Source organism: Pongo pygmaeus, chromosome 2 (assembly GCF_028885625.2).
Source record: "Pongo pygmaeus isolate AG05252 chromosome 2, NHGRI_mPonPyg2-v2.0_pri, whole genome shotgun sequence".
NCBI lineage: Eukaryota > Metazoa > Chordata > Mammalia > Primates > Hominidae > Pongo > Pongo pygmaeus.
In genome coordinates this window covers 94,421,062-94,978,271 of record NC_085930.1, presented here as the reverse complement: position 1 = coordinate 94,978,271, position 557,210 = coordinate 94,421,062, and the positions used below count along the sequence as shown (strand labels likewise).

General features: G+C 41.0%; 3 protein-coding genes and 2 long non-coding RNA genes across 29 annotated transcripts; 2 read left to right on the top strand and 3 right to left on the bottom strand.

The window, feature by feature from the left end:
• Positions 1 to 24,835: 24,835 nt before the first annotated feature.
• FAM107A (family with sequence similarity 107 member A) lies at positions 24,836 to 89,540 on the bottom strand. 3 transcript variants are annotated; one of them, XM_054480742.1, is made up of 5 exons: positions 86,729 to 89,540; positions 49,916 to 49,979; positions 30,401 to 30,575; positions 27,922 to 28,078; positions 24,836 to 27,412 (listed from the first exon to the last, which is right to left on the bottom strand). In XM_054480742.1, the coding sequence occupies exons 1-5, from the start codon at positions 86,750 to 86,752 to the stop codon at positions 27,305 to 27,307; spliced, it is 528 nt and encodes a 175-aa protein (XP_054336717.1). In that variant the 5' UTR covers positions 86,753 to 89,540; the 3' UTR covers positions 24,836 to 27,304. The 3 variants fall into 3 exon arrangements, with proteins under 3 accessions (XP_054336717.1, XP_054336718.1, XP_054336719.1); XM_054480743.1 differs by lacking the exons at positions 49,916 to 49,979; positions 86,729 to 89,540 and adding an exon at positions 47,558 to 47,713; XM_054480744.1 differs by lacking the exons at positions 49,916 to 49,979; positions 86,729 to 89,540 and adding an exon at positions 38,006 to 38,163.
• Positions 89,541 to 93,714: 4,174 nt separating this feature from the next.
• FAM3D (FAM3 metabolism regulating signaling molecule D) lies at positions 93,715 to 125,906 on the bottom strand. 4 transcript variants are annotated; one of them, XM_054480739.1, is made up of 10 exons: positions 117,786 to 117,834; positions 114,677 to 114,727; positions 113,078 to 113,185; positions 109,097 to 109,120; positions 105,290 to 105,407; positions 103,463 to 103,521; positions 99,892 to 99,942; positions 96,903 to 96,987; positions 96,057 to 96,183; positions 93,715 to 94,133 (listed from the first exon to the last, which is right to left on the bottom strand). In XM_054480739.1, the coding sequence occupies exons 2-10, from the start codon at positions 114,687 to 114,689 to the stop codon at positions 94,044 to 94,046; spliced, it is 675 nt and encodes a 224-aa protein (XP_054336714.1). In that variant the 5' UTR covers positions 114,690 to 114,727; positions 117,786 to 117,834; the 3' UTR covers positions 93,715 to 94,043. The 4 variants fall into 4 exon arrangements, with proteins under 4 accessions (XP_054336714.1, XP_054336713.1, XP_054336716.1 ...); XM_054480738.1 differs by lacking the exon at positions 117,786 to 117,834 and adding an exon at positions 125,708 to 125,906 and having other exon boundaries at positions 93,720 to 94,133; XM_054480741.1 differs by having other exon boundaries at positions 93,722 to 94,133; positions 109,097 to 109,117; positions 117,786 to 117,824.
• A 49,958-nt stretch (positions 125,907 to 175,864) lies between these two features.
• CFAP20DC (CFAP20 domain containing) lies at positions 175,865 to 502,622 on the bottom strand. 18 transcript variants are annotated; one of them, XR_008501471.1, is made up of 20 exons: positions 499,550 to 502,622; positions 497,127 to 497,216; positions 496,196 to 496,289; positions 489,543 to 489,615; positions 391,933 to 392,047; positions 367,993 to 368,149; positions 341,321 to 341,482; positions 327,252 to 327,388; positions 326,413 to 326,575; positions 324,908 to 325,027; positions 323,658 to 323,780; positions 320,642 to 320,976; positions 308,665 to 309,042; positions 291,056 to 291,259; positions 276,855 to 276,916; positions 271,927 to 272,078; positions 271,015 to 271,085; positions 270,192 to 270,220; positions 259,672 to 259,831; positions 258,619 to 258,769 (listed from the first exon to the last, which is right to left on the bottom strand). XR_008501471.1 is itself a non-coding variant. In XM_054480721.1 (19 exons), the coding sequence occupies exons 1-19, from the start codon at positions 499,568 to 499,570 to the stop codon at positions 184,688 to 184,690; spliced, it is 2,568 nt and encodes an 855-aa protein (XP_054336696.1). In that variant the 5' UTR covers positions 499,571 to 502,622; the 3' UTR covers positions 184,424 to 184,687. The 18 variants fall into 18 exon arrangements, 17 of the variants coding, with proteins under 17 accessions (XP_054336697.1, XP_054336707.1, XP_054336696.1 ...); XM_054480721.1 differs by lacking the exons at positions 258,619 to 258,769; positions 259,672 to 259,831; positions 270,192 to 270,220; positions 271,015 to 271,085; positions 271,927 to 272,078 and adding exons at positions 184,424 to 184,757; positions 185,656 to 185,737; positions 199,085 to 199,171; positions 218,409 to 218,503; XM_054480722.2 differs by lacking the exons at positions 258,619 to 258,769; positions 259,672 to 259,831; positions 270,192 to 270,220; positions 271,015 to 271,085; positions 271,927 to 272,078 and adding exons at positions 175,865 to 176,487; positions 199,085 to 199,171; positions 218,409 to 218,503.
• Positions 183,563 to 190,063, top strand: LOC129032819 (uncharacterized). Of its 3 annotated transcripts, XR_008501475.1 has the most exons (5): positions 183,563 to 183,819; positions 184,116 to 184,190; positions 184,738 to 184,797; positions 185,241 to 185,365; positions 186,301 to 190,063. It is a non-coding gene; the product is annotated as an uncharacterized LOC129032819 (long non-coding RNA). The 3 variants fall into 3 exon arrangements; XR_008501474.1 differs by lacking the exon at positions 185,241 to 185,365; XR_008501473.1 differs by having other exon boundaries at positions 185,241 to 188,072.
• LOC129032820 (uncharacterized) lies at positions 280,463 to 469,106 on the top strand. The gene is made up of 3 exons (XR_008501476.1): positions 280,463 to 280,567; positions 420,573 to 420,783; positions 467,215 to 469,106. It is a non-coding gene; the product is annotated as an uncharacterized LOC129032820 (long non-coding RNA).
• Positions 502,623 to 557,210: the final 54,588 nt, after the last annotated feature.

Sequence of the window (557,210 nt, the reverse complement as noted above, 5' to 3'; positions counted from 1 at the left end):
ATCATGCATGAACTTGAGATTATGGAATGGAGGCAACGTGCAAGCACACAAGGGCCAAAGTAAGCAACACACCTATCAATCAAAATGCAGACACTAGCTAGAGATTAGGCAGCCTTGGGAAAAGAAAGGGAAAAAAGAACACATAAGAAGACCACAAGCACAGGAAACTGATGCTGATCTCATCTCGCAGAGGTCAGCCCACTCTGCCGTCTTTGAGAGTATAATGCTGTACTTAACAAACTATTGCTGCTGGCTTTGCTACTTGTGTGTGTCATGTCCAGTTTTTTGGTTTGTTTGTTTTTTTGTTTTTGAGACAGAGCCTTGCTCTATTGCCCAGGCTGGAATGCAGTGGCTCACTGCAACCTCTGCCTCCTGGGTTCAAGCAATTCTCCTGCTTCAGCCTCCTGAGTAGCTGGGATTACAGGCTTGTGCCACCATGCCCGGCTAATTTTTGTATTTTTAGTAGAGACAGGGTTTCACCATGTTGGTCAGGCTGGTCTCGAACTACTGACCTCAAATGATCCGCCCGCCTCAGCCTCCTAAAGTGCTGGGATTATAGGTGTGAGCCACGGCACCCGGCCCAGTCCAGCTTTTCGTTTGGGACACCAAGAGCCTGGAACTGCATAGCACCATCTGGCAACACTTTGGTGTCCAGAGTTATTGCAGTCATCACAGACCCATGAGATGCTTGTGTGGCTGACCTTAGCTACTCAGTCTCCATCGACTCCAGATGTGAAACTGACAGAGTGTGGCCTAATGACCCACTCGGAATCACATTATTAGTATAAACTGCCTGCCATGGCCCAAGGCCCCAAGTATACAAAGATACTGTTTTCAGGCAGGATATTCCAAGGGCATAGAGGTTACCTCCCAGGAGCTGTCAAGTGCCAGTCCTTTCTTTGGACTATGCAGGGTTTGAAATATTGCTGAGTTAACGTTTTTCTGCATATTGAGTTTTGCTAGTTTTCCCACTGATGTTCTTTTGCTGGTTTAGGATTGAATTCAGGATCTCATGTTGCATGTAGTTAGTTGTCCTGTCTACGTGAAATAGTATAGTTCCTCGGTCTTTCTTTGTCTTTTATGACCATGATACTTTGAAGAGTACTGGTCAGGTGTTTTGTAAATGTCTTTCAATTTGAATTTGTCTGCTGTTTTCCTGTGATTGGATTGAAATTAAGTTCTTCGTATTTTTTTTAAATATTTAGTTTACCATACCCTATGTATATAAAGTTTTTTTTGTCTATTAAAATGCATCCACTTGTGACATGATATTCTGTTTTGCTGATAATCAGAAATTTGATTCCTCATAGGTAGTATTAAAATGCTATTTTGTATTCTTCCTATTTTTATACTTTTAAAATATTTAACTTATTTATAATTGAAAAATAAAGATAGTATATCTTTATCATGGACAATCAGGTGTTTTGAAATATGTATATGCGTTGTGGAATGGCTAAATCAAGCTAATTTACATATTCATTACCTCACATATATTTTGTGTGGTAAGAACACTTAAAATCTACTCTCTTAGCAATTTTCAAATATATAATACATTGCTGTTAATTACAGTCACCATGTTGTACATATTGTATTATGTTATTGAAACCACCTTTGCAAACATTGTAACTGGGAAAATTATGACAATGAAATAAATCTGACCTAACTGACTCCATCTTGCTTCTAACCTCCAAACTGTCCTTGTTCATTCCTGGGCATAGGCCAAACTGATTTTGGGAGGAACTGAATTTATAGTTTAACTTTGAACAAAGACGGTAACGCCCTTTCCCAAAATAAACCCCCTTCTTTCATGAGGACTAGACTGCCTTTGCAGGACTAACAAATTGGCTACAAGATTAGAAATTATGGTTTAGGAGTCATGAGGCTGGACTCCTAAGCCTGTGTGTGTGTGTGTGTGTGTGTGTGTGTGTGTGTGTGTATTCTGAAGTTGGGTGCATATATGATTGTTATATTCTCTTGATGAATTAACTTCTCTATCATTTTATAATGACCTTCTTTGTCTCTTTTTACAGTTTTTGACTTAAAGTCTGTTTTATCAGATACAAGTATGACTTTTCCTGCACTCTTTTGGTTGCCATTAGCATGGAATGTCTTTTTCCACCCCTTTACCCTCAGTCTGTGTGTATCTTTGTGTGCATATGTGCGTGTGTGTGTGGCAGGGTCTCACTCTGCTGCCTAGGTTGGAGTGCAGTGGTGCGATCTTGGCTTGCTGAAACCTCCGCCTCCCAAGCTCAAGTGATTCTTGTGCCTCAGCCTCCTGAGTAGCTGGGATTACAGGTACCCGCCACCATGCCCAACTAATTTTTATATTTTTAGTAAAGATGGGGTTTTGATATGTTGGCCAGGCTGGTCTCGAACTCCTGGCCTCAAGTGATTTGCCCACCTCAGATTCCCAAAGGGCTGGGATAGAGGTGTGAGCCACTACACCTGGCCTTCCAGTGACCTTCTTTGTCTCTTTTTACATTCTTTGATTTGAAATCCATTTTATCTGCTATAAGTATAGTGACTCCTGCTCTTTTTTGTTTTTCCTTTGTGTGGCATATCTTTTTCCATTCCTTCACTTTCAGGCTACATGTGTCTTTAATGGTGAAGTGAGTTTCTTGTAGGCAGTATATAGTAGTTGGGTCTTGTTTTCTTAATCCATTTAGCCACACTGTGTCTTTTTATATTTATTTATTTAGTTATTTGTGATGGAGTTTTATTCTTGTTGCCCAGGCTGGAGTGCAGTGGCATGATCTCGGCTCACTGCAACCTCCACCTCCCAGGTTCAAGTGATTCTCCTGCCTCAGCCTCCCAAGTAGCTGGGATTACAGGCATGTGCCACCATGCCCGGCTAATTTTTGTATTTTTAGTAGAGACAGGGTTTCACCATGTTGGCCAGGTTAGTCTTGAACTCCTGACCTCAGGTGATCCACCTGCCTCGGCCTCCCAAAGTGCTGGGATTACGGGTGTGAGCCACTGCGCCTGGCCCCTCTCTATGTCTTTTTAAATTTAAATTAAAAAAGTTTTTTTAGAGGCAGGGTCTCACTGTGTTGCCCAGGCTGGTCTTGAACTCCTGGGCTCAAGCAATCTGCTGGCCTCGGCCTCCCAAAGGGCTGGGATTACAGATGTGAGCCACTGCCCCCAGCTCTATGTCTTTTTTTGTTTTTAGAGCTGAGGTCTCTCTAGGTTGTCCAGGCTGGTCTTGAACTCCTGGGCTCAAGCAATCTTCCTACCTCAGCCTTCTAAGTAGCTGGGGATACAGGTACATATCACAGCACCTGGCTTCCATGTCTTTTAATTGAAGAATTCAATTAATTTACATTGAATTTTATTATTAATAGGTAAGAACATAATACTGCCATTTTGTTACTTATTTTCTGTTTTGTAACTCCTCTCTTTCTTTCCTACAGTCATACTTTGGGGTTAAATCATTTTCTCTGGAAGTATGTTTTAATTTGTTGCCTTTTATTTTTAGAGTACCTATTATAGATTTTTGCTTGTGGTTACTATGAGGCTTACAAAACACACGCTATAGATATAACAAGTTATTTTAAACAGATGACAATCTAACTTTGATCACAAAGAAAAGAAACAGAGGAAAACTAAAACACTCCATCTTTAACACTTTAACTCCATCTTCCCACATTTTCGTTTTTGTTTTCTCAATTTACATCTTTTTGTATTGCCTACCTTTTAACAGGTTGCTGTGGTTTTTATTTTTGATAGATTTTTCTTTTAGTATTTACACCAGAGATATGAGTGGATTATATACCAAAATTATAATAGTAGAGTATTCTGAATTAGTTTGTGTACTAACCTTTGCCAGTGAGTTTTATACCTTCAAATGTTTATGTTTTGCACATTAGCATTCTTTTCTTTCAGACTGAAGAACTCCCTTTAGCATTTCTAGTAAGGTGGGTCTAGTGGTGATGCTTTTGTTTGTCTGGGAAATACTTTTTTCTTTTTATAGATTAAGGGGTCCAAGTGGAATTTAGTTACATGGCTGTATCATGGAGTGGGAAAGTCTGGGCTTTTAGTGTACTCATCACCCTAACAGTGTACATTGTACTCAATAGGTAATTTTTCATCCCTCACCCCATCCCACCCTCCCACCTTTTGGAGCTGCAAATGTTCATTATTCCACTGTGTATGTCCATGTGTACCCATTATTTAGCTCCCACTTACAAGTAAGAACACTCAGTATTTGACTTTCTGTTTCTGAGTTATTTCACTAGGATAACGGACTCCAGTTCCATCTGTGTTGCTGTAAAAAATATTTCATTCCTTTTTTTTTTTGAGATGGAGTCTCACTCTGTCGCCAGGCTGGAGTGCAGTGGTGAGATCTCGACTCACTGCAACCCCCGCCTCCCAGGTTCGAGCGATTCTCCTGCTTCAGCCTCCCAAGTAGCTGGGACTCCAGACATGTGCTGCCATGCTTAGCAAATTTTTGTATTTTTCGTGGAGACGGGGTTTCACCATTTTGGCCAGGATGGTCTTGATCTCTTGACCTTGTGATCCTCCCGCCTCGGCCTCCCAAAGTGCTGGGATTACAGGCGTGAGCCAACACGCCAGCAACATTTCATTCTCTTTTATGGATAAGTAGTCTTCTGTTTTTTATATATACATATAGTAAATACATATGCAAAGAATTTATGATTAAGTCCTCAAAAACAAACTCAACAAAAACATATATGTGTTTAAATATTTTTTTGTGATAACTAAACTATATATATTTTTTGTGATAAATATATAAATATATCACATTTTCTTTATTTCATAATCTGTAGGTGGATGCTTAGTTTGATTCTATGACTTAGCTATTGAGAATAATGCTGCAATAAACATAAAAGTGTATGTATGTTTTTGGTATAATGACTTCTTTTCCTTTGGTTAGATACCTAGTAGTGGGATTGCTGGATTGAATGGTAGTTTTATTGTTAGTTCTTTGAGAAATCTCCATACTGTTTTCTGTAGAGCTTGTATTAATTTACAGTCTGACCAATAGTGTGCAAGTGTTCCCTTTTCTCTGCATCCTTGCCAACATCTGTGGATTTTTGACTTTTAAATAATAGCCTTTCTGACTGGTGTAAGATGGTGTCTCATTGTGGCTTTAATTTGTCTTACTCTGATGATTAGTGATGTTGAGCATTTTTTTTCATGTTTCTTGGCCGCTTACGTGTCTTCTTTTGAAAAATGTCTGTTCATGTCCTTTGCCCACTTTTTAATGGGGTTATTTGCTTTTTTTCTTGTTGAGTTGATTGAGTTCCTTGTAGATTCTGGCTATTTTCCCTTTGTTGGATGCATCACTTACAAATATTTTTTCCCATTCTGTAGGTTGTCTGTTTAGTCTGTTGTTATTTCTTTTGTTGTGCAGAACTTTTTAGTTTAATTAAGTCCCATTTGTCTACGTTGAGTTTGTTTTTGAAGACTTAGTCATAAATTCTTTGCCTAGGACAATGTCCAGAAGAGTTTTTCTCAAATTTTCTTCTAGGATTTTTATAGTTTCAGGTCTTACATTTAAATCTTTAATGTATCTTAGGTTAATTTTTGTATATGTTAAGAGATATGGGCCTAGCTTCTTTCTTCTGCATATGGCTATCCAATTTTCCCAGCACCATTTATTGACTAGAGTGTTCTTTCTCTACTGTATATTTTTGTTGACTTTGCTGAAGATCAGTTGTTTGTAGGTATGTGGTCTTATTTCTGGGGTGTCTTGTCTATTTTATTGACCCATGTGTCTGTTTTTATACCAAAACCATGCTGTTTTGATTACTGTAGCCTTGCAATATAATTTGAAGTCAGGTGAGGTGATGCCTCCAGCTCTGTCTGTTTGCTTAGGATTGCCTTAGCTATCGGGCTCTTTTTTTGGTTCCACATAAATTTTAAGATTTTTAAAAATTCTATGAAAAATGACATTGACAACTTGATAGGAATAGTGTGAATCTGTAGATTGCTTTGGGCAGTATGGTCATTTTAATGATATTGATTCTTCCATTCCATGAGTATGGGCTGTTTTTCCATTTGTGTCATCTACAATTCCTTTTATCAATATTTTGTAGTTCTCTTTGTAGAGATCTTTTATTTCCTTGGTTGATTTTATTTCCTTGCTCTCTCTCTCTCTCTCTCTCTGTATATATATATATATATATATATATATTTTTTTTTTTTTTAGACGGAGTCTCACTCTGTCACCCAGGCTGAAGTGCAGTGGCATGATCTTGGCTCACTGCAAGCTCCGCCTCCCAGGTTCATGCCATTCTCCTGCTTCAGCCTCCTGAGTAGCTGGGACTACAGGTGCCCGCCACCACATCCAGCTAATTTTTTTGTATTTTTAGTAGAGACAGGGTTTTACCATGTTAGCCAGGATGGTCTCGATCTCCTGACCTCGTGATCTGCCCGCCTCGGCCTCCCAAAGTGCTGGGATTACAGGTGTGAGCCACCATGCTCGGCCGATATATATTTTTTGTAGCTATTGTAAATGGGATTGAATTCTTAATTTGGTTCTCAGCTTGATTGTTATTGATGTATTTAGAAATGCTAGTGATTTTTGTACATTGTTTTGTATCCTGAAACTTTATGACATCTAGGAGTCTTTTGGAGGAGTCTTTAGGGTTTTCTAGGCATAAGATCGTGTCAGCAAACAGAGATAATCTGACTTCCTATTTTCCAGTTTGGATCCCTCTTATTTCTTTCTCTTGCCTGATTGCTCTGGCTAGGACTTCCAGTACTATGTTGGATAGAAGTGGTGCAAGTAGACATCTTTGCCTTGTTCTGGTTCTTAGCAGGAATGATTTCAACTTTTTCCCATTCAGTATGAGGTTGGCTATGGATTTGTTGTATATGGCTTTTAGTATTTTGAAGTATGTTCTTTTGATGCCTAGTTTGTTGAATTGTTGTTTTTTTTTTTTTCCTATCTTAAAGGGATGCTGGCTTTTATGGAATGCTTTTTCTGCATCTACTGGGATGATCACATAGTTTGAAATTCTCTTTATGTGGTGAATAACATTTATGTATTTGTGTATGTTGAATCGTCTTCACATCCTTAGAATAAAACTCACTTGATTGTGGTGTATTATCTTTTCGATGTGCTCTTGGATTCAGTTTGCTAGTATTTTGGCAAGGATTTCTGATCTATGTTAATCAGGGGTATTGGCCCGTAGTTTTCTTTTTATGTTGTGTCCTTACCTGGCTTTGGTATCACGGTAATATTAGCATCATACAATGAGTTAGGGAGGATTCCCTCCTCCTTGATTTTTTAGAATAGTTTCAGTAGGATTGGTAGCAGTTCTTTGCACATTGGTAAAATTTGGCTGTGAAGCCATCTAGTCCTGGGTTTTTGTTTTTGTTTGGAGATTTTTAAAATTATTGACTTAACTTCACTACTCATTATTGGTCAGTTCAAGATTTCTACTTCTTCCTGGTTCAGTCTTATGAAGTTGCATATTTCCAGAAATTTACCTATTTCTTCTAAAGGGTTTTCTAGTTTGTGCATGTAGAGATGCTCAGTGGTCTCTGATGAACTTTTGTATTTCTGTGATATCGGTTGTGACACCACCTTTATCATTTCGGATTGTGTTTATATGAATATTCGTTTTTTCCCCTTGGTTAATCTAGCTAGTGGCCTATCAATTTTGTTTATCTTTTCAAAAACCCAGCTTTTTGTTTCATCGATACTTTGTATTGTTTTTTAGTCTCAATATCATTTAGTTCTGCTCTAATCTTTATTTATTTTCTTCTGCTACCTTTGGGTTTGGTTTGTTCTTGCTTTTCTAGTTGCTAGAGGTGAGATGTTAGGTTGTTAATTTGAGATCTATGTTTTTGAGGCAGGTATTTAATGCTTTATATTTTCCTCTTAGTACTGCTTTTGTTGTATCTCAGAGGCTTTGGTATGCCGCATCTCTGTTTTATCTCTGTCTCTCTGTCTCTGTCTCTGTCTCTCTCTTTCCCTCTCAACAGGGTCTCACTCTGGTTTCCCAGGCCGGAGGGCTAGTGGTGCGATCTCGGCTCACTGCAGCCTCAACCTCCTGGGCTCAGGTAATTCTCCCTCCTCAGCCTCCTGAGTAGCCGAGACTACAGGCATGTGCCACCATGTCTGGCTGATTTTTTGTATTTTTAATAGAGATGGGGTTTTGCTATGTTGCCCAGGCTGGTCTCACTCCTGGGCACAAGCAATCTGCGCACGTCAGTCTCCAGAATGCTGGGATTAGAGGTGTGAGCCGCTGCACATGGCCTCTATTTTCATTCATCAAAACATTTTTAGGCTGGGTGCGTTGGCTCACGCCTATAATCCCAGAACTTTGGGAGGCCGAGGTGGGTGGATCTCCTGAGGTTGGGAGTTAGAGACCAGCCTGGCCAACATGGTGAAACCCCATCTCTACTAAACATACAAAAAATTAGCTGGGCATGGTGGCAGGCACCTGTAATCCCAGCTACTAGGGAGGCTGAGGCGGGAGAATCGCTTGAACCCGTGAGGCAGAGGTTGCAGTGAGCCAAGATTGTGCCATTGCACTCTAGCCTGGGCAACAAGAGCGAAAATCCATCTCAAACAAACACACAAACAAAAATTTAAATTTTTGTCTTAATTTCATTATTTACCCCCAAATCATTCAGGAGTGGACTGTTTGATTTCTATGTATTTGTATAGTTTTGAGAGTTCCTTGGTATTGATTTCTAGTTTTATTCCATTGTGGTCCAAGAAGATATTTGATATGATTTTTATTTTTATTTTTTTTATTTGAGACTTGCTTTATGGCCAAGCTTATGATCTCTTTTGGAGAATCCTCTATGTGCCAATGAGAAAAATGTATATTCTGCACTTTTGGGGTAGAATGTTCTATAAATGTCTATTAGATCCATTTGGTCTAGAGCTAGTTTAAGTGAAGAGTTTCTTTATTGATTTTCTGCCTCAGTGATCTGTCTATGTGCCATCAATGGGGTGTGAAGTCCCCTGCTATTATTGTGTTGCTGCCTATCTTATTTTCTAGGTCATAGTATTTGTTTTAGGAATCTGGATACTCCAGTGTTGGGTGCATATATATTTAGGATTGTTACATCTTCTTGTTGAATTGATTTCTTTATTATTATATAATAACTTTCTTTACCTTTTTTTACTTTTGGTGATTTAAAGTCTGTTTTACTTGATGTAAGTATAGCCACATTGCTTGCCTTTGGCTTCTATTTGTGTGGAGTATCTCTTTCCACCCCTTTATTTTGAGTTTGTAAATGTCTTTACTTGTTAAATGGGCTTCTTTTAAGCAGCATATGGTTAGATCTTGTTTTTTTTTTAATACCTTCTGCCAGTCTATATATTTTAAGTGGAGCATTTAGATCATTATGTGCAAGGTTTATATTGATATATGAGGATTTGTTTCTATGATAATGTTAACTGTTACCTAGTTGCTTTGTATTTTCAATGATGTAATTGTTTTACAGGATCTGTGAGTTTTATACTTTTGTGTGGTTTTATGATGGAGAGTATTACCTTTTCATTTCCATGTTTAGAACTCCTTTGAGCATTTCTTGTAGGGCTGGTCAAGTGGTGGTGAATTTCCTTAGGGTTTGCTTGTCTGGAAAGTATTTTATTTTTCCTTCATTTAAAAAGCTCAGTTTAGCAGACTACAAAATTTTTGGCTGAAACTCTTGGAAAGACTCTCCCAGGTTGTAATCCTCAGTAAGACTCCTAATAAAACAAACTCTAACTCTTAAATAAATAAATCTCTTTGTTAAATTTCTCTGACAAATTTCTTAATTGCTCTTCTGTGTTATCTTGGAGTTTGTTCAGTTTCCTTAGAATCGTTATTTTGAATTTTTGATCTAAGAATGCACACGTTGTCTTGTTAGGGTCAGTCATTGGCTTCTTAGTTTGTCCATTTGGGAAGGTTATGTTTCCTTTTTTCCTATAGTTTCTTGTAGATATATATCTATGGCTTCACATTGAAGGAGTAGTCATTTATTCCTGTCTTCTCATTTATTCCAGTCTTCTCTGTCTGGCTTATTTTGGCTTTTCTAGGGTTTGTTTGTTTAAAGGTTCTTTGCAGTTACCATGAGTCCCCATAATGCTAGATTACTGCCTTTTTTTGTTGTTGTTGCAGTAGATGGTGCCTGAAGCTAAGGTTTTCCTTGACTCTTGCAAATGGTCAGAGCACTACCCATCCTAAACAGGGGGTTCTCAAAAGCAATACCTCAGCTATGGGGGAAGGCTGGCTAGGGGTTCATGCCCAGAAGACCCATGGTGTCTACCTCTTACAGCATGGTGCTGCCGAACAGCCTTTGGCTGAGATAAAGGGCAGAGTTTCATGGACTGGAGTTTTTAGTCCCACATCCCCTTTTTGTTACTAGCTTCCCTTAGGGGTTTTTCTTCTTATAGGCATTTGGGATGCTGGTTGAAGCAGGAATGGGTTTTCTCCAAGGGAACCCAAGATGGTGGGGAAGCTGGCTGTCTGCCTCAATCTTACTTTTTCCAGTGTAGAAACTGTGAGTCAGGGAGAAGGTGTCATGGATAAAGAAGTTTGTTTCTCGTACTCTCTCCTCAGAGTTTTCCATTTTTCTGTGGCCCCAGGGATTGTCTTAGTCTCTGATTTGAGTTTTGGGATGGTGTTGATGACATTCGTCTTGGATTTTTTTTTTGGTTTTCAGTGGAGGAGAGTGAAGTGCTTCTACTTTACCATTTTGGTGAAGTTGCTCCATTTGTTCTTGATGTCATATTTGCATCTTTTAATATTATGTATCCCTGTATTAGTCCATTTTCACACTGCTATAAAGAACTACCTGAGACTGGGTAATATGGAAAGAAAAGAGGTTTAACTGACTGACAGTTCTGCATGGCTGGGGAGGCAACTTACAATCATGGTGGAAGGTGAAGGGGAGGCAAGGCACATCTTACATGGTGGCAGGAGAGAGAGAGAGAGCAAAGGGGGAAGTGCCATACTTTTAAACCATTAGATCTGGTGAGAACTCACTCGCTATCATGAGAACAGCATGAAGGAAATCCACTCCCATGATCCAGTCACCTCCTACCAGGTCCCTCCCCTGACACATGGGGATTACAATTTGACATGAGATTTGGGTGGGGATACAGAGTCAAACCATATCATTCCACCCCTGGCCCCTCCCAAATCTCTTGTCCTTCTCACATTTCAAAACCAATCATGCCTTCCCAACAGTCCCCCGAAGTCTTAACTCATTCCAGCATTAACTCAAAAGTCCAAGTCCAAAGTCTCATCTGAGATAAGGCAAGTCCCTTCTGCTTATGAGACTGTAAAATCAAAAACAAGTTAGTTATTTCCAAGATATAATGGGAGTACAGGCATTGGGTAAATGCTCCCATTCCAAATGGGAGAAATTGGCTAAAACAAAGAGGCTACAGGCCTTATGCAAATCCAAAACCCAGCAGGGCAGTCATTAAATCTTTTATTTTATTTTATTTTTTTGAGATGGAGTCTCACTCTGTTGCTCAGGCTGGAGTGCTGGAGTGCAGTGGCGCGATCTTGGCTCACTGTAAGCTCTGCCTCCTGGGTTCACGCCATTCTCCTGCCTCAGCCTCCTGAGTAGCTGGGACTACAGGTGCCCGCCACCACACCCACCTAATTTTTTGTATTTTTAGTAGAGACAGGGTTTCACCGTGTTAGCCAGGATGGTCTTGATCTCCTGACCTCCTGATCCACCTGCCTTGGCCTCCCAAAGTGCTGGGATTACAGGCATGAGCCACTGTGCCCAGCCAAATCTTAATGCTCCAAAATAATCTCCTTTGACTCCATGTCTCACATCCAGGCCACACTGATACAAAGGGTGGGCTTCCAAGGCTTTGGGCAGTCCCGCCCCTGTGGCTCTGCAGCGTACAGCCCCTGCGGCTGCTTTCATGGGCTGGCATTGAGTGTCTGTGGTTTTTCCAAGCAGATGGTGCAGCTGTTGGTGGATCTACCATTCTGGGGTTTGGAGTATGGTGGTCTCCTTTTCACAGCTTCACTAGGCAGTGCTCCAGTGGGGACTCTGTGTGGGAACTCCAACCCCACATTTTCTCTCTGCCTGCCCTAGTAGAGGTTTTCCATGAGGGCTCTGCCCCTGCAGCAGTCTTCTGTGTGGACATCCATTTGTTTCCATGCATCCTCTGAAATCTAGGTGGAGGTTCCCAAAGCTCAATTCTCACCTTCTGCACACCCACAGGCCCAACACCATGTGGAAGCTGCCAAGGCTTGGGGCTTGCATCCTCTGAAGTGACGACCCAAGCTGTATGCCCCTTTTAGCTGTGGCTGGAGCTGGAGCAGCTGGGACACCATATCCTGAGGCTGCACAGAGCAGCAGGGCTCTGGGTATGATCCATGAAACCATTTTTCCCTCCTAGGCTTCTGGGCCTGTGATGGGAGGGGCTGCTGTGATGGTCTTGGACATGCCCTGAAGACAGTTTCCCCATTGTCTTGGCTATTAACATTTAGCTTCTCTTTTTTTTTCTGAGACAAAGTCTTGCTCTGTCACCCAGGCTGGAGTGCAGTGGCATGATTTTGGCTCACTGCAACCTCCGCCTCCTGGGTTAAAGTAATTCTCCTGCCCCAGCCTCCCAAGTAGCTGGAATTATAGGTGCCCACCACCACACCCAGCTAATTTTTGTATTTTTAGTAGAGACGGGGTTTCACCATGTTGGCCAGGCTGGTCTCGAACTCCTGACCCTAGGCGATCCACCCGCCTCAGCCTCCCAAAGTGCTGGGATTACAGGCGTGAGCCACCATGCCCAGCCTTAGCTTCTCTTTACTTATGCAAATTTCTTAGGCTTGAATTTCTTCCCAGAAAAATGGTTTTTTCTCTTCTACCATGTGGTCAGGCTGCAAATTTCCCAAACTTTTATGCTCTGCTTCCTTCTTAAACATAAGTTTCAATTTCAGACCATCTCTTTGCGAATGCTTATGACTATATGCTATTAGGAACAGCCAGGTTATATCTTGAATGCTTTGCTGCTTAGAAATATTTTGCACCAGATACCCTAAATCATTTATCTCAAGTTCAAAGTTCCATAGATTTCTAAGGCAGGGGCAAAATGCTGTCAGTCTCTTTGCTAAAGCTTAGCAAAAGAGTGACCTTTACTCCACTTCCCAATAAGTTCCTCATCTCCACCTGACACCACCTCTGCCTGGACTTCATTGTCCATATCATTATCAGCATTTTTGTCAAAACCATTCAACAAGTCTCTAGGCAGTTCCAAACTTTACCACATCCTCCTGTCTTCTTCTGAGCCCTCTAAACTGTTCCAACCTCTGCCCATAACCCAGTTCCGAAGTTGCTTCCATGTTTTTAGGTATCTTTAACAATGTCCCACTCTCCTGGTACCAATTTTCTGAGTGGGGAAGCTGGCTATCTGACTCAATCTTACTTTTTCTAGTGTAGAAACTGTGACTCAGGGAAAAATTTTCTGTGCACAGTGCTTGGCAGATTGAGGGGAGGGTGTCATGGTTAGAGAAGTTTGTTTCTCTTACTATCTACTCAGAGTTTTTCACTTTTCTCAGGGATTCTCAGGGATTGTCTCAGCCTCAGATTTGAGTTCTGAGATGTTGTTGATGACATTGGTGTTTGATATTTGTTTTTGGTTTTCAGTGGAGGAGAATGAAGTCAGACGGCTTCTACTTCACCATTTTGGTGACAACATTTCATTTCATGTATTTGATGTCACAATTTGCATGTTTTGTATCATGTACCCCTTAACAAGTATTGTAGCTATAACTATTTTTACTAGTTTGGTCTTTTAAGCTTCATACTAAAGTGCTTCAAATATAAGTGGTTTAACACCATCATTACAGTGTTGGAGTATTCTGAATTTGACTATGTACTTAACTTTTACCAGTGATTTTTATCCTTTCATGTTTTCATGTTACTAATTAGCATTATTTTCTTTCAGCTTGAAGAACTCATTTTAGCATTTATTTTAGGGCAGGTCTAGTGATGACAAAAAGCTTCTGATTTTCTTGGAAAGTATCTCTCATTTCTGAAGGATAGCTTTACTAAAGAAAGTCTTCTTGGTGGGCAGTTTTTATCCTTTGGCACTTTGAATATATCATCGCACTTTCTCCTGGCCTGTAAAGTTTTTGCTGAGAAATCTGATAGCTTTATTGGCATTCCCTTGTAAGTGATGTATGTCTTTTCTCTAGCTGCTTTCAGGATTCTCTCTTTGTCTTTGATTTTCTGCAGTTTAACTATAATGTTTTGGTGTAGTATTATCTGAATTGAACCTGACTGAAGATCTTCGAGCTTCCTGTACCTGGATATTTGTATCTTTTCCCATATTTGGGAAGTTTTCTGTCATTATTTTTTAAAATAAGCTTTCTTCCTTTTCTTTTTCATTGCCCCTTCTGGTGCATCTATGATGCATATATTGGTTCACTTAATGGTGACCCATATTTAATTTCGTTTGGAATGTTTTATGTGTATGGTGTAAGGTATGCATCTAAATTAATTTTTTATTTAATATTGTTATTCTCTTACAGAGACATCTAATATTTTTGTAGAAAAAATTCATCTTCTAAGTGAATGAATAAATATTGAGGAGTATCGTGTTACTTTTAGCACTTGATATATTAACTATTCTTATATTTGCTTGATTATGTTTTGGAAATATCAATTCTGTGTCAGTGGTCCATTATTTCTGCCCTAACTTGCTATCATATAGTTTTATAATTATCCTATTGTTATATGGTTTCAAATTTTAACATTGAGTTGAGTCCATTATTTATTTGCATATTCTCTCTTTCTCTCTAATTTTTTCCATTTTTCCCCTTTTGGCATTCCTACCTGCTTATTCTTCTAGATAAATTTCTGTAGTGGACCTCTATTGTTTTTGCCTGCTCAGCAACCCTCCCCCTTGCTTTGGTAAGTGAATCCTTCTTTCCTGTGAAGATGCCACATGCTTTGGGTGGCATGTCTGTCTTCCTACCTTCCTGGGGACATATGGGTGGGCATATGGCCATTCATAGTATCTTAGCTCCCTGGTGAAGAGTGATTGGTTCAGGAATGAACACGTGATCTAAACTTGGCCAATCATAGACCTTCCTCTCTGACCACCCACCCCCAAATTGCTCCTAGTTGGGACAGACTCTTTCTGTTGTGCTTGCTCAGTTGGAGGATGGGTTAGGGGCTACCAGGAGTCATCTCACTCTGTACGTAAGAACAGAGAGGGAGAGAGGGAGAGAGGGAGAGAGAGAGAGAGAGAGAGGGAGGGAGAGAGAGAGAGAGATAGAGAGACATGAGACCCTGGATCCAGCCACACCTGAGACTTAATTTTATATATATAAAATTCATTTTTTTAAAAAAAAATCAGTTTGAATAACATTTCTGTCATTTGCCACTGAAAGAGTCTTGACTAATACAATTTCACTGTCAAAGTCTGTGGGTATCTCCTGGGGTCTTAAAGTCTCTCTTTTTTTTTTCTTTTTTTTGAGATGGAGTTTCGCTCTTGTTGCCCAGGCTGGAGTGCAGTGGCATGACCTCAGCTCACTGCAACCTCCAGCTCTCGGGTTCAAGTGATTCTCCTGCCTTAGCCTCCCAAGCAGCTGGGATTACAAGTGCCTGCCACCACGCCCAGCTAATTTTTTGTAGGTTTAGTAGAGACGGGGTTTCACCATGTTGGCCAGGCTGGTTTCTAACTCCTGACCTCAGGTGATCCACCCACCTCGGCCTCCGAAAGATGTGGGATTACAGGCATGAGCCTCCGCACCTGGCCTTAAAATCTAATAAAGATTAAAATCTCCCTAGATTAACAGACAGACTTGACAATGTCGGTTCATCTTCCCCACCCAGAAAAGCATATTTGTCTTTCATTCTTTCCCTGTAGTGTCTTTTATTCCTATTCGTGTTTTATTAATTTTCTTGGAATAAATCACATATTTTGAGTTAAATTAATATTTATTCCATTTATTTACTTGTTTAAAACATCATATCCAATGTTATCCTTTTTTTTCTAGCTATGTACTCCAATATAGAAATTCCTTAGACTTTTGGGACTTTAGCTTGCGCTACTTCATTAGGCAGAATGAGCTAGACTGTGCTGCAGTAATACAGCACTCCCAAATCTGAGTGGCTAAACACAAGTTCATTCCTCCCTCATGCCAAGTCCACTGCCGGCATAATAAGCATCAGGACAGCTGTCCTCTGTGTGGTGAGTTAGTGAGCCAGCCTGTTTGACTTTATGCTTCTCCATCTTAATGCTCAGCCTCTGCGCTTGCCACCAAGGGGAAGAGGGAGACCTGAGGATCCCTGGGTCTTCTCACTGCCTCAGCCCAGAAGTGACCCTCATCACACTTCTGCTCCTATTTCATTGACCAGAACGAGTCACAGGACTCTGCCTAAGGACAAGGGGGCTTAGAGGCAGAGTCTTCTCTGGAGAGGAGAACCAGATAGGGGAAGCCATGCCACACCCATGCCCTTGGCTTTTTGGGGTTTGGGGTTAGCAGATTCAAGCAGAAGAGAAATTCCCAGGAGTTGTTTTAAAATAGCAGTGAAAAGGTTAGATAATATGGGGGCACTTGGAGCTGGTGTCAGAAGGTGTGAGGTGATATCTCCCCCCAAAAAATAAGGGCTGGGAGAAGGGCAGGGGGTCTTGAGGTGGAACAGCCACTGGGGAGGGATGGATGTCAGACAAGTTTAGGGACTGAGAAGAGTGAGTGAATGGACGTAGGACCTGGAAGGGTCTGGTCAGCAAGAGACATGAGGGAATGGAACTACCAGGGACAGGAAGAGGATGATAATGAACTTTTCCTGAGTGCTGGCCCTGTGCTTGGTGCTTGCCAAGTACTTTATGCTTGTTAACTAAGTCTTCTAACAACCTTTGAGGCTGGTACTCTTGGAACTCCCATTTGACAGATGAGGAACTCAGAGATGTTAAGTCACTTGTCCCGGGTCACCAGCTTGGGGGGTGCCAGAGCTGGATCCCCTACCTTTCCCAAGAATCTAAAGTCTGCGTGAATTTGTAGCCTGAGCTGTTAATAATCATGCTGTGTCACTTTGTCAAGATATCCATAAAAGAGAGAGCGAGGGAGGGAGAAGGAAGTGCCATCCTTGAAATGTGTCCAGCTCTGCACTAGGCACTGGTGTAAATGTCCCAGAAACTGCTGGACACATAACCATCCTCAACACATATCTCTCTCCTTCCCCCAGCTTCCTGAGCTGAGGGCAGAGATGTGAACTTCTGTGCCCCATTTGGCCACTGTCTTTTCTTTTTCTCTTTTTCTTTCTTCTTTTTTTTTTTTTGAGATGGAGTCTCGCTCTGTCACCCAGGCTGGAGTGCAGTGGCACGATCTCAGCTCACTGCAACCTCCACCTCTTGGGTTCAAGCAATTCTCCTGCCTGAGCCTCCTGAGTAGCTGGGATCACAGACACCCACCACCATGCCTGGCTAATTTTTGTATTTTTAGTACAGACGGCGTTTCACCATGTTGGACAGGCTGGTCTCGAGCTTCTGACCTCAGGCGATCCACCTGCTTGGCCTCCCAAAGTGCTGGGATTATAGGTGTGAGCCACCACGCCTGACCAGCCACTGTCTTTTCTAAAAGCCATGAGTGAGATGGGGCTGGGATTCTTGTCCCAGGGGCCTACTCTGCCAGATTGGTAAAGGCGGGGCCGCCTGCTGGGAGGGAAGGAGGAAGGGGGAAGGCTGTTTGGCCTCAGCATGCTTGCAGAATATTTCTGGTGACAGATGGGAAAGCTTGAATGTGGTGCTTTGCAAAACATCCTCCTGCAGCCTCCACCAGCGAGTGCTGCCAGGATAATAAAGCCAGGCAGATGTGGGTTCAGATAAAATGGGGGTAATGACAGTCTTGGGGGATTAAATGAGAGAATTCATATAAAGTGCTGAGCACAGTTCCTGGCACAGGCACTAGATGTTCAATGAGTGCTGCTCTCATTACCCTTGCCACAGATGTTTAAAATGGAAAACGAGGTTCAGCAAGTTACCCAGGCTTGTGACAAATAAGTGGCAGAGCTGGGGCTTGAATCCAGGTCTGGGCCATAGAATTAGCTCTTGTCTCCCCACCCCACTGCCCCAGCAGGACCAGAGCTGAGCAGTTCACCTGGGATTTTACCAATATAGAATCACAGGAAGAATGTTCCTGCCTTTCCCATAAAAATGCTGTTTTGAAAACAGAACATTATGTAATTAATGTCCTTTCTCGGGCAGATTTGAGCTCTGATTCCTCTTGGCATTTTATGTTAAAAAGAAGTTTTTCTTTTCTGGCAAGCCTGCATGATTGCTAATAACAGTGGAGCAAAATAATTTTTGCTACAGCTAGGAAACGAATTTTTCCTCAATCATCATGAGTTCTTAGTTGGGACGGACCCCTGTAACAGGACAGATTGACGAGGAAAACAGTTTAGTGACGCGTGCAATGCATATCACGTGGCCGCAACTTCAGTGAAAAGTAACTCAAAGCAGTGGCTTAGAGCTCTGGCTTATGTAACATCTTCAACAAAGAACAAGAAATCTGTGGAGAAATGACAGGACAAAGGTAAGCAGTTTTAGGCTTCCAAGGGCTGGAAGCTCAGGAAGGTAAATATTTGGGAGGAAACCGCTGGAGTGAGGTTTCCTTGCAGATTCCTCTGGTGCCATCTCTGAGCTGTTAGGAGTCTAGAGTTGTCTCCAGTAAAGGTGAATTTATATCCTGCCTCTAGGCAGATAAGGGGGAGGGTGGAGGGAGTTTTCCTGTGTTTGCTGCTTCTTAATTGCCTTCAACTCAAAAATAATTTTATGTCAAAGAGGATACTTTGGGGGGACATATCCTTTGACAGCCACTATAGGTTGAGTTCTTACTATATTCCAGGCCTAGGGCTCATTGCTTTACAAACAAACTCTCATTTAATTCAGAAAACCCTGTGGAGTAAGTACTTTGACACCTATTTTACAGTTTAGGAAACTGAAGCACGGTTTTCCCTAAAATTGTTGCTAGTGGATGGTGGAGACAGGATTTGAAGCTAGGTTTTGGAATTTTTCTGGTTTTTGTCTTTCTTTTCTTTTTTTTTTTTTTTCAGACGGAGTCTCGCTCTGTTGCCAGGCTGGGGTGTAGTGGCATAATCTTGGCTCACTGCAAGCTCTGCCTCCTGGGTTCAAGAGATTCCCCTGCCTCAGCCTCCTGAGTAGCTGGGACTACAGGCGCCCGCCACCGCACCCAGCTAGTTTTTTGTGTTTTAGTAGAGACGGGGTTTCACCATGTTGGCCTGGATGGTCTTGATCTCCTGACCTCATGATCTGCCTGCCTCGGCCTCCCAAAGTGTTGAGATTACAGGCATGAGCCAGTGTGCCCAGCCTGGTTTTTGTCTTTTTTTGGCCATGGGATCTGTGTTTAAACTGAAATACATGGAAACAAACGTTGAGCTGCTCTAATTAAAGTTGAGAAAAGAGGTGATGAGGGCAAGATTATAAATGGCTTGGTGTCACCCCCCACTTCCCCCATGAAGCAAAATTTGAAAATCACTGAATTGTTCTGCTTTCTAGGACTCCATCTATGTTTATAGATAAAGATTGGATTTCTTTTTCTGCCTTGCCTTCTGGGAGGCTCAGGGCTTCTTTGTTATACTCAGTCATGCTAACTCTCTTCAAATTGGGGTTCTGGACCAGGCGCAGTGGCTCGCGCCTGTAATCCCAGCACTTTGGGAGGCCGAGGTGGGCAGATCACTTGAGGTCAGGAGTTCGAGACCAGCCTGGCCAACATGGCAAAACCCCATCTCTACTAAAAATACAAAAATTAGCTGGGCATGGTGGCACATGCCTGTAATCCCAGCTACTCGGCAGTCTGAGGCATGAGAATCGCTTGAACTTGGGAGGTGGAGGTTGCAGCTGCATTCCAGCCTGGGCAACAGAGTGAGATTCTGTTGCAAAAAAACAAAACAAAACAAAAACCAAAACAAATTGGAATTCTGAAATAATTTTCTCTTTCCCATCTTCCCATTATAAAGCCCTTCTTTTACTCTGTGATCACCCTTTAATCAGGCTGGCATGGTGGCTCATGCCTATAATCCCAGCACTTTGGGGAGGCTGAGGTGGGAGGATCGCTTGCACCCAGGAGTTCGAGACCAGCCTGGGCAACATCACGAGACTCCTATCTCTAAAAAAAAAGAAAAAAGAAAAAAAGTTAGCTGGATGTGGTGGTGTGTACCTGTAGTTCCAGCTACTTGGGAGGCTGAGGCAGGAGGATTGGTTGAGCCTAGGAGTTGGAGGTTACAGTGAGCCATGATCGTTCCACTGCTCTCCAGCCTAGGCAGCAGAATGAGAACTTGTCTCAAAAAAAAAAAAAAAAAAAAATCAAGAACCCCAAACCAACACTCATAATTTACGGTTGCCCCAGGCTGTGGCTTAATGATTAAGACGAACACAAGTGACTGACTTGGGGGCAGAGGGCTGGCCGGTGTTTATGTTGGGGGGAGTGCTTTCAGCATCCCTGGATATGCCAGTCTGCCTGTGCCCCAGCAGAGGGCCTATGCCCCCACAGCTCTCTCCCTGTACGGGGCATGCCTGAGGTTGGCTTTGCAGGAGGAGTGAGTGTTTTAGGTTGGACAATGGGAAGGTTGAGCTTAGGTGCCCTGATCCCATGGGAAGCCCTTCCTTGGAGGAGGGAGCCCTGGCTCACTTAGCTATTGCCAGGCAATCTGGGAACATGACTGGGGTTCCTCATTGGGCAGTCCTGCTCATCTCTCTATAAGGTCCTTTCTAGGAAGTAGATGAGTACATTTAATGAAAGGGCTAGCTTTGGAAAACAAGCCCAGCCCCATGTCCTCCTCTCTGGATGAGTGTCAGCCAAAAATCAACTAAAAAAATCTCCTTGTTGTGGACTGAAGATTTGTCTCCCCCTAATTCATATGTCAAACCCTCATCCCCAGTGGCATGGTATTTGGAGATGGGGCCTTTGGAGGTAATCAAGGTTAGTTGAGGTCATGAGGATGGGGCCTTCATGATGAGATTAGTGTCCTTATAAAAAAGACACCAGAGAGCTTGCTCTCTCTTCTCCCTCTCCCCCAGTGTGAGGGCACAGTGAGAAGGTGACCATGTGCAAGCCAGAAAGACAGCCCTCACCAGAAAGCAACCATGAGGGCACCTTGATCTTAGACTTCTAAGCCTCCAGAACTGTGAGAAAATACATTTCTGGCTGGGCGCGGTGACTCACGCCTGTCATTCTAGCACCTGAGGAGGCCAAAGCAGGTGGATCACCTGAAGTCAGGAGTTTGACACCAGCCTGGGCAACATGGTGAAACCCCATCTCTACTAAAAATACAAAAATTAGCTGGGCATGGTGGCAGGCACCTGTAATCCCAGCTACTTGGGAGGCTGAGGCAGGAGAATTGCTTGAACCTGGGAGGTGGAGGTTGCAGTAAGCCGAGATTGTGCCACTGCACTCCAGCCTGGGCAACAGAGCAAGACTGTCTCAAAAAAAAAAAAAAAAAAAAAAAAAAGAAAAGAAAAAGAAAAAAGAAAATAGATTTTTGTTGTTTAAGCCACCCGGTCTATGTTCTGTTACGGCAGCCTGAGCTGACTAGGACATCCAGACAGAAGGAGATTAAAGCAATTAGTTCTGTTCTTCTGAAGTCCAGCAGGTGGGGTCACTGTAAGGCAGAAACTAGCAGGAGTGAGGTGGTTGCTGGTTTAGTAGGTCTTTGGAGCCACTGAAAAATCAAATTGTTTACGTTACTGCTCAGCGATAGGAATGCAAGGAATGCAAGGAATCCTATCACAATGGTAGATTCTGACCTTTTTTTTTTGGAGAAGGAGTCTCTCTCACACAGTGTGGAGTGCAGTGGTGTGATCTCTGCAACCTCCACCTCCAGGACTCAAGCGATTCTCCTGCCTCAGCCACCAAGTAGCTGGGACTACAGGCACGTGCCACCACGCCCAGCTAATTTTTGTATTTTTAGTAAAGACGGGGCTTCTGCATGTTGGCTGGGCTGGTCTTGAACTCCTGGCCTCAAGTGATTGCCCACCTCGGCCTCCCAACGTGCTGGGATTACAGGTGTGAGCCACCACGCCCGGTTGATCCTGACCTATTCATTGGCCCCAGAGACTGGTTGAATTTGTGGGTGGAGGCATCTGGGGCATCTGGGGATGGGGTTTAGTAGCAAGTGGACATTCCTCACCCCAGAACTAAGGGAGGTCTGCATTGACCTGAGTCCTTTTTTTTTTGAGATGGAGTCTCACTCTGTTGCCCAGGCTGGAGTGCAGTGGCAAGATCTTGGCTCACTGCAGCCTCTGCCTCCCGGGTTCCAGCGGTTCTCCTGCCTCAGCCTCCCGGGTAGCTGAGATTACAGGTGTGTGGCACACACCTGGCTAATTTTTAGTAGAGACGAGGTTTCACCATGTTGGCCAGGCTGGTCTCGAACTCCTGACCTCCGGTGATCCACCCGCACCAGCCTCCCAAAGTGCTGGGATTACAGGCGTGAGCCACTGAGCTCGGCTGAGTCTGTTTTTATAGTGCAGAGCTTAAATATTTCAAGTTCAGACAGACAAATGGCAGATAAAGTAGGTCCCTGAATCCCATGGCACATGGTCAGGCTGGTGCAGGGGCCTCCTAGGAGCACTTTCCAGGAGCAAGGCGTGGCTGTAGTGGAAAGAATGCAGACTCTGCAGACAGGTCACTCTGGGTGAGAATCGCATCTCTCCTGGGGCATTGCCTTATGTCCTCTGGCAAGGCCCTTCACTTACCTGAGCCCAGGTGTCTTCATCTGCAGAGTGGGGAGGAAGACACCTGATTGTCATGGGTGCTGACATTGCTGGCCCCTTATAAATGCAGTGACTGTCAGGCCTCTGAGCCCAAGCTAAGCCATTGTATCCCCTGTGACCTGCAGGTATACATCCAGATGGCCTCTGAAGAATGACAAAAGAAGTGAAAATGGCCTGTTCCTGCCTTAACTGATGGCATTACCTTGTGAAATTCCTTCTCCTGGCTCATCCTGGCTCAAAAGCTCCTCCGCTGAGCACCTTGTGACCCCCACCCCTGCCCGCCAGAGAACAACCCCCCTTTGACTGTGATTTTCCTTTACCTACCCAAATCTTATAAAATGGCCCCACCCCATCTGCCTTTGCTGACTCTGTTTTCGGACTCAGCCCGCCTGCACCCAGGTGAAATAAACAGCCTTGTTGCTCACACAAAGCCTGTTTGGTGGTCTTTTCACACGGACACGAGTGAAAGTGATCATTACTGACATCCATTCACAACTTTCTGGGGCGCCTATTTTCAGGGCCCTGGATAAAGGTGAGCAGAATCAGACAGGGTTCCACCCTCACAGGGTTTGGAGTCAGTATAATCTCAAGTGTGGTGAGGCTGCCCTGCCAAAGCTCCTGTGGTCTGAGGACTCCAGTGACACGCACGCTGCAGGACCAGGGTTGGAGGGTCCCTTCACATCCTAAGGTCGGCCCTCTCTCCCAGGTTTTGTGTTTAGTGCTGGTTTGCCATTGACAGGGGCATTCTGCAAACCCAAACCAGGACCCGAGAGAGTGTGGCCCCCGCAAGAACAGGGGTTGCTGTCTTGGCTCCCTGTTTAGGGAGAGGTCTGAAGTCAGAGCTGCTGCAGCAGCCTTTTGCTTCTCCATGGTCTCCAGGCTTGAGTGATGGCCTCATCATCAGCCTTCAGGGACGATCTGACTCTCTAGACATTCCTGTGGTGTGCAGGAGCCACGTGGCTCTGATGCGGGTCCTGCCGGCACGATGCCAGTGAGGCCCAGGTGTACTGATGAATGCCCAAGAGGGCAGATGAGGGCTTCCCACCAAATAGACATCTGTGGGTCAGGGTGGAAACCATGGAGGAAGGAGGCAGGTGGGGCCTTCTCTGGTTGCTATGGGCTGGACCTGGGAGAAGGCTAGGTGTATTGCAGAGGGAGAAGGGGTTTCTCATTCTTTCATTCAGCAAACACTTCCTGAGCACCTTCTCTAGGCCCTGTGCACTAGGGATTCAGAGTAAACAAGACAGACAAGAATCTCTGCCCTCATGGAGCTGACATTATCAATAGGAAGGACACACGAGACAAATCAGTAAAATATTGAATATGTTCAATAGTGATAAACGGTAAGGGGGAAAAAGAAGGCAAGGCAGGCAGAGGAAGACTGTAGAAGTTGAGATTTTAGATGGGGTGGCTAAAGAGGACCTCTTTTAGAAGAAGTGTGATCAAAGACCTGAAGAAAGAGAGGGAGTGGGCCCCGCGGCTCTTGGAGGGAAGGAAACTCCTGGCTGGGGAAGAGCAGGTGGAAAGGCATGGAGATGGGGTATGCCTGGAGAGGGTAGGAGGCCAGCACAACTGGGGCTGTGTGAGCGAGTGGGAGACTGCAGGAAGGAGGTCGGAGGCTAAGAGGGAGCTGGACTCGCAGGACCACCTGGAATGCAGGAGAGACTCCACTGGGAGCCCAGGGAGGGCTCTGTGCAGAGTCACAAGTTCTGCCTTAGACTGGAGGAAGATCATTTTGGCTCCTCTGTTGAGAACAGGGTGTAGGGACAAGGCCAGTAGGGGAGACCAGTTGGGAGGAGACCACTGCAGTCATCAGATGACGGGGAGGCACTGCACCTTTGTTCTCTACTGTGTCCCAGCCTATGGCATGCATCCTGGCATGGAGCAGGAACTCGATAAATATTTGTTGAATGATGTGTGCTTTAGTGATGTCCAAGTACCAGTTTTCAGACTCATGCTAGGTAGGCTATATGGGGAAGGTGCAGAAAAACAGATCCCAGGCATTGCAACTGGGGATCCTGATCCGATAGGCTTCTGATGGGAAAGTTGAATCTGGATTTTTAGCACAGCCTGCAGGTAATTTTGGACAGGCAGGGACTGGCCTTCTGTGTCAGTTAGGGATGATTTTGGTTGCAAGTAACAGAGACTGACCAACAATGGTTTAAACAAAGAGGGATTTATTTTATTTACAAGAATTCTGCAGAAGGATGGCGGCTGGCATTGGCTTGGTGAAATAACGATAGGGTCAATGACTCTGTGATTCTCTTGGCCTTTTTCTCATGGTAGCAAAGTGGCTGTTGTGGCTCCAGGCATCACACCCTCAATCAAGGTAGGAAGAAGACGCCCAGGGAGGTGTTAGCCATGCCTGTGTCTTTTATTGGAAAAGCATAAGCTTTCCCAGAAGCCCATGTAGACTTCCTCTTCAATTTCATTGGCCACACCTGATCACATAGCCTTCCTAAGCTGCAAAGGAGACTGGAACAGTGAGAATCTGGATTTACAGCCTCCATAGTTGGAGTGGCTGGAGGTACAGAGTTGGGACGACCCCTGAAGAGTGAACCAAGGTCATCTGCACGGCTGCCCTGGAAGGCATGGTGCTTGAGGTCCCTTCTACTTCTGGGGCTTCACGGAATGACATGTTGGCTCCATGGAGCACCTCTGGGGACCACTGGGTGAAGCCCCAGGCATTCCCTTGGAGAGCCCTCGTCCATCTGAGACCCTCTGTCTTGCTTCTCTTCACATGTCTGAACAACACATGGACCCGAGGGCTGCTGCTTTGGGGAAGTGGTGATCTTTATTTTAGGGATTGTGCATCTTCAGCGTAACCCTCACCTGGCAGACGTTAAACAGCGTAAACACATTCTCAGCACACCAGTCACATTCAGGAGCCTCTTGGAGCTTGACTTATACACACGCACACAGGCGGAATATCTGCATTTACAGCCCTGTGCTGGCAGCACACACAGGAAAAGTACGACTTCAGTCACCCTCAAACCACCCAGTTATGAGTAAGACCAGAACAATCCCTTTCCTCCGACAGTCCCACGTTTGCTTCCAGGAATCAAAGAGCATGCCAGTGGCAGCTATCTGTGGCAGTCTTGGGGAAGTGAAAGGAGATGCTATTCCAGCACTGCTCTGTCACCTTAGATGATGGGTTTAGGAAGCCAGAGGCAGGGATTTCAGGGGAAAAGAAACAGGCCTGGTTTATTCTCTAATTCTTTAAAAATGGGATAGGAGCAAAAGGTTAAAATATGTGGGTCTCACACAGGAAAGGCCTTCTGAAGAAGAAAAATGGGTGAATTCACTGGAGTTGGCCCAGCTAGGGGTTGGGTCTCAGGTGACAGAGGCCGGGGATTCAGACTCAAAGGGGCCAGTCCATAAAGGTGGCAGTGGGGTCTTCAAACCACTGTTTCTATTCCAGAAGCGTACTGAAAATCATTGTATATTTGCTTTCCATAAGACTGTAGGAAAAAGTAAAAAAAAATTTTTTTTTTTTTTTTGGCTAGAATTGCATCGTAACAGTGTGGTCACACTGGTAAGAAATGCAGATTGGCAATCACATACATCTCTGATTAAAACAACACTCACATAACCAACACAATTTGCTAGGCCAAAGTCTTCACGGGGAACCCCTGGGGGTGGGAGTCTGGGGTGGGGTGGATAATGAAGACTACCTGGGGTTGCAGAGGTGGGGTGGGAATCCCTAGGGCATCAGTCCATGGGAGGTGGGGGCCAGCGATGGCTTCAGGGGTGATATTTCTAATAAATATCAGCCCTGGGCACTCTCACCCTGCTGCTCACAGCATGGTCCTCACACCAGCAGCCTCCTTCTCACCTGGGAGCTTGTTAGAAATGCAGGATCTCCCAGATCTATTGAATTAGAAGCTGTATTAACAAGATCCCCAGTGATTTTTATGCACAATCAAGTTTGTGAGGCACTGCTGCAGACTTCCGAGTGCAGGAATGCGGCAGCCCTGGCTAGGTGTGGTTAGAAGGCCTGGACGGGGAGGCTGTGCGGAGGGGATGATGAAAGCATGGGTGAGGGGAGAAGACCCTAAACAGCTGTCTTTGTTAGTCCCCTCCCACCTGGCCGGGATGCCAGCAACAAGGCCACCTGCAGTCTGCCCTGTCCTTCCTCCCCTCAGTGGCTTTGGAGGCAGGTGTCCTTGAAGCTAAGCTCTGCTGGCTGCAGGTAAAACCACAGGTGGGGGAGTTCTCTGAGTCCTAGGAGCTGGGGTGCACGGAGAAGCGGGACCCTGGGGAGCCTCGGAGATTCCTGGTGGGAAGGCCTGGGCAGAACAGAAGGCTTGTCAAGCCAGAGGGCCGCCTGTTCCTCCTCAATTCTGCCAGAGAAACCTCCTGTGCTGGGCTCTGAACCCCCTGCAGGGAGGGGCGCAAGTTTTCCCTCTTGGAGTAGGAGGGCTGGGTGCTTGGCAGGAAAAGCCTAGGAGCTTAGGGGCCCCAGCCTCCTAGGGAGAGCCAGGCCCTCTGGGGTGACACATTTCTACAGAAGCAGGTGGGAACATCACAGACGTCCCAGGGCCTGGGGCCCAGGGCTGCCAGGTGCAGAAGGGCTGGAGGAGGCTGTCCAGGCCAGGGTGGGTGGTGGCCTGAGCCCAGCAGCTGGCCCTACAGCACTCTCTCTTCGCTGGTCAGTGTGGCAATTCTCCGCAGGTTTTCCCTGACTTTAATAAACTCGGGGGCGTGATCCTCTTCCTTCTCTGGTGGTTTTTCCAGCTGAAGGAGGAAGAAGCAGAGGGTGAAGTGGGTGGAGCTAGGGGGATTCCTACTCTGAAAACCTATGGAGTTTGGACAAAGGGCCCACTCAGTGGGGAAACAGAACCAACCTGGGGATGAGTTTTGCTACCAGCCTAGTAGCTGGGGCACAGATCATGAGACTGAGTTCTTGTGAAGCCTGGTTCAAATCACTCACCCCCTCTGGGCCTCAGGTTCCCTATCTCTAAAATGGGAATGCCACCTGGCTCACAAGACAGTTATAAGAAAGAAATCAGAATCAGCGTGCAGTACACTGGGCCAGTGAAGAAGCTGAGGTTCAGGGAAGCCACTCGCCCTAAGGACCTAGCAAAGTGAATGGCAGAGGGAGGACTCAGGCCAGGAGTGGACTCTTAGTCCAGTGCTCTGTCTGTTGATCCTCTTCCCTCTTACTGCCTGTGGCCACAGCAGAGCTCCTCCCTGGAGGACAGCCCTGGAGGATGCGTGGTCCCAACTGGGTGCCCATCACCCACCTGGTTCAGCCTCTGCTGCCGTCTCAGCAGCTCCTGCTCAAAGGGGCACTGCAGCCGCTTGGCTTCCAGCTCCTCCTTCTTCTTCTTGATGAGCTGGTTCCGCCGGCGGTGCTCCAGGACACGCTGCAGCTCTGGCTTGCTGTCCACACCAAGGCCCCTGGGGTGGGAAGTGGGGAGCTGTCAGGAGACCATCACCTTCCTGCTTCCCCCAGCCTCAGGGCTGCTTCCTGCGGTGACACCAACCCCCACTATTATCTTGTGCAATCATCCCTGTAGCCTTGGAGGTGGACCCATTACTGTCTCATTTTACAAGGACAGAAACTGAGGCTCCTAGGGCTGAAGATACCAGTCCAAGTCATAGCTACAGATAGGCCACATGAGAATTTGAACCCAGGCCTGTCTGACTGCAGAGAACAAGTTTTGTTATTTCTGGTTATTTTCTTAGGATACTTTCCTAAAGGTAGAATTGCTAGGTCAGACTCTTTAAAAAGATTTGAGGTACATATATCTATCTGTGCCTGAGAAAGGTTAGCCAGTGTATCCTCCTATGAACAGTGTACAAGAGCATCTATTTCTCCCCACCATCACCAGCCAATCTTTTTATATTTGAGAATCTGGTAGGCAAGAAATAATATCTGCTTTTCATTTGTTTCTTTATTAGTCACATGGAACAACATTTGATACATTTACCAGCCATTTGCATGTCTTCTTTTGTGAATTAACTGTATTGTCAATATTATTTTTACAGACAAGGACTTGCTCTGTTGCCCAGGCTGGAGTGCAGTGGTGCAATCATAGCTCACTGCAGCCTTGAACTCCTGGGATCAAGTGATCCTCCTGCCTCGGCCTCCCAAAGTGTTGGGATTACAGGTGTGAGCCACCATGTCTGGCTGTACTGTATTACTTTTTATTTATTTTTTCCTTGTCGATTTTAAGAGATCTGGGCCAGGCGCGGTGGCTCATGCCTGTAATCCCAGCACTTTGGGAGGCTGAGGAGGGCGGATCACGAGGTCAGGAGACCGAGACCATCCTGGCTAACACAGTGAAACCCTGTCTCTACTAAAAATACAAAAAAATTAGCCGGGTGTGATGGCGGCCACCTGTAGTCCCAGCTACTTGGGAGGCTGAGGCAGGAGAATGGCGTGAACCTGGGAGGTGGAGCTTGCAGTGAGCTGAGATCGTGCCACTGCACTCCAGCCTGGGCGACAGAGCGAGACTCCATCTCAAAAAAAAAAAAAAGAAAAAAAACAAGAGATCTGAATATATTTTTTTGTATATGTGTGTTTTAAAAATAAAATTTATTTATATTACAAATACCTTCTCTGATTTGTCTTTAAGCTTTTGTTTTTGATTGTGGTGATGTTTTTTGATATTAAAGGGATGAGTCTAAAAACCATTCAGAGAAAATGCTCATATTATAATACTAATTAAAAACAAAAACAAAAGCGACTCAGTGTACAAAATGATAACTCTTAGGATATTGGTCACACAACTGAAAACAAGAATAGAAATCACAACCGGCTCTAATACCAGAATCGGCCAGCAGAGGGCGCTCTGAAAGCACCGCTGCGTTCATGCTCTTACTGGTTAGCAGGAGTATTTCCCAGTCCTCCAAGGGGAGGCTCAGCCTTCCTCTTCTCCAATTCACACCCCATCAACTGCCCCATCCCACCCCTGCCACCTCCCAGATGCCCGTCTGGCTCGTCTCTGTCATTGCACACCACGGCCTTCCACGGAAAAGCCAGCCACCATCCTGGGCCTCTGTAACATTCCTGCCCACTTTGGTATTGTGAGCTCCCCCATCCCACTTCACCAGACGGGCCCACCACACCCTGTACCCCTGCTGTAGACCTTTCCTTAGTCCATCCTTCTGCCCTGGCCTGCACCACACAATCGATGCCCCAGGCACAGTGAGTGACTCCTGTTTCCTGTTCATTTACATATGAAGTTCCCTCTGCCATTCAGCACCCACCTCCGGCCTGGCTAACTCCCATCCCCCTTCAGGTCATAGCTGAGGCAGCACCGCTCCTGTGAAGTTATTTTAGACCCCTCTCGGGTTCCTCCTCTGGGGTCTCAGGCCTACTTAACGCCCTCATCAATGCACCCATCCTGCTGCTTGGCTATGCACCAGTCCCTGTCTGTGAGGACAGGAACTGGGTCCCATTCATTCTTGTATCCCCAGGTCTGGGCTCAGTGCCCAGCACATAGTAGGTACTCAATAAATGTATCTGGAGTGTGGGCATGAAACGAGTGGCTGGACAAGAGAACAGGGCTCTTTTGGTCCCTCTGGTTCCCAGGGACCCACTGGGGACGGGGTCTTTGCAGGTTTTGCCGGTGATCATGTGGGGCACCCTCAGCTTTCCTCAGTCTCCAGGAGCCCCAGGATGACAGCCAGCTCTGCCTTCCTCCAGGGTCACCTTCCCCAGCCCCCACAGGCCCAGGTGCTTGCGGGGCCCAGGCAGCAGGGCTTCATCCCTACCTTCTGTGGTTCATGAGCAGCTCCCGGTGGAGCTCCTGGTGACTCCGAGAGGCCTTCACGGGGTTCAGCAGCTTCTTGGGCTTGATGAGCTCCGGATTCCACTCTCTGTATTCTGGCCGGGCCATCAGGCCCCCGATGTCCGCCCGCTCCCTCTGGATCTCCGAGTACATGGCGGCTGTAGAGATGGGCAGAGGAGTAGCTCAGAGCTGAGCCTATAATCTCACCCTGCCCCATGGGGCACAGTTGAAGGGCAAGGTTTTCATGTCAGATGGACCTTGGCCACCTGCTACTGCGCATACCTGGGCAAGCTACCTGACTTTCTGAGCCTTAGTTTCTTCACTTATAAAATGGAAATCATAATGGAACGCATGCACAGGGCTGTCAGAATTGGAGATGATGTTTGTGATGTGTCTGGAGTATAGAAGTAAAATGATAATGGGTCACAAAATACGGGTTGACACATGCATATTTTTGGCCTGACTTTGCAACAGTTTTCTCCCACTATAAAAGGAATTATGTTTGAGTTTCTGTTTTACAATGAGCTTGTAACAGAAAAGGAAAATATATTTAAAAAGAGTAATATGTACTTGTTAAAAACAATTTGGATAAATGCAGTGATAAAAAGAAAGTATTACCCTTATTGTCTAACTCTATCCACAGCTCCAAATTCTGTTGTGGAACTGTTCAGCTTTTCATTTTCTTCACATCAAAGAGGAGAGTATGAAATTCAGAGACTGCTGTGTCCTTAATAGCAAAGGGATGGTTGTCAAATGTTTGGCTACTCAATGGCCCCACTTCTACCACAGCAGTTTGAAATCTGTCAGTTTACTTAAAATTCAGACACAAGGGCTCCCTCTTCTACAAACTGGCTCCTTATCCTTGAAATGCCCAAAAGCAAGTACAGCAAAGAGAGAGAGAGAGAGAAAGAGACTGATTTAAAAAAAAAAAAAAAAGGCCTCAAAGGTATAGACACTGCCTGGCCATTAGCTGCTTATAGGAATTTCAGTGAAAATTTAGACTTTAGCTCTGCTCTCTTCATGAGTCTAGCTTTGCAGAGGTTGAGCTCCTATTATATGCCAGGCCCTGACAGTTGGCAGTGTCTGGTCTGGTATGCAGTAGGCGATCAATACACATTTGTTGGTAATTGCCAATGCAACTTTTGAAGTTTTCTTTGGTCTTGGGGAACCAGTGCCCGGCGGCATGTGATTTTCATGTGGCAACTGAGGGAGTGTGTCCCCACTTCAAACACCAGGCTTCAGCCCCCGCTTGAGGGCCACCATGTTGCCTGTGGACAGACTCTCATTTCCTCCCCCACACTGGGAAGGGGATGAGAACCATTCTCTGCCCGAATGCAGTTTCATAGATGAACAGGGATGTGTGAAAACCTGAAAGTGGCAAACAGCTTGTTGGGGTCAGAAAATACAGAGAGGGGGCTTTGACGGGGTGCACATTGCAAGGTGATATGTCAGGAATCTAGGCATCAAATAGGAGACTGTTCTTTGCAACGGTGGCCACCAGACCCGTGTGTGGCATTTCTATGATGACCCATGACAGGCTGCTGTTAGGAGGAGCAAGTAAGACCACATATGTAAAGGTGCTGTGTAACCTGGAAAAAGTGTTAATTATTATAAGGTATTTTGGATGTAGCCAGGTGAAGTGTCAGAGGATAGACATGTTAATTTTTTTCTCAAATTCATATTCTCAGAACCATTTCTATAATGAGGATTCTTATTAACTTCCCTTTTTTTCCTCATCTTTTTCATAAGGCTGTTTGCTTTCAGGTTATATCCTTCCTATTTTTTTGGTCCTTAAAAAGTGATCATAATAGTATTTAGAGTTACTTTAAAATGGGCACTCGACAAAATACATAGTTGGCTGTATCAGCTCCCCCTCCTATTTTTAGTGTGAATATTTTCTTGTCTGTGGGATCAAGCTCTCTGGGTGCTTATGCGTTAGAACACCTGGATTCAGATTGGAGCTTTGAGATCTTCTCTCTTTTGCTGCCTATTCCTATTGTCAAGTGTCACCCACCCTTTGACTGAGTAATTCTCAGCTACACTCTTTCCTTCCCGTGACCTTAGCTCTCTTCCTGTTCAGCTCATGCCACACTTTAATAACTACTTTGGCTCCCCAGCTATTCACCTGTTCTTAGTCCCTCTGTGCCCCCCAAATCTTCCAGAGCTGCTTGTTTTTCATCAGCCACACCATCCTTAAAAGAACTCACTGTATGTTGCCAAAGTGATAAGGTAGGAAATAGAATAAATTGGATAACTTTAGGAAAGGAGGTGGCAGCCTTAATATTTGTATAGATAAAGCCATACACCCAGAATTCCCACATGGATGAACAGAAACGCATTTGGAACTGAGAGAGTTCAAGAATGTGGCCAGATACAAAATAAATACACAAAATCAAGAGCTCCTGAGTAACGGGAATGACCACTGAGAAAGTGCATAATAAAAATAGTCATGCATTCCACACATGTTCGAGTTCCTGTGATTTTCCTGGCACTGTGGTAGACACTGGACACACAGAGGAGAACTAAACAAGCGAGGTCCCGGCACTCACAGAACCCACACTCTGCTAGGGAGGCCAACAGTCAGCACACACGCAAGCCAATGAAAACGAAAGACCACAAATGGTTCCAGGCTCCCACAGAGACTAAGGAGGGACCCGCTGTCAGCCAGGTATGGCGAGGGCCTCTCTGAGGAGGCGATGTTACGATCTGACAGTTGAGAATGAGGAAGGAGGCCATTTGGGGCCTAGGGAACAGCATGTGTGACTCATGTACCTTGAACAAGCTGAGTCTGTTCAGGGAACAAAAAGACATAGTGTGCTGGGAGTGGTGTGAGCTGAGTGACTGGGAGAGCGCCTGGAGTGAGGGTGGACGGGTGGGTTCAAGTCAGGGAAAGGCGCGCCTGATTCAGTTTTAAAAAGGTCATTCTCGTTGCTGTGTGGGGAAACCGTCAGAGGCCTTGGGATGTTGTTGACTTTGGTTTCCTTCACTTCCAATGGGTGGTCTCTGTCTCTCTCTTCCGTTAAATTCCAGGGGAAAAATCTGTGATTGACCTGGCTGAGACCTTCGCCCCATACATAAGTTGCCGGCCAGCCAGTGGGTTGGCTGCCCCAGGGCCAGACAGTTGGACTCAGTCGCACAGGGTTGCCCTTGGAAGAGGGGCCCTGTTTGATTTGACCTTCTGTTGTTGCTGTCTTGAAATTCCAAATGCATTTTGAACAAGTGGCCTTCCTTTTTTATTTTGCACTGGGCCCTGTCAATTATGAAGCCAGTCTTGCACCCCAGGTCCAATCTGTGGTCAGCCCTGGCTCAATGATTTGCTCCAGGCCTTTAAAAAAAAAATTAATTAAATCAGCAGTGAGCTGTGGATGATGGTGTTTCCCTCAGGCCAGGCTGGTGTGGTGGGTGAGGCAGGAACCCTGAGGGATGTGGCTGGTGCCTTAGCTCAGAGCTGCAGGGGAAAAACCATTGCCTTTGCCACTCAGGGTGGTGAACCCCAGCAAACAACCCCTGTGAGAGCCACGTATACACCTGTGAGGGGTGGGGTGAGGAGGGCTGCTGGGGACCCCCAGGACTTAGAAAGCTGAGCCAGCCTTTCTGCCTTTTAATTTATTTAACCAAGGTCTCTGGGCGGAAGAACCTCATGCAGGTCCTGTTATAAAAGAGACTACTCAACAAAGCACAGGTGCTAGGCCAAGAAAATCCAGGCTGTCTTGAGCAGTCAGCTGGGCCTCCTGAGGCAGAGGACTGGGGTTGTTCCCAAGGCTGCTGGGCGTCCCGAGAGATCCAAGACTCTGGGGTCCATCTGGGGAGTGACCATGGAGGGGCTAAGAGGGGAAGTGGGCATTAGACATGTCCTCTCTGGAAAGAAAAAGGTGAACACCCAGGAGAAGAGCTAGCAGGGAGAGGGAGGAGCAGGCCAATCATGATGAAGAATGGTAAGTGGCTTGTTTGTATTCTTCATGGCTGGTTAAAGAAATGCAGGAGGAAGCAGTAGCATAAGGAGGCTGAAGCCATTCAGACTTGGATTCGAATGTCAGCTCTGTCCTTGCCTCCCTACCCTCTGGAGCTGGAGCCTGGAAACTACAGCCTTTAGACCAAATCCCACAGCCCTGGGACACACCACACCCAGTTATTGTCTATGGCTGTTTCCCACTGAACAGCAGAGTTGAGATGGGACAGCTGCTTTTGATCTGGTGTTTCCTCCTCTGCAAAATGAGCATTACATTAGAATCCTTCTCCATGAATTTGTGGTATTATAAACAAGGTGATACTTGCAAGGTGCTTGGCAAATGCCTCGTACAGAGTTGAGCGCTTGGTGCTGGCTACCAGGGCTGCCACATACAACAGGCCTGTTGGGTACCTCACAACAAGTCCTCAACTCCTATAGATTAAACTGTGAATGGTGCCCCTGGAATGGCAGTATGACCACCCTGTTAGCTGCTATTAACAATTACTATTAATAAATCCCATTCCTAGTCCTAGATGGAGACTTCTCATCCTCAGAAACCGCACTGGTTAAATCAGTGGATCTTAACTTTGGCTGCATATTGGCGTCACCACAGGAAGTTTCAAAAATTCCAATGCCTGAGTCCCACCACAGGGATTCTGATTTAATGGGCTTGGGGGACGGCTTGGCTTTGGGGATTTTTAAAAGCTCCCTAGGTGATTCCTAGAGTCAGCCAACTTTGCAAACCATGGAGTTAAAAAACCCAAAACACAAACTTATTTGCTTCGGCCCTGAAGGAGCTCAGCTGACTGTAGTTGGCCTGGTTATTGTGAGCAACTCTGATTAAGGTCACAGTTCTTAGCAGCTGTGTGATCTTGGGATGGTCTGTAACCTCTGGGATGCTCCTCTGTAGAATTGTGATGCTGTGAAGATTGGATGAGCTAAAGAGTTGGGCATGGGGTGGAGGCCACCAGTAGGCGACAGCTATTAAGTGTCTTGCATGACTATAGGATGGCAAATAATTCTCAATATGCAGACTATGGGACTGATGTTTTTCCTGGGGTGGGGATAATAAGAGGTCTGAGGAAAGATTGGGAACCCCTTGCTTGGTTCCTCCCTGGTTCTGTTGGTGACCCAAGAGTTCCCAGAGCTCCTTGCCACAGGCTCCACAGGACGTTGGCCCCACACCTGGCAAGGCTCAGCAAAGATCACTGCTGCTCCCAGGGAGAGTGCACCGGGCCACTGGGGCATGCATGGCTAATGCAGGGTGGCAGATTTGAAACCAAACACTGGTGCCCCAGCCCCAGGAGACAGTAAGGAGAGACAGAAGGAGAGCTGCACTGATGGAGTCTCGGGGCCCAGTTCATCTTGACAATAGCCATGGGACCCCAGGCTGTCTAAGGCCTCAGTGTCCCTTCCACTTGCCTCTCCACTGTCCTGGTAGTCATGTTTCTGTCTTTGATGGCATCGGTTGTAACAAATGACACATAAGCCAGTAAAGCAATGGTTAAAGCAGATGTTTTAGTGGAGACAGACTGGGTTTGATTCATGGCGGCAACCCTTCCCAGCTGTGTTACCTTGGGCAAGTAGCTTAACCTCTCTGAGCCTCTATACAGCAAGGATAACAGCCTATTCATGGAGCAGTTTGGAGGGTGAAGTGATACAATGGCACGATGTGCTTAGCCCAGTGCCTGGCAGAGTGATGCTCACCGAAGACAAACTATGGTATTTCTGTCCTGAAGAAACCCTGTGATCACCACTCGAATTTGATCTGGATCTCTAAATCACCCTCGGAGGCAGCCAGTGGTACCCTGTTTTATAGATGAGAAAACTAAGGCTCAGAGAGGCCAAGCTACTTGTCTCAAGATACACAGAGAGTAAGCAGCAAAGCCAGGACCTTGGACGCCAAATTCAGTACTCTTTCTACCTCTCCACTGTCTTCAAGGTGCAAAATGTCTTTTAGTTGACAAAGCAGGGTTATGTCCCTTTTCTCTCTCTAGATAGTCAAGAAACCCCAATGAACAGGCTGTGTGAGCCCATTTTATAGATAAGAACATGGAGGCCTGCTAATTTGAGGACTCCTAGCCTATGTGAAATGCAAACTCTCACTGGGGAGCCCCAGCCTGGCCCTAGCAGCTTTGGGCTTAGAGTCCACAGCCCTGTCTGGCCTCAGGCTGGTCTCTGTTTAGGAGAGGACCAGCTGGTGGCCTTCCCTCCTCTGCCCCCACTTCCTCATTACTGTTCAAGCTGCTGGGTTCAGAACACATTCAGAACCCTCTTGGTTCAGCATTTAATGGGATGGCAGGGCAGAGGAGAAGAGAGGCTTTCAAAATAATGACTGGCAAGGGAAAAAGAGGCATTCAGTAAAAGTGACAAGCATGGTCACTGGATTTCCTGACTCTTCTGGCTTTTTTCCTCTCCATGGGGAAAGTGCCTATTTGTATTTCACTGGCCAGCAGCCAAAGAACAGTGTATCTGGGAGCCACCTCCAGATCTCCCAGCAGCGTCTGGTCGATGCTCGGAAGCCCCCAGCAGAGCTGCTTGTCCATTTGGTTGCAATGACTCAAGGCTGACTTCCTGAACATTTTGCCTTGGGTCTGTTGCAACTTCCTATCTCAGAAGGAGAATCTTGGGTGGACATTTAGGATTTTGAACCAATTAAATAGCAGAGTCCAGGGCTAGACATGGAGGGTCCTTAGCAAGGTTAGTGGACAGCATTGTGCGGTTGATCTGGAACAAGCATCAGCAGACCTGGAATCCCTGCTGGCTCATTAGTGGCATGATGTCAGGCACTTTACCTGGCAGATGACTCTGCAGGGAAAATTCCAGCAGGTACTCACCACCAACAGAACTAAGAGGGCCACTCAGGATCTAAGCCACCCAGAGATGCAGGCATGGGGGCTGCCTTGAAGCTCAAAGCTACTTGGGTTTGGTAGCAGTTTCGAAAAGTGACACACCCAATCCTACAGCTCTTGATTTCTGGCCCAATCTCAGACTTGCCTTGTATTGCAAAGTCCTAAAGCCAAATTCACCAGAAAGGCAGGCCCTTCACACGTTAACCTGCACGCACTACGTGCCATGCACTGTGCTAAGCACCTAGCAGCCATATCTCATGAAATATGAAATTCTCACGACAGACTGAAGAGGTGGATACTGTCATTATCCTCTTTTTACAGTCAAGGAAACTGAAGTTCAGGGAAGCCATCTGATTTCCCCAAATCACACAGCCTGTGAAAGAAAGAGCTTGAATCTGAGCCAAGCTCTGACGCTAAAATCTGTGTTCTGTCTGTTGTGCCAAGAATTAAACCCCCATACTGTGTGATAATTGACTTAGGTGAGGCTATATCATGCATTAATTCAGATTCACCTGAGGATGCAGCAGAAAAAGATCAACAAGAATGCAGAGCTATGCCTGGGGGCTCGCTTCTTTGTCTCCTACACTTTTCCGAAACCCAGGGTGCCTGGAGGCATCTCCTGTATCATTTTACGGATGCTGGGACATAGCCCAGGCACCTAAACTCAAAGCACTCAGGTCCACCGACAGCCCACTTCAGTGCACGGGGTCTGCCCTCCTTCCCTTCCACCTCCTCCCGAACAGCACCACGCTCGACAGCAGGTGAAACAGAACAGAGATGGTCTTACTTCTCAGGTCGAGTCCTTGGGAAGGGAAGTCAGGAGCGTGTTGCTGGGTTCCTCACTCCACCGGGAAGTCCCAGACTAGCAAGAAGGGCTGCCTCTAGAGGGCGGTTCTTAAACCCCTGGGAACGGAGGCTGCTGAAATGTGCCAACAAGTGAGACAGCCTTTGCATTCCTGTTTATTCTGGTATCAATAAAAAGGAACTGTTACTATAGTAACAGATATTTCACTTGGTGCACGGCCACTTCCACGATGCAGAACATCATGTCCAAGCCACACGCTTGAGAGGCACAAATAAATACCCATTTTGTCAGATTGATGAGGAATAAGAAACACGCCAAGCTTTGTTCTGAGCAAGGCGGCTCACGTAAAGGAATTTCCCTTGTTTCTCATGGTAGGGTCAGGCAAGAGTGGATTCCAGCACTTCCCCATGGGAGGGGAAGCCAAGCTTCCTGAGGCAGTGATGTGGATTCTTCAGGAGAAAATGGCTCTGGGGGGAAAAGGGTGGGGTGTAAAGGGAGGGGAAACTGCTCAGCATTGGGTCAGTTCTTAATTATCCACGAATGGGTCAGAAACTCCATACACAGCATTTTCCTGATACCCTGAATGTCATCGGAACTTCACAGAGGAGCCAACGGAAGAGTGTGGGAGAGGGGATGCACCGTGTCTGGGTCTCAGCAGGCTCATGTGTTGGCCCTGGCTCCAGCATCAGCCCCTTCAGCAGCCACTCAGTGTCTCTGTGTCTTGGTTTCTGTGTTTGTCAAATGTGGAGCATACCAGGGTGGTTGGGAGATGACATGGATGAGATGACATTAGTGAAGCACATAGTCAAAGCTCAGCATATAGGACTTTTCTCCAAGACAGACCTGGACTCTATGTGATCTGAGGCCAGAGCCCAGCATGGTGCATTTTGCCTGGCAGAATATGTGTTCCATAAGTAGTGGCTCAATGAACGAACGTGTGAATGTAAAATATAAAAGTAGGCCAGGCACAGTGGCTCACGCCTGTAATCCCAGCACTTTGGGAGGCCGAGGCAGGCAGATCATTTGAGGTCAGAAGTTTGAGACCAGCCTGGCCAACATGGTAAAACCCTGTCTCTACTAAAAACACAAAAATTAGCCAGGGGTGGTGGCACACACCTGTAATCCCAGCTACCTGGGAGGCTGAGGCAGGAGAATCGCTTGAACTTGGGAGGCAGAGTTTGCAGTGAGCCAAGATTGGGCCACTGCACTCCAACCTGCGTGACAGAGCAAGATTGTCTCAAAAAAACCCAAAAAACAAACAAACAAACAAACAAAACCCAAGAAAAGTAAAAAATGTATGTAGCTCCTTAAGGCCAGCCTGGGTGCTTATAGATAATGGAGGCATTCTCCTAATTTCAGAATCAGTTTTCACTTGAAAAGCTGGAAGTGTTTTCTATCGTTTAGTGTCATCCTAGTCCCCCAGTGAGGAAGCTGGGGTCTACAAGTTAGACCAGGCCTCCAACACAACTTTACTTTTTCATGGAGTCTTGGTTGGCTAGAAGGTGATGAGGCCTAGGACATGCATCACAGGTGAATGGAGGCATTAACAAGGCAACCTTGTGTCTTCTTTGGCCTACATTATTTGTTCATTTAACAAACATTTATTTAGTTCCTACTGTGTTCCTGGCACTGTTCTAAGTGCTGGGGGTACCATGTGAATGACACAGGTAATATCCCTGCCATCAGGGAACCTACCTTCAAGGGGGACACACAGTAAAGAAGGAGACACTCAGGATGACGTCAGGCAGTGAGGAATGCTGTGATGAACGCAAGGCTGGGTGAGGTGAAAGGGGGTGGTGTTTTAGGGTAGCAGAATCACAAGGAGTCAGTTGCGTGAAGTCTGTACACATGGGAGAGTCTTCGTGGAGTGGGAAGAGCCAGTGGAAAGGCCCAGGCTGGGTGGATCCTGGTGTGATGTAAAGGCAGGCTGGGTGCCATCTTGGGAGTGAGGGAGGTGAGAGACAGGGGTGGAGTGGGAGGGACAGGGCAGGCATGTCCAGGGAGCCTTGGCCACGCTGACCATTCTCGAGCCACTTAAACTTAGAGGGTCCTAAATTCTTGGGTATAAAACAATTTTCTGGAAACAATATGTGGTCCTTTTTGTCTCTTCTTCCCCAATTCTGCATTTCTTGAGGCACTTTGAATGGTAGCCCCCTCAGCCTCCCACCCTGCTCTGCCTTTACTTCCCCAAACTCTCCTGGTAGAAGAGGACAGCTAGATTCTTGTCAAACCACTCTTTGCTGACCCTGGTTCCTGGCACACATCGTCCTGCTCTGCAAAGAAGTATTTTGAATATTTCCTAGGGTCTTTGGTGGCTCAGATGAACCAATCCCAGTGCCTTCTAACAGTTGGAGAGTAAGAAGGATCCTGGAGCGGGGGAACTTCTGACAGCTCCTGCTCATCCCCAGAGAAGACAGAAGCCCATTACCTGGTACACTCCAGAGGAACACGCACCTGACAGCCAAGGAGAACTGGGCAGTAGTCCTCAGACGTTGGGCGTCATTTTCCCTGGGCAATTGGGAGTCACTGTGCTTCTCCCACAAAAACTCTTCTCACAGTCCAACTTGTATACAAACCCATCAGACTGCTAGCCCCAAGGCAGGTACCTACCTATCTTCCCGTCCCAGTGCTGAGGGGCTCAATAACTATTGTTAACCTGAAGACACCGAAAACCTTGACAGCGCTGAGCTTGTTACAGCACCATCTTGCTGTGTGTCCATGTGCATGTGCAACTGTACGTGAGTTCAGTGGCCAACAACCACCCTTTCCCAGGCCACACTACATCAGCAAGAGACTATGCTACACCCCAAGATGAGATGCAGCCAATAAACATGTCTATGTATTGACCTGAAAAAGATGTCTTCTACATATTCAATGAAAAATCATATGTAGTAGGATCTCTTTTTTTTTTCAAGATAAAAAAGTTGGTATATACATAAAGAACCAGTGTGGAGGCAAATACACTAATCTGTTAGCAGAGGTCAACTCTAGATCAGTGTATCTCAAATATTATTACTAGATGTCATTTGAAATGAGTGCTAAAAATGCTCTTGCTTAGATCCTCAGAACCTCTGAGGGAGGAACCTAGGAATCTGGATTTTTTTTTTTTTTGAGACAGAGTGTTACTCTGTTACCCAAGCTGAGTGCAGTGGTGCCATAATGGCTCACTGCAGCCCTGACCTCCTGGGATCAAGCGAGCCTCCCACCTCAGTCTCCCAAGTAGCTGAGACTACAGACACATGCCACCACACCCAGCTAATTTTTAATTTTTTTTTAGAAATGAGATCTCACTATGTTGCCCAGGCTGGTCTTGAACTCTTGGCCTCAGGTGTTCCTCCTGCTTCAGCCTCCCAAAGTGCTAGGATCACAGGCATGAAGCCACCATGGAATCTGGATTTTTAGCATACCTCTCTGGGGGTTCATTTATATTAAAGAGTTTGAGGACCATTGGTCTACAGCGTAAAATTACAGGCCCTTCTCCTTTGTCACTACATTTCTGTAATGTTTGCGCCATTAAAAAAAAAAGGCCCAAGCATATATTACTTTTGTTATCAGAAAAAGACTCTAAGAATTAAAAATGTGAGAAAGAGCAACTTTTCCCAAACAACTGTAGTTAGTTAGGAATCACATCTGGCTCAGTTATGTCCATCTGAATATGGGAAAACAGAGGCCCTCTGAACAAACAAGCCTTTGAGGCATTTACTCCAGGTAATTGCATAATTCAAGCCCCAGCCGCTGTCTCCTGCCTCCTTCTGTGTGGCATTCCCTGGAGGTCTTCCTATTCTTCCAAAAGGAAGGACTCTGGGAAGCCAGGGGCCTGGGGATCTGCATACTTGCTCAGCCCCCTGGTGAGCTGGGGCATCAAAGGGGGAAGCCCAGGGGCTGGGCACACCCGTCCTGTCTTCCCTCCCATCCGTTTTTAACTCTGCTTTCTTGGGAACCAGAGGAACCCAAAGGAAGGGGGACAGGGAAGACCAGGGGAAGCAGTCCTGACAGGGAGGTGGAGAATTTTCCTGCATCTATAGTGGGCTGGGCTGCAGTGTGCAGAAAATAACCTCCCCAAACAGCTTTTCTTTCATTTTTGCCCCCTTTCTCCAAGCCCATGGGCGCCTAGAACAGCTTATCTGGGCCCACAAACATCAAACAAGAAGTTTCCATGGCAACTTAAAACTTCCTCCTCAGCCCTGTATTCAGTCTAAATCTCCAAGGCCCCTTTTCAAGGCCTCAATGGAGTTTCTGAGCAGCCACCCACAAAACAGCCCTAGGATTAAACCATGCCCCCCGCCTCTCAAACATGCTCTGCAGAAAGGACTCGGGGGTTGGGGGGGAGAAGAAGCTGTGCTGGCAGAAAGAACCTGTCATGGGATCCGTGGAGAGATTATAAAAGGAATGAGAGTCGCCTTTACAACAAGTTTGAACCGGGAAGAATTTACCCAGTCGAGGGATTTCAAGCGTGAAAACGGGAAAGTGAGAGGGGGTGGGGAAGAACTTAGAGTCTTGTTTCTGAAAGCTGGCTCTCCACCCAGCTGCAATTAGACATGGTTAATTTGGTCTCTTAGCTGCAGAAGGACCCTGGGGTACCCCCATCCCCAGTACATTTTAATTCCCTTGTAATCAGACAAGAAGCACAGTGAGTGAATCTATGGATGGTGAGAGGATGTGAGAGGGAGCATGTGTGTGTGTGTGTGTGTGTGTGTTTCTCTGTGTGTGTGTGTATGTGTGCGTGCATGCATGCAGGAGAACCTGGGCAGACCACAGCTGTCAAACTAAGCAAACTTCATGATTCCTGGCAGCATAGTTGCTAGATGTACCAAACAAAAATGCCACACATCGAAGTTAAATTTGAATTTCTAATAAGCACCAAATAACTTTTTAGTATATTCCATGACATAGCTGGAACATGCTTACACTAAAATATGATTTGTTGTTTCTCTGAAATTCAGATGGAACTAAGTGCCCTGTATTTTATCTGGCAGCCCTACCTGGCAGAGGCAGGAGTGGAGGCTGCGTCTGCCCCTCTGGCTGCAGAGGAGAAGTATAGTTGCTGATGCCCGCAGGCATCTGGGGAGGTGCCTTTTTGTCCATAGTGCAGAGAGATGCTTTCCTCCCTTCCAGGAACATGACCCGAGCTCCAGGTAGGATGCAGGTAACGCCCCTCAGGTGGACTTGAACTACTGGACTGTATTGCCTCCCAGGCATGGCCAAACAGGAGTTATTCCACAGAGGTGACCCTTCTAGCCCTGTGATTAAGAGCATGGACTCTGGTGCCAACCCAGACCCCAATCCTGACTCCATTGCTGGACAACTAGGTGACCTTCAACTCTCTGTTTCCTCCTCCCTAAAACGGGGCAGATGTGTTTTTGAGGAACAAAGGAGATATGTTCTGGAGAGCCCTTCACACTGTGGCTGCCACAGAGTCAGGGCTCTGTAAGTGGCAACTATTATTTTGATAACTCACTTAAGAGCATTCAAGTTTGTTTGTTTGTTTGTTTGTTTGTTTGAGACAGAGTCTTGCTCTGTTGCCAGGCTGGAGGGCAGTGGCACGATTTTGGCTCACTGTGACCTCTGCCTCCCGGGTTCAAGTGATTCTCCCACCTCAGTCTCCCGAGTAGCTGGCATTACAAGCACCTGCCATCACGCCTAGCTAATTTTTGTATTTTTGGTAGAGACGGGGTTTCACTATGTTGGCCAGGCTGGTCTCGAACACCTGACCTCAAGTGATCCACCTGCCTTGGCCTCCCAGAGCGTTGGGATTACAGGCGTGAGCCACTGTGCCCGGCCGAGCATTCAAGATTTTCATCCAACTGAAAAAAGTGGAATTAAAGACTAGAGTCAGAACAATCTCAACAGTGTAAAACACACACACACTACATATAGCAAGGTTTGGAAGGAGGCATTTCCAAATGTTACATGCGGCTGCCCGTGGTTAGTGGGATTACGTGTTAGGCCTCCTCCTCTTTAGTCTCAATTTCTCGAAATATCTATGTTGAGCATGTCTTACTCTAATATTAAGAAATTATTTTAGCCGGGCATGGTGGCTCATGCCTGTAATCCCAGCATTTTGGGAGGCCAAGGCGGGTGGATCACCTCAGGTCAGGAGTTCGAGACCAGCCTGACCAACATGGTGAAACCCTGTCTCTACTAAAAATACAAAATTAGCCGGGCATGGTGGCAGGCGCCTGTAATTCCAGCTACTCGGGAGGCTGAGGCAGGAGAGTTGCTGGAACCCGGGAGGCAGAGGTTGCAGTGAGCTGAGATCCTGCCGTTGCACTCCACCCTGGGCAACAAGAGCGAAACTCTGTCAAAAAAATATATATATTTTGAAATACCTTGGGATAAACATTTTTCTTTTTCTTTTTCTTTTTTTTTTTTTTGAGACAGGGTCTTGCTCTGTTGCTCAGGCTGGAGGGCAGTGGAGCAAACACGGTTCAACTCTCTGGGCTCAAGTGATCCTCCTACCTCAGCCTCCTGAGTAGCTAGGACCACAGGCATGCACCACCATGCTGGGCTAATTTTTAAACATTTTTATAGAGACGAGATCTCACTATTTTGCCCAGGCTGGTCTCGAACTCCCGGCCTCAAGGCGTGAGTCACCCAGGGTTATATTATCTGCTGCACGACTTGAGGCTACTGTTAATGAAAGAGCCTCTATTTTGGGTCTGAATCTGTAATGTCCTCCTTGGGGGCTTCTGAAGGAAAGGAGAGCCCAGCCCTTCACCACATGGCCACATTGGCTCCTTACTCCCATTCTCACTTCCTGCTGCTCCCTGTGTGGAGCAGCCAGAGAGCGGGTGCAGAGGCTCACGGCCCTGGTTCGAATCTCAGCTTCACTCTCGATCAGTTGTATGACCTTAGACAAGTCATGTTACCATCTGAGCCTCGGTTTCCTCATGTTTCCAATAGGGTTTACCATTACTCTGCTCCCTGAGAGGAGGGGCAGATCTGTTTTATTTATAAATACATCCCTGCACCTTGGAAAACAGAGGCCAATAAATATTAGCTGGATGAATAAATGAATGAAGGGAGTTGATGAGATGGCAGATGTACAGCAGAGATGGGGTGACAGTTGAGCGACTGACAATCATCAGCCATTATTGTGACTATCCTCAGAAGGTGTGCAGACTTTGGCATGGATGGACCACAGTTTGAATGTGTTTTCCACCTCTTTGTGGGGTAGAAAATGTTCCTTAGTGGACCATGGGCAAGGTGCTTAAGCTCTCTGAACCTCGGTCTTCTTATCTCTTAAATGGAGATAACAATTGGCAGTGTCCCTGTGAGGCAGGAGAATAGGGTCTGGAGGCAGGGAACACATGGCCGCTTCACGCTGACTTCCCAGAACAGAACGAAATCAAATGGAAACACTTCGGCTATGACAGGAAATATCCTCTCCATTTACATAGGGCGTGCACCCAGTAAATGACTATATAACTTCATTCCATCCTCTTCATCTACATAGGACATACACCAAGTAACCGATGGAAACCTCTAGAGGGTATTTAAACCCCAGAAAATTCCGTAACGGGGCTCTTGAGGCCCCGTGCTCGGCCCCCCTCCCGCCCTGTGGAGTGTACTTTCATTTTCAATACATCTTTGCTTTTGTTACTTTATTCTTTCCTTGCTTTATTTGTGCGTTTTGTCCAATTCTTTGTTCAAGACGCCAAGAACCTGGACACCGTCAAAGGGTAACACTTGTAGAGTGGTGGAGGGAAGGAGCCAGGGATATTAAGTGCTCATCAGTGCAGCCTCCGTCCCTTTTCCGAGACCCCGCTCCCTCCCTGGCTCTTTACCCGCAGGCGTGCAGCCCCTGGAAACACTCCTACGTGTTTGCTATTCTGCGTGGGTTGATAGCTAAGAGGTGAGGGAGAACACAAGGCCTTCAGATTAGGGAGACCCCCTCCGCAGCTTTGAGAGACGATCGAGAACTGGGTGGGGACACTCGGGGTGGCGTGCTTTGTGGGGAAATCGCCGGAGCTGGGATTGGAAATCAGATTCGTCTGATGATAAAGCTACTCCTTCTCTGCCTGTCCCGCCTCAGCCAGATTTGAGACCCTCCTTTAGGAAGGCGCCGCCAGTCCTGAAGTTTGGGCCAGTTCTTGCTTTGGGACTTGGAGAACTGTGGTTCCAGTAACTGGGTGGCGGGATTTCCCCCAGGCGGGGCTTAAGCTGGAAGGGCGAGCAGTTCCAGAGCGGGCCGCGCGGGGCGCGGGGACAGGCACCGCCGCTGCAGACGCGGCAGCTGGTTTGCCTCGCGCTTTTGGCTCCAGCGGTCGGCAGGCAGGCCTATGGGTGGGGCGAGCTCCTTGCCCAAGGCAGAGGGTAGCTGGCCCGTGAGCCCAAGTCCCTTGATGCTTTGTAATCACGGACCCCCACAGTGCAGGACCCCAGCACGAGATAGCGTTTCACCTCCTCCAAACGTCTCTCTCCAAGGAGAGTCCGGAAGAAAATACCCCAAATGCTTACCGGGGCTTTGCTTTCTCTTTTTTCCCCCCTACATCCCTGTATTCTCCGAATTATTTGGACACTGGTCATATATTAAATGGTTAACTTCATTTTTCTAAATAAAAAGGCCTATTTCCTGAGTAGAAAAGAAACATGTGCTTACTGCAAACAAGCAAACAAAAAGATGGAAGAGAAAAAGCACCTATCATCCAAGCCCCAACCTTAAGAAATAAAACCACCCAGTGTTTCCTTCCAAATAGTTGCATGCACACATATAGAAAGGCGGTTGCTCTCCTAGCTCTGCCTTCCCTTCCCCTCCCCACCTTGTGTCATGCCTCACTGGCCAGCAGACCTCCTTCAACCGCGCCGCCGGGCTCCAGTTTCTTTATGCCCCATTGCCTGCTACTCGGGTCGTGCCCATTTTCCTCTCTCCTGGCGCAAACTTCCTGCGCCTACAGCCGCCTTCAGGCACTTGTGTGAGTCTCTGTTTAAGAGATCAGCCAGGAGGTGGAACCTCACAGGACTTCTGTGGTCAAGAAACTGTGTGAGCGTGTTCTCACACATAGGAAGAAAGCAATGTATGTCATAGATCCCCAAAAGGATGAGTGCAGGAAGAGGGAAGGAACAAAGGAAGGAAAGAAAGGCGGAAAGGAGGAAGAAAAAAAAAAAAGAAAAGTAATTAAAAAGAATGACGTGAGGATCGTTTGAGCCCAGGAGTTTTGGAGATCAGCCTGGACAGCACTAGGGAGACCTCGTACCTACAAAAAATTTTAAAAATTAGCCGGGTGTGGTGGTGCGCACCTGTGGTCCCAGCTACTCGGGAGGCTGAGGCGGGAGGATGGGGAGGATCGCTTGAGCCCAGGAGTTGGAAGCTGCAGTGAGCTATGATTGAGCCACTGCACTCCAGCGGGGGAGAAAGAATGAGACCCTGTCACAAACAAACGAAAAAGCAAAAAGAATGACGGAAGGTTAGGAAAGAAGCAGAGCAACGAAGCAGAGGCGCCCAGCGGCGGACTGGCCAGGGACTGAGCGCCGTGCACCACCGAGCCCTCCTCGCGCACTTCCCGCGGCGAGGGTGGCGTTGCTCCCACTTACCCGACCGGAGCAGCACAGCCCGGTAGAGCCCGGTGGCATCGGAGGGCCCCCGGGCCCACTCGCCCAGCCTCTGCGCCATGCCCCGCGCCTGCTACTGCAGAGCCAGCACTGCTGGCCCCGGGAGCGCACAGCAGGAGCGTAGTCCGGAGCCGAAGCGCCTCCGCGACGGTGACGCGGCCCCAAGGCCCAAACCCCGCCGAGGGTCAGGTTACGGCGGGCGGCCGGAGGGGCGGGCGAGGAGACGCCGCCGCCGGGGGAAGGAGGGGGGCAGGGGCCGGGGCAGGTGTCCGCGCCCAGGTAGCAGGCAGGGCGCGGGTGAACGTCTGCAGTGAGGACTCCTAGCCCCGAGGTTCCAGGGCCAAGGCGAGAACACAGTGTCCTGACTTCCAGCCTCAGTCTCCCGCCTACTCTTCTGCTTTCTTTGGCCGCTGGCCTTGTTGATGCTACCAGCATGGGGTTCTGAAGTGCCATACCTGGGATCAGGTCCCACCACCACTATTTAATAGCTGTGTGACCCCACGATTTAGTTACCTAACCCCGCAGAAACTCAGTTTTCTCATCTGTAAAATGGGAATAACCAGGGTACTTTCCTCACACGGTTGCGAGGTTAATCAGCTTAGAGTGTGTGTGTGTGTGTGTGTGTGTGTGTGTAGCCCAGAACAGAGGCTGGTGCAGAACAAACACTATACGGTATACACTGGTACTTTAAAACATGTCACAAGTATCGTGGAGTGGGTGGCACTGAGAGGCAGGGTCTTTGCTGGGTGTGAAGGTTGAGGGCAGAGGCCTATGGAACTCCACCAGATTGCTTTCTCTGGCTTTGTGGAGTGTCTGTAACAATCAGAGATGAGTGGGCCAATCAGGTCTAAAAGTGGGAGGTGCCAGGCTCACCAGGGGGCTTCAGGAGATACAAGAAGCTGGCAATTTTGAGGATCTATTCTGTGTCTGGTGCTAAGTTTCTTCTAAAACAAAAACTCATGTTAATTGTGTGCTTCATGTTCTGTTTCATTTAATCTTCATAATCCTATGAAGCAGGGTCTATTAACATTGCAAATGAGAAAAAATGGAGACTCAGAGGGGTGATGCAACTTCTCTGAAGTCACACAGTGTGGGGCTGGGATACATGAAGGCAGGTGGTCCGACTACAGACCTTGGCCACCTGCTCTTCTGCCTCTCTGTTATCTCATTCACTCGTCACAACAGCCCTGAAGGGTGGGTAGTCCCTCCAGTTAACAGGTGAGGTCGTTGAGACTTAGGGAGGTGAGGTGGCTTGCACAACCAAGACCCAACCCAGTTCTCAGCCCACAAAACTTAAGCCCCTGAAATCTAGATTCCTGGAGCTGTCCAGGGTACTGGATGGCCTCTGTTCAAGGCTGTGTCTGAAAGAGCCAGGGAATCTTGAGCTGACTGTTGTGGTCTCAGCCACACAGTACTACCTCCCTTTGCCGCCTGTTACCAGCCTTGGTACCTTCAAGGCCAACTGTTGGCCAAACTCTCTTTTCTGGGCCCATGGCCACTGCCCAGATCCAGCTTCTGCTCTGACTCAGGGGTCCTGTACCTCTCTGCTCCCCAGACACCATCCAGTGTCCTGAAAGCCCATCTGCCACACCTCAGACACCAATCAGGGGCCCAAGGTGACATTTGATCTTTGGGGGCCTCATTGATTGGCCAGACTGATCATGTCTGTCATCAACAACCAGCCTTCAGGAGTGCTAGGCACGATGCCAGATATTTGGCATTCACTGTATTATGTCCTTTCTTCGGAGGATGAAATTATATCCAATTTACAGTTCATCTCATTTAATCCACTCAATAGCTCTTTGATCAAGCTATGGTTCTTTCTTTCTTTTTTTTTGTGGCTCACTGCAACCTCCACCTCCTCGGTTCAAGCAATTCTCCTGCCTCAGCCTCCCGAATAGCTGGGATTACGGGTGCACGCAACCACAACTGGCTAATTTTGTATTTTTAGTAGAGACGGGGTTTTGCCATGTTGGTCTCGAACTCCTGACCTCCAGTGATCCACCTGCCTCAGCCTCTCAAAGTGCTGGGATTACAGGCATGAGTCACCATGCCCAGCCTCAAGTATGGTTATGCCCCTTTTACAGTTGAGGAAATAAGACTCAAGTGACTTGCTCGAGATTGCACAATGAGTTGGTAGTGGAGCCAGAATTTGAACCCAGATGGTGCCAGAACTTGAACCCAGATGGTGCCAGAACTTATGCTGCAAGGGAGAAACCAAACCAGCTGTGGAGCAAAGTGGGACTCAGGGAAATTGTGGCCATGGGATGTACTTTTGTGGAGTATGCTGAAGGGATGGACTCTGGCCGCACCTAGGAATTCTAGGCGGGTCTGACTTACCTGAGCCATTTCGTCTCTGCTTCTCATTTTCACTATGAAATCTGGCCTGAGGAGAGTATGTTTTCTGTAAACAGAAAGAAAGTAGGTGGAGGTGAGGACCCTTGGTTCTTTGGCAGAGGGAGGGGTGATATATTCACAATGTATCTGAGTCTTTTGGCCACTGAAGGGACTGGTCAGTGTCAAAGTCCTCTCCAGAGAAAGAAATTACCATGGTCTTTGGAATGGATGTGTGTGTGTGTTTGTGTGCCCACATGGGTATTTATGAGACTCATGCTGTTTTTTAAAAAATAAACTTTATTATTTTTAAAAACAGTTTTAGATTTAGGGAAAAGTTAGGAAGATAGTACAGAGAGTTCTCTTATACTCCACACCCAATTTCCCTGTTATTAACACCTTACATGTATGCAGCTGTACATGTGAGTTGTATGGTGCATTTGTTACAATTAATAGACCATATTGATGCATTATTACTAACTAAAGTGCATACTTTATTCAGATTTCCTGAGTTTTTACCTAATGTCCCTTTTCTGTTCCAGGATCCCTCCAGAATACTACGTCACATTCAGTCATCATGTCCTCTCTGGCTGCCTTGGCTGTGGCAGTTTCTCAGACTTTCTTTGTTTTGGATGACTCGCACAGTTTCTTAGAGTCCTGAGGCCCATGTTCTTTTAGGTTGAGCTCACGCCCATGCTGTTCCTTTGGCCTGGACTGCCTTCTTCCCACCTTCCCGGCAAAGTCCTCATTCTTCAAGGGCCAAGTCAGAAGGCTTCAGGGCTTGGTCCTTAGGGCCAGTTCTTGGACATCTTCTCTTCTCTCTGTACACTCTCAGAGCTTTGAAGAGAACTCTAAGCCAACATTCCCCTGATGTATTATATATTTTCAATCTGGACCGTGCTTCTGAGCTTTGACCTTGTCCAATCAGCTACCTGACATCTCCACTTGAAAGTCTAATAGGCATCTGAAACTCACCATGGCCCAAACAGAACTCTTGACACCCCAAGCCTCCAACATGTGCCTCCCCTGTCTCCCAGATCTCAGCACATGGCTCTACTCTGACCCTGTTGCTCAGACCAAGAGGCTGGGAGTCTTCCTTGCCCTGTCTTCCTGCAACCCCACAGTCGTCTGATCTCCCAGGCCTGATGAGTCCATCTTCTAATGAATTTCTGGAGTCCATCCACTTCTCCCAGGCCTCCATGCCACCACCCTAGCCTGGGTACCACTGAATGCCTGGATACCAACAGTAACTTGTTCTCTGTATTAGTCAGTTTTCACACTGCTATAAAGATACTACCTGAGACTGGGTAATTTATAAACAAAGATGTTTAATTGGCTCACAGTTCCAAATGGTTGGAGAGGCTCCAGGAAACTTATAATTATGGTGAAAAGTGAAAGGGAAGCAAGGCACATTTTACGTGGCAGCAGGAGAGACAGAGAGAGAGTGCATGCAAGGAAGTGCCACACTTTAAAGCCATCAGCTCTTGTGAGAACTCACTCACTGTCACGAGAACAGCATGGGGGAATCTGCCCCCATGATCTAATCACTTGCCACTAGGTCCCTCCCTCGACATGTGGGGATTGCAATTTGAGATGAGATTTGGGTGAGGACACAGAGCCAAATCATATCACTCTCCTTCAAGTCGTTCTCCACAAAGACTCCAGAGTGAGCTTTTAAAGAGTAACTCAGACCCTGATTCTGCCCTCCTTGGAACCCTTCTGTGTCGTGTTTTCCCTTTGCACTGGGGACTCAAACCCACATGTCTTCCCCAGGCCTACAAGGCCTCTGCAGCCTGGCTTCTCCCTGCCAGCCTCTCAAATTCCATCTGTTTGTTCCTTCCACTGTGCAAGGGCTTGGATACCTCAGTGAACACAACAAAGGCCTCTGTTCTTGCAGCATTCACGTTCGCATTCTAGAGTGGGAGATAGACAATAAGCATGATGAATAAGTAAGGTAGACAGTGTGGAAGGAGACCAGAGACGCCAGGAAAAAGGGAGTGTAGAGGAGGGAAAGGGGGTGGCTGGTGGCAAGTGGGGACCACCTGTGGTGATAAATAGATGCTCGGTTCAGACGGGTCTCAATGGGAAGATGAGACATGGACACAGACTTGAAAGAAGCTGGGAGTTAGCCAAGCAGACGTCCTGGAGCAGGGTCAGCGGTTAGTGCAAAGGTTCCGAGCTGGGCTGTGCCCGGCATATTCAGGAGCAGCAAGGAGGTCAGGGTGGCTGAAGTGGAGGGAACACAGGGGCAGTCACATGAGAGAAGGTCAGTGAGGAGACAGGGGCCAACTTCCTCCATGCCCCATACTCCAACCACTGAGAACTCTCTGGGTTCTCTGAAAGCCATGGCTTCTCTCAGCTGCCAGCTTCTGCAGGAACTGTTTCCTTCACCTGGGAAGCTCCCCCATTCTGCCTGGCTCACTCCTTCTCATCCTTTAGGTGTTGGCAGAAATGCTACTTCCTCAGGGAGGTCCCCCTCAACCACGTGTTCCCGTAGCACCCAGACTTCCCCTATGTCAATACTTCCCACCGAATTATGACTCTTTCCGCCCTGCTTCCTTCACCATACTGTACTCACCTTGAAGAGAGATTGGGTCCTATTCACAGCTGTCTCCCCAGGGCCCAGCCTGGAGCTGTGCTTAGAGTGGACACTCAATAAAGACTTATTGAGGGAATGAATGAATCAGTGAATGAGGGAATGCAGCCACATAAAGGCCTCTGCGCTGTATGGGAAAGTGGGTAATTCCCCAGAGAGTGAGTCGGGGCCAGAACCAGGGGAGGCCTCAGCTGTGGCCTGCTCAGGGATGATCAGGGTGAACAGAATTGCCTGGGGTCCTGGTGTTTCCCCTGGGGTTTCCAATTTTGAACTCCACCACCAAGGAGGGGATAGAAGAGGGAGAGTGTTTGTGGTTTGAAGTATCTTTTGTGTTTTTTAATGAAAGGATTAAGGGAACAAGTAACCTTATCTGTGGAAGAAAATTTCAAGACATAGAAAAAGGACCTAGTCTAGAGAATCCAGAAGGGATCTAAGCTGCTGCTCAGCTCTCTCCACACAGACCTGGGAAGTTGGGCTGGGTCCCAAGGGCAACATTAGCATCACAAAGCCAGAATTTCAGAAGGAGCAGCTCCCAGACCTGGAGTTCAAAGAAATGTTCCTTGCCTCAGGGATTTGACCCTGCCTAGGACTGGCAAATTGACTTTACTCACATGCCAGGAAACTAAAATACCTCTTGGTCTAGGTAGACACTTTCGCTGGATGGGTAGAGGCCTTTCCCACAGGGTCTGAGAAGGCCACTGCAGTCATTTCTTCCCTTCTGTCAGACATAATTCCACGGTTTGGCCTTCCCACCTCTATACAGTCCAATAACAGACCGGCCTTTATTAGTTAAATCACCCAAGCAGTTTCTCAGACTCTTGGTATTCAGTGGAAACTTCATACCCCTTACCATCCTCAATCTTCAGGAAAGGTAGAACGGACTAACGGTATTTTAAAGACACACCTCACCAAGCTCAGCCTCCAACTTAAAAAGGACTGGACAGTACTTTTACCTCTTGCCCTTCTCAGAATTAGAGCCTGTCCTTGAGAAGTTACAGGGTAAAGTCCATTTGGACTTTTATATGGACGTACTTTCTTGCTCGGCCCCAACCTCATCCCAGACACCAGCCTTCTAGGCAACTATCTTCCAGTCCTCCAGCAGGCTAGACAGGAAATTCATCAGACTGCTAATCTTCTCTTGCCTACTCCAGATTCCCAGCCATATAAAGACACCCTAGCTGGACAATCAGTTCTTAAGAATCTGACCCCTCAAACTCTACAACCTCGGTGGACCAGACCCGACTTAGTCATCTATAGTACCCCAACTGCCTTCTGCCTGCAGGACCCTCCCCATTGGGTTCACCATTCCAGAATAAAGCTGTGTCCATTGGACAGCCAGCCTGATCTCTCTTCTTCCTCCTGGAAGTTGCAAGTGCTCTCCCCTACTTCCCTTAAACTCACTCGCATTTCTGAAGAGCAGTAATAACCCTCATGAGCCTAATACATCCCTTCATTCTATTAGGTCTATTCGTCCTTACCCTACTTTTTGCAACAGGGCTTTACACAGTCACCCCGACTACTTGGACTGCACCCCAAAAACTTGTCATCCCTACTATCTTCTGTCTAGTCATACTCCTATTCACCATTCTCAACTACTTGTAAATGCCCTGCCCTTGTTTACACTGCCGGTTTACACTTTTCCTCCATACCATCATAACTGATATCTCCTAGTTTTACCTCAAACCACCACCCTTAAGTCTCTCTTGAAGTGGATAGAAGATCTTCAGTGGCAAGGTACACTCCAATTCTTCTATCCTGACGAAGTCCTTTTTTTTTTTACTTTTCTACTGACTCTTGTCCTTGCCCCTGTTCTCCAGTCGCTCTCTACCCCTCCCTAATTACCTCTAAGATATACTAACAATCTCACTCACTCCCTCCTCACCATTTCTAATCCTTCCTTAGCGAACAATTGCTGGCTTAGCATTTCCATTTCTTCCTGCTCTTACACAGCCGTCCGCGCTCTACAAGTTGACTGGACTACCTCTCCCTCTCCCTGCATCTCCGAACCTCCTTTAATAGCCCTCATCTTTACCCACCTGAGGAACTTCTTTACTTTCTGGATGGATTTGTTGAGAACTGCCCAGACATTTCGCACCAACAAGCTGCCACACTTATTCGCATCTACTTACGGCCCTTTCTCCTTATGTCAATTCCACCCCCTCCCCCACCATATTTGGACCCGTCACAACACAAACTACTATCCCTGTTTCCTCTCCTTTGTGCATCTCTCGGCGAAGACCCACCAGAATTCCCTTAGGTAACCTTTCACCTTCTCTATGCTCTTTCCCTCCTCATTTCCAAAGCCCAACTATGGACATTACCAAAACCATTAGGGGCTTTTCAGCTCCGCATTACAGATAAGCCCTGTATCAATACTGACAAACATAAAAACATTAGCAGTTACTATTGCTTAGGAAGACATTTGCCCTGCATTTCACTCCATTCTTGGCTACCTTCCCCTTGTTCTTTGGACTCTCCTCCCAGCCCCCCTTCTTGTTTACTTATACCCAACCTCAAGAATAGCAGTGAAAGATTGCTTGTAGGCTCTGTGCGCTTTCTCATACACCATGAAAATCGAACCTCCCCCTCTACCCAGTTGCCCCATCAATCCCCACTACAACCTCTAACAGCTGCTGCCCTCGCTGGATCCGTAGGAGTCTGGGTGCAAGACATCTCTTTTGGTGCTCCCTCTCATCTTTTCACTTTACATTTCCAGTTTTGCCTTACTCAAGTTCTCTTCTTCCTCTGTGTCTCCTCCACCTACATGTGTCTACCTATTAATTAGACAGGCACATGTACACTAGTTTTCCTTACCCCCGAAATCAATTTGCAAATAGGACCGAACAGCTTCCTGTTCCCCTCATGACACCAACACTTCACTACTGTTTTGTAATTCTCTTATTATTAATATAAGAAGACAGGAATAGGCCTCAACTTACTGATGAAAAAAGAGGACTCTGTATATTTTTAAATGAAGAGTGTTTTTACCTAAATCAATCTGGTCTGGTGTATGACAACACAAAAAAACTCAAGGATAGAGCCCCAAAACTTGCCAACCAAACAGATAATTACACTGAACCACCTTGGACACTCTCTAATTGGATATCCTGGGTCCTTCCAATTCTTAGTCCTTTAATACCTGTTTTCCTCCTTCTTTTATTTGGACCTTGTGTCTTCCGTTTAGTTTCTCAATTCATACAAAACTGCATCCAGGCCATCACCAATCATTCTATATGACAAATGCTCTTTCTAACAACCCCACAATATCACCCCTTACCCCAAAATCTTTCTTCAGTTTAATCTCTCCCACTCTAGGTTCCCACGCTGCCCCTAATCCCGCTCGAAGCAGCCCTGGGAAACATTGCCCATTATCTCTCCATACCACCCTCAAAAATTTTCGCCACCCCAACATTTCACGACCATTTTGTTTTGTTTTTCTTATTAACATAAGAAGACAGGAATGTCAGGCCTCTGATCCCAAGCTAACCCATCATATCCCCTGTGACCTGCACGTTTACATCCAGATGGCCTGAAGCACCTGAACATCCACAGAAGAAGTGAAATTAGCCAGGTCCTGCCTTAACTGATGACATTCCGCCATTTGATTTGTTCCTGCCCCACCTTAACTCATCAATTCATCTTATGACAATACACCCTCCCCACCCTTGCGATAATGTATATTCCCCCGCCCTTAAGAAGGTACGTTGTAATAGTCTCCCCGCCCTTGAGAATGTACTTTTTAAGATCCACCCCCTGACTGTAAAAAATTGCTCCTAACTCCACCACCTATCCCAAACCTATAAGAACTAATGATAATCCCACCACCCTTTGCTGACTCTCTTTTTGGACTCAGCCTGCCTGCACCCAAGTGAAATAAACAGCCATGTTGCTCACACACACACACACACACACAGACACACACACACACACACACAAGAGATGTCGCTTGCACACCTGCCAACCCCCTTCCATGCAAGACTTGTTGGAAAATAAGGCCAACCTGTATCCAGTGGAACCTCAGTGGCCAAGGCAGAGGCCTCCCTCCCTTCAAAGGTTGGCATTTGGTGAGCGAGAGAATCTCCACCTAGATCATTGCTGATGCATTACTGATAACTGATAGCCTTTTCCAAGGACGATGCTGAAAAATATGGCCAACTGTCATTTGTTCTCACCGTTTCCAAATCGGGAGATGCTGGCTTAATTATAATTTTGGTTAGTGAAAGTTAGCAGACATAAATTCCAGAGGAAATACTATTGTGTAATGTACAATATGCCCCAATACAACTGGGCACAACTCAATCTTCCCTGAGGCAAAGACATCTGCTTTTTTCCTGTCCTTCCTGTGGTCCCCACCTGCCTCTTTTTCATGTCCTGATTGTTGAGAAAAACCTCTTGGCATTGGTCACCGGCGGCCTCAATGATCCTATCCCCAAATCCTCCTCTTCCCCAGTTTGTCCCATTGCTTCTCCTAGAGGCTGAGGCCTCAATGTGAAAGTGTCAAGGAGACCAACCATGGGCCCAATCCACATCTGTCATAGTCTTCCCCATGCACCAAGGAGCATTTAAGGGACCTTGCTTTATTTGTTTTTAAACATTTAAAAACTGAGGTGTACGCTGGGTGCAGTGGCTCACGCCTGTAATCCCAGCACTTTGGGAGGCTGAGGCGGGCAGATGGTGTGAGCTCAGGAGTTCGAGACCAGCCTGGTCAACAGGAATAAACCCCGTTTCTACTAAAAATACAAAAAATTAGCCGGACCTGGTGGTGGGTGCCTGTAATCCCAGCTACTAGAGAGGCTGAGGCAAGAGAATTGCTTGAACCTGGGAGGTGGAGGTTGCAGTGAGCCCAGATCATGCCGCTGCACTCCAGCCTGGGTGACAGAGCCAGACTCCGTCTCAAAAAAAAAAAAAAAAAAAAAATTAAAGTGTAGCATAAAGTCCATTGTGCAGCTCAGTGAGGTTTTATATATGTGTTCACGCACATAACCACCTCCAAGATCAAGATATAAAACAAGATTGGCTTGCTTTATATCTTGATATATATCACAAAATATATATCAAGACTGACTGCATCCCAGTCAATACCTACTTTCTCCCAGGGTAAGAGCCATTCTGGCCGCTGTCACTACAGATTCGTTTCTCTTGCTCTAGAACTCCACATCAATGGAATAATAAAATGTGCTCATTTTGGCCTGGCTTTTTTACTCAGCCGTGTGTTTGAGATTCATCAGTGTAGCTGTCTGTGTCAGTAGTTCATTCCTCTTGATTTCTGACTTAAGTATTCCATTTGGTGGCTATGTCACAGTTTGCTGATATATTCTCCTGAGAACGAACATTTGGATGGTTTCCAGTTTTTGGCTATCACTCATAAAGCTGCTATGAACACCTTTCCTTGAATTTTTGGGTCAAAATGAGTGCTCATTTCTGTTGGGCAGATATCCAGCAGTGGACTTGGGGGATCATAGGTAGGTGAATGTTTAGCTATAGTGGATACTGCCAACAATGATTGTGTCACTTTGTAGTGTACTTTTGACATCTTTACAACATAGATTTTTGGGGACACATTGAAGTCACTCCCATACACAATGCTTTGGATTGGCAGGGAGGAGGGAGGTGTTAGCAAAATTGCATCGCTGATAAACACGGATGAGCCTGAATTCTGAATTTGGACCTCAGGGTATTTGTCCTTAAAATCTGGAGTGAATCAGTTGGAGGTATGTGTCTAGGCGTCTTTATTTACACCTCCATTAGACTGTAAACACTATGAGAATAGGAATTGTAACTTATTCAGGGATGTGTCTGCAATGCCTAGCACAGTTCTTGGCACATAGGTGCTTTGTAAATAAAAATTAATAAATTATTAACTTAATAATTGTAGCAAACAGCTATCGAGCACATTCCAGTGCTAGGCACTGTGACATGACTTTACCGATATGGTCTCATTTAAACCTAATGAAAGTCCTCTGAGATTAGGGAAGAGTGAAGCTCTTGTTCTACAGATGAGGAAGGAAGCTGAGGCCTTCCGCAGGTTGAGATACACAGCTGGATGGAAATAAAAAAGTAAAAAAGATACACAGCTGGCAAGTGGTAGCTTTGTAATTAGACTTGAGGCAGTCTGACTCAGGAGCTTTCATGTGTGTGTGAGATGGCAAGAGCCTGCACCCATTTTACAGAGGAGGAAACTGAGGCTCAGTGAGGTTAAGGAACCCTTCTCCCTGGAGTCACCTGGGCCAGCCTCCCTACCTGGCTTATTCTTAAAGGTGGAATATTTGTAATGCAGAGCCCTGGCTGCTGCCCTCCTCTACAACCTCCACTCTCTGGAGCCCACAGCCACTGGATGTCGCAACGCTCACCCCGAGCCTCCACCTCAGTGCTTCACTCTCACAAAGCCACCCTGTTGTGAGGTGACGCCTGCCACCTCTCTTTTCCATCCCCAGGGATGGAAAGAATCAGACCCAGCAATCCTTCCTTTAAAGTGCTGGGCTCTGTTTGGAGCGGGCGCCCAGCCCTGGGACTTGTTCCTTTGCAGGGGTCCACTTACATCACATGGGTGTTGAGTTCTCAGCCGAGGTGCAGTAATGAGGGCACTGTTTTCCATCAAAGGAGGCCTCTACAATTCTGGTCTCCAGGGCCTTCTCACGCCTCCACTCATGCAGCCCCTTAGGTCTCAGAGACCCAGAAAACTGTCTTCCTGGAACTCAAGCTGAGGCCCTGGGTGGGAGCCACCCACCCCCCAGCAGGCAGCAGCAGCAGTCTTTTTTTCCTTACCTGGACTTTGTGTGTGGGTTGTTTCATTCCCCTTAAACGCTTGCAAAATAGTTCACACAAGTAATACATAAATCCACTGCTACTGTAAACATTCGGAACAACTCAGTTGCATACAGATTTTAAAAAGTAACATTTCTCCTTACTGTCCCAGCCATGCCCCAATCTCACCCCTTTCCCTGAGTCATCACTCTTTTTGATGCTGCATGTGTGGGTTTGGTCGTTTTTCTGCAGCTTCCTTTTTAAACTCTGTGATATGTCTTGGAGATATTTCTACGTTGGTACATGTAGATACACCTCACTCTTCTGATCTACTACAGTGTAAACTGCAGTGTGATGCCCCATAGTTGTTTTTTTTAAACCATTAAGCTTTAGTTGGACATTTAGGTTGCTTCCAATTTTTCTTTTCTTTTTCTTTTTTTTGAGACGGAGTTTTGCTCTTGTCGCCCAGGCTGGAGTGCAATGCTGGGATCTCGGCTCAGTGTGACCTCCGCCTCCCAGGTTCAAGCGATTCTCCTGCCTCAGCCTCCCGAGTAGCTGGGATTACAGGCACACACCACCACGCCTGGCTAATTTTTGTTATTTTTAGTAGAGAGGGGGTTTCACCATGTTGGCCAGGCTGGTCTGAAACTCCTGACCTCAACCTCCCAAAGTGCTGGGATTATAGGCATGAGCCACTGCACCCAGCCTCAATTTTTCACTATTACAAATAATTCTACTCCAAACACTCTTATGCTTGCTGCCTTTCAGTCCACATGGGTGAACGTTTATCTAGGGCAGACACTGGGAAGTGGAAATGCTAGACCAGGAAGTACATGTATCTTAAGTTTTAGTAGATGCTGCCAAATTATCTTCCAAAATGGCTGTACCATTTTCCATACTTGCCATCCGTGCCTGAGATTATGGGATTGTCCACACCTTCAGCAAGGCTTTATGTTATGAATCTAGGTTTGTCTCCTGAAAACTAATCTCTAGTGTTAGAAGTCGGGATAGTGGTTGCCCCTGTGGAGGGCAATAGTGGATGGGAAGGGGCAGGAGGGGCTTCCAGGGTGCTGTTGATGTTCTGTTTCTTGATCTGAGTGGTGGTTACACAGGCATTTTCAGTTTATAAAAATGTGTTAAGTGGTATACTTAAAACAAGTGCACTATTTTTTTTTTTTTTTTTTTTTTTGAGACGGGATCCCGCTCTGTCACCTAGGCTGGAATGCTGTGGTGTGATCTCGGCCCACTGCAACATTTGCCTCCTGGAGTCAAGTGATTCTCCTGCACCCAGCTAACTTTTTGTATTTTTAGTAGAAATGGGGTTTCACCATGTTGGTCAGGCTGGCCTCAAACTCCTGACCTCCAGTGATCCTCCCGCCTCAGCCTCCCAAAGTTCTGGGATTACAGACATGAGCCACCATGCCACGCCCAGGTGCAGTATTAAATATGCATGTTATTCTTTGGTAAAAATTTCAATTTACCCCCCACCCCTGCAATTTAATGGGTGATAGGACAATATCCCATGATTATTTCATTTTGGAGATTGGGCCTTCTTTTGATATTTGGCCTTCTGGATTCCTTCTTCTGGGTCTTTTGATAGTGCTTTGCCTGACAGGGGAAACCCTTTTTTGGAAAGGGGAAAAGGGGCTTAACTCTTTTCTGAGCATCTACTATATAGATGCTCTCGAATCCTCACAGCAACCTTTCAGGGTAGGTAGTGTTTACCCCATTTTACAGACAAGGAGGTGAGGCCTCAGAGCAGACCTGCCCGAGGTCATAAAATATCTGACTGCAGAGTCCTACTGTCCTCTCTGTCTTTTAAGTGACAGCTGCTCACGTGACAGGCTTTGGGCTACCCATGCAGTGGGCATGATCTTAACTAACCCCTGCAACAGCCCAGTGTGGCAGCTATATCGTCATCCCATTTTACAGATTAGAATAGTGAGGCTCAAAAAAGTTGAGTGACTTTTGCTCAGCTCCTCCAGTGATGGAGCAGGTTTGAGCCCAGGTCAGCCTGGCTCCAAAGCTGGGACAGGGAATTCGATAGAATGTTCTGCAAGGATGGATATGTTTGCTGTCTTTCTGATAACATGGTAGCCACTAGCCACATGCGACTGTTTAGCACTTGGGATGTGGCCAGTGCAACTGAGGAGCTGAAATTTTAGTCTTATTTAATCGTAATTAATTAAGTGGACTGCTTTGGATGGTGCAGCTCTAAGGAGACAGATGAGGGGGAGAAACGCCACAGGGGGCAGGCAAAGAGAACAGAGCTGCCACCAGGTGGGAAGCCTCCAGCCCACCACGAGGGACTCACTGAAGGACCCCCACAGGACCCGACAAAACCCTCACAGGTCTCCCTTCAGGCACCAGAACCATGCCCTGTGGAAAGAGCCAGCGTTTTGTAATCAGATGCAGCCTTACCAAGCCTCTTAACCTAAGACTCAGGTTCCTCGTGTATAAAATAAGTATCAAAATAGGGCTCGTTTTAATATTGAATGAGAGAATACGCAGTGCCTGGCACATAATTGGTACTCAATAGGCTATTTAATAATCACATTATTATTACCACAATTCTGTTATTGATCATAGGCTCACTTTTAAACTTTTAAATAAGCATTTTCATTATATAATGATAAAGCCATTTAAATTATTATTCACGGTTATTAAACAATTCAGATGGGTGTAAAGTGCAACCCCCAAATCTCCAAATACTTCAACCCCACATCCTCCTCCCAGAAAAAACTGATGTAATTTCTTATGCATCTCTCCAGGAATTGTCTCTGCTTCTATAAACATCTAGAATGATTCCGATCTATCCTTTAGAAAGTACAGATGGGATCACACTAAATGTGCCAGGCTGCACCTTGCTTTGTCACTTTATGGCACATCAAGGACATGTTTACACACGTGCACATTCAGACTCACCACATTTGCACAATGTTTCATAGCAGAGGTCATTGGTAACTTATTTTAGGGGTCCTAACTGATGGATATGTAAGTGGTTGCCATATATTTTACTGTTATGAGGAAGGTTTCAATGAATATCCCACATGTATCTTTCTGTACATGGGCAAGCACACCCACCCAGAGGGTAAATTCTTACCATTGGGATTTCTGGGTCAATGGCTGGGATATTTTCCACTGTGCTGGATCTTGGTATATGTACAATCTCATGTTAAACTTCTCAAGAGTACTGGATTTTAAAGAAATATTCTGACAAGTTCTTCTGAAAAGATTCTTCGAGTCATGCTAATAATCACCCCTGGAATGTATTTGCTGGGTGGGTTTGGAATTTTGGCAAAAACTGATATTTTCGTTAAGCAGATCTGGTTTGCAAAGTCTTTGTGGTGTAAATGTGGATGGGGCTGGGAGAGGGGACTTGGCAAGGGGGCTCCTGGAGGTCAAGGAACTGGATCCCCACTAATCTCATCTCAGGCAGGCTGGAGCAGACGGAGAAAATTCTGCCTTCCTGGGAGGCCAATCCTGTATGAGGCAGAGCTTTGAGCGCTTGTGAAATAACACACCAGGAAGCTGCTGAGTCTGTGGCTCAGGGCAGGGAAGGGGGAACAGAGAAGATACCCAACAGGCTTTGCGAATGACTGGACAAGGGCATTTCTCAGCAGGTGAAATCCAAACGGTCCACAAACTTAAGAAAGATGCTCTGCCTCCCCAGAAATCAAAGAAAATGCACACTCAAGCAACAATGGGGTATTATCTTTCACCTATCAGATTGGCAAAAATGAAAATATAATGATACTCAGTGTTGGAGAGGGTGTGAGGAAACAGACACTCTGGTGTACTCCTGGAGGGAGTGCTGATAGTACAGGCGTCCTGCAGGGAAACATGCGTCGAAAGCCCTACAAACCAGGCAGATATCTGTGCTGTTCCATTTCTAGGAATTTGTTTTAAGAAAATAATTGAATACATTTCACAAAGATATATGGTCAAGAATGTGCATGAACAAGCATTGTTCAAGATAATAAGAAGATCAGCAATATGGTAAATGTCCAGCGATAGGGGATTGATTAAATTTTACTATTTCTATACAATGTAAAAATCTGTGGCTAAGAAGGATGTTGTAGACCTAGGTTTACTAACATGGAAGATGTCCACTATCTATTTATAAAAATTAAGTGAAAAAAACAGGTTACAGGATTGGTTATATATTTTGTTACACACGTAGTGTTACTTTACGTATTGAGTCGTACATATCTATATTTATCTCTATATAGTATTACTTATATCAATTAAAGTAATGGCCAAACTACAATGACTTTTGCACCAACCTAATATATACATGTTTGTGGGTGTAGATATGTGTATATACATGTTTGTGGATGTAGATATGTGTGTATGTGTGTGTGTCCATATATAGGTATGTTATGTGAATTTACGTGAATAATGTTTGGAAGAATATGAACCAAAATGTCCTCAGTGATTATAAACAAGTGGTGGGGAATTTTATTCATTAATTAATGTATTCATTCAGTTTCATAGTTCTCTGCATTTCTTGAGTTTTGTTTTTTCAATGAACCTGTGTTTTATAATTAGAGAAATGCTTTGTTATATTGGTTTAGGAAATAAAGGAAGTTGATAACTCTGCCTCAACTGTATTAAGCAGTCTAAATGCAATTATTTCCCCATACCAAGACTGTCCCCAGCTCTTGTGCACATTAGAAGCTCCCTATGATCCCAGGCCTGTCTTTAGTTATGATGAGGATAATGAGAAGGAGGACAATGATGTTCGTATATTGAGCACCTACTATGTGCCAGGCATTGGCTGAGTACTTCATGTGCATTCTATCGTTGGATGCTCACTGTGGCCCAAGAGGTAGGTACTATCATATCTTTAGATTTTCTAGAAGGAGAGCTTGAAATGGGGACTTGCTGCAAGTGACTTCTTGAGGGACCACTGTCATGGGAAACCTTTAAAAGTGTAAGGGAGGAAAGTAGGATGGAGCAGGAGAAGAAGTTAAGTCAAAATGTGGGCTCAGCTGAAGTCTGGGCTCAGCTGAAATCTAGCCTCAGGGGGATGTCGTGGGAAGTCTGGAGAGTAGATGGCACTGCAGCATCATCCCCCCCATAGGCAAGGGGCCTGGGCTTTTGTACCTCCATATCTGTTGGTCATTGGCTATAGGACAATGGGAAGAGGGTAACCTGCAAGATGGGCTCAACCCCCAAAGTATCTCTGGGTGAGGTACTTCCCGTTATCCATGGGTGATTGTCTGAGAAGGGTGCAGCTGTGAGCAATCAGCACGCACAGTAACAGGCATGTGCGTGTGCTGGATCAATAAAAGGGATCTAGGTGGAGCACCAACCTCCTGCATTTTACAGATGGGGCTCACAGAGGTTAAGTAACTTCCTCAAGGCTCCCCAACTAGTAACTGGGTTTTGAGCTCCTGTTGGAAGACCATGCTCAGAGCCCTGAAGCTGGACTACTTCTCTTTTCACCGAAAGGAAAGAGGTTGAGGCTGTGGGTGGAAGCCCTCCCAATAGCCCCTGCCCCACCAGATGCCCCTCCGCCTGCTCTCTGAGCTTCACACTAGCATGTCGGCTGATGAGCAGTTTCCACCTGGGCTTTTGAAGGAGGGAGCCACAAAAAGCCTTTGTGTTTCTGTAAAGGTCCCTGAAGATTGTACTCTCGGTGGAGCTAGTTGCTAGGAGACATTTCTCAAGAAAGGTTCCTTTGGAAAATGAGCTCAGGCTCTGCCTACAATTCAACATTATTATACTTGGGAGAGTGACACCCCAACTTGTGCTCCCTCCAGAGCATTAAACGCAGATCCAATTCCTTCTCCAACCGGTTCTTCCAGGCCTCAGCTCAGAGCATGTCCTGGGCTGATAACAGTTCCTGTGCCAGACAGATTCAGAATCCTGGAGAGAAAGGGCCCTTTGAGATGATCTGCCTTCACCCTCCATTATATAAATGGAGAAACTGAGGCACAGAGCACTGAGGGACTTGCACAGTGAGTTAGTGGCAGGGTCATAACTTGTTTCTGTCATTGTTGCACGTGACAGCCTCCCCCACACCCTGGGCCCCATAAGGTCAATCAGCGGGACCTCAGGATGTGTGGACTGAATGCACTTTCCTTTATTAATCCTTGTGTTTCAAAGATTTTGGGGAATAAATTATTACTTTGCTCAAATGGAGATAAGCAGCTGGCATTTGTTGGGCATCTACTATGTGCCAAACACTGGACTAGGTGCTTCAGGGTCTTCATCTACTAACTCTGACCTCCAGACCATCTTGGAGTTAGTTTCTATTGGCTGCTTTTTTCTTGACTAAGGATCACATTTTCCTGTCTCTTTGCATGTCTCAACAATTTTGATTGTATACTGGATGTTGTGTGTGTGTGATGTGTTGTGGAGACTCTGGATTTTGTTATCTTTTTCTGATGAGCGTTAGGTTTCATTTTAGCAGGCAGTACAATTATTAGGTGATCCCTTTGAAGTTCCATGGGCTTGTTTTTGCACTCCTGCAAAGTCCAAGCTCTTTCCCAAGTCCCTTTAACTTGGTAGGACTCACCTCCAAACTTTCTCCCCTGAGGGTCTTGAAGGATTTGGTTTTAGGCTTTGTTATGCAGCTCTGGAGTATCCCTTACACCACAGTATAGTCTTCACACCTAAGGCACAGCCTTCTGGTGTCTCAGCTTGATGTCTAGGATGAAGGTCTCTCCAATGTCTCCCAGCCCCAGTTCACTCTCAACCCTATAACAGCTGCTCTCTGGTAAGTCTCAGATAGTCTGACCCTGTGCCTGCAAATCCCAGTCCTTGGGTAAGAAACTGTGGGTCATGGGGGACTCCCACACAGATTTTGGGGCTCCCTGTCTATGCAGCTCCCTCCTCTCCAGTGCCCTGTCTTGCAGATTCCTTTTGCTTTAGTTGCTCCCAACCCTGATCTCTGCCTCCTGAGCTCAGAGGGACTATCATGTTCTGTTTGGGCTCCGTCGTCCTGTGCCATAGTTGGGAAATTGTCCCAGGATGAGAGTCCAGGTGATAAGGGGCTCACCTTGTAAGTTTCCTTTCCTTCAGAGATCACAGTAGCTATTGTCCACTGCCTGAGAACATTGTCTCTTATTTTGCCAAGTGTCAAGTTGTTTTTAGTGGTAGTGCTAGTGTGGCTCCAGGTCCTCTATCATGGCTGGAAGTGGAAGTCCATCTCGTAGTGAGGCATCCTTACCCGCTCTCTATAATCTTGGAATGCTCACCAGGACCCTGAGAGAAAATGCTTAAGCCTTCACTGAGCCAAGGTTCAGAGAGGTACAGTGACTTGCCCAAAAGGCACAGTAGTAGACCTAAGAATCAGGTTTGCTGAACTTCACAGTCCATGCTTTCTCTTTGTGTGGCCCCTGCTTTCAGCAGAAAAGCTAAAATCAAAACTAAATGTCACTGTCACTATCACCAAGGCAGCAGCAGTTTCTGAGTTAATCTATGTATTTTCCTACATCCCATCTCCACTGTATACCTTAATTCCTGTGTCTGCCACTGACCCTCTGGTCTGGGAGGTGATTGCTCTTTGCATGGATGATTATGCAGTTATCTCTTTTTTTTGTTTGTTTGTTTGAGACGGAGTCTCACTCTGTCACCCAGGCTAGAGTGCAGTGGTATAATCTCGGCTCACTACAGCCTCTGTCTCCCAGGCTTAAGTGATTCTCCTGCCTCAGCCTCCCAAGTAGCTGGGATTACAAGCACCTGCCACCATGCCTGGGCTAATTTTTGTATTTTTAGTAGAGGCAGTGTTTCACCACGTTGGCCAGGCTGGTCTTGAACTCCTGACCTCAAGTGATCCACCTGCCTTGGCCTCCCAAAGTGCTGGGATTACAGGTGTGAGCCACCATGCCCTGCCTATGCAGACATCTCTTACAGAGTGTCCATTGTGTTCTTCCTAGAACACTTTCGCTGTCTTACTCTCTTGCTCTGCTGCCTTCAATGGCTCCCTATGACACACAGTGGCACTTCACAAGGTGTAGAATTGAGAGCTGCACCTTAGGGAATGCTATAGTCTGTAGCTCTCCTTTTGGAGAATCACATCTGGATGTGTGAACAGAAGAGGCCCTGCAGGAGAGAAACCTGTTTAAGTGAGCTTAATCCAGTCTGTTGGACCTGAAACTCTTGGCTCACCTAACACTTATTAAAGTCTTGTGGAACACACTGGAAAATGTTGGACCACAGAGTACAGGCTAAAGTTTCTATCTGAATTCCAGCCCTTCTACATTTCAGTCTACTCTCAATTTCCTTTCTTGTGACTTCTTGTCAACAAACCAACCCCCACCCCCAATACCTATTTCTCCCTCCAGCCTTCACACTCTTCTAGTTTAAGAATGAGATAATCTTGCAGCTGCTGGGAGTTTCCATGAAGGGGGACTGGCCCAGGAATGAGGTCAACCAGAGAAAAGCAGAGCCCTGAGAGAGGGACTAGGTCCTGAAGACTTCATTTAAGACGCAGGATCCAGCCTTGCTTGATGTCATTACTCCTAGACTTTCACATACAAGAGCCAAAAAATTGTCTTTTCTTCCCCCTTAACCCAGGGCTCCTGCAACCAAAAGAACACTTGACTGTGGCATCTTTCCAGCCTCCTGGTAAGTTTTCTGAGATTGGGTACTATGTCCTGTCCATTTCTATTCCCTCTCTGGTTTTTACACAGCATGGTACCAAGGGTTGGGAGTCAAATGTCTTGAGCCAATGTTCCATGAGGCTCCCTTTCCTTGGTCTAGGATATGCCACGATGTTTGTATCATGGAGCTAACTTTGCAGTTGCCAACCTAGAGTGGAGTTTTCTTCTGGAGGGTGAGGGTGAGGATGTTGTTGAGGAAAGGGGAGCTGGCTGTGGTGGGAAGAGTGTGGGTGTGGGAGACAGACCCCTAGGTGGCCTCCATGACTCTCACCACTGTGCTGACACTTTGGTGTGGTCCTCTACCTCTCCAGAGTGGAGGGTGGGAGCTATTTTAACAATAGAATATGGAAAAGGTGAGGGTGTGTCACTTCCATGATCATGCTAGATGGATTTGTATATGTGCATGCATGTGTGTACATGTGTGCATGTACATGTGACTCTGTCCTGCTAGCATACACTAACAAGAGATTCTCCTTGCTGGCTCAATGAAGTTAACAGCTAGGTAAGGTGCCCCCATGGCAAGGAGCTGTGGGCAGCCTCAAGAAACTGGGTGGCCTCTTAGGACTTGAGGGCAGCCTCCAACAAGCAAGCAGCAAACCTCTGGGGCCTTCTGTTCTACAACTGCAAGGAAATAAATTCTGCCAACAGCCTGAATGAGCACGGAAGTGAACTCTTTCTTAGTCGAGCCTCTGGATGAGAACACAGTTCAACTCATGCCTTGACTGCAGCCTGTGAGAGTCTGAGAAGAGAACAAGGTAAGCGGTGCCCAGACTCCTGCCAAGGGAAACTGTGATATGTGTGTGGTTTTCAGTCACTGATTTTGTGGTCACTCGTTATGCAGCAATAGAAAACCAAACCAACAGACTTTGAAGAATGAAAGACTTGGGTTTGATTTCTGCTCCACTTTACCAGTAGTGTGACCTTGCATGAGTCACATCACCACACTGAGCTCCAGTTTTCTCATCTACAAATGGGTGCAGACTTGGGAGAATTAGAGATGATAAATAGAAAGCACCTAACATGGGGCCTGGCACAGAGTAGGTGCTCAATAAATAGTAGTTAAGAGTTACCCTGATTTTTAATTTTCTTCATTCATTTTTCTAAATTTTCAATAATGATCATGAATTACCTTGATAAACAGAAAGAACAATTTTGCTTAAAATAAGAAGGAAATAGAGTTGTCTAAGGTCACATAGCTAGTCAGCAGTAGAGCGAAATGAGACAGCCTAAGCCTCCTAGGCCAGATCTTTTCCCAGAACAACTTCTTCCTTATCTATGGAATAACAATAACAGCAACAGCAACAATTACCCTAAGAGCCAGGCAGCTCCCCTGGACCAAACCTGCAAGGTGGTATAGTTATCCCCATTTTACAGATGGAGAAGCTGGGGCCAAAGTCCCACAGCCGGCAAGTGGCAGAGCTGGGATTTGCCTTCTGGAACTGGAAGGAACCACCTAGTCCACAACATCCAAACCTGGCCTGGATTCTCCTTCCCCAGACCCTCTTGGAGGTGGCATGGGGGACACCTGGGCTTTCTGGAATGAGGCAAAGGCAAGGAAATCAGCAGTGAGACCTCGCCCAGATCCCATTACGCCAGGCGAGATCGCGTTTCCCCTGTTCTGGCGCCATGAGCAGGGCAGAGGAGCGGGCAGGCAGCCACTTTCCTGGTTATTCAAGTAGAAAATTACAGGTGCCCAAAATAGCCTGAGCATTCTTTTATTAATGAATAAGCAGTGAGTCGGCAGAGCTGGAATGAGGCTTTGCATGAATCTCTTTCCCCTGGCCACCTTCCTGAGATCTGCAGGGACCCTTGGCTCTCAGAGGGGACTTTCTCAGGAGTTGGGGGAGCTGGCAGGATTGGGATGGGAGCATTTTCAGGGCCTGGTCATGGGAAAGGGGACAAGGAGTCCCCATGATGCAGGAGCTGGAAATGGCCCCAGTGCTGAGGGATGGAGTTCCCAGCAGATGCACATGAAGAGATGGCAGGTATAGGTCCATCCCAGCCACTCTCTTCTGGCTGTGTGGTCTTGGGCAAATGGCATAACGTGTCTGGGCCTTCATTTCTTTTTCTGTAAAATGAGGTAAATCATAAACTTACAGAAACGTTTGTTTTCTCCTGACCATAAAATTAATTGTAGACAATGTAGGCAATGCTCATTGTAGACAATGTAGAAAGTGGAAAAAAATACAAAAGTGACCATGATATCTCCCCTGCTCACCCCATTGCCCCTTCCTGAATTAAGATAATTAGCATTAATGGTTGGTATTTATTGTTCTAGTCTTCTTCTTATACACATATGAAAAAATGGCTGGTACAGCTTAGTGCCTGAGCTGCTGTGCTCTAAAAATGGAACCATCACTTACAGTCAACAAATATTAGTCAGTCAACAAACACTGTGAGCACTGCCCTAGGCCCTAGGGTGGCATGGAGGAAGGTTTCCCCCAACATCTCCCACAGCCTCTTTCTGTTTTTCAAGCCCTCTGGCAATGACTTCACCGAGTCCTCAGAGCCACCTAGGGGGTTGTGGAGGAGGGAAAGTCACTTTTTGGGTTCCCGACATGGATAAGGGACCAAAGCTGGGGCCCAGAATCCCCCCACGAGGCCATCTGTGACCTCTTCCTACAGCAGGTCTTGTACACATGGGTTGGCCTAGGCATGGCTTCTTGACCCCTGTATCCTCCCTAGAAGGTCGGGGCAGGAGGCAGCTGTTCTCTCCTGGGGTTATTTCTTGGCTGGTTAATATGTAAAGTGCTTAGAATGGCACTTGGCATGCAGTGTGCAGGAAGTGCACATTACTGACAAGATGGCCAGCACATCATGATCGTTACTAGTTGCAGATAGGCCGCGTGAAGCCATTCCCTTCTGGAGACTGATTTGTAATGGACCTGAGGAGACAGCAGCTGAATCATGTGCAGGATAGAAATGACAACAGCACCAATGACAACCACTTCCATCTACCAGATATAGCACCACAGGCCAGGCATCGTGCTGAGTCATCTCATTACGCGCATACAACCACTAGACTAAATGGGGGTTACTAGTTGCCTTTCATAGATGAGGAAACTGAGGCTCAGAGATGGTAAGTAACTCTCCCAAGACCACACGGCTGGCAAGTGGCATCCCAGGTTTGTCTCATGCCAGACCCCTTACCCCCATCCATGAGGCTGAGCCTGCAGGGAAGACGAAGGCCCTGCCCCTGAGAAGCTCGCTGTCAGTGGTAGAGTCCAAATTTGGAACTTGACCCTGAGTATCCTGGATTTACTGAGGGATAGAGAGAGAAGGCTGTGGGCTCTGCCTTGGTATAGATCTCCACCCTGACACTTCCTAGCTCTGTCACTCCTTTAACTTCTCCACGCCTAAGTTTCTCATCTGAGAAATGGGGATAACAAAAGTGTTGCTGAGAAGATGAAATGAGATAACTGAAGCTGCTTGCATAGGCGGTGTATAGTAAGTGCTCAATAAATCCATCTGTTAAAAGCTTTATCACTGATATTCCCAGAGGAATTCTCGAATTTCCAAGGGCCACCCTCTTCCATCTGAGTGGATGGGCGAAGCAGTGGCTGGTTAACCTCAAGGAAACTCTGGCCACTCTTCTGGCATTTGACTTGGCCACTTCACGCCAGATAATGCTGCCTCTGGTCTGGGCTGCTGCAGACATAAGCCCTGATGTGATTTGGCTGTGTCCTCACCCAAATCTCATCTTGAATTGTAGTTCCCATAATCCACGTGGGAAGGGACCCGGCAGGAGTTGATTGGATCATGGGGGCGGTTACCCCTATGCTGTTCTCATGATAGTGAGTGAGTTCTCACGAGATCTGAGGGTTTCATTATGGACTTTTCTCCCTTTGCTCGGCACTTCTCCTCCATGTCGCCTTGTGAAGAAAGTGCCTTTCTTTCCCTTTGCCTTCTGCCATGACTGTAAGTTTCCTGAGGCTGCCCCAGCCATATGGAACTGTGAGTCAATTAAACCTCGTTTCTTTGTAAATTTCCCAGTCTTGGGTATTTATTCATAGCAGCATGAGAATGAACTAATACAAGCTCCAATGTGCAAGGAGGCCCTGCCCAGGGGCCCCCAACATCAGCTCCATCCCCTTCACTCCCCACTCCCAGTCTAAGATCAGCAGAATCTTGACAACTGGCCCTGTATTCCCAGAGAGGGTGTCATTATGAACAGGTGGGGGTGTCACTGGTGTGTCTTCAGCAGAATCAGCCCAGCCAGTGTGATGTTTGCCCAACCTGGATGGCTCCTCCAATCAGGCAGGTACTGTTGATGTTCTGCAGCATCTATTTATGGGCAGGTCCCTAATGGAAACTCATCCCAGGGAGCCTTGACAACTTGGTTGAGAGCAGCTGGGGAAATGCCGCTTCAGGGATTGCTTCCTGGGTTCTGGGAACCCCTCCCACTGCACTGGGCAGTGACACCTGGGCAAGTGGGTGGCTCAGAGAGAGAAAGAGCTCTGGGACGGCTGCCTGGGTCTGATTCCTGGGTTCCCCATTGACCTGCTGTGTGGCCTTCACAAGGCACCTGACTTCTCTGAGCTGTTTCTCTTCCGTAAAATGGGGATAACAGTAGTGCTGACTTCACGGGGTTGTTGTAGGATGGTGCACGTAAAGTATTTGAATAGAGTTCTGCACATAGTAATTACTAACTAAATGGTAAATTATTTTTTGAAATGAAATTGTTTGTTGCCAAACTGCTCTGGGTGAGAATGAAGACGGGGAGGAGATGAGTCACACACTGCAGATTGTGTGTTTTTTTTTCTTAGCAGTAGGTTCTTAACTCTGGGAAACCAGCTTCCTTAAGGATCTGACAAGGCCATGTTCTCTCTCTCTTTGGAAAGTCTACATGTTCTCACATACACATAGCATTTTGAATCCAACTTCATAGAAACCCACCCATGATCCTAAAAGTAAAATCTATCCCAAAGAAAGAATAAAGGATGTGCACCAAAATATATCTACTAAGATGTGAAGGAATGAAAACAACCTAAATATCCAAAAATCAGGGATCGGTCAAAAAAACTGTGGCATGTTGGTATCAGTGGAATGCTATGCACCCATGAAAAATGTCTTAGGCTGGGTGCAGTGGCTCACGCTTCTAATCCCAGTGCTTTGGGAGGCTGAGGGGGGCAGATCACTTGAGCCCAGGAATTAGAGACGAGCCTAGGCAACATCGCGATAACTCGTCTCTACAAAAAACAGAAAAATTAGCCAGGCCTGGTGGCACATACCTATAGTACTAGCTACTTGGGAGGCTGAGGTGGGAGGATCACTTGAGCCAGGGAGGTCGAGGCTGAAGTGAGCCGTGATCACACCACTGCACTCCAGCCTGGGTGACAGAGAGAGAGAGACCCTGAAAAAAAAAAAAAGGACCCAGGTAACCAGATGGAGGGGTGAAAATCTGCACAGACTCACGCCACAGTGTCACAGTGGTTATACTTGCTGATTTTTCTACAATAATAATGTATTATTTGAGAAATAAAGAAATGAGAAAAGTTTGAAAAATGACAGAGCTAAGTTCACTTTTTAAAATAATAAAAATAAAGTTATTGTGGAAAGTATTGGAAAATAAAGAGAAAAAATCAAATCACCTATCATCACCTCCTCCTTGCCTGTTATCAGTCATCTTTATGCACAGTTTGGAGTCATGTTTATTTTTATTGTACCAGCAGCCATGTGGGTCTCTTCCCTTCTAGGAGGCAACTCTAGTTGACTCTCCAGTCCCACGCTGCGGGAATTGATGGCGTGCAGGGAACAGTTTCTACTGCTGTCCTCCCCATTACCTCCTCCACTGGGGCTTCAGTCACCGCCTCTCTGGAAGGTGATGATGGTCGGCAGCTCCATATCACCAGCCATGACTCTGCCCTGAAATCCAGCCCAAGGGAGCCAACTGCCTGTTTTGTCAGATAACACCGACAAAAATAGCAGCCATTTGTTGAGCTCACACTGTGTCAAGGACTGTGCTCAGTAGATTCTATTACTGATCTATTTTATAGATGAGGAGACTGAGGCTGAGAGATCAAGGAGGTGGCCAAGGTTACAGAGCTAGTGAGATGGGGAGCAGGAGTCAAACTGTGGGTTGTCTGACTTCACTGCCCAGGCTTCTCATGCTGTGCTAGAGCTGACTCCAGTGAGCTGACCTCAGCCCTCCCATGCCAAGATCCTTGGCCTGGTTCCTCTGACTTCATCAACCTCTGGCCCCTGTGTCCTCTCTCTTACAGCACTCACCCCTCGTCCTGCCCTGCCCAGCCCCTGCCTGCTGCTTTGGCCTGACCAACTTGCTCTCAGTGCCCTGAGTGCCAGCAAGGCCTCTCTCCTCTGGCCTTTGTGCAAGCAGATCTTTCTACCTAGAACACTGTTGCCCTCTTCTTTGCCTGGCTTCTTCCTTCAGGACTCTGCTTAGATGGTACCTCCTCCAGGAAGCCTTCCCTGATAGTCCCCTCCCTAGGATTGGGTACCCTAGGGCCATATCTCCCAGGGAGAGGTGAGTCTTGGGGAGGCTCAACCCTCCCAAGTGCTCAGCCTTCCCACAGCTGCCAAGTCCTTGCCCTGGGATGGTGGAGACTGATGGGCAGGAGGCAGAAGGCGGAAGTCCAGCCCTTATGGCCTGTCCAAGGTCTATATGTTACATCTGCCTCAGACAGCCTTCTGGCTCTGGCTCCTGCAGGTGCCACAACTCCCTGCAGCCTGCTGTACCTGGGAAGTGCCAGTGGGCTGGACTGGATCAGCATCAGTCATTAGGGGAAGTCAGTCTCTCTCTAGTGTTCACCTGGCTGAGCCTGGATGGGAGATCCCTGGAAAAACTGCCACTGAAACTTTCCACTGACTCTGGCCTGGCTCTGGCTCCAGAGGAAAGAGAGCCCGTAGCCATTTCAGAGTTGAGCCCATTAGCCATGCTGTCCCAGGCCAGACTCACAGAGAGGAGGTGTCAGTGGGATGTGGCTAAAAAGAATTTCTGTGCCGCCAGGTCCTGGCTGTGGGATTTTGGAGTCCTGCTTAGGGTTTTTTTGTTTTTTGTTTTTTGCATCTATGTCATGAGTGAATTGGCCTGTAATTTACTTTTCTTTCATTGTCCTTGTTTAATTTTGATATCAGTTATTTTATTACTATAAAATGAAGTAGGAAATGTTCCCTCATTTTCTATTATCTAGAAGATTCTGCCTGAAACCAAACTGATGAATTCCTCTAAAGTTTAAAAGAACTCACCTATAAAACTGCTGTTCTGATAGTAACTCATGATTCAATTTTTTTTTTTTTGAGATGCAGTTTTGCTTTTGTCACTCAGGTTGGAGTGTGGTGGCGTGTTCTCGGCTCACTGCAAACTCCGCCACCTGGGTTCAAGCGATTCTCTTGCCTCAGCCTCCCAAGTATCTGGGATTACAGGCGCCTGCAACCATGCCTGGCTAATTTTTGTGTTTTTAGTAGAGACGGGGTTTTGCCATGTTGGCCAGGCTGGTCTTGAACTCCTGACGTCAAGTGATCCACCGACCTTGGCCTCCCAAAGTGCTGGGATTACAGGCATGAGCCACCACACCGGGACGATTCAATTTCTTTAACTGTTAATAACTCACTCTGTTGCCCAAGCTACTGGAGTACAATGGCATGATCTCGGCTCACTGCAACCTCCGCCTCCCGGGTTCAAGCGATTCTACCACCTCAGCCTCCCGAGTAGCTGGGATTACAGGTGCCCACCACCACATCTGGCTAATTTTTGTATTTTTAGTAGAGATGGGGTTTCACTATGTTGGCCAGGCTGGTTTTGAGCTCCTGACCTCAAGTGATCTGCCCACCTCGCCCTCCCAAAGTGCTGAGATTACAGGCGTGAGCCACCACGTCTGGCCAAAGCCAATTTTGTTCAACAGTATTTTCTAGATGTTTCTTAAAGCCAACTACATCATTCTCTATTACCTTTTTAAAGGAACCAACTTTTGGCCATTTTCAATATCATGTATTTTTATTCTTTAATTTTGGTTCTTATTTTAATTTTTTCTTGACTTTTACATTCTTTAGATTGTTTCTGTTGTTCTTTTGCCAACTTCGTAACTTTGACATTTAGCTCAGTAAGTCTCAGTCTTCTTTTCAATGTGCATTTAAAACTATAACCTTCTTCCTAAGGACCATTTTAGCTGCTTCCTCCAAGTTTCAATACATAGTATTTTCATTGTCATTTGAATCTAAAGATTTTCTTGTGCCCTTACAGAGACAACACGCTGATGGGGAAAGCTAGATTTGAGACAGTTAAAGAAATAACCAAAGAAGGTAATTTCAGATGGTGGTAAGCTCTGTGAAGGAACTGTAGGACTTGGGACCAAGATGGGGGGATTTTAGCTGGAGGGAAGATGGAGAAGGCCAGGTGCAGTGGCTTATGCCTGTAATCCCAGCACTTTGGGAGGCTGAGGTGTGTGGATTCGTTGAGCCCAGAAGTTGGAGACCAGCCTGGGCAACATGGTGAAACACTGTCTCTGTAAAAATTACAAAAATTAGCTGGGCATGGTAGTGTGTGCCTGTAATCCCAGCTACTCAGGAGGCTGAGGTAGGAGGATCACTTGAGCTCTAAAGGCAGAGGTTGCAATGAGCCAAGATTTTGCCACTGCACTCCAGCCTGGGTGACACAGCCAGACCTGTCTCAAAAAAAAAAAAAAAAAAAAAAAAAAAAAAAAAAAAAAAAAAAGACTTGTCTCTGAGCTGAAACCAGAAGGAGTCAATCAGGAGGAGACCTAGGGAAAAGTGCACAGGTGGAAGGAACAGTGGAGACAAAAGCTCTGAGGCTTGTCAGAGAAACCTGTGGAGCCCAGTGTGTATGGAGTAGGGAGCCCAGAGCACGATCAGCCAGGGCCTGTGGAGTTCCTTGTAACTGCTCTTGAAGGGTTTTACCGGGTAGAAGAGAGGATCAGATTCAGATTAAAGTAGCCCATTCTGGCTCTGCCATATGGGAATGCACTGCAGCTGGACAGGAGCTACATTGGACTTGAGGCCCCAGGAGAGCAGCTGGCAGAGGATGGATGGGTCTCAGCCAGAGGAATGTAGAACTTCAAGTGCCCGAGAAGAATGTCCACCAAGTACAGAGGTCCAGGGGGCCAGGCGTTACTGTTGTGGGTTGAATTGTATCCCCCAAAAGGAATGTTGAGGTACTAGCTCCTACCTGTGAATGTGACTTTATTTCCAAATGTAGATTTGGAAAGCAGATGTCGTCAAGTTAAGATGAGATCATTAGGGTAGGCCCTCCTTATAAAAGGAGAACACACACACACACACACACACACACACACACCCCCCCCACAACCACGTGATGACAAGGGCAGAACACCACGGATTGCAGGCAACACCAAAAGCTAAGAGAAGGGCATGGAACAGATCCTCTGAGAGCCTTCTGAGGAGCACGCCCCGCCGACACCCTGATTTCAGCTTCTAGCCTCCAGAACTGTGTGAGAATAAACTGTTGTTTTCGGCTCCCCAGTTTCTTTTTTTTTTCTTTCTTTAGTTTTTTTTTTTTTTTTAGACAGTCTTGCTCTGTCACCCAGGCTGGAGTGCAGTGGCACGATTTCGGCTCACTGCAAGCTCCGCCTCCCGAGTTCAAGTGATTCTCCTGCCTCAGCCTCCCGAATAGCTGGGACTACAGGCACACGCCACCACAGCCAGCTAACTTTTTGTATTTTTGTAGAGACGGGGTTTCACTGTGTTAGCCAGGATGGTCTCAATCTCTTGACCTCGTGATCCGCCTGCCTCGGCCTCCCAAAGTGCTGGGATTACAGGCGTGAGCCACCGCGCCTGGCCTCGGCTACCCAGTTTCTGATCATTTGTTATGGCCGCCCCAGGAAACTCCTGTTGTCACTTCACAGTGCCTGCTTGTGATGGCAGAGTCAGCATGGGACCTTCACAGACGCTGGCCGGTTCAGGGCCTGCAGGTCTCAATGGCAGGCCTCTTCCTGAACATGCACCACATCATACACCTCAGAATGACCCCTACCTGTTCCCAGAGCTCAGGTGGGTGGAGAAAAATCCCCGGATGGTCCCTCAAAAGGACAGACACTGCCCCATTTCTGGCTGATCTCCTGCAGGTTCTGGGTGCGATATCATCCCTATGGGACACCTCAGGCCCCGTCCTAAGCTTCCTGAGGAGCGGGATGTCACCCAGACCAAGCCAGGCTCTTCCAGCTTCCCTGTGGCAGCCTCTGTCATCTTAGATTTTAGATGAAAAAGAAAGTTCCAGCTCCTCACCTTTCTCTCCGCCCCAGGCCCTGAGATCTGATCTCTCACTTACACAAAGCCCCTTGTTTATGTTAGTTTGGGAGACACAGTGTTCTGAAAGCTGATCCCTGGGGCCCAGGGAGAGAGCTGCGTTTTTGGGTTTCTGCCTGCGAGAAAAAAGCGGGCTTTTGATATGGCCCCTCTTGCACCACCTCCAAACCCTTTCAAGACAGAAATTAAATTCTCCTGAACTTTAGGCCCCTCTTCAGTGCTACTCCCAGGGGAGTGGAGCCACTACCTACTATTAACTCTGCCTTGCACAAGGTGAAGATTTATTCTGGCTTGAGATGAACAGCTTCAGTCCTGATGCCTGAAAAACAAGATGAACAGCTTCAATCCTGACGCTTGAAAAACAAGTCGATGAGAATGTGGGCTGTGGAGCCAGAAGTATCCAAGTTCAAGTCCCAGCTCTGGCACTTGTTGGCTCTGTGATTTTGAGACGTGAACTCAACCTCTTTGAGTCGAGTGTCTGCTTTGGTGAAATGGGGACATCGATACCTTTGTGGCTGGGTTTGTGGTGAGGATTCCACGGAAGTTCAATTATTAGAAGGCATTCTTATTTATCTTCAGGAAGTGCCCATTTTGCAGATGAGAAGGACTGAGTGAGGCTCAAGGGTGTAGGCCCAGGTTGGCTGTGTTGTGCAAGGTTTCTGTAAGGCCTTGGCTTTTGATGCATGTGGAGGAATCTGAACACTAGCCTGCTTTTGCACAGTGTTATCTTGTCTGAGCCCTTCATGGCTGTGAAATGGGGAAAACTACCCATGCCAGGCTGCTCAGAGAAGCCAGTGATGCTGCTCACATGAGGCCCTGGCTCTGCACCTGGGGTAGAATTGGCCCTCCGAAGAATGACTGTTACTGCCCTCTCTTTTTCTCCCCTGCCTCACTTTACCCCTAAACCAGTGGGCAGCACAGATACCTTCTCTGCTTCGACATGTAGCCTAGAGTGGGAGCCCAGAGAGGGAGGCCATCTTGCCCAGGGTCCCTCATTCAGGGCCTCTGAGGCGAATATTTTATTCTTATTCGTGAACGAGGAAGATTGGATTAGGAGGAGGTGGACTAAGATTAAAGTGGATTTAAAAAGAATTAAAATAATTTCCTTCTCTCTGCTGTCTTGGAAATGAGATTTCCCCCCAAGGCCCGAGGATGGGGGGAAGGTGGCCATCTTGGGCCCCCTGTGACCTCTTCCTCTCTTGAGGTCTTAGAACATCTGGGAGTGAAAAAGGGCCCTGGTGGGCACCTGGAGGGTGGTGTTGGGGCAGGGGTCGAAGTCAGGGGGACAGGTTTGGGGTTTCCTCAATTCTGTTTCTGGGGGATTTTCTCTTTGTGTTTTGCCTCTTGTGTCTTTGTCTCTGTGTCTCTGTCTTTCTTATCTCTATTTGAATAATGAGCAAAAGAAAGAAGAGAGAAAAAAAGAATGTTCTCCTTGATCAAAGAGTCTGAGGCAGAAACATAGTTGTGATTGTTTTTTCCTTGAGACAAGATCTTATTCTGTCACCCAGGATGGAGTGCATGGTGCTATCATGGCTCACCGCAGCCTTGGCCTCCTGGGCTCAAGGAATCCTCCTGCTTCAGCCTCCTGAGTAGCTGGGACTACGGGTGCACCACCATGCCCAGCTAATTAATTTTTCTTTTTTTGTAGTGATGGGTCTCACTACGTTGCCCAGGCTGGTCCTGAATTCCTGGGCTCAAGTGATCCTCCCACCTTGGCCTCCCAAATTGTTGGGATTACAGGCCGTGAGCCACTGTACCAGAACTTTACATAGCTGTTTTATGAGAGGAGAGGATGGCATGGCAGGGTAGGTGCAGGATAGGTGGGAGAAGTTAAGGTGCCACCGAACCAAATCTGTGGCAGTCCCTAACCCCAGAACCAGGAATCTGGGGGCCCCTACGAGGCTGAAGAGGAGCTGGAAAACCAAGAAGTTCTTTCAGTTCCTGGGACATGCCACAGCCTCTCATACCTCCAGGCCTTGGCAGATGCTGTTCCCTGCTGGAAACCTCTCCTCGCCTTCTGACCTGATTAACCCTTCTTCGTCTTTTACCTCTCGGCCTTGTGGGTGCCTCTTCAGTGCCCCAGGTCCTATCTGCTTCCTTCATCATAGTACCCAGCACCTGCTCTGTCACTGGGGATGGCTTATTTCTCTCCCATGGGGCTGTGCACCCCAAGGGTGAGCCTAAGTCCCATTCACTCATCTATCTCCAGTGCCTGGGTCCCTGTGCCCAGTCAACATTTGTTGAATAAATGATGAACAAGCCATGAGGGCTTTTGCATTTGGCCAGGAAATTGTGCGGGTGGAAAGTGTGTGTAAATGTGTGTATGTGTGTGTGGTGGGGAGGCGGAGGCAGGGTGGGGAATGTGAGAATTTGGATCAGAGCCTTAGAGACATTGGAGGGGAAGGAGGGACATGTGGGGGAAACTGAGGGACCCAGTCTACGTCCCTGCCCCCAGCCTGAGGTTCTGCATGGATCCTTCCATGAGATTGGCTTTCAACCCAGGGAAGCTTTTGGGAAATCAGCCTCCCTCTCTCCTGCCCTGCCTTCCTTAATTAATTAATGGAGCACCCTCTATGTCACAATGGTAAGCCAAAAATCCAACGGCCTCACTTCCCTCACGGATAAATCACAGAACTAAACATGAAATCACAGAGTGGTCAGCGTGGAGGAGAGAACAGAGAGCTCTGTGCGTGTGACGGGGTTTACCGTAGTCTGGGGAAGTGGGGAGAGTGATGGTGTCACGGGGTCCCTGAGGAACTTGACCCCCTTCTAATCTCTCTGACCTTCCCAGCCACCCCCGGTAATCCTATGGGCTTGGCAAAACCTGTAGGCCTGGTAACGCACGTGCGGTTCTGAGACAAGCTTGCCCTGCTCTCGCCTGCTTATCTAAGCCCCTCACCCCGTATAGATATTTGAGATCCACTCAGGGAAGGCTTCCTGGAAGAAGTCTCGGCTGAGCTGATATCTTTTTTCCTTTCTTTCTACTTTGATTCCTTCTCCCTCCTAAGCTGGGCTTCCAGCCATAAGACTGGATGGGGAAGGTTTTAGTCTTGGAAGAGGCGGTTCCAGGGCTGTGAGGGATGATGCTGTGGAATGACGGAGCAGCACTCCTCCTGGGCAGACCCAGCCAGCACATGGGCACATGGCTCCACTGGCAGAGGGTGGGCCGGATGTCCCACTAACCCATTCTCTGGTTGCCTTTGTGCAGGGCCCAACCTGTACACCTGTTTTAAGCAGCCCTGGGCATTCAAACCTTGAACCCAGCTTGGGGAAGGCCAAGGACAGATGGAAATAAAAGCCCCATTAGGAGGCCTTGGAGAGCAAGAAAACTGTACCCTTTCCTGCCTCCAAAGGTCACTCTGCCTGTCTTCAAATGCCCTTTTTAGCTGCAGCCAGTCCAGTCCCCACTCCTTCTCTACACCCACCTTCTGCCCCTGGGCTTCCCCAGGGGAGAAATGTCAACTCTAACTTTTTCAGGAGTGTCAGCCCAGGCCATTCTGAAGGTGGGAGTGAAGGAGGTGGCAGCATGGTTCCCAGGGAAGGGGAGGACAGTGTATTTACCAGTTTGCTCAGGCTGGGGAGGAAATCATTCAGGGACTTTCAAATCTAGCGGGTAAATAGATAGAGTAAAAGGGGAGCCTGGAACTAAATGACAAATTTCAGCGCTTGGGAAACCATACTCACAACCCCAGCATACGTGTTTGCGCCTGACCAGAGCCCTCAGGAATGTGGCCTTCCATGCTCAGATGTCCCCTTGGCTGGCACTAAGGACTGGGGCCAGCTTTCTGGGGTTGTGACCTGTGCAGCTGCACAGGGCTCTGAGCTCAGAAGGGCCCTGTGCTTGGTTTAATGCTCTGCTATTGCTGTCTTGAGATTCTTAATGATTTTTGAACAAGGGACCCCACATTTTCATTTTGCACTGAGACTTGCTATGGACAAAGTGACAAGCTCATTTTTACCATGGTTGGGGGGGGCACTGGGAATCATTTAATGCAAACCTCTCTGTTAGCAGATGGGGACACTGAGACCCAAGGGCAAGAATGCATCCAGGCACTTCAAGCACTTTCTCATTTAGTTCTCACACTGATAATACTAAAGTGGGTACTATTTTTATCCCCATTTTAGGGATGAGGAAAGCAAAGCTTAAACATCACCCAGAGAGTGAGTGCTAGAGGCTCCACTTGGCCCCAGGCCTCTTCTCCCTGAGTCTGGATGCTTTCCAAACATCTGCATAACGGGGGTTGCAGGGTGGTGGGGAGAACTTGAGCTCAGGATGCAATGTGCCTGGCCTGCCCAAGAAAGTGCTGCCTGGCTAGGCACAGCTCAGTGCAACACTAGCCCTGCCACTTCCTTACTGGTGACCTCCGAGCCTCAGTGTCTTGACCTGTGAAATGGGCGTGAGAATGTTAGCCCTTTCATGGGGCATTTGTGAGAATTATATGCCTAGTTCAGTGTCAGGTGGGGGAGAGGTCTTGGGAATTGTACTGAGGCGCAGGCAAGTAATGACTGGAACTGGCATGAAGGGCAGAGCAGCTTTGAGTGGTGCCCATACATGAAGTGGGTACAGCAGCCTCTACTTTGCTGGGCTGTGGATGTGCTGGAGGGACAGCATGAAAAAGCATTTGGGGCTGGGCTCACGCCTGTAGTCCCAGCACTTTGGGAGGCCGCAGTGGGTGGATCACTTGAGGTCAGGTGTTTGAGACCAGCCTGGCCAACATGACAAAACCCCATCTCTACTAAAAATACAAAAAAATTAGCTGGGCATGGTGATGCACACCTGTAATCTCAGTTACTTGGGAGACTGAGGCAGGAGAATCACTTTAATCTGGGAGGTGGGGGCTGTAGTGAGCTGAGATTGTGCCACTGCACTCCGACCTGGGTGACAGGGCGAGACTCTGTACCCCCTCCACCCCCCCAAAAGAAAGCATTTAGCATAGTGGCTGCTGGTGGGGTTGGAGCTTGACAATTGACATTCCTCTTCTTCGTTTCCCGTCATCTTCCCTCACACCTTGGGATGGAATATCTGTCAGTGCAATTGGAATTCAATTCACATGCCGTCAGAGACTTACAAGAGCAGGTGGGGCAAGCCCTGGGGCTGGAATGCAGAGAAGTGTTGGCAGTGGATAGAAATCAGGAGGGCAATACAGGCAGGCAAATGGAGTGAGTAAAGGTGGAGAGGCTGGAATGATCCCAGAGACCAGGGCCCAGTGAGGAGGCTGCTGGGCAGGAGGGGAGCTCTGCCTTTGTTCGGGGGGATATTTTTTCCTCACCCCCATGAGCTCCTGACACATTTCTCCTCTTGTCCTTGAGCCCCCCACTGTGGGCCCAGGAGTCCTTTGGGAACCCAGCTGTGGAGTCCCAATAGCACCTAGGAGTGAGGTGCCAGGCCCCTTTCTCCTCAGAGAAGCCGTCTGAGGCGGTGGGCAGAGTCAGGGTGATGGGATGGCACGCTGTGAGGGCCTCCTGATGAGGTCCTCACACGTCACTGAGCTGGGCCAATGAGCTGGAATCCTCTGCTGGGCTGGGACATTTTCCGTTTAGCAGCCCCTTTAAGGGTGGAATTACGGTCGCAGCCTGGGGAGCTGGACTTGTGCAGGGGCAGCCTCTGGAAGCTTGTGGTTGTGTCCTCTATCCTGGGTGAGGGCACTGGCCACCGCTGATTGGGGTGGAGGACGGCGTGTCCACACTCTGTTGGTGTCTATGAACTGGCTGGTATCTGAGGCCCATGGAGGGTGCTTTTCTTGAACCTATTGCTGCCCCAGGACCTGTGGCCTTGCTGTGTAATGCAAGGGCTTAAAACGTGGCTCCCATCCAGACATCTGGGTTGAACTCACCTCTCTAGTATCAATGCATGCCCAACGGGTCAAATGTTGAAGTTTCTGGAATGTTCCAAACAGTGTTAGAGGGATTGCTTCTGTGTGTTAAAATGCCTTCTTGCAAAAACCCTGATAGAGGGAAGGGTACCCACCTTGGTGCCCTTGATAGGGGCAGATTTTAAAAAATGCCAAGTCCAAGGGAAGGTCAGGCCCTGCCTAAGAAGAACAGAAACAACAATGTCTGTGTTTTGACTCCTGGCCCAATGGTCTATCTGTCACACCCTCGACCCTTTCAGTGTTCTTCCATTCTCTCTGCCCACCCCACAGCTGGAGAGAACACTGTCTCTCCTCCTGGGGGGCCATTACAATGAAATGTCCAGCACCCACCCTCCCTTCCATTGAGTAACAGCCATGCCATTGGGAGACAGATCTGCGGCTCCAAGGGTGGGCTCTGGTTGGCCTTAACCAACCACGTGATCCCTTCCATACCCTGCCAGTGTGGGTTTAGGATTCTAGGCAAAGCCTATGCCCCTGACATTCCCCAGGGGACAAAGGTGACTTCACCTAAAAGCAAAGTCCAGACCTTGCCTAAGAGGAATAGAAGCAACAACATTGTGTTTTGACTCCTGGCCCAGGGGTCATGTGCCCAGTCACCTCTGCTTCAACTGTCACACACACTCCCAACTATTTTTTGCCTGCCTATTAGTCTCTGCAACTGACAGGGAAGGCCTCAAGGGCAGGGGCTGTGTCTCCTCACCCTTGGCTCCACCTCCACATAGGCCCTGGCATAGGGCAGCAGGTGCCTGATCAACAGCCTTCTGTGGGAGGTTGGGGTGGGGCTGAGGAAGATGCTGTGGACAGAGCTGTGGACCAGGAAGGGTGGGATGGGCTGGGTTGTTTGGAGTCAAGCAGAATGGGGTCAAAATCCTACCCAATAAAAATGAGAAATAAAAATAAAACTTTAAACAACCCCCCCGCCCCCGCCGCTCTGGCAAGTGACTGAACGGACCCCCTCTTGGCCAAGGAGACCCCAGAGAAATCTTGAAAACCAGGTTTCTGGCCATGACGGGATGGCAGGTTGCACGTGCCCTGCAGTGCCCCATCCCTTGATAACCTCCTTTATCCTAATTCCCTAAGAGCTACACAGAAACAGGTCTTTTCAAAAGACTCCATGCTAATTTCAACCAACTGCCCCTCCCTTTTGTGGTTTTAACACAAAAACCAACCAGCATTCTTTCTTGATAAGAGACCACTGATCATGGAGCGGTTTTAGCCAGTCTGCAGAGGATGCACAGTGAGGGTTTTCGTGCCCCTGCTTCACCTTTGACATCAGAGGGCTGAAAACTCCACCCTCAGATCACACTAAGGCCAACATTTTTTTGTACCTGGGGCCCATAAGAAGCATGAAGCTCAACTGTGCATGCAGATGTTTCTCCTTTCATAGATATTCGTGACTCCTCCCACAGCTTATTGAATATGTATATTTGGCCATGCTGCTCAGCATAAATTTCCATTCCTTTTGCCTCCTCCTCAAAGTGTCAGTTTCTGGATTCTGGCCAGAGGCCATGCTTCCCAGCCTCTCGGAATGGCCACCCTGCAGGCTGCAACCCTTTATGAGAAATAAGGCTCCTCTTTCCAAATTAACAGCAACAACAGTGTCCTGCTCTTTCCCCCACTAGCTGCATGACCCTGGCTAAGAAATTACTTCTTGAGTTTCTCAACCTTGATGGAACAGGTCATCACTGGTTGTCTGAGGATCAGAGTCCCCTGTTTATCAGGGAGCCTCTGGGCTTGGGGTAGCACACTAAGCACTTCACAGGCATCATCTTGTTGAACTTCCCATGAAGCAGGTACCAGCCCCCTTTTATAAACAAGAAGCTGAGGTCCAGAGGGGTTCAGGTCATCGCCACAGTAGGTGGGTGGTGGAGCTGGGACACGGCAGCCTGTCTATGCCACTGGGATGGCAGTGCCAGGTCGTTGTGGGCAGAGAGCAGTGAGCACGTAGGACAATCCCGAGAGCTGGTGAGTAAATGCAGGCCCCTCTTTGCCCCTAAGAGGCTGATCCAGGAGGTCTGATGGGCCATGAGAAAGTGACTGTTTCACAAGCTTCCTCCTATTCCCCACCCCACGATGCTGATGCAGGGGTCCGCAGAGCACATTTCCAGAAACACTGCTCAGGCAGTGCTGTCTACAAACCCCCAGCTGAGAGCTCAGGCTTAGAAGGTGAGGGATAATAACATGAATAGAATTCTAATAATAATGGAGCAAAGCCTCTACACAGTGCCAGGCAGTGTTCTAAACACTTTCACTCATTTAATTTTCACAACGATTTTCCAAGGTAGTGATTATTATTGGCCCTATTTTACAGGTGAGGAAATAAGGTACAGGAAACTTAAATAACTTGCCCATTGCCCTACAACTGGTAACAGCTGGTTAGCCAACTTTATAATAATAATAATAATTTTAAGATCTTTCCCCTGTATCCACCTGTGTCAGACACTCTCCTGGGGTATGGGGAAGGGGTACCCAGGGAGCTTTTAGGAAGTAGAGATGTGTGTGGTTAAGACCAGGGAGCCAGAGAGATTTGGCTGCCCCCAAGTCTGTTCTGGAGATGGAGAGATAGGACACTGGTTCTTTCCTGAGCCCTTGCCTGCTTTCTAGATGCAAGTCTCGGCTGTGAGTTCCAGGAGGAGGGCTGGTGGGCAGTGCCAGCTGAAGCTCTAGGTTAGGTGGGTCGGGGCTCCCACTTGCTAGGTCCAGTCTCCCTTCCCATGTCCAGGGCCCCAACAGGACACTTAGGGGTTCCTACCTTCTTCCCCTGGGCTGCTCCCATGGCACGAAGTGGGCACCAGGCCTGGGTGGGCTGCAGGGGCCAGGCTGGGGTCCTCCCTGCTGGCGTTGATCTCAGGAGCCAGGACCCAAGGGGCTCCCGGGGCCAGGGCCCCCTGTCCTCTTGCGGCTCATTCTTCTGGGCACAAAGGCGGCTTTCACAGCTGCTTCTAAGCCCGGAGCGCCTCAGACAGGCTTAGGACGATTGATCCTGACAGAGGGGCCAGTGTCCCCAGGCGGCTTCCATGCCCTTCTTGGGTCCCTGCAGCTCCTCACCTCCCAGAACCCTGCCTCTCTCAGGAAGGGAAACTGAGGCAGCTGGGAAACGAGGGAAGATGTGGGGCAGTCCTCTCATCACACACCGGTAGCTCAGGCGCGGCGGGTGACCTCTGGCTGGCCCAGCAGGCAGGACTTGGCCTTCTCGCCTTGCTGGGCACTGCTCAGCAGACAGGGCCAGATAGTGGAGGCCGTGGGCTGGCTGAGGTGCAGAGCTCTGGGACGGCTGCGTGGGGATGTCAGCTTCAGCTGGACAGCCCCATTAATAATAGACCTTTGAAGATGCTTGGGGTCCGGGGCTCTCCCACAGCAGAAACTCTGAGAGCAGACTCCTTCATTCAACTGGGTAGCAGGCTGCCTGGGAGGGCTGGAGGGCGGCTGGTCTGGGCTCAGGCCAAGAAAATATCTGAAGGCCGGATTCCAGGCCTGGGGCCAAGTTCTCAAAGTGCCCCCGGCAGTCACTCTCCTCCTCATTTGCCAGCCCCTTCCTTCTCCGTGATGCCAGCTTGTGGCAGAGGTTAAGGCTAAAGAGACCTTGGGCTTGAACTGTAGCTCTGTCCCTGATAGTTGTGTGGCCTTGGGGGCACGATGTCGTGTGTGTGTGCGTGTGTTTGTGAAGCACTCATATTGCAGAGCTAAATGGGGTAAGGTGTGTGTGTACAGCTGAAGCCATCGTTTTGCGAAAGCATGAATCAGAGCGTGTCGCTCCGTTTTATCTGTCACTTCACCAAAGGTGGGGTAACAGTTGCCCCCACTGCATGGGGCTGTGGGGATGTGCAGAGCATCTGGTGAACAACAATTCCTCAGAGAAGTTAGGTGCTGCTGCTGTCACGCTGCCAAGAACACAAATGATATCCACTGCCCACTGGAAAGTCCCGAATAACCAGTTCACTAAGCACAACACCCTTTCCCAAGAGGTGGGGGGGGGGGGGTGTCGGGGAGACCTTGCCACCCTTTCCTTTCCTCTAGCACGGTGCCTGGCACACAGTAGGTGCCTGCAACACACACACAGATGACTTACGGAATGGCAGCTGGTGGAGGGTCAAGAATTAGGCATTCTAGATCCAGCCTTGCCAACAGAACGAAATCCCCCATGGTCCACAAGATCTGATCGATGATCTTGCTAGGACCTCATTTCCCTCTCCTCCCTCTCCCTGGTAGTTTCTGGGTCACAGCACCCTTCCCCCATTCTCAGGGCCTTTGCACTTGCTATTCTCTCTGCGTGGAATGTTCCCTCCCCCACTTCCCCTCCACTCCCCATATTTTGATCTTTGCATGATTCTATCCTTTTTGTCCTTCAGGCTCCTCAGAGAAGCTTTCTCCGATGCCTTGTGCAAAGCAGTTCCCAGGCTCTCTGTTTATTACTTTGTCGCAGCACTCATCAGCAACTGAAATGATATGACTTCTGTGTTTATTGTCTGTCTCCTCTGCCTGGAATGGCAGTTCCACAAAGGCCAGGGCCTGGTCTGTCCTGCTCCTCAGTTTACCCCGAGTCTAGAGCAATATTAGTGGAAGAATCCATGATGGAGGATTAAATGAAATAGTCTAAGTAGGTCGAGTGCTTAACACAGTCCTGACTCATCGAAAGTGCTCGCTGCATGGCACTGCTTAATACTGTTGTTATTGTTGTTACTGTATTTCCTCCAATACCCATGACCCCTCCAGCCAAGCAAACATGTGGCTTCTTCCTTCTGCCCCTTCCCTTGGGTTCAGCCCCTGCCTTCCTCGGCTGCTCCCCACTCCTTTTCTCCCTGTTCCAGTCGTGGCCTGATTACAGTTTCGAATTTCCTGCAGAAAGGAGAGAGTCCACAAAATTGTAAAGGGAAATGACTAAATTGGCCGTCAGATGGAGCAGTAAAAATGCTGTAAGTCAATGCTGAAGATCAACTCCTTTGGCAGCCATCCCGTAATTATCCACCAGCTTGACTCTTGGTGGGGTGGGAGGAAAGAAAATGAATTTTACGCATTTATTAATTTTTTCCATCTGTTTGGAGCCCTGCTGAAATGTGGCTTAGTGCTGCAGTGAAAGCCTGGTTGACAGAGCCTGTGATTGGGCTCTGAAGTCCAGCCCCTGGCAGGATAACGGCCCAAAATGCAACATTCAGGCCACATGGCATGGGCAGGAGGAATGGGGTTGGAGGCCCCAGAACCCAGCACCATGCCTGGCACAGAGGATGTACTTGGAATACGTGAACAGATGATTTATGAAGTGACAGGTGGTGGTGGAGGACCAAGGAGCAGGTGTTCTAGATCCATCTTTGCCCTATCTCACTCTGTGGGCTGGGCACATCCCTTAGACTCTCTTTCTCCATCTAAAACATGAGAGTAAACATCTGTTCCTTCTTGACCCACAACCTTATAGAAGGAAGTAAGGCTTACAAAGTGTGAGGGGGGCTTTGGGTTTTAAAAAGAGGAGTTTTAAATCCCTTGAACCCACTTCCTCTCCATCTCTTCCAAAGCAATGAAGGCAGGTGTTGAGAATGCTAACTCCGAGGTTCTCTGCAATCTTCAAAAGTCTTCAGAGGCATTCAGGAGCAGGGCAGGAGGGGGAGGAGAAAAAGGGGAAGGGAGGAAGAGAGGAGGAGAAGGAGGATGGGAGAAACACTGTTTACCTGAGAGTAGGTTTAGGGCAAACATATCTGTTTCGTGTAATGTTGGAGACAGACTGGAATTCCAGCCCTTATTCTGAGACTCCTTATCTATGTGACTTTGGACAAGTCACTTGACCTATCTGAGCCTCATCTTCCTCCTGTGTAAAACAGGATAACAATGGTTCCCACCCCGTGGACAAGGGGGCTATGAGGATGAAATGAGGTAATTCATGTAAAGCTCTGAGCAGAACGTCTGGAAAACTGCAATTCTCTGTAGAAGTGAGGTGCTGCAATTGTTACACTATCAGCAAGCCCGAAGACAAGTCCAGTGCCCATTGGGAAGTCCCAGATAACGAGTTCATTAGGCGTAACAGCCTTTCCCAAGAGTTGGGTGTGTGGGGAGACCTTGCCGCCCTTCCCCAGCTTGTGCTGCCACCTACTGGTGAGGACCAGAATTACAGCTTCTGGAAAGCTCTCCCCATGACCCCACCCCTCACAGCCCCATCCTCACTCCCGGGATGGGTGGGAGGCACATTGGCAGGGAGTGGGGAGGCAAATCCAAGCCCCCAGTTCTGAGGCCACGATTAGCTTGCAGAGATTCCTGAAGGCTTGTCGACCCCAGTGAGAAAATGTGTCCCAAGTCTTATCCATTTCACTTTCTGATGATCCCTGGAACAGGCGCCTGGTCCGGGCCACCACCCTCTATTCCTGGATGATACGGCAGCCTCCTCACTGGCCTCCCTTCCTCCACTCCTTCCCACAGCAGCAAGGAATTTTCAAAATATGCAGATCTGGTCAGCTTGCCCCCAGCTTAAATCTCCCAGTGTGTCCCCTGACCTGGGACAAAGTCCAAGCCCTCTGCTCAGCTCACAAGTCCCCTCGGGCTCTCACTTCCCACTCAGCCCTGTCACCCATCCTCTGCCCCTTCCAGGCCTTGTTTATGCTGTTCCCTGGCCTGACATGCTCATCCCTCCCTTATTTGCCTGGTGAGCTCCTACACACTCCTGAGGGCTCAGCATGGGTGCTGCTTCCTCCAGGATGCCTTCCTGGATCCCCTAAGGCTGGGGCAGGGGTCCTGCAGTCTTCCCCCTTACCAACCCATGTCGCCTCTGGATTTGTATCCCCTGCTAGACTGAGTGGGAATGGTGCTGAGTTTTCTTCACTGCAGCATCCCCAAGCCTACCGGACTCTTGATGCATATCAGGTTTGCTGAGTGATGAAAATCTTGGCGATAAAGACCCAACTCTCTACAGCTCGAGCTGACCTGGGGGTCCCTATAGTGGCCACAATGTCCTGAAAATGACGTTGAGAGTCTGACAGGTGTTTGCCACTTTTGTGACACCCACCCAAGGGGGGCCTAGTGTGGCTGGCTCAAGAATGCAGTCTCCTTGGTGGGTTATGGGGGTACAACGATGGCTACTTGGGCTTATCTTCTGACTTCTGGGCATCTGAGGATGTGTCCCCTGAGGCCTACACCTTGTCAAGGAGTGGGAGGCTGGAGGGGGGCATGATCCCTAATCTCTGCCTTGTGTTCCCTGGTGTGGAACAGCACGTTGCCTCTTCCATGAGCTCCGCGTGGCAGTGGCAAGTGCAGCTCCCCCACTCTGAGCTCTTTCTCCTTGAGAACTGATCCCTTTTATGACAACAATTCCTGCAGACCTGGAGGTCTTATCTCCCAGCCCAGGCTCGGGCTCAGTCCCATCCAGCTGGCCATGCCCACCGCCTCTCTTAGGATGGTCCCCCAGGATCCCACTTTGGGATAGGGATTGTCATGTAGGTGATTTGTTAAGGACTGGCCCCTGGGGACACTGGTAAGAGAGTGGAGGAGCAGGATGGGAAAGGGGAAGGAGGTAAGCAAAGGGACACTTTCAGGCAAAGTCCCAGCTCCCACCTGATCCCTCTGGGAATCGTGGAGTGTAAATTGCACCTTGTGGTCGTCATGCCCAGAGATAAGGAGCTGGCCTTTCACGTTCCGACACCCGCCAGTCATTAGCTAAGGACCATCCTGGAGTGGTGTACACTCCCCGAGCTTCCTGATCTGTCTTCTTTGCACTTGTGCTCAAAGAATGTATGAGTAGCCCAAGGGCAATTCTCCAAAGAAGAGTTCAGACTGACCATTAGTAACAAAATCTGGGAAAGGGCACCTGGGACTCTTCCCTGCATTCTCTGATTGAGCCAGTTGACATGTTCTCAGTCTTCTTTGAAGTGTTGTGCAGTGCAGTTTCTGGAAAAGTCCATGTGTCTTCTCTTCAACGAGGCAGCTACCCCATGTCTTAAAATAGTGGCCACTGCCAAGAGCCCTCTGCCTAGCCCTGGTCCCTGCTCAAGAGCTCATTTTAGAGGTCTTTGTATGCTCTTTAAAAATTTTACAAGGTACTCCTGCTTGTTGTAAAGTGAAATTTCCAAGCTCTCAAAGGTGTTTATGGTCATCATGAAAATTTCCTGCCACCTTCATTCCCAGAGCAGGTTTCTGGGCAGATGTTTTTCCAGGTAGTCTACTGATGTGGTTGGAAGTGGTTATTCAGGCCTGCCAGCATGCTCCCGCTTTCATCCGTGAGGGTGAGCTGGGGTGGTTTGGGCAGGGAGTGATGGAATTGACAGGATGTCTGGATGGGCACCTTCTGACTTCCTCAGCCAACTCTGAGCACAGCTCCCCCCCAGGCTCTTTGAATTTTTTTTTTTTTTTTTTTTTTTAGATGGAGTCTTGCTGTCACCCAGGCTGGAGTGCAGTGGTGCAATCTCGGCTCACTGCAATCCCCACCTCCCAGGTTCAAGCGATTCTCCTGCCTCAGCCTCCCAAGTAGCTGGGATTACAGGTCAGTGCCACCATACCTGGCTAACTTTTATATGTTGGCCAGGCTGGTCTTAAACTCCTGGCCTCAGGTGATCCGCCCACCTCGGCCTCCCAAAGTGCTGGGATTATAGGCGTGAGCCACCGCACCTGGCCTGGACCTTGATTTTGATATCACTGCAATTGTAGCCCATGTCCCACCTGCCGTGGCCCCTGATGGAAGGTTCACACACACTATTGTCTCTACCCCAGACTATTTTGGCACATTTGAAGTGCTCCCTGGCCCCAGGACTTGGGAGCTGTGAGTCTCAGACCACTGGTGGGCATCTGTGCTTGGGCAGAGGGTTTCTTCTCCATGAGGTGTAGTGTCCCCAGCACATGCTCCGGGAGGCTGAGTAGCAATGCTTTCTGCCCCCACGACCTCCTTTCAAGACTTAGTCTAGAGCCTGGGAACTGGGCCCTTCTCAGAAACCTCAGGCAGGTCTTGACACCGTATTCCTTGGGCCTTCCCATTTCAGTGTGCTCCTGCGGCCTGCCAGCAGCTGGCATTGCCATCTCCTTGCTGGGGGCTTGCTGTGAAGCCACAGAGGGCCACTCTTCCCTAGGCAAGGCAGACAAGAAGCACCTAGGAATTCATATCATCCCCAACACCAGAAGCCCTCAACAAACCACTGGTGGGAGTCGGTGTGTAAATACCCCAGCTCCCTCACTCCCGGGTGGAGTATCTCCAAGGTGCATGTTCTACCCCGATTCCTAGAGCTTCAGGTGGGAGTCAGCTCCAGTCCCCACAGGGGTAGCTGGGTTGAAACCACACCCTTCACTGGCTGCCTTCCCCTCCTTCCCTTTGCCATCTCACTTCCCTACTTCTCTATTGGTGTTTCCCACAATCACCTCCTAAATATACTGGTTGCCCTTGAGTCCTTGTCTCAGGGTCCGCTGGGGCAGAGACAGCCCGGAAGCCTTCCCTGAAGCCTGCAGCACAGCCTGGCGGCTCCTTCCAGCCAGATTCAGATCTGCCCCTCCTCTCCCTCTCCTGCTCTGGACTTGCTCCAGCTCTCCTTCAGACAGAGGGTGATGACAGTATTTCTTGCATCCTGTCCCTAGCTCCCTCTGTTCCCGTCCATCCCACATGTTATGCAGGAACTGAGGATTCTCTCAGGCCCATGGGAAATGCCAGAAACACAGCTCCCTCCCAGCTGCCTAAGGGGGAGCCTGAAGCTGTCACCGACCTGTCTGAACCCATGGCCCATGCTGAGCCTGGAGCAGTTCAATCCCAGGGAGAAACGTGGCCACTGGAGTCATCAGAAAGCTCATTCAAAACCAGCAAAAATAAAATTTAATTCGGCTCAAGTCTGGGCAGTTTGTCCTTCCTCAGGACCGGCCGTCAGCAGTCCCTGACGAAAGCACCCCGTTCTCTCCACAGACAGCTGGTTCCAGAAGGACCCTCTGAGGCTGGTCTTCCGGGTAGGATGCACTGTGGGAGGGTTCTGTTTCCAAGGAGGAGAGGCGCGACACAGTGTGCACGGACCTGCAGCACCTTCCACGTGGCACCCCCTGCTCCTCCTCAGTCCCTGCTGGGCTCTGACTCCTAAGTCAGGCAGGAGCTTCTTCAGGCCCCTGGTTCAGGAAGAGCCACCCTAAAATGGCTTCGGGGGCAGGCAGCCCTCCATCTCCAGCAGCTCTGGCCAACCCTCGTATTTGTTTGTGTCTGGGCTGTTCTTTAAGAACTAGAGAGGGAGAAGACAGAGAAATATAGGCAGTGAGTGAGGCCGTTTAGAACTCACGCCCGCATGGACACTGTGCTCTAAACCTAAATGGGGGTGTGGGATGTTGTGAACCCACTTCACAGATGGGGAAACTGAGGCTCAGAGAGGGGATGCAACTTGCTCAAGGTCTCAGAGATGGGATCAGAGCCCAGTTAACTGCTCTCACGCCCTGAAGGGTAACCAGTTGTTGGAGAGATCTAGCCCCTCCCCACAAATTCTCTTTGTCCCTCTAGGATACCTCAAATAACAATAATGAGAGCAACAATAAAAAGAAGACTCCGACCACGTCTTGAGCGCTTGCTGTATGCCAGGTGCTGTTCTGCAGTGCCTTATGTATTTAATCTGCACAGTGGCCCTGGGGAGTGTACACTGTTTACATCCCATTCTACAGATGGGGAAGCTGAGGCACAGAGGGTCACTGCCCGTAGTCATTGGCTGGTAAGTGGCAGAACCACTACATAATATTAATTAATAGTAATAATAAGGGGTGGGGTGCAGTGGCTCACACCTATCATCCCAGAACTTTGGGAGGGTAAGGAAGGAGGGTCACTTGAGGCCAGGAGTTCAAGACCAGCCTGGGCAACATGGGAGACCCTGTCTCTAGAAAACATAAAAAAATTAGCTGGGTGTGGTGGCACATGTCTGTGGTCCCAGCTACTCAGGAGGCGGAGGCGGGAGGATTGCTTGAGCCCAGGAGGTCGAGGCTGCAGTGAGCCGAGATTGTGCCACTGCACTCCAGCCTAGGTGACAGAGCGAGACCCTATCTCAAAAAATATATATACTAGTAATGAGTATGTAAGAAGAATAAAATCGCTTAGGATTGTGTCTAAAATGCTCAGGTTTAGTTTATGAAAGAAAAAAACGTAAATGGCAAAATCTGCTGTTGGAATCATTGTGGCTGACAGGAATTAAAAAAGAGATTCTAGATGCTACCTGTCTAAAACCCAGTTTCCCAAGTGTGGGGACTAAGAACAGACCGGCTTAGTCCCATCAGGGTGCTTGGTTCATTTTTGCGTGTCAGGTCCCGGCCAGCTGGTTGCAGATGGGTGAAGACGGTGCTGGGCTTCCTGTACTCCCACACCTCCTCTGTCTTGCCGGTTCCCCTGGGTCTGGAGCCCACGCTTCGGGGCAGAACAGCGCCACCTGCCCATGCAGCCTCAGGCCTCTTGCCTCTTGCTAGGGCCCTGCTGCAGCACCCCCACAGGACATTCGGGAACCACACCCGGCCGCCCCCGCCCACTGGCCTCCTGCATTCTTCACTGCGTTCAGGTAATTTCTAGTTACCCGAATACATCCTCTTAGAAACACATGCGTACAGATCAAGACCACATTTTCTAGCTTAGGAAAAAAATCCTCCCATCCCAGTCGTGGTGCCCTTCCTAGAGCTCAGCACACGGTTCCCTGCACCTGCCCGCTCCGGCACCTCTTGTATGATGATGGCATTGGCCTCCTCCCTGCCTTCTGACTTCCCTCTCCGTATTCTCCATGCCCAGCCAGGGAGGCTGAAGGGACGGGGACAGGCATCCTGCTCCTTTCCCCGGGCTCCCCTTCCCCGTCACACAGCTCCACGTCTCCATTTCTTTCTCGTTCCTTCATGCCTCACTTGCCCATCATCCTTCTTTTCTCCTTTTCCCTCTTCCTTTTCTGATAATTATCTGTATACCTGCGTATTTATATATGACCCAGCTTTTGCGAAATGGCCAAGGCAGCTTCCTGGCCAATCAGACCGCCCTGGTCTTTGGAGTGAATGACAGCCAGGGGCCTCTCCCCAGACAATCCTCCCAATTTTAAGGCCCTTGGGAGGTGAATGGGTGACTGTTCTTCCTACCACCATCCAGCTCCTCGTCCATTCTTCGTAGGGCCGGGTTGTGGCCCAGAACCCACCTGCTCAAAGGGGCTTTTACCCCTGAAGTCTTTGGCTCCTATGAACACCCAGCTGTCCCGGAAGCCCAGTTGTTTTGCGTAGGAACTCCCCAAGTCAGAGAAGAGTTTCCTGCTTTCATCATTCATTCTGCAGAGGACCAGAGAGGATGGTCAGGATGTGGGGGTGGCTCGCAGGGGCATCAGGTGGTGGGATTCTTATGGGGCGATGTTCCCACCCTTCTCCCCGTTCAGCATTTGCCCTGGGGGTGCCCAGAGAACGTGGCTGCACTCAGGAAGGACAGGGTAAAGGGCTTCAAGACTTCCTCTCTAAAAGGGCCTCAGATGGGGCTGGAGATGTGTTAAAACAGTACTGCTCTATTTACAAATACAATACACATTCATTTGGAAAATATGGAAGATCACAAAGAAGTAACTAAGAAATACAATCTCACCCTTCCTCCCCTTGGCGTGATCAGTGTATATACTTCCATATAGTGTGTTTTTTCCCCTCACTTAGCACTAGAGGATGAGCGATTTTCCACGTCCTTAAATACTTTCTGCACCATCATTTTTGATGCAGTCTATCTTCATTTGTGTATATATCATATCCTATGTCACTGTATGTCATAGTTTCTGTAGCCAGTCAGCTGTTATTATTGGACAGGGAGAGGGTTTCCAGTGTTTCACTGTGGTAATGAAGGCTGTGATGAACCTCCTAGAACATTTCTTTGCATACTTGTCTGATAATTTCCTTGAGGTAAGTTGCCAGAAAATGGAGCTGGCCAAAGAGCAGAAAAGGGTGTGCAGGGTTTGAAGGTATTCAGTTTGCATCACTGTGTGGCCTGGCAGGTAGAGTTTTCTACTTACTTGGTCCCTGGGTCGTCGTAGGAGGCCACCAGCACCAGTGCACCCCCTGGAATTTCTTTAAGGAATTTCACTAGGTGCGTAATATCTGGGGGAGGAAGGAAAAGGTGCTGGTGATTTAGGGGAAATGAGCCCTGTTCATTCTCATGCTTGTCTACTGCCCCATGATGCAGGAGTCAGCTAGGCCCAGTGGACACTGGGCTGAGCTCAGAAGCCAGGAGGAGGAGCATCCCAGGTGGAGCTCCCTGTAGCCCTTGTCCTAGGGGAGGGCAGAGTGAGCAGAGTGAGGGGGACTCATCCAGGTGATGTGGGGTGGCTTCTGGACACTGGAATTTAGAAATTCCCCACGTGACTCTGATTTGCAGCTGAGGGTGAGCACCACTGGTAGAAGGGCCTTTGTGTGCCTACCCCTCTGGGGACCAAGTGCCATCATCTCTCAGGTGCTCTGGGCCCTTTGCATACCCCATATCCCATTCTACACTGGACAATGCCCAGATTATCTGTGCTGACTTTAGATGGTACAGCACACGGCCTCAGACAACTGAGATCCCTGGGAGAGAACTCGAATCTGCTATGAATACAACTCTCCTGCTGTGTCAAGGAGCAAGGCTCTGCGTGTGTCTTTAATGCCTCCCTAACTTGCCAAGCTCTCTATTTAACAGAGAACAGCTCTAGGTTTAGCTCCTGGGGGAGGCATCAGCATCCAGTTCACTGTGAAGAGGCTGATTTGTTTCCATTGTGATTATTATTATTATTTTGACACAGAGTTTCGCTCTTGTTGCCCAGGCTGGAGTGCAATGGCGCGATCTCCGCTCACCGCAACCTCCACCTCCTGGGTTCAAGTGATTCTCCTACCTCAGCCTCCCAAGTAGCTGGAATTACAGGCATGTGCCACCATGCCTGGCTAATTTTGTGTTTTTAGTAGAATTGGAGTTTCTCCATGTTGGTCAGGCCGGTCTCAAACTCCCAACCTCAGGTGATCCGCCTGTCTCGGCCTCCCAAAGTGCTGGGATTACAGGCATAAGCCACTGTCCCAGGGCCCTCCATTGTGATTATTTTTATGGTCACCTTCCCTGCATAACAAGTGATAATAGCTTTCCACTTAAGGCAGTAATATAGTTTCCTTTTAAGATATATTTACTTAGGTAAGAAAAAAAGTGATCCAATTTAAAGGAAAATACTAATAATGCAGATATTATTCTAGATATGGTGCAACTCAAGTGGGCTCAAGTTTGGGAACAAGCAGCCTAGTGGTTAAAGCAGAGACTATATCTGTCAAATGAGGATGAGTAATAGCCCTGCTTATAACCTCTTTATAAAGTGCAAATGTGACAATAACTTTGGGCATACAGTAAGCGTACTCTAATGGAACCAAAAATTATTAGCAGGATTGGCTGCATAATTTGCAGGACCCAGTGAAGAATGAAAATGCAGGGCCTTTTAATAAAAAATTATTAAGTATTTCAAGACCACGATGGCAGAGCATCAAGCCAAGTGTGAGATTCTTCCAAGCATGGGCCCCATGTCACTGCCCTGTCCCCAGGTCATAGGCCCACAAAGCTGGCCTTGATTATTAGTATTCCAGTGTGGACCTCTAGGACCTTGGGGAAGAAGCCATTCTCCCAACTAAGGCCAGCTGCCAGCCAGCTCAGTGACAGAGGTTTCCGGTCAACCACCACAGTTGCTCTTCTAAAGAAATGGCCCTTGAATTTTTATGACAAAAGGAGGGAGCTCTTAAAGCACCATTAATTTGTGTTGTTAGCAGATATTACAGTCTGGTGCTTGTCTGGATGGACAGTGGGTATTTGGAAAAAATAAAGCATGCCTTCTGCTAATGATCATCTCACTTTAAAAAGCCATCATCCCCTTTTGTTTCCTGAAGGGAAGGGCTACTTGCTCACAATGCTTCTGTTTCTGGGTCCCCATCAGCCATGGCTACATTCAAGTTTATAATAAGGCATTTTAAAGCTTATTTTCATCTTTAGGCTTTTTTTCCTTTTCATTCTCACAGATGATTTCCTTGCTTCTGAGTCATCTGGATGGAATGAGGGAAGAGGGGAGAGAAGGGGAAGAGGAGGGAAGGGAGAAGACTAAAATAGCTTGCCTGGACCCCTCCACCAGTCAGGCTGGACACCCTTCCACCAATTATTTCAGGTTATCATCTAATCCTCACATCAATTTTATGGAGTGGTAACTATAGCTGCCTCTATGTTATAGATGAAGAAACTGAGGCTCAAGAGGTGCCACTTGCTTCAGGTCATGCCGCCGGTGGTCTCTGACTCCAGAGACTGGACCTTTTCCATAAACCTGGCCCCAGGCCAAGCTGAACATCAGTAGGACTCCAGGAAGGATGTCTGGTCCTCAGCCCCTGGCCTGTCCCCATCTCCTGTTGCCCCTGTCCTCAGCTCTATCCTGTACCAGGAGGAGGGACCTTGCACACTGCATGTGGGCACTTCGGTGTGCCCATCCAAGCTCCATCCACACCACCCTCCCGTCAAGCAACAGCCAGCCCCTGGTCACCCCTCCATCCTGGGGGATTGTCAGAAGCCTGGGGGTGGGGCACACCTGGTAAGAGACCTGCGTGGGCCCTCATGCAGACTCCAGGTCAGCACACTCCTAGCTCTGCGGACTCCTCATCCATGAGTTGGGATGATGGAGATGGAGGAGGGCTGGGTGGGGTCTTATGAAGCCCTGGGCCCAGGACAGGGTTCCAGCTGCCCATCTGATGTTTCCTGAGCTCACTTCTTAAATAAAGCATTGCACTTGAATCCCTGTCTCAGGATCTGAGTCTGGGAGATCCCAAATGAGATGGCCAGAAGGAGTTTTGAAAGCAGCAGGACACCCTCAACCTCCCACTGCACCTCTTCCCGGGTGCCTCCTGTGGAAAGAAGCACCAGGTACCTCAAGCCACCAGGTCCCTTGCCACATGAAGAGGCTCAGCCCTCTGCACTGCACCCCCCATTGTGACTTCAGTGTCAGCAGAGGCACCTACCTCCAGAGTACATGTCAAATGCCTTCTGTCCCAGGACAGCTCCTGTGGTTCCTAGGGGTTAAGAGGAGAACGATTATCCCCTGTAACACGTGTCGTTCTGCCTGTCGTTCTGCTGAAAATGGCTAATCTGTAGTCTAAGATCTAAAAACAGAATAAGAATCTAATGAAATCAGGTCCTATAAAGAGCACGCAGGACTACAGTAGGTTTCCAGGAATGGCTGGGCTCATCTGAGAGGTTTGAGAATGTAATGGCTGAGGACATCTCTGGAATCAAACTGAGTCTACTCAGTCCGAGTCTGTGTTCTGTCCTACCAGTTTCTAACACAGGACTTAGCATTTTGACCTCAATTTTTGCATCTGTACAATGGGTTGTGGGAACTAAAGGAGATACATTTAAAATATTAATGGTAGTCATACAAGATGAATTTTAGCTGCAAAATCAAAATCAAAATGACAGTCGTCATCATTATTCCCACCTAAATAGAAAACCTACAACTGGAGTCCTCCACCTCTTGAAGGCAAAGGGATTTGTGTTGGGCTAAGCGGTACTCAGTTTCCCAGGGTCCAGTAACCTGGATTGCGTTTGTGGGTTTTGTAGGAGGAGGTGGCCGAAGGCCAAGCCCTCCAGGGAACCGAGTCTTCTGGCGGAACATTACAATTCGCGCTCTCCGCCGCTAGATGGAGGTGTTGCAGAGGGGATGGCAGCTCCGAGGCTTACGGAGGAGGGTGGGGACGAGGCCTAGGCTGTCCAGGTAGCGCGACAGGCTCGCTTAGCAGCCTCTCCAGGATTCTCGGGAGCCACGTAGCGTAAACGGAATGCTTCACCTGGGGCCCTTGGAAGGAGTCTATAAACCCATGGAGCTGCTTTTGTGATCGCGTGCGCTTGTGAATGTTTCTGCAATTGGAGAGTGGTGGGGGTAGGGGTGGCGGCCAGCATAGCTGGAAGATCCTGAGGACTCTCTGCCCCGCTAAAGGTTAAAGACTACTGGATCCTTAGCAATCCTTGTGTTGCTCTTGGTCATATAGATGAGGACACTGAGCCCCTTACATGATTTGTTGGGCTTCCCCACATCTGGCATACATAGCACGCATGTATACAGTAGGTGCTGTATACATGGTTGAGACATTTCTAGTCTAGGGAGGTAGTTCAGGTGAATGATTAAGACCTGGAGTTAACTCGATCCAGGTTCAAATGTAGGTGGTTTTATAGGCTGTGTGACCTTGGGCAAGTTGCTTAACTTCTTCTTCTTTTTTTTTTTTTTTTTTTGGATAGGGTCTCTCTCTGCTGCCCAGGCTGGAGTGCAATGGTGTGAGCTTGGCTGACTGCAACCTGGACCCCCCAGGCTCAAGCAATCCTCCCACCTCAGCCTTAGCTGGGACTACAGGTGTGCACCACCACACCCAGCTAATTTTTTTACTTTTTGTAGAGATGGGGCGGATTCGGGGGGGTGGTTCACTGTTACTCAGGCTGTTCTTGAACTCCTGAGCTCAAGCGATCTGCCCACCGCAGCCTCTCAAAGTGCTGGGATTACAGGCATGAGCCACTGCACCCAGCCTGCTTAACCTCTTTGAGCCTTAGTTTCTTACCTGGGAAATGGGGATATTGAGCCTAGCTCCATCCTAGCACAGTGATGGGGTTAAATGAAAAGGCACAGTAAGTGCCCAATAAATGCTAGTTCTTATTGCCATTGATGGTTATTTTCATCCTTTTGGCTTTGTGAGAAGCAGGGAAAGAGGCCTAGTCTGGGGCCATCTCATTGGAGAATATTCAAAAAGCTTTTCTCAGGTGGGACCCATTTAGGGGAGAAAGTCAGCAGGTTTCAGCCAGGTCAACTGCAGCCTGTGCCATTTCCTGCCTGCCCTCACTGTGGGGTGAGGGCAGATGGATGGGAGTGTTGATGTACGCTGAGGCTCCTACAGTCTTCTGGGGTCTGGCATGCACAAAAGAGAGCTCTGAGACCAGCCTGGGCACACCCTCCCTGCAGGAGGGAGCCACCATCCCTGCAGCCACTTCACTGAGGCTGGAGTGGAACAGGCCTGGGCCCTCCTCAAACCTGCAGAGGAATGCCTCCACTCAGCCTCCTGCCTCTCCCTGCCCTGGCCCTTCCTGGGCTCCTAGGAAGTTGGCCAGGGCTGTCCTCTGACTCCCGTCTGTCCAGGAACAGCCCCATCACTGCTCCAGGCCTCGACTTCTCCCCTGACCCAGCAGGGTTTCTTGGCAGAGCGAGAAAAGGCTTTCTCTGGAGTGAAGTGCAGGGGCTTGGAGCTGGCAAGGCCGGGGCTCCCATCCTACCCTGTTCCTTCCTAAGTGTGCTCATGTGGTCCTGCCACACACAAGCTCGACAAGTTCCTTCCTGAGCATCCCTTACACCTTTTCCCCAACTTGCCCTGACCTTTGTCCCAGAAGTGGCCCTTACAGCCAGTTCTTAGAAAACTCTGTTTTGTAAGAACAGAGGCAGAGAGGAGGTCTGGCTGGGGCTAGACCACCTGGTCCTTACCTGACCCTGTAAGTCCACTCCCTCCTGAAATGTGTCCCCACTTCAGGCTTGGTGGCCCTCTGGCCTCCTGTTTAAGTGTGTGTCCTGCAGGAGACGCAGGGTTATCAAGGCCATGGATTCCCTTGTGGTCTCCCTGCCTCCAGCCTGCCTACTCCAAGCTGGAGGGAGGTTTCTGGAATGCAGGCCTGGCCCCTCACACCCTGCTCAAAGCCTTTCCGTGGCTCCCTACTGCTCTCGGCTTCCAGTCACACTTCTTAGCAGGCTTGCTAGCTCCTCATGCTCTGGCCTTGCTGCTCTCCCCAGCCTTGCCTCTTCATGTTGCCCTGCAAACCTCTCTCCCTCCCTTTCCCTTCTCCTCCCTGCACTGTGTTGCCCCTGCCCGGAAAGAGCCTTCCCCAATTTTCTCCTGGCCAGCGCCCACAATCCTTCAGGCCTCAGCTGGCCATCACCTCCTGCTGGAAGCCTCCCCTGAACCACCCGGCGTCTGTCCCCTGTTCTGCATCCCAGCTCCGCATCCCAGCTCCCATAGCTGTGCTTCCTGCCCCTCCAGAGAGGCTCACCACATTGAGATTGTTTGTGAGCTTCACGGATACCTATGGAGGCTGTGAAGCCAGGGCCTTTCTAGTTATTGGCTGACCCCCAGTGTCCTGTACAGAGCCTGGCCCACAGTAGCTGCTGCCTGTATTTGTTGAATGAATGAATGAATGAATGAAGGTGTATACTCAGCACGTGATCTTGCACTGTCATTGGTTGTCCCCACATCCTCATTTGTGTTGGTTTAAGCAGAGAGGCTTTGAGGATGGGGTCATGTTTCATTCATGTTCCATAGGAGAAGTGTGTCCTCCTGAGATAGGAGCATGTGGCAGGGGCTTGGCTAGCTCTGCAGTTCTACAGCTCTGCGGGTCTTTGAGACCTTCTGTTCCCCCAGGCCAGCCACACTTCCCTTCCTGCACTCTACGGGCATTCCTGCCATGAGGTAGGAGCTGAGCCAATGTTGGTTGAATGAATATGCCGCTACCCCTACCTTCCCTGGTTCTGGGTGGGAACTGTCTGGGGATGGATCTGCAACTCACCATTCACCAGGGCGATGTTTAGGCCTCTGCCCACGTTGTTTTTCACAGGACTCATGATCCTGAAGACAATGAAGAAGAAATATGACAGTCGGTCCCGAGCGTGGAATGAACACTCTGCTCTCCCAGCTGGGGAACTCTGCGAGGGCCCACATAAGCAATGCGGAAGTGTTGGGAAACACATGCAATAACTGGGGCCATCTGTTTTCTCCTGAAAACTAGTGGTGGGCTGGATTCTCTGAAGAGTTTCTCAAGGCATGTTGGACCAGAACAACCTGCTCAGAGAAGAGGTGAGGTCCCTGCCTGGGCCTCTGAGGTGTTGGAGGTGGGGCCAGCCCACCTCCAGGCCATGAGGCCTGGCTGCTGGAAGGAGGCAGGACCCAGAAGGTTGCTGCCATCCTGGGGTGTCTGAGTCCCCACGTGGCCCAGCTATGTTCCTGCTGGCCCAGCATCCACACCCTTGTCTCCGGATGTGCGGTGGGAGAATTGTCTTGCTCCACGAACAGGCCAGGTGGTTCCTGGAATTGACCTCTCTCTCCCAGGCGTGGACAAGCAGAGCATCCTACGTCCCCAGCTACAGTGACTGGCTGATATGGTTTGGCTGTGTCCCCACCCAAATCTCATCTTGAATTCCCACGTGTTGTGGGAGGGACCCAGTGGGAGGTAATTGAATCATGGGGGCAGGTCTTTCCCATGCTGTTCTCATGATAGTAAGTCTCACAAGATCTGATGGTTTTATAAAGAGGCTGCACAAGCTTTTTCTCTGCCTGCTGCCATCCATGTAAGATATGACTTGCTCCTCCTTTGCCTTCCGCCATGATTATGAGGCTTCTCCTGCCACATGGAACTGTGAGTCCATTAAACTCTTTTTCCTGGATAAATTACCCAGTCTCGGGTATGTCTTTATCAGCAGCATGAAAACGGACTAATACAATGGGCTAGCCTTGGTCGTGTGACCCAGGCCAGTCAATGAAATACAGGCTTGGGACTTTTGCAGGGATAATTTAGACAGGAAGGCTCTTTTCCCATTAGGGTGCTAGGCTGGGCTAATATGTCAAACCAGCTGGTGGTCTCTGTCTTTAACCACATGGAGAAATCCCTTGCAAGTAGAAAAAAAAAGCAAAGCTATTAGACAGAGGAGGGTAGAGCTGAAGATGGGGTGAGAGACAACCCTGATGACATTGTTTGAATCCCTGGATCCAGCTGGTCCTGAAGCCTGCCTACCACCCTTGGTCTTTTAGGTATTTGAACCCATCAGTTCCTTGTTTTGCTTAAACAAACTGTGGTTAGGTTCAGAATCCTGGTTTAAACACCCGTCCCTGAGTTCTTTCATAGGTTGCACTTGCTGTCCCAGGGCCTTTACTGTCTAGGTTGGATGATGGGTACACAGCCTTTCTCCTGTACTGGGGTGGAAGCCCTGGTGCCTGCTATATCTGGGCTTTGATGCCTGGATCAGGATCTTGAAACTTCTCTGCAGGCATTTCCTTTCATGGGAAGCCCAGCAACTTGGCTGTTAGACTTGAGGTCAAATCCTGGCCCTGCCACTGGGAAGGTGACCCTGTCTGCACCCCACTATCCTCATCTTTACAATAGGGGTAATAGCCCCACCTCCCAGGATGTCGGGGGAATGAATGAGAGATGCTGTGAAGCACCAGGCAAGGTACTGGTGGAAGTGGGAGCTGTTTCAATTATTGTTATTTGTGCCTCACACACCCAGAGTGAAAGGGAAGCTGTGGGCTGGTCTCACAGGCCAGCCCCTGCAGCCTCTGAATGTTTTAATGAATGAATGAAATAAGATAAAATAAACATAGTTGCGTCTTAGGTACTTACATGCGGTCCTCAAAGCACAAAGTGGGGCCCACGACGTTGGCGGCCCCACTGCAGATTTTAAACGCAAAGTAGTTGGCTGGGCAGGGCTTGATGAGGCCACACTTGTACTTTTGAACTTCTGGGGAGGAAAGAGACCAGCCTTGGTGAGCAGCAGCTCAGAAGGTACTTGGGGGAGAAGGAGGGGAGGGCCAGGGCTAGGGCCAGGGCGCAGCTTGGGACGAAGCTCAGAGCCTCTTTCTGGGGGAGCCTTCGCTGACCGCAAAGTCTGGGAGATGTGCCCTTCTGGGCTCCACGGTGCCTCCAACAGCCCCCACCAGAGCACACAGGACCATCCCAGAATTAATTTTTGGGCTTCCCATCACAGCTACAGCCACAGCAGGGCACCCTTGGTAAATGTAACCAGAGTAAACCTGAGTCACCATGATGAAGGGACTCTCCTGAGAACCTCTCATTTGGGCCATGGCAGCCTTCTGAGTCCCCAGAGGCCCCTGTTGAGAACTCCCAGGGACCCTGGCAGGGTGAGTAGGAGCACTTCTCTCTAGCCAGGTTCCCTTGGGCAAATCCTCAACCTCCTTGCACCTCATCTTATCTGCAAAATGGGGTACCTGTGGTGCCTCCCCCACTGGGTTCTTGTGAGGAATACATGAGTGTGGTTTAATGCTCAGTACACACTGGCTATTCTTCTCATCATTCATTCATTTATCACTCATTTACTGAGCATCTACTAAGTGCCTGACGCTGGAGTACAACAGAGAACAGGCAGACGGTTCCGGTTCTACCACTGGGAGCTCACCACGGTGTTGGGAGCCCACTGGGTACTCACTAAGTGGCACCTCTGGTGATGCTGGCTGTTCCTAAGACCTGCATCTTCTCCATGCAGCCTTCACAGGGTAAACTGGGGAGGTCCATGCCTGGGGGGAGATGCTGGTGGGACCTAAAGATGTGGCTGAGCGGCTGAGCCCTCAATGTGCTCTTTGAGTTCTGGGATGACATCTGCCCTTGCAGCCTGGCATGTTCTAATTCATCCTAATGTGTGCTTTTTAGTGCCAGCTGACAGTTTGGAAGGCAGCATTAAGGAGGACTGGGTAAACATGGATTTGGAGAATCTCATGCTCATCTGCAAAGTGAAAATGGGGGTTGGGCAGCCTTTCCCTCCCCAGCCCCTGTGCCAGGCGTCTGGCCAAGGTCTGCCAGTGTGTGCTTTGGAGCAAAGCTGCAGGCTCCCTAAGGAAGCTTGCACATGCCAGGACCTTGCTGCGTGCAAGGCACTGGGGCCAGGACTTTATGTTTATTATCTTATTGACTCATCCTGAAAACTCCTGTGCCTGGCACATAGTAGGCACTGGATAGTCTTCATTGCATAACATGTACAATATTTGGGCCAGGCTACACCCGAGGCTGGAAGGGACCATGTGGTTTCCAGGGCCCTCCCTGGTCTATAGGGAGCTTTTAGGTGAATCAGGAAAATGCACCCCTTTGGAGGGGCACAACTCACTGGTGCCAGGCTTGGCGAGCACCTTTGAGTAGGTAAAGGTGCCCCTTCTAGGAGCAAATGCAGCCCACGCCAGGGAACCCTGCTGGCTTGGTTTCCCTCCACTGAGCAGGCAACCCTGGGAATCTGAGAGGAAATGCCTGTCCGGGGCTCCCCCTCTTCTGGTTTCAGCACACACACATGATGGGTGGGACTGAACTCAAACCATGACATTGTCACCCAGAGAGTGGGCGGGGGCAGAGGCATCTGTGAAAGGCTGTTCAGGAAAGAGTGGGTATCCAAGCCTGTGGCTTAGGGGAGAGAGGGCCGGGCTGGGGGTAGACCAACTCCCCTTCTCCTCCTTCTGGGCAGGATCCCTATGAAGGGGCCCAGCCCCCACCTATGGGATTGGCTGAGGTGTGATGCTGGGGAGGGAAGCCAGGGCATGGCTCCTGGTCTCCTACAGCCTTGGGGCCCCACCTCCAGCCACGTGCACCCCTCACCCAGAGATCTCACCTATGCAGGGAGATCATTCCCAGCCCTGGGGACCACTTCTGGAGTTTGCCCAGAGCCTAATCAATTGCAGCTAAGTCTGATAAACCTGATGTCAACAGGCTGGCTTAAGCAGGCTTTTCCAGCATTGATTTTCTGACCATCCAGCCTTCACAGTCATGCTGCTGGATGAAGGGAGATGAGGCCAAGGGGGCCTCAGCCTCTGGGAGGCAGGAGATTTGCTCTCTGGGTTCTGGCCTAGAAGGCTGCTCCCATCAGCTGCCTCAATCCCTGAGGCCCAACCCCCCTGGGAACCCTAGTGCTGTTGCTCAGGGCATGGAACTGGTGTGCTACCAAGACCACTGGGGCAGGGGTTCATTCAGGAAATAGGCTGCTCTTTCATTAATCTGTTCTGTGGCTTGCCAGAAATTGCTCCCTTTATCTTTGCCAACTGTGAAATCAGGGAGTTGGTTTAGATCAGGGTTGTCAAACAGGTTTCCTCTTAAATGTCAATGTGGACCTCCTGTTAAAGGCTTAATGATAAATGTCTCAAGGCTGCCTATGGGCTTGGAGGGAAAGAATGCTGGGATTGATTGGTGATGTCTGCCATGGAAACAGGCAGTGTGGAAAGCAGCATGTGTGCTTGAATTTGCTATCCCCCCAGCAGGTGATGTCTAAGTGTTTGATAGCAACAAGATGCTGTGACACTCTGTGTCCACTTCAGAATAAGACTGAGGAGACTTCAGGGAGCTAGGGTTAAGGGTGTGGGGTGAATGACTGGTGTTGCTTCATATTGTCTTTGCCTTCTGTAATCTCACAGTGTACTGGGGCACCCATGTCCTTCTTAGCCAGGTAAAATCCTATTTTGGGAGCCACAGCCCTCTTCAGAGTCACCACCGTGTTGAGAAGGAAATGGAGAGGGCCTGGAGGTGCTGCCTCTTGCAAAGAGGGATTGAGGGGGTGGGCTCTGGACTAGATGGTGGAGGGGGTTTGACTTCTGCCTCACCACTTAACAGCTGTGTGACCCTGGCCAAAAGATTTCACTTCTCGGTGCCTTAGTTTCCTTACCTATAAAAGGGGCTACTTACAGCACCAACATAGCGTTGTATGTAGGATTGCATGAGATGCCTGTGAAGTTCTGAATCCAGTGCCTGGCACATAATAGACACTCAATCATCGTTACTAGTACCATCATCACAGCTCTCCCTCCCCTTCCTTGTCCTGACTCTCTAGCCAAGGACTCCACTGGAGTATTCTTGCCTCTAGGCCTTTGCAGAGGGGATACCTCCTCCCTGAGGCCTTCCAAGGGGTGCCCCTCCTGGAACCCAGAGCACTTTCACCACTTCTCTTAGGCAGATCTGGCATTTCCACCCCAACAGACAATCAGCACCCACTTCTGTTTGTCTCTGGGGCCCCTGTAGTGCCTGACATGGTCGCTGGCACTTTGTAGCAAGAACCCTGAGCCAAGCCTGGGATCACTGCAATGGGATTAAGGAGCACAGCCCTGGTCCTCGGACTCCCAGCTGTGTGGGGTTGTCAGAGACAGGGGGCAGGGGCAGGGTTCGGTCCAGACTGCAGCAGGGGTACTGGAGAAGGGGCAGAGTTGAACTGTCTCTACAGTCTGAATGACTGAGAGGGGGCCACCCCTGCCACAGGGCTTAGGGGCTTCAGAAAGCACCACTGGGCCATGGGAGGAGAGGACTGGGAAGAATCAGGAAGCCCAGGTTTCTCTGGGACCTGTAGGGCTCAGAGCAGGGGCCCTGGGCCTTGTTGCCCTAGGGCAAATGGGAGCAGGGGGTGAGTGGATGAGGTGGGGGGAGGTGTGGAGCTGCACAGATACTCACCGATTTCCTTGGTGGGCGAGGCTGCTGGAGAGAAGACAGAATCTGGTTAGAGGAAAAGCACTTCGGACCCTCCTGCAGGATGGAGGTTGGGGGCTGGGGGCTGGGGAGTGGGAAGAAGGGGCTTTAAATTGGTGCCATTGAAATGAACTAAAAATCCCTTGCCACTGTCACCCCTTCACACACATACATACACGCACAGCACACATATACACAGATACACATGTGTACACACACGCACACACATATACACATGCACACACACATGCATGCAGATATATGTGACACTCATGTATGCATACAGACACACAGGTATGGTCACATATACAGACACACGTGTGCACACACAGACATGTGTACACACACGCAGACATACACGTGTGTGCATATACACACATACACTTGTACAAGACACACACACGACTCTCCCTTGGTTCAAAAGAAGCTGGGCTGTTTGAGACCCATTGGAGTTTGTGCCCTAGTTCCTAGTATATGACCGCATGAGACGTTTAACCTCCCTGGGCCTCAGTTTCCTTGATGGCACATGGAGATGGCACGTGTGATGACAGCCACCCTCACAGGGCCGTGGAGGGGACCCAGTGAGATCACTCTGTGAGGGCCAAGCCCAGTGCCTGGCCCCTGGGCCCCAGTGAAGGGTAGAGTTGTGCTGCTGTGGGTGTTTGGCCCATATTGGAGTGTCTCTTTCCTGACTGCCCGCAGTGCATATTGTCTGCACTGGCTCTAGGGCCCTTGGCCACTTCCTGACATCTTATACCATGTCCTAGTTGTTTCTGCGGTTCTACATCGTATCTCCCACCATGCCAGCAGTGACGCCTGGAGGACAGGGCCTCCAGAGGAAGCAGAAATGCTAGGGGAAGAAACTCTCCTTTTTTGGGGGAACACCCCCCAACACTTACACGCTTTCCATTTGGTTCTCAGGGGCTGTCCATCTGGAAATGTCCCTACCCCTTGCCTCCAAGGCCTCACGAGTGGCATGAGACCCAAGCTGGGTCAATCATATTATTACATTCCTCTGGAGACAGAGCCCTTCCCTACTTCCCTATGTTGATATGTTGATATATAGTGGGTGGGGGCGCGGGGAGAGGGAGGGAGGGAGGGAGAGAGAGAGAGAGAGAGAGAGAAAGTGCTTTTTCAGGCAAGTGAGAAGATAAGCATCAGGAGAGGAGCCATCGTGCCTGCCTTAGAGAGAAAGCTGCCCATGGAACGAGGCCCTAATCTGTTGAGGTCAAGTAGTAACAAGCAGAGCCCAGGGATGTAGAAAGAAGAGAGACCAGCTCTGGGGCCTTCACGGAAGACTCCTGGATTCAGCCACACCTGAAGCCACAAGATGCCCATAGTGGACGATCAAGACATCGTGTTTTGTTGAAACCAGTTAAAGTTGAGTTGGTCACTCTCATCTGAAAGAACTCTGCCTAACTTTCTAGGCACAGGGGTTCTTAATCTGGTTTCTGTGCCATGATTCCCTTTGGTGGTTTGGAAAAGCCCATGAACTCCCTTCAGAATAAAATTATTCTCACTTCCCTTGAGATACTTATCACTTTATACTCCAACAGACTGTGTTATTAAATGCATAAAGTAAAATAGATTGGAAACCAATTATATATCAAGATAACAGTAAAAACAAAAACCAAATTTGTGCTATAGTCATATATGTGCTCCTATATCAGTGCATTAAATAACAAAATGAGGTTAGGAACCTCTGAAGTAAATGAAAATTACCCCCTTCAGTGCTGAAACACAAATGGTTTTTACTGGCCATCTTTCCCACTGGTTACGTTTCCTGCCACTGTAAACATTTTTTGAGACTCTGCATCATGTTAATGCACTTTCATTTTTCCACATGCTGTGATCAAGTCTGTTTCTTTCTCTGACTCAGACCATGAGCAGGGCCACAGGTTCCTCATTGAGGGTCCCTGGGGCCAAACACAGAGTTCAAAACCCAGCAGTCACTTGATGATGGTTGGTTGGAGGTGTTGACTTGTCAAACCCCAGGTAGTTGAGTACTGAGAGAGAAATAATTACTGGGTCTCTTTTCAATTACTGCCCCTCTCCCACCTCGGACTGGGGCACTCTCCTCTAGAGGACATCCCTGAGCCTCCTACACTGACCTGGGCCCCTCACCTTTGAGGCCGTTAGTGCAGCCACATCACTGTCTAGTTTGTAAAAGCAGCGATCCTGGGCAGGGGGGTGCAGGGGTGGGGACACGGTGGCCACTAAGCATCTATATAAACTTATAAATCATCTCAACATGGGCTGTGGAACATGCTTGACAAGAAGCAAACGAGGTAAGGGATTGCAGACACTCCACTGTGGGGTCATGTTCAAGAAGGAGTGACTGGTTTACTTGCTGTCTTAGGAAGCTAGGAGAGGCTCGGTTCACCGATGTTTGTGATGACATCAGTGCACGTGGTTCTTGGTCTTCAAGTGGGATGAATCCAGAGATATAAATCCCTTCCCTTCACTTCTTCCTTTGATCAGAAAGGATTTGAATCTGGGAGACCTGGGTTCCCGTTCTTGTTCTAATATCTCCAAGAGGAACTTGGGCGAGTTTTTAAATCTCCTCGAGCTTCTGTTTTCTCAGAACACATGTGAAACCACATCAAGGAATGTGCTTGAGTCCATTCCACAACCACACCATAGATCACTCTGTGGGACATTTGTGCAGGTTAAATGAGACTGTGCATGTAAAGCAGCTAGCATCCAGCATCCTTCCACCTGTCCATCCATTCATTCATTCATTCATCTATCCACCCACCCATCATCCACCAACCCACCCACCATCTACCCATCTAGCCATCCACCCATCCATCTACTCACTCATGCCTTCTCCACCGACTCGTCCATCCATCCACCCTTCCCTCCACCGACCCATCTACCCATCCACCCATTCATCTACCCACTCATCCCTTCACCACTGACCCATCCATCTACTTATCTCTCCATCTATCTATCCAGCCATTCACACATGCACCCATTCACTCATCCATTCTCCACCCACCCATTCATTCACCCATCTCTCCATTTGCCCATTCATCTGTCCATCTACTCATCCCTCCATCTACCCATCCAACCATCCATTTATCTATCCACCTGCCCACTCAGCCATTCTTCACTCATCCATCCATCTGTCCATCCATGCATCCATCCATCCATCCATCCATCCATCCATCCATCCATCCATCCATCCATCCATCTCTCCATCTACCCATCCATCCATCTACTCATCCTTCCAACTACCCATCCATCCACCCACCCATTTATCCATTCATCCATCCATCTTTTTTTTTCACTCATCAAATGTTTACTAGGCATCTGCTCTGTGCCAGGCACTAGAGAGGTGGATGCACACAAAATAAAATCCTTGTTTTCAGGAAGCTCACATTCTAGGGTGTGGAGACAGGCAACAAACAATAAACAAACATAAAAACCATGACAGATAATGATGGTGTTCTGAAGGAAAAAGCCTGACATGAGAGAAGCTAAACTAGGAGAAAGGGGTGCAACCTTAGCAGGGCAACCTTAGCTGAAACTCGAAGGCTGAGAAGGAGCCAGGTAGGAGGGCAGGTGGGGGGGATCTGCATGAAGAGATAGAGGAAGAGGGAGCAGCAGGTGCAGGTGAAGACACTCAATACATGATTTTCTTTCTTCCTTTCCTCCCACCTCCCTTCTTTCTGTTCTTCCTCCCTCTGTCCTTCCTCCTTTCTTTCCTTCCTTCTTCGGGTCACCTTTTCAAAGTGGTCCTTGATGTGGGCACATGTGTTGCCCAGGCCCTTGCAATGCACCTCTGTTTCCCATGGACTCCACCCTTCCTGGTAGTCTGCGGGTGCCCCCTCTCCCTGCGATGGCTGGGGTCCCAAAGGCAGCACAGCTTGTCATGGGTCATCTAGGGATGGAGGGAAGAATATGTCTTTGGCCCCCAGGCCTGGTCTGCAGTTCCTGCCCCCAGCAGTGAGCCCCACTTACCCAGCCAGCGTGGCAGACGGATGGTTTTCATGCTGAAACTCATGTAGCTTCGAATAAACATCCATGTCGTGACTATGGCAAAGATGAGGGCCAGGAGGCGAAGCACACCTGCCGAGCAAGGGGATGCTGCCAGGAGACCACAGAGCCAAGACCACATCGCAAGACCACGTGTGAGTTCTTCCCAAATCCCACAGACCCCATGCTGTAGGCTCAGACCACATCCACGCTGGGGACAAGACCATGAGACCATGTGGTAAGACATATGTGAATTTGTCCAGTGGCCAGATGGTGAGATTGTGCTGCCAAGTCATGTGGCAACATTCCCCCAAGTGGGTCCCTTGGGAGAGAAAGTTAAAAATGTACCTGCCTGGGCTTCACTTAGCCCTCCAGAGAGAGAGAATCTTTAGCAATGAGGTCAGCATTCTGGACCTTTCTGTAGCCCCTTAAGGGGAGGCCTGAGAACTGCAGTGGGAGGGCAGGACTCTGGGAGGGGAGCCCTGGAACAGGAGTCAGGAAGGCTGTGGCCAGTGCTCAGGGCAGCCAGCAGTGCTGTGCGACTCTGAGCAGGAGCTCAGCCTCTCTGAGCTGAAGTCCTTCAGGCACAGAGCAGACATGGTAACACCCTTGCCCCTGAGCTTGTTGGCAGGGATATTGTAGTTGTCAAAAGTAGGCAGCCTCCAGGTGGCTTGGGATTGGGGCTGCCCAACCCCATGTGGCCACTGGACAAATTCACATGTTGGGATTGGGGCTGCCCAACCCCATGTGGCCACTGGACAAATTCACATGTGTCTTACCACATGGTCTGGGGAGAAGGCCCGCCGGGTCCTGTGGGGTGGGATGCAGGTCTGTGGGGAACCCTGGTCTTCAACGGCACAGCATGGATCTAGGCACCCAGAATTCCTCTTGGGTATCAGCTCACATTCACACAGCACTCAATTTTGTGCCGGGCACCATGTGAGCAACTTTTGAATACATTATCTCAGTTTATTCTCTGAGTAACCCTATGTGCTGGATACTATTGATTATTCCTATTTTACATATGAGGAAACTGAGAGGCAGTCACTTCCCCACTGTCACTTGGCTAGTATGTGTCAAAAGTGGGGTTTAAACCCGGAGGAGTAAGCTGACTTCAAAATCCTGTGCCCCTGACTCCTTATAGCTGTTCTCAAATGTAAATGAGGCAGGCGTATTTCCTGTTTGCTGTCTCAGTTTCCCTATCTGTACAAAGGGGGTACAGTATGAGGGTGTGGACTAGAAGGCCTTTGCCTCCCTTGCGCCCAGCCGTATGGTATAAAAATTCTAGAATAGCCCTCCTCGAGGTAAATATTTTTGTCTCTAATTTCCAACCAGGCCAAGTGTTTCCAAGATGGGCACTCTCAATGATCCCAGCCATGTGGGGCTTCTGTGCAGAAGTTCCTCCTGCCTTTCAGCCTAGAGACAGAAGTCACCTCTTCTACTCTTCCAGCCTCCCCTGGATTGCTTTCCTCCTGGAATTTGGGCCTGACCATTTGAGAACAGATACAGCCAAATCACTGTGAGCCCAGGATGGGTGGACACAGCTGACAGAAAAATGACTCCAAAACCAATTTCAGAGCCTACCTGACGCTCTCATCTTGTCCAGGTGAAGGGTGGCTTGGGGTCAGCTTCCACCTATGGAGAGAAGAAAATCCAGTTAGAAACTGGCATCATGTCTGCAAGTGACCAAGCCTGAATATGAGGGACAGGGACCTCTAACTGTGGAGATCATAATTCTTTCAGTTGGGTTCCACACCACCTGCCATATGAACAAGAGGGCAATGTTCCTCCTTTCCTGTCTGCCTCCACCTCTCCTTCACTCTTGCCCCTGGAGTTTTATATTTAATTCTCTATGTTTTTTTGAAGTGCAGAGATTAGAAAGTAGAGGAAGGTGTAGTCTGGTAAGCCACTGTCTTTTGGGAGATTTGCTTTATTCATTTATCCATCTATCCATTTGTTCATTTGTTCACCCATCCATCCATCAACCCATCAGTTGATTCATCCATCCATCCATCCATCCATCCATCCATCCATCCATCCATCCTCTGTCCATTCACTTTTCCATCCATCTCTCTATTCTCTATCTACCTGTCCATCCATCCTTTCAGCTGTCTATTTGGCCCTCCTTCCCTTCCTTCCTTCCTACCAGCCAGCCAGGGAGGTTGAGCTAGCTAGCTGCAGTGAAACCATCAGGGAGCAGAAGCCCAGTCGATCTTTGTTTATTGTACCAAGATAAACAGTAATCACAACTCATATATTACAGGTGGCTTTGTGCCAGGTGCCATCTCTGCATTATCTCTTTAATCCTCACAACCCCCATGTTAGGGATGAGTAAGCAAGACCCACCATGGCTAAGTCCAGGGTTATTCAGCTTGCAAGGGTGAGAGTCAGAATTTGGATGCAGGTTTCTGGCTGCTGAACACTCCCTGACACCCCTCTTCCTCTGCCCTACTGGGGTCTCACTGCCAAGAATTTTTATCTCAGAGGAGGGTTGAAACCAAAGTTTTCTCCCTTATTCAGGGAGAATAAGGGAGACCCTGAGCAGGGCAGGGTCATCTTACTCTCCACCTCCCTCTTTGTCACCCCCCAGGTGCTGGACAGTTACCAGTGATTTGCAGCTTTGAAACCCCGAGGAGGTCTGTGGAGACTTAGAGGACAGGAGGTCTTTGGTCCCAGACTTCCCACACCAGCTCCAAGGCAGCAGGTAACCTTCTCTGACTGTAATGACCTCTCCCACAACTCTTCCTGCCCCCTCCCCACCCCAGAATCTTTATCCTAAAAATCCATCTCAACAGACATGGTCTCCAAATTCAACTGCCAAAGGCTCAGACCTGAGACAGGAGACTGGGCTCGTGCCTGGCACAGCCCCCAACACTCTCTTCAACCTTGAGCAAGTCTGTTCGCCTCCTTGGCCCTCCATATATACACTGAGAGGTGCTTGGGCTGAACCAGTCCTTAATGTTTAAGCAACAATAACAGCAACAGCAACTGCAAAACCACACCTCCTCTTGTGAATTGTAACAGTCCTCCCACCACCCTGATGTTACTCCTCTAGGGCCTTCCAGGTGAGAAAACCAAGCTGTCACCTGGCTCTACCCACAGAAAAATTGTGGAACTTTAACTTCCTGAAATTCAGATTACCAGCTTCTTTCTTTCCAGATAAAAAATATATTATGATCACGACTACGCTTTGGATGTGACCTACAGTCCAGGAACCTAGGTTCCTGGATGAGACTCAAAAGACATTTGGAGGAACCCCATGTTAGAGGAGCCATGTTAGAACCCCATGTTAGAGGTTAGGTGGCTGGACAGGATGGAAGGACAGGGACAGGGTCAGAGAGATGGGGTTGGATGGACAGACAGACATGAATATTCACAGAGGGTGTGTACAGAGACACTCCAGCCTGGGACAGAGTTGAAGGGGGAGAGGGAGAGAAGGGGGGGGGGTGGGGAAGAGAGAGAGAGAGAGAGAGAGAATGAGAAGAGGGAGACACAACAAGTACTTTTAATATCCGCACACACAGATTCAAAGAGAAACACTCAGAGACAGACAACAGAGATAGGGACAGAGACAGAGGGTAGGGGACACACACCTGGGCAGAGGGCTAGCCTCTTGCTGTCCTGTCCATGCTGAGCAGGAAATCTGGCTTCAGGGCAGTGGGGTGGAGAGGGGCATGGGCCAGGGGCCAGTCCCCATTGGGCGGTGAGGGCTCCCCAGCCTGCTCTTCCTCTGGGCTGAGTTGCCCTCCCAGCACCTGCAGGGCTACCCGGTGTCGTGAGTTTCTAGCCTGCTCACCCTGGCAGCCCGTGAGTGCTCTGGAGCTGGGGCCCAGGACTGGCCTGCTGGTGTGGGGAGGGGGAAAGACACTCGCAGCAGGTACACAGGGTGGAGCAAGAATCCCTCTGTAGCCACCCAAACCCAAAAGAGTGTGTTTTCTCCTTCCTGTTGGAGATTGTCCCAACCTGTTATTCAGGTTACAAAGTTGCCCGGCAAAGAAACGAGGAGAAAAGTTCTATTGCCCTGGATGCTTACCTAGCCAGCTTAGCATGGCTAAGTCAGCTTCAGGGTGGTGTGTGTGCAAGTGGCAGTGGAAGGGGAGGTGGCAGGTCTGGGGACAAGGTGGGGTTGGTGAAGGCATGAATCACTGCAAGTCACCCCATTCCTCCCATTGTCTGTCCTCACTGTCCTTGGACCTCTTCCTCTGTCCTGCCCTTCCCCATAGCTCCCTTCTCATTTCTGACTGCAGGTCAGCCGTGTGTGTAAGCCCCAAGCCTCTCTTTTCAATGGCAGGCCTAGGATGTGGGGCATTGAGGAAGTGCTGGATGAATATTTGGAAACTGAATGAATTGAATTCTTGTATTGTCCTGGAAGGTTAGAATGATTAAACCACCAGATAGAGAAGGAAGTTGAAGTTCAGAAAGGGCAAGTCACTTGTCTAAGGCCACACAGTCAGTTGTGGAGCTCATTTCCAAAGCATTCTCTGAGCATCCCTGGGAAGACTGGGGGAGATAGGGCTGTGTGCAAGACAAGTTCTGGAGCAGCCCCAGGCCTTTGCACTTGCGAGTCCCTCTGTCTGAATACGGTTCTCCTATTTCTTTGTCTGGGATACTCCTACTCGTCCTTCAGGTCTCATTGGAGAAATCACTTCTGGGAAGCCTTCCCTGACTCTCTGAGTCAAGGTTCAACACCTACCTGTGGTCCTGGATGGGAGCACATCCATCATGGCAGCCTGCCCTGTCATAAGGGTCTGGCCAATCAGAGCTTTGCAATTTCCCTGTGATTGGTTCAGGAGTGAGCATGTGACCCAAGCAAGGCCAACCAGACTTTTCCCTGCGATTGATGTATGGGAAACTGGGGGGAGAGAGGCTCTCTTCTCCCTGGAGATGCTAAGCTAGATGTGATAAGTCTGGGGCTACTGAGGTCCCATCCTCAACCACTATGGTGCATCCCTCCTGTGGTAGACGTGTCCTGCCAGCAGATGCAAATACAGGGGCAGAGCAGCTGGGACAGTGCATGTGATCTTGGTCTTAAAAGAATCAGGCAGTGAAAGCCTGTGATACTGGGAAAAGAGGACGAATTTTTGGATCAGACAGACCTGGGTTTGCCACTTACTAGTTGTGTGTTTTTCTGCACATCTCTCCAGGCTTTGATTTCTTCCTTTGTGAAAAGAAGGTGATGCTATCTACCTGTCCTGGAAGGGAGGTTGGGCAGTGAGGCCACCTGTCTGGAAGGGGTCCGCCGGCCTGGCAGGGTCCACTCGTCTCTTCCCTGTTGACAGGACCCCCTTCACTCTGCTGCCTCTCGCTAGTGCACCTCCAGGGCACGATTCCTATACGGATGTTTGTTCTTTCTGCAGACCCAAAATGCCATTACAGCTTCTTTCTGCCTGCCGGTCTGTGACATTTCTCAAAGGCCCTACAGGAGCCGGGATGTCAGCACTTCCTGTTGCCTGCGGCCTTCTGTACACAGGGCCTTTAATCTCAACCATGACCTGTCCCAGAGCCAAGATGGACAGAGAAAGAGATGCTGTCTCTCCAGGCTGAGAAGGTGGAGCAGTGCACCCTGGTGGAGAAATAAGTGACTATTTTCCCTGCTTAAATCCTGGCTCCTGGCCCTTCCCCGGCATTCTGTGAATCTCTCCGTGAAAGCACCTTGTCAGCCTTCACAGTCAGCCCTGATTTTCAGGCCAGCTTCCCCTCCAGGGAGTGGCTCTCCAAGGCCTTCTTCATCCGCAGCCGGATGCTAGCACCGAGGCACAAAGGAGGTGTGCAGTAAATGTTGTTGGAAGGAAGGAAGTGGGTTTCCGTTTGGGAAAAGAAACTGGGAGGTAAAAAGCTAGGAGCTGCTCCCTCCATCTAAATGACTTTCTTTTTTTTTTCACCTCATTCCTAACATTTTTCTCCGAAGTAGAAGTCTGCCCAGAAGACATGCTCAGACTCTAGAACCTAACTAGTCTCTTCTGGAAATCCAAGTCCAGCTATTTTCCTCATTATCCCGGGAAATTCTGCAGACAGAGTGTGGTCACCGGGGCAGAGGGGTTCTATCAATACTTCCTCTTTAGGCTTCTTTCTGCTCCACTTGTCTCTACCAGCAATGCTGCTTGGGCAAGGATTCATTGCAGGGGGTGCATTCTGTGTGCATGAGTGTGAGAGAGGGAAACTCTACAGAGATAGTGACAGGGCTGAGGGAGACAGACTTCAAAAGAAAGAGACAAGACTGAGGTAGAGAGACAGAGAATGAAAAAGAAACAGACACTCAGAGACTGGAAGTGACTGGCATATTAACAGACACACAGGCACACATGTAGGCATGCATGCACATGAGTCAGGGCACTGCCATGGGTCCTGCCCTGAACCAGGGGGTGTGCAACCCTGCCTAGACCCAGTTGCCCCTTGCTATGAGTCTCTCATCACCCCCAAAAGCCGTCCTGAACACCCGCAACTGTGGCCCGGGCCTGTGTGAAGGAATCAAAGTAACCAGAGGCCTCCTTTCATCTTCTAAATGGTCCTTCTTATAAACACCCAGTATTTATGGGCAATTATTGATCATGTCACCAATACAGAGGGGGAGATAAACAGCAAATAAATCCATAAACAATAAGACTCGTGGTTTGAACAATTTGTTCCAGTGACATTTATTTTGGAAGGAAATAAGCCCATTATTCCCATTATGCCCTGTTTTAATTTTATTTATTGGTGTTAATGGTTTTCTCCAGCTCTGGCCAATGGTAGAATTATTGTGCCAGTCAGAGCTGCGTGGCAGGAAATGCAAGAAGACACAAAAAGGTGCAGGATTCTGAGGGTTTTTACTCCTCAAGTTCCTAGGGTGCTTCCCAGAGTAAGACAACAAACGCCACATGCCAGATACTACCCTGAGACTCTGACTTATTTTAACTAATTTAATCTTACAACAGCTCAATGAAGAAGTAAGGGAAACTGAGGCACGGGGGTCAAGTCACATAGCTGGTGAGAGTCAAAGATAGAAAAGATCCCAGAAATAAACCCAGGCGATGTGTGTCAGGAGACCACACATTCTTAACCACTTTGCCCAACTCAAGCACAAGTTGTAAAGGATCACATAGCAAATATTTTGGGCTTGGCAGGCCATATGTTCTGTTACAATTACTCAACTCTGCCTTTGTAGGAGGAAAGCAGCCACAGACAATATATAAATGAATACATGTAACTGTGTTCCAATAAAACTTTATTTATAAAAACATGTGGCCGCTGCATTTGACCTGCGGGCTGTTGTTTGCCCACCTCTGCCCTAGGTGTGGCCTCTTTTAGCTCCAGGTGGACCTGAGCCTCAGGTGTTCCTTTTGCTGAGCTTCAGCCTGCCTGTCTTTGGCTCAGCCAAGGTGAGGGAGAAGGGAGGCTCCCATGGGATAAGAGTGAGTTTCTAAGATTCTGTTCTTCCACCCCCATGTCTCTCACCAGCCAGTACCCTCCTCGGGGGGTGGCTCCATGAGCTCTGCTTACTTGGCAGGGGTCAGCCACCTCTCCCCTCTCCTCAGATAGGTTTTAGGGAGACTTTCCTCCCATTCACCTGACAGATCATCCTCTGAAGGTGACACGCTCAGTACCTGGCACCCAGGTCACCCTCAGTAAGTGGCAGCTCCAGTCATATTTGCACCCTTCGACTTTGCAGAGGCCTCGTGTGGCCTGGGAATTGGGAGTCTGTATAACGTGGTGGCTAAGAGTGGGGGCTTTGGTGCCCATCTAGGTCCTGTCATGGGAGTGTGGACACAGTCCTCTCTCAGCCTCAGCTTCCTTTCACATGGCCATCACGATCTCTAATTTAGTGAAGATTAAAGGCAAGAATGCACCCAAAACCCAGCACCTGGCACAGAGGAAGTGCTCTGCAATCAAGCAGGCCTTCTTGCCCTCTCCCTTGGAGATGCTCCTCCCACCCTCCATCCCCCTTCTCAAGGAGGCAGAAATAGGCTGAAGAAGAGGGTGTGCTCCACGTGGAAAATGGGTTCCTCCAGGTCCCAGCAGAGCAACTGGAGAGAGAGGAAGACATCTGGACAGACATACAGCCCTTTCCCTTCCCTCCAGTGTCTGAGGGGATGGGGGAAATCTCAGGATACTGGACATCTTCAGGTCCATTAGCCCCAGAGGCCAGTTTGTGCCCCAGAATTTCTCTTTGCTGAGAGCTGGGCGTGCGTCCCCAGAGAGGACTAACTGGATCAGGGTGGGGCTGTGTGGAGTATCTGGGTTCACCCTCTGGCCCCTGCAGGCCTGCTGCTGGCCTATCGGAGTCACTTCAGCAGGCCAAGCATGAAGAGATTCACCTCCCGCCCAGTGGGTAATTTATTCATTTCCGTCTGAGACAGCTGGGTCTTGACCTCTTTAATTAACCGACGTGGTGGCCTCCACAACAAAGTCGACACTGGCTTGGGAAGCCATTAGGAGATAAGTCTTGCCTAGGAAGGCACGGGATCAGGAGATCTCACTGAAGAAGTAATAATCTTAATAACAATCACAATAATAATTCTAATAGGTATTATTAGTATTCTGCCAATATTAAGCTCTGTGTCTTTTCATTTAATTTTCCCAACAATCTTATTGGCAGATTCTTTTTGTTAGCTGCATTTACCAGTGAGGAAAGAGCTTTAGAGAGAGTAAGTGGCTGATCTGGACCAGTAGAACGACTTATGTGGTACTGCCATCTGTGACTTTACTAACAGTAGTGTAACAAAGTAGGGGCAGTTGGAGTTGGGGTGGTGGACATCTGTTCCCCCTTCTTCTGCCGACCACCCTAATTTTCCTTTGGGAATCAACCCCTCCCTCCGAGGCAGTTGGTGGGGGTTACTCCCTTCTCTGGCTCCAGGGGTGACTCTGTGGTCCTGGCTTAGCAGATGAGTATGATCTATCTCTGGGTTGCAGAGATGGGGTCAGATATGGGCGGGTGGCCCAAGCCAAGAAGACCAGAGCCTTCCTAGCACTTTTTGTTTGTTTTTGAAATGGAATCTTGCTCTGTTGCCCAGGCTGGAGTGCAGTGGCGATCTCAGCTCACTGCAACCTCCGCCTCCCGAGTTCAAGCGATTCTCCTGCCTCAGCCTCCCCAGTAGCTGGGACTACAGGCATCTGCCCCCATGCCCAGCTAATTATTGTATTTTTAGTAGAGACAAGGTTTCACCATGTTGGCCAGGCTGATCTCAAACTCCTGACCTCAAGTGATCCACCTGCCTCGCCCTCCTGAAGTGCTGGGATTACAGGCGTGGGCCACCATGCCTGGTCTCCTCCTACCACTTTTGAAGGACTTTCCAGGAGAGAGAAGCTGCCTTTCTGCTGGAGTGGCTAAGTTGAGATGACTCCGAACTGGAGATGTTATGTATATCTTTGCCACTACATGAGTACAGGCTGTCTGAGCATAGAACAACATGGAGAAAAGGCTCCCAGAGATGGACACAGAGTGCTGGGGGTGTCATTTGAGCCCCCAGATCTGCCTTCTTGAAGTCAGAATTATCTCTGGACTTTTCTGTTGTGTATGTCAATACCCGTCCTTTACTTGTTGGGCTGGTTTGAGTTGGTTTCTGTCACTTGCACCCAGAAAAGTCCTACCTGATACATGATTTTCCCATTTCAAACTACAGTTACACTTGCAAGAAAGACTTGGATTACATTCCCACCCTACCCCTTCCCTCCTGAGGTTTGAACACTTCAGTCCTCATGGAACCTGAAGAATCAGGCCAACTCTTGGCTTTTTCTCTGTGTCTTCAGAAACAGCCTCCTTCCCGATGGCTTCCATACCAGAAGCCACACTGCTCCTGACATTTTCACCAGAATATTCCTCCAACACAGAACCGTTGTACCTGCAGAAAGGTCCAAGGCCTTTGTTTTGTTCCTGGCTCCCAGCCTCTCCTTGGCTCTGCTGGGTGACTCACAGCTCCTAGCTCCATGCCTCTGCTCACAGGGCTTTCTCCACCAGGGCTGCCCTCACCTCTCCTCACCAGAGGAATCCCATGCTTTGTGGAATGTGGCCTCCTTTGTGAGGTCCCCCTTCTGTGGCCTGTGCAGGCCTAGATCACTCCCTCCGCGACGTGTGTACATGTGGGAGGAAGAGGAGTGTGGTGGCCAACAGCATGGATCCTGGAGCTGGACTGCCTGGCCATAAAGCTTCTCTCTACTGTTCATAGCCTTGCCACCTTGGGCAGGTTACCTCACCTCCTTAGGCCTCAGTAGTTCACTGCAAAATGGGGATGATAAGACCTCCCATGCAAAGTTATTGTATTTAAACCAGCTAATCCATATACAGTACTCGGCACCATTCTATAGACACAGTCAACCCTCCATATGCATTGCCCAGTTTTGGGACTGCTGTTTGTACTGATCACGTAGAACTTGTTGACATTTCTTGTACAGTGCAGTCCCTGACTCCTTTTACTTTCAATCATCGATGTGACTAATTTATCTGATAGGCTGTGAACTTCCTGAGACAGTATCTAATGCCCAGTTCCATGCAGACTGCCTGGCGCATAGGAGGTGCACATCTTGGACAACAGCACTGTCCTATACTGTGCACCTACTACGTGGCAAGCATCATGGTAGGTGCTTTGCACACATTGTCTTTTTCAAAATGCACACTGTCAAATCCCAAGGAATTTATTACCATCCTCATTCTTTTGAGATAAGGGAGGGTCAGACAAGCCCATAAGATAGGCAACTTGCCTAAGGTCACATGGTTAGAAAATGGGCAGAACTGGGATTCAAATGCCAAAGGCAGGGTTGCTCTCCCCACAACCTCTATGTCTTTGTCTCCCCAGGCCACACCCTTGGGGAAGCAAACCTCTGAGCCTCCAGAAGCAAGGGATTGGCACCAACTGTAGGAGACGTCTGCCCCGCTCCAGGGCACCTGCCCTCTGGGACTGCAGGATGGGTGGGGGCTGCGTGTACCCCAGGCAGGCTTGTCGGCTGCCCACTTGAAGTCTCACCAGGCCTGCCAGTAGTAGACAGGTAGGTCTCCTCCAAGGGGGAGCAGCTGCCCCAGCACCAGGACATGTTGGCAAATGATGACTTTAAGCATCCCCCACCCCAGGGAAGTGCCAATGAGGAAGTTAGTCCCATGGGTTCTGGAGGCTTCAACATTCCTATGGGAAGCAGCAGGGTCTGTGTGTAAAGATGGAGTTGAGCTCAGGAAGAGGTGTGCACACGATGGCCATAAGACAGAAGCCCCTAAACCTCCAGGTGCCCGAGGGCAGACAGGCAGATGCGCAGATTTGGGCAGATGCTGAGCAATGGCAAACTCCTCCCTAGCCTGTGCAGACCTGGGCGCGACCACCTCACTGACCTCACCTTCCACCACCAGCTACTACCCCTCTCCTGCCTGAGCTGCTCTGCCCTCCTCTTTCTTTCCTCCTGTTCCCCGTTTTCAGAGATTCTCCACTGACCCACTCTTTTCCTCTCCTGCTCTTTACTCCTGAAGGACCCGGCATTCTCTTGGGAGAAGTCTGCCCTGACTCCCAGGCTATCTCCATGGTGTATGTCAAAACTGTTTTGAAAATGACTCTCTGTGCAAGTTTTCCTTTTCTGGTTAGAACCATGTGTGATACCTCATCTTGTTAATCATTACGTCTTGTTTACCTGACACGCGGGAACTGCCCAATTAATGCTCACTGGATGAATCATCTAGAAGGACACTCTTGTACCCAGGCAGCCCACTTCCAGCTGTGGACTTAGAATCCACTGCAGCATAGAGTCAGTGTGGCACAGTGGGCAGGAGCAAAAACTTTGCATCCAGATTGCCTAGGCAAGTTATTAAATCTCTCAGTGCCTTGGCTCCCCATCTGCAGAGTGGGAATAATCATGGTGCTTTCCTTGTAGAGGTGATAGGAAGATTAAATGTGTTATTATATGGAGAGCACTTAGCACATCACACATGTTATTTTATGTACTTCAGTGATGATTATCATAGTTGCGTAGACAATGAGAACTTCAGCGATTGATAGGGGATATTCAGACTCTCTCTCCCATTTTACAGACGAGGAAACTGAGTCTTAGTGAAAGGGACTAGCTCAATATTACATAGCTAGAAAATCTCTCAAGTCCATGCACCTTTGTCACAACTTTTCAGATCATTACCTTATGAGAAAAATGAGATTTGGGGCCAAAGAACAACATTCCTTTCTTTTTTATTCATTTTTCAAATATTTGTGTGGCTTATTGTTGATCATCGGAATGTGTTTTTTTGAATCAATAGATGAGTGAATGAAAGAATAAATGTTGGGGGGCCCCTGTGGTTAAGGAAAAAACCCTGCAGTGTAGGTTATCAAATCCCTGGCTGACATGCCCTATAGCTCCTTCTTGTGCCCATGGCAGACATAGCTAATCAATCATAGCATGCTTTTGCCTGAGCCCAAACTCAGCCCCAGAATCCTTCTTATCACAGTCTAATTTCATTGATCAGGCTTGGTGCCTCAGATGAAATCTATTTGCCTTCCTGAGTCTGATCTCAGGAATCTCTTCGATTATGTGGTTTCCTTCTTTCTTTCCTTTCATCATTCCGTCTCAGGCTCTTTCACTCCTATTTCCCACCCTCCCCACCTCCATTTTCCCCTCTCTCAATCATGTGTACCTGGAACCATAGCCCTTTCCATTCTTGGGGGGACGTACCCGAGGGCTCGAGGCTCCCACTTCCCTGCTTCGATGGAGAAGGCGAGGTGGTCCAGCAGGTGCCGTGGGTCCCTGACCCAGCTGACCGCCACCCTAGGCCAGCTTGTGACAGTCCTGCCTCCCAGTTGCTGGAGGGGAAGTGGCCTCACAGGCGGCCCTCCTCTAGATGCAGCGGGCCCAGAGGGTGAGACGGAGTGTTGTGGGCTGCCAGTGGGCCAGCTGCTCCTGCCCTGCGCAGGCTCTGCCCCTCCTTTGAGGAAGTTTGCCATCAACTCTCCCTGCCCTGTTAAACAATGTCACAAGGAAGGAGGAAGTTTATTCTAAGTGCTCCTGGGGGAGGAAATGAGTCTAAAGTCTTGCCTGGCTGAGGAGTGGCTTAGAGCCTGGCTGGGGCCTGGGGAGAAGGGCCATGCCTGTTCCCTTCCTGTAGAGCTGTCCTGGCCTTGGCAGGGGAGGTTTGGGTGGGAATTCAAGCAACTTAATCAGGAATGAGATACCACAATCCACCTTCAAAAACAGCCAAAAAACCTTACAAAAAACCCGACCCTGTGCTAACAACCTCCCCAGGCGCTGGGAGGTGTGGGGCTGGTAGAACGAGTAACTGCAGCTGATGATCACCTGCTCTGAGGTTCTGGACTAGAGTGTGTGTGTGTGTGTGTGTGTGTGGGGGGGTGCTGGAGGGGCTGACTGGAAAGAGGGGAACCCAGGCAAGAAACTCGGGACAGGAAAGACGGAGGAGGTCAAAGGCGACTGCAAGATATTGAGCTTGGATGATGGAAAAGGAAGGCTTCTTGGTCAAGAGTGAGGAAGATGGGGGAGAGGAAGTGGTTTGGGAAAAGATTCTGGATTTGGATGAGGCATACTGAATTAGAGGTTAAAGGTGGAGGGGGTGGGGTGTGGAGAAAGGGAAAGACGGTGAAAGAAAAGAAGGGCTGGTCAGTGGCAGACTTTTAGTGAAATGGTGAATGCAGCCTTTGTCTCCCTTCCCTCTCCTCGGGACCCAACGTGCACTGAGAGGGGCTCAGCTTTCCCCTTCCCTGATCCAGCACCCCCAGTCTTTGTCACAAATCATGGTCTCTTTCCCAAGCGCTTTCCTCTTAGTAGGAGTTCTTGCCTTGGTCCTTGGCACACAGGCTCCTGGCGACTTCCTCCCTTGGTTGCTGACTCTGAATGCTTCCGTAGGCTGTGGGGCCCACTTGGAAGGAATATCCAGGGGCATGAGGTTCAGCAGCTGGTCAGGAAATAAAGATGTGTGCCCAGGGAGCTGGTGCAAGGGAAGAACAGGGAGCAGACCCTGTGTGATGAGGTGCTTGGAGTGGCCCTAGTTCTGCTGTTCCAGCTGCCCATTCCCAGGTAGGCACATGGGCCCCCTCAGGATGTATCCCAGGGCCAGGCAGTGCTTTCCTTCACTCTGACTGGCTTTAGGACTGGTCCTGTCCTCTGTCCCATCTCCTTGCCTCTTGCTCTCCCTTCTGCTAGGACGGTTCTGCCCATGACTGGTGCCTGGGTCTTGTTCAGACCTGACCTGCAGTGTCACCTCCCCAGGGGGGCCCTCCTGACCCTCACTTCCAATATAAATAAGTACACAAGTGTAGGGGAGTAAAAATGGCTTTCTCAACCCTTCTAGCTTCCTTGGCTGGTCAGGAATTAAACCGACAGCAGGGAGAATAACAGGAGAAAAGGTACGGACGTTTATCACATGCATGGGGGCATCCCAGGTAAGAAAAGGAATTCCCCACACCCAGTGAGATTTAGAAGCTTGTATACCCTCTTCACAAGGGAGAGAGGGGTGGGGTGTCAGCACCATAGCGGAGAGTAAATGATTTCTGGGGAAGAGGAGTGGGCCCTCAGCAGGACAGGTGACGACAGCCTGTGACAAAGGCTATCTGGACGTAGTGTGGACCTTTAGACTCCTGTGAAATGAGCCAGTCCTTCCGGCTGATGAGATTCCCTAGGCGGAGATTCATGGCCACTGCGTTCACTCTGGAGAATCTGTCTTTAGACAGAAAAGGAAAACTCGGAAAGCCCCTCCCTGCAGTTGCTGTTCCCCAAGTGACCTCAGTTCAAAGTCTCAAAGTGGCATATTTTGGGGTGTTACTTCGGAACTCCTTCACAAGCAAATCATTTAAAATTGAGACATTCTGTGAAAGAACCCATGAAAGTGATTCCAGGAGAACTTTCCTCAGCAGGTGGTCAGGGAAGGCCTCTCTGAGGAGGGGTGCTTTGAGGAGGTGCAGTAACAAATAAACACAGACCAGCAGCTTAACAACACAGCTGTGTATCTAACAGCTCTGGAGGGCAGGAGCTTGATATGGGTCTCACTGGGTGGAATCAGGGTGCTGGCAGGCTTGCATTCCTTTCTGGAGACTCCAGAGGAAACATTTTTTGTCTCTTCTAGTGTCTAGAAGCCACCTGCATTCCTTGGATCATAGCCCCTTCCTCCATCTTCAAAGCCAGCAATGTTGGGTCTCCACGACAATTCTTCCTTCCTTACATCTCCCTCTAACTCTTTTATGCTTTCATCTTCCGCTTTTAAGGACCCGGTGACAACACTGGGCCCACTTGGATAATCCAGGTTACTCTCCCTAGCCTAAGGTCAGCTGATCGGCAACTCTAATTCCATTTGAGACCTTAATTCCCCTTTGCTCAGTTATGTTATATATTCACATGCTCCGGGGATCAGGATGTAGACCTAATCCCATTAGGAGGCCAAGAGTCTGCTAATCACAGGTGCAATTTTGTTTCCTTTACTTTATCAAACTTAACAGCCTGAAATGATATTTCCTGACTATTGTTTACTTGTCACCTGTCTCGCTCTACTGGAAAGCGAATCCCAAGAGGGCGGGGACCTTGCAGGTGCTGCTCATTCATGCCTGTAATCCCAGCACTTTGGGAAGCCAAGGTGGGCGGATCACGAGGTCAGGAGATTGAGACCATCCTAGTTAATAAAGTGAAACCCCGTTTCTACTAAAAATACAAAAAATTAGCCGGGCGTGGTGGCAGGCACCTGTAGTCCCAGCTACTTGGGAGGCTGAGGCAGGAGAATGGCATGAACCCTGGAGGCGGAGCTTGCAGTGAGCCGAGATTGCACCACTGCACTCCAGCCTGGGTGACAGAGCGAGACTCCATCTCAAAAAAAAAAAAAAAAAAAAAATAAATAAATAAATAAAATAAAGAACAGTGCCTGGAACTCAGCAGGTGCTCAACAAAGACTTACTGAATGAATGGACAGGTGATAGAACTTGAGCTCATTTCTGCATCAGAGTCAACACAGACAGCACTGGTCTGAGTGCCAGGAGCTGTGACCCCCACTGTACCCTGTGAAGTTGTGTGACCCGGAGCCTTCCTTTCCCCTCTCTGAGTCTCAGGCATTCTCACCCCAGCCCTAGGAGAAAGGGAAGGCACAGGGCAGCCACCCTGAGGTCTTCAGATCTTGAAGGAGTTAATTGCTGTCATGAAGTCATTGCTTATTTCCTCCCAATAGCAAAGGCCCTGCTGAGGCAGCAGCAGCCTGAGCAGGTATCCAAGGAACAGTCTCCCCAGCGTACACTCGGGGAGCAATCAGTGGGGTCTGGCATTGGTGCTGGTTCCTGGACATGCCACCCCCTGCCCCACCACCCCCTGCCCTACCACCTCCCACCACTGCCCAGCCCATGGCAGGTGGAGAACATGGGCCCTGGGTCAGACAGGCCTGCTTGTATGTCCTAACTCTGTTTGCGACCAGTGGGGTCACCTTGGTGAGTAATTTCCCCTTCCCAAGCCTTCATTTTCTCTTCTATTAAGTAGGATAATCCCTGTATTACAAGGTGGTCAAGAGAATAAAGTAAGAGAGTACATTGGAAGGGCCTGGCCCATAGTAGATGCTCAGTAAATGCTGCCTGTGATCATTGTTACTTCTTATTGGTGTAATATCACCTATGAATCAGAATTTCCTGGTGAAAGAGACCAGAATGCCTTCTCTTCTGTCTCAGAGGGCAACACTGACAGAGTGGGTATCAGTGTCAGGTCTAGATACACGGCTTGGCAGGAGGTCTTGAAAGTACAATAACTGGTAATTCATCCTTTCCCTGGATGTTGGGAAAGGATGTTGGTGCCAAAGGCTGCCATGGTGGCAGGGAGGAGGTGGGAAGCGCCAACAACCCTTTCATTGCCAATGAACTTGGACACTGCCTCTGCTGCCAGCCAAGCTGTATATATACTTGTATATATACTATGTATATTGTAACACAAAAGTGTTGCAGGGAACTGACAACTCTCTGGCCCGGTGGTGTGGGGGTAAAAGAATTTACCAAGACAGTTGTAGGTAAAGAAAGGCAGGTTTATTGGAGAAAGTGGAAAAATACATTGCAAGGAGGGCAGGCTGCATGAGAGAAGCCGACTGTAAAGAAACAAAGGCTGGCTGGAGATTTTATAGGACGGTGCAGATGCACCCCCTGAAGGGGGCTGTGTGCAGCACCACAATGCCAAGCTTGCAGTGAGCTCACCTGCAGATGTCTGGTGATAGCTGGGCGCAGGAAGATGGTGACTTATTTGTGCAGAAGGGCTGTGTCCTGGACCATGAAGAAAGGCAGACTTGTAGCTCATCTGCTTTCTCCTTTTGCTTTCCCCTGGTCCCAACAGCCTGACTCCCTTTCCCTAATTAGGACTCCACAGAAAGCTTATTTCTCTTATTTAGTTATAAAAATAATGCAGTCCCATCATGAAAACGAAAGTGTAAAGGAAACAAATCAGGCAAGTACAGTCTCCCTTGGGGCTGGCTGTTAGTGCCTTGGGCTATTTCCTTTCCCCGGTTGTGTTGTGTGGCTCTTCCCATGCATCCAGCTCGGTATCCTCCTCTCTTCACTTGTTGTTACAGCTGGGGCATCTCCTTGGGTCACTAAAAACTTGTAAATGTGATTTCTTAATGACTGCAGATGATCACATGTCACAAAGCAGCATCTTCACCTCCCCTCCTCAACTCCTGGGTGCTTAGTTTCTGGGTGTGCGTGTATTAAAAATACACTACAATGAATCTTTACAGGCATATCTTGTGAACTTTGTGCACCTCTGTTTCCTTCTTTCTAAAAATGGCCCCTAAATCTATAAAAATTTTAAAATGGGACCAATAATTCCAGTCTTCCCACTCCACAAGGTTTTATGAGGCTTAAAGGAAGAAACAGATTGCAAGGTGCTTTGAAAACCATGGAGAAAAGAGCCACCCAAATGCAAGGCCAGATTTTGAGCACTACCTGTTTAAGATAGGAGTGTGTGTGTGTGTGTGTGTGTGTGTTCCTCAACAGTTGGGAGATAGATGAGGGTGGAACTAGGAATAACAGCCACCACAGCATTCAACATTTATAGAGCACCTGCTGGGCACTCTATTAAACAAGATACATTCATGATCTGAATTCGTTCTAACCACCATATCGAGAGGGAGTACTATTATTACCTAGAACTTACAAATGGGAAAACTGAGGCCCAGAGCAGTTAAGCAATTTGCTCGTGGAGACCCAGCTTTCAAGTGGGAAGTTGAGGAGGGACACACACACACCCTTTCCCTGACAGCTGCAGGCATCAGTGATGAGGGCCCCAGAGCACTGCAATAGTGGATTCCCTGGGGCTTCAGAGCACCCAAGACCCCCAGCATTTCCTGAAATGATGTACTGTTCTTTACTGAGCACAGTCCAGTGTTCCTGGCAGGCAGACAAACTAATCTGAAGATTATTTCCCCAGAGCTGGGGTATGAGAATGCTTCGTTCAAAGGGAAAAGCCCAGAGGAGAAAAATCCACCCCCGGCACATCTGAGACAAAATAGCAGAGTGGAGTCACTGTATGTATATGTGTGTGTGTCTGAGGGTGTGTACCAAGTGTGGGTACCCCGAGACGTGTGTGTGTGCATGTGTATGCGTGTGAATGCACAGCAGTACACAGATGTGAGTGGCTATATAGGCTGTATTTGACCTTCTGGTTGCCCAAAGACAGAAGAGTTGGCTCACTGATGGGATAAATGACCATTGCATCGATTTTTCTAGTTCTAATCTTTGAGAAGAAACTAGACCAGGCAGTAATTTATTTACATTCCCTTCAGCATTTTTCACAGCAGCCACAAGCCTTGATAACAAAAGGAAGCCAGGTGCGCTCTGAAGCCAAGGGAGAAAGTCACAAAGCATGACTACGCCAAGTGCTTCAGCAAGTAACTACCAACAATTTAGTTTCCCTCACCTTGGTAATTGACCACATCCAATGTGGCCACGTGTGCCTCGTGGCCTGATTGGCTTTGTAATAAAATCAGTGCCTTGGTGTAAGAGACGAAGTTGAGGATAGCATACTAACTGAGTTACAAATTTCCCTTGCAACCATTAATAATTCATTCTTCCATTCATTTCTTTAATGCTACTGCCGTTCCTTTGAACAACAGCAATAACAAGCCGTGAAATAGAAGCCTTTCCATTGGTGCTGAGGACTGGAGTGGGCGGTGGGCACAGGAGCTCCTGCACTCAGAGGCCTTGCTCACTGGTCACCAGCCACTCTGTCCACAGTGTGTCTCCAACTATGGGTGGGCAGAGGTGTAGGGTGGCTGAGTCAGGTCCCAGTCTGATGGGTCTCACTGAGCTAAAATCAAGGTGTCACAGGGCTACGTTCCTCTCTGGGGGCTCCTGGGAAAGCTCATTTCTTTGCCTTTTCTAGTATCTAGAGGCCACCCACTCTCCTTGGCTCATGGCTCCTTCCCCATCTTCGAAGCCAGTGAGGTTGCATCTTTATGGTCCTTCTTCCACTGTACCATCTCCCTGATGCTCATTCTTTTGCCTCCCTCCCTCTTTCACCTTATTTTTATTTTTAGAGATGGGGTCTTGCTATGTTGCCCAGGTTGGTCTTGAACTCTTGAACTCAAGCAATCCTCCTGCCTCAGCCTCCTGAGTACCTAGGACTACTGGCGTGAACCTCATGCCTGGCTCTTCTTTCACTTTAAAGAAGCTTTGTGACCACATTGGGGCCCCCGATAATCCAGGACATTCTCCTATTTTTTTTTTTTAAATCATACTTTAAGTTCTGGGATACATGTGCAGAATGTATTTGTTACATAGGTATACATGTGCTGTGGTGGTTTGCTGCACTCATCAACCCATCATCCACATTAGGTATTTCTCCTAATGCTATCCCTCCCCTAGCCCCTCATCCCCCGACAGGCCCCGGTGTGTGTTGTTTCCCTCCCTGTGTCCATGTGTTCTCATTGTTCAACTCCCACTTATGAGTGAGAACATGCAGTGTTTGTTTTTCTGTTCCTGTGTTAGTTTGCTGAGAATGATCGTTTCCAGCTTCATCCATGTCCCTGTAAAGGACATGAACTCATCTCTTTTTATGGCTGCGTAGTATATGTGCCACATTTTCTTTATGCAGTCTATCATTGATGGGTATTTGTGTTGGTTCCAAGTCTTTGCTATTGTGAATAGTGCTGCAATAAACATATGTGTACATGTGTCTTTATAGTAGAATAATTTATAATCCTTTGGGTATATACCCAGTAATGGGATGGCTGGGTCAAACGGTATTTCTGGTTCTAGATCCTTGAGGAATCGCCACACTGTCCTCCACAATAGTTGAACTAATTTACACTCCCACCAACAGTGTAAAAGCGTTCCTATTTCTCCACATCCTCTCCAGCATCTGTTGTTGCCTGACTTTTTAGTGATCGCCATTCTAACTGGCATGAGATGGTATCTCATTGTGCTTTTGATTTGCATTTCTCTAATGACCAGTGATGATGAGCTTTTATTCATATGTCTGTTGGCCACATAAATGTCTTCTTTTGAGAAGTGTCTGTTTATATCCTTTGCCCACTTTTTGATGGGGTTATTTTTTTCTTGTAAATTTGTTTAAGTTCCTTGTAGATTCTGGATATTAGCCCTTTGTCAGATGGATAGATTGTAAAAATTTTCTCCCATTCTGTAGGTTGCCTATTCACTCTGATGATGGTTTCTTTTGCTGTGCAGAAGCTCTTTAGTTTAATTAGATCCCATTTGTCAATTTTGCTTTTGTTGCAATTGCTTTTGGTGTGTTAGTCATGAAGTCTTTGCCTATGCCTATGTCCTGGAGGTTATCATCTAGGGTTTTTATGGTTTTAGGTCTTACGTTTAAGTCTTTAATCCATCTTGAGTTAATTTTTGTATAAGGTATAAGGAAGGGGTCCAGTTTCAGTTTTCTGCATATGGCTATCCAGTTTTCCCAACACCATTTATTAAATAGGGAATCCTTTCCCCATTGCTTGTTTTTGTAAGGTTTGTCAAAGGTCAGATGGTTGTAGACATGTGGCATTATTTCTGAGGCCTCTGTTCTGTTCCATTGGTCTATATATCTGTTTTGGTACCAGTACCATGCTGTTTTGGTTACTGTACCCTTGTAGTATAGTTTGAAGTTAGGTAGCGTGATGCCTCTAGCTTTGTTCTTTTTGCTTAGGATTATCTTAGCTATACAGGCTCTTTTTTGGTTCCATATGAAATTTAAAGTAGTTTTTTCTAATTCTGTGAAGAAAGTCAGTGGTAGCTTGACAGGGATAGTATTGAATCTATAAATTACTTTGGACAGTATGGCCATTTGCATGATATTGATTCTTTCTATCCATGAGCATGGAATGTTTTTCCATTTGCTTGTGTCCTCTATTATTTTCTTGAGTAGTGGTTTGTAGTTCTCCTTGAAGAGGTCCTTCACCTCCTCAGTTTCAGAACTTGCTATTACTCTATTCAGAGATTTGACTTCTTCCTGGTTTAGTGTTGGAAGGGTGTATGTGTCCAGGAATTTATTCATTTCTTCTAGATTTTCTAGTTTATTTGCATAGAGGTGTTTATAGTATTCTCTGATGGTAGTTTTTATTTCTGTGGGATCAGTGGTGATATCCCCTTTATCATTTTTTATTGTGTCTATCTGATCCTTCTCTCTTTTCTTCTTTATTAGTCTGGCTAGCAGTCTATCTATTTTGTGAATCTTTTTAAAAAAACCCAGCTCCAGGATTCATTGATTTTTTGAAGGGTTTTATGTGTCTCTATCCCCTTCAGTTCTGCTCTGATCTTAGTTATTTCTTATCTTCTGCTAGCTTTTGAATTTGTTTGCTCTTGCTTCTCTAGTTCTTTTAATTGTGATGTTAGGGTGTCGATTTTAGATCTTTCCCACTTTCTCCTTTGGGCATTTAGGCTATAAATTTCCCTCTAAACACTGCTTTAGCTGTGTCCCAGAGATTCTGGTATATTCTGTCTTTGTTCTCATTGGTTTCAAATAACTTATTCATTTCTGCCTTAATTTCGTTATTTACCCAGTAGTCATTCAGGAGCAGGTTGTTCAGTTTCCATGTGGTTGTGGGGTTTTTAGTGACTTTCTTAATCCTGAGTTCTAATTTGATTGCACTGTGGTCTGAGAGACTGTTTGTTATGATTTCTCTTCTTTTGCATTTGCTGAGGAGTGTTTTACTTCCAATTATGTGGTCAATTTTAGAATAAGTGCAATGCGGTGCCAAGAAGAATGTATATTCTGTTGATTTCGGATGGAAAGTTCTGTAGGTGTCTATTAGGTCTGCTTGGTCCAAAGCTGAGTTCAAGTCCTGAATATCCTTGTTAATTTTCTGTGTTATTGATCTGTCTAATATTGACAGTGGGGTGTTAAAGTCTCCCACTATTATTGTGTGGGAGTCTAAGTCTCTTTGTAGGTCTCTAAGAACCTGCTTTATGAATCTGGGTGCTCCTGTATTGGGTGTATATATATTTGGGCTGGTTAGCTCTTCTTATTGCGTTGATCCCTTTACCATTATGTAATGCCCTTCTTTGTCTTTTTTGATCTTTGTGGCTTAAAGTCTGTTTTATCAGAGACTAAGATTGCAACCCGTCATTTTTTTTCTTTCCATTTGCTTGTAAATCTTCCTCCACCCTTTAATTTTGAGCCTGTGTGTCTTTGCATGTGAGATGGGTCTCCTGAATACAGCACACTGATGGGTCTTGACTCTTTATCCAACTTGCCAGTCTGTGTCTTTTAATTGGGGCATTTAGCCCTTATTATTTAAGGTTAATATTGTTATGTGTGAATTTGATCCTGTCATTATGATGGTAGCTGGTTATTTCATCTGTTGGTTTATGCAGATCCTTCATAGTGTTGATGGTCTTTACAATTTGGTATGTCTTTGCAGTGGCTGGTACCACTTTTTTTTTTTTTTCTCCATATTTAGTGCTTCCTTCAGGAGCTCTTGTAAGACAGGCCTGGTGGTGACAAAATCTCTCAGCATTTGCTTGTCTGTAAAGGATTTTATTTCTCCTTTGCTTATGAAGCTTAGTTTGGCTGGATATGAAATTCTGGGTTAAAAATTCTTTTCTTTAAAAATGTCGAATATTGGCCCCCACTCTCTTCTGGCTTTCAGAGTTTCTGCAGAGAGATACACTGTTAGTCTGATGGGCTTCCCTTTGTGGGTAACCCGACCTTTCTCTCTGGCTGCCCTTATAATTTTTTCTTTCATTTCAACCTTGGTGAATCTGATGATTATGTGTTTTGGGGTTGCTCTTCTCGAGGAGTATCTTTGTGGTGTTCTCTGTATTTCCTGAATTTGAATGTTGACCTGTCTTGCTAGGTTGGGGAAGTTCTCCTGGATAATATCCTGAAGAGTGTTTTCCAACTTGGTTCCATTCTCCCTGTCACTTTCAGGTACATCAGTCAATCAGGTTTGTTCTTTTCACATAGTCCCATATTTTTTGAAGGCTTTATTCGTTCCTTTTCATTCTTTTTTCTTTAATCTTGTCTTCACATTTTATTTCATTAAGATGATTTTCAATCTCTGATATCCTTTTTTCTGCTTGATTGATTCAGCTATTGATACTTGCGTATGTTTCACGAAGTTCTCATGCTGTGTTTTTCAGCTCCATCAGGTCATTATGTTCTTCTCTAAACTGGTTATTCTAGTTAGCCATTCCTCTAACTTTTTTCAAGATTCTTAGCTTCCTTGCATTGGGTTAGAACATGCTCTTTTAGCTCGGAGTAGTTTGTTATTACCCACCTTCTCAAGCCTACTTCTGTCAATTTGTCAAACTCCTTCTCCCTCCAGTTTTGTTTCTTTGCTGGAGAGGAGTTGTGATCCTTTGGAGGAGAAGAGACATTCTGGTTTTTGGAATTTTCAGCCTTTTGTGCTGGTTTTTCTTCATCTTCATGGATTTATCTACCTTTGGTCTTCAGTGTTCGTGACCTTTGGATGGGGTTTTTGTGTGGACGTCCTTTTTGTTGACGTTGATGCTATTCCTTTCTGTTTGTTAGTTTTCCTTTTAACAGTCAGGCCCTTCTGCTACATGTCTGCAGAAGTTTGCTGGAGGTCCACTCCAGACCCTGTTTGCCTGGGTATCACCAGTGGAGGCTGCAGAACAGCAAAGATTGCTGCCTGTTCCTTCCTCTGGAAGCTGCGTCTCAGAGGGGCACCTGCCAAATGCCAGCTGGAGCCCTCCTGTATGAGGTGTCTGTTGACCCCTGCTGGGAGGTTTCTCCCAGTCAGGAGGCACAGGAGTCAGGGACCCACTTGAGGAGGCAGTCTGTCCCTTAGCAGAGCTCGAGCATTGTGCTGGGAGATCCGCTGCTCTCTTCAGAGCTGGCAGGCAGGAACGTTTAAGTCTGCTGAAGCTGTGCCCACAGCCACCCCTTCCCTCAGGTGCTCTGTCCCAGGGAGATGGGAGTTTTATCTATAAGCCCCTGACTGGGGCTGCTGCCTTTCTTTCAGAGATGCCATGCCTGGAGAGGAGGAATCTAGACAGGAAGTCTGGCTACAGCAGCTTTGCTGAGCTGTGGTGGGCTCCGTCCAGTTTGAACTTCCCCTTTGTTTACACTGTGGGGGGAAAACTGCCTACTCAAGTCTCAATAATGGCAGATGCCCCTCCCCCCATCAAGCTCGAGCATCCCAGGTCAATTTCAGACTGCTGTGCTGGCAGCGAGAATTTCAAACCAGTGGATCTTAGCTTGCTGGCCTCCATGGGGGTAGGATCCACTGAGCTAGACCACTTGGCTCCCTGGCTTCAGCCCCCTTTCCAGGGGAGTGAATGGTTATGTCTCGCTGGCATTCTGGGCACCACTGGGGTATGGATAAAAAAACTGCATCTAGCTCAGTGTCTGCCCAAATGGCCGCCCAGTTTTTTGCTTGCAACCCAGGGCCCTGGTGGCATAGGCATCCAAGGGAATCTCCTGGTCTGCAAGTTTTGAAGACCAGGGGAAAAGCGTAGTATCTGGGCCGGAGTGCACTGTTCCTCACGGCATGGTCCCTCACGGCTTCCCCTTGGCTAGGGGAGGGAGTTCCCTGACCCCTTGTGCTTCCCAGGTGAGGTGACACCCTACCCTGCTTCAGCTCACCCTCTGTGGGCTGCACCCACTGTGTAACCAGTCCTAATGAGATAAGCCAGGTATCTCAGTTTGAAATGCAGAAATCACCTGCCTTCTGTGTTGATCTCACTGGGAGCTGCAGACTGGAGCTGTTCCTACTCAGCCGTCTTGCCCAGGTTCCCCCCATTCTCCCAATTTTAAGGGGAGCTGATCAGCAACCTTAATTTTACTTGCAATCTTAATTCTCCTTTGCCATGTAACCTATTCACAATATTTGAAGTGGGAAAATCACTTCAAATGTTTTAAGAATTATGAAAATAATACTTGTTCATGGTAAAATATTCAGAACAGTGCAGAGCTATATGAAATATCTATTTAAATGCTCTTTACTCACTCTTGAAGATGAACCAGTGTTCATAATTTCTAAGTATTTTTCTTTAATTTTCTATGCATTCACAAGCATATATATGTCCTTCTCTCTGGTTCTTTGTCTTTCCCTTTCTGTTTTTCTCTGTTTCTCTCTCCCTTTTTCTTTGCTAGCCAAGCAGCCATCCATCAGCTGGCATGAATTTTACTCTCTGCCGTGGGTATAAGAAAATCATATTTCTTTATTTTTCTAAATCAGGTTAAATTTCACTCCAACCCTCCACTTGTCAGGGTGGTGAGAACTTCAGTATCTACCATAATTTAACTTCAGTGCCAACCATAAATTCTGGAGTTTCTCTCATCCTTCTTAAGGCTGCCAAAAAAATGGGGGTGTGGGGGCTTAGTGATGTTGTGGAAACAGGATTGGACGTCTCCTTTTCTTTCCACATAGTCACGCATTTTAAAATAGTATCCCGGGAATGGTTCTGATGAAAACAATGTAAATAAACAAACCCACATAGAGACGAAAGACTGCAAGAGATGCAGCAAACTGTCAAATGGCCGTTTCCTGGAGGAGGGGTCATGGCAATTTTGACTTTCTCCTTGATACTACTCTCTCTGTTCTACAGGTAACAGATGTCACTTTGGAATCATCATAATAAAGTTCAGGATAAGTACTCTATGTGGCTTCTCCACCTGCCTTTCCTTTCGGCTGAGTGTTTGCCCAGCTTCCCAGAGGCAAACCCTCCTCGGGCATGGGCACAGGTTTAACAACGCCGGGAAATCCTCAGGATGTGAACCAGAGGCAGCTCCTACTGTGTCATCACTACCTTCCTAGGTTTAAGGAAGTGTCTGGGTGGGGCAGGGATTTAGAGATCCTGGAAGGAAGCCTTTATGGACACCTCATAGCTTTTTTTATTGGGGTTCACAGCTGTTGTCCTTTTATTCAAACAGGGAGTACTCACCCTCCTTGGCTTCTAGGCAGCTGGGCTGGCTGGAATTTGCCCTCTCGCCCTGGCTTCTCCAGTGACTTAGGGGAGGCAGAGGCCCAACCAAGGTAGGTGACCTGGAATTTCCCTCCTAGGAGCCAGGCTCTGAGTGGGTGGGCCAGCCAGGCATGTGGGCTGGTGGGTCTTCTCCCAGGGGCAGCCTGAGGGTGGAAGCAGCTCAGAGAACACTGACATTGAGCACATCTGGGGACCAAAAGGACCCCTGGGAATTTCCTTTTGCAGGTTGTGCACAGGCACCTTTGGAGCGGGGCAGGGAAGGCTGCTGCTCTGCTATAACCAAGCCTTATGGCATTCCTCTGCCCAGCTGTTCATCGACAAATGCTTATTGAATACCTTCTCTGGGCCAGAAAGCAGGCTGGGCTCTGTGGATATGATGAAAAGCAAGAGTAGACCCACTTCCTGGTACAATCTGGGGTGGACACCATCTGAGGGATGCTGCCATTTGTTTCCTTTTGCCTGTCTTGCTTTTTCTTTTTTGGCTGTGTCTCCCATGCCTAGAATATAGTAGGAGCTCAATAAAAATGTGTGAAAAGAATGAAAAATGTGTTTCCTGCTAGTTGGAGTAATCAGTCCATCCCTAAAGAAATCTGAAAATCCAATGAAATGAAAGGATTTTATTTCTGATTCTCATAGATCATCATCATCATCATTATCATCGCATCTTCATTGTCATCTCCATCATCATCATAGCTATGGGTGAGGCTCTTTTTTCCTTCGTGCTTCCCTGTCATGCTCACATTTCATCATCACTAAGATGCCTGGGAGGAAGCCAGCCTCACCCATCACTTTAGCATGCACGTGGTCTGGTCGCCTGTGTTCAAATCCCAGCTCCTACACTAAGCAGCAGTGTGAGCTTGCTTGGGTAAGTCATTTTGTTTTTCTGAGCCCCGATGTCCTCCGTAAAATGAGGCTGTTAAGAGAGATGCCCCATCGGGTTGTTGTGAGGGTGAAATGAGAAGATGCAGATCCAGTGTGCAGCAGGGAGCCTGGCTCAGCAGGGACTGCTTCCGCCTTTTTAGCTGCTGTCTTTCCCTGTGCTCTCCTTGACTTCGCTGCCCTCCTCCTTTGCAAGAGGTCCTGACACTGCGGGAGGGCTTGCTGCCTCAGGGGTGGGGCCCACATCTCCAGGGCTGTGGAGGGTGCTGGAACCAGGACTCAGACAGGGAGCAGCAAAGGGAACACCATAACTGATGCTGTTCTCCAAATGCCTCCTTCCTCATCCAAATCCAAGGAGGCCTAGCGTGGGGCTGGCTGGTGACCAGACCAGGGACAGGGTGATGTCGAGGACCAGTGTCTTACCACATCCTCCCAATGTCATTGAGAGCAAAACCCAGGTCAGAAATCACCCCATTCAGACCCTTTCAGTGTGAGCAAGAAACCATGCCCCTCCACTCCTGCAGGACTTTGTGGATACCCTGAGGCTTGCTCTTAACTCAATGATTGTCCTCTATCTGTCTCCACCAGTGCTGGGCTGATAAATGTTTGTCAATTAACTCTCCAGAAAAAAAAATGTATACTTGTCTGTATATACATAAATGGGTTATGTTTTACTGGTATTGAGGTTGTGTAGCAAACACACATCTTAAAATTTAAATAATAATAAGATATATAATACCCACTGTAAATTCCACACAGCCAATTGGCGTACAGCATACTTTCACTCATTTTTGCCAGCTTCTTGAATTAGCCAACCTGTAGTTGCAATTTAACCATGATTTGACAAAAGTAGACTGTGAATATATGGTTGCTTAGTTTCCCATTTAGCGAAGAGGTCTCTCAGGTCATCAAATGAATGAGTGTAGTTTTGTCATGAACATTGGTTGATGTTTTCATTTATATTAATGAATAAGATGAAAGTGAAACAATGAAGACACAGTCAAAACTCCACTCAATCACAGTGACATGAATGACTTCTTTGCTGAATCAGATAACAGTTTTTGAATACTGGAAGAACATTTCCTTTTTTTTCCATTCACAACGTAATGGCCACAGACAGGACATACCTTAATGTTTAATCTGCATTATTAACATTTTCTCCATCCCTTTCTTAAGCCTAGGGTTTAGAAAATCAACAAAACAAAAAATCAAGCTCCAATTTATAGTGTTGGTCAATTTCCATCATGTAAATGCACACGCTATGACTAATTTCAAGCTACCATTGTGAAATCACTAATGTGTAGCTGGAAAGACATGCACAGTAGCACACCACTATGTGATATTTCTACCATACAGATACACTATACGTAAATAACTTCAAGAGCATAGATAATAGTAAGAAGTAGAAAAATAATTGGGAACTGATGGGTTTTGACTGTTTGGTTTTTTTTTGAGACCAGGTCTCGCTCTGTCACCCAGGCTGGAGTGCAGTGGTACATTCACAGCTTGACTTCTCAGGCTCAAGTGATCCTCCCACCTCAGCTCCCCGAGTAGCTGGAACCACAGGCATGCACCACCACACCCAGAAAAAATTTTTAAATTTTTTTAGAGGTGGGCTCTCCATATGTTGCTCAGGCTGGTCTCGAACTCCTGAGCTCAAGTGATCCTCCCACCTTGGCCTCCCAAAGTGCCAGGATTACAAGTATGAGCCACAGTACCTGGCCAAACTTTGTTTTTAATATAATGTGTTTACTTGTAAGTTAAAATAATTTAACTTTTAATAATGACTGTTTAGCTACTGGATCACAAGATTCTCAAAAATTTAACAATTGGCTCTGGCAAGCTGGTATGAACTGGCTCCAGCATACCACTGAGGCTCTCCCCAATCTGACTGATTCCTCCAGGTGGGCAGGTCTTTATCCTTCTCTGGTCACGTGCTTAGCGCGGTGTCTGCCACTCTGGCAGCCTTCCATAAATATGTGCTAACGAAGGAATGACTTGCATTATCTGTGTGCCATCTGTCCTAGTCTGTAAGCTCCTTGAAAGAAGGACCAGGTTATAGCCATCTTTGAATTCTCAGGACACCCACGGCTTGGCACATAGTAGGTATTCAATAAACTGATGAATGATCGAGTTTACACCCTAGGGAGTGTGTGAAATGCTTTGTCTGGGAGCAGAAATGAACCACAAGTGCCACAAGAAGGATGTTACAAAGGGTGGGACATGATGAAACAAAGAGTGGGCAAGTAATGCATCTCTGGTTGCTATTTCTGTCCCACTCTTCCCTGGGATCAGCTCATGTCACTGCCTGCATTAGTTATCTATTGCTGCCTAACAAATCACCACACTCTTAATGGTTTAAAACAACACATACTTATTCTGTCGCAGCTTCTGTGGGCCAGGAGTCCAGGTGCATCTTAAACTAGGCCTTCTGCTTGGTGCCTCACAAGGCTATGATCAAGGCATTCATTTGGTAGCATTCTCATCTGGAAACTTGACTGGGGAATAATTCACTTTCAAGTTTATTTGTGTTGTGGTGTGACTGAGGTTGTCACACATTCCTGTGGTTGTGTGACTGAGGCCCTCGGATGTCTGCTGGCTGTTGGCTGGAGGCCGCCCCCAGGTCCTGGAGGCTGTGACCCTAGTTCCTTGCCATGGAGACTTCCTCAGCAGGGCTTCTTACTTCATCAGGCCAGCAAGGACAATCTCTCAGGGAGGGCGTAGTCTCTCTTCTAAGATTCACTAGATTCACTAGATTAAGTAATTATGATTCACTAGATTAAGTCAGGCCCACTGAGGATAATCTCTCTGTTGAGGAACTCCACATAAACTGATATGGGCCATAAAATCAGTGAAATCCCTTCATGTTTGCTATATTCTATTGGCTAGAAGCAAGTCACAGTTTCCTCCCACACTCCGGGGAAGGGATTATACTGGATGTGAACACCAAGTGGCAGAGATCCCTGGAGGTCACCTGAGGGTCTTCTGGCCACACTGCTTTGTATCTCTGTCCCCACCCTACCACACAGTATATGTAGCTTTAGCTCTTGAGTAGAGTCAGCCAGTGACCCTGGCGTTCCCTCACTTCAGAACATTTTGCCTTCCCCTTGTTGAGTGGTTGATCTCTATAATTTTGTTATTTATCTCATGCTGATGTTGGATGTGTGGGAGGAGCCGAGTGGTTCTCTTAGTGCCAAGATGTCTGGTAAACCCAAGTCCTTTTGTACTTATGGAGCAGGTGCTGAGTGTCCTAAGACATCAAGAGGCCTCAGAGAAAAAGAAGAAATTGCCGACACAAACATCCCAGGCTTAGAAAAATTAAGGTCAGAGTGGTAGGTAGACTCCTTCCCTTGTTTTTACCTGGAGTGCCATGGTGATGAGAGGGGGTTTTGGAATGATGCAATGCAATGGAAAAGTGGGCTCAGTGACTTGAATGGAGCTTTGAAATGCACTCCAATATCAGGAAGGCAGGGGATGCCTATCATCTTATTTCCATGGGGCCACCAGGAAGGCCTCCTGGTATCAGTGAAATTGTCCATACTGTGAGTTCAATTTGTTTGAATTTTTTTAATAGCAAAACCCTCCAACCTTAAGGAAGTCCAAATCTGAAAAGCGGGGTCCTGGTATCACTCACAACTACAAAATTGGGGAGTTTGCCTCTTCATCCGTTTCCACAGCGAATACTTCTTGATCCCAAACTATGTGCCAGGCCCCATGGGAGGTATCAGCAATAGAATAGAAAACAACTGACCTCCTGGGATTCCCAGTCCAGGAGGAAGCCAACAAAGGACTTATGTAACAAAAGTATTACCCAGTGTGAAAAGAGCTTTGAATAAGACAAAGTTAAAAAAGAAGAATCCCAGCACTTTGGGAGGCCGAGGCGGGTGGGTCACCTGAGGTTGGGAGTTCAAGACCAGCCTGACCAACATGGAGAAACTCCGTCTCTATTAAAAATACAAAAAATTAGCTGGGCATGGTGGCGTGTGCCTGTAATCCCAGCTACTCAGGAGGCTGAGGTAGGAGAATCGCTGGAATACAGGAGGCAGAGGTTGGGGTGAGCCGAGATGGCGCCACTACACTCCAGCCTGGGCAACAAGAGCAAACTCCATCTCAAACAAAAAGAAGAAGAAAATAATATAGGGGGTGTTACTTTAGATGGCATAACCTGGGGAAGTCTTTAAGAGAAGAGACATTGAAGTTGAGACCTGAATGATGAGAAGACACCAGCCATTCTAGGAAGAGGAACTCTAGGAGTATGCAAGTCCCAGAGCAGGAGAGCGCTTGGTGTGGTTGGGGCCCCACGAGTGAGGGGAGCAGGACCACATAATGTCAATATATTTGGAACATAGGATGGAGAGCATGTGATGGATTGGAATTGGAAGATGAGAGGAAGGTGAGTATCATGAGTGACTCTTAGATTTTCACTTGAGAACTGAGTGGAGCCAGGGACCAAGACCCCGCACATCCCCCCACAATCTTCCTTTGGTGAGAACACTTGGCACACTGGTATAGCATAATTCACTGGTACACAGGCTCACCCCTTCTTCCACGAAAAGCCCCGGTTCACATTATTTGTTGATTCTGTGCTGTAAATACTCTCACCACAGCCAGATTCAAACCGTAATCCCGTTCTCAAGAATGCTGAAGAGGTAGCAATCAGGTCTTGTGAGCCGGCAGCAGTCAGCCCCAGCAAAACAAACCAACACAGGGTCTCAGCACGTCCTCTCTTGGGAACGATTCACCAGGCGGTGGCTTTGAGGTCCCAGAGAGCTCTTTCTCTTCCTTGTCACCTCTCTGCCTCTGTTTCTTCCTATTTTCCTGCAGTCACCTCTGGCGGCAGCCACAGTGAAAAACATACCATCTCACTGCTGACTGCTCTCAGGGAGCTGTTGCTTAGGTTTAATGACAATTGTCTAATTACTTCTTAGGAGCCCATTCCAGAAAAAGCTGATAAATAAATTAGTGCAATTGACTGGTCTTTGTAAAACATTTAGCAAAACTCAGCCTGTCATAGAAGCCTTAATCTAGAGAGCACGTCTAGGGGAACCTGTTGTAAATGAAAAGAAGTGGGGAGGAATTGCCTCCCAGGACTAAGCAGAGAGCCTGCACCACCCAACCCTGTTCACATGAATTCCCTCGAACGATGCTCCTTTAGAACCTCGGCCTCCATGTGTTCCATGTTAGACTCATCCACATTTCCCTCAAAACAGTTTCTCTTAGGATTTTCCCATACCCATGGAGGACACTGTCACTAACCTGGGATCTCAAGCTCACAACCTGGGAGGCAAATGTGACCCAGCCCTCTCTCGTCCTCTGCATTCCAATCAGTAGATTTGAGTAGATTCCAAGTTGCGGCATCTCTCACACCTGCTTCTTTATAGTTGTCCTCATCATCATTCTCAGGTCTTGGAGTCTCCAGCATCTGTCACCTGGTCTATCTCCCCATCTAACCATTCTCTGAGACAGAGCAGCCCAGACTCCCTTCCTGGCCTGCAGGGCCGTGGCAGGCATTATCTCTTCTGGCATTATCTCATGCCACTGGCCACTGATGCTCTTGCTCCAGCCGGGAGAGATATCCCCCTCCTTCAAGGTGCTGTGTTCTCTTTTGCTTTTGTATTTTTGGTTTTTCCTGCAAGAAACATGCTTTCCTAGTGGATTAGTTAGGATCAGGTAGGTTATCTGGTGGTAACAAATTAACACCCAAATCTCAGTGACTTAATAAGGATGGTTTGTGTCTCACTCTTGTGAGGTGCAATGTGGGTCGAGTGGTCCTTCTTCAGGTGGCTACTTCTCCAGCCAAGGTTACTGCTGCAAAGGAAGAAAGGATGGAGGAGGCACCTGGAACTTAATGGGATCAGCCCGGGAGTGGCTCCTGTCTCTTTCTATTGGCCAGAACTGGTCACGTGGCCCCATGCTAACTGCAGGGCAGGCTGGGTAATGTAGAGGAGCATGTGGAATGCTGAGTGGGCACTGCTGCTTGGTGCCACATAGTTCTCTTCTTCTGACCCATTCTTTAGGTCTCTGTGAGAACTCACTTCCTCCAGGAAGTCCTCCCAGCCCCCAGCACTGGGTTCAAATTTCCTCCTATGTGCATTCTATGCACACCCTCACCCTGAATGGTCCGGGCAGGCTGCTGGTCCTCTGCTCATCCTGGGGCTCTGTGAAAGCAGGGACTGGGTCTGTCTCCTGCTTGGGGCTGCCTCCCCTCAGTACTCAGCATGGTGCCAGGCATACTGCAGGGCCCAGTAAACCCTCCTTGAGTGGATGGCCATTCCCTACCCAGCCTTCAGAGCTGTCTAGAATCTGGACCAATTCCACTGCTTCTCCCCGCCCCTCTGCACCCAATTGCTCTGGATTTTAGGCATTTTATGTACAGTACGATGGGAAGTTTTTGGACTTTTGGTGGGGCAGCTCTAAATCTGATTGCCAGTTTCAGTGTTTACTTGTTACAGGGCCCTAGGCAGTTTACTTCATTGCATTGTGCCTCAGTTTCCTCATCTGTCAAATAGATTCCATTAGACCTGTTTAATTGTGCAGGTTCAATGAAAATGCTCTTAAAATGCATTATTATAGAACATGGCAAATATCATACTTCACTGATTCTCAAGTGCATTTTCTTTTTTTCACCTTTTAACATATCTGAAATTGGGATTCATCTTACCATAACTATTAAAAGAGCGCTGTGTCATTGTTCAGTTAGCAGTTTTTATTTTTTCTCAGTGGGACATAATTGTGTGTCTTATATTCCATGACATATGAATTAATAAGTGATCATTAATTACTATTATTTTGCCTCTGTAAATGACTTCCACCTCCGATAAATGTTAATTGGCAGACACTTCTCCTACCCTTCCAAGCTTTTTGATTGAAATGAATGTGAAAATTCAAGACCAGGATGGCTTCCCCATCACATCTTATAAGGGAATAAGTCTTGTAAGTTTTGCCTATGTCTCCTCATCCAAGAGGCCCCCCTGCTCCTGTCTCATGCACACTTTCTCTCCTTCTTTTGAATTTCTCCCAGTGTGAGCACTAACCAAGGTCTACCTCAGATATTATTAAAAAGTACTTTACTAAAATTAATCTCATCTAATTTTTGAGTGCTGATGATGTGCTGGGCACTATGCTATGCCCTTACTTGTACATCTCATGCAATCTCCACAACTTATGAGAAAAGCATTATTTCTAAGATGAGGAAACTGAGGCACAGAAAGGTTTGGTAAGAGATGAAAAGACACACAGCCAGCAAATGGAGGACCTCAGATTAATTAGGCTCTTTATGATGGGAGATCACACTAAGCAGCCTCTGGTATGTGTTTTGCTTTGTCTTTGGGGTGCTTATAACACAAGGACAACCACACAGCAGGTGCTCAAAATATCTTTGCTAGTGAATGGAAGAGGCCACTTGGTTAGGCACTTGGGTACTGTTAGCAAGGTAAATTCTCAGTTCTCATTCTCCTACTGAATGCCCTATTACATTCCTCTGATCTTTGCCCAGACAGAAAGATTCTATTACTTTATTTACAGCCCCTGCCTTTCCCAAAGCCGTCCTGCTTGAACATTCCCACTGTTATCTTTTGAATAAGTCCCCGCCTACCGCTTGTGTATGATCACATCATATCTCAGCCACTCTTCTCTGTGCAACCCATCCAGCTGTCTCAGAAGCATCTCCATGACAGCAGCTGGTGTTGTTGGAGGTTTTCCCAATAGCACAACAAAGGAAGAGTACACTTTGAGTTTCTGAAAACACTGAAACATACCATTCACTGCCCCCCACCCCAACATGCGCCAGTTGCTGCCTCTGAAAATCAGACTGATGCAGCCCCCAGGGCTGCTGAGAAGGTAGATTTTCTTATCTGTGGCTTCTGGACAAGCACATGTGAGTAAGCCATGAGCAGGGAGAGGATGCTTACAGAGCTGGGGGAGATGGTGTCAGATTCTTTCCTTGGGTGGCAAGGGGACTGTGTGTGGGGGGTTGGTGCATTTATTAAAATGTGGCCTCCAAAGCCAAGTGTAATGGGGGCTCAGATGAAGCCCACTCCACTGCAAGTGGCTTTGGCTTAGTACAGATGATGTCTTGGGGAAGAAGAAAATAGAGGGGATGAGGATTGAAAAATACCTTTGCCTTGAATGGTGGGAGCAAGTTGGTGAAGGTATCAAAGGTGACAGTCCCATGGCTTTAGGTCACACTGGAGCTGAAGCCCTGGATGACCCATTCCCTGAACATGCTGTGGGATTGAGCCTGTGCCTCCACTGGCCAAATCTCTGGGCCTGAGCAGAGGCAGCACTGTACTCACCTTCTCTTCTGCTAGTCCTTCTTTCCTCACTTGCTTCTTGGTCTTCCCTGGCCATTTCTACAGGCAGTTTCTGTAGGGGAAAGGCAGCTGTGGTAGGTCCTTGGAGCAGTTTGTGGGTTTAGCTCTGGCTGAGGCCTCCTGCTCTAGGTTGAGCCTCATGAATTCATAATTTAGGGTTCAAGAGGGAACGTGCCTCCTACTCTCTAGGTGTTCCTGATTCCCAGAGGTATTCCTGTGGAAGCTGGACAAACTCTGGAAGATACAGAGAGAATTCCTGGAGCTGCTGGGGAATTGGGAGAGAATGGAGGGAATGAGATGGACTCTGGGTTCCTGAAAACTCTGACCTTCTATTTATCTGTCTGTCAATCAATCCACACATGGATGGTTTTTCATCAATCTGTAGTGGAGATGAGTGTTCCCTGCCTTCCCTTCCTTGCTAGATGTTGCCTTTGACTACTCTGATTTGTCTCCTTTACGTTTGATACCATCCCTCTCTCCTATCCAAGGTAGGTTCTGTGGTTACCATTTCAGTTCTCAGAGCTTTTGTCATGTGCAATCTGGTGAAGAGTTAGAGAGATAGCTGCAGAAGATATGGAGAAGGACATAGCTGGAAAGGCTGAGTTGAAATCAGATACAAAGGGCTGGAAGTGAGGGTGGAGGTGGGAGAGAGGAAAAAATTCCTTGAGGTCAGGGGTGGAGAAAGTTGGGGAAGTGTGGTCTAGAGAGGCTGCTACTGGGTGTGAGAAAATTAAGGCGAAGAGCAGAGAGGACTTGAGGGATATTAACTGGCTCCTTTATCATGTTTCCTGAGAAACTCAAGTAAAAATTGGGATTCTTTTAAAGTTTTCTTTTAGAGATTGGACTACACTTATTTGAACATGACTGCAGAAACTGGGCCAGGGAGGCTCCTGAATCTGTTAGAGTTATAAAGCATTCATTGCCTCAACCATGCCAGACTGTGCTAGGGACTGAGGGAACAAATAGGATTAAGAGGTAATTTATGTCCTGGAGGAGCTCATGGAATGCAATGATTCTGTCAGGTTGTCATCCTAAGATTGTAATATTTCAGAATTCCATTTTGCTGAAATTCTCAACCCCAACATGTGGACTGAGAAGTACACTTCCAGTACTTGAGTCAGGGGGCAGAATGTCTTGGAGAAGGCAGTCTGTGTCTCCTCCTCTTCCTTCTCTTAGGAAGGGCCTGGTCTCTTGTTAGGTCCTAGGACCAAAATCCAGTTGCCTTTGGAAGGATTCCTATCTGCCAACTCAGAAGATAGCTGTGATCATGCCACTGCATTCCAGCCTGGGTGACAGAGTGAGACCCTGTCTCAAAAAAAAAAAAAAAAGACTCAAGAGAGTGTGAGTAAATTGTACATGCATAAGCCATCTGATTGGGATATTCCCTCAATTGTCATTTCCACTGAACAACATTTCTTATCAAGGTCTGGGGCTTAGTTAAGCTGACAAGCCATTATCCTTCAACAGAGACTTTGAACCTTGATCCTAGGCAATGAATCTATATAGCTACAAGATATTCTGCCCCCCGACTCAAGTGCTGGAAGTATACTTCTCAGTCCACATGTTGGGGTTGAGAATTTCAGTAAAATGGAATTCTGAAATATTACAATCTTAGAATGACTCCAAAGATACATTTTCCCGGAACAAAAAGCTCGGTGTGGTAGACCCATCACCCTGGCTCCATTTCTGATCTTTGCCCAGCTTTGTTCTCACTCTTGGCCCCCCTCTCTAGACAAACTTGGGCACTAGAGCAATGCTTGAAATGAGTTGCAGAGTCCAACTGTGGCCTAAATCTCCAAAGAGAGCTATGTAGATTCATTGACTAGGATCAATGTTCAAAGTCTCTGTTGAAGGGTAATGGCTTGTTAGCTTAACTAAGCCCCAGACTTTGATAAGAAATGTTGTTCAGTGGAAATATCAATTGAGGGAATATCCCAATCAGAAGGCTTATACTTATAAAATTTACTCACACTCTCTTGAGTCTTTTTTTTTTTTTTTTTTTTTTTGAGACAGGGTCTCACTCTGTCACCCAGGCTGGAATGCAGTGGCATGATCACAGCTCACTGAAGCCTCAGCCTCCTGGGCTCAGGTGATCCCTCCACCTCATGCTCCTGAGTAGCTAGGACTACCGGCACCCACCACCATGACTGGCTAATTTTTGTATTTCTTGTAAGGACAGATGAGGCAGGCAAATAAGGTCTAGAGGCAGAGAACATAAGGCTGATTCACACTTCAGCTATAACAGGAAATATCCTCTCTATAGGGCATACACCAAGTAAATAACTTTGTAACTTTACTTCATCCTCTTCATTTACGTAGGATGTACCCCAAGTAGAGGGCATTTAAACTCACAAAAACTCTGTAACATGCCTTTTGAGCCCCTATGCTCAGGCCTGCTCCCACACTGTGGAGTGTACTTTCATTTTCAATAAATCCCTTCATTCCTTCCTTTTATTGGCATCTTCTTAGGAGTCTGAAGATGAGGCTTTAATTGCTTTCAGTGTTTAAGATTTAGCAGGACATGGTGTCTTTTGTAGACCCAGGAGTCAAAGCCCTGTAACTCAATGTCATAAGGACTTTAAAAACACATACAGGAAGATACATGGATATAATAACCTCAATTAACATTTTTTTCTCTCAGTTTGTTTTTTCCTAAGCAAACCAAAACTTAATAATGATATGACAACTTGATCATATAAAAGTTTTTTTTTTTTAAAACAAATCCTCTTATTGTGACTCACACTGACCATTTATGACATGCTTGGACTTTGTGGTTTGTCCCGAACATCCCTTCTTCTTAAACAGTCATTTTATTTTAGGACTAAATTTACCATACAAGATTCTTTATCATTTAAAATTATTTCTCTTTAAGCTTTCTAACCACAACAAGTCTCTTTATTTTTATAACTTTCTTTACATCTTTTTTATTTCCTGGTTCTTTTTACTTTGTTTTATACATGACCTTTAAATAAGGTTTGAATTAGACAAAAATTTTTCACCTTTTTTGAAAGTACACACTTTTTTTTAAAAGAATGTTTTTCTATGATTATAGTTTTATTGGAAAATATCTAAATAATGAAATGAAATATCTATTATTTAATTTAACTTTAGATTCTAAATTATGATGAATTTATCTACAAGTATTTATCCTATGACATTTACCTAATTATTTTGTTTTAATTGTTTACTAGATTATTTATGAAAACTGCTATAGTCATCATTTAAAGTTATGAAACTGCCATTGCAAAATTTTAACTGAGACAGTGAAAAAGATTTGACCTAACTGACTCCGTCTTGCTTTTAACCTCCAAGCTGTCCTTGTTCATTCCTAGGCATAGGCCAAACTAACTTTGGGATGGACTTAGTTTATAGTTTAGCTTTGAAACAAAGATGATAACTGTCCTTTCCCAAAACAAACCTCCTTACCACCTGTGGACTATACTGCCTAAAGCCACAGGATTAGAAGTTATGGTAATCTTACTAAATTCAAGATGCAGCTATTTTCATTAAACCAATATCAATGTCTTATTTATTAAAAATTACACAAGCGAAGATCATCCTTTTTTGGGCTGGGTTTATAGTTTTGTAACCCCTATACCAAATTTTGACACCTTATAGTATTTGGCAGGGGTAAGTATGGAATTGCTTGATTAATAAATGCAAACAAAAATTTATGCTGGAAATTCTTAAGACATTTCTAATATTACTTTACCAATAATTTTAAAGCTGGATTAGTTATTAAATATTTTACTTAAGTTACATAAACTTGAAAAAGCATTTGACTAGTCTTTTCTTTTTTAGTACCTGATTTAAACACTTTTATTTTTTTAAGCCAATTAATTAGAGCTCTTTTATATATTTTTAGTAGTGAAACATTGTGTACACAACACATAAATACATAGACATATTAGGCATGCTGATAGAAGTACATCTTATAGATTCATAAAAACTTTTTTTCCTTAGACTTTCAGATTGTTGATAACCTGTTTCACAAGCCTAAGCAGTTGCCAGCTAATTTGCATATCAAAGGAAACAACTCAGGTGAAAATCAAATAGCAAAATTTACATTATAAGGTGCAGAGAGAAGAAGTTTGGTGTGTTAGAGGAAGATTAAAACAGATTTAATTGCCAATTAAACATAAAATTGTAGAAGCAATAAAGGCCTTTTAAATACACACACACGCGCACACACACACACACACACACACACACACACACAGAAGATTCTATAGCTTTTACTTTAGAACTTTTAGCCATGAGATAAATACAAATCCACTGGCTTGCAAAAAGAACTTGTTGGATCTAAACAGTGGTTGTTATCTTAATAGAAAAATAGCAGCAGGTTTAGAGTGGGCAGAGTGTAAAAAATAGATTAAAAAAGGACTCAGGAACTCTATAGTTTGCAGATCGACCTTAGGGCTCTTTTTCCTTAAGGTAAATATGCACAAAGGCCATATTATTTCCATATTATATAAGCTCTGGCAAGTAGAGGCACCATAAAACCTATGGAGTGCTTGAAAGGGAGTCATTCTCCTTGTTTTCTCTTCATTCTTAGATCATTTGTTTCCTACCTTTTTTTTTTTTCCTTAAAAGGAGGAACTGAGCTGTGGCCTAGGGTTTTTGTGTGACGGATCCATGTGTGCTCCTGGTGGGCAGGACTCTACAGTGTGTCACCACTGAGTGGTTTCCACCCTCTTAAGTGTCTTGTTTCTCTCTCCAGAGGTCTATGACCTCAGTCAGAGAGGACTCAAAACGCTGGGTGATCAGCTCTTATATGTGTTTCCTGGACAAGCCATTTTAAAAATTAATTTTTGTTGGGGATTTTCCTGCAGGACAGCTGCACATTGTAGGGGGTCAATCCCCCAGGCACTCCCAGGAGGCCTTCAGTCACCTAGGGCACTTTTCGGCTTGGGGGAGCAAATGCCCTTTCTCTTAAGAGCTGAGAAAACTCAGTCACTCATTAATGTATGAAACAACAGTTCAGTTCCTCATGCAAATGTGCACAGACAAACCGAATTAAGATTAATTTGGGAGAAAAAGCAATAGAGAAGACTCTTTAGAATGCATCTCCGAACTAGAATTAGGATCCTAAAACAACAACTTCCTACAAGAGAAAAATAAAAAAACCAGCCAAGATCACTTCCTGTAAACTGTACTCAGCCACCCCGTTACTTTGTAGCTCTCGTGTGCTGTGTGCTGTTATACATGCCAAGGTCAAATCCTCTCACAGTGCAAAGTCATCTCTGGAACCCCAAAGCCAAAAAAGTAAGGTCATGCAATACAGGAAAACAGCTTTAGACCTAAAAGAAATATGCCTTTGACTCTTGAAACTCCCCAAAGAGAACAGAACACCCCAAAAGGGGGTGAGTGGTGCCTTTGTTTTGAATTCTTTAAAAGGGGTTCAAGTCATTAGACTCCTTCTCTAAATTTTTTGGTACTGCAGATGACAAAAGGGGAAAGGAGATATAGGGTGGAAGGAAAGTAAATGAAAGACTTTTTTTTTTTTAAGGCAGGAAGCAAACACAGAGCCCAAACACATGGCTTTTTTTTTTTCTTTTGCAGCTGTGAGGAATTTTAGCCAAATTAGAGAGGCCCTGTTTCCCATAATTTGGAATTCTCATTTGGATTTGACCAACTCAGGTAGAGTTGGTCAAATCTGATGGGAGAAAGACCAGAACAAACAACAAAAAACCCCCAACAATATGATCACTGAGTGCTCTAATGGCAAGGAGAAATTAAGTCCAGCTGGTTGTTAATCTCAACTTTAGCCAAGACAAACTCCAATTCAGTTACTAAGACCCAGGGATGGATCTTAGGCTGAAGACTTCTGTCTACCATCCTAGAAGCAAGAAAAAAAAAAACTATAGTCTTCCCTGTCAGAAGTGAGCTCAAACACCATAAAGGAGTTACCTGCCTTCCACCATCATGGAAGCAGAAAAAACTTGCCTTCCTTGTGTTGGAGGCAAGTAAAACTCCAAAAAAAGAGGAGTTGTACAGCAAAATAAACTTTAGATCTCGACCAAATTTTGAGATATCAGGGATTCCCTGAAGGGGGTGCTCTCAGACCTCAGCAAATTGTCCTGTTGGTTTCAGCCATAAAGTTAGCTCATGCTGGTACCAAGCACCACAGGAAATTTGTCAAAGGTCAGGAGCATCTCCACTCAGAATGCCCCCGTGGTTACCAAATGTGAACCCCCAAAATTTGAGACAGGTCTCAGTTAACTTAGGTTTATTTTGCCAAGGTTGAGGATGAGTGCCCATGACACAGCCTTAGGAAGTCCTGAGGACATGTGCCCAAGGTGGTCGGGGCACAGCTTGGTTTTATACACTTTAGGGAAACATGAGACATCAATCAATATATATAAGAAATACATTGGTTCTGTCCAGAAAGGGGAGGACACCTTGAAGCGAGGAGGGGGCTTCCAAGTCACAGGTAGGTGAGAGAAAAATGGTTGCATTCTTTTGAGTTTCTGATAAGCCTTTTCAAGGGAGGAGATCAGAATATGTATCTATCTCAGTGAGCAGAAGGATGACTTTAAATAGAATGGCAGGCAAGTTTGCCCTGAGCAGTTCCCAGCTTGACTTTTCCCTTTAGCTTAGTAATTTTGAGGCCCCAAGATTTTCCTTTTACACCTACCTGTGCCCACACTCACAAAACACCAAAAACAAATGTTTGCGAAGATGCTTTTCATAGAGCTGGACGGTTTTAAGGTTATAGAGAATGATTGCCAAATACATTTCTGTCCTAGTTTCCTTATGCCAAGCCTGTGTTTTATTGCTGGGTGTACTTTCTTCACACACAGTCCACCTTTATCAGGAGTAGGGGTTATCCAGGTTTTCACAAGGGCTTAGCTTTCTGCCCTGGGTGCCAGTGCACACCTTTATTTATGGAGCTGAAGCAGAACTAGGCAGGAGGGAATCAGAGATGTTTGGACAAGAGGAGGGTTTCATTGTGGCTGTTTTTTAAAAGGTTGAATGCTTCCTGAGGGATGGGAGGCTTCAAAGGCCTGGTGTTCTAGCTAAAAGCAGTGGGGGAAACTCCGTTTCTGTGGCCTGCAGAGGAAATGCCAATGCACTCAGTTGCTCCTGTCATCTCTCTCCCTCCCTCTGCCCCTCACCATTGCAGGGACCCCCACACTGGGTCCAAGGTCCCTGATGCACTCATTTTATTGTATATTTTGGGGTCTGATCGCCACTGATTTCTCCTTTCCAGCTAGGAAAATCCTAGATGGTGTCTTCTTCCAATAGAAGGCTGTTTCATCTACATTGAAAATCTGTTGTTTGGTTTAGCCACCTTTGTCAGAGGCATGTGAACCAGAGAAACTCCATCTTAAACAGGAGCTGGGAAAAATGAGGCTGAAACCTACTGGGCCTCATTCCCAGATGGTTAAGGCATTCTAAGTCACAGGATGAGATAGGAGGTCAGCACAAAATACAGGTCATAAAGACCTTGCTGATAAAACAGTTTGCAGGAAAGAAGCTGACCAAAGCCAAAATGGCCACGAGAGTGACCTCTGGTCAACCTCACTGCTACACTTCCACCAGCGCCATGACAGTTTACAAATGCCATGGCAACGACAGGAAATTAACCTATATGGTCTAAAAAGGGGGGAATGAATAATCCACCCTTTGTTTAGCATATCATCAAGAAATAACCATAAAAATGGGCAGCCAGCAACTCTCGGGGCTGCTCTGTCTATGGAGTAGCCATTCTTTTATTCCTTTAGTTTCTTAATAAACTTGCTTTCACTTTGCACTGCAGACTCGCCCTGAATTCTTTCTTGTGTGAGATCTAAGAACCCTTTCTTGGGGTCTGGATTGGGACCCCTTTTCTATAACATATTTCTTTGTTCTGTAACACCTTCTTCAATGATCTCAGCTGGATCTTCTAGAACTTGCAGCTTCTTCATCAGCACTTGCTGCTTCACTGTGTATTTTTATGTTATGGAGACAGCTTCTCTCTTTAAGCCTCATGAATCAAACTTTGCTATATTCCAACTTTTCTTCTGCAGTTTTCTCACTTGTCTCAGCCTTCATAGAACTGAAGAGAGTTAGGGCCTTGCTCTGGATTAGGCTTTGGCTTAGGGAATGTTTTGCATCCTGATCTTCTATCCAGATCCCTCAAACTTTCTCCTTATCAGCAATAAAGCTGTTTTGCTATCTTATCATTTGTGTTCACTGGAGTAGCACTTTCAATTTCCTTCAAGAACTTTTACTTTGCATCTACCACTTGACTACTACTTGGCCCAAGAGGCCTAGCTTTTGGCCTGTCTTGGCTTTTGATATGCCTTTCTCACTAAGTTTAATCATTTCTAGCTTTTGGTAAAAGGTGAGAGATGTGCAACTCTTTCTTTCACTTTAACACTGACAGTCCATGGTAGGGTTATGAATTGGCCTCATGTCAATATTGTTGTGTTTCAGGGAATAGGGAGGCCTGAGGAGAGGGAGAGAGATGGGTGAATGACTGGTTGGTGACACAGTCAGGACACACACATTTATTAAGTTTGCCGTCTTATATATCCTCAGTTTATGGTGCCCCAAAACAATTACAATAGTAACGTCAAAGATTGCGGATCACAGATCACCATAACAAGAATGTTAAATATTGAGAGAATTACCAGAATGAGACACAGAGACGCAAAGTGAATACTTGCATTGGGAAAATGGCGCTGACAGACTTCCTTGCCACAAAATCTTGAATTTGTAAAAAACACAATATCTGTGAAATGCAATAAAAGCAAAGTGCAATAAAATGAGGTATGCCTGTATGGCTCAGCAATAAAAAGAAATAAACTGTGGCTACGTGCAACAACTTGGATGGACTTCAAAAATATTATGCTGACAGAAAAAAAAATTCTCAAAAGGTTATGCATACTTATATTTATGTAACACTCTACAAATGATAATAATATAGGAATGGAGTGCTTGGTGGGTTAGGAGTTGGGGAGGCTGTGACTATAAAGGGAGAGGAGGAGGCAGTTTCTTTGTGGTGATGGAGCCCTTCTGTATCCTGATTGTCGTGGTGATTGCACAAATCTGTACATGTGATAACATTTCATAATTCTATACACAGAAAGCTGTGTCAAAACTGATGGAACCCAAGTAAGAGTTCAGTAAATAGTCTACCATTGTGATTTTTTGTTTTTTTTGAGACATGGTCTCACTCTGTTGCCCAGGCTGGAGTATAGTGGTGTGAACATGGCTCACTGCAGCCTCAATCTCCCAGGTTCAAATGATCCTCCCACCTCAGCCTCCTGAGTGGCTGGGACTACAGGCACACATCACCATGCCTGACTAATTTTTTATTTTTTTTGTAGAGACAGGTTCTCACTATGTTGCCCAGGCTAGTCTCAAACTCCTGGATGCAAATGATCCTCCTGCCTAGGCCTCCCAAAGTGCTGGGATTACAGGCCTGAGCCACCATGATTGGCCCACCGTTGTGAATTTTTTGATAATGTTCTGTGGTTATGTTAAGTTTCATTATTAGAAAAAGCTGTGTGAAGGGTATATGAGAACTCTTTGTACTGTTTTTATAATTTCTTGTGGGTATTAAAACTTTTTTTCAAAATAAACAGCAAAAAAACAAACAAATAAAACTCCAAAACAAAACAAAACATGCCTCCTGCCCGCCCAGTCTTCTCACTCCGCAGCTTGAGCTCTGCCTCCTTTGCATGATGCTGCTTGTGTCATGCTGCATTGTTTGCCATCATAAAACCAGAACTAAAAAGGAGAAGAAACCAACATTTTGGCAAAAACAGTGTTTCTCAAAGGGTGTCTGTTAAACACTGATTCAGTAGGATTTGTTAGGGAGGAATAAATATTCTGTGTCCAAGCACACTCAGGAAATCCTGGGTTAAACAGTTTTCTTTACTGAAAGACTTAGGATACGAATGTATGCTGTGGATCTCTAAGGGGAGGCTAAAGAATATGGCAACTCCCTAGGTTTTTGTCCATAGACTCTTTTGTTTTCTCCTCTGAGTATCCCAAGAGACTAGAGATCCATGTACTTGGGAAACACTGAGCTAACACATTCATCGGAGAAGAGAAAAGCAAGGAGCTATGGATCAGTTTCACTCTGGAGTTGGGTGTTGAGCTTCAGGCCCTGGCTCTGCCTAGCCTTTTGCAATGTACTTAGTGTAATAACTTACAGCAGACAACTGGAAAGAAAGAGGTCAATATTCATGGTGCAAAAGGTTTGATTTTCATTTTTTAAATTCTCCACTTTGAGCAGTGACTTTGGAGACAGTTCTTCTTCCTCCTCTGCTCTATCTTTAGGTTTGGAGGCCCCGTTCCTCATCTGACAGTGGGCCTGGATGGATGGAGAATAATTGACAATCCACACTGGGAGGTAAGCAGGAGATGATAGGCCTTTGGGGACACAGGTGGAGGGTCATGAAGAAGCAGGTGCAGTAGGAACATTCTCTGATGACTACAGGGTTGGCCAGCCATGCAGTGAACTCTAAGTTTCTAAGACATTCGCTCATGAGGAGTGAAACCTGGGGTTGGAGGAGACGATCTGAGTAGACTGAAGAAGTCACCCCAAATATTATCATTATGTGGGCTTTTTATGGTTATAACATTTCTAGTGCATTAGTTACCTATTTTTGCATAACAAATTACCTCCAAACTTAGTGGTTTAAAACAGCAATACATTTTGTTATCTCACAGTTTCTCTTGGTCAGGAATTTGGGAGGGATTTAGTTGAGTTGTTCTGAGTTCTGGTCTCTCATGAGGCTGCTGTCTTCTGGAGATTTGTTTGGGGCTGGAGGATCTGATTCCAAGATGTTGCACCCACATGGATTGCACATTCATGTTGGCTGTTAGCAAAAAATCCCTCAGTTCCTCACCATGTGGACCTCAGATAAATCTGCTTGAGTGTTCTCACAACATGGCAGCTGGCTTCTTCCAGAGCAAGTGATCCAAGACAGAAAGAGCAAAGTGGAAGCTGCCATGTCTTTTGTGATGTAATCTTAGAAGTCACACTTTATCATTTCTGCAATATCCTAATGGTTACATAGATTAGCCCTATTCATCCCTATTGAATGTGGGATGGGGGCTATATATATAATGGCATAAATTTCAGAATGAAATAATCATTGGGAGCCATCTTGAAAGTCTACTACTACGAGTAACCTATAAAAGAAAGAAATTATTGAATGAACATCTTTAAGTGGGGTGATATGCATTCTTAAATGGTTAAAAGCATGACAATTTTTTAAAGACTATACTACCCTTTTTTTTCCATAAGAAGGAGCAAAATGCTAGGGTCTCAATTTGCCCGTTCTTTCAACAAATATTTGTTGAGCACCTATGTTGTGCCACCAGTTTGCTTAGGATCTTTGCACTGGGAGCCCTGCTAGAGAAACATATTGCAGGTGCACAGTCAGAAACCAGATAGACAAGACCAGGAAGAAGTACTGCCTTGATTCATAACCAGACCTGAATATTTGTTATTCATCCTAATAATAAGTAGGAGCCTCAAGTAATTGCACTGGCCTGAACAGCACTTCTACCCTTTGTTTGTTGGTTGGATAATGACTTCATTTCATGTGCTCTAGTAAACCGATTGACTGTCCTCTCCCACCTCTTTCTCTGGTCATAATTCTTTCTGTGCCCATTTCATTCAGAGACGTGTGCCCTCCAAACCACACTCCCCACATTTATCAAAGCTAAATAGCTTCCTGATGCCTTCCCCCATATTTCTAAAAGCAAGCTCCTCTTACCTTACACAGAAAGACTAAGTTGAACAGGAAACTTAATTAATACACAATTTATCTTTTCCTTCAGGTTATTTATTTCTCAGTCAAAACTCTTGGTTGCCTGCAAGAAACGGGTGCTGGCCCTGTTAAGCATACGGGAATTTATTGGAAGGACACGAGAGTTCTCAGCATTGATAGGTGGTTTGAAAACCAAGCTTAGGAAGGAGGTGAGAACCAAGGGCTTTTTCTGGTGCCAGGCACCAGTGTGCCACTGTGGCCACTGTGATAAGTCACCTTCAATTGATCCTCTTGTCCTTGCTTCATGCCTATAATATTCAAAGTTTTGGGAAATAACATCCAATTGGCTTGGCCAAGGCTCTGGGTTTCATGGGTGGGAAGTAGCAAGACCTGACTCATTTTGTTGTCAACAACAACAAGAAAAGGAGGGAAGGAAGAAAGGAAGGAAGGAAGAGAAAGAGAAAGAAAAAGGGCAAATGTTTTTACACATTTACTAAATGGCTCTTGTTGATTTGTTTCCAAGCCATTCAAACTGAACCTTTCCGTTACCCAAGGAAGAGTCAATTACTTCATACTCTTCAGGATCCACCCAAGGCTTGTATTTTCCATAAACAAGCCCCCCAAATTGGCAAACACTCACAAGAAGTGCTTTAATTGGATATTCTGTTAATTTACCAATAATCATCTTTGAATGCCATTTATTACAGAAAATTAGATGAATTTAGCACGAACAGAAAAATATTGATTGCCGCCCTCTGAATTTTTAATATGAGTGTTTGATTTATAAATTAATCCTTCATTTTGTTAATTAGAGCAAAGAGGCAGTCTCCAAACCTGGGCTATGGTGCTGAGCATTATTGTAACTTTCATCAGTAATTTTAGTCAAGAATGATTTATTAAAATGAATTTCTTCTCTGGTTCAGGTTTTGTGTCTTGCCGTAGCAAGCAGCCGCATGCTTGCGAGGTTTGTGGTTATGTTTTTATAACTCTTTCTTCAGTCCTACATTCTCAACTTACCTGCCCATTTTGGTTGGCTTTATTCCAAGCATTTTTCCAGAGGATTAACCTGGTTGACCTCTACTTTGCCCCAGGATCCTCTAACATCTTTCAGAAGAGTGTTGGGTTTTAAATGACTCAAAGGGCCTCTGATTGTCCAAATGTCTATCTCCAAAACCTAAACCCCGCTTGGTAAGTAGCAGAAGTGCAGGTAATTACTGGATTGACATGCACTCACCTGCACACCTTTTAAACTTCACAGGAACTAGACCCAGTCCACAGCCCAAGCACGTTAATTGGATTGGGCTGCACTATGCTTCTTGCCAGTGATCATTTTAGGTGTTACCATGTGCCACCATTCTGGGCAGTAAGACATCAGGAGAAGATGCTAAGGTAGGGGGCAAGAGGAGACACTTCTGTAAAAAATTTAACTTGCTGAGAAAAAGAAACTGAAGGAAGAAATAGTCCCTTTATCTACCCCATACACACATTTTTTTTGGTAGAAAAATGGTTGTCAATGATTGAAAGAGTGAGAAAGTGAACAGACTGTTTCTTAGTTTGTTTGGGTTTCTATAACAAAGTACCATAACTGGGGAGCTTATGAGCAACAGGGAATTATTTCTCACAGTTCTGGAGGCTGGAAAAGTCCAAGATCAAGAGGCCAGCAGATTCAGCGTCTGGTGAGAGACCATATTCTGGTTCATAGATGGCACCTTCTTGCTGTGTCCTCATACGGTGGAAGAGATAAGAGGTCTTTCTTGGGCCTCTTTTGTAAGGGCTCTAATCCCATTCTTGAGGGCTCTGCCCTAATGACCTAATTATTTCCCAAAGCACCCCCATCCCATTCCCCCAGCCTTGGGGGTTAGAATTTCAACATATGAATTTTGGAAAAACACAAACATTCAGACCATAGCAAATGCTTTCAGTTTTTCAAGGATCTTCCACCATGAGTATCCTGCTTCATTTTTAAAATCACCCTGAGAAATGGAGAAAATATAGTCTGGTTGATTCACGCACAGGTCCCGGAGTTAAACAGAATCCTGTCTTTGCCATTAGCTAGCTGCGGTGATGTGAAACAAGTTAATTTACCTCTCTGATCCTCTGTTTCTTTATCAATAAAATAGGAACAATAAGATTCCCTATTTCACGGAGCTTACTTTGTGTTTGCCCTGTGAAGAGGGCAGGATCAACCTCCCCCAACCCCGAATTGGTTCAAATATTGAAACTGATGATGTCACAAGTGCACCAAAAGAGGAGGAAAATATTTTTTACTCAGTTCATGAATCTTTTTGGGAGGGTTTGGGAGGCACCCAAGTTGGTCTGAAAATGGCTCAAAGTGGCAGTGCCCTTGGTTTTTATTGTGGTTAGAAGATGGAGCTGGGGTTTGACTTCCCACAATCACACAGGGGTTTGCACAGCTTGACTTTTCCCACTGGTGCCAAGGGAGGGAGTATTTGGGCTTTCTTATCAGCTTGCCCAGACTTGGGGCAAAGGGAACGGGAATGGTGGAAGCTTGAAAACTGTCAGCAGTCAAACATAAAAAATGACATCTATTATAGAGTTGTTATGAGAAAATATCTGCCTAAAGCACTTAGCTCAGTGTAGGGTTATAGTAAGTGGTTAATAAACAAATTATGAATGTCGTGATTGATTTAATCATTTTCAGAAGCTTTTGCATCTATGACCTCATTTCCTCTGTATATTAATCCAAGAAATTGAGAGATCTGATCAGAAGTAGATGTGGTACAATTAAAGCACCCAATGAATGGTTGCATCACTATCACCATTCCCATCATCACCGTCATCATCAACTTTGTCATTATCACCATCACAATCATCACCACCACCACCACCATCATCACCAGCTTCATCATCAGCATCATCATAAGAATCGCATCATCATAAGAATCACATCATCACCACCATTACTTTTGCCACAATCATCATGAGCATCACCAACACCATGATTGCTATTACTACCACCAGTGTTCCCTTGTTGTTACCATCATGATCATCATTATCACCATTGCCTTCATCACAATCTCCACCACCAGCATCATCACAAATATAAGATTTCTTTTAGATTATCCACCTTTTTGTGTAAAAAGTAAAGTAGAGGTTCCTCTTCAAAGAGACTTTCTTCCCTGTCTAATTAGGAATAAATAGTAACTTCTCTTAGAAGCAAAATTTATTCAAAGACCTGTGCTAACGTTCTTAGATATCTGCTAGCCATAATAAAGAAATCAATGTGCTTTGTGTTCTTAGCTCCCACAATTTAGCCTAAATATTTGCCCTGGCATGCTTATACTGGTCCAAGCAAGCATTAGGTCATAGCCTGTTCCTCTTCCTTATTTGGAGGGTTTTTACCTTTCTCAGCATTCCATAAGTTACTTCCTCCTTCCTTTGTTCTCCTCTGCCTTTGCCTCTTTAGAAAGTTCTAAGTTGCTAGCCAATCAGGACAGATACAGAATGTGAGGTTCCATTCCAGCCAATGGATACCGGACACAGCAGTAGGGTGGACGCGTCAGGTTATAAATATCCATTTATATTTTTATATATATGCTGGCCCACCAGCATCCATTCCTGCAGCAATTAGCTAAGACTGGAGGGTGGGCCATGTTCCCTTCAGGCCACCTTGCCCATTCATCATGGACTGAAAGAAAACTACCTTTGAAAGGGGTTGGGGGAGTTTCCCTGGAGGTGTTCAGGCAAGAAGGAAATGACCGTTAGAGGAAAAGATGGGCCTCTCTACTGTTGTTAATGGCTAAATAAATACACTGAAGTTGGCTCACAGCTGCAGTAACCACACCACCTGAGGAACCTGTTGGCCACAATGGAGGCTCTGTCATATGTGTAATGCCTAGACACCCACATAGATAAGTCCCAAAAAGGTGTTGCAATGAAAAAGAACACAGCCAACACCATCAAAAGTGCTTTCACAAATAACTCAGCTCCTTTATTTGTATGATTTTGAGCACTTTGATGATGACCCTCTTCACTGATATTCTTGAAATCCTGTTTTATAAACCTGTGCAGTTCACTCTCTCGTGACCCGGTTCTCTACATCTACCTCTCTCCACACACACAAAACCAAAGCCTCCTTCAGCCTCCTCCCTGACTGCCTCCTGTTATCTTGCCTCCCTTTTCCTCTTCATTCTCCCATCATGAAAGCCAGAGAACCCATCTTGCTGGGCCAGGCCCTTCTCGGAGGGTGGAGTTGGGAAATGGGTTTCGATGGTTAATTTTATGTGTTAAGTTGGATGGGTCACAGCGCCCAGATAATTGTTCAAACATTATTCTGGATGTTTCTGTGATGGTGTCTTTTTGGATTAGATTTACATTTAAATCGGTGGACCTTAAGTAAAGCGGATTACCCTCCCTAATGTGGATGGGCCTCATTTAGTCATTTGAAGGGTTTATGGAACAAAGACTGATTTCCCCTGCCCAAAAAGGATTCTGCCAGCAGACTGCCTTGGGGCTCACTGCAACTCTTCCCTGGACCTCCAGTCTGTGGCCTACCCTGGAGATTTGAGGCTTACCAGGCCTCCATAATAATGTAAGCGAGTTTCTGAAATTAAATCTCTCCCTCTATACACACATCCTGCTGCTTCTGCTTTTCTGGAGAGCCCTGACTAATTCATGGCACAAGCCTGAATTCTCTTTTGTGGGCAGGGAACGAGGAAAGTCTGGTAATACATCTACAGTTAATTTTAATGACATCACAGGTAGAAAGATTCTGGAAACTGACTTTTTTCCTCCCCTCTGCAGGTGCAGATCATATTTTCTGCTTAGAGCAGATTCCTTCCTGGGCAGACATTGAGCACACAGCCAGCTGCAGTGGGCACCAGAGACATTGTGTCCTTTCTACTCTTCATGTCCTGATCCCAGTGATAACCTCTGAGGCCCCAGTCAGTGGTTCTTTTTTTTTTTTTTTTTGAGATGCAGTTTCGCTCTTTTTCCCAGGCTGGAGTGCAGTGGCGTGATCTTGGCTCACTGCAACCTCCACCCACCAGGTTTAAGTGATTCTCCTGCCTCAGCCTCCCGAGTACCTGGGATAATAGGCGTCCGCCAGCATGTGCAGCTAGTTTTTGTATTTTTGGTAGAGACGGGGTTTTGCCATGTTGGCCAGGCTGGTCTCGAACTCCTGGCTTCAGGTGATCCACCTGCCTTGGCCTCCCAAAGTGCTAGGATTACAGGCATGAGCCACCATGCTTGGCCCAGTAAGTGGTTTTTAATGAGGGTGATTTTGCCCCCTTTGGGTACATTTGGAATGTCTGGAGACATTTTTGATGATCATACCTGGGAGGTGGATAGTGTTACCAGTATCTAGTGAGCAGAGGCCAGGGACGCTGCTATATATGCTAGTACAGGTACAAGCCCACTCCCTAATGAAGAATTATCTAGCTCAAAATGTCAGAGGCACTTGAACCAGAGTGACTCCATCTTGAATAGGGACTCAGTAAAATGAGGCTGAGACCTGCTGGGCTGTATTCTCAGGAGGTTATACATTCGTAGTCACAGGATGATAGGCGGTCACAAGATACAGGTCACAAAGATTCCACTGATAAAACAGGATGCAACAAAGAAGTCTGCCAAAATTTGCCAAAACCAAGATGGCAGCAAAACTGACCTCTAGTCATTCTCACTGCTCATTATATGCTAATTATAATGCATTAACATGCTAAAAGACACTCCGACCAGCACCATGACAATTTACAAATGCCATGGCAACATCCAGAAGTTACCCTATATGGCCCAAAAGGAAGAGGAACCCTTCATTCTGGGAAATCCCTGCCCCTTTCCTGGAAAACTCATGAATAATCCACTACTTGTTTAGCATATAATCAAGAAATAGCCATAAAATTAGCCAACCAGGAGCCCTCGGGGCTGCTCTGTCGATGGAGTAGTCATTCTTTTATTCTTTTGCTTTCTTAATAAACTTTCTTTCACTCTACTCTGTGGACTTGCCCCAAATTCTTTCTTGTGTGAGATCCAAAACCCCTCTCTTGGGGTCTGGATCAGGTCCCCTTTCTGGTAACAAAAACGCCAATAATGCCAAGGTTGAGAAACCCTAATTAAGGTAATTAACTAATACATAAAAAGACATTCCTTTCAATCCTACCTTCCAAAAAAGGCACACACACTCTCTCTTTCCTTCTCTTTCTCTTTCTAAGATCACTTTGTAAGCTGAGAGAATTACGACAGAGACTGGAGCGACAGCATTTTATTTCACTGTATCTCTGTTCTTTAACACCTCAGTGCTCCCAGCCCCAGGCCTCTTGTGTCCTAGCATACAATCTGTGAGATTTAAACATATACTATGAGATGCCTTATAAAACATACAGAATATGATCTGACAAGGTCCTTTGACAATGCCCTCTTTTGCACAAAATCTTCAGGCAGTAATTCAATTTCGAGGCTTTCCTCCTATTAAAATAGGGTGTGTGACACTACCCAGGCCCTGGACTGAAGTACAATCTTCAGCACTGGGCATTTTTTTTCCTGGGTAATGGATTTTATTTCACCAAAAATAAGCATTAAAAGGCTTCCAAGGGGACACCATTGTGCTTACTGATTTCTTTTTTCCTTTGGAAAATGTGAGATGTTGCTGCATAATGATAATAATCATTAACTTTACGTTTATTCTGGGGTTAATGAATTATTATAGTGCAGTGAAAAATTATTCTCCAATAAATGTTGAATTCCATTTTTTCTGAAACTTCTCTCTTTTTCATATGTTTGATGTTGTTGTCTTTTCCATTAAAGATGTGCAGATTTCAGATGAATGGAATTTGTCTGTGTTTTCTTTACCTGCTTCTGAATCTTAAAAAAAATCCCATGTTAATTATTAAGTTGCATTGGGGAAAATAAATGATATTCAGTAGCTCTCCTATTCCTTAAGAGATTCTTGGTGAACTTAGGGGAAACGTATTTTTGTGGGGCTAATAAGCTTTAAAAATTGGCCATTTCCACAAAATTTTCAAGTTCAACCTGATGGATTATAAGGCTTCTATCACCAATGTCAATCCTTCTTATATGGATTATTTATGACAATGGCAGGAAATAGATCTGTTGAACTGATGGAACTGTTTCAGAAGGGCATTCAACACTAGCCAGATCCCTCTATTACATTGGCAGCAGGCTCTGGGTGTGGGTCAAAGTTTTCAAAATGAGTTTGAGGACATTCACAGCTTTACTCATGGCTTCCCCCTCACCCACTTCCTGCCCCTGCTCTTCTGTCTGAGTTGTTATCATTGAATGCTTCTGCTGAAGAGTCAGGGGCCAGAAAATCAACTCCTAGGATAATACAACCAACACTCGTTCAACTATTGTTTACTGAGCACCTACTATGGGTCACATCCAGTGTGTGGAAATAGGGACACAGGAGTACAATATGAACCCTGGCCCCAAGGAGGTCACCACCTGTGTTCTCAGAATCTGTACAGCTCTAACCTTTAGCCCTAGGGTGCTGAGATAACACAAAGGACTGCATTGCCAGATCAGACTTGCAAGAATCAGATTTCATCTAGTATCAAACTGTACTGACAATTTTAAGCATATCAGTAATTGTGAGGCACAGGCCAAAGCACGGAGAGGGCCCAGTGAAGTTCCCCAGATTCTCTCTTGCCACATTAGAATGCCCTCTCCTCCATTAACAAGTGAAATCTAAGCAATGGCAGTGGGAGAAACACACAAAAGAGGGCTCTTTTTGAGAAGTGAAGCTGGCTGGGCTTCTGGGTCAGGTGCAGACTTGAAGAACTTTTCTAACTAGCTGAAGGATTGTAAATGCATGAATCAGTACTCTGTGTCTAGCTAAAGGTTTGTAAATGCACCAATCAGAGCTCTGTGTGTAGCTAATTGGGTGGGGACTTGGAGAACTTTTCTGTCTAGCTAAAGGATTGTAAATGCACCAATCAGCGCTCTGTATCTAGCTAATTGGGTGGGGACTTGGAGAACTTTTCTGTCTAGCTAAAGGTTTGTAAATGCACCAATCAGCACTCTGTAAAAATGGACCAGTCAGCCTTTGTAAAACGGATCAATCAGCACTCTCTAAAATGGACCAATCAGCTCTCTGTAAAATGGACCAATCAGCAGGATGTGGGCGGGGCCAAATAAGGGAATACAAGCAGGCCACCGAAGCTAGCAGCAGCAAACTGCTGGGGTCCCTTTCCATGCTGTGAAGCTTTGTTCTTTTGCTCTTTGCAATAAATCTTGTTGCTGCTCACTCATTGGGTCTGCACTACCTTTATGAACTGTAACACTCACAGCGAAGGTCTGCAGCTTCATTCCTGAAGCCAGTGAGACCACAAACCCACCAGGTGGAACAAACAACTCCAGACGTGCCACCTTTAAGAGCTGTAACACTCACTGCGAAGGTCTACAGCTTCACTCCTGAAGTCTGCAAGACCACGAACCCACCAGAAGGAAGAAACTCTGGACACATCTGAACATCTGAAGGAACAAACTCCTGGTACACCATCTTTAAGAACTGTAACACTCACTGTGAGGGTCCGCAGCTTCATTGTTGAAGTCAGCAAGACCAAGAACCCACTGGAAGGAACCAATTCCAGACACATTTTGATCATGAGGCATCTCCATTTGATATTTCAAAAATTACAAAGGTTATATGACATTTTCCAGGAAGACATGCCCCAAAAATCCATGGATCCCACATTTGTTTGCCATGAGTAACTCAGACACTCAGGTATACCTTGCCAAAATCATTCCATGGGTAAGAACTCTCCCCTAGTAAATACCATCAGTGTGTTTTCCAGAAGGTCTATCATTATTAGCATGTTTAGAAGACAATATGATCAAGTACTTCCCTTTATTTCCCAAAGCATTCCTTGTAGAAGGAAAGAATGGATTTCAGGCCTACTGCTGGCTCTGTCCTCCCCAGGTGCCATGATTGACTAGCAATGTCTGCCATAGCTGGTTGTGGAGGGGGTTGGAAGGTAGGAGAGCAAGTGTGTGCCTCTAAGCAACCCTGACCAGGCTTTGAGAGAGCAGTGAGTTGCTGAAGGTAACTTGCTTTGAGGCCTTGAGAGAGCAGTGAGTTGCTAAAGGTGATACCAGGGTGTGGTTAGAGAAAAGACTCAAACTCAGGACCCTAGACTGTAGGACTTTTCATTGATATTCTTACATATCATAATGATAACTAGAACAGACTCTGCAGTGAAAAAACCAGATATCCTTGATTTCTCACTAGCTATGATGTCGCCAAGTTCTTAGCCTTTAGAAATTCAGAAGGGGAAAGGATATTATCAGTCCCCGTTTTTCCAGGACCTACACTGAGCCAGATGCTGGACTAAGTGCTTCATACCTAGTATCTGATTTAATACTCCCTGCAACTCTATGGAGTGGGTCCTTTTGTTATTCTCATTTTCAGATGAGGAAACTGAGACTGAGAAAGGTTAAGCAACTTACCCAAGGTCACATATCTTATGTGTGCAGAGGGGATAGTAAAGGCCAGACACACTGTTTACCAGGGTGTCTCAGTCATGCACTTGGCTTGATTAGAGGGGCTGCCTTTACAAAAGTGGCTTCATCAAGGGTACCAGCCATCATCTCTACCCCATCTCCTTTCTTGCAGTCAACAGCATGCGTTTTTGAGTGGTTACTGTTCATTTCCTGTCCTGTGGATGGTGAAGCGCTGTTGTAAGCATGGAGCAAGGTTTTTCAAACAAATTGAAGGGAAAAAATTTGAGGTGAAAGGAAGGTGTTGTGAATGGATTTTACCATCAAGACACTGTGTTGAAGCAACATTCATACCGCTCTGCTAGCAAAGATTCCTGTTTGCAGGATGGCAATGGAAATGCATGGTGCCATTATTTAGTGAGATCACGTGATGATGAAAGCAGCATGGCAAAAATGAAACAAGCCCTGGCTTCCAACCCTGTCAGGACAACACCTGTGACCCTGGCTAGTGCTTTTACGTGTCCCCTTTCTCCTCCCTAGGCCTGTGTTCCTCTACCTGTTGGAAAAGAGGGCCTTTGAGCAGGGCAGCTCATTCCTGTCAGCTGCCACCTGCTCTGCAGCTCAGCATTTCCTCTATTGGTCCTCTGATACTATCTGACAGCATTTTGGGGAAGGAGACAGATGTCTTCTAAACATTATGAGAAGTGCTCTTTATCTTTTTGGAGTCTTGAACTCATTTGGGAATTTAATGAAAACTACAGATCCTCTTCCCAGCAAAATCCACACATCCCCAAGTGTTTGGCTCATATCTTTAAGAGATTCCTAGAACCTTCTCTCAATGCCCATGGATCTCAGGTTAAGAACCTCTCGTGTTGAGTGACAATATACTTGAAGTTTGGAGATAGAAGCATGACAAATTGGGAAGGCAATGCATGGATAAAATATGAACAGTTTCCTGACCACAACAATGTCCATTGTTTTGAGTTCCCAAGTTTTAGGGTAATTTGTTATATAGCAATAGGTAACTAATACACTCATAATCCAACAACTTCCATTTGCAAAATACCATGTTAAAGCCCAGGAAGCATCACTGCACACCTCCTGAGAATAATACTCAGTAGATTCAGTGCTCTTAAGAAGCATGAAAACATCTGCTACCCTTACTCGAGGCTAGGGGTAGCAGATGACCATAAGTCTTACAGGAATCTCATGCCACCTAGCCATAGCCAACGCTAGGCCTCCCACGGGTGTCTGAGATCTGGCTTTTCCTTCTCAGGTTCTGGCTTTGTTCTATGGCCAAACACAATAGGAAAAGAAAGTTGACTGGCTTTCATCGCTGGGAATGATGAAGTGGTCATCAAATCATCTCCCTGGGGCAGATGTTCTATTGCCACTGAGAAGGGGTGACCTATGCTCACCCTGTGGATGTGACATATTATTTCTGTTGGCTCCCTGGTGGGGCTGTGGGAGTCATGCCACAGGAGCCTGAGAGGCTGTGGTCTGGACAAATGGCTCTGGGCAAGCTGGCAGCTGTGATGAAGGGCAGATCGTACAAATGTTGGGCATGCCGAGCTGGATAACCATCAGAGTGCAAATCATCCCAGCAGGAAGACATAATGTCAGCCACCATAAAGCATGCGGCCTGGAAACTGCCAGGGAGGCTTGAATGAGAGAGGCATGCCTGAGGATGATAGCACAGGTAGGGGAAAGCCTCCGTTAATTTCCAGATGTTTCGAGTCCTAGGGGACCACACACTCACAAGGAGGAAGCCATTTTCTACCTTATTGGTTGGATACTGTCCTGTGAATGGCAGGAAGGCCTAGCCCAAGGGAAGATTGTGAAGGAGGAAAGACACCATGGATCACCTTCCTCTAGTATCTTCTAGGGGTATCTGAAATTTCAAGAGAGGACTCTTAGAGTTAGGAAAAAGGTCAAGGTCAAAGAGAAATGAGCTACAAAGGTTGTTCTCTGTGTTGTTCTCTGTTCATCAGTGTCTCTGCCCTTGGTTCCAGAAATTACCCTTCCCTTAGTGTTATCAATGTTTCAGGTTGGAAAAATGGGAGGATCAGTTAGAAATTCTGTTGTGCAGCATTAAAGAAAACCTGATCACAGTGCTCAATGCAATGGAACAAAGGCTCTGAACCATTATTTTTGTGCCGTGACCTCCTTTGGCAGTCTGCAAAGCCCGAGAACTCCTTCTCAGAGAATGTTTATATATGCATAAAATAAAGTACACCTGATGAAGAAGGAAACCAATCACAGTAAAACCATTTTCACAATATTTTTAAGACCCAAACTTGAGATATAGTAGTATATGTGCTTTTTAATTAATGCATTAGTAACTAGGTCAAGAAGTGGGTCTAATAACCAACCACTGGCACTTCAAAATAGTGACAACTAACTGTAGGTGATAAATAGAGATATTGGCAACAACTGTAATGTTAGGAAAACATCTGTGATTTCTATTGACAAAGTGTGTTAGATTAGTCAGGGTTCGCCACAGGAACAAAATCTATCTATCTATTTATCTATCATCTATCTATCTATCTATCTATCTATCTATCTATCTATCTATCTTTATTATGATGCAATCATGGGAGCCAAGAAGTCCCACAATCTGCTATCTGCAAGCTGAAGAACGAGGGGAGCTGGTGGTGTGATTCAGTCTGAGACTGAGGGCCTGAGAATGTGGGGGGCCACTGGGGTCCAAAGGCCCAAGAACCTGGACTTGTGATGGCCATGAGATTTGGAGAACATGGGGATATTCCAGCTCCAGAAAAGAGAGCAATTTGGCCCTTCCTCTGCCATTTTTTTTATCTGGGACCTCAATGGATTGGATGCTGCCTGCCACACTGGTGAGAGTGGAATTTTTTTTACTAACACCATCACAGACACACCCAGAAATAATGTGTTACCAGCTACCTGGGTATCTCTTAACCCAGTCAAGTTGGCATATAACATTAACCATTGCAAGTTCACCCCTTGTCAAGTTGGCATCCATATGCATCTCCTTAAGCCATACGTAATCTCCAAATAACCAGGTCATAATTCTGCCTGACATGATACAACTATTCTGTGTACAACTGAAAACACACTAATCTCTTCTTGGAAGAGTGATGTTTACTCTTCTAATGATATCCCATAACTTAAATATATGATGTACAATTAATAATGCTTAAATTCTGGTAATAAAGTCAGTACATCTTATTTTACATGATAGGGGAATAAGAGAAGAAATAAAAATAAGATATATGTTTAATATACATATATGTACACACAAAAATATTAATAAAAAAGGAGGATACACTAATGACAATTACAGTCTTTGTTTATGTAACCAGTCATGTGGTCATAGCTGGTTACGTGGTTGTACCTTCTTCTACTACCTGTTCTGTATGCCCTTTGCCCTCAGCAAATGCCTCATCTGGTCATGGTTCTTTACCTGGGGTAGGGTGACCCAATCCTTCATTCCTGAAGTGTATGGGTCATTTGTAGTCCTGTCTGGATTGGGTTCTTGTAGTTTTCCATTGACCTTAATAACAGGGTATGGTAATACTGAGATACTGTAAGGGTTCTCTTGTATTCCAGACATACTCTTCCTTACCTCCATGTGAAGTGGTAGCCCAAGTTCCCCTAGGTAGTCTGGATTAGCCACTGCAGCCAACACTATAACTCCCTTCTCCGCCTGTTGACTCAGAGGCAAGAGAAGCCCTAAGTGGCTGGGTGTTAGTCTTAACTTTCAGTTCAATGGAATCATTGTTGTGTCTCCTACTGGAAGCATTCCTCCTCTGGAACTAAGACCTCTAAACCAGCAGGGCAAAAAGTCAAGAGAATAGGAAGCAAAAATTTTGCTAGTGGGCAACTAGAGGTAGTGGTGAGTGGTGTTACTTCCGTTTCCATTCCTTGATTCCTGGACCTATGAATTCTGACTATGGAACAAACAGCACCATATATCGGATGCTGATTCAGAGCACATATGGCCTTCTGGAGAACCTCGCCCCAGCTCTGTGAGGTGTTACCACCTAGCTCGTGTTGTAACTGAGTCTTTGAAAGGTCATGCCACTATTCTATCAAGTCAGCTGCTTCAAGATGGTAAGAAATAAGGTAAGACCAGTGAACTCCACGAGCACGGGTCCATTGCTGCACTTCTTTGGCTGTGAAGTGAGTTTCTGGGTCAGAAGCAATGCCATGGAATACTATGATGGTGGATAAGGCATTCCATGAATCCATGGATGGTAGTTTTGGCTGAAACATTGTGTGCAGGGAAGGCAAATTCATATCCAGAGTAAGTATGTATTCCAGTTAGGACAAAACACTGCAACTTCCATGGTGGAAGTGGTCTAGTGTAATCAACCTGCCTCCAGGTAGCTGGCTGATCTGCTTGGGGAATGCTGAGCCATGTCAGGGGGTCAGTGTTGGTCTCTGATTATGACAGACTGGGCACTCAGCAGTGGTCATAGCCAGGTTGGCCTTGGTGAGCAAAAGTCCATGATGCTGGGCCCATGCATAACCTCCATCCCTGCTACCATGGCCACTTTGTTCATGAGCCCATTGGGTGATGACGGGGGTGGCTGGGGGAAGAGGCTGAGTGGTGTCCACAGAATGGTTCATCCTAGTCACTTGGGCATCAAAATCCTCCTCTGCTAAAGTCACCCTTTGATGAGAATTCATGTGGGACACAAATATCTTCATGTCCTGTGCCTATTCAGAAAGGACTATCCACATACCCCTTCCCCTACATTTACTTGTCATCAAACATGTTCTTTGGAAGTCCCTGACCATTCAGCCAAACAATTGACTACAGCCCAGGAAACTGGTATATAATGGCATGTCTGGCCATTTCTCCTTCTAAGAAAAGTGCACAACCAGGTGTACTGCCAGAAGTATTGCCCATTGGGAGGATTTCCCTTCACCCCTGTGCTTTAGAGGGATGTCCCAGAGAGGAACTGTAGTGCTACAGTTGTCCACTTTCAGGTAGCACCAGCCTTTATATTGTGCAGCACCATCTATAAACTAGGCCTGAGTTGTCAACTAATTCCGGGGATCTCTCCATGACACCACAGGTGCAGGCTGGGAGAGAGAAGGCAGTGTAGCAGGAGTGGGGACCACAGGCATTTGGGCCACTTCTTCATGCAACTTATTTGTGCCTTTAGGTTCTGCTTAAACTGGATCATGAATACACCACTTTCATTTGGTGATGGAGTGCTGCTGTGCATGCCCAACTTTATGGCTTGGTAGGTCAGTGATATGGTTTGGCTGTGTCCCCACCCAAATCTTGTCTTGAATTGTGGTTCCCATAATCCCCATGTGTCATGGGAGAGACCTGGGATGGGAAGTGATTGGGTCACGGGTGAGGTTTCCCCCGTGCTGTCATCATGATAGTGAGTGAGTTCTCATGAGATCTGACGGTTTTATAAGCATCTGGCATTTCCCTTCCTGGCACTTCTCCCTCGTGCTGCCTTGTGAAGAAAGTGCCTGCTTCCTCTTTGCCTTCCACCATGATTGTAAGTTTTTTGAGGTCTCCCCAGCAATGCAGAACTGTGAGTCAATTTCTTCAATAAATTACCCAGTCTTGGGCAGTTCTTTACAGCAGCATGAGAATGAACTAATGCAGTCAGATAATTTTTAACACCCAGGTCATGACAGGCAGCTCAGATCGCATGGTAACATGGTGGCCTGTTCAAGCATTCAGTTTCTATTAAGGCCCAGTAGCAGGCCAAAAATGGTCTCTCACAAGGAGAGTATCTGTAAATTATGGCAGGCCTTGCTCCAAAACCCTAAAGGCCTGCACTGTGATTCTCCTATGGGGGTCTGCTAAAGGTTCCAAGCAGCATCCCTATCTGCCACTGACATTTCAGGTACCATTGGGTCTGCTGGATCCTATGGCTCAGGTGGCAGAGAAGCTTGCACAGCAACTCCCTACTGGGGATCCTCCTCCTGTTCTGGGCATCACTCAAAGCTAGCAGCTTTTCAGGTCACTCAGGAAAAGGGCCAGAGTAACACACCCAAACAAAGCATGTGTTGCCTCCAAAATCCAAATAGGCCTACTAGGCATTGTGCCTCTTTCTTGGTTGTAGGAGTGGCCAGATGAAACAACTTATCTTTCGCTTTAGACCTTCAAAGTGCTCCACACCACTGGACCCCTAGAAATTTAACTAAGATGAAAGGCCCCAGAATTTTAGTCAGTTATTTCCCCATCCTCTGACATGCAAATGCCTTATCAATCAGTCAAGAGTAGTTGCTACTCGTGGCTCACTAGATACAATCAGTGTAATGTCATCAATGTAATGAAGCAGTGTGACATCTTGTGGAAGGAAAAGGCAATCAAGATGCCTGCAAACTAAATTATAACAGGGCTGGAGGGTTGATATATCCCTGAGGGTAGGACGGTGAAGGTGTATTGCTGGCCTTTCCAATTGAGAGCAAACCATCACACAAAACCAAAAGCATTGCTGATACTACCCTGGTCTGTTGTCCACGCTCATAAAGCAGGGGAATGCTAAATCTCAGTTAGGGCTTTGTGAAAATGAAAATGTAATCTCTTTCTGCTAAAGTTCATGAAACTCTGAATTGTGTCCAAGGATGCTTTGGGATCTGTAGACAAAAGATGCTTATTCTTCTCATGTGAAATGTGTGCTGGAAACTGTAGTTCAGGGTGAGTATAGATGCTCAAGGAAGAAGTGAGGACCCACACTTCCAGGTTCTTGTCCTGATATCTTTAGAGTGTGAGTTTTGCCTTCACAGTTGCAAAATGGCTGTAGCACTTCCAGACATTTCTTCTGCATTTCAGGTAGGAGAAGAGAGAAGAAAAAAAAAAAAAAAAGAAAAAAGGTACATGTCTTTTATTCTGGGTCTGTCCATTGTTATCAGGAAAACAATGCTTTTTCTGGAAGTCTCATCCTGAATACTTTGGCTGGCAACTTATTAGCTAGAACTGGTGACTTGATCATCTCCAGCTGAGTGAGACTGTGGAGAGGGCGTATTTTAACTGGGTATACTGCAGCCCGAACCAGAGTTGCATTAGGAAGATGAATGGAAGGAGAAAATTGGGTAAACTAACCAATGATACCAGTCATGACTGACGTAGGGCTTCTTAATAAGTTCTCAAAAGCTTATGATTTTTACCATTCCCATTTGAATAAGCTATGGAGAAATTCAAGTTTGGCTTCATTCATTCAGTTTATCCATTCATACTTTGATCCACTACTTATTGGAGGCCAATTTTGTGCCTGGCCTGGTTAGGTACGGGGTCACACCATGTTGAACAAAACAGTCAGGTTCCTTGCGTCCTACAGTTTAAGGGAAGCAGGGATAAAAATGTGGCAGGATTATAAAAATCACTCACACTGCACCCAGATGGCAAGGAAAATGCCACTTCTTTTATTTCCTCTAACTGATGGATCTCAGGCTTTTCTGGTTTCAATGGTCTCATTTCAGTTTAAGTATCCAGTTTATTCAAAATTCACTTGCTTCTGACAAGATTGCTAATTGGCTCCCAGCTAATTCCTTCTCACCCCAGAGCATGTGGAAATGCAGGATTCCTCCATGTGACCCTGCAACAGTGAGAGGCTTAGAAAAGCTGACTCCAGGCCCTTCCCCTGGGCCTTCCAGTCTGTATCCTCTGTCCACTCCGGGGCACCTGGTATATCAGGATTAGGGCAGATCCACCTGAGAGCCAATTCCACCCAGAGCCATGAATATGAGGTTGACAAGCCCCTTGTCCTGGGGGCACTGCCAATCTGCCTAAGGCACCTCTTCATTCTGGAGCTTTGGTCCAAAGAGGGAAGCCTCACCTCAGCCTCTCCATCTGTTTCCTTTGTTTCTCCTCAATTGCCTGAACCTGAAGAGGTGGGTACCCCACTTCTTTCTGCCATATCCCCAGTTCTCCCTAACCTGGCACTGTGGAAATATCCTGGTCCAATTGGCCTGCTCTTGGTATGTTAAGGAAAATCTTGTTAGTTATATACTGATCTCTTCTCCCTGGAAGCCAGAAGGCTAATTAATCTGGGGAGGGAGGGCTAGAACATGAAATTCTGATCGGTTTTAGCATTCTTAGTAAGATGATAGTACGGAAAGCCACGATTTTTGAAAAAATGCTGCTTTTGGCCAGGTGTGGTGGCTCATGCCTGTAATCCCAGCACTTTGGGAGGCCAAGGAAGGAGGATCACTTAGGCCTAGGAGTTTGAGACCAGAGTGGGCAACATAGGGGAAACCTCGTCTCTACAACAAAATAAAAAATTAGCCAGGTATGGTGGCACACGCCTGTAGTCTCAGCTACTTGGGAGGCTGAGTAGGAGGATTGCTTAAGCTGGGGAGGTAGAGACTGCAATGAGCCATGATTGTGCCACTGTACTCCAGCCTGGGTGACAGAGTGAGACCCTGTCTCAACAGAAGAAAAATGCTGCTTTGTGACTATTTCCTTGATGTAAGCTTACTTTGCCATGGGCCCCTTTATACTGAGTGAGTAGCGTTCTAGTTAATCGAGGTCTTACTACATACACTGTCAACTTTGTGTGGGCAAGGGTGGAATGTAATTTAGGCACCAGCTTCAGTGACTATCTGGCATGTAGTAGATGCTTTGTAATAGCATGTATGTGAATGAATGAATAAAATGCATAGACTTGTGTTAGCAAACGGTTTACTTTGCAGGCATGGAAGATCCTGTGTTCTACCCAGATTTTTCAGCTACAATTTTTTTGAGTGTCCTTTTGGGAAATAGCTCTATTTGATAAGACAGAGTCTCACCTGGTTGGGGCTGGGCTTGATGAACTTGTTTTTACTCACCTCTCGAAATGTCATTATAATTCTGGTTTGTCAGCCTGTGTCTCCCAAGAGAAGGGGAAACAGTGGTTTGGCTTCTCTCTTCCCAAAGAGCCAGCTCAGGCTTCCCTGTGTTACTACTTTTGGGTAAGAGCCTGAAGCACAGAGGTGAAGTTAAGACCATGGGCTTAGGAGTCAGACAGAACTGACTGGAGTCCACATTCCAGTAGACAGACCACTCGGCACTCCGCCCATACAAACCACTCTGGCTTTCCCCTGTCCTCGGACAAGCCAAACACAGTCCATCTCCAGGCCTTCATACTGGCTGTTATCTCTCCCTGGAAACCTCTTCCCTGAGCTGCCAATCTGGTTAAATGTCTCCTTGGAGGGGCTTTTTCTGACCATGCCATCTCAGGTAGAGGCCACCCTCCCTGTCTTGCCATCTCAGGTCAAGGCCACCCTCCCTGTGAGTTCCTCTCTAACTTGCTCCCTGCTTCAAGCTCTTCAAGCACATTTCATCTTGTGCTGCTGTCCATGTGTTTATTGGATTCCCCACTAGAATGTAAGTACTGTGAGGACAGGGCCTTTGGCTGTCTTATTCACTGCTCAGAGCAAGGCCTGGTGGAAAGCAGACACACAAAGCCTGATTGTTGAAATGAATGTAGAAATGAATAAAGTTGTTTAAGTTCTCTGAGCCTCAGTTTCCTCATCTCTCAAGTGGCTCTAAACATACCATAGCGAGTTGTCAAGACTGAGATATGTACGGAAGTGATGGCCTTGATACAGTTCTTGATATAACATGGTGATTCTGAAGACTTTCTTGACCGTCTAATACTCCCTGGGCTCTAAGGGTCAGTAGATACCTCCAGAGGCTTATTAACTGCTCTGACTTTTAGTCTGCTGGGTGGAACAGGTCGAAGAAATATCCTTGCCAACAATTAAATTGTTTAAAGGATAGTGCTGCCAGTCGCACATTATTGTTATTTCAAAGCTGGTGCTTTGAGGAGTTTGGAAACAATCTTCTTGGAGGCATTCCCATGGCTAGGCATTACAGCTTGGACTATAATCTCACTGTAAATGTGCCTTTCCTCTTTAAGCAGAGGGTTATTAAGTTTAACAGTGTCAAAGTACTCTCCATATTACATACAACTTAATTAGTGGACAAGGCAATATTAAACAGCCCACTCACACTGAGAAATATTTATACTTCTCTTTCCTTGGCTTATATTGATTTATCCCATGACACACAGAAAGGTAAATTACAAAGGAGTAATTATTTGTTCCTATAAGAAAGGAAGAGATTGAGACCTGTGTGCCCACATGCTTGCTTGGGATGCGGCACTTGGGGAGGGTGGCAGGAGAGGCGAAGCACTTGGTGGAAATCTCATTTCCTCAAGAAAACCTCCTCAGACTCCAAGGCTAGGTTAGGTTCCCCATTTTTCTCTCCCAGAGCTTTTCTTTCAACACGTACATCCAGAGGGTTTATCTGTTTATCCTCTGTCTCCCCATCCACATGTGAATTCCAAGATGGTGGGAGTGGGATTGTCCCAGTCACTACTGTGTTCCCACATCTAACACAGTGTCCGGTGGATATGAGGTACTCAATCACTATATAAATATGTTCCAACACATGTTTATTAAGCCCCTTATCTGGGCCAGGGATTCTGTACTTCTGGGTGCATGTGTTGGGGCAGGGGTTATCAATGGTCACCAAAATCAGAGTTAATGACCTCATGGAGCTTAGAATGAAGAGACAGACATTTTTTTTTTTTAAATTACAACCATGATAGGGTACCTAGTGCTATGAATATTTATTCCAGGAGTCTGACTTAATGAAGAAGGTCAGGGAAGTTTTCCACAAAGAAGTGATATTTAAGCTGAGATCTGAAGGATACGGGGGTATTAATAAGTGCAACAGGGAAGGAAGGGAGCAAGTAGCAGCAAAGACCTCAGGGTAGAAGAGCCCAGGGGCCAGTAAAAGAACCCTAAAGACCAGTGTGGCTAGAGAGAGAGGAGCCACGTGGTCCAGACAAATCTGGAGGGAGGGAGAGGACTGTATCCCACAGGACTTGGATGGCCACGATGCACAGCATCTAATTTGTGGATTGAATGGGAAGAGATTTTCCCAGAGATTTCTGCCCTGGGATCTCTATTCTTTTCTCAACACATTCCTTTCAGAGAACCAGGGCAGGAATCCAAAGTGGAGACCACCAGGCTCTGGTCATGTTGGGGTTGATTTTATTTTCCTAAGATTGTGGCAACACGAACTCCCATTCCATAGGCCCTTCTGTGATGTGACCTGGCCACAGCTCCCTTGAGCCTGGGCTGGCCTGAACTGTAACCAAGAGGATGTGGTGGAAGAGAAGCTGTGTGACTTCTGGGACTAGTTCAGAAAAGGTCATGAGCTTTGTTTTCTTTTTACCTAGTTCACTTGGAACATTTGCTTTCTGGATGCTCCTCTTGGGAGCCAGCTGCCATTCTGGGAGAGGGTCAAGCCATGTGGAGAGGCCACATGTAGACCCTCTGGTCAATGGTCCCAGCTAAAGCCCAGCCTTCGGGTCACCCCAGCCCAGGCACCAGGCATGTGAGAAGCCTCCCAGTGATTCCAGCTACCAGGTGTTCAGTCACCCCCACCCCTTTGAGCCTTTCCAGCTGAGATCCCAGATATCATGAAGCTGAGTTAAGCTGTCCACGGAACCCATGCGTGTACTACTATGGTAGTGGTCTTATATCACTCAAGTTTGGGGTGGTTTGTTGTGCAGTGAGAGGTAACTGGGACACATGTTAAAGGAGCCATGATAGGCAATTTTGTCCAGAGCAGCAGGGTGGCAGCTGAGTCAGTTACAATCACCTGAACTATGATCAGATTGGAACTCAGAGGTTCTGTTTAAAGGACTCTGATTCTCCCTCGTGATGGAGTAGAAACCTGAGAGATACCATCTTCACCTCAAAAGCCCAGCTCTCCCCTTCGACGCAGGGCCAAGGCAAGACAGGGAATAAACAGGTCACTCTCACAGTTCTCGTTTGCCTTTCCCCAGATGTGAAAGTTACACACTGACTGTGATTTTCTGCCCGAGTCCTTATTTAATTGTTATTTTGGGATCAGTTGCTTTTGAAAGATCCCCCAGCTGATACAGACTGCTGGTATTTTGCCAAGAGAGATAAACAGTCTCAGCTTGCACTGCATTTGGATTCAGTGTCAGCAGAATATAGCAGCTGCCTCCCAGCAGAACTGTCTGTGGTGGAAATACCTGTGTGGTCTGATTCAAATTCACCTTTCAAATCTTTACCTTGTCAATTTTGGTAACATGCAGCTGCCACATTCATGAGCACATGATCAGGTTTCTCAAACAGTCGAAATCCCTGAAAACCATGCTGGTGAGCAACCTATCCTGATCACCCGAAATACTAGTGATTATTCTTTTCAACTAAAATATGTAAACAAAACCTGATGCTAAGCAAATGTTCACTTTTGTGCTCTTTAAAAAATGTTATGAATTAAATTGAAATTACTCAGCACAATAATAAATACTTACCAAGTGTTGTTATTTTGCACATCAGGTGGTAAAACTGTAACTGTGAATAAATTGCTATAGTAAGATTTTTTCCCCTTTAATGCTGTAGCAGCAGATGGGCTAATAAATATGCAACACTTTGTAACATTTGCAATTTCAGAGGGGTAGAGGTTCCTCCACCTTTCACACAAACAAAACGTATAGTCATCCAATATTATACTTTTTAATGGAAAAGCTTAAATCATGTAATGTAAATACCATTTCACTTTCAACAATTTTACTAGTTTCGCAACAGTAAGATGAAAGAACACATAAGATGGTATTTATGTTCTCTCTTTACAAGAACATTTTCTTCCTTACTTGGGAACCTTTCTGAGTTTGAAAACAAGAAGGATTCTTGTACCTTCATTGGAAACGAAGGTGGGGAGCACCAATAAGCAGCAATTTATTATATGATTCTCTTTGCTTCTGGATGAATGTGAGTGATGGTTAGGAGCAGATTGTGATGACAGGCAGGTCTCTGCTCCTCATTAGCTTGATGACCTTTGGCAGATCCCATTCTCTTTCTGGTCCCCAGTTTTTGCCTTTGTCAGGTGGGGTGTAAATAGTAACCTTCCCCTTAGGGCTAGTAAGAGATTAAATAATGCAAGTAATGCCTGGCATGTGGCATATTCAATGACCTCTGTTTTCATTATATTTAAGGTGACTGAGTGAGTGGCATAGGGTTTAATAAAAAATGTTTTTTTATGGGAAAGGACAACCATGGTTAAAAATATGCCCCTGAATTCTGACAGAAGAGGTAAGTGCCTTAGGCGCACATTTTTTGTTGTTCTAGCCTGTCTCACGTGGATAGAGGACAAACATTCATTCGCTGGTCTCTGTTCTTGGGGAAGTAACATAGATACAAATCCTTCATTCCAGGATGCTGAGGTTTAATCCCTTTGAAAGGAGGGTGCTCCATGCTGTGGAGGGGCCTGGGGGATTCTCAAGTTGGTTTGTGGGGGTCAAGCTGGTTCTTCCTTTTCCCTGCTGGGGCTGGCTCGAGGATGGGAGGCCTCTAACACCACAAAGGTGGTGAAGACAAACTGGAAAATCACCATGGGGAAGAGACGTGCAAGATGACTAAAAGCTTGGGAGCAGCAGTGTTGGGCAAAGGGCTTGTGGGAAAAGGGCTTGTGGGGTGCCTGTATAAACTGGCCATAAAAATATGGGACAATAAGTTGTGGAAAGCCACAAGAGGCCTCTGAGGAGGAAAGCCTCCTAATTGCCCTCATGTTCCCATGCTTAGAGCAAGACCCGCTCTCTTATCTGTAAACACTGTGTTCAAGGAGAAAGGCACTCCTTTGAAGCACTGGAATGTGGACAGACGTGTAGGCTCCTAGTTAAGCCCGCTCCCACTAGCTACTCTCCGATAAGTTAAAGATATGCTGTTTGAGCACAAAGGAGATTCGTTTAAACCACTATTGCTACAGATTACGCCTATGACGCACTGCCACCCTTTCACTGTTTCGCCCGGAACATCTGCTTCTTAGATCTAAGTGATTGTACCCAATAAATAGTGTGTAGACCAGAGCTTGGTGCCTTTTGCAGCCTCCGTTTTGCAACTGGCCCCCTGGCTCCCACCTTTATGAACTCTTAACCTGTCTCTTCTCAATCCTTTGTCGCCACCGGACTTCGGGTACCCTACGGGTGGTGTTGAGGCTGGTCCCCAACACAGCAGCAGTTGGGATCTGGAAGTCAGCCCCAGGAAGCAGCCAACAAACAGATTAGTGGAGCATTGCCAGGGAAGTCCCAGAAAGAGCTGAGCGACACTTTGATGGAGATAGAGGAGCAGAGGTTCTGCTATTATTACCTTGGAGGGGACCACCAAACCACTAAACATTTGGGTTATGTTGATATTAATGACAATTATGGCAATAATAGCTTGGTATGTAGCAGCATTCTTCAAAGTCCCAATAATTGCCTTCAAGAATTATCACTTCAAGTTTGAAACAAAGTTATCTATATTTTTATCAGACACAAAGACAGACTTTTCTTTCTACCATGTCCTTTATGTGCAAGGAGGGCAGATCAGTGAAAGTTCCCTAGCTGTTTTGAGAGTCATTAACTTCCTTGTATCTCCATCCTCCCAGCTTCTGTGAGCTGTCATCAGTGGAGAGCTCTGGCCACAGCCCATACTATCTTGGTGTCCTTGGGAAGTAAAGAAGGTAAGGAGTGATCTGAAGTGGAGCTCTTTGGACTATTTTTGGGTTGCCAGTTGTTGTGGCTATGGTTTGGTTTTTCCCAGCACCCTTTCCCCCTGCTTCTGCTGGCAATGGATCATGTCCCACCTCCCCGCTATCACAGTGACTAGTCACTGGGCCAGTAACACTCTGACTGTAACCAACACGACGGGTGGTTCAATCACCTGACAGGTGTCACTCCCATGACCACAACCAACGAGGATTTAACAAGGGGATTTTATTACTTGAAAGAAGTAAGGGCACCCATGATAGTTCCCCAAAGCAGTGCCTCCACAAGCAAAGGTGAAACAGGGCTTTTGTTGGGCTGGTTGGCTGAGTCATTGTGTGTGGAGGTGGAGTAAAGGCAACACAGGTGCAGTGACCCATCGTGCTTCTTCATACGTTGCATGTGTAGAAAATGGCAAATAAACTCCTCCCTGGACTGGGTTTTTAGTATGGTAGTGAGGAGAGTTCACCAAAGTTCATCTCCAACTCAGGCATCTCTGGATCCATCCGGTTTTTATTTTTTCAGGGCTGAGCTTCTTTCTGGAGCTTTTTGGAACAAGAAGAACTCAAGGTGCAACAGTTACAAGTGAGTTCTTTTTCATGGTGTGTACCCTAAAGCCTGGGACCTTGAGTTAAAAGAGTAGCACATCCCCTTGGCCAAAACAAATGGATTGCTTTGTGATTCAAGCTAAGCTAGGAAAGAGAAGTCTTCTTTCATCTGTCTGGGATGATTTCCCACTGTCTGGGAATGATGGAAGCTTAGCACTGCCTGTTAGAGGAGGCCTAGTTCATAAGACTAGGGGCTCAGGATTGTATCTGATCATTTCAATACCATTTTAGCCCCAGGATTCACTAGGTAAGGCATACGACATATTCAGAGAAAGAACTATATAGGGTAAATCATTGGAGTTTCTTCATAGATGGGATTTTTTGCTCCAATGGTGTATCAGTGATAACTAGGTAATGCAGAAACATACAACCCTCAAATCTAAGCTCAATACAATGAAAGTTTGTTTCTTGTCCACACAGCATGCTGTCATGGGCTGGCAGGGGCACTCTACTTATGATAGTCTCTCAAGGATCCAGTCTGGCAGAATGATAAAGGTCTCTAAGCCAGAGGGAATAAAGTGCTCTGCAGGACCTCTCACTGGAAAGTAAGAAACACACTCAGCAGGAAAGCAACCCATCCCTTCTACTCACACCATCAGAATAGATGAAAGTGACCATCCCTTCCACTCACACCATCAGAAGAGATGAGAACGACCCATCACTTCCACTCACACCATCAGAAAAGATGACAAGGACCCATCACTTCCACTCACGCCATTAGAAGAGATGACTTGGCTCCACCTCCCATAGGGGGCCAGGAAGTGCTATCCTACAATGTTCTCATTCTGTTGCTCCTCAGTCCATTTGGTTCTTTCTTCTGGGAATTTTCCTTTACCTTTCCTTGCCCACATCTAAAGTGAGCATTGAAGAATATGTCCTCCTTGGGGGCAGAACAGCTTTCTCAGCCTGCCTCCTGCCTGGGGAAAAGGGGAGAGCCCAGGGTCGCTTTGAATTTTGAACAGTTGTAAATATTTCTAGTCCAGGCTCCTGATTTCTCTGGCTATACAACTCTCTCAAAAACTTAATTGGCTTCTTATCTGTTTAATTCTGATCAGCTTCATGTGCCCACAGTTACACTCAGTTCTTTTTTCTTTTTTTTTTTTTTTGAGACAGAGTCTCGCTCTGTTACCCAGGCTGGAGTGCAGTGGCACAATCTCGGCTCACTGCAAGCTCCGCCTCCTGGGTTCACGCCATTCTCCTGCCTCAGCCTCCCGAGTAGCTGGGACTACAGGTGCACGCCACCATGCCAAGCTAATTTTTGTATTTTTTTAGTAGAGACGGGGTTTCACCATGTTGGTCAGGCTGGTCTCAAACTCCTGACCTCAGGTGATCCATGCACCTCGGCCTCCCAAAGTGCTGAGATTACAAGCATAAGCCACCGCGCCCAGCCCACTCAGTTCTTTTCAAGATGTGCCTTGCTCTCTCTTGACTTGAATCTATTGGGCTTGATAGAAAAGTTCTGCTTTCATCTTTTTCCCAGGGCCACTTTGTTTTCCCTCTTCTGGGACCCAGGCTGATGGAGAAGCCAGCATCTTGAACATTACAGTTGCTATGTAGAGCGGAAAAAAATCAAGTGGCAAAGTATGCCAGTTCTTAAGTCTGTCACCTGGGAGTGACATGCATCACTTCTGCTCACATTTTATTGGCTAAAGCAGGTCATGTAGTCAAACTTCATTTCAAGTGGGCCACAGGGTGCAGGTAGCAGAATGCAGTTAGAGTGCATAGAAAGCTGCAATCTTTGTGGACAGAATGAGCGACCATAGCATGGTATTGCATTTTGGTGAGCACGTGCTGCACAAACAGAAAGTAGAAAGTGAGATTAAACTGTAAAGACCACTGATTATTCTGGTAAGTGGGCTAAGTCTAAAGTAACATATTATTATAATTAAATAATGTAATAATGTAATGGGACTGCCTCGAAGGTTTTGCATAGGAAAATGCCTTTGGCTGTCCCATTGGGGAGGAAATTGGAAGAAGATTCAAGTCCTCATATTAGAGAAATAGCTGGCTAAATGAATAGATTCCTGAAAGTTGGTTGTTCCATGGGATTTATGCCAAAGACTAAAGAATTTTGATGTTTCTTTGTGTTATTCAGACCTTTACATGATTTATAAAAACTTCACAGGGCTGAAAGAGAAGATATCCTTTCAGATATTATTTGGGTTAATGAGGAAATTGGACATGGCCTTAGGATGAAATGAAGGGCAGGCACAGATTGGGTCAGTTGATTATTCTGTGCTGAGCTAGCACAGAATTAAGTCAGTAATTTAAAAACATAAATGAATGAATGTCAGAGTTCCATTCGTTTTAGGCTTCTGATTGTGGAGGAAATCATATGCCAGAGCTTTGGTAAATGCATGAACTCTACACACCATATTGGAGAGAACTGACATTTTAATAATATTGATTCTTCTCATCCATGAACATGCAACATCCTTTCAATTACTAGGTCTTTGTTGTAGCCTCTTTCCGAGATGTCTCTCAGCAGCCTTAGCCTCCTGAAATTTACACCCTGTGTAAATTTGGTGCAATCTCTACCACATTGACTCAGAGCTGGTCTGTGTGACCAATCAAGTATGGATGATGACGATGTGTGACTTCTGGGGCTAGGTCATAAAAGGCATTGCAGCTTCCTTTGTGGCTTCTTGGATCATTTCTCTGAAGGAAGCCAACCACAATGTTTCATAGTCACTCAAACAGTCATATGGAGAGGCCCATCTCCCAGCTCAAGTAAAACTTTCAGATGGCTGCAGTCTGGACCAAAAAATCTTGACTGCAACCTCATGAGAGACCCCAAGCCAGAACCACTCAGTTAGAGCACTCCTGAATTTCTGACCTGTTTATTCTTATTTTAAGCAACTAAGTTTTAGGGTAATGTGTTATGCAGCAATGGACAACTAATATAATATTTTAATTCGTATCAATAAATGTTTCATAATTTTGTGCACAGAAAACTTGTACTTTTAAAATTAATTAGATTTTTATTAGATTTATTTCTAGGTATTTGATGTTTTTTGATGCATCTATAAATTTTATACTTTAAATTTTATTAATACTTTGTATCTTGTATACAGTAAAACAATAGATTTTTATATAATGACTTTTATCCAACAACATTAACTAATTCTTATAACTTTTATTAATTTATGTGTAGATAAAAGAGTTGTTTTAAGACACTGATAAGTTTGTTAATTTTAGTAGTTTATCTGTAGATTTTCTTGGGTTTTCTATGAATACAATAATGTCATCTGCAAATAATGACAGTGTTGTGTCTTTCTAATTCATATGGCTTTTATTTTTAATTCTTGCTTTATTTTTATTTATTTGTATAAGCTTTTTAGTTGTTCCCAATGCAAGGCCTGGTCTATACCAAATTAGTCCACTATTATTGAAAGTTGAGGCCAGGATCAGTGGCTCATGCCTGTAATTCCTAGCACTTTGGAAGGCCAAGGAGGGTGAATTGCCTGAGGTAGGAGTTTGAGACCAGCCTGACCAACATGGAGAAACCCTGTGTCTACTAAAAATACAAAATTAGCAGGGCATGATGGTGTGCATCTGTAATCCCAGCTACTTGGGAGGCTGAGGCAGGAGAATCACTTGAACCCAGGAGGCAGAGGTTGTGGTGAACTGAGATCACGCCATTGCACCCCAGCCTGGGCAACAAGAGCAAAACTCTGTCTCCAAAAAAAAAAAAAAAAAAAAAAAAGAAAGTTGAAATCCTCTGCAAGGTTTTCAGCAGGTGACACAATATGTTGTCATTTTAAGGCTCACTCTGGCTGCTGTGTTGAGGATTAAACAGAAGAAATAAGCTTTTGAGATCTATTGCATAGCATGATGTCTATAGTTAATGTAATGTATATTTCAAAATTGCTGAGAGTAGATTTTAAATGTTTTCACCACAAAAATTGGTAAGTACTGTATGGGAGATGATGAATATGCTAATTAACTTGATTAATCATTCCATCACGTATGCATATATCAAAACATCACATTGTACATCATAAATATGTAGAATTATTATCTGTCAATTAAAAGTTAAACAAGAAAATAGATTGGAGGCAGTGGTAGAAGCAGGCAGATGAGTTAGTAGGCTGTTCAATGAGACAATAAGAGATGATGGTGGTAGTGGTCCCAGGTGATAAAGGCCCGGGGGGTGGAGGGGAAAAGGCATTGGATTCTGAATATACTGAGAGTAAAACCAGTAGGATCTACTGACCATTTGAAAGTGGGACATGAGATAAAAGGAGGAATCAAAGCATCTTTCCAAGTTTCCTATCTCAGCAATCAGATGCATTTGCCATCAGTTGAGATAGGGGTGACTATGGTTGGAGAAAGACTAAGAATGAAGCTGGTTTGGTGAATTTTGAATGTTTACATTTGAAAAATTATTTTAGCCTCCCCAAATGACAAACACATGTAACTGGGCTATTCATAGAATAACTACAGAATTTATTTTTTTAAAAAGTAATTCATCATATACGGTAAGCAGTGTGGTTCAGTGATAACGCAAGTTGAAAGGTGAATAACAACCATTTTCTCTGCTAGGGGATGTTGGGTATCGCTGCAAGTGTGTGCCTAACTCTGCTTGGAGAAAACACAGATGCCTCTGTGGTCAAGATGTCCAGCTCAAATGGCTCTTTTGCCTCTGCCATGACAGGCCCTAAGTACAGAGCTTATTTGTTTATTGAATGCAACAACAACAGAAAAACCTTGTCATATCCTGCTCTGTAGATGAAAAAGCTAGAGGCTTTTCAGGAGAAAAAAACTGCACTAATCTTAGCAAAGATAATTTTCTGAAACTTTCCTTTTGTGGATGTGGCTGTATCCCTTATCAGTTGTAGTCTTCACTGTGTATGCAGTAAGGGAAAGTGAAGGACGGAAAGAGGCGTAGGCTGACTCCCAAGATCCCAGAAAACAGTTTGTTCTTTTTATTAGTTGTGAAGCTGAAAGCTGAATCCTAAAACACCACAATCCTTGATATTTTCACTCCTCTGAACATGTGAGTTTAATTCAAGATAGGAAATGCTTCGGGTCCTGTTAAACTTACACACTGTCTGTTGTGTTATGAATTGTAGGGCGCATTTCAGAATAAGTGGAGGGCTGATTATAAATGATCCTTTAGTGCCAGCAAAAAGGTGGTAGCTCAGGATGCCAGGTTACTATAAAAACACCAGGGGAATGGGAAGAGTGAAAGGATGCCATGTAGAGAAGAAATAAATTTCTGAAATAATACCTGCATGCCACGTCTAATGTTTTCCTTTCATTAAATTCATAGGTAATAGGAAGAATGCTGCTAATACGCAAAAATATCAATAACCTTGAAATGTATATAGGTATATGTGAAGGTAAATTCTCAAGGGCTTTTAGAAAACATAGATTCTTTTTAAGCATGAGGTACAGCAGATAAACAGAACAAAATATTTTTCAAGCTGCAACCATGGAGCTAGCAACTAAGCAGGAAGCAAGGCGCCATGATTAACGCTCCATCTATTAATAAGCAATTTGGACTTTAGCCATCAATAGAACCATTGTTGGTCAATAGTGCCACCAACAGTTAAGTCATGAGGTTTGACATCAGCTAGGTCTGACAGATTCCTGCATCACCACTCAGGACAATTCCTGAGCCCGTTTGTGCCTCAGTTTCTTAATTTGTAAAGTAGATGAACACTTACAGTTGTGAGGATTAAATGAGAAAACATGCACATACGGTTCAGTGAGATGCTTGGGAGTACAGTGAGAGCTCAATAAATGGTTGTGCTGACAATAAAGATGATGAGGACAATCATCAAGAGAGTCATTTTGACTCAGTGGTAAGATTACAACTTCCAGGGCAGAATAAAGCATTCAGCAGAGTCACGGTCCAAGGCCTACCCTAATGACTCGTTAGGTCAATTAAAGAAAAAGGGGAGGAGCCAAGATGGCCGAATAGGAACAGCTCCGGTCTACAGCTCCCAGCGCGAGCGACGCAGAAGACGGGTGATTTCTGCATTTCCATCTGAGGTACCGTGTTCATCTCACTAGGGAGTGCCAGACAGTGGGCGCAGGTCAGTGGGTGAGCGCACCGTGCACCAGCCGAAGCAGGGGCTAGGCATTGCCTCACTCGGGAAGCGCAAGGGGTCAGGGAGTTCCCCTTCCAGAGGTGACAGACGGCACCTGGAAAATTGGGCCACTCCCACCCGAATACTGTGCTTTTCCGACGGGCTTAGGAAACGGTGCCCCAGGAGAGTATAGCCCGCACCTGGCTCAGAGGGTCCTACGCCCACGGAGTCTCGCTGATTGCTAGCACAGCAGTCTGAGATCAAGCAGCAAGTCGGCAGCGAGGCTGGGGGAGGGGCGCCCGCCATTGCCCAGGCTCGCTTAGGTAAACAAAGCAGCCTGGAAGCTTGAACTGGGTGGAGCCCACCACAGCTCAAGGAGGCCTGCCTGCCTGCCTCTGTAGGCTCCACCTCTGGGGGCAGGGCACAGACAAACAAAAAGACAGCAGTAACCTCTGCAGACTTAAATGTCCCTGTCTGACAGCTGTGAGGAGAGCAGTGGTTCTCCCAGCACGCAGCTGGAGATCTGAGAACGGGCTGACTGCCTCCTCAAGTGGGTCCCTGACCCCTGACCCCCGAGCAGCCTAACTGGGAGGCACCCCCCAGCAGGGGCAGACTGACACCTCACACGGCCGGCCAGGTACTCCAACAGACCTGCAGCTGAGGGTCCTGTCTGTTAGAAGGAAAACTAACAGAAAGGACATCCACACTAAAAACCCATCTGTACATCACCATCATCAAAGACCAAAAGTAGATAAAACCACAAAGATGGGGAAAAAACAGAGCAGAAAAACTGGAAACTCTAAAAACCAGAGTACCTCTCCTCCTCCAAAGGAACGCAGTTCCTCACCAGCAACGGAACAAAGCTGGACGGAGAATGACTTTGACGAGCTGAGAGAAGAAGGCTTCAGACGATCAAATTACTCCGAGCTACGGGAGGATATTCAATCCAAAGGCAAAGAAGTTGAAAACTTTGAAAAAAATTTAGAAGAATGTATAACTAGAATAACCAATACAGAGAAGTGCTTAAAGGAGCTGATGGAGCTGAAAACCAAGGCTCGAGAACTACGTGAAGAATGCAGAAGCCTCAGGAGCCGATGCGATCAAATGGAAGAAAGAGTATCAGCCCTGGAAGATGAAATGAATGAAATGAAGCGAGAAGGGAAGTTTAGAGAAAAAAGAATAAAAAGAAACGAGCAAAGCCTCCAAGAAATGTGGGACTATGTGAAAAGACCAAATCTACGTCTGATTGGTGTACCTGAAAGTGATGGGGAGAATGGAAACAAGTTGGAAAACACTCTGCAGGATATTATCCAGGAGAACTTCCCCAATCTAGCAAGGCAGGCCAACATTCAGATTCAGGAAATACAGAGAACGCCACAAAGATACTCTTCGAGAAGAGCAACTCCAAGACACATAATTGTCAGATTCACCAAAGTTGAAATGAAGGAAAAAATGTTAAGGGCAGCCAGAGAGAAAGGACGGGTTACCATCAAAGGGAAGCCCATCAGACTAACAGCGGATCTCTCGGCAGAAACCCTACAAGCCAGAAGAGAGTGGGGGCCAATGTTCAACATTCTTAAAGAAAAGAATTTTCAACCTAGAATTTCATATCCTGCCAAACTAAGCTTCATAAGTGAAGGAGAAATAAAATACTTTACAGACAAGCAAATGCTGAGAGATTTTGTCACCACCAGGCCTGCCCTAAAAGAGCTCTTGAAGGAAGCGCTAAACATGGAAAGGCACAACCGGTACCAGCCACTGCAAAATCATACCGAAATGTAAAGACGATTGAGACTAGGAAGAGACTGCATCAACTAACGAGCAAAACATCGAGCTAACATCATAATGACAGGATCAAATTCACACATAACAATATTAACTTTAAATGTAAATGGACTAAATGGTCCAATTAAAAGACACAGACTGGCAAATTGGATAAAGACTCAAGACCCATCAGTGTGCTGTATTCAGGAAACCCATCTCACGTGCAGAGACACACATAGGCTCAAAATAAAAGGATGGAGGAAGATCTACCAAGCAAATGGAAAACACAAAAAGGCAGGGGTTGCAATCCTAGTCTCTGATAAAACAGACTTTAAACCAACAAAGATCAAAAGAGACAAAGAAGGCCATTACATAATGGTAAAGGGATTAATTCAACAAAAAGAGCTAACTATCCTAAATATATATGCACCCAATACAGGAGCACCCAGATTCATAAAGCAAGTCCTGAGTGACCTACAAAGAGACTTAGACTCCCACACATTAATAATGGGAGACTTTAACACCCCACTGTCAACATTAGACAGATCAACGAGACAGAAAGTCAACAAGGATACCCAGGAATTGAACTCAGCTCTGCACCAAGCAGACCTAATAGACATCTACAGAACTCTCCACCCCAAATCAACAGAATATACATTTTTTTCAGCACCACACCACACCTATTCCAAAATTGACCATATCCTTGGAAGTAAAGCTCTCCTCAATAAATGTAAAAGAACAGAAATTGTAACAAACTGTCTCTCAGATCACAGTGCAATCAAGCTAGAACTCAGGATTAAGAATCTCACTCAAAACCGCTCAACTACGTGGAAACTGAACAACCTGCTCCTGAATGACTACTGGGTACATAACGAAATGAAGGCAGAAATAAAGATGTTCTTTGAAACCAACGAGAACCAAGACACAACATACCAGAATCTCTGGGATGCATTCAAAGCAGTGTGTAGAGGGAAATTTATAGCACTAAATGCCCACAAGAGAAAGCAGGAAAGATCCAAAATTGACACCCTAACATCACAATTAAAAGAACTAGAAAAGCAAGAGCAAACACATTCAAAAGCTAGCAGAAGGCAAGAAATAACTAAAATCAGAGCAGAACTGAAGGAAATAGAGACACAAAAAACCCTTCAAAAAATAAATGAATCCAGGAGCTGGTTTTTTGAAAGGATCAACAAAATTGATAGACCGCTAGCAAGATTAATAAAGAAAAAAAGAGAGAAGAATCAAATAGATGCAATAAAAAATGATAAAGGGGATATCACCACCGATCCCACAGAAATACAAACTACCATCAGAGAATATTACAAGCACCTCTATGCAAATAAACTAGAAAATCTAGAAGAAATGGATAAATTCCTCAACACATACACCCTCCCAAGACTAAACCAAGAAGAAGTTCAATCTCTGAATAGACCAATAACAGGAGCTGAAATTATGGCAATAATCAATAGCTTACCAACCAAAAAAAGTCCAGGACCAGATGGGTTCACAGCCGAATTCTACCAGAGGTACAAGGAGGAGCTGGTACCATTCCTTCTGAAACTATTCCAATCAATAGAAAAAGAGGGAATCCTCCCTAACTCATTTTATGAGGCCAGCATCATCCTGATACCAAAGCCTGGCAGAGACACAACAAAAAAAGAGAATTTTAGACCAATATCCTTGATGAACATTGATGCAAAAATCCTCAATAAAATACTGGCAAACAGAATCCAGCAGCACATCAAAAAGCTTATCCACCATGATCAAGTGGGCTTCATCCCTGGGATGCAAGGCTGGTTCAATATACGCAAATCAATAAATGTAATCCAGCATATAAACAGAACCAAAGACAAAAACCACATGATTATCTCAATAGATGCAGAAAAGGCCTTTGACAAAATTCAACAACCCTTCATGCTAAAAACTCTCAATAAATTAGGAATTGATGGGACGTATCTCAAAATAATAAGAGCTATTTATGACAAACCCACAGCCAATATCATACTGAATGGGCAAAAACTGAAAGCATTCCCTTTGAAAACTGGCACAAGACAGGGATGCCCTCTCTCGCCACTTCTATTCAACATAGTGTTGGAAGTTCTGGCCAGGGCAATTAGGCAGGAGAAGGAAATCAAGGGTATTCAATTAGGAAAAGAGGAAGTCAAATTGTCCCTGTTTGCAGATGACATGATAGTATATCTAGAAAACCCCATTGTCTCAGCCCAAAATCTCCTTAAGCTGATAAGCAACTTCAGCAAAGTCTCAGGATACAAAATCAATGTGCAAAAATCACAAGCATTCTTATACATCAATAACAGACAAACAGAGAGCCAAATCATGAGTGAACTCCCATTCACAATTGCTTCAAAGAGAATAAAATACCTAGGAATCCAACTTACAAGGGATGTCAAAGACCTCTTCAAGGAGAACTACAAACCACTGCTCAAGGAAATAAAAGAGGATACAAACAAATGGAAGAACATTCCATGCTCATGGGTAGGAAGAATCAATATCATGAAAATGGCCATCCTTCCCAAGGTAATTTACAGATTCAATGCCATCCCCATCAAGCTACCAATGACTTTCTTCACAGAATTGGAAAAAACTACTTTAAAGTTCATATGGAACCAAAAAAGAGCCCGCATCGCCAAGTCAATCCTAAGCCAAAAGAACAAAGCTGGAGGCATCACGCTACCTGACTTCAAACTATACTACAAGGCTACAGTAACCAAAACAGCATGGTACTGGTACCAAAACAGAGATATAGATCAATGGAACAGAACAGAGCCGTCAGAAATAATGCCACATATCTACAACCATCTGATCTTTGACAAACCTGAGAAAAACAAGAAATGGGGAAAGGATTCCCTATTTAATAAATGGTGCTGGGAAAACTGGCTAGCCATATGTAGAAAGCTGAAACTGGATCCCTTCCTTACACCTTATACAAAAATCAATTCAAGATGGATTAAAGACTTAAATGTTAGACCTAAAACCATAAAAACCCTAGAAGAAAACCTAGGCAATACCATTCAGGACATAGGCATGGGCAAGGACTTCATGTCTAAAACACCAAAAGCAATGGCAACAAAAGCCAAAATTGACAAATGGGATCTAATTAAACTAAAGAGCTTCTGCACAGCAAAGGAAACTACCATCAGAGTGAACAGGCAACCTACAAAATGGGAGAAAATTTTCGCAACCTACTCATCTGACAAAGGGCTAATATCCAGAATCTACAATGAACTCCAACAAATTTACAAGAAAAAAACAAACAACCCCATCAAAAAGTGGGCGAAGGACATGAACAGACACTTCTCAAAAGAAGACATTTATGCAGCCAAAAGACACATGAAAAAATGCTCACCATCACTGGCCATCAGAGAAATGCAAATCAAAACCACAATGAGATACCATCTCACACCAGTTAGAATGGCGATCATTAAAAAGTCAGGAAACAACAGGTGCTGGAGAGGATGTGGAGAAATAGGAACACTTTTACACTGTTGGTGGGACTGTAAACTAGTTCAACCCTTGTGGAAGTCAGTGTGGCGATTCCTCAGGGATCTAGAACTAGAAATTCCATTTGACCCAGCCATCCCATTACTGGGTATATACCCAAAGGACTATAAATCATGCTGCTATAAAGACACATGCACACGTATGTTTATTGCGGCATTATTCACAATAGCAAAGACTTGGAACCAACCCAAATGTCCGACAATGATAGACTGGATTAAGAAAATGTGGCACATCTACACCATGGAATACTATGCAGCCATAAGAAATGATGAGTTCATGTCCTTTGTAGGGACATGGATGAAATTGGAAATCATCATTCTCAGTAAACTATCGCAAGAACAAAAAACCAAACACCGCATATTCTCACTCATAGGTGGGAATTGAACAATGAGAACACATGGACACAGGAAGGGGAACATCACACTTCAGGGACTGTTGTGGGTTGGGGGGAGGGGGGAGGGATAACATTGGGAGATATACCTAATGCTAGATGACGAGTTGGTGGGTGCAGTGCACCAGCATGGCACATGTATACATATGTAACTTACTGCACATTGGGCACATGTACCATAAAACCTAAAGTATAATAATAATAATAATAATAATAATTACAATAAAAGAAAAAAAAAAAGAAAAAAAAAAAAAAAAAGAAATTATCCAACTCTAAAAAAAAAAAAAAAAAAAAAAAAAAAAAAAAAAAAAAAAAGAAAAAGGACAATTTCTCATTGATATAGAAACTGATGGTATTTGTGAAATTCAGCTCAGTAGAAATGCCACAGGAATGCCACAAAATGCATTTTTAAAAACCACTGAGCTTTGCATAGAAACCTAAGTAGTACTTGTTATGATAAAGTTGTAGATATTGTTTATAGAATGTGATCAGGTGGCAGAGTGACAACCTGAGCCTCGGGTGGTCCAGGATGAATCAAGAGATGCTTTCACTGACCTTTATCATTTCACGTGGATGAAATTATAACTTTCAGAAAGAATTATGATAAATTTATAGTGCACACTATTTTAGACGCTGACATGTACAATTCTTTTTTCAGCTCAGTATTGAAAATGGAAATAAAACTGAATGGTGCTGGAATTAGTAGGAGAATTAAGAGAGTAAGGAGAAAAACTGCTTCTCACTCTAATGGGTTTATAACACCCAACGTGGCACGAAAGCTGTGGCAAAAACAGTTACTCAAAGGAATTGTAAATTTCCCTCCTCTTCTCTATTTTCTTGCCAAAGGCAGAAAATACCTCAGAAAGAGATGGAAAACCATGGTTTTGAAGACACTAGTATGTCTTTGGTGAAATGTTCTGTATCTACAACTTGTGATTAAGCTCAGGATAGACATTTGGAAAGAAACATTTGTAGGGGATGGCTGACCTTCCGAGTAGAAAATAAATGCAAAGCTGAAGAGGATTATTTCTATAACTTCTTAACATAATCTTATCCAATCATTAGAAAAACCTCATTAATTTTGTCTATGGGGAAGAGAGCCAGTCTGAAATTGTATAAAATCTTGATTATAGGCTGGGTGCGGTGGCTCACGCCTGTAATTCCAACACTTTAGGAGGCCGAGGCAGGTGGATTGCCTGAGGTCAGGAGTTTGAGACCAGCCTGGCTAACATGGTGAAACCCCGTGTCAACTAAAAATGCCAAAAATAGCTGGGCGTGGTGGCGCATGCCTGTAGTCCCAGCTACTCGGGAGGCTGAGGCAGGAGAATCACTTGAACCCAGGAGGCAGAGGTTGCAGTGAGCCAAGATTGCACCACTGCACTCCAGCCTGGGTGACAGGGCAAGACTGCACATGTACCCTAAAACTTAAAGTATAATAATAATAAAAAAAACTTGATTACAGACTCTGTTTAAACAAATATACCTTATTTCAAATATTCGCCATATTATCTGAGGGAAAAAATGTATTAACAGATAAAGATGAGGTGATTTGGAATAATCCTACACCATACCATGAAGAATAAAAGTAACAAAAGCCCTTTAACATACATGAGCTGCTTGGCCCAGAATTGATCATTTCTGACAACCTTGTTTTAAAAAGGGGCTGTTGATTTGGTCTTGGATTTTTATTATTTTACATAGAAGTAGGATTCTGAACATTTATAGTGGAGTCAATTATTTTAATCATATGGGTCAGACCCGAAGTATTACAAATACTAAATAAATAACAGCTTCAAAGAATTTCTGGAGTATCTATTTTCTAACTACATGGCCCCAGGTGTTAATCTATAATCAGGGTTGACCCTATTTCTCCAAATTCTCAGGAAATTGTTAGTTTTCTTTACGACTTATTGCATGAAACTGATGGTCCCATTTTTTTTCAGAGTATTGATAAAACATTTGTTTTAGCTTAGTCTTATAATAGGGTAAAATATGAAGCTCTAACTTAAATATATTAAAGCATGTGATATAGTTTTGCTGTGTCCCCACCCAAATCTCATGTTGAACTATAAGCCCGTGTTGGGGGAGGAACCTGGTGGGAGGTGATTGGTCATGGGGCAGATTTCCCCTGTGCTGTTCTCATGATAGTGAGTGAATTCTCAGAATATCTGGTTGTTTAAAAGTGTGTAGCATATCCACCTTCACTCTCTCTCTCTCTCCTGCTCTGCCATGGTGAGACATGGTGGCTTCCCTTTTGCCTTCTGCCATGATTATAAGTTTCATGAGGCCTCTCAGCCATGCTTCCTGTACAGCCTGCAGAATGGCGAGTTAATTAAACTTCTTTTATTCATGAATTACCAAGTTTCAGGTAGTTGTTTAAAGCAGTGTGAGAATGCACTAATACAGTATGTATGTGCCCATATATACTTTCAGGAATGATGCTATAGCCATTGTTTATCACCAGAGTTCCAAACCTGAAAGTCCTCCGTCTGACAGGCCTAGGCATAAATAATAATCAAACCAGTGAACATTTACTGAGTGCTTACCATGTGCTAAGTGCTTTTTCTTCAGTGGTCCATTTGCCAGCATCTTGGATGTCTCCAAGCTCTCCAGCTTGCTGGGATTAAATCGTCCTTTAAGGTTTTAGAGAAAAACAAACTCAGTCTCACTTCACAAATGGGTGTCATCCCATCTCTGCTCTGCAAAGCTCCTTGGGCAGGTGCCTATGGTCCCCCAAGTTCCCTCTAATTTGGTGATTGCCTTCCTGTCTCTTGGCCTCCATTCTTCCTTTCCCTTTCCCCTCTTGCCCTCTCTTTTCTGTACCATGTCACCTCACTTTGCATCCACTGTTTCAGTTCCTTCACAGCCCAAATCACTTACCATTCAAGGCTGTGTACAAAACAGACTTTACAAAAGGCTTACAACTTTGAGGGGAGTTATTGAAGCAAGATTTTAAATTCCTAGTGCTCTTCCATCATCTCGTGTTTAGAAGAACGCTACAGATAATGGGAAATTGAAAGCCACAGGTCTACACCTTTGCTCAGATTGAAATAAATGGCATCTTTATGTGGAAAAAAAAAGACCTGACTCACTAGGGGCTACTATAAATGGAAAGACTCCAAAACTTCCTAATAATATTTAACTTAATAATGCAAAGTCACAAAGGTTTTGTAAACTGATGGATCCTAGTAATAAAACACATACACACAGACACACACATACTAATTTTAATAGTCTAAACCAGTGGCTTCCATCATTTTCACGTGGTCACTTAATAAACCTTCCTCCCTTTGCTAATTTGGAAGCTGAAACCTAGCTATATTCACATAGCATATAATCTGACACCTGGGAAGGATAGTGAGTTTTGCTCAAAATGTGTACAAGACAGAGTGAAGAAAGCCAAACAAAACAAAATAGGTCATGTTTTCCATTCTAGTGATCATCAACCACATGGGGTTAAGGCAAGTTGTCAGAACATTATTGGATTGCCCACAAATGAAATCCATCAAGTGATGGTTAGTCTGTTGATTGAAACTGTCAAATGTCACTGCTACCATGTGCCTTTGGGAATTCCCAAACTGCTCATTCTGGCACCACAGGAAGTGAAGAGGAGCAATAAAGACAAGAAATGAGAATAGGTTAAGCCAGAGGGTCTCAGCCTTGGCACACATTAGGATCACTTGGGGGAGCTTTTATACATCATGATGCCCAGGCCACAGCTCAAGCCAGAGGAGGTAGGAATCTCCATGAATGGGACCCAGGCAGCAGCATATCTTAGAGTCCCCAGATAATGCAACGTGCAGTCAATGCTGACAGCCACTATATTAGATTGAAAGCAACAACTAGCAAAACATGGAAAAGGTGATTAAAAATGTATTAAAAATGCAAACAGTGATGTCCTTTATAAATTAAGACTATAAACATTACCAGTGATAATGTATTTGCTGACCACAGCCGATTATAACAGGAATCTCTGGACTTACTATTTATCTGGACTTTGTAACATTCATAGATTCTTATGCTTAGCTAAAAAATGGCGCCACCATTTTTTTTTAACTTAAATCAAATATCTCGATAATGGTGATGTTCTTGAGAAGTACCTGACCTGAGAAGATTAAAATCTCTTGAAATAGGTGAATTGAAAAGATATTATAAGTATACTGTCCAGACCTAGGTACTGAGATGAATTTTAGAAATACATAGATATCAAAAGTCAAAGAAAAGACAAGTACTGGGGTGAAAAAGACACTATGCTTACTAAGATTAACCCACAATAAGATGCTAGTAATATCAATTTCTTTGACCAAAAAAGTTTTAAAGGAAAAAGGAAGCTCTCTTCAATTGAGTTGGCTAAAAGGTTTGTAAGTTTTCAGGGTTTGAAATGTCTGAATCATTTTTGCAAGTAGTGGAAAAAACAAATGGTGAAATTTTGATTGATTTTCTTTGAGATAATCTTTGGTTTATGAAGCCATAAAGCAAAATTGGGGATGATTCTAATCCCATTATTAATTTCACGATTTATTTATAGATTATTAAAACTCCATCATTAATAAAAGTTATACTTCAGACTGGTATACTATCAGAATAAACAAAGAGAGTTTTTCCCTCCTGAAATTCTTAAGCCAAATACTCTCACATAATTTTGCTTATCTCAGTTTTTAAGTTCTCAAGAGCACCTCACTCCCATGGCTTTGGAAGTAACCACTACAGCACATTAGAGCTAATTTCTCCTGATCCACCTGTTAAAATATTGACAGTACTTATTACCATTAGCAGCAAGTTTATATGCTTAAATCTTGCCAGGTTCAGCATAAACATTGACAATGATAAGTTGGGCTGATGAAAACCAATCAATACTATTTCCTACACATCACTTTCGTAATGCCTCACAGAATTACAGGTGATTAACTGCAGAAGAATATGTCAGCAGTAAAAATTAGTGTTATCTGTGGTCCATGTTTATTGGTCATTTAATTCTTATAAGTCAAATTATTTTGACTTAATGTGATTCTAAATTATATTAAAACATTGCAAATCAGAACCAAAATATTCATTAAGATGTAAGACTCCAATATTCATGATGAATGAACTTTCACTTAGATTTATCCTTTGTTATAAGCTAACCATATTACCTACAGTTATAAGTTTGTATAATTTAAAATATGAGAAAGAAAATTTCTGCAAGAGACCAAAGCCTCAGACTTAAGAAATGTTCAGGCTTTAGCATACTTTGTTTTGGATGAAAAGTGGGTCTAAAAAAACATCTTGTTACAGCCTGGTCAGGAGTGTGTGAAATATCTGGGCAAAGCAAAAAACAAACAGCAAAGAAACACAAAATTCCACTAAGCACCCCCCACCCCACCACCAAATCTCTCTCACACACACACACAGACACTCACCCACCCACCCAACTAACCAAACAAGCAAGCAAGCAAACAAACAAACTGAGGATGGGGGACACATTTCTTGAGTTCTGGTGGGAGTCAGGGTTCTCAGCTCTGGAGGAGTGATCTACAGCAGCATTTCTCAAAGGATGTGAGTGGATAAAACCCTTGAGATGTTCTACAGAAAAAGAGTTCTGTAGACAAATTGGAGAAGTGTCACTCACCCAGTGGAGATTACCTGTGCATGTTAGTCTATTAAAGCCACTGAGAACTTCTCCAGTAAAGACAAATGACAATTTCCACTAGTCCAGTATTTTCCACCTTGGTTTGACCATGGACCTCTTCCCCACTCCCACTGCATTTATTAACATTTAGTGGAAGTTCTGTTTCTTGGAAAACATTTTGGGAAACGCTGATCCTTGAGGTGTAAAGGCTGACAACTGAGGGAAAAAAGAGTGTGCATGGAGCAAAAGAAACGGAAATGCTCAGTGAGAACCAGAAATCCCAGACTCCTGAAAGGGTGCCAGTGTCCTCAGGTGACCTCTGTTCGGGGTTTGTGATGTCCATCTCAATCTATCATTTGCATTCTCAATTCCCACCTTGACAGGACTTCTCAGTCTGAATCTCACTTTTCTCAATTGTAAAATCAGAGCATTTAAAGAAATGATCTTGATTGTCCTTTCTAGGCCCAATTAGACGATTCTATCTTAACTAGTGTAACGGGAGAAAAAGGGAAAATAGGATTTGCTTGACAAGAATTCTCTTTATGACTAACTTTTCTGGAATGCAAAATGAATGATGTATGAAATAGAAATCTTATGATAAAACCATATGTGAACAGGTGATAACAGGTGATTCTTTTTTTTTAATTTTTAAGTTCCAGGGTACATGTGCAGGATGTGCAGTTTGTTACATAGGTAAACGTGTGCCATGGTGGTTTGCTGTACCTATCAACCCATCACCTAGGTTATTAAGCCCAGCATGCATTGGCTATTCTTCCTTATGCTCTCCCTCCCCTCACCCCATCCCCCAACAGGCCCCAGTGTGTCCTGTTCTCTTCCCTGTGTCCATGTGTTCTCATTGTTCAGCTCCCACTTACAAGTTAGAACATGCATGTTTAGTTTTCTGTTCCTGCATTAGTTTGCTGAGGATAATGGCTTCCAGCTCCATCAATGTCTCTGAAAAGGGCATGATCTCCTTCCTTTTTATGGCTACGTAGTATTCCATGATGTATATGTACCACAATTTCTTTGTCCAGTCTATCATTGATGGGCATTTGTGTTGATTCCATGTCTTTGCTATTGTGAATAGTGCTGCAATGAACATATGTGTGCATGTATCCTTGTAGTAGAATGATTTATATTCCTTTGGGTATACACCCAGTAATGGGATTGCTGGGTCAAATGGTATTTCTAGTTCTAGGTCTTTGAGGAAGGTGATTCTTAATTTTCATTATTCTGGCCGTTTTGAATGAAGTTTGAGAGTCACAGGGTGTAACCTGGAACAAACCAAGTTTTGATAGTGTACTTGCTGTCATTCCACAGTTTTTAAAAAAGAACAGCTCAGAAACTTCCAGAAGCAAGATATTTAATTAAAACCGTGGGACAATTTTTAAATTAATTCTTTCAATTAATTGTGCTTCAGGTTGTACATTCTGTGACTACATTATTCTTATTAAACACAGTTTGCACTTCAAGAAGGATCAAGATGTTATTGAAACGACTGATTTAAATGAAACTAATATAAAAATCAAAGAAATATAATAGGGCAAGATTTTTTTGGCAAAAGTGTCTATGTATTATGCATATATCAGTATTTTCCTTTAATAAAAATTAAATTAATTGGAGATAGCAAGAACTTATAACTACCAGCGAAACTAAATCATTGATCTGATGCCATTATTGCTGACAGTTGTTTTCCCATAATTCCCACTAACCAGCCTCTGTAATTACATGATAATTTAGAGATTGATGACTTAAAAGTCACTTGTAAGTTGCTTCCCGATTACATGAAACAAGGAACTCTTTGAATTAGTCCCCAAACTAATACCAAATTATCTTAAGATGTACTTCTACATTGAATCAATCTATTTTTTTTAGTCTCCATTTGCAACCATTTTGGATAAAAATGTTTGGTACACACTTGATTAGAGAAGTAGAAAGTAAAGTCTTAAAATGAAATACAGGCTCTTCCCCACAGGTGCATATGCCATTAGGCAAAGCTCCTGCCTTCTCTTTATGTCAGATCTGATCTATAGCAATGGTCTCAACCCTGACTGCATATTGGCATGGCTGGGGAGGTTTTAAAAATTTCCAATGCCCAGGCTACACCTGAAACCAAGCAAGTTAGACTCTCCGGGTGTAGAACCTGGGCATCGGTATTTTTATGAACTTTCCAGAAGATTCTAATATGCAACAAAATTTGATAACCAGTGAACATGTATAGCCTAGTTAATGAATTTCCAAGTAAAGTGGCGGTACCAATTTAATTTAAAATTGGCACTGGGAAGCACATCTATTTTTGTTTTTCAACTCTTCTGTAGACATCTCAACAGAAATGAAGCTATAAAAAGGGGATGATAAGACCTTGTGGTAGACACCTTTAGAATGTCTACTCAGATCACAGGGACTCCTTAATTGCTTTCCTCCTTCATCCACAGAAGAGGGTCCTGGTGGCCCTTGGAACAAACTGGTGAATTGGAATCCCAACTCTGGGATTTTTGAACTGACATTGGGAGTTAACATTTCTGCATGGTTGGGTATGTGGGTACTGGAGTGGCTGGGTGCTCTGGTAGGTGGACTGAGTAGCTGAGAAATGTATGAACAGAGAGAAGAGGAGAGAAGAGAGGAGAAGAGATGGCAAAATCAATCAGAGATGAGCGGCAAAGCCAATGCTTCTAGACTGCCAGGATAGACATCTGTGGTTTTTGCCTGCCTGACATCCCTCCCCATTTTCTTAACAGTGCCCTCTTCTCCTTCAGGGAGTATCTCATTCCCATTCCATGTGGTCCTGGGGATAACTGATGAGTTAATCCTACCATCCTCTTGCTCCTTGAGCAGAGACCTGAGAAAGAAAAAAGTGGTGCTGTCAATTTGGTGGCCATCATCATGAGAAACTGTTGGTTGCTGCTATAGGGATCTCTGGGGCTGCTCTGATGTCTGTGCCTCCCAGAGCTTGATTGTTCAGCAAGTCTTTGAATTCTGGGATCAAGGGTGTCTGTTGCTTGCAATTTAAGAATCCCAACAGAGTTCACTACAGTCCTCTAGGTCCCAGCCCAAATCTATTCAGAGGCCTTATAGCCTTACAGCATTCTGTTTTGGGGCATTTGAGGCATTCCTGTATCCTAATTTTTTTTTCTTCATCTAGCTCATGTTGTTTTTGATATTTATAAGTCTTCACTAATATAAATTTTAATTGACTCCCTTATTTATGTCATATGTCCCTTATATATGGTCCTGAGACTATTTAAAGCAGAAACAAGGCCTTCCAAGCCCTATTCCAATCTTTAAGGTCATAATCAAGAAAACCCAACTCTTTTATCATTTTGCATGCTTTGGAAAGCTTAATTTATTCATTTTCATTTTGTAAGTATGAAGATCTTGGAGAGAAATTTATAACGAAGGCATACTTTGTGAACAACAGGATTAAAAGCTTATCAAACACAAATATGGTTCTAAATAATGTATGATACTTGGAACAGGAGTCCAAATCTACTCCTGTAAAAAGAGCTTACTTCCTGTATCAAGCAATATTAAATGAAATTATAGTACCACCATTAAATCCAACTGTACACCAATAAATTTTCATTTCCAATGGTACTCTTCTTTATTAAAAAATCTTTATTAAATAACAAAATATGCCAGGTAATATAATAAGTATTTCCTTGAGCTCAATATTAATATAGTTGGCACACAATTCAAGGCTGTCTACCCAAATGCAGGAAGCACATGACTTTTTCCTTGTGATCCGGCAAGCAGAGTTACATGGACATCAACTGAAAAACCAGAGAAAGCCTCTGGGATTTCTTCAGGCCCAGGTCACAGGAGTGGTGATGAGTGTGTGTGTGTGTGTGTGTGTGTGTTTGTGTGTGTGTGGCGGTGGGGGGATTTCAAAGAGGTTATTTCTATATAGATCTAGATGTGAACCTATTAACAGAATTCAGAGATAATTGGCAAAGTATTTTCTTTTTTTTTTGAGACAGAGTCTCGCTCTGTTGCCCAGGCTGGAGTACAGTGGGGCGATCTTGGCTCACCGCAAGCTCCGCCTCTTGGGTTTGCGCCATTCTCCTGCCTCAGCCTCTGGAGTAGCTGGGACTACAGGCGCCCGCCACCACACCCGGCTAATTATTTGTATTTGTAGTAGAGATGGGGTTTCACTGTGTTAGCCAGGATGGTCTTGATCTCCTGACCTCGTGATTCGCCCGCCTCAGCCTCCCAAGATTTTTTTTTAAAAGAAAAATACAGTGCTAAGCAGCTTAAGTGATTAACAATGTTGTGATCTCTGGCAAACTCTGGATGAACTATAATGAAATGGAAATAGTGGGTCCAGTGCCAATAAAATGTGATCATAAAGTCTGACCAGTTCACAATGTTTCTTTTTCTAAGAGTTGAAGAGAAGGAAAGTATCATATAGGAATATTCTGGAAAAGAAAGTGGGGTGAATGAAAAGAAGCAGTTTAAAAGCTATTCTTCTTACCATCATACTTTATTTTTAATACAAATGTCATAAAATAAAAGGTACCCAGGCATCTTTTAAACAAAAATACATTTTCTGTATATCAAGCCATCATTTACAGATTAACACTGCAAAAAATTTGAATGAATAACTCTTAACTTGTTTACATAAAATTATCTGAAATAAACAAAATTATATGTAGAATGAGAACAAACAAGAACCAATTCAAACTCCTAAAATCTTGCCTCTGTATTAATTTCTTCAGTTTCAAAATCATACTCATCTACAAAAGGAATGTAGGTATTCTTAACATTGAACATTATTTACAAAATGAATTCGTTTCTCTCAGTTACTTTTGATTCTGTGGTCACCCAACACACAAGTTGTGGTGACTCCTTAAGCGACCCTGAACTGCTATTCTGCTCCAGCTGGGAGTGCCTGTTCTCTGCCCCGGAAGGAGGCATTATACCAACTCATAGTATTTCCCTGTTTGGGGGTCAAAGTAACAGTTCAGACAAGGGTCATACAACAAAGTCAGTACTTCCTCGTCCTCTTCCACACTGAGGTCTTCTTCACCTGTGGGGAAGGGGAACCACAGACACATTAGCTGTTGGCTTGGCCCGGAATCCCTAAACAAGGGCAACGAAGCAGGAATCACCATCTCTCCTGGGGGATTTTCTTTATGCAGGTAGAAGGTTTAGGCCAGAAGGGAGGAGCACTGTGGAAGTGGTGAGACTCTAAACATGTGGTGCCAGGTGGAGAAGAAACACCAGTGACCAGAAGGACCAACTTCATGACAAAGGACAAGAAAAACTGAGTGTGGAGAACTGGCGGGAGGGGAAGGAAGAAAGGGAGAGGGCCAAAAGACTTAAGAGTTATGCTTATTAGGATTAGGAAACTTGCCAGGATCCAAAACTAATTGTCACAGTTCTAAACTTCTTCATGGGCCAGAGCTGTACAAAATGCAAAACAGTGCAAACTAACTAACAAAATAGAAAACTTGATCCACATTCAATCATCCTAAAAAGGCTACCTAACAAATATGAATTAAAATAATAGAACTATAAGATATATAGAACAGACAATATACACAGAAAACAAAATGTCAGTTGATTAGTAGTTTTATTAGTGGTGGGGGGAAGTCTGTTCAGTTTTTTGGGGATACGAACATGGCTTGATGTTTTCTCTCGTGACAGCCATTTAGATGGACTGGACAGAGAGGACAACTGTCTAAGTCATTATCGAGGCCTGCTGGCTTCCAACAAATGGCATGAAATGAAAAAAAAAACAAAACTGTTCTACAAAGATGTTTCCTGAGCACTTTCCATATATGTGCCCAGTGTTGTGTTAAGTACTTTTGTATTCACAAGTGAGTGCATTCTGAATACTTCTGAAAGTTCATGTAATGAGTTCAGGGACTGAGAGGTCAAGATCTTCCCAGCCAAAGAAGATCAGAGAGTAGGCTCAGGTAGAAAGAGGTGACTAAGACAACACTTCTCTCTCTTCAATAGCACAGGCTATTAAAGACCAAAACCAAACCCCAAACCCTACCCAACCCTGAAGCTTTGGGCTATGTGCTCACCAGGGTGAGCTTCAGAAGAGTTTGGATGGTGGGTATGGTGCAGGGCTCACTCATAATAGAGGTTCAATAAAAATGGAATGTTTCTTGAAGGTGTAAATAAAAGCCCATGATTTTAAGTGTCACTGACTAGAGGAAGGGAAGATGGTGGTGGTGGTTGTGGGGTTCCATCTTACTCAGCCAAAATCAGACCAGGCTGGTGCCTGAACATTGTCAGGACATTGACAACCTGGAGTTAAGTCCAAGGGAGTCGTGCCTACATGGTGAAGTGGGGGTTTAAAACTGTACCATAGCCACTCCTCTGCCCACTCTTCTCCTAACCATCCAAAAACACATTTAGCGTGATCCTTCCATGAGCCGGACACTGAGTTAGGTGTTCAGGACATGATGACAAGAAACAATCCCTATTCTAATGGACTGTGCAGAGAAACAGGTGAAATGTGAAATCCGCTGATTCTTGTGAGTTGAGTGCAGTGCTAGCAGTCCTTAAAAGTGGAGTTCAACTGAGGAATGTTTACATCTGCCTTGCTTGCTAATACCTCAATTGGTACAGCAGTTGATGGTTTAGAAAGCACTTTCTCATGTAGGAGTTCATTTGGCCCTCATGACCCTGTGGAATAGGCAGGAATTATCATGCCCATTTTATAGATGAGGAAACCAGGGTTCACAAAGTTGAACAGCTCATCTGAGGTTTGTTGGTGAGTTACAGGCAGAGCTGGGGATAAACTCTCAGTTTCCAGAGTAAGAGTTCAGTGTTCTTTCTACCAGTCAGAGTACTTTGTACCAGTCTATTCAGTCGGACCTTGATTATGCTAAAAGAGTGGTGTAACATGTTTAATTGGGAGCTATTACATTGAAGGAATTTAGACATAGAAAAGACTAATAAAAAATTTAAAGGTGTCCTACATTTTAATAAGTCAGGTTTGGAAACAAAGAAATCTGATTTCTCATAGTTCAAAAATATTGTTAAAGATGAGAGAGTCCCTGGGGGAGGGCAGAGGCAAACAGTTCAGTAAGTCCAAAGGAAATGGGCTTGTTAACTCTAGAAAAGAGAAAGCTTGATGAGGTGACAGCAGCTCTTCTGGATTCAAGCATATGAAGGGTGGCATAGGAGTGAGAAGTTAAGAAAATCTGGGGTTCCAGGAGGAAGCCATAGGATCAACAGGTGGAAGCTAAGAGGAGCCATTTTTTTGGGCAGGCTTAGCACAAGGAAGAATTTTCTAAGCATTAGAGCTGACCAGCAAATGAAACATGTACTCTGGAAAGGGTGAAGCAGAGAGTGGGGCAACCATTTGTGCAGAATTTTGTAGATGAACCCTGCTTAGGACAGGGGACCAGATCCAATGATCCCTGTAGTGCTTTTGATGAGCTTCTGTGACTCTGGGCTGCAGCAGTTTATATCTTTGAAGTATGAAAGGACTTTGCTAACAACCACATTAATAATGGTAGCTGACCCGACCACCCTGCACAGTTTCTAATTAAGAACAGGAACTCAGAGAAGGAAGGCTGCGTTTCCTTTATCTTCTTCTGTTGTCTTTGGAGTCCCCAGGGCCCTGCCTCTATCCTTGAGAGTATTCCTCAAATGGTCATTCCATATTGAAAATGACCCCCTTTAGATCACTTTTTCACATCAAAGGAGTGTACGTACATCCTCTACTTTCAGATATTCAATCCATTATGCCTTTAAAGTTTGGACTACTTGAGAGAAATGAATTAGTTTATCAATTAGTATCTGCTATGTGATTGAGCTGGGCATAGTCTAGTTGTGAATGTGACACAAACACATGAAACAAAAGCAGCTACTAAAGATTAATGAGGAGTTAAACTGGAAGACTCTACTGCTGAGTGGCTAAGCGCACTCACGGGCTCTAGAATCCAATACACTGGGGGCGAATGGAAGCTCGGCTGCTTACCGCCTGAAAGCCGGCTACAGATCATTTCACCTCATCGGACCCTGGTTGCCTTGTTTACAAAATGGGAATAACAATGCCTATTTGGTAGGGTTTTGAGGAAGATTAAATTAGACACTGGTAATATGCATAACACAGCACACACAGTAGTTGTTTAATAAATGATAGTTACTATTAGGGATGATAATAAAATAAATCATGAACTATAGGCTATAACTTTCTTAGTAACTCAGGATGGAAGTACTGATACAGCTTAAAGTGTGAAGAAAAGGCTTCATAGAGGCAGGAAGGATGACGTTTAGACGATGGAGTCAGACAGACTCAGGTCCAAGTCCAATTTCTACCATATCACAGCTGTGGGATATTGGGAAATTCACTGCTCTGAGCCCAGCTTCCTCATATGTAAAGTACAGATAATAACAGTACCTGTCATTGTTCCTATGAGGACTAAATAACACTCAGCACATGTACATAGAAAGTACTCAGTAAATGTTACCACCGTCATCATGGAAAACAGGATATGTGAGCCAGACACAAAAAGGGTTATGTACATGTATACCTTATTCCCTACCCGAAAACTCAATCTGTTTGATTTTTTTTACAACTCCAAAACATAGTGGATTTGAAAGAAATAGAAAGACCCCCAGTTAGTTTTATATAGAACATTATGATAAATTCATCTTTAAATAAAAAAAAGTTCTTATACCAAAAATTGTGTATGTTTCCAAAAGTAAAACTAATTTTTTCCATCAGGTGTAATGTTTAAAACACATATCCCTGAGGTAAATAATTATGAGTGAAACTCTCAGCGACCTGCCATTGGATTCTGTCTTACTCCATCAGCACATCGTGGGGAACTCAGACCTCTGGCACGTGAGTTATATGCTATATAATTATTCAGTGTATTCTGTGCCTATATTTGCAAAAAAGATACATTTTTAAGCTGGTGCTATTAAATGAGAAAACAAAATATATTTACAACCAGTTGGGAATCTTTCAAGATGAAAATAACCATTGTAATGGCCATGGGTCTTTATCACCCATTTGCAAAGGGATCGAGTTAGATCCAATTCATTAGTAGAGGTTTTGCTACATAATGCATACAAACTGGAGCAATAACTGCGATATAAATGCACTCATTCCAATACATATCACTATAGAACGGGACCCTCGCGCATTATAACCATGGGGACTAAGATAGGTTTTTTGGTTTTTTTAGTACCAAAGCTTCAAATGGATGAATTTTAAAACTACCAACAATGACATTCATACAAAAATTGGGTGAGATTATGTATAATTTTATGTTGAAGTGCTTTAAACTTACATAAAAGGTTTTGTTTTCATTGTAACTTAATTTTCAAAGCCTCCAACTTACATCATTTTGCCATTATAATCCCTACGTAACGAAATTATAATATCATTACGCTATTACCACTATGATGTCAAGCATTGGGAAATGTTTTGAAAGGTAATTATCGTGGATGGGTATGGGGTAATTTTCAATTATATTCTTGGATAGAGCTGAGTTTGTTTTTCCTCAAAATGCTAAATTGTTCTATTTAAAGATTGGCTACAGAAACTCTAGAAGGACAAATTAACAAATAAAACCATTTTCTGCTACTAGACTAAGAGCATCTGGATAGGGGTCCAAATTACATTTTTTTCTCTTCTACACACAATAAAGCCATTTCTAGTGAAATAAAATTACCTTTCAGATAATAATCTATTTACAAACTTTCAGCCTCATCCACTTTGAAATTGGTTAATGGCAATAACAGAAGAAAAACCAATGGAGCCAGACCAAATGCAGCAATATGGGCTGCCCTTCTCTTGGTAGATCAGCTCAGGTAAATAATCCCTCCAGTTCACCTTCTGAAAGTCACGTAATATAAATGTTTAATTATCTATATTTAATGCATTTTAACTGTAGATAATAGAAAACCTACACACCCAAGATGTCTCTTCAAGCTTGAAAATAAATGATGTGGCACTAGTTTATCAGATTTAAAATCTCTGAATCAAGACATTGAACTTGATTTTCGATTTTCTGACACTGCCGTCTACATTTTTTTTAAAGTTAATGTATTTTCTCTCCTATAGATCTTGAGAACTGATTGACTGTATTTTTATGTGCATACTAATACACTATTGTTTAAGCAATTCAACAGTGAGGAATCACCATTTGGAGCAGTCAGCCTTAGGATCAATGAAGATGACATTTTAGATAAGATTCTGCTGAGTACTGGGTGCTTGCAAACTCTATCACCAACGTATCTCACAGTAGGGCAAAATTAACTCACACTAAAGTCTGAGAAGGTACACTGTGAACTGCTATATTTCAGTTCTCAGCAAACATGTGCCCTCAAATGGGAGAAAGATAAATAACCAACAATGGAATGAAAACAATGAAATGCTACTTTCTTCCAATTAGAGGGCTATATTGTTTTTTTTCTTTTTTCTTTTTTAAATTTTATTATTATTATACTTTAAGTTTTAGGGTACATGAATTGTTTTTGAAAGGTAAATAACATTGCATTATTATAGTTCAGGTGTTATTTGGGCAATAGGTACATTACCCCTTTTGTAAAAACTGGTGGCTATATTTTACTTGGAAAATGCCATTTTAGGGAACATGTTGAAGAACTTGGATCATTAATTAGGAATTATTACAATTTCATTATTTCCAGGTAGTCTCTACTTATAAATATGCAGTGATTCAGACGTGCAGTTGTAACCGTGTGGTTTACAACTCTAAACGCACTTTGTTACATGTGAAGGAAGGCACCTCTCCAAGGTACTGAGTGAGCTCTGAAGCCAACAGAGCCCATAGTCTCTTAGGAGCCTGATTTTAAGCAAGGTATCAATGTTGAACTATGGGAAAATGCATCCCAATTCCAGCAAGGAAAGCTGGGATCAGCCTTCTGGGTTGCACGTAGGGGATACGTAGGTGGGGTGGTTCTGGAATAGGTGAAAGAGCCTCAGACACCTGCAATGTGTTTCGCTCTACTGGAGAGTTCACTTCTAGTGGCCCTGAAAAGAAGGCATCTCTTGATACTAGTGAGGCACTGATTTCCCCCCTCTGTAATCACTTCCTGCAGAGAAGACTCCCCCAGGACCCTGAGAGCTATGTAAGAGAAAATATCACTTACAGGGGAAGGGGCAGGGTCTCTGCATTAAAGGAATGTTAGAAATACCAGGAATCATTTTATAATCTGAGAGTTGAGGTGGGGGTGCCATGGGTCTAAGAAGAGTACCAAGAAAAACACTATTTTATCCAGAAAGCTTCAAGAAAATACAACTTCCTAAATTAAAAAAAATGGCAGTGGATATTTCAGTCATGTGGTTCTTATCCACCTAAATAGGGATTCTGTGGTCATACTACAGTGTGGGATTTAAGGGTGTGGACACCCTGGTCAGACAGGTCTGGGTCAGTGTCCTGATGCACACTCAGGGTCTGTGACCCAGACTAGCCCCTTACCTCATCTGTAAAGTGGGAACATAATACAACCCCACACTAAGCAGTGTTGGGAGGAGGTATGAGGTAATACACAGAAAAATTCCAAACAGTGCCGGGTACACAACGGTGTTTTATTAATGCTGGCTTATTATTTTCATATCACCAATATTGCTCTTTTGGGAAAAGTCTCCTTTGCATCTGAAATAAATCTTCGAGGTACGAAAAAGGTCAAAAGAATAGATCAAATCATTCTCATATTTCCTATGGCCAGTAGAGTCACTCATTCACTCATCAAATATTTGTGGGGCATTTACTGTGTCCTAGAAGCCACACTAGGCACTGGGGGTACCAGAGTGGTTCAGCAACTTTTAGACTCAGAGTATTAGGTAAATGTCAAAGAATTATGTGGCAGTCAATAGGAGGGCAGTGAAAGAATTCCTCTGTTGGAGAAGAGCAGGCAGCCAGATCCTAACCCCCACTTTAGCCAGAGCAGAGCTTTTATCTCCTCCACACATGAGGATTCCTTCTTTCTGGTTAGCTGTGAGAAGCCATAAAATTTCTGTAAACTCTTTACTAGTAATTTGGATATTACATCTATAAAATAAGCATCTGCTACCTATTTATATCTCATGGGAGATTAATCAACATCCATATGGGAATATTCGGTGTGGCTTTGCCATAAGAAAGGTATAAGAATATTATTTTTATGAGACTCAGGCAACTCCCAAACTCCTTCTGAATGCCTTTCTTACTCAAAATCTATGTAAACTGCAAGATAGGGCTATAGGCCTGAAGACAGAGGTTGTTATTATTCCATTTTGGAGTTGGTAAGCATGAATAATTTAAGGGTCATAACTGTAAAGGAAAAAATGTCAAAAACAAATTGACAACTATTCTTTGAGCAAAGTATGGTTCATTTTCAAAAGGTCATTTTAGTAGTTTGCTCAAATAAGTTCTGAAATCTTAACTTCCCATTTTTACATTTCATACAAGTTCCAGGAAAACACATTTTAGTAAGTGATAAGGGCACCATGTCCGATGGTAATTGATATTCAGCAAGTGTGTTATAGCCCAGGAGGAGCTGTGAAGAGCTGATCATTTCCCATCCAGTGGGATGTCAGAGATCCGAATGCAGTGCTCTTCCTGCTGGCCGTCTGTGCTGGAAACCGGGCTGTTCATGTGAAGGTGGCATTCATGCACTTGAGACATTCTGGCTGAGCAGAAACTGGCTGTGACACAAACTCCTACTGAATAAAGTAGGGACAGAAACCTCTGACTCAAGGGCCAGATATAACTCGTGCATTTACTTTTTGTATGGCCTGGGGCAAGTTTTCTAGAATTATGTATCAGGCAGAGTATATTTCCCTGCTGTTAAAATGCAGTAATTCCTCCAGCTGCAGAAATGCATCTTGGCCTCTCCATCTCTGATAGAGGTATGATGGCTCGGCACATCACTGCACTGCCCTAAGTCCCAATGTAACCATGTGGAAGACGGGATAATAATAGCATCCACACCTCACTAGGCATTGTGAGAATTCAAGTGCACATGTAGGCCCAGAACACAGGAAGATTAAATAAATAGCTATTATTATTTATATCCTAGAAGTCCAAAGGTGGGCGATACCTTTCCCTGTGAATGAGTCCTCAGGCACCACATTCACACCTCAGTGAAATGGTTCTGTAGAAAGGGCACTGATGTGGGGGAAGCCTGGGCCCTAATCCCAGCTAGGGCTCTGACTGGGCATTTGATCTTGGTCAAGTCATTTACCTCTTTAGGCAAATTGAGGGGTTGGACCACATCAGTGTTTTTAACTGGTTCATCAGAGCCCCAGGGCAGGATTCTGATATCCTAACACCCACTTTAGCCAGAGCAGAGCTTTTATCTCTTCCAACATGAGGAATCCATATGAGATTTCACTTGAAAGAAAAGCTGTTACTGCTTATGAATAAAGTTTAAGAGCCACGGCATAAGGTGATCTATAACTCTTTAACTGCCAAAATGTATAGGTCAAAGTTCAATACTCTCATAATTAAATTTTAGAAATATACCAAATATACCAAAAAAATTGGAATGGGGGGAAAACTGAAAGTCAGATTTCAATGAATTGTTCTACTTTTTTCCCCCACGCTTGTAATAAGAAAAAGGACGAGTTAAAGAGTATTTCCCACCCTCGTTTCCTCCCTTTATTCCTTCTCTTCTCCTTTCTAATGAGAACACAGAGAATCTAATACATGCCAGAACTTGCACAGGGCACCGAGGATCCAGGAATGAGCAAACTGACAGTCTCCTAAAAACTCAGAGGCTACTTAGGAGGAAAGACAATAAACAAGTAGACAAATCAAGATTTACAAACTGTGAAAAGGCATGCAGATTATGTTAAAGGTGAAGTGAGAGAACACAGTGAGTGGCAGACTGATCTACTTAGGTAAGACTATCTGGGAAGGCCTTTAAGAAGATATGCCACAGTTTGTTCGTTCATTATTGAAGGACATCTTGGTTGCTTTTAAGTTATTTTGAATAAAGCTATTATAAACAAACAAACAAACAAAAAAAAAAAAAAAGAAGATAAGCAACATGCAAATACCCAGGACCGGCAGTTCCCTATCCAACGATCCTGCCCTTCATTCAGCTGTTCACTCCCTTGGCCTTGCCTTAGATCTGGTCAACTGTGGCTACCTGTCATTTCTAACAAGCATGGGTAGGAGGAGAGGGGGGCAGGCTCAGGGCTGACAGGTGACCAGAGGTATCTCTCTTTTAAAGAACTTAGTCACTGAGCCCTTGAGATATTTTAATTAATGCTTTCCCTGTAGATCAGAAACTCTGAATGGAAAAATAATATTTCAACTCCTGGTTTTATGTATACATATATTTTCAGTAGGTAATCTACTTACCCACTTCAAAATCCACAAAGGATAAAAATATAATGGCTGGGCTCTGGGGCCAGGCTGCTTGGGTTCAAATCCTAACTTTGTGACTCAGTAGTTGTGGGACCTTGGGCAAGTCATTTGAGAACTTTGTGTCTCAGTTTTCTCAGCTGTAACACACACACACACACACACAATTTCCTCCTGATGGTGGTGTGAGGGCTTAATGTAATGACTTGGTGTCTGGCATAAAGTAAGTGCTAAATGAATGGTGTCGTGCAACAAGAACCCAGGAAGGGTTCCAGACTGCTCGCAACCATACTTCCCTTCTCCTTCCGATGATATAAACTGGAAACTTGAGCCCATAATTTTTCTTTGACACTTTAGCAGAACAGATGGAAACACTATCTCAGCATACTGGTAAGTATGGACTGTCTTATGCTGCCTAAAACTATGCAATTAACGTGCCATTAACCAAATAGGAAACACTGTTTTTTGATGGTGTTAATCAACTACAAACCACCCAAGCATATGAGAAAAGGGCCAGGGGGCAGCTGATAAAAATCCAGGGTGACAGGGAGAAGCGATGCTTGATCTGGATAACACTGGCCAGCACATTTCTACAATTCTCTGAATTTGCTCTCAATGGAAGTTCTGTTTAGCTTCAACATAACTGAGCTCCTGCTGTCAGAACCAGGCTTGGCAATGGTGACTTTAAGACATCCTTCCAGCTGTTTCTCGCTAATATATATCTTGGGTGCCTTTGCTCAAGGACCACGCTCTCAGTTCCTGTGGCTTATTTAGGACACCTAACATAACACATTATTTGTTCCCTCACAGCAAGGTCTCCTCCTGACAGCCAAGATTCTATTTTTTTGTCATAAGTAATTATAAATGCACACCTCTAAAAAGATTCCCAATTTGAGGGGCATAATCTATTTTAGATAGTAAATCACAGAGACATCTCCATCCCTTGGGCGGCCAAAACGTACAACTCAGATGTATGGGCTCTCACTCTGAATTCTCCACACCTGAAGAAAAATGCGATGCTCTACTTTTTTCCCTGCAGCAGTTAGGAAAAAAAAACCTGGCACTTTTGTTGGAGCAATTTATATTGGTTTCACTTCCACTTTTTTTAAAGCTTCAGATATAACATTTCTATCTTCAAAATTCAACCCAGAAAACTGTCTGAGAGAGTCCCACTCTGAGGTTATTTGTCACTCCAATTATGCACTTGAGATTACCCCATGCCTCTGCCATCTCAACTCCTCAGTTTTCACCAGAGATTCTCTTATGTCCCTCCACCACGCACACCTGACAGTCAAGTTCCCTGCTCACAACCAGAAACTAATGGTTCATCTTTATGGCTCATGCCAACCAAACGAACACCTGGCAAATTTTCATTCCTGGTTCCTTCTGATTTTTATCTTACTAATACCTATTGTAGCTACGTGACAACTTCTGCTTTAATGCAAAGGTTGTATCTTTGCATTCATGGAAACAGGTATCTGAGTGATGTTGAAATATCGCATCTGCTGTATAATAATGCCAACAGCTAATATTTGGTAGGCACTATTCTAAGTGCTTCATATACAGCACCTCATTCAATCTTCACAAGGAACAATCGGGGGGGCACTAACTATTATTCGTATTATTTTATAGATGTAGTAATCAAAATTCATAAAGGTCACACAGTGGGAATTGGTAGTGCTGAAATTCAGATGAAGGTCAATTTGACATCCAAACCATATTCTTATACCTTAAACTATATTTTGCCCTGGTATTAACCTTTAGAAGAACAAGGGTAATTTCTCTCATCTTCTTTTTAGTTGTAAAGAACACACTATTCTAAAAAATGAGGCTCAGGTTACCTCATTTAGGGTGTGTAAGACTAAGTGATCAACATTTAATAAAAACAGTGGCATCTCAAAGTGATGGATTCTCTCTATTTATAGTAAATTATTTTTATTTTCTTATGCATATCATTTTTCATATTCCCACCTTGAACATTCAAACTTTCAGAGGAATCTGGATGCTGCTCAGCTGGCTGTTGACTGGGAGGAACAATTGGTGGGCTCAACATATTTAACCAGTCCCTAAAAAGAAAACAAAGTGAATGAACATGTCTGGAATTCCATATATAGATTTTAGGTTTCCCATGGATTTTCAATTCCCTGGGGCTTCCACAAAGAAACGTTTTTTCCTCCTTCATATTTCAGAAAGACAGATGTCCAGATATCAACATCCAGTTTTGTAAATTGGTTAATATGGAGTCAATCACTTAACTAGCCAGTTTGAGAATTACTTCAACTAAATGAATATTCCTCTCAAAAGTTTATTATTGTTGTTATTAAATTACAGCAGAGTTCTTTTCACATAAGAAATTATTTCAATAACTCAGAGGAAATGTAGCTGAGAGGAAGCTCCTTATGAGCTTTGGGTAAGAAAGCCTGACAAAGTCACATGCCACACGTCATGGATGGTCACACTCCATAAGATGACTCAGAACTGAAGTCAGTCTTGGAGCTGCCATGGACCCCAGCAGTGGTGGGAGTCAGTCTCTCTTAATTCGGGGCTTTCGAGCAGTGAAGGCAAAGGAAGGGGGAGTGAGGGCGTTTCCCCATCTCTTTACTTTCCTTCCTACTGCACTCTTCCCCAGTCTCTTGCTTCCTCTCGTAGATACCTGGGGGATACAATTCAAGCTGGTGACATCCAGAAGGCTTGAGTCACTGCATGTTCTGCTTTAAGCCCTTCTCGTCTCTAAACTTACCACTGAGCTTCATTAGTGGTAGGGAGCAGGCAGGAGGATGTAAAAGATTTTCCAATGTGAATTCTATTTCTTGCACTGCTATTAGTGCTCTTTATCATTTACCTTATTCTTCTCAATAGAAATATGTCTTTATAACTAAATAATTTCTTTCTAAATTTCTGTTCTTCCTACAGTATTAATCTACAATGGGAGACAGTCCTAGACAACAGCTAAGAGCACTGGCTCTGCAGGCCAATTCCAGCTCCGTGCTTCCTACAGTAAGAACTTGGCCACGTCACTTAGCATTGCTAAGCTTTATGTGTGAAAGGGAGATAATAACAAAAGAGTTGAGTGTTAGGATTAAACAGAAACAAATGGAAGAAAAACATTTGGTGTGAATATGGGTACAGAATTAGCACTCAATAAATTTCAGCTTTGACCACCATCATCTTCATTATCAATGAAGATCATGGTGTGGACTTACCTACAATGATAAATAAACCAAGGTAGAAATGAACTTTGTTGGAACTAAACCGGTAAAGGATGGTAGAATGATTAACGGTCTATACAACAGAGATTTTCCTTACAAACTACTTGCTTTTCCAGCATAAAAAGCATATTAATGTCAAAATTACCTAATTCCTACTTATAATATTTTATGATACTTTCAGTCACCACTCACCGTAGCTATCACTAGATTATGGCTGGTGAAATAAGCAAGGTGAGCATGCTGTGCAACTGAATTTCATAATAACACATTAAGGGCATCAGAAAGGATTTGTCACAGACGTCCAAGCTAATGGGGCATTTTCTGATAAGCACTGTTTATTTAGGCTACTTAATTATAGTAGACCAAAAAATTCCTGCACTATAGGAAATTACAAGGTCATATACAAATTACCAGCGCAGTGACCTCATTACTCAATAAGGGTGATGAAGAACAAGGATGAACAGGAGAAAATAATGTTATCACATCATGACACCCCCAGCTACAAATCAGAAACTATATAATCGCAGTAGGAGCTACCCCAGTGGGGAAAGTGTAGGTGGGAATTCTGTGAATGTTACGAAATGTAAGACACTCACTTCTTAGGTCAGTAATTTGATCAATGTTTTTCCTTTTCCGCACTAGCTATGAAAAGTATAGGGCTCTTCTTTTTGTGATTAAAAAATTTTAGATTTATAGAAAAGTTGCGAGCAGAGTATAAACAACTACTGTATATGCTTCACCCAGTTTCCCCACCTTTAATGTTTTATCATATTTGCTCTCTATCTCTTAATCTATGTATCTACTGACCCACCTATATATCTATCGAAACAGGAATCAGCAAACTATAGCCCATGGGCCAAGTCTGGCCCACTGCCTGTTTGTGTCTAGCTTGCAAACTAAGAATGGTTTTTACATTTTTAAATGGTTAAAAAAATGAAAATAATGTTTCATGATAGATGAAAATTATATAAAATTCAAAATTCAGTGTCCATAAATAAAAATGTATGGGAATACAGCCATGCTCATTTGTTTACGTTTTGTCTATGGCTGCTTTTGTGCTACAATGGCAGAGTTAAGTAATTTATTATCTGCTCCTTTACTGAAAACATCTGATGATCCCTGACCTCTGTAACTGTGCACTCACATTGGTTCCCCTAATACTAATCCAATACCACAGGTTCATTCTCATCTTTCTTCTTTCCATATTTGTAACCCCCTTCTGACAGTGAGGAAGCTGGCCCTCAGTATCCTCAAGATATTTACTTACTTCCTGAATTATGGAAGTTACCAAAAGTAGCTTCAGAATTGCCAAGCAAAACAAACAAGAAACACTTATCCTAAACCTACTCTCTCAAGTTCTCAATTTGCTTACAGATATTTTTCTTCTTTGGTTAAAATACCATATTAAAAACTGACTTGGGTTCTTTTTTTCCCCATTTTCAATGTGAGTATATTAGTCATTCGAAATACAACGAAAGTCATCTGCTTCCTTTTGTGTTACATTTTGGGCTTTCTTCTCCTTTCTTGTTGATTTTTATTACTTTTGTTGTTGTTGTGGATTACATATGACATTAACAACCAAAAGTCAAAACTACAGGAGGGCACATTTGGGGTAAGAGTCACATCCTCCTATCTCTTCCTGTTTGTTCCCATCCCCTCATAACTTCTACTCTATTCCTACCCTCGCCTCTAGAGGTAATAAATTTCATTAGTTCTGGTGTTGCCTTTCTGTGTTTCATTTTGCAAAAACTGAACAGATACATGTCTGTTTTTTATTCCCTTTCTTATGCAAAAGGTAGCATAGTATAGTACTCCTTTGTACTTTCATCTTTTCAGCTTATAATTTATCCTGGAAATCATTCCATACCAGTTCATGGAGAGCTTCCTCATCCTTTTTTTCCAGCAGCATAATACGTTACCCTATGGAGGTACTATCATTCATTTCACCCTCATCTATGTTTGAGCATGTTTTCAATGTTTTGCAATGGTTGCAATGAACACTTAAATGAATAACCTTTGGCATGTCTATTTTTGTATACTTAGAGGTAAATCCTGAAAAGGTAAATTTCTAAAAGTGGGATTCCTGGAACAAAAGGTAAATGTATACTTGTCTTTGTTAGATATTGGCAAATTCCCTTCACAAGGGTTGTACCTGTGTTCATTCTCACCAGCAATGTATGAGAATGCTGATTTCCCGAGAGCAACTTTAGAGGAATATGTTGTGAAGTATTTTAATGCTTTCTGATTGGAGAGGTGAGAACTGATACTTTAAAGTAGACTTGATTTGAATTTGTTCTCATTATACGTGGAGTTGACTGTATTTTCATATATTTAAGGGCATTTATGTAATACACGTGTACATACATACACACACACACATATATATACACGCATGTGCGATATATGATTGTTCACATCTTTTGCCCTTTCTTCTATCAGATTTTTTATCTTTCCCTCACTTCATAGTTTGTCTTTGTTTATTGTGGTTTTTCCTTGTGCCATACAAAAGGTTTTATTTTTCTGTAGTCAAAGGTATCAGCCATTGAAAAAAAATTGTCTTTGTATTTTGGGTCATTTTTTTTTTCTTTTTATTATTATTATTATTATTATTATTATACTTTAGGCTCTATGGTACATGTGCGCAATGTGCAGGTAAGTTACATATGTATACATGTATAAAGCCTTTCCCTACAACCAAGTTCTGTAGAAATTCACCCATGTTTTCTTCCATTTACTTAAATGGATTCATTTTTCACAATTAGATTTCTGGTCCATTTTTAGTTTATTCTGGTATATGGTGTGAGTTTGTTCTGGTATAAGGTATATCTAATTTTACCTCTTTAAAATAACTATAGAGTTATTTTGACAAGTAATGTTATTTTAACACACATTTAGAAGATTTTATACAATTAAGAAATTTTTAATCAAAGCAACTAACTCATTTGTTTAGCTTTTTACTAAGTAAGCATTTACAAAGTATAATGTAAAAAGAAAGGTTTCTATTTTAACTAAAATATAAAAAACTTTGGGCTAAACAAAATCAACCAGGATTTTTCTTGCAGGACTTTTCAGAGCTTTAAAAACACTGTGAGTATCCCAAGAGGAGGCTGCATTGCCCAAATTTATGTATCTAGAACTGTTACATCTTTTGGGACCACAGAACACACCTTGAGAAATGATGCTCCAGGTTATACAATTTCCCCACTCTGGTGGCATTTTGTTTGTTTGTTTTGTTTTTTATTTTACTTTATGTATGTTTAATAATTTTATTTTTAAGCAGAAATTTGCAGTCCAGCATCTGTATCTTACATGTTTACATTTTTATATGTGATATTTAATGCTGGCCCATTGTCTTGACCCTTGATCAACTCCTTTAAACCTCTATGCTTTCCCCTACATAAACAGAAAACATTCAAGGAATGGGGAGTTCTAGCTGAGGCTCCTTCACCACATGCCAGTCTTAGCTTTAGTTCTGAACCATTTCCTGGGTCTGCTTCTTACCCAGCTACCTGTGCTTCAGAATCTATTCCTGCTTGTTGTTCCACCATTTCCATACTTGCCCCTTGGACTTGATATTCTGGTTGGTTTCCTCAGCTCTGACTATAATCCTATTTTATTTATTTATTTATATATTTATTTATTTATTTATTTATTATACTTTAAGTTTTAGGGTACATGTGCACAACGTGCAGGTTTGTTACATATGTATACATGTGCCATGTTGGTGTGCTGCACCCATTAACTCGTAATTTAGCATTAGGTATATCTCCTAATGCTATCCCTCACCCTTCCCCCCACCCCACAACAGGCCCCCAGTGTGTGATGTTCCCCTTCCTGTGTCCGTGTGTTCTCATTGTTCAATTCCCACTTATGAGTGAGAACATGTGGTGTTCGGTTTTTTGTCTTTGCGATAAATTGCTGAGAATGATGGTTTCCAGCTTCATCCATGTCCCTACAAAGGACATGAACTCATCATTTTTTATGGCTACATAGTATTCCATGGTGTATATGTGCCACATTTTCTTAATCCAGTCTATCATTGTTGGAGATTTGGGTCGGTTCCAAGTCTTTGCTATTGTGAATAGTGCCGCAATAAACATACGTGTGCATGTGTCTTTATAGCAGCATGATTTATACTCCTTTGGGTATATACCCAGTAATGGGATGGCTGGGTCAAATGGTATTTCTAGTTCTAGATCCCTGAGGAATCACCACACTGACTTCCACAATGGTTGAAGTAGTTTACAGTCCCACCAACAGTGTAAAAGTGTTCCTATTTCTGCACATCCTCTCCAGCACCTGTTGTTTCCTGACTTTTTAATGATCGCCATTCTAACTGGGTTGAGACGGTATCTCATTGCAGGTTTGATTTGCATTTTTCTGATGGCCAGTGGTGATGAGCATTTTTTCATGTGTCTTTTGGCTGCATAAATGTCGTCTTCTGAGAAGTGTCTGTTCATGTCCTTCGCCCACTTTTTGATGGGGTTGTTTTTTTCTTGTAAATTTGTTTGAGTTCATTGTAGATTCTGGATATTAGCCCTTTGTCAGATGAGTAGATTGCAAAAATTTTCTCCCATTCTGTAGGTTGCCTGTTCACTCTAATGTAAGTTTCTTTTGCTGTGCAGAAGCTCTTTAGTTTAATTAGATCCCATTTGTCAATTTTGGCTTTTGTTGCCATTGCTTTTGGTGTTTTAGACATGAAGTCCTTGCCCATGCCTATGTCCTGAATGGTAATGCCTAGGTTTTCTTCTAGGGTTTTTATAGTTTTAGGTCTAACATGTAAGTCTTTAATCCATCTTGAATTAATTTTTGTATAAGGTGTAAAGAAGGGATCCAATTTCAGCTTTCTACATATGGCTAGCCAGTTTTCCCAGCACCATTTATGAAATAGGGAATCCTTTCCCCATTGCTTGTTTTTGTCAGGTTTGTCAAAGATCAGATAGTTGTAGATATGCGGTGTTATTTCTGAGGGCTCTGTTCTGTTCCACTGGTCAATATCTCTGTTTTGGTACCAGTACTATGCTGTTTTGGTTACTGCAGCCTTGTAGTATAGTTTGAAGCCAGGTAGCGTGATGTCTCCAGCTTTGTTCTTTTGGCTTAGGATTGACTTGGCGATGCGGGCTCTTTTTTGGTTTCATATGAACTTTAAAGTAGCTTTTTCTAATTCTGTGAAGAAAGTCATTGGTAGCTTGATGGGGATGGCATTGAATCTATCAATTACCTTGGGCAGTATGACTATTTTCACGATAATGATTCTTCCTACCCATGAGCATGGAATGTTCTTCCATTTGTTTGTATCTTCTTTTATTTCGTTGAGCAGTGGGTTGTAGTTCTCCTTGAAGAGGTCCTTCACATCCCTTTTAAGTTGTATTCCTAGATATTTTATTCTCTTTGAAGCAATTGTGAATGGGAGTTCACTCATGATTTGGCTCTCTGTTTGTCTGTTATTGGTATATAAGAATGCTTGTGAGTTTTGCACATTGATTTTGTATCTTGAGACTTTGCTGAAGTTGCCTATCAGCGTAAGGAGATTTTGGGCTGAGATGATGGGGTTTTCTAGATATACAATCATGTCATCTGCAAACAGGGACAATTGGACTTCCTCTTTTCCTAATTGAATACCCTTTATTTCCTTCTCCTGCCTAATTGTCCTGGCCAGAACTTCCAACACTATGTTGAATAGGAGTGGTGAGAGAGGGCATCCCTGTCTTGTGCCAGTTTTCAAAGAGAATGCTTCCAGTTTTTTCCCATTCAGTATGATATTGGCTGTGGGATTGTCATAAATAGCTCTTATTATTTTGAGATACATCCAATCAATACCTAATTTATTGAGAGTTTTTAGCATGAAGGGTTGTTGAATTTTGTCAAAGGCCTTTTCTGCATCTATTGAGATAATCATGTGGTTTTTGTCTTTGGTTCTGTTTATATGCTGGATTATGTTTATTGATTTGTGTATGTTGAACCAGCCTTGCATTCCAGGGATGAAGCCCACTTGATCATGGTGGATAAGCTTTTTGATGTGTTGCTGGATTCGGTTTGCCAGTATTTTATTGAGGATTTTTGCATCGATGTTCATCAGGGATACTGGTCTAAAATTCTCTTTTTTTGTTGTGTCTCTGCCAGGCTTTGGTATCAGGATGATGCTGGCCTCATAAAATGAGTTAGGGAGGATTCCTTCTTTTTCTATTGATTGGAATAGTTTCAGAAGGAATGGTACCAGCTCCTCCTTGTACCTCTGGTAGAATTCGGCTGTGAATCCATCTGGTCCTGCACTTTTTCTCGTTGGTAAGCTATTGATTATTGCCTCAATTTCAGAGCCTGTTATTGGTCTATTCAGAGATTCAGCTTCTTCCTGGTTTAGTCTTGGGAGGGTGTATGTGTCCAGGAATTTATCCATTTCTTCTAGATTTTCTAGTTTATTTGTGTAGAGGCGTTTATAGTATTTTCTGATGGTAGTTTGTATTTCTGTGGGATCAGTGGTGATATCCCCTTTATCATTTTTTATTGCACCTATTTGATTCTTCTCTCTTTTCTTCTGTATTAGTCTTGCTAGTGGTCTATTAATTTCGTTGATCTTTTCAAAAACCAGCTCCTGGATTCACTGATTTTTTTGAAGTGTTTTTTGTGTCTTTATTTCCTTCAGTTCTGCTCTGATCTTAGTTATTTCTTGCCTTCTGCTAGCTTTTGAATGTGTTTGCTCTTGCTTCTCTAGTTCTTTTAATTGTGATGTTAGGGTGTCAATTTTAGATCTTTCCCGCTTTCTCTTGTGGGCATTTAGTGCTATAAATTTCCCTCTACACACTGCTTTGAATGTGCCCCAGAGATTCTGGTATGTTGTGTCTTTGTTCTGTTTGGTTTCAAAGAACATCTTCATTCCTGCCTTCATGTCGTTATGTACCCAGTAGTCATTCAGGAGCAGGTTGTTCAGTTTCCATGAAGTTGAGCGGTTTTGAGTGAGTTTCTTAATCCTGAGTTCTAGTTTGATTGCACTGTGGTCTGAGAGATAGTTTGTTATAATTTCTGTTCTTTTACATTTGCTGAGGAGTGCTTTACTTCCAAGTATGCGGTCAATTTTGGAATAGGTGTGGTGTGGTGCTGAAAAAAATGTATATTCTGTTGATCTGGGGTGGAGAGTTCTGTAGATGTCTATTAGGTCCACTTGGTGCAGAACTGAGTTCAATTCCCGGATATCACTGTTAACTTTCTGTCTTGTGGATCTGTGCAATGTTGACAGTGGGGTGTTAAAGTCTCCCATTATTATTGTGTGGGAGTCTAAGTCTCTTTGTAGGTCTCTAAGGAATTGCTTTATGAATCTGGGTGCTCCTGTATTGGGTGCATATATATTTAGGATAGTTAGCTCTTCTTGTTGAATTTCTCCCTTTACCATTATGTAATGGCCTTCTTTGTCTCTTTTGATCTTTGTTGGTTTAAAGTCTGTTTTATCAGAGACTAGAATTGCAACCCCTGCCTTTTTTTGTTTTCCATTTGCTTGGTAGATCTTCCTCCATCCCTTTATTTTGAGCCTATGTGTGTCTCTGCACGTGAGATGGGTTTTCTGAATACAGCACACTGATGGGTCTTGACTCTTTATCCGATTTGTCAGTCTGTGTCTTTTAATTGGAGCATTTAGCCCATTTACATTGAAGGTTAATATTGTTATGTGTGAATTTGATCCTGTCATTATGATGTTAGCTGGTTATTTTGCTCATTAGTTGCAGTTTCTTCCTAGCATCAATGGTCTTTACAATTTGGCATGTTTTTTCAGTGGCTGTTACCGGTTGTTCCTTTCCATGTTTAGTGCTTCCTTTGGGAGCTCTTTTAGGGCAGGCCTGGTGGTGACAAAATCTCTCAGCATTTGCTTGTCTGTAAAGGATTTTATTTCTCCTTCACTTATGAACCTTAGTTTGGCTGGATATGAAATTCTGGGTTGAAAATTCTTTTCTTTAAGAATGTTGAATATTGGCCCCCACTCTCTGCTGGCTTGTAGAGTTTCTGCTGAGAGATCTGCTGTTAGTCTGATGGGATTCCCTTTGAGGGTAACCCGACCTTTCTCTCTGGCTGCCCTTAACATTTTTTCCTTCATTTCAACTTTGGTGAATCTGATAATTATGTGTCTTGGAGTTGCTCTTCTTGAACAGTATCTTTGTGGCATTCTCTGTATTTCCTGAATCTGAATGTTGGCCTGCCTTGCTAGATTGGGGAAGTTCTCCCGGATAATATCCTGCAGAGTGTTTTCCAACTTGGTTCCATTCTCCCCGTCACTTTCAGGTACACCAATCAGACGAAGATTTGGTCTTTTCACATAGTCCCATATTTCTTGGAGGCTTTCTTCGTTTCTTTTTATTCTTTTTTCTCTAAACTTCTCTTCTCACTTCATTTCATTCATTTGATCTTCCATCACTGATACCCTTTCTTCCAGTTGATCGAATCGGCTACTGAGGCTTGTGCATTCGTCACGTAGTTCTTGTGCCGTGGTTTTCAGTTCCATCAGGTCCTTTAAGGACTTCTCTGCATTGGTTATTCTAGTTAGCCATTCATCTAATTTTTTTTCAAGGTTTTGAACTTCTTTGCCATGTGTTTGAACTTCCTCCTTTAGCTCGGAGTAGTTTGATCATCTGAAGCCTTCTTTTCTCAACTCGTCAAAGTCATTCTCCATCCAGCTTTGTTCCATTGCTGGTGAGGAGCTGCGTTCCTTTGGAGGAGGAGAGGCACTCTGATTTTTAGAGTTTCCAGTTTTTCTGCTGTTTTTTCCCCATCTTTGTGGTTTTATCTACCTTTGGTCTTTGATGATGGTGACATACAGATGGGGTTTTGGTGTGGATATCCTTTCTGTTTGTTAGTTTTCCTTCTAACAGTCAGGACCCTCAGCTGCAGGTCTGTTGGAGTTTGCTGGAGTTCCACTCCAGACTCTGTTTGCCTGGGTATCAGCAGCGGAGGCTGCAAAACAGTGGATATTGGTGAACAGCAAATGTTGCTGCCTGATTGTTCCTCTGGAAGTTTTGTCTCAGAGGTGTACCTGGCTGTGTGAGGTGTCAGTCTTCCCCTACTGGGGGATGCCTCCCAGTTAGGCTACTCAGGGGTCAGGGACCCACTTGAGGAGACAGTCTGTCGGTTCTCAGATCTCAAGCTGCATGCTGGGAGAATCACTACTCTCTTCAAAGCTGTCAGACAGGGACATTTAAGTCTGCAGAGGTTTCTGCTGCCTTTTGTTTGGCTATGCCCTGCCCCCAGAGGTGGAGTCTACAGAGGCAGGCAGGCCTCCGTGAGCTGCAGTGGGCTCCACCCAGTTTGAGCTTCCCAGCTGCTTTGTTTACCTACTCAAGCCTCAGCAATGGAGGGCGCCCCTCCTCCAGCCTCGCTGCTGCCTTGCAGTTTGATCTCAGACTGCTGTGCTAGCAATGAGTGAGGCTCCGTGGGTGTAGGACCCTCCAAGTCAGGCATGGGATATAATCTCCTGGTGTGCCATTTGCTAAGACTGTCCGAAAAGTGCAGTATTAGGGTGGGAGTGACCTGATTTTCCAGGTGCCATCTGTCACCCCTTTCTTTGACTAGGAAAGGGAATTCCCTGACCCCTTGGTGCTTCCCCTGTGAGGCAATGCCTCGCCCTGCTTCAGCTCATGCTTGGTGCACTGCAACCACTGTCTGACACTCCCCAGTGAGATGAACCTGGTACCTCAGTTCAAAATGCAGAAATCACCCGTCTTCTGCGTTGCTCATGCTGCGAGCTGTAGACTGGAGCTGTTCCTATTCGGCCATCTTGGCTCCACCCGACTATAATCCTTTCACGCCACAGACTGACTCTATCTCCCTGTAATGAAAAGCCTCCAGTTCCTTGGGTTGATAAACATCCTTTCAGTCAGGCCTGCTTTCTGAGCACATGCAGGAAGGAGCCTCCTCTTCCTCCTTCCTCTTGAGGACTCAAGTATGTCTCCCACCCTTACCCTCCTGTTGAAACTGGAGGGAGAGGGCTCCTAGGCACACCTGCACATATTGAATACTCTGCAAGAAGAGGTGCTTTATTCAAGAGTCAAAACCATGGATTCATATTAAATACACAAATAAAAATATTGAAAAGATCAAGAATAAATACTATCTTGTGAATTTTTATAATGAACAGATTGATTTAATACTAAAATCTTGGCCATAAAGTAATACCACATTGTTTTCATTCAACTTGCATGCTAGACAGTGGACATTGCCTGAGTAAGGCTGAATCAGATACCTTTAGAACCGAAGACAATGTCCTCAGTTAAGATAGACTATGGCTTCTGTTCCTTTGTCTAAAAACAAGATTGTGTTTATGAGACAATTTTACATACATTTATTAATGTGCTTCCTATAAGTATACTGTATGTGTATACACACATATATACATCTACACACACACACACACACACATAACATTATATAAGAGCAAGTTAGCTTAATCATCTCTTTATGTATACAGTAAGCATTTACTGAACTGCTGTGTGCCAGGCTGTGTGAGGATTTCAGGATAAATTATTCTTGGTTCCTACACTCAAAGAGTCATGGTCTGATGGAGAACACATTCTAGCCAGAAAAAAAATAAAACCAAAAAAAAAAACAAACAAAAACACAAAACATGAGCTGTACCCATCCATTTGTTCCTGTGAAGGAATTTACTTGCAATAGAGCTACCTACAATCTTGTATACATTTAAGTAATTGTTTGGTGTAGTCATTATTTCAGAAATCTAAAACATGGCAATAATTATTATATAACTTTCAATTACAGCACTGAGCTACCTGCTATCATAAAGCTCTGGGTCACTTTCACTGGGGATCTTAGGAATTTAACAATTTGCAGCAATGTCTATCCATACTTAATGATATTTATCATTTAGTACCAGTGTACATTTCTTATTCACTGAAAGAAATTTAGATTTTAAAAATCTTTTATGGCCAGAGAACAGACTGCGGAGAGGACTAGGAGATAGCTCATTTTTGGGGACAATTCATAGATTCTTATTGAAAGCTGGTGAAAACTGTTTCCCAAAAATATATACATAAATACCAAATTTTACTTCCAATTTCAGGAGGTCAGAGATAGTCTAAAGCCCATATGTGAACCTCTGGGCTCCAAATAAGGAACTTATGCATCATGGGATATCATGGAAATGGTATTTCAAGTAGTGAAAAATCCATGCTTTGCAAAGTTTTTCTGTAAAGGGCCAGATAGAAAATGTGTTAGTTTTATAAGCCATAAAGGTCTCTGTCACAACTGTTTAACTCTGCTGTTGTACTGCAAAAGCAGGCATAAACAATAGGTTTATGAATGGGCATGGCTGGATTCTAATAAAGCCTTATTTACAAAAACAAGCAGTGGGTAGGATTTGGGCCTACAGGCTATAGTTCAATGACCCATGCCTTAGTGAAAGGAACTGTGAAGTAGACAATGCTTGAGGTTCTTATGAAAATTCCTGCCGATTTTTCTCCCAAATAGCTTTGAATCTACCTTTCTCACCATCTCCCCTTCCACCACCAAGGTCTAAGCAACTGTCTTGGCTTCTGTTATCTGTAGCAAAAGCTCTTACCTGATCCCCTCATATTCACTCATCCTGGCTTCATTTCTCCTGTTCTCCACACTATAGCCAAAATAACTTGATAGTATGTCCATCTCTTGTTTCAAAGTGTCTTCCCAGTGTCACTGGGAAGCCATCATCCTCAGGAGAAAGACCAGAACACTTACCTTAGCCTTTGAGGCTTTCCATAGACTAGTCTCTATGTAATTTTTCCAACCTCATGTGGTACAATGTTCCCTCACACTCCCTGTGCTCTGGCCACGCTGGTCTTCTCTGTTCCTAGAGTGTGCCATGCTCCCTACCATCACTGGGCCTTTGCCCAGGCTGTGCCCCCTTGTCTAGACCATGCTTTCCTCCCCTCTTTCTACTGTCCCTTGGCCTGGTGAATTCATACCCAGCCTTTGTATTTTGGCTAAAGCATCACACTCTTGGGAAATCTTCACTGACATCCCCTCTTCAATCTAGTTGAGCTCCTTTCACTCCTTCTTTTAGAGCACCTGTGATCTTCTCGTTAAGAGCTCTCGTCTCAGCTCATAATTACAACTTCATTTGTTTGATAATTTGATGAATGTCACACCCCCATTAGACTCTAGCTCCTAGCAGAGTTCCTGGCACACAGTAGCTGCTCCCTCAATATTTGCCAAATGTATGACTATTGAAACAGTCTCTTCCTTAGCCAAGAATACTGAGTGGTACTTGGTATTGAAATAACAATAAATAATGCTGCTGTTGTAACCTACTCTGCATTCTTCTTCCATCTTGCTCTTTCTCCCCTTGCTAAAAGCATGCTTTTGTTTCCTTACCATGTGTTCAATATACACACACAGGTCAGGGACACACACCTGCTTCTTTATAGCCAAGAAAGAAAAATTTAATTTTCTACCTCAGGAAGCAGAATATTTATTCAGAAACATATTTACTAGCTTAAAAAAACTAAGAAAATATGTGTTCCTTTTTTAAAAAACTAAAATGTATAGAAAGTACTCTCAATAGCATTTCTTCATAGAGTTCATCTCCCACTTCAAGAAGGGATCTTAAAATATAAGTTGGGAACTCTTTTGCATATCTCTTTTTTTCTTATGTTTAAAACTTTTTATAGAGACAGGGTCTTGCTATGTTTCCCAGCCTGGACTCTAACTCCTAGCTTCAAGCGATTCTCCCACCTCAGCCTCCCAAAGTGTTGGGATTACAGGTGTGGGCCATCATGCCCTCTTTCATATACCTCTAGACTTGAATAAGTATTAAGATGCTGTTGTTTAATTTTTGTTTGTTTTCCTCAGAAGTCTCTAACCAGATTCTTAGTGTTGAAGAATAACCCCCATTGATGTTCTGAAAGCCTTCCACAACATTCCCACCGCGTGGTTATCTAATCTATGCTTGATTACCATCAGAAACTGTCTACCAGTAGGTAGCTTTCAAATATCACATTTCATCTTCAAGTAGTTCTGGCTGTTCAAGAGTTTTTCCTCATGTTGAGGTAAAATCTGTTTTCTTTTTACTTGTATGCATTTCTCCTACTCTTACCCCTTATAGCTAAGGAATAATTCTAATCTTTTTTCAAGATACAGTAGGAGAGAGCTAAGGGACTGTTCAAGACTCCTTCCTCCCGCTTCTCCTTGGAATAGCCACCTCTAAACACATGGCTTTCTGGAGCAGATTGGTCCAGAGGTGGACACCCAACCTAATATGGGCCAGTTGCTGTGCTTCCCTGGAACTTCTCAAACTGGATCTGAAAAAGAGAGATTCTCACAATGAAGATGGGAGCCAAACAAAGTGAAATTCAGATGCCACTGGTGATCCCATTTCCTGTCACATGGAGGAAGCCAGTCTGAAGAGAGAATGAAGAAGTTTAAAATCTGGATTCTAGGGGAATGAAACAGTATTGGCACCACTGAATTAATTGGAAAACTGGGAAGAGGAAACCAGTTTGGGATGATGGAAGTGCTTGGTTTAGCACAAGCGGGAATCTGAGGTCTTGAAAGTTTCTCAATATGGCGATGTGCTGGAAATATTTAGGGATACCTTACTAAGTCTTAGACTTAGCTCTTGAATATGTGTCTCCAAACCCATTGCCATTATCCTAGTCTATGTTTCTAGCACCGCTCCCGTGTTCTTCCTCTAGCCAATCTGGACTCCATATAATCCAAACCAGAGTAAGCTTTTCAAAATTTGTTTTTAGGGTAAAATCCCAAATTACCACATTGGCTTAAAGCCTTGCCTAGCCTGGTTCTATTGCCCCAGCATTTTTTGTATCTTTTCCTTACAGTCACCACCACACTCCCCTCAGACTTCACATGAAAGCCACATTCATAGTCTCTCTTCTTACAATGGCCTAGTTGACTCTCTTTATCCTCCAGTCTTCAGCTTTCAGCTCAAATGTTACTTTAGAGGAGCCTTGCTTGAGTTCTAAGTCTACCACAAGTTCTCCCAGTCAATATCCCAGCAGGAAACACTTGGCATACTCACGTTAGGATGAACTGGGGAGAATTTGAGGGAGGGCTTACAAAAAGGTAAGAACAGGCAGGGGATCCAAATGGGACCATATGAATACCAGGGCTGATGCCACCCTTAGACCTTATGGGAAAAGGAAGGGGCAGTGGCCAGACCCAGAAAGCAAAAGGTGTGGAGAGAGGGCCTCCTTGATAGGAGCTGTGACCCTGGGCCAAATTTTGCAGTAAGCCCGAGTTAGTCCTACAGGGAAGGAGATGGGGAAGAGCGCCCCTGACTTCCTTCTCCCTCCTTCTCTGATCTTCATTGGCTGAGTGCCATCAGAAGCCAGAGGACAAGGAAGTCCATTGATGTAGTTTGTGTCTATCAGCCTCTCTGGACAGAGAGCAGCGTGAAGGGTGGATATAGCAGGGCTGAGAGAAGATGTCTGGAAAGATTCCATGGTTACTACAGATCAGTCATCTCAGTGTGTAATGACCTGCCCATTTGTGTGACTGAGTCGTGTCTGGCGATCTTGTCTGACTTCTTCACATACTGAATTCTCAATAAATGTTTGCTGAATGAATGCTCACAGGAGGGCCAGGGCTAAAAGAGAAAGACAAATAGATGAGAGCAAAAAGATGGGAAAATGGATGAGTTCTCTGAGGAAGAACTTGTAAGAAGGTCAGGAGAGCATGCTCTGAGAGTGGTTGGAGGAATAACAGGAGCTGAAAAGGCAGCTAGTTGAGAATGACATGAGAATTACGCTTGCCAGACATGTCTCCCCTCCTAAAAGTGCTCCCAGAGGATGTTTACATTATCATGACATCTGGAATAGGATCACATCTCTACCATAGCAAAAGGCGGGAAACACGATGCATAAACAAATACTACTGTGTTTTCATCTCACATCAATCCAGGTTTATATGGAGGTATGCAATAAACACTCATACAAATGGGAAATCATACTCTTTCTTCTGGTTTCTACAAAATCACACCTCTCCTTCCTATGTCTTTATTAGATAAATCCACAAAACAGAGAGGATCCAGTTTCCCACAAATGCTCAGTGCTCTAAGAAACCACAAGCACCATCTTCTCTATACTCTATTAAATATACTTTATATGTTCTCTGCAGAATATCTTTCTGTCTTTCCTGTATGCCAGTACTTTCCCTCAGGTTAAAAAAATATTAATGACAAAGCATCTTGGGACTATTTTCTAGACACTGAACTATTACATATGGTAGATAATTCAACTCTGGAGGCACAAATCCAGACATCAGGCATTGAATTCAACAATACGTGAACAGTAATATCCCATCTACTTGAGATAATATGAAAGAAAGCTGACCCTTTCCTTTCCTTCTATAGACCGTTATCATCATAGTTGCTTTATAATTTTACACTTAGTAGATGTTTATCAAGCCCCTGTGCTGTTGCAGACTTTATGCTGGGTACTGAGGAGTAAGACATGGTTCCTGCCTTTGAGGAATTTGGTCTACTGGGAACAGGCCACTAGACCAACATTTATAAGAGAGTGAAGTAAGTGTTAGACAGAGGTAAGCCCAAGGAACCTCTTATACTCAGGAGAATAGTTCAGGGAAGGCTTTCTAGCAAAAGTCATGAAAGGGTTATTCCTGAAGGATGAGAATGAGGCAGCCAGATAGTGAAGAGATGGAAGAATATTCTAGAAGGAAGAGGATGAAGTACAGTAGAAAGGTGTGAGAGAGACCTTGGGGTATTCCTAGCAACTGTAGTCAGTTGTTGAAGAAGCAGGATGCTTAGATGGCAAACTAAGGAGTTCTTACCTTATTATGAAGGCGCTGGGGACCTACTGAAGGATTTTAAGATAGAAGAATCTTGGATTTGCATTCGAGAAAGCGCACAGTGGAAGTGGTGGGAGACTGAATTAGTGGAGAATAAGATAGGGACCAGGAAGGTCAGTTAGGAGCTTGTTTTTGTGTAATTTAGGCAAAATAGAATAGTGTTATTTTGGGAATTTAGTACATAGGTGTTTGAAATCATTCTGCCATAAAGACACATGCACACGTATATTTATTGTGGCACTATTCACAATAGCAAAGACTTGGAACCAACCCAAATGTCCACCAATGATAGACTGGATTAAGAAAATGTGGCACATATACACCATGGAATACTATGCAGCCATAAAAAAGCATGAGTTCATGTCCTTTGCAGGGACATGGATGAAGCTGGAAACCATCATTCTCAGCAAACTATCACAAGATCACAAAACCAAACACTGCATGTTCTCACTCATAAGTGGGAGTCGAATAATGAGAACACATGGACACAGGGAGGGGAACATCACACACAGGCCTGTTGGGGGGTGGGGGACTAGGGGAGGGATAGCATTAGGAGAAATACCTAATGTAGGTGACGGGTTGATGGCTGCAGCAAACCACCATGGCACGTGTATACCTATGTAACAAATCTGCACGTTCTGCACATGTAACCCAGAACTTAAAGTATAATAAAAAACAAACAAAAAACAAAAACAAACAAAAAAGAAACATAGAACCTTCCCGTTAACAATACCAATTTCCCAGTGTGTCAAAATAACATTATAAGGGGATCGGAACAAGCTACCCCCAAATATGCCATATTAGCATATTGAGTTTGAGCTAAAGACCATTGGGAAACAGTAGATGCAAGAAGAGCTCTCTGACCTTCTACTTTGTCCCTAAAAGCAGGGCATAAATTTCCCCTGAGAAGGACATTCTTCCTGTACCAGGAGAGGAGAACATTATTATCACCGGAGATGGGGAGGTAACACTGAGATGAATCTCTACGAACAAATCTTACTAAAACAACCCGTCTTCCATTAGTTTTCCCCATACATTTCTTAATCACATCCCCACAATTTACTGCCCCTAGCCCAAACCCCATTTCCTGTTGTCTTGTCACATCTCCACAACTTATCTCTCATTGTTATAATGGTATATAGTCTTCTGGGTCTAGCCCTTCTTCGAGTCTTAATTTCTTTTTTATGAAGACTTCCATGCACATGTAAAAATTAAAATATTAACATCAAGTAAAATTTGCGTGCTTTTCTCCTGTTAATTTTTCTTTTGTTAGTTTGACTCATGGGCCCCAGCAACAGAAACTAAGAAGGCAGAGAAAGTCTTTCCTCCCCTTCACAATGTACAGAAATTTCCAGAGAAGACATCTTGTTTTTGTCATTCTGTGAGAGTGAGGATCTTAAGTGATGGCAGTTTGCCTCAAGGGTCTTACAATATAATAAGGAATATTTTAGATTCTTTTTATGTGTCTCATAAATAGTTATTGAGTGTCTTTGTGCCCAACACTGTGTTGGATATGTAAGGATACTGAACAAATACGAGGCATGGTCCCAGAAAAGTAGGCACGTATGTGAATGTGCAGGTCAAAAGAAAAGAAATGTAAATTCCCCAAAATACAGAAAAATGCTTGAGCTTGTATATAATTATAGAAATACAAATTAAAATAATGATATACTATTGATATTTAGTAGCTTGGCAAAAGTTCTAACATTTGATAAAATAGGGTAAAATTAAGGAGATGGGACACCAGCAGCATATACTGCCAGAGTGTAAATTGGTGAACAGTTTGGTAATATCTTTCAAAATTACCTTTTGACCAAGTAATTCCACTGCTAGAAATTAACTGTAAACACATATTTGCCCAACCTCATAAATATATGCAAATGAAGATGTTTATTACAGTACTGTCTACAGTAACAAAGAGCTGGAAACCACCTAGATAAATGTCCATTACCAGGGAACTGGCTGAATAAATTATGGTACACCCAAACAATGAAATAATATCTAGCAGCCAAAGTAGAATGTGGTCAATCTATCTGTAAAAATTCAAAAAATTTAAAAAAGTTGTAGAACAGTGTAGTCTTATCCTTTTTATATAGAAAAAATATATGCATAACAATGTGTTTTCTAATATATGCATAGAAAATTTCTGAAGGATGCCCAAGAAACTGTTAAGCATAATCACATCTGGCAGTAGAAATGTAGGGTTGGGCATGGGAAGAGTAAGACTTATTTTTTACTTTCTAGTTTTCCACGCTGGTTGAATTTTTTTTACTCTTTTTTTTTTTTAAAGTAGTCTCTCTCTTTAGGAGCTTCTAATTTGATGAGATCTATAAGAAAACCCTTCTGAAATACAGCTTCAAAATATCTTTATAAAGTGTTTTAGGTGACAAATGCTTATGAAACATAGGTGTTAGATTGGTCCCTTGACCAACTAAGGAGAGAGTGAAGTGGGTTTTCTTCCTCATACTAGCTTGCATGGTCTAAATTGATCCTAGCAGCTTTCACCATTAAAAATATGAATTTGGCCAGGTGCAGTGGCTCATGCCTGTAATCCCAGCACTTTGGGAGGCTGAGGCTGGGGGATCACTTCTGCCCCGGAGTTCAAGACCAGCATGGGCAATATAGTGAGACCTCATCTCTACCAAAAAAAAAAAAAAAAAAAGAAAAAAAAAGTAGTCCCAGCTGCTTGGGCTACTTGGGAGGCTGAAGTGGGAGGACTGCTTGAGCCTGGAGGGTCGAGGCTACAGTGAGGTATGATTGTGCCACTGCACTCCAGCTTGGGTGACAGAATGAGACCTGGTCTCAAAAATTAACAAGTTTTTAAAAAAGTAAACTCCAACGATGAAAGCTAAACATTTTGGGTCTTTACAATTATTGCTCATGTTCCTGGAAACTGTCAAGTTTTCATTTGCATAAACAACAGTTACTTTATCTAATGCTATAGATATGACTAAAACAAGTAGGTGCTAACTTTTTAATTTAATTTTTTAAAATACATCATTCAAGAGCCTGATTTAGTAAAAAAAATGGTTCCTGGGCTGATATCTGCAACGTCAGGTCTGTCTATTCAATGATATAACTTGACAAAGAATGTTACAATGGCAAAGCTAGAAGATGCTCTACAATAGAGGGGCAGCCTAGCTAAAATCTCAGAGGAAACTCATAGACTTTTTCATTTTAGGAGATATATTTAAATGAGTTTGTGAAAAGTTTAATATTATGTTTTAATTTTCCTTTCAAATTTTTTTTTTTTTTTTTTTTTTTTTTTTAGTTGCTGGAGGATAAAAGGTCTAAACCTCATGGAAAACTATATAGTGACTCACTTATCTTTTACCTTTCATTGGAGGGGAATCATTTCAGGGGTGAAAATTCTCAAGGAAGTCAGTTTATCTGCTAAAAACAGAAAAAACTAATCAAGCATTGTCTGATTAATTACAGACACTTGAAAAAAAGGCTATCAAGGCCTACAGCTGTAATCAATTTAATCAACATGCAAAGAGCCAATCTATGGTTTTCTTGATTAACAAAGCTGAATGTTAAACAGCAAAGTGTGACATTGTAGTGCCACTAGCTAGAGCTACAAATTGAGCATTTTCCCTAAATATTCAAAGTCAGGTCAGGATAAAGTGAAAATTCTTTTATACTTTATTTCTTATGATGAGGACTGTAGGTGTGAACATTTCAATTCTTCCCCTTGATATTCCCATGTAGGAAAGATACATTTTATTTAAGTTGTAGAAATGGGTAGTAACTTCAGAATGCTTCCATAAAGGCACACACAAAAAATCAACTGCCTGGAAAGATCACACAATAAAATAGAAGCACAAGAATGTGATGTGAGATTTCTAAGTTTAGTGTCATCCTAGTTGGTTATGGAATTCATCAGGAAAAGACATGCCAGGCATAAAGAGATGAAATGTCCTTATTAGATTTGTAAGATGTGAATGTGAAGTGCATCTATATAGTGTCTGATGAGCAAATCAGAAAATTCAATCTGCTTATTTTATTTGCATAAAGTCAGTTTAAATGTCAAAATATCTAATACAAGATTGGTTTATTAACGGTGTGTTTCTCACTCTTCAAAATCACAGTTTTAGCTATAAAGTGATGGCTATATTTTGTGTAGCCAAATGCTGTCTGGAGTTTTATCTGTTAAAACAGCAATTCTCAATCTTTTGGGGGTAAAGATCCATTCTCTTTTTGTTCTTAAAATTTAGTAAAAGCACAAATAAATACTTGCTAACTATTGTAAACCCAGACAATCTGAGACAGGTCTCAGTTAACTTAGAAGGTTTATTTTGCCAAGGTTGAGGATGTGCGCCCATGACACAGCCTCAGGGAGTCCTGACGATGTGTGTCCAAGGTGCTTGGGGCACAGCTTGGTTTTATACATTTTAAGGAGACATGAGACATCATTCAATATGAGTAAGACATATGTTGGTTCTGTCCAGAAAGGCAAGGACAACTAGAAGCAAGGAGGGGGCTTCCAGGTCACAGGTAGGTGAGAGACAAACGCTTGCATTCTTTCGAGTTTCTGATAAGCTTTTCCAAAGTAGACAATCAGAATATGCATCTATTTCAGGGAGCAGAGGGATCACTTTGAATAGAATGAGTGGCAGGTTTGCCCTGAGAAGTTTTCAGCTTGAATTTTCCTTAGTGATTCTGGGGGCTCAAGATATTTTCCTTTCACACTAGTGTGATTGCAACACATTAGTTAGCAAGTATTTATTTGCTAACTAACTACCACAAATAGTTTCATTATGAAAATATGTAAATAATTCACCTACAAATAAAGGGGAAAGAATTCAAGTTGATCTTAATACTATTCATATTCACATACGTTTTCTTAAAGGGAAGTGGAAGGGAAGTAGAAAGAGAAGGGTAAACATGGTATATAGTAGTCACTCAATAAATACTTATGAACTGTTAAAGCCTATCTTCTGGTTATATATTATGGCAACTATAATTTTGGTCAGTCTTACATACTTTTCCTCTCCCTTTTCTTTTCTTTTTCTTTTTTTTTTGAGATGGAGTTTTGCTCTTGTTGCCTAGGCTGGAGTGCAATGGCGTGATCTCGTCTCACCACAACCTCCACCTCCCAGGTTCAAGAGATTCTCCTGCCTCAGCTTCCTGAGTAGCTGGGATTACAGGCATGCACCACCATGGCTGGCTAATTTTGTATTTTTAGTAGAGACGGGGTTTCTCCATATTGGTCAGGCTCTTGAACTCCCGACCTCAGGTGATCTGCCTGCCTTGGCCTCCCAAAGTGCTGGGATTACAGGCGCGAGCCACTGTGCCCAGCTTTCCTCTCCCTTTTCTGAGAACTTAGCACTTCTTTCCTATGGGCAACTCATTTCATGTGGTTTGAGGGGCTAAGCCTCCCTTAACTCCCAATATGGGGGTGAGCATGAGACCCATGCTAGGCAACAGTCCACTCTTGGAATTTTGCTGGGTTTATAAGCAGTGAGCATAATGCTGTGGGAGGCCAGAATATGCCACTCCCAAACATGCCTTTTTAGCACAGAGATTGTTGAGCTAAAGAGAGTTATGAAGACACAGATGCAGGAAAACTCTCTGTCCTCTGTTTGCCTAAAAGTAGGACATAGATTTATAAAGATAAAAGGTATCTTGGTCCCTCTTCTACCAGGGAGGACAAAGGTTAACCACGGAAGACAACGTGAGACCCTTATGGGCCTGAAGATGGCACCAGAGGAATCGACATGAACAAGCTTTACTTACTGGACTTTATCTGCCATTTATTTGCCTTCCTACAAATTGCTGCCCTTAGAGACTTAAATCCTTTTCCTTTATCTTGTCACTTCTTTAAAAATTTACTGTTCTTTGTTGAAGATAATACATAAGCTAGAATTCAAAGCCACTTCTTTGAGAACTACTTATTTCCCAGGTATCTCGTATGTATTACATACATATAAAAATATACATGTTAATTAACTGTTTTTCTCTTGCTAATCTGTTTTATGTTACATTCCAACTAAGAACTTATGAGGATTGAGGGAAAAAATTATTTTTCCTCCCTTACAATGCAAACAGGAACTATGTAGAGGCCTGGTTAGAAAAAAGGCAACAGAAAGAACAGTAAAGAGACGAAGAGACAGTCCCCTCACCATTTGAGGTCTGGGATTCAATCTTGCCTGCAGATCAACCTCTGGTCTCTTCCACTGTGGGAGTGTGAAAGGAAAATAAATCTTGGGACCCCCAAATCACTAAGCCAAAGGGAAGAGCCAAGCTCAGAACTGCTTAGGGCAAACCTGCCTCCCATTCTATTCCTAAGAAAGAGAGCTACTAAGATAAAAAAAATATAGCTACATATCCCTCACAAATAATTTCCTTGTGGATAAAGAACAGACAGAACTCAAAGTCATTCCTCTGTTCATTGAGATAAATGCATATCTAATTGCTTCCTTTGGAAAGGTTAGTCAGAAACTCAAAAGAATGCAACCATCTGTCTCTTACCTACCTATGACCTGGAAGCCCCCTCCCCGCTTTGTGTTGTCTTCCCTTTTTGGACGCAACCAAGGTACATCTTACATGTATTGATTGATGTCTCAAGTCTCCTTAAAATGTATAAAACCAAGCTGTGCCACAACCACCTTGGGCACATGTTGTCAGGACCTCCTGAGGCTGTATCACAGGTGTGCATCATTAACTTTGGCAAAATAAACTTCCTAAATTGACTGAGACCTGTTTCAGATATTTGGGTTCCACAAGAGCCTATAAATGTGTGGCTTGTAACTAACAGGGTCCTCACTCATGTCAATCAAAGTGTGCACAAGTGAATGATATCTATTGAATATATTTTCCCAACAAGAAAATAAAGGCTAAGAAAAACTGATGAATTTACGATATTTCTCAGGAGGTCCTTTAGAATCTCTAAATTTCTACAGGACAGACTTAAATATTATCTTGTTCTGGGAGTCTGGAGTGGCTTCCTAATGCGGGGAAAAAGTAAGTGGGAGCCCCCCACTGGTCCATAATCCTGCCACCGACTCCTATAATCCTAGCCACAGTAGAGCCCGTTGACCCTTGAGGGCCGGCCCCAAGGCTAAGACAAGGAGCTGTCTAGAGACTGCGTGAAGGCATGCTGCAGAGAGAAAGTTCATGCTCAATCCTACAAACCACCAAGTCCTAAGGAGCTGCAGCATGGTGCCATTTTGAGGGTGTTACCCTCACTGAACTGTGTCGTACTCTGCCACTGGGGCTGAGGTGGAAGCCACAGGTAGTAATCCCATATCCTGCCTCCAGCAGAGGTGTGGCTGTGTATTTTCATGTGTCCCAAAGACAAATTCCACTGCTCATGACCTGGACTGCTACTGCTACAGGGTTTCCAGCTGCCATCCTAATGGCTGCTTCCAGAGAAAGCAACCCTAGCCTGCTCAGTAGAAGGACCAAAGTGCAGCTACAGCCACCCCCACCTGCGCATTTTGCCAGTGGCCTGAGGATCACCTCGTCCTTGTCTACCACAGTCAAGTGCCTGCATGCATCACTGTGGAGGGCCTGAGGGCAGATCTTCCCAGCCTGGCTTTACACCCCCAGGTACCTGAGCACACTGTCTAGGGGGCTGGGAATCACCCAGCCCAGTCCATCACTAGAGGAAACTGGGTACTCCTCTTGGGGTGTGAGGTGGGGCCTTCTCTACCTGCTGCTACCATAACAGCTGGCACCCACCTGCATGCCACCTGCAGATATGGGGACTGACTCCTGCTCAACCCCATGCAGCTACTGCCAACACCAGTGTGGACCACTTGGGTCCCAGAGAGTTGTTCTACCACTGCCACTACCATCACTTATGCCACAGTCACTGCCCAGGAACTTGAGAACCCACACACCAACCTGATCCCTTGCTGCTATTTCTGGCACCCAAGTAAGCCACTTAGAGGCCCAAGAATTGGCCTGCCTGGACCCACTAACACAGGATCCAGTGTATGCTGCCCTGGGGCCCAACTACAGGCATGGTCAGCCCACTGCTGCCGCTATTGAGGTCCGGAGACTGGCTCACCTGGCATCCCAGTTCCCAGCAAAACTTCACTAAGGCTTTGCTAACAAACGTACCTTAAGTCACTGAGGAAATAACAGACTCAGGAAATAAACACTGGCACTGTTTATAGCCCAAGATATCATACAGAGACTACACTACTGCATGCACCCAGAATCAAAACCAAGTGTCCTACCCAACCAACACCACAGATACATCTTCAGGAAAAATTTCTCCCCAATAAAAGCGCATTCAAATAATTGGAAGAAGTGACAGTTACACCAGATGTGCAGATAATCAATGTTAGGATCCAGAAAACATAAAAAAGTAAAGAAATACGACAACTCCATAGGAACAGGGTAATTATTCAGCAACAGATCCCAATCAAAAAGAAATTCATAAAGTCCTGGAAACAGAATTCAAAATATTGATATTAAAGATGCTCAATGAGATACAAGATAATTCTGAAAAACAATATAAAAATATCAGAAAAACAATTCAGGATATGAGTGAGAAATTTACCAAAGAGACAGATATCATAAAAAGGAACCAAACACATATAGACTAAAAATAAAGGAATGGAAAAGAATATTCCATGCAAATGGAAACCAAACGTGGGCAGGAGTAACTATGCTTATATCAAATAGAATAGACTTTAAGCAAAACACTAAAAGAAGACAAACAAGGTCACTGTAATGATAAAAGGATCAATTCAGCTAGAGGATATAACCATCTAAATATCTGTGCACCCAACATCAGAGCACACAGATGTATAAAGCAAATATTAGTAGATCGAAAATTCTGGAATTAAAAAATTCATTGAATGAAATAGAAAATACATTTGAAAGCTTCATCAACAGACTAGATCAAGCAGAAGAAAGAATCTCAGAACTGAAAGGTAGCTATTTTGAAATAACCCAGTCTGACAAAAATGAAAAAGAATAAAAAAGAAGGAGCAAAACATTCATGACTTATAGGACACCATAAAGTGACCAAATATTTGAATTTTGGGTGTCCCAGAAGGTGAAGAGAAAATGAAAGGGTTAGAAAAATCTATTTAGCAAAATGATAATGGAAAAATTCCAAATTCTAGCAAGAGATTCAGATATCCACATACAAGTTCAGAGATCCCCAAACAGATATAATTCAAAAAGCTCTTCTCCCTGGCACATTATAGTAAAAAATGTCAAAAATCAAAAACAAAGAGAGAATTATAAAACCAGCAAGATAAATGCATCTAGTCATTTATAAGGGAACCCCTATCAGACTAACAGTGGATTTCTCAGCAGAAACTTTACAGGCCAGGAGAGAATGGGATGATATATTCAAAGAGTTGAAAGATTTAAAAAAACTGTCAGCCAAGGATACTATACCCAGCAAAATATCCTTCATAAATGAAAGAGAAGTAAATAAAATCTTTGTCAGATAAGCAGAAGCTGAGGGAATCTGTCACCACTAGACCAGCCCTACAAGCAATGCTTAAGGAAGTCTCACACCTGGAAGTGAAAGAACAATTACTATTGTCATGAAAACACACAAATATATAAAAAACACTGGTAGGGTAAACCAAGAAGATAAAATGCTATGATTACAGAATATCACCAAGCCACAATGGTAAATAGTAAGAGCAAAATAAAGGAACAAAGGATATGTAAAACAATGGAAAATCAAGTAATGAAATAACAGCAATAAGCCCACATGTGTCAGTAATAACCTTAAATGTGAATGAATTAATCTTTCCATTTAAAAGATATAGACTGGCTGAATGAATAAAAAACAAGATCCAAGTATATGCTGCCTACAAGAATCTCATCTTATCTGTAAAGAAACATATAGACTGAAAATAAAGGGATGAAAAAGGATATTTCACACAAATGGAAGCCAAAAGTAAGCAGGATTAGCTATGCTTATATCACACAGAACAGATTTTAAGATAAAAACACTAAAAAGAGACAAACGAGATCATTATGTAATGACAAAAGTAAGCTAGAAGATATCACTATCTAAACATATATGCAGCCAACATCAGAACACCTAGCTATATAATGCAAATATTACTAAATTTAAAGTAAGAGATAGACTCCAATATAATAATAGCTGGGAATTTCAACACCCCACTCCCAGCATTAGTCAGATCATCTAGACAGAAAATTAATTTAAAAAACCCACTAGATTTGAATGACACATTAGACCAAATGAACCCAATGGAAATTTACAGAACATTTCATTCAACAGCTACAGAATAGATATCCTTCTAATCAGCACACACAACATTCTCCAGGAGAGAATATATATTAGAATATAAAATAAGTGTCAATACATTTTTAAACATCAAAATCTTATTAAGTATCTTCTCAGACAACAATAGATTAAACCTAGAAATCAATAACAAGAGGAACTCTGGAAACTGTACAAATACATGGGAATTAAACAACATACTTTTGAATGACCACTGGATCAAAGAAAAAATTACAGATGAAATAAAACATTTCTTGAAAAAAACAAAATAAAAACACAGTGTACCAAAACCTATGGAATACAGCAAAAGTGGTGCTGAGAGAAGTTTACAGCAATGAACATCTACATCAAAAAAGTAGCAAATAAAATAAAAGTAGATTTCAAATAAACAATCTAATGTGCACTTTAAGGAACTAGAAAAGCAAGAACAAACCAAGTCTAAAATTAATAGAAGGAAAGAAATAATAAAGATCAGAGAAGAACTAAATGAACTAGATGCTAAAAAATAATAACAAGGATCAACAAAACAAAAAGTTGGCTTTTGTAAAAGATAAAATTGATAAACCACTTGCTAGACTAGCCAAAAAAAAAAAAAAAAAAAAAAGAGAATACCCAAATAAAATCAGAAATGAAACAGAAGATATTACAATTGTTACCATGGAAATACAAAAGATAATTAGAGACTATTATGAACAACTATACAATAACAAACTAGAAAACCTAGAATAAATGGATAAATTCCTAAACACATACAAACTATCAAGATTAAATCAAGAAGAAACAGAAACCCGAACAGAACAATAACAAGTTATGAGATTGAATCATTAATAAAAAGTCTACCAATGAAGAAAAGTCCAGTACCAGATGGCTTCACTGCCAAATTCCACCAAGCTTTCAAAGAACATGAATTCTTCTTGAACTATCCCAAAAATTGGAAGAGGAGAGAATTCTCCCTGACTCATTCTATGAGGCCAGCATCACCATACCAAAATCAGACAATGACACAGCAAAGATAAGAAAACTAGAGGCCAATATCCCTGATGAATATAGATGCAAAAATTCTCAACTCAATACTGGCAAACTGAATCCAACATTATATTGAAAAAATTAATACACAAAGATCAAGTGGGATTTATCCTAGGGATGCAAGGATCAACCTATGCAAATCAGTAAATGTGATACATCACACTAACAGAACGAAGAACCAATATATGAAGAATGAAGGTTTATAATCATCTCAATAGATGCAGAAGTACCATTTGACAAAATTCAACATCCCTTCATGATAAAAACAACAAACTAGGCATAGAAATAATATACTTCAAAATAAAATAATAAAGGCCATATATGACACACCCAGAGCTAACATCATACTGAATAGGGAAAAGCTGGAAGCCTTTCCCCTAAGAACTGGAACAAGACAAGGATGCCCACTTTTACCACTCCTGTTCAATGTAATACTGGAAGTCCTAGCCAGAGTAATCAGGCAAAAGGAAAAAATAAAGGCATCTAAATTGGCAAAGTATAAGTCAAATTGTTCCTGTTTGCTGATGATATAATCTTACCTCTAGAAAAACCTAAAGACTCTAGAAAAACTCTTAGATTTGATAAATTCAGTAAAGTTGAAGAATACAAAGTCAACATACAAATATTAGTATCATTTCTATATACCAATAATGAACTAGCTAAGAAATAAGAAAGCAATTCCATTTACAAGAGCTACAAAAATATCTGGGAATAAATTTAACCACGGATGTGAAGAATTTCCATAAGAAAAACTACAAAACACTGAAGAAAGAAATTGAAAAGGACATAAACAAATGGAAAGTCAGCCCATGATCACGGATTGGAAGAATTAATATTATTAAAATGACTGTAATGCCAAAAGCAATCTACGGATTCAATGCAATCTCTATCAAAATGCCAATGTCATTTTTCACAAAAAGAAAAAAATCCTGAAGTTTGTATTCAGCCATGTAAGAACCTGAATAGCAAAATAAATTTTGAGCAAAAAACAAAACAAAACAAAACAAAAACAAAGCTGTGAGGCATCATACTACCTGACTTCAAAATACATTGCAAGGCTATAGTAACCAAACAGCATGGTATTGGTATAAAAAGAGACACATAGACCAATGGAACAGAATAGAGAATCCAGAAATAAATTCATATATTTAATAGTCAACTGATTTCCAACAAAGATACCAAGAACGTACATTCAGGAAAGGACACCCCCTTCAATAAATGGTGCTGGGAAAATTGGATATCCATATGCAGAAGAATAAAACTAGATGCCTATTTCTCAACATATACAAAAATCAACTCAAGATGGATTCAAGACTTAAATCTAAGACCTGAAAACATAAAACTGGTAGAAAAAAACAGGAAAAACACCTCAAGACACTGGTATAGGCAAAAATGTTATGGCCAAGACCTCAAAAGCACAAACAAAACCAAAAATAGATAAATAGGACTATATTAAATAAAAAAGCTTCTGCACACAGCAAAACAGAACAAAAACCAAACAACCAACCAACCAACCAAACAAAAAACCAAGAGTGAAGAGACAACCTGTTGAATGAAAGAAAATAAAAATATTTGCAAACTACTCATTTGACAACAGAATGATATCCAGAATATACAAAGAACTCAGCAAGAAGAAACCAAATTATCCCATTAAAACATGTGCAAAAAATATGAATACATATTTTTCAAAAGAAGACATACAAACAGCCAACAGGTATATGAAAAAGTACTGAACATCAGTAATCGTCAGGGAAGTATAAATCAAAGCCACAATGAGATATCATCTGACCCCAGTCAGAATGGCTATTACCAAAAAAAAAAACAAACAAACAAACAAAAAAACCCAAAAAACAAAAAACATGATGGCAAGCATGTGGAGAAAGGGTATTCCTTATTTTTTCAGCTTTTATTTTAGATTCAGGGGATACATGTGCAGATTTGTTATGTGGGTATATTGTGTGATGCTGAGGTTTGGGGTATGAATGATCCCATTATGCAGGTACTGAGCATGGTACACAATAGTTCTTTAAACCCTTGCCTCCTTCCCTCCCTTCCACCATTAGGGGTACCTATTGTTTCTATTGTTGCCATTTTTTTTTTTTTTTTTTTTTTTTAGACAGCGCCTTACTCTGTTGCCCAGGCTGAAGTGCAGCAGCAGTGTGATCTTGTTGCCGTTTTTACGTCCACGAGTATCCAGTGTTTAGTGCCCACTTATAAGTGAGAACATATGGTATTGGTTTTCTATTCCTGGGTTAATTTGCTTAGGATAATGACCTCCAGCTGCACTCATGTTGCTAAAAAGGACATGATTTCATTCTTTTTTATGGCTGCACAGTATTCCATCATGTATATGTACCATATATTCCATGGTACATATACATCATGAAAGACTATAGCAACAATAGAAACTGGGGACTACTATAGGCAGAAGGAAGGGAGGGAGGCAAGGGTTAAAAAAACTACTGAGTTCTATGCTCAGTTCCTGCATAATGGGATAATTCGTACCCCAAACCTCAGCATCATGCAATATACCCACGTAACAAATCTGCACATGTATCCTCTGAATCTAAAATAAAAGCCATAGGAAGGAATGAGATAATTTTCTTTATTCAGGCCACTGTTCATGGACACCTAGGTTGACTACATGTATTTGCTATTGTGAATAGTGCTGTGATGAACATGAGAGTGCATGTGTCTTTTTGGAAGAATGGTTTGTTTTCTTTTGGATATATACCCAGTAATGAGACTGCTGGGTCAAATGGTAGTTCTGTCTGAAGTTCTTGAGAAATGTCCAAACTGCTTTCCACAGTCGCTGAACTAATTTATATTCCCACCAAAAGTATATAAGCTTTCTGAAAAGGGAACTCTTACAAACTGTTGGTAGTAATGTAAATTAGTACAGCCACTATGGAAAACAGTATGAGAGATTTCTCAGAAAGCTAAAAACAGAACTACCATTCGATCCAGCAATCCCACGACTGGGTATTTATCCAAAGGAAAAGAAATCAGTATATCAAAGGGATACCTGCACTTACCTGTTTATTGCAGCACTATTCACAATAGCAAAGATAAGGAATCAACCTAAGTGTCCATCAACGAATGAATGGATAACGAAAATATGGTATACATACACAATATACTATTGTTCTCTTTTATGGCTGAATACTATTATTGTCTTTGCAGCAACATGGATGGGACCAGAGGTCGTTATGTTAAGTGAAATAAACCAAGCACAGAAAGACAAATACTCATGTTCTCATTCATATGTGAGAGTTTAAAAAGTGGATCTCATGGAGGTAGAGAGTAGAATGACAGATACCAGAGGCTGGGAAGGCTGTGTGGGTAGGAGGGGGGATGAAGATAGGTTTGTTAATGGGTATAAACATACAATTAGATAGAAGGTATAAATTCTAAACTTTGATAGCAGCGTAAGGTAACTATATTTAGCAAAAATGTATATGTCAAAGTAGCTAGAAGGGAGGACTTGAAATGATACCAACACACAGAAATGATAAATATTCAAGATGGATATCCCAAATATCCTGTCTTGGTCATCACACATTCCGTACATGTAACAAAAGATCATATGTATTCCATAAATGTAAAATATTATGTATCGGTTTAAAACAGAAAAAAAACTCTTTTTACCCACCAGAAGGATACACATAGAATGAAGACTTCTCATCTCAGATAAACATAGCATCATTGAAGATGTAGGGGAAGTAACTGCCTCCCTCCCATAACAGGTTTGCTTCATATGGAAGGAAACCACAATATGTCCCCCAAAATATGTCTCCGTGACCTAAAAATTGTTTTCGAGCCAAAGGCAATTAAGACGAAGCAAACACAGGAAAAACTCTCTCTACTTTCCCTCTTATCTGCCTAAAGACAGGATATCAAGTCTCCTTTACTTGAGACAACTCTAGACTTTTAGGAGCTCAGAGATGGCCGCAGAGGAATCTGCAAGGAAACCTCACTCCATTAGTTTCTTCCCATATATTTACCTTCTCACAGTTTCTGGCCCTTGAAAGCCAAAAACTGCTTACATTTGTCCTGTTGTTTCTCCACAAATGTACTGTTCTTTGTGAAAGATGTTACGTAAGCCAGAGTTCTAAGCCACTGCTTTGAGTTACTTTTCATTGAGGTTTCTCCCACAGGATGTGTGCTGCAAATGTTAATAAACTTGTTTTTCTCTTGCTAATCTTTCTTTTATTACAGGGTCCATCCCAACTAACAACTCATGGAGGTTGTAGAAAATTATATTTCCTCCGTGGTGATATCTTTGAAAACTCTAAGTAAATTACTTGAATGCCTGCTCTATCCCACTTTATATTTGTGTTCTAGGTATTCACAAGAGTGGTATCAAAAACACAGAGTCTCTGCTCCCATGGAGCTTACAATCCAAAGGTGGAGGCAGACAGTAAATATAGTAGTCCCTCCTTGTCCTTGGTTTCATTTTCTGTGGTTTTAGCTACCTGAGGTCAATCATGGTCCAAAAATATTAAATGGAAAATTCCAGCAATAAACAATTCATAAATTTTAAATCGAGTACTGTTCTGAGATTGTGAAATCTTGTGCTGTCCCTGTCTGTCCTGTCCCAGTCCCGAATCCCTTTTCTGGTGTATCCACATCCATTAGTTTCTTAGTAGCCGTCTCCATTATCAGATCGTCCGTGATAGTATCACAGTGCTTGTGTTCAAGTCACTCTTATTTTACTTAATAATGGCCCCAAAGAGCAAGAATAGTGATGTTGGCAATTAAGATACGCCAAAGAGAAGCTTCAAAGTGTTTCCTTTAAGTAAAAACTGCAAAAGTTCCCGACTTAATAAGGAAAGAAAAAAATCATATACTGAGGTTGCTAAGATCTATGGTAAGAATAAATCTGTGAAGTTATGAACAGTATATTACTATAATTGTTCTATTTTATTATTACTCTTGTTAATATCTTACTGTGTCAATTTATAAATTAACTTTATCATAGGTATGCATATATAGAAAAAAATATGGCATATATAGGGTTTGGCACTATGTGTCATTTTAGGCATCCACTGGAGTCTTGGAATGTACCCCCTGTAGATAAGGGGGGGCATTACTGTAAATATACAAAGAAAGAATATTATTTCAGATAGCAAACAGTGCTATAAAAATATAAAAGTAATTTTATATAAAAGTAATTTTAAAAATAAAAAGATTTGATGAGTGTTTCTTATTAACAGCTCTAGCACAGAGTAAGGCTGATACAAGATTTCATAAAAACTCCAACTCATCGTGTTAATTAGTTCAACCATGGTGGAGGACAGTGTGGCGATTCCTCAAGGATCTAGAACCAGAAATACCATTTGACCCAGCAATCCCATTATCGAGTATATACCCAAAGGATTATAAATCATTCTACTATAAAGACACATGCACACATATGTTTACTGCAGCACTATTTACAATAGCAAAGACTTGGAACCAACTCAAATGCCCATCAATGATAGACTGGATTAAGAAAATGTGGCACGTATACACCATGAAATACTATGCAGCCATAAAAACGGATGAGTTCATGTCCTTTGCAGGGACACGGATGAAGCCGGACACCATCATTCTGAGCAAATTAACACACAAACAGGAAACCAAACACTGCATGTTCTCACTCATAAGTGGGAGTTGAACAATGAGAACACACAGACACAGGGAGGGGAACATCACACACTGGGGCCTGTCGGGGGGTAGGGTGCTAGGGGAGGGATAGCATTAGGAGAAACGCCTAATGTAGATGATGGGTTGATAGGTGCAGCAAACCACCATGGCATGTATATACCTATATATATATAACAAACCTGCACGTTCTGCACATGTATCCCAGAACTTGAAGTATAATTAAAAAAAAAAAAAAAAAGAAAGAGGAAGAAAACACTAAAAAACAAAGCAAAACAAAACAAAACTCCAACTCACTGCATACAGACAGATTCTGAGCCCGCAGTGAGAAAGGGAACCACAGCATGGTCGATTTGGGGTCGTCTATTGGAGATGGATGTTTCTAATACAATGAGCCCCTCAGATGAACAAATTAAATTCACATTTAAACCATGGTTACCGGGGAAATCCTATGGGTGAGAATCCACAGACATTTTTGAGCTTCTAATGTGGACAGCGCTGTATAAGAAGTAATGGGGAGCGAATGGGGAATCAACGAGAAAAATTTCTTACCTTTAGATTATCACCTCAACTTCTAGCATGACTTTCCTAAATCTCAGCAAGACGTGGCTGGTCACAAAATGGGATGCTAACATATTCCCGTGCTGCATGTCTGGATGAACACATGGCTAGGCTGGGATTGTAGCAACAGCAATGACTACCACCACCACAGTGGAAAACACTTTGACAATCCAATGTGGAACTGTATATTAGACACACATTTAGGGCACTAATCTAGTATATAAATTGCACAGTTTTTAATCTCAGCTTAAACTTCCTTTTAGCCTTGAGACCTTTGAGCCAAACTCTGTGTCTCTTGTTTCCACATCTGGAATATGGGAATAAGAGAACTGACCCTACTGGGTTGTGGCAGGGATTAAATAAACTACAGTCATCCCTCAGTAGGAGCAGGGATTAGGTTTCAGTTCCCCCTCCCCACATATACCAAAATCCTCAAGTTGGCCACGCAGAACCCACATATATGAAAAATGGGTTGGAAAAAATCTGTATCATAATCTGTAAGGGAACCCATATAGCTCAAACCCATGTTGTTCAAGGGTCAACTGTAACATAAAATGTGTCAATTCCACCCAGTGCCACACAGTAAAACTCACCACACAGTAATAGCGTTAGTAGTTATTATTGTTTAAAATTACAGAAAAAAGTTCAATCCCAAGCAACTTTATATAACACCTTTTAGAGAGTTATAAGGCAACTGTAGGTTAAATGCTTTGTAACTAAGTCATTAGCAAATCAAGAGCAAAAAACTTTGCAGCCTTTTCTAACTTTAAGGAGAGAATAATTGCCTTAAAATTAGAATACAAAATAAAACCATCCAAATCTTTCTGTGGAATGATGGGACTTAATGGTGCAGAAAGAGTAGGTGGGATTTAATTTAGTGCTTTAATTTAGCTCTCTGGGCTTTTGTAAAGAATAACTACAAGGTATCATTTTCATTATTGTGTCAGATTATCAGATACCTTATTTATGTACTGATTTCCATTTTCTTTTCAAAGTTTGGTTATACCTTTCTGTTCAGAAGTCAAATAAAACAATGATATGCTAAAAAGGCTCTGTGAGGTGAATGACAATTCAATTTCCCCCAGTGTTGGCTGGTTGCATGAGAAAATAAGGAACCGGAACAAGTTGACAGGATCTTTAGTTGACTAGATTTATTTCCCAGCATTTTCAGGGTGTGTTAATTGTAACATTTCAGTTAATGAAAAATATTGTGATTAAACACTGATATGGGTGATAAATGGAATTTTGAACAGATATGATGGTAAAATGCTATTTTAAAAACATTGGGAGGAAATAATAAAAACTCTTTTGTTGATTGGACCATTATTATGAGTAAATTAGGCTTCCCAGGAAGGCAATAATTTATTCAAATCACCAGGCTACCATCATCATAATTATTCATGGTGTTACTGAGCTGCTATTCCACTTAAATATAGTGTCATTCTACGGAAAGCTTACATAAATTATAAAAAAGGTAGAAAGATACAGAAACATTAAAATATTAGAAAAAGCAAACTATTTTAGACTAAGAATTATACCAATTATCCTTATTAATAATTATACTAATTATTCTTATTAATATTGATGTGTAATGTAAACAGAGAAAAAAGCACAAATCATAGCTGTATGGCTCAATGAATGATCCCACAGTGAGCCATAACCACCACCTGGGTCAAGAGGTAAAAGTTTCCCTTCCTCCTCCTTCTAATTATTACACTCTCTTCTCCCTGCAAGTGAGCCTGGTGACTTCTAATACCCATGGCTCGGTTTGTCTCTTTGTGAATTCCATATGAATGGAATCATACAATATGTATTTATTCTCAGTTGTGTAACTTTGATATGGACAGGAGACAGGGAAATAATGGGTAGAAGAGGGTGGTTTCCTGGCAAAGGCCCCACTCTCAAGCCTGGAAACCTGTGGCCCTAAATGGGAACAAGCATTCCTGTTTTCTTGCCCAAAAGTTGCCATTTGGCCTGCCATGTCCCCTATCATGTACCCATATAAACCTCAAACCCCAGGTTCCATGAGCAGATGAACAGAAGAGCAGAAGAGCGGCAGAGAAGGAGAGAAGTAGTGGTGAAAAGGACATGTGGATCCATGGAGGCTACTTAGAAGGCTATAGCAATAGTCCAGGAGAAAGACGGTGTTTTTTTAGGTGACCAAAAGCCAAATGTAAGACGTTAGTGGGATATGGGAACTAAAACTATGAATGTGATTTAAGCAATGTACTATACTAGTCAATGGTGTAACTGTAGTCTGAACTCTTTGGATTACATCTAGATTATTGTGTTCATTTTAGAGAATTCCAATTTGATAAATTCAAAGGTATCCAAAGGACAGTGATTAGGACTATGCCAGGACCAGGAATGGCAAAGTGGAGTTGGGACTGGAGTGAGAAAATGTGAGACTGGAGGAGAAAACAGAGCAACCCAGAAGTGATATTAAAAAATTCAAGAGGTATTTTATGAAAAGTGATGGTTTTACTTATTGTTCTGGAAACAGAACTAGGATCAATGGGAAGAAGCTATAGGGAAGCCTACATTAGCTCAGTATAAGGAAGATTTCCCATGGTTGGAGTTGCCCAATAATGGAATGGACTGTCTTCTGCTGCACTGAGCCTGCTTCCCTGGCAGAGATGTGTAAAGTTTGAAGAGATGCTGGGTTAAATCATCTCCCTGACCTCATCAAACCCTTTAAGATTCTCTGATTCTGTTAAAGTATGATTTTTTTTTGAAAAATTATTCCTAATATTACTATTAATATCCCTACCAATACTATCATCACTTTCTACCATTTAATAAAAATATATATGCCAGGCCCTATGCAAAACATGTTATGAGTATTATTTAATTTAATCTTTGCAATACCACTTTATGGTGGGTAGTAAAATACAATTCCTATTTTTAGATAACTTAATTGGGGCTTGGAGAAGTTAACTAATGTCATAAGGATACAAACCCAACCTTTTGATTCTAGAAACAGTTTTTTAAACTAGTGCATTATACCACCTCATGAAACCCCTTATTCTACTATATGCCAATTAATCTCATACTGAGCTGAATAGTTTAACCAATTTTTAACATTCAAATATGAAAATATATGAAATGCTGTATTTCCAATGACAATGTATATTCAATGTCACAGTTAGTAACTGTGTCAGTCAGAATAAGGGTATGTTATGCCTGATAACAAAAAACCCTCAAATCTCAGTGACTTAAAAACAACTAATGTTAATTTCTTGCTCATGTTAAGTTTTTATAACAGATCATTATAGGGACTCTGTTTGTCACAGTCATTAAGTGACTGGGCTGACTGAACCACCATCATCTTGAATGTTTCTGGTCACAGTGTCAGAGGAAAAGATAATCTGGAAGGTTTCACACCTACAGTGTAAATGTTCTTGCCAAGAAATAACACAGGCGCTTATGCTCCCAATTAGTTGGCTAGAATTAGTTGGGTTAGTTGGCTCCACCCCCAAACAAGGAAACCTAGAAGTGCAATACAACCATGTGTTTGGAATCTGGAGAGCTGGGAATATTTGGGGAACAGTGTCAGTACCTACTATATAGACAATAAATCTTCAAGGATGTCAGAAAACATGCAAACAACTTTTGCTACATATATTTCAGAATTTCTACCAAGAATATCGACTATTCACATTGTTCATTTACCCCAAGTTGAGAGAATGTTAGAAGACAGGAAATCTAGAAAACATGCTGAATTCTGGTAAAGTTCTTCACTGTATATGTAAAATATAACTTGAATCATAATCATGTCTGGGATTCAAGCCCTGGACATGCCAAAGTAGTATATTTATTTGCGTTTGGGCTAGATACAAATGTTTAGATGGTAAATGCAGTATTTTACTCCGAGTTTCATTGTACCTACTTAAGTAAAGCCATTATTGGTGAACTGGGAGAAGAGAATACTAAACAACCCAAGCCTTACATTAGGTTTTGAATATTAAGATATTAGAATAAAAACTATTTCAATGCTTCATAGAAATTTTATTCTGAAAATCCTTGGCAAGGCAAGTCCATCACTGTCAAATTAACTGCAAGTGTGCTATTAAAATCTCTATTTTACTTATATAAAAATATAAACCTCTTAAAATCTTTTACTTTCTGATAAATATTTGCAATAATACAAAATAAAACAAGTAATTCATCTTATTTCTTACAGAGACTCTCAGAGTACTCAATTGAAATTTGAACTACTTTTATCCAGTATCTGTGACAAAATATAGTTGTTTTATTTATAAATACTCCATGAGTTCAACTACAAAACTAAAAACTGACAATGAAAATATAAAGACAAATCAGTGGCATCTTTGAAGCATTTCACTGGAAATGGCTGTTAGAAGATAAATTCTTGTTGTAAGTGATTTAAATGCTTGAAGAAAAAGTACATGTGGTGTTGGTATGCTAAAAACGTAATTAAAATGTATATTACAAATGTTAGTTTAGAGAAGAACTGATTTTAAAAGCCAATGATGTTTCCTGTAAGGGCACTGCTGTGGTATTTTATAATAGATGGTACCTTTTTCTAATTTGAAAGCTACATATTTTAATAGAGAATGGCCCAAAATGTTTTTAAGGTCAAACTGGAAATATGTTGATGATTTACAAAAATGTAAGCCAAGTGCTTTATTATATTATACTACCAGAGTGTTATTTTAGTTTAAAAATATCATTAAATCAGCACAAACCTGCACTTATCATTTCCTACACATTTTTCACACCAAGCTGCCTTCTGACTATGAGTAATCTGTTAATCTACTCTTCGCCTCACAATCCGTCAAAGTGACAGATTCATTCCTTTCCTAATACATAATATCTTCATTTACTGTATGCCTTGCTGCAACTTTCTTTTTTGCTAGCACTGAAATTTAGAAATTCACAAGCAAATTTAGAGAATGTCACATGGCTGGTTGTTCTTGTTCGCTTCCATTTCCTCTGTTATTCCAGCAAAAGCCACTAAAATTTTTCTGGACTTCTAATGTGAATTAGTAGTATTTCCAAAATGAAGGCAATTTCAGGTTTCAATAGGAGTGTTGTTGAAAAGGTTGGAAGAGGGCAGATGGCAAAAAAAACAAAGTGCATCCTTCACCAAGTTAAAACACTGATCATAATGGAATTTTCTTTCAATGTTAGTGGCCAATGTATAGATTCTCACCCCCTACCCTCAACCCTTACTAAGGTGTCAAGGAAAAGATATTCTTTTGGTAGTTAAGAGATGAGCTGCCCCACAACAAAAAATGTAGTTTCATTAGCATAAATGTCACTGCTTAATTGAAAGCAATACTATGATTTTACTTAAGTTGAGACTTTCATTTTATCAGAGTATTGAGATCAGACCAGGCCAGATCTCAGGTTTCTTGTTCACTGCTATTTTGATAATACAAATGATTCTACTGCTTCAAACTTGTTCACTACTAATTCAACAGAAAATATTTTACTCTTCTTTTCTTGCAACAGATTACAGTTGCTTTTTAGTTTATTAGTTCTGCAAATAAAGAGAATCAAAGACTGAAAAATATGAGAGTATGTACAATTCTAACTCACTTACTTTCATCATAAATAAGCGATAACAAAGTACATTATCTACAAATCGCCATTTGGCCTCGCTTGTTACTGAGCCAGTGTCCACACAGTAATTCAAAGGTCACTACTGTTGTTAGCCTCAAAAGTCAAAAGCAAATAAGTTGTTTACCTCAAAATGTGGGAAGCTGCCTTCTAACCAGTCTTGTTTCAGAATATAGTTTTTTTTCCCCACGCCTACACCAAACATCCAACAGCATTTTCTTGTCCTGAGCACCAAATTGCATCTGATTTGTCTTAATGGATGGCAAAGGAGCTAAAGGCTTTTAAAAATCAATGGACAAGAAAGAGTCAACAGAACAATAATTGATAGTGTTAATTCAGTCAAATACACTAAAAGATGTTTGCCTTTTTGCCTTCAAGTCATCTTAAACAGCCTGGACGTTTGACTTCTATGGTATTTATTATACTGAGTGGGTTTTTATATGGTAATGAACAGCATAATATGAAGCTGTGAATGCTAGTAAACATAATGCATTGCTAGAGTGAAAAAATATGTGTTTTAACTTTAATCAGTTTCAAAATGTAATGTTTTTCATTAACAAGAGAAACAAAAAAATTACAGGGAAGAAGTAACCAATTGGCAACAAAAGCAGTCTGTGAGTGGGCACACTTCTGGAAAAGCAGTGATTTCTCCTGAGCCAGGCTCAGTAGATGCTCCAACTCTCTTTGGCACTGTTCTGAAAATGCCCACACACTGCCTGATAACACGCAGTGTGGACCTGGCTCTGCTGGAAGGCCACAAGCTCATTAAAGTCACATAGTAGGTATTTCAAAAATACTCATCGAGCGTTGCTGAAAATATTAGCTACAATACTCTGTGAATCATTTTATGCTGTAGGGGTTCCCTGTTTAAATGACAGGGAAGCTATCCTGCATTAGATTACAAAATGAATAATGAGATCATGAGTCTATGGATGTGACTGGCTGTAGCCATTTAACAATAATTACGGTCTTCCATTTTTTAGGTTAATGTTATTCTCCTAAACCTCAACTTGCATTCCCTCCCCACCTCCAGACAGAATGGAAGTGATTGTTATAAACTAGAATTAGTACTTCTATTTTTTTAAAGGTTCTCATTACTCTTGAGGGGGAAGCTGAATCTTTTAATTAAAAGCTGAAACTATAAAACATTAGAATGGTAAATAATTGCTTTGGTAATTACCTTCTTTAACTGGATTGTGGGCCAAAGGTAATCTGAGTTCAGCATCTGGATGGATAACAATTGCTGGGGGAGGCTTCAGTAATCTCAGGAGCCCCACTCTCCACTGGTTAAAGATGTCAAGATTCTGCCAGGTGCCGTGGCTCACGCCTGTAACCCAGCCCTTTGGGAGGCCAAGGTGGAGGGAGGGTTGCTTGAGCCCAGGAGTACGAGACCAGCTTGGCAACAGGGCAAGACCCCATTTCTACAAAAAATTAGCTTGGCTTGTGCCTGCGGTCTCGGCTACATGGGAGGCTGGAGTGGGAGAGTTACCTGAGCCCGGGAGGTCGAGGCTGCAGTGAGCCATGATTGTGCCACTGCACTTCAGCTTGGGTGACAGACTGAGATCCTGTCTCCAAAAAGGAAAACATAGAAAAAGCAAAAGTAACAGCAAAAGCCAAGATTCTTCAGGTATCTGTCTTTTCAGACACAGAAGCCTTTGGGAGGTGAGGGGAGAAGATGTGATCTATTGTTCTGAAACTCCTATGGGAATGGGTTTCATAAGTTTATAATTTTCGAAAACATGACAATAACCGAAAATTAATTAGTATTTCCCAGTCCTAATGCCTTTAGATTCTCTCATGGAGTACAAAGGGAAAACTAGGGAACTCAGGTGGAAGCACTGAGTCCCAGTGGCCCAGAAGAGACATGGTCAGAGAGGAGGCAGGTGTCTCAACTAAGGAAACTGGAGGATGGGGTTAGCTGATGCTCAGGTAGGAGGGTCCAGACATGAACATGGAGAGAGTGAAGACAAATAAATCTTGGGCAGGTGGGCAGAGGTGGGGACTGAGACATCTGTTGTGATGGCTAGTTGGAGCCCGGGTCAGTGTAACTGGACCAGGGATACAATTTGAGCAAACTCACTTAGGTAGAAGAAATAATCAAAACCAGGACTGAAAGTGGGCTTGGCAGGTCAACAAGTACCAAGAGCAGAGGAGGGAGGAGGAGTGATGGGTCAGGGGACCACCAGCTGCCCAGCACTGTCCACTCACATCGTACTGCTGGTGAATTGCTGGGTCTCCTGGAACCCATGGGAATAGTGCCCCCTGGAGTTGTGCAAGGTGTGGTCCAGGGTTAAGAGTGGTCAGAGGTGAAGAGCAGGATGATTCTCGAGGGATTCAGTTTGCTACTAGGGGTGCCCTTAACTGAGGCTTTCTCTGGGGCAGGCAGGGTTCAAGAGGTTAGAAAAGCCATTCTGGGGCTTTGCCTCTGCTGTGGATCAGGGAGGAAAGAGGCCCAGCTGGAGGCTTTTTGTATCAAGTGCTTTAAACGTCTATTTTAAAGGTAGAGCAGTTGACTAAGGACCTCTCCAGGAACAGAAGGGGTGGGGAGTCAGTTAAATTTGACAGTGCACCAGCACCACAGCTTCAGGTTCTCTCTCTCTAGCTCTTGAGACACACACATACACACACACAGGCATGCCTTGTTTTATTGTGTTTTGCTATATTGTTCTTCACAGATGCTGAGTTCTCACAAATTGAAGGTTTATGGCAACCTGTGTTGAGCGAGTTTATCAGTGTCATTTATTAACAGCATGGGCTCACTTTGTGTCTCTGTGCCACATTCTGGTAATTCTCTCAATATTTCAAATTTTTTCATTACTGTTCTATCTGTTATGGTGATTTGTGACAGTGATCTTTGATGTTACTATCAAATTGTTTTGGGACACCAGGAACTATGCCCATATAAGATGGCAAATTTAATAAATGCGGTTTGTATTCTGACTAATTCCACTTGATCAACCATTCATCCCATCTCTCTCTCCCTCCTTGGGCCTACCTATTCCCTGAGGCACAGCAATATTGAAATTAGGCCGGTTATGGATAATAACCCTACAGTGGACCCTGAGTGTTCACGTGAAAGGAAGAGTCACGTGTCTCTCACTTTCAATCAAAAGCTAGAAATGGTTAAGCTTAGTGAGGAAAGCATGTCTAAAGCCAAGACAGGCTGAAAGCTAGGCCTCTTGCACCAAAAGCTAAGATGGGAATGCAAAGGAAAAGTTCTCAAAGGCAATTCGAAGTACTTACTCCAGAGAACACACAAATGGTAAGAAAGTGAAATAGCTTTAATTGGTGATATGGAGAAAGTTTGAGTGGTCTGGATGGAACATCAAACCAGCCACAACATTCCCTTAAGCCAAAGCCTAATCCAGAACAAGGCCCTAACTCTCTTCAATTCTTTGAAGATTGAGAGAGGTAAGGAAGCTGGAGAATAAAAGTTTTGAGTTAGCAGAGGTTGGTTCATGAGGTTTAAGGAAAGAAGCCATCTTGGTAACATAAAAATGCAAGGTGAAGCAACAAGTACTGATGTAGAAGCTGCAGCAAGTTATTCAGGAGATCTAGCTACAATCATTGATGAACGTGACTACATTAAATAATAGGTTTTCAATGCAGACAAAACAGTCTTCTATTGGAAGAAGATGACATCTAGGACTTCCATTACTAGAGGAGAAGTCAATGCCTGGCTTCAAAGCTTCAAAGCACAGGATGACTCTACTGTTGGGGGCTAATGCAGCTGGTGACTTTAAGTTGAAGCCAATGGTCATTGACTATTCCAGAAATCCTAGGGTTCTTAAGAATGATGCTATTAACAAATCCTACTCTGCCTGTGTTGTATAAAAGGACCAACAAAGCCTGGATGATGCTTATAGCATCAACTATGCTTATAGCATAGTATACTGACTATCTTGAGCCCATTACTGAGATCTACTGCTCAGAAAAAAAGAGACTCCTTTCAAAAGATTACTGGTCATTGGCAATGCATCTGGTCACCCATGAGCTCCAATGAAGATGTACAAGGAGATGAATGTTGTTTTCATGCCAGCTAACATGACATCTATTCTGCAGCTCATGGATCAAGGAGTAATTTTAGCTTTCAAGTCTTCTTACTTAAGAAATACATTTTGTAAGGCTATGGCTGCCATAGATAGTGATTCCTCTGATAAATCTGGGCAAAGTAAATTGAAAACTTTCTGGAAAGAATTCACCATTCTATATGCCACTAAAAACATGCAGGATTCATGGGAGGAGGTCAAAATATCAACATGACCAGAAGTTTGGGAGAGATCAGTTCCAACCATCATGGATGACTTTCAGTGGCAGACGGAACTGCAGATGTGGTGGAAATAGCAAGAGAACCAGAGTTAGAAGTAAAGCTCAAAGATGTGGCTGAATTGCTGTAATCTCATGATCAAACCTGAATAGTTGAGGAATTGCTTCTTATGGTAAGCAAAGAAAGTGGTTTCTTGAAATGAAACGACTCCTGGTGAAGATGTGAACACCAGTTGTAATGACAACAACGTATTTGAAATATTACATACACTGAGTTGATAAAGCAGCAGCAGGGTTGGGCAAGATTAACTCCAATTTTGAAAGAAGTTCTACTGTGGGTAAAATGCCATCAAACAGCATTGCATGCTACAGAGGAGTCTTTCATGAAAGGAAGAGTCCAGTGATGTGGCAAACTTCATTGTTATCTTATTTTAAGAAACTGCCAGAGCCACCCCAACCTTCAGCAACAACCAGCCTGATCATTCAGCAGCCATCAACATCCAGAAAAGACCCTCCACCAGCAAAAAGATTATAACTTATTGAAGGCTCAGTGATTGTTAGCAGTTTTTTAGCAATAAAGTATTTTCAAATTAAGGCATGTACATTGTTCTTTTTAGGCATAATGCTATTGCACACCTAATAGACTAAAGAATAGTAACATAACTTTTACATGGACTGGGAAGCTGAAAATTCTTGTGATTTTTGCTTTACTGTGGTGGTCTGAAACTGAACCTACAATATCTCTGAGGTATGCTTGTATGTATATATATAATGTGTATATATGTATGTGTATGCATATAAATAATGGTTTCTCTTTTCTATTTGCTTACCCAGATTCTATTAGCCTGGTGAGAACTGAGTACACCTTCTGCAGCAGTGGCAACCCAACCAGATTTCTAGCAAGTGGTACTCTGACTCCATAAAATAGGTGTGAATAGGCCCATACAAATAAGCAACTGCCAGTAAGAATACAGGGTGAACAACTAATTCAATTTTAGAAAACTGTCTCTATTTAAAGGTGTGAAATGATATCAGATACTTTATATTCTGGATATCTTTTAAGGGATCTTTAAAACAAACTCACAAAAAAGGTCTGATTTATTATAAATGGGAACAGGGCCAGGTACTAGAGACTCTTAAGGGAGAGAAGTATACAGGTGCTCATGGGCTCCAGCTAGTGGAATACACAGTGACGTAGCTAGTGTAGAGAGATGAGGGAAGTTCATTTTTAAGTGGTGAGATTCACTGAATTCAACATCTATTTTTTTATGTGTCTCCTATGTGCCTATTTTTTATGTGTCTCCTATGTGCTTGGCAAGTATATCCCTTGAAACTAGGGAGACACTGAACAAGTGAGATAAGATTTTCACACGCATGCAGTTTACATTCCAGCATTTGAGAAGAAGCAGTGTGTATGTGTGTGTGTGTGTAGAAAACAGACAAACAGAAGCAGTTAGAAAGATATATGAGAGGAGGAGCCAAGATGGCCGAATAGGAACAGCTCCCGTCTACAGCTCCCAGCATGAGCGACGCAGAAGACGGGTGATTTCTGCATTTCCATCTGAGGTACCGTGTTCATCTCACCAGGGAGTGCCAGACAGTGGGCGCAGGTCAGTGGGTGAGCGCACCATGCCCCAGCCGAAGCAGGGGCGAGGCATTGCCTCACTCGGGAAGCGCAAGGGGTCAGGGAGTTCCCTTTCCAGGGGTGACAGACGGCACCTGGAAAATCGGGCCACTCCCACCCGAATACTGTGCTTTTCCAACGGGCTTAGGAAACGGTGCACCAGGAGATTATAGCCCGCACCTGGCTCAGAGGGTCCTACGCCCACGGAGTCTCGCTGATTGCTAGCACAGCAGTCTGAGATCAAACAGCAAGGCAGCAGTGAGGCTGGGGGAGGGGCGCCCGCCATTGCCCAGGCTTGCTTAGGTAAACAAAGCAGCCAGGAAGCTCGAACTGGGTGGAGCCCACCACAGCTCAAGGAGGCCTGCCTGCCTCTGTAGGCTCCACCTCTGGGGGCAGGGCACAGACAAACAAAAAGACAGCAGTAACCTCTGCAGACTTAAATGTCCCTGTCTGACAGCTTTGAGGAGAGCAGTGGTTCTCCCAGCACGCAGCTGGAGATCTGTGAACGGGCAGACTTACTCCTCAAGTGGGTCCCTGACCCCTGACCCCTGAGCAGCCTAACTGTCAGGCACCCCCTAGCAGGGGCAGACTGACACCTCATATGGCCGGCCGGGTACTCCAACAGACCTGCAGCTGAGGGTCCTGTCTGTTAGAAGGAAAACTAACAAACAGAAAGGACATCCACACCAAAAACCCATCTGTACATCACCATCATCAAAGACCAAAAGTAGATAAAACCACAAAGATGGGGAAAAAACAGAGCAGAAAAACTGGAAACTCTAAAAAGCAGAGCGCCTCTCCTCCTCCAAAGGAACGCAGCTCCTCACCAGCAACGGAACAAAGCTGGATGGAGAATGACTTTGACGAGCTGAGAGAAGAAGGCTTCAGACGATCAAATTACTCTGAGCTACGGGAGGATATTCAAACCGAAGGCAAAGAAGTTGAAAACTTTGAAAAAAATTTAGAATAATGTATAACTAGAATAACCAATACAGAGAAGTGCTTAAAAGAGCTGATGGAGCTGAAAACCAAGGCTCGACAACTACGTGAAGAATGCAGAAGCCTCAGGAGCCGATGCAATCAAATGGAAGAAAGGGTATCAGCAATGGAAGATGAAATGAATGAAATGAAGCAAGAAGGGAAGTTTAGAGAAAAAAGAATAAAAAGAAATGAACAAAGCCTCCAAGAAATATGGGACTATGTGAAAAGACCAAATCTACGTCTGATTGGTGTACCTGAAAGTGACGGGGAGAATGGAACCAAGTTGGAAAACACTCTGCAGGATATTATCCAGGAGAACTTCCCCAATCTAGCAAGGCAGGCCAACATTCAGATTCAGGAAATACAGAGAACACCACAAAGATACTCCTCGAGAAGAGCAACTCCAAGACACATAATTGTCAGATTCACCAAAGTTGAAATGAAGGAAAAAATGTTAAGGGCAGCCAGAGAGAAAGGTCGGGTTACCCTCAAAGGGAATCCCATCAGACTAACAGCAGATCTCTCGGCAGAAACCCTACAAGCCAGAAGAGAGTGGGGGCCAATATTCAACATTCTTAAAGAAAAGAATTTTCAACCCAGAATTTCATATCCCGCCAAACTAAGGTTCATAAGTGAAGGAGAAATAAAATACTTTACAGACAAGTAAATGCTGAGAGATTTTGTCACCACCACCAGGCCCTAAAAGAGCTCCTGAAGGAAGTGCTAAACATGGAAAGGCATAACTGGTACCAGCCGCTGCAAAATCATGCCAAAATGTAAAGACCATCGAGACTAGGAAGAGACTGCATCAACTAATGAGCAAAATAACCAGCTAACATCATAATGACAGGATCAAATTCACACATAACAATATTAACTTTAAATGTAAATGGACTAAATGCTCCAATTAAAAGACACAGACTGGCAAATTGGATAAAGACTCAAGACCCATCAGTGTGCTGTATTCAGGAAACCCATCTCACGTGCAGAGACACACATAGGCTCAAAATAAAAGGATGGAGGAAGATCTACCAAGCAAATGGAAAACAAAAAAAGGCAGGGGTTGCAATCCTACTCTCTGATAAAACGGACTTTAAACCAACAAAGATCAGAAGAGACAAAGAAGGCCATTACATAATGGTAAAGGGAGAAATTCAACAAGAAGAGCTAACTATCCTAAATATATATGCACCCAATACAGGAGCACCCAGATTCATAAAGCAAGTCCTGAGTGACCTACAAAGAGACTTAGACTCCCACACAATAATAATGGGAGACTTTAACACCCCACTGTCAACATTACACAGATCAACGAGACAGAAAATCAACAAGGATACCCAGGAATTGAACTCAGCTCTGCACCAAGTGGACCTAATAGACATCTACAGAACTCTCCACCCCAAATCAACAGAATATACATTTTTTTCAGCACCACACCACACCTATTCCAAAATTGACCACATACTTGGAAGTAAAGCTCTCCTCAGTAAATGTAAAAGAACAGAAATTATAACAAACTATCTCTCAGATCACAGTGCAATCAAGCTAGAACTCAGGATTAAGAATCTCACTCAAAACCGCTCAACTACATGGAAACTGAACAACCTGCTCCTGAATGACTACTGGGTACATAATGAAATGAAGGCAGAAATAAAGATGTTCTTCGAAACCAACGAGAACCAAGACACAACATACCAGAATCTCTGGGATGCATTCAAAGCAGTGTGTAGAGGGAAATTTATAGCACTAAATGCCCACAAGAGAAAGCAGGAAAGATCCAAAATTGACACCCTAACATCACAATTAAAAGAACTAGAGAAGCAAGAGCAAACACATTCAAAAGCTAGCAGAAGGCAAGAAATAACTAAAATCAGAGCAGAACTGAAGGAGATAGAGACACAAAAAACCCTTCAAAAAATTAATGAATCCAGGAGCTGGTTTTTTGAAAGGATCAACAAAATTGATAGACCGCTAGCAAGATTAATAAAGAAAAAAAGAAAGAAGAATCAAATAGATGCAATAAAAAATGATAAAGGGGATATCACCACTGATCCCACAGAAATACAAACTACCATCAGAGAATACTACAAACACCTCTATGCAAATAAACTAGAAAATCTAGAAGAAATGGATAATTTCCTCAACACATACACCCTCCCAAGACTAAACCAGGAAGAAGTTAAATCTCTGAATAGACCAATAACAGGAGCTGAAATTGTGGCAATAATCAATAGCTTACCAACCAAAAAAAGTCCAGGACCAGATGGATTCACAGCCGAATTCTACCAGAGGTACAAGGAGGAACTGGTACCATTCCTTCTGAAACTATTCCAATCAATAGAAAAAGAGGGAATCCTCCTTAACTCATTTTATGAGGCCAGTATCATCCTGATACCAAAGCCGGGCAGAGACACAACCAAAAAAGAGAATTTTAGACCAATATCCCTGATGAACATTGATGCAAAAATCCTCAATGAAATACTGGCAAACTGAATCCAGCAGCGCATCAAAAAGCTTATCCACCATGATCAAGTGGGCTTCATCCCTGGGATGCAAGGCTGGTTCAATATACGCAAATCAATAAATGTAATCCAGCATATAAACAGAACCAAAGACAAAAACCACATGATTATCTCAATAGATGCAGAAAAGGCCTTTGATAAAATTCAACAACCTTCATGCTAAAAACTCTCAGTAAATTAGGTATTGATGGGAAGTATCTCAAAATAATAAGAGCTATCTATGACAAACCCACAGCCAATATCATACTGAATGGGCAAAAACTGGAAGCATTCCCTTTGAAAACTGGCACAGGACAGGGATGCCCTCTCTCACCACTTCTATTCAACATAGTGTTGGAAGTTCTGGCCAGGGCAATTAGGCAGGAGAAGGAAATAAAGGGTATTCAATTAGGAAAAGAGGAAGTCAAATTGTCCCTGTTTGCAGATGACATGATTGTATATCTAGAAAACCCCACTGTCTCAGCCCTTACGCTGATGAGCAACTTCAGCAAAGTCTCAAGATACAAAATCAATGTGCAAAAATCACAAGCATTCTTATACACCAATAACAGACAAACAGAGAGCCAAATCATGAGTGAACTCCCATTCACAATTGCTACAAAGAGAATAAAATACCTAGGAATACAACTTAGAAGGGATGTGAAGGACCTCTTCAAGGAGAACTAGAAACCACTGCTCAAGGAAATAAAAGAGGATACAAACAAATGGAAGAACATTCCATGCTCATGGGTAGGAAGAATCAATATCGTGAAAATGGCCATACTGCCCAAGGTAATTTACAGATTCAATGCCATCCCCATCAAGCTACCAATGACTTTCTTCACAGAATTGGAAAAAACTACTTTAAAGTTCATATGGAACCCAAAAAGAGCCCGCATTGCCAAGTCAATCCTAAGCCAAAAGAACAAAGCTGGAGACGTCACGCTACCTGGCTTCAAACTATACTACAAGGCTGCAGTAACCAAAACAGCATGGTACTGGTACCAAAACAGAGATATAGATCAATGGAACAGAACACAGCCCTCAGAAATAACACCGCATATCTACAACTATCTGATCTTTGACAAACCTGACAAAAACAAGCAATGGGGAAAGGATTCCCTATTTAATAAATGGTGCTGGGAAAACTGGCTAGCCATATGTAGAAAGCTGAAACTGGATCCCTTCCTTACACCTTATACAAAAATCAATTCAAGATGGATTAAAGACTTAAACGTTAGACCTAAAACCATAAAAACCCTAGAAGAAAACCTAGGCATTACCATTCAGGACATAGGCATGGGCAAGGACTTCATGTCTAAAACACCAAAAGCAATGGCAACAAAAGCCAAAATTGACAAATAGGATCTAATTAAACTAAAGAGCTTCTGCACAGCAAAAGAAACTACCATCAGAGTGAACAGGCAACCTACAGAATGGGAGAAAATTTTTGCAACCTACTCATCTGACAAAGGGCTAATATCCAGAATCTACAATGAACTCCAACAAATTTACAAGAAAAAAACAAACAACCCCATCAAAAAGTGGGCAAAGGATATGAACAGACACTTCTCAAAAGAAGACATTTATGCAGCCAAAAAACACATGAAAAAATGCTCACCATCACTGGCCATCAGAGAAATGCAAATCAAAACTACAATGAGATACCATCTCACACCAGTTAGAATGGCAATCATTAAAAAGTCAGGAAACAACAGGTGCTGGAGAGGATGTGGAGAAATAGGAACACTTTTACACTGTTAGTGGGACTGTAAACTAGTTCAACCCTTGTGGAAGTCATTGTGGCTTCTAGATCCTCAGGGATCTAGAACTAGAAATACCATTTGACCCAGCCATCCCATTACTGGGTATATACCCAAAGGACTGTAAATCATGCTGCTATAAAGACACATGCACACGTATGTTTATTGCGGCATTATTCACAATAGCAAAGACTTGGAACCAACCCAAATGTCCAACAATGACAGACTGGATTAAGAAAATGTGGCACATATACACCATGGAATACTATGCAGCCATAAAAAATGATGAGTTCATGTCCTTTGTAGGGACATGGATGAAATTGGAAATCATCATTCTCAGTAAACTATCGCAAGAACAAAAAACCAAACACCACATATTCTCACTCATAGGTGGGAAATGAACAATGAGAACACATGGACACAGGCAGGGGAACATCACACTCTGGGGACTGTTGTGGGGTGGGGGGAGGGGGGAGGGATAGCATTGGGAGATATACCTAATGCTAGATGACGAGTTGGTGGGTGCAGCGCACCAGCATGGCACATGTATACATATGTAACTTACCTGCACATTGCGCACATGTACCATAAAACCTAAAGTAAAATAAGAATAAATAAATAAATAAATAAATAAAAGAAAACAGACAAACAAGGAAATATCAGTTAGTGGAATAACGTGATGAAAACAAAAAAGATAATGTGCTAAAGGTGACTGAGGGCTGTTTTAGGGTGGATGCTAAGAAAGGGCCTCCTGAGGAGAGGATGTTTATTTACGTGGAGACCCTACTGACAGGGAGAGGCAGCTGGGAAGCAACCTCGGTTAAGAGAACTCCATCCAGGCAGCACTCCTAAGTGGGGACCAAGCCTGGAGTATCAGAGCGAAAGAGAAGGAACCAGTAGAGATTGAGCAAGGTGCTCAGTGGTGTGAAACACCATCTGAGAGGTGGGCTTCCAGGGCCCCAAAAGCCAGAGTAAGCGTAATTTGGTCCTAAGGGCAACGAGAAACCACGGGGAAGTTTTACAAGGGGCAATGCCTGCATCTGATTGAGGCCTGTATACCACTTGGTTGCTAAGCAGAGAAAAGACTACAGAGGCCAGAGAAGCAGAGAAGGCAGGTTTGGAGGTTTACAGCATTTGCCCAGGTGACAGGTGATGGCAACCTGCACTCAGACTATAGCAGGGAAAACAGAGAAAAGAGGCTGGATTTGGCATATACTATGTTTGAAGGGAATACTTGCTGAGTCTGGACATTCGGCTGGATCAGAGAGACAGAACAGGGATCACCCTTGGTTTCTGGCTTAAGCAAAGGTGGAGAGGGGTGATGATGGCATTTTCTGAGATGGAGAAGAGTGAAGAAAGAATACATCTGCAGAAGAAAATCAAGTTACCTTTTCAATGGCTGGATTTTAGGCATGATGGCAGCTACATAGATCAGTTTGGAATTCAGGGAGGGTCAAGACTGGAGATGTAAATTTGAGAGTTGTTGGAATATAGGAATATTAGAAACTATTATTAATTATTATGTCTTAAAGACTAGGTCCATTCCAAATGTTACCAGTGCCTATGGATCTTTGGGTCAGCAGGGAGTGGTACATGCATGAAAATCAGATTTAAACTCTGTCCAAACCAGGGCCTCTCATCAAAACACAATTTTATCTGGTTATGAATGAAACAATATCACTGTCCTATTTCCAGGAAAGGAAAGGGCAATTCTTGCAGAGACACAAGAAAAAAAATCTGAAATTTAACTGGTTAACATTTAGGATGAAGATTTTCATTTTCCATGGTGTCCAGGTGTATACCTACTCACTTGCTCATGCCCTCCCTCAACTCAAATACTGAAAAAACTCCTGCCCTTGACAGGCATGTGTTGAATAACACTGGGGTGGGGTGGGGTGGGGTGGGGTGGGGTGGGGGTGGGGAGTAAGTGAGAGAGAGAGAGAGGAACTTGGTGAACAGCCTCACAGGTCATCAGTAAACGAGCTTTGAGCCAGACCTGTGGGTTCTAAATGTGGAGAATCAGGGCCCTCAAAAGAGCAGGTGTGAAATCTGTGGGAATGGGATTATGAAAGAAGAGGTACTGAATCTTTTCCTAGTTGAAGCCAATAAGAGAAATGATAAAAACAACAACTGATGCCTTTGGTTTCATAATCAAATCATTATGATTTACTGCAAAAATCTGGATAATAGGAAGCAGTAATAACACTGTTTTGAGAAACAAAATGTTTGCTTAGTTAATAAGGAAATCCTCTGTCATGTCTTGGTTTGAAGGAGGACTATTTGTTAAAAATTCAACTTACTTGTTTTAAAATGATCCAAACTTACTCATTTGAAGAGGAACATTAAAGTTCTGTACTTAATTTTATTAATTTATACATTTTCTCTCTTTTGTGATGGGAAACTAAAAAGCTTAATCAATAGAAGAGATGCCCATCAGGTTGCATCGTGACAACTGGAGAGGAAAAAAAAAAAAAGGTGCCGCCGTGGTCAGTCTGGAGGAGCCACACGGGTTACAATGACAGGCCAGATTGCCTTGGCCAGGCCGGCTGAGCCAGCGGGAACTGAGGTCAGTGGTTATTAATCATTTGTCAAAGACTGCAGGGCTTTATCAGATAATTATGGTTATAAGTATGTTTATCACACAAACATGTGGCAAAGCTGCAAAGGATTCAGGCCCTAACACAATCTGCAATGACATTTTTAAAAACTACAGATAAGTGATAAATCATTGAGCAAACACTTTAGAAAATCATGCCATTCTTGCTGTTTGGGTATTCTGAATTATTTTGTATATTATATATTTCCATGAACATTTAAACATTGCAAAGCCTTTGACTACATTCCTTCCTCCCTCCCCCTAATTTTCCAATGAGTTGTAAAAATAGCAAGTATAATCATCATTTGAAACGAAAGACTGGTTATTGACTCCATCCCTATGAACAGACAACCAGAAGGTAATCACAGCTTATTTCATAAAACTCATTCCTGAGCAGGAATATCTTATGTTTTTCTGAAGAATCCATATAAGCATCTAAATAAATGTGCCTAAGGGACAGCCCTAAACCCCACAAACCAATAGATGGCATTTTAAAATAAATGATTTGAGGCTGCAAATGGCATCCATTTTGCTCTGTTTGGCAGCATGCAAGTGTACATGCTAGGAAACGTTTCTCAACATGAATGAACTGTGAAATTGTTTCCTCCTACCCCACACTTCTCTACATTATGTGAGATTATGTTAGCCATTTCTGCATCTTGTCATAGAGGCTATCAGTGCCCTAAGAGGCAATGTCTGGTGGATGCTGGAGGCAAGGGCCCCAGCATCTGTGATGCTGCTTAAATATCAGTTAGTGTGTTAGGAAAAAATAATGGAAAATACCACCCCATGCCTAACAGCGTAAGGGGAAAGGGTTTTGTTGCAAATCTAGACACACAAGGGAATATGATGAAGTGAACCATATATATTTCAATTCCTAGATTGTAAACTTCTGAGAAAAATGATTACTGTTGCATCCCACCTTGATCCAATGTCAAGCACTGCCCTGTGAGTGAAAGTGAATGACTTTACTGTGAGAAAAACAATATATGAATATACGCAGCATTTTAGCTATTTTCATCCTAGAGCTAACTCTTTAAAACCCAAATTTGCCTGCTTTATGGATTGCATATTGTCTTTAATTTTAATCCTGCACACAAAAAATTAAGAAGATAATTATGTTGCAGAAATAAAAGTCTTTCCAGAATAAAATGTGCATGAGTGATCACTCCACTCCACTCCAGTCCAGGTGACAGAGTGAGACTGTCTCCAAAAAAAAAAAAAAAAGAAAAAAAAATGTGCATGAAAGACTGGGGATATTGGTTGTTCTGTTACATTAATAAAGCTATTTGAAAGGTGACTCTCTAAATATGTATACATGTGGGCACTAGTTTATGTAATTTAAAAACCTTATGATCTTTGGTCTCTGGAGTAGTTGCAGATGTCTCACTGAGGCTCATGTGGCCACCACACTTTCCAGAGGTCACCATCACGCTTTCCTCTCTGTGGAAGTGCTTGTCCACACCACCCCATCTCTGCCATATTGGCATTACTCTAATCACAGCCACACTTCATTCAGGAAACCAAGAGCCTACCCGCTTTTTATGTATTGTTCAGAGCCTCCATACCAGAATTTTCAATCAAGGGTTCAAATTAGATGTTCATTTATCCAACAGGATGGACTTCAGAGAATTATCTTCTAATTTCTTATATTTTTTCATATTAATTATCAATATCCCTTAAATTTAAAGTTCTATATTTTAGGGTCTAAAGCATTGGGATACTAATTGTAAGAAATACAATAAATAGAGATCTTAAGAAGAATCAGAACTTTCAATTTTAAGTTAAATTATATGCATTACATGATTCAATTTATTCCATTTTTATATGATGATATATACTGACCTCATAATTTTATCATCTTCTGTATTTATGGCCCAATAATGCCTTCCTGCCAATTCTCCTAAGCTGTTGAATTTATGAGCCAAGAGCCAAGTCACATCATCTGCAGGTTTTCTGAACACTTATATAATAATTTTTTAGGAAACTAGTAGATAACTTGCTGACAAATGGGGTTGGTGGTATTTTATTTTTGGCTTTAGAATTTGTTCTTTTTATTTCATTATGCAGAAGTGTAAATTAATTTTTCTTAAATAAATAAACATTTAATTGGTTGCATAAGATAATGCTGTCTAACTGGTGAATTATTTCATATTCTATCTTGACAGTATATCTTTGGAAATCAGTTTGTAAAAGAGATATTTAAAGTTGCATATTACCACATCTAGATATTCATTCATTTATTTAATTATCTATCCAATATTTATGAAGTATGCTTTCTATATAGGACAATGAAATAAAAGTAGTGTGACCCTTCAATGGCGAGACTGGTTTATGAAGTAAAGGCTATAATGAGTCTTGTAAAAGTCACAGAATCATAAAGTTGGAACTGGCCTCAGAGAGCATGCAACTCAACTCCTTTCTTTTACACATGAGGGTATTCATATTATTAAAAAGGTCTGGAGAGGTCAGAGGCTTGTCTGAGATTATATACTATGTTATAGAATTAGGATGAGAATTAGGTCCCCTTTCTCCTTTTATTGAAACAAATGGCTCCACTGTCTAACATATCTTACTATCATTCTCATTTGTTCAGACTACAAATTAGTTCTTTTTTTTTTTTTTGAGACAGAGTCTCACTCTGTCGCCCAGGCTGGAGTGCAGTTGTGCGATCTTGGCCCACTGTAACCTCTGCTTCCTGGGCTCAAGCGATTCTTGTGCCTCAGCCTCCTGAGTAGCTGGGATTACAGGCATACGCCACCACACCCGGCTAATTTTTGTATTTTTATTAGAGACGTGGTTTCACCGTGTTGGCTAGGCTTGTCTCAAACTCCTGATTTTAGGTGATCCATCTGCCTTGGTCTCCCAAAGTGCTGGGATTATAGGCATGAGCCACCATGCCTGGCCCAAATTCTTAATTTGTTATAATTTGGACCAAGGTTGGATTTCCAGTTACCTTGAATGCTTACTCATATATAGAAAAAATGATTTGTTAGGCAAATCTAGATGAGCTGCAAGATTCTTAGTGACGTGTTCACCTATCGAGAGATAGCTAATTTTAAGAATGTTAAAATACCTTCTTATATATATTGAAATTCTAATCTCAGTTTTAAACTCTTTAGTATATCTATTTGTGATAGTGACAATTCACCCTACTAGGTAACATGAACGAATGACCACAGCAGGTGTACAGAATAGAAACATTTAGAAGAGATTACTAGTAAAGAACATTTACTCATCTGTGTCATGAATATTCTGGGTCCCAATAAAAGTCCTGTAAACCATTTACATGGTTTCCTGGAAGCCATGTTCATTTTTCATGGCTTGGTTCATTGTTTATTGCTGACTGGACCAGAATGGGTACTTGGCCCAAGCTAATCACATTCTCTCTCTTGAAAAAGGAAGTTCAGATGTAGTCTGTCAGCCTCTACATGTATATTGAACTGTGATATATAAACTCAAGAGCTGTCAAATGGCCGTATGTGGACTATGGAGCAGAGAAAGCTGGTCCTTAGAGAGAATAATGGAGCAGATGGGAGGAAGCAAGCAGAGATGGAGTGAAGAGACTGCCTGGCTGCCTCTTGCCTTTCTAGTTCCTAGTTTCAGGCCCCTCCTGAGGCCTGGCGGCCTTTGGGTTCTAGAATACAGCCCCGTATCTTACTTAACAACCACCTGCCAACCCGCCTTTCTTACTCTTTCTCCCTATCTCTTTCTGTCTTTTAATACTAGCTAAGCTGTTTTGTAGTGTGTAACCAAAGAGTCTTAATTCAGACACCATGCAATAGTTAACACATCCTCCAAAGGACAGCCCACAGTACAGGTCAGATGCATTTGGATAATGAGGTGCATCACAGTAACTAAGACTCTGTAGGTAGGCTCAAGGTATACGGACTTTTCAATAATTTCCTAGTATATGATAAATACTGATAAGGTAATACTGATTTATATGGATAAACTAGCTTATATACTTATTTATCAGAAAGTTATAGAATAATACAGCATGTATTTCAAAACTCAAATTCAGATCCACTTGTTCCTAATAAACCAAAAATAATGAGGTTTTTCCATAGTGACAAATGACTCATACACCAATGATATTTTTGAAATAAAATAATTTCGAGATTATAAACTTTTAAAGATATGAAAAAAAAGACTGGTCATTTGAACTTTTATAAGCCATCTTGATAAATTTAAGGGCACCAGATTATATAAAAAAGATTTATGCCTAAAATGCACCAAACATCAGATGCCTATTAAAATAAAATAGTTATGCAAATAAAGTAATGAATAAATTAACACTTAGGAGAACTTGCTATGTGCCAAGAAATGTTCTAAGAATTTTTCATTTGAATCTCCCCAAAATACTATGAAGTAAATCTTATGCTTGAATTACATGGAGTCAAATGACTTACCCAAAATTCCACAGCTAGTAAAAGGTAGATATTTAAACCTAGGTAGACTGTTACCACTATTCTAAAGTCCAAAGAAGACAAGTACATGAACTAGGACTTTGAAAGAACATAAGTTTGGAAGCTAGAAGTTTTGGAAAACAATTTCAGAAAACCAAGAAAAATGTACAATCTTCCAACTAAGTTTTTTTTTTTTAAAATGTAGATTATTAATGATTCTTACCGGGGATTAGAAGGAGAAGGTGGGTTCATTTCTTTCTGATAGTGGCGACCCTGGTTGACAGGCTGTAAAAGACAAAACATTTGTGAATGTTTAATCAGCACAAAGCTGTTTACATATACGTTCACATGCACTCTCATTACTGTAACTGTTTCCTCGGACACAACCCACAAGAAGGGTATGGGTTTATTTTACAGATCCAGCAAATAGCAGAATGGTATAAATGAGAAATCACATTTATCATTATTATTATTTTAGTGGCCCAGTCATTGGACCTCATAGCATATATGATGTAATTAAAGTTCATGTATTGAAATTTTCCTCTTTGTGGAATTTTCATGCTGTTAACATTGGTTGATATTTTCAGACAGGAAAACAAAACCAAACAAGATATCTCATGGAACTAATGCTGCAGTTCAAGCATCATTAATAACGGAAACCCAGACACACAGAAAATATATTTAGTCTCAATGTTAGTAAGTTTGTAAATATAATTTCTATTACCACGAGTGAGAATTACACATGTAAATCTTAGTTAGGTCAAGGCAGTCATTTTCCCCAAGTGTATAACACAACCTCAAGTACTGATCAATAAGCTGAAAAAAATGATGCCAATACCTAACAAAAATGTGAAATCTCAAATTTTCCCTCCACAAGAAACCTTTCAGTTACATTTCAAAACATAGCTGAACAACTATATCTCATGTAGCCTTAAACACTTGCTTCCAACGGAACTTGATCTTTTTCCTTTGTTCTATAAAGGGAGAAAATTCCGTCCTCTTTTTGAACATCAGCTCTAAGTATTTATGTGGTTAGCAACAATGCGATTCTAATAAGAAATCATTTTCAACATTCTCATTTTATTACAATTTAGAGTTTGCTATACATGTTTAAATTGCATTCAAAGAGCTTTAGCTACTTCCAAACCCAGTGGGGTTGGTGTTAAGGGTTTCTCACCCATCATAATGTGGCCCCTGACTGAGGAGAACAATGTAGCCATGGTGCCTGTATATATAGAGCTCATACTCCTTAGCTTCCAGATATTTCTCATTAAAATAAGTCTCAAAATATTAATGATGTAGGTGATGGGAATTCTTCAGAGTAAACTGTCTTCCTCTATAAATTATCTCTTGGAAGTGTTCCTTTAATTTAAATCAAACACCCCATCTGATAATCACAGTCACTTAGCCTGACTACCTGTTATGCACCATGAATTTAAATGTACTCAGATAGTTTGGTAATTGAACCAATATCAATGCATCACCATTTCAGTAATAAGAAACAACAGCTGGGAGAACAGTGGAAGGAAAAACATGTCATAAGACATATTTGATCTCACTAGAGAAATAAGACTTTCAGCAATTTGCAAGTGAAATTTGGTTCTATGATTTAGGCTTTATTATTTCACAGCAAAAAAGAAATTAGCAAGCAAAGGGCCTAACAGGTTCTCTGGACGAACTCACACTGGTATAGAAATACTCCCAATAACAAATTCATTGGTATTCGTCCAGTATTTCAGCTGTACTCAGGCCTCCAGTGAATGGACCTCTGCCTATTTATTTTTAGAGGCATTTCCATAACTCTCTAAGCATCACAGTCCTGATATTCAGGTGAATTTCCATTTCTTAATTTTATACTATTAATTCTACTTATTCCCATCCCCAAACCTCTATTCCAAATGACGTACTCCATCCCTTGGAAAATAGAAGTGGTTACAGAATCCTATCTCGTTTGTGACTCAGCCCCTCCTCGCTTTAGACTATACAGACTGATCCCTTTCCATCTTTGCTCATAGTGATTTTTAAGTGTTAGAAAACAAAAAAGTAACCAATGGAAACTTTTCCAATAAAAACTGCTGACACGAACACATAGAAAGGTGAACAACTAGCTGTCTGAAGCCAGACATCCTCACCTACAAATGGATATTGACGGAGTTCAGGACATGGTATTTGCAGTAGCAGGAAGGTCACTCTCACCTTCTCCTGTTCTCCCCTGCAGCTGGTCATAAAACATAGCTAGGATTTTCTGACCACCCCCTGGAGCAGGTCATAAGATGCTCATTTGAGAGATGCCCTCCCTATCCCCTGAAGAAAGGAGCATCCTTATCTCTGAAGACACAGGGACACAGAGAAGAATCTGAACAAAGGCCTTGCTGATTTTCTTCGTTTATTTCCATTAGCTCATATTTCCTTTGCCCAATCATATTTCTCCACCACTTTCCCCTCTTCATCAAACCTAGAGTAAAAGTATTCAAGTTTCACTGTTTGTTCAGTTCTTCATTTCCTTATAAAGACTCCTGTATCATGGAAAACTTACATGAAATAAATTTTTATGTTTTTCTTTTGCTAATCTGTCTTTTGTTGCAACAAAGGCCTTGGCGATGAATCCAGGATGGGTGAGAAAAAGATATTTTTCCTCCCCTACAATATGTTTATAAACATATGTAGCAGTAAACCTATTTCTAGGTAGGTAGTATCCTGTGAAAGCACCAATGAAATAATGTAGAAATTGTTTTGATTTTGGCATTCAGCCATACCTAGAGAACATCGTAAGTAGATGCAAAGGGATGGCAACCAGTATCTACAGTGAACTACGACCATCATCATAATAGCGGTGACTGACATTTATTCAGTACTTATGCTAATTCTTGGTAGATATGATCTTATTTGATCCTCAGAGCAATTCTATGAAATAAATAGGATGAACAACTACATTCAACAGAAGAAGAAATTGACACTGGGTATTAACCCAGGATCGTGCCTGCCAGGAAAGAGTGGAGCTAGAATGTGAACCCAGGCAGTCTGAGTCCACAGTTTACCCTCTTAACCACTAGCCTGTAGTGTTTATTCCAGCTCGAGAGTGCATCTAGAGTGGTGACTATTTAAGTTTTTGAATAACAAATATGACAAAATCAGTTCTGTTTGTGGCAGGAAAAAAAAGTGACCCTGAAGAAATACATTTATTTGAAATATATATGACTATCTCCTTACCATAAATTAAATTCATTGTTTTTATTCTCATGACATGTCACTATGTATTTACAATTTAAAAAATAAGTTTTGCCACGTTACTAAATTTGGGACAATCATAGAATATAATAGACAATACTCTGAGAATAAGAAAAGTTTATTTCCTGGGGTGACTTTCATAGTCACTAAACACAGAACAATTTGCACATTTCAATATTTCCTCGTGACAGTACAGATATTACACTGACTCTAATATCAGTTTTCCTATATCATTTCTATAGTTGTATAAGAACATCTGCTCATATGATTTATCTGCAGCTTAGCACAATCAACTACATACCTTTTTAGTTCAGGAGGATTAAAAGAAAACTCATTCTACTCAAAGAGAGCTGAGAAGTTAATGAATCTGTAGATCAGAACAAATTAAAACCTATTAATTATAAGGAGCCTGAAATGCCAATATATTATATTTTGAATACACAGCAACCAGGAATATCATGCAAAAACGCTGATAAGCTGTCAAGCAAAGAAATCGAACAGATCCCAGAAACTCAGGACCTCGGCCTTTTGGTGGCGCTGTTGCTATGTGCTAGTGCCAAGAAAACAGTATTCATATAAAATTAACTACCACGGAGCACAAGAAGCTTTGCTTTTCCATGATCAAGCTGCTAGAGATTTTGGGGTTAGGGAGCGAAATGAAGGCTAAATAAAAGAACAGGAGATAAGATAATCCTGCCATGTTAAAAGGTAAAGATAATATTTTTATGTTGTTATGTAAAACCTATGAAAATGGCAATAATGTTGCAAGGTTAATCAAGACCATAAATAACTTGTCTGAGAACCTCACCACATGCTTGCAATTTTATTAAGTGTATTTTGCCTCGTTATTCTCCAAATATTATGCTCTGCAACATGCCATGTTGATGGATGCATGCAATGAGCTTTTCTTTTCTTTCTTTCTTTTTTTTTTTTTTTGTAAGCTAAAGATACTTATGTGCTTGATATTAGGTATGGGAATTCTTTTTTTTTTTTTTTTAAGAGATGGGGTCTCACATAGGTTCAAATACTTTCTCCTTGTCTATATTCATTCACCTTTTGAATTTGCTATGGGATCTTTTACCTCATAGAAGTGTTTACTTTTTTTTTTTAAATTTATTATTATTATACTTTAGGTTTTAGGGTACATGTGTGCAATGTGCAGGTTAGTTACATATGTATACATGTGCCATGCTGGTGTGCTGCACCCACGAACTCATCATCTAGCAGTAGGTATATCTCCCAATGCCATCCCTCCCCCCTCCCCCCACCCCACAACAGTCCCCAGAGTGTGGTGTTCCCCTTCCTGTGTCCATGTGTTCTCATTGTTCAATTCCCACCTATGAGTGAGAATATGCGGTGTTTGGTTTTTTGTTCTTGCGATAGTTTACTGAGAATGATGATTTCCAATTTCATCCATGTCCCTACAAAGGACATGTACTCATCATTTTTTATGGCTGCATAGTATTCCATGGTGCATATGTGCCACATTTTCTTAATCCAGTCTATCATTGTTGGACATTTGGGTTGGTTCCAAGTCCTTGCTATTGTGAATAGTGCCGCAATAAACATACGTGTGCATGTGTCTTTATAGCAGCATGATTTATAGTCCTTTGGGTATATACCCAGTAATGGGATGGCTGGGTCAAATGGAATTTCTAGTTCTAGATCCCTGAGGAATCGCCACACTGACTTCCACAAGGGTTGAACTAGTTTACAGTCCCACCAACAGTGTAAAAGTGTTTCTATTTCTCCACATCCTCTCCAGCACCTGTTGTTTCCTGACTTTTTAATGATTGCCATTCTAACTGGTGTGAGATGGTATCTCATTGTGGTTTTGATTTGCATTTCTCTGATGGCCAGTGGTGGTGAGCATTTTTTCATGTCAGAAAAGGGGTTAAAATTATTTATTATATTATAAACATCCTTCCACATACACATATACCATACCCTCCACCAAAAATGATCAAGGACAAACAACCCAACAGAAAAAATAGACAGGAGAGGAAATTCATATACAAATCATGAAACAGGAAATGCAAACATCCCAAAAACATGCAGAAAAATTCAAAATCTCACCTGCAGTCAGGAAACATGCAAATCAAAATAAAGATGTATTGTTTTTACTGATCACACAGCCAGGGGGAAAAAAACAAACAAACTAAAAAACTAAAAATATTAGCATCACCCAGGATTGGCAGGAATATAAGGAAACAGATATGCCTCTATGTTGTTTGGGCTACATAATCCTTGGAATATAATTTGGCCATGCTTAATAAAAATAGTATGTTCTTTGATCTCAAATCCCTCCTTGGAGAAGTGCATATTGAGGTATTTTATGCAGTGGCAAAAAATAACCTCAACATTCATCAACAAGAAAAATAATTGAATAAATTCCAGACATCAAAAAAAAAAAAAAGAGATGGGGTCTCATTATGTTACCCACACTGGCCTTGAATTCCTGGGCTAAAATCCTCCTGCCTTAGCCTCCCAATTAGCTGGGAATACAGACCTGTGCCACCATGCCCCCGTTCAGGTTATGTTAAGTATTAACCTGAAGGAATGGCAGCTTTGGGGCATCTGCTCACAGGGTAGCTGCACAATAAACCCACTTTTCTTGAATCTACATTTGAGGAGAGACAGTGAAATGAAATATTGAAATAATGAAATAATGAAAGAGTTTATTTGTAAGGATCTGAGGGAGTCAGTCTGTCTGCTGATGGTTAAACTCACATCAAAACAAACACTACAGAATCTCTGCTTACTCTTTCAGGTCTCAGTTGTCACAAAAAGGGAAAATGTCCTAGAAATTCTGTTCTGATCACTCAAGTGGCCCTTTGAGGAGAATAACTTTGGGGAAACAGCAGTTGACAGTCAGTGTGAGCTTACTCTGCTAAGCACCGGGCACATGCATTTCATGTACTCATTCGATTTGCATAATGCCAATATTAGGAAGGTTCTTTTATTATTCCCATTTCAAAGATGATCATGTCCATAAATGGCAGAGCTGGGATTTGAGCCCAGGTTGACTGATCTAGAGTTTATATTTGTTTGGGCATCCCATGAAGCAGTGTCCATTGACAGGTATTCCTATTCCTTAAAAAAAGAAAACACACACACATACACACACACACACACACACACACACACACACACACACGACATGGCTTTATGCTATTGTCAATCAAAATCCCTCACCAAGATAAAATTCACTTAAAATTCATTATAACTAACTCCTAGTGCCCTTCCAAAGGCTGCCGAGAGCCCAGTTTTTGAATAAATCGCACGAGGGCTACTCCTAACAGAAACTCTCCAAAATTGATTGCTTGTAGCCTGGTTTCCACAGAAGTTGTAAAGTATTGTTTTAATTGAATTTGGTTCTAAGTTAGAAACTTCGAAAAATTTGTCTGTCAAAGGCCAATGGATTTCTCAGTAGGCTTGATTTATTTAGCAAGAGATGCCTACAAAAGCCAATTTGCTATGAGGAATGTGGTTACATTTAATTACACTTTTAAATGACTAATTTATTATATCTAAACACCTTTTAAACAGTACATATTACTCTGAACTGTACAGATGCTGAGGAATCAAAGTTTGTGGTAAACACAAAGGATTTTGCTAAAGACTCTTCATTTTACTCTGCGTAGGCTTTCTGGCTTCAGACCGCAATGTGTGTGAAGTCGTCAGGTAAAAATGCTAAACTGAATGGGACCGGACTACATCTCTTTTTCTTCCTATTCGCAATCAGGCCCTGCTCTGAAGGAGATTTTCCTTTGGGTGTATATTTAATATCCATTTATCAAATCTTGAATTGAAAATATTACATGCATCACTCAAGATTTATTTAAGCAAAGCAAAGCTGATGTTTATTTTGGAATCTTGATGAAAATTATTTTAGAGTAAAAAATGAATTTTTAAAAATTATACTTTAAGTTTTGGGATACATGTGCAGAATGTGCAGGTTTGTTACATAGGTACACATGTGCCATGGTGGTTTGCTGCACCCATCAACCTGTCATTTACATTAGGTATTTCTCCTAATGCTATCTATGCCTCCCCTAGCCCCCCAACACTCCGACGGGCCCTGCTGTGTGATGTTCCCCTCCCTGTGTCCATGTGTTCTCACTGTTCAACTCTCACTTATGAGTGAGAATATGCAGTGTTTGGTTTTCTGTTCCTGTATTAGTTTGCTGAGAATGATGGTTTCCGGCTTCATCCACGTCCCTGCAAAGGACCTAAACTCATCCGTAAAAAAGGAATTTTTAAAAATATTATTGATTCCTCCAGCTTTGTTCTTTTGGCTTAGGATTGACTTGGCGATGCGGGCTCTTTTTTGGTTCCATATGAACTTTAAAGTAGTTTTTTCCAATTCTGTGAAGAAAGTCATTGGTAGCTTGATGGGGATGGCATTGAATCTGTAAATTACCTTGGGAAGGATGGCCATTTTCATGATATTGATTCTTCCTACCCATGAGCATGGAACGTTCTTCCATTTGTTTGTATCCTCTTTTATTTCCTTGAGCAGTGGTTTGTAGTTCTCCTTGAAGAGGTCTTTCACATCCCTTGTAAGTTGGATTCCTAGGTATTTTATTCTCTTTGAAGCAATTGTGAATGGGAGTTCACTCATGATTTGGCTCTCTGTTTGTCTGTTATTGATGTATAAGAATGCTTGCGATTTTTGCACATTGATTTTGTATCCTGAGACTTTGCTGAAGTTGCTTATCAGCTTAAGGAGATTTTGGACTTCAAACTATACTATAAGGCTACAGTAACCAAAACAGCATGGTACTGGTACCAAAACAGAGATATAGATCAATGGAACAGAACAGAGCCCTCAGAAATAATGCCACATATCTACAAGTATCTGATCGTTGACAAACCTGACAAAAACAAGAAATGGGGAAAGGATTCTCTATTTAATAAATGGTGCTGGGAAAACTGGCTAGCCATATGTAGAAAGCTGAAACTGGATCCCTTCCTTACACCTTATACAAAAATCAATTCAAGATCGATTAAAGACTTACATGTTAGACCTAAAACCATAAAAACCCTAGAAGAAAACCTAGGCATTACCATTCAGGACATAGGCATGGGCAAGGACTTCATGTCTAAAACACCAAAAGCAATGGCAACAAAAGCCAAAATTGACAAATGGGATCTAATTAAACTAAAGAGCTTCTGCACAGCAAAGGAAACTACCATCAGAGTGAACAGGCAACCTACAAAATGGGAGAAAATTTTCGCAACCTACTCATCTGACAAAGGGCTAATATCCAGAATCTACAATGAACTCCAACAAATTTACAAGAAAAAAACAAACAACCCCATCAAAAAGTGGGCAAAGGACATGAACAGACACTTCTCAAAAGAAGACATTTATGCAGCCAAAAAACACATGAAAAAATGCTCACCATCACTGGCCATCAGAGAAATGCAAATCAAAACTACAATGAGATACCATCTCACACCAGTTAGAATGGCAATCATTAAAAAGTCAGGAAACAACAGGTGCTGGAGAGGATGTGGAGAAATAGGAACACTTTTACACTGTTGGTGGGACTGTAAACTAGTTCAACCCTTGTGGAAGTCAGTGTGGCAATTCCTCAGGGATCTAGAACTAGAAATTCCCTTTGACCCAGCCATCCCATTACTGGGTATATACCCAAAGGACTATAAATCATGCTGCTATAAAGACACATGCACACGTATGTTTATTGCCGCATTATTCACAATAGCAAAGACTTGGAACCAACCCAAATGTCCAACAATGATAGACTGGATTAAGAAAATGTGGCACATATACACCATGGAATATTATGCAGCCATAAAAAATGATGAGTTCATGTCCTTTGTGGGGACATGGGTGAAATTGGAAATCATCATTCTCAGTAAACTATCGCAAGAACAAAAAACCAAACACCGCATATTCTCACTCATAGGTGGGAACTGAACAATGAGAACACATGGACACAGGAAGGGGAACATCACACTTCGGGGACTGTTGTGGGGTCGGGGGAGGGGGGAGGGATAGCACTGGGAGATATACCTAGTGCTGGATGACGAGTTGGTGGGTGCAGCGCACCAGCATGGCACATGTATACATATGTGACTTACCTGCACGTTGCGCACATGTACCATAAAACCTAAAGTATAATAATAATAATAATAATAATACTAATAAAGAAAAAAAATATTATTGATTGATTCATTCAAGTAATGACTGACAACTAGCTGTGATGCCTTGTGCTAGCCTTTGTGCTCCAACACAGAAGGTATGAAAGAACACAGGCAGGGTTCTGCCTTCAAGGAATTCACGACCAGGCCTGGGGATAGTGGTAACAGTGTTTAGCTGATGTCATAAGTGCTGTAATTGAGCCTGAAGATAACAGGGACCCAGAGAGGGAAGTGAATAATTCTGTTCAGGGTGGGATGAGGGTTGGGGAGAGTTTCCAGAAGCAGTGACAAGCGAGTTGGGCCTTCAGAAATAAGCAAAAGGAGGGATAAACAGTCAGAGTACAGAGAATTTTAGGGGCAGTGAAACTACTTTGTATGATACTATAATGGTGGATACATGTCACTATACCTTTGTCCAAATCCATAAAATGCACAACACCAAGAGTGAACCCTGATAATGTGACAATGATGTGTCAATGGAGGTTCATTAATTGTAACAAACTACCACTCTGGTGGGGGACACTGATAATAGGGTTCGTCTCAATTTTGCTGTGAACCCAAAACGGCTCAAAACAATTATAAGTCTTTAATAAAAAATTAGCCAAAAACCAAAAAACCAAAACAGAAATTAAAAAGCCATTTTCTAAGTAGAGAAGGAGCTGCCAGACAGAGAAGAGATGAGCACGGCCTGATCTGAACACAGGGCATGGCTCACCAAGTGACAGCCAAGTCGACAGTGTGGCAGGAACAGAGTGGCTCCCTTGTGTGTATGTTGGGTCGGGGGTGGGTAGCGAGACAAGCAAAACTCATTTCAAGTGCTATGCAAGCTGACAGAGAAAGAAAGGCACTAAGAGGAGGTTATCTTGCTAAAGGAGAGACTCCCCACTGTCCCCCCCACCACAGACTTAATTTGGCTTCCTTTTGGAACTTGGAATTCCATTCCCCTCTTGTCTGCATGGTGAACTTGAACTCATTCTTGAACTTTGGCTTAACTGTTGTCTTCTCTGTGAAAGCATCCCTGGAACCCACAGGTGGAATCGCTCCCTCTCATGTGTTCCCATAACTCGTTATTGTATCACTTGCCATCCTGAGTTACAGTGAGCCATTTACCTGGGCTTCCCCACCAAAACTGTGAACACCTCAAGCTTGGATAAGGCTTTATCTGTATCCTCAGTAGCCAGCCTAGTTCACAGCACATGTGTGCCACTCAAAAACATGTGTGTGGAATGAGTGAATGTGAGACAGACAGGCAAGCTTGTGGTGAGAGTTATCAGGGGGATACTCCTGACTCTTGTGGCAGAGAAGGTGTGTCCTTCACAATGAGGCCTGGAGAAGGGCTACAGTGACATTGGAGCTAAGTCTTGAGGACAATCAGGTCCACAGTACAGGGATAATGTGCAGAGTGCATCTAGGGACTACAGAATGGAGTGAAAGGTGGGGTGCAGTGAGAGATGAGGCTGGAGAGAGGGCAAGTCTCAGATCATGGGGGCTCCTGTATGCCAAAGTAAAGAGGTGATGGGGAGCCACTGAAAGGCTTTACCTAATGAAGAGATCAGATCAGATCAGATTTGGGCTTTAGGAAGATCACTAATGTGAATAATAATGATAATAATAATGACAGCTAAACTTCATTTATTAAGCACTTATGTCTCAGATACAGCGCCAAGCATTTTATAAGGGTCACAGCTTGGTTCTAAACCGTGGAAATTTGACATCAGAGCTGATGCTCCTAACCACCAGGTTACAGTGCTTTGACTGGAGGCACAGAGATGTTAGGGGACTATTAAAGGAATTCAGATGAAAAATAAAGTGCATAAACCATAAAAAAGAGCGAAATGATGTCCTTTGCAGCAACATGGATGCAGCTGGAAGCCATTATCCTAAGCAAATTAATGCAGGAACAAAAAACCAAATACTGCATGTTCTCACTTATAAGCAGGAGCTAAACATCAGGTACTCATGGAAATAAAGATGTCAACAATAGAAACTGGGGACTGCTAAAGGAGAGAGGGAGGAAGGGGACAAGGATTGAAAAAGTAATTATTGGGTACTATGCTCAATACCTGCATGAATGAATCATTTGTACCCCAAACTTCAGTATCATGTAATGTACCCTGGTGACAAATGTGAACATGTACCCCCTCAATCTAAAATAAATACTGAAAAAAAATAAAGTGCATAATCTGTCATGGGATTAAGGGGAAAAAAGAAAAAAGGAAAAGTGCCAAGGCTGTTGTATTAGGAAGGGTGGATTAAGAGATAAAAAGGAGAGAGGATTCTTAGGATTTGGAGACCAGCTGGATGTGGGATAGAGAAGCGGGAGAAATGAAGATGCCTTCCAAATTTCTGGCTAAAGGATCAATATGGATGTTGACATTATTCACTGAGATAAAAGAAGAGTGGGATAGGCCGGGCATGGTGGCTCACCCGTAATCCCAGCACTTTGGGAGGCCAAGGTGGGTGGATCATTTGAGGTCAGGAGTTTGAGACCAGCCTGGCCATCATGGTGAAACCCCGTCTCTACTAAAAATACAAAAAATTAGCTGGGCATGGTGGTGGGCGCCTGTAATCCCAGCTACTTGGGAGGCAGAGGTTGCAGTGAGCCAAGATTGAGCCACTGCACTCCAGCCTGGGTAACAGGGTGAGATTCAGTCTCAAAAAAAAAAAAAAAAAAAAGGGATATTATCGTGATGAATAAAGTTATGAATTCTTTTATTTCTTCTTTTTCACTGTCCCTGTGCAACTTTTAAAGAGAAAGGCATGAGCTCTCAAAGAGACCACAATGATGCTTGCAAAATTGCTCTATCTAAACTCTATACAAGCAGCAAGACACAGAGTTCATTAAGGAATACAATTTTCCATTTGGTGGTAGTTCCAGTGTTAGATAGACTGACTCTGATGCAATAATAAACATATCTTATGAATACCAAAGGTAGGCTTTTCAATATTTTCTCTGTCTAAAAAATATCAGACCATTTTCAGTTTCTCATTTGGTCAAATAGAGGGGTTATTAAGTTCATTACCAAAGGCCTTATTTTTGGCTGTATACTTTTAGAGTGGAATAGATGTCATGCAGGAGATTTCAGTCCTTGCCAGAACAGGACAGTGATGAGAACACTGTATCCAGGGCAACCAAGAGTTCAGCCTTTTCAGTCCATAAATAATCATTCCTCAGCTTGCCCTTTGTAATGTTGGTCTCCAAGTTAATTCATGACAGAATGAGCTCGATCAGGAGGCCACTGTTCTCTTTCTTACTTGCAGTTTAAATGACTGCTGCAGAGTATTTTATAAGAAAGGCAATGTTTCAATTCTATTGCAAATTGTACTGGTAAAAATCTGCAACTGACTCTTATGATCTTAGCTTGGCTACAAGAATACTCTAACCAGAGTAACCAGAAGTCAGATATTTTTCTGGGTGGGTGGATACTTTTTGGCACCAAGGCTGCCAGAGGTGTTATGTATACTTGATAGTTGTGTTTAATGAAAGCACAACTGAGGCAAGAGAAACCTGAAGGTAGGCAAGGTAGGGATAAAGAGCACTAATCCCCCCATCAAACCAACTGGAATTCTTCTCCATGAAGACTTGTGTAAGTTCTCCCCAGAGCACAGAAATCTCACCTTCCATGGGATATCCAGATATCCATTGGATAACACTCATTTGACAACTGAGTCACCACATAATGGTGGTCAGGAGCCCAGACTTAGGAGTCAGACCAAGTTAGGTCTGATTCACTTTACTCAAGAGCCTCCATTACTCAAGAGCTCTGCAACAGTGCTTACCACACAGAGTAGCCGTAAGGAGTAAACTAGATAACATGTAAGGCATTAGGTGCCAGGGCCTCTGAGATTTCCAAGATCTACAAAGATGTTGGATACCTGGAAAAAACTGGCTTTAAAATATGAAAAGCAAATCACAAAATTCATATGTATTTAATTAAATACTTAAAACCTAACTTATCCACTGTCAACTATACTTCAACTCAATCTTTATACAGTTACATATAAATGAGTAAAAGTTATTTTATATTTTCTTTAAAAATTGTATAGCAGAAACATATTTACTTTTGGATGAAAGTATATTTTAGTCTGTTTGCTATGATATTGAATGTAGCCTTATAAGTAAATGTTTCTCAGGACTGTGGAAGTCTTAAAATGGCTCTAGGTACTTAAAGAAATGGTAGCCCTAATTATCATTATTATATCAATGATTTTATTATTCTGCCTTATGACATTTCTTGTGCTGTACTGAACTGTTCTACTGATGTTTATGCTCTGTATTTCCAATTAAGTTGTAAGGTCCTTGAGGACAGTATTGTAGAGAATGGACTGAGTTTAAAAACTGGGCTCTGCTCTGGGCTCCACCACTGACCAGGTGTGGAAGCTTGGACCCAGGCTTTAGTTTCTTCACCTGAAAAACAGGAAGACTAAGACCTGTTCCAACTCCTCTGCTGGGCCATAGTGAGGGCAATGGGCCATACTGAAGTGCTTTAACTATGGAAACACATGGGAATATAAGCTTCTGAAGCATCCACAGTGCCTATCGTAGCCCATCAGACACAGGGAGCAATCAGTGAACATCTGGTGACTTCTACAGAAGGTTCTTTTCTGTCTTCATATCCAAGCAATACTTGTGTATCTACAGTCTTTTCCTCTGTGTTCATTCATTTCATAAATACTAATTTAACAAATATTGAGCCTCTTGTATGTGCCACAGGGCTTGTACTAGGAACAGGGGATACAATGGGACACCCAGTGTCTACAGTAAAATTGTTCTTTTTGTTCCTTCAATGTGTGATTTATCATCATATATACCTTTTCTGAATGTAAATAAGACAATTTAAGAAAAGACTGTCATCTTCTAATTTCTGTTCGTTCTAAAACACTATTTCAGAATGGACTCTGATTATTTCCCATAGGGAGTGTTCTCATTTTGGTCCTGGCTTTTCCAGGCAAAGCTGGGATTTGTTAGAAAAAAGCTTGCTCCTTGTTAAGCAATGAGAGGAAGCCGCAAAGCCAGGGACTCACGGGTGGCAGGCAGGAGTTCCAGGTGGTTGTGTCGTCACTGCTGGTACTTATGCTGACATTACAGTTGTCCACCTGGGAGGCACTCAGGCCATGGGAGGTCCCAGCGTCCTCCAGTTCTTCATTTTGTTGCCGCCGTAGGCTTGCTAGCATCTGTAACTCAGATTCACTCATCTGGCTCGGCTGATAGTTTCGCCAGTCATATTCCTGAGCAAGAGAGAGGAAAATAACAAAGGGTCATTTGGCCTACTTCTATGGCTACTAACAAATGCCACAGCCTTAACCCCTGCAGCAGCTCCCCCAATTGACAGAGGCGCAAATCCCTAACATGCCTCCATGTGCTACCTGCCCCATCCATTATACCACCTCCTGTCTGTTTGCTCCTCACATGCCAGCCACTTTGTCCTTCATTAAGGTCCTCAAAAGCATCAGAGTCCTGTCTGCCTTAGTCCTGTGCACATGCAAGTCCCCTCTGCCTCGTGTTCTGGGTAATGCTTAGGCTCCCTTCAGGTCCTCAATTATGATGACTTCCTCAGGGAAGCCTTTCCTGACAACCATAAACTGGGTCAGCTCCTTTATGATGCCCTCTCAGAATCTTAAAATTTTCACTTTTAGCATTGATCACATTTGCAGTGATGGAATTGTTTCTGGAGTTGGCAGGTTTGCTGTGAGCTCTACAAGGGCAAGCACCATGACTGTTTTGCTCTCACTGCCTTTCCTAGGTCTGGTGCCTAGTAGGTGCCCAACCAGTTTTTGTAGATTGAGTAAATAAACAAAAACTCACAGTAGTTTTTTTTTTTTTTAAATTTGCCATTTAAAAAAGCACAGTTTATGAGTGAATTGATGAATTTCATCATTGTAAACATAATGACCAAATTTATTCTTACTGCCTTTGCAGTAAGATTGAGAATGACTAGTACTGGTAAACGCCATCAAATAAAATTAGAATGTAAGATGGGAACCTGTAAGTTCTGAAAGCCTGGAAGATCTCATAGCTCCAACCAAGGTGGATTTACTGTATATGTCATCTGTCAGGTACTTTTTGAAAAAGAATACTACTACAGATCTTTAAATGCTAGTATAAATATTATTTCAGGGTATAGGTGGAAATTGGCATATAGAATTTTCAAAATTTTCCCTTCCTTTCTCTCTGGCCTAAACTAGATTTGATAACAAACATTAATTTCAACATTACTAAAATATTAGAATCACATATGAGCAGTGGGATTTACACGCAGAACTGCCATATAACTTAAAAGCAATTAGAAAATTTTCTTGTACATCTGGAAACACTGGTTGTGCTAACAAGGATTTTTTTTCCAAGACACCTTAGAATTTTTTAGATATTTATATCTCTACATACACTTTCTTGGAGGACTCTCTGGCTTCTTTTCTGCCTCATAGGAATGTAAAAAATTTAAAAATATATAATTTTGAAAAAAATTCTTGGAGTTCCTATGACATTAAATGCTTTATAATAAACATTATTATCATCATAATTTGGGGTTTATAAAAGCTTGTTATCTGATAATGTGATGTGGAGACTTCCTAAAAAGTTGCCAGTGGAAACTCAGTTAAATCTAGAGTTCATGGCACAAGCAGCTTGGCACTGTGAGAGGCCAGGCAATCTTTAATAAGATATTTCATGAGCATTTAATATGCTTTCAGAGTTCTTGGGCCAAAATAGGTATCATAAGAAGAAGAATAAAATTTATATCCCAATGAAAAATGCAAAAATAAAAAAGGAAACAAATAATTTAAATTCAAAAGAAATAGTTGAGGGGACAATAAACACATACAAAGATGTTCAACATCCTTGTCATTAGAGAAATACAAATCAAAACCACAATGAGATACCTTCACACCCATTAGGATGGTTACAATAAAAAAGAGACAATAACAAGTATTGGCAAAGATGTGGAGAAACTGAAACCCTCATACAGTGTTGGCAGAAAAGTAAAATGGTGCAGCCACTTTGGAAAACAGTTTGGCAGTTCCTCAAAATGTTAAACATCTGAGTTACCATGTGACCCAGCAATTCACCCCTAAGCATATACCAAGAAAACTGAAAACATATGTTCACACAAAACTTGCACACAAATGTTCAAAGAAGCATTATCCATAATAGCCAAAAAGTGAAAACAACCAAATGTCTATCAACTGATGGATGGATTTTTGTTTATCCACATAATGGAATATTATTCAGCCTAAAGAGTAGTGAAGGGCTGGATGAACTTTGAAAATATTATGCTATCTGAAAGAAGCCAGGCACAAAAAGCCACATATTGTGTCATATACTTTATACGAAATGTCCAGAATAGGCAAATTCACAGAGACAGAAAATAGATTAGTGGATGGTGGGGCTGGAGGAAACGGAAATGGGAAGTGACTACTAGTGGGTATACGTTTTCTTTTTGGAGTGATTAAAATGTTCTGAAATTAGGTCAAAATGATGGTTACAGAATCTTGTGAATATACTAAGAACTCCTGAATTCCTTACTTTTTTAAAAGAGTGAATTTTATGGCATACAAATTATATTTCAATTAAAAAAAAGCAGTTTGGTAATCAGATGTGAACATGAGAATACCAGCTGCTTGACTTTAGCTGCAGCAGTGAACAAGTGACTTGCTGTTCTTCAGTTTTTCGGTCAAGAAGTGGGATTAAGCGTTCTAATGTGTCACATAGGTATGTTAGCTGGCTCCTCATTGCCAATACACACTTTTACAATGAAAAACACATTTTATTTTAATTTTCATAATTTTTCTTAAGAAGAAAGCTTTAATATGTACTTCGTATGATTAAGTCATTTATTCAATTTACTTATTTAATCCACAAGGTTGTACTGTGCCTGAAGAACAACCCCAGGTTCTAGGAGAGAAGAATAAGAGAGGATGTGGCAGGGGTTAAGCCAGACAAATCTAAGCGTGGGCCTTCCTTCCACCACTTACCAGCTTTAATGACTAGGAAAATTACCTAACCTCTCTATGAATCAACTTCTTCGTCTTGGGGACCACAGTACATACCTCACAGGATTTTTGGTGAACTAAATGAAATAATATTACATTGAATGCTTAGTAGAGGCACCTGACAAACAAATATACTAGGGGGTCTCCAAATGTGTGATTTGTACCTTTAATGGAAAATGTTTGAATGTGTACTTTGTAATATATGTTTATTTATGAACTAAATATATGCACAAACATTTTAAAATAGTATGTAGAGTACAAAACATACACAAAAAATTGGAATTAAAATGCTTAGGATTAAAAAAAAAACTTGTTTTCAATTTTTCTTCCTGAATCTGAATGGGTTGTCTTTGGTACACACTTTCAGGGATGAGCACAGCCCTCTTAAGAGACCGCTGAGTTGGCAGTCAATACATATAGTCCCTGTTCTTATTATTTTTTCCTCTCATTTTCTCTGTCCCCCTTCTTCCAGTCTTTCATCCATTCTGTAATATGCTAGGAACTGGGAGCACAAAGAAAACAAGACATACTTCTGTCCTCATGGAGTTCACAGTCTACAAAGGGAGACCTGAGAGGTATTATATAACTGGAATTCTAATGTACTGTGAGAAATACGACAACAGAGGTATGAGTAAGACGCCTGAGGAATGCAGCACAGATGTGACTAACCGCCCAGTGGAATTAGAGAAAACCTCACAGAAGTCTAAGGTGGCATTTGAAAGTAATTAAATTTGTTGACAAATGGAGTTAGTGGCCTTCAGAGGGACTCCCACCACTGGCAGGCAGTATTGAAGCTGAGGCTGAAGGAATTGGTGGCTGGGATATTCCCTATATTCCACTGCAGTAATGGAAATAGATTGATTCATTAATTTATTCTGTAGAAACTTACTGAGACCCTATTATGTGCCAGGCACTGCTGATGCTATATTTGCTTAAAACGCTGCATTTCCATGACTTTATTTCATACAACAGTAAAATGTATTCTGACAACACCCTGGAAGGGGCAGCCAAAATCCAGCAGAGAGAAGAAAGCAACTTTCTCCAGCATCACTAATAGAGCAACTGGTGGTGGAGTCAGGTAATTAACTTAGTCCTCCGAAATGTTTTTGATTTGCAATCTCTTAAATCATTTCAAAATCACCAGAAAGGCTAAATCATTTATTTGTTATTTTTAAGAAGCTTTGCAATAAAGTCTTTGCATTAAAGTGGACTCCAGCACAAGATGTCATCTAACTAAATTACACGACTGCTGAGAGGCAAAGTGGCTTATGTACTACTATCTCTGAAAGGCTCAAAATGTTATGTATAATTCAATTTCATCTCAAAATATCCTTGTAGGAAAGAGGGGAGACATTATCAATCAGATTTGTCCTTGGAACGAGGCAATGGGCTGAAGGCTATGTACAATTCAGCTGTGCTCAGATTCGCAGGCCAGTCCTTCGCTCTCCAAGCCATTCAATCCATTCATTTTCACTGATCTTTCTCCAGACATTATTGGGAGCCTACGCCAGTGAAGTTACAAAGACAATTAAGATATGGCCTTGCTTTCATAAACCTTACCTCTATCAGGGCAATTGAGAGCTATAAAGAAGGAACTCTAAAATAGGGTAGTATATGTTGAGGTATAGTATTAATGATCACACAGGTCCTTGATAATGATTAAAAGGAAAACTGATAACTCCAGCAAAAACATAAAACACAACAAACAGAACCTTTCAACTTGATGTCCTTCGCCCAATCTATTCCTTAAGCTGCTAGGACAGAATAGTTTAATCAATCAAATATCTGATGACAGAAATTTGTGAGCCTCAGATAGGAACCAGTTCTGCTAAACACTGGGTGACACAGGTGTGGAGAAAAATGAGACATGGCCACAGGATAAGATCAGACCAAGAATCTCATTCTGTTCTTCATGGGTTGAAGGGGGATAGAATTGGGAGAAAACGGGGATGTTACTTTTGTTCTGGAGCCTACAAAATCTGTGAGACTCTCTTGTCAGTGTCAGGCTTGCATTGTGACAGTGCCTGATAGTCATGGCCCAGGAGTTCGATAGTTTAATACAAGAACTATCGAACAATCTCTACCTCTGTATTTAAAAAAAATTATTCCCAGTGTAACTTTTTAAAAAAGCACTATTACAAAGGAAATGGTGGCTGTTAGGATATAATATTAAAAACAACATAAGAGAAGGGAGATATACAAAATGGTTTGGCATTTCAGAAAAGAGAAAGGTTGTTTTGTGGAGGATCAGTTAAAGCTTCATAAAGGATGGAGGAAACGGTCCCTAAGAAGGGGCTTGAAGGAGAAGGAGGGTAATATGGCAGCACGTTCCAGCCATCAGGCAGAAAAACATGGGGCAACCTGGAAGTAGGGAGCTTGTGTTCATATCAAATAATTAAATAGACTATCAAGTAATACTTATACATTACTGTTTCAGCAATGAAGCCAGTAATACTGTTCCAAAGCATCAAGTATAAGAATGCCTATAATTTACTCTAAACCTTAAGAGACCAAATGGTCCCTTTCCCTGCCCAAGTTTTATTAAAAGTCTAAGATTCTACCAAAAGATATATTCTTAATAGCTTCTAAATGGAAATCACCCACATGCCCATCAACAGTAGAATGGATACATAAAGGATGATATAATCACACAGTGGAACACGACACAGCAGTGAAATGAGTGATGTATTGAATCTCATGAACAAAATGCTAAGTTTGGTTTGGTAAAACCAAACGTGGGTATAATTAGTTGTGAGGAACGAATAGTGACAGGGAGGGAGCACAGTGGGGCTTCTGGGGTGCTGGTCTTGCTCTTTCTTGATCCAGAAGATGGTTGCATGAGTGTGTTCAGTTTGTGAAAACTCATCAACATATAGGCTTATAATATGCACACTTCTCTCCGATCAACAACAAAGTCTAAGGCTCACTTGTGAATCACTGGAAAACTCAATCTAAACAGTCTTAGCAGTGAAAAAAAGTATTTTGTAAATGCAGCTGGGGAGCCAGTATCACTGGTGGTTTGAAATTTATATTTATTAAAAACTTTATAGCTGTCATTAGAAAGTTTTGGAAGATGTTTTTTGGACCCCAACACGACAGTAAGAAAAGTACTAGAAGTCCATTTTCCAAAGCTAATTTTAAACTTTAACTGCCATTTGAATTTGAGGATTAATCTTCTCTCTATTGCTATTTGCAGACAGTGTTTAATCTCCACAGTGACATTTTAAATAATAGCTGATCGTAAATTAGTGTTCCAGGGCATCTCTTTACTAGCATTCCTGAAAACTTGTTTCAGATTCTCAAGCTAGGCATCATACCCAAGAGTTTAACCTGACTCAGTGGGGATGTAGGTCCAATAATAAAAGGAGTGGAGAGAAGACAGTAGCCACAAGCACAAGCTGTAAGTGACATATATTTGTGCGCATAGCTCATTCACAATTTACGGTAGCTTTTAACATGTGTCTCTACCATGCAAAGGAGTAAATTAAAGCTTAAAGACCAAGCCACAGCACAACTTGAAAAATTTTACTAAATTTAAGGGATGCTATATTGAGTTACATAGCAGGAATCAGGAGTTAGGCCATAACCAGCTGGTCAGAATCTAGATCGTGTGTTATGTTCATGGCAGGCACATGGACCTAGGCACAACCAGATTTGATGCTGCCTTTGAAATATCTGTCATAAGCATTTTAGCATGTGACCCTGAAGACATTTCATAAGCCTGGCTCAACTCATACTTCATTAACTATGCACACCACTCACTTAAGAATGTCTCAGGTAGAAGATTCTGGGGTAATTAAACCAATTGGTGGCAAAATTCCTTGTAAAGAGATAGATAACTTTCCATCTCATATATGTGTCTCTCTTTTTTGGGGAGGAACATGCATGAAAGGTTTTGTAAAAAAAGATCTTTATATTGATGTGCTATATTTATATAGAATAACCTTTTACTCTATGACCTAAATAGAAATATACTTCCATACATTTTGCTGTGATAGCCTGCTAATTTTCAGAAAGAATTCTCTGACAAATAGAGCTGAACTCTTCTTATTAATCTTAAAGTGAATTGAAAAACAAATTTTGTACATTGATTTTGTAACCTGAGACTTTGCTGAAGTTGCTTATCAGCTTAAGGAGATTTTGGGCTGAGACAATGGGGTTTTCTAGATATACAATCATGTCATCTGCAAACAGACAGAGAGCCAAATCATGAGTGAACTCCCATTCACAATTGCTTCAAAGAGAATAAAATACCTAGGAATCCAACTTACAAGGGATGTGAAGGACCTCTTCAAGGAGAACTACAAACCACTGCTCAAGGAAATAAAAGAGGATACAAACAAATGGAAGAACATTCCATGCTCATGGGTAGGAAGAATCAATATCATGAAAATGGCCATCCTTCCCAAGGTAATTTACAGATTCAATGCCATCCCCATCAAGCTACCAATGACTTTCTTCACAGAATTGGAAAAAACTACTTTAAAGTTCATATGGAACCCAAAAAGAGCCCGCATCGCCAAGTCAATCCTAAGCCAAAAGAACAAAGCTGGAGGCATCACACTACCTGACTTCAAACTATACTACAAGGCTACAGTAACCAAAACAGCATGGTACTGGTACCAAAACAGAGATATAGATCAATGGAACAGAACAGAGCCGTCAGAAATAATACAACATATCTACAACTATCTGATCTTTGACAAACCTGAGAAAAACAAGAAATGGGGAAAGGATTCCCTATTTAATAAATGGTGCTGGGAAAACTGGCTAGCCATATGTAGAAAGCTGAAACTGGATCCCTTCCTTACACCTTATACAAAAATCAATTCAAGATGGATTAAAGACTTAAACATTAGACCTAAAACCATAAAAACCCTAGAAGAAAACCTAGGCATTACCATTCAGGACATAGGCATGGGCAAGGACTTCATGTCTAAAACACCAAAAGCAATGGCAACAAAAGCCAAAATTGACAAATGGGATCTAATTAAACTCAAGAGCTTCTGCACAGCAAAAGAAACTACCATCAGAGTGAACAGGCAACCTACAAAATGGGAGAAAATTTTCGCAACCTACTCATCTGACAAAGGGCTAATATCCAGAATCTACAATGAACTCCAACAAATTTACAAGAAAAAAACAAACAACCCCATCAAAAAGTAGGCGAAGGACATGAACAGACACTTCTCAAAAGAAGACATTTATGCAGCCAAAAAACACATGAAAAAATGCTCACCATCACTGGCCATCAGAGAAATGCAAATCAAAACTACAATGAGATACCATCTCACACCAGTTAGAATGGCAATCATTAAAAAGTCAGGAAACAACAGGTGCTGGAGAGGATGTGGAGAAATAGGAACACTTTTACACTGTTGGTGGGACTGTAAACTAGTTCAACCCTTGTGGAAGTCAGTGTGGCAATTCCTCAGGGATCTAGAACTAGAAATTCCCTTTGACCCAGCCATCCCATTACTGGGTATATACCCAAAGGACTATAAATCATGCTGCTATAAAGACACATGCACATGTATGTTTATTGCGGCATTATTCACAATAGCAAAGACTTGGAACCAACCCAAATGTCCAACAATGATAGACTGGATTAAGAAAATGTGGCACATATACACCATGGAATATTATGCAGCCATAAAAAATGATGAGTTCATGTCCTTTGTAGGGACATGGATGAAATTGGAAATCATCGTTCTCAGTAAACTATCGCAAGAACAAAAAACCAAACACCGCATATTCTCACTCATAGGTGGGAATTGAACAATGAGAACACATGGACACAGGAAGGGGAACATCACACTTCAGGGACTGTTGTGGGGTGGGGTGAGGGCGGAGGGATAGCACTGGGAGATATACCTAATGCTAGATGACAAGTTAGTGGGTGCAGAGCACCAGCATGGCACATGTATACATATGTAACTTACCTGCATATTGCGCACAGGTACCATAAAACCTAAAGTATAATAATAATAATAATAACAATAAAAATAAAAAAAAAAAGAAAAACAAATTTTAAGTTTCCCGCACCTATCTTCTGAGTTCAGAGTATGTCTCAAGCTTAACAATTAACCATACACTAGAAGGAATATAGTAAAATCAAATTGAATAGTTTTCATGCTATATTCAAGGATATGCCATCTACAGGGCAAATGTAGCCTTGTACATGGGACAAGTATAGTAGCCATTCAATAAATGGTAGTTTAAGATATATTTAAAGAACCAGGAGGAAAATTATTACTGAGACTGTTTACAGAAACGAAAATAGAGGAGGTAAGCCAACTGATATATCTGGAGTGGGAAGACGATAACTTTAAGTAAGCTTGAACTGTTTCAAAATGTAAAGCTTTGGTTGAATAGAGTAATGACAGATATACCAACGTTTGTGTGTGCTTTTGCACATTAAAATACGTTAAAGCATAAAGTGGCAAGAGAAGTTAAGTTGTCACATGATCATGGAATGTTTTCAGTGGCCTCTAATTGGGGGTAGCAGCCCATTGTGGTGGAAGGTGCCCTGGCTTTTCTGTCCCTAACTCCTGGATTTGACACTGCTTTGTCACAATTTAGATGAGAGCGAGGTGGAGCCTTTCTGCTTCCTTGTCTGTCAAAGAGGAATAATAAGGCCTCTTGTGAGGGTTGGAGATGAAGACAAGATAAAGTAGGGAGCACCTTGTGGAAGGCCTGGCATATGGGAGATACCTCAAACCATCAAAGTCACATAAAAGCTTCTGAGTCAAGGATTTCAGATCTTAGTGCTTTTAGGAAATACACTCAGCTTAGTACCTTTTCCATGAAGAGGTGAGTACGACTTGCTCCTATTTAAAACTTGGAAAACCAAGACAGCAGAGAAGATAAACGTCTTCAATAAACATTTGATGAGTAGGATGCTAACCTTAGCACTAGAATATTAAAGAATTGACAGTGAACCATCATAGTGTTGGCTAAACAGCCAACTCATACTTCTGATAGCACCTTAATGTCTGTCAAGTCTTTCTACCTACAATTCCTGAAACTTTTGAGAACTTGAAATTTCTCCTCTTCATTAGAATAATGGGCGCACTGTTTGCATACCAAGCTGCTCAGAAATGGAGATATTAAAATGTCTTAGTGACTACTGCTATTCCATACCATTACCCAAAATTTGAATCATAATTCCATTTTACTTATTTAAAAATACTTCTACCACACCATTTTGCCTTTGCAACCATTGCATTAAACATTAGATACAAAGAAAATGAAAGAAACAAACCATTCTGTAGCACAGCCAGGTTCAGTCTGAAAAATATTTAAAAAGAAAGCAGAGGGACAGGAACAAGTTACACCTGGAAAATTTCTATGCCTAATTCAAATACTTTTACTGGCAGTGGAAATGTTATTTAATCACCAAATTCTGCAGTTTCAGCAATATCCCCAGCAGTGCATTGACAGATAAAACTGAGATAATGAACTTGTCTTTTCTGAGACAAGAAAAGAGTGCAGTTTTGACAAAACATCAAATATCAGACTGTTTTCCAAAAGCCATTGGTAGGAGTGTCCCACTTAGTAAAGGAAACATTCTCACCATGGTTAGCATTATGGTTTATGAACTGCTGCTAGTTCTGCCCAAATTCAATTCAAGACCTCAAGCAGGAAGCTACACATCTGCAATTTAGCTGTGTGAACAAGGTAGACACACAGAGGGTGGTCTCCGGGAAATGATCAGAGAGACACTGCTTCCTGCTTATAAATAAATATTTTTCTCTCTTTAGGGTATCCCCGAGAACATGCCAATATGTTACCTGGCAGAAGGCACACAGAAATTCACTCTGTGTTAGCACTTGATTCAACTATAAATAAAGAGCAGGAAGCACACAACCACAGAGCCACCATCCTTGTAGAACAGTACCTGTAATTAATTTATGGAACTGTATGAATTTGAAAAGGTTTCATTTGCTTTAGAATGCCAGCCATACTGGTTTATATTTCTGCCTAACCAGTCAGCAAAAGGTAGAAGAAAGTATACTTCAGATTAGGGGCTAGGTGTTCTACATGTGCTATCTAATTTTACACTCAAAACAACCCTGTGGGATAGGTATTATTTTCTCCATTTTATAGATGAGGTAACTGAGGCTCAAAGACATTAAGAAATGTGTCCAAGGTTGCATAGATAAGAAAGAACAAAGCCAGGACTCAACTCCAGGCCTGTCTGATTCCAGCTGGTGCTCTGAGCCATGGTTTCCACTGCTTTTGACTTTTCAGTCATGGAGAATGAAAATGTAGATAGCTTTGACAGAGGGTTCTGTTTGGGGAAGGCTATTTATCAAGTGACCTAGAGCAGCATGAGGCCAGTGGGCACATGTGGTGGAAACTGCCAAAGGAGGGAGAACCACCCCTAAGTGAATCTGCACAGTTAGCCAGGGCAATGAACATATGTCTAACACACAGGGTGACCTGATTCTTAAACAGGTGTTTTGAAATAATGCAATGTTGTTGTAGCTGAAGGGAGAGAAGGGTCAGAAAGACATTTATGGATTCTTCAAACAATGGGGTATTGTTGGAAAAACAGCTGCAAATGGCACATTTGAGTGGCAAATGGAAAGAGAGAGAGATGGCTTGAACAAAGAGTATTATATACCCTAGAAAAGGCAGAATTTTACATAATGAAGCAATGCTTTAAAAATACTAAAATAATTTACAAATTCATTTTTTCTCTAAGTTTATAGAGCACAAATTGCAGAGACTTTTATTACTTTAAAAATGTGATGATAGATATTCTCTACTCCAATACTGAGTTTAAATATATCAGGGCAGAAACAAAACTAATTCTTTTACATTATCCAAAGGAAACGGCTTGATAATTAAAGGGAAAAATGTGCTCACACTATTCTATGGCCTAAAATATATTCAAAAGTGTCCTTCCATAATTCAGTTTTGATTTTCAAAAATGGAGATGTGAAAGTTAAAGTCAAAAGTTACATGGCTCATTTTACAATTCTTTTCCTATTAAAAGTCATGTCTCTTTTCTAAAGAGAATACCTGAATTTATAATTGGTAGCATGCTTTGTCTTTCTTATGAAACTACGCATTCTTCAATAAGTTCAAACTTTTTCTGGAGCTACAAAGCCTGTTATATAAGTCTTTTGTTTGTTTGTTTAAAGAAACACATAATGACATTTGCCAGTTTAAAATGATTCGTTCAAAATTGTTTGAGTACAGTTATATGTGCGAAAAAGTTTAATTACCAGCTATCTACATGGTTGCAATATTACCCAGAGGGTTGTACTTCTTTCTTAATTAAAAATATTTGAACCTGATAATAGATAACTCTATTAAAGTATGAATAAAACTTTGCAAAGAAAAAGTTTACCCAGCACTTAGCAAATCATTTTCAGTAAGCATTCCTTAAGAATTACTAGTACTCTTCCATATCATGGGATTAGGACAGTTCTCCTGTATCTCCTTTTGTAAGAGTCTTATTTTCCTTTGTCACACAAGTTGCTTCACATTGGCACTTTGCAAGGGCACAGATTTTCAATGGGATGTCTACTTACAATTCCTGATTGCAGTACCGTGATGGCTAAGTTGACGGCTAAGTTCCTTCCACGGTCTTTCACAGCACTTATCACGGTTTATAATTAATTCACGCACAATTTGTTTATGTCTACCTCCCAACAGATGTGTAAACCTCTGAGGAAAGAGGACTTATCTGTCTTAGCCACTGTTACATGTCTAGTACCTGGGAGAATATCTGGCCTGATAGGTACTCAATAGAAAAAGAGATGCTCTTACTTATCCAGAAGTAGAGCCAAAAGAGCTGTATTCCATCATCTGGAGGGCCTTTATTTTAGAGACACAGCTTAGGTGATAGAAATCACCAACATGTTAGTGCTCTAAATATATGAACTACAATGCTAGCCAGCAAAGATGATTTCACACCTAGTAATATTAGAAAGACTTCTAGTCCCACAATCATTCTCAAAATTTTCTTCTTGCATCAAGGAAATTTCCTACGACTCACACTAATAGTATCTTTCTAGGCCTGACTGGACTTATAATGTCTGTGTTAGAGTTCAATACCAGAGCTAGAATAGTCAAAGTATTAAATCTTAACTACCATGAAATAAAGAAAAACTTCCATTCAAATTAAATCCATTCGTGCGGGAAATCAGGCAAGAAAAAAGAAATAACAGGCATCCAGACTGGAAAAGAAGAAGTAACCTATCTCTATTTGCAATGACATGATCTTGCATATAGACACACCATATGAAATAAAAAAAAAACTACTAGAAGTAATAAATTCACCAAGGTTTCAAGATACAAAATCAACATACAGAAATCAATTGTATTTCTATACACTAGCAATGAACAAATCAAAATAAAATTAAGAAAACAATTATATTCACCATAGCATCAAAAAGAATAAAACACTTAGAAATAAAAGATGGCAATATTTCCCAAACTGATCTATAGATTCAGTGCAATCCTTACCAAAATCCCAGCTGCCTTTTTCACAGAAATTGACAAGGTGATCCTCAAATTCATCTGGAAATGCAAAGGACCCAGCAGAGCAAAAACAATGAAGAAAAGGAAGAGCAAAGTGGAAGTATTCACATTTCTTGATTTCAAAGCTTAATACAGAGCTACAGTAATCAAGACAGTGTAGTATTGGCATACAAATAGATATATAGATCAATGGAATAGCACTGGGAGACCAGAAAAACAACTCTTACATGCATGGTCAATTTAATGGGGAAAACATAGTCATTTCAAAAAATGGTTCTGGGACAACTGGATATTCATGCAAAAAAAGAAAAAAAAATAGGTGGACCCCATCCCCCAACACCAAATATGAAAAATTAGATCAAAATGCATCATAGAAATAAACTTAAAAGCTAAAGCTATAAAACTCTTAGAAGAAAACACAGGAATAAATCTTTGTGGCCTTGGATTAATTAGGCAATTGTTTCTTAGTTACAATACCAAGTGCACAAGCAACAGAAGAAAAAAATAGATAAACTGAATTTCATCAAAATTAAAAACTTTTGTGCTTCAAAGGACATCATAAAGAAATGCATAGAAAACCCACAGAATAAAAGAAAATACCTGCAAATCATATATCTAATAAGGGACTTTTATCTAAAATAAAGAACTCCTACAACTGAACAATAAAAAGACAATCCGATTTAAAAATAGGCAAAGCATTTGAATATGCATTTCTCCAAGAGATATGGCTAATGAGCACATGAGAAGATGCTCAACATCATTAGTCATGAGTGAAATGGATATCAAAATTACAGTGAGATACCACTTCACACCCACTAGAAAGGCCTTAATGTAAAAAATAGACAAGAAACATCAACTAGGACATGGAGACACTGGAACCCTCATGCATTCCTGGTTGGAATGTAAAATGGTGCAGCTGCTTTGGAGAAAGTTTGGCATTTCCTCAAAAGTTAAACAGAGAATTCCATGTGACCTAGAAATTCCACTCCTAGGTGTATATATACTCAAGAGTATTGAAAACATATACAGATGTGAAAACTTGCACACAAACGTTCATAACAGTATCACTCATGACTGCCAAAAAGTAGACACAACTCAGATGTCCATCAACTGATAAATGAATAAACAAATATGGCATATCCATACCATGAGTACAGGTATAAAAAGGAATGAAGTGCTGCAACATGGATGAACCTTGAAAACAGTATGCTAAATGAAAGAGGTTAGACACAAAAGGTTGCATATTATATGATTCTATTTATATGAAATGTCCAGAATAGGCAAATCCATAGAGACAAAAAATAAATTAGTGGTTGTCAAGAGTTTGCAGGGAGGAGTAATGGGGAGTAACTGCTACTGGGTATGGGGCTTCTTTTGGGATGATGAAAATGATCTAAAATTAGATAGTGGTGATGGTTGCACAACTCTGTGAACACACTAAAAACCAGTGAATTGTACACTTTAAGAGGATGAATTCTATGTTGTGTGAATTCAATCTCAATAAAGTAGTTATTTTTAAAAAGTCACCCCATGGGTCTCTGGGATCTGGGGAAAAAATCCCTTTGTGAGTTAGTAAGCATACAGCACTGGGAGGAAACTCATTTTCATAGATTCTTAGCTGCAAATACCAAGTGGAGAAAATGCTGTTGTCTAAAAGGTGTCTATGGAAGAAGAACACTCCATTCTCATTGTAAATTTGCTTTGAAATGAGGCACACTGCCTTATGACTTCAATTATTTTGTGTCCTATTAAACTAAGATGATCACATTCACAAATGTGAGCCATAGATGGTAATGATCATGTGGGCTGAGATACAACTTTTTTTTTTTTTTTTGAGACAGGGTCTTGCCTGTCATCCAGGCTATAGTGCAGTGGTGTGATCATGGCTCAGTGCAGCCTTGAACTCCTGGGCTCAAAAATTCCTCCTACCTCAGCCTTCCAAGTAGCTGGGACTACAGTTGCACATCACCATGTGAAAGAAAAATAATTTTCTTAATTTTTTTTGTAGATAAGAGGTCTTACTTTGTTAACCAGGCTGGTCTCCAACTCCTGGGCTCCAGCAATCCTCCTGCCTCAGCTGCCCAAAGTGCTGGGATTACAGGTGTCAGCCACCACACCCAGCTGAGATACAACATTTTATTGGTCTGAGTTTTGATACTGAGGTCAAACTTCTCTGCACGAATGGAAGCAAGGCCTTTATACTTTTACCCCCTCACCAAAGATAAAGTTCCTTCCCCTTCTTCATCCCTTTGAAATGAGTCTCCTTAACTGTAAAATGGAATGAGTATTCTCATAGTGTTCCTTTGAGGAAGAAGAGACATACCAGGCTTATGCTTTGTGGTTTCTGGAAACTGTCTTATCAGAAAAGCCTCTTAAATGAAGATAACAGGTGAGAGTAAGTCCCTGGCTCTTCCTCCCAACTTTGGTCTCTTTGTTCCTTTTATTATTTCCTGGTATTATTAGAGAGAACTAATTTTTAGGCAGTGTACTTTGTTGAGTACTTCAAGTTCATTTGTGCCTGAAGTTTCCAAACTTATCTTTGTGCACTGGTTCTACTTCTACAGAAAAAATAAAAAGATTGAAAATCATTAATTTTTTGGATATACAGGATGACAGACTCTATCTAATAGAAGGTAGTGGTCAAGAAATTAGGGGGGAAACTAAGTGGAATGCTTCTCAAAGACTTGATTTGTTTCTGTTTTTTGGCAGCCCAGTATTGGCTGCAGTCAAGTGAAGCAGTACTATAGAATACATCTATAAGACTAGTCTATTAGCTACATTCAAATTCATTAGCACAACCAAAGGAAAAAAATTACAATTAGGTACAGCAAGAATGTTTGTTTGTTTTAAGAAAGTTTTCACAAATGAAAAACATGCAAAAAATTACTGACAACTTTCATCCTAAATCACCACAAAGCAAAGACATTTTCACTAGATTAAGTGATTTACTATTTTCTCATGTACACAAACACATACAAATACAAGTGCACACATGCATGTGATCGAAAAAGAGGAACACATTTCAGTTCTATCTTTGGATGTTTCTTGAGAGAGGCTATCAGTTTTACAAGACTTAACCCATGTTTATGCCACACAGCAGGCTGGATATGGGCAATAGTTCTAGAGTCAGAATCCAGGTTCAAGTTGTCCCTCCTCAACTAACTAGCTGTTCTCCTTGAACAAACTGCATAACCATTCTAAACTTAAGTTTCCTCAACTGAAAATGATGTGTGAATAATGGCAGTCCTTATCTCACAGGGTTGCTGTGAGGATTAAGTGGAATACTTCATGGCAAAGGGCTTGGTACAGAGACTGGCACATGATGAATGTTCACAAAATATTAGCTACTTCTATTTTGCTGATGATAATCATGAATATATCTACTACCTATGCCAGGTAACAATTAATCCACTCTAACTTGCTTAGAACATAACTGAACCAAAGCTTTACAATGCAACACCCACAGAATATTTAGGACATGAAACATAAAGAAAATCTTAAATGTTTAAAAAAATGGAATGTACATGTCATTTGTTATGCATAGCCTCATTTGTTCTTTAGTTTCTAAGTGCAGCTTATAGGGGAACTGAAGGAAGAAAAGTACTAATACAGGAAGGAAAAAATCAATCTGATGGACACGACTATAGCCACCAAACTATCCGAGGGATTTATTCGATGACACTGCTTTAATGTTAACCTTCACTCATATCATTTATTATTTGGGGAACTGCTGTAGAAAGTGAATAGAATAATGATGTTTTTACCGCTCCTAATGTAGATTGTTATTGAAAATCTGTCAATTTTACTGGCAAGCTTTTGGCTCAAAAATAAGATCATCATTTATAATTTACAGGCAGTGATAACTACAAATTATGGGAAGTAACTAGAAAATAAAATAACTGTTATGATGAAAATTACATAATTATCTTTCTCATTAAAAACATGAGGTATTCTATTATCCTTGGGATGTGCAGTAGACTCTTTAACAGCTGCTGTTACCAAACTAAAACACATCAGAATAGGAAAGAAAATACAACACTCATCACCCAAATGATGAAAAAGAGATACTGCTAAAAACACGTGTGGAACAGAACGGAACACAGCAGGATGTACTGCCGGCATCTGTAAACCACACGGGAACCACTTACAGATGCTTCAGGGATCGAGCTCAGCCTTTCCCCTGAGATTTCTTTCAGGGAGGTTTTGTTTAGTGAAGCTGGCACTTGCTGGGCTGATAGATCCTTCGCTTTGATTATGGGGTCTGGAGTTTTCTGACAGGATCCACACCTTCTTCCAGTTGGAGAAAGGCATGTTGTAGGCAACAAACTCATTTGAAAGTTATTTCTATCTATTTGCTCCGCCGAGGAATCCTGGCTTTCTGTTGCTCCTGCTTCTGTGTAGGCGCTCTTTAGATATTCCTTACTTGTCCGCTTTGCAGCCTTCCCCAGCAGGCTCTCTAATGTTAAGTGAGTTAACTCTGAAGGACCAGTTGTTGGGTTTTGAGAACCCTGGATACTGTGGTTACCCTATGTTGGGGAACAAAGTAAAAATAATTTTAAGCAGAAATTTGTGGTGAATAAGTTACTGAGTATAAGTTCTTAATAAATTCATATTTTCTATGAATAAAGCAAAAGCATATATATGTAGATTTTACTTTAATCTGCAAAGAAAAACATGAGTAACTAAAAGTAGCAATGCAAATAGTTATAAACCATTTGCTAAAATGTCCTGCTATATGGTATTTGGTCTGGATAAGGCATATTTTTTACTCACAAAAAACAAGAGAACATTTAAGAAGTAGTTACTCAAATTCATTCCAAAAAATGTCTAAAAGAAGAGGATCCAGAGCAAGTCATCTAAAACATCTAAGAATCATATACTTTGACTTTCTGATAAGTTAACTCCACGGAAAAAGAAATGACTAAAACTTATGGTATTTAGCCTACTTAAGCAGAGAAATGGTACTCTATTAATAAATACAAGTGGGTCTAGGGAAGCATTTTTACCTTATTGTAGGGCAGTTTTGTTTTTCAAGAGCAACAGATAATGGAACATGTTTTATAAAGTATTTTTCATATGAAAATTTTAGTTTTAGAAAGTATATTTTTCCACAAAATATGAACGTCATTAAATATAAATTCTTGGAAAGCTGAAAATGAAAGCTACAATAATTTTACAAGTCCATAGTTCTGTGATTATCCATAGAAATGCGAAAGTTTAAATTTTTAAAATCTGATAAAGGAAGAATTACAAACATGAAATCAATGGCAATGAAAGTAGATAATGAAAATGAGAAATGTAGTGCGATTTCAATTGGTAGATTTTTATGTTATAAAATAATACATTTAAACTGCGCGATCACTGCATGTACTTGTCATGGTAGATTCTTCCAATTTGACTCATTTATTTAAATATATATGGCCGGGCACGGTGGCTCATGCCTGTAATCCCAGCACTTTGGGAGGCCAAGGCAGGTGGATCACCCAAGGTCGGGAGTTCGAGACCAGCCTGACCAACATGGAGAAACCCTGTCTCTACTAAAAAAATACAGAATTATCTGGGCATGGTGATGCGTGCCTGTAATCCCAGCTACTCGGGAGGCTGAGGCAGGAGAATCGCTTGAACCTGGGAGGCGGAGGTTGCAGTGAGGCGAGATCGCGCCATTGCACCCCAGCCTGGGCAACAACAGGGAAACTCCATCTCAAAACAAACAAACAAACAAACAAACAAAAAACCCAACCAACCAACCAATCAAACAAAATATATAATAAATGGATGTGAAATGATAAACTTAGAATAGAGAAAAAACAAAAAAGCACAGTACATTTTGAAGACATTATTTGGTGTCTGACAATGCGTATCTTGACATTCAGTTTCAGTAAGCTATTCCTTCACCCTTCAATTTATAGACACACAGAACCCAGCATCTAGTTATTTCTAAGGGTCGGCATTTTAAAAACAAATATTTGGGTGACTGATTGAACTGTTCAATTTTTTCCTGAATGTTTGACCATCATACACACTCAACATAATGATGGCAGTCTCTGGTGAAATCTTCCTTTCAGAAGTGAAGCATGGGGAAAGGTGAGAGGGTTTGCTCTCAGTTGAGCAGGGGACAAGGCAGAGATCTACAAAAGCTTTTAATTAGAGGGGATCTATTTTATCATTGTTCTGTCTTCCTTTCTTCCTCATCATGGGCCAAGTACATCTAGGTGCTGCAGATGCTCGGAGTGTAATGATAGACCAGAACATAATCCCTGCCATCCAGGGACTGTATTCTGAAGGCAAAGAGGAGTCATTGTGTGAAGCAGGGGAATGTCACAATGACACACAATAGAAGGCATGGGTATATGTTTATGGATACTGTTTGTGGAGTGTCTGAGTTGGCTTGTGGAGACAGTAAAACTGGAGGCCAATCAGTAAACTATTGTATTGTTGTTATTAGGATTGTTGAGGTGCCTGAATTAAGGCAATGGCAGTGATGGTATAGAAGCTGGACTGGTTTGAGAGTTCAAGTCAGTATGTCAAAGGCAGAGTATGTCATACTGAGTAATTCTTGCAGTCTCTTACACAGAGTATGAGATCCTTAACCCCTGCCCTGTTATAATTTTTTCTTCTGTGAAATGTAGCTGAGATTAGCAGACAACTGTGCTCTCAAGAAAGGTCCAAGGTTGGACTTCAAAAAGCTCCAGGAAATTAAAAGATAAAAACAAAAAATATAAACTTTATTTCTCAACATAAGCTCCACCAAGGTCAAGTCACTTTTGTAAGCCAGGATGTCAGCCATTTAGTCCATCCCTAAGAAACTGAGGATCCTGGGAATATAACCACGTCAATGCAGTCTTTTTTTATGTTACTAACTGAAAAAAAAGGGTGCTTCTTAAAGATTTTTAAGATTATAAAACAAAAAGGAGTCAGAAAGAGCCAAACCAGGGTTATAAGGTGGATACCTAATGATTTCCCAACAAAACTCTTGCAAAATTGACCTTTTTTGATGAGAGAAGTGAGTAGGAGCATTGTCGTGGTGGAGAAAGACTGTGGGGAGGCTTTTGTGGGTGTTTTTCAGCCAAAGCTTTGGCTAAGTTTCTCAAACCACTCTTATAATAAGTTGAGAACAGATGTTCTTGTTCTTTCACCCTCCAGAAAGTCAACAGCAAAATGCCTTGAGCAATGCTCAAAACCATTGCCATGACCTTTGCTGCTGACTGGTCCACTTTTGCTTTGACTGGGCCACTCCAACCTCTTGGTAGCCATTGCTCTGATTCTGCTTTGTCTTCAGGATCATAGTGGTAAAGCCATGTTTCTTCTCCTGTGACAATTCTTCAAGGAAATGCTTCAGGATCTTGATCCTACTTGTTTAAAATTTCCATTGAAAGCTCTGCTCTTGTCTGCAGGTCATCTGGGCACAATGGTTTTGGTACCCATTGAGTGGACTGCTTAACTTTAATTTTTCAGTCAGAATTATGTAAGCTGAACAAATTGAGATGTCAATGGTGTTGGCTATTGTTTCTGCTGTTAGTCTTTGGTCCTCTTCAATTAGGGCATGAATAAAATTATTTTTCCTCACAAATTGATGTGGATGGCCTGCCATTGAGGGCTTCATCTTCAACACTGTTTCATCCCTTCTTAAAACAAGTTTGTAAACTGCTGATTTCTTTGTGGGCATTGTCCTCATTAGCTTTTTGTAAGGCAACAATGATTTTACCATTCTTCCATCCAAGCTTCACCATAAATTTGATGTCGGTTTTTGCTTCAATTTTAGCAGAATTCATATTGCTCTGAAATGGGATTTTTTCAAACTGATGTCTTATCCTTCCTTAGTGCTCCAAACTAGATTCTGTTCAGACATGTTATAAGTTAGTACAAGTTTATTTGGTGCAAATTTTTTTTGAAATCAATGTATAGTTTTTTCATAATAGGCATTTTCCATTAACTTTTTGAAGTCCTCTTGTATACTTGGGTATACAAGATTGCGTATTCTCACCAACAATGGGAATGTAAACTAGTACAACCACTATGGAAAACAGCGTAGAGATTCCTTAAAGAGCTAAAAGTAGAACTATCATTTGATCCAGCAAGCCCACTACTGGGTATCTACCCAGAGGAAAAGAAGTCATTATACAAAAACGATACTTGCACATGCATGTTTATAGCAGAATGAATCACAACTGTAAAAATGTGTAACCAGCCCAAATGCCCATCAATCCACGAGTGGATAAAGAAGATGTGATATATATATATATATATATGTGCATATATACATATACACACACACACCATGGGATACTACTCAGACATAAAAAGGAACAAAATAATGGCATTTGCAGCAACTTGGATGGAACTGGAGAGCACTATTTTAAGTGAAGTAACTCAGGAATGGAAAGTCAAACATCATATGTTCTCACTCATAAGTGGGAGCTAAACTATGAGGGTGCAAAGGCATAAGAATAATACAATGGACTCTGGGGACTCAGGGGAAAGGGTGAGAAGGGTGTGAAGGATAAAAGACTACACATTGGGTACAGTGTACACTGCTCAGGTGATGGGTGCAGCAAAACCTCAGAAATCACCACTAAAGAAGTTATTCATGTAACCAAACACCACCTGTTCCCCAAAAACCTATTGAAAGAAAGAAAAAAAGGAATGGCTATAGGAAAAAAAACTTCAAAATAAAGTAGAGATTTTCCTGTTAAAAATATAATACTGAAATAGCTAAAGGAGTAAATTAAAATAATCAATAATACTAAAAAAAACCCCTCTCCTAACAAATAGTGTACCTACAGTACACTAAGGATGAGAACTGCATTGTTAAGGATCTTTTATAAATATTTCTTCTTGGTACTCATTCTGGGCATACGTTGCTTTGTCTACACTAGCTTCATCTTCTGACACACACACACACACACACACACACACACTTATAACTGATAGAGATACTTATCTTTCAGTGTTCCAGATAGGGTAAAGAAAAGATTTTTCTTTAAGATTGGGTGCCAATCTGTGGACCCTTACTTTGTGGCCCAAGTGAAAAAATAAGACAGGCGAAAATATTTTTGCAAATGCAACAGTCCCTGCGTGACCTCACGCAGGCATTGGGCAACCCTCTCTGCTGTAGGCCACTTATGGGGTGAGCTTGTCCTTCCCCACCAGTCTGGGCACCCTAGGATGTTAATATGGTTGAAGAACTCTGCCTTCAGGCAGAAAACTCGAAAGACTGTCAGAGCTATCTGAAAAAATGCCCAGTGTTCTAAATCACTAGGTAATGGAGTGTGACCCTTGCAATTTTTTTTTTTCATAGAGATAAAGAATAAAAGCTTAGTCTTTGTCTAGAGAAGAAGGTAAACAAAAAATAGAGTAAACATTCCCCAAGTCCTAGTTCTAAGATGGTATTGGTAGAACTAGCATAGATGTTTTTTAATTTGGTCTGGTAGCAAGACAGGGCTATCTTTTCTCTAATTTTTTTAAAACATTGCAGTTTATTTTCCTGTAATTGTCATATACAATTGGCAGTGGGATTTCTGTGACCAAAAGATCCTCTACTCATTCATTTCCATCATAAAAAATGAAGACATGTTATTTTGTATATGACGTAGGTAGAAAGTGGAAGTGTTTTCAGTATACATTAATTCAATAAATGTTTATTAAGCTCCTGCTCTGTGTGAGGCAATTTCTAGACACTATACAAGATACACAGGTAAGAAGGACAGGGCCACTCCTTCAAGAGGTATAAAGTCTAACAGAGAAATGATACCTAAAAAGTAATAACATCATAAGGTAGAAGATAGTAAATGTCATTTTAGGAATTTCAGATGTACCATTTTGGGAATTTAGAGGGCTGCATGGAAAACTAGATGTTTGTCACATCATTCAGAAAACACCTTAAAATCAATGCATTTGGTAAGAAGTGTATTTTTCCACCTGTGGTGGGTCAGAGTACAGCCTTTTCTTCCTTCTAGCAGTTTACTCAGGTGGAAAGCATTTCTCTTTGCTTGGCATGAGCAGTTGATTATATACACAGAAATATTCATGAGTATGTACATGGATATTCATCTTACATTTTTCCTAAGGAATACTCTGGTTTGGAGATCAGCCGAGAAGCAGATGGATTTAGCTGTGTACCCTGATGAGCATTCTCCTGGTTGCACTGCATTTCCACAGTAATACATTTCCATGCTATTTTAAATATATGGAAAGAATAAATAACTGGAGAATCTGGACAGGGTACAAAGGCTTGTTTGCCTTGGCTGCCCTAGAACTACTAATTCTGGTTTTAGATTCTGAAAGAGAAACTGGGATGAATGAGAAAGGCAAGATGACATAGGAGACTATATTTGAGTAGTGTTCTGATTTGCATTGGGTCAGCTTCTCATTTAGAGAAGAAATAAATGGAGAATTTAAAAAAGTACAGTATTTATTAGGAGTGGGTGCACTGGCATAACCCTATTCCTCTCTTTGCATTGTTATAAGAAGAAGAGGTATGCTTTTGCCTCTTTAATAAGGTAGAGACGATGTTTATTGATTTCACGTGTGTAATTCATTTGGCCTCAACATGTTCTGGGATGAATTTTTTTCTATATAATATATAAATTTGTTACATGCATGAGAAGTTAGTGTACCATGACCTGGTTGAAAAATAACCACTTTTCTCCTTTTAGTTTATCATTTAGCTACTGAAAACCTGTACAGCAATTGAATATAATTTGTCAGAGTAGCAAAGAAGTTGTCATGCCATTTTCACATTCCAATCATCTGTTCATCTATTTCTCAGAAGAACAAATACAAAATGCTTTTGATTTAACTTAATATATTTTTTTAAAGTCCCAAATCTCTTGAACCGTTTGTCTTCTGGGCTCAGAAACATTTGTTTGTTAAATATTCAATCACGCCCCAGTGCCAGGAACATCAATAGAGTTTGCCTGATTAACTGTAGCACAGCATATGTACGCTGAAGATGAGAATGATTTCCCCAAGGAGCTAGCACTTCCTCTGAGGAACTACATTTCTTAAAAGGACATGCAGATGGGCATTTAGACAATAATTTCTGGCTACACAAAATGGATTGCTCTTGCTGAGTTGTAATTTTAAACAGATAATTTTAATGACTCTTGAGGGCCACCTACTTGGAGCAGATGGGACCCAGGCTCTTTGTACCACAACTTTAATGTTGAGTGAATCAGGATAGAACTCTATTTTAGCCTTTGTAAAAGTGGATGATCATATTTATTTATATTTCAATGGAGTTTTAAATTCAATCCACCATGAAAAAATCTTATGTAAAAGTCTTAAAAGTTCTGTAAAAAAACACATCTGCAATATTCAAAATACTCTTTTGATGGTAGTTTTGAATTTGTAATTGAGATTGAGTCAACAGGAGTTTTTAGTTTTGTCCATCATGTTAGTAACTAAGTGTGTGGATTGACAGCGCCTTTTAGTTGAACATCAGCACTAGCAAACAACAGAGCTAGTATATGTATACTTCTGTTGTTGACTAAAGAGCACAGTTATTTGCACAAATTTAGCTAAAGACAGTCCTAACAGAATGAAAAAAATAATTTCTTCTTTGATGATAACAAGACTGGCAATTCAAATGTATCTTAAATATTTTCATAACAACCATCCCCAAGAAGTACTTGTGCTTCTACTTGAATTTTGTAGCAAATGATGAAAATAATACAATTTCCTCTGGGTGACAAAGATAAGTGATAGTTGTGTCTTATAATACATTTTATGAGTTTGTAAACAAATAAAATAAAAGGAAGATACCACAGTTTTAAACAAGTAACTAACCTGCAGCATGCCTGATATTAAAAAGATTTGGCCAAATTATTTTCATGACATCTTTACCTATAGCAAATGATACTTTACAGACAAATCATAGCATAAGTTACAGGTACTGTGTGGGAAGGGCACAATCATCATATGAATATTTTGGCAAAGTGATTAGGCTTTTCTAATTTTTCAAGGCAAAACATATTTTTCTATAAGTTAGACTTCATGTTCTTTTAACTGACAACACTTTAAAGATTTCTTGTGAAAACTACTATCTACAAGCAAATGCTTATCTTCAAGATGTCTATCATTTAGCAAAAATGGTAGAATATTAGATTGCAAATAGACAAGCATTTTGTAACCTTCTTCATCTGCCTATAACAATGCAAAGCCAAGTCACAAGGACCAAGAGACCTGTGACTTTTTCAGAGAAGAGCTTCAATAGATAATAATAAACACATGTAGATGTGAACAGCCTAAAAAGATTACTCATACTGAGTAAATATTAATTTGCCTGGTAGGTATACAGAGTATGTTATGTTCTAATTCATAATACATAGGAATAAAAATGCGAGGCAGTATACTCAAAATAGAGTCTTTTCATTTTCTCCCAACACATAAACTAATTTAAAAGTATCTAAAGGCTACATAGAAATATAAGAAGACCACTGTGGACTAAATATTCCTTTCCACCGTGTGTACATAAGTGTGTGTGAGAAAGCAATTAAAAATCATTACTTGGCCAGGTGCGATGGCTCATGCCTGTAATCCCAGCACTTTGGGAAGCTGAGGCGGGCAGATCACGAGGTCAGGAGATCGAGACCATCCTGGCCAACATGGTGAAACCCTGTCTCTACTAAAAATACAAAAATTAGCCAGGCATGGTGGTGTGTACCTGTAATCCCAGCTACTTGGGAGGCTGAAGCAGGAGAATCGCTTGAACAGTCGGAGGTTGCAATGAGCAGAGATCGTGCCACTGCACTCCAGCCTGGCTACAGGGCAAGACTCCATCTCAAAAAAAAAAGAAAAAAGAAAAAAGAAAAAAATCATTACTCAAGTATGTAGGGGTGAGTGTTTATAGTATAATCTAGAAATATATGCTAACAAAATGTATATAAAATGAAATAACTACTGACTGCTAAAAAAAACTCTTGAAAGCAATGACAACAAGAAAGCTGGGAGGATGGACGAAAATGGTCATTTTAACCTGCTGTTTGTATATTTATCCTTTGCAGGCTTCCATAGAGTTAGAAGGAGAGAAGATACAAAAGCCTTCCGGCTAATAATTCATGTCCAAATATGAATAATTTCGGGGGTCCAAATGTTCCAATTTGGACTGTTACCCAAGACAAGTTACTTGGCCTTGCAAATATCTGCTTCAATATGTGATACACAACCAGAATTCAGGGAAAAAATGGTAGTATTTCTAGGTGAAAACTTGAATTAGGGGAATAATAAAATATTAATATAAGGCTAATGATTTCAAGCTGTAAAACCAGGTGTATACACTAGAAGCCACGATGGGAATAATAACATAAAATACAAAATAGAGACAATAACAGTTGCATGCTTTTGTTTCTTTCAGATGTTGCAATAATATGAAAAGCACTCTATTTTAATAGCTTTCCTAAAAAATTCATTTTACATGGTAGTCTTGATTTTATAGCTCACTAGGAAATATTGTTTCTGTAATACATTTTTCAAATAAGAACAACTTCAAAATTAATTGAGTACCAGAAATATTAGTATATATGGCTGCCTACAGAATAAAATATATGATAAAGCAAAGAGTAAGGTAAGGTTATATGCAAAAAATTCATACTTTTGAGGCTCCAACACTAAGATCTCAGATGTGAATTAATGATTAGCAACTTCAATTACAAAGACAATGTATTGCTGAAAGCTAATTTTAATTAGCTTTTACTATTGTATGGGTACTTGTTTTCTCTCCTAATAATATGATTTGATTTTGCCTAGTTTATATGTTACTGAATACATCTAATTTTCCTTTAAAAATACTCAATGGCCTAACATTAAATAAAGTCTTAATTACATGTTATAAACTTCAAGCATAATAATATAATTGTTATTCACTTGTCCACCATTATTTACAACTTGACATTATGTTTTCCTGAAATATAATTACACAAAGATAAGGATATAACATTCTAAAATAATGCAATTAATAGTAGGGATGCCTTAATTAACTAAACTGATTTTTCTTCAAAGACTATATGTAAATAAACATTGTAAATATGTAGCCTAATTTCCCATTGATTTATACAATTAATAAATAGAAGAAGCTATCCTACAGGACAATAAATTACCAAAAGTACAAAAGAAGAAAAAATCCAATTTTGTTAAGTAAGTATCATTACACATGCTAAAACTTACTTAAATATAGCCTAGCATTTTTGTTGGTCCTATTTTTGTATCTTAGCTTGTATCTTGTTAGTCTCTGTACCAGCAAACCCCAAAGCTTGATAATGTGGCAGGCGTTTCCCCTCTCTCTGGCTGCCACTCTTAGTAGGCTCTGACTAAAGGCTGGCGAGTGCCAGTGTTGGCAATGGGATGGTCTCACCACAGACTCTAGCCATATGCTACTGGTCACCTTGATGGGCATGGCACAGGGGTGACCAGATAGCCCTGCCAGTGAAAGCTGGGGTAATGCATGATAAATTTGTTTTCAATTTTATGTAGTTGGTAACAAATACACGTCTGCATAATAAACGCTGAAGGATGTCAGAGGCAGAGTAGCTACGGCAAAAGCATTAAGTGATATCAAATTAAAATATTCAGAGCTAGTATTCTTCATTTTCCCATGAAGCTCTACTGTTTCTTCTAAAGGCCTAGCCTTCCTATAGATGGAAGAGGTAAGTCCTTCATGTGGTGTATTTAAAGGGCAGGTTATCCATAATACTTCCCTCATAGTTTTCCAGAGAATTACCATTTCCCACCTGCCATGAAATGCCCACTATTAGAGTAATGCTTCTGGGTTAGTAAGAAAGATGGTGCTGCGCATGTGGGAAGGGGATGAGTCTATTCTATTCATAAAATGAACTGAATTAATTAGCCAGTTTAGACCATGGAAGGATTATCAGCTGGGATGAGGACACTATTAGGTGCTGAAGACAAATGTCCATGTTTTTATAGCTTTATGTTATTAAAGGTGAAAGGAACAAATGTGTCCAGCAGCAACACTTAAAATGCTAGCATCAAATGCACTATTTATGTATAAAAGGATTTGCAGTAGGTTATGTTTGGTACGACTAATTGTTTCATCACACTCAGAAGCAAGAATATTGTGAAAAGAGGATCCTCTATGCGCTTTGCTGAAGAAACTCATTAAAAGTTGAAAAAACCCATAATTACTGCTTAAACAATCCCATTATATTCTCAACTGCTTCCGAAGGTTGGTGCTATGGACTTAATCTGTGCCTCACTGTCCAAAAAAGATTCTTAATCAGTTACAGTTATAAAAATATTTGTGGGCACATATAAAAAGGTTTTCTAGTTATTTCTATAATTTCTATAAAGAAAAGCTTTGTACATTTTCACTAAAACTAAAGTTGATCGTATTCTGCTTTTAGAATAAATTTTTCCAGAAAGTATGAATGATCATCGTTAAAAATAACGCTGAAGAAAATCCACAACTACATGCACTTCATATGGGGAAAAAGTTATCAATGTATTAGGTTTTAAACAAATATTTCCAAATTATATTCAGTTTGATTTGAAACATTTTAAAACATTTTATGAATTTACTAATTTATAGGATATATTTGTATTCTAAATAATTGCAAACAGAAAATCTCCTGTAAGGCAAGTCCCAGCACTAATCCACGATTCATTATTTAAACTTTAATGGGCACAACTCTTCAAATTCTGGGACCATATGGAAAATAATGAGTCCTAATAGGTCTAAGGTGAAAAGATGGCAGGGGAATAAGGAAGCCAGAAAACCATCAATTTAGAATGCTTAGCAACTGCAACACAATTTCCCCAGAGATCTAGAACAGTATGTTCTCAGTGTTTTATTGGTCTTGCTATCATAGCACTAAACTGCATATCATTTCTCATTCTGTGATTCAAAGATTAAAATGAAAAAACAGAAAGAAACCCAAAACTGGTTTCTATAATTAAAAGTGAAATTGGCTGACTGTTAATTAAAAAAAAAAAGACAGTAGTTTAAAGTTACCATAACAACCTGATGCAACTGTTGACTGACATGGCAATCTGTTGCATTTTTATAAATAGCAGTTGATTTTCCCTCGTTCATTTCAACTTGTTTTAGTGCTTATTGGAGCTAAGGAAACAACTGTGCTTCAAGACTACTTCACTTATCAAGCAGTGTACCTCTTCACTGCTGTTGCCACTGTAAAAATCATCCTCTGATTGGGTGTCTCTGCTTGTCACACTGTTATCCTCTTTTAGATCCAAAATAAATGAGAGCTCCTCTGGGGACATAGTCTGAGTCTTTCCATGAGGTGCTGATCGTGGTCTTGATGAAAAAGTGAAAATGTCCTTTGAAACACTCTGGGATTCCTCTGCCTGCTGGTCATGTTCACTCTCTTTGCTGGCTTCCAGCCACAGGTGTGACGGGTTGCAGGAGTCATCATCCAGAAGTAGAGACTGTCTGCTGGATGCCAGATATGAAATGTGATCAGCATTTTCAGGAAAGATCCACTCATCTGACAGTTGGAAAAGATGACAAAAATTAGAGCAGTGCTCCATAAAAGTGTTATTTTTATTTATTTATTTTTAGTTTTAGTTTTTGAGACAGAGTCTCACTCTGCCACCCAGGCTGCAGTGTAGTCGTGCGATCTCGGCTCACTGCAACCTCTGCCTCCCAACCTTCAAGTGATTCTCCTGCCTGAGCCTCCTGAGTAGGTGGGATTACAGGTGCATGCCATCATGCCCGGCTAATTTTTTTTATTTTTAGTAGAGATGGGGTTTCACCATGTTGGTCAGGCTGGTCTTGAACTTCTGACTTCATGATCTGCCTGCCTCGGCCTCCCAAAGTGCTGGGATTACAGGCATGAGCCACCGCGCCTGGCCAAAAGTGTTATTTTAGGCAGGTAGTTAGGCTAAAATTTCTTGTTGTTGAAACAGATTTATCTAAAAACGCAAAGCCAAGGAAGGCAATTTATCGACCATCTTGTAACCTGCTAAACACTCAACCCATACATCAGTGCCTATAGCTATGGGCAACTCATTTGCACTTCCTCTCCATTTGAGTTGAAACACTGACCAGGAAATTTGAAATCTGAAATAATTACCACCTGTCTTGCAGCAAGTTCTTTACAGGACAATCTTATTAATTTGACATTCCAGAGGAGGAAAGTCTTCCAAATTTAAAAGGGGTCGAGTTACTAATATCTCCTTTTATCTGCAGGAGGACAGAGTACTTAACCAACTTCTTTAAAAAAATATCTGGTCTTAATTCAGATTACAAATCATGGAGGAGAGGAAGCCATGACAAGATTGGCAGTCATTTCCTTTCTGTTCTTCTGATTCAAACAGGACAATTCACAGACTAAACCAAGTAGACTTTTCAAGTAATAGTAAATTCACAGAAATATTTGCTAATCCAAGCAGTGGATTCTGCTGGGTGAAAAAGGCCTTTATGTTTAAGTTTATAAGAGACAATGTTTTGATACAAAAACCTTTTAGCACATTATTGTTTTCTTTAAAATACTGTACATTACAGGGAAATATATATTTTATCAAAACTTTTAAAGACTTCAATCTTTTATACCACATTGAGATAGAGTTTATAGCTCTATGATCCTGATGAATTGAAAAGGACAGATCCTTATAATGATATCATTGAAAGCATGCTTTCTTCTTTAGAATGACAGTAGGAAAAAGGTGAGCACTTTCTCAATGTAGTCTATTTTTTTTGAAATTTGCTTTTTTTTTTTCAGCTTATTTCATTGGTAAAATCTTGCCGAATCACAATGTGGACATGGTAATTTTACACCTGATTCTTGAATCGTATTATATTTATGATCACAATAAAAGTAACCAAGAGAGATCTAAGATTTGCAACTCTAAAGCCTACAATGCAAAAGCAAAAGCAAAAGAACCCATAAAAATCTTTAATAAAAATAACTTTGACGGTACAAATAAAACACAATTGCCTTTATCTGTTTCTTAACTTACGGCTACCATTACATAACATAACTTGCCTGTAAAAAGGGTGATCAATGTATACTTCCTAGAGAAAACCTATTAGGGACAAGGCTTTCATATATTGAGGGACATGAGTCTGTAGGCATATGGCCAATGGCAGGCTGAGTCTAGTTCTTCTGACCACCTTCACAGAGGGCTGCAGGGGCATATAGTCCTGAGTCACTGTAGCTTTGGGCCAGTGAACTCAACGGATTCACTGGGCTCCCCTATTTTGGACAGCAAACCCTTTTGCATGGTGCTGGGTACATGACAGGTGCTTTGTAAGCAAATTAGGTGCTTTACAAATGCTGAGAAATGTTACAAAAGTCAATAGGTTGCATTATGTATATGGATATGTGAAGAAAACAGAGGAAAAGATACTGAGAATCTTCATTATGCACTTAAACAATTTGTATGACCTATTGCCAAACATATTAGCAACTGTCAAAAAGTCAAAGTAAAAGGAGTGTTTTACACCAAACTAACTCTAATTATCTCACTGCCACATGCTTTTTATGGAATTTGCAGTTTTACCTCAAGTATTTCCATATCAATTGTAATGAATAATTTGGTGTGTTTTCTTAGAAAAATATGTAAATTACTGTGTAATCACAATATTGCAGCAAACAAGATAAATGCAAGAATGATCACCTAAACATCTAATTAGTTTTTCCACACAGTCAGATTTATGCTAGAGACACTAATTGCACCTAACATTTTAATGAAGGTTTCAACATTGCATAAATAAGACTGACAAACCACAAACAATTTTCATTTATTTTCTTTTTTCCCTTGCTCAAAAACAATTTGCCTTTGTAAAAGTAGCATACACCTGCTAGGCAAGATATGTTGATGGGCTCAATGCTCTCAGCTCCAACCATCTCCATTATAAAGAGGACCAGAGAAATGCAACAATTGGTCATCTTTGGGGAGGGTGACCGTGTCATGGGAAAATGTCAGTTTTAAACTTTCATTCTGAACAGGATGACCAGTGCATTAAAACTTGAAAATAAAAAAATACTCTTTCATCCATTAAAGTTTGACATAAAATTGAGGTTAAATAAGAAGATTTACACAAACTTAACACATTTTAGCAAATCGGCTGCATCACCACTTTTCAAAATGACTGGATTTGAAATATTTACCATATTTACATTTTATTCATTATTAACAGATATGGTGTAATAAAGATGCCAACCTGATTGATCAGGAGACTGGGGTCCTAGAGTGCTGGAGTTCAACAGCTCTGCTCCTTGTTGGGACACAGTGGTGAGGATAGTTGATGCTTTATCTTCATTCCTATTATTTCCTGAAGAGCTACCTTTATTGAGATAAATATTTTCCATCTATTACTTCTTTTGAAATTTATAAAAAGTAATTTTAGAAGAATGGTTTACTTTGGTATACTTTACTATTTGATCATTTAAAAGCAAATTAGAGCTAACAATATGAATTACATGCAGTTTTTTTTTCAGTAGACTGTTTTAAGCTGCATTTTTATAGAGGTTCACCTTAAAATTCTTTGATACTTACACAGGGATATTTTAGATTAAAGTTTTACAATATGTGATAAAAAGAATGCCAAAACCCATAAAATTTTTAAAGGATCTTATATTTATTTCCTTGGGTTCCACATGAAATGAAGTGAGTTTTCTTTAAATTATAATTCTTACTAAATGGGACTCTTTTTGGCCATGCTTTTTTCATCAGCATGTTAAGAAAATGGATCTTAAGGCATTATTGCAAAATTAATTTTTCTATCTATTCTTTTATAAAAAGCATGAAACCTAGCAGGCTAAATTTCAGCCAACCCAGGAATCTCACATTTTTGAGAAATTATGCTAACAGATGTGTACATGATACACTGGGTGGGATTCAGGATAGACTGATATATGTGTATACTAATCTATATATACATGCCTCGAATCCAATATTTAAGGGAATAACTATAATGGTCACGTATTTGTCTAACGCTTTACCGGTTGCAAAGAGTTTAAATTTTAACCTAGAGTATAACATATGGTGAAGAATCCAAAGGGAGAGACAGCAAATATAAACAACCATCTGAAAAGAGTCCAATTTAAAAAGACACAAATGAAACACAAAAATTACAATAAAGTTCCATTTTAGTAAAGTCTGCTAGTGGGAACTTCTATCACATTTGGGCCATTTTTTTCAAAAACAATAATTTAAGCTTATTCAGTCTTTGAGAGTAAAAGTAGGAATTCCTTTATTTCTGTGGTACTGTCTATTTAATCCAGCAAATCTCCATTAGGGCTCTAGAACAATTCTTTTGCAGAAAATTTGATTTCCATAATCCTTGTAGAACAGACATTTATATTTTAAATGGATTGGTTCATAATCCTTTGAAATTTACAACCTGCAGAGAGAGATTCGATTGCCCTGAATAATATACAGATACAAGATAGGATTGAAATAGTGCCATACCGCTGGGTGTCTCTGTCCTTTCTCTGCTGGTACTTTTTAACCGTAATCTTCTTCTGTTATTATTCTTATCTGCTGATGGTTCTTGAGGGGGATGCGGATGCATAATATGTAGATTGGCTGCTATATTTTCATATCAAAGAACAAAAGCCAGAACAGAAAGTGCTATATGGCTTGAAGTAACTCAGTAAATATAATTATCGCTATAATGAGAATATTCATGTATAATTTTGACATAATGTGAAGATACATCAAAAATACAACTTCATAGAAAATAGACATTTATTCTTATTCCAATATTGGGATCCTATCAGGCTTTCAAAATTACTGAAACACTTTATTCATGTAATATAAACTTATAGAGGGCTAAAGTAATCTGACTAATGTTAATCATACAACGTGGTATATTAAAAAACATTAAAAAATGAAACTGACCGCCAACACAGAAAAATTACTTCTTCCTTTAAAAGAGGAAGTGTTGATAACTATACTTTCAACAAGAGCTTAGAGAGCAGCTTCCAAAAGAGCCCTGGAGAACTGAGGTCAAGCTGAAGAACTTTTAAGTATGATTTAATTTTGCAATAATAATAATCATAGCAGCATTTAACATTTCCTGAATGCTTAATTTCTTGGTGCAATATGATACACTTAACTGGTTTTTCCTCTGAATCCTCACAATGACACTTTGAGGAACCTGTTATTTATTATTAGTATTAGTGCCAGTAGTAATGCCATTCCCATTTTACAGAGGAGAAAACTAAGGTTCACAGCGTTTAAGAAACTTGATCAAGGCCTCACTGACAGGCAGCTAGGACTGGATTTCTGTTTATCCATTTCCTTATTTCAGTTTCATACTCCACGAGGGAAATCTGTGACAGTGATCATTAATTTGTAAATAATATAAAATGAACTTAAATGTCCTCCCTTTTCAACTCTCAGTAAAGTCAGATCAGTAAGGGTAGAAAAAGTGACAGGGAATTCTAAGTCTTGGGTTCTGGTCTAAATTATTTCTGAAGGTTACAAACTGCAAATCACTTTACCTCTTTGCTTGACTTTAAATCTCTATCTGTAAAATGGAACAAAAATCCTTTTTCACTTACAGGGTTTATTTTATTTTTGTTGTTTTATCAGTGAGAGAAAAGAAAGAGTACCTTACAAATGGAAGAGATTAATTAAAAGATAATATTAAGCTAAGAACACTTAAAATGCACATGGCATTTCCAAAATACAGTGATAATGGAATGCTATTTTATTTCTGCATCAGTTGTCATAAAATAAAACACAGGGTATTATAGAAATTTGAAATAATGGAGAAAACAGAATGATAGATTTCAGAAGCTAATATAAGAATTTCAAATATATTTCAAAATCAACCACCCTTTTCATTATTAAATGACAATTCTCTAGACTTAAGATCTAGACTTGAATATAACTGCTGATTTATCTTAACAAGAACATTTCTCACTATTTTCACTAGCTATCAATCTTTATGCATGATTCTTTCTTACCATGAATAGGTACGGTCTGCTTTATTTGGTGAATATTTTCTTTATTTCCTTGCTCCTCAGACTCAGGTATCAGCAAGGCTGACATTTCTGTACCATTAACACACTTCTCCACAGTGGACGGCTGGCATGATCGGTTATTTTTGGACCCAACGGATCTCACTGTCTGTAAAGATAAGGAATTAATCTGTACATTTTAAAATATAGCAACTACATTTGTTTTCTGTAGAAGCTATATAGAAAACATAATATTTGGACCAATGAAGAGTGAGAAAAAAACTAGAGGAAATGAGGTTAAGATGTGAAGAAAAGGGAAATTATTATAGGAAATTAGAAATGGAAGGAGAAAAATAATGAGATAAAATAGAAGACATGCAAGTCTCCTAGACACATAAATTAAAATGTGCTTATTTGCTACACTCCATCTTCAGTAGGTAGAAGCCGAATTAAAAATCACTGCGTATGTCAGAAATTCGGAGGAAATTAAAAATAAAAAACCTAACATTTGAGAATCTGTTCATCCTAAGGTGTCTGGTTATGATCCAACTCCTCTGAAAGAGACGGCAAAATGTGCTCACTTATATTTGCCTTTAAATTTTGTGAACATATTTAATGAAAAGAATACTCGAAAATGTTAATTATGTTGATATGACAAAAAGGAAACACTTTTGAAGTCTTTTAAAATCCAGAATTTCTGTTCCAAATTTATTGAAGCCTTCTGCTTTTGGCATGTAGTGTCTGTCTGTCTGTCTGTCTCTCCCTCCCTCCCTCTACAAGGGGAAGACACTCTTCCCTTACCAGGTCACTCGTGCTTAGATAAGCTCTCCAAACCTTGCTCCTACCTCGCTGGATATCCTCATGTTATTCCTTCTGCCAGAGAGTGGAGGCGGCCCAAGAACTTTGGATCCAAATGCGATATGACAAACATCTTGATTTTTACTGTTCCGTGTACTACTTGTTCCTCTGTTAATTAACTGATCTGTTTTGTTAAAGGAAGGTAATAACAGTCCATTAATGGGTGTAATGACAAACATCACATTGCAATCTTTCTGAAAATCCAGTCCAGGTGCCATAGGATCCAAATACCCCCTCCTCGCTCAGCATATATTAAAAACACAGATACTAGGGCCCAACATCAGAGATACAAGATGTATAGAATTAGAATCTTGGCAGTATCACAGTACTTTTAATAAGTTCCCCCAAGTAATTTTTATACTCACCATCATTTGAGAACCACCACCACAAAGTTTTTCTTTAAAAAAAAAAGAAAAAAAGGAAAAGCTACTAAAAAATACATCTTATTTTCTCTTTAAGGAAATAATTTAAATATAATTATTCAACTCAACCTAACAAATATTTAACTGAGTACTCTCTCAGGCATTTCCTAGAGGCTGTCAGTGACATAAAATGGAGAATGGAGAGGCGGATAAGACCAGTAAACAGGTCACCAATGTAAGGCAGACCAGTGGCAATGAAGAACAAGTGACCCCTTCATGGACCCTGAATGACGGATACAATTTCAAGAATAAGAGATGTAGGATGCCCTAGGCAGAAGGCATGGAAGAAGGGAAGGGCAGGGTGTACCTGGGAGTCAGGAAGTGGCTGGTTTAGCTGGAAGGAGAGGCGAGGGTCATACTGAAAAGAGCCTTAAAATGTGAAGAGCCTATTCTAAATTTGGTAGGCAACAAGGAATCCCTGAAGGTTTTAGGGAGAAAGAGAGCAAAACAGTGTCACCTTCAGGATAGGGCAGGTGTGCTCACCAAATCCTGCTGCCTTCCCTTCTGCACACACAGCTAAATTACATTTCTGAGCATACCCTGCAGTTATATGGGCCGCATGAGTGAATTCCAATTTTTCTTTTTTTTTTTTTTGAGACAGAGTCTTGCTCTGTCACACAGGCTGGAGTGCAGTGGCATGTTCTTGGTTCACTGCAACCGCCGCCTCCTGGGTTCAAGCGATTCTCATGCCTCAGCCCCCTGAGTAGCTGGGACTACAGGTACACGCCACCATGCCCAGCTAATTTTTGTATTTTTAGTAGGATGGGGTTTCACCCTGTTGGCCAGGCTGGTCTCGAACTCCTGACCTCAAGTGATCCACCTGTCTCAGCTTCCCAAAGTGTTGGGATTATGGGTGTGAGCCACTGCACCCGGCCCCATGGGACTGAATTCTGGCTAATGAACTGTGAGAAGTTTCAGCCATTTCCTGGCTCCCAAAACTCCCAGCAGAATCCCCCATGCTCTCTATTCCCTTGCCTCCTGACTAGATGCAGAAGATCTTGTGGAGGACTTTAAGGGCTCCAGGGAAGCCACTAGATGCAGGTACCTGAATGACGACATAAAAAGCTTCCCAAGGAACTCCTGATTGGACTACAACTGAGGGGTTCTTTGTGACTGCAATTAGCCTCCTCTGACTAACAGGGCAGGTAAGGGTGATAGCCTTTAACTCAAAACACTGCCCATTACCTAGAAAGCCTTCTGCTGTGACCCACCTGTAAGACAGGACCAACTTAAACATTACAATGACGGTCCCAAGTAAGTCCACATTTGCCCACCAGTCCTGGACATATATAAGCTACTGGCCACTTCCTGTCTGACCTACTCCCTGCAAAAATTCCTCTAGCTAGCTAGTTGGTCTCATGGGCCTCTGCTGTAGAGCTAAAATTTTACATGTAGGGGGATTAAAAACCACTCCTATGCATCAGTCTTAAAAAAAAAGACACACGGGTTTGTGAAAATACACCATACTCAGCAAGATCTAGATATTTAGGTCTGAGTGGAAGTAGTGTGTGTATGTATGGGTGTGTTTTGGGTCTGTTTTTGAGTTTGTAATAGATAAATCTGAAGATATAGGCAGGGGCTAGATTGCTGAAGTGAACTGAAAGAATTTTTGCTGAACAAGAGACATGAGGTAGATGTTGAAGTGGTGAGGAGGTATAAACCATGTCATTTTTCTTGAAATACTGGAAGCCCTATTAGGTAGGAGAGAAATTCCATTTGTCTAAAGGGCAGAATCAGAACTAATGAGAAGAATTTACTTCAGGAAGCTTTTAGTCCAACACAAGGGTTATCTTTCTCTAAATATGTCTGGTTGTTGAGGTGATAAATTTTTTGTCATTTTGAAGGCATTTGAGCAGAAGTCTGGATAGCTATGCTGGATGCTGTAAGGCAGGTGCTCAAGCAGAAGTCTGGATAGCTATGCTGGATGCTGTAAGGCAGCTGTTCAAGCAGAATTCCGGATAGCTATTCTGGATGCTGTCAGGCAGGTCCTCAAGCAGAAGGCTGGATAGCTATTCTGGATGCTGTAAGGCAGGTGCTCAAGCAGAAGTCTGGATAGCTGTGCTGGATGCTGTAAGGCAGGTGCTCAAGCAGAAGTCTGGATAGCCATTCTGGATGCTGTAAGGCGGGTGCTCAAGCAGAAGTCTGGATCAGCTATGCTGGATGCTGTCAGGCAGGTGTTCAAGCAGAAGTCTGGATCAGCTAAGCTGGATGGTATAAGGCAGGTGCTCAAGCAGAAGTCTGGATAGCTATCATGGATGCTGTAAGGCAGGTGTTCAAGCAGAAGTCTGGATAGCTATACTAGATGCTGTCAGGCAGGTGCTCAAGCAGAAGTCTGGATAGCTGTGCTGGATGCTGTCAGGCAGGTGTTCAAGCAGAAGTCTGGATAGCTGTTCTAGATGTTGTCAGGCAGGTGTTGAAGCAGAAGTCTGGATAGCTATTCTGGATGCTGTCAGGCAGGCATTCAAGCAGAAGTCTGGATAGCTATTCTGGATGCCGTAAGGCAGATTCAGACATCAGGTGACTCCCTAGTTTATATCTCTTAGCCTTGTCCTCTCTTCTGAGCTCCACTCCTTATATCCAGTAGCCTCTTTACGAGCTCCTCCTCAGTGTCTGAAAGGCACTTCAAACTGGAAACCTGGTCTAATGAAGGGTACCACAATCTATCTGGTTTGAAAGTCAGAATCTAGGTGTCATGCTTGACACCTTCCCCTGATCTCTCCATATCCAATCCATGTCTGCTTCCTTCCATCTCCTCCACCAGCATTGACATCCAAGCAAACCATCCTCCTCCTCCTGGATGATGACAGAGCCTCTCACGTGACTTACTGTGTCCACGCTGGTGCCCCATGCCATCCCTCCTCCAAAATGCAGCCAGAGAGGTTTTATACAAACATAAATCTACTTGAGTCATTTCCTTTCCTTCACTTAAAGTTCTTCAATGGCTTCCCTGCTGCTCTCAGGAGTAAGACGAAGGCTCTTAACATTGCCCACAAAACCCTGCATGTTCTGACATGTCTGAGTATCTTACACTTCTCATTTTCTGCCCTCTTGGTAGACGGGCCTTCTCAGTTCTTCCTGCCTACCAGAGTGTTTGTGTATACTGTTCATGGCAAGAAGGCTTTTCCTTTCCCTCCTGGCCTTTATGCCTCAGCTCACATATCATTTCCTCAGACAAGTCTTTGCAGACCTTTCTGATTAGGGTAAGTTCCTCCAATATAGGGTCTTCCATAAATTTTGCCTCATAGAACTTGTCAGAATTGAACTTTTACACGTGTCCATGGGATTCTCTAATTAATGTGTGCTTTAGTAGATATAAACTCAGTGGCCTGCTTCTGTCACCCTGAACTGCCAGCACCTAGCCCAGTGCTTGACACAGAATAGGCACATAATAATTCCTTGCTGAGCAAAATGGATGATTCATTAAATGAAATGAGTCAGAAGGGAAGTTGGATTAAATGACTCAAATACGTCTAACTATGGTTTGAAGTTCATTTTAAGAGAAATCTACCTGGGAGTTTTATGTGTGAATCAAAAAGGAAGACTAGGCAGGTCTGGGCAACTCCAGGATGTGAGGGATGACAGAGAAGGGATAACAATGAACAAAACGTTGATGTTCTTATAAATGATGACGTTCTCAACAGTAGCAGTGCTATGGCACTGCAGTCAGATGCTATTTGGATTACACATGAAATTTCCTAGTGTCACCAAATAGACTTGGTTATGTGTACATATGTATTTTTTTTTTTACCAGCTATTTATATTCAACTGGAGTCAACAAAACAGTCTCTCAAGATTGACAATAAGAAGAAATGACACTCACATTCCAGAGCAATTGGAAAAATCTATTATAGTCAATATTTGTGACTTTTGTGACTAAGTAGAACAAATTCTAGACTATTCATTTGGTTCTCAAATGTTGATTTTTTCAGAGAGAAATGGGTGCGGAGAGTAATGAAGGGCTCTGTGGGACATGGTGTGGGCCTGGGAGGGAGTTTTGTACCGGCACGTGGCCTTTCTTCCCTCTTCCAATCCTGGGAGCTCAATGTTCAGCTAAGGGCCATTTTTCTGTTCAAATATTTTACAAGAACAATTTCCTGATGTTTTTTCATATTCTTTCTCTATAAGGAAGTTTCCCCTCAATCGATGTAAGTTCTTTTGTAGAAAGACCATTAATTTGGCATGGTAGGTACCTCCATCAGCTGAGCCCAGCTTAGCCTATTGTAGACAATGGATAAATCTCACCAAATTATGGAAAATTAAAAATTAAAAAGAACTTTTGTGGGGAGGGAGTATTTTAGAAATCATACTGACACAGTTCCAACTAAAATTTGACAAAATGAACATATTAACCAGTTCATAGTTATTAACAAAATTAAAACTAAATACTTCAAATTTCTCAGAGGAATCTCTTGCTTAGTAGTGGACACCCAGTGTCTATTAAAGATACACCCACACCTAATATGCTATCATCCCCAAACCACAGAAAACAGACATTCTATATTTCATAATCCTATCTACTACAGAATTTCTTTAAAGAGTAATCTACCACAGTATATTTAAATCAATGTTTATTTTTAAAAATTTTGCACATTTGATACACTTTATTTTTCACAAAGCAAAGTATACCAATATTCAACTATTTAGTGTCTCTTTAAAAGACCTCGTTAAACTTGTCATTATAATGAACACACCAATTCTTAAATCCTGCTTCACTTCAATAAATCTGTGTATAATCATATTAATTGTCACAATTATCTCTATAAACATGTATTGTGCTATGCATCTACCATAATTGGGTCCTAATTAACACCTACTAAGAAAGTTTAATTTAGAACTTTGGTTTCTAAAATAAAAAAGTAGAAGAGACAAAGTTTCCATAATGAGAAAAATCTTAATAAAACTACAAGCAGAAATGAGTGCTTTTGAATTCTAAAAGGAGCTCTTTTAAGAGCTGATATCAATATGCATAATATAAGGTTAAAAATCAAGATTAGATTAAAGTCATGCTCTAGGCGTTTCATTTCCTTGAGTTTGTGGAAAATGAACTTGGTGTAGGTCAGAGATGTTACCACTAATTATTTTCCTATTTTACTGAGGGGTACATGCCTTTGTAGTTAGATTGTAAAACCTGAGGGTCTACTCTCTAATTGTCTTTTAGAAAAATAAACATTCATTTTTGTCTCAAGATACAATGTTCTAATTATTATAGTCATTTAAATTTGCACAGTTTTCAAAGCTTAACCAGAAAAATCTGCTGAATTTTCATATCTAATCACTGGGGGGTCATGCTCAAGACTTACATCTATTATCTAACAATCAAATTAGAATTAAAGCTGGTACCAAAAGTCCAGACTTTGAATTGGATTACTTTTCATTGTAGTATATGTGCATTGTTAGTAAGAATGTAACAAATACAAAAAAGGCTGAGCTTGTACAGCAGTATTATTTTAGAAAAGGTACTTAACCTTTCTAAGCCTCACCTCTTCATCCGTAAGATTGGGACAATCATAGTACTGAAGTAATGGCATTTTTGTTAGAGCACATGAAACAATGCATGTAACATGTTAAACACTGTGCCCAGTAGGGAGTAATGTTATTAATACCTAGTAAATATGCTATTAACACCTTCCATCGTGAATAGTATTTAACAGTTTAGTAAGTCTGTTCACAGTCATTTATTCCTTCCTTCATCCACACTTTGAGCAGTGACCAGGCATTTAGTCGGGCATGTATTGCCCTAGTACTGTGTAAGACAGGGAGTAAGGTGGACACTGCCACCTCCTTCAAAGAGCTCACAGTCTAACGGGGCAGACAGATGTTAAAGCAAGTAATTTATAAATAACTACATGATTATAGCTGTGATAAGAGCTATGAAGGAACAGTCCGAAAGGTTCTAAGTGTGTTTAACAGGAGCTTCATATCTAGTCTTTGGGGTCAGAGAAATAACGTTCAACTTGAGACTTAAAGGATGATGGATATCAGGATACATGCTCAATCTCTCTGCAATTTCCAATCACCTGTGTGGTGTTATGATTTCATGTCTACAGAAGAAGAATCTGAGGCTCGCAATGTTTAGAGATCTGTCCATGCTCCGAGTGGGGGCTCAGAAGCCAAGCACCCCAATGCCTCTTTGTGTGTGTGTGTGTGTGTTTTAAATTACATATGATGATGCCCTCTGTGGATCAAGAGGGCATTGAAGCAGGTTCTTCCCATATTTTCCAATTCTTCCACTTATTTTCTATGCAATTTTGTAAAGCTATTTAACTAAAAATTTTTGTTTTGCTACCTGAAAAACTGGGTTTATTAATGATTGTATAGATAAGTATCGAAACTGCACGAATATGATAATTAAGTGCATGTGATGAGGACTAATGGGGTTTATGAGGAATCCAACACAGAACATAATACCATAATATCCACTTTCAGATGGAAAAAAATAGGGCTGTGGGGACTGGGGAGGGCATGGAAAAGGGAGCAGGGCAAACTGAAGTGGCTTCAGTGCCAGGCAGGTAACACATACATGGCAAGCAGGCACATGCAGAATGTAGGGGAACTGTGGCTAATTTGAGAGTGCATGCCCAATGCAAAATATTTTAATTAAAAACTTTCTTAGACCTGTTGGAGGACTGTCAGTCTGTAAACACAGAAAGCACAATGAAAGAAAAGCAAATAGGCAAATGACTAAAGCAGGAAGGGCCCTAGGCAATTAAAATGTCTTCAACTTTTGCAAATAATTAAAACCAGAACTTAGCCTTACCTCATTAATAAAGAGTTTAAGACACTTTTTAAAAGGCAATACAATAATATTAAAAACTAAAATTAGATCTCTTTCTCCTCTGAACTGGAGTAGGACCTTAGACAATGTATAAATATCATTTTGTGGGTAAAGTTAGGATATTTACACAAGATAAAAAGTAATAAAGCACAGGATATTGCTTTTCTTCATAAACTCTTAATTTATTAAAAAGTCAGAATTAGCCTACTTGTTTTCTTTACTCTTAATGAGCAAAGAAACTTTTTTTAGGGAAACAAGTTTATCATTTCAAGAAAACTTTCCATTTTGAATCACTAGCACAGCTTATTTACAAGCCGTGGCAGATAATTTCCATCATTTGGGCTTGGAAATAAGGCAAGAGAAGAAGAGAAGAAAGCTTCCCAGGAAGATGATGCTTAAAACTATTACGGTCATGAGAAATTGCTTAAAGGGAGTCAGTAGTTAAGAATGCACCTCTGTGCTGGGCGCGGTGGCTCACACCTGTAATCCCATCACTTTGGGAGGCCGAGGGGGGCGGATCACAAGGTCAGGAGATCGAGACCATCCTGTGAATGGTGAAACTCCGTCTCTACTAAAAATACAAAAAATTAGCCGGGTGTGGTGGTGGGCACCTGTAGTCCCAGCTACTCGGGAGGCTGAGGCGGGAGAAAGGCGTGAACCCAGGAGGTGGAGCTTGCAGCGAGCCGAGATTGTGCCACTGCACTCCAGCCTGGGCAACAGAGCGAGACTCTGTCTCTGAAAAAAAAAAAAAAAAAAAAAAAGAATGCACCTCTGAAACCAGCCTGCCTGGTCAGATCCTAGGCCCAATGCTCACTATTTGATCTCTGCAAGCCTCAGTTCCCTCATCTACAAAATAGTGATTATTGAGTAGAGTTAACAATAATCTATTGTATATTTCAAAACAGCTAGAAGAAAGGTTTCAAATGTTCTCATCAGCAAGAAACAATAAATGCTTAAGATGATGGATATGTTAACTTCTCTGATTTGATCATTACACAGTGTGTACATGCATTGAAATATCATGTTGTATCCCATAAATATGTACAATTATTATGTGTCAATCATAAAAAGGGTGATTATGATGGTGTCTACATAAAAGGGTGTGAGAGAGGATTAAATGTATAAACTATGTAAAGGGTTCAGTGCTTAGAACACAATAACAACTACTAAATTGTAGTTCTGATGATAATGATGATGATTTATTGCTAAATACCCTAATCTGCTCAAATTATTTGGCTATTATATCATTCATTCATTTAATCACTCAATCAACAAATATTTACTGAGCTTCTGGTAAGTACTAAGCATTGAGTTAGGTGCTAGGAATACAATAATAAATAGGACCCTGCAGTTCTCAGGCTTACATTTTAGTGGGGGAGACAGCAACAGGCAAGCAATCAAGTAAATAAGAAAATATCAGGTAGTGATAAATGCTGTGCTGAAAGTAAAAACTGGGTGATGTGACAGAAAGAGAGTCTTGGGGGTTGGTGGAGGGCATTGATTATTAGAGCCCCGAATTCACCAGTAGTGAAAAAGTATCTGAAAATTCACAGTTCAACTAAAATATCTCAAAATTCATACTCATATAGTGTAGATAACCATATATTATATATTTCCCTATTAAACCATAAACTAAAAAGTTGTTTAATATTTAACTATACATAGACTTTCTTTGTTAATAATTCTGGATTTCCTTCTTATTATATATTTTAATTAAAAATATTAATGTTAAACAGAAAAATATATTTTAATTTTATAGCAAGTCTTAGAATTTTTCAAAATACAGAAGAGTATAAAGAAGAAACTAGAAATGTCCCATAATTACTCTGACATCATACAATCATTGACATCAATCATGAATATAGTTGGAAAATTAAAATTCTGTAATAGAGAAGGATATGATACTAGAAGTAAAAGTCTTTTCTCACTGCCCCTGCCTCCACTAGTCCCTGTTCTCAAAGGTAATTATCAAGTTTCCTGTGTTTCCTTAAAAATTTTATGCATATATCATATGTAGGTAACTATCTTTTTTATTTCTATCAATGAGATCATACTGAAACAACATTCTTGGTTTCTATTTTTCACTGACTGACACAGCTTTGAGACCTTTCCAGGCCATCACAGGCAGAGCAGGTCATTCTTTGTATAGCTGCATGATATCTTATTGTGTGGTTATTGAGTCAATTCCCTACTGTACACAAGTAGTTTGTCTCTGGATTTTTGTTATTACAAGCAATGTAGTCATAAATATCTAAAGGAGAAGTGTAAAAATAGGTATGAGTCAATCCTGCAAAAGTAACAGAATTGTCAAACTGATTAAATGAATTTAATATTTAATATTATGTTTTATATTATTAAAGTTTTTTCAATATTTGGCAGAAATTTTACAGAAAAATTAAAATTCTCTCCATAAATGGTTTGTGTCATCTTTGTTGTAACAGATTTCACAGATATTGATCAATAAGACCCATATTCAACGGATATTATTTCACACTTACAATTTTTTTGACAAAAGAATGTGACTAGTTATGTTTCACTTTTATTAAAGATAGGGAAAGAGGATATACGATTCAAACCTAAGAGATGACTGAGTTTATTTTGAATTATCACACATTGGAACTAAAGATTGTGAGATATCTTTAACCAACAATCCTAAGACAAGGCTAAGAAAAAGTCTGAGTTTAGAAAAGAAGAAATTAAAGAGTGTCTTGATTTATTTTGAAGTCAGAATCTAACTCCTTCTCCTTTTAAGTTCTCCTACTTCACAGTAGTTTTTAAAAAATTTGAATCTTGCTTTCATATTGTGGAACCAAAAGAAGAATTTTTAGTAAGGATTTCACCATTGCCAAAAATAGATGATTATTTCATGTTTTTTTGCTCGATGCATTAATTCACCCATTTGCAATTGTGCTAGGAGCTAGGGATGTCAGTCTCTTCTCATTTAAAAAGGAGTAAAAATCCAATAAGATGGCTGCTGTGGACAGGAGGGCACTTGGGAAGACTGCCTTGTAATTTTTAAGTAAGTTACTAGTTTTGATTTGTGCTTAGTGGACCACTGCATCTTGTCACTAGTAGCTGAATGCTCAACTTCCATAACCAGATCTGATTCTCTGGTTCATTTAAACTGGGGTCCCATTAATGAAAATAAGATCATCAGATTCCACAGTCTTCTACAATAGTTATTGGTTAATGTGCACTGGGAATTGACAAAGTGAAGAGTGTGAATGCGTTGTTTTTGGAAACACAATTATTTTATTAGTTTCATTAAAAGCTCTTGATCAAGTTATATGCTATTCAACAAAATGCACTCCAAAACAGTTACAAGTTTTAAGGTTTCCTTTTCAGCTTGTGTGAAAACACTAGAAAGCACCCACAGAAAACAGCTATTTCTTTCTCCAGAGGTTTCACTGGGATCTCTCAATATGTGCATTCATAATAAAATATCACAATTTACATGAGTAGTCCATAGTTAATTAAAGAGAACACATTTTCTCATGCAATTCAAATCTCACTGTGGGGAGTCCACTTTTTAGAAAGACACAAAAACAAGTAGTCCAAATGAAGAAATATCTCTTGGCTTTTCCATGATTAAAAACCTGTCCTTGGGCATTATTCATTAGCTACACCTTTCAAATGGCTTACACAAAGAACAATAATTTTTTATTTATTTTTTTCTGATATTTTTATTTATTTATTTATTTATTATTATTATTATTATTATACTTTAAGTTTTAGGGTACATGTGCACAATGTGCAGGTTAGTTACATATGTATACATGTGCCATGCTGGTGCACTGCACCCACTAACTCATCATCTAGCATTAGGTATATCTCCCAATGCTATCCCTCCCCCCTCCCCCCACCCCACAACAGTCCCCAGAGTGCGATGTTTCTCTTCCTGTGTCCATGTGTTCTCATTGTTCAATTCCCACCTATGAGTGAGAAGATGCGGTGTTTGGTTTTTTGTTCTTTCGATAGTTTACTGAGAATGATGATTTCCAATTTCATCCATGTCCCTACAAAGGACATGAACTCATCATTTTTTATGGCTGCATAGTATTCCATGGTGTATATGTGCCACATTTTCTTAATCCAGTCTATCATTGTTGGACATTTGGGTTGGTTCCAAGTCTTTGCTATTGTGAATAGTGCCGCAATAAACATACGTGTGCATGTGTCTTTATAGCAGCATGATTTATAGTCCTTTGGGTATATATTATTACAATATTCACTGATAGTAAGCTTCAAAGCTCACAAATGTCAAAATCAGAAATTGAAAAGTATTTACAGAAAGAGAACCACAAAATGCAATTTATGTTTGTGTAATCTTAGCTGGCATACATGTGCAATGAGATTTACTTAAGAAGTGCAATCATAAACCCTAAGGTTATAAATGAATATAAATATAATTGGGATTCACAGAGCAGAAGAAATATGCTATTAGATGACAATTATTCATTTCTGTATATCTGACTCAAGTTCACTATTATGCATTGAGAGCCCTTTTATGGAAATTGCAAAATATATATTAATATCCTCTTTTATGAGTTGGGTTCAAATATGGCCTATGGAAAAGTTTGTGTTTAATTATAACATTGAGTTAGTGATGCAATTAATATTTATCCAAATTCCCATTTAATTTCACACATTATAAGTATCCTTCAACTTTAAATTGAAAAAGACACTTAAAATATCTGGATATAGACTTGCACTTTCATTTAAAGACATAATTAATTCTTAAAACATTAAACTAGAGAAAAAAAATCATTTACCATGGCAAACAATTATCTGATATGCTTTATAGTTTAGCATTTGTTACTGAAAGTTATCATAGCCTATTAGATACAGATATAGCATTTGTTATAGAACACACTCTTATTTTATTCTGTGGTACGTCTTTCATTCAGATTAAATTGTGACCCAAAGTGTTTACAGTAGCTGTCTGGGTAGTCAGATCTTTTTAATCCTTTTATGTATTTATTTTCTCAAGGCTCTTTAATGACCATGGATTGTATACAGTCTCTCTCTGTCTAAATATAGTACATATAGTAAGCATACAAATTCCCATTGTGTGTGCCTGCATTGCTATCAAAAAGTCCTACCTAAAGTTGGTAACTGTGGAAGCAGGTGATTAGGTACACAGGGGTTGTTCATCATACATTCTCTCAAATTTTCTGTAAGTTTGGAAATGTCGTAATAAAGGGCTAAATAATGTACCGCTTATTTATACATAGTCATCTGCAGGATTTATACTGAAAAGATTACCAAATAGGTCCCAATTCTCTGGGAATATACAATTTAGGACATGCAATATGATGAAGATTGACATATAGAAAATATCCCAAGAATAAATGAACATGGAATAAGTATAGAGAATAAAATGAGTTCACTTTTGAAATTTTCATATCATGGTTATCTCCCTTCTCTTGTTTCTCCTTGACCTCCTTCAAACTTTGACCACTCTCTCATCCCCATCTATTACCTGAGAATCACTGAGTCTTGCCAGTTTTCCTGGTAGTTGCTCTCAGGGCCATTGTTTTCCACTTTCAAAGCTACCGTGAGTCTGGGCCTTTGCCATTTTAAGCCTAGATTGCTGCAAAGACATCTTAGTTGTGCTCCTTAATCTCTGGTATCACTTGATTTCAAAATTCACCTTGAATCCTGCTGTTAAATTCAATGTCCTAAAACAGAAGTTATCACTTCTCTACTTTAGGATACTGAAGTCCATTTCTCTCGTATTCTTCCAACACAGTCACTCTGCTTATACTAAGGCCCTTCCTCTTATTAATCCCTCAGTAAACTTATCTACCCATTTTGCTGTCTCTTTGTCTTTGCTCAGTCTTCTGCTCCATCTTACACTTCCAACAACCTCACATCTATTTATTTATTATAAGTACTTATTTATATAAGTATAGGTTGGATACTTTCAAGATCTACTTCTTCCTCCATACCTGTCCTGTGATTACCACCATCATTTTACCTTTCATTCAAATACTTCAGTGTTTGTGAGTGTCACCTGAACCACATGACTTTTGTGGGATAAGTGATCCAGTGGTCCATCTTAGGCCAATTAAATCAGAATCCCTGGGGCATAGACATCAGAAAAAAAAATTTTGACATTAAAAATGTCTCTAACCTGTAAGGAGGTGATTCTAACATATAGGTAGTTGAGAACCACTCATCTAGACAATATTAAATTTCTTCATTTGTAAGTACTACTCATTAATTTGGTCAACAGCTCTGGTGTCTATCACAGAGGTAGAACACTGGCAGCCCTGACATGTTTTGTTTGGCCCATGGAGTGTTTAAAAAAAATTTTAGACAATGTTTTAAATTGGGAGATTTATCATAAACATTCACGTATCCAGCTCCTCTTGAAAAAAAATGGGAGATCTGGTGAGACTGGGCCTGCCTTTTTGAAAGGCAACACTGGCTAGAATTGAATTGTGGCTCTCCCTTCTAGACTGAGGGAGCTTCCAGTTGGCTTCAGTCCCCACTACTCCCTACAACTCCCTCACAAGGGCTGAGTGTTAACTGCAATTTAATGTGCAATTATTTGCACAGTGGTTAAAGTTACTGTTTCCCGTAATACCATAACCATTTCTCTCACTGCTGAAGTTGAAAATATTTCTATGTGTCAAATACTCAGGCAACCAGCCCACTTTATTCATTTATGTTATCCTCCTGGCCTTGTTAGTAATCTGAGTTTGTAGCCCCTGGCGTGGTATGTGGCAAGTGTACTCTGTTAAGTGCTAAGGATATAGAAGAATGAGGGACAGTGCCCTTTTTGGAGGAAGTCACAATTTATGGGGGAGATGCAGACATATTACACTTATAATTTAGGTGCCTGAGTGTCTACCTGATTCTGCTGATCTTAGAGGATGGCCTCCAAATTTTATTTCAGTTTGGCGAAGTTTAGTCATGTTTAGCAGCTGTGTGACATGTGGAACATCTGTCATTAGTTGACAGCTTCGTGGTATATCTGTAGGCTCATCTGTTGAATAGGGAACACCACAGACAGCTGGAAATAAAGACAAACATTAATTTTCAAAATGTAAGCCATTTCTGCCAAATGGACATATTATATAAATGAAATCAATTAAAATTAAAGATTTTAGCATATGACTGTACGAGTTATTCAACCTTTCAGCCCTGATTTTCTCATCTGTGAAATGAGCATGATAATTTTACTGCTTACTTCCTAGGGTAGACATGATTAAATGAGATAAAGCTTACACTATATGGAGCAAGTTCAGAGAACTATACAATAAATAAGAGCATGCATTGGAAATATTCTATATTTTCTTTTCAATACTAGAGGGGTGACTTGAGAGAACTAGTTAGGTATGTGCCATTTAAGATTTCTGGGAGTACATCAGCTTATTTATATGAGATCAGTAAGTACAAAGATATTGAATAACCTAAGCACCCACAGCCAATATACGGGTAAATTAATTTTTTAACTTTTTATTTGAAATAATTTTAGACTTTTAGAAAAGTTAAAAAAAAGTTCAGTTTCTTGTTACCCTTTACCCAGCTTCCTCTGTTAACATCTTACCTTTTAATATTTTCAAAATAATAGCTTATTATACTTATAATGATATTTTATTTTAATTTCATTCATATATATTTATATGGATATATTAATTTTCTCTTAAAAAGTTTTTTAATTGACAAATAGGAATTGTACATATTCATAGTGATGTTTAGATACACATAATATATGGTGAACAGATCAGGGTAATGAGCATATTCATCATCTCAAACATTTATCATTCCTTTTTGGTGGGTACACTCAATATCTTCCTATCTATTTGAAAGTATATAACACATTATTGTTAACTATAGTCCTCTTACAGTGGTATTCCTCTTATCTAGCCATACATTTGTATTCTTTAATACATCTTTCTCTACCCCTCCCTTCCCCCTACCATTCCCAGCATCTAGTATCCTCTGTACTTCTTTTTACTTCTAAGAGATCAACTTTTTAAAGCTTCCACATGAGAACACGTGGCATTTAACTTTCTGTTCCTGGCTTATTTCACTTAACATAATGTCCACTTCTATACATGTTGCTGCAAATGACAGGATTTCATTCTTTTTTATGGCTGAACAGTATTCCATGGTGTATGTATACCACATTTTCTTTATTCATTCATCCGTTGTTGGACACCTACGTTGATTCTGTATCTCAGCTATTATGAATAGTGCTGCAATAAACGTGAGAGTGCAGATGTCTTTCTGTAATTTTCTTTTTAGTAAATTTTCTGTTCATGTTTGTAAGCCATTTTACTATTAGTACATTTTTCCTATTTACTTATATGACCTCTTTTATAGTAAATATATTAAGCCTTGTCATTTGTAGCAAGTGGGAATATAAATTAGTATTAATATCCTAGAAAGACTTTACTATGTGTACCAAAGCCTTAAAAATGTTCATACCATTTTACTCAGTAATTTCATTTTATGAATCTATTCTAAAATTAAAAAAATTAGAAACTCAAGGATCTATGCAAATAAGCGTTTATAATTTCTGAAAAATAAACAACTTAAATTTCCAGCACTTGAGGAGTGTTAAGTACATAACAGTGTTTCATGGGATGAGACAGTAAAGAGCCACAATAAACTGAATTTATGAAGATGTCTTCATGATATGGGAAAGGCTTGAGATAAGAAGTTAAATGAAAAAAATAGATGCAAAAAACTCTATCTCAACCATAGAAAATAAATTTATAAAATGTATGAATGTGTTGGGTGTGGTGGCTCAAGCGTGTAATCCCAGCACTTTGGGAGGCTGAGGTGGGAGGATTTCAGGCCCAAGTTCAAGACCAGCCTGGGTAACATAGCCATACCCCATATCTCTTTGAAAAAAAAAAAAAAATTAGCTGGGTATAGTCCCAGCCACCCAGGAAGCTGAGGTGAGAGAATCACTTGAGCCTGGGCGGTGGAGGCTGCAGTGAGCTATGACTGCACGACTGCACTTCAGCCTGGGAGATGGAGAAAGACCCTGTCTTAAAAAAAAGAAAAAGAAAAAGAAAAAAAAGTGTGAATGGCAAAAAAGACTGAAAGGAAATATACCAAATGAAACTAACTTTAGGTGGTTAGCTCAAGCATAGTTTTTAATTTTATTCTTCACAATAATTTCTATATATGTTTGATTTTTATGAGTAAAGTTTCTGTTTTTAGAATGTAGCGGAAAAATTTTGTGTGTATATATGTGAATGTATGTAGTCAGGAAAATTCAACCAATCATCCCTCCAAAAAACTTCCTTATGTACAATTCTCACAATTTATAAAAGCAAATAGAAGAGGTTTCTGTGCATCCTAGCCATGACATTTTTCTAATTAGATCCTAATGTCCTAATCCGAAAAAGGAAAATCAGTCATCTAACTAAAAACTTAAATACTCATCAGCAATGCAATGATTTCTAAATGTCCTAATGCTCTAGTCATTAAAAATGCACTAGATTTACAAATATTAGTTTTCAGATGTTTTGTCCATCCATTCTTTGTCATCAACATTTAGAAAATCTATATAAAGTAACTGAGCAAATGAACTCTCAAAATAGTAAATATTTACCTAACTTCAGATATATTTGACATATACTTCAAAACTCTTTTGAGATAGAAAAAGATAATTTCCATGCCAATGCCAATATTAATAAATGAAGATTTTTTAAATTAGAAGATGAAGAGAATTCTGGAGGCCAGTAAAAACCTGAAATAAAATGTTGTCTTCTGAACCCTATGACGAGAATCATGAAAACTTTAGCTTACCAGGCTTGTGTGACAAGTACAAGGATACAGTGGCATAAAAAATTTGAAATGTATGAACACAAAACTTGAATTTACAACTAACAAGAGACAGACAGCAAATCTCTGGTAACCGTAAATTCCTAAGCTTTTATGGAAGATACAAGGCAGGGACTATCACAAAACTGCAATCTGAATCTTAAACATGGTTGACATGCAGATCAGATTTCACATTAAAAGGCTCAAATCCAATCTGCATCATCAAACATCTTTCCTTTCTCTATATCTACTCTCCCTTGGCACCTAGAACTGTTTCACCACTTTGAGGGAAACTGTGAGTAGTATAAAACCTGCAATAAAAGGAGAAACGTTTTTTAAAAAACATTGGTTGATTATTTTAAAATAAAGACTAACCATTAAGCCCATCTAGAACTACTAGCTCTAAAGGTTTCTCTGAGACTTCATGGTGGAATACTTGGAAAAGGGACTTTAGTCTCATTTTTGTGAAACCAAACTATGAAAGAGCTTTAGTACCATCTATTACCTGGCACCTGGATGTTCTGTAGCATTAAATGGAAATTCATTCATCTCCCCACCTCACCACTAACCAATCACCACCTTTTCTATGTCCAATTACTAAGTCATTGTATTTTTAGCATATACAGCTTAATTTTAAAATAAAGGTGAAGTCAGAAAATAGAATAGACCCTACATAAACATTAAATAGCGCTTCATTGTGAGTTCACAGAAAGCATGGTCCAGTTTCATTTATTTACTCATTGTGTCATTCAACAAATATTTATTGAGGCTCTACTATGTGCCCGGTGTATGTCTAATGGCTGGGAATCTAGCGGTGAGCCAGAGTGACCCTGTCCTTGCCTCCTTGAAGCTTACACCTAGCAGAGAATATGAAACAAATAAAATCACAAATAATTATTATTTTTTTCAACTTTTATTTGAAGTTCAGGGATACATGTGGAGGGTGTGCAGGTTTATTACATAGGTAAATATGTGCCAAGGTGGTTCGCTGCACAGACCATCCCATCACCCAGGTATTAAGCCCAGCATCCATCAGGTATACTTCCTGATGCTCTCCTTTCCCCAACCCCTGACAAGCCCTAGTGTGTGTTGTCCTCCCTCCATGTGTCCATGTGTTCTCATCATTCAGCTCCCACTTATGAGAGTGTGTAGTATTTGCTTTTCTGTTCCTGCATTAGTTTGCTGAGGATAATGGCTTCCAGCTCCACGTCCCCGCAAAGGACATGATCTCGTTCCATGTCGTTGCTATTGCGAATAGTGCTGCAGTGAACATATGCGTGCATGTATCCTTACAGTAGAATTATTTATAGTCCTTCGGGTATATACATAGTAGGGTCAAATGATATTTCTGTCTCTAGTTCTTTGAGGAATCACCACACTGTCTTTCATGATGGATGAACTATGAACTAATTTGCATGCCCATCAACAGTGTAAAATCATTCCGTTTTCTCCACAACCTCACCAGCATCTATTTTTTTTTTTTTTACTTTTTAATAGTGGCCATTCTGACTGGTGTGAGATGGTATCTCATTGTGCTTTTGATTTGCATTTCTCTAATGATCAGTGATACTGAGATTTTTTTCATGTTTGTTGGCTGCATGTACGGCTTCTTTTGAGAAGTGTCTGTTCAAAAAACAAATGGGGTTATTTGTTTTTTTTTCTTGTAAATTTCTTAAGTTCCTTGTAGACTCTGAATATTGAACCTTTGTCAGATGGATAGGTTGCAAAAATATTCTCCCATTCTCTATGTTGTCTGTTCACTCTGATGATAGTTTCTTTTGCTGTGTAGAAGCTCTTTAGTTTAATAGAGCCCATTTGTCTATTTTGAAATGCTTTTGTTGCAATTGCTTTTGGTGTTTTCATCATGAAATCTTTGCACACGCCTGCGTCCTGAGTGGACAAATCTTTGCCTGTGTCTTGTCCTGAATATTTTCTTCTAGGGTTTTAAGTTTTGGGTTTTACATTTAAGTCTTTAATCCATCTTGAGTTGATTTTTGTATATGGTGTAAGAAAGGGGTCCAGCTTCAATCTGATGCATATGGCTAACCAGTTATCCCAGCATCATTTATTGAACAGTGAGTCTTTTCCCATTCATTTCTTTTGTCAGCTTTGTTGAAGATCAGATGTCTGTAGATGTGTGGCCTTATTTCTAGGCTCTCTATTCTCTTCCACTGGTCTATGTGCCTGTTTTTGTATCAGTACCATGCTCTTTTGGTTACTGTAGACTTGTAGTATAGATTGAAGTTGGATAGCGTGATGCCTCCAGCTTTGTTCTTTTTCCTTAAGATTGTCTTGGCTATACAGGTTTTTTTTTGGTTCCATATGAATTTTAAAGTAGTTTCTTTCTAATTCTGTGAAGAACATCAATGGCAGTTTACTGGGAATAGCACTGAATCTATAAATTACTTTGAGCAGTATGGCCATTTTCATGATATTGATTCTTCCTATCCATGAGCATGGAATGTTTTTCCATTTGTTTGTGTCCTCTCTGATTTCTCTGAGAGTGGACTGTAGTCCTCCTTGAAGAGGTCCTTCAATTCCTTTGTTAATTGTATTCCTAGATATTTTATTCTTTTTGTGGCAATTGTGAATGGGAGTTCATTCATGATTTGGCTCTCTGCTTGCCTGTTGTTGGTGTATAGGAATGCTAGCAATGTTTGTACGCTGATTTTGTATCCTGAGATTTTGCAGAAGTTGCTTATCAGCTTAAAAAGCTTTGGGTTGAGATGATGCGGTTTTCTAGATATAGGATCATGTCATCTGCAAAAAGGTAATTTGACTTCCTCCCTTCCTATTTGAATACTCTTTATTTCTTTCTCTTGCCTGATTGTCCCGGCCAGAACTTCCAATACTATGTTGCATAGCAGTGGTGAGAGAGGGCATTCTTGTTTTGTGCTGGTTTCCAAGGGGAATGCTTTCAGCTTTTGCCCGTTCAGTATGATATTGGCTGTGGGTTTGTCATATATAGTTCTTATTATTTTGAGGTGTGTTTCTTCAACACCTAGTTTATTGAGTTTTTAACATGAAGGAATTTTTTTTTTTGAGACATAGAGTCTTGCTCAGTCGCCCAGGCTGGAGTGCAGTGGTGCAATCTTGGCTCACAGCAATCTCCGCCTCCTGGGTTCACGCCATTCTCCTGCCTCAGCCTCCTGAGTAGCTGGGACTACAGGTGCCTGCCACTATACCCAGCTAATTTTTTTGTATTTTTAGTAGAGACGGGGTTTCACCATGTTAACCAGGATGGTCTCGATCTCCTGACCTCGTGATCTGCCTGTCTCGGCCTCCCAAAGTGCTGGGATTACAGGCGTGAGCCACCGTGCCTGGCCAAAGGAATGTTGAATTTTATCAGAGGCCTTTTCTCCATCTATTAAGATAATCATGTGGTTTTTGTTTTTGGTTCTGTGTATGTGATGAATGACATTTATTGATTTGTGTATGTTAAACTAACCTTGCATACTGGGGATAAAGCCAATTTGATTGCGGTGGACAAGCTTTTTGATAAGCTGCTGGATTTGGTTTGCCAATATTTTTGTGAAGATTTTTGCATCAATGTTCATCAAGGATATTGGCCTTAAGTTTTCTTTTTTTTGTGGTATATCTGCCAGGTTTTGGTATCAGGATGATGGCCTCACACAACGAGTTAGGGAGGAGTCCCTCCTTTTCAATTGTTTGGAATAGTTTTATTAGAAATGGTACCAGCTCTTTTTTTGTACCTCTGGCAGAATCCAGGTGTGAATCCATCTGTTCCTGGGCTTTTTTTTTTTGGCTGGTAGGCTGTTTATTAGAGCCTGCATTAGTCTGTTTTCATGCTGCTGATAAAGACATACCTGAGACTGGGCAATTTATAAAAGAAAGAGGTTTAATGGAGAACTCAGAGTTCCATGTGGCTGGAGAGGCCTCACAATCATGGTGGAAGGAAAAGGAGCAAGTCACCTGTTACATAGATGGCAGCAGGCAAAAAAAGCTTGTGAAGGGAAACTCCCCTTTTTAAAACCATCAGATCTCATAAGACTTATTCACTATCACGAGAACAGCATGGGAAGTACCTGCCCCCATGATGCAATTACCTCCTACTGAGTCCTTCCCACAACACGTGGGAATTCAAGATGAGATTTGGGTGAGGACACAGCCAAACCATATCATTCCCCTCTTGGCCCATCCCAAATCTCATGTCCTCACATTTCAAAGCCAATTATGCCTTCCCAACAGTCCCCCGAAGTCTTAACTCATTTCAGCATTAACTCAAAAAGACTACAGTCCAAAGTCTCTTCTGAGACAAGGCAAGTCCCTTCTGCCTATGAGCCTGTAAAATCAAAAGCAAGTTAGTTACTTTCTAGATACAACAGGGGTACGGGTACCTATACCAAATGAGAGAAATTGGTGAAAACAAAGAAGCTACAGGCCCCATGCAAGTCCAAAATCCAGCAGGGCAGTCAAATCTCAAAGCTCCAAAATGATCTCCTTTGACTCCATGTCTCACATTCAGGACACGCTGATGCAGGAGGTGGGTTCCTATGGCCTTTGGCAGCTCCACCCCTGTGGCTCTGCAGGGTATAGTCCCCATCTTAGATGCTTTCATGGGCTGGCATTGAGTGTCTGTGGGTTCCCTAGGCACACAGTGCAAGCTGTCGGTGGATCTACCATTCCTGGGGTTTGGAGGATGGTGGCCTTCTTCTTACAGCTCCACTAGGTGGTGCCCCAGTAGGGAGTCTGTGTGGTGGCTCCAATCCCACATTTCCCTTCTGCACTGCCCTAGCTGAGGTTCTCATGAGGGCCCTGCCCCTGCAACAAACTTGTGCCTGGGCATCCAGGCGTTTCCATATGTCCTCTGAAATCAAGGTGGAGGTTCCCAAACCTCAATTCTTGACTTCTGTGCACTTGCAGGCTCAACACTATGTGGAAGCTGCCATGGCTTTGGGCTTGCATCCTCTGAAGCCATGGCCTACGCTCTACGTTCACCCCTTGTAGCCATGGCTGGAGCAGCTGGGGTCACAGGGCACCAAGTCCCCAGGCTGCACACAACATGGTGACCCTGGGCCTGGCCCATGAAACCATTTTTTCCTTCTAGGCCTTAGGGCCTGTGATGGGAGGGGCTTCCAAGAAGATCTCTGATATGCCCTAGAGACATTTTCCCCATTGTCTTAGGGGTTAACATTCGGCTCGTCATCACTTATGAAATTTCTGCAGCCAGCTGGCTTGAATTTCTCCTCAGAAAATGGGATTTTCTTTTCTATCGCATTGTCAGGCTGCAACTTTTCAGAACTTTCATGTTCTGCTTCCCTTTTAAAACTGAATGCCTTTAACAGCACCCAAGTCACCTCTTGAATGCTTTGCTGCTTAGAAATTTCTTCTGCCAGATACCCTAAATCATCTCTCTCAAGGTCATAGTTCCACAAATCTAGGGCATGGGCAAAATGCCACCAGTCTCTTTGCTAAAACATAACAAGAGTCACCTTTGCTCCAGTTCCCAACAAGTTCCTCATTTCCTTCTGAGACCACCTCAGCCTGGACTTTATTGTCCATATCGCTATCAGCATTTTGGTTAAAGCCATTCAACAAGTCTTCAGGAAGTTCTAAACTTTCTCACATTTTCCTTTCTTCTTCTGGGCACTCCTGTTAGTTCCAAGGTTGTTTCCACATTTTCAGGTATCTTTTCAGCAGTGCCCCAACTCTATTGGTACCAATTTACTGTATTAGGCTGTTTTCATGCTACTGATAAAGACATACCCAAGACTGGGCAATTTACAAAAGAAAGAGGCTTAATGGGGAACTCACAGTTCTACATGGCTGGGGAGGCCTCAAAATCATGGTGAAAGGCAAGGAGGAGCAAGTCACATCTTACATGGATGGCAGCAGGCAAAAAGAGTTTGTCTAGGGAAACTCCCCTTTTTAAAACCAGCTGATCTTGTGAGACTTATTCGCTGTTACAAGAACAGCACAAGAACGACCTGCCCCCATGATTCAGTTACCTCCTACCAGGTCCCTCCCACAACATGTGGGAATTCAAGATGAGATCTGGGTGGGGACATAGCCAAGCCGTATCACTGCTTCAATTTCAGAACTTGTTATTGGTCTGTTCAGGGACTCAATTTCTTCCTGGTTCACTCTTGGGAGGGTGTATGCATCCATGAATTTATCCATTTCTACTGGATTTTCTAGTTTTTGTGCATAGAGGTGTTTATACTATTCTCTGATGGTTGTTTGCAATTCTGTGGGGTCAGTGGTTATCATTTCTGCTCAAGTTTATTTGATTCATTTGTCTTTTCATCTTTATTACTCTAGCTAGTGGTCTATCTACTTTATTACTTTTTTTCAAGAAACCAGCTCCTGGACTCATGGATTTTTTTTTTTTTTAGTGGTGCTTTTATTACTATTATTATACTTTAAGTTTTAGGGTACATGTGCACCATGTGCAGGTTAGTTACACATGTATACATGTGCCATGCTGGTGTGCTGCACCCATTAACTCGTCATTTAGCATTAGGTATATCTCCTAATGCTATCCCTCCCCCCTCCCCCCACCCCACAACAGTCCCCAGAGTGTGATGTTCCCCTTCCTGTGTCCATGGTATTTTGTGTCTCTATCTCCTTCATTTCAGCTCTGATCTTGGTTATTTCTTGTCTCCTGCTAGCTTTGGGGTTTGTTTGCTCTTGTTTCTCTAGTTCGTTTCATTGTGATTTAGCTTGTTAACTTGTGATCTTTCTAGCTTTTTGATGTGGGCATTTAGTGTTATAAATTTCCCTCTTAACAGTGCTTTAGCTGCATCCCAGAAATTCTGCTACATTGTCTCTTTGTTCTCATTAGTTTCAAAAAACTTCTTGATTTCTGCCTTAATCCCATTATTTACCCAAGAGTAACTCAGGAGCCTGGTTGTTCAGTTTCCAAGTACTTGTGCAGTTTTGAGTGAATTTCTTAATTTTGAGTTCTAATTTGGTTGTGCTGTTGTCTGAGGGACTGTTTGTTACGATTTCAATTCTTTTGCATTTGCTGAGGAGTGTTTTACTTCTGATTTATGTGATCAATTTTAGAGTGAGTGTCATGTGGGGATGAGAAGAATGTATATTCTGTTGTTTTTGGGTGGAGAGTTCTGTATATATCTATCAGGTCCACTTGATCCAGAGCTGGGTTCAGGTCCTAAATATCTTTGTGAATTTTTTGCTTTGATGATCTGTCTAATATTGTCAGCAGGGTGTTAAAGTCTCCCATTATTATTGTATGGGAGTCTAAGTCTCTTTGAAAGTCTCTAAGAACCTGCTTTATGAATCTGCATGCTCCTGTATTGGGTGCATATATATTTAGGATAGTTAGCACTTCTTGAATTGAACCCTTTACCACTACATAATGCCCTTCTTTGTCTTTTTTGATATTTGTTGGTTTCAAGTCTGTTTTGTCAGAAACTAGGATTGCAACCCCTGCTTTTTTCTGTTTTCCATTTGCTTGGTAAATTTTCCTCCATTCCTTTATTTTAAGCCTATGTGTGTGTCTTTGCATATGAGATGGGTCTCTTGAAGGCAACATACCATGAATCTTGGCTCATTATCCAGCTTGCCATTGTGTCTTTTAATTGGGACACTAAGCCCGTTTACATTTAAGGTTAGTATTGTTACGTGGGAATTTGATCCTGTCATCATGATGATAGCTGGTTATTTTGCAGATTTGTTTATGTGCACTGGGCTGTGTACTTCAGATACACTGTACTTCAGTGTGTTTTTGTAGTGGCTGGTAATGGTATTTCCTTTCCATATTTAGTGCTTCCTTCAGAAGTGTTTGCAAGGCAGGCCTTGTGGTGAATTCCCTCAGCATTTGCTTGTCTGAAAATTATCTTATTTCTTTTCACTTTTGAAGGTTAGTTTGGCCAGATATGAAATTCTGGGTTGGGGGAATTCTTTTCTTAAGAATGTTGAATTTGTTCCCCAATCTCTTCTGGCTTGTAGGGTTTCTGCTGGGAGGTCTGCTGCTAGTCTGATGGGCTTCCCTTTGTAGGCGAACTGGCCTTGCCCTCTGGCTGCCCTTAACATTTTCTCTTTCATTTTGACCTTGGAGAATCTGATGATTATGTGCCTTGGCGTTGATTGTCTCATGGAGTATCTTATTGGGGTTGTCTGCATTTCCTGAATTTGAATGTTGGCCTGGCTTACTAGGTTGGGGAAGTTCTCCTGGATGCTATCCTGAAGTATGTTTTCCAACTTGGTTCCATCTCCTGGTCTCTTTCAGGTACCTCAGTCAGTTTAAGTTCAGTCTCTTTCCATAATCCCCATATTTCTCGGAGGTTTTGTTCATTCCTTTTTTTCCCTCTATTCTTGTCTGCCTTTCTTATTTTGGAAAGATAGTCTTCAAGCTCTGAGATTCTTTCCTCCACTTGGTCTATTCTGTTACTGATACTTTTTTTTTTTTTTTTTTTTTTGTGAGATAGTGTCTCACTCTGTCACCCAGGCAGTGGTGTGCAGTGGTGTGATCTCATCTCATGGCAACCACTGCCTCCCAGGTTCAAGCGATTCTCCTGCCTTAGCTCCCAAGTAACTGGAACTACGTAAGCGCATCAGCATGCCTGGCTAATTTTTGTATTTTTAGTAGAGACGGTTTCACGTTGGCCAGTCTGGTCTGAAACTCCTGAGCTCAAGTGATCCACATGCTTTGGCCTCCCAAAGTGCTGAGATTATAGGTGTTAGCCACTGTAACTGGCCTGCTATTGATACCTGTGATTGCATTGTGAAGTTCTCATGTTGTGTTTTTCAGCTCCATCAGTTCAGTTATGTTCTTCTTTAAACTGGCTATTTTGGCTATCAGCTCCTGTATTGTTTTATCATGACTCTTAGCTTCTTTGCATTGGGTTACAACATGCTCCTTTAGCTCAGCGAAGTTCGTTATTACGCACCTTCTGAAGCCTCCTTGTCAGTTTAGTCATCTCAGTCTCAGCCCCATTTTGTGCCATTGCTGGAGAGCTGTTGTGTCATGTGGAGGAAACTAGGCACTCTGGCTTTCTGAGTTTTCAGTATTTTTGCATTGATTATTTCTCATTTTTGTGGGTTTATCTACCTTTGATCTTTCAGATTGCTCATCTTTCAGTTGGGTTTTTGTGGGGTCCTTTTTGTTTATGTTATTGTTGTTTTCTCTTTGTTTTTAACAGTCAGGCTATTCTTCCATAGGGCTGCTGTGGTTTTCTGAGGGTCCACTCCAGACCCTAGTTGCCTCAGCTTTTCCCATACCGAGGTATCACCAGTGAAGGCCATGAAACAGCAAAAATGTCAGCCTGTTCCTTCCTCTGGAATCTCCATCCCAGGGGGGTACTGACCTGTTGCCAGCCTGAACTGCACCTGTAGGAGGAGGCTGGAGACCCCTGTTGGGAGGTCTCATCCAGTTAGGAGCAACAGGATCAGGGACTCACTTAGAAAAGCAGTCTGGCTGCTTTCTGGTAGTGCAGCTGGGCTGCGTTATGGGAGACCCTTCCTTGTCCAGACTGTCTGGACTCTCCAGAGCTGGCAGGTTGGAACGGCTGAGTTGCCTAAACCACAGAGATGGTGGCTGCCCCTCCCACTGGGAACTCGGTCCTTCTCAGGCAGACTCAAGCCTGCTGCTGCTGGCTGGCTGGAATTCCAAGCCAGTAGGTCTTAATTTGTGAGACACTGTGGAAGTGGGGCCTGCAGAACATGCTGCTTGGCTCCCTGGATTCAGTTCCCTTCCTAGGGATGGATCTCCCACCTTGCTGAGAATCCTGAGGGTGGAGTATGCAAAACTCCTGGGTCTCTGTGTGTGTCTGAGTGGCTGCTCTGCTGGGACTCCACACAGCTCTGTGTATTGGACCCAATACCCTGGTGGCATGGGCTTATGAGGGGATCTCCTAATCTGCTGGTTGCAAAGATCCATGGGAGGGGTGTGGTTTCCTGGGCAGGACTGCACAATCACTCACCGCTTCCCTTGGCTGGGGTGGGGGGACCATTGGCTTCATGCCACTCCCAGATGGGCCATCACCCCATCCTGCTTTTTTTCCATTCTCTGCGGGTCAAGCTGTTTGCCTAGTCAGTAATGTGAGAACCTGGATATTTCAGTTGAGGGTGCTGAATTCACTTGCCACTTTCACTCCTCTCCATGAGTGCTGCAGACCACAGCTGCTTTTAATCAGCCATCCTGGCCCTCTCTCCCCACAGATAATTCTTTAATTAAAATTTTGCTAAGTACTCTGAAGGAAAAGTTCAAGGTGAAGAAACAGCATAATGGGAGAATCTAATAGCATAAGGTGTCAGGGAAAGTCTTGTGTGATAGACACATTTAAGCTGAGTCATAAAAGATAAGTAGAAAGTAGCCAGATAAAATGGGTGGGAGTGATTAGTGAGGTGAAAGGAATAGACCATCGAAGACTGTGAAGGCAGAGGACTGTGGTGCATTCTAGGAACTGAGATAAAGTCCTGCTAAAGGATTGTTAGCCTGGAAGTGAATGATGGGAGAATCCTAGTGATATATTTAGTACAGCACCTGGTTCAAAGGGGATGCAAAGTAATCCCCTTATGGACAGAAGCCTCTTAATAACAGCCTGGACTAGATTAAATGCAGCTGCCACATCTTCCCTTTTCTTCCTTTGGTTAGTCTTTGTTCAGCTATATCCTGAAAAGTACTCCATACACATTTTATTTGGATATTACAACTTTCTCCCAGATGGCAAATAACAAATCAATCAGATATTAAGGGACCAGGACCTGTCTGCATTGTTCTTTCAGACATGTTCTATCTTCTGGAAGGGACTGTGTATGGAAACATACAGACTGCCTGATTAACATCTAGATAAGGACATAGCTGAATCTAAACTGCTTTTGCTAACAAATATGAAAGCATGTAATGTTGGCTGGAATGGCCAGTTGAGAATGGCTAAATGGCACATGAAAGAGAAGGCTATGAGAAAGCTGACAGCTCATGCAGCATCCAAGCACAACCAGATGGTGGGTTTCTTGATGTCTTTGCTCCCAATATGAGGTAGTGTATTATTGGAATGTTTGAGTGACTTTGTAACCCTGTTCCCCTTTCTTTGGCCATAAAGCCATCATAAAATGATCCATTCTGTAGGTGTTTAATATCTTTGATGAGGATCTTAACTAGCTGTAAGAATTAAGTCATCAATTTTAACACATATGTAAAGCACTTTATTCATTAAAAATCATCATCCCCATTTTATTAGGGGGAATGGCTTGTAGAGAGAGAGATTTATAGACCGGTTTTGGTATACCTCTCCTTCTAATTAATATAGTTTAAATAATGACTAATTTTGTAATAGTTTGCTGGTCTCAGACTCATCTACATTCATCTTATTTATTTGGTAATAGCCTGCAGTGCCTAGCACAGTGCTTTAGTTATATGGAATTTCACCTCTCTGAAACACCAGTGAGGGCCAAATATAAAACACAAAGTTCTCTGCCAAAATATTGCCATAAAGTGTGTTCATTTTTTGTTCATTCACTCATTCATTTGCCATGTAACTATCAGATTTTCTCTGAGTTTTCTATACAATGCTGGAAAATATTAAGAAGCAGTATATTATAGTGGTTAAGAGCACAGGCTCTGGGGCAAGGCATCCTGGGCTCATATTCTGGCTCCACCACTTATTATCTGTGTGACCTTGGCACAATAACTCTACCTTGTTGTATGTACCCTGCTCTCCTTATCTGTAAATCATGGACACAAAAATAGTACTTACCTCAAAGGGCTATTGTGATGATTAAATGAGGTTTAAGTAATGATTAATGTAAATGAGGTGATAAGAATAGTGCCTGGTATACAGCAAGTGCTATGTGTTTATGTAAATTATTTCATTACAATGGTGAAAAAAGCACTACATCTTACTAAGTGATTTTTTTAATAACAAAAGGTTTTGATGTCTGAAGGGGTAAATAAACCTGAGCTACACTTAAAACTTGGCTATCCTGAATGAATTGTGCCTTTAGAGTTTTTTTTTAAAAATGCTTTATTGAAGAGAAATTCACATTAACAGAAAATTGACCATTTCGAAGTGAACTATTCAATGGCACTTAGTACATTCACAAAGTTGTGCAACTACCACCTCTATCTACTTTCAGACATTTCTATCACTCCAAAATAAAACCCTTATCCATTAAGTAGCTTCTCCCCAATCTCTCAAGTCCCCAGTCCCTGGCAGCCAGAAATCTGTTCTGTCTCTGTGGATTTGCCTGTTCTGGATATTTCATAAAAGTGGAATCATACATTATGTGACCTTTTTTTGTCTGACTTCTTTCATTGAGCATGTTTTGGAGGTTCCTCCACATTGTAGCATGTGTCAGTACTGCATTCCTTCTTATGGCTGAATGCCATTCCATTGCAATACATACAAATGGCTGAGTGCTATTCCACTGTAATACATACATCATTTTTTAATCCATTAATTTGTTGATGAACACTTGGGCTGTTTTCACATTTTGGCTAATGTGAATTGTGCTGCTATGATCATGTATGTACATGTACTTGTTTGAATACCTGTTTTCCATTCTTTTGGGTATATACCTAGGAATGGAAATGTAGGGTTATATGGTAATTCTACATTTCACTTTCTGAGGAACTGCCACACTATTTCCCCACAGCGGGTGAACCATTTTATGTTCCTACCAGTAATGTACAGGGGTTCCAATTTCTCTACATCCTTGCCAACCCTTATTCCCATCCTAGTGGGTATTAAGTGGTACCTCATTGTGATTTTAACTTGCATTTCCCTAATGGCTAATGATATTGAACATTTTTTCATGTGTTTGTCTACCATTTGGGTATCTTATTTGAAGAAATGTCTATTCAAGTCCTTTGATTATTTTTAAATTGAGTTGTTTGTCTTTTTGTTGTTAAGTTTTAAGAGTTCTTTATACAGTCTTCCCTTGGTATCCACAAGGGATTGGTTCCTAGGACTCTACACGGATACCAAAATCTGCAGATGCTCAAGTCTCTTATGTAAAACAGCATAGTATTTACATATAATCTGTGCACATCTTCCAGTATACCTTAAATCATCTCTATATTACCTACAATACCTAATACAATGAAAATGCTAGGAAATAGTTATACATACTGTTTATTTGTATTACTTTTATTGTTATATTGTTTTTATTTTTTTTCCCTGAATATTTTTCATCTGCACTTGGTTGAAAATCTGTGAATGGGGAACCTGCAGATATGGAGGGTGGGCTGACTATATTCTGGGTACTAGAATATACTAGAATGTTTTCTCTCTATATATTCATATATAAACCAGGATACATATCGTATCAGATATATGATTTGCAAATATTTTCTCACATGCTGTAGGTTGTCTCTTCACTTTCTTGATGGTGTTCTTTGATACACAAAAGTTTTACATTTTGATGAAGTCCAATTTGTCTATTTTTAAAAACTTTGTTGCTGTGCTTTTGGTATAATATCTAATACTATTGACAATGCAAGGTCATGAAGATTTACCTTTTTTTCCCTAAGAGTTTTATAGTTTCAGCTCTTATATTTACATCATGGAAACATTTTTAGTTAATTTTTGTATATGATATGTGGTAGGAGTCCACCTCATTTTTTTGCATGTGGATATACAGAATCATCTGTTGAAGAGACTATTCTCCCTCTATTAAATGGTCTTATAGCCCTTTTTGAAATCAAATGTATGGTTTGTGTATTAGTTCCTTCTCAGGCTGCTATGAGGAAATATCCAAGACTGGGTAATTTATAAAGGAAAGAGGTTTAATTGACTCACAGTTCTGCATGGCTGACAAGGCCTCAGGAAACTTACAATCATGGTGGAAGGGGAAGCAAACATGTCCTTCTTCATAAAGCAGCGGGAGAGAGAAGTGCTGAGCAAAGAGGGGAAAGCCTCTTATAAAACAATCAGATCTCACGAGAGCTCACTATCACAAGAACAGCATGAGGGTAACTGCAGCCATGATTCAATTACCTCTCACCGGGTCTCTCCCACCACAACACATGGGGATTATGAGAACTGCAATTCAAGATGAGATATGGGTGGGGACACAGCCAAACCATATCAGTTTGTTTCTCGACCCAATTCTATTCAGTTGGTCTATATGTCAATCCTTATTCCAAAGCCAAATTGTTTTGGTTACTGTAGCTTCGCAGTAAGTTTTGAAATGGGAAGTGTGAATCCTTCAACTTTGATCTTCATTTTCAAGACTGTTTTGGCTATTTGGGTCCCCTTGCTATTCCACAGGAATTTCAGATCAACTTTTCCATTTCTGCAAAAAAGACCATTGGAATTTTTGGAGAAATTACATTGAATCTGTATCTTAACAATATTAAGTCTTCTAATCCATGCATGTGAGATGTCTTTCCACTTATTTAGGTCTTCTTTAATTTCTTGCAGGAATGTTTTGTAGTTTTCAGTGTACTTTCTCCTTCTTCATTACATTTATTCCTAGGTAGTTAACTATTTTGGATGCTATTATAAATGGAATTGTTATTTTTAGAGTTTCTGAGAGATGAGGTTCTATTATAAATAATATTTTATAAATGTTTAATTTTAAAATATAATAGATATTTGAATCAGAATAATTGTGAGTCTTGATATACAGATATTCATGACCCATTTTTGTGGGTTCTACTATTGGCTGCTGGGCACCTCTGCTATACTAAGACCATACCCCCTATCTTGTCCTGAGGTGATTTGCTAGGAAAGGGCACTTTGAGTTCATCTCCACTACAGGAAGGTATAGAAATAGAGCCTTAAACTAATGAGATTTGGGTATGATGTGCATTCACCTGATTTGGAGATGAAAATAGAGGTGAGGAAACACACAACATAAGAATACCAAATATTATTACAACTAATAATAAATACTAAAACCACAAAATCATTCTGATTATTGGTGGAGGTAAACTTGTGCACTATTGAGGTCTTGAATTCCATCTTGTGTGACTGCAGCACAAAACGCCTCACTTCCATGGGGCTTCTTTTCCTTATTTGTCTAGTTAAGACATTGGATTAGAGCATCTCTAAGGCCCCTCCCTGTTCAGTGAGTCTATTAAGGCTAGACGTCAGTGTTTCTAGATTCTCCATGGCTTTTGAAGGAATAAATTTTCTTCACATTGCTTGACACTCTATAAAGGTTTATTGAACAGAGACAGTGAATGGATGAATAGTTAAATAAATAGTCAATCTTTAATTCATTAATTAATCAAACATTTATGATAAGTTACCAGTGCCAGGTCATTTTCTAGAGACAAAAACATGAAAACACAGGGTCTATGCCTTCCAGGGGCTCTTAGTCTAAAATCATATCTTAATTTTTCTTTTCTCACATTTCTGAACACAGAATACACAGAACACAGAGCACAGAATATTTGAGAAAGAGACCTGAACTGGGGAGTAAGGAGACCTGTATCATCATCACTGGTGTAGCATATCTTGCTTCATGGATCATCACTCGATCTTCTCTCTTCTCATTTCTCTCCTGTGTCTTCCTTTTACTTAACAATCTACACAGATATTATCATTGTTTGTTCTACTCCCCTTGTTTTTCTCCTCTTTCTCTCATCTATCTAAATATGCATTCTGGTTTTTATCTTAAACACAGAATGATAAGAGTTAATCAATAATTCAGTCATAGAAATGCCTAAAAATGCCAGCTCATGTCTCCTCAGAAGCCATAAAAGTAATAAAGTAAATTGAATCAGTATGCTTTACTACTTGTCCAGCAAAAGTCATTCCTCTGGAAAAGTGAAAACTGATTAATTGCTTGATGCAAGGTTCCAAAAAATTCACTTTCTATTATATCCCACTGTGTAAAGAGAGAATAGAAAGGAATCAGGCAAAATCTCCTAGCTTGGGTGAGTTTAAGAAGTTCTAGACTGAAATGATAGCAGTTTAAATAATCCAAGGACAATAAGTACTGAGCTCAAGTAAGCACTTAATACAACATTTTTAAATCAAATCCCAGTGTGGAATTTAAGAAATAGGTTAAAAAGTTTCCTATGAAAAAGTTCTCAACACAGACTAATCAGTCTTTGCAGAATAAAGACAAAAGATATCTGTTACTTATTACAATATAGATACCCTCAACACAGCCAGTCACCAAATCTTGGCATTCTTACTCCATGGCATCTCTTGTATCTTTCCCTTTTAAATTTGTCTCTCTTCTACCAGCACATGAGAAGCAGTAAACTGAAAGAATTAGGAATATAAGCTCTTGGAACCCTACTGCAAGGTTCAAGTCCTGGCTGTACTACTGAAGAATTGTGTGACATTGTGCACCTTACTAGACCTCTCCATGCCTCAGTTTTCCTACATATAAAATGGGGATAACGGCAACAACCATCTCACAGAGTTGTTATGAACACTAAATAAGTTCATATCTATAAGTGTTTAGAACTCTGCCTAGGTCACATCAAGAAGTAATGCTGTAATCATCACCACAATCATCATCACCATCCCCACTACCATCATTATTATCACAATCATTGCATCACTTCTACTGCCCACCTCCTTGACCAAGGACACTCAGTTTGTCCTATACTATGTTATCCTTTGTCCTTTTATGTGTAATTGTCTTCATAATGAACTCTTGTATTAACTTTTCTAATGTCTATAATTACACATAGAACTCACAGGACAGGAACTGAGCTCTACATCTTTATGTCATCCCAAATATGCAGCCTAGTGTTGCAATACTGTATTATACCTTCTACCCTGCTACCATACTGAACTTGTTCCTTGAGCATATGAGATCCTTTCATGATGCCACGGCTTTATACATATATGCCCTTTCCTCTGCCTGAAATGCTTTTTCTACTCATTGTCCTATTTTCATTGTTTGGAAAATAATTATTAATACTTTTCCTTCAAGGTGCAGTATAGGGCTAGGTACAGTGGCTCACACCTGTAATCCCAGCACTTTGGGAGGCCAAGGCGGGATCACTTGAGTCTAGGAGTTCAAGACCAGCCTAGGGAACACAGTGATGCCCTGTCTCTACTCAAAATAGAAAAAAATTAGCTAGGCAGGTGGTACACGCCTGTAGTCCCAGCTCATCAGGAGGCTGAGTCAGGAGGATAGCTTGAGCCCACGGAGGCTGAGGCTGCAGTGAGCCGTGATCACACCACTGCACTACAGCCTGGGCAACAGAGTGAGATCCTCTCAAAAACAAAAACAAAAAACAAGATGCAGTTTGGAAAGGTAACTTCTTAGGTCAGTATCTCCCAAACAGTGGCTATGGACAGATACTGATCCAGGAAGTCATTTTCACTAGTCTATGGTGAAAATGTCAGCCTCCATTCCTAAATTAAGACCTTCCTACTTTGTGCCTCGTGTGTGTGTGTGTGTGTGTGTGTGTGTATGTGTATGTATGTGTGTGTGTCTGTGTATGTATGTGTGTGTGTGTGTGTGTAAATTTCCTTCATTTAATGAAACAATCGGAATAACTGTAGTTTTTCTTGTTTGTGTGTTTTAATCTTCTGATTTGACAAATTCATATGTTGGCAACCTATGGTAGTCAAGTTTTTCTTAACCTGACAGGTCTGTGAAATCCAAGTGCCTCACCAAATGGCTCTCTCAAGTAAGGGGCAAGTGCTCCACACTCTCCTCTTACTGCTAAGTAAGCTCATTAGTGAAGTTACCATTGGGATTTAACACACTATTACATGTAAGGTTTCTTGCCAGACCCTAAGCAGGGAAGCAGGGGCTGCATCATCCCAGTATCTGGTGAACAGAAGACAGATAAATGTTTAACATCTGCACACTGCATTATCATTTATGCCCATCTATTTTTGTATTTGGATCTCTACAATAACCTTATAGCAATCAATGAGAAAGCATAGCTCAGAGATGTTCAGAACTCATACAAACCCACAAAGTTGGTGCAGGATCACAGCAATGGACTGTGTGGGAACATTACGCCATGTCTTAGGCGCTACAATACCAACTTAACTTTTCTAAGACGTACTTGGTTTACACACTTTGTGTTTGCACTGGAAATATGACAACAGCATTTTACCTAATCAAGGAATAAGTATTATCCTCATTTTACTGATGAGGAAGCTGAAGCATAAAGATAGGGTGCATACAAGGTGAAAGTACTGGCAGCTAAGATGAAAGGAATACGGGGTTATACACCACAGCACCTTGAACCACAGTGTGCTTCCCCGTGTCTATTCAGAACATTTCAGGCCATCTGACAGGCTACATTCATAAGGTTTCTTTTCAGGCCTTCCAAATACCTGAAAGAAATCAGACCAATGCTCATTCTTAGACTCCCTTACGGATTATCCATTCATTTTTAATAAAATTAATTTTTAAACAAAATAATACATCTATATTATTTAAAAGCTCCAGTGGTACTATAAAATTATAAGAAAAAATCACTGTTACCCTTTCACCTAAGGCTGCCCTTCCACCTCCCTCATCCCAAAGTCTTGCAATGCAGAGGCAAGTATTTTCAAGCCTTTCAGTTATATCTTCTACATCTTCTAGTGTTTATTTCCATACTTATACATAGTAGCCTTGTACTAACATTTTTTCACTTACCAGTTTTGGATAATATCTCTGACTTCCTATTTTGAAAGAAAGAGGATTCACCATTCTTAAGCCACCACCCCATTTTCCTTCCCTTCTCTCATCCTTCTAATATGATTTTTCATAATTTTTGGATAAATTCTTACTCAGTGTTTTACATTACTAAGATCATACTAAAAAGTTTATACTACACACATATTAGAATGGTGAAATATCCAAAACAGTGGCAACACCAAATGCCAGTGAGAATGTGGAGTAACAGGAACTCGTATTCACTGCTGGAGGAAATGCAATATGGTACAGCCACTTTGGAAGACAGTTTGCAAGTTTCTTACAAAACTAAACATGCTGTTACCATACAGTCCAGCAATCACAATCCTTGGTATATCCAAATGAGTTGAAAAGTGTGTCCATAAAAAAACCCACACAAAAATGTTTATAACAGTTTTATTCATAATTGCAAAAGCCTGGAAGCAATGAAGATGTCTTTCAATAGGTGAATGGATGAATAAACTGTGGTACATGTATACAATGGAATATTATCCAGTGCTAAAAAGAATTGAGCTATGACGGCATGAACAGATATGGAGGAACCTTGAATGCATATTACTAAGTGAAAGAAGCCAATCTGAAAAGGCTACACACTATATACTTTTAACTATGACATTCTGGAGAAGGAAAATTAGGAAGACAATTTAAAAAAATGAGTGGTTGCCAGGGGTTAGGGGAAGAAAGAAAGAAATAGCTGGAGCACAGAAGACCTTTAGGGCAGTGAACCTATTCTGTGTGATACTATAGTACTAGCTAGACACAGGTCTTTACCTATTTGCAAGAACCCAAAGAGTGTATAGTACCAAGAATGAATTCTAATGTAAACTATAGACTTTGGATGATAATGATGTCTCAGTGTAGGTTCATCAATTGTAACATACGTACCATTCTGTTATGCATGTTCACAGTGGGGAAGGCTGCATGTGTGTGGGGACAAGGGACATGATGAAAACTCTATACTGTCCGCTTCATTTTACTATGAGCCTAAAACTGCTAAAAAAATAAAGTCTACTTAAAAAAAAAGTTGTGCACATCTGAGCTACATGATATATTACGATATTTCTTCTCTTGTACAACTTTTTGTTTTCCTTGATGTTGATTATTGCTTTTTGTTGTAGGTTTTCTACACTTCTAACATCAATTCTTTCTAAATCCTCCATTAGCACTACAACACTACCATCAATTTTATTCTTCATGTTCAAACACATCATACTCTAGTTAAAATTAAAGTTTAATTTAATTTTAAGTTCTGGGGTACATGCGCAGGATATGCAGGTTTGTTACACAGGTAAACATGTGCCATGGTGGTTGGTTGCATCTCTCAACTCATCACTTAAGTATTAAGCCCAGCATACATTAGCTATTTTGCCTGAAGTTCTCCCTCCTCTTGTCCCCTACTCGCCAACAGGCTCCAGTGTATGTTGTTCCCCTCCCTGTATCCATGTGTTTTCATTGCTCAGTTCCCACTTATGAGTGAGAACATGCAGTGTTTGGTTTTCTATTCCTGTGCTAGTTAGCTGAGGATGATGGCTTCCAGCTTCATCCATGTCCCTGCAAAGGACATGATCTCATTCCTTTTATGGCTGCATAGTATTATTCCCTGGTGTATCTGTACCACATTTTCTTTATTCAGTCTATCACTGATGGGCATTTGGGTTGATTCCATGTATTTGCTATTAAGACTTTACTTTTTTGTTGCAGATTCTCTGTTTGCTTTTCTCCTGGATGAAATTTTCTGTTTCTTGAATCCTATATACTTCTTTTTCTTCAACCACTCATTCATTTTTGTGGAGAATATCTTCGAGATATTTTCTGAGAAACGATGTAAATAAATTTTTGAGGCCTTGTATCTTCATTCTGCATCATTTAATTGATAGATCGGATGCATACAGAACTTTAGGTTGATAATAATTTTTCCTTAGACTTTTAAAGGTAGTTTCAAGGTCTTCTATCATCTAACGTTGCTATTAAGAAGTTAGATATCATTCTTATTCCCAATCCTTTGTACATAAATTATATTTTTTTAAATTGTGGAAGCTTAAAGGATCTTCTCTTTATCTTTCCTGTTCTAAAATTTCACAGTGCTGAATGTTTTTCATTAGTTGTTCTGGCATGTGATGACCTATCTCAATCTGAAAATATCTGTCCTTGAATTTTGGGAAATCGTATATTTCTGTTTCTTCTAGTCTCTGTTTCTGGAATCCTTTTACTCTGATGGTGAACTTCCTGGACTAATACCTAATATTGGTAGCATTTCCATCCTATTTTCAGTCTTTTGCACTTATTTCTCTTATTTTTTGGTTTTATATCTTCAGAGGAAGAAAATACCATCTACAGCCTCAAAATATTTCCTAAGTTTTTGATACCCAATGTCCATCATTAACTCAAAATTTATCAGGCACACCAAGAGACAAGACCAAGGGAAAAATAAACAGATAATAGAACTAGGCCTACATATAGATCCAAATATTGGAGTTGTGAGTTAATGCTTTAAAATAAGTTTGATTAACATATTTGAGAAATGTGTTAACAAGATGTAGAACTCCATCTTATGAATGGAAACTATAAAAAAGAATCAAATGCAAATTCTAGAATCAAAAAATATAGTAACTGAAATTAAGAATGCTGAAGTATGCATTCATTCTGCTCTGAGATAAATGCCTACATGAATGCCCCAAGAGAAGTACAGAAGAATGCTTCTAGCACCATTATTCATAACAGCTGAAAACAGATAAATAAAATCAGGTATATCCATTCAATAGCATACTACACAGTACTAAAAATCAGAAAATTACTGTTATGTGCCACAACATAAATGAATCTCACAATGTTTAGTACAAGAATGTATACATGAAATACGTACTATGTGATTCCATTTATATAAATGTAAAAGGTAGGTAATATTAATCTGTTAGAAGTCAGTATAGAGGTTATCTCTTAGGAGAAGGAAGGAAGTGATGATTGGGAGGAGACATAAGCAGGCTTGTAATGCTTGATCTGGGTGGTGGTTACAGAAATGTGTTCACTTTGTGGTAATACCTCCAGTTGTACACTTATGATTTCTGCATGTTTCTGTATGTATATAAAATTTATAATATAGTAACACTTATAATACACCTCAATTATATGTTTATTGAAGTAAAACAAAAACACATTATTCTTATTTTATAGATGCAGTATCTTAACTCTGAAAAAAACCATGGATATTCCCTGTCATATCCATTTCCTTCCTGTTAATTTTGATGTCTATCAAGTGCCTGATGCACCCATGTTCAAAAGCTCTCTGATTCAGTTTCTCCAGAGACTAAGTCTCCTGTGGCTTGGTTATATGGAGTTAGAGCAGGAACCTGGGGTCCTCCTATAGCAACCCGTACAGAATTTTGGCCAATCTCCCTGTTTTCAGCCCTCATCCTTAGCCTGCCTTTGCTAGTATGTAAAGCTGCAAATTCTTGAGCCTCTCTGAAACTCCTTGGCAAACTTCTCTATAAGCCTAAAGGTTTCAGTTTTCTTTGCTCTTCTAAGTCATTGCTTAATCTTATAAAATTTATAAATGTCTCTTGTCCATTATTGTCTCCCCTCCCATATTCTTTAATCTGGTGGATTTATGCCTTTTTTATTCCTGTATTGTAATTTCAGTGGAGCTTGAGGAAGGATCAGAGATTGAAACATGCATTTACTTTGCTATGTTTGATCCACTTTTTTCTTTACATTTAATTTAAAATATTAATCAGGTTATGATTCACCTCCTATGATCTGATGTACACTGCACAAATATTTCTATAAATTTTGAGGCTTCTTATTAGCTGGGTGCCATTTAAAAAAATGAAATCTTTCACTTTCTCGTATAGTCTGTAAGTGGGTACATAAGATGAGCAGCCACACTGTGGTGTGTGATCTCCTTGGAGAGCTGTTAATACACTGCTGTGCTTTATTATCAAATGAAATTTATAGGCACAGTGTCCTGTTCCACAGAGTGAGCCACATCAAGATTTCTCAGGCACTCGCCCAGATGGAGCACAAATCTAAAGTCTAGATAGAAACTTCTAAGTAATCACCTTTGACATCTTATATGCAGCCCTGCTTCCTGGGCTTCTAGAAGAATTGATTTAACAAATAATAAACCCAGATGAAAATCAAAATGAGGCATCAGTATTCTTTCAATACTTTTGGTTGTTTAAAACCATCTTAGCAGTATGGTGTGCTACCTTATGAATTCCAGGGAGCTGAGTTACCTGCAGAGTATATTTATAAATCAAATTATGAACAATTAATGTAAATATTTCTAGTCTCTCTAGAAATATGTGGAAGAACTCAACTCTTTCCATTTTAACTTGATCACTAGAAAATTAATACGATTTCTCCCAAATGACTTCCTGAAATGTACACAGAGTAATAAGACAGCATAATGGACAGAGATTTTTGGATGCCCAACATCTTGTGCACACCCTTCCTAATTTGGTGACTTTCCTACACAATGGGTCCTGCCTCCTTAGTCAGGCATCAGACACTGCTTTGCCTGCCTTCCTTGCAGCATGCAACCTAGACTCCACAGATCAGAAACAGCCATGCCAAATGTTTTCAGTGGAGACAAACATGAAGAAAAATATATCTACTTCTGATAAGGGTGGCAGGGAAGAAAACATCCTACTTTCAGGGGCTGTTGTAACAGAAATTATGGAACTTATAGCCCAGCATTATGATGTAACTTATGGAGTCTCTGTATAGTTGCAGTAGCTACTGGCAGCGGGTGGGGGTGGCAAGTAGATGGGGTTGTCCTTACATAAGTCTTGTGGGAGAGGCTGGATTCTTCTTGACTATAGGCTCTAAGCTGACTCTCTAAATATCCTTGAGATTCTATGAACTATCTAATTTCCTTAAATAAATTCCTGTTCTTTTTCAACAACCTAAAGAGGATTATGTTGTTTGTAACTAAGGAGCCTAGGACAGATAGCAAGTGTTACCATAAAGAGAAAAGAAAACAACCACAAAAAGAAGATTAATACATTTTTTGTGACATTCAGCTATAGTAAAAATAAACATTTGATCTAGAACAAAGAAATCAGCATGACTTTGACAAATTTACTTTAGCAGACATAACATCAAACTGCTACCACACACTCATACTATCCCAAAGGTATGGCTAATTTTAAAAATACATCAGAGAATTAAAAAATCTTGATAGCAACCTGAACATACCATCCTTATCAGCAGTGTCTTGTGGCTTTGATTTTAAGGTGAAGATCTTCCGTAGCTTACAGTTAGCTGAGACAACAATTCCATCCAATGACTGGAAAACTGCCCCCTTGAATATTTCACTGGTGAATGCTACTAAGTCAATGCATAGATTGCACCACTAAAATAGAGAGATGCAAAGAAGAGTAAGTACCTTTCATCATCACATAAATGAACAAGCCATCTATATGTAGACATTCAAAGAGTTGAGGCAGTTATCCTGATCAACAGGCCCCAAACTAATTTTCCTCTTTAGGTAAACTTATCTCTGTTTTGGCTTAAAAACTGACTTGATCTTTCCAAAGAAATCACCATAATTCTAAATTATACATTGGTCATCTGACTACAGAATTCCCATCATGAGACAAGACTATGACAACTTTGGGAAATGACTCTCTATCTGTAGGCAGTATGCCAGCAGGAAGCTAAGTGCAGGTGCGTTAGACCAGTGACATCTTGAAAATCAGAGATAAGTAGCCAATTGTTCCTTCAAGGGGAATAACTTGATCACAATTAGCCACTTGTATTTGTTGAAAAAGGCATAGATGAAATTAGAAGCTGGGTTTAAACTGTGGTCAGTGCTGTCTACTTATAACCAATTAACCTATTGTACAGAAATAGATTCTTCTAAAGAATTTGTAATTATGCCTGGTATTTGCCAGTTTTTAAAGTACTCTTGCAGGGACTAATTTCTGCGCATTAAGTAATTATGCCCCTCAATACTTCATCAAATGAATTTTCTAAATGGTTAAAGAAAATGAAAAAAAAATCATTTGGCAAGAAATGAAGACATATTTAAGACTGTAGGACAAAAGCCAGAAAAATAATTTTTGAAATGAAAAGTAGTATTAAAGTTTTATGTGCTTCTGTTAAAATATTGGGCTCTTCCATTATTTGTTTAGAAGCAAGGTTTACATAAGGTCCTGTATATATATATATATTTTTTTTTTTTTAAGACAAATCTTATCTATCTAGGAACGCTGATTTTAATATGGAGGTGAACCTTAGGTTGTTTCCACAGTAGAAAAAGTAAAAGAGACGGAAATACATTATTTATTAAGTACATGAAGAGTATTTTCTGTGTAGATGTCTCAACAGTAAAATTACATTTGCAGGCTGTGGCAATGCTCTGGTCTTTGTGGAGAGAGGAGCCTGGTGTCAGCAAAGGCAGCAGGTAAACTGAGAGTCAAGTAATAGTGTGATTGGCTTGACTGGCAGAATGGTGAACACTGGAGCGGAATGAAGTAATGTAAGATGGCCCAGTGAGGTCAGGTTTCAGAGCATCTGAAGAGGGTAAAGCATCACTGCGGTTCTTTACAAAAGAATGTGCAAAAGCAGAGTGTTGAGAAGTTTGGACTAACCATGATGCAGGAATATTTTGAGGTGGGAGATGGGGTTGGGTGGGGGAAGGAGGCAGAATGGAGAGCACCAAGGCACAGAAAGACTAGTTTGGTCCCTGTCAGTCATCTAAACACGAAGTGAGGAGGGCTGGCTAGGAAGCTTATGTAGGAAGTAGAGCGTAAGGGACAAATCCAGTAGATACGCCACAGAGTGGAACACTGTGGCTTGGTGAAATGCAGGTTATAGGGGATGGAAGTGTTGGGGTTTCTAGATATCCAATCATAATTATTAACTTATTATAATACTAGCATTATTATTGTTGCATAAACGTGGTTCCTAGTCCTAAAAGACTTCTTATCATGCCCCGATCCCAACCATTCAGCTGGTTCATCAGTCAGCAATTCCAGTGACCCATTCTTCCCCACACATGCTAAGTACCTATCATGCGTTAGACTCTGGGCTTGGCTCCAGGGGAACAGACATAAATAAGACAGTCCTTCCAGTCTGGGAAGGAAGGCAGACATGTGGTACTACCTAATATAGTTACTACAGAGGGGGCTCATGGTGGGTATGTGGGGAGGTTTAGGAGAGCTTTATTTGAAAAAAAAACATTTTAAAAATTATATTATGGTATTATATGCAAATATAAGCCAGATAGCACCAAAAGTTTGAACGAAATACAGTTCTTTGTCACCCTACCCCTCAACTAATCATACTATCAACTCATTTAACTGTTTCTTCCCTCTGTATTTTAAAGTAATGCCTCTTGATTCATCAATTTTGGACACTATCTACTGACTTCCTAATATGGTAGATAAGACTTAGCTAGCTAATACCCTGCTTCCCCTACTTCAACCTCCCTGAATAATTATTTGTTCTCTCATTTGCTCTCATTTTTTCCCTCAACGTCCATATTCTGTGTTTTCTTTCTTTTGGCTATGTAAATACTGTATACATCTGAGCCAAGTGGCTCTCTAAGATTACCTTTTCCTTCCTTATACAACTTTAAAAATATTTTTGCAGTTAACCATTGTTTTTTAATATTATCTGCTTTATTTTCTTTGACTCTAAGTCTTCCCATCTAGGAAAGACTTGGAGGCGACATCTGAGTTTGGTTTTGAACAACAAATACATCTTCCAGGCCCAGCGTGGCATGGACATGACATGCTGGGCATTTCTTCTCAGGGTCTTGCCCCTTTATTACCTGTTTAGACCATCTCCAGCTGGTTACACCACCACCTCTGCTTAGGAGTCAGTTCCAACCTCCTTCAAAAACTCTGAGTCCTAAGAAACCAGATCCTTACCCACTATACACTTTTCTTATCCATCATGGTCATGCTCCTTTTATTCTGTCAACCTGGACTCATGCTTCATGGAATGTACTAAACAAATAAGGGTATGCATATGTGTGTGTGTGTATGAACACATTAAGATGTGTGTGTATGTGCACTGACTGTGGGCATTGAGTGTATGTGTACATGCCTACACACATACACTCAATCTTTCATTTTATAATCATTCAACAAATAAATGTCTGGGAACTGATAACTTTATTTAATGAATCAATTTCCTGGGAATACAGATGGGGGTGGTTTCTAAAAAAGATGGAAATAACTTTCACAAATTCCCCTTGGCTAGAGGAAACAGAAATTATTTTTTGATTTTAGCTGATACTGATAAAGCTTCCAATTCTCATATGCTTCAACAAATAACTCATTGTTCATATAAATGCTGTGATATATTTTCTGAAGTATTGGAAAAGTGTATAAACTCTCTAATACCAACAGGTGGATTATCTGAGTTACAGTTGAACTTTATAAAATATTATTTTCAATATTCTTGATGATATTCACTCTTAAAAGTCCCTTTTTGACATTTTTCTTGATCTCTAATTACTATATTTCTATGTACAACTCTATCCAGCAGGAAATAACTTGATCTAAAATGTCCATAATTATTGGTCCTTAAGAAGTATGCACCAGAAAGACAGAAATCTGATAGAGAAAAGCCAGTTCTATTTAGTATGTTGCTTGGATTAATAAGTCAGTTTATGCTATTTATTTCCAGCATGGAATTTTGCATAAAGGAGTTGACTCGCAAAGGGTGACAGAATGATTCAAAGCATGAATTTCTAGTTTTTACTAACTCATGTTTGGAATATGGCTTTATTATACTGTTGAAAGGAAAGCAAATTCTGTGAACACACACACACCCCCCCACAAGTTCTGGTGCATGAAATAAATCCTTGGGAGCATATTTTTGATTCCCTATGCTCCTATTCTCTGCCATTACTATAGAAAAGATCTCAAGAAATTAGTTACATTTGTTAGTGCAGAAAAAGCCTGTTTTACTAACAGTGCACAGTTCTAGCCAGCACTGTCCTTCCAAAACGAAATGACAAACAAGAAACCACAATTTCATACCCTGGCAATCCTAAAGTACATCTCTTCCCAGAGTTTTAGAACCTCATTCTGTTTTCTCACTCCCATAATGGTATACATAGACCAGGGTCTTATGATGTTTATTCTTGTGGCTTTAAAAATAATTTTTCACTTTAGTTATAATTTCTCGATAGAAAATCAGCTTACAATGACCTTATTCATCTCTATTACTATATTGTGTTTAATAAGTGGTATAAGCAGAGATTGAAATTGTAATTCTATATTTACAAGGTTAGAAGAAGGAATTACCTATTATTAATGTATTAAAAACAATTTCCCTAGGAAAAGCAAATCATGACAAGTCCTTCTATGGAGAGAGGAGAGGTGAAGAAGGAAAGCTGGGGCTGCCAGAGCTGCCAGACCTTGCTCTTGGCTGAACCAAGAAAGGGCAAGTTTCTTGCAGAAGTATTGTCACAATACCTGTTCAGCAATCCATGTGTACCTCCCAATTCCTACCCACATGGAGCAAACTATCTCTTACTGAAATCATAGTTTCATGCGCAAGCCACTCTTTCACCGTGCCCCCTAAAATTCTTACTTACGAAAAGCACTTACATTCTCTGCATTTTTCTAAGAGTCTTAGACACATTACCGTCAGTGAAACATAGCTTTTCTTCTGAGATATTACTTCTCCTTCAACTCTGGAGCTGAAGTTCACTTATGGGGTTCATTTGTGCTTCTACAGCCCTCTAATTGAGGCAAAGGGGCTGGGAGGCAGTGGGAGAGGGTGTGCGTTTCTGACTTGGAATTCTATCATCTTTGAAGTCCAAGGCATTGCAAAGACAGGCTCTACTACCCTTTTAGCTTCATCAATCTTCATTCAATCACTCCCTGGTCATTCCTGTCACTCCTACAGATGTATCCACACCATCCTCTAATCACACTCCTCAAAAAAGCTGGAACCAGGTTCATCTCATCTTCTAACATCCTGTTCAACATGCTAATGGTCCTTTAACTCTTTTTCCTTCAAAAACCTGCCTCTCCTCTATTCTGAATCCACTCATAGGGCTATATTCTGAGACTTAACTTCATTATTCTGAAGTCATTTGCTTTTAAAATTTTGAACTGGATGTTATTTTAATTATCAAGTCACACAGTCTATTTTTTTTTTTATCTATTTGGCAACTGCCTCAAGTTAAACCATACTGGCAACTCCTTTGAAATATATTCTTCCCAGGGATGCAAGAGTCTGGGCTCTGGAGCCAAACTGTCTGCATTTGGATACCAGCCTCACCACTTACTAGTTATATAATGTTCCCAGTTACGGAACCTCTCTGGGCCTCCTTTTCCTCAGTTATAAAATGGTGATAATAATGTACATTCCTCATAGAGTTGTTTGGATTAAATGTTTAAGTATATGCAAACACTTATAAAAGTACCTGGTACATCATTTGTGCTCAATAAATGTCAACCACAAAATCTTTCTGGCTTTCATACTATGAAATGCACAGATGTTAAGGATAGAATTCAATTAGTTTTGACCATATCATACACCTGTATACCACATCCCATCAAGACACAGGATGTTTTAATCGCCCCAGACAGATCCTGTGCAGCTTCCCAAATAATCTGAGAACTTACCCCTCACAGGGGCAACCATTGATTTCTTTCACCTTAGATGATTTGTGTTTGTTCTATAACTTTATATAAATGGAATCACAGTAAATGGTGTCTTTCACTCAGCATAATATTTAAGGCTCATCAGTGTTGTGTATATTGGTAGTTTTTTTTTTTTTTTATTTTGCTGAGTAGTACTCCACTTGGTGAATACACCACAATTTGCTCATTCTTCTGTTCTGAACAGTTAGATTATTTCAAGGTTTTGGCTATTATGAATAAAGCTGTTGTTTACTGGTATCTGTGCCAATACCACAGTGTCTTAATTACTTATGCTTTAAACCAAGCCTTGAAATCACGAGGTATAAGTAATTTTTGGAAATTGTTTTGACTATTCTAAGTCTTTTGACTTTCCATATAAATTTTAGAATTGGTCTGCTAATTTCTGCAAGAAAAGCCTGCTGAGATTTCAACTGGAATTAGATTGAACCTACGGATCAATATAGAGAGCACTGGCATCTTAACAAATAGTCTTGCAATCCATGAACACAGCATCTCTCTCCATTTATGTAGGTCTTCTTCGATTTCTCTCAGTAGTTCCACAGTTTTCAATGTAAACACCTATATACATATATAGTTGAATTTATTCATGAGTATTCAGAGTTTTAATGATATTGTAAATATCTTTAAACCCTGAAATTTTTAATTGTTTATTGCTAGTGTATAGAAATACAACTGATTTTGGTATATTGACCTACCTTATATGCTGTCACTCTGCTAAACTCATTTACTCTAGTAGGTTGTTTTGTTTTTATAGATTCCTTAGAATTGTTTACACAAATGATCGCGTTGTTTGCAAAGAAAGTTTTACATCTTCCTTTCCAATCTGTCTATTTTTAATTTTTTAATTCTCTTACTGCACAGGCTGGGTCCTCTAGTCCTCTAATACAATGCTGAATACAAGTGGTTAGGGTGGATATTCTTTTTTTTTTTTTTTTTTTTTTTTTTTTTTTTTTTTTTTTTTTTTTTTGTGAGACAGGGCTTTACTCTGTAGCCCAGGCTGGAGTGTAGTGACATGATCACTGCCAGTGGAGGCTGACTGCAGCCTCCGCTTCCCAGGCTCAGGTGATCCTCCCACCTCAGCTTCCCAAACAGCTGGGACCACAGGCATAAGCCAACATGCCTGGCTAATTTTAAAAAATTATTTGTAGAGATGGGGGTCTCCACATGTGGTCCAGGCTGGTCTCGAACTCCTGGGCTCAAACAATCCTCCTGTCTCAGCCTCTTAAAGTGTTGGGAATACAGGCATGAGCCACCATGCCCAGCCATGGTGGATAGTCTTGCCTTGTTTCCCATCTTAGGGAGTAAGCAGTCAATATTTTATCGTAAGTGTGATTTAACTGTAGGCTTTTCACAAAGGCCCTTTACCAAGTTCAAGAAGTTTCCTTCTATTCCTAGTTTAATGTAAATATTTATCATCAAGGGCTCATAAATTTGTTCAAATAATATCTCTGCATCTGTTGAGATAATCTTATGATTCTCCCCCTTTATTCTGCTAATGTGATAAAATTACATTGATTTTCAAATCAAGACCAACCTTGAAATCCTGGAATAAACGCCACTGGATCATGGTGTTAAGGAGCCATATGTCCACGTTCATGAGGGATACTGATTTATAGCTCTTTTGAGAACTTTTACTATCTTTGTCTGATTTTGTATCAATTACACTGGCCTCATGTATAAGTTGGGAAATGTTCCTCCTTATTTATTATTTGAGAAAAATGTTTAAAATTGGTATTATTACTTCCTTAAATTTTAGAAGAATTATCTGTAAAGCAATCTGGACCTGGATTTTCTTTTTTGGAATGTTTTTCAAATTCACTTTCTAAAAATAGTTATAAGGCTATCCACATTTTCTATTTCTTCTAGTATCAATTTTAGCAATTCGTGTCTTTAGAAGAATTTTCCCACTTATCTAAGTTGTCAAATTCATTGGCATAAAATTGTTAATAATATTCCTTTAGTTTCCTTTTTCCCCACTTTCATTCTTGATATTGGCAATGTGTATGTTCTTTTTTTTCTTGATTAGTCTAGCTAGTGATTTATCACTTTTATTAATCATTTCAAAGAACCAATTTTTGGTTTCTTTAATTTCTCCATCACCCATTTTTTATTTCATTGAATTATTCTTTTAATTACTTCTATCTTTCTGTACACATCAGTTTAATTTGCTTGTTTTTCTACCTTTCTTAGATGCTTATATAATTAATTTTAAGACTTTTTTCTTTTTGAATGTAATCATTAAAAGCTATAAATTTCCCTTTAGGCAGTGACTGCTTCAGATACATCCCACACATTTTGGTGTGCTTTATTTTCAATATCATTTAAAATCAGCTGTACTATTTTCTAATATTCTAATTTTTTTTTACATATAGATGACTTAGAAGTATGTTACTTTATTTCAAAGTGCTTGGGGATTATCCAATTATCTTTTTTATTGATATATAATTTAATTCCCTTATAGCACAGGGCATCCTATATATGATTTCAATCTTTTAAATTTGTTAAATATGGCCTAACATATCATATATTTTGGTGAATGTCCAATGTGCACTTGAAAATTATGTGTATTCTGCACTTGTCAGGTGTTCTACAAATGTCAAATAGGTCAAATTGGTAGTGTTTTTCAAGTCTATATCTTTAGTGATTGTCAATTTCTGAGGAAGGAGTCTTGAAATTTCCAGCTACACTTGCATATTTACCATTCTGTGTTTAGTTTTGTTAGTTTTTGCTTCTTGCATTTTGAAGCTTTGTTATTAGATGTGTGCACATTTAGCACTGTTATATCTTCTTCATCATTTAACCTCCTTATCATTGTGAAACACCCCTCATTACATAATATTCCTTGTCCTGAAGTCTAATTTGTCTGCTATTAGTATACGTACTCTAGCTTTTTTATGATTAATATTTGCATGGTATATCATCTTACTTTCATCTTTTTATTTGTAACCTGTGTCTTTAGATTTAATGTGCACTTTTTATAAATAGCATGCAATTGTCTCTTGCTTTTAATTCAACCTAACAATCTCTGCCTTTTAATTGGAGCAGTTAGTCCATTTCCACTTAATGTAATGACTTTGATATGTTTGAGTTGACAGCTACCATCTTGCTCTTTGTTTTCAATTTGTCCCATCTGTTCTTTGTTCAGTTCTCTATTCCTACAATCTTTTGGATTGAAAACATTTTTTAGCATTCCGTTAACCTCCTCAATTGGCTGACTAGTTATTGCTACGGTTTGGATATGGCTTATTTGGCCCCACCAAGTCTCATGTTGAAAGTTCGTGCCCAATGTTAGAGATGGGGCCTGGTGGGGGTGTTTGGGTCATGGAGGCAGATCCCTCATGAATGGCTTGGTGCCATTCTCACGGGAGTGAATGAGTTCTCACTCTTAGTTCTCATGAGAACTGGTTGATGAAAAGAGTCTGACAATGCCTCCTCTTTCTCTCTCTGTTTCCCTTGTTTCAACTCTCACTATCTGTGTACAGGCTAGCTCCCCTCCCCCTTCCACCAAGAGTGGAAGCAGTCCGAGGCTCTTCCCAGATTCAGATGCCAGTGCCATACTTCTTGTACAGCCTGAAGAACCATAAGCCAAATAAACCTTTTTTGTTTATAAATTATCCAGCTTCAGATATTCCTTTATAGCAACACAAATGGGCGAAGATAGTTATACTTCTTTGTTCTGTTTTTTTCAATCGTTTCATTAGGGTTTGCAATATGGATCTTTAACTTATCACAATTTAGCTATGTCATATTATCCATGACATAATATTAGAATATGTCATAGACAAGAAGCTCATAAAAGTATATTACCATCTCCACCACTGTTTGTGTCATTGTCATGTATTTTATTTCTACATGTTATAAAATTATATATATATGCATCATTCTCTGATCTCAGTCCCCCAAGTAGCTGGGACTACAGGTGTGTGCCACCACACCTGGCTAATTTTTATATTTTTAGTAGAGATGGGGTTTCGCCATGCTGCCCAGGTTAGTCTTGAACTCCTGAGCTCAGGTAATCCACCCACCTCAGCCTCCCATAGTGCTAGGATTACAGGCGTAAGCCACTGCACCCAGCCCCAAAATATATTACTAATTTTGCTTTAAACAATCAAATACTTTTAAATGAATTGTAATAATGAATGATTTCTTTTTAGATTTAGCTATATATTTACCACTACTGGCATTCTTTGTTCTTTGATTTAGATCCAAATTTCCATGTGGTATATATAATTTTTTTCAGTCTTGACAACTTCCTTTAATATTTTTGTAGCATCAGTTTGCTGTCAATGGATTCTCTCAGCTTTTTAGTCTGAAAATGTCTTTATTTTGTCCCAATTTTTGAAGAACGTCTTCACTGGCTAAAGAACTCTAGATTGACAAATCCATCCCCCAATCTCCCGCCAACTACACCGTTCCATTATCTTCTTATTTTATGACAGGAAGTTTATGATGGGAAGTTGGTAATAGGCTTATTACTGTTTTCTGGCATATAATGTATCTTTTACCTCTGGCTGCTTTTAAGATTCTTTCTTTATCACTATTTTTTCAGCAACTTGATTATGATATACCATGGTGTCGTTTTTGTATGTGTGTGCCTGTATTATTTCCTCAGCTTATGATTTGTTGAGCTTATCCAATCTGCATATTTTTAAAATTTCAAAAAATTTCAAATATCACTTCTATAAATTTTCTTTTCTTACTCTCTCTCTGCTTGCCTTCTGGTACTGCAATCATATACATATTAGACTGTGTGATACCGTTTCACAGTTCAGTCAGACTCTGCTCATTTTGTTTTAGGTTTTTTCTCCCTCTCTGTGCTTTAGAGTTTGCATAGTTTCTATATTCCTGACTTCAATTTTACTGATATTCTCCAGTGTTTAACCTGGTGTTATACCCATCCAGTGAATCTTTTATTTCAGATACTGTATGTTTTTTCAGTTCTAGAATGCAAAAAATTTTTTAAAATTATAGATTAAGGGGTACACATCCAGATTTGTTACATGAATATATTGCTTATGGTGAGGTTTGGGCTTCTAGTGTGCTCATCACCTAAATAGTAAACATTGCACCCAACAGGTAATTTTTCAACCGTTACCCCACTTCTAGCCTCCCCCTGACTTTTAGAGTAGCCAGTGTCTATTGTTTCCCTCCATATGTACATGTGTATCCATTGTTTAGCTCCCACTTATGAGTAAGAATGTGTGGTATTTGATTTTCTGAGTTATTTTGTTTAGGATAATGGCCTTCAACTCCATCATGTTGCTGCAAAATATATGATTTCATTCTTTTTTTATGGCTGTGCAGTATTTCATGGTATACATGCCACATTTTCTTTACCCAATCATCTGATGATGGACACTTAGGTTGATTCCATGTCTTTGCTATTGTGAATAGTTCTGTAATAAACATATAAGGGCAGATGTCATTTTGATATAAGGATTTCTTTTCCTTTGGGTAGACATCCAGTAGTGGGATTACTGGGCCAAATGGTAGTTCTATTCTTAGTTCTTTGAGAAATGTCCATAGTGTTTTCCATAGAGGTTGTGCTAATTTATAGTCCTACCAACAGTGTATAACCATTCTCATTTCTCCATAACCTCACCAACATCTGTTGTTTTTTGACTTTTTAATAATAGCTATTCTGACTCATGTGTGATGGTATTTCATTATGGTTTTAATTTGCATTTCTTTGACGATTATTGATGTGGAGGATTTTTTTCATATTTTTGTTGGCCACTGTTTGTCTTCTTTTGAGAAGTGTCTGTTCACACCCATGGCTCACTTTTCAATGGGGTTATTTGTTTTTTTCTTGTTATCTGAGATCTTTGTAGACTGTGAATTTTATTTTTATAGTTTTTGTTTCTCTATTTATGTTCCCCCCTTGTTTTCTCATTATGAACATATTTTCTTTAAATCCTTTAATATATTTATAGTAATTGTTTTAAAGCCCTTGTCTCCTCATCCTATTATCTTTGTCATGTCTGGGTCTGTTTCTAGTCCCTGAATTTTTTTTCTGCTGGTTATGGGGTTTCCCTACTTTGTATATCTAGAAATTTTATTTTTATTCTATGCTGGACATTGTGACTACTGTGTTGTTGAGTTTCTAGATGTTATCATTCCTAAAAGAGTTTTTAAATGTTGCTCCAAGAGAAAATTAATTTACTTACAATCATCCCCAACTTGGCTAGAAAAGTCTGATATTTTCCTCCAGTAGTACTTATAAGACTAGTTTTATGTTTACCATAGCCCATTATCAATAATTATTTACATATTTGCTTTTCCTGCCATATTATAATCTCCTCAAGGAGAAAGACCATGTTCCATTCACCTTTGGGTTCATATCATCTGGCACAGACCTTGGCCCACAGCAGGAACTCGATCAATATTTGCTAATTAAAATAAACTGTAAGTTCAGAGGTTTATGACGATACCATATTTACAAGTTAAAAAACATGGATTCATGTCAATAGAAAATAGTAAAATAATAACAACATCAACTAACAGACTAAGCACTTACTATGAGTATGGCACTGTTTTTAAGTCATAAGCTACTTAATCCTAACAACTGGTCTATTAAGCAAGTTCTAGTATTGCACTGTCTAACTGTTGAGGAAACTAAATAAGAGAGATCAACTGATTTGCTCAAGGGCCTATAGTCAGGAAGTGACAGAACCAGAATCTGAACCCATAGAATCTAGCTCCAGAGGCCACATGTTAATCTTAACAGCATTCTGCCAATTTAAGTATTTTAAAAATGGGGTGACCCTAAAGCTAAAGCTAGGTAATCATCTGTTTTCCAGAATAAACTTATTTTGAATTAGTTGTGCCTACTTAACCATTCAGGACCAGCATAAGAAAGCATAAGACAGTTCTCCTTTCTCCAGATTTCTTCAATATCCATATTAGACTGAGTAAGTAGGGAAAGAAAAAAGATATTTAAAAATAATATTCAGGCCACGCACAGTGGCTCATACCTGCAATCCCAGCACTTTGGGAGGCTGAGGAAGGTGGATCATTTGAGGTCAGGAGTTAGAGACCAGCCTGCCCAACATGGTGAAACCCTGTCTCTACTAAAAATACAAAAACTAGCCAGATGTGATGGCAGCCGCCTATAGTCCCAGCTACTCAGAAAGCTGAGGCAGGAGAATTGTTTGAACCTGAGAGGCAGAGGTTGCAGTGAGCCGAGATCATGCCACTGTACTCCAGCCTGGGCGACAGAGTGTGTGAGACTCCATTAAAAAAAAAGAAGAAAGGGGGGAGGAGCCAAGATGGCCGAATAGGAACAGCTCCGGTCTACAGCTCCCAGTGTGAGCCACGCAGAAGACGGGTGATTTCTGCATTTCCTTCTGAGGTACTGGGTTCATCTCACTAGGTAGTGCCAGACAGTGGGCGCAGGACAGTGGGTGCAGCGTGCCCTGCGCGAGCCAAAGCAGGGCGAGGCATTGCCTCACTTGGGAAGCGCAAGGGGTCAGGGAGTTCCCTTTCTTGGTCAAGGAAAGGGGTGACAGATGGCACCTGGAAAATAGGGTCACTCCCACCTGAATACTGCGCTTTTCCAACGGGCTTAGGAAACGGCACACCAGGAGATTATATCCTGCACCTGGCTCGGAGGGTCCTACGCCCACGGAATCTCGATGATTGCTAGCACAGCAGTCTGAGATCAAACTGCAAGGCGGCAGCGAGGCTGGGGGAGGGATGCCTGCCATTGCCCAGGCTCGCTTAGGTAAACAAAGCAGCCGGGAAGCTAGAACTGGGTGGAGCCCACCACAGCTCAAGGAGGCCTGCCTGCCTCTGTAGGCTCTACCTCTGGGGGCAGGGCACAGACAAACAAAAAGCGGTAACCTCTGCAGACTTAAATGTCCCTGTCTGACAGCTTTGAAGAGAGCAGTGGTTCTCCCAGCACGCAGCTGGAGATCTGAGAATGGGCAGACTGCCTCCTCAAGTGGGTCCCTGACCCCTGACCCCCGAGCAGCCTAACTGGGAGGCACCCCCAGTAGGGGCAGACTGACACCTCACACGGCCGGGTACTCCTCTGAGACAAAACTTCCAGAGGAACGATCAGACAGCAGTATTCGCGGTTCACGAAAATCTGCGGTTCTGCAGACACCGCTGCTGATACCCAGGCAAACAGGGTCTGGAGTGGACCTCTAGCAAACTCCAACAGACCTGCAGCTGAGGGTCCTGTCTGTTAGAAGGAAAACTAACAAACAGAAAGGACATCCACACCAAAAACCCATCTGTACATCACCATCATCGATGACCAAAAGTAGATAAAACCACAAAGATGGGGAAAAAACAGAGCAGAAAAACTGGAAACTCTAAAAAGCAGAGTGCCTCTCCTCCTCCAAAGGAACGCAGTTCCTCACCAGCAACGGAACAAAGCTGGATGGAGAATGACTTTGATGAGTTGAGAGAAGAAGGCTTCAGACAATCAAACTACCCCGAGCTACAGGAGGAAATTGAAACCAAAGGCAAAGAAGTTGAAAACTTTGAAAAAAATTTAGAAGAATGTATAACTAGAATAACCAATACAGAAAAGTGCTTAAAGGAGCTGATGGAGCTGAAAGCCAAGGCTCGAGAACTACGTGAAGAATGCAGAAGCCTCAGGAGCCAATGCGATCAACTGGAAGAAAGGGTATCAGTGATGGAAGATGAAATGAATGAAATGAAGCGAGAAGGGAAGTTTAGAGAAAAAAGAATAAAAAGAAATGAACAAAGCCTCCAAGAAATATGGGACTATGTGAAAAGACCAAATCTACGTCTGATTGGTGTACCTGAAAGTGACGGGGAGAACGGAACCAAGTTGGAAAACACTCTGCAGGATATTATCCAGGAGAACTTCTCCAATCTAGCAAGGCAGGCCAACATTCAGATTCAGGAAATACAGAGAACGCCACAAAGATACTCCTCGAGAAGAGCAACTCCAAGACACATAATTGTCAGATTCACCAAAGTTGAAATGAAGGAAAAAATGTTAAGGGCAGCCAGAGAGAAAGGTCAGGTTGCCCACAAAGGGAAGCCCATCAGACTAACAGCAGATCTCTCAGCAGAAACTCTACAAGACAGAAGAGAGTGGGGGCCAATATTCAACATTCTTAAAGAAAAGAGTTTGCAACCCAGAATTTCATATCCTGCCAAACTAAGCTTCATAAGTGAAGGAGAAATAAAATCCTTTACAGACAAGCAAATGCTGAGAGATTTTGTCACCACCAGGCCTGCCCTAAAAGAGCTCCCGAAGGAAGCACTAAACATGGAAAGGAACAACCAGTACCAGCTGCTGCAAAATCATGCCAAAATGTAAAGACCATCAAAACTAGGAAGAAACTGCATCAACTAATGAGCAAAATAACCAGCTAACATCATAATGACAGGATCAAATTCACACATAACAATATCAACTTTAAATGTAAATGGACTAAATGCTCCAATTAAAAGACAAAGACTGGCAAACTGGATAAAGAGTCAAGACCCATCAGTGTGCCGTATTCAGGAAACCCATTTCACGTGCAGAGACACATATAGGCTCAAAATAAAAGGATGGAGGAAGATCTACCAAGCAAATGGAAAGCAAAAAAAGGCAGGGGTTGCAATCCTAGTCTTGGATAAAACAGACTTTAAACCAACAAAGATCAGAAGAGATAAAGAAGGCCATTACATAATGGTAAAGGGAGAAATTCAACAAGAAGAGCTAACTATCCTAAATATATACGCACCCAATACAGGAGCACTCAGATTCATAAAGCAAGTCCTGAGTGACCTACAAAGAGACTCAGACTCCCACACAATAATAATGGGAGACTTTTAACACCCCACTGTCAACATTACACAGATCAACGAGACAGAAAGTTAACAAGGATACCCAGGAATTGAACTCAGCTCTGCACCAAGCGGACGTAATAGACATCTCAGAACTCTCCACCCCAAATCAACAGAATATACATTTTTTTCAGCACCACACCACACCTATTCCAAAATTGACCACACAGTTGGAAGTAAAGCTCTTCTCAGCAAATGTAAAAGGACAGAAATTATAACAAACTGTCTCTCAGTCCACAGTGCAATCAAACTAGAACTCAGGATTAAGAAACTCACTCAAAACTGCTCAACTACATGGAAACTGAACAACCTGTTCCTGAATGACTATAGGGTACATAACGAAATGAAGGCAGAAATAAAGATGTTCTTTGAAACCAACGAGAGCCAAGACACAACATACCAGAATCTCTGGGACACATTCAAAGCAGTATGTAGAGTGAAATTTATAGCACTAAATGCCCACAACAGAAAGCAGGAAAGATCCAAAATTGACACCCTAACATCACAATTAAAAGAACTAGAAAAGCAAGAGCAAACACATTCAAAAGCTAGCAGAAGGCAAGAAATAACTAAAACCAGAGCAGAACTGAAGGAAATAGAGACACAAAAAAAACTCTTCAAAAAATTAATGAATCCAGGAGCTGGTTTTTTGAAAGGAACAAGAAAATTGATAGACTGCTAGCAAGATTAATAAAGAAAAAAAGAAGAATCAAATAGATGCAATAAAAAATGATAAAGGGGATATCACCACCGATCCCACAGAAATACAAACTACTATCAGAGAATACTACAAACACCTCTACACAAATAAACTAGAAAATCTAGAAGAAATGGATAAATTCCTCGACACATACACTCTCTCAAGACTGAACCAGGAAGAAGTTGAATCTCTGAATAGGCCAATAACAGGATCTGAAATTGTGGCAATAATCAATAGCTTACCAACCAAAAAGAGTCCAGGACCAGATGGATTCAAAGCCGAATTCTACCAGAGGTACAAGGAGGAACTGGTATCATTCCTTCTGAAACTATTCCAATCAATAGAAAAACAGGGAATCCTCCCTAACTCATTTTATGAGGCCAGCATCATCCTGATACCAAAGCCAGGCAGAGACACAACCAAGAAAGAGAATTTTAGACAAATATCCTTGATGAACATTGATGCAAAAATCCTCAATAAAATACTGGCAAACCCAATCCAGCAGCACATCAAAAAGCTTATCCACCATGATCAAGGGGGCTTCATCCCTGGGATGCAAGGCTGGTTCAATATATGCAAATCAATAAATGTAATCCAGCATATAAACAGAACCAAAGACAAAAACCACATGATTATCTCAATAGATGCAGAAAAGGCCTTTGACAAAATTCAACAACTCTTCATGCTAAAAACTCTCAATAAATTAGGTATTGATGGGACGTATCTCAAAATAATAACAGCTATCTATGACAAACCCACAGCCAATATCATACTCAATGGGCAAAAATTGGAAGCATTCCCTTTGAAAACTGGCACAAGACAGGGATGCCCTCCCTCACCACTCCTATTCAACATAGTGTTGGAAGTTCTGGCCAGGGCAATTAGGCAGGAGAAGGAAATCAAGGGTATTCAATTAGGAAAAGAGGAAGTCAAATTGTCCCCGTTTGCAGATGACATGATTGAATACCTAGAAAACCCCATTGTCTCAGCCCAAAATCTCCTTAAGCTGATAAGCAACTTCAGCAAAGTCTCAGGATACAAAATCAATGTACAAAAATCACAAGCATTCTTATACACCAGTAACAGACAAACAGAGAGCCAAATCATGAGTGAACTCCCATTCACAATTGCTTCAAAGAGAAGAAAATACTTAGGAATCCAACTTACAAGAGATGTGAAGGACCTCTTCAAGGAGAACTACAAACCACTGTTCAATGAAATGAAAGAGGATACAAACAAATGGAAGAACATTCCATGCTCATGGATAGGAAGAATCAATATCATGAAAATGGCCATACTGCCCAAGGTAATTTATAGATTCAATGCCATCCCCATGAAGCTATCAATGACTTTCTTCACAGAATTGGAAAAAACTACTTTAAAGTTCATGTGCAACCAAATAAGAGCCCGCATCGCCAAGTCAATCCTAAGCCAAAAGAACAAAGCTGGAAGCATCATGCTACCTGACTTCAAACTATACTACAAGGCCACAGTAACCAAAACAGCATGGTACTGGTACCAAAACAGAGATATAGATCAATGGAACAGAACAGAGCCCTCAGAAATAATGCCGCATATCTACAACTATCTGATCTTTGACAAACCTGAGAAAAACAAGCAATGGGGAAAGGATTCCCTATTTAATAAATGGTGCTGGGAAAACTGGCTAGCCATATGTAGAAAGCTGAAACTGGATCCCTTCCGTACACCTTATACAAAAATTAATTCAAGATGGATTAAGGACTTAAACGTTAGACCTAAAACCATAAAAATCCTAGAAGAAAACCTAGGCATTACCATTCAGGACATCGGCATGGGCAAGGACTTCATGTCTAAAACAGCAAAAGCAATGGCAACAAAAGACAAAATTGACAAATGGGATCTAATTAAACTAAAGAGCTTCTGCACAGCAAAAGAAACTACCATCAGAGTGAACAGGCAACCTACAAAATGGGAGAGAATTTTCACAGCCTACTCATCTGACAAAGGGCTAATATCCAGAATCTACAATGTACTCAAACAAATTTACAAGAAAAAGCAAACAACCCCATCAAAAAGTGGGCAAAGGATATGAACAGACACTTCTCAAAAGAAGACATTTATGCAGCCAAAAGACACTTGAAAAAATGCTCATCATCACTGGCCATCAGAGAAATGCAAATCAAAACCACAATGAGATACCATCTCACACCAGTTAGAATGGCGATCATTCAAAAGTCAGGAAACAACAGGTGCTGGAGAGGATGTGGAGAAATAGTAACACTTTTACGCTGTTGGTGGGACTGTAAACTAGTTTAACCATTGTGGAAGTCAGTGTGGCGATTCCTCAGGGATCTAGAACTAGAAATACCATTTGACCCAGCCATCCCATTACTGGGTATATACCCAAAGGACTATAAATCATGCTGCTATAAAGACACATGCACACATATGTTTATTGTGGCAGTATTCACAATAGCAAAGACTTGGAACCAACCCAAATGTCCAACAATGATAGACTGGATTAAGAAAATGTGGCACATATACACCATGGAATACTATGCAGCCATAAAAAATGAAGAGCTCATGTCCTTTGTAGGGACATGGATGAAATTGGAAATCATCATTCTCAGTAAACCATCGCAAGGACAAAAAACCAAACACCGCATGTTCTCATAGGTGGGAATTGAACAATGAGAACACATGGACACAGGAAGGGGAACATCACAGTCTGGGGACTGTTGTGGGGACGGGGGAGGGGGGAGGGATAGCATTAGGAGATATACCTAATGCTAAATGACGAGTTAATGGGTGCAAGCACAGCAGCATGGCACATGTATACATATGTAACTAATCTGCACATGGTGCACATGTACCCTAAAACTTAAAGTATAATAATAATAATAAAAAAAAAGAAGAAGAAAAAAAGAAAAAATAATAATATTCACATAAATGAGATGAAAACATTAAAAAACTCTCAATCAAGTACCATCAACATTACAATGAATTCTAGGTTAGAATGACATCATTAAGACACATCCTCTAATTGTATTTTGTATGTATTTCTAAATGACCTTTTGTCCGAATAAACCTGCCTCCTCCATTCCCTTCTCATTCAATGACACTCAAGAAATTAAACACTATTAAAAACCTCAAACTTCTACATCATTGGCTCTATGGGAAAAATGATCTACGAGGGGAAGTTTTAAAAACATTATATCAGACTTCCAGTTTGTAATAAAAGTTATAAAATATTCCATCAGAGTTGTGGTTCATGATGGAATAGCTCCTAAAGAGTAATTTTATCCATTTAAATGACAAACACTGGGTATCTGAATTCTAGAGGTTACTAAAAAACTCTGGCATTGTAATTTAACATATCACTTTGTTATATCTCCAATGAATGATTTATGCTGAATGATATCTCATAATTGAACTTCTTATTCAAATGGAATTAAACTTACTGTATATTAATACATACTTTGGTAACGAGACATTGATGTTCATCTGACACCGGCATCAACTAACTGAAATTACATTAAAGAAGTAAGATTGATTCCAGTGAGTCTCAACTAAGTGGGTACTTCTATTTAATCTGATAGTTTTTAATTTTTAAAATTGTTCTTGCCATTGAAAACCCAAGTTAAAACCATAAGTTATTATAACTTAAATATTAAAGTGATTCTTCACAGCTAAAAATAACATGAAATATAAAAATTTTTATTTGAAAGGAACATTTAAAGGCATTTGGGACAGAAAGTGGCCTATATATAAATATTCATTTTGGTGTGGCTAGAAGAATATTAACTTTATTTGCAGCCTCTGGCTACCTAAAGGCTTTAGCTAAAAAACCAAGGCAAAGTGGACCATTTGGCAATTATCCTGTAAATCAAGGGTTGCCAATGAACACCTAGAAGGCCCAGGCAGAAAACCGAAATGAGTGAAGCAAGAAGGGTCTGAGTCCACCTGCATACCTTATGAGTAAGGAGGATTCAACTTTACAGGAGAGCTTGCAGCTTCTTAGAAGTGTGACATTACTACTTAGCTCCCACCAAGTGCTTGTGTGCGATAAGGCAGGTTCAATGTTGAGAAATCTGACCTTTTTCAAGCAAAGTCTGAAATTACGAATTTTACGTGAAATTTCCTGAGTTATAAGTGTTAGCTGATATGCTTTTAGAATGCTGTTTTGAGGTTTGCCAACAAAATATCTACTAGTTCCTAAGGGGTAGAAAGAAGTGAAGAGTGCTTTGGCAAAAACAGAGAACTGGGGCCAATACCACATCAACAACAGGAAGGCCACTAGAGGTGGCATCTTGAATGGGTGAGATGCTCTCTGCCACCTTGCTGCTCTCTGGAGAAACTTCCCCTAAAACACAACTCAGCTTTAATTAAATAAGGGCTCTTTGGGAATAGAGTATACTAGCAGTGGAAAGGAAAGACTCTCTGCTGCCAAGCACCTCTTGGATTGGGAGGAATGAGAGCAAGTTTTCAAACCAAATTTCTTAGTATTTGAATACTCCTAGGCATTTATGGAATCAACAAGCACATTTAGAAAGCTTATATAATTCGGCCATGATAAACTCATTTTTTTTTCTCCCATGTCAGGAGATACATTAAGACTTGCCAATTTGTTCAATAAACATTTATTGATCACTTACTATATGCCATGCACTAATAGGGACTGGAGATGATACACTTGTAGTCTACTGGGAAAATAAGATATGCTTGTAGTCTACTGGGGAAAACAGACAAGTAAACAGATTGTTAAAGTGCAAGGTGGAGAGGTATTATGAGGGTTATGAAATTGTGAATGGCAATGATGAGCTATGCCCAAAATATCTAATCTGCAGAGGGAAAATCATAGTGTGCTTCCTGGAGGAAGTAGCATCTATAGATCAGACAGGACTTATAATCCTTATCTAGGACTTACTCTATGCCAGGCACTATTCTAAGAGCTTTATGCTTATTAATTAATGTAAATCCCCACAACAACCTTAATGGTGTGTATACTTCAGGTAACTGCATTTTATAGATGAGGAAAATGAAACAGGAACTTTGCAAGGGATCACAAAACTAGTAAGTATCAGAATCCAGATTCTATGTTCTTAACCCCTAAATACTATTTATATGTTATATATGTAATAAAATATAGAGCAATTAGAACATATTACGAGTAATTATGACTTGATGATCTCACCGCATTGGCGTATGGGCCTGAGGAGAACACCACGGAAACAAATGCCCTATTTGTTTCTTATTGTTTAGACTGCTTCAAATTTTTTCTAGATTTACCCATATTCAGAAGGAAAGTTCTAGATATGCTATGACTGTTTTGCTTTTTAAAATTTAGCATAACATGAGCTGAAGTCACCTAGAGTAGTCACTAATATGATTTCTTCATATCACTAATTTTTTAACAGCCATATTTAACTTTCTTGCCTATATCTCCTTTTTTCATATTCTCTATTGAGCCACTTGCCCAGGGGTAGAAACATGAGGAAGACAGATGAATTGAAAAGGATTAGGAAACTTTGCTCCACAGTACCTATTATAGCTCCTTTCTTTATAGTTTAAATACTAAATTATTTATGTCATTACATACCCAGCACTGTAAACACATAACACACATTCATCTGAAAAACTCATTTATCGAATATGAAAGACCTTTCAGTCAAGTTCACTTTCTATCTCATCAAGATACTTGTGTGGTTTACTTATAATGGAAAGATAGTATTTTATTTTCAAATACTGAATTTTCATGAACGTACACTATGTGTGTGGGTTACAGCCACATACATAATACTCAGATTTTGATGAAATATCTAGACTTCAGAGTTAGTTAACTGACAAGGGTGACTGAACTCACAAAAGCAAGGTAGTGACAAATTTGATTTATTAACTACACACTGAATAGTGTATTTGTCTCACGTGGGCTTTAACTCTTAGAAACCACCTAACACTGAACTCTGAAGAATCTTACATGAATAAGGAAATCAATACCTAAACACAAAATGATGAATACAATTTTATTTGTAAGGCATTTCCCTAAATGTCTTAAATGGTTTAATTTCAATAACTGAAGACTTCACATTTAATGGTCAAGCATTTATGGATATTTAATATTAAATGAATGTTTAAAACTTCTACTGCAAACAGAAACCATCCATTTATTCCATAATCCAGCTCATTTTTATTACAGGGCTGCCAATCTCCAAAGTTATATTTAATTCCCATTCTTTACTTTTTTCTACATGAACAGAAAGCCCAGTGGATCTGCCTACTGAAAGAAATGGTCAGTATGCACTTTATGCTGCCACTTTCCATTCTCTTAGTTCATGGCCCTGTCTCTTTCCTGATATACCAGAACTTCTTATTGAAGTTACTTATGATTGCCACGCTCCCTAAATACTTTCCCAACTCAACTGTTCTCCCTTGTTGGAACCTCCTTGGTTCTCTTCAGTAACACTAGATCACTGGGTTTGTCTGCACACCACACAGCTACCATTAATGCTGCTTGTTCTCTTCCAGGAGCACTATTCTCCCGTTCTTCAACTGGTTAATGCCTTCCTGTCTTTCAAGGCCAAGCTCAGGCACCCACTTCTTCAGAGGGCCTTCTCTGACCACTCTCCTTTTACTCTGTAGTTCATTCTGATTGTTGCTCTCACAGAATGTACCACATTGTATGGAAAAAAGTCTGTTTACATACATGTCTTAGCTCATCTGACTTTTAAGTTTCTGATGTTGCTTCACATCCATTCCTCCGCTGCTCCCCCCACTGCCCCCACAGTCCTCACTAACCCTAATCTGGATGATTGCAAATAACTTCCTCACTTCCAATTTCTACACCCTCCAAATCATTGCAAATATTACTATCAGATTAATCTTCCCAAAGCAGAGAACTGACTGTGTGGTCCTTCTCTAGCCCAAAAGCTTTAATGGCTTCCTTTTCAAATCTACCATAGTAGTTCCCAAAGAGTGGAACATGTACCATTTGTGAAATGATTTTAGACGGTATATGGGTGTGGCATTAAATAATTCTGGATCCCAGAATAAAAATGTCCCTTTGTCAGTTTTCCTTCAGTCCTAACTATGACAGGGAGAATGGCTGAACATGTATCTAATCCTTGATAAACTCTTTTTAACAAACAGCAGCCCTCAGGACAGAGCCTTAAACAAGAAACAGTACCCAGTTAGACTTTAAAATATTGTTTTGTTTTCAGTATGTTTATTTTTATGTTGTATTTTGGGAAAATTACACTGGTTTTCCACTTATAAAAGTGGTATAAAGTTTTCTTTTACATTAAATTTAAGCAAAAAAAAAAAAAAAAAAAAGAGAGAGAGTTGATTTAAAGGAAAGTATCAAGTGCATACCAGAATGGGTAGTACAGAAACAGGGTACTGAGAGTAGTATTGAAATGACTGAAGTTTGAGAAAGACTTGTCAGAAAAATCAGGCCCTTCAGAAGTTACACAACTTACTTAAAATGTCTGAACCCATATCAGGCTCTTGTACTGTCAGACCAATGTTTCCTTAGGGCTCTTTTTCAATCTGGCAACAAGATTAATTGTTCACTGTTCTCCGGAGGTTACCTCTTTCCAGCCTCCATGCTTCTGCCCATGCTGTTGCTTTTGCTGGAATGCCTGGCTTCCTATCTCTCCCTGTTGAAATCTTAGAGTCCTCCCAAGTCCACTCTAAGTGCTATCTCCTTCAGAAAGCCTTCCCCCATCCCCAGTCAGATGGATTCCTTTCCCTTTCACATTACCAATAGCACTTTCTCTCTCCATTGTGCTTTGTAATAGTTTTGGTGATTTTATAGATGTTCAAATAATTACGTTATTCCACTTAGATGTTAAGCTCTTTCAAGAGAGGGGAAGGAAGGTCATGAATTTTATTCATTTTTTATACCACCATCGTACTTAACAAAGTACCTCACATATGGAGTCAGCCCATAATTAATATTTGTTGAATTGAATTTAATATTTTAGGCAACATTCATATGACACTTACAATTTTACGTTTGATCATGAAGAGTGGAATTTTTGCATGAAGAGGGGTGGAGGATAGTTCCTTATGGACCGTTGATAAATATAATCTTCTTTTGATGTTCCCTAAATCAGTAATTCTGAAAAAATGGAGGAGAGAAGACAGAAAGATTCCCATCAATTTAATAACCACTTCTTTGGATAATCATCAAAATGATATAATTTATCATATAGACCCTTTTCAACTGGAAGATCAAACACAGAATTTAAGAATTGCCTTTTTCTTTCAAGAAGTAATAAAATTTCTTTCTTGAATTCAAGGTGCTCAGAAGCCTGAATGTATAAATTCACTTAATATGCTAATTCATTTCAGTACTCCACACTAGATTTCCACAGTCCTCCAGCCTATGAAAAAATTCAATTTGGATGAACTGAGAAACTGTTAGCCTTTAATAACCATACTTGTTCCAGCCCCTTAAGCTTGTGTTATCTTGGGACATACTGTCACCTACTAAATAAGAAAACATTATGGGTTTCTTTCCCTAAAAATGCATCTGTCATTTTATATAGGCTCTTAGTCTGCTTAGAGACAGACACAAAACACTGGCTGTCAGTTTCACTTCCTAAGCACATATCTTCCAACCAGAATTATAATACACAACTTTATCGCTCACTATTCAGGTCAACCCACAGTGATACCAAGGACACTGAAATTGAACATCTTTAATAGATTTAGACCACAGCCATGATCACAAAGATTAAGTTTGCTTCAAATTGATAGAGGCTCATTTTTATGTTCTGCTTTCTTTAGGTCTCAGAGGTAACACAGCAGGCTTAAAATCTCCAAACCTGTCTCAGGCTGCTATATTATAGAATTGATGCTTCTTTAAAAACCGTCTTTTTATTTGAGAACGATTCTTCCCCATTATTAGGGAAAAACTTTGTTTAGACACATTACACTGCTAATTTTCTATATTTAGTAATCCCCCAAGAAGACAACATTTCATTCAAATGCATCGTTGTCAATATTTATAGTGTAATTAACTGTTTTTAAAATTGGCATTGTTTTTTCTACAGCACTTCCGTTCCCCCTCCTTCCCACTTTTCTAATCTCGGTACTGCTCCTCTCTAAACTACTCTACATATCTTTCAGTGAAAAAAAAAACTATCATTAGACAATGTTAAGAATAAATACAGTAAAAATTAGGTGAGATTTCAGAGTATGCTCCAGACCTAAAAATTCCACCCTGCTTGCACTAAATGATATCATAAATTCATTTAAAATACAAAGTCTTTCAATCCACAGTCAGAGCTAAGGTTTAAAATGCAGAAGTATTAACACTATGGCAGTATTATACCCTGATGTATATACATATATGTAAACATAGTATCACATTTACCCTAAGGCAATGTCTTCAAAGTGGGATGAACACATGGGGAGGAGGAGTGATATGCAACAATCCACTGAAGTGCAGGAAGAAAACATTAGAACTTTCACCTCATCCCCTTAAAATGTTATTTTTGTGCATGTCTCATTATACAGTAGTATAGTAACATATTTATATATTTTCTAAATAAATGCCCCTATATGGCAGGTATGTACAAATATTTTACTAATGGGGTACAGGATCAAATATGTTTGGAAAATCATGTCATCAGAGATGCTATTGGGTCTCTTCTGTAAGTTCTGATTAGGAAATAAAAGGAAAGACTACTGGGATTCTAGAAAGGAAAAGGGAACAAAAAGAGGGACTGCATTAATCAAAAATTCATCTATCACAGTTTTATTAAAGGGCTACTGTGCTTTCATGAATAAAACTACGTTTTTTTAAATTTTATTTTTATTTTTTATTTTATTTTTTTTTTGAGACAGAGTCTAGCTCTGTCACCCAGGCTGGAGTTCAGTGGTGCGATCTTGGCTCACTGCAAGCTCCAACTCCCGGGTTCACGCCATTCTCCTGCCTCAGTCTCCCGAGTGGCTGGGACTACAGGCACCCGCCACCATGCCTGGCTAATTTTTCGTATTTTTAGTAGAGACAGGGTTTCACGATGTTAGTCAGGATTGTCTCAATCTCCTGACCTCGTGATCTGCCTGCCTTGGCCTCCCAAAGTGCTGGGATTACAGGCGTGAGCCACCGTGCCCGGTCCATTTTTTTTTTTTTTTTTTTGAGATGCAGTCTCGCCCTTGTCGCCCAGGCTGGAGTGCAATGGTGCAATCGTGGCTTACTGTAACCTCCGCTTCCCAGGTTCAAGCGATTCTCCTGCCTGAGCCTCCTGAGTAGCTGGGATCACAGGCGCCTGACACTATGCCCAGCTAATTTTTGTATTTTTAGAAGAGACAGGGTTTCATCATGTTGGCCAAGCTGGTCTAGAACTACTGACCTCAGGTGATCGGCCTGCTTGGGCCTCCCAAAATGTTGGGATTACAGGCGTGAGCCACTGTGCCCAGCCAAACTACATATTTTTAATCTAAATAGTTAAGAGTCAAACTCCAAATGGAGGAATGATTGAGTATACTATCACTTCATATGGAACTACAGGAACATTCATTCGTTCATTCATACATTCAACAAAGACTGAGCCAGGAAAATTGTTGGGAGTACGTCAGGGAGACAGCGATGAAAAAGACAAGGTTCCTATCCTTCTGGAGCCTCTATTCTTGTGAAAAGGCAGGTGAATTTTCATGAAATATAGTTTAACATTATTTATGCTAGTGCTTTCTGTGTTCTGAAGAATCCTTGCCCAGGCTAAAGTTGCACAAATACTTTCTTATGTTTCCTTCTACATCTTTATAGTTTGTTTTTACATTTAGTTCATCCCAAATTAGTTTCTGTGAGTTGTATGACATAAGGGTTGGAGTTCTTTTATTTCTGTATGTTTATACAATTGTCCCAACACCATTTATTAAAGACTCTCCTTTTTTCACTGAAATGCCCTGGTACTTTGTTGAAAATCAGTTGACCATAAATATATGTGTGTGAGGCTGTATTTCTGGACTGTTGATTCATTTTTTTCGTTGATCCATTTGTCTATTCTTATACCAATAATACACTATCTTGATTACTGTAGATTTAGAGTAAGTCTTGAAACTAGGTAAAGAAACTCTTCAACTTTAGTTTTGTTCAAGATTTGTTTGGGTTTTGCTTTTTCATATAGATTTTAGAATCCATTTATCATTTTCTATTAAAAAAAGTGTTGAGAGTTTAACTTGGATTGTGTTGAATCTATAGATCAATTTCAGGGGAATGACACTGATCATGTCTACTCACATGATATGTATCTCCAATTATTTACGCTTTGCTTAATTTCTTTTTTAATGTTTTATAGTTTTCATTTTAGAAGCTCTGCACATCTTTTGTTAAATTTATTCCTAAGTATTTTGTCTTCTGACACAATTGAAAATGAATTTTAAAATTTCACTTCCTAGGGCCGGGCGCAGTGGCTCATGCCTGTAATCCCAGCACTTTGGAAGGCTGAGGCGGGTGGATCACGAGGTCAAGATATTTAGATGATCCTGGTCAACATGGTGAAACCTCGTCTCTACTAAAAATACAGAAATTAGCTGGGTGTGGTGGCACATGCCTATAATCCCAGCTACTCAGGAGGGTGAGGCAGGAGAATCGCTTGAACCCGGGAGGTGGAGGCTGCAGTGAGCTGAGATTGTGCCACTGCACTCCAGCCTGGTGACAGAGCGAGACTCCATCTCAAAAAAAAAAAAAAAAAAAAAAGGAAAATTTCACTTCCCAGTCATTTGGTTCTAGTATATAGACATTCAATTGATTTCTCTATATGGTACTTGTTTCCTCTGACCTTTGCTTAATTCACTCTTGAGTTCCAGTAGTTGTTTTGTAGATTCCTGAGGATTTTATACATAAACAATCATGTCCTGGAGTGAATAAAGACTGTTTTACTTCTGCTTTTTCAACTTGATACCTTTCATTTCTTTTTCTTTTTTTTGAGATGGAGTCTCGCTCTGTGGCCCAGGCTGGAGTGCAGTGGCGTGATCTCAGCTCACTGCAAGCTCTGCCTCCTGGGTTCACGCCATTCTCCTGCCTCAGCCTCCCGAGTAGCTGGGACTACAGGCGCCTGCCACTGCACTCGGCTAATTTTTTGTATTTTTAGTAGAGACGGGGTTTCACCGTGGTCTCGATCTCCTGACTTCGTGATCCGCCCGCCTCGGCCTCCCAAAGTGCTGGGATTACAGACGTGAGCCACCGTGCCTGGCCCTTTCATTTCTTTTTCTTGCATTACCACAATGGCTAGGGCCTTCAGCACATCTGAAATAGAAATCATGAGAATATATACCCTTGCTTTATTCCCAATCATAGGGAGAAAGTGTTCATTATGACCTTATTAAGTATGATGTTAGACGTAGTTTACTTTATCACACTGAGGATGTTGTTTTCCATTCTACTTTTTTAGATATTCTTTTTTCAATCATGAAATGTTGCAGAATTTTGATAAATGCCTTTTCTATACTGGTTGAAATGATCCTATTGTTTTTCACCTTTATCCTGTCTATATATTTAATTATACTCATTGATCTTCAAATGTGAAATGAACTTTGTATTCTTGGAGGAAATTTCAATTGGGCTAGTATTTTGTTGAAGATTTTTATGCTGTAAAAGAAAAATAAAATGATATGTGCCAGAAGATGGCTGAATAGGAACAGCTTCGGTCTGCAGTTCCCAGTGAGATAAATGCAGAAGGCAGGTGATTTCTGCATTTCCAACTGAGGTACCCGGCTCATTTCACTGGGACTGGTTAGACAGTGGTTGCAGCCCATGGAGAGCAAGCCAAAGCAGGGTGGGGCGTTGCCTCACCTGGGAAGTGCAAGGTGTCAGGGAACTGCCTCCCCCAGCCAAAGGAAGCCGTGAGGGACTATGCCATGAGGAACGGTGCATCCTGGCCCAGATACTATGCTTTTCCCGTGGTCTTTGCAACCCATAAACCAGGAGATTCCCTCAGGTGTCTACACTACCAGGGCCCTGGGTTTCAGGCAAAAAACAGGGCGGCTGTTTGGGCAGACATCGAGCTAGCTGCAGGAGTCTTTTTTCATACCCCAGTAGCACCTGGAACACCAGTGAGACAGAACCCTTCACTCCCCTGGAAAGGGAGCTAAAGCCAGGGAACCAAGTGGTCTTGCTCAGTGGATCCCACCCCCACGGAGGCCAGCAAGTTAAGATCCACTGATTTGAAATTCTCACTGAGAACACAGCAGTCTAAAGTCAACCCAGGGCACTAGAGTTTGGTCGGGGAAGGGGCGTCTGCCATTACTAAGGCTCAAGTAAGCAGTCTACCCCTCACGGTGAAAACAAAGCCACCGGGAATTTCGAACTGGGCATAGCCCAGAGCAGCTCCACAAAGCCGCTGTAGCCAGACTGCCTCCCTAGATTCCTCCTCTCTGGGCAGGGCATCTCTGAAAGAAAGGCAGCAGCTCCAGTCAGGCACTTATAGATAAAACTCCCATCTCTTTGGGACAGAGCACCCGGGGAAAGTGGTAGCTGTGGGTGCAGCTTCAGCAGACTTAAATGTTCCTGCCTGCTGGCTCTGAAGAGAGCAGCAGATCTCTCAGCACAGTGCTCGAGCTCTGCTAAGGGACAGACTGCCTCAAGTGGGTCCCTGAACCATGTGCCTCCTGAATGGGAGACACCTCCCAGCAGGGGTCAATAGACACGTCATACAGGAGAGCTCTGCCTGGCGTCTGGCAGGTGCACCTCTGGGATGAAGCTTCCAGAGGAAGGAACAGGCAGGAATCTTTGCTCTTCTACAGCCTCTGCTGGTGATACCCAGGGAAAGAGGGTCTGGAGTGGACCTTCAGAAAACTCCAGCAGACCTACAGCAGAGGGGCCTGACTGTTAGAAAAAAACTAATGAACAGAAAGGAATAGAATCAACATGAATGAAAAGGATGTCCACACAAAAACCCCATCCAAAGGTCACTAACATCGAAGACCAAAGGTAGATAAATCCACGAAGATGAGGAAAAACCAGCACAAAAAGGCTGAAAATTCCAAAAACCAGAACACTTCTTCTACTCCAAAGGATCACAACTCCTTGCCAGCAAGGAAACAAAACTGGATAGAGAATGAGTTTCAGGACTTGACAGAAGTACGCTTCAGAAGATGGGTAATAACAAACTACTCCAAGCTAAAGGAGCAGGTTCTAACCCAATGCAAGGTAGCTAAGAACCTTGAAAATAGTTAGAGTAATTGCTAACTAGAATAATGAGTTTAGAAAAGAATATAAATGACCTGATGGAGCTGAAAAACACAGCACAAGAATGTTGTGAAGCATACGCAAGTATCAATAGCTGAATCAATCAAGCAGAAGAAAGGATATCAGAAAATGAGGATCAGCTTAATCAAATAAAGCGTGAAGACAAGATTAGAGAAAAAAGAATGAAAGAGAATGAACAAAGCCTCCAAGAAAGATGGAACTATGTGAAATGACCAAACCTACATTTGACTGGTATACCTGAAAGTGACGGGGAGAATGGAACCAAGTAGGAAAACACTCTTCAGGATATTATCCAGGAGAATTTACCCAACCTAGCAAGACAGGCCAACATTCAAATTCAGGAAATACAGAGACCACCACAAAGATACTCCTCGAGAAGAGCAACCCGAAGACACATAATCCTCAGATTCTCCAAGGCTGAAATGAAGGAAAAAATGTTAAGGGCAGCCAGAGAGAAGTAACTTTTCTTAAATAGTTGTTTTTAACACTTTCATTCATTTTCTATTTTACAGATGAGAAAATAAGACTCCAGAAATTACTACCCCATGGATATACAGTGAGTAAGTAGCAGAGACAAGTGTTACCATTCTGTCTTTGAACTTAAAATCCACTGCCATTTCTGTCATGCAACACTATGCCAACTACTATTCCAGGCTGAAGCACTTTCATTTGTTCACTGTTTACCAAAAGACTAGTAGACATTGTGCTAAGTGCTCCGAATATAGCAGTACCAAGGATTCCCTGGTTTCTGTCCTTATAGAGTTTACGGTATGGTGAGAACCACAGAACCGTATTATATTCTTAAGATAATACTTGCTTCTCCGCTGAAAACCACTCCCCTTTCACTTCTCCCTCTCACTCCTTTAGAACCTCTTCCTGCTTCATTCTGGATCCAGTTTTCCAATAGGTTACAAATTTGTGCCTCCATCCATGATCTTGTGTAAGGCCTTCCAGAAGGATGATCTCCAAGCTAGCAAGACTGGAGTGTAAACTACTGAAATGTGTTAATTCATATAAAGAAAAAAAATCTATCAAGTATCAGAAGGATTTCCTGACTTAGCATATAATCCGAATGACTGACTTAGACTTCAGTGTAAGATGCATATGTTTTCCAAAAATATCATTATTAAATATCAATTATTGAACATTCTCTATATGCCAACGATGCATTAAGCACTCTATATACTTTATCTAATTTAATCCTTCCATAAACCCTACAAGATATCTACTATTATTATTATCATCTATTTTACAGATGAGGAATCTAAAGCTTAGCTAGTAAGGCTAGGTATCTCTCCCCAAACCACACATTCAGCAGAGTATAGATTTAAACTCAGATCTAATTAATCCCAGTATCCACCTTCTGAACTACATGCTTGCTTTCTTTTTGGGGCAGGTGATCCCTATAAACACATGCATAGTAGAATGATCTTTCCTCCTGGGAACAAGATATTTAATATCTAATGGCTAAGATGCCTACCCTACACTGTGTTTGAATGGACATAGTTCATGTTTACCTTTCGTGTGTATGTGTGTATGAGATTATCTTCTTTCCGTCCACAAATCCTTCCTTTTGATAGGTAAAAAGAAGCTCTGATCCAATGGTTATTATCTTACAATTAAAATGTTGGAGGCTAATCTTATTTTCCTCATTCCCAGGCTCCTGGGGGTAACCTCATACCTCACAATAGGCCTCATATACTTACTTCAAATCCTCTCAGTTATTAGTGAGGACTCCTGAGAATCACTGATTGCTGGTCATCATGAGCATCTGAACTTCACCAATCCAATTAGTTGCCACATGCTGTCAGTCACTTTCTTTTTTTTTTTTTTCTGAGAGGGAGTCTCGTTCTGTCACCGGGCTGGAGTCCAGTGGCACGATCGATGCTGGCTCACTGCAACCTCCGCCTCCCTGGTTCAAGCAATTCTCCTGCCTCAGCCTCCCGAGTAGCTAGGACTACAGGCGCACACCACCATACCCAGCTAATTTTTGTATTTTTAGTAGAGATGAGGTTTCACCACATTGGCCAGGACGGTCTCAATCTCCTGACTTCGTGATCGGCCCACTTTGACCTCCCAAAGTGCTGGGATTACAGGCGTGAGCCACCACGACCAGCCCAAAGTCACTTTCTTAGTGGTTTCTTTTCTATTCTTTCCTTTGGTTTCTTACAGTTACAAAGTTCAGGTCATTTGTTGCTTGAAACGGCCTCTTCTACTAGTTTCCCAACTGCCCCAATTTTTTTTTTTTTTTTTGAGATGGAGTCTCACTTTGTCACCCAGGCTGGAATGCAGTGACGTGATCTCGGCTCACTGCAACCTCTGCCTCCCAGGTTCAAGCGATTCTCGTGTCTCAGCCTCCTAAGGAGCTGGGACTACAGGCACGTGCCACCACACCCAGCTAATTTTTTGTATTTTTAGTAGAGACAGGTTTCACCATGTTGGCCAGGCTGGTCTCGAACTCCTGACCTCAGGTGATCTGCCCACCTTGGCCTCCCAAAGTGCTGGGATTACAGCGTGGGCCACCCCACCCAGCCCCCAGTGTTTTATCTCTCAGTCCATTCTTCATGTGGACCAGCCATGGAGACTGAATGTCACCCCTAAGCTCCAATTTCTTTTTTGGCATCTTATAGTCTATGGAATAAAGTCCAAGTTTCCTACCTTGTTTGTTATTCAGGGACCTCCAAATTCTGACCCTTATCCACTACCCCAGTATTGCCTGTCACCACATTTCTCTACGCACCCTCTGCTCCTATCAAACCCCATGAAGAAAAATGTGCAGGACAGAAACCAGGGGGTTAGCACCCGAGACTCCAGGAGAGAATATCCAAATTGGTACAAGAGGAAGAGAGGAAATGCAGAAGAAAGCCAAGATTGGTTGCTGGGAGTTTTAATATGAGATATCAAGAAGACCTCAGCAGGGGAGAAATCAAGGATATAATTATAAATAGTTAGAAGAGGATGGGACATGGAAGAGCAACATCTAAATCCCTACCACGTGCCAGAACCTGCATACCATTTTACCTGTGTTATCTCATTTATTCCTCCCAACAACTCTTTGAAATAGGAATCAATATTTACATTTTACCAATGTAGTGAGAGGCTCAGAGACATTAAGCAACTTGTTCAAGGTCTCATAGATAGTAAGTAGCAGAGCCAGGAGACCTACTAAAGCCTAAAATGATGAGGCAAGAGCAATAACGGTAAATTATTTACAAGTCTATCTGACGACTCCAAGGTTGGTAGTTACCTGGCTCAGTGTTTTTAAAAGGTTGCATGCTTCCTCTGGGAAGGAAAGAGAGCAGCAGGCCTGCAACCATTTACTTTACTTTACTAAAGGGCATTCCAGAAAAAAAAGATATAAGACCAGCCAAAACTCCCTGTAAACATGAGTGAGCTCCCTGGAAAATGCACTAATGGTATTAGGGGAAAAGTTCTTAATGGAAAGCCTTTTGCAGGATATACCTGATACGTCTAGGACTGCTTGTAGTCAACAACCTGGAATCCATGGGCTTATGGGGGCATGGCTCCCTGAAAAATGCCACATAAGCTACAAATATATGAAGTAGCCAAAATAAGCTCTCTTTGGGCTGGTAGCTCTCCCTCAGGTATTGCTTGGAGAACTTACCCATTAAATCTGGGCCATGTGCATTTAGAAAGGACTGGATCTCCTTCTGCTTCATGTGTACTTCATGACTTATATCCTTGAGAATATTTATAAAATTCAATACTGAGTAAGGTCTTCAATTCTTGTGAGTTTGTTGGCCAATGCAATCCTTAGAGCTATCTCATATACTTGGCTGTGTTGTGCAGCGTCTTTAGGAAGCACATCTCCAAAAGTAGAATTTAAAATACGGTGCAAGTAGTCTGTTTCAGAGGTGATCTCATGAAGCAGAAGCGAGGGAGCAGGGAGAATAGGACAACAAAGGAGGAAAAGGCAATATAAGAATGTACTATCAGTGACAGCACTACAAGTCACAGGGGCTCCATTCCACCGGGACTTCTGAAGACATGTACAGAACAGCCTACAGAATAGACCACCTGAAGGGTGGGAGGTGGGAGCACATAATCACTGACTCCCAATCCCCAAGGGTTACGGGCTGCCTTTAGGGGCCTTAACTCCCCAGTATTTCCAAGTTGTATATTGGAACTTGGGTCCATGGGTGAAGTGGGCCTCCACAGCATCAAAGGAGGCTCTAGGGTACACTTGCACTAACTTGCACCAAACTGTCCAGTGCAGCTGATAGCAGAGGTGGGTCCAGAGGACATGAAATGGGACACTGGAGTGGACTGCCACAATGACAATACTGGTATGCTTCCTGTTATTTAAATGTATGACATTCTTTTCTATTTTCATGCCTTTGCTTATGCATTTCCCTTGGAAAGCCCCTTCTCTCTTTATTATGCCAACTGAAATTGACTGTCACAGTATTGCAGTGCTTGTATTCAAGTAACCATCATCAGCTTGGGTGGCTGTAGATTGTTCATTGAACCCTGTGGAATTCTGGCCTTTAATTTTCTATTAACTAAAACATAAGTGGCTCACACATGCCTATGTAATCCTCTCTCTATCAATGTCCCAACCTCCATAGTGGAAAGTGGGAATGGGTGGGGTTGTAGGCTATGACATCTTTTATTCTGCTCCAGTGAGTCTTGATTAAAAAAAAAAGTGTGGGTGTCAGACTGTTATATATAAACTCTTCTACTAGCCTATAAGCACCCCAGGGCACTGAGATCACATCCTGCTTATCACAGTACTCTCACAGAGCTAGATTCAGGGGTTTATAATTAATTAGGAAATATTTGCTAAGTGGCCTTTTTTGAAGCCCTACCAGAGTTACATATTGGCTCATCTTCTTATTGAGCACCTACTTGCTCTCAAGTCTGGAAGTAGATACTGGGGATTTCACAGTGAAAAAAACAAGGTCTCCAGCTTGTTCGAACGGAGAAGATAGTAACAAATAAACTAGTCCACATATAGTATGTCAATTCCCAATAAGGACTATGGAATAGAAATAAAGGATGACAAAGTGATACAGAGTGATAGGGATGGGAAGTATTATTTTAGAAAGGGTAGTTAGGGAAGGCCTCTCACATAAGGCAACATTTAAGCTGAGTTGAGTCAAGTAGAGGTAGGAACCATGCACACATTTAGGGAAAAGCATGCAAGACAGAAGACTGTGAAAAGCCAAAAGAAAGATTCATTCCTCTGCTATAGTGTATCTTTCAACGTAATCCAACACATTTATTAAGAGGTGGGTCCTCTAGACTGCAAAACTCAATAGGAACCAAATGCTAGGCTCACAGCATGAGGTTTATCTTCACGGAAGTCAGATTTTGGTTTGCACAAAATAGTTCCCAGTTAAGTCTAATCATTATGGCTCTGATGTTTGGAAGAATTTCTAAATGATCATGTGCCCAGCTTAAGACACAGATATTAGGACTAAGCCATCCATATGGTGATGAGGGTTTATGCTACTGTCTTTGCAAAAATAAATATGCAAACCTTCCCCTATCTCATAATCAAGAATAGTTGGCTTTGGGGGGAAAACAAAATCATGTGCTAAGCTTAAATGGTTCTAAAAGCAAGCTGAATTGCTACTTTAAAAAAATTAAAATTAGTCATTCATGAGAGAGAGAATATAAATGCATATGTGTGACTACTTAAAAGCTTCATTACACTTATGTGCTTTTTTGGGGGCAATTTAGTTGCTGCAAGGAGGCTGCTTGTAAAACAGCTCTACACTTGTAATACAGGCTTGATTTTCACCATCAAAAACCTCCTGTAACCTAACAAAGAAGAAAGAGACAAGTAACACTAGCATTATTCCTCTTGTACTTAAGGATTCATTTTTTAAAAACACCATATATGAGTTAATACATTGTTATATACATAAGTGAGCATTCACAGCTAAGGGTCAGCAATGTGATAGAAAAAGTAATGACACTATGTTGAGAAAAAATGGGGTAGTTGATGGGAAAATCAACCTCATTTATAATAATATTCTAGTGATCAGCAGGTGTATAACTCTCTCAGCTATGGTCATTAACAGCATTCATTTCAAACTTAACATCTACATTTGCAAACCACTTGAAAGTAAAATTACTTTTCAATTCAATTTTCAATTTGCTTTTAGATCTTCATCTTTGATTGACAGTTTTTTCCCACAATGGCAACTCCATGAGAATTTGAGTAAATGGTAGCACCCATCCAAGAGTGTAGATAAACTCATTTATTCAGATTACCTATTCACCTTTCTTCTGTATGTACAATCATTTACAATCATTTGCAAATGCTCACTTCAGGTTAGAGTGAACTTGCAAAACTGATCTCAGACTTCTGATGATTTGATTCATTTATAGAATCATCTATTCTTTAAGCCAAAATGGTTTTTATTTTTCCTCATCATGACCTAAAAATTACAAAATTAGGATGCACATTTTCAGTGATGGCATCAAATAGCTCTAGGTACAGTTACAAGGAAACAGTGAGATTGCAAAATAGCCTGTTTAAATATGTAAAACGTTTCGATATATATTATATGGCTGTGTACTGAATTTAATGGCCAATAGAAGATGGTTCTATGGCCTCCCTTACACATTCATTCTAATGTTGCATGATTAGTATAGGGAATTTCATTCCATTAGTTTTCCCTTCTACTGAAGTTTCAATTCACTGAGGATTCTTCTGTCTTTAAAAGAGAAGAGTAGCAATTCTGAACCCAAGACACTTTAGTGTGCTTATTAAAATACACTGTAGCTCATTTCTTTTTTTAATGGTTAACACTCTTTACAATACATATTTTACACCTATGATTTTAAATTAATAACTGGCACTCTTGGAACCTTTCTTTGAACACCATTTGATTCGCTTTTTAAAAACAGCTTTATTTCAGAATTCACCACTATATAATTCATTAAGGTAGCAAAAAACCACTTGTACCCAAAAAACTATTGAAATAAAAACTAAAAAAAAAAAACTTTACTGAGGAATAATTTACATGCCACAAAATTTACCATATTTAGTGTAAAATTCAATGATTTTTAGTATATTTAAGGACTTACGCAACCCTCACCAGAATCCAGTTGTAGAACATTCCCATCATCTCAAAAAGATCCCTTAGACCAAGAGGGGCAGAACAAAAGGCTCCACTGATCATTCCCTCTGCAAGTACACCAATTTAACAACTAGACACAGAAAAAAACACCTTCATAAGAACCAAAAAATTAGGTGAGCACTCAAACAGTACCTGGTTTTAACTTCATATTGCTGAAAAAAGCACTAAAGAGGTAGGAAAAACATCTTAAATCACTGATGCCACCCCTCCCCCATGTTCGGTTGTGGCAGCATGGTGCAGACAGCATTTCTGTGTGTCACGTAGAGGAACAGCCAGCAATTGTGAGGCATTTAACTCAGTGTTGCCTTTGTTATAGAAGAAAGCAAAACCAGACCAAACTCAGCTGATGCCCACCCACAGAGGGAGCATTTAAACCAGCCCTAGCCAGAGGTGAATCACTGATCCCAGCGATTAAAACTTAAGTTCCTGCAAGCCTAGCCACCATGGACTAAAGTGCTCTGGGACCCCAAATAAACTTCAACAGCAGTCTAGACCACAAAGTCTGCAACTCCTAGGCAAGTCCTAGTGCTGAACTGGTCTCAGAGGCAGTGAACTGGGGAGGCATGTGACCTCTTGAGACACCAGCTGGAATAGCTAAGGGCATGCTGGTATCACTCCTCTAACCCCAGGCTGCACAGTTTGTAGCTCCTTTTCTTCTGCTTGAGGAAGACTGGGAAGGATTCTGTCTTGCACTTCGGATACCAGCTCAGCAGCAGTAGCATAGGGCAACAGTCAGAGGCATGAGGCCCCCTTTCCAGGCCCTAGCTCCTGGATGACCTTTCTAGACACACTCTGGGCCAGAAGGGAACCCACTGCCTTGGAGGAAAGATCCAGTATGGGCAGGATTCTTCACCAGCTAACTGAAGAGTCCTTTGGCACTGAATAACCAGCAGTGATACCATTGTAATACACTGAGGGCCGGAGACTTGCTGACTTCACATGAGACTCAGTACATTCCCAGTTGTAGTGGCTACAGGATGAGACTTCTTCTGCTTGAGAAAAATGAAAGGAAAAGTAATGGGACTTCGTCTTGTATCTTAGGTACCAGGTTGGCTACAAGGGGGAAGAGCACCAAGCATGTTCTTGGGGCCCCCAATTCCAGGACTTGGCTCTTGGAAGGCATTTCTGAATCTTCCCTAGGCCAGAGGGGAGCCCACTTTCCTGGAGGGTGAGTCCCAGACCAGGCAGCATTCACCACAAGCTGAATGAAGAGCACCTGGGCCTTAAGGGAACATCAGCAGCAGTCTAGCAGTACTCCCAGTGGGCATGAGGTGGCCGTAGCCACAGGGCAAGACACCTCTGCCTTTGGAAAGGAGAGAGAAGAGTGGGAAAGACTACATTTTGTGGTTTGAGTGCTGTCTCAGCTGCAATACAATAGAACACCAGGTAGACAGCTAAGGTTTTTGACTTTAGTCCCTGGCTCCTGGATGGCACCTCTGGACTGGCACAGAACATGGAAGAACTTGCCACACTGAAGGGAAGACAATTCACTGGTGCACAAGCTTCTGCACAGCAAAGGAAATATATTAGTCCATTCTCACACTGCTAATAAACACTTACCCGAGACTGGGTAATTTATACAGGAAAGAGGTTTAATTGATTCACAGTTCAGCTTGGGTTGGGAGGCCTCAAGAAACTTACAGTCATGGCAGAAGGGGAAGCAGACACATCCTTCTTCACACGGTGGGAGCAAGGGGAACAATGACTGCCCAGCAAAGGGGGAAGCCCCTTATAAAATCATCATATCTCTTGACAACTCACTATCACGAGAATACGATGGGGGAAACCACCCCCATGATTCAACTATTTCCACCTGGGTCCCTCCCACAACACAAGGGGATTATGGGAACTATAATTCAAGAAGAGATTTGGGTGGGGACACAGCCAAACCATATCAGGAAACAATCAACAAAGTGAAGGGATAGTCCACAGAATGGGAGAAAATATTTGCAAACTACCCATGTGACAAGGGACTAACAATTGGAATATATAAGGAGCTCAAACAACTCTATAGGAAAACATCTAATTATCTGATTTTAAAATGGGTAAAAGATTTAAACAAACATTTCTCAAAAGAAGATCTACAAATAGCAAACACACATATAAAAAGGTGCTCAATATCACCGATCATCAGAGAAATGCAAATCAAAACTACAGTGAGATACCTTACCCCAGTTCAAATAATTTATATCCAAAAGATAGGCAATAACAAATGCTGTCAAGGATGTGGAGAAATGGTAACCCTTGTACACTGTTGGTGGGAATGTAAATTAGTACAGCCACTATGGAGAACAGTTTTGAGGTTCCTCAAAAAACTAAAAATAGAGCTATCATATGATCCAGCAATCTCACCACTGGGTATATACCTAGAAGGGCAATCAGTATATCAAAGAGCTATCTGAACTCCCATGTATGTTGCAGCACTCTTCACAATAGCCAAGATTTGGAAGCAAACCAAGTGTCCATCAACAGATTAATGGATAAAGACAATGTGGTACTTATATACAATGGAGTATTATTCAGCCATAAAATAGAAAGAGATTTACTCATTTCCAACAATATATGGAATTGGAGGTCATTTATTCAGTAAAAAAAGCCAAGCACAAGACAAACATTGAATGTTCTGACCTATTTGTGGAATCTGAAAATCAAAACAATTGAACTCATGGAGACAGAGTAGAAGGACAGTTACTAGAGGCTGCGAAGTGTAGTGGGCAGGTGGTGAGGACATGGGAATGGTTAATGATTACCAAAAAAATAGAATGAATGAATAGGACTTAGTATTTGATATCACATAGGGTGACTATAGTCAATAATAATTTAATTGTACATTTAAAAACTAAAAGTATAATTAGATTATTTGTAAAACAAAGGATAATGCTTAAGAGGATAAATAACCTATTTTCCATGATGTAATTATTACATATTACACATGCCTGTATCAAAACATCTCATGTACACCATAAATATATATGCCTATTATGAACCCATAAATTTTTTAAAAATTATTTAAAAAAAATCCCTTATGCTTGTTTGCAGACCACCCCTACTCAAACTCCCAGCCCCAGACAATACCAATCTGGTGTTGGTCTCTAAATTCACCTTTTCTGGATATTTCATATAAACGTAAAAAAATATAAAATATTTTGCATCTGGCTTCTTTCACTTAGCATAACGTTTTAAGATTCATTCATATTGCAGAATGTATGATAACTTTTTATTACAGAATAGTATTCTAGTATATGGATATATCACACTTTGTTGATCTATTCACCAACTGAGTTGATGGAATTGTAGGCTGTTTCCACGTTTGGCCAACCTGAATGATGCTGCTATGAGCGTTCATGTTCAACTCTTTATGTGGACACGTTTTCACTGTTCATAGGTACATATTAGGAAAAGTGGCTGTGCTGTTTCATATTCCATCAGCAAAGTATGAGAATTTCATTATCTTCACATCCTCACCAACACCTGATATTCTCTATATTTTTGATCACAGCCATCATAGTGGGTGTGAGGTATTATCTCATCATGGCTTTAATTTACATTTCTTCAATGATACATAGTATTGAAAATACTGTTATGTGGTTTTTAGCCCTTTGTCTTTTTTTTCTGCGAAATGCCTATTCAAACCTTTAACCAAATTTTAAACTGGATGATATATTTTCATATTATTAATTGTAAAAATTTTAAAATATTTTGTGTACAAGAACTTTATCATACATATGATTTGCAAATATTTTCACCAGTCTGTGGTTTGTCTTCATTTACTTGTGTCTTTTGAAACACAACATTTTAAAATGTTGATAATGTCCAATTTATCATTTTTTTCTTATACTAATCATATTTTAGTATTATATCTACAAACCCTTTCACTAACCCAGGGTCATAAATATTTCCTTCTATTTTCTTCTAGAAGTTTTATAATTTTAACTCTAACATTTATTTTTTTCTCTTTTTTGAGATGGAGTTTCATTCTCGTTGCCCAGGCTGGAGTGCAATGGTGCCATCTCCGCTCACTGCAACCTCCGCCTCCCCAGTTTAAGCAATTCTCCTGCGTCAGCCTCCCAAGTAGCTGGGATTACAGGCATGTGCCACCATGCCCGGCTAATTTTGCATTTTTAGTAGGGACAGGGTTTCACCATGTTGGTCAGGCTGGTCTTGAACTCCTGACCTTAGGTCATACACCTGCCTCAGCCTCCCAAAGTGTTGGGATTACAGGCGTGAGCCACTGCGTCTGGCCAAAGTCTTATATTTGAGTCCAAAATCCATTTGAGTTTATTTTTGTTTACAGTGTGAGGCAAGGTTCTAAATTAAGTTTTATATATGTGACTATCCAAAGGTCTCAGCACTATTTGTTGAAAAAAACCTAGTCTTCTGCCCATTAAATTGCTTTAGCACTTCTGTCAAAAATCAACTGGCCATAAATGTAAGGATTTGTTTCTTGACTGTCATGCTGCTGCATTGATCTACATGTCGTCTTCATGCCAGTAACATACTAACTTGATTACTGTAGCTTTACAGTAAATTCTGGAATCACTAATTGTAATTTTGCCACCTTTGTTGTTGTTTTATAAAATTGTTTTACCTTTGAATTCCATATAAATTTTAGAATCAGCTCATCAATTTCGACAAAAACAACAAGTGCTCACTGGGATTTTTCCTATCAAAAAAGTCTAATGAATTTGCAGAAGACTGTCATCTTAACAACATTGAATCTTCCAAATCAATGTCTCTGCATTTATTTAGATGTTTAATTTCTCTCAGCAGTGTTCTGTAATTTTCAGCATACAAATCTTGCACTACCTTTGTTAAATTTGTTCCTAGGCCGGGCGTGGTGGCTCACGCCTGTAATCCCAGCACTTTGGGAGGCTGAGGCGGGTGGATCACCTGAGGTCAGGAGTTCGGGACTAGACTGACCAACATGGAGAAACCCCGTCTCTACTGAAAATACAAAATTAGCTGGGCGTGGTGGTGCAAGCCTGTAATCCCAGCTACTCAGGGGGCTGAGGCAGAAGAATCGCTTGAACTCAGGAGACGGAGGTTGCAGTGAGCCGAGATCACACCACTGCACTCCAGCCTGGGTGACACAGCAAGACTCTGTCTCAAAAAAAAAAAAAATTATTCCTAAGTATTTTATTCTTTTGATGATGTTATTGTTACTGGGATTGGAATTGTTTTCTTAATTTCATTTTTCAATTGCTCTTTGGTAGTAGAAATGCAATCATTTCTGCATATATTGACTTTCATATTCTGCAACTTTGCTGAACTTGTTCATTCCTTTTAGTAGTTTAAAAAATGCATTACATTGGATTTCCTACGGACACGTTTATGATTAAAGACAGCTTTCCTTTTTCCTTTGCAATAAGGATGACTTATAATATTTATTTTTCTTGTCTTATTGCATTATACTAGAACACAATGGTAAATATAAATAATGAATGAAGTCGTCCTTGTTTTGTTCCTAATCTTAGAGAAACAGCATTCAGTCTTTCATTTAGTATGATAAGCTATATGTTTTTCACAGTTTTCCTTCTTATCCTAGTTTGTGGAAAGTTTTCATCAGAAATGGATGTTAGATTTTGTTATATGCTTTATCTGTCCCTATTATGGTGATTATGTGTTTCTTGTTCTTCATTCTACTAACAGGGCATACTACATTAATTAATTTTTGGATATAAACCCAACCTTTCATTACTGGGATAAATCCCACTTGGCCGTGGTATATAATCATTTTTGTATATTTCTAGATTTTGTTTTCTAATATTTTTGTTGAAGGTTTTTATATGTGTATTCATGATGAATATTAGTCTGCAGTTTTCTTGTGATGTCTTCATTGTCTTTGGTATCAGGATAATAGCGGTCTCATAATGATTAAAACTGAGCCTTGGGCAGGCACGGTGGCTCATGCCTGTAATCCCAGCACTTTGGGAGGCCAAGGCGGGTGGATTACCTGAGGTCAGGAGTTTGAGACAAGCCTGGCCAACATGGTGATACCCCGTCTCTACTAAAAGTACAAAAATTAGCCTGACATGGTGGCGGGTGCCTATAATTCCAGCTACTTGGGAGGCTGAGGCAGGAGAATTGCTTGAACCCAGGAGGCAGAGGTTGCAGTGAGCCAAGATCATGCCACTGCACCCCAGCCTGGGCGACAAGAACAAGACTGTCTCAAAAAAACAAAAACAAAAACAAAAACTGTGCCTGACCTTTTCTATCTTCTGAAGTATTTGACATTTGATATATTTCAACAGCAAAGTAACCTGGGCTAGAATTTTTCTTGGTGGGAAGATTTTTTAATTATTAACTCAATTTCTTTACTTGTTATATGTCTATTGAAATTTTCTGTTTTTTTTCTTGATTCAGTTGTGATAAGTTTCTGCCTTTCAAGGAATTTTTCCATGTCAACCAAATTGTCTATGGAGTTGGCATAAAGTTGTTCACAGTATTCTCTTATCGTTTTAATTTCTAAAGGGTTATGAGCAGTGTTCTCCTGTTTTACTGATTTTGGTCATTTGTGTCTCCTCTCTTATTTTCTTGGACAGTTTAACAAAAGGTTTGTAAGTTTTGTCCAACTTTTCAAAGAACCAGCTTTGGTTTCATTGATTTACTGTTCTGTTTTTACTCTTTTCTGATCTGTGATTTCTACTCCAGTATTTTCCTTCTGCTTTCTTTGCATTCAGTTTGCTGTTCTCTTTCTAGTTTCTTAGGGTGGAAACTTAGCTTATTGATTTGGGAATGTTTCTTCTTTCTTAACATACGAATTTACAGCTACAAGTTTCCCTTTAACCACTACTTTGGCTACATTTCATACATTTTGGTATGCTGCATTTTCGTTTTCATTCAGTTCTGATCTTTAAAGTATTTTCCTTATTATTCATCCTTTGACTCACTGGCTATTAAGACACACACTATTTAATTTATAAGTATGTGAGGATTTCCTCAATTTTTTATCTGATGTTTATTTCTAATTTAATTCCATTATGGTAAGATAACATACTTTGTATAATTTCAATCATTTTAAATTTATTGAGACTTGTTTCATGGCCTAGCATTAAGATTTCTCCCAGCAAAAATTCCATGTGCACTGAAAGAGAATCTGTATTCTGAGATTTGTGACCACAAATTCTCTGTTCAGTATTTTTGTTATTACTTTACTTTTAAGCCTGGCTTCCTAGGGGTCACTGCTGTGTTAGCATTGCTTGGTGGTCACCAACAATTGGTCAGAGGCTGTGCTCAAACACTTTGTACTAGTAAAGCTTCCACCCTTGCTGATGATCTATGCATTGATTATGGGACAATTCAAAGCTCAGGCAGTGAACAAGCCTGGCCCAGCTTTTACTTTCTGCTAGGCCCTCTTGTGTCTCCTCTGCAACTGTACAAGGCCTGTCATTTAACCAGAAATGTGTTGACAGCAAAGGCTCTTTTCAGTCTCTCCAGAATGTGAGCACGTAGCTTCCTGACCCCCAGGGATATGCAGGTACTTATTAAAGCTCACTATGGCTGACTCCTTCCCTGGCGTGGCTAACATGCCAGTCTATTGCTTGCCCCAACCAGGATCTCAAACTCAGGCCAGCTGTGATGTTGGCCTTTTCTATTCATATACCACCAATATTGCTAAGGTTTCAACACAGGCAGAGGCATGAGGTATTTCCACTGTGCTCCAAATCAAGTCAGCTGGCTCTGGCATTGGAGCTGCTGATTTTCATTGACTGCACTGACAGAGCTGGGGAAAAAGGGAGGGACTGCAGCAGCCCCAGACAAAGTTGCCACAGGCTTCCATACTTCTTCTCAAGGTTCAGTAGTTTGTGTGTGTGTGTGTGTGTGTGTGTGTGTGTGTGTTTTAATAAATGCTTCTTAATTTGTTGTAAGAGTTGATGTCCATAGTCCTGAAATGGTTATTATTGACTATTTTGTCCAGTTTTACTACTGCTTTTTTGGAAGAGAATTTGCTGAGTTCCTTACTCTACCATATTGTAATTCCTGCCACCTCTCATTTTAACCTCTGTCTTATTTTCCAGTCTTTTGCTCAAATCACAAGAATACTTGTGATCACAGCATGATCAAGTATAACATGTCATTGTCAATTATCCTGAAATCAAGGATGAATGTGGCCCTAGTACCCTTGGGAAAGACAATAAACTAAAAATGATTTTCATATATTCCCTTAAAGACCCATTAGATGTTAACAGAGAAGCCTCAAAATAAGAACCACTGTTTTTTTAATCCCCCTTCCAGAATTTTTAAGATACTTTCATTATTCATAAAAAGTAATGTATGCTCATTTTGGAAAATCTGGAAAACATCAAAAAGAGGAAAGAAAGATTAAATATCTAAAAATCATCCAAATCCTATGTAAACGAAAAATAAAATCCTAAGCCCCAGAACTGATTGAACAGATTACCTATTGGCAAGGGGACCCCAAACTGAGTTTACAGCCATGACAGGACAGGAGGTCAGACACACCTCACTATAACCCCTCCCTTTTGCAGTTTACACACAACTGACCAGCATTTATGTTAAAATAGAAGTTATAAGACTGAAAGAACAGACTCTGTGGCAATAAGATACCAAATTATAGACAGGACCTAAGGCCATCCAGGCAAGCGTTAAGTTATACACTATTACACTTAAAGAATGAACTCTGTTCTAGCTGCCACAAAGTTTTTCTTTTTCTCTAGCAGTTAAACAAGCACTGGTCTTGTGATAAGCAATACTGAAGCAGCTGCAGCTTGCCAACCACCAGGCCCTTTCTGAGTTCCTTATTCCAGATGTCATAACTGTAGCTTCAATCGGACAAGAGACTGATTTCAATAACCTTCTCCTGTTAAGAAGACTACCCATTATGGACTGGTTCTGGCCAGTTTAGGGAGGCTGGTCACTCAAATGCCTTTGTGTCCTGAAAAGACCTTTTGAGGTACAGGGCCTAATTGTAGTACATTTCAATGTTAAGTCTCCACCCCAAGGTGGGCATGTAACGTGTATGTTTCCTTATCACTCATGCACACAACCCTTTTCATGAATATTCATAGCTCCTCCTATATCTTGTTGAATATGTATATTTGGTTAACCTGGTCCACTTAAATTCCTATCTTATCCCTTCCTTCCTCGAAGTGCTTGCTTTGGGTTTTAAGCTGGAGGCAATGCTCTCGCCTGTGGCTTGCAATCCCCTTCTTAAGAAATAAAGTTCTCTTTTCTAGACTTATAAATGCTGTGATTTTTAAGTTAATACCTACCACTTACTAAATAATAATTTGAACTACGTTTTTACATATTTTCGGTTTTGTGTGTACATCAAATTGCACACACATTTTTGTATTATGCATTCGTGACAAAATATTTCTAACCTAAAACAGAACCATAATTAACATAGCTCCTATTAGATTTTGGTGATTACATCATTGTATACTGATTTTTGCAGGTATTTCTATTTTCTAAAGATAGGTTGCTGGATGTAGACTTGCCTGTCCAAATGATATGGACAGTCTAACACAATAGTGGACACTTGAAACCACTACTGAAATATTTTCTAAAAAGGTTCTGCCCAAACTACTACTCACATACTCACAACTTTGGAATTTAATTCATTTTCATTTTCATTTCTTTGCTTACCAAGGTTTGCATTTATTTGTGTTTCATATGCTCTTTATCTGTAAAATTTGTCTTCATACCTCTACCATTTCATTTAAAAGGGTCACAGTGGTTCTTCCTGTCCAGGGCCCTGCAACAACCATCCAGCGAGGTTGGCATTACGAGCTGAGCTGCTATTTTACAAATAAACACACCAAGGCTCGAAGGTGTTAAGTTGCTGAATGTCATAAACTCAGTAAATGGTGGAAATGGGTTTCAAACCTAGATTTTACCACTCTAAAAGTTTATGTTTTTGCCATTATATTTCTTTCCATAGGTGAAGTAATCTAAAATAATAAAATGATTTGTTTACTTCTCTGATTTTAAAAGAGTGAAAAACATGAGCATTTGGGGATAAGTGGAAGCATAAAACCTCCTTGTAATTATGGAATTTAAACAGTATTACACCTCAATAAATCTTTTTTTTTTTAATTGTTCAAAGTTCAGGCTAAAATTTAGGTTCTGGAGACAAGGGTATTAGGTTCCAATCTCAGATGTGCCACATCCTAGTGTTTAATCTGGGACAATTTACTTATCCTGTATGAGCTTTACATAGTTGCAAATGAGGACAATAATAATAATATTTAATTTCATATAGATAAAAGAATTAAAACTTTTTAAAATAACTTAATTCCTGCCATATAGTAAATGCTCAAATGTTATCTGTATAGCTAAATGAATTACATTAACTTTCACAATTATTAAAATAATGTTTCTAAATGTATTTAAAATAGACTCCTATACATAAAGTAGAATTAGTTTTCATCATCATTCTCAGTAAACTATCGCAAGAGCAAAAAACCAAACACCGCATCTTCTCACTCATAAGTGGGAATTGAACAATGAGAACACATGGACACAGGAAGGGGAACATCACACTCTGGGGACTGTTGTGGGGTGGGGGGAGGGGGGAGGGATAGCACTGGGAGATATACCTAATGCTAGATGACGAGTTAGTGGGTGCAGCGCACCAGCATGGCACATGTATATATATGTAACTAACCTGCACATTGCGCACATGTACCCTAAAACCTATAGTATAATAATAATAAATAAATAAATAAATAAATAGACACATAAAAAAAGTAGAATTAGTTTACTTGATTGATAGAACATAAGATACTGTAACAAGCTGATGTACAACATTAAAAAAAGAGTTATGTGGCATAGATGAAGAAGCACTTGGTGTTAGCTATTACTGAATGTTATTGTATGCCTGTGAAAATGGTAGAGAAAAGACCTCTGAACATTTTTGCTCCATAAAAGCAATGAGAACACTGACAAAAATGGTCAGGATCAACTTTTCAAAACACTGGAAATTAACCAAAGGATTGCATCAGTCTGGGAAGTATTCAAGAAAAATGGCTGAGTATCAGTAAAGTACAGGGCCTTGGGGCTGGCAAGGCCGGGGCTCCCATCCTACTCTGTCCCTTCCTAAGTGTGCTCATGTGGTCCTGCCATACACAAGCTTGACAGGTTCCTTCCTGAGCATCCCTTACAGCTTTCTCCATGCCTGCCCTGACCTTTGTCCCAGAAGTGACCCTTAAAGCCAGGGAATGGCCTTTGTTTTCTAAGAACAGAGGCAGAGAGGAGGTCTTGGCTGGGGCCAGACCACCAGGTCCTTATTTGACCCCGTAATTCCACTCCCTCATGAAACGTGTCCCTACGTCAGGCTTGACCTGAAGTAAATACTAAGAAATAAATACTGAGAAATAAATTTAACAAAAGAAATGTAAAACATATACACTGAAAACTACAAAATATCATTGAAATACATATATGTATATATATACACACACATATATGTGTGTGTGTGTGTGTATATATATATATATTTTTTTTCTTTTTTTTTTTAGACAGAGTCTCACTCTGTAGCCCAGGCTAGAGTGCAATGGTGTGATCTCAGCTCACTGTAACCTCAGCCTCCCGGGTTCAAGCAATTCTCCTACCTCAGCCTCCCGAGTAGCTGGGATTACAGGTGCCCATCACCATGCCCGGCTAATTTTTTGTATTTTTAGTAGAGACAGGGTTTCAGCATGTTGGCCAGCCCGGTCTCAAACTTCTGACCTCAGGTGATCCACCTGCCTCAGCCTCCCAGAATGCTGGGATTACAGGCATGAGCCATCGCACCTGGCTGAAAAATATATTTTTTAAAAAACGAAATAAATAGAAAGATATGCCATGTTAATGGACTGGGAGACAATATTTTTAAGATGGCAATATTCCTACATTGTTAAAATGACAATACCCCCCACTCCACAAATGATCTACAGATTTAATCTATCCCTATCGGAATCCGAGCTGACTTCTTTGAGAAACTGACAAGCTGATTCTAAAATATGAAAATGCAAAGGACCCAGAGCAATCTTGAAAAGCATGAACAAAGTTGGAGGACTCCCATTTCCCGATTTAAAACTTATCACAAAGCTATAGTAAACATGACAGTGTGGTATCAGCATAATGACAGGCATATAAGTTAGTGGAAAAAAATAGAAAGTTTAGAAATAAAACTACATTCAGAAATAAAACTACAGATAATTGAGTTTGGACAAGGGCACCAAGACAATTTAATGGGGGAAAGAATAGTCTTTTTACAATGCTACTGAAGCAACTGAATATTCACATGCAAAAGAAAAAAAATTTGATCCCCATCTCACATCATATACAAAAATTAACTCAAAATGGATCAAAGGCCTACATTTAAGAGCTAAAACTATACATCTCTTAGAATAAAATAAGTGAAAATCTTCATGCCCTCAGGATAGGTAATAGTTTCTTAGATATGATGGCCAAAGCACAAGCAATAAAAGAAAAAATAAACTAGACTTCATAAAAATTAAAAACTTTTGTCCTCAAAGGATGCCATCAAGAAACTAAGAAGACAACCCATAGAATGGGAGGAAATTTTTACAAATTATATATCTGATAAGGGTATAGTACATAGAATAGATTAAAAAACTCATATGAATCAACAATAAAAAGATAAATAATCCAATTAAAAATAGGCAAATAATTTATTTTTAGTTTTTGAACTTCTATTTTAGGTTTAGGGGTACAGGTGAAGGTTTGTTACATAGGTAAACTCATGTCATGGGGGTTTGTTGTACAGATTATTTCATCACTCAGGTGTTAAGCCCAGTACCCAATAGTTATCTTTTCTGCTCCTCTCCCTCCTCCCACCCTCCACCATCAAGTAGACCCCAGTGTCTGTTGTTTCCTTTTTTGTGTTCATAAGTTCTCATCATTTAGCTCCCACTTATAAGTGAGAACATGCGGCATTTGGTTTTCTGTTCCTGTGATAGTCTGCTAAAGATAACAGCCTCCAGCTCCATCCATGTTCCTGCAAAAGACATGATCTTGTTCTTTTTTATGGCTGCATAGTATTCCATGTGGTATATGTACCACTTTTTCTTCATCCAGTCAGTCACTGATGGGCATTTAGGTTGATTTCATGTGTTTGCTATTGTGAATAGTGCTGCAATGAACATTCATGTGCATGTGCCTTTATGGTAGGATGATTTGTATTCCTTTGGGTATATACCCAGAAATGGGATTGCTGGGTCAAATGGTAGTTCTGCTTTTAGCTCTTTGAGGAATCACCATACTGCTTTCCACAATGATTGAACTAATTTACATTCCCATCAACAGTGTATAAGTGTTCCCTTTTCTCCACAACTTTGCCAGCATGTTATTTTTTTTACTTTTTAATAATAGCCATTCTGACTGGTGTTGAGATGGTATCTCATTGTGGTTTTTATCTGCATTTCTCTAATAATCAGTTAATATTGAGCTTTTTTTCATATGTTTGTTGGCTACATGTATGTCTTCTTTTGAGATGTGTCTCTTCATGTCCTTTGCCCACATTTTAATGGGGTTGTTTTTCTCTTGTAAATTTGTTTAAGTTCCTTATATATTCTGGATATTAGACCTTTGTCAGATGCATTGTTTGTAAATATTTTCTCCCATTCTGTAGGTTGTCTGTTCATCCTGCTGATAGTTTCTTTCACTGTGCAGAAGCTCTTAAGGTTAATTAGATCCCACTTGTCAATTTTTGCTTCTGTTGCAATTGCTTTTGGTGTCTTTGTCATGAAATCTTTGCCCGTTCCTATATCCAGGATAATATTGCCTAGGTTGTCTTTCAGGGTTTTTATAGTTTTGGGATTTACATTTAAGTGTTTAATCCATTTTGAGTTGGTTTCTGTATATGGTGTAAGGAAGGAGCTCAGCTTCAATCTGTTCCAAATGGCTAGCTAGTTATTCTAGCACCATTTACTGAATACGAAGTCTTTTCCCCATTCCTTGATTTTGTCAGCTTTGTTGAAGATGAGATGGCTGTAGATGTGTGGCCTTATTTCTAAGCTCTCTATTCTCCTCCATTGGTCTATGTGCCTGTTTTTGTACCAGTACCATGCTGTTTTGGTTACTGTAGCCCTGTAGTATAGTTGATGTCAGGTAACATGATGCCTGCAGCTTTGTTCTTCTTGCTTAGTATGGGCAAATAATTTAAATAGAAATTTCTTCAAGAAGGTATACGAATGGTCAATAAGCAAATGGAAAGATGCTCAACATTATTAATCAACAGTGAAGTGTAAATCAAAACCATGAGATACCATTTTGCACCCACTGGGATGGGTATAATAAAAAAAGACTAACAATAATATGTCTTGATGAGGATGTGGAGAAATGAGAATCCTCATCATTGCTGATGGGAATATTAAATGATACAGCCTCTTTGGAAACAGTTTCAAATATGCAAAGTTCCATATGACCCAGCAATTTCACTCTAGGTGAGCTCCAAGAGGAATGAAAACATATGTCCACACACAAACTGGTATATGAATTGTTCATAGCAGCATTATTAATAATAGCCAAAATGGAAACAACCCAAATGTCCATCAACTGATAAGTTAACTAATAAAATATGGTATATCCATATAATGTATCATTCTTCAGGCCTAAAAAGGAATAAATCACTGATATCCATGTCGTGTCTTTCATAGCAATAGAATGGAAATAATAGTTCTTATTCTTATCTATTCCACTCTACAATATGGATAAACCTTGAAAACATTATGCTAAGTGAAAGAAGCCAGACACAAAAGACCACATATAGTATGGTTCCACTTACATGAAGTATTTGAAATAGGCAAATCTAGAGAGACAGAGAGAAAGGGCTAAGGGTAGCAGGGAGTGGAGAGTACCTGCTAATGGGCACAGGTACTTTTCAGGGTGATGAAAACATTCAAAAATTACATAGTGGTGGTGGTTTCATAACTGTGAATTATACTAAAAATGACAGAATCATCCACTTTAAAAGGATAAACTTTATGATATGTGAATTATAACTGAATTTAAAAAAGCTATTACTAGTTTAGTCATTTATTGATGATGAGACTTCGGGTAAATGGAATTTTAGGAGAAAGGTATAGATAAAATGAGAACTACTATTTTTATTCCATTACTATGAAACACACTAGTTTCTTGGTGTTACTCTTGATCCTGAAATGTTAGTCATTGTGGGTTGAACTGTGTCCCCCACAAAGATATGTTCAAGTCCTAACCCCTGGTACATGTGATTGTGACCTTATTTGTGAATAAGGTATTTGTAGATGTAATCAAATTAACATGAAGTCAGAATGGATTAGAGTGGGCTTAAATCCAATGACTGGTGTCTTTATAAATAGGGGGAAATCTGAACAAAGACACACGGAGAGGATGCTGTGCGACAATGGAAGAAGAGATTGGAGTGATACACCTACAAACAAAGGAATCCGAAAGACTGCTGGCAACTGCCAGAGACTAGGACAGAGGGATGGTACAGATTCTCCCTCAGTGCCTCCAGAAGAAACCAATCCTGCCGAAACCTTGATTTTGGACTTTCAGCTTCCAGAAACAGTAAATATACATTGTTTTAAGCTATCCAGTTTGTGGTGACTTGTTATGGCAGCCCTCAGAAACCAAGATAGTAATTTTCACATCATCAGTCTTAAAGAAAAAGGTTATAGGAACAGGAGTCAACCTCTTGGAGTTTCGATTTCCTCCCCCATAAATTGGGAATAATAACATCTGTCCTTCCATTGTACTGAGAAAATGATCATAAAAATACTTAGAAACTGATTTATAAATGCAGGGTATTACTCTTTCGGATGTATGCTTCTAATTGCTTTGTCAGCTCTAATTTATTGCGTTTTTCTCTTTCCCTTTCTTTAAGATTGTCTATTTTCAAGCAACATTTGCCTTCCTTGGAGAAGTTACTGTTTGGGTGTTAAATTGCCTATTTAAAAAATAACCATCTCTAGCATAAAAGTGAGAATTCAAATTATAAATCTGTAACGCAACCCACTCTCCTAACCTCCCAAGCATGCACTTTGCCATAAATTGACAACAAATTCACCCTTCATTTTAGGAGATATCAAGCACTGTAACCTTTTGTTACTACATAGATGTAGGACATTGCTTGTTCCAGCTAATTGACTATTCTGTTGAGCCTAACAGTACAATCACAAATGATCACTTTCTGAAGCTTACCATAAAGAAGATATTTGGCACTGAAAGTACGTTTTTCACAAATCACAAATCAGTTAAGGATTCTCAGTTATCAACAAAACTATGATTACAAGATATTTCCAATTATTTATAGTCTTGAAAACTTTTTTTAAAAGTTTAAAATAAATTGCCCACCAATCAAAATCTGACAGTATCCAACAAGAGGAAAATCTGTCAAATGTTTTAAAATATCTCCGACATTCACTCTTTAGATCTTTCTATCCTTCCTCACCTATGCTCTCCAGAATGTATCACTATAATTGCAGAAGATTTTTACTCCTTACGCAATATATACATTCTCTTTTTCATTTTTACACAAAAATCGCACACATATTTAAATAGAGGACATTTCACAGGTACACAAAGATACACACATGGATATTCATGGTAACACTAATAGCGAAACAGAGGGAAAACTTGGAGGTCCACCATAAGGATCTAGATAAATAGGTTATGCTCTAGCCATGCAATGGTATATATAGCGCTATTAAAAAGAGTGAGACAGACTTAGTAGTATGGAAATCATCTCAAGATAGGTAACAGAGAAAGCCCCACTGTCACTACCAAACCAACTGCCAAAAAGTGTGAATGGTATGACTCCACTTGTGGGAAAAAGGACTGTAATATCATATACATGCACACATACACATACATACACACACACACAATTAAGCTCTAGAGGTACTCCCAAAAAATCCTGCTAAAAGCAATTACCTTTGGAAAATGACTCCAGACTTTCTTATTATAGGTGTGGATTACTTTAATTATGTATGCAATTTTAAAATCGCAGAGTTTTAGAGCATAAGAAAAAAGCAATGATTAGTGGTTAACTATTTATTTGAAATAAAATAAATATGCAAAAACAATATTTGGTTTTAATAAAGAATGTAAAAAAAAGTTCCTTTACTATCTGGGATCTCAAAAAAGACATTACACAACATATTATAGGTAGCACAAAGGAACTGCTGATAGGGGCATTCTGCTAGGCTCATACCCATGAGGGGAATCAATAGACTATCTTTTGAGGTTAGAGCACGACAATTTACTTATAGTGGTTTATTGAGTACTTAGTTCAATATGAGTGGACATTTTGTCAATAACATTCTAATGGATGCTACAGATGACAGTTCAATGCCATAATATAAAAGCTGGAAGGCCATATAATAAAATCTATAGGTCCCTGGAGTCAGAGGATGATCATTTGTAGAGGACCTAAAGAAAAACACCAAGAAATGTCTTATTGCAGGGCTTAATGATTGTTTTGGTTATTATGGACTGCATTAGTGAAAATACACTGGTGCCATTTTTATATATTCTTTTATCTTATAAAATTCTAGTAAATGAAAGGTGAAATTAGAAAGCTTTTCTTCTAATTTGAATTAGGCTGGAAGCTTATCAATGTAAACAGATTTCCCAGTTAAGTTAGACAATATGCAGAACTCACCACCTGGGCATAATCCTGTTGGTTCATAATAAGAGCTTGCAATGAGGAGGTAAATTAACTCACTCAGTTCTATAATCAATTTGTAAGTTTCCAGCACAAAGCTAAAGTGTTTACATGAGCTATATTTGTGCCAATGTTCAAAGCATAAGTAAGGCAGTATTGCTAGAAAGCACAGTCTATTAGTCTTTTAAAAAATATGTTCAACTAGATATCAAGTTCATTTTATGGGGAGAAGTATAATACAGTACACAGCATTTTCAATTTGATTTCTGAAGCATCCCTTATTTTCATTTTCCTTTTCTCTAAAACTGGATTTACATATTATTTAAACAATATTTGGGGATGAATTAAAATATGCATTCAAATTGTTTCTAAGGTTGATTAAATGTTAGTAGCTCCCAGGCTCTCTTCTTAATTTTTTAAAAATTCTTTTCCATGGGGATCATGTCCATTCTCACCTGATTTTTAAATGTTTTTATATGTTCATAACTCAATCTAGATATTCAGCCCTAACTCATTCCTTGAACTCCAAACTGCTTAATTGAATCTCTTCCTGGATATTTCACAGATATTTCAAATGAAACCCACCAAAGACAAAGAATCCTTAATTCCTTACCAACACCACCTCCCAATGGCTCATATCATTAACTTAAGACTCACATTTCTATGCTAAAAGTCTATCAGTTACATGTTGAATCCACTCATTTCTCTTTCTCCTATACTATCACTCTTGCCCAGGCACCACACAGTTCCTGGCTTCACAGCCTTCTAGCTGGTCTCCCTGTTTCCATTCTTACTCCTCTAGTCAATACCCTCAAGAGCAGCCAGGATGACCATCTTACATGGGGATCAGATTATCTCACCATATTTCACTGGCCTCACACTACTCTGAGAATGGAATCTAAATTCCTAGCTAAAAAGGACTAGAAATTATCCTGCCTCACTCACCAGGTGTCATTCTCTACAGTCAGAGACTGAAAGGAAACAGAATTCATCCCACATAGTTAAAATGAAGAGACTATCATGAAACAATTCCTTACACAGGTGTGGGCAGGGTTGAGGAAACAAAGGGATGGTTAGGCACCCCCAAAATAGAAACAATGGGCAGCCTTTACCATTCCTAGGTCTAAAGGGGAAAGGGAAGGAACCAGAGTCAGGGCAATTGGATCCTTATAGAAAGGGTCATCAATAGGAAGTCCAAAGCAAAAAAAAAAAGACGGAAGGAATACCCTGGCTTCTCTCTCGTCCTGTCTTCTGATCTCTTGCTGGTACTTCTCACTGGCTGGGAGGCTTGAGGAAATCAGAAGTCTGAGGTCAAGGGAGTCTGGGTGATTCATATGGTATGACGTAGGAGGACAGGAGCGGGCTACCTCCCAGGACACAGAGCAAGTGAGAGAATGGCAGGGAACAGATCTAGAGGGGTGGAAGGAAGGATTTTTCTTTTTGTTTTGGGGGTACATGTGAAAGTTTGTTACATGGGTGAGTTGTGTGTCACTGAAGTTTGGTGTACAAATGATCTTGTCACTTAGGTAGTGAGCACAGTACCTACCTAACATGTAGTTTTTCAACCCTCGCCCTCCTCCCACCTTCCCCCTACTAGTAGTCCTCAGCGTCTTTTGTTCCCCTCTTTGTATCTGTGTGTACTCAATGTTTAGCTCCCACTTTAAGTGAGAATATGTGGTATTTGGTTTTCTGTTCTGGTGTTAATTCACTTAGGAAAATGGACCCCAGCTGCATCCATGTTGCTGCAAAGGACATGGTTCTGTTCTTTTTTATGGCTACATAATATTCCACGGTATATATGTTATATGTACTACATTGTAGTATAAGTGCACCTGATAGCATAATTTAAGCATACCCTTAGAATGACCCTGTATGGCAGATGCACCTGAATATGTGTTCAGAGCTAGGGAATCCTGGAATGGCCAACCTGAAGATTCACTCCTTATCTATGATAAACATTGAAATGCCCCTGGCCCATCCCATGGAACATGGGCTGTATAGGGGATTGGGGCCTTGAATTCTGAGTTAAATGAAGGTTTCCAGGTGGAGGTTGTTAGGGGGATGGTGGTTAGTGAAAATGCTACATAAATTCCATGTCATTTGCAAGTGGTCCTGGTTCTCTTGCCCAGCCCACTGCTACTGGGCCAGGTGAATATGTTATCCAGCCTGCCACCACTGGACTGTTTCTGTATGTTAGGTAGTTCTCCTGTCCAGCCCACTACCACTGGACATTCTCCTCTGTATGGAAGCACCGAATAAAACCCAATGTCTCCTTTGCTGGCTATTCGGTCTCTTCTTCGGCCTCTTGAACCTGGTGCCTTCCCTACTGAGGTTAGTAGGAGTTTGGCAAACGCAGTTTCTTTATCCAGTAGGTGGAAGGGAGATTAATCAGCATATGTGCCAGTCTCACTCTCGCCAGCTTCACACTTGGTGTGTCCTTATCACAAGGATTTGCACAAGCTTTTTTTTTCAGCAGGTACACTATGCTATCTACTCTTCACATGACTAGTTCTTCATTCTTCTTCAAATCTTAATTTAAACATTCTTATCACCTTATCTAAGTAGGTATCTTGTTGGCAAGTCCTTTGCCTGTTTTTTTCAGAGCACTTACCACAATTTGTAACTATTTTATTTGCTTGCTTTTCTGTCTTCTCCTCCAGAATATGAGGGCAGCAACAATCTGTCTAGCAAATGCCTGCCTCACAGTAGGTGTTCAATAAATAGTAACTGAATAAATGCTGGCCAAATTATATAGCAAAATCATAAGACTATGTGTAGAGACAATGAATTTATAGAAATATATCCATGAATTCTAAACTGAGGCAGCACTGAAGAAAATGCACTTACTCTTTATTTTTCTATACAGCATAATCTTAGCTTAAAAAAATGAAAAGTCTTTATGTAAAGTAAAAATTTGCATTGATAAATGCTCCATTCCTTGTTTACTTAAAGGGAGAATGTCTATTATGGTGCCAATGGTCTAAAAGAGAATAACTGCATCATTTAAAAGCAAGGTTATACTCATTTCTTTTACTGCTTTTTCTATAGCAATAGCATAAAATCACCTGTTTTGGTATGTGATACTGTTGGTACTAAAATATTAGTCATTTTCACATCTTTTTTCCTTTTTTTTCTAATTGAAGAAAGTGAACTAAGGAACAGGGAGTAGCTGTGAGTATAGGAATATTTGGCTGTACACACCATTTTTTAGATGTGATGAGATGGTAACTGCAAAACACATTCTACAATGGTGACAACACTTTCACATGATTGTATATTTAAACACTGAAGTGCTTCTCTTATCTCCTGTGAAAGAGGAGCATCAGGTAATGCTAAACCTCAAAGCATTTTAACTTTCATTATGAATGGCAGGGGTCTATTTGCTTTTGCTGAAACAGTCTGTAAGAAGAAATCTTTGACTTCATTTATACACCACATTATTTTTAAAGGCAGCTGCATTTATAATGATTGATCTCCACTTAAGACCTATTCAACAAGGTACACCTTAACATCTAAGCTGTTAACAGAGATTAAAGTTAATTTTCAGTGATGGCAGGAGTGGAAATGCCAGGAAATATCTTAATTCTGGAAGGAGGCAAAAGTGAAAGTAAAGGTAGGTGGGGAAATAGCAGAGGAGGATCAAGGAATACTGGACGGCTAACAGGTAAATGAAAATGATTGTTGCCAAGACACTGGGTGGCTGGAGCAGGCCTGATGACGATGGTTCTTGCTGAATAAGAAAGGGCAGCAGCACCAGCTGAGGAAAGCTATGCATGTTATGATGACCATTTTTGCCATCACCTGTGACCTGAAAGAGTGCCTAGGGTGAGCAAAGGCCACGGAGGCAGGTGGAATTGGTTTTAAATTCTGGCTCTGCCATTTGCACTATTTGCAAAACTTGAGCAAGTCATTGTCAAAGCATCACAAGAGGTCCTCTAATAACACCTTTTCATTCAACATCACTCCCTCACAGTTCTGATGAGGAAAAAAACAGATTCCCAGCTGGGGCCCCTGTCTGTGTGGAGTACGTACATTCTCCCCATGTCTGCATGGGTTTTCTCTGGGCACTCTGGTTTCCTCCCACATCCCAAAGACGTGCATGTCAGGTTCACTAGCAGGTCTACATGGCCCAGCTGTAGTGAGTAGGGTGTGTGTGAGTGCGTCCTGCCTGTGATGGGATGGTGTCCTGTCCAGGTGGGTTTCTGCCTTGTGCCCTGTGCTGCTGGGACAAGCTCCGGCCACCCACAACCCTGAACTAAAATATTTGGGGAAATAATTGTCTTACTTGTTTTAATTGATGTTTCTTAAATGTATGGCTCACATTTATTTCAATATTAGAAGTGATTAATAGTACAAGTGTTTGGGGTCTTTATTTAGAAGCCTGGTGATGTTTTTGTGACCAGAAATAGGACATAAGAACTTAAGTATTGTTAGAATCAATTAGCTTATGGTGAAGTTGGTTCTGTTATACGTTGTTTTGCTTGAAGTCTCAATTTCTAAGAACCTATTGATGACATTAGGTGAGGAATTACTGTAGTTTCTTCTTCTGTTAAATGAGGCTAAAACCTAATTTGCCAAGTTACTGTAAAAACAGGAGGCTAGCCTCTTTAGGATCTGTTCCCCTGCCCAACTAAATTACTTAAATGGAACCAAAATAACCAAATGATTAGCCTTTCTCAGGTAGGAAGTCACATGTGGATGTGCGAAGGCTTAGAATCAGAATTAAAAGATGTAAATTAAACAGTTGAAGCAAATATTTTTCATGAGCAACCTAATCATGAAACACAGAGTAACTTCTGACATTTTAGAAAACACTGAGGTAAGCCCTGACTGTAGCCAGGAAGCTATAGTGCATGTGTAGCCGGCATATCTGACAGGCAAATACTGGCCTTTTCTGGTATCCTGTATCTCACAAGCAGTGCTCCCTGAAAATTAATACTTATTGAGGGTTTACATACCACTGGCAAGACATTGGGGATATAAGAATTCTGGACATGGCCTATTCTCTGGTAAAAGTTTTATAACTTTTTGTCAGATATTTAGAGTGGCAAAGTAAAAAAAAAAAAAAAAAAGTGGGAGGAAAGGAGTCAGGAAATTTGAAAACTGAAGGAGACAATATAAACTCAGCTCCCCTTGGCAAGCAGGAGCAGCCTCACACCTTCCGTGTTTGTCTCTCCCACTCCACCCTGATACCAAGGCTAGAACTCTGCGTAAGAACCTGAAAGAAGTGTGGGAAGGAGGATGCAAGAAGAGGAGAGGAACCTGTCACCAAAGTACAATTTTCCTGGGGAGCCCAGCCCCTTCCTCTCAGGAACTGAGTGGGGAAAGGCATAAGGTGGTTCCTCCCTAGAACGAATGGAACTGAAGAGGAAAGGATTCAGAAGTAGGCTAGTGAGTGCCAAGGCCTGCACAGCTCTTTGTTCTGGGGTGGAGCAAGAAGAGAGAAAAAAATGTGGGGAAGCATGAGGCAGCTTCATTAGCACCCTACCATTTACCTTCCTTCCTAGCCTTCTTCCAGGTTCTTCCCAGCTCTTTTGCCACCACTGGCTTCCCCACTCCCCTGCCTTCTAATAGCATCCTATCCCTGACCTTCATACTTCCCATCTTCTTTCTAAGCTTCAAGAGAGCCAAAGGCTTTTCCTTGTCTATATTTTCTCAAGATTGCAAATGTCTACTAAAAGCAAACTAATTGCCTTATAGTTGACAGCTCCCTCAAAGTATGAGTGTTACTCAAGAAAAGTCTTATGCTGGCCAGGTGCAGTGGCTCACACCTGTAATCCCAGCACTTTGGGAGGCTGAGTTGGGCAGATCACATGATGCTAGGAGTTCAAGACCATTCTGATCAACATGGTGAAACCCCATCTCTGCTAAAAATACAAAAATTAGCCAGGCTCGGTGGTACACGTCCGTAATCCCAGCTGCTCTGGAGGCTGAGGCACGAGAATTGCTTGAACCTGGGAGGTGGAGGTTGCAGTGGGCCAAGATCGCCCCACTGCACTCCAGCCTGGGTGACAGAGAGAGACTGTCTCCCTGTCTGGAAAAAAAAAAAATCTTACTGTGTTCATTAAAACAAAGAAATATGGGGGAGATATTTCTGGACTTGGGGCTTCCTACCATTTCTAATGCAGATAGTTCAAGGAGCACATGAGAAACATGGTTGACTTCAGTAGAGAAGCACTCCTCTGGCTTTTAGTTTTCATCCATTTCTGCCTCTTCTTGGCTAAACTTAGCAATATCCACTCTAATCCCAGGTCCTGATGCATTCTTGCTATATTCTTCAAGCCTAACCTTAACCTAGTTCTGTATTATCCCAGTGGTGGTGGTGATGCTGTGATTTACCAGATACCTTAACTGCAGGGCTACAGCTAAGTTTACTTTCCACAAAGGTCCCAGAAGATTGATTCTTTGCAGCCAAGGTCATGACTAGACGATATGTTCTGTCAAGCAAGGAGAATCACAAAACCTGGCCTTCAAGTGAAAGAGGAAAGACAGAGTGGAAGTTAAGATAACAACAGGCTTTGCAGTCAGACTGCATAGGCACAAATCATGGTTCTTCCACCCATTAGCCTGCAGTACTTGGGGCAAGTTAGGACTCCCTCTTCTCAATTTCCTCAACTTTAATCTAGGAATAAAAGTAGTCTCTATCTTGTAAAATTGCTATAAGGATTGAATGCAACAATGTATGTAAAGTGCTTAGTATAGTCTGAATAAGGTATTTGTGTGCATTATGTGTTAGCTGTTACTAAATTTTATTCATATTCTAGAACTCTGAGGTTACAACAAAGTATTTATTCAAATACTGAGGAATGAGCCACCTTTGTTAAACCAGCTTTCCACAAAAAGAAGATGGCTGTCAGTATGACAAGAATGAAATTCAGGCTCTGAACTTCTATAAGAGAATGTCAACTCTGCTTCCGGTCTGGTATCTAAAGTATACTGATCCTACCTTAAGCAACAGCACTGAGTTTCAGCACTTTAGGTGCTTGTCAAAAATTCAACTATGAACTGGCTGAATTTAGCACTTGCCAAAGGATTGCTTGAAATGCCTCATTTTCTGAACCATATTATATTTGCTCCCTAAAGAACTGCCTTCACAAAGTTGAGATTTAATGTTTTGTCCTTTTTTTTAATGAAGAATCAATATAAGAAAAATCCATTTGAAGGAAACTTTATGTCTTTTGTAAAAATCATATCCTGGACAGCAAATAGGTTACATCTTAAGTTCCAGTGTCAAATGATTGGTAGTGACTGTCTGGAGTGCTCTGTTAAGGACTGGAAGGTTGCAATGATCGACTAGCACTGTTTGCCTCGGACATCAATGAGGAGGTATGGTGCCTTAGTGATACAGTTATCCACCCTACCACTGCCATAGTTGAAAGCCTGATGCATTATCTGTAATGTAAGGACCTGCTAAATGTATATATCCCTTCTTAAATTCAATGCCATTGGCTTCTCACTACTGAGCCTGATAGCTCTTAATGCCTCTGTCTGAGTTGTCTGCCTCCCATCATCAAGTAGCCCTCCAAACTTGAAGATAAAGTTACCTTAAACGTTTCTAGACTACCAGAGGTACAAGGAGGAGCTGGTACCATTCCTTCTGAAAGTATTCCAATCAACAGAAAAAGAGGGAATCCTCCCTAACTCATTTTATGAGGCCAGCATCATTCTGATACCAAAGCCTGGCAGAGACACAACCAAAAAAGAGAATTTTAGGCCAATATCCTTGATGAACATTGATGCAAAAATCCTCAATAAAATACTGGCAAACCCAATCCAGCAGCACATCAAAAAGCTTATCCACCATGATCAAGTGGGCTTCATCCCTGGGATGCAAGGCTGGTTCAATATACGCAAATCAATAAACGTAATCCAGCATATAAACAGAACCAACAACAAAAACCACATGATTATCTCAATAGATGCAGAAAAGGCCTTTGACAAAATTTAACAACGCTTCATGCTAAAAACTCTCAATAAATTAGGTATCGATGGGACGTATCTCAAAATAATAACAGCTATCTATGACAAACCCACAGCCAATATCATACTCAATGGGCAAAAATTGGAAGCATTCCCTTTGAAAACTGGCACAAGACAAGGATGCCCTCACTCACCACTCCTATTCAACATAGTGTTGGAAGTTCTGGCCAGGGCAATTAGGCAGGAGAAGGAAATAAAGGGTATTCAATTAGGAAAAGAGGAAGTCAAATTGTCCCTGTTTGCAGACGACATGATTGTATACCTAGAAAACCCCATTGTCTCAGCCCAAAATCTCCTTAAGCTGATAAGCAACTTCAGCAAAGTCTCAGGATACAAAATCAATGTACAAAAATCACAAGCATTCTTAGACACAAATAAGAGACAATCAGAGAGCCAAATCATGAGTGAACTCCCATTCACAATTGCTTCAAAGAGAATAAAATACCTAGGAATCCAACTTACAAGGGATGTGAACAACCTCTTCAAGGAGAACTACAAACCACTGCTCAATGAAATAAAAGAGGATATAAACAAATGGAAGAACATCCCATGCTTATGGGTAGGAAGAATCAATATTGCGAAAATGGCCATACTGCCCAAGGTAATTTATAGATTCAATGCCATCCCCATCAAGCTACCAATGACTTTCTTCACAAAATTGGAAAAAACTACTTTAAAGTTCATATGGAACCAAAAAAGAGTCTGTGTCGCCAAGTCAATCCTAAGCCAAAAGAACAAAGCTGGAGGCATCATGCTACCTGACTTCAAACTATACTACAAGGCTACAGTAACCAAAATAGCATGGTACTGGTACCAAAACAGAGATATAGATCAATGGAACAGAACAGAGCCCTCAGAAATAATGCTACATATCTACAACCATCTGATCTTTGACAAACCTGAGAAAAACAAGAAATGGGGAAAAGATTCCCTATTTAATAAATGGTGCTGGGAAAACTGGCTAGCCATATGTAGAAAGCTGAAATTGGATCCCTTCCTTACACCTTATACAAAAATTAATTCAAGATGGATTAAAGACTTACATGTTAGACCTAAAACCATAAAAACCCTAGAAGAAAACCTAGGCAATACCATTCAGGACATAGGCATGGGCAAGGACTTCATGTCTAAAACAACAAAAGCAATGGCAACAAAAGACAAAATTGACAAATGGGATCTAATTAAACTAAAGAGCTTCTGCACAGCAAAAGAAACTGCCATCGGAGTGAACAGGCAACCTACAAAATGCGAGAAAATTTTCGCAACCTACTCATCTGACAAAGGGCTAATATCCAGAATCTACAATGAACTCAAACAAATTTACAAGAAAAACACAAACAACCCCATCAAAAAGTGGGCAAAGGATATGAACAGACACTTCTCAAAAGAAGACATTTATGCAGCCAAAAAACACATGAAAAAATGCTCATCATCACTGGCCATCAGAGAAATGCAAATCAAAACCACAATGAGATACCATCTCACACCAGTTAGAATGGCGATCATTCAAAAGTCAGGAAACAACAGGTGCTGGAGAGGATGTGGAGAAATAGGAACACTTTTACACTGTTGGTGGGACTGTAAACTAGTTCAACCCTTGTGGAAGTCAGTGTGGTGCTTCCTCAGGGACCTAGAACTAGAAATACCATTTGACCCAGCCATCCCATTACTGGGTATATACCCAAAGGATTATAAATCATGCCGCTATAAAGACACATGCACACGTATGTTTATTGCGGCACTATTCACAATAGCAAAGACTTGGAACCAACCCAAATGTCCAACAACGATAGACTGGATTAAGAAAATGTGGCACATATACACCATGGAATACTATGCAGCCATAAAAAATGAAGAGTTCATGTTCTTTGTAGGGACATGGATGAAATTGGAAACCATCGTTCTCAGCAAACTATCGCAAGGACAAAAAACCAAACACCACATGTTCTCACTCATAGGTGGGAATTGAACAATGAGAACTCATGGACACAGGAAGGGGAACATCACACTTCGGGGACTGTTGTGGGGTGCGGGGAGGGGGGAGGGATAGCATTAGGAGACACACCTAATGCTAAATGACTAGTTAATGGGTGCAGCACACCAACATGACACATGTATACATATGTAACAAACCTGCACGTTGTGCACATGTACCGTAAAACTTAAAGTATAATAATAATAAAAACAAAAAAAGTTTCTAGAATCAATTCACACAGGAGGAGATTGGAAGACAGGATGTTTCTCAAATCAAAGCGAAAAGAGTAAGATAAGGAAATTTAGTGTGGGTTGGATAATACGAATGAAAGAGCCTGATTAGTGGTATTAAGCATATGCAGATGAAGAGGGTCTGAACAGAAAAAGGAGAGCCAAAGTCGGGGGAAAGAATTTGAAGAAAAATATTCTGATCATGGGGCATTAGGATAATGATGGTACTTGAGACAGCTCAAAATGATAAATCATTACAGTTTGTTTTAAGAAATTCTTTGCCAGAACCATTTCAGTGACATTAAATTGTTTAAGTGGCCATCTGTGGAGTGGTGTGGCAACTGGGTGGGTTTTATGGGCCAGTCTGGTACATCTATTAAAACAGCTACACCTGTTTTATGGAAGCTGTTTGCAACGCTCCTTTGCCAAATATAAATCTGGTTAATCCTACTATTTTGTCATTTTAATTCTATAGATTACTTAAACCAGAAGGAATGTGGGTGCACTAAATTGTTTCCAATTTAACAAACAAAATATGTTTTTTTAAAGCACGAAAACCATACTAAATTTAGATGGCAGTTTTAGAACTTATGGTTCAGTTTTATATATTTTCTATTTGAAAGATTTACACAACAAAATCAGAACAAAACACTCTAATGGGAAAGCATAAAAGAGACTGCCTACTCTTATTCTACTCAAAGATTTGCTTATTGGAAACCTATTTCCAATAGGATGATAAATATTTTATCATCCAAATTTAATAATAATCACCGTAACATACCAAAATAGAAATTGTTACTTATAAATATCAACAATAATAATTACAACAATAAATACCTATATATGGCTTAATCTGTGCCAAGTGCTATTCAAAATGCTTTATGGATGTTGTTTAATCTTCAAGCAACCCCATGGGATGTGTCCTCTTATTATTCCCATTTTATGGATGAGGAAACTGAGGCACAAGGACACTAAGTAACTTACCCAGGATCACATGGCTAGTGAGTATCAGAACCAGAATTCCAACCCAGGCAGTCTGGCCCTAGCATCTGTCATTTAAACCACTTTGATATATACTGTCTTCACCCTTGACCCAGAAATTCTAATGCATATGTGTGAGGCATGATTTCAGGAGTTAGGTTGGGCTATTTCTGAAGTTTATAATGATATCTCACCATTTCTTTGCCTGTCATTAATGTTTAAATGGAAAAGGGAAAGAATGCTTGTAAGTTTGGCTGGGGAGGAAAGGAAGAATCCAGTTGGCAGGACAAGTTGGTGATAGCATTCCATCCTGCTTACTAAAATTAAATCTTCTCTACTTAGATAAAACCTTTCTTTTGAAGTGCCCAAGAGAACTTCTGCAGTAAATCATCAATAATTGTTAATGGCTTCCTATTTCTTTGTTGTGACACTATATTTGTCAGAATATCCCTGAGTGGTCACTGTTTTTTGAACTGTGAACTTAGTGGTGATGGTATAGCTTCTGAATTGGTTTCTGATAACTTTTGCCAGAGGATTTAGGAATAATTATTATTCTTAGCCCCACCAAACCACACGGTGACACCAGCAAACTCTGAAATGCAATGAGCAGAATCATCACACTGCAGAGAGATGTAGCCTAATGACATGGAAAGAGATGACAAATCATTTTTAACTTTAGAGGGGCTTGTCTTGCAAGATTTAATTGGCTTACAGTTGAGAAGTAATTTGACATTTCAAATTATAGTTATTTAAAGACTCTTGAATTGCTCATCATCATTTCACCTGATAAAACTGCAATATAAGGAGAGTCCCATGGAAAAAATGATTAGAATTAAAACAAAATCCCTACAGAGAAGGAACAAAAAGAGTGAAAAGAAAACCAGCGTGGGAATCAGACAGCATTTGGATATAGCATCACAGGTGTGATGTTGGGTGGACTATTACTGAACTTCTCTGAGGCTTTCTCATTTATAAATTATCACGTACAGAGTTTTGTGAGAGTTAAAGGAACTTGGTAAAGTTGCTGGCATGGTGTCATTGCTCAATAAATTTTGGTTACTTTTTTTTCAGAGCTGGGCGGACAGGATCTCTCTCCATCACCCAGGCTAGAGTGGCATGATCACAGCCTACCGCAGCCTCGATGTCCTGGGCTCAAGTTATCCTCCTGCCTCAGCCTCCTGAGTAGGACTGAGGCACTAGGACTGGAGGACTGGGACGACAGGAGCGCACCACAATGGCCAGCTGATTTTTCTTAACTTTATTTTTGTAGACAGGGTTTTGCTATGTTGCCCAGACTAATCTTGAACTCTTGTGCTCAAGCCATCCTCCTGCCTTGGCCTCCCAAAATGTTGGGATTACAGGTGTAAGCCACTGTGCTGGGCCAATTTTGGTTTATTTATTAATATTCTTCCTATTCTCTTTTTAGACTAACACTGAAAAATTTCTCTGAGAGTCCCCATTTCTGAAGTATATTCCTTCCTCTTCATCTCTACTCTTGCTTTTCAATATCCATCATCCCTGGCCTGATTGACTGCAACAACCTCCTAATTACACTCACCATATCTAGTTTTTTTTTTTTTCTCAGCAACTTAACACATCTTTAGAAAAATAACCAGCAATGTTATCTACCTAATTCATAAAAACAATCAATCCCTTGCCTACAGAATAAAATTCAAAAATCGGTGCCTATTTCTCCAGATCCATCTATCATCACTTCTCCACTCACTCCTCATTCTCTAGCCAAACCAATATACTACACTAGTAGTGTGGCTTTTATACATGTTTATCTTTCATCCAAAAATGCCTTGCTTACCATTTGTGATTTTTTACTTGTTCTATGAAACCCCTTAGCAACATCCCCTATTCCATCAACATACCTCTAACTAAAAGGCAAAAATAAAAACTCTATTTTATTTGAAGTCTTCATAGCAATTATATGTACTTCTGTTAGCATTTCACTGCATTCTATTTGTTCTATATTATTCTATTTGATAGACTATGAACTCACTAAGGAAGGGAATTATTTCTTATTCATCTTTGTATCGCCAGGGTCTAGAACAGTCTCTGGAATCTTATATAGTACACACTGAACAGACACTGGATGAGAGAATGTCCAGACAGTTTTCTCTAATAGTTTACTCTCATTCCCAGTTCAGCCTGTAAGCTATAATTACATTTCTCACTTTTGGCTAACCATTCATTTTCCTTTATTAGAAACTAAAGAATTTTATCAACATGAACTGAGCTAACGAATATTCCCTAACTGCTACAAACACATAGTCTGGGAAAATATAAGAAAAATGAACCTTAAATTCATACATAAGTTTGAAAGATAAAATAGGAAGTTGATTGCGTATCAGAATAAAGAGGAAATAAAAGCCAGGGCCAGTCAGCTATCAGTTGATGCCAAAGTAGGGTATGTGTTTATTGGGGGATAAGCTATCTAGCCTAAATGTATATAGGAACCAGATGGTTAATACGTGTGCATGTGTGCACAGACACACATAAAATTACAGATGGGGGCCTCAGGATTGTAACACCTATAGTGAGACAGTAGATGTGGCCTTGGGCTTAAACAAGGTGAGAAGCTAGAACTGAGCCTCCTGCAGAAAGCCAGACCTTGGAATGACTGCTCCCTCTGTGAAAGGAGTTCTAGAAACTTCTGTATGGAAAATCAAAAACAAACTAGCAAAAAATAAATAAGCTTGTCTCTGTCCAGGCTTTGGGTTGGGTTGAGTAAAAAGTCGACTGTGAGAAATTAAGTCCTTAAGACCAAACCATGTACATGACCTGAGTTTGACTTTAAACTACCCTTGTGAGGGAATCCCAAGTTGAGAAAGACATTTAAAAACTCGTTCTACGTCAGTAGAAGCCTTGACGTACCCTTTGAATAAAATGCAAAGCTTTTCTGAAAGGGGGACATACCAGCAATCCATGCTACAGGTACTCTCACAGAAAAAACGACCCCCAATAAAGATGAAGTCACATTCCAAAGTTACTAACTACACAGGGAAATGATACACCATGAGGGAGAGTCAGTATTTATAATAGGAAGAGTCACTTCTTTAGAACTTCAGAGAACAGAGCAATTTGAAAGTCACTATAAAATATGTTTAAAACTATAATAAGTAAATAGGATACCATAAACAACAAATTTGGAAAAGAGCCAAATAGGGTTCTAGAAATTGAAATAATTTTTTAATAAAAAAGGACCTGCAAACAACATATTAAACAGAGCTAAAAACTTAGTGATCTGAAGGAAATTACTCAGAATGGAACACAGAGAGATAAAGGAAGAAACAAGGAGATGGATGGGATACAACTGGAGGTAAAGCTTTCTTAGGTAAGGTGTTTGTGTTATAAGAGAATGAGCTATTAATTTCCTACTTTAAGTCAAATATGAGTGTTATAAATTTAAGGGTAACCACTAAAAGAACAGAAATAAAATATAACTTCCAAGTGGTCAAGGTTAAAAAATAAGAATCATGTACTACATATAACAACTTGAAATTAATCTAAATGTATAGCCTTAAATTTCCTATTAAAAAAAGTAAGATTAAGCTTCCTGGGTTAAGCATTCAACTCAAAAAGTTGGAAAAACAATATACTACAAAAGTGGAAAGAAGGATTAAGAAAATAATTGAAGTGGAAACTTTGAGAGTATTACCTAGAGCAAAAATATGATTCTTTGAACAGACCAATGAAATACAAAACCTCTGAAAAGATTAGGTAAGAAAAATACACAATATTAGATATTTAAAAATACAGTATTAGCATTGTACAGATACAGCAGAGAACAAAAAAACTATATATACTTTTACATACATAGCTATCTATAAACTCTCACATAACTCTTATAACTCTATACTATTAAACTGGAAACAAAGTGACACTTCTAGAATACTATAATTATTAGAACTGACAAGACAAAAAAATAGAAAACTTAAAAATACCTATAACCATTAAAGAAATGGTATCAGTGGTTAAAAATCTATCCACTAAAAAGCACCAGGTCCAGAGGTTTTAAAGACAAGTTCTACCAAACCTTTAAGGAACCCAATACAGATTGTTTGAGATATAAAAAAGATTAAAACACCCCAACTTAATTTATCAAATATAATTTTATCATAAAACTATGTGAGGATGACTAGAAAAATTATAAAATAATCTAATAATGAATGTATGTGTCTACAAGTCTTAAATAAAGGAAAGAAAATTCAATCTAACAATGTATAAAAATACCATATTTGATGACCAACAGAGGTTATGGTCAAGAATGGAAGGAAGTTTAAATATGAGAATATCTGTAATGTCATCCATGACATTAACAGACTAAAATCAAAAACATATGATCAACTGGACAGATGCAGAAAAAAAGCATTCAGTGAAATTCAACACCCATGAATAATAACAAGCTTTAGGAAACTAGAAAAGTAAGCACTTTAATCTACGACTAAGTTATATTTTTAGATCCTGTATCAGTCAAGACAGGTTATACCAAAGTAATAAATAACTCCCAAATTTCGGAAACTTAACATGTAAAAGATGATGTCTTCTTTGCACTACATGTTCCATGGGGCAGCAGGAGGTTCTGCTTATTCTGGTAACTCAGGGACTTAGGCTGGTACATTCTTCCATAATCAGCAGAGCATTCAGATGGGAACAGGGACATTTCTAAAGCATCTTCCTAAAGTGACATATATCAGCTCATACTCATCTTCACTGGCTAAAGCAACTCCTTCACCATATTTCCTTGTCAACTGTCACAAAAATTTCTGTAGTTTGTAAGCTACTTAGTTTATATTTCGTTAAAGCAGCCCAGATGGATTAAGACAATATTTCTGCACCTTCAGTTTCTCCCAAAGAGAAATGTAAATATAAAATGTTTAGCCATTATTACTTCTAAATTTTCTTCAACCTCTAGTCTTTTTTCTAAATCACTGTCATTTAAAAATATTTCCCATTTTAGTCTGATTTCTGATTATTATTTGCAAATGGAAGCCTGAAGAAAAAAACGATAATTTGCCAAGAGACCATCAATACCCATGGTTCCAAATGTTATGATGATGTCTTTTGCCAGGAGTTCATTTCTAAAATATTTACATTCTGTGCTTTTTTAAAAACTATTTTTCCAGGTTAGATAACACAAGATGAAATTAGTGCACTGCATTTAAACAATACTAAATGTAAAATTAATGATAAACTGGCAGAAATAACAAAGAATCATGAGTAAAAGTCAATATTTTAGTCCTTTCATCACTGAAATCAATCAAAATCCGAAATTTCCACTGTGCCTTTTTTTCTTTTAGAGATTTACTCTTACTGTTACTAAAATTAGGACAAGTTGAAAAATCCAGATGATGATGTATAAGACACACAGAATCTAGGTCATTCTATCATTGGCTCTAGATTTGCAATACTAATAGCAGAGCTTCTTATGTAAAGAAAGCAAATATACAGAATTAAGATAGCAAGGAAGCCAATGTACTTAGTAAGAACATGCTGTTTTTAGAATTTTTGCTAATGATGATTACATTTTAAATTCTTCCTAGAGTTTCACTAGATACAGCATTACTCATTTCCTGTTTTTAAGAAGTATTCAATATCACTGAAGTATGCAATGAGGACACTATAAGTAGCTCATGACCAAAGATTTCAAGATTCATTAATAAACTTTTTTAGATATTCCACTCTACCTAAGGAAGATAAAATTTTGTAATATAAATACATTACAAACAAATCTATAAAAGTGAACTTCTGAATAAAAAAGTTAAGTTTGACTTTTATACTGCTTTAGATAAAATAAACAGACGCTCAGTTTATACTTCACAAGCAGATGATTATTTTTCAATATTGGAAGTAAATTAATTTCCATAGTCTATGTAGAAAAATTTAAATGGCAGTAAGATATTCTGATGAAGAAAATTTATTACAAAATTAATGCCTACCATATATGGCTTCATTTGGATGAGAGCAAGAAATGAGCCATTTATTGATTTATTATTAGCAAAGCACAAGACAAGGCATGAGCTATAGCAGAAACAGAAAAAATCATGACCTCTGAGAAAGGTGGTAGTCAAGAGTTTCAAAAGAGTCAAGAGTTAATCCTGTGGATAAAGTATAAAAATTATAGTAAATGAAAGTAATTTGTATCAAGAGAAACTCCCAATGGAATTAAATGCCTAAGAGGTGCCTGCAATGTACTGATGAATAGCATGTAATAAAGACAGGAGCACAAGTAATGCATTTTGTGCTCTCACAATGCCCTGGAAACACTCTGAACTGCAGTCCTGATCAGCCCTCAGAGAGGTCCTGTGATGAAGAAATTAACAACTCCAAAGAGAAAGAAATACTGGCATAGTAAATTAAAGTAGAAATGCCTTCAAACAATGTCTAGCCTCTGCTACTAAGGCTACTAGCCTCTGCTATGAAGATGTAAAATAGAGCTGGAATTCTTTGTTTATTTATTCTTCTTCCCAAGAATAACTAATGAGTTGTAGTTGGTTTTGTATATGTGTATAAAAAATGCCCGGTTTTTGTCTTGTTGCTAGAGAAAAGACACAGCATCTACTGCTGCTGAGGAGTTCTTTGAAATACCTGAAATACTGCACAGAGTAAACAGGAGCTTTTCCAGCTCCTAGAATGCTCTTTATATGGCTTGCTCCTCATCCTTTGAGTCTCAGTTCAAATGTTACTTTCTTAGAGGTACTTATCCTGACCATTTTTCATAAAGTAGATCTTTCTGTGTACTTTCTTATTGCGGGTTGAGCATCCCAAATCTAAAGATCAGAATTCTGAAATGCTCTAAAATCTGAAACTTTTTGAACGCCAACGTGATGCTCAAAGGAAATGCTCACTGGAGCATTTTGAATTTCAGATTTTCAGATTTAGGATGCTCAGCTCGTGTGTGTGTGTGTGTGTATGTGTGTGTGTAATGCAAATATTCCGAAATCTAAAAAAGTCTAAAACCTGAAACATCTTTGGTACCAAGCATTTCAAATAGGAATACTCAACCTGTGCTCTGTGCACTTACTTCTTAACACTCACTTTGTTATTTTTTTAAAAAACCTGCTTTTCTTTCCTGGCTCCATACCAGAACGCAAACTTCATGAAGACAGAGATTTTGTCTGCCTTGATAACTGAAAATATTCTTAGCAACTTTACTTGGCACATAGTGGGCTCTAATAAATATTTATCAAATGAATGAATTTCCAATATAAAGAAAACATTAAAAATATCTTTTCTAGGTACACAATCATGAACACATGAATGAATCAGTATGTCTTTTTTCAAAGGAAAGCATTTATAATATTTTCTTTCCCTTGAGGTCTACATTATATAAATTCCAATTGTGGTCCACATCCTTAACAATCTGTAGTTGAACCAAATACTCATCAGTAACCATCTCCAACCAGATTTCTTCAGCTGCGACCTCTGACAGAGGCTCAGTAACAAACTGCTTACCTCCTCCCTAGGAAATTAATGATGTCCTCCAAGGGCTACATATGAAACAGCACGTTCAATAAATATTCACTGAGTATTAAATATTCTTGAATGTTTGAACCTCAATATGAAGGAATCACACTCCCCTCAAATAATATCCTTGACTTAGATTACCTTCATGGCCTATATTTGCTTAAAATATATCCCTTAAAACATCAGTTCCCAACCTTTTTGGCACCAGAGACTGGTTTTGTGGAAGACAATTTTTCTATGAACGGGGCAGGGGGAAGTTATGGTAGTACAGGGAGGGGATGGTTTCAGGATGAAACTGTTCCACCTCAGATCTCAGGCATTATATTCTCATAAGGAGCACACAACCTAGATCCCTCACATGTGCAGTTCACAATAGGGTCTGCACTCCTATGAGAATCTAATACCACTGCTGATCTGACAGGAGGCAGAGGTCAGGTGGTAATCCTCTAGCTCCTGTTCACCTCCTGCTGTGCGGCCCGTTCCTAACAGGTCACCTACAGGTACTGGTCTGTGGCCCAGGGCTCGGGGACCCCTGACTTAAAAGTAAATTAGGTTTTACAACAATTATTCTAGATAAGTCAGCAAAATACGGAAATTTCAAGTAGGTTCAAAATGCTACTGATTTAGCAACATTATTACTGCTGCTAAACACATAGTAAGCAAACTATTGTTATTAAGTTCTACAGTATGAAGTATTTTGTTTGTATAATGCTTGTGGCAACCCTATGAAATGGGTTAGCATTGTTATCCTCATTTTACCAATAAGAAACCTGGGGCACAAGAGGTTAAATGACATGCCTAGGGTCTCAGCCAGCAAATGGTAAAGCTGAGATTCAAACCCAAGCAGTCTGATTCCAGGTTGTGTGCTGTTAATCACCAATTTACTCAGTGCTATTCTAAGATGCCTGCCTGCAAATGTATTGTTACCAGTACCTGACCAGGTTAAGCACAAAAATTTAGATTGTTCAGAAACTTATATACCAATTTGACATTGCTGTAACATCCAAGTATGTGATCACTGGGCTCATCTCACTGGACAGGGTGACTGGGGTTGTCAAAGGCACATGGGGAGTGAGTGGCATATGGCCCTAAATATGTGCTGGCACTATGTAAAGTCAGTTGAATGACATATTGGTCAGAAAAACAAGAAATTAAAATGAAAGAAAAAAACCTCACGTGATTCTTCAAATGGTTTGAGAAGTCCTAGTCTACACTAATCTCATTTGAATTGTCAGAACATCTTCATATCTCTTGGGAAAAGAATGCTGGAGTATCATATTTTGCCTGCCTCCATCAGACAATAAATACAAAAATAATTTTGAAATTTGTTTAAATTTACATTTAGAAATTTAGTACATATTTTAATGCAGACATTATATAAAAGCATTTGAATATGTAATATATAAACAATTTGTTGCTCTTACTGCACGAAAATATAATGCTTAGTCATGTAAGGTATGTAAAAAATATCTACATAAATATCCATCCAGAACTGGAAGTTTTCAGTTTTAATCAAAAAAGGGGAAAGCTTATTTTAAAAGGCTAAGTAAAATAAAAATACATATATAATTTACATTTTTAATTTATAAAACACCCCTGTCCCTCAAAAACAAATTTCAAGAATCTACCGCCTTGTTTTGGCTTTAAAATGATTAGGCAAGTGATTTAAATCAGATCAGGAGCTACAAAGGAGAAAAACGTGGGGAGTACTTTTCCAACTGAGGAATTCAAACTGTTTCTAAAATAGAATAGTAGTATTGAATATATCTAACATTACAGAGGAAAAAATGAAATATTCCATATATATTGATTTTCTATATAAATTACACATTATTCCCTTCCTTTTTAATAGAATGCTTCCTAAAATGCAGTACATATTTCTTTTTTTGTAAATGCATTACAAACTTCTTTGTAAAAAAAGCATTCTGTCCATGATTCAGAAAATTTTCAACAAAGCCTGTAAACTCTGAAGCAGGAAACCAGTACCGTGTGATTGACTGAAATGGAGAACGCTGTTTACCCCTAATTCTGGCCTCTTTTCTAGTTATCTTCATGGTGAATTTCTTTTTTTTTTTATTTCCAACTTTTAAGTTCAGGGGTACATGTGCAGAGTGTGTGTTTGTTACATAGGTAAACGTGTGTCATGGTGGCTTGCTGCACAGAACATCCCATCACCTAGGTATTAAGCCCATCATCCATTAGCTATTCTTCCTGATGCTCTCCCTCCTCCCATTCCCCATTCTCCAACAGGCCCTAGTGTGTGTTGTTTCCTTCCACGTGTCCATGTGTTCTCATCATTCCACTCCCACTTACAAGTGAGAACGTGTATTTGGTTTTCTGTTCCTGCATTAGTTTGCTAAGGATAATGGCTTCCAGCTACATCTGTGTCCCTGGAAAAGATATGATCTTGTTCCTTTTTATGGCTGCATAGTATTCCATGGTGTATATGTACCATACTTTCTTTATCCAGTCTATCAATTATGGGCATTTGGGTTGATTCCATGTCTTTGTTATTGTGAATAGTGCTGCAATGAGCATACATGTGCAAATGTGTTTGTGACAGAATGATTCATATTCCTTTGGGTATATACCCAGTAATGGGATTGCTGGGTCAAATGGTATTTCTGCCTCTAGGTCTTTGAGGAATCACGACACTGTCTTCCACAATGGTTGAACTAACTTACACCCGCTTCATGGTGAATTTCCAAGGAGACACTTTCATCTGCCTCAATCACCCTTTCTCTTTCTTGCCTTTCCATTTAAATAAAAACCTATCTTCCTAGGTAACTACAGAGAGGGAAGAACTACAGAGAAAAGAAACATACACACACACAAACACATGTATACCTTGCAAGCTCAGCACACACTGAGCTTAACTGACACACAATTCCAAGTCAATGGACTTTGCATTTTCTTAAAGCCTGCAGTACTCCCATTGCTCACAGGCCTTTTTCTGCCTGCTTCTGAGATTCATTACAGATGGCTAAGGCTGGAAGTATGATGGCTGGATAAGTGGGGCATTGCTTGATCTTCTGTCATTCTGGTAAGAATTGTATGAGGCAGAGAAAAGGCATATGCTGTTATCCTCATTTTTTTTTTTTATGGGGAAACTGCAGCACACAAAGAAAGTTAAGTAACTTGCCCAAGGCACCAAGCAAATTGGTGTCAGAGAATTCAGGTCTTTAAAACTGTGTTCTTCTCCTCATCAAATAACAATAATGCCTTCCCCCTTCCCCCAGTCTTTCCCATACTTGTTATCCAAGTACAATATATATCTAAATTGTATTTTATGCATTTCTAGACACCTCCAATCATCAAATTATAATTTCCTATTATGTTTTATTTGAAATGTTAGCTTTTAAAATGATATCCATAAATCTTTCAAACATGCAATTAGCAGGAAGAGGAGAGAAAGGATGGTTGAAAACAAAAAATAAGAACAGTTTCAATGACTTTGCTTGGGTAAAGAACCAAAAGATTTAAAAAAACAAAAAACAAAAAGCAAAACCAACAATTCCGGCAGGTAGGGGAAGAAGGTTGTGACAGGGTTTTGCCTCTTTGCCTCCTTATGCAGCAGGGGGAGCTATGGTACTATTCGTTAAGTTTACAGGAAGACAACAAGTCCGAAAAAATAATCCAATTCGCTCCTAGGATATCCATTTTCTTTTGCATTTTCAAATGGTTCTTTTCTGTTTTTGAAACGTTTTTCCTCCATGCCCTGAGAACCTCAGGCTGCACTACCTATATCCCTTTTTCTCTGGAATGACAGAGGGTTACCACCTTCACTGTACATCCTTGATGTCATTTTGATAAAGATATTAGAAGATACAGTTGCACAAAGCAGCCCGCCTTCCTCTGCCCCATCACTGGATAGGTTTCCTCCATAATTTATCAAATCTATTTTTTAGCCCAAAAAGAGGACTCTCCTGCAACTGAAAAATTCCCAGAACAACCACTGGCACATGTCTTTACATTTTCAGTTGCAATCCATCAGAAATGATTGTCAAAAATCTCTCACTAAAAAAAAAAACAGTATTTGTAGAAATTTTTAAAAATTTATTCAAATAATAAATTAAAATGTTTCCAAAAGTAGTCTAAGTAATTAATTTTGAGTAGAAAAAAATCTTTTTTAAGAGTTTATAGGAATCAAAGAAGTTCATCCTTATATAGGGCTGCATCTAACATTACTGTGAAGATCAATTTTTTTGTTTCAACTGAATGGGCTCTTGGGTCCCCAGAGATTTGGTTAAACATTATTTTGGGTGTGTCTGTGAAGGTGTTTTTGGCCGAGATTAACATATAAATCGGTAGACTGAGTGAAGTAAATTGCCTCTCAAATGTGGTTAGGTCTCATCCAATCAATTGGAGCCCTGAATAGAATAAAATGGTGGAGTAAGGGAGAATTTGCTCTCTCCGTCTTTTTAGTTGGAACATAGGTCTTTTGCCTTGGGAGTCTTCCAACTTGGACTGGAGCTTATACCATTGGCTCTTCCAGTTGTCAGGCCTTCAGACTCAACCTGGAACTGTCTATTGGTTCTTCTGACCTTTCAGCTTGCCAGACTGTAGGTCATGGGACTTAGCCTCCATGACCACATGAGCCAATTCTGTATTATCTATCTATCTATCTATCTATCTATCTATCTATCTATCTATCATCTATCTATTGTTTCTGTTGCTCTGGAGAGCCCAGATTAATATAATTACTGATTTCATGTTAAATTGCTTTGGTATAAATGAAGCAAAAAAAAAGTGTTTACTTACAATATTCCCTTCTAGGTAACAACACCATAATTGGTTTTCTAGTAAACAACAGGCATAGTTTCCAAACTTCTTTATACAAATAAATCTCACCTGTAATAACTGTGCTTATTTGTATATATTTGACTATAAATAGATGCTAACGTGGTAGCAAAAGAAAATGAGGATATCACCTCTGTGTCTTCCTGATGTCTGGGAAAGCCCATTCTAGGCTTCACGTGACAACCCACATGGCTGCCTTTATCTACTCTTCCCACCAGAAAAATATTCAAAACCTTTACCAAAAAAACAACTGAGATTTACCTTGTTTCTAACTTTTAAGATACAGACAGATTACAAATAGATGTATAATGTATGACATACACACAACTTGAAATCCACAAACTTTGTTATTTACTTCCTCTTAATAAGTTCCTTCACATAGCCTTTTCAGGTCAGAGTATATAAACAAATGTACTGACTGCCTACCATATCCTGGGCCAGGAAAACAAAAAGTGAACTGTTTATTGCTGATCTACAAAGAAAAAAAGAAGCTAGAGCTGGAACGTAAATTAAATTTACCAATAAGCACACATTTTTTTCCTAGCAAGAATTTTCCAAAGAAGGAAGGAGAGTGCTGATTTATATTGTGGCCCAAGTTCCTTATCTCACTGTAATGGCAACTTTGAGTAGCATTGTTCTAGGTAATTCTAGATGCTTTTGAGACAGCCAGGTGGGAGGGGGTCTCCAACAGGCATGCCCACTGGGAAGAGGGCACACTGGGGTGGAGCCACAGAGGTTCGCACCTTTTGCAGCGGGGAGGAGCCTGGCCCCTCCTCTTCCTGTGTGGAATCTGGGATTCCAGCTGTGGTGGGAAGCACTCCAGGAGGGACTCTGGCCTTGTGGAGGATTACTGTTTCCCCTTTTCACCCAAAAAACTCCTGCTTTACTCACCCTTCAAACTTTCCGTGAGCCTAAATTTTCATGTCCGTGGGACAGACAAGGACACTGTCTTTAGCTGAACTAAGGAAAAGTCCTGCAACACTTTCAGATGTATTATTTTGTTATTTACAATGGCTAACATTTATTTAATTCTGTGTGCCCAATACTTGTACTAACTCATTTAATCCTCATTAAAAAACCTGTGAAATAAGTACTATTAATATTATTATCTCTACCCTATAGATGAGAAAAATGGAAGCACAAATTTTAAACATAGTTAAGTAGTGAGCTGGGATCTGACTCTAGAACATGCTCTTACCACTTCACTATACTGCCTCCTTTGAAATCTGAATCCTCATGACAATTCAGTGAGGAAAACAATGTCGCCATTTAAGAGCTGAGAGACAACACTCCTAGATTGTTAGCTTCCCAAAGACAAAGGCTGTACTAATTCATTCTGCATATTCTCTCTAGAAGCCTCTAATGATGTCCCCAAGCTCATAGGCATTGTAGAGAAATGCAGAAGTATCATGAAACGTGGCCTTCTAGTCTCATGAAGCTCACAACCTCATGGAAGAGATACTACCAAGTACAAAGTGGAAGGGCTGCCCTGTCCTGGGCTTGGAAGAATGAATGTGAGGATCAAAACATTATTTTAAGGACTTACCCCAACCTCTAAGCCTTGAAAGTAAACAGGTCTAGTCTTGTAAGACTGTAAATGCCCACATGTCTTATTCTACCATTTGTACACTAATGAGATACAGGAAGAGGGACAAATAAGTAACTCTCGATAGCAATGTACAGACTGTAGGGTCTGTCTTCTGCCTTGGGGAGTGGGTATAGGGGGGTCCAGCAAAGAATTAGACAAATAAGATCCCATAGAAGGCAAGGTCAAGACAGTATGTAAATTTATCCTACTCTCCAAAAGTCAGATTGAGAGCTTCAGAGTCCACAGTTGGTCTTCCATAGAGTTGACCTCTGTGATTTGAATAAAGTGATCGAAAACACTAGCCCAAGCTGGAAGGTTATTGTAACCAAAGTCTTTGGACTTTGGTAGCTGTGGGGTAGACAGCTGTCTAAGGGCAAGTCCTTCAAGGTCATGGCAGATTCTGCAGAAGTGGTACAGACTGCAGTAGCAGCAGTGAAATAAGCTCGTTAAGTTTAGGAGGAACCCTCTCAATACATGTTTTCCGAAGTAGTAAAAGATTAGGAGCAAAGATTCTGAAGTCTCATAGGTCTGTTTCAAATGCCCATTTTGTCCTTGCAAACTGTGTAAGACTGTGGAGAATGTAGCCATCCTCTGTAAGCCTAAGTTTACTCGTTTGTAAATGGGTGATAATAATATCAAACTAATGGGATTAAACTATATGACACCCATACAGTACTTAGCATAGAACATGGCACAGACTTAACAAAACAACTGATGCTTTACTGAGTCCTTACCATGTGCCAGGAACCCTTTTAAGCTCTCATGCCTATTAACTAATTTATACTTCACAATAATCCTATGAGGCAGTATGGTTGACTACATTATTAATCATAAACAGCCCCTGCCCCTATCTTTGTGGAGGAGGATATAGCCCCACCCTGTGACTCTAGGGTAAGCCATGTGATAGACATTAGTCAGTGGAACTGGGCAGACGTGACTCAACAGAAACTCTCATCACAATACTGACCCTGATGATGACGTGTCCCAGAAACAGGAGCTACTCTTCACTCTGCACCGTAGAATGAAAAAGAACAAAGATGCAGCCTACCTGTTGCCCACATGTCATGAGCAAGAAATAAATGCTAGCCATTAAAAACTATGGAGACTTGTGGATTATTTGGTATTATTACTAACTTCATTTTCTGTGGAAGAAATTAAGGCACACAGAGGTTAAGTCCTTTGTCCAAACTCACACAGCTGGTGGACAGTTAAACTCCAAACTCCTACACATTAACCTCTGTTACCATCATCTTCACTGATGAGGACTGAGACACCTAGGGAAAGTTTATTAGCAGACAGACATGAGAGGGAGATCCAGTGATGCTAGAGGAAGAGAAGAAAGCAGATCAGCAGTCCTGGTATTTGAATGTGATAGAGCTGCAGATCTGTAAGTATGGTAAGAGTGGATGCTAGTGTGAACATACAGATTATGGGAGACTTGAACAAGGTCAGTGGAACATATGCTTTATGTGGTAGAAAATTAGAAGCCAGTGATGTCTGGGAGGCCAGGCAAGAAGCCATAAGACAAACAGGCAGCCAAATGGCCTTGAAAAACGCCGACTAGAGATAGCAGCAAGGAGGCTGCTCCAGGCTTCAGACAAAGAGCTAAGATAGGGTGGGGACAGTGGCAGTGTCAACAGAGGCCCACTGAATAACAGGAGACCTTCACTGACTATCTGAATATAACAAGAGTCACATATCCACCATGCTTGTTAAACTAAAGGAGTGAGGGATAGACAAAGGGGCCTAAAGAATCAAGCCTGGGACAACTAATACCATAATGATGGTATCCAGGCCTGGAGTTATAGATCTTGCACAATTAAATGGACTCTTGGCCCTCTCACTGGACTGTTACAGTGAATCACTAGAGCTGACTCAAAAAGGGTCTTAATAGATCTTAACAGGACTTCAGGAATTGTACCTGATGGTAGTTGGCAATTGACATACTAGAAAATACAGTTTCAACTCTGAAAATTTAGTATAGAAATACTACATCTGAATTTTCTTCCTTTGCTGTTTTGCAGTGTATTCTATTTACTGTTGCCATGAAAACTGTCCGAGCCAAAATGGAGTCACTAATGTAAAAAAAAAAAAAAAAAAGAACCCGACAGAGCACGGGAAGGCCACAAAGAGAGAGGGTTCTTATGCTTGCTTATGCTTGTATGCCTCATAATTAAACAGGCTCTACAGAAACCACAACCTTGCATGAAGGCCATCACAACCATATGGAATAAAAAAACTCTGCAAGAACATCTGCCCAGAAACTGCCTGTCCAACCTTGAACTACTGTCACCCTTGATCTTGCAGCCAGAGATAATCATTTCAAAACAATTATGTAATCTCCTTCATTTCTTCCTTTAAAAACTTTTGTCTTCCTTTAACCCTCTGAAAACACACATACTTTATCATGGCATATGTGTATTCTCATTGCAATGCTTCATTCCCAAATAAACATCTTTTCTTTTAGCGAGGCTCTGTCTGTTATTTAGGTTGACACTACAATACCCTCCATCTGTATGAGATTACTGAGATGGCCAGGAGTGGCGTATGGATAAAGCTTAAGGCAGAGGTGTGGTGGTGAAGAAGAGATGTTTCAGCTTCAAATTCCAGTCAAAATCTTCAGCAGTTGAATCTAGCTGGAGTCAGTGAATCTGAGCATGATCATGGTAAAGACACTAATGCTTGTGTTAATTTTTTAAATAAAGGAAACAATAACCTGATGGTAAGATCTGGAAATAAAATCTTTACCAAGGTAGACAGGGGACTATGAAGAGATTTGGAAATGCTGATGGAGGCCCTCCAACTTGAAGTCAGCGGAAACTGGAAATATTTCAGGGCCTGTCAATTCATGAGACAGTGGGCACTCAAGGAGAATCAGGAAGATTTGAGAGGTTGAAAATTCAGATGAACAGAAATGGAGGCAGAGAGTGGGTGGCAATTGGAGGGCATACAGCATGTGAAGAACACAGAAGGCTTTGTTCCAGGGAGGAGAGTAGAGTGTGTTCCCCTCCACAAACAGGAAGGCCCATTTGGAGAGTTTCTGGAACAGAAACTTCAAGAGGTACCAACTGAGTTGATATTTAGGTGAATAATATACGAAAAATATCACAGTTTGGAACTCAAATTAAGTTCACTGACTGGGAATTCAACCATGAAAAGACATCACCCAGTGAGAAAGTATAAAAGAAAACTTGATAGGGGGAAAAAGGAAAATGGATTTAAATTAAATGATGAAAAATAAGAATTAACCTATTAATTCCAAGAAGCTTAAAAAAACATTTAAATGTTACTAAAATGGGTGCATATTGGAATTAAAGCAGTAAGAGTTAGTAAAGAGAGCAAATTCAAAGAGCTGAAGCCTGCCAAAGGGAAAGAGAAAAAAAGGAAAGAGACCTAAGAGATTTAAATCAATGGTAAAATAACACACATTGTAAATTATAATTTATGTACTTAATTTCTATACTTTATCCTTGAAGATTCTTTGATACTACTACAAAAATACAAGGCCTGATAGACTGCCTCTATAGGACTGTATAGATCACCAAGAAGGCATATCACTAGAGGAAAGCGGGTGGTAATCTTATGCTTAGGAGTTTGGCCTTTGAAACAGTCTCTCCCTCTCTCCCTCTCTCCCTCTCTCTCTCTCTCTCTCTCTCTCTCCTTTCTTGAGTTTCACACTTACTGTCCAGGCTAGAGTGAAATGGCTCAATCTCAGCCTCGATCTCACCCCAACCTCTGCCTCCCAGGTTCAAGTGATTCTCCTGCCTCAGCCTCCTGAATAGCTGGGATTACAGGCATGCGCCACCATGCCCAGCTAATTTTGTATTTTTAGTAGAGATAGGGTTTCTCCATGTTGGTCAGGTTGGTCTCAAACTCCCGACCTCAGGTGATCCACCTGCCTTGGCCTCCCAAAGTGCTGGGATTACAGGTGTGAGCCACTACGCCCGGCACAGACAACCTTTTTCTAATCTCACAAAAGCAGGGAATTAGCCAGGCAGTAGTCTGATTAGGGGTGGCCTCAGGGAAGAAAGGGAAGTTCCTGATGTTACTATAGTAATCAGGGGGCTTCCCGGGCTCTCTGCCAATTAGTGTGGCTTGAGGGGAAGGACAAAAACGTGACATGTGGTAAAGAAGAGATTCCAAAACTGAGACATTCTAAATTGAAAAAGTGAACTATTAAACAAAAATGTAAGTAACTTTTGGCATTTTTTAATACCTGGTATATACTAAAATGCCATGTGGTTGGCCACCATCTTAATCGTTTACCTAGGAGGCAAGATCATGAAGTTAAAAGTCCATGGATTGTCAGAGCCTGACAGAACTGAGTTGGGGATCCCAGCTCTGTTAACCCACTGACAAGCCTTCGAAAAGTTACTCGCAGAGCCTCAGTTTCCTCATCTACAAAACGGAACAAAGGGGAATAAATACCTCTTACTCCCAGTAGTTGAGGATATGATAAGATGAGTGTGTGGCACACACACATGCTGAATAATTAGCTTCCCTCATAAGGGATACACAATCCCACCTTAAGGGACATATCTCCAATTTCTAAACAAAAATCATTTGGAAAAATTAATGCTTCTAGATGGCATAACCAAAATGACTTTATGCAAGCAAAGTAAGTAGAAGTATTTTTAAATGTGAAAACATCTACAAAACATCTATTCAGTAACTTACATACTAAGAACTATCACTGATGATACTACCATTTTCATTTTTAAAAATATCCATGTATACCCTGGTCATCATAACAAAAAGAAAATACAAGTTACTCACAAATTAGCATCACAGAAAGTGCTAAATTTTATGTTCCATTATTCTTTCTCTCAACCACAAATCTGATCTGACATGTCTGGTGTTATCTCCAAGTGCAGCAAAAGATGCCAAATCAATGTTCTCAGGCTTATCAATGAGGATTGGTTCTATTTTTCTTCAACTTTCTTCCTCACTCAAGGAGATGTTATTTTAAGTAAATATGAAAAAGAGCATTTGTGACCTTCTTTTAACAAGAACTAGTATTTGCCTAGCTTAAAAAGCACTTCTTATCATCAAACTTATCCTCACATTAAGGAGGCATTTTCATTTTCTCCTTTTACATCTAAAGAAACTGAGGCTCCCAGAAAATGAAGTCACTTGCCCAAGGTCTTGGTTAGTGACAGAGCTATAATGCATCCAAGATTTCTGACTGAATATCCAATGTTCTTCCCCACAGTTATATGATGAATCTAAAAGACTTATTTTATAAGCATTTCAAGAGTTACCAGAGGGGGAGAAATATACTGATTAATCACACTAAAAATGCAGCACAGAAGGGATGAAAAAAATGAAAGGCTTTAAAAATTATGAAATAGTGTAGATACCACTCTCAGTCATCTGAAGGTAGATATTTGTTTTATACATTGTAACAACCTAGTTTCTTATTTCTCTCTATTTTTTTTATAAGACAACAGATAGAATGGGTGGATGGAGGGAATGAACTTTTACTGTACGTCTATTAACCAGAAACGACTTATTGGTGGTTGTAGGTGTTATGCAGCCTAATCTATTTAAGAGATTCAGACACAGACTTAATATCTGGCAAGTCAGGTGTGCTTCAGAATAGCAAGTTATAGGCTGCTTTTAGGTGTGCTTTAGAATAGCAAGCTAAAGACTGCTTTTATAGTTGGATTATATTTATAGTACTATTCATTACCTTTCTAAACCCAAAGTCAGATGTATGCCAGAACAATCCACAGGTATCCCCATAAAAGATCCAAGTTAAGAATATCAGAGATACAGTGTGGTTATAAGCCTATATACAAACAGACGAAATCTCAATTTACTAGGACAAAAGTCTAAAGACATCTGTTATCTGTCTTCCAGACATGATATGAAAATGGAACAACTGATGTAATTGCCTAAGTGACAGACTATGCCTGATAATGGTAAAAGTTGGTCAATCCTGACTTTGGCACATTATAGCATTCCAGGAGAAGTTTGAAACTAACTTGCGGGAAGAAAGTAGAGGAACCTATAATGAAAACAACACATAATACATACAATAGGATGAAGATTTTCTAATTTCACTTTAATTTCCACCAATTACTAGGGGCTCTTTATAGACTTGCTTTTGTTTACACTAAGTGCAGATGGAGCTCTCCTAACAGACCCAATGGATTAATGGACACTCTTCCCTTTGTGCAACATACCTATTTTTGGTGCCCTTGGCTATTCTCACCTCGTAAATGTCTTGATATAGTTACAGGACAGGGCTTTTACTGTAAATACTTTCAAATAGGGCAAACCAATGAATGAGGTGCTGATCCAGTTTTAGGACAAGGTGGTCAAGCTACAAAGAGAAAGAACATAAACTCCATGAGGACAGGGATTTTCATCTGTTTTGTTCACTGATGTATGTTAATAACCCGGATCAGTTCCTGATGTATAGCAGGTGCTCAATAAATATCTGGTAAACAGGCAAATGTCTGTAGCACCCAACATGCATCTGAGGCACAGGAAGAAGGCTCTTCCTGCTTCTTGGAGGAAGCAAGAGACATATTTTTCGACCATAATCAAATGAGAGCATGAAAGTGTTTTATAAAATATAAAGTGACATACTAATTTAAGGAGTTATTATTATTAGCATTAATTATTATGGTAAGATTTGTAATGCCCTCTAGCATCTACAGACAAGGCCACTATAATGGAAAATGTTCCAGAGTCTCCAAGCAACCTCTGGTTTTGCACAGATTACCAACTAGAGGCCCACGTTCCAAATCTGCCTCTTGGATTTGGCCAACAAGTTATTATCTTTTAAAAAAATTACTTACCAACCTCTAAAAATTAGAAGATGTCATTAAAAATTTTTAATTTCTTGATTCTCTTGAGAAATCTGAAGATTTGGTAAACATGATCTGCTTTTCTACTTGGTAACTGTCAGCTGTGGCTGCATAGAGGTCCCCACCTCTTTAACTGGGGTACAAATTTTCCACTGCATAATCCCCACAGCTCTGTTTTGTTCATTTCCAATATCTGCCTAGTCCTGGGTAAACTTGTGATTTGAGCATCCCCCCACATTAGTGGATACCAACCACAGAACCCTGTCTCCAACATCTAGTTCTAGGCCAGAGAAAGTACCTTATAACAATGAGATTCCTAACTACCTATGTAACCAATCCCCTTTGGCTACAATGGTAGAATAGCCCTGATTTTTTATCCCTTACTCTATCTATACCTTTTGTCCTGTAATTTTGTAATGCCTTCTCCTTGGGCACAGTATTATTTGCTATTTTTTAACTTGGGGTATGGCCATGAACTTACTTTGACCAACAGAATGAGGCAGAAGGGATGGTACACTAATTCTAAGCCTAGATCTCAAGAGACCTTGTGTGTTTTTGTTCATTCAGTTGTGTCTCTACCAATGCCATGGGAGGGGCCTTGGTGGCTTCTGTTTTCCTCGGCCTGAGCCCTAGAATGAAAACATGTGGAGCAGGCCTTACTCCAAACCTCAGTGAGGAAGCAAGTCCAGCCACATGCATAGTTCAAGCCTATTTGCCTAGCCAGGCCTAGTAACTCCAACCTGCCCACAGATAAATGATAAATAATACATAATACTTTTAAGCTACTGACTCTTGGAGTAGTTTGTTATGCAGAAAAAGCTAGCTGATACAGACAAGTTTCAGACAAAGTCACCTTACATAACACTATGTTCTGTGGTAAACACTACTCTGAGAGATTATAATATACTTAAAGTGTACCATGTGTAAATTTTGCTGTCATATAATTTTTATATGAATTAAGCTTTCTGCTTATATTCATTTTATATCACTTTAGATAAATTAAAATGATGTGAATACTGATAACATCTTGCTTAATATCCCACCACTATATTTCTAGACAGACAATAACTGTTATATAACTATCATTAGCTCTTATTGTCATAAAAGTTTCAATATATTAATGTAATTAAATGTCTTCATCATCTGTTTCTTAATCTTCTTTGGTGGTCGATAGAGACTACATTATTTGTGAACTAATCAAATTTAAGTATTGATTACTTTCATTTCTAGATTTGATGAGGCTGAAAAGATATGAAGTAGTAAATCCTCATTTACAAAATATCCTAGATACATAGAAGTAGATGAAAACAAATGTGGTTTTCAGTGACTCAAATCTCTCATTTATTTAGGAAAGCTAAAACTAACACCTTATAGTAATTTGGGCATATAGAGGAAGGGAAATAATTCACAAGATGGAATTACTCCTCAATGAAAAGTACTTTTAAATATCCCTACATTTATATGTGTTTTTATAAATATGTATATATACACATCTATACATGGAAGGATGGATGGATGGATGGATGGACAGGGAGGAGGGGAGAATAGGTTAGAATGTAGACAGTGACAAAAGGCTGCTACTGTCATCCCAGCAACCAGAATAAGCCAAGAAAACTATAAAATCATAACGTTAAAAATCCATCAGGAGGAGACGGGAGGAAGATGGTGGCCAGGAGGCAGGGCTAATGTGTACCTCCCACTTGGAGAGACTTGAATAATGTGTGGAGACTCACACCATGAACTTTCATTTCAAGTACCACTGCAGGAACCTACCAGGAAAACTGGAAGAATTCACAGATCCTTCGAAAGAAGCAGCATGGTGCTGCAAATTCTGTGAGACAGGCAAAAAACTGTGAGTTCCCAAAGTGTGAGGTGGGGAATCCTGCCTCTGAACACACATTCCCACTTGGGAATCTGAAAATCCAGATCACGGGAGAAGGACTTAACCTTACTTACAGCTAAAACAGATTTGGGGAGCTGAACGAAATATAAAACTAGAAGCAGCAGCAGGAAGAGCCTTGTAGGCAGTCCCATTCTCCAGCCTGAGTCCAGGGAAGCCATCCCTGACAATATCTCACAGAGGCCCTAGGGGAAGACAGCCAGCAGAATTAGGGAGGGGTCACAAGATGAATGTAGCTTCCAACTAAATTTTGTATTAGTTTCAAATGGACACAAACTTTCTTGATCAGAATCTGGGTGGGGGGCAAATGGGAACTGTTACAGATGCAAACACAGGAGCTGCTGACATTGTAGGCAGACTGGGAGGGGCAAGGCCTGAAAGCCTTGCTTGCTTTCTCAGTGTGGAAGCTTATGGCCTGGGGCAGGTCTGAGTTTTGCGAGCAAGCTACCTGGAGCTAAACTCAGTGCTGTTAGTGGGGCACTGCGAGAGTGAGACTGGCCTTGCCAACTGTGTGGAGCTGGGTAAGGCCTTTCGCTACTAGATATCACCCACTTCCCTGGCAAACTATACTGCACAGCAGAGGTAGCCATACTTCCCTCTGGAACAAAACCCCATTGGCCTGAGAACCACCCCCCGACTCCCCAACAGTGGCTGTGGCAAGCCCTGCCCCAGGAGAGTCTGAGCTCATACTCACCTAATCCTCCCCCATCTGAAGGTACTCCTCTACCCACCCTGGTAGCCGAACACAAAAGACATAAACTCTTAGGAGCTTTGTGGCTCTGCCCATCACCTAAGAAACCAGAATACTTTCCCTGGCCAACTTAGAGTAAGCTAGATCTCCCTTCTACTACTGCAGCTGGCACTCTCTGGAAAGTACCACCTCCTGGCTGGAGGCCAACCAACTCAAGCCATTACAGCAACTCATGACAGAATAATCTGGCTCCCACCAAGGAGAAAACAACAGCTATGGCTAACAAGACGGCCTGAGTCTGTCCACGCGACAACTTCACTGCTAGCATAACCAGCATTTGAGAAAGCCACAAAACTAAACATATCTACAACTAAGGACTCTCACAGAGCCTACATCACTGCCCTGCTACCTCCACCAGAGCAGGTGCTGGTATCATGGCTGGGAGACCTGACAACAGAGCACATCACAGGACTCTTTGCAGACATTCCCTAGCAGCAGTCTGGAGCCTGGTAGCCCTGCTGGGTGGCTAGACCCAGAAGGGCAATAACAATCACTAAAGTACAGCTCTCAGGAAGCCTCATCCCTAGGGGAAGGGGGAGAGCACCCTACCAAGGAAAAACCCTGTGGGACAAAAAAATCTGAACAGCAGGACTTGGGTTTCAGATCTTTCCACTGGTGGGTAGTTTCTCATAGCAGAGAAACAATTGCAATGCTGGGTGCAATAGGGAAAATCTGCACCTATATCCCAACAGACAGGCAGCCTCTGTGATCATGAAAGGCATTAGAGAAAAGGTCCTTGTTTCCCCCAGCACTCCACTGCAGACCCAGCTGGGGCTTCCCCCACAGAAACACTGGATGCACTTATAGACAGCCTTTCTGGAAAAATCCAGGGTGAGTGCAGCCCCACAGAAGAAGCACACCCCAGATTCAGGCCGACAGAGGCAGGGTCACAATTCCTCCCTACTTGGAACATCAACATTCCTACAGATGAAAAGAGATGCCTGTCTGATGTGAATAGCTAAAACACTAGGACAGGAGCGAGGCTGTGAGGTGAACAGCTTTCCTGGTGACCTAGCATAGGAGCTCTGGTAGTTCCTACTCTTAACCCTGATAAAACCTCAGCACATCTAATTAAGAGCTTCCCCAGCCACACTCATCAAGGCTGGGACCTCAGCCCACCACTAAGTATTACATCTACCCACCTGCCTTCACCACAACTGGTGCCTACCCAGGAATACCTTCCCTATTGGCTTGAAGCCTGAGCGATAGACTGGATTAAGAAAATGTGGCACATATACACCACAGAATACTATGCAGCCATAAAAAATGAAGAGTTCATGTCCTTTGTAGGGACATGGATGAAATTGGAAACCATCATTCTCAGCAAAGTATCGCAAGGACAAAAAAACCAAACACTGCATGTTCTCACTCATAGGTGGGAATTGAACAATGAGAACACATGGACACAGGAAGGGGAACATCACACTTTGGGGACTGTTGTGGGGTGGGGGGAGGGGGGAGGGATAGCATTAGGAGATATACCTAATGCTAATGACGAGTTAATGGGTGCAGCACACCAACATGGCACATGTATACATATGTAACAAACCTGCACATTGTGCACATGTACCCTAAAACTTAAAGTACAATAATAAAATTAAAAAAAATAAAAAAAAAAAACTGAGAAAGCAGTAAACAAATAAAGTGTACACTGTGAGAGAACAAGATAAGCTTCAAGAGATCCCTACCATTATAACTCGACAGGAGAGAGCGAACCCACCTACATATGAAGAATATAACTATTACCACTCACCAGCATTGGGGAAAGCCAGTACACAAAGACTTTGTATAACTAAGGCTCTCATACAAAGTCTTCACTCCTACAAGCACCAAGAATCAAATTAGGCTAAAATAAACATCAAAGTCTGGTCCTTAGGAGAGGAAAAAAGAAATTTAAATTTAAAAAACCACAGTCCAATCAAAAATAAATTCAAGAACAATTTTAAGAAATAGTCTACCCAAACGAGAGGGAACCAGAAAAATAATTCTGGTAATATGACAAAACAGGGTCCTACAATACCCCAAAAAGATCAAACTAGCTCCCCAGCAATGGATCGAAGTAGAAACCTCTGAATTGCCAGATAAAAAATTCAGAAGGTTGATTATTAAGCTACTCAAGGAGATAACAAAGAAAGGTAAAAACCAACTTAAAGAAATTAAAAAAAATACAGGATATGAATGAAAAACTTTCCAGAGAAATAAATATAAAGAAAAAACAATCACAACTTCTGGAATGAAAGACACATTTAGGGAAATACAAAATGCAGCAGAAGTCTCAACAACATACTAGAACAAGTAGAAGAAATTTGGAATTGTGTTAAACAGCCAAATAGAAGAACAATTGGTGTTCCCGAGGAAGAAGAGAAATATACACATTTGGAAAACTTATTTGAGGGAATAATTGAGGAAGGCTTCCCTGGCCTTGTTAGAGACCTAGACTTCCAAATACAAGAAGCTCAAAGAACTCTGGGGAAATTCATTGCACAAAGATCATCACATAGGCACACAGTCATCAGGACATCTAAAGTCAAGACAAAGGAAAGAATCTTAAGAGCTGTGAGACAAAAGCATCAGGTAACCTATAAAGGAAAACCTATAAAGTTTCTAGCAGAAACTTTACAAGCTAGAAGGGATTGGGGTCCTATCTGTAGACTCCTTAAACAAAATAATAGTCAGCCAAGAATTTTGTATCCGGTGAAACTAAGCTTCATAAATGAAGGGGAGAATAAATCTTTTTCAGACAAACAAATGCTGAGAGAATCCACCACTACCAACCCAGTACTACAAGAAATGCTGAAAGGAGTTCTAAATCTTGAAACAAAACCCTGAAATACACCAAAATAGAACCTCCTTAAAGCATAAATCTCACAGGGCCTAGAAAACAATAACAATGAAAAAAAACAAGGTCTTTAGGCAACAGCTAACATGACAAATAGAAGAGTACCTCACATCTGAATACTAACATTGAATGTAACTTTCTAAACGCTCCACTTAAAAGATGCAGAATGGCAGAATGAATACAAATCCACCAACCAAGTATCTGCTGTCTTCAAGAGACTTACCTAACACATAAGGACTCACATAAACTTTGGGTAAAGGGGTGGAAAGAGATATTCCATGTAAATGGAAACCATAAGCAAGCAGGAGTAGCCATTCTTTTATCAGACAGAACAGACTCTAAAGCAACAACAGTAAAAAAAAAAGGCAATAAGGGATATTACATAATGATAAAAGGATTAGTTCAACAGGAAAATATCACAATCCTAAATATATATGCACCTAATACTGAAGCTCCCAAATTCATACAACAATTACTACTAGGCCTAAGAAATGAGATAGATGACAACACAATAATAATGGGGGACTTTAACACTCCACTGACAACATTAGACAGGTCATCAAGACAGAAAGTCAACAAAGAAACAATGAACTTAAACTATACTCTAGAACAAATGGATTTCACAGATATTTACAGAACTTTTTACCCAACAAAATGCAGGATATACATTCTGCTCATCAGCACATGGAACATTCTCCAAGACAGACCATATAATAGGCCACAAAACAAGTCTCAACACATTTAAGAAAATCACAATCATTTTAAATAACCTCTCAGACCACAGTGGAATAAAACTAGAAATTAAACTCCAAAAGGAGCCTCAAAATGATACAAATACATGGAAATTAAATAAGCGGCTATAGAATGATCTTTGGGTCAACAATAAAATCAAGATGGAAATGAAAAAATTCTTTCAACTGGACTATAATAGTGGCACAACTTCTCAAAACCTCTGGGATACAGCAAAAGTGGTCTTAAGAGAAAAGTTCACAGCATTAAATGCCTGCATCAAAAAGTCTGAATGAGGCCAGGTATGGTGGCTCACGCCTGCAATCCCAGCACTCTGGAAGGCCGAGGCGGGAGAATCACTTGAGGTCAGGAGTTCAAAACCAGCCTGGCCAACATGGTGAAACTCTGTCTCTACTAAAAATACAAAAATTAGCTGGGCATAGTGGTGCATACCTGTAGTCCCAGCTACTCGGGAGGCTGAAGCAGGAGAATTGCTTGAACCTGGGAGGTGGAGGTTGCAGTGAGTCGAGATTGCACCACTGCACTCCAGCCTGGGCGACAGAGCAAGGCTCCATCTCAAAAAAAAAAAAAAAAAGTCTGAAAGAGCACAACAGAACAACAGACAATATATGTCACACCTCAAGGAACCAGAGGAACAAGAACAAATCAAACCCAAACTCAGCAGAAGGAACTAGAGAACAAGAACAAATCAAACCCAGACTCAGCAGAAGGAACTAGAGAAAGAAGAACAAATCAAACCCAAACTCAGCAGAAGAAAAGAAATAACAAATATCAGAGCAGAATTAAATGAAATGGTGACAAAAAAAATATGAAAGATAAGTCTCTTTGAAAAGATAAAATTGACAGACCATTAATGAGATTAACCAAGAAAAGAAGAGAGAAGATCCAAATAAGCTCAATTAGAAATAAAACAGGAGATATTACAACCATAGTCATGGGTTAGAGTAAAAGCAGATGCAGATATGACCCAAATGGACAATTATTTGTTAGGTAATTGATGAAGATTATTTCATCACCAGCAGCATTTCTTTCACAGGGATACATTTAAGGAACAGGTAAATAATTAATTATGAATAATTAATCCTAGTACTCAATGAAAGGTGCAGAGAGTTTAAATTTATTTACTTGTTATAAAAACATACCAAAAATCTTGAGTATTTACTTCTTTCCAGGCACTTGCTAAGACACTGGTGCTTCAAAATAAAGCATAGCTTATCTCTTCACAAAACTCACAGTCTATTAAGAAAGACAGACCTGTAACTATAAATTGACTGAATAAATGATATCATAGAAGTATAAAAAGAATGTTATGAGAAGCACAGAAGATGAAGTAGTCATTAATTCAACTTGGAAGAGTCACGGAACGCCTTAAAGATAAGTCAGTTTTGAAGAATGAGTGGGATTTCACAGATGGAGATGAAAAAAAGGGTACAGAAGTGAAAGGATACACAAGGATATGAAAGAATGACAGTATGTGACAGTTTCCGGATCCTACCAAGAGTCCAGTGATTTTAGACAGCATAAGGCTGAGGAAATATGCTGAGAGAAAGAAAGGAGTGAAGATTGGACAAGGCTATTGAAGCCAGAATGAAAAGACCTTCAATACCACATTAAAGCTCATGGAAGGCTTTTAAGTAGGAAAATAATAAAATCAGATTTGCATTTTCGACATGTATTTCTAGAACTTATAAAACTGCATTATTATTTTTTACAAATTGGCCTCTTCCGCCGGACTACAGGCACTTGAAGGGTAAGAAAACATAGCAATTGATCAAAGAAAAAGGAAGTAGAAATTAAAAAGAGAAATAAGACTTGAGAGATGAGATTAAGAAAATTCTTTTTTTTCCCTGCAGTTGCGATTGTTATCACTAAAATTATTCACCAATACTGTTCTTACATTTGTATGTAATGTGGTTTATTAATATGGCAAGGCTGGTTCAATTTATTTCTACATAAGGACATAAGTAAAAGTTTAATTTTATAATTCTAAAGTAGACACTGTTTTAAAAGAATGCATAATTTCACGAAGACTTAGACATTAAATCATAAAAAGAAGTGTATCAGAGGAGAGAGCAAAACACCAAAAGACAAAGGGCTAAAGGAGCAAATTAGCTGAGTCTGTCCCTTTTAAAATGCTCTCTTCGGAGTCCCAGCCATAGAATTCCACTTGCATTTCATCGATCATTGCTAGGTTATGTGACCACTGCTAGCTACAAGGGCTCTAGGAAGGTGAGTCTATTTAGCTGGGCTCATTGCTATCCTGACCAAAATTCTGTTCAAGAAAGAAGAGAAAAATGGAGGAGTGTTTGTCACAGGAAGTAACTTATAATCTTGTCCAACTTTTATGTTAGATTGTGATCCAACTACTAAGAGACACATGCTACTGAACACTCTTCTCTTTGGTTTGGTAAGCAGTTCACTTATGTTATTAATGTAGGCTTAGATATATGTCTGCTACTTGAAAAGATGTTCCCAGCATCATATAATTGAAAAATAAATTTTAAACACAGATAGCAGTTATGGAAGTTTACCTAAATTCATTACACACAGAAAGGCTTTTAGGAGTCACTACAAATGGTTTGCATTTTATCTATTACATATATCAATACCAGTGAAAGTATGCAGACTTGTTACAACTCCAAGTAGCAGAAGTACTAACACCTGAACATATTCAATATTCTAGATGCTTACCAGGAATAGTAGGATAAGCCAGTTGCTATTTTCCTTCCTGCCCAAATATTTCCAAATATTAAGCTATTTTTGTTATTGCAAAGAGGTAACAAAATTCACAGAACTAAGCATTTAACAATTGGCTACCATATTTATGACAGATGGCTACATGTACAATTACTAACAGTCTTCCTACTGTTTGAATATAAAAAACAAAAAAACTACATAAATTACATGCTCAGTTGCCTTAGTTCTCATTTAACTTAAGGGAACAAGAATTAATTTGATCTAACTATTTTAAATATTTGCCAACAGGATGAATTCAATGACGTATGGAAGGATAATACTGAATTCACTGTCTTCTACTTCTTGCCACTAAATAATATATCAGCTTGCTTTTCTACTGAAATTGCATAAAACAGATAGGACAGCTAATTTAAACAGTTGTTTGCACATTCAATATTTATAACCCAAATCTTGCATGACTGACTGCAAGCAGTGAGTTAGAAGGTTTAGCTCAGCTGCTGCCTAGAGTGATGAATGGCCTTCAAGAATTTCTTGTTCACTGACCAGATCAATCACATAACAAAACAGGAAAAAAAGATCAAACTTAAACTAGATTTCCAACATTTCCATCTGTATGTAAAACTGTTGCAGGAAGAAATGTATCATAAAACATAATGTGAAGCTACTTAAAAATAATAAAAATCCACCAGAGATGATGTAGAATGCAAATAAAAAAGATAAGGTGACTGGATAATATTCTACTTTTTAACTAAATATTAACTGAAACTTTATGATATCTATAATCCAAATAGTGTTGTCAATTCATAGGGATATCAAGCTCAGACTCACAAGTAAAAAGAGGGTAACAGTTGAAAGGCCTGAATTTTTCTGACAGTACTTGCAGTTAAATTTTATTTAATCAAACTAAAAGGTAGTGTTGCGGTAATTATAACATGCTGCTGCCTTTAATTATCTCAATGGCTGTCAAAAAAATTAGTCTGTTAAAGAGTTAACAGACATCTGATGTTTCAAGTGAGAGTAATTTATTTACTAACGGCTAACCCTCAATTATCTGCATTAATTGTGGAAGTCAGTAGTACTACATATGGTGGTAGTACTACATCATGGTGAAAGGCAGTAGTACTACATATGGACCATGGCTATATGTAGTACTATTCCTTAGTAGTATGCTTGACTGGTTTGTGAGGCTCCGTGGTGAGCATCTCCTCCCAGCTCCACATTCAGTGATGTCAGATTGGTAGCTTGAAAGCAGCCATGGTGGAAGTATTTACACCACAGAAACCAGCAAGTACTAAGTAAGCATCAGGACCCTCAATACTCCATCACCACCCCAGAGACAAGTGTTAAACATTTACCAGTACAGAACATTTTGCGAGCTCATTTCTGAGGTTAGGATGTGGATGTAGTAGTGACGATGAAGGGACTAAGGGCTGAAGAGCCTAAGGTTGAGTTCTTGCTGAACAGGTGCGGGAGGGGGCAGGCTCGGACCCTGAATAATCCTGCAGGTGCCTTGGGTGTCTAAAGATGTCTGTAGTTAGCAGCCAGGATGATAGAACTAGCATTTACCATTTCCTATGGCCCTCAAGCACCCACTTTCTCTTCTTGAGTAAGTTTACTCCCACAGGAGTAGAAGTGAGAGAAGGAAGAGAAGCAGCTGGAGAGTGATAAGAAATGAGAAGGAAAGGAAGAAGGAAAAGAAAAATTAGGAAGAAGAAGAATAAAAGAAGTAAAAGGCAAAGGGCAAGAATAAAGATAGATGGAAGGGAAGAGAGGACAAAGAGAAGAAAAACAAGAGAAAGAGGGAAAAGGATGAGGGAGAAAAGGAAGAGAAAGAAGAAACAAAATGGCAGAAAAGGGGAGAAAGAAAAAGGAAGAGGAAAAGAAGGAAAGAGGAAGAAGGAGGGTTGAAGGGTGGAGGACGAAGAAGGGCTATAGGCCCCTAGAAACAGCATATCTAATCCTCTAGTTTATTCACATTTACATCACTTTAGGAATTAGTTGCGTTCCTGAATGTCTTTCATAAAAGTACATATACAGTTTTAGAACGAGGCCTCACAGACATCCAGACTTCTTTCCATAAGATGGCAAATTTCTAAAAAATGCCAGACACATGGTGGTCTGTTCTCAAGGCTAAACCAAAGAGATGGAGGCTTTAGAGCTGGGGACAACAACCTTTCTGCTCTTAAGTCCGTTTTACTCTTTAGAAGCCTGAGGTTGGGATTCTCTTTTGAACCAATGGGTGAGGAACATATGGCCACATTTCCATATCTAAGCAGTACCAATGGATGCCCAGGCTGGGACAAAATGCTGGGAAGAAGCCAGATCCTGGGTTCTGGCTACCTTGTGGGTTTTTGGGAATTCCCTACATGAGTGGTTCTTAAACTTCAAGTGTATCAGAATCACCTGAACGACCTGCTAAAAATATGGATTGCTGAGAGATAGCTAAGATATGGAATCAACTTAAGTGTCCATCAATGAATGAATGAATAAAGAAAATGTGGTATATACACAGGATGGAATACTACCCAGCCATAAAAGGGATGAAATCCTGTCATTGGCAGCAACATGGATGAGGCTGGAGGATATTATGTTAAGTGAAGTAAGTCAGACATTATGTTAAGTGAACTAAGTGACAACAGAAAGATGTTGTCACTCACATGTGAGGACCAACAAAAAATCTGAGCTCATGGAAACAGAGAGTAGAATTTTGGGTATGAGAGGATGGGAAGGGTATGGGGAGCAGTTGGTTAACAGATACAAAACTACAGCTAGATAGGAGAAATGAGTTTTGGTGTTTCGTGGCACTGTAGGGTGAAGACAATTAACTGTAATTTATTGTATATTTTAAAAAAGCTAGAAGAGAGGATTGTGAATGTTTATTATATAAAGAAATAATAAATGAGGTGATGAATGTTAATTACTCTAATCATTACACATTGTATATACACATTGAAATACATGTATATGGAATCTGTATCCCATAGGTATGTACAATTGTTACTTGTTAACTAAAAATGTTTAAAAACAGTTTTTTAACCCACAGATTGCTGGGTTATCTCCAGAGTTTCTCTCTCAGTAGGTCTGGGGTGGGGCCTGAGAATTTGGAGTTCTAACAAGTTCCAAGGTTGCCAATGCCGCTCATGCAGGAACTACACTTTAAGAACTACTGCCTTAATAAAACAACAACAACAGAAAACATTCTGGAAGTGCTTATAATCCAATTCTTAAGATCTTATTAGTTAGTATCTTAGCAAGAATTCAAATGAGAGAAACACAGGCTAATGATGAAGAGAGGGGTCCTGAAAGGGAAGAAGAAAGGCATCACAAACCAATGTTTCCTATTTACAATTATGCCCTCAGCAGCTGTGGCATCCACAAATGTCTCTCTTGTAGCCAACTCTGGAGTCTCTTCCTGACTCACCCTCTGAAATCTTCTCTTTACCCACAGGGCTAGGTCTTCTAAAACCATGTTTACACTAAGGAGCACAACTGAACTGAATAGGGGTAAATGCCTGATCCAAACTAACACAATCATATTCTCCCTCTAGGAATTTTGAAATTGCCTGGTGGACTGGAAATGAAGCAAAACACAGAAAAAGCTGAAATGAAAGATGGAGAGTGCTTAAGGGTTTCTAGTACTGGCTTCCATGCCCAGCTGCATCACTGCCCCTTGAGCTTCCTGTGACATCCCAACAAACTTGCGCTTGCAGCTCCCGCTGTGCTTTAAATCACTCCAGTTGATGTGGTGAACAGAAATGAGTCCAAATGACACTAGTCCTACCCCACAACTTTTGCAACTTTACTGCTAAAAATTAACTCAAGTGCCTTTTGGCAAATGGAATATACACTGCTGATTCTGATATTGTAATCTTTAGTGACCTATGACATGGTTCCATCACCGAGCTGAGGAGAAACAAACAAAACAAAAAACCCTACATCCATTTTTGGTTGTTGTTGGATACCAGAAAAGTCTCATACATCCTCCTTACAATTTTTTAAATTCCAGGTTAAACAGCTATTACTATTTACTTGTGAGAGTATCAGTTAGGACTCTTTTATGTCAAAAGTTAATAGAAAATCCAACTTGAGCTAGTTCACCTAAATGGAATGCTCACATTATTGGAAACCACAGAGGTAGGGCAGGCTTCAAGAATGATTGATTCGGCAGCTCAAAGCTGTCATCAGCGACCGAGTTTCTTTGTTTCTCCCTTTCTGCCATCTGGTGTCAGTTCTGTCCTCATGGTCACAGGATGGGTGCCAGCTACAAACAGAGTGCAGCCCAGTCTAGCATCCCAAACGAGAGTCATAAAAGTCACTCAATTGGCCCAGCATAGGTCAGATTCCCATTCCTAAAAGAATAATGTGGCTAAATAAATGAAATGCACTAATTGACCTATCAATCAAAGCCCACTCCAGGGGCTAGACTGTGATCCATTTTACTAGACACACATAGGTTGCACTGGCCAGGGGAGATACCCAAACAAAGATCAGATAATTTTTGGAAGAGAAACATGTGGCAAAGTATGCTAGGTAGACAACTAATAAATGTCTACCACACTTGGTTCTTCCATGTGTTACTAGAAAATAACAAAAATTCCACTTTATTTTGTAACCATTACAGTGATAATTAGTTCAGGCAAGAATCATTATGCTAAACTGGTGAATGAGAGCTTAATGAGGAAGAAGATATTTATATAGTCTCAAATTATATCCCCACAAAATGACTCAACTAACGTTAAAGTAAAAACATAGTAACTTTACTATGAGAAAACCTGGTAGAGATCACCTTAACCAAGTGACTGAAGTTAACATCAGCTGTAAACATCATAAGCCTCCTGATAAACTGCACTGAGAAGGACACAACATCACTTTATAGTACATTTCGCCAAAGATGCATAACATGAATCTAATCCTAAGAAAACATCAGACAAACTCAATTAAGGGGCATTCTACAAAATAACTGACCTGTACTTTTCAGCAGTGTCACTGACGTGAAAGACACAGAAAGGCTAAGGAACCATTACAAATTAATGGAGACAAGTGAAAACTAAAGGTACTGTGTAATTCTGGATCAAAAACATAATTGCTATGAAGGACAGTATGTCTATACCATAGATAGTAGTACTGCATCAATGTTAAATGGTTTTGAAAATTGTACTGTGGTCATGTAGTGAATGTCTTTGTCCTCAGTAAATATATACTAAAGTGTTTAATAAAGGAGTATGAAGTGTGCAACACACTCTCAAATAGCTTGAGGAAAAAAATGTGTATACACACACACACACACACACAATCACACACATACAGAAAAACTGTAAAGGCAAATGTGGCAAAAGGTTAATAACTGGTGAATATGCGTGAAAGGTATATGGTAGTTCTTTGTACTAAATTTTGTAACTTTTCTTTAAGTTTGAAATTATTTCAAAATAAAAAGTTTTTTAAAAAATTAACTTTAGATTGCATGACCTTCTAACTTGTCTCAAATCATAAGTGTTATTTTACACTGCATGCCACTTAAGTTTTGTAAGACCAAAAAAGCTGAAAACAAATAATCAAGTTTTAACTTATTTATGTATAGAACAAGAATAATCAGAATAAATTGCTTATTCTGGTGGAGGCAGGTGTGTCTTGGCTAAGCCTGCTTGTTTCCTTTTCTCCTGAGCATACAACCAGACTACATTTCCTAGCCCGCAATGCTGTTACAGGTGATGCACGAGTTCGGGCCAGGAGAACATGATCCCAAACATCCTCCCAGATGATTCTCCAGGCTCTCTCTTCCCTTGTTTGTTTAGGGATATGGAAGATCCAGCAGAAGACTATGCAGCCCTAGATTAGAAGATGAAAGCAGCCTAGGTCCCTCCAAATGACCCTGCAGGACAGAGCTCCTATCGTTGGCCTGCAATGAATTGTAATATGAACAAGAAATGAAGCTTTTCTGTGTTAAGTAAGCCACTGGGATTTGGGGATTATCTGTTAGAGCAGTTAGCCCACCTGACTGATAAAACTACCTAATTTATAAAACAGATTAGCAGAATGGTGACACTTTCAAAATGTACTGAGGATGTCATGTATTTGCTTTTAGTGTATACTTTAAGATAGCAGTTTTCAAAATGTGGTTAAGGGATTCTTGATTCTCAAAGGGTAGTCTGGGGATAGCTAAGGGTCTGCAAGATCCCTTCAGGAACTCAGTGAAGTCAAAACCATTTTCATAACAATACTAACATGTTATTTGTTTTTCACTCTAACTCTCTCACAGCATATAGTGGAGTTTTTAAAAAGGTAACATGATGTATTATATCACAAGAGATTGAATTAGAGGCAGACAGGAAAATCTACCTGTCTTCTATAATATTTAGCCAGAGATTAAAAAGATTTGCAAAGATGTAAAATAATGCCACTCTTCACTAAATTATTTTTGTAAGTATAATTTTGGAAAATATAGATATTTTTTGTATATGTTTTTATAGGTATTTATGCTAACATGACATGGATTTATTATTATTTCTAAATAATAAATACATTTTAAATCACTCAGTGTTAATTTCCAACATGGTAAATATTGAGCTACGACCCACATAAAGAAAAGCTCTTTTGGGCTCTCAATGTTTATTAAGAGTACGGAGGGATCCTGATCCCAAAGAGTTGAGAATTCTGTTTGTTTTACAATAAAGTATGAGTATATCTTATAGTCATAACATTTTAAATAAAATAAACCCGTATTACCAATGCATAAGAGACAAGGATAGGAGGGTCCTCACTTGACTCTTGTTTACTCAAAAGCCACAGGATCTAGAACACAATAGGTGCTCATATATATTTGTTAAATTAATAAATTGCGTAATAGTGATAATATCCACTTTTAACAGTGCTGTGATAATTGCATGAAATAATGTGTGTGTGTGTCTGTGTGTGTTTATAGTAGGTTATCACTGTTCACAATTACTTGCTATCTCCCTTTTACATAGGAGATTGAATACATCCCTGCCCTGTTGATTCTAGGCTTGGCCATGTTAACTGGGCTGGCCAATGAATGTAAGTAGAAGTAACATGTGCCACACATATATGAGGAGAAGCTTTAAACTCAATTGTGTGGTTCTGGTGAGACTCTTGCTCTTCTGCTCTCACCTTATGGACAGTATGTCCCAAATAGGGGCTGTTTGTTCTATCCGGGTTCTGGAATGAGAAGACACCGACCAGATACATAGTCACCCTATATATAAAGCAGAGCTGCATCCTACCTGTAGCTCTCAGGTAATGTGAGACAGCTATGTATGAAATTTTGTAAACCATCTTAGCAAACCTGGCAAATACAGCTTTATATTTGTGACCCCAAACATCTTCCCATGTGTTCCTCCAGGCTCTCTCTTCTTTTGCTTGCTGACCAGATATAGAGGATCCAGTAAAGGACTCTAAGGCCCTAGATGGAAGATGGAAACAGTCCAGGTTCCTTGGCCTAATGTATTTTAGATGTTCAATAAACCCAATCATTCTAATCAGTGTTATTATTTAGCTAGAGAAACACTAAAGAACTGTAGCTTAGTGCTTAAATGACTGCACAGTGCATCTAAATTAAGACAATTTAGATAGTATCATTAAGATAACCTTAGGATTCCAGGTAAATAAAGTACATGACCTAGGACAAGAGTGGCATCAAAGTATAATAGATCTGACTATAATGAAAAATTTCAGTAACCATTTACCCATGAATGCCAGTAGAGGGGCTCAGGAATATCTGCAGAAGTCACCGGCAGGTGACTGAGAGAAAAATAAGTTCTAAGGTGACTGTCAAGTGTCTATAATTAAAGAGCAGTGGAGTGGGTATATCAGTCCATCTGCCCACCCTGCCTACACTGCCTTCTTAGGGAATCTCCTCCAGCTTACAACCTCTAAAATTTAAACCAGCTTTAGAGCACTTAGCTTAAAGCCAACGATTGGCCAAGGACCAATCCTGATTATTATTTCAAATCTCTGAACCAACAGATACACAGATTGAACCCGGTCACACAATGATGAGATAGAGTGATGTACTGGCAGCCATTATTGTCCACATGCACAATGGCAAGCAATCAGAAAAAGCTGGTATGCAGAACGAAACACAAGAACTGAGCAGCAGACTTACAAACAAAATGAGAGATGAGAGTAGCTGCGGGGAAGAGACAGAGAGAGAGAGAGACCTGTTGACAACTCTCACCTCCCACGACGGCTGGACCAACTTTTGCAGTTGGGTTCCTTAAGATCTCTCCACGTTCTTCGAGTATGTATCTTTTTACTTGAAATAATGTAAATAGATTTCTGACCTTAACAATCAAATGATCATTAAAATAAGTTGCTTTGTTTTTTGTCTTGCTAATCCTGAACCAAGCAAAGAATCTGACTTATTTCTGTTGATTTTTGAAGGGGAGGAATGGGAGAGAAGCAGAAACCTGAGATATCATAACAGAATTGATCTTCTGCATTTGAGAGTCCAAAGTATTTGCTGAAATAAACTCATTTTTTAAAAGTGTCAGAAACCATGATTATGAAATCATAATACATGTTCACCTTTTTGCAACTCAAGCACTAAAAGACAGCGAAGATATAAAGAATAGAGGCTAGAGAGTCAGAAGTCCAGAGCTTTAGTCCTGGTTTTGCCACTAAGAAACTGCATCCTGAGAGATGTCATACCCCTTTTCTGGGCTTCAGGATTTTTCCTAAAAAAAAACCAGGGAATTGGATAAGATTTGTAGATGCTCTATAATAGAGAATTGAGCTGCTAAAGCTTTTTAAAAGTTTATGCTAACACATTAGTTTCTAAATACAGTGAATTTGTATATTTATTTCAATCATTGTTTGTAGCATATGAATAATCACATATGGTTTTAAATAATGCTAAGAGATAGTTTACTTTCCAAGTTATAGATCAATGGCATTTAACCTTAGAAAAAAGAGAATGGTAATGTCTATGTACATGAAACAGAAAGGTTGTTCCTACTTACTGCTAATAAATGCAACCACCCACCTACTATACTGAGAATTTCACATTACTGTCATTGTTTGAAATAGTTTATTATAATATCTTTTTAATAAGAAATGACATAAAACAAAGATCACTAATGTGTTCCAATAAACAAGGGCAGATGACTTGGTTTTATTAAAGTTGTCCTTGGGGAGTTCTATTATAGGCTTAACTCAAACTTGGAGTTTTTACCTAAGAGCCAACTGTGGTGTTACACAGCTTTAGTATGGCCTTGAAAACATTTACTTGAATATATTTCTACCCACATGACCATTTGAAGAAAATTCATTCATTACCTAAATTCTCCTGCCTTTATGCATTCTTTAACATAGTTACCATCCTGCCAGTAGAGGTGTGGTGGAGAGAAATGCACTTCATACATGGCAGAGCAAATTAAAAGGTTAAATTAAGGCCCAGTCATTAGTCTTCCAGGAACTAAGAGTTGAGAAAAGGAAAGCAGAACACTTTCTTAGTCCTGTTCACCTGCTTTCTACTCTCTTGTTGTTTTTTTTTTGTTGCTTGTTTGTTTTCGTATCTTTTTCTAATCAAAGAAGAACACCGACAGTGTATCAACGCATTTCAGTACAATACAGTATAACAAGCACTACTGAGGACCACATGCACACAGAATTCTTCTAAGTGTTGTAGGGATTACACTGATGACAAGACGTAGTCCCTGCCCTCAAAGTAATCATGTACACAATTATGAGAACACCGAGGAAGCAGAGACGTTACTACAACTGGAGGATATGGGAAGTATTTATGAAAGATAATGCATTTGAGTTTGACCTTAAAGAACGATTAGGGTTCAAAAAGTGGAGAGATGGGATTAGGTTGGATGAAAAACTTGAGCCAAAGACTGAGAGCTTGTAAGGTGCTCAGCAACCAAGGTGGCTATGGCAAGGAGGAGGAGTGGAATGAATTATGGAGACAGAGGTGCCTGAGATCAGATCCAGAAGCCTAGGGTGCCAGTGACCACCAACTTTGTGGGGCAACTGGATAAAGAAGCTTGGGCTGCAGGAAATCCTGATTTTTTTCCTACGGACTCGGGCTAAGACCAAAATCTAAAACTTAAAATTCAAATACTGATAATTTAAAAAGTAAAAACAAATGTCAGAGTACCTCGAAACGGAATTTAAACGTGGTTGAAAACTGCAACATCAGCTTTATTCGACTATGTATTATTACCCAATTTTAAAAAGAAGGTTGAACCATATCAGTGGATTTCAACCTTATGAGGGAGCAATGGCATCCTCTATTTACATAAGACATATAAACATTTTCATCCCAAAATGTACATAAGATTGAAAAAAGGGAGGATGAATTCTTTTGTTTGAAGTAAGAGAGGGGATTTAGAAGTGTCTAAAAAGCAATGGATTGGATGATTTTTAATTATCTAACTCCAGCTAGCTCCAAAAATCCTTTTCTATGAGTGGAAATTCTAAATGCATTACTACCTTGCCAATTTTAGGCCACCCATATCTTCATTCTGTCTCCCAAAAGAAATATACCACAGAACAAACTGAAGCCAAATTAAAGGGAGTCTAATAATGCAAAGAATTAGAAAACTATTGAAAGAAGGAAATTAACATTTACTGATCACGTACTACCATGGCAGGTACTATACTGTAACCAATCTAAAGTCCAATGAAATCTACTGATGTCTATTGTAATATCTGGGCAATGTCTTTTACAAATGGGGCTTAGAAATGGAAAGTTCAACAGCAGCCTCATTAGGATCTAATTGCTCTGGCCCCTCAAGATCTCATTGTCTATTTGGAGGTGGAAAGTTGATTGTTGAGATGTCTAAATAATAAGACCATTATGTAATAAATGCCATAAAAGACATGTGTAAGTGCTATTGTAAGATATATTTGTAATTTACTACATGTATGCCATTCTATCTGTCATTTCTATGAATCCAAAGAGTCTGAGGTATTTTTACATCCAAATCAGAAACTTCACAATTTATGAGAAAAAAAATACAGAAATCAGGAACCCTAGAGACACCAGCCCTTCCCAAAGGGGGATTCTTCTTGTATTTACAACTAGCCAACTTATCAAAGCAAAATGACTTCATAAGATTCCATGATATACTTGAATTGCTAACAATAAATTTAATTAACTACCAGAATACAAATGAAATACAGTGAAGGGGAAGAAGAACCAAACCAGAGGAGACATTTCTCCTGACCAAAGGAAAAAAAAGAGTGAGCTACATATCATGGGATCAAAGAAATATATCTACCTGGCACTGTCATATCAAAAAAGGGAGTGCATTTGGAGGATCTGTGATTTGCTGTGAATTGTCTTCAATCATCACTGTTAGTGAAGGCAAACAGGGGCAGTGGAAAGTAGGAAAGCCCTGTTTATTATGCCTTAATTCCTGGAAGTCTATCTGTTATATCTGTTTTTCCCAGGTCCTGCTTCTTCACAGTTGAACATTTCTATCTATGGTTCTACTTTGGTCTGGTAACTTCCTTCATACCAGACCTGTAACTCCCTTCATACCAGACCTGTAACTCCCTTCATACCAGAACTCCGATGCCAGGACTTCTTGCAGTTGTCTTTTAAATAAATAACTAGCATCCATACCAAAACAACAGCAATCACTTTTTTCTTCATGTTTATGCCAATCATTTCTTTCCAGATAGAGAACTTGCATAAGTCAATAGTCAAGCAGGCTCCCAAGGAAAAGCTGCGTTTCCATCTGTCTTTAGGGACAAGTAGCATGAAAATTTCACAAGGAAAGCAGACATGCCCAATTTGTCTCGAAATGTTTCAGAAGAACAATTTAAAAATTAAATAGCAATGTACTCTTATCTATATTTAAAGAATATAAAAATTATAAATTAAAATATACTGTGCACTTAGAATTTGGCATTATTGAATTTAACCCTCTTAACTACCCAAAAAACACATATAATATCAGCCATTGTACAGATGAGGCTTTGACATACAAAGGTGTTCAGAAACTTGTCCCAGGTCACCATGCTAGTAAGTGGTAGAGCCAGTAACTCCCAAGTCTATAATCTGACCCATCACAGGACCCTGACTTGTGCCCTGATAATTGATACGGCAATCATTTAACTGCACAGTGGTTTAACAAATGTATGGCCTTTTATTATTTTGTTTTACATAGTAAAAACACTTCCAAATATTTGTATATGTGCATTTTTTCTTTTCTTTTCGCTTTGAACATGCATCTAGTTTGTTTAAAGAATATTGTAAAAATAATTTTGAAAAGTAAAATGAACCAAACTAACAGGAAAAAAAAACTTTTCATAAACATATGTTTAATAGATAAAGGATATGCATCTGATTTATATACCTACCACATATGTTATTAAAAACTTTCACATAAAACCTATTTTAAGGCATGCAAATTTAATATATTAAGAAAGTCAGTATGCAAAGTATCTTAAAGTGCTCTCTTCACTAATGCGTGTAACAAAATACACTGATTATGCAAGTACATTTAATTTGACATAATTAAAATAATGAGATTTAAATACTGATTTTTTAAAAAGAAAAAACTGAAATTGAAATTAGCCATGAGATGCGTTCAAAATATTAATAAAATGTTATTACCACTTTAGTGTACAATACTTCCAGTTTAAAAAAGAGCTACTACTGGCCATTGTTGTCTAGTTCTCAACACACAGTTTGGAGATGTACTCCCTTGGTGACATAAAAGATTTCACTGGATAACATAATAATTCTTTGCATTTGGTTAACATCTCTTTTACAAATAACTTAAAAAGCTACAAAGCAACCACTATTTTCTTTAAAGGAAGGACTGAATGACCAAAAAGATAAGAAAGCACATTTTCCACAGGAAGAGTTGTGCGTAGTTACATGGATACAATCTCAAAAGCTCTCACTAATGTCATCGTGACCTAAAGATATCAAATTTAGGTATTCTCTCAATTCCAGTGGCTTTAAAGAGGCTGAGGAAGACCGATGACATATGAAAAGATCAGGTCTGCAGCTGTGAGGCCATATTCACTTTACTTAGTTTAAAGTTTCAAAGGAGCCTACTGTCTCTAACGTCGCTGAAGAAGGAAAGGTAGGAGCAAAATTCAATAGGGTAGAAGACTCTGAAACTTCTATTAGATTTATTTCCTGACCTCTTTGTCTAGCTCACTAGTAACAGTACGGAAAAACTAACGTAAGAGTAACCTTCATTAAATTGGCTTGAGGCTAAAGCTTTGTTTGGAAGCATGCCCAATTTTCCATATCATAGAAATGAAAAAGGAAGCTTTGAGGTCTACATGGACCTAAACTCCTTAAAATTCTTAGAGAAAGACCAATGTCTTCAATTAACTCCAGCCATTAAAATAAAAGAGTTCGCATTACCATTTACTGTGAGGAAATGGAAACACCAAATTAAAGTGTTGAGTCCACAGCCACACAACTAGGAAGCAGAGCAAAAGGAAAAGAAAAAAACTCTGGAATGAGCATCATAAATTCTGTATTGAATTCCAGGTTAAAATCATCAAACTCCATTCAGATACAATTTCAAATTCAGAATACTGCTATGCAAGGATCACAAAGGATCAGTTAAAATTTGTAAGGATGAGGTACACTTTTAGGGTTTTTTTTTCTTTTTCAAAGAATTTAACTTTTGCTTTCAACCTTTATCAGATTCCAAATGCAAGTAGTACTTCAAACAGCTAAGGGCTCAACACGTGAAAGCTTGTACATAGCAATAATATTCTCCATGACCCAAGGGCTAAGAATCCTAACCTCTCCAAACAGCACATGATGCACACCAGAGGGTCTCAGTGTTTTCAACCCATTTATTGAAAAAGCACTCGCTGAGCTGCATGAAAATGAGAAAAATAACATCAGTTCACTAGAGGCACAACAGTACAAAATGTCTATCAAAATTCATTGAGATAATGACAAAATCAGGATAGAAAAAGGAATTAATGCAGCTCAACAATATTCAGAAAATGAATACAATTCCTGTCAAAAATGTAATATCCCAAAATCATTTAGTGTGATTGGCAGCATCAAATAGAGGAAAATGAATTTCTATTTCAAGATGCGGTTGGTTCTTTTCTAAGAGCTCAGGTTCGTAGTGCTCCTCCTGTGTACCAGATGTCTGCCCCCAGGCTCTGAAACACCTAGCAAACCACACAGGGAAGCCACGGGCCTCCCAATGCCTTGATGATGCAGTTTGGAAGGTACCAAAAATAAAATAAATTTTAAAACCTGTTGTTTTACCTTCAAGTAAAACCGTTAGACACAGTTACATTAAAATATTTTGGAAAAGAAAACTGCAATTAATATTATGAAATAAGCAAGTCAAGATGATTTTTGTAAAAAGCAAGGAAATCTTTTGTGGGTTGACACCTCGACCCTGAAAATGAGAGAATTCTGTTACTTCACTGCTCACTATCCTATGTGTTAGTACAGTAAACACTCCCTTTGCTCCACATGCAAAATGTAATGTGCTTAGATAATTGCTGGTCAGGTCATGAAGTTCTGAAACAACCTTATCCACAGGCGTATGATCCTGAATAATACAATTTTTGATCTTAAAGAAAAAAGAGGAATCAATAAAGAAGAGGTAAAGTTGTTTCTTAGTTTTCATTTTAAAAAGTCTAAAATGAATTCATCACATTTGGGATGCAAAATGCTAAAACAAAATAAAGATTTGAGGGAAGTCGTTCCTTTAATTCGCAGGCATTTAGCTCTTATAAAGGTAAAGATAGAAATATCTCAGCATGAAAGAGAGACCTTTCCTTCCTGAAACTCTACAGACAAAACTGTCTTATGAGAAGCCCCTTGAGAAGATATAAAAGGCTTAGCTTTTTCAACTTATATTAAAATTCAAATAAAATATTTACTATATATCTAGTACTTATGCATATATGTATAGTCAAATAGAAAAATAACAATATTTACAAGTAAGGCAACATGGCAAGGGGGTACAGAGCATAGGTTCTAGATTTAGGCTACATGTTTGAATCTTGGCTCTAAGAGTTAGTAGCTGGCAAGTTCCTTATCCTTTCTAGGTTTCAGTTCCCTCAAATAATAAAACAGAGGTAATAATTATGCCTACCAACCAGGCTAATTCTGAGGATTAATTGAGCTAAAACAAAGTGCTTAGAACAATGCTGATATGTCATAAGTGCTTAATGTTAGCCATTATTATTACTTTACATTAGTTTTCTCATTTAATGCTTATGACAGACCTGTGAGGTAAGTATTATTACTCTCACCCCATAGGGTGAGGCAGGTTAAGTAATTTGACCAAAGTCCCACAGAGGTAAAGCAGAATTTGCCTACAGATCTGTCCAGTTCCTAGCCTATAATCTTACTTCCCCCTAGTACTTCATATGTTCCCCACAGATCTTGCCCTTATGTTATCATAACATTCATCAAGATGTATTTAAATTTCCTTTTAAATGGATCTTTCACTCACAGAGTAACCTCTGAGGACAGAGACTGGGTGCTGCTTCTCCCTTCATTCATTAGTCCACCCATCCTTCTGCCTGTTATGTCCTATGTCTGTATTTCAGAGCCTATTATGTGTCATGCCTTGTGCTGGGCGCTGGGATATCAAGCTGAATAGAAAAGGCTCCACGTCTTCATGAAACTTGAAGTCCACCCAAAATGACAGATAATTAAATAAACATATAATAATTATAAACTGTTACAGTTGTAATGAAGGAAAAGAAAGGGGTACTAGAAAAGGCAGAAGAGATGAACCTCATTTAGTTGGGGGAAAATCATAAAAGGGCTTTCTGAAGAAGGGACGCCTTAAGCTGAGATGAGGAGGCTGAAGAGGAGAAGTTAGCCAGGCAAACAGATGGGGACAGAAACCACTGTGCACAGGACCCTAAGAAGAGACTTCACCTGGTGCATGAGGAAGTAAAGTAAAGAAGCAGGTTGGCAGCCAAATTGTGAGCTCCCAGCAGAGTGAGTGCTATGAGATGAGAAGGGAGAGGTGAGACCAGAACACCCAGGAGTATTTCGAATTGGGAGTTTATCCTCAGTTCAATGGGAACTTCAGTTGGTTTTTAGAAAGACCACTCTACTGCAGTCTGGAGACTAGAATGAAAGAGGACAAGAGAAGAAGCTGGAAGTCCACTGGGAAGCTCTAAGAGTAGGGCAGGCAAATGCGATGGTGGTTTGGGACTAGCAGGGTAGTAGCAAGCGTGGGGAGAAGTATACAAATTCAAGGTATATCAAATCCCCCATGCCTAACACAATGCCTGACAATAAGAGGAATTCAATTACCTAACGACTGAATGAACGAGTAATTCCTCAAGCAGAGCTGTTGCTGGTTATCAAGCCCCAACTACCCCATATGCATAATCATCCAGTGGGCATGGGAGACAGAAAGATGCTGAGGAAATGATGACTAAATCTGTAAACCAGCTGGCAAGACTTCACTTACGAAAACTTCTTGATGTATAGACGTATCTTTGTGAAACAAAATGCCTCTCCCATTCTGACAATGAAAAATTTTAGAAGCCAGATACCTTTCTGTTATGCGACTTTCCAAGCTTGTTAGAGAAATGTATTATTTAAAATAGCCTAGAGCTATGCTGCCAGAAACATAGTAAAACACTGAGGGTGCCGAAAGAAAGCCCTTTCATTTAAGGGGGAAAAAAAGCAGTGCAGCAATGCATAGAAAGACAATCCATACTTGTTATTCCACTTCCCTTCCTGTAAAAACATGATCTCTGTCAGTACTTCCTAAAACAGCACTATATTTTGATTGTCTATCAGCAACAAATTCAAATAGAGAGTTAGCATATTTTCTCACAATCTGATAAATTCCCAAGGTCAGGAAAGAGAATGTCTTCCCCATGTTATTTAGTAATTTTGATCTTTAATCCATAAGATATTTATTTTGTTAAAACTATAAAACTGAAACCATTTGGAAAATCCAAATGTTTGTCCATGTAGATATGAGAACGAGGTAATCTACTTCTATAGTCAACTGAATTTAAAATATAGTCATTATCCCCAACACCCCTCGAAATGTTTTCCTATCCTTAAATAGGTCAAGAGCATCAGTAACAGGGTAACAAAGAAGTCGTCAGGTTTACTTAGATATCAACTGCTCTCTGGCTAGGACTAAGTTAAACCTAAGATACTCATTGATTTCTCAATAATTAAAGCTTTAAGTTTTTTTGTTTTTTTTTTTTTTTTTGAGACAGAGTCTCGCTCTGTCGCCCAGGCTGGAGTGCAGTGAAGCGATCTCGGCTCACTGCAAGCTCCGTCTCCCGGGTTCACGCCATTCTCCTGCCTCAGCCTCCCGAGGAGCTGGGACTACAGGCGCCCGCCACCACGCCCGGCTAATTTTTGTATTTTTAGTAGAGACGGGGTTTCACTGTGTTAGCCAGGATAGTCTCGATCTCCTGACCTCATGATCCACCCGCCTTGGCCTCCCAAAGTGCTGGGATTACAGGCTTGAGCCACCGTGCCCGGCCAGCTTTAAGTTTTTTTAAATTAGTTAAGACAGTCTATTGTCTTGGCTAAAGTAATAAGCTCTAGTGTTTGGGGGCACAAATGAAGCTTAATTTTGCATAGAAAAAGAGGGCTCATTGGCAAAAGATTCTGTTCTAAGGTTCAGCCAAGTGTCTTGTACAATTTTGATCAAAAGGCCAACTACCAGCACCCTCACGACTGCTTCTGATAGGGAGATAAGAAGAATAACTGGGCCTATATGGGATTCTATGGGTTGTTAAGGAGCTTAAAAATAAAATATAATTTACCTTCTTCCATTTGACAGGAACCACTTTTCCCATAAAGTTTTGTGTGATCCCCTCTACCTTTAGCATGCCTTTGGAGTCTTGAAAATGCTTTTTCTGTAGAACCAGGAAGTGATACGCGAGTGCATCAAACAATGCTTTAGTCCTGTTACTCTGAAAGCTATTTTAAAGAAACCTAGTGACCACGGCAGATGATGAAAGATCTTAGTAAAAAGTTTACTGAGATTTAAGATTGAATAAAACAAATGTATAAATTGTTCTATCTTTTATCACCCAAGAAGACAAGATTGTATATTAATAGCTAAAATTCATATGTTAATAACATATAAACAAATCATTAATATCTAAATTCATATAAACTAAAAGAAATGAATAACCTCAAATTTATGTTACTCTCATTTTATTAAGAAAGCTCTTCTTCTTAGTTTGTACCAAACTTACTTAGTAAAAGTAGTATAAAATCATCTTTTACAAGGTGGCTGGCAATATGGCTGAATAGGAACAGCTCTGGTCTGCAGCTCCCAGCGAGATCAACCCAGAAGGCAGGTAATTTCTGCATTTCCAATTGAGGTACCCGGCTTATCTCACTGAGACTGGTTGTACAATGGGTGCAGCCCAAGGAGGGCGAGCCAAAGCAGGGTAGGGTGTCACCTCACCTGGGAAGCACAAGGGTTGGGGGAACTCCTTCCCCTAGCCAAGGGAAGCAGTGAGGGACTGAGCCATGGGGAGCAATGCATTCCAGCCCAGATACTACACTTTTCCCACTGTCTTCACAACCTGCAGACCAGGAGATTTCCTTGGATGCCTACACCACCAGGGCCCTAGGTTTCAGGCACAAAACTGGGCAGCCATTTGGGCAAACACCGAGATAGCTGCAGGAGTTTTTTTTCATACCCCAGTGGCACCTGGAACGCCAGCGAGACAGAACCATTCACTCCCCGGGAAAGGGGGCTGAAGCCAGGAAGCCAAGTGGTCTAGCTCAGTGGATCCCACCCCCACAAAGTCCAGCAAGCTAAGATCCACTGGCTCGAAATTCTCGCTGCCAGCACAGCAGTCTAAAGTCAATCTGGAACACTCGAGCTTGGTTGGGGGAGGGGCATCCACCATTACTGAGGCTTGAGTAGGCGGTTTCCCCTCACAGTGAAAACAAAGCCACCTGGAAATTCGAACTAGGCAGAGACCACTGCAGCTGGGCAAAGCTTTTGTAGCCAGACTGCCTCTCTAGATTCCTCCTCTCCCGGCAGGGCATCTCCAAAAGAAAGGCAGCAGCCCCAGTCAGGCACTTATAGATAAAACTCCCATCTTCCTGGGATAGAGCACCTGGGGGAAAGGGCGGCTGTGGGCACAGCTTCAGCAGACTTAAACTTTCCTGCCTGCTGGCTCTGATGAGAGCAGTGGATCTCCCAGCACAGCACTCGAGCTCTGCTAAGGGACAGACTGCCTCCTCAAGTGGGTCCCTGACTCCCATACCTCCTGACTAGGAGACACCTCCCAGCAGGGGTCAACAGACACCTCATACAGGAGAGCTCCAGCTGGCATCTGGCAGGTGCCCCTCTGGGATGAAGCTCCCAGAGAAAGGAACAGGCAGCAATCTTTGCTGTTCTGCAGCCTCCACTGGTGATACCTAGGCAAACAGGGTCTGAAGTGGACCACCAGCAAACTCCAGCAGACCTGCAGCAGAGGGGCCTGACTGTTAGAAGAAAAACTAACAAGCAGAAAGGAATAGTGTCAACATCAACAAAAAGGATGTCCACACAAAAACCCATCTGAAGGTCACCAACATCAAAGACCAAAGGTAGATAAATCCACAAAGATGAGGAAAAACCAGCGCAAAAGGCTGAAAATTCCAAAAACCAGAATGCCTCTTCTCCTCCAAAGAATCACAACTCCTTGCCAGCAAGGGAATAAAACTGGATGGAGAATGAGTTTGATGAATTGACAGAAGTAGGCTTGAGAAGGTGGGTAATAACAAACTCCTCTGAGCTAAAGGAGCATGTTTCTAACCCAATGCCAGGAAGCTAAGAACCTTGAAAAAAGGTTGGAGGAATTGCTAACTAGAATAACCAGTTTAGAGAAGAACATAAATGACCTGATGGAGCTGAAAAACACAGCACAAGAATTTCGTGAAGCGTACACAACTATCAACAGCCAAATCATTCAAGCAAAAGAAAGGATATCAGAGATTGAAGATCAGCTTAAGGAAATAAAGTGTGAAGACAAGATTAGAGAAAAAAGAATGAAAGTGAACGAAAAGAGCCTCCAAAAATATCAGACGATGTGAAAATACCAAACCTATGTTTGATTGGTGTACCTGAAAGTGATGGGGAGAATGGAATCAAGTTGGAAAACTCTCTTCAGGATATTAACCAGAACTTCCCCAACCTAGCAAGACAGGCCAACATTCAAATTCAGGAAATACAGAGAACACCACAAAGATATTCTTTGAGAAGAGCAACCCCAAGACACACAATTGTCAGATTCTCCAAGGCTGAAATGAAGGAAAAAATGTTAAGGGCAGCCAGAGAGAAAGGTTAGATTACCCACAAAGGGAAGCCCATCAGACTAACAGTGGTTCTCTCTGCAGAAACTCTACAAGCCAGAAGAGAATGTGGGCCAATATTCAACATTCTTAAAGACTTTTCAACCCAGAATTTCATATCCAGTCAAACTAAGCTTCATAAGCAAGGAGAAATAAAATCCTCTACAGACAAACAAATGCTGAGAGATTTTGTCACCACAAGGCCTGCCTTACAAGAGCTCCTCAAGGAAGCACTAAATATGAAAAGGAAAAACTGGTACCAGCCACTGCAAAAACATACCAAATTATAAAGATCATTGACACTATGAAGAAATTGCATCAACTAAGGGGCAAAATAACCAGCTGGCATCATAATGACAGGACCAAATTCACACATAACAATATTAACCTTAAATGTAAACAAGCTAGATGCCCCCAATTAAGACACAGTCTGGCAAATTGGATAAAGAGTCAAGCACCATCAGTGTGCTGTATTCAGGAGATTCATCTTCCATGCAAAGACACACATGGGCTCAAAATAAAGGGATGGAGGAATATTTACCAAGTAAATGGAAAGAAAACAAAAGCAGGGGTTGCAATCCTAGTCTCTGATAAAACAGACTTTAAACCATCAAAGATCAAAAAAGACAAAGAAGGGCATTACATAATGGTAAAGGGATAAACGCAACAAGAGCTAACTACCCCAAATATATACACACCCAAAACAGGAGTACTCAGATTCATAAAGCAAGTTCTTAGAGACCAACAAAGAGACTTAGACTCCACACAATAATAGTGAGAGACTTTAACACCCCACTGTCAATATTAGACAGATCAATGAGACAGAAAATTAACAAGGATATTTAGGACTTGAACTCAGCTCTGGACCAAGCAGATCTAATAGACATCTACAGAACTCGCCACCCCAAATCAACAGAATATACATTCTTCTCAGTACCACATTGCACTTATTCTAATATCAACCACACAATAGGAAGTAAAACATTCCTCAGCAAATGTAAAAGAATGGGAATCATAACACAGTCTCTCAGACCACAGTGCAATCAAATTAGAATTCAGGATTAAGAAACTCACTCAAAACCCCACAACTACATGAAAACTGAACAACCTGCTCTTGAATGACTACTGGGTAAATAACGAAATCAAGGCAGAAATAAATAAGTTCTTTGAAACCAATGAGAACAAAGACACAACGTACCAGAATCTCTGAAACACAGCTAAAGCAGTGTTTAGAAGTAAATTTATAGCACTAAATGCCCACATCAGAAAGTGGGAAAGATCTAAAATCGACACCCTAACATCACAATTAAAAGAACTAGAGAAGCAAGAGCAAACAAATTCAAAAGCTAGCAGAAGGCAAGAAATAACTAAGATCAGAGCAGAACTGAAGGAGATAGAGACACGAAGAACCCTTCAAAAAATCAATGACTTCAGGAGCTAGTTTTCTGAAAAGATTAACAAAATAGAAGACCACTAGCCAGACTACTAAACAAGAAAAGAGAGAAGAATCAAATAGACACAATAAAAAAGGATAAAGGGGATTTCACCACTGATCCCACAGAAAAACAAACTACCATCAGAGAATACTATAAACACTTCTATGCAATAAAACAACTAGAAAATCTAGAAGAAATGGATAAATTCCTGGACACATACAACCTCCCAAGACTAAACCAGGAAGAAGTTGAATCCCTGAGTAGACTAATAACAATTCCTGAAATTGAGGCAGTAATTAATACCCTACCAACCAAAGAAAGCCCAGGACCAGACAGATTCACAGCCAAATTCTACCAGAGGTACAAAGAGGAGCTGGTACCAGTTCTTCTGAAACTATTCCAAACAATAGAAAAAGAGGGACTCCTCCCTAACTCATTTTATGAGGCCAGCATCATCCTGATACCAAAACCTGACAGAGACACAACAAAAAAGAGAAAATTTCAGGCCAATATCCCTGATGAACATCAATGCAAAAAGCTTATCCACCACAATCAAGTTGGCTTCATCCCTGGGATGCAAGGCTGGTTCAACATACGCAAATCAATCAACAGAATCCATCACATAAACAGAACCAATGACAAATACCTCATGATCTCAACAGATGCAGAAAAGGCCTTCGATAAAATTAAATATCCCTTCATGCTAAAAGTTCTCCATAAACTAGGTATTGATGGAATGTATCTCAAAATAATAAGAGGTATTTATGACAAACCCATAGCCAATATCATACTGAATGGTCAAAAGCTGGAAGCATTCCCTTTGAAAACTGGTACAAGACAAGGATGCCCTCTCATCACTCTTATTCAACACAGTATTGGTAGTTCTAGCCAGAGCAATCAGGCAAGAGAAAGAAATAAAGGGTATTCAAACAGGGAGAGAGGAAGTCAAATTGTCTCTGTTTGCAGATGACATGATTGCATATTTAGAAAACCCCATCGTCTCAGCCCAAAAACTTAATCTGATAACCAACTTCAACAAAGTCTCGGGATACAAAATCAATGTGCAAAAATCATAAGCACTCCTATACACCAACAATAGAGAGCCAAATCATGAGTGAACTCCTATTCACAATTGCTACAAAGAGAATAAAATACCTAGGAATAAAACTAACAAGGGATGTGAAGGACCTCTTCAAGGAGAACTATAAACCACTGCTCAAGGAAATAAGAGAGGACACAAACAAATGGAAAAACATCCCATGCTCATGGATAGGAAGAATCAATATTGTGAAAATGGCCACACTGCCCAAGGTAATTTATAGATTCAATGTCATTCCCATCAAGCTACCATTGACTTTCTTCACAGAATTAGAAAAAACTACTTTAAATTTCATATGGAACCAAAAAAGAGACCATATTGCCAAAACAATCCTAAGCAAAAAGGACAAAGCTGGAGGTGTCATGCTACCTGACTTCTACCTATACCACAAGGCTGCAGTAACCAAAACAGCATGGTACTGGTACCAAAACAGATATATAGACCAATGGAACAGAACAGAGGCCTCAGAAATGATGCTACACATCCACAACCACTTGATCTTTGACAAACCTGACAAAAACAAGAAATGGGGAAAGGATTCCCTATTTAATAAATGGAGTTGGGAAAACTGGATAGCCAAATGCAGAATATTGAAACTGGACCCCTTCCTTACACCTTATACAAAAATTAACTCAAGATGGATTAAAGACTTAAACGTAAAACCTGAAACCATACAAACCCTAGAAGAAAACCTAGGCAATACCATTCAGGACATAGGCATGGGCAAAGACTTCATGACTAAAACACCAAAAGCGTGGCAACAAAAGCCAAAATTGACAAATGGGATATAATTAAACTAAAGAACTTCTGCACAGCAAAAGAAACTGTCATCAGAGTGAACAGGCAACCTACAGAATGGGAGAAAATTTTTGCAATCTACCCATCTGACAAAGGGCTAATATCCAGAATCTACCAGGAACTTAAACCAATTTACAATAAAAAAACAAACAACTCCAGCAAAAACTGGGCAAAGGATATGAACAGACACTTCTCAAAAGAAGACATTTATGTGGCCAACAAATATGCGAAAAAAAGCTCATCATCACTGGTCTTGAGAGAAATGCAAATCAAAACCACAATGAGATACCATCTCATGCCAGTTAGAATGGCGATCATTAAAAAGTCAGGAAACAACAGATGCTGGAGAGGATGTGCAGAAATAGGAACGCTTTTACACTGTTGGTGGGAGTCTAAATTAAACCACTGTGGAATAAATGTAGTGATTCCTCAAGAATCTAGAACCAGAAATACCATTTGACCCAGCAATCCCATTACCTGGTATATACCCACAGGATTATAAATCATTCCACTATAAAGACACATGCACACATATGTTTATTGCGGCACTGTTCACAACAGCAAAGACTTGGAACCAATCCAAATGCCCATCAATGATAGACTGGATAAAGAAAATGTAGCACATATGCACCATGGAATACTATGCAGCTGTAAAAGAGGATGAGTTCATGTCCTTTGCAGGGACATGGATGAAGCTGGAAACCATCACTCTCAGCAAACTAACACAGGAACAGAAAGCCAAATATCACATGTTCTCACTCATAAGTAAGAGGTGAACAATGAGAAAACATGGACACAGGGAGGAAACATCACACACTGGGCCTATCAGGGGCTGAGGGGCTAGGGGAGGGATAGCATTAGGAGAAATGCCAATAATAATGTAGATGATGGGTTGATGGGTGCAGCAAACCACCACGGCATATGTATACCTATGTAACAAACCTGCACGTTCTGCACATGTATCCCATAACTTAAAGTATAATAATAATAAGAAGAATCCTGTCCCAAGCAAAAAGAAGAATGTGAAGAAATATAAGTGTGGAAAACCATGAAGTGTGAAAACAGACCAGCTTGGCCAATGGATTGAAATTGTGTAACATCCAAAAGAGTGATGCAGAACTACCTAGATGGAATGGAAAGATGTCTTACATAGCTACAGGCATACCTTGTTTTACTGAGCTTTGCTTTATGGCACTTTGCAGATATTATGTTTGTTACAAATTGAAGGTTTGTAGCAACCCTGTGTCAAGAAATCTTTCAGTGCCATTTGTATAACAGCATGTGCTCACTTTGTGTCTGTAGGCCACATTTTTGTAATTCCTGCAATATTTCAAACTTTTTCAGTATTATTTATCATTAACAGATAAATATGACCTATGATAGTGATCTTTCATGTTGTAATTGTTTTGGGGTGCCATGAACAAACCCCATATAAGATGGTGAACTTGATTAATAAATATTGTGTGTTTGATTGCTTCACTGAAAAAAAAATCAGCTTTTACTTAGTAAAAGCAGTATAGAATCATCTTCCTTAATAAGAAAAATCATTTATTCTGGCATGGAAAATAAAAACCTAAGCTCAGACCTTGGACAGCTATTAATTACAAAGAAAAATGAGAAAACAGCATACCTTAAATGTAATGGTTAATTTAAAGTATATAAATTTATTAATAAAATCTTAAACAATACTCAATTCTATGCAAGTGTAGCAATCAAATGTTATTTTCATTCTCAATAACATCTCACATAATAGATAGCTCAACTGAGTAAATGTTGTATATTTTCATTTTTGCTAAACAATCTCCATTTAAAACAAATATATTGCTAGCTGTCTATACGTAAATAGGAAGGAGTAATACTTCTAGACAAAGTAAATATTATTAAAATAAGATATTTCAATCAATTTTAGACCAACCATAGTTTTGAATAGCAGACCATACAAAACATAACATCACCCTTCATTCAAACCAAAATCTCAAACTTTTGGATTATATATTTCTTCAAGTTATAGGTCATTTATTGTCAAAATAATAATCCTTTGATATTTTCTTAAACAGATGAAATTTGCTTTCTTTTCCTAGGGAAATGCCAGACTATAGTGATATCTAAGAAATATGATTAAATTAGTTTAATTACTTGATGTTGACTTGATATAAGTCACTGCTCTTTAATGCAAAAACTGCCACTTGCAATTAATGATTGTTGGTACTGCTTCAATTGATCAAATGTCTAATACACATAAAACATTCAAAGAAGTTCTGTATATCTTACAGCAATTCAGTGGAGAAGTCTTGTCCCAGGGGTACGTAAATCTGAAGTACAAGAAACCTCTGGATCAATCCAACTAGAATGAGAGGAGGAAATATACATTCAAATGTTTGAAGCTTTTATATGTGCATATAAACAAACACAATCACAAACCATCAACAAGCTGAAGCTTTTAGCATTTCAGTAATACACAGAACTGCAAATAGCACTACCTATGAGTTACAACCTCACTACGAAAGCAAAAAAAATTGATGAAAATAAAATCAAACTCACAACAAATGTTGTCTTTTAAAGTTCCATCTGTGGCCTTCGTGAAATTTTTATCAAAATTTTAAAAATAATAAGTTTTTATTTATTATTTTTATTAGGTTGCAAGAGAATGTACACATAGAACTGCATTCAACAGAGACATATAAAATTGAACTATAAATTCCCTTCAAGGCAGCCATAAAAGCATGTGGCAATTATTTTTATTCACTGGCAGTTTTAACTGTACTAAACAACTTAATAAAAAACAATAGATCAAGAAAACAATTCTAATTACGACAACTACAACTGAAGGTTTGATGAGCCATAGCTAATTCATACGGTTTTAAATGTGTCCACAATGAGATGAATAGGGGAACATATTTTCATTTATACCTTTTGTTAATTAACATATATTTAATTAATTTAATGTTCACTGAGAACTGATAGCTTTTATTCCCTATTACTAGCTTCATCTGGATTAAAAATATTTGCAGAGAAACCAGTCCCTACAGCATTTTTGACAGCCGAATTCTACAACTGCTTAAAAAATCAATTGATTTTATATTACCTCTCCAGATCTGTTCACTTAATGCCTTTTCTCTTAGGTTTTGAACTTTTGCTTGATCTCTCAATTATGGTGCTCTTAACAGATGTTTTTAGTATGACACTTCCTAAAATATGCAATTTACAAACATATTTTCCTGCTGTGGGACTTTGGGTAGAAAATGGAGATGTCTTGATTTATCTGTGAACCTCTCCTACAAAGCCAATAGTACAGACCAACACGTGGATTAAAGACAAAAAAAGGCAACTAGTCTAAAACTCATGCTATTTTATATTATTCCAACTTAGTACGCTTAACAAATTAAGGGATTTTAAAGTAACAACACATTTTTGGATACTCTATATAAAGAACTTCTGGTATATGATTCCCATTTTGCAACATTCCTGAACAACTTATAACAGTTCCTATGTTTTATCCCAGATTTACTTTCCAAACAATAAACACATTTGATCAAATATGCGTAATATTTTTATCAAACATACAGGGATAACCTTTACTTAAAAGTACTAAGCTTCTGCTTAGTACTCTCCAGAGGGCCATCAGTAGTGTAAGCAATGTAACAGAAATAAGAGATCACAGCCTTTGATCCTAGAAAATTCTCTAGAAATCTGACTTTACCATATTTATGGGAAAAGCCAGTGAGGCAAGCAGAGCTCTGGTCTACAAAAGCAAAGTGAGATACCAAAATGAGGCCAACTTAAAGAAACCATCCTCAATCAATGTCTCTTGCATCTTGCATTGATTGGCCCCACAGTATTTTTCCATTGCACAATGGCCTCTGTAAATAGAGCTGAGAGAACAGCAGGATAAGTGAAATAAGTCTTTAAAAAAGGTCCCTAATTTATGTCACAAATCTCACTGAATCAGCACTGTTCTCTTCAAACACAAAGAGTTACACACATAGGGCATTTTTATATAAGCATTTTTAGATATAAAAGAGTTCTTACCCTCAAAAAAAGAAAGTTTTTTAATTCAACTTTCTCACATATAGAAGCCCCAGTTTCCAAAAGGCTTCACTTCTAAGATTAAAAGAAATATGATGATACCATATGGTGATGATCTGACAAAAAAAAGTACTTTAATAACATTTGACACAGACTGATCCTGTGTGTCAGATGCTAAATAAATTCTACAGTAACATTTTTTTCCAGTGGCTTAGTATATTTAAACTGACTATTCATGTCTACATTATATTTAAAATTACCCTGTCTAAGTAATGTTGAATGTGGAAATTCTGTTAGTCAAAAATGTCCATCAAGTACATAAAATTCATAAAAATTTAGTTTCTTCCTGAAATATGCAGCTTTTTACAGTTTTATAATCTGTTGTCTGTCAGAAACAAACTACCTACTTTCAGGAATTAGTTATCTGTTCATCATGGGCTATTCCATATCCCTTGAGCAAATCAGAAAACCTGTGTGGGCCCTTTTACTTTTCATCTGTAAAACTGGGTTAATAGTTTAGATTTACAACCCATAGGATTATTTATATGGATTAAATTAGGTCTACCATGCAACAAAGATTACTGAGCACCTACTACGTACAAGACTCAATGCTGAAGTTTCTGCAGTAAATAAGACATACATGGTCTCTGCCCTTTTAGAATTTATATTCTAGCTCCATGAAGGAGAAGGTCAGGGTGCTATGAAAGCATATAACCCCGGGTCCTTGCAGGAGAAGAGGATGATTAGTGAAGTTTTTCTTGAAGGACAAGCATTGAAACTCAGCTGGGATGAATACACAGGAATTGACTGGGCAAGCGGGATGGGTGTAGGAGAGAGGAACAAACCTTGCTGGCAGAGAGAGTACTCCATTCTGTGATGGAAAAGGATGGAGTAGATTGGATAAACCTAAAAAGGGGTTAATGGGCTGATAGGAGAGACAGAAGAGGAAATGCAGCAGGAGACCAGTTTGGCAAAGTAGAGAAGAACCCAATTACGTGGGGTCTTGAAGACCATGTGAAGAATATAAGTCATCCTAAAATCAATGGTAAACCCCTCGTACATTCATTCATTTATTCGACAAAGATTTACTGAATGTCTATTCCGGGGGGAAAATGCTCTAGGTAGAGGGTACAGTCTGTGCATGGGTGCCAAGGTGACAGTGCACTGGACTATGTTTCAAAACAGCAATGGGACCTATATGGTTGCAACAGCATGAACAAGAAAAAGAGTAACGGAAATAGGTCAGAACTAAGAAGGGCACCAGATACTGCAGAGTCCTATAGGTTTTTGAGTTTTAATCTGAGAGAGATGGGACATTTTTAGTGGAGGAGTAACATTACTTATGTGTTTCTTACAATTTAAAAGTATTACTCTGGCTGCTAATTTGACAACGACTGTAATAGAGAGGCCAAGTCAGAAACAGGGAGACCAATTAGGTTACTACAATAATCCAAGCATGAGATACTGGTGGCTTTGACCAGTAGCACTGGAGGTACCAAGAAGTGATCAGACTCTCAACCTATTTTAAACATAGTGCCAACAAGACCTTCCAGATAGACTGAATGAAGAGAAAGAAAAATCAAAGCTGATTTAAAAGCTTTTTTTCTAAGCAACTGAAAAGATAAGTTGCTAACAGCAGAAACGCGGCAGCCTGCAGGAGAAGGAATTTCGAGGAGTAAAGACCAGAAGTTAGGCTTTGGACATATTGTATTTCAGCTGTCCAAGCACAGAAATGTCAAGTAAGTAAGATGATATTCAAGAAGTCTAGAGTTAGGAGAGAAGTCTGAGCTGGAAATGTAAGCTAGAGTAAGACAGAGATGGCATTTAAATCCATGAGCTGGAAGCTGATAACCAAGGGAGTAAGTGTAGACAGAGTGCCAATGACTGAGTCCAGGGACGCTGCAACGTTAATTTGAGTTGGGGAAAAGAGGAAGAACCACAAAAGAAGGCTAAGAAAGAAGAACAGTGAAATGGGAAGAAAACTAGGAGTATGGACATCTTGGGTATGAGTGAGGAAAATATAAGAAGGAGGTGTCAACTTTCTCAAATGCTGCTAATATGTGAAGTAAGATGAGGGCTGAGAACTGTCCACTGGATTCAGGAAAATAGAGGCAGGTCAAAGCCACTGAGGGGTTTTAAACAGAGGAAGTCATGACAAGATAAAAATGATACTAAAGTGGGGGCCTGAGGAGGCCTGGGGAAACCTCATAAAGGTGATCTCATCCTCCAGAGCAGCTGAAATGCAGAACAATGCCAGGCTTCAGGGATGCTACCCCCCCAAGACACATCATTTGATTCAGATGCCACAGGCAGAGAAAACAATGGTTTCAAATATGAGCCTCCAACAGAAAGCTCTGAAGAAGACCCTCCAAATGACATATGTTTATGTGTGACAGAGCTGCTTCTCATATGGGCAACTCTATATAATGTGTTCCAGAGTGAAGAGCAGCAGGGACTTATTTATTCAGCTGGTGAAGGGTTTACTCAAGTCTCATTATCAAGGCCAGCTGGTTACAATGAAAAATTATGACCCAAACTGTCACAGTTTCATAGTATGGCAAATTTAACAAACTTATCAAACACCAACCATGTACCAGGCACTGAGTTAAGGGTACAAAGAAGATGATTCGGGAAGATCCCTGCCCTAGAGAAGTGCACAGTCTGATAAGTAATATCACAATCTCCTTTATTTTATGTGTTTGAGATCCTCAAATACAAGTTAAACCAGAAATATTATTTTTTAAAATGAAAAGTTCAACATACTTAATTTCATTACTAAACTTTCTTCCTAAGTAGTACCTAATACAGACAGAAACACCAATAGGGTACCTAATGTCAAGTTTGCATAAATAAAGTGGATGTTTACTCTTAAAATAGGAATACATAACGGTAATTGAATTTAGAAATGTTAATTAAAAGCTAATTATCTATTCAAGGCATGTCATTTAGTTTAAATTTAACCATACAAACTTCACATAGAAGGCCATTTTACACAAGTAAAAATAGCTATATATTTCTGTTATTAAAAATTCCAAATAACCTTAAAGGCATTAGTGCAGGGCAGACTATATAAACTGTTTCATTTGTTACAGTGCTACACATGATATAGAAAAGCCAGATTAACTTTTAATTATAAGGCATTGTACAATAAATACATTAAAAGATTTTTCTGTTTTTTTACAATTAAAACCATCATCTTTCCATTTAAAAAAGTAATTATGACACATTAAACTTGGTTTGTTTCTTAAAAAAAAAAACCTCAGATAAAAATGGAAAAGCAGAGCTTGTATTTAATCATTCAGTCTTCAGTAGAGGAGGAATCTATCTCAGAATCAAATGAGAAAGGTTACTAGAAGTGATTGATTTTAGTAATAAGGTAACCATGTGCATAGATACTGAGGGCATTAAATGAAAATACAGGTGGGCTTTATAAGTTAAGAAAAAAACAAAAGAGCTAACACTGGCTTAGAACAAAGTCATATTCCTGAAAGTCAAATATATCTATATGTCTTACAAAACCAATATCCTTAAAAAGATGTCCTGTGTCTCTTGCAAGAAGATGAAACCACAGTTTCAGACAGGTTTCCCTGGATCATCTTAGTTCACCTCATTTATAAGTACAAATATATATGGAAATGCAAAAAACCTCCTGTTACAGACACACACACACACACACACGCAGAAACTATTAGCAAAGCATAATCTTTAAGTGGCAGTAAATTAAAAACTATCTTTAATGATGATTATCTCTTCTTTTTTTTTCCAGTCTCTTTCTTAGTTTAGAAAGAAACACTGGCAAACCGCTTTAAAATAAATCATCTTTCACTTATAACTTCTATAACTAGTTGATGTCTTAGAAATCTAAAATATGCATGTAGTAGCTTGAAATGGCACATAAAGCATAGAACCTATATAAGTTTAGAAAACTGAATTAAAATGATAAAATCAGGTACCAACAACAGGTCTTTTTATAGAGCTTCATGCATGGTAGGTATTCGATAAATGTTCTAATGAATGAAAGAAAGAATAAGTAAATGATGAATGTAAAAAAAAACTATTTATATTTGCTAAATCACCTGAAATTTATATTTAAAACATAGGACGTAGCTGATGAAAAATTTAGTTAATCATTCTGATAAATCATATTCCTTAAATCAATCAGTTTACTCAAGGTCTAATTTAGTAGCAGAGCCTTGAATTATAACCCTATCTCTGCTAATAACTGGGCTTCTGATAAATCTGGGTTATCTCTCAGGGTTTCTTCTGCTTTGAAATGTTGATCTTAATTTCTAAAGTAAACAAGAATTGAAATAGATTCTATGGGTCTTTGTTAAATCACATATTCATATATATACTTTAATTATGATTAATATTAAAAGGTAATAAGTGTATGAGTTGACATGTCACTAAATTATGCTCTATATCTTATTTCTGATACATTTTTTCTCATAAATTAATTTCTTGTAATTTAGGAATGCTGATTTTATTTCAAAGTTTAGCCCTGATGAGGAACCAATCTCAGTTTGTTCATTTGTAAAAGAGCTATTATGAGGATTAAAAGAGTTCATAAATATTAAATGTTTACAAAGCTCCTGGCACATAGTAAGTGCTCAATAAATGCTATTATTATCATAATTAATGGCTGCCAAATACTCTTCTAAATCTTCTTTAAGATACTACTAGATTTCTAGAAGATGGTGAGGTAGAATATATTTTTTTAAAGGCCTAGCACAGTGCCTAGCATACAGTTAGTTGCCCTCTAAATTAAAAAAAAAAAATTCTATCACCTTACATAAACAGATGTCAGTAGAAGTCATACTAATGTGCCTATTTATGAGACATAAAAGCATAACTTTGAGTACAAAATGTTAAGTTTCAATATTAAAAATATTACTTACGGATTTGCTTATTCTCCTTTGGTAACTGAATTTTGTTTGTTTGGCTGCTGCCTTCCAGGACAAACACAAAACTTTTAACTTCTTTATCAAATTCCTATAGAACAAAATGAAAACAGTAGTTATCACAGGATATTTTATTTGGCTTCTACTATAAAATTGAAACTTCAGATCTACAGGGAAAAAAAATCCCATATTCAAATAACTTAAAAGCAGGCTCAGGCCTTAGTACTTTTATTCTGAGACTTGCTGGGAACTAGAATATGGAGGCATGGTGAAAGGACAAAGAGCAAGGGCATTCAAGGTGTGGACTGGAAAGTGACTGAAATTATGGATGATGGATTCTGGGCTGGAGAGAAAAGGGAGACAAATAAAATAAACGAATTAATTAAATCAATAAATGAAGCAAAACAAAACAAAGGAAAAGTAAAATAGTCAATGGCCTAAAGTTCCCAATGAAGTTGAAGAAGAGAGTGGAGTAATTGAGCAAGCGACCTTAAGAATAAAGACTGGGGTCAGAAAGGGACATTTTAATGTCTCAGTAACTTCAGAGGTCCTATAGTTTGTGGTGATAGGGAGCAGGGTAAGACAGGAGGGATGAATGCTGAAGTAGAGTGGAAGAGGTTGTTAAAGATGAAGAAATCAAGAAACTGAGAAGGCCAGGACTTGGAGAGATTTTTCTTACAGATACTGAAGTCATCTAAAATGATATACAGCAGGGCGTGGAGTACATAGAAGGGTTATGACCTGTATGCCAAAGTCTTAGACAACTGAAGAGTGGTGTCCAGGACAGCTGCAGCCAACAATGTCATGAAAGGATTTTGGAGTGAAAGAACAGGAAAAACAGCTCTGAAATTTGATCAAGCCCTTTCTTCTATAACCTTCACTCACATTTCTTCCCCTGATTTATGTGGCTCTAATTTCTAATACTTACTTTCCAAATCACAGATGGACTACCAAGGATCTTCCATTTTGCTCCAGGATTTTTTCCTTGAGCACTGAAGATTTCAACAAATGCACCTCCCTAAAAAATGAAAATAAAATATTAAAAGACAATGCTAACGAGGAAATATTATCCACCACATAGTCTATAATCAGTGTTCCCGGCATCTGTCAGTTAAGCTGATCTGGGATGAAACATTATCCCTGTTATTACTCCTACTTTATACCTTGATTGTATCTAAACCACAACCATTCTGATTTGGGTCACCTTGGATTAATGGTTTAAAGAATCTGTTTTTGAAGCATGACAAACATTAAATAAATTATGCCATACAAACCCTACAGCATCTCATTGGGGGACTCATTTACTTGACACATACAGACCATTCTTGCAAAACATTTTATGTTTTACAGACTGTGTTTTGCAACCACACTAAAGGGTTTAAAAGCAATTCTTGAATCAGGCCAATACTTTCAGGTAGTTATCTCTGAATACAAGCTTTCTAGTCATACTGACTGAGGCTCCAACACTGGCTTTTTAACTATCTGACCTTGGAGTTACTTAACTTCTTGATTCTCCATCTATAAAATGGGTTGTTGGATTACATAAGATACTAAATATTAAACCTCGAGCACAATACTCAGCTCACAGTAGGGGCTCAACAGCACCAGCAAAGTTTATTCAAAAAATGGGAAGGGAAATTAAACAGTTTAGTACTGGTCAATAAAAAGGCCTGGGAGGGATTTGGGAAGTCCTATTTTGATCATTCCTACAAGATATTTTTATATATGTAATACAAATTAATGTGAAGATCTATAAAATCTGTATAAGAGCAATCAAATATTGTTTCTGCAGACAGCCTACTGGTTCCCCATTGTAAACATGAGAACATGGAAGGACACACTTATGTAAGCACACTGAAGATATTACTGAATGTCCATAAGCTTTAATTAAGAAAGGGGAATTAAATAAGATAATTATCTCTAAGGAAGAATTTATTGCAAAAAATGAGAATCCAATATGAGGACTAAATACGGTTTGAATTCTAAAGAATATGTGAGCAAATCTAATTTCTGTAAGGAATTTCTAGCTTTTAATTTTTTTCAGTAATATAAAGATATTTTTGCCTCTGAGTTTTAACACACAATCACTTGAAGGTAAGACATTTAATGTCTTCTTCCTTAGGCAGTATTACGTGCAAACTGTATATGGGATAGAATTACTATAGCTTGTGAGGGCAGGTCATATTTCACTATGAATTTTAAATTTGAGACAGCTAGTCCTTTTAAAAGACAAAAGCCCTCATACTTGGTGAGAAAGCAAATTCTCCCTGCTGCTTTTTGCTTTCCCATTTCCTCCAAGTTTCCTGTAGTGGGCACATGTTTTTTTGATAATATATTTTACCTATAAGATGTGAGACAAACTCTCTAAAAGTGTTCTAGCCCAATTAGTGATAACGAATGGGACAGAAGAAAGAGAACTGCAGACTACTCCGAGAGCACTCATAAAGAGGCAAGTAGTGTTAGGTGAACGAAAAGGCAGAAGCAATAAAGAGGTGGAGACGGGTAGAGAACTGATTAGATACAGTAACAAACGTTCATCAGAACAGCAGGACTAGCATGGTAAACAGACTGTAAACAAGGAGTGTAACCTCTTGCAAAGGCGAGGAGAGGAGATCAGGAAGGGAGGTGTCCAGTGAGGTGAGGAAAGCAGGTCGAGACACTCTAGGATACTCAAAGTGACTGAGGACGACCCAGAAGCAGTGTTTCTCCAAGTGTGATCCTTGGACCCCATGCATAGAAATCACTTGGGGGAAGTAGTTAAAAAGCTAAATCAAGTGACTCCCACCCAGAGATTCGGATTCACCAGATCTGGGATAAGGGTCTGGAAATCTGCATATTTACAAGCACCCCAAGAAAGTCTGATGTACTCCAACGTCTGAGATTCACTGACTCCCAGTTCTGGAAAAATAAAACAGCACATAGCCAAAGTGCTTATTTTCTTTCTTGATGTAACAATGCATGCATTCACTCATTCACTCTTCTAAATCGCTTCTGAGATACCAGTGTTGCATGAATACTGAGTCTCCAAAGCGCCTTGTTAAAACGCAAGATTTCTGGGCCCTGCCCTCAAGATTCTGATTCAGGAGGTTTCAGTGGGGCTTAAGATCTCCATTTTAGGTAGAATCACAGACAATTAATTCATCTTAAGAAACACTGAGTTGGAGAGTGAACAAAAGCCAAATCATAGGCCTAGACATTGGTAACTTTTTCCTTCTCTCTGGGTCAACAACTTACCCCTGAAAAAGACCTTATTATGGGGATAGAGGGTGCACTTTATCCTCACCCCGATCACGGACTACTTCACTCAAGAAGAGAAAGGTATAGACAGGTTGGAGAACCGTTTAGGGTTACCTGGTACTCATTTTTGAACATTCCCGCAGGGGGCCCAGGGCTTGAGGGGCACAGAGTTCAGGGTTTTCCAGCGAGTGGCGTGACCCTGACGGCTGGAAATCGGCTGGCGGGAACCCAGGAGCCCGACGGGTGGGAAAGGCCTTCGTGCTTGGCCCAGACTTGGGCAGGCTCTTTTCAGCCCCTCCGGCTCCTGGTCAGCTCCATCTCCCGCCCTCGACCAGCACCATTGCGGCTCCAGCCTCCGCGGTGCCCGGGTCTGGGGAGGGCGCAGCTGCCTGGACGGACTCCGGGCCGTCCCTGGGGAGTGACCGTGTGTGTAACCTACGTGACGGGGCGCCCAGTCGCGGAGCCACGGACAACCGCCCGCTGGCCTAGGAAAAGCGGGCGCGCTCCCGCTGCCGCCCCACCCCAGAATCCGACCGCGAAAGAGCAGCGCCGAGCGCCACCAGCGTTCCGGCCGCGCCCATTGGTTTCCACTGGGCGCCTGCGCGTTGCGCTCTCTAGGCTTCTCGCCGACGGGCACGGGAGGATACGCGGTGACGTAGCGTTGCCCAGGCAACCGCGGGACTCCTGGAGAAATGGTGGGCGGTCCAAACGGTGAGCAGCACTCTCCTTAGGTCATGACCTCTGCCGACTAAAAAGGCTAAACTCAGCGTGGATTAGGGCTATGCCAGGTACTGGACTCTTCTAGAGTACCTGTCACATCGGTTTGGTCTCTCCTCGTGGTAAACACTGATAACTGGTAGGTTCCTGAGGAATACAGTCATGGACTCATGGAACCCTCACGCGGCCTTTGCTTAGAAGATTCCCAAATTTGGGTTCGTTGAGGCAGTAAGAGGGTCAGCTGGACCCTTTCATTGTTTCAGAAGACCCTAGGAAGCCAAGATTTTTTTTGTAGAAAATAATAGCTTATTGAGACTAGCACTCGCTTAAGTGTAACTATTGTTACTTTATTTAGTTTCTAGATCAGAGCCACTGCTTACATGGAAGGTACTATTGCCAATTTTTGGCTAAGGAACTGTGGTTCAGAAAGGTTAAATGGCTTGGCCAAAGTCATATGGCACCAGTTAGGAATTCTTATCTGATGCTGCACTCATGGTTGAGTTAGGTCAATGGCATAGGTTAATGCTAATCAGGTACCACTCATAAAGTTCCTGCTGTAGGCTGAGTGGCTCACAGGTTCACAATTCTGTGAGGTAAGGGTTAGTCTCCTTTCATTTGAGAAGATTGAGATTCAGAGTCGATTAGGAATTTACTCAAGGATGCAATATTGAGTTTCATTTATGTTTGAGTCTAAAGCCCAGAATCATTCCACTTCACCCAAAAACCTCAAACATTTATTGTCCTATCATATGCCAACTATTATGGATGATGTAAGGGATGCGAAAATGAATGCTATTTGGACCTGCTCCTTATCAAGGATAAGAAGGAGCAGATAAGGAACAAACCTTCTTGAACATTCTAAGCCAAATAATAGATGGAAGGAAATAGAGGTGGGGGCCATGGCACAGCTATACATTGCAGTATAGTGTCTAGAATCCAGACTTCCTGATTTCTAGGCCAGCAAACTTAGTTCAACAGCAGTTTCTTGTAAGGCTCTGTGCTGGAGGCTTTGACAATTGTGATCGATAGACATGGTCTCTGTCTTACAAGACTTATCTATGGGGGACATTTATCCACTAATTCTTTTTAACAGATGGTTTCTAGGAACATAAGATATTTCAAATACTATGCTAAGAGACTGGGTGTGCAGTGAATGGCCCTACCTTCATGGAGCTTACATAGGGGAGTGAGACAGATGATAAATAAAATAGCAAATAATTACAACTTGTGATAAATATCATGAATTCAATCACAGGGAGTAACATTGGGTGGGTATATTAGTTTCCTGTGGCTGCTGTAACATTACCTCAAAAGGAGTAGCTTAAAACAACAGAAATTTATTCTCTCATAGTTCTGGAGGCCAGAAGTCCAAAATCAAAGTGTCAGTAGGGCAACACTCCTCTAGTGGCTTTAGAGGAGAATCCATTCTTTGCCTCATCAGCTTCTGGCAGCTGTTGGCACTCCTTGAATTGTGGCTCCATTTCTCCAGTCTCTGTCTCACCTCTGTGGTCACATTGTCTTCTCCTCTTCTGTGTGTTTTCCCTGTGTGTCTCTTATAAAGAGGTTGTAATAGTATTTAGGGCCAACTTTGATAATCCAAAGCAATCTCTTTATTTCAAGATAATTTAATCACATCTCCAAAGACCAATTTTTCCAAATAAGGAAACATTTACATGCTCCAGGGGGGTTGATGTGAATATCTTCTTTGGGCAGCTGTTAATAATAAGGATGGCAAAAGGTATAATGAGAATCTGGGAAGAATCTAGGGGACATCTTAAGGCTTCTAACAATCTACTTGGGTCTCTGAAAAGGGTCTTTTGACACCATAGTTGAAGTGAAATCCACAATTTTGCCCTACTTTATTTTCTTTCTTCCTCTTATGATTACATGAGTTAATTAATAGGTTTATCATTTATCTACAACTAAAAGGGTGAATTAATAACCTCAATTTGTCAATGAAAAAATGAGCTACAGAGTTGAAAATGAATAATTACAGTGAATCAGTAAGTCTTATTACTCAGGTGTTTTTGGTTTTGATCACCTGTTTATTCAACTTAAGACTAGAAGGAAACAGTGTCCATTTATTTCAATGTCCTCACTTCCTAAAGAGAAAGTAATAGTCCAAAGCCAAACATTGTCACCTGACCGTCCTAATTTCTAACAAGTTCAGGAGACTCAGTTGGATTGTCATTAGCAAGTATGATATACTGCTTGTCCAGGAAATGGGCAAATCTGAAAGCTGCCCAAGTTTATCAGTGTTATTTTGCCTATGGTGAGAGCCACCATTAACAATGACAATGGTAGCAATAAAGCAAAAATAAGAATGTGCAGTACTTTAACAGTATGCATTCAAAATCAGAGAAAGGAGGAAATCCAACTTTGCAATAGCAAGTATTCTTCAATTTGATTGAATGCAAGCTATAAACAAAAACTTGGATTTGACTGTGACTTCAAGGATATCTATAGCACAATTTTGAAAAAAAGAAAAAAAGGAAAAAAGCCAGCCTGCCCAAACAACTTGGCTTAAACCAAGTTATTTATGTTCATTATAAAAGATAAACCAAGTTATTTATGTTCCCTATAAAAGACAATGAAACAATTTCTTTAATTGCTACAATTTTTTAAGAAGTTGGTACATTTAGTAATTGCGTTAAATTGCTTAACTTAATTTGACAACATTAAGATTAGTCACTTTACAAGCTGTAAAGTGCTTGTCTTTGTTCTACAAAGAAAGTGATTTGAAAAAAATAAAGTAATTTGGTGGTATATTAATATCAAAGGATGTTGGATAGTATTTAAAATGGAATAGACTAGAAACAGTTTTTAAAGGGTGGCAGTCTTCGTATGCCAATATAGCCATTCAACTTAGATGAGTATGATTATCAATTTGACAAGAAATAATATCTTTTGAACTAAGAATGTACTGTATTTACAATATTGTTGTAGTTTGTATTTTGATTACAGTACGTAATCTAATTATTTGGCTGATGGGAAGAAATAAGATATCTGTTTCATGAGAATTTGCTGCACAATAATCTAAAAATGTTTAATACTTGAAGTGTTAATTTTTTATATATTATGGAATAGCTTTATGAATGATAATGTTGAGTTGATAGGAAAGCTTTGAAACTGGGCCTATTTTATAGTTTTAAGCAAGAAAAATTAATGATACCAAAGTTATTCATTTGACAGTTGATTTGAAAATAGTAGTGTCTTCTTTTTTCCAGAAAGTATGGAATGGTGAAAGTTTTTGAGGGTTTTACTGTTTTTAGATTTTCTCCTCAAATGGGTTGTTCCCCCTTCTCGGGTCCATGAGATCCTATGGGGACTATTTCTTGCCTGTACCTATAGATGACCAAGTACTTTAAAAGTCATGCATCAATTTAAAATTTCCAAAACCGGCTACCACTTGAAAGCTTTCTCAGGAAAACAAGACAAAACAAAAAAACTATCCCAGTAGTTTGATATTTAGGTATGAATACTTTCCTAAACAAAGTAGCTTTACATAGCAAGCACTTAGGTTTAGAAAAACGACCATTTGCCAAATGCATCTTTGAAAGGAATAAATTAATTGAGTGGATATTTAGTATTAATTTGTTTTACAATGAGGGTTTTTAACAGAAAAGTTAGATCTAAGTAGCAAGTTTTTCTTGGATAACTTTCATTAACCTAAAGCCAGTTAGTGTTGATTTGTGATAAAAGGGCTGTAGAAAACTGTATATTTACATGAGAAAGAATGAAATTGGACTCTTGCTTTACTTTTTAAATGTATATACATGAATTAACTCAAAATGAATCAAAGACATAAGACCTAAAACTATAAAACTCTTATAAGAAAACATAAGGGGAAAACTTCATGACATTGGACTTGGCATTGATTTCTTAACAACTAGAGTAGATCCAGCTGCATCTAGAGGTCAGAAACATCATCAGGTTTCCTTTCTCCACACTGCTTCCTCTAGGTTGCCTCAGTCGTTAGGCTGGCTCTCTTTAGGTTTACAAAATGGCTATAGCATTCTCAATTTTACATTCCGATATCACTAAATAGAGCATTTGGGGCTAAAGTCCTGAAGTTACCTTCATTTGGATCAGTTCAGATGATATGCCTATCTCTGAAATAAACACTTTGATCAGATAAATAGGCTTAAGGCTAGATTAAGTGCTTATTCTTAAACCAGTCCCAGCAAGCAGGGAGATGAGATATATTAACTGGCTGGGAATGGGGTACCACCCAAACACGTGACTAGGAATGGGGAAGGATTGTTTCCCAAAGGAAACTCTGGGTCCTCTTCTAGGGAAGGAGGAAGATGGATATTGGGCAGCCAAAAGGAGATATCCACTATAATGATTTTTTTTTTTTTTTTTTACAAATAACAGACACCAGACATATTTTGTAAAAATTCTAACTATACATGAATAATTTAATATGAAAGAAAGGTTCTCTAACATTCTTTAAATGATTTGATGTACATATGTGTAATTCAAATATCATAGGCCCTTTTCATTATCCCAGGATTTACATTAACTCCTTTTTTTGTTTCTTGAGACGGAGTCTCGCTCTGTCGCCCAGACTGGAGTGCAGTGCCGCAATCTCGGCTCACTGCAAGCTCTGCCCCCTGGGTTCACGCCATTCTCCTGCCTCAGCCTCCTGAGTAGCTGGGAATACAGGCGCCCGCCACTACGCCCGGCTAATTTTTTGTATATTTAGTAGAGACGGGGTTTCACCGTGTTAGCCAGGATGGTCTCGATCTCCTGACCTCGTGATCTGCCCACCTCAGCCTCCCAAAGTGCTGGGATTACAGGCATGAGCCACTGCGCCCAGCCTCATTAACTCTTAATATTCAAGCCTGAATTCTTTAAGCTCTTACCTGCTTAGTAACAGGAAATCCAATGTTATTGGATGCCCGTGTATTTCCAGGATCTTTAAGAGGATACTAAGTAGCCAGGAATCACTTCAGAAGTGATTACTTGACTGCATTTTTTTCTCAGACCAAACATTTTTATGAAGGATTCCACTTAGTTGCCACTGTTACCACTATTGCCAAAGAATACCTGCCATGTTTGAAGTTGTTGAAATTAGAATGTAACTGCTTTCGCTAATGTCACCAGTGAAACAAAGACATCTGGAAGCTGGCCTGACACTCACAGCTAGGTTTTGGTGTTTTGTTGTTGCTATTGTTACTGAACACGAACAGTTTCACAGAATATCAACATCATACAAAGCCACTCTGTGACCATGATGAATCAAGACAAAAACATGAATATTGTCCAAATCAAAAAGATGACTAAACATTTCCCTATCCTGGTTAATATGGGTGACTGCTGCTTCTTTACCAATTATAGCTAAGCCTTACTTCATTCTTCCTGTCTTATACATAAGATTTATTAATATTCCCGATCATTGAAATACCCATGGTTCCTGACAGGACCCAATCCAGAGCAAAGCTCTACTTACCTAAACCCTCCCCTAAATCAGCTAACATAAGCCCAAATCCTATAATAAGTTCTAACATCCTCTTACTAGCATACCCAAGGTTCCCCAATGGTGTATTTTCTTCCTTGTTGCAATGAGTAATGAACCCAACTTCTTCAACTACTGATATATCCCTAATGTTCTTTGGCTGGGGGGCATTAACACCAGTAAATCTAGAATTTTGTGTTTTTATTCTTAGGAAGCAAACTGAATGGTTATTGTGAATTTCACTCAGTTGCCAGGATTGGAAGAAGAAAAGTCTTTCTGCAGAATTATTTGAGCCCCAATATTCAGTGGTTAGCAATAAAGCTATTGTACTCAAATGATGCAGCTAGTCCAGACCTAACTCTGAAGCCCAGACCCCAACTGGAACTATTTAAATAAAGTGACCTACACTGTCACCCTGAGTACCACTTACACTGCCTACCACCATCATTGTCCATACTGATTTTTCAATGTGTATCTTCTTTCATTTACCAAGGGAAAGATGTCTTTTCCAGGTAAGATAATGTGTTTGGGGTGGGGAAGTCCCCACAGCGAAGCTGACTGGGTCCCAAAGTTCTGTAATTTAAAAAAATTCACACGTACATACATACATACACACACACACACACACACACACTCACAGGCCTATTCCATGAGGGTGGTTGGGTTGGGACAAGTTTGACTATTTGCCCTACCCATACCAATATTTCCTTATCATTTCAGGTCCTGTTACTCATCTAACTCATTGTATATTCTTCCCTAATGGTGAATTCTTTTCTGAAGCCCCTCCTAAAATCTGATTTCCCCAATTTTCTGTCAGTTAGGCATAGCGCTGTCAGGTAGGCATACATATCTCAACAGAGTTTAAATATTTTTCTCCTGGGAGGCTCTTGGCCCTCATGAAAACCACCAGATGCAAATAGGTTATGTGTATGAAGAAATTCACACCAGTCCCCTAAAATATCTAATCTTAATTCAAATTAGAACACATAGAGAGGGAAGTTGTCTAACTTAATTGTCCAAAAGCATCTGAGTTCCACTTCCACTCAAGTGCCCTAGTACTAGCTTATATTTTACTACCAAGAATATGTGCAGAAGAATGGGATTTCCTTCTCTCTTTTACCCTTTCTCACCCCATAGGAGGCAGATATTTTGTTTAGCATATTAAATGCCATTAAGCTATGGAACACAGTCAATAATATGTAGAGAAAAGTCTATTTATCTCATAGAAGTTCCAGTGTGAAGAACCTGAAAGACTTCTCAACCCCACCTCACCCACCTCTTCCCCCAGGGCCCAGGGGAAGGACCTACCATGACCACTAGGATAGAGAGACAGGTGAAACTTAGAATTGTCCTTCAGCTATGCTTCTAGGATGGAGCTGGAACCCAGGAGGGAGTTCAGAGGGATAGAAAAAGCTACAAAGAAGAGAGAAGACAAGATAAATGCGAAGTGGGAAAAAGGCAGTAGAAGGGAATCCAGGATGTTCATCTTGCAAGGTCTTCTGATGTCTGATGTTTTTTGTGTTTCTGATAAGTTAATGGAAAGGATATTTTCTTTCCATTCACAGACTTCTGCATGCGTGCTGATAGTGTGTGCCTAATGCGTACAAACACATTCAGAACACATTATCAGAACACATATGAATCATAGCCATTATTATTATTTCTTATTTCAATAGGTTTTTGGGAAACAGGTGGTGTTTGGTTACATGGATAAGTTCTTTAGTGGTGATTTCTGAGATTTTGGTATGCCCATCACCTGAGCAGTGTACACTATACACAATGTGTAGTCTTTTATCCTTCATTCCCTTCACACCCTTTCCTCCAAGTCCCCAAAGTCCATTGTATCATTCTTATGCCTTTGCATCCTCATAGTTTAGCTTCCACTTATGAGTGAGAACATATGATGTTTAGTTTTCCATTCCTGAGTAACTTCCCTTAGGATAATGGTCTCCAATTCCATCCAGGTTGCTGCAAATGCCATTATTTCATTCCTTTTTATGCCTAAGTAGTATTCCATGGTGTGTGTGTGTCTGTGTCTGTGTGTGTGTGTGTGTGTGTCTATATATATAACATTTTGTTCATCCACTTATTGATTGATGGGCATTTGGAATGGTTCCATGTGTTTGCAGTTGTGAATTGTGCTGCTATAAACGTGCATGTGCAAGTGTCTTTTTCATATAATGACTTTTTTCCTTTCGGTGCATACCTGGTAGTGGGATTGCTGGATCAAATGGTAGACCTACTTTTAGTTCTTTAAGGAATCTCCACACTGTTTCCATAGCACTTGTACTAGTTTATATTCCCACTAGCAGTGTAAAAGTGTTTCCTTTTCATCACATCCATGCCAACTTTTATTATTTTTTGATTTTTTCCTTATGGCCATTCTTACAGGAGTAAGGTGGTATTGCACTGTAGTTTTGATTTGCATTTCCCTGATAATTAGTGATGTTGAACATTTTTTCATATGCTTGTTAGCCATTTGTATATCTTCTTTTGAAAAATGTCTATTCATACCATTTGTCCATTTTTTAATGGGATTGTTTTTCTTGCTGATTTGTTTCAATTCCTTGTAGATGCTGGATAGTGGTCTTTTGTCAGATACATAGTTTGCAAATATAGTCTCCCATTCTGTCGGTTGTCTGTTTACTCTGCTGATTATTTCTTTTGCTGTGCAGAAGCTTTTTAGTTTAATTAAGTTCCATCTATTTATCTTTGTTTTTGTTGCATTTGCTTTTGGGCTCTTGGTCATAAAGTCTTTGCCCAAACCAATGTCTAGAAGGGTTTTTCTGATGTTATCTTCTAGAATTTTTATGGTTTAAAGTCTTAGATTTAAGTCTTTGATCCATCTTGAGTTGATTTTTGTATAAGGTGAGAGATGAGGATCCAGTTTCATTCTTCCACATGTGGCTTGCCAATTATCCCAGCACCATTTGTTGAATCGGATGTCCTTTTGCTACTTTATGTTTTTGCTTGCTTTCTCAAAGATCAGTTGAATGTAAGCATTTGGCTTTATTTCTGGGTTCTCCATTCTGTTCCATTGTGCCATGTCCTATTTTTATACGAGTTCCATGCTGTTTTGGTGATTGTGGACTTCAAGTATTGGTTGAAGTTGGGTAATGTGATGCCTCCAGATTTGTTCTTTTTGCTTAGTCTTGATTTGGCTATGCAGGTTCTTTTTTGTTTCCATATGAATTTTAGGATTTTTTTCTAGTTCTGTGAAGAATGATGGTGGTATTTTGAAGGGAATTGCATTGAATCTGTAGATTGTTTTTGGCAGTATCATCATTTTCACAATATTGATTCTTCCCATCCACAAGCATGGAATTTGTTTGCATTTATTTGTGTCATCTATGATTTCTTTCAGCAGTGTTTTGTAGTTTTCCTTGTAGAAATATTTTACCTACTTGGTTAAGTATATTCTTAAGTTTTTTTTTGTTTTTTTTTTTTGCAGCTATTGTGAAAGGGGTTGAATTCTTGACTTAATTCTCAGCTTGGTTGTTGTTGGTGTATAGCAGAGCTACTGATTTGCATACATTGATTTTGTATCCTGAAACTGTAGTGAATTCACTTATCAGTTCTGAAGCTTTTTGGATGAGTCTTTAGGGTTTTCTAGGTATATGATTATATCATCAGCAAACAGTGACAGTTTGACTACCTCTTTACCAATTTGGTTGCCCTTTATTTCTTTCTCTTGTCTGATTGCTCTGGCTAGGACTTTTAGTACTATGTTGAATAGAAGTGGTAAAAGTGGCCATCCTTGTCTTGTTCCAGTTCTCAGGGGGAATGCTTTCATCTTTTCCCCGTTCAGTATGATGCTGGCTGTGGGTTTGTCATAGATGGCTTTTATTACCTTGAGGTATGTCCCTTCTATGCTGATTTTGCTGAGGGTTTTATCGTAAAGCGATGGTGGATTTTGTCAAATGCTTTTTCTGCATCTATTGAGATGATCATGTGGTTTTTGTTTTTACTTCTGTTTATGTGGTGTATCACATTTATTGACTTGCATATGTTAAACCATCCCTGCATCCCTGGTATGAAACTCAGTTGACAATGGTGGATCATCTTTTTGATATGCTGTTGGATTTGGTTAGCAAGTATTTTGTTGAAGGTTTTTGCATCTGTGTTCATCAAAGACATTGGTCTGTAGTTTTTGTTGTTGTTGTTGTTATGTCCTGTCCTGATTTTGTTATTAGGGTGATACTGATTTCACAAAATGATTTAGGGAGGATTCCCACTTTCTCTATCTTTTGGAATAGTGTCAATAGGATTGGTACCAGTTATTCTCTGAGTGTTTGAGAGAATTCAGCTGACTTTAGCTGTGAATTGGTCTGGTTCTGGAATTTTTTTGGTTGGCAGTGTTTTTATTACCATTTCAGTCTCACTTCAATCTCATCTGTTCATAGTTTCTATTTCTTCCTGGTTTAATGTAGGAGGTTATATATTTCTAGGAATTTACCCATCTCCTCTAGGTTTTCTAGTTTGTTTGCGTAAAGGTGTTCATAGTAGCCTTGAATGATCTTTTGTATTTCTGAAGTATCAGTTGTAATATCTCCTGTTTCATTTCTAACAAGCTTATTTGGATCTTCTCTTTTCTTTTCTTGGTTAATCTTACAAATAGTCTTTCAGTTTTGGTTATTTTTTCAAAGAATGAGTTTTTTGTTTCATTTATCTTTTGTGGGGTTTTTTGTTTGTTTGTTTTCATTTCATTTAGTTCTGCTCTGATCTTGGTTATTCCTTTTCTTCTTCTGGGTGTGGGTTTGGTTTGTTCTTGCTTCTTTAGTTTCTTGAGATGTGACCTTAGAATGTCTATTTGTGCTCTTTCAGACTTTTTGAGTTAGTCGTTTAATGCCATGAACTTTCCTCTTAGCACTGCTTTTGCTGTATCCCAGAGGTTTTAATAGGTTGTGTCACTATTATCATTCAGTTCAAATAATTTTTAAATTTTCATATTGATTTCATTGTTGATCCAACAATCATTCAGTAGCAGGTTAATTTTCATGTATTTGCATGGTTTTGAAGGCTTCTTTTGGAGTTGATTTCCAGTTTTATTCCACTGTAGTCTGAGGGAGTACTTGATATAATTTTGATTTTCTTAAATTTATTGAGACTTGTTTTGTGGCCTATCATATGGTCTATCTTGGAGAATGTTCCTTGTGCTGATGAATAAAATGTATATTCTGCATCTATTCTTTAAATATCTGTTAAGTCCATTTTTCTAGGGTGTAGTTTAAGTCTATTGTTTCTTTGTTGACATTCTGTCTTGATGATCTGTCTAGTGCTGTCAGTGGAGCATTGAAGTCCCCCACTATTATTGTGTTGCCATCTATCTCATTTATTAGGTCTAGTGTTAATTTTTCTATAAATTTGGGAGCTCAAGTATTAGGTATATATTGATTTACAACTGTGATATTTTTCTGTTAGACTAATCCTTTTATCATTGTATAATGTTCCTTATTGTCTTTTTAAACTGTTGTTGATTTAAAGTCTGTTTTGTCTGATAGAAGAATAGCTACTCCTGCTTGCTTTTAGTGTACATTTTCATGGGATATCTTTTTCTACCCCTTTACCTTAAGTTTCTGTCAGTCATTATGTGTTAGGTGAGTCTCTTGAAGACAGCAGATACTTGGTTGGTGGATTTGTATTCATTCTGCCGTTCTGCATCTTTTAAGTGGAGCATTTAGGCCATTTACATTCAGTATGAAGGTACTATTCTATTCATCATGCTAGTTGTTGCCCTGAATACCTTGTTTTTGTTTTTCAATTTTGTTATTTGTTATTGTTTTATAGGTCCCCTGAGATTTATGCTTTAAGGAGGTTCTATTTTGGTGTATTTTGAGGATTTGTTTCAAGATTTAGAGCTCCTTTTAGCAGTTCTTGTAGTGCTGGCTTGGTAGTGGTGAATTCTCTCAGCATTTGTTTGTCTGAAAAAGACTATCTTTACTTCATTTATGAAGTGTAGTTTTGCTGGATGCAAAATTCTTGGCTGATAATTGTTTTGTTTCAGGAGGCTAGAGACAGGACCTCAGTCTCTTCTAGCTTGTAGGGTTTCTCCTGAGAAATCTGCTATTAATCTGATAGGTTTTCCTTTATAGGTTACCTGATCCTTTTGCCTCACAGCTCTTAAGATTCTTTCCTTCATCTTGACTTCAGATAACCTGAAGACTATGTGCCTATGCAATGATCTTTTTGCAATGAATTTTCCAGATGTTCTTTGAGCTTCTTGTGTTTGGATGTCTAGATCTTTAGCAGGGGCAGGGAAGTTTTCCTTAATTATTCCCTTAAATATGTTTGCCATACTTTTAGATTTATCTTCTTCCTTGGGAACAGCAATTCTTAGGTTTGGTTGTTTAACATCATTTCAAACTTCTTGGAGACTTAGAATTTTAAAAAATGAACTTTTTTTTTTTTTGTATTTGCTGGATCGGGTAAATTCAAAAGCCTTGTCTTTGAGTTCTGAAGTTCTTTCTTCTACTTGTTTGATTCTGTTGTTGAGACTTTGCAGTGTATTTTGCATTTCTCTAAGTGTGACCTTCAATTCCAGAGATTGTGGTTTTTATTTACGCTGTCTCTTTATCTGGAGATTTTTTTGTCCATATCCTGTATCTTTTTGTTTTATTTCTTTAAGTTGGTATTCACCTTTCTCTGGTCCTTCCTTGAGTAGCTTAATAATTGGCCTTCTGAATTCTTTTTCTGCCAATTCGAGAGATTTCATCTTGGTTTGCATCCATTGCTGGTGAGCTAGTGTGATCTTTTGGGGGTGTTAAAGAATCTTGCTTTGTCATATTACCAAAATTGTTTTTCTGATTCTTTCCCATTTAGGTAGACTATGTCAGAGGAAAGATCTGGGGCTCAGGGGCTGTTCAGATTCTTTTGTCCACGGAGTGCTCCTTTGATGTGGTAGTCTCCCCATCCCTAGGGATGGGGCTTCCTGGGAGCTGAACTGCAGTGATTGTTATTTCCCTTCTGGATCTAGCCACCCAGCAGAGCTTCCAGTCTCCAGGCTGGTACTGGGGAGTGTCTGCAAAGAGTCCTGTGATGTGATCTGTCTTCAGATCTCCAGGTCTCTCAGCTGTGGATCCTAGCACCTGCTCAGGTGGAGGTAGGAGGGGAGTGAAATGAGTCCTTAGTTGTAGTTTTGTTTAGTGAGCCACTTCCAGTGCTGATTGTGCTGGCAGTAAAGTTGTCACGTGGACAGACTCAGGATCTCTGGTTAGCCAGGTTGTTACAGGCAATGAAATTAGTTGTTATTTTCTTCTTTCTTGGAGCAGGGTTGTTCTTTTATGAGTTGCTGTAATGTTTTATGTTGGTTGGTCTCCAGCCAGGAGGTGGAGCTTTCAAGAGAGCATCAGCAGAGGGCTTCCTGGGAGGAAACAAGTTTACCCTAGGGTTGCCTAGATAAGTATTCAGGTTTCTGAGGTGGTGGATAAGGCCATAGGGCTCTTGAAAGATTATGTCTTTTGTCTTTGGCTACCAGGGTGAATAGAGAAAGATCATCAGGTTGGGGCAGGATTAGGTGTGTTTGAGCTCAGATTTTCCTTGGGGTGGGGGATTTTCTATGGCCACTGTGGGGGACGGGGGTGTGATTCTCAGACCAATGGAGTTGTGTTCCCAGAAGGATTATGGCTCCTGTGCTGTGTCATACAGGTCACTAGGGAAGTGAGGGAAAGCTAGCAGTAACAGGCCTCATCCAGCTCCCACATAGCCAGAAAGGCCAGTTTCACTTCCACTGTGCCTCACCAACAGCACCGTGTTTATATCCAGGCAGCCAGTGAGCAGGGCTGAGATTCTGTCAAAGGGTACAAGCCTCTCCACTGAGAAAGCAAGTAGGGCTTTCAGGTTTCACACCTCCCTGCCTGCCACAGCTTCTGTGCTCATATCTGTTCTCCCCTTTTGCCTCCCTCCCTGAGATTCTGTCAAGGAAAATTCATGTTCAGTCAAAATTATTACAAAGTTTAGCTGTAAGTTTCCTTCTTCCTGTGGTCCTTCCCCAATTCCACTGGCAGCCGTCCCCAAAGACTCCTGTGAGGGAAAGTCAGAAATGGCTTCCCTGGGGACCAAGAGGGCCCACACTGCTCTTCCTGCTGCTTCCTCTTCGTCTGTATTTCACTTGGCTCCCTAAATTCATCTCAGCTACAGGTAAGGTCAGATCCTTCTCCTGTAATCTGGACTTTCAGGTCCGCAATGAGGATGTGTGTTTAGGGGCGGATTTTTCCCCGCTGCTCACGCTTTGGGCACTCAACAGTTCTTTGGCTGTCTCATAGAGTCTGCAGCGGCAAACCACTTCCTTCAAAGGGTCTGTGGATTCCCTTGGCTCTCCTGGTATGTTCCTGCGGTAGTTCTTAAAGCAAAAGTTCACTGTATGAGCATCCCTGTGCTGCTCTGTCTGTCTGAGTGGGAGCTGCAAGTTAGTCCTGCCGCCTGTCCACCATCTTCGAACCCACATTTTTTAAAAAAATACATCTTAATTAACTGAAAAGCCCTTGAAAAACCAAGAAAAGGTCAAAGAAAGTATTTCAAGATAAAGGTCTCGTCACCGATAATTTGGGTAAGGCAGCCTTTCATGAAAAGACTGAAGTTTTAACAAACTTTCTGTAAAACCATTTTTAATGGTCTTTGGACATATCTAAAGTATATTCTAGCCGTATTTATTACACAACACTTTATGGTAATAAATTTGCTACTCTTTCCTGATGAACAGTTTGTATTAACCAGATTTAACCAGAGATTTTGAGTCTGTTTATAGTTTATTACTGTGATCCATTTTCTTCTAATATAATCCCCAGGGGAAACAAGTTGCTTTAATTCACTGACCATAGAATCAAGTGCCACCACCCCTACCCTCAGAAGCTCAGATTCTGAACTTTCTTCAGTTTTAAAAACTGTTAACTGCTTACCTCCATCTGAAACTATTTTGCTGGCTCTTCTTCCTCCTTTCACCCTCTAATTATAAGTATTCCAGAAAGAGGTCTTTTTTCATTCAAAGGTAATATTTAAGAGCCACTAGATGCCAGATGCTGTGTTGGGTATGGAATACAACAGTCAACAATGCAGCTTTATCCTCTGCTTTCTCTCCAATTAAGAGAGCTAAAATTAACCAAGAACTAATATGTGTGAGGACCTAATCTAGGTGCCTTACGTACATTCATTCTTCTAATTCTCACAACCATAGGGCAGAGACAGAATAAGCAACTTGCTCAAAGTCATACATTAAGAGGTAAACCCATGCTAAATTGCCTGCACTGCCTTTTGAAAAATGCCATGAGATGTATAAATTAGGCCTTCTGGGAGGAGGTGACTTATCTTGTAGAATGGAATGGATGAATTTTTTTTTTTTTTTTTTGAGATGGAGTCTTGCTCTGTTGCCCAGGGTGGAGGGCAGTGGTGCAATCTTGGCTCATTGCAACCTCCGCCTCCTGGGTTCAAGTGATTCTCCTACCTCAGCCTCCCGAGTAGCTGGGATTATGGGTGCACACCACCATGCCTGGCTAATTTTTGTATTTTTAGTAGAGACGGGGTTTTACCATGTTGGCCAGGCTGGTCTCGAATTCCAGACCTCAGGTGATCAGCCCACCTTGGCCTTCCAAAGTGCTGGGATTACAGGAATGAGCCACCATGCCCAGCCTCGATGAAATTTTTAAATGTGGCTATCAGCATGGGGGTGAGAGTGCAGAGTAAAAGATGTACCACTTGCATATAATATGCTGCATGTCGAAACATATTTACCCCAAATCATATCTTTTTTTTTGAGACGGAGTCTTGCTCTATTGCCCAGGCTGGAGTGCAGTGATGGGATCTCGGCTCACTGCAAGCTCCACCTCCCGGGTTCACGCCGTTCTCCTGCCTCAGCCTCCTGAGTAGCTGGGACTGTAGGTGCCCACCACCACACCTGGCTATTTTTTTCTATTTTTTAGTAGAGACAGGGTTTCACCGTGTTAGCCAGGATGGTCTCGATCTCCTGACCTCGTGATCCACCTGCCTCAGCCTCCCAAAGTGCTGGGATTACAGGAGTGAGCCACTGCGCTTGGCCTCAAAATTATATCTTTTTTGCTGCCGCTGTCATCAACTAGCTTTATTTTATATATCTAAAGTACAAAACATGATTATTTAAAAATATTTTATAATTCAGATCCCGTGTTCAAGTGACTGATGTTGTGCTGCATTTGCTGGGGATGTGATTGGAAATACACAAGCACTGGTACTGTCCATCACTATCTTTGGTTTCTACCTAGTTCTACTCTTTCTCGGTTGGCCTGACAATTTTAATAGCAAAGGCAGGAGACTACATACAATCTTTCAAGTGGATAATTGTGGATAATGCATTCAGCTAAATTGAAATTAAATGTAACTATATTTAGATAATAAATGGTTCTATTGAAAATAGGGCTCAGACTTGTATAGAGCAAAAATTAATCTCTGTGTTGTATTGCTTAGGCAATCTGCTACTCTCCTGATATGACATTAGAATGAGGTTACTTAACACTTACTGAAGTTTTTTAGCTTTTTAGTTTACCCTCCTCACTTTTTCCCCTCATTTGTTTATCTCTTTCATTGTCTTGTTTGGGCTTTTTCCAGTCCTTGTATTTTTCACAGTAATATTCCTTCTAAGTCCTTTAGGGTAAAATGTAAACACTAAACGGAGAAATGTAAATCTGCAAAGAGATTTTGGCAGCTTTGTTTTCTGTTTATTTACTTGTTTAGGAATTCATTCTTTAGTTTGCCAGAAAGAAATCCTGTTTATAAACAGTAGAACCAGTGCTGGGAATATGATTTTCTTTATAATATAATCTTAGGTAAACTTTTCAACATATAAGAACACCTACCTAGACAGTGTTATAAATAATGTTAATCCAATAAAATATGAAATTTACACATATTGATTTCCATTGCAAGTTGGAATATACTGATAGATATGCCATTAGTGCTGTAACAACCACTTCGTTTTGTTGCCATATTCAACCAAAATGTAGATTGTTATGGGCAACCTGTCTCCTTTTTTGCCTCAAATAGTTGTATTTAGTTGCAACATGCTGCGAACAGAATGGATTTAATTTAGAAGCTTCTTTGGTGTATAAAAAATATTCAATATATGATATTAAAAACCATTTGTATAAAAGAAACCCAAAGGATGCATTTTGGCTTTTAATCTATAACAAATTATTTTAATTTGGGAATGCATGCAAATATGAATATAGTTTACAGGGCTTGTGTATTATAAAGTTAATTTAAACTGAGTGTATTGGGAACTGCAAGTTTTCTAGCTGAATTTTGAGATAATAGCATCATTTTTGAAATTTTGAGTTAAAAATTTTGAGATAATTTTTATAATAGTGTCATTTATTCAGAGTAGTGGGAACTGCAGGTTTTCTAGTTGTATTTTGAGATAAGAGTATCACTTATTCAGATGTTACATATATTTAACAAGAAAGGATGGTAATAATTTGTGTAGATTTGGGTGGGCAGATGAGAGTTGAGTCAGGCCCTGCCCTAAAAGATGTCTTTTTCTAACTTTTTAGACTTTGGAATTCATTATAGAAACAAAGTATTCCTTCGTATATGATGGTCTCCATACATGTATTTAAAGAACCCAAAGGTCAGAAATTCATTCAGGTGCTGCATAATGATGTTCTGGTCAACAACTGATTGTCGTGACCACGTATAATGGTGGTCCCATAAGATTGCAATGGGGCTGAAAAATTTCTGCAGCATGGTGGTGTCTTGATGATCCTGGCCCTGTGCAGACTTAGGCTAATGTGTGTGTTTGTGTCTTAATTTTTAACAAAAACGTTTAAAAAGTAAACAAAAAAATTAAAAGTAGAAAAAATCTTATAGCATAAGGATATAAAGAAAAAATATTTTTGTACAGCTATACAATGTGTTTGTGGTTTTTTTCTTTTTTTTAACTTAAATTTTTAAAAATTTCAATAGTTTATAGGGTACAGGTGGGTTTTGGTTACATAGGTAAGTTCTTTAGTGGTGATTTCTGAGATTTTAGTGCACATATCATCAGAGCAGTGTACACTGTACCCAATATGTAGTCTTTTATCTCTTATTCCTCTTCCAACCTTCCCAACAATCCCCAAAGCCCATTATATTATTCTTATTCCTTTGTGTCCTCATAGCTTAGCTCCTACTTATAAGAACATGTGATATTTGGTTTTTCATTGCTTCTCTTCTACATGCAAAATATACTCATTCTCTACCTAAAGAAGACAACTCAAACATCCCATTCAATCATAGTATCAGGCTCAAAGTTCAAGATATTGTGATAGTCTCTCTATAAAGCATGAATGTGGTTCCTCTGATCCAGAGACTTAAGAGCTAAAAAAGGTGAATTATCTATTTTCCATAAGTTTAATATACAAAGGTGGAACAGGGACGGGTAATTTCATTTCAACAAATTGGAATAAAGTCTCTCATTCTTGAAAGGGGAAGAATGGGAGGCATAACAGTCATTAGGTCATATATGTTCTGAAATCCTACAGACTCCATAAGGGCCGCTTAACCTGGGGGTGAGGCATGTTTCTTGATTAGTCACTGTTTATGCTCCCTAAGAGTAGCTTCTGAGGACATTTTTTTCCATGGCTTTTTGCTCACCTTCTTTTTCATGATGCTTCTTGGCCACATCTGAAAAGGAGACTGGAGAATATGCCTTCCTTGGGGGTTTTGTGGCTTCCTCAGCTTCCCTCCTACTCATGAAAGTTGTAATGTAAAAGTTGATTTAAGTCTGAAAGAGCATCTTTTAATGCAGCATATGGCTCTTTTGTCAGTACAAAATTTCTCATAAACATCTTAGATTTAATGTTTGATTCTTGTCAATTCCATGTGCTAATAGTCATGTCAAGTTTTTTCATCTCTATCTCTAGACATGTCACTGTCTCTATAGACATATAACTGATATGTGGATAATTAATTGGTTTTGTGCATAATCACATCTTTACCTCTTTCCAAAGCTATCCTTTTCAACTAAAATGACTTACTGAATGCCATCTTAATTATTCAGGTATTTGTTGAATGCAATGTTTACATTAAGTATTGAACTTAAAGTTTCCTCAATTCTAGATTTATAGTTAGAGCTTAGTAGTGAGATTTGAGAACTGATTGCATTTTCCAATTCTGCAACTCTCAGAAATTCTGATATTCTCTCTTTCATTTCTGCTTGCACACTGGCCAGTTCTTTTCTGAATTGTTTGTTTTGCTTGATGAATGCAGGCAACAGCAAGAAAATGTGCCCCTAACATTTGTTATTTCAACTTTTTCACCTAAGGCCACATGCTTATTGTTTCCATTATCTAACTTTTAAAGTGTGGGTATCAATTTTCCCCAAAGTTTTGCTACTGCAAAACATATCACCTGTTTCTATCTGCCAGTAACCATCTCCCTTCCACCTGCTGCCTAATCCCAAAGCCAATGCCATGTGAAGTTCTGTTCAAGCAGCACCCCACTCCTGGTACCAATTTCTATGTCAGTCAACTTATACAAAGTTATAAAGTGCTAACAAACAATTTCCAAATTTCACAAACTCATAATTAACAAAGATTTATTTCTTACTTTGCTTGTTTTTCAAGGGCTAGCTGTGGCTTTTCCCATCACCTTCATTCCCAAACAGCTTCTATTTGGGACATTGTGTTTCTTTTTTCTGTTTTTTGTTTTCTTTTGTTTGTTTGTTTTTTGTATTGTGGCAGAAGGAAAAGAATGCAATAGAACCATTCAGTGAGTTTTATGGCTTATGTTTGGAAGTGAGATGTACACGTGGCCAAATTAAATCATGTAGCCAAGTATGACATCAAAGATAAAGGATATGAGAATCTGTAATCCTTCTACAAGGAGCAGTAAATATTTTGGTCAATAATACAATCTACCCCAGCCATCCTCTTTTTTATGCAGAATAAAATCAGATCAACATTTATTTATTTCTGTCTCATGTTTTGTCTGCCTCTTCATCTGAATTTGTTCTAACTGGATATGCAAAGTATTAGTATACAGAGAGTTTGTGTTGGAAGTTATGCTCTGTCATTTTTTTTCCCTAGAAGTTGTTGCATGTCAATGTGTTGCTAGAATTGTAAAAGAAATGTTTATAACATTCTGATGATGAAGCCAAAATTGCAGAATGAATAAAGGAGAGGAAGAAGAAACCTGTTCCTTGAAGATAACATTAACTGAGTCAAATAACTCAGGAAATGCCTTTCACCTCCTGCCATGATTCTGAGGCCTCCCCAGCCATGTGGAACTGTAAGTCCAATTAAACCTCTTTTTCTTCCCAGTGTCAGGTATGACTAACAAAAGAAGTGTAAGACTTGTACATTGAAAATTACAACACTTTGCTGAAAGCAATTAAAGAAGACCTAAATAAATGGAGAGATGTTCCATCTTTGTGGATTGGAAGATTCAATATTAAGATGAAAATTCTCCACTAATTGAGCTCTGGATACAATACAGTCCCCATCAAAATTCTGGCTGGCCTTTTTGCATAAATTGACAAGCAGATACTAAAATTTATGTAGAAATGCAAAGCACACAGAATAGACAAAACTATTTTGAGAAAGACAAAGTTGGAAGACTTTTGCTTCCCAATTTCAAAACTTACTATTAATAACGATTATTAAGACAGAATGGTACTGGCATAAGGGTAGACATATAGGTCAATGAAACACAAGAGTTCAGAAATAAATCTTTATAGCTAATTGATATTTGACAAATATGCCAAGAAAAGTCATTGGGGAAAGGATAATCTTTTCAACAAATGGTCACTGGTCCACTTGAATATCCACATGCAAAAAAAAGATGAACTTATACCCTTAACCTTATGCCATACATAAAAATCATAGTCTTAAATGTATGCTAAAACAATACAACTTTTAGAATAAAACATTGTAGAAAATCTTTGAGACCTTGGGTTAGGCAAATATTTCTTACATATGACCAAAGACTCAGCCCACAAAAGAAAAAATGATAGGTTGAACTTCATCAAAATTCAAAACTTTTTCACTTTAAGTCTGAAAATAAGAATACAAGCAATAGATGGGGTCAAAACACATAGCTGATAAAGGACTTGCATCCAGAATATACAAATAACTTGTACAACTCAATAAGATAAATAACCCAGTCAAGATTGGGTAAAATATATAAACATATTTTACCAGGGAAGATACAGAAATGGCTACTGAGCATGCAGATAAAATGCTCAACAGCATTACTCCTTAGAGAAGTGCAAATTAAAACCACAATGAGACACCATTTCACCCCTGCTGGAATGACTATAATAAATTACAGTAACAAATGTTTGTGAGAATGTAGAGAAATGGAAACCCTCATACATTGCTGGTGGGAATGTAAAATGTAGCTATTTTCGAAAACAGTTTGGAAGTTTCTCAAAAAGTTAAACATGAAACTACCATACAAGCCAGCAGCCCCACTCCTTGGTACCTATCCAAGAGAAATGAAAACAGGTCCACACAAAGGCTTGTATGAGAATGCTCATAGCAGCATTATTTACAATAGCCAAAAACTAAAAACGACCCAAATGTCAACTAGTTAATAGACAAAATGTGTTATATTCATATAATTGAATATTATTCAACAATTAAAATAGTGAACTACTTACAAATTCTCCATCATGGATAAACCTAAAAAATTATGCTAATTATAAGAAGGATATAATTTATATGATATGTTCAGAAAAGGCTAATTTATTGAGTTAGAAAGTAGCTTAGTGATTGCCTGGATCTAGGGGTGGGAAGCTAGATTAACTGTCAATGGGCATGAGGGATCTTTTGTTGGGGGAGGATGAAGATGTGCTAAAACTGATTTATGGCTATGTTTGCATCACCCAGTAAACCTGCTAAAAATCATTTAAATTGTATGCTTGAAATTGGTGAATTTTATTACACATTTTACATATATGAATAAAACTGTTTTTGGAGATCACATGTGGTGATATGCCAAAACACATAAAGAGATGAAGACAGAACAATTAAAAATGTCATCTTGTGCTTTCCTAACAGTTTAGGAGGATCACAATGAGATGACCAAATTTGTTTAAAACAATTTGTCTTCTGGTGTTATTTCTGTTTTTGGTGGCCACATTCTGTGGTGGCTAGATAGCCTCTGTCATTTGGGAAACATAAATGTAGACAGAGACCGGTGCTCTCTAAAAAGATTGAAAAACAAAAGTCACAGATAAAAGCTGCAAGAGCATCTTTTTGTTCTCTAAAAGTTTCACCAGCTGCTACCATAATCTTTTCAAGTCTTCATTTTGTCACTGTATAATTCACAGTTTCATATGGTTGTTGTTGACTCTACATTTTCTCTAAGGTCAGTTTCCAGGAGCCAGATGCTGTTTCAGTTGGTTTTAAGTAAGGATTTGTATGTTCTCTGAAGTGAAATAGTTCACTCTGAAATGAGCTTATGGAAATAGCTGTTTTAAAAACTAAGCCTTGTGTTTCTGGAGCAAAATTAATTTGGATGGTTTATTAGTTTATAACAGCTAATGATCCTTGTTAAGGTCTTCTTGAGATAAAGAGCCTTCTATTTGTTGATCTCATTTACTCATTCATGGACATAGGCATTCATTCAGCAAATTTTATTGAGCATCTCTTATTACTTAGCACTAATCTAGGTTCTGGGAATGTATCAGTGAACTCCACCTGACGAAAGAAAAAATAAATAAGCAATAACATAAGCAGGGTAATTTCACAAGACAGGAGTTGACATGAGAAAGAACAGCCAAAGGAACTATTGTAGATAGGCTGATGAGAGAAGTCTGTGTGTGGAGGTCAGACGTGAGCTAAGTTCTGAATGATGGGAAGAAACTAACCATGTGAGGATCTGGGGAGAGAGTAAAACAGGCCTAGAGAATATAAAAGAAAAGACCTCTAGGAGAGATTGATTGGGTCTCAAGTGTTTCTGAGACTATGGAAGCAAATGTTGTTGGAGTATGATGATGCAGGATCATAGCATATGTATTATAGGTCATATAAGGAGTATGAATTGAGTCTAATCACAACAGAAAGACTTTTTGAGCAGGGGAAAGGTTTTTAAGAAGGCAGTAACAATCTGATTTATTGTTTAGATCAGTTTGGTTGTTAAATGGAAAATAGAATGGGGTAGGGATGAAGTGCGTAGTTAATAGAAAGACCAATTGAAAGACTTTTCCAACACTTAGGAAAGGAGATAGTTATATCTTGGACCATGGTAGTAGCAATAGAGATGGAAAGAAATGACTAGATTTCTATTTTTTTTCTTTAGTACTTCTTAATGGTTTAAAGGTGGAGGATGAAATTAGATAAATCAAAGAGGACCTTTAGATGTTTAATCTCAATAACTGGAAGGATAGTGGTATCATTTGCTGAGATGGGGAAGATAGGAGAAGAAACAGATTTGAAAAAAATCAAAAATTCTTCTGTTTTTAATAGGTCAAATAAAAAATCATATCAGTCATCCTAGTAGAATATCAAGTATCATAGTATTTAAATCTGGAGCTCAAAGGAAAGGTCAGGAATGAACACATATGTTTGAGAGTTACTGCATATAGATGGCATTTTTAAATCCATAATTTCAGTCTCTGGAGGAGATCATCTAGGGAAAAGAAAAGTGCTCAGCTCTAATTCTGGGGCTCACACTTAAAAGATGAGTAGAAAGAATGCAAATAAGGCCAAATAAGTGAAGCAGGTTGAGTGGAGACTATGTTGCCTAGAAAGTACAACATAATCTTTTCAAGTCTCCATCCAAAGGCTCTGCTGCCACTCACCTCCACCTGTGTGTTGCTAGGCAGTGCCATAAGGAGTTGTATTGAAGCCTGAGGCAAAAGGGAAAATGTGTATTTCTATATACACTTACCAAAATATCTTCCCATATTTTGAACTAAGTGGAAGAAGTTATTAAAAGTTTTACAATAAAAAGTGACTATATCTAAAGCTCTGTTATCCAATCTGTTTGCATATATCATCTTCAATGCTCATAAATCTGCCCAGTGGCAGGGCTTGATGGGCAAGTGACCTCAGTGTACAGGGCTGATTAGAAATGACTTCCCATGGCACAATAGTGGAGGATTGGAAAACACATGAACAACAGCCTTACTTCATTTAAAATTGTTTTTTTAATCACAGATTTTTTGCATTAATATTGATTACTTAAAGATTGCATTAAAATATTATTATTATTATTAGAGACAGGATCTTGCCCTGTCACCCAGGCTGGAGTGCAGTGGCATGATCATTATTCACATAGCCTTGAACTACTCGGCTCAAGCAATCCTCCCACCTCAGCCTCCAGAGTAACTGGGACTACAGGTGCACACAATTATGCTTGGCTAATTTTTTAACATAAAGTATTATCTTGATTACTGAGTTATCTCGCACCCCTTGACATTTTGCACCCACAGAATATTTGGTTTGCTTCATCATAATCCTGATCCTGGACTCAGGGCAGAATTTTCCCCATTTTTAAAGAGAAACTGACAATCTAGATTTTGGTGTGAAATCTCACATTTTAAATATGTTGGCTAGTTAGTTAAAAAGTTAAAAAATGCAATGTTGGCCAAAGCATTAGGAGTTCCACCATAAAGCATTCTAGTATGAAAATCCCATTGAACTGGCCATCTAGTTGTAGTTTTAACCTAACCACATGGCACTTAAACTTTTCTGGGCCTCATTTTTTGTATTATTAAAAGTAAACGTCTATGACCCAGTGTAAGGCATGGTAATTATAATTTAACAGAATATTAAATTGACTAAATCCTGTGGATCTGAAGTATAAATGTTAGATTTAACCATATGAAATTACTGATAATAAGCCTTTTTTTCAGACAGGGTCTTGCTGGAGTTTAGTGGCACAATTATGGCTCACTGCAACCTCTGCCTCCCGGGGCCTCAAGCAATCCTCCCACTGTCAGCCTCTCAAGTAGCTGGGGACCAGAGGCATGTGCCACCATGCCTGGCTAATTTTTGTATTTTCTTTTAGAGACAGGGTTTTGCTGTGTTGCCCAGGCTGATCTCAAACCCTGGGCTCAGGCAGTCTACACTCCTCAGCCTCCCAAAGTGCTGGGATTACAGGCATGAGCCACCACACCCAGCCTAATCAGCCATTTTGGATCTACCAAAACATGAAATTCATTTGGTTCAAGCTGATAGTTTTGTTTCAGCCTGTTGAGCCTGACAGTATGATGAACCAAGCAGCGCTCTGCTGAGCCTGGGGTAAGAGAAAACTGTGTTCCCCTATGTTTACAGCAAGATCAGGAGTTTGGCCAGAAACCTCTGGCCAGAAATCTCTAGCCAGATGACAAAGGCCAGTGATAGGGACAGGATCATGACTTGCCTTTTTTTCTGCCATAGCTGCAGCTAATTTGATCTGAGCGCCTGTTCCCAGAGGCTCTCACTTAGGTGCTTTCTCTCTATACAGGCCTTCAAGTTGTCTATATCTGAGTCCATTTGGGTTTCTGACTTGGATCTGAGTGATTTATGTATATGAAGATCTTAAGCCTTCATTGTCTTTAAAACAACACTGTTTTGAAATAAACAGCTGAAATGAAGTCTATATCAGTGCTTGTGCATTTATTTTTATCCAGGAAAGGTAACTGAAGTTGGCGTTAACCAAGCATAAAATGTAACTGTTCACCAACCTCTTCCAATCTGAGTGCACACACACACACACCATGTGTAGAGTTCTTAAAATGATTATCTCATTAGTTTAAGGTGAGCCTTATATTAATATACATAGTAGTTTTCCTACTCCCTTAGTTGATTGAAAGCTACAGCTAATGCTTGCAATTCAGATGTACATGGATTTCAGGCCACATTACTTGTTGTCAAACTCAATTCTTTAGTTCACAGGGAACACAAACATCTTAAACTATTCATGTCAGTCTGATATTTTGTGTTTCAACATGTAATATACATTAAAAAAAAACAAAACATATGGGCTGGGCGCAGTGGCTCACACCTATAATACCAGCAATTTGGAAGTCCGAGGTGGATGGATCACTTGAGGCTAGGAGTTCAAGACCAGCCTGGCCAACATGGTGCAACCCCGTCTCTACTAAAAATACCTGGTGGTGTGCACCTGTAATCCCAGCTAATAGGGAGACAGAGACATGAGAATCACTTGAACCCAGGAGGTCGAGGTTGCAGTGAGCCCAGATCTTGCCACTGCACTCCAGCCTGGGTGATGGAGCAAGACTCTATATCAAACACACACACACACACACACACCCACACCCACCCACCCACCATAGAATCTCCTTTTATACATTAGGATACTAGAGAGTTTTTAATTCAATTCAAGAAACATAATAGTTGTTAAATACCTATATGTTGAATGAATAAGAATATTTTGGATATTTACTGTAGGCTTGATGTTGTGATAACAAAATGTAAAAAGACCTTGCTTTTGCAGAGGAGTATAGGAATACTGGAGTTTGTATCCATTTCATTAAAAATAGGCTCAAGTTTAAAATGAGGGTATATAAAACAGCCTTATTTTATACCATATAAAATTCAAGTTTTCTCTCGCTTATGGTCATTGTGCAGTCTAATTTTAAAAGTAATAGAGTGATTTTAAGAGAGCACTAAAAAAGGATAATATTAAGATTTTATAGTTTAGAGAATAAACTGTTTCTCAGATTAAATAAATGTTATGTATAGCCTTAATTTATGCTTAAAATTTTTTTCTTATGTGAGGGAGTACAACAACAATATATGGGAGGGAAAGGAGAAATAAAGCCTTCCTCTTCCCCCTGGAGGATATTAGGTAGAGAGAAACATGACTAGAGCTTAACAAGGAAAAAGCCTGTGTAGAACTGAGGGGATGTAGTGGACAGAGTAGCTAACTTCCAAGTTGTCTTTCAGTGGTCACCACCTCCAGTATTCATGTGCTAATGTAGTCTTTTCTCACATCACACAATGGTCAGTCTATGTGACCAATAGAATATGGTAGATATAATGATACATTACTCCTAAGATTAGGTTTTAAGACTTGGCCGTCTTAGTCTCTCTTTCTCTGTCTGTCTCCCCGCCCCCCTCCCTCCCTGGGATGGATCAATCTGGAAAATACCAAGTTTGTGTCATGGGGACCCTCAAGAAGCCCCATGGAGATGTCTACCTGGTGAATAACTAAGGCTTCCAGTCATCAGCCAGCAAGGGACTGAGGACTCCAACCAATAGCCATGAGCATGAGCTTGAAAGTGGTTCCTCTCGCTCCAGTCTTCCCCCTCCTGGATTCCTAACCCTCCAACAATGAGATAATAAGTGTTTGTTGTTTTAAGGCACAAAGTTTTCATCTAATTTGCTACGCTGTACTAGATAACTAATAGATAAGTCCTACCTCCCCACAGTAGACCCATAAAACTCAAATTCCAACATCCTGTGCACCTACAACATAGGCATGCATTCTAAACTCCACCATGTAGATTCTCCCATGCTAGATTTCAATTCAGCAAGAGGCAATTTAAATAATGAGGTTCTCTATAGAACCCTTTTAGCTGGTGATGTAGTGGGTAAGAATTTGGCTTTGAGGGATGCTGGTGGTTGCAATGTCCAGTTACTGGGACTGAGTGACATTAGTATTGCATAAACAGCAGTGGTAGTTTTTCACCCTGTCAGTTCTGCAGGATGGTTTTAGTCCTTTATCCTGGAATTTCAGTTTTAAATGGAATCCTCCTAGTCCTAGTCACTACTCCTCCTACCAATTCTGCAAGCTTTCCAATATCCTTTTCAGTTTCTGTTACTTGCAACTAGAAACCCTAACTGATACAGAGGAGAACTGCCAGTGAAAAGGAGATGCCCTTTCTATAGATAGAATACAGGTACTTTTGCATGGAACTGAGGGGAGTATACCTAAGGAGTAAATCAGAATAAAGAGTTTTGAAATAATTGGGGCACAAAAGATTTTGCCATAGGGCTTTCACAGGAAAAGAGATCACCTCTGTAGGGACCTGATGTGGCAATAAAGTCCATCAACCCTGTTGTCTGTGGAAATATTTAGTGGATGGGAAAGCTAATTTTTGTTCACTGCACTAGCATTATTACATGGAAGTATTTTATAATGATCCTGAGTCATCAGGATCTTTTAAATTATATTCATTGATTTGCTATGATAGTGAAGTTTTGCAACACCTTGGACAGATTTAGAGAGATTTCGGTGAGAAATGGTTTAAGATAAAAAGTCTCCATCAAGTGATTACAACAGAAGGTTATTTGTAAAACTCACTTGTATGGTATAATTCATTGCTCAACATTGCCAGATAAATCTGCTGTTGCTGCAGGTGCCAGATAACTGATTCATTTATTTCAGTTTAAATTTTTCAGTAGCAAATTTTTGCTAGTAGCTATATATAAACTTTCGTGGATGATCAGCTTATTTAATAGAGAAGAAACTCTGATTCCTGACTTCATTTACTTCCTTTACATGTAAAGATACAATCAATCAAGAAACACATTCGACAAAATATTTGTAACAGCAACTATAATTGATTTAACTATTAATTTCTGTATTATATTCTCCTAGTTTTTCTATAGGTATAGCTTCAAACAAAATGTTTATGTTTTAAAGCATCCATTACAAATGTTAATGTTCAAAGCAAGTCTTTAGAAATGTCAAAATTTGAGTATCTCTTTGTTAATAAATATTCAGCATTAACAGGACATCTAGATCTGGCTGACTGTCAGGAATGTTGTACAAAAATTAAATCATTGGTGGACTAAATAAGTGAATTTTAGGATCCCTTCCAATTTTGAAATATTGTGAGCATCTATGATGTGTACTGTTAGAGTTACCAAATTAGAACTCATAGTTTAACAAATACTTTTTTTCTTGTGGTGAATTTAATTCCATCTCTAATGTTTAGAACTGGATAAAATTTAAACAATATGCTTATTCTTTAGAGAAAATTACCTTTATTAAAATGATAAAGTTAAATGAATTGAGACTCCAGGAAAATTATCTAGTCCATTACAAATTCTTAGTTAAATGTCAAACATTGTATTTTTAAAACAAAAACAACTTTTTAAATCAATAGTTGTTTAAATTTTTTGGCTTAATTTAAATGATTATTATATATATATAATCATTTAAATTATATTATTATATATAAATTATATATTTATATATAATATATAAATTATATATTTATATATAATATATAATTTATATATTATATATAAATTATATATTTATATATAATATATAAATTATATATTTATATATAATATATAAATTATATATTATATATTATATAAATTATATATAATATATAATATATAAATTATATGTTTTTAGTGTATATATATATACACTAAAAATATATAAATAGGTGTTTTATTTCCAAAACACATCTCAAATCTATTCATTTTGCTCTATTTCTCTTGGAATATCTGCTAAATCAAATAAACGGGGCTACTGCCATTGCCTTCTACCACTCTCCCTGCTTCCTCTTTTGCCTTCCTCCAAGCCTTCTGTACACGGCAGCCAGAATGAATATGTGTCAATCATATACCATTTTTTTCCCCTTAAAATCCTTCTGGGGCTTCTCTCTGCCCTTAGCATATAAATCCTAGTTTCACAAATATGGCCAGCAAAGCCCTCTAGGCTCTCTCAGGTACCTGCATCTTCAACTTTATCTCTACCCCTAGTCTCTTTTTCCCCTCTCTGCATTTTTTTTTGATATAGTAATGTTGACTTATCATAATGTTTTCAAGGTTTATCATCTTGTGGCATGTTTTAGCACTTCGTTCCTTTTTATTGCTGAATAATAGTCCATTGTGTGGATCTACTGCATTATGTAACTTATCCCCAGTTGATGGATATTTGAGTTCTTTCCCCCGCTTTTTGGCTATTAAGAATAATGCTTCTATAGGCATGTTTTTCTGTGAACATATATTTTCATTTATCTTGGGTGTATACCTAGGAGTAGAATTGCTGGGTCATATGGTAACTCTACGTTTAATCTTTACAGGAACTGCCAAACTGTTTTCCAAAGCATCTGTACCATTTTGTATTCCCACCAGCCACTGTAAAAGTTCCAATTTCTCCACATTCTTGCCAGTGCTTGTCACTTACCCATCTTTCTTATTATAGCCATCCTAGTGTGTGTAAAGTGTTCTCTCATTGTAGATTTGATTTGCCTTTCTCTGGTGGCTAATGATGTTGAACATCTTTCCATGTGCTTATTGGCCATATATCTTCTTAGGATAAATATTGATTCCAATCCTTTGGCAATTTTTAAAATTGGATTTTTTGACTTTCTATTATTGAGTTATAAGTTCTTTACATATTCTTGGGTGGAAACAGTAGACACTGGGGACTTCAAAGGGAAAGGGGCAGGGGGACTCAAAAGTTGGAAAAACTACATATTGAGTACTATGTTCACTATCTGAGTGATGGGTTCACTAGAAGCCCAAGCCCCAACATCACACAATACATCTATGTAACACACCTGCATATGTACCCCCTGAATCTATCTATCTATATATATATTTTTAAAAATTCTTGATACAAGTTAAGAGTTCTTGATACAAATCCCTTGATACAAATCTCCTATCCTTGATACAAGTCCCTTATCAGATAAATTATTTTCAAATTTTTCCGCGTTCTGTGAATTGTCTTTTTCTTTTCTTGATGATATCTTTTGAGGAACAAAGGTTCATAATTTTGATGAAGACAAATTTATCCATTTTTTCTTTCTATGCTTTTGGTGTAATAGCCAAAAAAACCATGTCCTGACCCAAAATTACGAAGATTTAAACTTCTGTTTTCTTCTGTGTTTTAGTTTTAGCTTTTACATTTAGGTCTTTAAGACATTTTGAATTAGTTTTTATAAATGGTATGAGGAAGAGGTAGAACTTCATTCTTTTGCATGTGGATTGTCTCAGCACCATTTGTTGAAAAGATGGTTTATTCTTTCCTCATTCAATGGTCTTGGCACCCTTGTGAAAAATCAATTGATTATAGACACACGGGTTTATTTCTGGACTCTCAAATCTATTCCAGTAATCTATAAATCCATACTTATGTCTGTCAGTACTGCACTATCTTGATTATTATGACTTCGTAGTAAGTTTTGAAATCAGGAAGTGTGAGTCCTCCTACTTCGTTCCTGTTTTTCAAGATTGTTTTTGGCTATTCTGGTTTTCTTGAATTTTTGTGTGAATTGTAAATCATCTTGTCAATTTCTTTTTAAAAATGGCAACCGATATATATGTTTTTTTTTTTTTTTTGAGATGGAGTCTCATTCCGTCACCAGGCTGGGATGCAGTGCGATCTTGCTCACTGCAACCTCCACATCCCGGGTTCAAATGATTCTCCTGCCTCAGCCTCCTGAGTAGCTGGGATTACAGGCGTGTGCCACCACATCCAGTTGATTTTTGTATTTTTAGTAAAGACAGGGTTTCAACCTGTTGGTCAGGCTGGTCTCGCACTCCTGAACTCATGATCCGCCCACCTCAGGCTTCCAAAGTGCTAGGATTACAGGCGTGAGCCACTGTGCCCAGCCCAAGATTTTAATAACAATTGTATTGAATTTGGCAATCAATCTGGGGAGTATTGTCATCTTAATATTAAGTCTTCCAACATGGAATGTCTTCCATTTATTTAGGTCTTCATTAATTTTAATGATGTTTTGTAGTTTTCAGTGTACAAGTTTTGCATTTCTTTGTTAAATTTACTCCTCAATATTTTCTTTTCTTTTGGGACAGAATCTCATTCTATCACCCAGGCTGGAGTGCAGTGGCACGATTTCGGCTCATTGCAACCTCCAATGAGGGTTCAAGCAATTCTCCTGCCCAGCTTCTCGAGTAGCTGAGATTACAGGCACATGTCACAATGCCCAGCTATTTTTTTGTATTTTTAGTAGAGACAAGGTTTCACCATGTTGGCCAGGCTGGTCTCGAACTCCTGACCTCAAGTGATCCACCCATCTCGGCCTCCCAAAGTGCTGGGGATTACAGGCGTGAGCCACTGCACCCAGCCTAATTTTTTGATGCTATGATAAATTAATGTTTTCTTCATTTTCTGATTTTTCGTTGCAAGTGTATAGAATACAACTGATTTTTGTATGTTGATCTTACTATCCTGTACTCATTTATTACCTCAAATAGTTTTTTTGTGGTTTCTTAGGATTTTCTATGTGTAAGATCATGTCATCTGCAGAGACAGTTTTAAATTGTCTTTTTCAATCTTGATGGCTTTTATTGTTTTTCTGGCCTATGAATGAAAGTGGTGAGAGTGGACATCCTTGTCTTGCTCCTGATCTTAGCTATGGGTTTTTACCCCTGGTTTCTTATACGCCAATCACAGTTTCCAGAACTTGCCACACTTTCCCACCTGGGGCCTTTGCAAATGTGGTTCTTCTCATATTTGGTTTCTTCTCATCCTTCAAATTTCAGGGAAGCCTTTTCTGACTACCCCAGCTAAAATGTATTGCCTTCTCTATGCATTATTCTCTGTAAGGGCATTGTAGATCCTTCAAATAATTTATCTCAATCTGGAGTTATTTTCTGTATTTTTCTGTTTGTTTATTTTCTGTGTCTTCGTGTATGTTCTGTGAAGACAGAGGAACCATTTCCATTGTGGTTGCTGTTGTATCTCCAGTGCCCAGAACAATAAACACTCCATACATTCTGTTAAATGAATGAACAAATAAATAAGCACTCATATATCAATGTGTCTTTGAGGTCAGGTGACAGATTTTTAAAAAACAAACCTGCCTCAACCTACCTACCATCTCCCATCTAGAGCAACCACTTCAGAAACCATCCATTTGTTTCATGATGCTACAGTTTTGCAAAATGTCTCTAGAATTCTTCTTTTGGAATTGGCTTTATGGCTTGTGTCATTTTCTTCTTTGCATCCTATCAATTCTTAAGAAAAATATGAGTTGTGTAAAATGAAATCCGAATCTACACTATGATAAATGTAAATATCTGGTATATGACACAGCAGTGTATTTGGCAGTGATTATTTATATTCCCCGACTCTACACAACCATCCTTAGTGTGCTTATTAAGAGAGAAATCATGTTTCTTTCTAGCTAACACATTAGGAAAGCTCCATATATGCTTCTAGAATAAACACATTTAGGTATGTGAAAAAAGAAAGCCTGCATTTTTCTCGGCTCTAGTCTGAGATTCCTGTCAGATTGCTTTGTCAGTCAGCATGTAAATATGCAAAAAGCAATCCACGACTGACTTTTGAAACCTCTGACCCTATCTTGGGCCCTGACAAGTTCTGGGACCCTGGCAGGTCCAAGCTTTAGCTTCTCTCCTGTGCAATCACCTACTTCACTAGATTTCTAAGAAATAGATAAGATAATTTCAAGTATTCGTTTAGTGGTAGGTGCGTGGCATAGTAGGCTGTCAAAAATGGTAGCTGCTGTTATTATTATGATCACCTATTAGCCCAATTCCCACCCATCTTATAGCTAAGAAAACTGGGAGACAACTATTAAAAAGCTGAAGCTCAAAATGTCCTGGCTTACAGTTCACTTCTTTCCATTCCAGCACACAGAACAAGCCTCAGCTTGCAGAGTCTAACATCTGGGAGGAGCAAGCTCATTTTATGGCTATAAGCTAGCCAGAAAAGAATATGGCATGTATACTTACTTAATGAAAAGTAAACAGAAAGACTTTTTTAGTCCTTTGGCTGCAAATCAGAATCTTTTTGTGCAAATTGAATTCATTTTGTTATTGCTTCAGGATAAAATAGATTCCATTACCATTCTCCATCACTATTTCTCCATTTTTCTTGCTGTCAGTGTATCCCATCTCTTAGAATTAGAATGGGGACTTTGGTTGATCACAGTATCCATTGGGAAGTTATAGGGTAAACAAATAAAAATAACCTTTATTGATATAAAAGAAGGAGTAAAAAATAACCTTTGGGATACCAATAACACTTTTTTTTTGTCGGAGTCTCCCCACTCTGTTGCCCAGGCTGGAGTACAGTGGTGTGATCTTGGCTCGCTGCAGCCTCCGAGGCAGATGGATCACTTGAGGTCAGGAGTTCAAGACCAGCCTGGCCAACGTGGTGAAACCCTGTCTCTACTAAAAATACAAAAATTAGCCAGGCGTGGTGGCATGCTTGTAATCCCAGCTACTCAGGAGGCTGTGGCGGGAGAATTACTTGAACCCAATAACATTTTAATTTGAAAAATTTCCATAAAATTAGACTAGAGAGCTTTTGTGATCATACATAAATTGTATGTGTATGACCCTTTTTGTGATTTGTATTTCACCTAGCAGTCAGGAAAAATCAGGTTGAGTAAAAAAAGTAGGTTGAAAAAATAATTAAAGGGAAATCTGAATTTTTAATGTTCAAATATATTCTATTAGTTTTTTTAACTAATATTGACTATATCTTTTATTAATAAAATGTAGCTTGAGGGAAGTGACTCCACAATACAAAATAGCAAGAAATTCCTGATTTTTCTCCTTTCTTTATAATTTTTCTGTATTTTTATAGGATGACCAAAGCTGTACCACTTAATGCTTTCAACGCAGATGATGGAATGGGGGTAAAAATCTACCCAGGTCCCTCTCCATCTCCCCAAGTCTTCCAGATAATGAACCACCTTTTATCTTTATACAAAGACTCCATCTTTTCACCAAGTCACATGCTCTGGGGGCTGCATCCATTTTAAGGGACACCTTTCTAACTTGTCCAAAAATCCTGTATAGGCTAGGATGGTATAGGTGTTATAGCCTTACTAAATAATAACATCATAACACAGCCTGAAATGAGCTTACAGAACAAATCTGTTTTCCAACAATAAGTAAACACTCCAACTCTTACACATAAAAGCTTGTAATAGAAAATTTACCCTGTGTGAAAACTTCCAAAGTTCAATTACTAGTTAATTCATTTCCTTTATTCATGCATGCATCTATTCATTCAATACACATAATAAATAGTTCCACTGCTGATCTAAGATATAAAGAATTTCAGAGGGAGTTCCATAAACAGTGAGGAAAAGTTAACTCATTGCTGTTATATGCTATCACTGTGTGATTACGTGCATATTATCCTGATTACCCATTAATTTATAACACTGCACTTTTAGCATGGATTGTTGAAAACTTGCTTAGTGTTTTCGGAATAGCTGCTAAGAAAAAGCTAGCCTCTGATTAGCACCTAGCTCCACTGTTTTCTATTTACCCTTTGAAGAAAACCTGTTCTGAATGCTTGCCTTTGTAGCAATTGTTAGGTTGGAATGGGGTCCTTTTGGGTAGTTGTTCCAGCTCAATAAGTCTCTATACCCAGCTCAGGCCACAGTAGCAGGCAGGTTCATTTTAATATAAATAACATTAATGAATGTCCTGTGTTGTAATATTATTCTTGAATCTTTACTTCTGTAGGAGTTCTCTTTTTATTTCTCTTTATGCCCACAACAAATGCATTTCAGAGCTTTTCAATGAGAAGTCAAATACTTTGCAGACCACAGCTCTGACTTCCATGGGTTCTCTTTTGGGAATCTGAGAGGTTAGTGTTTTATGTATTAATCATGTCAGTTCATCTTTTACATAACAGATTCATTAATCTCTCTGGTGAAAACTCCCAAACAAATCAAGCTTCCTTCTTTTCCTTTTACTTATAGGTTTTTGGGGAGCAGCACTAAGAAAGACTCCCCACCTTTAGTGAGAAGAGGGTAATACTGACAGGGGCTTGTCATCTTGAGTGTAAGTGTTTACAAATTAATCAGGTTCACTAACTCATAGTGCCTAACAGGGTTACCAATGGACGTTGTCACAGTACCATTGAAATATTTTTATTTTACTGCCTATTTTCCCTTCTCCTGGTAATTATATACCCATTTATCTTTTAGCCCATTAAGTAGTATTAGTTCAATGCCCCACTCAAGAGTTGAACATTTACCTGGGTTTGAGCCAATTAGTGTATCACATTTCCTGGTCACAGTGATTTGTTCAGAGAAAGCCTTGCCACCAGATTGGAGCCAATGAGACAGAATGAACCTTTGGCTGGCTGGGAATGCTGGGGCGAGATCTCCCAGTCTTTTCTACTGAATGTGAATGAGGAGGAGCCATCTTAGGAACACTGTGGGAGAGCCTGTCTGACAATGGTGTGTATGCAGAGATGGGGAAAGAGAAGTTGGATTTGGATGGCTTTGTTTGAGTCCTTGGGGCCAGCGATGCCTATAGTCAGATTTGCCCCCCTGGATTTTTTAGCTATATAAGCAATTCTCATTTTGCATCATCTAGTTAGGGTTGGAACAAACAACTGATATAGCATAGAGGGTGTGAAGAAGTATATGGGTAAGGGTTGAAGATGTGTTTGCTGAGATTGAGGCATTACTGACACAGTTTGGAATCCCTCCTGGTTCCCCTGCAGCCCAGGATCCCACCTCTTTGCGAAGACTTTGAAAGTTTCAGAAATGAATTCTCATTCTAGTTTAGTCCCAAGCTTGGCCAACCCTGTCACCCTTGTAGCTGCAAGAAATGTAGATAAAGTCTTAGGATCAGATCACCATTCCTTCATAGTTCATCCTCCAGAATTCAGAGTTTATATGATTGGAATTGTCGTTAGTGTTGGAAGTGACTTGTAGAAAGAATCTGGAATAAAGCTCTCTCAACTGGGTTGTAAATTAGCGAGTCTTAATCTGGTATTGGGTGAGGTACATAATGAACTAGGATGGGGAATATGCTCAGTGTAAAATTCATAGGTTACCAGATACCTTTATTTTCCTACGGTTGGGTCCATCTTCTCCAAATTGGTAGGTTAAAAAAAGAAATTCAGGAAAGATGAAAATCATTACATATTTCTAAAGGATAAAAATACCAGCAAATGTTTTTGATAATATTTGGACATGTATAAGAAAGACCAAAGAGTTCCTCTTTAGTTGGATGTACTCATATTATTCAAAACATGGTTATTTGGGTATATTCAATATGTGTGAAAATTTGTTGCCCTAATTAATATACATGCACTTTTCTATATGTATATTTCAATACAAAGATTTTTAAAATTCCAGTTATTACAATGTCAAAACTGAATAAAATTATCTGTGTATATATATTTATTTGAATGGAATAATTTCAAATGTAGATATTATATGTCTCTTATCCCAATAAATTATATGGCCCAGTATATGTGTTAAATTTGGCTAAAATTTTGAGTTCTATGAGAATGTTGCATATATTTCATTTGGAGATAATTACTACAGAAATCTGAATGTGATTTTTTTTTTTTAGATGGAGTCTCATTCTGTTGACAGGCTGGAGTGCAGTGGTGCGATCTCAGCTCACTGCAACCTCCGCCTCCCGGGTTCAAGCAATTCTTCTGCCTCAGTTTCCCTAGTAGCTGGGATTACAGGCGCACACCACCACATCTAGCTATTTTTTTTTTTGTATTTTTTTAGTAGAGATGGGGTTTCACCATTTTGGCCAGGATGATCTTGATCTCCTGACCTCATGATCTACCCGCCTCGGCCTCCTAGAGTGCTGGGATTACAGGCGTGAGCCACCGTGCCCGGTTGATAGTTATTAAAGTATCTGTTATTAGTCAGGGACCATCTAAAATAAAGCCTGTAAGTTCCATCTGTTCAAATTCTTCATTTGCTTTTGTGTCTAGCTTGTAAAAAAATTTTTTTTTTTTTTACAAAAAATTTAAAATATATCTTTTAGGACAGTCTGAGCATGCCTGTCCACATTTTCACGGGAAGTCTCCTATCTTTCATACAGTAATCTAGTAGGATTTGATTTGGCCCAGTCATTTTTGCTATGTGCTTTTAAACAGATTAGTTTATCTATTCATGATGCTGACTCCAACTTAATTCTCTGGGAGCAGGACTGATATTACGTATAAAGCACTTTATTCTGGAGTGAAGCACTGAAGAAAGTGTTCTGTTGTTTCATTGTAGCTGCTTTTCTATTGTTTAAGCATTCAAATTTGATCTTAGGAAAGGTCTTTTCATTTTTTTACCCTAATAGATATTATAAACTGAAATTTTACATTTAGTGCCTAAAACACATTTATTATCATTTTATCTGTCTATATCTAATCATAACATCTATCTTTCATGTGTCTATCAAAATTACATTTTAATTCTGGTTGCGTTTGTCAGACTGATCTATCAAGGGAGACCCTTCTGAAAAGTTGGATTTTTTTTCTCTTTGGAACTTTGTGATGAATATTAGTGCAGAGTTGAGTTGTTTTGCTGGTTGTAGTGAGCAGTGTTTGCTTTGTGTTCCTTTGCCACTCTCCTTTGTTGCATGGCCATCCCTTTGCAGTTATGACTCTGCTGTGGGTGTGTGCTGGCACTTCACCACCATCAATAAACCATGGGTTGGATTTTTAAAAGTGTTTAGGCCTGGCACAGTGGCTCACACCTGTAATCCCAGCACTTTGGGAGGCTGAGGTGGGTAGATCACTTGAGGTCAGGAGTTCAAGACCAGCCTGGCCAACGTGGTTAAACCCCATCTCTACTAAAAATACAAAAAATTAGCAGGGCGTGGTGGCACGCTCCTGTAATCCCAGCTACTTGGGAGTCTGAGGCAGGAGAATAGCTTGAACTCAGGAGGCAGATGTTGCAGTGAGCCGAATTCATGCCACTGCCCTCCAGCCTGGGTGACAGATCGAGACTCCGTCTCAAAAAAAAAAAAAAAAAGTATCTAAAACTATTGTGTAAGAATCCACATGTCAGTCCCTTAAAACTGTTTTCTTTCTGTTCTTTTTGGCCCCTACTTTTCCCAAACCTTAAATTTAGTGTAGTGAACATTTTTAAATTTTTTCAATTAGTACGGTGAATAGTATTTACCAGTGTCTCTAATTTTACATGGTTTCTTTTTCACACATTAAAAATTATCCCTGGCTGAGATAATTTATATAAAATGATATATTACCAGTTTGAACACTTAAAAGGCACTCAATAAAGTTTAGTTTTTTGATTAGAAAAATTCTTTTCTTGTTAAAATTTTGGTGATTTTGACCTGATGTTTATGACACCTTGTAGAAAAACATTCCCCTCGATAGGAGGCACTCAAAGATGAGAACAGCTAGAAATATGAGCAAAGGACTTGATTATTTACTAGGTTCCAAATATGTCAGTCATCCTTATTATGCAAAACTTAGGATTTGTGGCCTTCCTGAGATCACTTGTAAAACTTTGTCCACAGAGGCTGCAAACTTTGAAGAGGAAATAGCATAGATTTGCCACGGATAATGGAAGGTAAGTGATTGATATTGACAGATTTCAAGGATGATGGCCCTTCCACTCAGGATCAGTGGACCACATAATCCTTGGATCAGATAATTGCCAAACGCAGTGAACACTTTTCAATTCTTACTTGATCTCCAGACATAGCAACAGCATCAAGTCAATAAATGTTAGACTGGAAGGCTGAGTTGATAGTCTGGCCTTTACTTCTCTCTCCATAAGGCTGTTCCAAACCATTCCTTATTCACCTTTCTGTGAAACCTTCTACTTCATTAGGCCTCATGCCATCCAGCTTTAACACTCATTACACCCTCCATCTTTTACTGATAATATGCTATTTTCTTAGCTACTCGTTCTTATTCATTAAACCTTTTCTCTTAAACTTTTTTTTGAAACAATTCATAATTATGAAAGAGTTGTAAAGATAGTATATAGATTCTCCACATACCCATCAGCCATCTTCCCCTGATGTTAACCTTTTATCTAACATGGCACATTTATCAAAACTAAAAAATCAACAGTGGCACAGCCCTATTAACTAAACAACAGACTTTATTCGAATTTCATGAGCTTCTTCACTATGTTCTTTTTTCCAAAATCCAATCCAGTACCACATTGCATTTATTTGTCATGTTTCCTTGGTCTCCTCTAATCTGTCTTTCTTTGTTTCACAACCTTTCCTTATTTCTCAGTCTTGACACTTTGGAAGATTACTGGACAGGTGTTTTGTAGAATGTCCCTCAATTTGGGTTTTAGCTAATATTTTCTCATGACTATACTGGGGTTACAGAACACTGCCACGGAAGTGAGATGCCCTTCCCATCATATCATGTCAGGGGGTATATGATTTCCATCATCTCACAGTGCTGGTGAGGTAAACTTTGATCTCTTGATTAAGGTGATGTGTGCCAAGTTTTCTCACTATAAAGTTACTACATTTTGCCTTTCAATACTCGTGTGGTTAGAAGCAAATCACCAAGTCTAGCCTACGTTTAAGGAGAGGAGAATTAGAGGTAGAAATTCTACCTCTTTGAGGTAGTAATATTAAAAAAAGCTTGTGGATATATGTTGAAACTACCATAGTAAATATATTGAAGAAAAGACTGAGACTATATAAATACCTGTTTCTCTTTCTCTTTGATATTTTCCTACTTTTAGTATTCACCCATGAGTCTTGTGAAAGCAAATATTACTGGGTAATTTTCTATTTGCCTTGTTCCTCCTACACTTATTATTTATAATTATTCTGTATGAAAGGTTTGTCACTTATTTATTTATTTTAGAGATAGGGTCTTGCTGTGTCACCCAGGCTGTAGTCCAGTGAGGCAATCATAGTTCACTGTAACCTCAAACTCCCGAGCTCAAGACATCCTCTTACCTCAGCCTCCCAAGTAGCTAGGACTACAGGCATGTATCACCATGCCTGGCTAAATTTTATTTTATTTTGTAGAGGAGGGGTCTCCCTGTGCTGCCCAGGCTGGTCTTGAACTCCTGACATCAAGTGATCCTCCTGCTTTGGCCTCACAAAATCCTGGGATTACAGGTGTAAGTGACCATGCAGCCCTATTTCTTTATTTATTGAACCATTTATTTACATGTAGGTATTCATGAGTATGAAGTTATGGATATTTATTTTACTTTTTTGCACTATGATGCAGTGCTGTTGTTTCATTGCTCAAAAAGCTTTGCCCACTGGAGATATTTTAGGGTTTTTTTTTTTTTGTATTCTAAGACATCTCATTCTTTTGTCTTTTTTAAAGCACCTCCTTTTTGGTATTCATCAAAATTTTTCTATTTATTAATTAAAGCCGTCTTATTAATTATTTCTTCCATTGCAATTTGTACCATTGTTCTGGTATCTTCCATGCCTATATAAACAACTCATCCAGTAGCAGTAATATCTCAATTCTGCAACCTCATCAGCTCCCATGGTAGTTATCTCCACTTGACTTCAGCCACTGCAGTGGCCTAGTGCTGGATTTTATCATCACCTGGAATTGCTCTACTTTTGTAATATCAGATTCAAATATTCAGTTCTTCCTGATCTCTCAGTCTCTTCCCCCAACAATTGTTCTTTGTCTCATAGGAGCCTTCAATCTCTTCACTTCTCTATTTTCTACCAATTCATAGATCTTATAGCTTAGAGCCCATGGGCCAGAACTTCGACCAGTCCTGGGTGCTACCAGTCCAAAGCACACCACCTTATTAGGCTCTTAGCAGCTGATGAGCTCATCTCTTGCTGCACAGAGACAATAGAAGTCATCAGAAAGAACACCCTCAACTCCAGCAACAAACTGATTGTCTTACCTATCCTCCTCTTATATCTTCCTCCTTTACTCTTGTTCCTCCCATAAAGGATTTGGTCATATTCCTATGTAAGGCTAATCTCCTCCACCGGGGTTCTGAATCCCATTCTCTGCCTCTTTTCTAACCACCCAGTCTCATGATTATCGTTCTATCTACCATATCTTCAAATTCTTCCTTTCTCCTGCTGCCTCCTTTACTTGAGCATGTAAACAAAGCAAAATGAAACAAAGGCCCTTCCTCAAGCCCATGTTACCCTCTAAGTACATCCATTACATTTATTTGCCCCTTAACAGGCACACATTTTGAGGATTGTGTACTACCTGTCTTCTACTTCTTAGTCCACTATGATTCAGCTTCTGTCATCTTGCACTATTTCACTACATTGCTCTTACCAAAGTTGCCAATGGCCTCTACATAACTAAATCCAGTGGGTACTTATCAGTCCTCACCTTACTTGATCATCCTTGTTGATCACACTCCCTTCTTGAAATCCTCATTTTATTTTGCTTCAGTGACATCTTTTATTTTTCCTCTGATTATTCTGGCTGTTCCTCTTTCTTTACATATTCTTCAGGGTTCTGATCTAGATCCCCATCTCATATCACATACATTTCTGGAGAAATTTATCTTCAACTACTATTTCGTGGCTTAAAAATTTGCATTTCAAGCCTAGACATCTCTCATGGGCCTCAGCCACAGGTATCTCTCTGCCCCCTTCATACCAACACTTGAATGTTCCTTAAGTAACCCGGATGTATACGTCTACAACTAAACTCCACATCTGGCTCCTCAAGCAGGACCTCCTCTTTGATGCTTCTGTTGGTGAAAAGTACCACAATCTCCCCGTAGCTAAAATTAGAAACCCAAGGATGGAGGGGAAGTCTTTCTTGACTCTTTTATTTCTCAAATAAGAAGCCACATCAAGAATTGCTGATTCTACTTATTAATAGCGCTCAAGCCCTTCTATTTATGTTTATCCTCTCTGAAACCCTTTATCTCTCAGCAGGATTATGACAATAGCCTTCTAATTGTGTTCTCTGCCTCTAATCTTGTTCCCCACTAATCGGTTCTCCACATGCTGCTTGGATGACTTCCAAATGCAAATGGGAACAAATTCCTTCCTTCAATTGCTCCAGTTGTCCTTAGTCTAAAACACAAAATTCTAATCTGGATTCACAAGCCCTACCTGAGCCTGGATTATTTGTCAGGCCTCATTTGTTGTCAGCTTGTTCTTCTAAACTTATATTTTCTCTTGCCTCCAGAAATATTTTATTTTATTTTTTGCCTACAATACTCTTGTCTGCCCTTCACCTTCTTTCAGTTCTCTCAAGTCATTCCCCCATGTCTTCCTTGACCACCTTTCTACCCCCATCAAGATTGGTTAGATGCCCCTCCTTTGTGCTCCCATAGCACCCATATCCTGTTAAAGCACTTAGCAAACAAAATGTGTTGTTTACTTGCCTATCTCCCCAATAAGCACTTACTGAATACATGAATTCCTTGGATTTTTAATGAGCCGTAACTACCCTCTCTGCTACCCTTCATTTTAATTTTTTTCTAGGCAAAAAATGATTTAAAGTAGAGTTTATTTCAGAAAATCATTTCAGACACATTTCGCCATGGAAACATTATTACAAATTGTACTTATGTTCTCAGATAATTTAATATTGTTAATAACTCATATCTTAATTAATAATTCCCCTTGGAATTTTCCTACCTGTTATCATTGCTCTATATAATCTCAATTTTCCTTTCTGCCCATTCCCTGTTTTTCTCTTATTTTCTTCTGTAGCATCTCAGCCCCATTATAGGTTAAATAGGATTTTGTGAGTTTGTCTGGGACCTCTTTGCAACATTGGTTATTTGGGGAATGGCAAATTGCCATTCTTAGCAAGAAGAGAATGTGGTGGCACAGATAATGTTTATATTCTAGTTGAATCCACATCAATTGGCCAATTGACTATTTCTTTGTTTACAGAAAACTGGAACGGCTAGAGGTTGTGATGGCTACAATGCCTATGACCCACTGTCAATTACTGAAATGAGATTGCAATTTTTCTGTATATGTTTTTTCTAGACCATTGCTAAGGTACTTCGTGGTCACTAAGGATAAAAGTAATAATGAACCAGGCACAGGCCAGGTCAGCCATTTATACATACAAATGTTGATTATTCAAGTTTATAAAACCTGGGGAAGTACGCACACACACACGCAGACACACACAGACACACACCTCTTCACCTGTTATGATTAAAAGTTATTTTGCTGACAGTATTACTTCCTGGGTTATCAGTGTGAAAGAAAAACATTCTATGATGCAAAGTCTCTTCTGCCTTGAGGTTGTGACTCCTTGATGAGAGTTGAACTCTTAAAAACTGAATTGGCAATTTACTAGTATCTGAGTGGTTAATGTTCAGATTCATGTTGACCCACCTCAAGAGTACATTTGGACTGTCCTCTGATTGACAAAAGTTCTAAAACTGTGGCTGTTTGCTTCACTGTCCTTCACCTATTTAGGCTGCCTGATGCTTTTGCTGAAACAAAACAACTCTCTTGGGCTGCCAGGTACCAAGATTATCTGTCTTCTCATGTTGATTTTTGGCAGTCAGCAGGCATGCTGCTGTGTCTTTCAGTGTCCTTGTGCAGCAACAAGGGCTTGGTTGCTGCTGGTCAAACATGAAGGTTGTTTTATTAGCGCATCAGGTACATGCAGCTACTTTGTTGCTCTATTCACCTGGACCTAATCGGCTAAGGTAAGTTTTTCAGTACACTCTTGATGTAGTTTTTCAATCATCTTTACGTCCTATAGAGTTTTTGTGCAAAAGAAATCATTTTGCCTTCATATTTTAGCGGTAGCAGCTTATACTAAATTGTTAAACTATAGCTTACAGTTTAGAGGCATGCTTACCAAGTTGTGTGAATAATAGTTTTATACATAAGCTTAGCCTGTTGGCCAGGTAGTGGGTATGCTAAGAGCAATGCCTGGTCTGGTCTTTCACCTCTATGGGAGATAATATTTGGTCTAAGGATTATAACTTGTTAGTTGGTTATCATATATTGAACCTCTAAAATGTTTAAAGTATTGGCATAGGCATTATAAGGAAGTTAAAGACTCTATCATTGTGTTAGCCACTCAAAATACATACTCATGAAATGGCCCTAAAACGATCCCATTAAGTACAAGCCTTTAAGTTAAATTTGTAGTAAGTGCTGAGCTTAAAGTCAAGGAGTGATCAGAATGAGGAAAAGTTCATTCATTCAACAAATTCAAGAAAATATTTATTGAGTATCTAACTTGTGCAAAGCACTGTGCTAGGTTAGATGTTGGGGATAACAAAATAAATCCATATGTTCACTTGCCTCAGAATCTTAAGAAGAAGACAGTATATAAGAATTACATGAGCGGCTGCTCTGTCTATGGAGTAGCCATTCTTTTATTCCTTTACTTTAATAAACTTGCTTTCACTTTGCACTGCAGACTCACTCTGAATTCTTTCTTGTGCGAGATCCAATAACCCTCTCTTGGGGTCTGGATCAGGGTCCCTTTCCTGTAACATATTTCTGGTGACCACAGAAGTGATTATAGAGCAGAAACCCTGACCCAACGGCTACCTTTGGGTCCTGTAACATGTTTCTGGTGGACCATGGAAGGGACAATACTGAAGAGACCCCCAACCCGAAGGAAAATAATCTGTGTGCATCAGTTGGCTGACTTTGGGTAAGTGGGTTGCATATACCTGGGTAAAGAATGGGATTGGGTTAGAGGCCCAACTTAGGGGAGTTAGAGTCTCTCCTAAAACAGAGTAGGTTAGAGGCCCCTCTTTTTGTTTTTATATTACTTTAAGGTCTGGGATACATGTGCAGAATGTGCAGGTTTGTTACATACCATGTGCCATGGTGGTTTGCTGCACCTATCAACCTGCCATCTAGGTTTTAAGCCCCGCATATATTAGGTATTTGTCCTAATGCTCTCCCTCCTGTTCCCCCCAACAACCCAACAGGCCCCGGTGTGTGATGTTCCCCTTACTGTGTCCATGTGTTCTCATTGTTCAACTCCCACTTATGAGTGAGAACATGTGGTCTTTGGTTTCCTGTTCCTGTGTTAGTTTGCTGAGAATGATGCCTTCAGCTTTATCCATGTTTTTGTATATTGAACCAGCCTTGCATTGCCGGGTTGAAGCCAACTTGATCGTAGTGGAGAAGCTCTTTGATGTGCTGCTGGATTTGGTTTGCCAGTATTTTACTGAGGATTTTCACATTGATGTTCATCAGGGATATTGGCCTGAAATTTTTTTTGTGTGTGTCTCTGCCAGGTTTTGGTCTCAGGATGATGCTGGCCTCATAAAATGAGTTAGGAAGGAGTCCCTCTATTTCTATTGTTTGGAATAGTTTCAGAAGGAATGGTAGCAGCTCCTCTTTGTACCTCTGGTAGACTTTGGCTGTGAATCTATCTGGTCTTGGGCTTTTTTGGTTGGTAGGCTATTAATTACTGCCTCAATTTCAGAACTTGTTATTAGTCTACTCAGGGATTTGACTCCTTCCTGGTTTAGTCTTGGGAGGGTGTATGTGTCCAGGAATTTATCCATTTCTTCTAGATTTTCCAGTTTATTTGCATAGAGGTGTTTGTAGTATTCTCTGATGGTAGTTTGTATTTCTGTGGGATCAGTGGTGATATCCCCTTTGTCATATTTTATTGTGTCTGTTTGATTCTTCTCTTTTCTTCTTTATTAGTCTACCTAGCAGTCTATTTATTTTGTTAATCTTTTCCAAAAGCCATCTCCTGGATTCATTGTTTTTTGAAGGGTTTTTCATGTCTCTATCTTGTTCAGGTTTGCTCTGATCTTAGTTCTGTCTTCTGCTAGCTTTTGAATTTGTTTGCTCTTGCTTCTCTAGTTCTTTTAAGTGTGATTTTAGGGTGTCAATTTCAGACCTTTCCTACTTTCTGATGTGGGCATTTAGTGCTATAAATTTCCCTCTAAACACTGCTTTAGCTGTGTCCCAGGGATTCTGGTACGTTGTCTCTTTTTTCTTATTGGTTTGAAAGAACTTCTTTATTTCTGCATTAATTTGGTTATATACCCAGTGGTCATTCAGGAGCAGATTGTTCAATTTCCATGTAGTTGTGTGGTTTTGAGTGAGTTTCTTAATCCTGAGTTCTTATTTGATTGCACTGTGGTCTGAGTGACTGTTTGTTATGATTTCCATTCTTTTGCATTTGCTGAGAAGTGTTTTACTTCCAATTATGTGGTCGATTTTAGAATAAGTGCTATGTGGCACTGAGAAGAATGTATACTCTGTTGATTTGGGGTGGAGAGTTCTGTAGATATCCATTAGGCCTGCTTGATCCAGAGCTGAATTCAAGTCCTGAATATCCTTGTTAATTTTTTGTCTTGTTGATCTGTCTAATATTGACAGTGGGGGTTAAAATCTCCCACTAGTATTGTGTGGGAGTCTGAGTCTCTTTGTAGGTGGCTAAGAACTTGTTATATGAATCTGAGTGCTCCTGTATTGGGTGCATGTATATTTGGGATAGTTACCTCTTCTTGTTGCATTGATCCCTTTACCATTATCTAATGCCCTTCTTTGTCTTTTTTTGATCTTTGCTGTTTTGAAGTCTGTTTTATCAGAGACTAGGATTGCAACCCCTGCTTTTTTTTTTCTTTCCATTTGCTTGGTAAATCTTCCTCCATCCCTTTATTTTGAGCCTATGTGTGTCTTTGCATGTTAGATGGGTCTCCTGAATACAGCACACTGATGGGTCTTGTCTGTTTATTCAATTTGCCAGTCTGTGTCTTTTAATTGGGGCATTTAGCCCACTTACATTTAAGGTTAATTTTGTTATGTGTGAATTTGATCCTGTCATTATGATCCTAGCTGGTTATTTTTCACATTAGTTGACGCAGTTTCTTTATAGTGTCATTGGTCTTTACATTTTGGTGTGTTTTTGCAGTGGCTAGTACAGTTTTTTTCTTTCTATGTTTAGTGCTTCCCTCAGGAGCTATTGTAAGGCAGGCCTGGTGGTGACAAAATCCCTCAGCATTTCCTTATCTGTAAAGGATTTTATTACTCCATTGCTATGAAGCTTAGTTTGGCTGGATATGAAATTCTGGGTTGAAAATTCTTTTCTTTAAAAATGTTGAATATTGACCCCCACTCTCTTCTGGCTTGTAGAGTTTCTGCAGAGATATCTGCTGTTAGTCTGATGGGCTTCCCTTTGTATGTAACCCAACCTTTCTCTCTGGCTTCCCTTAACATATTTTTCCTTCTTTTCAACCTTGGAGAATCTGACAATTACGTGTCTTGGGGTTGCTCTTCTTGAGGAGTATCTTAGTGGTGTTCTCTGTATTTCCTGAATTTGAATGTTGGCCTGTCTTGCTAGGTTGGGGAAGTTCTCCTGGATAATATCCTGAAGTGTATTCTCCAACTTGGTTCCATTCTCCCCATCACTTTCAGGTACACCAATCAGTCTTAGGTTTGGTCTTTTCACGTAGTCCCATATTTCTTGGAGGCTTTGTTTGTTCCTTTTCATTCATTTTTCTCTAATCTTATCTTCATGTCTTATTTCAGTAAGGTGATCTTCAATTTCTGATATCCTTTCTTCCACTCGATCGATTTGGCTATTGATGCTTGTATATGCTTCATGAAGTTCTTGTGCTGTATTTTTCAGCTTTATCTAGTGATTTAAAATTATTCCTCTCTAAACTGGTTATTCTAGTTAGCAGTTCTCGAAACCTTTTTATCAAGGTTCTTAGCTTCCTTGCATTGGGTTAGAACATGCTCCTTTAGCTCAGAGGAATTTGTTGTTACCCACCTTCTGAAACCTACTTCTGTCAATTTTCAGTGTCATTCTCCATCCAGTTTTGTGCTCTTGCTGGAGAGGAGTTATGATCATTGGGAGGAGAAGAGGCATTCTGGTTTTTGGAATTTTCAGCATTTTTGCACTGGTTTTTCCTCATCTTCGTGGATTTATCTACCTTTGATCTTTGAGGCTGAAGACCTTTGGATGGGGTTTTTGTGTGGGGGTCTTTTTTTGTTGATGTTGATGTTGTTGTTTTCTGTTTGTTAGTTTTTTCTCAAACAGTAAGGTCCCTCTTCTGCAGGTCTGCTGCAGTTTGCTAGAGGTCCACTCCAGACCCTGTTCGCCTGGGTGTCACCAGTGGAGACTGCAGAACAGGAAAGATTGCTGCCTGCTCCTTCCTCTGGAAGCTTTATCCCAGAGGGGCACCAATGTAATGCCAGCTGGAGCTCTCCTGTAGGAGGTGTCTGTTAACCTTGTTGGGAGGTCTCTTCCAGTCAGGAGGCACAGGGGTCAGGGACCCACCTGAGGAGGCAGTCTGTCCCTTAGCAGAGCTGGTGTGCTGTGCTGGGAGAATCACCCTTGTCAGGATCAGCTGCTGTCTTCAGAGCTGGCAGGCAGGAACAATTAAATCTGTTGAAGCTGTGCCCACAGTTGCCCCTTCCCCCGGGTGCTCTGTCCCAGGGAGATAAGAGTTTTATCTGTAAGCCCCTGACTTGGGCTGCTGTCTTTCCTTCAGAGATGCCCTGCCCAGTGAGGAGGAATCTAGAGAAATAGTCTGGCCACAGCTGCTTTGCCGCACTGTGGTGAATTCTGCCCAGTCCTAACCTCCCAGCCTCCTTAGCACTCTCAGGAGAAAACCACCTACTAAAACCTCAGTAATGGCGGACTCCCCTCCCCCAACCAAGATTGACTGTCCCAGGTCGACTTCAGACTGCTGTGTTGGCAGTGAGAATTTCAAGCCAGTGGTTCTTAGCTTGCTGGGCTCCATGGGAGTGGGATCTGCTCAGTGAGAACTTGGCTCTCTGGCTTCAGCCCCTTTTTCAGAGGAGTGAATGGTTCTGTCTCGCTGAGGTTCCAGGTGCCACTGGGATACGAAAAAAGCTCCTACAGCTAGCTCAGTGTCTGCCCAAACAGCCACCCAGTTTTGTGCTTGAAACCCATGGCCCTGGTGGTGTAGACAAACGAGGGAATCTCTTGATCTCCGGATTGCAGAAACCATGGGAAAAGCATAGTATCCAGGCCAGGTAGCACAGACCCTCATGGCTTCCCTTGGCTGGGAAAGGGAGGCCCCCTGCTCCTTGCACTCCTTGAGTGAGGCAACGCCCCACCCTGCTTCTGCTCGCTCTCTGTGGGTTGCAGCCATTGCCTAACCAGTCCTAATGAGATGAACTGGGTACCTCAGTTGGAAATGCAGAAATCACCTGCCTTAGGCATTGGTCTCCCTGGGAGCTAGAGACCAGAGCTATTCCTATTCGGCCATCTTGGCCCCTCCCCTGCAAGGCCACTCTTAATAAAAGTCAAGGACACTTGTTGGACCTCAGGTTACAGGCCCAATTTAGGAGGGTTAGAGTCTCTTCTACGATTTAGGGGGTTAGAGCCACCTCTTGGTAAAGTCCCTTTAAGAACAGGTTTTGCACTATAAGGTGCTAACTGCTATTCTCTTTGGATTAATCTGCCTTGTACTCTTTGCTGATGGCTGTGGGTGACAGGCATGTACAGGATTGTGGGACATGAGGAGCTTTTTCCTCCCTAAAAGAGGAAACTTGAGAGGTGACGGGACTGCTGGAAAAAAATCCGTTTACGACAGCAGCTGCAGCTGCCTGAACTTTTCAGTGTCCCCGCAATGTATGGGTCTTTCTCCTGGCCTCCCTGATCATTTCACCTTCCCCACCCTGCCACAGGCAGTGCTTTTCTTCTCTACTTTTTATTTCCCTTTGTTATCTTTTCTATTACTCAGGGCAACCAACTTGCCCAGAGACCACGTGTTGAAACTCCTAGCCAGAGGTTGGATTAAAGATGACAGGGCCCTTCTGGGGGCAAATTTAAGCCTTGCCACTTTGATATTGGGTGCTAAGCAGAATGGCTAATGTCTATGTTTTATCACATGTATTTTGCTCTGGCCAGAGCAAAAAAAAATTATTCTCCTTTATGATGTAGCTTGGCCCCCAGGGCTATGGTGCCACAAGCTGAATCACTAGGGTTGTTCAGGGAAAGGGAACCCAGAAGCCTGGCATGCTGGCAAAAGGGTAAGAATTTCTTACCAGTCAGATTTCTGGCTTCTCTCTGTGCAGTTGAATGGATGGTAAATAAATAAATACATACATAATCAGTGTTTATCTCCTCTGTAAAGTTTTGATTAATGCAAAAAAGAATTCTAAGGCTAGTCTTAACCTGGTGTATTTTGTGCTATGGATGTGTTTTTCTGTGTCAAGAAGTACTTTAGGTGAAAACACTGGCTTAGAACACTTGTAAGCCCACTTTTCAAGATGACCCAGCAAACTGGTCAGTAACAAACTTGGCTGCAGGTCCCTGAAACAAACAAAAAAGTGGATGAAGTCTCCACCTTGTTTTATGTCCTTGGAAGCTTGGCCTTTTAACCACGTGGCGGTACTTTCTTTTGGTCTCTGTCTTCAGGAAACAGGAATTTTAGGGTTCATGTCAGAGTTAGCTCTAAAAATCCTATCACATAGTTAAAAGCCTCTGCAAGCTCAGAATTAACTACTCTAGATTCGTCGTGGGAAAGGAACTGGAGACTGCCCTGTGCTGTAGTTATGTCTCCTGCTAGCTTTTGAATTTGTTTGCTACTTCTGCCCAGTAGCTGCTAGTACCAGCTGCCTAGTAGCTAATGTTTTGCACTTTCACAGTGGCGATCTGGGTTCAATTCCCCACCTAGGAAGTAAGTCATTTCTGGTTTAGTATCTGTGTGACCTTGTCTATTCTCTTCTCCATGGACTGTCATAATTTTTTGTTTCTCTAAGCACCTAGGAGGTTACCTTCGGCAAAGTTCAGAAACTAGAAATATTGGCCACTTGGCATGGCCGAAGTCAGGTAATAAGAGATCTGGAAGGATTTCTTTTTTAAAGAGCACCATGGCTAAAAATCAGCTTAATTAAAAGTGGATAAACAAGCTATACATATATTTTAAAGGCCGTTATGTTTTTGTCTCCTTGGAAATTTTTTTTCTGGAAAAAGGTTTTTTCTTCTCTGTCAATTGAATTATTTTTTCTCCAATTTTTTTTTTTTTGTCTTGCCACTCTTCAAGCACACATAAGAGGCCCTAAGATAACTTCGGGTAGCCTGGGACTCCTTGGGAAAAACAGAGGAGGCGCCACAGACTCCGTTTTGGGGAAAAAAACCCTCTGTTTCCCTCATGAAACCCCAGGAATTAAAAGCAAATAGATCCCTCTAAAACTCAAAGGCTCTGTTCTGTTTTGCATTGTGTTATCTAACAGTTTTGAGTTTTGGGGTATCAGAAATTACTTTGCATTATGAGAGAGTTTTCGTGTGTAATAACTAGGTAGGAAGCATACTTTAAGGGATGGCTAATAGTAGTTATAGAGGGATACTTGACTCTTTGCACACTCAGCTCAGAGAAGCATGCTCTTGGCCACTTGGAAGATAAGGAAACATCCCCACCCCCCACTGGGAGATGAGACACCCATGAGGGATGGGCTGATGACAAAATGGGCTGATTGGCTTTGGGTTGCCTTGCAAGAAATGCAGAGTAGAAGCACTGTGCTGTCTTCTCCCATAGTATTTCCCTCCTTTTGGGGATCCAGGAACCAGTATAAAATGGCGCCCTTAATTTTGGGGATCTGTCTGCCTTCAGCTGCTTATTTGCTGCTTATTTGGCCCTAAGAACGCATGCTTTTCTGGCCCTGTTCCTCCAAGGGCTCCACCCTGAAGCTAGTAATTCAATTAAGAAACTGGCAAATGAAAAATCTTAGAAGTGCTGAATCTGTTTGTCTGTGTATTTATATGTGTTATATGTTTACATATAAAAGAGCTCTAATTAATTGGCTTAGAAAAATAAGCACTTAAATCAAATATTTTGTCAGAAAAATAGAAACTTTAATGCCTTTTTGTTCATGTAACTTTAGTAATCTTTTGGAAATAGTTTTAAAGATTATTAGTAAAATTATCTTGAAAATGTAGACATTTGGTCTAAATTAAGGTCAGATATCAGATTTGCTAAATGCTTTAAGATCGAACTGTTTATTTGACTTGAAAATTGTTTAATTTACCTACCTTAAAGCCATTAGATTCTAGATAGGGCCTGGGAACATGGGGAGTTAGCCTGAGAGTTAGCAGAGAGTCAGCTCCTATCTGCACTTCTGCCTGGTGTGTCCTAGGCTAGACTCCCCACCTAGTACACAATTAAAATAGCTTATTAACCAGGGTTTTCACCAAAAATAAAAGTCACTAAAAGTTAACATTGTAACATGTAATTAAGACTGCTGAAGAAACAGTGTTTTTTTTGTTGTTTGTTTGTTTGTTTGTTTGAGACGGAGTCTTGGAGTCTCTCACTGTCGCCCGGGCTGGAGTGCAGTGGCAGGATCTCAGCTCACTGTAACCTCTGCCTCCCAGGTTCAAGCGACTCTCCTGCCTCAGCCTCTCAAATAGCTGGGGTTACAGGCAGCCAGCACGATCCCTGGCTAATTTTTTGCGTTTTTAGTAGAGACGGGGTTTCACTGTGTTAGCCAGGATGGAGGATCTCCTGACCTCGTGATCCGCCCACCTTGGCCTCCCAAAGTGGTGGCATTACAGGCATGAGCCACCGGGCCTGGCCTACTGAAGAAACAGTTTTACATGCAAGGTGTATAAGAACAGTGAAATGTGTTTTTGGTAAAAAAAAGATTATAAGAAGGCATGGGAATGTGGAATTTTTTCAGCCTAGATTAAAGTGTTAAAGGATTGTTTTAAGTAAGAAAAAAAATCTAAAGGTTTAAACAAGTTGTGAAAGATTTATAAAAATTAATTGTAAGAGATTCTATGTGTGAACATATTGGCTATTTTTCAGTTTTTCTGTAAATTAAACACTGAAATAGAAGCACAACAGGTTTTTTTTAAAGCACTCATTTGCTCTTTCACAAAAAAATGTAAAGGGCTATAAAAGGTTTATAAGAATCTTACGTTATGGTTAAACATTAAAATTGGGTAAATATATCTATAAGGTTTTATTAAAAATTGAGTTTAATGTTTATAGTACATTATTATAAAGTTGAAATTTGGCTCATTTGGTATAAAAATCATACAGAAAGCATTATCAAATGTGAAGTAGTGTTTTGCTTTCTTTGGACTATGTTTGCATAAATGTGTTATGTTCCAAAGTTAATGGGAAACTTGGCTTTGGGTTGCCTTGCAAGAAATACAGAGTAGAAGCACTGCACTGTCTTCTGCCAAAGTATTTACCTCCTTTTGGGGATCCAGGAACCAGTATAAAATGGCACCCTTAATTTTGGGGATCTGTCTGCCTTCAGCTTTACCATGATTTGTCTTTAGTAAAAATGGGAAACTGGAGAGAGAAATATTATGTTTCAAGAACTATAGTACACTGGTTATTAAATTCTAGTCTCAGTTGTTTTTAAGTTTGTTTCTGCAATTTAGGCTAACCCTGCTTATTCCTGTAAAACAACCAGTGATTTTTGGCTGTTCCTCAGAAGAACGAGAGGGATGGGTAATGTAAAAATCTGGATCAGTATTCTAATTCCGGGCACATTACAATCAGCTAACAACCGCATATCAGCTTAGTTCCAACAGTTGCCCAGTTCGTGAAAAGCCTTCTAATTTAGTTTACTTGGAATAACTTCACTTATTTTGCTTTAATCTTGTGGAATATATTGCTGTTATACTGTTTGTGCAGGAATACAGGACAAGCTTACTGAGTGCTTTCTTAAATTATACACTTATTAATCTTCCAGATATCACCTTCTGTCGAAACTCAAGAGTTATAAATGGACCTTACCATACTGATGCTTTCTGACTGAGCTCCTCTCTGTCCTGAATGCAAGAGACCCTCATAGTTAGGAAGGAATATTGTTACCCCTATTCAGCCTGAAGAAGTTACAGAAGACAGATCTTTGTCCCTCTACAACCCTTAGGATTAAGGATTCTTTTATAAAAGGGAGGGGAGGAAATGTCAGAGGCCTGTGAGCCAGAGCAACTTTATCTTAAACAGGAGCTGGATAAAATGAGGGTGAAACTTACTGGGCTGCATTCCCAGATGGTTAAGGCATTCTAAGTCACAGGATAAGATAGGAGGTCAGCATAAAATACAGGTCATAAAGACCTTGCTGATAAAACAGGTTGCAGTAAAGGAGCCATCCAAAACCAAACAAAACCAAACAAAACCAACATGGCCACGAGAGTGACCTCTGCTCGTCCTCACTGCTGCTCTCCCACTATCACCATAACAGTTTACAAATGCCATGGCAACGTCAGGAAGTTACCCTGTATGGTCTAAAAAGGGGAGGCATGAATAATCCACCCTTGTTTAGCATATCATCAAGAAATAACCATAAAAATGGGCATCCAGCAGCCCTTGGGGCTGCTCTGTCTATGGAGTAGCCATTCTTTATTCCTTTACTTTCTTAATAAACTTGCTTTCATTTTGAAAAAAAAAAAAAAAAAAAGAGCAAACTGCTGTAAGAGTACAAAGAAAGCTCCAAAAAGGGATGAAACTTTCAGAAATACGAAGAGAAATAAAAACCTGTATTGACAGTTCTAGACACAACTGCTACTTTCAATGTCAGTTTCCAGTTTCTTTGAGTAAAAATGATTCATCATGCCATACTTCATGCCAAGCTTTCTATCAACAAACTGACCCTTTAGAATTCAGTAAAGTGAGAAGGCCAAACTTTGCAAACTTTATGCAACCTTCCAGGACACTGATTAAATAAAAGCATGAAGAAGGGCTTTGAAATTCAGTTTGTAAAGGCTGTTTGACCAAGGAGGGCACTATATTGAGCAAATATTTGAATATGTGGTAAAGTAGCACAGGCACAGTCAAGTGAGACTGGTGGTAAAACAGAAACACATTGCTAACACAAGAAGATTCTTCATAACTTCTTGCAGTATCCAAACTCATGTTAATGACGTGTCCCACTGTCATGCCCAGCTTCAGGCAATATTGTCCTTGTCTTAGTCCATTCCTATTGCTATGGAATGGACTAAGACTATTGCTGTGCTAAAATACCTTAGACTGGGTAATTTATAAATAACATAAATTTATTTCTCATCGTTTTGGTGGTTGGGAAGCCCAAGATCAAGGTGCCAGCAGATTCAGTGCCTGTAAGGACTCACTCTTTGATTCCAAGATGGCAGCTTGTTTGTTACTGTGTCCTCCCAAGGGGACAACCCTATGTCCTTACATAGCTGAAAAGATGGAAGGGCAAAAAGGGCCTAGCTCGTTCCCTCCAGACCTTTTATAAGGCACTTAGCCCATCCATTAAAATGGAGCCCTCATGGCCTCATCACTTCCTAAAGGACCCGCCTGTGAACACTGTTGCATTGGGGATTTAGTTCCAGCATGAATTTTGGAGGGAACACAAATATTCAAACCATAGTGGTCCTGAAATACCATAGACCATTAAGATCTAGTAGAAGTATAACATAAGCCACATAAAAATTTTTAGTAGTTACATTAAAAATGGTAGAAAGAGATAAAATTAATTTTATCAATATATTTTATTGACCCCAGTATATCCAAAACATTATTTCAATATATAATCTTGTAAAAAATTATTGAGAAATTTTACTTTTTTTTTTTTTGCTAAGTCTGAAATATGCTGTGCCTTTCATACTTACAGCACACCTCAATTAGGACTGGCCATATTCTTTTTTTTTTTTTTTTTTTTTTTCTTTTATTATTATTATTATTATTATCATTATTATACTTTAGGTTTTATGGTACATGTGCGCAATGTGCAGGTAAGTTACATATGTATACATGTGCCATGCTGGTGCGCTACACCCACCAACTTGTCATCTCGCATTAGGTATATCTCCCAATGCTATCCCTCCCCCCTCCCCCCACCCCACAACAGTCCCCGAAGTGTGATGTTCCCCTTCCTGTGTCCATGTGTTCTCATTGTTCAATTCCCACCTATGAGTGAGAATATGCGGTGTTTGGTTTTTTGTTCTTGCGATAGTTTACTAAGAATGATGATTTCCAGTTTCATCCATGTCCCTACAAAGGACGTGAACTCATCATTTTTTATGGCTGCATAGTATTCCATGGTGTATATGTGCCACATTTTCTTAATCCAGTCTATCATTGTTGGACATTTGGGTTGGTTCCAAGTCTTTGCTATTGTGAATAATGCCGCAATAAACATACGTGTGCATGTGTCTTTATAGCAGCATGATTTATAGTCCTTTGGGTATATACCCAGTAATGGGATGGCTGGGTCGAATGGAATTTCTAGTTCTAGATCCCTGAGGAATCGCCACACTGACTTCCACAAGGGTTGAACTAGTTTACAGTCCCACCAACAGTGTAAAAGTGTTCCTATTTCTCCACATCCTCTCCAGCACCTGTTGTTTCCTGACTTTTTAATGATTGCCATTCTAACTGGTGTGAGATGGTATCTCATTGTGGTTTTGATTTGCATTTCTCTGATGGCCAGTGATGGTGAGCATTTTTTCATGTGTTTTTTGGCTGCATAAATGTCTTCTTTTGAGAAGTGTCTGTTCATGTCCTTCGCCCACTTTTTGATGGGGTTGTTTGTTTTTTTCTTGTAAATTTGTTGGAGTTCATTGTAGATTCTGGATATTAGCCCTTTGTCAGATGAGTAGGTTGCGAAAATTTTCTCCCATTTTGTAGGTTGCCTGTTCACTCTGATGGTAGTTTCCTTTGCTGTGCAGAAGCTCTTGAGTTTAATTAGATCCCATTTGTCAATTTTGGCTTTTGTTGCCATTGCTTTTGGTGTTTTAGACATGAAGTCCTTGCCCATGCCTATGTCCTGAATGGTAATGCCTAGGTTTTCTTCTAGGGTTTTTATGGTTTTAGGTCTAACATTTAAGTCTTTAATCCATCTTGAATTGATTTTTGTATAAGGTGTAAGGAAGGGATCCAGTTTCAGCTTTCTACATATGGCTAGCCAGTTTTCCCAGCACCATTTATTAAATAGGGAATCCTTTCCCCATTTCTTGTTTTTGTCAGGTTTGTCAAAGATCAGATACTTGTAGATATGTGGCATTATTTCTGACGGCTCTGTTCTGTTCCATTGATCTATATCTCTGTTTTGGTACCAGTACCATGCTGTTTTGGTTACTGTAGCCTTGTAGTATAGTTTGAAGTCAGGTAGTGTGATGCCTCCAGCTTTGTTCTTTTGG

Bases quoted from the DNA above. Each gene is read 5' to 3' on its own strand.
- FAM107A (XM_054480742.1), bottom strand. From the start codon at position 86,752: ATGGGAGCAGCCCAGGGGAAGAAG. The intron at 49,980-86,728 runs GTAGGAACCCCT...TTCTGTTTACAG, and splicing joins GAGCAGCCCAGGGGAAGAAG to AAAACATACTCTCCTCAGGC. The intron at 30,576-49,915 runs GTAAGTCAGACC...CCATCTCTACAG, and splicing joins GCAGAGACGAAATGGCTCAG to CCGCCATGTACTCGGAGATC.
- FAM3D (XM_054480738.1), bottom strand. The intron at 99,943-103,462 runs GTGAGTTGCAGA...CTTAACCCCTAG, and splicing joins AAACATCGCCCTGGTGAATG to GAACCACAGGAGCTGTCCTG. The intron at 96,184-96,902 runs GTAAGTAGAAAA...GGTCCTCTGCAG, and splicing joins TACGACGACCCAGGGACCAA to AATGAATGATGAAAGCAGGA.
- CFAP20DC (XM_054480721.1), bottom strand. From the start codon at position 499,570: ATGTTCAAAAATGAGTACCAG. The intron at 276,917-291,055 runs GTGAGTCCCTGG...TGTCTTTTACAG, and splicing joins GGAACTCCTGCCTGCCACCC to CCTGTCAACCAGGGTCGCCA. The intron at 185,738-199,084 runs GTAAGCACTCAG...CCTTTTCCCCAG, and splicing joins GAAAAAGCACTTAGCACATG to GCAGGAGGCAGGCTGAGAAA.